The sequence below is a fragment of the Salvelinus alpinus genome, chromosome 2 (assembly GCF_045679555.1).
Source record: "Salvelinus alpinus chromosome 2, SLU_Salpinus.1, whole genome shotgun sequence".
Taxonomy (NCBI): domain Eukaryota; kingdom Metazoa; phylum Chordata; class Actinopteri; order Salmoniformes; family Salmonidae; genus Salvelinus; species Salvelinus alpinus.
In genome coordinates this window covers 45,259,416-45,833,921 of record NC_092087.1, presented here as the reverse complement: position 1 = coordinate 45,833,921, position 574,506 = coordinate 45,259,416, and the positions used below count along the sequence as shown (strand labels likewise).

Here is a 574,506-nt window from a genome sequence, read left to right as displayed (position 1 = left end):
GTTTGCTGATGTCGTTGTGAACAGAGTGCCCCATGGTAGCAGTGGGGTTATATGTGCAGGCATAAACTATAACAATGAACACAATTGCATTTTTTCAATGGCAATTTGAATGGACAAAAATACAGTGCCGAGATCCTGAGGCCCATATTTTAAGGTATCTGTGACCAACAGATGCATATCTGTATTCCCAGTCATGTGAAATCCATAGATTAGGGCCTAATGAATATATTTCAATTGACTGATTTCCTCATATGAACTGTAACTCAGTAAAATCTTTGACATTGTTGCGTTTATATTTTTGTTCAGTATACATTTGAATGACATGAGATTAACCATAGTGAAAGTGATGATTAAAAACTAGGCTACTATCAGCATGGACAATGTTTTAACGTAGACTTGTGAACCAGTTTGTGCTTTCTTGTAATTTATGTAAATAAAGTATAATTTTGTATTATTAAAACAAATTGTCAGTGTGTATTTTGATCACAAAACTCCAGAGACACAAGCAATGAACTGTAAAGAGCCACTACCTCATCTTAATAACCTCAGAAATATAATCTCCTTAAATGTTACAGGTGTATCAGCAGTGTTCAGTGCCTTATAGTGTCAGAAAACACCATCTGTCTACATTGCACTACCACTGTCAGCAGAGTTGACTTGAAGTGTCAGGTTTCACACCCTACATTCACATAGAGGTGACACGTCACATTTTACATTCATCCTTTTCTGGGCTCCCTCTGCACAATGGCGCTAGAGCCTGGGAGATATATTAAAAAGGGGACAGACTAGCAATTTCAGCAATTGTGGTTTCATCTCACTCTAGTATTCTCCGCCGGATGTAGAGCTCTCAACATGAAGAAAAATACTAAATCATTTTGTAGAATTGAAACAACCATTTTCTCTTGGTCACAGAGGGAGGAAAACATGTTGTGCGTAAGGCTGAAGTTGTAACAAGTCTGCAGACATTTAAATGTTGTCTCTGCGTCGCTCAGAGGATGCTTGGCAGAAAATGCTCGGTCGTCAGCCATATGAAAATGGGGCCAAATTTGGGCTGTCACTAAATATGATCATATTTATTTTACAGTTAGCTATACAGTGATATCTTATAGTAAGTAATTTCTAATTTGATTGTTACTATATCTATAAAGCTTTTCAGGTCATTTCAAGCCTTATTCCCCCACTTTTGAATAGAAATAAAATATTTTTTAAATATTTGTACTGTGTACTTAAGTGAGTACACCTCAGCAATGTTTTACTATTTTCACCAGGTGAGTTGCAGATCTTTCTAGAACTATGCAGCATTACTAGTTATTGTTTATGGCCATCTCCATCTTGGGTATGTCGATATAGGCAGAAACCTAAATTTTGCCATAAAGTCCAAAAGGTCTTATCCATCTCAACCTCAGTGTGAACACCTATTAGCACCTTCATCACCTACAAATCGAGCTAAATCTATGTTCACGTTGAGGTAAGCAACACTGAAGCATGCATGAGCGCACCAGCTGTTGCGGACAACTGATTGATCACGCTCTCCGTAGCCGATGTGAGCAAGAGACCATTTAACAGGTCAACGTTCACAAGGCCTTGGGTCCAGATGGATTAGCAGAATGTGTACTCCGAGCATGCGCTGACCAACTGGCAAGTGTCTTCACTGACATTTTCAACCTCTCACTGACAGAGTAATACCTACATGTTTCAAGCAGACCACCATAGTCCCCTGTGCCCAAGAAAGCGAAGGTAACCTGCCTAAATGACTACCGCCCCGTAGCGCTCACGTCTGTAGCCATGAAATGCTTTGAGAGGCTGGTCATGGCTCACAACACCGCCATCATCCCGGAAACCCCAGACCCACTCCAATTCGCATACCGCCCCCACAGATGATGCACTCTATTGCACTCCACAATGCCCTTTCTCACCTGGACAAAAAGAACACCTTGGTGAGAATGCTGTTCATGGACTACAGCTCAGCATTCTGCACCATAGGGCCCACAAAGACCATCACTAAACTAAGGACCCTGGGATTAAACACCTCCTTCTGCAACTGGATCCTGGACTTCCTGACAGGCCACCACCAGGTGGTAAGGGTAGGCAACAACACATCTGCCACGCTGATCTTCAACACTGGGGCCCCTCACGGGTGCTTGCTTAGTCCCCTCCTGTACTCCCTGTTCACCCACGACTGTGTGGCCAAGCACGACTCCAACACCATCATTAAGTTTGCTTCAACGACACAACAGTTGAAGGCCTGATCACCAACAACGATGAGACAGCCTATAGGGAGGAGATCAGATACCTGGCAGTGTGGTGACAGGACAACAAACTCTCCCTCAACGTGAGCAAGACTAAGGGGATTTTCCTGGACTACAGGAAAAGGAGGTCCGAACACACACCCCCCATTCACGTAGAAGGGGCTGTAGTGGAGTAGGTTGAGAGCTTCAAGTTCCTTGGTGTCCACATCACCAAACTATCATAATCCAAACACACCAAGACAGTAGTGAAGAGGGCACGACAACACCTTTTCCCCGTCAATAGACAAAAAGATCGGACATGGGTCCCCAGATCCTCAAAAAGTCCTACAGCCACACCATCAAGAACATCCTGACCGGTAGCCTCACCACCTGGTATGGCAACTGCTCGGCATCCGACCATAAGCCACTACAGAGGGTAGTGAGTACGGCCCAGTATATCACTGGGGCCAAGCTTCCTGCCATTCAGGACCTATATACTAGGCAGTGTCAGAGGAAGGCCCCAATTTTTTTTTGTCAAAGACACCAGTCACCCAAGTCATAGACTTCTCTCTGCTACAGGACAGCAAGCGGTATCGGAGCACCAAGACTTGCCTAGTTAAAGTTTTAAAAAAATTTACACAAATAAAAGTCCAGGTCCAAAAGGCTCCTTAACAGCTTCTACCCCCAACACTGCTGAACAATGAATCAAAATGGCCACCTGGACTATTTACATTGACACCCCCCCCCCCCCCCCCCCTTTTGTTTTTACACTGCTGCGCTATGCATAAGTCACTTTACCCCCCCCCCCCCCATCTACATGTACAAAATACCTCAACTAACCTTTCTCCCCGCACATCAACTCAGTACCCCGTGTATATAGCCTCTATTTTATTGTGTTACTTTTAGTAAATATTTTCATAACCATTTCTTGAACTGCATTGTTGGTTAGGGGCTTGTAAGTAAGATTCTACGGTAAGGGCTACACTTGTTGTATTCGTCACAAGCGACAAATATTTGTTTTTTAAGCCCTATGGTATGAGTGGGGGCTATCGGCTAGGCCACCAAAGCTATGGTGCGTGCACCACCTATATTCCAAAGAGTTCAACCTTCTCACTTAAGATTGGAAATATGCATTTTAAACCATTTCATATTTAAAGCCAAAGCGCCAAATCACAGGGGATTTTTTCGATCTACAGTCCACAAGCTGTGTAGCTGAGAGAATACAGGCACCAACAGCACAGACTGATATTAGATGCAGACGGAGCACAAGACTTCAGTGAGATTTAAATTAGAATGAAAGTTTTTTCTAACAGAAACCATTTACTGTAGTTAATTGATAGGCAGTAATACAAATAGTATTTCTGGAAAGAATTTTATTTACAAAATCAAATGTCATACATATTATATTCTAAGGCATACACAGATCAGCTAGTCCCCATTCTTTTCTCCATTCACCTCTTCCTGCTCTGGCTGTTGTCGTTTCAGAGGAATAATGTAGAGTCCGTTCTTCGCGTCTTTCAGTCTCCACCATCGACCAAGCCTGAAAACAACAACCGCTTTAACAAAAACAAAGATGGTTGACAAAACAGAGCTAATGCATGAATAAAGTTATGAGTAAAATTATGCGGTACATAAGAAGCCATTTAATCTTGTAATAAGGAAAGTAGGTAATGCCATCACTGCCACTGAAGCAGTCTAAGGATTTGAGCGTGAAATAACAGTGCCACCACGTGGACACATGTCATCATTGCAACTACTTCCATACAGAATACTGAAAACAGGCTTGTTTAAAGAAAGGGTAGACACTGATTATATGATCAATCAACAAGTCCGTCTATAATGCTAGTAAGTATGCTCTGGGCTATATCTCTGTATGACAGGCAAGTAGGTGGGTACCTACCTGTGCTCCTGTCCTACTCCTGCCACCAGGAACTTCCCAGAACTGGAGAACTTTAGACTGTTGACAAAACCATTCTACAAGAGGGGAAACCGAATATGCTATTGAGAAGACAGATTTTTTTAGTGCAGAACACTCTTACTAGGCAATTCCTCATACACATATAGGCGATATAAATAGGCCCAATGCGTAATGTTTGAATTATAGCCAACGGTGCTACCCACATATTGTTAAGCTACACAACGCACGGTGTATTAGGTATAGAGCAGTGTAGCTGGGACTTGCTTACCACAGGGATGCTGAAGAGAGGCTCCAGATGACGGAACCCCTGACCACATTTCCACAGCTGCACTTTAGAGTTGTGGGACCCTGCAGAGTGACGAGACAACCGTTGTTCAATTACAACATCATCAATTGGACAAGTAAATATTAGCGGTCAATTGCGAATTTAGGTCCAAGTCTGCTATGAATGTGTGCACTAATACAGAGCATGCTGATATTCCTACGCACACTGTGTAGATTTACAGTATGCATTATAGCAAGGAGGTGGAAGTTTCAGGCTGATTGTTAGATAACTCACACAGGGTGTGTGTATAGAAGAGACAGTGTATAGGACTCTCACAGCCGAGGCAACGTGTCAATAGTTCTTGCAGTGCTTGGTGTATACACTGAGTGTACAAACCATTAAGAACACCGGCTCCTTCCATGACAGACTGACCAGGTGAAAGCTATGATCCCTTACTGAAGTCACTTGTTAAATCCACTTCAAATCAGTGTAGATGAAGGGGCGGAGACAGATTAAAGGACTTACAGTTGAAGTCGGAAGTTTACATACACTTAGGTTGGAGTGATTAAAACTAGTTTTTCAACCATACCACAAATTTCTTGTTAAACTATAATTTTGGCAAGTCGGTTACGACATCTACTTTGTGCATGACACAAGTCATTTTTCCAACAATTGCTTACAGACAGATTATTTCACTTATCATTCACTGTATCACAATTCCAGTAGGTCAGAAGTTTACATCCACTAAGTTGACTGTGCCTTTAAACAGCTTGGAAAATTCCAGAAAATTATGTCATGGCTTTAGAAGCTTCTGATAGGCTAATTGACATCATTTGAGTCAATTGGAGGTGTACCTGTGGATGCATTTCAAGGCCTACCTTCAAACTCAGTGCCTCCTGGCTTGACATCATGGGAAAATCAAAAGAAATCAGCCAAGACCTCAGAAAAATAATTGTAGATCTCCACAAGTTTGGTTCATCCTTGGGAGCAATTTCCAAACGCCTGAAGGTACCACGTTCATCTGTACAAACAATAGTACGCAAGTAAAAACACCATGGGACCACGTAGCTGTCATAACGCTCAGGAAGGAGACGCATTCTGTCTCCTAGAGATGAATGTACATTGGTCGAAAAGTGCAAATCAATCTCAGAACAGCAAAGGACCTTGTGAAGATGCTGGAGGAAACAGATACAAAAGTATCTATATCCACAGTAAAACAAGTTCTATTTCGACATACCCGAAAGGCCACTCAGCAAGGAAGAAGCCACTGCTCCAAAACCGCCATAAAAAAGCCAGACTACGGTTTGCAACTGCACATGGGGACAAAGATCGGACTTTTTGGAGAAATGTCCTCTGGTCTGATGAAACAAAAATATAACTGTTTGGCCATAATGACCATCGTTATGTTTGGAGGAAAAAGAGGGAGGCTTGCAAGCCGAAGAACACCATCCCAACCGTGAAGCACAGGGGTGGCAGCATCATGTTGTGGGGGTGCTTTGCTGCAGGAGGGACTGGTGCACTTCACAAAATAGATGGCAGCATAAGGGAGGAAAAGTATGTGGATATATTGAAGCAACATCTCAAGACATCAGTCAGGAAGTTAAAGCTTGATCGCAATTGGGTCTTCCAAATGGACAATGACCCCAAGAAAACTTCCAAAGTTGTGGCAAAATGGCTTAAGAACAACAAAGTCAAGGTATTGGGAGTGGCCATCACAAAGCCCTGACCTCAATCCTATAGAAAATGTGTGGGCAGAACTGAAAAAGCATGTGCGAGCAAGGAGGCCTAAAAACCTGACTCAGTTACACCAGCTCTGTCAGGAGGAATGGGCCAAAATTTACCCAACTTATTGTAGGAAGCTTGTGGAAGGCGACCCGAAATGTTTGACCCAATTTAAAGGCAATGCTACCAAATACGAATTGAGCGCATGTAAACTTCTGACCCACTGGGAATGTGATGAAATAAATAAAAGCTGAAATAAATCCTTCTCTACTATTTTTCTGACATTTCACATTCTTAAAATAAAGTGGTGATCCTAACTGACCTAAAAAGGGAATTTGTACTATGAATAAATGTCAGGAATTGTGAAGAACTGAGTTTAATTGCATTTGGCTAAGGTCTATGTAAACTTCCGACTTCAACTGTATAAGCCTTGAGACAATTGAGACATGGATGGTGTATGTGTGCCATTCAGAGAGTGAATGGGCTACACAAAATATTTAAATGCCTTTGAATGGTGTATGGTAGTTGGTGCCAGGTGCACCGGTTTGTGTTAAGAACTGCAACGCTGCTGTTCATATTTTTTTACACTCAACAGCTTCCTGTGTGTATCAACTATGGTTCACCACCCAAAGGACATCCAGCCAACTTGGAACAACTGTGGGAAGTATTGGAGTCAACATGGGTCAGCATTCCTGTGGAACGCTTGACACCTTGTAGAGTCCATGCCCTGACAAATTGAGCCTGTTCTGAGAGAAAAGGGGTAACACCTATTAGGAAGGTGTTCCTAATGTTTGGTATACTCAGTGTATATTGATTGTTGAATATAAGTTATATCTATGTCAGACCGATCAAAAAATGACCTTAATTATAACAGTTTTAACTTTGACAACTCAATATTAAGAAAGATTTCATGTTTCGTAAACTCAGTGTAGATCCGTGTTATAAAGCTGGTGACTCTCACAGCCGTTGGTACCTGAGGCTACGGTGTCAGAGTTCTGCAGAGCTGCCACGGCCGCTACCCAGTAGGGCTGCTCCAGTCCCGAGTCGCTATGCCGACCGTGGGCTGCCTTCACCGTGCTAAGGGGCTTCTTTTTGTTCACACTCCACAGGGAGACAGAGCTGGAGGGAGGACGAGAGAAAGCTTTTTAGACTAATGAAAACATTTGTAAGGAACCATTCCCTCACTCACAAAGCGGTTGCAGAACTGCTACAGAGGTGGAGTACGACGACACCTAGTGGAGTATAAATCCACATTTACCCATCATCAGCGCCTGTTATCATGTGTTCCTCGTTAATGAGCTGGATACAGTCGATGGAGCCCCTGAGAGAGAAAGAGCGAAAATGAGTGGGAGGATCATTACCAGTATGTTAACACACAAGGATAATAGACACTCTCTGAGAACAACAAAGACAAGGCCTATGCAGTGTTGTGAGACTGACTAACACAGAGAAGGAGACCAGCGGGACTAACTCATGGCCATGGAACACTAGCTGGGACTCCTCAGCGATCTTCCACACCCTCACAGTGCGGTCCCTGCCCCCTGCAGTCACACAGCGCTCCCGACTCCCACTGTCCAGCCCTGTGATCACATCCTGGTGACCAAACCTAGGGAGACACATGGTCAATAAAACAAACACAAATCACATGCCAAAACATAGACATTACTATTCAGCTACTTACAGTGTTTCCACATAGGCGTTTTCGTCCACGTTCCACACCTTGATGGAGCGGTCATGAGAGGCACTGTACAAGTCATGGGTGCCCCTCCTGAAGGATAGGCCCTGTGGAGGAGAGATGGCACCGTTTGTGAAGGTAAATATGAAAGGATGAGAAAGCAAGAATAAAAGCAGATGGAAAAAATTAATATGGGAAGGTGTGAAAGGGAGTATATTTTACCGATACTGGGCCTCTATGTCCTGTGAACTTGTATAGGTGTTTACATGTTGCTGCCTCCCAGATCATGATCAACTTATTCATGTCTCCAGTAGCCAGGTATTTGCCGTCCGATGATATAGACATACATAGGACATGGGCCGTATGTCCCACATGGCGATCCTCTGTTCCTTTCCTCCCACCAGCTATCGTATGAAGTATCTTACCACTCTCAACATCCCCTGCAGTTAGAGAAGACAATGGGAGAATGCATGAGTAAGTTCACTTTGGCTGTGTTGCATTCTAGGTCACATGCAACTGATTTTGAACATTCTATTTCAGTACAACAAACATATTTTAGATTATTTTGGCAAAGAGAGTAAACAAATATTCTCCAGACTCACATTTGATGATGGAGCAGTCTTTGGAAGCAGAAAATACATGTTGGTCATCAGGAGAGATGACCAGACAGGTGACTGGCAGCTTGTGGCCCCTCAACAGACAAATCTCTGACACATCTGGTGGCAGGAGCTGGAGACCATGACAACATAGGGACACATGAAGAGGACTGACAACTTACGCTACGGGCCATAGAAAACTCATAGCACACCATGTTCCAATATCCATAGTAGTATACCACTTAGAATGCAAAATATACATAGTTTCATTCTAAGTAGTAAAAGAGTGAATGATGGGCATGCACAGGGTGCTTTTATGGGAGACACCAAAACAAAGATACTCACATCTTTTGCAACCATCCGTTGGAGCTGTCCTTTCTGCTCAAGCTGAGGGGGGAAAAAAGAAATGTTAACTATGAGATAAATAGCAGCAACCAAACTCATGTGACATTTACTAGGGCTATACAAGCAACACAATGATGTAGTTAGTTACTTACCACTTCTTCCTGAAGTCTTCCAGCAATCAGGTCCATCTCAAAGGACTCCTCCTCTGCCTTCTTTTCTTCTGTTGAGACATGACGAAGACAAACCAGTCAAGCATCAGATTAATGAAATGTCATTAAAACGTTGACGTGAAATTGATAATAGGTTTTTAGTAGCTCTTCCCTTACCCTCATCCCTCAATTGGTCGAGGTAAAGTTTAGCTAATCGTAGTTTTTTCTCTTGTGGGGTCTCATCAAACTCTTCTTCGCCATTGGCCCTCCGTTTTCTGTGCAGTGAAAAACTACATAAAGAGATTGATTCAACGCATGGCTTGTCCACGCATACGCCTAAAAGGAAATCAGTTTCTTAGTCAACTACACTTCGAGTAAGTTAGCATACCCTTCTGTTTCAGAGTCGCTGGAGATTTCTTCATTGTGCTTTGAATTTAGTTTTTTCTTGAGTTTGTTTCCTGTGTCTGTATCATTCTAATGCACCAACAAAAACAAACATCAATGATTAAAAGAAAGCTACGTGTTAGATAGCATTGTAATATGTAGATCGCAAACTAAGTGCTAGGCTAAGTGTAGCTAGTTAACGTTAGCTCCGTACCTTTCGTTTTGAACCTGCTGAATTCTCGTTCTTTTTGAAAACCTTTGGGGGTCCTTTTTTCTTTATAAAGAAAGACGACATGATAAAATTATATAGATTGAGTAACTATGAGGCACTGTTACAATCTTTACACTAGTTGGCACACATTTCGTCCACGGAAATCAACATTGAACCCACATGGGCTCTCGCTCTTCTAATTCAACCGAACTATGGACACCACAAAATGACGTTTAAAAATAGAGGATTTAATTGGATAATATTGAGGCATCGGTTTGTCCCGCCCACAAGTACATAGCTCTCATTGGACAGTTGAGCAAGTAGGAACTAATGTCCAGATTTGATTGGCTGAGAATGCATTTAAACATTCGCAGAAAACGTATGCAGGGTAGAGTTGGGCATTCCGGCTCTTTTCAGTGAGCCGGCTCGTTCGGCACAGCTCATAAAAAAGAGTCGGCTCTTTTGGCTCCCAAACGGCTCTTTAAAAAAATATGTTTGTATTTTTTCTAGTCAAACAGTTTGCGATAGTTTGGCTGTGATTGGTGTTAAAACAATTCTAATTCAATTATTAAATGAAATCATACTCTACCTTAACCACAATGTATTTAAAAATGCATTGGTTTGTTATGAAAAAGAATGCTATTAAACATTTGCATTTAAAGTATAACTTTTTAATGTATATAAACAAATTGCACATACATCTAACCATTCAAAACGAATACAATCTGAACAGCATAATAGAATATTGCACCATATCAAAGAAAAATAAATAACAATTTGCAAAACTGCAGCATCCCACAAATTGAAATATTTGTAAAAAAGAAGGATGCTATTACACATGTGCATTTAAAGTATAACTTTGTTAATGTATATAAACAAAGTGCATATAAATGTAACCATTCAAAACGAATACAATCTGAACAACATAATAATAGAATATTGCACCATATCAAAGAAAAATAACAATGTGCAAAACTGCAGCATCCCACTAAAACATTAAACTGGTCCCTCTTTTCTCTCTCTTCTTTATTGCCATGTTGTAACCAGCAGCACACAGCAATGCTGACCATATTTTCCTTTTATGAGAGATTTGCATTCAGAAATGCAAGCTGCCTCACTTTCGAGGGGCTGATGCGGTTTCTTCTCTCAGTAAATATGTGTCCCGTTTTCGAGAAGACCCTCTCAGAGGGAACGGATGTGGACACTATGCAGAGTCTCCCTGTCATGACTTTAGTAAGTCTTGGGTATCTTCAAATCTTCAATGAAGTGACATGTAACCGACATGTAAGAAGTGGTTACCCTTGATGTCTAGCAGTCAGTGGTAAGGCAAACTCCAGTAGCTTTTTGGACTCTTTCCCATACTGAAGCCTGTGTGCTCTCGTACAGTTGTGGAATAAGTGATTTTGAAAGGGTTTTCCTGCTTGGAATTGTGTACATTGGATTTAGACTATTGCAATAATGTATAAAACCTCTGTCCTCCACGATCGAAAATGGCTGGAAATCGGTGGCAATCATTTTAGCCAATGCAATATCAATTTGGCCTTGTTTTGCTACAGACAGACTTTGGCATAAACTGGTCCATAGAAGTCTGCGTTGCTGTGGGTCGCGGAGTAGGCCTACTTGACTGAGTGGATACGTCTCCACGTGTGGAGGTGCAGGCTCCACCACTATCACTAGCAGGCCCGCTAGTTTCTCGAAGCTCCGCTACAGCTAGCTTCACAGTTGGGTGCACAGTTCGCATATGCCGGTGTAGGTTGTGCGTAGAAATGGCTTTATATGCGATTTTGATGTTACACAAAAATTCAAAAGGCAGCTTGAAAACTTGATTGCTGACTAGCAAAACATGTTGGGTCTATGTCAACAATGGACAAAACATCGTTTTTGGGTGGAATTGTCCTTTAAGGATGCTTTCGTGAAAAAGTGTTTGATCACATCCAACTACGTTAATCATTTTAATTGGCTGATATGGAATTTGTTACCGGATATAATCAAGGTGCTCAGCTGGTCGTACTTAGCATAGGGCCTATTTGGTCAGGTTTGCCTATGCGAAAAGCTAGCCATTTAATACCAAAGGTCTGAACCTCGGGTCTAAGCAAAAGTTTGCGAGTATTACTCTCTTCTCTAATACTTTGACAGAGATGAACTACTTGATGACCCAAATGAGAAAAACAGCCCATGATCTGAGGACTGTTCTGACCACGCCCGGGGGCAGCAGGGGAACAATGTGAACAAAGTTGTCATCCCACAGAGCTGTGAGGGACAGAGCATCTCTTATGCCAACTTGCCAGTTAATGTGTCACAGATGGTGTCACAGGAGGTAGAGGTGAGGTCACAACATCAGGCCTTTACACATTGTAGTTGCTGCTACAGGCACACTAAACGTATCCTTTCAGGCAAAGTATGTATATAGTTTGCCTGGGTTTGGACAGACAACCTGAAATTTGGCCTAAGGGTTACTTTAGCCTGGTTAAACCAAACCGAATGCTGCACCCACAGCTAAAACAATGGTAAGCGCAGTCTGGTATAACCAGGATAGGGGTACGTATGATGAAAGGAGATACACAATATCCAATCGTTGCCGGTCATAAAATACAGCAATGCAAATAAAGTCTCTCTAAAATAAAACAAGGTCTGTCTCTGTCACAACAACTTTGCAATGTACTCTGAGAATGGACACTTTGTTTTGTCTTGAACTTTATCAGGATGCTAACTAGACCTTCCTCCTGGGGTCTTAGAGTGCAGAGGGACCTGTACAAGGGGATCTCAGAGATCATGGACTTCAAAAATTACATCTCAGCCATGCTAAGTGTGCTGTTTGATAGGGAGACTCTGGGCACACACAGTCTGTAGGGCAGTCTGTAGGGCAGGAGGTGTAACATTGCTAAAGTGTAGACCCAGAAACCTCAACTCCCCCCTGATATCATGAGAGCCATTTTAAGTACTGTACCTTGTATCTTTCATATTGCTGTCTATGTTATTCAACGATTATTTAAATCAGGTTGTCTCATTGAGGTCGGAGTCATAGCTCTATGGGGAGTTCATAAAGTTCTGGATGTAGAAAACCCTTACATTCCCTCTTGAACACTAACTCCCAGCCCTCTCTAACTCTTGAAACAAGTAGCCTACCTGCCCCCAACTCCATTGTTGACAGGCTACTCTGTTTGCACCTCTGGAGCTCTCCAGTTACATGCCACACCCAGTGACCTCTGATTCGGACATTTGACCACCCATCACTACCTTTGACCCTGCCCACCTGCAACAGGCCGTCCAACAGGCAGGTGGGACCGGGATCAGTATAAGAGCACGGTCCAGCCCAGTCTGGCCTTAGTCTTCAGCAAGTAGTGGCGGAATGAGGAGCTCTCTCATAAACCTCTGCTCTGCACACCAACAGCTGGGCCACAGCCCAGGTACCTTTTCCCCTGCACCCCTGGACTCTCCCAACACACACTAGGGTTAGTGCGCCACTGACCTATGTAAGTGAACTCTACTGGGACAGGGCACAGTCATTTATATATGTTGTACATGTATAGTTTGACTGTTAGTTATTAATATGTAACAACCTGTCTATGGTCCATTGTTGCATAACCTAAGATGACTGCCACCATGGTCATATCCTAAAGGCCTATTGTTTACATATTAGAATAGTGACCTAGCATACTAGCACTTTGCTAGCCGCTAATTGTATACTGCCTATATCACTGTGCTATGCTTCACTGTGTAGCCTAGCGTGCTAGCTGCTGTTGTATATATTACTGTGTGCTATGTTAGCCATACTAGCCAACATTGCTAGCCTTGCTGATGCTAGTTGCTTTGTATATACCGTGCACTGTATTTAGCCTACTAACTCATTGCCTAGCCCAGTGCGCTAGGCAATTTCCAATGCATAGCTACTGCCTTAGCTATTGTATATATTGTCTCCACTGTGTGCTATGTTTAGCTTGTTGGCATGTTAATGCCGCCCTTTAGCAATGTAGCTATGTATGTAAGCCATTGTTTTATAATACTTTTTAATATTTGTAGCTACTTTTTAAGTAAATACCTGCAGTCAACTTGTGCAATACGTTAGGAAATAAAGAACATTGCGTTCTTCATTTCACCTGTCACATTATTATGTAGCTTACAATAGTACCCAGTCACGTCACATGGTGTTTGTTTACAATTACACAACGATGAGAGACCGGAGCCTTGTGAGTCACACACTGTAGAGCAGCATGCGCCAGGTGATCTAATTACAGTACGGAATTCACAACTAAATGTTTGCCAGCTAGATATCTTATAACTATTACGTTAACTGTCTAAAATCTACTAAATGCTTTGCAGTTGTCCATTTGATTTGCTAATTTTGTAGCTAGTTAGCTATCTGGCTAAGTGTTTAGCTTCTTCCAAAATCAAGCATTCGCTTGGTAACAGCAGAGAATTCCCTCCTGTTTCAAGCCTTGTTGGCTAATATTTGTTTGTGTGTGCAGCAAACTGTTAGTAGCAGTTTTGAGTTACTTGTATACTTTTATAGTTTAGGTCAGAAACTGTACAAAATGTTTGCAATGCACTCGTTAGCATTTAGTTAGCATTCTCTATGAGGTTTCCATAGTACTTGTTACCATTTTGTTAGAGTTCTAGTAAGTGACGTTTTTTGGGCTTAGAATATTAATACTTTTTAAATAAATACCTGCAGTCAACTTGTGCACTAGGTAATAGATAAAGCAGATCGCGTTCATCATTTCACCCGTTTTTTCATTATGAAGCTTACCGGTACTAGTTTCCCAAAACAATGGTTTGTTTCACGCCTGCTCCCGATGCCCATCATTACGCACACCTGTCACCATCATTACTCGCAGCTGCGCAATATTGAACTCACCTGGACTCCAATACTTTGTTGATTACCCCCTCTTTATCTGTCTGCTCCTCACATTATTCCCTGTGTCAGAATTGATGTCGTTATTTTTCCCCTGTCGAGACACTGTTTCTGTCCTTTTTCATGTCCGTTGTTCATTAAATGTTCTCCCTGTACCTGCTTCTCATCTCCAGTGTCTATCCTCACGGAATGCTGACACCAAAATTGGAAGCATCTGGGAGGCCTTGTTAATTGTTGGTGATGTCGGGTCCGGGTGCCGTCGTCGATGGAACCGGGGGTGCCTCAGCTAGCTCGTCGTGCTTCCTCACCCTAGCTGGCTCGAGAGATTTTTCTTGCCCCGGTGGGCTTGGCAGGTGCCCATTCTACGTCATTCCTCAGCCGGCCATCAGGCTCCCACGCCTCAGCCGGTTCATCAGGTTCCCACGTCTCCACGGGGTCGTCAGGCTCCCACGTCTCTGCTGGTTCGTCAGACTTCTATGCCCCAGCCGGCTTGTAGAGTGCCCATGCCTCGGCTGGTCCGTCAGGCTCGCCCAGGTGGGATGCCGGGTGGTGCCCCTAGAGGGGGGATACTGTCACACCTGCCCCCGCTCCCCCTCTCTGGCGCTCGAGTGCGCCAGGCTGCTCTTCATTACAAACATCTGTCACCATCATTACGCACCGCTGCACAATATTGGACTCACCTGGACTCCATTACTTTGTTGATTTCCCCCTCTTTATCTGTCTGCTCCTCACGTTATTCCCTGTGTGAGCATTGATGTTGTTTTTTTGCCCCTGTCCAGATGCTGTTCCTGTCCTGTTTCATGTCCGTTGTTCATTAAATACTCTCCCTGTACCTGCTTCTCGTCTCCAACTTCGATTCTCACAGGTTTGAGCCAGTCACGTGTGTTTGTTTACAAAGAGGCACAAGGAGCAAAATGGTAGCTTCGTGAGGTGAGTAATTTCTGCAGCACAACTTAAGTGAGGCGATCAAGTTACACTTGTATGAAATTCACTGCTAATGCTTGCCAGCTACATATCTTATAACTATTAAGTTAACTATCTAAGATGTGCCAAATCAATTCTCTCCAGCTGGGTTTTGCTAACTTGCTAAGTAGCTAACGTTAGCTTGCAAGATCAAGCTTCCTGGTAACAGCAGCAGAGATCATCCCCTCCTAGATTAAGATAATATCTGTTTTGTGCATGCCACAAACTGCGTTTTGAGATACTTGCATAACTTTATGAGCATTTACCTAGCATTCGGTACGAGAAATTATTTAGTACTTGTTAGCATTTTGTTAGCATTCTGGTAAGTTATGTTTTTTGGGCTTTTCTTTTGTTTGAAAAAAAATTGGTGGCCCTTGTGTACACTATGTGTAATACTGAATATCCCGGAATGGCACAGGCACAATATGAAGGTTTCAAATCTGGATACCGCCCAACCCTAATATATGTACACTACTGTTATCATAGCACATTGCTTTCACCTTATTACCACTGTGTAAAATGCTCTTAATTATCTTCTTTCATATAATCCATTACCATTAGTTCCCTCCTCTGTAAATGTGTGTGTTGTGTGCCTGTCTTGGGTGTGAAATTAAGTGTGGATTTGATCCCTGTCTCCTGCTGGTCATTATCAGTCCTCTTACTGGGACTCTGGGGCAGTTGTACCTATACTAAACCGGCACCTCTTTCGGAGACCGCATATTAAAGCCTTTTTTCATTTCAAATTATAAAATATATTGATAATACATGTTTAAATTATTTTCCACAGCAAGTGAGGATAACATTTGGTGAGGATTACAGTGTGATCTGAGCTGCCGTCAGAACAAAGTTGAATAATGAAGACAAACTGTTGACTTGGGATCCGTTAAAACATAACCATATACCAGGTTAGAATCACACAATTGTTGACATTGCAAGTACTGTAAATGCAGTGTTTTGTTCCTCCAACTGATGTCAGTATGTAGCAGTTTAGGATGTCACTTTTGATCAGAAGGATTTTGACTATCAAATCAAATCAAATTTTATTTGTAACATGCACCGAATACAACAGGTGTATGCCACACTCTGATCTGTTTCACCTCTCTTTGTGCTTGTCTCCACCCCCCTCCAGGTGTCGCCCATCTTCCCAATTATCTTCAGTGTATATATACCTGTGTTCTCTGTTTGTCTGTTGCCAGTTCATTTAGTTTGTCAAGCCTACCAGCGTTTTTCTCCTTGCGCCTGTCTGTTTCAAGTTCCTGTTTTCTAGTTTTCCCGGTTTTGACCATTTCTGCCTGCCCTGACCCTGAGCCTGCCTGTCGTTCTGTACCTTGTCATATCACACTGGACTATTGACCTCTGCCTGCCCTGGCCCTGGGACTGCCTTCCGTTCTGTACCTTTTGGACTCTGATCTGGATTACCGACCTCTGCCTGCCCTTGAACTGTCATTTTGCCTGCCCCCTGTTCTAGTAATAAACTTGTGTTACTTCGACACTGTCTGCATCTGGGACTTCTCCTGAGCCTTGACAGTACGAACTGGCCATGACTGACCCAGCAGACTTGGATCAGCTCCACAATGCCATCTCCTCCCAAGGAGCCACCATTGGAGAGCACGAGGAGATGCATCGTGGTCTGATGGAAGGGTTCCAGACCTTAGCAGAACGCCATGACCGAGCGTTGAACACATTGCTGGAGCAATTCCGCGGGTTGTCTGTTAGGCAGCCTACCACGACGGTAACCTCCCAGCCCCTCAGTAACCTGGCTGTTAGCAGCGCCGCCTCCCCGGCCACCCGCTTACCTCCCCCGGAACGATTCGATGGAGAGTCGGGCACCTGTCGGGCGTTTCTCATTTAGTGTTTAGTTCTCATTCACCTTGACCATTCGGATCGATGGGCGACTACGGGAACGAAGGAAGGACAGGAGATTCGATTTCACTCGCCAGCCCAAGGTTCCACCTTGTCTTCCTGGGGGCTCGGAAGTTGCCAGGACCTCCGGGAAGTGTTCAGTAAGGCCCAGGCCACTTCGCTTCCACCGCACCGACCCTATGACTGTGGGATTGAACTTCTCCAAGGCACCACTCAGTCCTGGGGACGAAATAATATATATATATTTTTTTAAATAACAAATCATTAAGGAGCAAATTTGAATCAATCATTCAATCAATCAAATGTATTTATAAAGCCCTTCTTACATCAGCTGATGTCACAAAGTGCTGTACAGAAACCCAGCCTCAAACCCCAAACAGCAAGCAATGCAGGTGTAGAAGCATTGTTGCTAGGAAAAACTCCCTATAAAGGCCATAATCTAGGAAGAAACCTAGAGAGGAACCAGGCTATGAGGTGTGGCCAGTTCTCTTCTGGCTGTGCCGGGTGGAGATTATAACAGAACATGGCCAAGATGTTCAAATGTTCATAGATGACCAGCAGGGTCAAATAATAATAATCACAGTGGTTGTCGAGGGTGCAACAGGTCAGCACCTCAGGAGTAAATGTCATTTGGCTTTTCATAGCCGATCATTCAGAGTATCTCTACCGCTCCTGCTGTCTCTAGAGAGTTGAAAACAGCAGGTCTGGAACAGGTAGCACATCCAGTGAACAGGTCAGGGTTCCATAGCCGCAGGCAGAACAGTTGAAACTGAGCAGCAACACGGCCAGGTGGACTGGGGACAGCAAGGAGCCGTCAGGACAGGTAGTCCTGAGGCATGGTCCTAGGAATGATTTAAGAGTACTGTAGATTATATATATTATAGATTTTATTTGTGATATATTCACTCACATAGTAGCCTTAAAAACACATTGTACTATAAGGATTGTGCCTGTTAAATAAATGTCTTTCCAATTCCCACTCATCTCACAATTTTCAGTTTGGTTTTCACTGATGCTATTAAATGACTTCTTGCAACTGTTTATCCAAATAAAATAAAGCATGTTGAACCCTTAACTGTGTGTGTGTGTGTGTGTGCGTGTGTGTGTACTCTTAGGACCCAGGGAAGTCCTGGATGGACAGGAGGAGGACAGAGAAGTGTGTGTTTAGGCTGATGCATAGCATTCAATGTGTGACAGTCACAGCCATATACTGACTGAGAGATGAGAGAAAGAGAGTGTGGGCGGGACAATGAGGGTGGGCGTAGTTTCACAAAAGCATCCTCACCAATGATCCTCTGTTGATGATGTGATTCTAACGTTGACCGGTGCCTTGCCCTTCCCCCATCTAGCCAGCCAGCTGTGCTGTTTCTGAGTCCCCTAGTCTGCACATCACCTATCAGTCTATCGCTCCTCTCCTCTGACACCTTCACCAGTCCTACCCAGGAGTCCTTCCCGCAGGACATCCGTCCATCAGGGATACTTATCAATCAAGGACCTGGAAAAGGGGGGGCAGAAGGAGCAGAGTGCCCAACTTTAGTGAGCCGTCCCTGGTGTCAGATCTCGAGGTTGATGGGTACTGAAAGAGGTCTGGTGGGTTAGGGAGGGTACACCTGTTGTCTTAGCATCTGTTGGCCCCGACCCAGACTTCAGAGCCTTATGGCAGGCCTGGATACATAAGATACATAATGGAATTCCAGTCCACCTGGGAACAGAAAACCCCCTGGACCATCCACGTAGTTAACCCTACATAACTCAAGAGGAGTGGAAGTTGGACGGCGGGATTTTATGTTTTTATGATAAACATCCGCTCACAATTCATGTCAGGTGAGTTTAATAATAAAAACATTGATTTGAATCATTTAAAAAAAAATATCTTTCCTGTGTGTGTAAGCAAGTCCAGGTTAACCAACTAGATTTCGTGCCTGAAATAAATACTGTTGTCACTTTATAGTGGTGCCTATGTTGATAACACTTATTGTGTAATTAGATTTTAGATATACATGTTGAAATACGATAAGATAGCGTACATGTTGAAATAAGATAAGATAGCGTACATGTTGAAATAAGATAAGATAGCGTACATGTTGAAATAAGATAAGATATCGTACATGTTGAAATAAGATAAGATAGCGTACATGTTGAAATAAGATAAGATAGCGTACATGTTGAAATAAGATAAGATAGCGTACATGTTGAAATAAGCTTGGGTAGCCTATTATTTAGCTGGAGATCAGTGTTAGGTTCTAATTCCCAGAGTAAAAAACTCAACGGACATTATGAAAGCTTAACCAAGTTTAACCAGAGGGTCAATACAGCTGCAATAGACAAAACATGTTTCCACCACCACAAATATATATACTCCAATTTAGGCACTCCTCCTTCTCTCCAATCCTTACATATTTTATGGTTTGACAGGAAGACGAAGTGATAGGGTAATAAACCATTGTTTCTCCCTTAAGGGGATCTGACTTGACCTCAACCCCCTTGATGCCTAATCCAAAGATCTCCACCTGTATCCCCTATAGCAATCCTGTCTTCCTCCCGTCCACCCAACACATACCAAAGCCATCTGGCTCCTACAGATAACCATTAACTTCTGATGTAAAAACCAGTCTCTATCACTCCTCATATACTATACTTCTGAGTATAACAATGTTCCAAGTTTAACCCAGAATCTAACAGTTGTTAACCTTTAAGAGGTTGTTGTATGCTGATCATCAAGAGGATGTCTCACATAAAGAGGTGTAATTTATTTGTGGCATATGTTTTCATTTCAATCAAATTGTACTAGATCACTCATTCAAGTACATAATACCCTCTTGGTCTCCTGAAACTGACAGTCCTTTTTCAATTGTCCTGGGCTAGACATTTAAGAAAACCATACATTTTGCCGGACAAAATACTTATAATAGACTTTTATAAAAGTAATCTTGCTGAGAAAGAAGTGATATTGAACCAAATGCTATTGCATGGCTTAAAATGGCCAGTTCAGAAGCCCAACCTATGCCTTTAAAGGAGATGCCAAATGCTGTATGTAGGCTTGATACTAGGACAGGATGAAAACGGGGACATCCTTACATAACGCACACAAGAACGTACATGCACTGACTCGTCCTTTTTGTACTGTGGATAAATCTCATTACTAACATGGCTTGCCAATCCGCCGGACGGCCACCAGAGCCGATTACAGAGGGAGAGAGCGTCAGTAGAGCAGGACTAGTCTACCAGCAAGCACATGGAAATAGGACACAACAGAACAGCATGCATAGTCATAGGTTCTGGGAAACTGATGATGCTCCTTGCACAGCCGTGATTCAGGTGTGTGTGTGTGTGTGTGTGTGTGTGTGTGTGTGTGTGTGTGTGTGTGTGTGTGTGTGTGTGTGTGTGTGTGTGTGTGTGTGTGTGTGTGTGTGTGTGTGTGCGTGCGTGCGTGCGTGCGTGCGTGCGTGGGTGTGTGGGTGTGTGTGTGTGCGCGTGTGTGTGTGTGTGTGTGTGTGTGTGTGTGTGTGTGTGTGTGTGTGTGTGTGTGTGTGTGTGTGTGTGTGTGTGTGTGTGTGTGTGTGTGTGTGTGTGTGTGTGTGTGTGTGTGTGAAACAAACAGGAACAGCAATACATTGAAGGTTGGGTTTTTTGTGGTTGTGTCCCTCTTATCTTCATGGCACACACATGAAGGGGAGCAGAGCATAATATGTGAGCCATGTGTGTGGGGATAAAGTTGCTTTAAAGTCACCCACACACTTGATATCACTGTCCCTCTGACATATGACACACCTTTAAAAGGTTTAGATGCACAGCTACAGTACATAAGAAGGCACTCAATATGCACATACAGTTCTGATTAACAGGGGCAAGTGAAATGTTAATGTGATGAGGCCTATGTCGTGCATTGTTGTTACCGAAAGCTGAACACAGTGTTCATTGAACTATATTGTATTTGATAGAGATGGAGATCAAGTCTGTTCTGGTAAGAGGTTGTGTGTGTCTTTGATGGCCCTACGCAGTCAGGGTGACACTGGGCACATACTAATCAACAGTGCCAGTCCCCCGCAGCTGCATGGCTAAAACAAGCAAGCTCATTATCTTCCATTTCAAAAGGTTAGGGAACGATAGAAGGATGGAGGAGAAAAGAGAGAGGGAGAGAGTGTCCTCTCCACCATGAATTATTCCTATTGATCAGGTCCCTATCCTCCTATCCTCTTACAGAGAGAGAGAGAGAGAGGGGGGTGGGGGGGGGGGGCGAGAGAGAGCATCCTTTCTTTTATAAATAGTCCCACAATCCAAAGGGAAATGTTACAGATGTCCTTTTCTATAGATTTAGGGTAGATAGTAGTAGACACCTGTGTCAATCAACTGTGTTGAAACTAATGTGCAGTATCAACACAGAGGGGTTAAATCTATGGATATTTGTGAACACAAGGGATAGGCCTACAGTGAAGTGTCTACAAAATGAAAGCAAGTTATATTCCTAAACAATAGAAAAATGTCACTTCCGTTGTGGATTTGATGTTAAATAGTTGTTATTATCCCTTGACAGTATTAAGTGGGACATTGCAATAATGAAAACGGAACAGGGTTTAGCATGCAGAGATAATCTCATCATTCTCTTGCAATGGTGAATTATGATGTCAGTGTTTGTGTTGTTTTTGCCAATGTGTATTTCAAGGTGAAATGGCCTACAGAACTTGGCTTATGATGATTTACTGTCAATACAAAAGTATCCCCAAAAACACACCCAGTCCATTGATGAAGTCTTCCTTTTTCTTCCAACAGGTAAACATAGTTTAACCGTTTGATTCTTAAGCAGAAGGAATCCTCTGGCTCACCACACCAGTGAAAGATGGGGGATTCTAGGCCTAATGGAACACTCGTTATGTCTGTTCTGGAACTCTCATTGTGAACTATGGAACACTCTGGTTCACCTCTGACCCCTGACCTCAATGATGCGACAGCCAATGAGAGCCTGTGGTGGTGGGGGCTGGGGGCGCCCCTCCCTTCAGCCCCTAGCAAACAGCTGGGCACATTGCCCAACTCCCAGACACGCTTCAAGGACCTGTCAGGGATATTCTTCATGGTGACCCTGAACGTGGTGGCGCTGCTGGCTAACACAGCCGTGCTGGTGGTCGTGGTCAAAGCCCCGCACCTCAGGTACTTTGGTACTTTTTGATTTGATTTATTTGACCATTTAAAAACATAATTCAACCACAATTGATAATCATCAAGGATAACACACAAGTGAATGCAATGTGTAATCAACAAGAATAACACAAAACAGTTTAGCAACTTACTTCCATTGCGGCCATCTTGTTTTGGCCGGCAGGCTGGTAAAAAATACACCAGATTATAAATACCTGAAAACAGATACACTGTACATCATAAAATGAACTTGGGTCCCCTATGACTTTCTAATGCACTGATAATGTATGCACAATCTCCTTGTTTCTATTGCGTATACTATTAAATAATTGAGTTGTATCTTCTGGAATATATATCTATATCTATTGTACTTGTTTCACCAGACATCAGTGCTAAAGTTCAATTTGTTCTAATGAACACATACAGAAAAAAATACATTTCAATATATTTAACATCACGTAAAATGTATTTCAAATACATGTACATGCATTTGTATCTTTGCTGAAATGCTTGTAATGCCTGACAATATTCCAGAAATGCATGGCTATGACATGCGTGGCCAAAGTGGTTCCTAATTCGACTTCTTAAATGACTGTAGATCATTTTTGGGGCCACCGAGCCAAAACATCGGCAGTGCTATAATTTAAATTGTGATGGTGAGTAAATAAACAACTTTTGATTTCACCTCATTTTAACATTCTGTTATAAAAAGCACACGTTTTACCATCTCAAGAGGTAAAAAAATATGACTATAGTATAGTAAGTGCATCTCCTCAGCCTAATTAAATAGGCTAAGGGAGAGGTACAATGTACACAATAGTTACCCTGAGGAAAATGGGGGAGGGTCATGCTTTTTCAATTTCAGTCAGGGGGAGGGTTTAATATTTATTATTTTTTCTGTCCAAGGGAGGGTCATGTCATTTGTAATAGATTACATGTCATATTGCTCAGGGTTTGAGAGTTAGTTGCTTATTATAGTATTTCATGTGTGCCCAATGATGCCCCTCATCCCTGATTCTCTGCCTTATCTATAGCCTATACCAGCCTTTCTCAAACCTCAGCGCAGTTCTGTGGAGGAATGCCTGCAGGTCTGCAGCATATTTGTCTTGAATATTATGTTTTTTTTTGTGTTGTTGTGGTCTGCAGCATATTTGACTCAAATAAATACTTGCCCAATGCGCTGAACTATGCATGACACAGTAAGGAAATTGTGTTGACATGACTAAGTATAGCTACACCAAAAACACACACACACAAGCTAACCCTGCTGTGCAGCCTGCATGCTCTCTTTCTCTCTGGATTTTTTTCAAATGAGACCTGCCTGCCAAAACCAGTCTGTGTGATATATCAGACTTGCCTCAGTAACAATGCTATGAAGTTATAGAAACTCTGCAGCCATTTAGAAACAAAGTATCCACATCTCAAGCATTAACCAGATTTATTTTTTTTTTTTTACAAAAAAGAGAAGTCCAACCAAACAAAAATGCTGCACAATAATTTCACAGACAATGAGAGTTTACTGAAGGCGTCATACTTCCTCTCTCATAACATTTTCCAGGCTCCTTTGAAAAGATGGTCATGCCCTCAGTCGTGGATCCTTGCCAAAAGGTTTTAGACCCAACTGCTGCTACAAAGATCAGTGTAATCCCACTTTCCAATGACACTGTCACACGTAGAATCCAGGATATGGCAGATGATATTGAATCACATGCAGGTTTTAGACAGAGCCCACACTTTGCAATCCAATTAGATGAGACGACTGACATTTGAAATGAACGCTTCTTGTATATATTCGCTACATGTATGAATAATTTCATTGTTGCAAAGAGTTGCCTCAAAATAACCCTGCAGGTGAAATATTCAATTTTCTGAATGAGTACATAAAGGGACATGGATTACAATGGGACCATTGTATCAGGATCTGTAGGCCTACCGACGAGACAGCTGCTCAACCTATCCATGCAGGAACACGCAAGTGACATTTCCCAAGCAAATTAAAAAAATGATTTCAAAATGCGATTTCAAGAAAAACCTGGGCGCCTGGAGAGACCGAGTGTATAGAGGCATTTTTTATATGTTCCCCCTATTCTCAACTCTGGCTGACGTGGGTGATGTGGATACGGATCACATGTGTAAATTGATGGGGACACATCTAAGCAAAACTCGGCTCAAATTCGAGGACTACTTCCACTCACAATCTGATCCACACCCGGGAAAGCAGTGGATGCATAATCTGTTCACCAGTACTGAAGAGACATGCTGACCACACCGCCCGCGTTGCATGCACGAGCATTGCAAAACAAATGTAGATGCTTGACAAGCTGCAAGTCCCACCTTTCCCATCTCATCATTGGTTTTTAGGACCATATACCCACATGGGGGATTGAAGGATGAACTGAGGTCCACACTCCAGTCTAGTTGGTGGTGGTAATGCACCTTAAAGTTGGTTGCCAACCGCCATATAAAGTCCACGGAAGAAGAGGAAGAAGAAGAAGGAAAAATACTGATATCTGTAGATTAATTGGCGGAGTAGAGAACACATGATTTTGGGTCTAAATTCTACAAAGGTCCAGAAAAAGGACCTTGTGCATTTCAGGTAAAATAACAACCCAATGTTTATATGGGGCTCCCAATTGAACAAGCGCTCTAAGGCACTGCATCTCAGTGCTAGAGGCATCACTACAGACCCTGGTTCGATTCCAGGCTGTGTCGCAACCGGACGTGATTGGGAGTCCCATAGGGTGGTGCACAATTGGCCCAGCGTCATCCGGGTTATGGTTTGGCCAGGGTAGGCCATCATTGTAAATAAGAATTTGTTCTTAACTGACTTGCCTAGTTAAACAAAATGAAATACATTATATCGCAGGACAAACTAGCTAGCAATATCAAGTTATGGCGCATGCGCTTGCTCGGTCTAGTCAGCATGTCACAGCTTATCACCGGTTCTTAATGATAAACTATTGGATCTGTCCTGTGACCAAGGCCTGCACGCTCATTTTAATGAGATGTGTCTGTCCACATTCTGGCTGTTCAGCAGCGGAGAATACCCGCAACTCTACAAGATGGCAGTGAAGACATAAATCCCCCTTCATTCTACCTACTTATGTGAGACCAGTGTCTCCTCTCTTGCTGCAACAAAATCTAAATATCGCAACAGACTAGCTGTTGAAAACACCTTGACACCTCTATGGTGTCCCTGGCACAAAAAGTTTGAGAAAGGCTGGCCTATAAAATAGGCTTAGGCCAAGGCTATATGAAGAGTATGCTTGGAGAAGCACATGGCAAAGTTATATTTCCAAGATTTTGCCCTGCTGGGATGGTGTATATAAAACTAGACTACAGTACATCACACACAGCAATGGACAGGCGTTCCCAATCATGAGCCCCAGCCTGCCCTGCTCTTGCTGGTGTAAACCCTTTTGTGCTGCCTAACCAATGACTGTGCTCTGTACGGTGGCACTTTAGGACGCAAGTCAATTTGTCCAAAAATGCAATATCTGTGCGCACAGACTAGGCCTACTGATATCTTGTTAAGCTGTATAAATGAGAAGGAGGACCGGAGGTAAGGTTGCTATTGCTATAATTGATTTTAATAAAAACAATGTTTCATTGCCCATAATGAAGCAATTTATCAGAGTTATTATTGACCTCACAATAACCCATATTCGAGTAATCTGCATACATTACTATGAAGTGGCAGCCGTGGCGATGGACAGCACATGGGTGCTGAAAGTAGGCTAATTTGCGAACACCTAATTCATTTAAACATTCTTCATTTGAATGTTAATGTAGGCTACTAACAACAGGAGGGCTTTGTGTTGGAGCCGATTTCTTCCTATTCAATAAATAAGAGGTAGACCTTCCTGTTTGACAGACAACATTATAGTCTACTATCCATAGATTTGGTCAGCCAATTCCTTCAGTCATCATGCACTCCTTAAATATATCAGTGTCAGTGAAGAGCTTGGTGTGTTAAGTCAAAACCAGGGCTTGAGTTGAGGAGGTATGTGAGGGTACTATGGCTTTTGTTAAAGAAAGCATTGGCCTACCCCTTGTTAACTTAAGATTTTGAAAACAAATTTAATGGACCTGATTGTATTAAGCGATCTATAACAACACTTAAGTCCGCAATGCTTTACGCTAAAAACAAGCTGTAAGACGCAGGGGAAAGTCACAACTCTGATGCAAATGGGATATATTTGGTTTGTCTCTATGACATTCAGAGGCTGCGCTACAACCTTCTTTAGCTGAGGACGAGGAGCCAAAAAATGTACTTTGCTTTGGAAGTAATGAGTCTGTCACTAATTGACGTTTGACATTTAAACAGGCTATTAAAAACCTCTCAAGGATCGGATGTTTTTTTCAATTTTACCTTAAAATGGCATACCCAAATATAACTCCCTGTAGCTCAGGACCTGAATCAAAGAAATGCATATTCTTAATACCATTTGAAAGGAAACATTTTGAAGTTTGTGGAAATGTGAAATTAATGTAGGAGAACATAACACATTAGATCTGGTAAAAGATCTAATCTGCCCATCATCTTTGAAACACAAGAGAAAGGCCACAATGTATTATTGCACTTTAGGCGCAATTTAGATTTTGGCCATCAGATGGAAGCAGTGTATGTGCAAAGTTTTAGACCATGTACAGTTCAAAATGCTGTATCACTTCGGCCCAAATGTGCCCAATTGGTTTATTGATACATTTTCAAGTACATAACTGTGCACTCTCCTTATACAATAGCATGGTATTATTTCACTGTAATAGCTACTGTAAATTGGACAGTGCAGTTAGATTAACAAGAATTTAAGCTTTCTTCCCATATCAGATATGTCTATGTCCTAATCACATTAGCGCACGTAACTCAACCGTCCCGCAGGGGGACAATGATCCTGTAGAGGTTATTAATGTGAAAAGTTAGGGTTGGTATACAGAATATAGCCCTATTTGGTAAAATATCAAGTCCATATTATGGCATGAACAGCTCAAATAAGCAAAGAGAAATGACAGTCCATCATTACTTTAAGACTTGAAGGTCAGTCAATGCGTAAAATTTCAAGAACTTTGAGTGTCTTTGAGTGCAGTCGTAAAAATCATCAAGCGCTATGATGAAACTGACTCTCATGAGGACTGCCACAGGAATGAAAGACCCAGTGTTACCTCTGCTCAGAGGATAAATTCATTAGAGTTACCAGCCTCAGAAATTGCAGCCCAAATAAATGCTTCACGGAGTTCAAGTAATAGACACATCTCAACATCAACTGTTCAGAGAAGACTACATGAATCAGGCCTTCATGGTTGAATTGCTGCAAAGAAACCACTACTAAAGGGCACCAATAGGAAGAAGAGACTTGCTTTGGCGAAGAAACACGAGTAATGGACATTAGACCGGTGGAAATCTGTCCTTTGGTCTGATTCCAAATGTGAGATTTTTGGACCCAACCGCTGTGTCTTTGTGAGACGCAGAGTAGGTGAATGGATGATCTCGGCATGTGTGCTTCCCACCATGAAGCTTGGAGGAGGAGGTGTGATGGTGTGAGGGTGATTTGCTGGTGACACTGTCAGTGATTTATTTAGAATTCAAGGCACACTTAACCTGCATGGCTACCACAGCATACTGCAGCGAAACGCCATCCCATCTGTTTTGCGCTTAGTGGGACTCTCATTTAGGACAATGACCCAACACAACCTCAGGCTGTGTAAGGACTTTTTGACCAAGAAGGAGAGTGATGGAGTGCTGCATCTGATGACCTGGCCTCCACAATCTCCTGACCTCAACCAAATTGAGATGGTTTGAGATGAGTTGAACCGCAGAGCGAAGGAAAGCATTCAACAAATGCTCAGCATTTGTGGGAAGTCCTTAAAGATTGTTGGAAAAGCATTCCAGGTGAAGCTGGTTGAGAGAATGCTAAGAGTGTGCAAAGCTGTCATCAAGGTAAAGTGTGGCTACTTTGAAAAATCTCAAATATTAAATATATTTTGATTTGTTTAACACTTTTTTGGTTACTACATGATTCCATATGTGTTACTTCATAGTTCTGATGTCTTCACTAGAAAAAAGTAAAAGTAAAAATAAAGAAAAACCCTTGAATGAGTAGGTGTGTCCAAACTTTTGACTGGTACTGTATATATACAGTGGGAAGAAAAAGTATGTGAACCCTTTAGAATTTCCTGGATTTCTGCATAAATTAGTCATAAAATGTTATCTGATCTTCATCTAAGTCACAACAATAGACAAACACAGTCTGCTTAAATTAATAACACACAGACAATTGTAATTTTTCATGTCTTTATTGAACACACCAGGTAAACATTCACAGTGCAGGTTGGAAAAAGTATGTGAACCCTTGGATTTAATAACAGGTTGACCCTCCTTTGGCAGCAATAACTTCAACCAAACATTTTCTATAGTTGCGGAACAGACCTGCACAACGGTTAGGAGGAATTTTGGACAATTCCTTTTTACAAAACTGTTTCTGTTCGACAATATTCTTGGGATATCTGGTGTGAACCGCTCTCTTGAGGTCAGGCCACAGCATCTCAATCGGGTTGAGGTCAGGACTGACTGGGCCACTCCAGAAGGCATATTTTCTTCTGTTGAAGCCGTTCTGTTGATTTACTTCTGTTTTTTGGGTTGTTGTCCTGTTGCATCACCTAACTTCTGTTGAGCTTCAGTTGGCGGACAGATCGCCTTACATTCTTCTGCAAAATGTCTTGATAAACTTAAATAAATTCATTTTTCCGTCGATGATAGCAAGCTGTCCAGGCCCTGAGGCAGCAAAGCAGCCCCAAACAATGATGCTCCCTCCACCATACTTTACAGTTGGGATGAGGTTTGGATGTTGGTGTGCTGTGCCTTTTTTTCTCCACACATAATGTTGTGTGTTCCTTTCAAACAACACAACTGTAGTTTCATCTGTCCACAGAATATTTTGCCATTAGTGCTGTGGAACATCCAGGTGCTCTTTTGCGAACTTCAGACAATGCAATGGTTTTTTTTGGACAGCAGAGGCTTCTTCCATGGTGTTCTCCCATGAACACAATTCTTGCTTAGTGTTTTACATATTGTAGACTCATCAATAGAGAAGTTAGCATCTTCCAAATCTTTCTGTAAGTCTTTAGCTGACACTCCAGGATTCTTCGTAACCTCATTGAGCATTCTGCGCTCTTGCAGTCATCTTTGTAGGACGGCCACTCCTATGGAGAGTGGCAACAGTGCTGAGATTTCTCCATCTATAGACAATTTGTCTTACATTGCACTGACTTTTAGAGATACTTTTGTAACCCTTTCCAGTTTTATGCAAGGAAACAATTCTTAATCGTAGGTCTTCTGAGATCTCTTTTGTTCAAGGCATGGTTCACATCAGGCAATGCTTCTTGTGAATAGCAAACAAACATTTTGTTAATGTTTTTTATGGGGCAGTGCTGCTTTAGCCAAAATCTTCAATCTCGTCTCATTGATTGGACTCCAGGGTAGCTGACTCCTGACTCCAATTAGCTTTTGGAGAAGTCATTAGCCTTGTGTTTTTTTTCAAACTACTTTTTCCAAATTACACTGTGAATGTTTAAATGATGTATTCAATATAGACAAGAAAAATACAATAATTTGTGTGTTATTAGTTTAAACACACTGTGTTTGTCTATTGTTGTGACTTAGATGAAGATCCAATCAAATTTTATGTCAAATTAATGCAGAAATGCAGGTAATTCCAAAGGGTTCACATGCTTTTTCTTGCCACTGTATATAACAAGATACATCAAGAAGTATCTGTAACGGTTTTCTTCTGTGGAAGAAGGAGAGGACCAAAGCGCAGCGTGGTAAGTGTCCATAATGTTTAATAAAAGACAATAAACTGAACACTTCCAAATACAAAACAACAAACGTGAAAACCGAAACAGTTCTATCTGGTGCAGACACACAAAGACTGAAGACAACCACCCACAAATCAACAGAAAACAGGCTACCTAAATAACGACTAACACCTGCCTCTGATTGAGAACCATATCAGGCCAAACACAGAAACAGGAAACTAGACACACAACATAGAATGCCCACTCAGCTCACGTCCTGACCAACACTAAAACAAAGAAAATACAAAAGAACTATGGTCAGAACGTGACAGTATCTTACATTTGAACATCACAAACATCACAGCCATAATAAACAAGTTGCTAAATCAATCAAAACAATTGCCGACCTTGGTGAACAATTTTAACATCAGGGTTTTAAAACGCTCTAGTGGCACCAGGGAATCCAAATGTAATGCATTTTGTAAGTGATCCCCAAAATGTAGGGCATGAAATTAAAAAAGGATTTACCTAATTCCGTGGATACCCGAGGAATCTGAAGAGTTAACCAACACTGTGAATGGGTTTGGTATCTCATTCTGTTATACGCTAGCAATGAAGTTAGGTAAGTTGGAAGCTTGTGTAGAAGGAGTTTGTAAACAAAAAGGGAGCAACGAATTGATCGACAGGACTTTAATGAGGACCAGCCAAACTTTTGATGCAGGATACAGTGGTGAGTATTAAAACTGTCACGAGTTATAAAACAAATGGCAGGTCTAAAATAGCCTGTTCAACATTTGGGGCAATGACATACATAACACGTTTTAACAGACAGACCAACATTATTTACAGTTGAAGTTCAAAGGTTATATACACCTTAGCCAAATACATTTAAACTCAGTTTTTCACAATTCCTGACATTTAATCCCAGTAAAACTTCCCTGTCTTAGGTCAGTTAGGATCACCATTTTATATTAAGAATGTGAAATGTCAGAATAGATAGCCTTCCACAAGCTTCCCACAATAAGTTGGGTTAATTTTCGCCCATTCCTCCTGACAGAGCTGGTGTAAATCAGTCAGGTTTGTAGGCCTCCTTGCTCACACACATGTTTTCAGTTCTGCCACAAATTGTCTATGTAATTGAGGCAAGCCTCCCCCTTTTTCCTCCAAACATAACGTTGGTCATTATGGACAAACAGTTGTATTTTTGTTTCATTAGACCAGAGGACATTTCTCCAAAAAGTATGATCTTTGTCCCCATGTGCAGTTGCAAACCGTAGTCTGTCTTTTTTATGACAGTTTTGGAGCAGTGGCTTCTTCCTTGCTGAGCGGCCTTTCAGGTTATGCCGATATAGGACTCGTTTTACTGTGGATACAGATACTTTTGTACCTGTTTCCTCTAGCATCTTCACAAGGTCCTTTGCTGTTGTTCTGGGATTGATTTGCACTTTTCGCACCAAAGTATGTTCATCTCTAGGAGACAGAACGCGTCTCCTTCCTGAGCGGTGTGATGGCTGCGTGGTCCCATGGTGTTTATACTTGTGTACTATTGTTTGTACAGATGAATGTAGTACCTTCGGGCGTTTGGAAATTGCTCCCAAGGATGAACCAGACTTGTGGAGGTCTACATTTGTTTTCTGAGGTCTTGGCTGATTTATTTTAATTTTCCCATGATGTCAAGCAAAGAGGCACTGAGTTTGAAGGTAGGCCTTGAAATAAATCCACAGGTACACCTCCAACTCACTCAAATGATGTCAATAAGCCTATCAGAAGCTTCTAAAGCCATGACATAATTTTCTGGAATTTTCCAAAATTACTTGTGTCATGCACAAAGTAGATGTCCTAACCGACTTGCCAAAACTATAGTTTGTCAACAAGAAATTTGTGGAGTGGTTGAAAAACGAGTTTTAATTACAAACTAAGTGTACGTAAACGTCCGACTTCAACTGTAACTAGTAAAGAGAACCGATCCTAGTACCGACCCCTGCGGTACACCTTTTGTAATATTCAGAAAACTAGACTTAACACCACCAGAGATCAGAGTCCTGTCTGTCAGATTGTTTCCAAACGACTTGCAAGAAGCCTGATTCAGGCCTATTTCAGTCAACCTTTGAATAAGAATGTGATGGTCAGTGGTATCTAAGGCCTAGGAAAGGTCTATAAAAATGAGACAGCACAATAAATGTTTTGATACAAGCAATTTACCACATCATCTAAAACAAGTGTAGCAGCTGTAATTGTGCTCTGTCCAGGTCTAACACCGGATTGGTGCACGTTAAGAATAGAGTGAGAAGTTTAAAAAGTTATTAGCTAAAAGTTATTCAGGGATTCTAAAACTTTGGAAAGGCAAGATATTTTGGAAATTGTACAGTGGTTAGAAGGATCTCCTCCTTTATGTAGGGGGAGGACGTGCCGCTTTCCAGATCTTAGGGATAACACCAAAATCAATTGTCAAGTAAAAAATATAGGTCAGTGATTCTTCAATATGTGGGGCAGAAGAGCTGCAGTAAGAAGGGATTAAGTGAATCAGACCTAATGTTTTTTTTCAACATCAATCTTTAGCAAAGCACTTAGTACATCATAGACATCAAAGGGTAGAAATGAAAATAAAGTATGTGAGTCTGAGGTGACTAAAGGACTCCCTCTATGGGATGAGATTATCCTTTCAAACGCGTGGCCAGCTGAAGCACAATGGTTATTATTAAGAGCATCACAAATTGTAATTTTGTTTAGAATGGGACCAGAGGCTGTCAAAACCTGCTGGGGCAACGAGGAGGGGGTGTTTTGTTTCAAAGATTTGACCACTTTTCACAAATTACCTGGTTTACCACCACTCTCTCAAACACAATTCAAGAAATTTGTTGATTTAGCTTTTCTTTTCTTTTTTACCAGGGATAGAAACTTATTTCTGAAATGTCTGAAGGATGCCAATCAGATGTAGAATCAGTCCGTCTAGTCTTAGCCCAAGTTAAATTTCTTTCCTGTAATTCCTCAGACAATTCATGAGTAAACCAAAGATTACATCGGCCTTTTACCCTTAGTTTTATGTACGGCACACATTTATCTGCAACATTGTTAAACAGGGTAATACACAAATTAAGGACCTGATCCAAATCAGTAATAGTTAACACAACCCCCCAGTCACTCAACCCCAGCTCAGACAAAAAAATGTAGCTCATTAAAATTCCTAAAATGTATCTTTGTAATAATGCTTGAGCGAGATTTAAATTGTTTACTCATTGGCAAATATCCCATTTGCTGTCAATTAATGAGGGGCATTTGTTAGAATAATATCTAACTGAGTCCATTTTTCTAGGTATTTAAAGATGGTGTGAGTTGGTTTAAAAAATGTTATAACCTGTCAGATACACATCAGAGTCCGGCATGGACTTCTTTAGCCAAGATTCAGTTATAACCAGAATGTTTGAGAAGCCAAGATTCAGTTATAACCAGAATGTTTGAGAAGCCAAGATTCAGTTATAACCAGAATGTTTGAGAAGCCAAGAGTCAGTTATAACCAGAATGTTTGAGAAGCCAAGATTCAGTTATAACCAGAATGTTTGAGAAGCCAAGATTCAGTTATAACCAGAATGTTTGAGAAGCCAAGAGTCAGTTATAACCAGAATGTTTGAGAAGCCAAGATTCAGTTATAACCAGAATGTTTGAGAAGCCAAGATTCAGTTATAACCAGAATGTTTGAGAAGCCAGAGTTACAATCAAATACATTTTAGAAATCAAACGTCTGGCATTTACATGAAACAGTCCAGTGGATAGGGTGCGGCGGGATTTCTATTACAAACATGCCATGTTCAACAGCTTACCCCTTACTAGAAAATACCATGGCGTTGGCTTGAATTGTAATAGATACAGGATTGCCTGGAACGGAACCATTAGGCCTATGCCTCGAACTATGCTTAGTTGGTAACCCCTTATTTGAAAATACCATAGGGCTAACTTGAATTGGCATAGATACAAGATTGTCTAGAACTGTACCATGGGGCCGATGCTTTGATTGAGGGCATGGGTTAAAACAAGAATCAATGATGGTTACTTGTTACGGGCCTGCAGTATGATGATAATGCTGATAATTTACCTGAGCGGGACTTGGGGTGTATATTGCTTCTTCTCTGGGGATTAATAAAGTTAAAATCATTCAATTCAGGAAGTTTGCCTTTGTGTGCCACCTGTGTGCGGTGGACCTGCTGTGTGCCGTGCTGCTCATGCCATTGGGAATTGTGTCCAGCTCGCCGTACTTCGCCAGCGTGGTGTTCACAGTGCTGGAGTGCCAGGTGTACGTCTTCCTCAACGTGTTCCTCATCGCAGGTAAAGTACAAGGGACAGACACAATTTAGGGCTGCATCCTAAATGGCACACTATTCTGTATATAGTGCACTACTACTCACCAGGACTTTGGTCAAAAGTAGTGCACTATACAGTGGATGGGGTGCCATTTCTGATGACTTTAATCAATCAATTGTTTGATTTAGATTAGTGTTTTTTTATGTTCAAATATTAATCTCAAATTTTTTGTCTTCTGCTTCTTTTTATCACTTTCATTTAATTGTTGTACTGTGTGTAGCGATTTATAACCTTTGATTTGATCTGAATTACAGCCTCCATCTTCACCATCACGGCCATCAGCGTGGAGCGTTACTACTACATTGTCCACCCCATGCGCTACGAGGTAAAGATGACCCTGAAGCTGGCCACAGCCGTCATGGTCCTGGTCTGGGTAGCCTCAGCCCTCCTGGGGCTGGCCACTGTGTTCGGCTGGCCCAGCTACGGCAGCCTGAGCTCCATCAGCGCCGCCCACTGCTCTCTCCACTGGAGCCACAGCGGCCACCGCCGGGCCTTCTCTGTCCTCTTCACAGTGGCCTGTTTCTGCCTGCCCGCTGCAGTCATCTTTGCTGTATACTGTAACGTCTATAAAGTGGCCCGCTTGGCGGCTATACAGCATGGACCATTACCGTCCTTGACTGCCAGCCATCTTAAACACCGCTCAGATTCCATCAGCAGCCAGACCACTATCATCACCACCCGCAACACCCCCAGGAGGCTCCACCAAAAAAGGCCCTTTGGTGGGGGCAAGGCTGCCTTCACCCTGGTGGTCATTGTGGGCCAGTTCCTGCTCTGCTGGTTGCCTTACTTCGCCTTCCACCTGCACCTGACTATCAACAACCCGCCCAAGGTCCCACCTGACCTAGAGGAGGCCGTCACCTGGCTGGCGTACTCCTCCTTTACCGTCAACCCATTTTTTTATGGGCTGCTGAACCGCCAGATCAGGGAGGAGCTGTGTAAACTGCGGCGCTGTTACTCCACCCGGCCCGTCGAGCTGGCCCTGTCCAGCGGCCACGAGGGCTCAGCCCACGAGAACTTCCTGCAGTTCCTCCAGAGAACCAGCTGTACGGTGGAGACCAGAGCCAGCTTCGCCTGCACATCCAGTCCCAGGAACACCCTGGACCAGACAGCGCAGCAGACAGCTGACTTCAGGATACCCGGACAGATACCGGAGGAGTTCAATTAAAACGCCCCTGATATATTAACCTGGACCCCAGTGATATACTGTTACTGTATGGACACAAGCCCCTGACTGCTGAGTTAAAACTGTTAAAACACCTTTATATCTGGCCACTGGAACCTTATTGACTTCTGTAATGGCTGTAGCACAGGAATACTAGAAGCAGGAACAGCCTGGACAAGACTGGGCAGACAGCTGGGTTCAGGATACCAGGTCAGATACCTGAGGATTTCAGTTAATCAACAATATTCTTAGATTTGTATGCCACTGGCATTTACTGTAGTTGACTGCTGTAATGGCAGTGCAAACTTCCCCAGGACTACTGACCTAGAGCAGCAAAATTAGCCTCGGCGTAATTTCCCAGAGCCTTCGTAGCGTTAAGATCATCGCTAGAACCTTCTTGCGATGTATCATTAGTAGCGAAGGTTTTTCCCAGAGCCTTCATTAGTAAAACTTTGCACATCTACGAGGGATCCAGACCACTTTTAGAGGAGCCAAAGTGCATCGTTGGATGCTTTTTTGCCCTTGGTTAGGCTGTCTGTCTGACTGTGACTGACAATAACTTCAGAACGAAGTTGACTACAGATACAAAGTTACCAAAGTATTAGCACATTTTACAAACAAGTGAAGGATAACACGGTGCTTCAAATGAAAACCGAGATGACTGCATTAAAAGATACATAGCCTATAACGGCCCATATAGCCTATTTCAATCATATTGAAATCATTTAATGTTCAATCCCACTGGGCACAGATGGTTCAACATAATTTTATTTAAATTATGTGGAAACAACATTGATTCAATCAGTGTGTGCCCAGCGGGATCAATTTAGTTATATTTTGCCTCAATGTGTTTCATGGTGTGTGACAACATTTGTACAATCTGTGATTCAGTGCATTATTATTGGGTAAGCATAATAAGCTGCCTCAATAGCTTATTTACAGTCATGGGTGGTAATATCTCTCTAGTAGCTGATTTGTTGTCAGTATTGTGGAATAATTAGAATGTTAAGGTATGATTTAAATGGAGAAAGCTGATTCCGAGAGCATCGCTGCTTTTCTTTGGATCCTATCACTATCGGCACGTGGTCTAGCGGCGCACGTAGCGAACGTTCTCTTTACGTGATTGTTTAGGAAACGCAATTAAAACGTTGGTTTGTAAATAGCGATACATCTGATACGATCATCATAATGCTTGATCGTACATCGCAACTGGGAAACGAGGCCCCAGTCCCAGATCTGTTTGTGCTGTCTTGACACTCCTATTGTCTTGCCTGACAATGACCATAGGAGCAAACACTAACAGATTTTATTAGCCTACTGGGCAAAATATGGCTGAATCAACGTTGTTTCCACGTAATTTCAACCAAAATATTAAATGTGATGACGTTGAATCAACATGGAAAACTGATTGGTCCAATGAATGACAGGGTGGCATTTTTGGTTCATTTCACATTGAATTCACATTAGTTGACAACTTAACTAAATGTAAGTCAAAACTAGATGTTGTACTGACATCTGTGCCCTGTGGGAGACCACATCAATGTCAGTCCAGTGAGGCAACCGTACTGCCCCCTACACACTGCCCTTAAAACACACAGAGACAGGCCTCCTGTGTGGCGCAGTGGTCTAAGGCGCTGCGTCGCAGTGTTAGCTGTGCCACTAGAGAACCTGGTTCGAGTCTAGGCTCTGTCGCAGCTGGCCGTGACCAGGCGATGCAATGCACGCTGACACGGTTACCAGGTGTACCAGACACATTGGTGTGGCTGGCTTCTGCCTTAAGCAGGTGTTCTGTCATGAAGCAGTGTGGCTTGGCAGGGTTGTGTTTCGGAGGACGCACAGCTCTCGACCTTCCGTACATGATTTTCAGGGACTGGACTGTAACTACCAATTGGATAACATGAAAAAGGGGTAAAAGAAACACACAGAGACAGCACTTGAAGGGACTACAAGTAGAGTGTGTTTCTGTTCATGTTTCCATTTGATTAATTTGATTGAGTTTAGCATATACCTTAAGTGCATTATGTCCTGAAAAATACAGTTGTCTCAATTATTATTTGTTCTTTCTTGCTACAACTACCACTAATAGTGGGACTAATTCTACTACCAACCATTCCAATCACCTATATTACTGCTAGTATATTCTACTACCACTACTACTACAAGTACAATGTTTGAGTTGAGAGACAATACAAATTAATACTTGAATAATGTTATTTACACTGTATTACATTTACACTATATTTACACTGTCTGAACAACTTTAATTATTTATTATTTATTCCATGTTCAATACGGTGAACATTGAACACTCTCTAAGTGTAACAGTTGAATTATTTATATTACACAATATCAAATGTGATAATTTAACTATTTGGTTCTCAGTTGAGGTTTAATTGCAATATTCTTAACTATGGACAATTTGTTTCTTACAAAACAACGTGTTATTATACACTAAGTGTACAAAACATTAGAAACACCTTCCAAATATTGATTCGCACCCATTTTTGCCCCCTGAACAGCCTCAATTCGTTGGGGCATGGACTCAACAAGGTGTCAAAGACTCCAATGCATCCCACAGTTGGGTCAGGTTGGATGGATGTCCTTTGGGTGGTGGACCATAGTTGATACACACAGGGAACTGTTGAGTATGAAAAACCCAGCAGCGTTGCAGTTCTTGACACACTCAAATCGGTGCGCCTGGCACCTACTACAATACCCCATTCAAAGGCACTTCAATCTTTTGTCTTACCTATTCACCCTCTGAGTGGCACACATTCACACTCCATGTCCCAATTGTGTCAAGGCTTAAAAATACTTATTTAACCTGTCTCATCCCATTTATCTATACTGACTGAAGTGGATTGAATAAGTGAGATCAATGAGGGATCTTAGCTTTCACCTGGATTCACCTGGTCAGTCTATGTCATGGAAAGTGTTCCTCATGTTTTGTACACTCAGTGTATGTTATCATAAGTTGCATTGCATTCAATAGGCTACCTTTTACATGTGATGGCAGAGACCGCCCTATCAAAGGGGATTTCTTTCTATATGGACTAGTTGTTTTTGCTTTAACTCTGCAAATAAACTTCTGAAGGAGCTGTTTGCAAGAAATGATGATTATGTTGTTCTGAAAAGCAAGTCTTTTACTTCATATATAAGGAAAAAATCCATTGCTTAACAGCTCTCAAGTGGTCATCTCTAATAACTGTTTCACATGTGTAGAGCTCGCCAGCTGAGTTAGCCGTGGCTCGTTGGTCAAAGCCTATGGGGAAATGAATGTGGTTTAACACAGGCTTAGGAGATCTTATGTTTTGTTCTATGAGATAATATCAGCCAGTTACATGACTTTTATGAATTATGAAGCATTTATGTGCTTGTTTTGATTACATAAATGCTTCAACAACAACAAAAGGGACATTAGCTGATGAACAAAATGTATATAAGATATCCTAAGCCTGTGTTTACCACAGAACTTATTTTTGTTGTTTATCCAACCCCCCCCCCCCCCCCCCCCAAAAATGAAACCCACATTCATTTCACCATAGGCTTTGACCAATGAGTCATGGCAGAGTTAGCCTCCATTAGTGCCTACAAAAAAACGCCATTACTATTGCCCTCTATACAACCACAGATTAATAAAGACAAACAATTTATATTACTAGTTCCATTAAGTTTATTCATAGACGTTGTGTATAGATTATCGACTGGCATACAATGAAAGGACAGTACAGCCTTCCATTGTGTTTTATGCAACGCAAGCACAAAACTGTTTACAGTTCAAGTTAAGGTGTCAAATGAGGGGAAATGACGACTTTGCCCTATAACTCCCACAAAGCACAGAGAGAGATTCGATTTAAGGGATAATATTATGGGATAGAGACAGACATGGGTGATCAACACAAAAAGAACATTCTGAACTACATTTTTAAAAGCCTTTCGTGTCCCCATGGCCCAGATTCGAACGAAAAGGTGAATCTGCGAACAGATAGATAAACGAATAGATAAATAAACAGATTAGTGGAATAGCTAGATGCACTGTATATGATTGAGCTCCAGTTCCTGGTCCAGCTATGCCCACTCATGCCAGCTGGCTGGGTTGCCATGTGAATTCCCAGGAAAGACCGGAAGTTGGAGCATCTTGGGTTTTTGGAGGGAATTCAGGGCAAGACTTTCGCTTGTGACAGCAGAAATGCATCCTTAACAGATTCATACACACACACCTGCTGAACACACACACAAAAACAAGGTCAGAGTATTTTTTATTGAGGCTAAGCAAGTCAGTTAAGAATATATTCTTATTTACATTGATGGCCTAGGAACAGTGGGTTAACTTACACTTTCAGGGGCAGAGCAACAGATTTTTACTTTTTCATCTCAGGGATTTGATCTAGCAACCTTTTGGTTACTGGCCCAACACTCTAACCATTAGGCTACCTCATGTCTCTGGTGGCACCATCGGAAGCTAGCTTAGCTGGCAGCTGCCTGCAGAGTTGAGTTGAGACCACCAGACTGCTAACGGGTAAGTAATTCATACATTACTACTTATAGTTTAAAAAAATGATGTATTCAGCAAACTGTTCGTTTTTTGACGGTGTCGAATTACCTATCTAGCTAGCTGGCTTACGTTAGTTAACGAGCTAGCAAAGTTAGATAGCTAAATTAGGTATTGGGGGGACTTAGCTAGCTTGTTTATGCCTTAAGGTTACTCTGCAGCATAGTTAGTTATCGTAGCTTTCTAGAACAATTTTCAAACCACTTGATGAATTTAGGACTGCCAGAGCATCTAGCTAGCTGACGTTATGGGCTGGTATAGCGTTAGCTTACTAGCTACGATTAGTCACTGTAGCTATGTCAATTTGCAGGCAATGAAGAGAAAGTCCACGGATATCTCCTTGCTTTAAGAAGAAAAGTAGTACAGGGGAGACGCAGCAGAGGGTTAACGTTTGTGAGGATGCAGTCGAAGCCAATGAACAGGCAGAGGCATCGAGAGAGCATGACAGAACAGAGGCAGAACATGACAGCGATGAACAGGCCCAGGCAGCATCAATGACAGAGCACAGTGAAGAACAACAGACAGCAACATGGCACGAAAGTGCGGAACAGGCAGCAACAACAGTCACAGAGGTTGACAACCAAGCGAGGCAGGACTCAGCTAGAGCTATTCAACCCGTTCCTGGACCAACGGGTGAAGAAATGACAGTGTGACAGTGCCCCGGATAATGAAATGAATGGCTAGAGACTAACGTTATCTGGATAAATGTATGGTTATAGAGTGTCTACATTGAGTTATGAGTCATTACATAATCACATAAAGCCTTCTGATTCATGTTCATTGGTAGTTGAGTTTGAATAGTCTGAATTGAATTGTCTATAGGCAAATATTACACATGTAATCGGTAATTACTATGGAGAGTGGCTAGCTACTCATGCTATTATTATTATTATTATTGTTATTATTATTTCAAAATCCGAATAACTGATAACTGATTATGAATAACTCTTGTTTCATCCTAGATATATGCCAGTCAAGAGCAGAGGGGCCCAAACAGCCACATCTGAAGTTTTTCCCTCGGACCCTTCAGGGGAATAGAAGACGGAGCTTCATGAAAGAGTGGTACAGTACGCATAAATGGCTGGAGTACTCTCAGAGTAAAGACTTTGCCCACTCACTGCTATGCCTGCCGGCACTTCAGTCTCCCCTCCTCAGGTGATTCAGTGTTTACATCTAAATTACATTTGAAAAAAGCAACTTACAAAGATGGGGGATTTGTAGGCCATGCCAAATCAGAATCAGATACTAATGCTATGTTAGCATGGGCAGAATATGAAACGTCGAATGCAAGCAAATGCTCTCTCTCAGAATCCTTAAATGCAGAATATAATAAATTAGTGAGGGGAAATAGAGAGTACATTAAAGCTGCTGGAGAAACCCTGCTCCTCACAGCTACGCAAAACGTTGCACAGAGAGCACATAAAGAAACAGAAGGTCAGAATAAAGGAAATTTCCTCTCTATTATGGAACTGCTAGCCAAGCATGATCACACAGTCAAAAGAAAAATGACAAGTCAAAGAAATGCAGCAAATCAAATCAATTTTTATTTGTCACATACACAGGGTTACACATGGTTAGCAGATGTTATTGCGAGTGTAGCGAAATGCTACCTTGGCCATAGAACACAAAACCAAATAATTGACCGCTTGGCTGAAATGGTCCGCATAACTAGTGAAGTTGCACAAAGTGAGGCTTTCGGTATTACGGTCGACGATACCAAAGACATTAGCAAGAAGGAACAGATGTCCTTTGTGATTCGATACTATTACAATGGGTCAGTATGTGAACGTTTCCTCACCTTTGAAGCAGCAGAGCGCCTGGATGCTGCAGCAATTTCACTTTTTTTTTTTTACAAATACTGCAAAAGTATGGCCTTGACTACAGAAACCACCTAGTAGGGCAAGCATATGATGGTGCCTCTGTCGTGAGTGGAATGAACACAGGTGTGCAAGCACGCATTAAATCAGAGGCCCCATTAGCTTTTTATGTTCACTGAAATGCACATTGCTTAAATGTAGTATTAGTTGACAGTGTGAAATGCATCCCTGAAGCCTATTGTTTCTTTTCTCTTTTGCAGAAACTGTGTCTTTGTGTCAGGGTCATATGTGCACCAAAGTTGGCTAGGGGTACAGAGGGAGATGTTTCAGGTGGTCCCGAGAGAGTTACAAAGGCTGATAGAGACATGGTGGGCATGGAGGTACAATGCTTGCAAGACAGTGAGGGACAGACTGCCAGCCATCATACGTCTACTGAAAGAAATATCTGAAGAGAGAAATGGGGACAGAGCTGTAGAGGCAAGAGGTCTATTAGCCCAAATAGATCTAAAGTTTGTTGGCCTCGTAACATTCACCAATGTTTTTGGTGAGATAAAACATGTCCGATTTTTTACAGTCCCCACAACTCAATTTGGGCACGGCTGTTACCCTTGTTGATTCTCTTGTTGACACATTGAACAGTTATAGAGAGAGCTCTCTCTTTAATGAGATTTGGGGCAATACTGTGACCCTTGCCATTTTTGGACATATACTGTATAATATAATATTTCCGTTTACAAAAAGACACTACAACAGCCGAATGAAGCTGTATTGAAAATAGTTGGAGGCCTATGTGTGGTGTTTTTAAACTTGTTCCCAGCAAATGTTTTGTTCCTTACAATCAATGTACTCCTTCAAATTAAAGCTGTATATTTGTCTTTTTAAGCAAAAGGACAACTAGCCTATTTGAAGAACAATGAATTGCCTAACACATGTATATACAGATACATAACACATTAAAACAGGATTGTTGTGGAACTCAAAACATTAAATGTACCGGTATTAGTCTATGCACATCAGATAATTAGTCACATTCACTGTAAAATAAGAAACCAAAGTATATCAGTATGCGATTCCTTAACTTTCATATTGACATAGTTTTCAACTAGCCTATATACTACAACAGCATAATAGAATTCCTGAAATTCAGTTATGGCTTTTGGTTTTGGTGTGCCACCCCAAGATTTTCAGTGGCCCCATCTGGTACCCCTATGGAACATTTCTGGGGGTGCCAGTAGGAGGTACTGCTTAGCCTTAACCACAGAAACACATATATTAAAATATATAAACATAGTAATTGTCATGGTTTTGTATATGTTGACTTAATCCTAACCCTAAAAGAATGTGAAACCTATAAGGAAAGCATTTATTTTGTAGAGGTTACATTCTCAGAACATACACTTTTCTTATAATATCATAGAAGATGACTCATATAATTAATATATTTTGTCTCAAATATGTCATACCATATCTTTGTAGGTAACTCACCACAATAATGTATTCAATTGTGTACGTCATATGAGGCATATAAGTCAAGACATATACAAATACACCACTGACATACAGTGGGTGTACAAAACATTAGGAACACCTGCTCGTTCCATGACATAGACTGACCAGGTGAAAGCTATGATCCCTTATTGATGTCACTTGTTAAATCCACTTCAATCAGTGTAGATGAAGGGGAGGAGACAGGGTAGCCCTTTCCTGCAGTCAATGACTTTAAAGCTCCTTCTTTGGCCTCATGGGTGGAATGTTATTCATATTTTTCATAATTTCATCATTAATAAAAATGGACAAAAAATCCAGTGTTTCAATGTCAACAGATTTGTTATATTTCAGTCTTCTGTGATTTATATAAAGTGTAATACTAGGATGCAAACTCAAAAATGTAATACATTTCAACTCTACATCTGAAACCAAATCATATCAAATGTATTTATAAAGCCCTTCTTACATCAGCTGATATCTCAAAGTGCTGTACAGAAACACAGCCTAAAACCCCAAACAGCAAGCAATGCAGGTGTAGAAGCACGGAGATGTAATTTTTAAAGCCCCTAACCATGTGTGTGAGGTGTATACTTTAGTTTTAAAGTAGATTTGTTTAAGACTACCAAGAATCAATCTGTGTGGCCCTGATTTAGCCCACTGCAGATTTTTAAGCCTTGAGACAATTGAGACATGGATTATGTATGTGTGCCATTCAGAGGGTGAATGGGCAAGACAAAAGATTTAAGTATCTTTGAACAGGGCACCAATTTAAGTGCCAAGGGCACCAATTTAAGTGTGTCAAGAACTGCAACGCTGCTGGATTTTTCACTCTCAATAGTTTCCCATGTCTACCAAGAATGGTCCACCACCCAAAGGACATCCAGCCAACTTGAGACAACTGTGCGAAGCATTGGAGTCAATATGGCCAGCATCCCTGTGGAACGCTTTCGACACCTTGCAGAGTCCATGCCCTGACAAATTGAGGCTGTTCTGAGGGCAAAAGGGGGAGTGCAACTCAATTTTAAGAAGCTGTTGGTAATGTTTTGTACACTCAGCGTATAAGGCAAAACATACAAAATCTTACCAGATCCTTATTAGAGTAAATCGATTTTTGTACAAATAATCTTCTGCCCTACAAAATTCTTATTTGATTTTCATTATTATTTTCCATATGGGTCAAGTTGCGGTGAAGTAGGTGATCTAACGATGTGTCCTATTAGATCCTGTGCTGAGTTTTTACCACTCTGGCCTTGATGAACACACACACACCACTCTGGCCCTAATGAATATAGATTTGTTTTATTCACAGTGACACGCTAATTAAAGTGAACAGGCTCACAATCAGAAACCTTCCATCTCTACAGAACCACATTGCCTTTCAAAGCCAGGATACACAATCTCATCAATGACCTGTCCCTTTCTCAAGGGAAGATTCAAAGTCAATCAAAGAAGAGCACACACACTCTAAAGAAGAATCCTGTTTGGATATGAAAGTTCATAGAATGTTGTTAATTAAGGGAAGCTTTGCTTTTGAACATTTTTCCGGTTGTGCTAGTTAAAGCCAGTGTGAGGCTACTTAAGAGGCTTGGAAAACAAGAACAAACAAACAATATTTTTCCCCTTTGCTCTTTCCACTCTCCGTCTGTCTTTGACGTAATGAGAATATTGAGTTTTGTGGCTTTCGCAGAGCCTTTTGGAGAAATTATGAGTGAAACAGACCTGAAGAATAAACGCAGAGGGATGGAGCTTGTAGTTTGATTAACGAGCCTGTCCCAGGGAGTGTTCTTTATGATTTAATTACTGGCTCTGAACAGTGAGTGGGACACACACACACACACTATCTCTGCTACTTAAAGACATGCGCCGGTACTTAGGCGACTAGTAAGTCTTTTTTAAACCTCCCACTTTGGGCTGGATGTGTAGTCTGTACATGCATAATCTATGAGATTAATTCCTGTCTTACCTCAATTAGCCATGAAATTCCTATTTTGAAAGCGACTGTTTCCTTAAAGCTGTGCAGCGCCATTTACCCTACATATTACTCCATGTGGGCGAGCCCCACAACAATCTGAGTGTCAGCCAATGAGCTTCAGCCACTCACCATTTGAGTGACAGCTAGGAAGATGCACACACAGCAAAGAGAAAGAGCAATGAAGTGGTGCACATATCTGCACATTTGTGACATACAGTAGTACACCATTTTTGGAGACCACTTTTGGCTCATGGGTGCTACTTTCAGAAATCAAATCAAATCAAATGTATTTATATAGCCCTTCGTACATCAGCTGATATCTCAAAGTGCTGTACAGAAACCCAGCCTAAAACCCCAAACAGCAAGCAATGCAGGTGTAGAAGCACGGTGGCTAGAAAAAACTCCCTAGAAAGGCCAAAACCTAGGAAGAAACCTAGAGAGGAACCAGGCTATGAGGGCTGGCCAGTCCTCTTCTGGCTGTGCCGGGTGGACATTATAACAGAACATAGCCAAGATGTTCAAATGTTCATAAATTACCAGCATGGTCAAATAATAATAATCACAGTAGTTGTCGAGGGTGCAGCAAGTCAGCACCTCAGGAGTAAATGTCAGTTGGCTTTTCATAGCCGATCATTAAGAGTATCTCTACTGCTCCTGCGGTCTCTAGAGAGTTGAAAACAGCAGGTCTGGGACAGGTAGCACGTCAGGTGAACAGGTCAGGGTTCCATAGCCGCAGGCAGAACAGTTGAAACTGGATCAGCAGCACGGCCAGGTGGACTGGGGACAGCAAGGAGTCATCATGCCAGGTCGTCCTGAGGCATGGTCCTAGGGCTCAGGTCCTCTGAGAGAGAGAAAGAAAGAGAGAAATAGAGAATTAGAGAGAGCATACTTAAATTCACACAGGACACCGGATAAGACAGGAGAAGTACTCCAGATATAACAAACTGACCCTAGCCCCCCGACACAAACTACTGCAGCATAAATACTGGAGGCTGAGACAGGAGGGGTCAGGAGACACTGTGGCCCCATCTGATGATACCCCCGGACAGGGCCAAACAGGAAAGATATAACCCCACCCACTTTGCCAAAGCACAGCCCCCACACCACTAGAGGGATATCTTCAACCACCAACTTACCATCCTGAGACAAGGCCGAGTATAGCCGACAAAGATCTCAGCCACGGCACAACCCAAGGGGGGGCGCCAACCCAGACAGGAAGATGACGTCAGTGACTCAACCCACTCAAGTGTCGCACCCCTCCTAGGGACAGCATGAAAGAGCACCAGTAAGCCAGTGACTCAGCCCCTGTAATAGGGTTAGAGGCAGAGAATCGCAGTGGAGAGAGGGGAACCGGCCAGGCAGAGACAGCAAGGGCGGTTCGCTGCTCCAGAGCCTTTCCGTTCACCTTCACACTCCTGGGCCAGACTACACTCAATCATATGACCCACTGAAGAGATGAGTCTTCAGTAAAGACTTAAAGGTTGAGACCGAGTCTGCGTCTCTCACATGGGTAGGCAGACCATTCCATAAAAGAACTAGAACTACTGGCTAAAAGTATACAAAAGTACCCAGAGGAATATCTTTAAAAGTTATGAGATGTACATTTTGTACTGTTAAAGTCGACCCAATAAATACATTTATTCCCAAGTCTTTGCCAGTCATGTCAAAGATTGGCCATCCAGTGGGACATCATGACATTATGACATGGGATTAGAGAGTTGGAGTGGGGTGTCTGACCTGCTGTGATGAAACCATGGAAACAGCCCCCACCAATACATTCACAGTTCAATGAGAGTCCAATAATTTGTTTGATACAGGCACCTACTGTACAAACACACCTGTGACCCTTTTCAACAGCTCCTTTTGTTTGATATTATTGCGTTGATTATCACTGATGACTGTCCAGGACCAGGTCATGACTATTCACCACCCAGGGATGAGCCCACATTAGGAGGGAGTCAGGTGAGCCAGGGGCCGAGAAGAGATGGAGCAGCATTGGTTCTGTCAGATACCTCCTTTTGAAGTAGTGAACACACACACACACACACCATCCAGGTCAACAAACAAGCGGAGGCCATCTGCCAGGATGATCAGCCTGGGTGTTAACTCCATTACCATACCACCTGGTCAAGTATGTAGACACACAGGAAACTACCTCTCAGCCATCAAACTGATTAAACAGCATGATCAGTACACATGTGCACCTTGTAGTGGGGACAATAAAAGGCCACACAACACTATGCAACAGATGTCTCAAGTTTTGAGGGAGTGCGCAATTGGAATGCTGACTGCAGAAATGTCCACCAGAGCTGGTGCCAGAAAATTGAATGTTAATTTCTCTACCATAAGCCGCCTCCAACGTCATTTTAGAGAATTTGGCAGCACGTCCAACCAGCTGATGTCAACGTTGTGAACAGACCCATGTCGCAAAAATATGTACACAATTCCTGGAAGCTGAAAATGTCCCAGTTCTTCCATGGCCTGCATACTCACCAGACATGTAACCCATTGAGCATGTTTGGGATGCTCTGGGTCGACGTGTATGACAGCGTGTTCCAGTTCCTGCCAATATCCAGCATCTTCACACAGCCATTGAAGAGGAGTGGGACAACATTCCGCAGGCCACAATCAACAGCCTGATAAACTATATTTTAGATGGAGATGTGTCGCGTTGCATGAGGCAAATGGTGATCACACCAGGTACTGACTGGTTTTCTGATCCACGCCCTAACTTTTTTAAAAGATTCCTGTGACCAACAGATGCATATCTGTATTCCTGTGAAATCAATAGATCAGGGCCGAATTAATTAATTTCAATTGACTGATTTCCATATATTAACTATAACTCAGAAATATCTTTGAAATTCACGATTGCTGCGTTTATATTTTTGTTCATGTTGCACTTTGTAGTGCAGATAAAGTGTCATGAATATGACTGTGCTGGTCTTGGTCTTGATGATTGGGGGACAAAGACAAATCTTTACGGCTGCCTTGTCTTTGATAACAGCAACAGGTTGGCTAGGTAGTGTGAGGGACTCCTCTCGCCAGCCAGCCTAACTCCCTGATGAGGCTGCTCAGCTCCTGTCCTATTAATAGCCATGTGTGGATGATTTGATAATGGGTCCAACGGTTGGATTTGGAGAATAAAGGATTTTCTCTAAAAACATGTTGTGAAACCCACCTTACAGCAGGAGGAACAGAGAGCAGCCAGGTCGTTTAAGATTGATGTCGAAATTGGAAGTCTATCCATGTCCTGAGGATGTTGGAAAGCAAACATTGTTAGGCACAGACAACAGCACAAAGGGCAAAAGGTAGAGACAATAATACATCACGCGAAGCAGCCACAAGTGTCAGTAAGAGTTTCCATGATTGAGTCTTTGCATGTAGAGATGGAGATACAACTATCATTACGGCCGGAATTTTTTTGTGTTATGAAAGAATTTGCCGTGACCTAACGAATGTTCTGGGAACCTTCACAGAACCAATTTTGGTTTGCTGGGTTGTCTTCTTCTCCCAAGTATTCTGTACGTTCAAAGTTAAGGGTTCTGGTTGGAGTAATATCCGACATGGGACTTTACTCTACCTCATTAAGGCCCGTGGAAGCAAGGGGTTCCCAACCTTTTTTATCCACCACCCTTCTGAGGCCAATCTCTGGGCCTTGGACCACCCCACGCCAGACATGAGCCCTGCAATTAATAGGCTCTCCTTTTCATGTGTACGAAAGTGCACGGTAACACTTTATTGAAAGGTACACATATTAGCCACTAATTTGTAGTTTATAAGTATGTATATAAGTAGCTGATAAGATCTGTATAATGTCTTATTAGCCATATATTAGGCCTTAATTAAGTGATTTGTAATTCAAACACTATAAGTCATGTACAAATATAAGGATATTCCATGCTAAAACACTCAAATTAAACAGCAACGGTAGGCCTATTGACTAAATTGATGGGTTATGTTTAGGATAATGTTTTGTGATAATGTGCGCCCTATTGCCCTTCTTGGCTCCTGGACTCTGTCCACACATTTCAAGGCTGCGTTGAAACAATGTGTCACGACTTCTGCCGAAGTCGATGCCTCTCCTTGTTCGGGCGGTGCTCGGCGGTCGACGTCACCGGTCTTCTAGCCATCATTGATCCATTTTTCATTTTCCATTGGTTTTGTCTTGTCTTCCTACACACCTGGTTTCAATCCCATCCATTACCTGTTGTGTATTTAACCCTCTGTTTCCCCTCACAATCCAAGATGGCGTAGCAGTCGGACGTGTGTTTGTCTCTGTCCCATGTAAATAGCCGGTTTCGTCTTTTTTTTCGTATATATATTTTTAATCTCACTTTCCACCTATGATCTAAATATACTTTCCCGCAACCCGCCTCACCCAATGTGATACGGATCTGCTATTTTTATACGTTATAACTGGAAACTCCATCAGCAGCTAGCCAGCTAACTAGCTACTAGCTAGTAGTAACTGTTAGCCACGGCTAGCGGTCTTCACCTTCAGCTCGGACACCAGCCAGCTTAACAGCTGATCTCAACCAGTTTATTGCGCGATATCAACCCAGAGCATATCAGACTGATTTTCTCCACCACATCACCGGATTCCTGACGCAAGCTCTGGACAATTACACCGGATCATCGCAGCTAGCTAACTGCAACCGAGTAGCTACTGCTGGCTAACGCCTCTGTCCCGAAGCAAGCACCAGTTAGCCTTGAGCTAGCCTCGAGCTAGGCCCATCTGCCGGCTAGCCGAAGAGGTCTACCAGCGAATTCTTGGGCTACAATACCTCTTTTTGCCAATTGGACTGGACCTTTTTTTGCCGACACAGAGCCCTGCCAATCCATCACAACTGGTCTAAATCAGCTACAAGCTAATTTAGCCATTTTTTTTGCCGCTGCTAGTAGCTTTTACCTTCTGCACAGACACCAGCCCTGTTATTAGCCTGGATATTACTCACCAATTTACCAGCATCGGACTGTCTCTCGACAACAACGCCGGATTCCTGCCGTAATCCCTGAGCCACTACTTCTGATCCTCACAGCTAGCTTGCAGCTAGCGCAGCTAGCGCCACTGCCACGAAGCTAGCACCAGTTAGCAAACACAATTCTACAATTCACAACCTCTCTTTCGCCACCGCCATCCGGCTTGGATTCTCTGTCGACACGACCACGTCTGAGCAGACCCCCTCCGTCTGAGCAGACCTCCCCCCGGGCTACTAACTTTAAACGCCGCGTGCTAGCTTAGTGGAGGCCTCCCTGCTCCATCTACGGCTGCCCCCTGGACACTATGATCACTTGGCTACATAGCTGATGAATGCTTGACTGTCCATTAATTCACGGTACTCCATTCTGTTTATTTGTGTTTTATCTGTCGGCTCTGTGCTTTAACTCAGGATCTGTGTGTAGTTAATCCGACCCTCTCTGCCTAGTCGTCGCCATTTTTACCTGTTGTTGCTGTGTTAGACTAGCACCCTGTTATTGCTGCTGTTATCTTACCTGTTGTTTTAGCTAGCTCTCCCAATCAAGACCTGCAATCACTTTATGCCTTACTGTATGTCTCTCTCAAATATCAATATGCCTTGCATACTGTTGTTCAGGCTAGTTATCATTATCATTGTTTTGGTTTGCAATGGACCCCGTAGTTCCACTCTCCGTACCTCTGATACATCCTTTGTCCCACCCCCCACACATGCGGTGACCTCACCCATTGAGACCAGCATGTCCAGAGATACAACCTCTCTTATCATCACCCAGTGCCTGGGCTTGCCTCCGCTGTACCCGCGCCCCACCATACCCCTGTCTGCACATTATGCCCAGAATCTATTCTACCACGCCCATAAATCTGCTCCTTTTATTCTTTGTCCCCAACGCTCTAGGCGACCAGTTTTGATAGCCTTTAGCCGCACCCTCATCCTACTACTCCTCTGTTCCTCGGGTGATGTGGAGGTAAACCCAGGCCCTGCATGTCCCCAGTCACCCTCATTTGTTGACTTCTGTGATCGAAAAAGCCTTGGCCTCATGCATGTCAACATCAGAAGCCTCCTCCCTAAGTTTGCCTTACTCACCGCTTTAGCACACTCTGCCAACCCTGATGTCCTTGCCGTGTCCGAATCCTGGCTTAGGAAGGCCACCAAAAATTCTGGGATTTCTATACCCAACTATAACACTTTCCGTCAAGATAGAACTGCCAAAGGGGGAGGAGTTGCAATCTACTGCAGAGATAGCCTGCAAAGTTCTGTCATACTTTCCAGGTCTATGTCCAAACAGTTCGAACTTCTAATTTTAAAAATTAATCTCTCCAGAAATAAGTCTCTCACTGTTGCCGCCTGCTACCGACCCCCCTCAGCTCCCAGCTGTGCCCTGGACACCATCTGTGAATTGATCGCTCCCCATCTAGCTTCAGAGTTTGTTCTGTTAGGTGACCTAAACTGGGATATGCTTAACACCCCGGCAGTCCTACAATCCAAGCTTGATGCCCTCAATCTCACACAAATCATCAAGGAACCCACCAGGTACAACCCTAAATCCGTAAACATGGGCACCCTAATAGACATTATCCTGACCAACCTGCCCTCCAAATACACCTCTGCTGTCTTCAATCAAGATCTCAGCGATCACTGCCTCATTGCCTGTATCCGCCACGGGTCCGCGGTCAAACGACCACCCCTCATCACTGTCAAACGCTCCCTAAAACACTTCTGCGAGCAGGCCTTTCTAATCGACCTGGCCCGGGTACCCTGGAAGGATATTGACCTCATCCCGTCAGTTGAGGATGCCTGGTCATTCTTTAAAAGTTACTTCCTCACCATATTAGACAAGCATGCTCCGTTCAAAAAATGCAGAACCAAGAACAGATATAGCCCTTGGTTCACTCCAGACCTGACTGCCCTCGACCAGCACAAAAACATCCTGTGGCGAACTGCAATAGCATCGAAGAGCCCCCGCGATATGCAACTGTTCAGGGAAGTCAGGAACCAATACACGCAGTCAGTCAGGAAAGCAAAGGCCAGCTTTTTCAAGCAGAAATTTGCATCCTGTAGCTCTAACTCCAAAAAGTTCTGGGATACTGTAAAGTCCATGGAGAACAAGAGCACCTCCTCCCAGCTGCCCACTGCACTGAGGCTAGGTAACACGGTCACCACCGATAAATCCGTGATAATCGAAGACTTCAACAAGCATTTCTCAATGGCTGGCCATGCCTTCCTCCTGGCGACTCCAACCTTGGCCAACAGCCCCGCCCCCCCCGCTGCTACTCGCCCAAGCCTCCCCAGCTTCTCCTTTACCCAAATCCAGATAGCAGATGTTCTGAAAGAGCTGGAAAACCTGGACCCATACAAATCAGCTGGGCTTGACAATCTGGACCCCCTATTTCTGAAACTGTCCGCCGCCATTGTCGCACCCCCTATTACCAGCCTGTTCAACCTCTCCTTCGTATCATCTGAGATCCCCAAGGATTGGAAAGCTGCCGCGGTCATCCCCCTCTTCAAAGGGGGAGACACCCTGGACCCAAACTGTTACAGACCTATATCCATCCTGCCCTGCCTATCTAAGGTCTTCGAAAGCCAAGTCAACAAACAGATCACTGACCATCTCGAATCCCACCGTACCTTCTCCGCTGTGCAATCCGGTTTCCGAGCCGGTCACGGGTGCACCTCAGCCACGCTCAAGGTACTAAACGATATCATAACCGCCATCGATAAAAGACATTACTGTGCAGCAGTCTTCATCGACCTGGCCAAGGCTTTCGACTCTGTCAATCACCATATTCTTATCGGCAGACTCAGTAGCCTCGGTTTTTCTAATGACTGCCTTGCCTGGTTCACCAACTACTTTGCAGACAGAGTTCAGTGTGTCAAATCGGAGGGCATGTTGTCCGGTCCTCTGGCAGTCTCTATGGGGGTACCACAGGGTTCAATTCTCGGGCCGACTCTTTTCTCTGTATACATCAATGATGTTGCTCTTGCTGCGGGCGATTCCCTGATCCACCTCTACGCAGACGACACCATTCTATATACTTCCGGCCCTTCCTTGGACACTGTGCTATCTAACCTCCAAACGAGCTTCAATGCCATACAACACTCCTTCCGTGGCCTCCAACTGCTCTTAAACGCTAGTAAAACCAAATGCATGCTTTTCAACCGTTCGCTGCCTGCACCCGCACGCCCGACTAGCATCACCACCCTGGACGGTTCCGACCTAGAATATGTGGACATCTATAAGTACCTAGGTGTCTGGCTAGACTGCAAACTCTCCTTCCAGACTCATATCAAACATCTCCAATCCAAAATCAAATCAAGAATCGGCTTTCTATTCCGCAACAAAGCCTCCTTCACTCACGCCGCCAAACTTACCCTAGTAAAACTGACTATCCTACCGATCCTCGACTTCGGCGATGTCATCTACAAAATAGCTTCCAATACTCTACTCAGCAAACTGGATGCAGTTTATCACAGTGCCATTCGCTTTGTTACTAAAGCACCTTATACGACCCACCACTGCGACCTGTATGCCCTAGTCGGCTGGCCCTCGCTACATGTTCATCGTCAGACCCACTGGCTCCAGGTCATCTACAAGGCTATGCTAGGTAAAGTGCCGCCTTATCTCAGTTCACTGGTCACGATGGCTACACCCACCCGCAGCACGCGCTCCAGCAGGTGTATCTCACTGATCATCCCTAAAGCCAAAACCTCATTTGGACGCCTTTCCTTCCAGTTCTCTGCTGCCTGCGACTGGAACGAATTGCAAAAATCTCTGAAGTTGGAGACTTTTATCTCCCTCAACAACTTAAAATCTGCTATCCGAGCAGCTAACCGATCGCTGCAGCTGTACATAGTCCATCTGTAAACTACCCACCCAATTTACCTACCTCACCCCCCATACTGCTTTTATTTATTTACTTTTCTGCTCTTTTGCACTCCAGTATCTCTTCTTGCACATGATCATCTGATGATTTATCACTCCAGTGTTAATCTGCTAAATTGTTATTATTCGATTTATTGCCTACCTCATGCCTTTTGCACACATTGTATATAGATTCTCTTTTTTTTTCTTCTTTTCTACCATGTTATTGACTTGTTTATTGTTTACTCCATGTGTAACTCTGTGTTGTCTGTTCACACTGCTATGCTTTATCTTGGCCAGGTCGCAGTTGCAAATGAGAACTTGTTCTCAACTAGCCTACCTGGTTAAATAAAGGTGAAATAAAAAATAAATAAAAAATAAAATAAAATAAAAAAAGTCTTTGTCAGAGATTGTTTGTTGTTCAGTATTCGTGTTGTTTGTATTGGTGCGCGACGGGTCCTCATACCCACTTTGTTTTATTGTATTCATGGTTTTGGAGTTATGTTTGTTTTCAAGTTATTAAAAAACTCCATTCCACTAAGTTTGATTCTCCTGAGCCGGACTTCCCTGCCACCTATACACACGACTCTGACACAATGACTTATAAATGACCCAAGACCAGCTCAGTTAATCCCTACCATTGTGACAATGGGTTGTCATAATGCTGCATCAAATGTACATTATCCTAGGGGCGTTGGCAGACACAATGTAAGTAACCTAATTTATGTCCCCCTAATTCCCCTGCATACCTCTGTTAATCCTACAGCTATTGGATGGAGTAATCATGAGCGTATGAACCAGAGTTACACTGTTAGCACTGAGGCGGTGTGCCTTTGTAGGAAGACCACTTTGTGCAGCTCACGCTGCACTATCAAGTCTACTTCTGATAAGCTTCCCAGTAAAGCATTGAAAACAATCAAGCAACCCAGAAAAGTGCTAAAAATAGCCCATATTAACATATGCAGCCTGAGAAGCAAGGTCCATGAAGTCAATAACTTGCATGTAACAGATGACATTCACATTCTGACTATCTCTGAAACTCACTTAGATAATACCTTTGATTATACAGTGGTAGCAACACATGGTTATAACATTTACCGAAAATACAGAAATGCCAACGGGGGCGGTGTTGCTGTCTATATAAAGAACCACATTCCTGTAAAGCTTAGAGACAATCTAATGTTTAATACTGTTGAAGTAATATGGCTACAGGTTCATCTGCCTCACCTAAAGCCCATTCTGGTGGGAAGCTGCTATAGACCACCAAGTACTAACAGTCAGTATCTGGATAATATGTGTGAAATGCTTGATAATGTATGTGATATCAACAGAGAAGTATATTTTCTGGGTGATATAAATATTGACTGGCTCTCATCAAGCTGCCCACTCAAGAAAAAACGTCAAACTGTAACCAATGCCTGCAGCCTGGCTCAGGTTGTCAGTCAACCTACCAAGGTATTTACAAACAGCACAGGAATGAAATCATCAATATGTATTGATCACATCTTTACTAATGCTGCAGAAATTTGCCTTAAAGCAGTATCCAAATCCATAGGATGTAGTGATCACAGTATAATAGCCATATCTAAGAAAACCAAAGATCCAAAGGCTGGGCCTAATATAGCGTATAAAAGGTCATACAATACGTTTTGTAGTGATTCATATGTTGATGATGTAAAGAATATTTGCTGGTCTGTGGTGTGTAATGAGGAGCCACCAGATGCTGCACTTGACACATGTCATGTACTTCTAGACGTAGAGCAGGGTAGTAGATACGTGGATAGTTTATTCCCAAAGCAACAGTGTCGGTCAACACCACACACACGGGCGCAAAAAGACCCAGTCCAAAACAACAGGACGAAACGGTTCGGGAAAAAATAACATCCACAGAAATCACACACACCAAATAACAGAAAAACAATCCCGCACAAAACCCGGCGGGCCTACCGGATTTAAATAGCCCAAAACCAAAACCTAAACAAGAAACAGGTGCAACTAATCAGACAACACTAAATGAAACAGAAAAGGGGATCGGTGGCAGCTAGTAGGCCGGCGACGACGACCGCCGAGCGCCGCCCGAACAGGAAGAGGCACCATCTTCGGCAGGATTCGTGACAACACATTTATGAAATTGCTTAGTCCAGTTACTAATAAGCATGCAGCCATTAATAAAATGACTGTAACAACTGTTAAATCCCCTTGGATTGATGAGGAATTAAATAAATGTATTGTTGAGAGGTATGAGGCAAAGGGTATGGCAAATAAGTCTGGCAGCCCAACTGATTGGCAAACGTACAGCAAATTAAGAAATAATTTGACTAAGCTAAATAAAATGGAAAAAAAACTATACTATGAAACAAAGATAAATTATATAAAGAATGATAGTAAAAAGCTTTGGAGCACCACTGGGGAAAAAAGCTCCATCATTCATTGAATCAGATGGATCATTTATCACAAAACCCACTGATATTGCCAACTACTTTAATTACTTTTTCATTGGCAAGATAAACAAAATTAGGGATGAAATGCCAGCAACAAACGCTGACACTACACATCCAAGTATATCTGACCAAATTATGAAAGACAAGAATTGTACTTCTGAATTCCGTAAAGTCAGTGTGGAAGAGGTGACATTTTTTGTTGTTATCAATCATTATTAAAGACAAGCCACCGGGGTCTGACAATCTGGATGGAAAATTACTGAGGATAATAGTGGACGATATTGCCATTCCTATTTGCCACATCTTCAATTTAAGCCTACTAGAAAGTGTGTGCCCTCAGGCCTGGAGGGAATCTAAAGTAATTCCGCTACCCAAGAATTGTAAAGCCCCCTTTACTGGCTCAAATAGCTGACCAATCAGCCTGTTACTAACTCTTAGTAAACTTCTGGAAAAAATGGTGTTTGACCAGATACAATGCTATTTCATAGTAAACAAATTGACAACAGACTTTCAGAACGCATATAGAGAAGGACACTCAACAAGCACAGCACTTACACAAATTGCTGATGATTGGCTGAGAGAAATTGATGATAAAATTATTATGGGGGCTGTCTTGTTAGACTTCAGTGCAGCTTTTGACATTATCGATCATAGTCTGCTGCTGGAAAAACTGATGTGTTAGGGCTTTACACCCCCTGGTATAATGTGGATAAAGAGACTTGTTTAAGCCTCTCAAACATAATTTCACAGGATTTCCCCAGGGTAGCTCTTTAGGCCCCTTGGTTTTTTCAATCTTTACTAACAACATGCCACTGGCTTTGAGTAAGGCCAATGTGTCTATGTATGTGGATGACTCAGCACTATACACGTCAGCTACTACAGGGACTGAAATGACTGCAAAACTTAATAAAGAGCTGCAGTTAGTTTCGGAATGGTTTGCAAGGAATAACTTAGTCCTAAATATTTCCAAAACTTAAAACATTGTATTTGGGACAAATCATTCACTAAACCCTAAACCTCAACTACATCTCGTAATGAATAATGTGGAAATTGAGCAAGTTGAGCTGACTAAACTGCTTGGAGTTACCCTGGATTGTAAACTGCCATGGTCAAAACATATTGATACAACTGTAGCTAAGATGGGGAGAAGTATGTCCACAATAAAGCGCTGCTCTGCATTCTTAACAACACTATCAACAAGGCAGGTCCTTCCGGCCCTGGTTTTGTCGCACCTGGACTACTGTTTAGTAGTGTGGTCAGGTGCCACAAAGAGGGACGGGAAAATTGCAGTTGGCTCAGAACAGGGCAGCACGGCTAGCCCTTAAAAGTCCTCGGAGAGCTAACATTAATGACATGAATGTCAATCTCTCATGGCTCAAAGTGGAAGAGAGATTGACATCATCATTACTTGTTTTCGTAAGAGGTGTTGACAAGCTTAAGGTACCGAGCTGTCTGTTTAAAATACTAGCACACAGCTCGGACACCCATGCATACCCCACAAGACATGCCACCAGAGGTCTCTTCACAGTCCCCAAGTCCAGAACAGACTATGGGAGGCGCACAGTACTACATTTAGCCATGACTACATGGAACTCTATTCCACATCAGGTAACTGATGCAAGCAGTAGTATCAGATTTAAAAAGCAGGTAATAATATATCTTATGGAACAGCGGGGACTGTGAAGTAACACAAACATAGGCAAAGACACATGCACAGACACGGCGCCATACTAAGACGGCGCCGAAGAACATGGCTGACGGTATACATTCTCCCATCTATCGTGCTATTTTGTTATTTTCTTAGCGTTTTGTGTAATTCTTTTTTTACTTATTAGAAAAGCGATTACTCACCGCGGACTGGAAGAAACTTTTTCCTTTAACGAGTCCGACGAAAAGGACATCCTGCTTTCGCCGAAACAGGCCCTGATCCATGCCTTTTGTGTGAAGAAAAGACGCCGGAAAAGGGACTGCAGATCGGGCATCCTTCTGAGAATCTGGAGGCGAGCGAGTAAACTCCCACTGCCTTCCATTCTTCTTTCTAAAGTGCAATCATTCCCCCAAAAAATTATGACCTACGATTAAGATTATCCTACCAACGGGACATTAAAATCTGTAACATGTTATGTTTCAACGAGACGTAGCTGAACGAAGATACGGACAAAATATAGAGCTAGCGGGATTTTCCATGCACCGGCAGAACAGAGACTAAGACGAGCTCTCCCCCCACCCTCCATTTGGCAAATCTGACCATAATTCTATCTTCCTGATTCCTGCGTACAAGCAAAAACTAAAGCAGGAAGTACCAGTGACTTGCTCAATACGGAAATGGTCAGATGACACGTATGCTACACTACAGGACTGTTTTGCTAGCACAGACTGGAATATGTTCCGGGATTCATCCTATGGCATTGAGGAATATATCACCTCAGTCACCGGCTTCATCAATAAGTGCATCGATGACGTCGTCCCCATAGTGACTGTACGTACATATCCCATCCAGAAGCCATGGATCACAGGCAACATCCGCATCGAGCTAAAGGCTAGAGTTGCTGCTTTCAAGGAGCGAGAGACTAATCCGGACGCTTATAAGAAATCCTGCGAACCTTTAAACAAGCAAAGCGTCAATACAGGATTAAGATTGAATCCTACTACACCGACTCTGACGCTCGTCGGATGTGGCAGGGTTTGAAAACTATTACAGACTACAAAGTGAAACCCAGACGCGAGCTGCCCAGTGGTTCTACAGCTGCACCATCGAGAGCATCCTGACTGGTTGCATCACCGCCTGGTATGGCAACTGCTCGGCATCTGACCGTAAGGCGCTACAGAGTGTAGTGCAAGCGGCCCAGTACATCACTGGGGACAAGCTTCCTGCCATCCAAGACCTATATAATAGGTAGTGTCAGAGGAAAGCCCATAAAATTGTCAGAGACTCCAGTCACCCAAGTCATAGACTGTTTTCTTAGCTACTTCAAGCGGTACTGGAGCGCCAAATCTAGGACCAAAAGGCTCCTCAACAGCTTCTACCCCCAAGCCATAAGACTGCTGAACAATTTATCAAATTGCCACTGGACAATTTACATTGACCCCCCCCCCCCCCCCCCTCTTGTACACTGCTGCTATTTGCTGTTTGTTTGTTACCTATGCATAGTCACTTCGCCCCCACCTACATGTACAGATTACCTCAACTAGCCTGTACCCCTGCACACTGACTCGGTACCGGTGCCCCCTGTATATAGCCTCGTTATTGTTATTCTTATTGTGTTACTTTTTATTATTACTTTCTATTTGAGTCTACCTGGTTATTATTTTCTTCTTCTTGAACTGCACTGTTGGTTAAGGCCTTGTAAGTAAGCATTTCACGGTAAAGTCTACACTTGTTGTATTCGGCACATGTGACAAATAAAGTTTGATTTGATTTGATGCATACACACATGATAACATACGCACTATACACACACGTACACATGGATTGTGTGTTGTAGATATGTGGTAGTGGAGTATGGGCCTGATGGCACACACTTAGTGTGTTGTGAATTCTGTAATGGATGTATTGTAATGTTCTTAAAATTGTATTACTGCCTTACTTCTGCCGGACCCCAGGAAGAGTAGCTGTTGCTGGATCCATAATAAATACAATTACAAGCAATGAGGGTGGAAGCTGTTGACTCTCTGTTTGACCAGGAGAGGGCGACAATCAACTGTGACGATTTTCTGCAGCACAGTCTGTTGGGTATCCTCATGTCTCTCTCTTCATCTCTCTCTCTCTCTATATATATATATGTCTCTCTCTTCATCTCTCTCTCTCTTCATCTCTCTCTCTCCCTCTCTCTTTTCATCTCTCTCTCTCCCTCTCTGCAGTGGCTCATGTTGTGGTACAACTGCCCAACACGACAATGCTGCTGTCTACTGATGTCTTTCATGTATCCAGGACAAGTAAAGAAGTCTGTGAGGCTGGGCTGTGTGGAGGTTGGGAGACTGGGCTGGGTTGTGTGGAGGTTAGTAGACTGGGCTGGGTTGTGTGAAGGCTGGGCTTTGTGGAGGCTGGGCTGTGGAGGCTGGAAGGCTGGGATGGGTTGTGTTGAGGCTGGGAGGCTGGGCTGTGGGGAGGCTGGACTGTGTGGAGGCTGGGAGGCTGGACTGTGTGGAGGCTGGGCTGTTTGGAGTCTGGACTGTGTGGAGGCTGGACTGTGGAGATACTGGGCTGTGTGGAGGCTGGGCCGTGGAGAGCCTGGGCTGTGTGGAGGCTAGGATGGGTTGTGTTGAAGCTGGGAGGCTGGGCTGTAGGGAGGCTGAGCTGTAGAGAGGCTGCGCTATGTGGAGGCTAAGCTGTGGAGAGGCTGGGCTGTGTCGAAGCCTGGGCTGGGCTGGGGGGCTGAAGCTGTGTGGAGGCTGGGAGGCTGGGCTACAGCCACACACTGCATTATTAATGGATCATTTTTCTGGAATAATTTCCCTCCCTCCACCTCTACCCTCTCCATCTCTTCAGCCTGAAAACTGAAAGGGGGGGAGAAGAGGAGAAGCGGAGGTGGAAATCAGCCAGTTTCCACAAACCTCCATGACCCAAAAGAGATATGATGAGCAGAGATGATGATTCACACTAAGTTCTGAAATGCACAACATTGAGATGAGAGCGAAAGGAGTTAATGTTGTCTTTATAACTGTACATTAGACCAGCCAAGGCCCTGGACGGGATGGGATGCTATATTTAGAAAACAGCTGACAGCAGGCTTGAGGCTCAAGGTTAGAGGAGAGGAGAGGATCTTTGGTGCTTCCAGTTCCATTTCACATTAAAATGGAGCAGAATGCAGACTCTTGTAAAAAAAAATATCTTGAAGAGAGTAAAACCAACAGCCATCTGACATCTGAGTCAAACGAGTCTAACACACGAAGAATATGCAGGGGACATATATTTATGGTTTGATATTGACACACATGACTTATGTAAAAACGTCAGCCAATGACGTGTGTGTGTTTCTTTTCTGTTTTATGAGGGAGACTGCGTGAAAAGGACAGAAAGAATAAAGGACAGCACGGGGTAGCTAAGAGTAGTTCTGATTGGTCAGGGGCTAGCTGAGAGGAGTTCTGATTGGTCAGGGGCTAGCTGAGAGGAGTTCTGATCGGCTGCCTCAGGAATATGTGGTTAAAATAACCTATTATATGTATCCAGTAAGTCATGGAAAGTACGACAGAGCTGGAACTGTCATTATCAACCTAGACACCACCTAGTGATTGGTAGAAATGTTGAATGCATGTAGTAACGTGCATAATGGGCTGTGTGTGTATTTACTTTCAGAGAGAGAGCGAGAAAGAGAGAGAGAGAATTAGACAGAGAAAAAGAGAAACCGAGAGAGAGACAGAGATAGAGAGACAGAGCGAGACTAGGTTCACCCAGCCACATAATAATACACACAGTCACAAACGACCTGAGAGCACAGCAGGAAAGGGTGGCCACAGCACTCAAGGGAGTGATTGAAAAAGCTTCTTCTACTTTCTCCAATGCACAAGTGGTTATATCTACCCTGCTACCACGAAAAGACTTCCACCCTGCTACCATATGGTGGGTAAACGCAAGTATTTCCTGTGACTGTGCCTCAAAACCAAATGTTTACCTGGCCCACCACTCCACCCTGGACTTGAACAGCCTTTATGACCAGGTCCACCTATACAAGGCAGCAGTGCCCACCTTCGCCTGGACCCTAAAGGACATTGCTCTCAAACGCAGCCCCAACATTTCACACAGGAGCAACTTATCAATAGACACCCCGCCCAGACCAGCGAGACACTCTCCCGGACCTGCGGGACCCCCCCGGACCTACACATACCCACGCCGACAGGACCTACATCCAGACCACAACACAACCAGCCACATCCACACCCACACCCCAACCAATCAACACCCCCCCAAGTCAACCATGCCCACACCCCATTTAGGCCCCCTCAGATCAGACCTATGCCCCTCCTGCCCACCCCATGCACCCCACCCCCGCAAAGAGGGCCTCAACATGGAAGTCACACATACGCCCAGGCTTTGAGCAGGCAAACAGGCCCAACCCTCACTCTTACACTAGCCCAAGCCAATGGCATGTAGCAGATGCTCAGCAGGCTCTGCTCACACTTACTGGCCTGAGGCCAAACCACACGACCAACAACATTGGACACTTTATGGAACACGAAGCCTTCACTATCTCATCTTGGAATATCCAAGGCCAGAGGTCATCTGCCTTTGGCCTAAAGAGTAGGAACCTGGACTTCATCAAAGAAATCAGAAATACAGACATTGTCATCCTACAAGAAACATGCTATAGATGAGACGGACCCACGGGTTATCCTCTAGGTTACAAAGAGCCGGTAGTCCCATCCACCAAACTACCAGGTGTGAAACAGGAAAGGGACTCAGGGGGTATGCTAATTTGGTATAGAGCATACCTAACTCACTCCATTAAATTAATCAAAACAGGAACAATTTACATTTGACTAGAAATTCAAAAGGAAATGATCTTAACAGAGAAAAATGTCCTCCTGTGTGCTGCCTATATCCCCCCACTACAACCCCCATACTTTAATGAAGACAGCTTCTCCATCCTGGAGGGGGAAATCAATCATTTCCAGGCCCAGGGACATGTTCTAGTCTGTGGCGACCTAAATGCCAGAACCGGACAAGAACCTGACACCTTCAGCACACAGGGGGACAAACACCTGCCTGGAGGTGACAGCATTCCTTCCCACATATGCCCCCCTAGGCACAACTACGACAACATAACCAACAAAAACGGGTCACAACTCCTGCAGCTCTGTCGCACGCTGGTTATGTACGTAGTCAATGGTAGGCTTCGAGGGGACTCCTATGGTAGGTACACCTATAGCTCATCTCTTGGCAGTAGTACTGTAGACTACTTTATCACTGACCTCAACCCACTCAGAGCGTTCACAGTCAGCCCAATGACACCCTTATCAGATCACAGCAAAATCACAGAGCAATACCCAATCATGGGGCGTCAAAGCAAAAGGAACTGAGTAATATTAATAAATGCTATAGATGGAAGGAATGTAGTGTGGAAACCTAACATAAAACAATTAGGCAACAGCAAATTCAATCCCTTTTAGACAACTTTCTGGACAAAACATTCCACTGTAATAGTGAAGGTGTTAACTTGGCAGTAGAAAATCTTAACAGTATATTTGACCTCTCAGCTTCTCTATCAAATCTAAAAATGTCAAACAGAAAACTGAAGAAAATGAACAACAATAACACATGGTTTAATGAAGAATGCAAAACCTAAGAAAGAAATTGAGAAACCAAAAACATAGAGACCCAGAAAACCTGAGTCTATGGCTTCACTATGGTGAATCATTAAAACAAGAAATACACAACGGAAAAAGAAGGAACAGCACGTCAGAAATCAAATCAATGTAATTGAAGAATCCATAGACTCTAACCACTTCTGGTCAAATTGGAAAACACTAAAACAACAAACAAAGAATTATCTATCCAAAATGGAGATGTATGGGTAAACCACTTCTCCAATCTTTTTGGCTCTATAACAAAAAACAAACAGCAAAAACATATACATGATCAAATACAAATCTTAGAATAAACTATTAAAGACTACCAGAACCCACTGGATTCTCCAATTACCTTGAATGAACTACAGGACAAAATAAAAACCCTCCAACCCATTAAGGCATGTGGTGTTAATGGTATCCTCAATGAAATTATAAAATATACAGACAACAAATTCCAATTGGCTGTACTATAACTCTTTAACATCATCCTTAGCTCTGGCATCTTCCCCAATATTTGGAACCAAGGACTGATCACCACAATCCACAAAAGTGGAGACAAATTTGACCCCAATAAATACTGTGGGATATGCGTCAACAGCAACCATGGGAAAATCCTCTGCATTTTCATTAACAGCAGACTCGTACATTTCCTCAGTGAAAACAATGTACTGAGAAAATGTCAAATTGGCTTTTTACCAAATAAAACAGAGAGTACAGTGGCAGAATACCTAACCACCGTGACTGACCCAAACTTAAGGAAAGCTTTGACTATGTACAGACTCAGTGAGCATGGCCTTGCTATTGAGGAAGGCCGCCGTAGGCAGAACTGGCTCTCAAGAGAAGACAGGCTATGTGCACACTGCCCACAAAATGAGGTGGAAACTGAGCTGCACTTCCTAACCTCCTGCCAAATGTAAAACCATATTAGAGACACATATTTCCCTCAGATTACACAGATCCACAAAGAATTTGAAAACAAACCCGAATTTGATAAACTCCCATATCTACTGGGTGAAATACCCCAGTGTGCCATCACAGCAGCAATATGTGTGACCTGTTGCCACAAGAAAAGGGCAACCAGTGAAGAACAAACACCATTGTAAATACAACCCATATTTATGTTTATTTATTTTCCCTTTTGTACTTTAACCATTTGCACATCGTTACAACACTGTATATATACAGTGGGGAGAACAAGTATTTGATACACTGCCGATTTTGCAGGTTTTCCTACTTACAAAGCATGTAGAGGTCTGTCATTTTTATCATAGGTACACTTCAACTGTGAGAGACGGAATCTAAAACAAAAATCCAGAAAATCACATTGTATGATTTTTAAGTAATTCATTTGCATTTTATTGCATGACATAAGTATTTGATCACCTACCAACCAGTAAGAATTCCGGCTCTCACAGACCTGTTAGTTTTTCTTTAAGAAGCCCTCCTGTTCTCCACTCATTACCTGTATTAACTGCACCTGTTTGAACTCGTTACCTGTATAAAAGACACCTGTCCACACACTCAATCAAACAGACTCCAACCTCTCCACAATGGCCAAGACCAGAGAGCTGTGTAAGGACATCAGGGATAAATTGTAGACCTGTACAAGGCTGGGATGGGCTACAGGACAATAGCCAAGCAGCTTGGTGAGAAGGCAACAACTGTTGGCACAATTATTAGAAAATGGAAGAAGTTCAAGATGACGGTCAATCACCCTCGGTCTGGGGCTCCATGCAAGATCTCACCTCGTGGGGCATCAATGATCATGAGGAATGTGAGGGATCAGCCCAGAACTACACGGCAGGACCTGGTCAATGACCTGAAGAGAGCTGGGACCACAGTCTCAAAGAAAACCATTAGTAACACACTACGCCGTCATGGATTAAAATCCTGCAGCGCACGCAAGGTCCCCCTGCTCAAGCCAGCGCATGTCCAGGCCCGTCTGAAGTTTGCCAATGACCATCTGGATGATCCAGAGGAGGAATGGGAGAAGGTCATGTGGTCTGATGAGACAAAAATAGAGCTTTTTGCTCTAAACTCCACTCGCCGTGTTTGGAGGAATAGAAGGATGAGTACAACCCCAAGAACACCATCCCAACCGTGAAGCATGGAGGTGGAAACATCATTCTTTGGGGATGCTTTTCTGCAAAGGGGACAGGACGACTGCACCGTATTGAGGGGAGGATGGATGGGGCCATGTATCGCGAAATCTTGACCAACAACCTCCTTCCCTCAGTAAGAGCATTGAAGATGGGTCGTGGCTGGGTCTTCCAGCATGACAACGACCCGAAACACACAGCCAGGGCAACTAAGGAGTGGCTCCGTAAGAAGCATCTCAAGGTCCTGGAGTGGCCTAGCCAGTCTCCAGACCTGAACCCAATAGAAAATCTTTGGAGGGAGCCGAAAGTCCGTATTGCCCAGCGACAGCCCCGAAACCTGAAGGATCTGGAGAAGGTCTGTATGGAGGAGTGGGCCAAAATCCCTGCTGCAGTGTGTGCAAACCTGGTCAAGAACTACAGGAAACGTATGATCTCTGTAATTGCAAACTAAGGTTTCTGTACCAAATATTCAGTTCTGCTTTTCTGATGTATCAAATACTTATGTCATGCAATAAAATGCAAATTAATTACTTAAAAATCATACAATGTGATTTTCTGGATTTTTGTTTTAGATTCCGTCTCTCACAGTTGAAGTGTACCTATGATAAAAATTACAGACCTCTACATGCTTTGTAAGTAGGAAAACCTGCAAAATTGTCAGTGTATCAAATACTTGTTCTCCCCACTGTACATAATATGACATTGCAATGTCTTTATTCTGTTGGAACTTCTGTGAGTGTAATGTTTACTGTTCATTTTTATTGTTTATTTCACTTTTGTATATTATCTACTTCCCATGCCAATAAAGCCCCTTGAATTGAGAGAGAGAGAGAGAGAGAATGTGTGTTCTGTTCAGGCAGAACAGGGGAGGGAATTGGGATTTGATTTGAATAAACCAGTCTCTGTTCTTGTCCTTGGGTCAGGGGCTTGGGAAAACATACAGACATAAGAAACTAGCTTATGATGAGGGATTGTGGGTAGTAGGGTGATACAATCTCCAGGAAGAAAGATTTGTGTTAGCCCCTCTGAAATAAGGGTTACCGCTCTAAAGTCACCTCAGTCGTGACACTGTCAAATGTTAACAATCGTGTTAACCTCATACCTGCAAAATTGACACACTCAACACAAAACAGGAATCGTTTAATTAACTATTGTTGCTGTAGAACGAACCAGCATGTGAATAATATCGCAACCAAAGCTGGTAACCTGCATCGTCTGTTCGTAGAGCAAAGCAGCACTCTGTGAGATAGCTACTCTACTACACTGATCCTATTCCATCAATCTCACATAAAAAAAACTCCCAGCATTTAAATATTTCAAAAAGATCCTCAGCTACAGCTACTGTACCTGTGCGGACTTTCAAAGCCTCTCTCTGTGCACTGTTCTCCATTTAACCAACCAGGCTGCCCTCTGCTGGTAATTTACCTTAACGTGTAGCTGAACCCTCAGACTCCGCCCCTGAACCCTCAGACCACACCCCTGAACCCTCAGACCACACCCCTGAACCATATTGGTGTATAAACAAACAAAAATGCATTGATGAAACACAACAAACACTGGTTTCAGAAAAATAACCAAAGATAAATGTGAATAAATGTCATACGAATGAGGGCTTAAAGACAGCTTCAGCACAACGTTTCAAAAACACAGATGGTAAATTAAAGGTGACATACATAATTCATGAAGTGCAGGATCTTATTTATATACATTGCACACCCAGACGTCAATGTAAGGTAAGGTGAAATAACAATGATACATAGAGTATGTAGATTTAGCACATGCCCTAAAAACAATGCATTGGAAAAATCCCGAGCATGCTTAAAATGGTTCTCGTTGATGAATGTCTGGAGCAGAGAGATAGACTGTGTGTGTGTGTGTGTGTGTGTGTGTGTGTGTGTGTGTGTGTGTGTGTGTGTGTGTGTGTGTGTGTGTGTGTGTGTGTGTGTGTGTGTGTGTGTGTGTGTGTGTGTGTGTGTGTGTGTGTGTGTGTGTGTGTGTGTGTGTGTGTGTGTGTGTGTGTGTGTGTGTGTGTGTGTAAGAGGGAAAGAAAGAGGGAGAGAGAGAGACAGGGAGAAAGGACACAAAGCGAGAGAGAGAGGACACAGAGAGGGAGAGGGTGAGAGCGAGCCAGAGAGAGACAGAGAGCGAGAGCGAGAGAGAGAGAGAAAAAAAGAGTGAATGAAGCTAGCTGTAAATCGCTGAGCCACTGCCTGCACCATCTCAGCCTGTACCCGGGGCAGGCAGCTACAGCAGCAGATCAAAGCATGAATATGTAAATGCTTGTTCTGGTGATTGATTACCAGTATAGCGTCATGTGATTTTTTTCTACTCCGGGTTTTCAAAAAATCTCTGTTAACCACACAGAAATGAAAAGCAATTTAAAAAATTGCAGATTAAACATATTGAATGTCTCAATAATGACTGAGCCCCCTCCCTGTAATACTTACTATAAGAAAAGAAACAACCAGGAGAAGATTCAAACCTCTGTCAAGGATATGAAGGGGTATTTCATTAAAGATGTGTGAGAAACCTTCAGAAATTGACCTCCATCCAACATGGAGGGAAGATAAGTCTAGGATATCTGATTGTATTTTTGTTTAATATAAACATGGGTTCAAATACTTGTAAAATCCTTTGAGTGTTTGCTTGAATCTGCCTCGAGTGCCAGGTGGGCTGGGTTTGCAGTTTTGGGATTTTTTTTTTTAAAGAGAAAATAGTGCCGTCTGGTTTGCATAATATAAGACATTTGAAATTATTTATACTTTTACTTTTACTTTTGATACTTAAATACATTTTAGCGTTCAATTTACTTTTGATACTTAAGTATATTTCAATCCAAATACTTTTAGACTTTTACTCAAGTAGTATTTTACTGGGTGACTTTCACTTTTACTTGAGTCATTTTCTATTAGGTATCTTTACTTTTACTCAAGTATGACAATTGAGTACTTTTTCCACCATTGCAAACGGCCTTGTTTTCTCACAATAATATATGTGTCAATATCTCAAAATGAACTTGCTAACAACCTGTTATCGTATTCACGTGGCTGTTGTCATCAACCAGAAACCGGAAACAGGGTATGCAGTCATTTGACTTTTTAAAGTAAAAAAAACTACCTTTTTACGTACTTGCACTTTGAAAGTGATGATTTCGAGGTGAGTGAAATAAGTCAAAAGCAGATATACAATGGTGTTGTTGATGTTTGATGCTGTGAATCTTGGGGAATAACTCTCAGAATAGCAAATCATGTGATGATCACTTGGTTGGTATAACCGAGCACATCAGCGGTGGAGCAGGTGCTCGAATGATTGCTCGCTGTCTCATGGAAATAGTTACAGTGTTTAGCTGTATATAGTCAACTAACTAGTTGGTTGGATTTAGGTAAAAAGTTCCCTTACGTCGGTGACTTTTTTGCAAATCCAATCCGTTTTCCACATCGATTCAACATAACCACATATCATTTTGGGGTTGAAATGCCCGTCACTGGTCTGATGAGATCACGTGCTACAACAGGAGCTACAATGGGAACTAGCCTGCAACAGCCAAACGTGATGGACAATGTCGATTGGCATGTAGAATGATGTCCAATGAGGTGGTAAGGTTAAAGTGGGAGGCGGGATCAGGTCAACACAGTATTGTCCTATGAAGTTGCGGGATGAGACCCCACATGCACACCACAGAGTAATTGTTTAAAAAATACGGGGCTCCTTTTGGCTCATAAACTCTACATTCAAAACTACTCGCTGAAATTATACAAAACCTTTATAACACAGATTTAAGCCAGACAAGCTCAAACAGGCACAGATCAAGTATTTGGCATTCTTTTTCAAGTATTTGAAACCCAAGTCTGGTTTACAGGGGTTGTGGCTGAGTGGACACTATGATGAAGCTACATTTTTCCTCCTTGTTTAAATGGTGTCTGACTGGGGTTTGAAAGCCGTGTCTTCATTAATCACAAGACTGTTACAGCCCACTGATCTTTAGACTAGGCCATAGCTTGGGGAGCCAATGCAAGTGTTTGGATCTCAGGCAAGGCCACTCATCGGGGGCACTTTACTAGATACTTCTGTGTCAATCAATGGCACTTGGAGGCGTGGGTGTGGGGGGCAATAAAGTAACAGAGAGATGGAGAGAACAGGAAAAAGAAAGAAAGAAATAGTGAGCTAGAGGCAAGGTGAAGTTGGAGGCCTTGCATGAAAAATGCATCACAAAGAGAGAACAAAAACATACAGCTTGAAGTTTCAAAAGGAAATAGTCTATGTACTGAATATAATTTTGTTTTCTTAAGTATATTCTCTATAAAACATGCTGCACTGATGATTAATACAACGTCTTGTTTCCAAAAACACACTCAATTCCCATTTCACAATTATGAATGGATCACGTCAAATGTGTTTTCGTTGCTTTTTAGTCCTTTATTCATACAATTATAGCAGAACTCAGGAGATTCAATCACACATTCAAGGACACAGTGAGAGAGAGAGATAGAGGGTGCAGATTGGCTAACATTCACACCACCCCGACCAACAGTCAATATTGGCCTGTAAAAGAAGGGAATGTTTCAGAAAGATATTAAACTTCTCAACCGCGTGATTAGTACGCCTCTGTATTCAAACCGAGAAATGGGATATGTAGAGAGAGGGAGAGAGTGAGAGAGAGATGTAGAGAGAGTGAGCGGGGGAAATAAAGGGCTGATGGACTGAGGGAATTACAAAAGAGTCCTATAAAGGAAGTGATTATGGAAGTGTCGGTAGTGGGGTGTTCAAGGCAGAGTCACATCAGAGGGAGTAAAACGAGATAGAGAGTAGGGGAGGGGAAGAGGTTCAAGAACAAGGCCACCCTAAATCACAATATTAATAACTGATCTCTCAATTTTTGCTGTCGAGAGAATGGAAGAATAAATTCTGCAAAGTTATTATAACTTCCAAGTCTGTGCGGTGACTTGGAGTGTATAAATATGCATTTTTGCAACATGTTCCAGTGTTACTGCAGATATCCAATACCTGCTCTTGAGGTATAAGGTATAACCAAATAAAATATCACATGTTCTTTCAGACATGATGTCATGCGGTATGGATGTATGTTTTATGTACCTTGTGTGTTTATGATTCATCTCCACTATGTATGATTCATGTAGTATTTTTTACACATTACACACACGTTTAAAAACAACTTCATGTTCCCATGACTTACCAAATCAGAAAATAGCGTGTGTCCACTGAATGTATCTATAGGAAAACATACATACAGTACCAGTCAAAGGTTTTGACACACATACTCATTCAAGGGTTTTTCTTTATTTTTACTATTTTCTACATTGTAGAATAATAGTGAAGACATCAAAACTATTAAATAACACATATGGAATCATATAATAACCAAACAAGTGTTAAACAAATCAAAATATATTAGATATTTGAGATTCTTCCAAAAAGACACCCTTTGCCTTGATGACAGCTTTGCACACTCTTGTCATTCTCTCAACCAGCTTCATGAGGTAGTCACCTGGAATGCATTTCAATGAACAGGTGTGCCTTGTTAAAAGTTAATTTGTGGAATTTCTTTCCTTCTTAATTCGTTTGAGCCAATCAGTTGTGTTGTGACAAGGTAAGGGTGGTATATAGAAATATCCCTATTTGGTAAAAGACCAAGTCCATATTATGACAAGAACAGCTAAAATAAGCAAAGGAAAATGACAGTCCATCACTACTTTACATGGTCAGTCAATGCGGAAAATTTCAAGAACTTTTAAGTTTCTTAAAGTGCAGTCACAAAAAGCATCATGCTCTATGATGAAACTGTCTCTCATGAGGGCCGCCACAGGAAAGGAAGACCCAGAGTTACCTTTGCTGCAAAGGCCAGGTCGCAGTTGTAAATGAGAACTTGTTCTCAACTGGCCTACCTGGTTAAATAAAGGTGAAATAAAAAATAAAAATAAAAAAAAGGATAAGTTCTTCAGAGTTAACTGCGCCTCAGAAAATGCAGCCCAAATAAATGATTCACAGAGTTCAAGTAATAGACACATCTCAACATCAACTGTTCAGAGGAGACTGTGTGAATCAGGCCTTCGTGGTCGAATTGCTGCAAAGAAATCATCACTGAAGGACACCAATAAGAAGAAGAGACTTACATTGGCCAAGAAACATGTGCAATGGACATTAAACAGGTGGAAATATGTCCTTTGGTCTGATGAGTCCAAATTTGCGATATTTGGTTCCAACCGCCGTGTCTTTGTGAGACACAGCGAAGGTGAACGGATGATCTCTGCATGTGTGGTTCCCACCATGAAGTATGGAGGAGGTAGTGTGATGGTGCTTTGCTTCACACTGTCTGTGGGTTTCTTTTAAAATTCAAGGCACACTTAACCAGCATGGCTACCACAGCATTCTGCAGCGATACGCCATCCCATCTGGTTTGTGCTTAGAAGACTATTATTTGTTTTTTCAACAGGACAATGACCCAAAATACACCTCCAGGGTGTGTAAGGGCTATTTGACCAAGAAGGAGAGTGATGGTGTGCTGCATCAGATGACCTGGCCTCCACAATCACCCAACCTCAACCACATTGAGATGGTTTGGGATGAGTTGGACCGCAGAGTGAAGGAAAAGCAGCCAACAAGTGCTCAGCATATGTGGGAACTCCTTCAAGACTGTTGGAAAAACATTCCAGGTGAAGCTGGTTGAGAGAATGCCAAGAGTGTGCAAAGCTGTCATCAAGGCAAAGGGTGGCTACTTTGAATAATCTAAAACCTAAAATATAATTTTATTAGTTTTACACTTTTTTGGTTACTACATGATTCCAGACGTGTTATTTCATAGTTTTGATGTCTTCACTATTGTAGTGTAGAAAATATAAAAAATTAAGAAAAACCCTTGAATGAGTAGGTGTGTCCAAACTTTTGACTGGTACAGACCTATCCAGAACAACGTACAGAAGCAATTAGGGTTAAGTGCCTTGCTTACGCACACTGGCAGATTCTTCACTTAGTCGGCTCGGGAATTAGAACCAACATCATTTCAGTTAATGGCCCAATGCTCTTTACCACTAGGCTACCTGCCACTCCACACTGATAAAAAACAAAGTGCAATTAAATGTCAGTGTTAGCTCCTGCATTCCTCTGGCCGTACTTTGATGCACATGAAGATTAAATTGTACACACTCAGACCCAGGGAGAAAACTCCAATCTATTATTGATGTGGTTATGTGCACAGAGAGAGAAAGACAGAGAAAGAGAGAGACAGAAAGAGACAAATAGAGACAGAGAGAGAGTTTGTGCTGCAGCTGTACGCTAACGAGTGCTAGATCTCCCAGTAGAGTCCTGCATCGGGTGGGATACCCACGGTTTCCTGTGGGTAGTTGGTGGTTGAAAACATTCTTTCAACCCATGGGTCGGCTCCCGGTACAGAACAATTACATTGCGAGTAGGAAACGATTTAAATAAAAATTCTAAACATTATTTTTTACCCAGGAGCTTGTTGTGTTGCGAAATCCATTCTTTGAGGGGCGAGGCAGACATCGTAGGCTAGTTTATAGGCCTTGTCTACCAGCCACGCACAGAGTGGAGCAGGGAACTGTCCATTACTTTTGTAGTGCTGAAACATTCCTAATTTGTCCACGTGCAGAGCTCATGTTCCTCCCCCCACGCACAACTACATTGCCAAGTTTACTTTCCGTGGCTAGCCTAGCTAAAATGGCTAATGTAGCCTAACCGGAGAAAAAAAAGTATGGTTATTGTGGTGTAATACATCATTGTGGAAACAGGTGCTGCCAAGTGAATTCCCATGTTTGGAATGATTTTGGACTCACTGTGGACAAGGAAGACAACAACCCGGTAGATGGATACAAAGCAGGTATTTATTTAACATTAAGTCAGTTAATTATCAGTTAATTATGATGTTAATTCAGGCTTAGTGGTTAGTTTAGGCCATACGCAGGCCATTTAGGGGCGGTTTCGTGGATGAAGATTAAGCCTAAACCCAGACTAAATAGCACTTTTAAACTGGGTTAACTGAAATTGCATTTGTTGGAAAAGGTGCAACACAACTCAAGGATTTTCCAAAATTCCTCTTTGTATGCTCAGCTTGAAGGAGGACAACATAGTGGAAGTATACTTGGTGACAGTGGGTATGCACAGACCATCTTCTTGTTCACCCCCTACCTTCAGGGAATAGGACCTGAGCAACAATGGTACAACCCAGCTCATATCCGTACCAGAGGTGTAGTAGAGCGTATGTTTGGTGTATGGAAGAGTCGTTTCCAGTGTCTCAGAAACACATTGCACTTTCAACCAAAAAGATGCTGTATTGTCATAATTGCAACAGCAGTGCTTCCCAATTACCTCAAACAGCACGGCTGCACAGATCCATTGAAGATGAGGATGACCCAGATGTTCCCATTGTTGAGGCAAACAATAATAAAATTGGACAAGCCTGCAGATAGGCATTTGCTATGCACCACTTCTCACAACAAAGATAGCTCAAGTGATTGAAGCAAACTATAGCCCTGGATTGGTAGCAAAAAAATTCACAAATTGAAATATCAGGACCCAGAACTGGTGCTGGTTCGAGAAGAACATTGCTACTGCTGCTGCTTCATGTTCCCCTCCTCCTTCATAGAGATGACTGACAACGTTACATAAGTCCCTGCAGCCCAGGATTGGCACATATTGAAGGAATCTGTCCTACCAAATGAGTCCCCCATCTTAACTGTCCAAATGGTAATCCTCGGGGATACCTTCCAGGGGTTGCTGGCTATTAATGATCCCGGTCAACAAGTCCCTCAGCTCATCTGTCTCTGGTCTTACTGGGGGTCCGCCACCAGTCTTAAAATGCTCCCTACGGGCAACAGCATTTGTCTTCTTTAAGTAGATTTTTATGTTTTTCCACAGGACCCTAGAAAGACAAAACAATATAGCAATGATATTAGTAATTACAGTGCATTCGGAAAGTATTCAGACCCCTTGACTTTTTCTACATTTTGTTACGTTACAGCCTTATTCTGAAGGATTAAATTGTCCCCCTCCCATCAATCTACACATAATACCCAATAATGACAAAGCAAAAACAAGTGAAATATCACATTTACATAAGTATTCAGACCCTTTATTCAGGACTTTGTTGAAGCACCTTTGGCAGCAATTACAGCCTCGAGTCTTCTTGGGTATGATGCTACAAGCTTGGCACACCTGTATTTGGGGAGTTCCTCCCATTCTTGTCTGCAGATCCTCTCAAGCTCTGTCGGGTTGGATGGGGAGTGTCGCTGCACTGCTATTTTAAGGTCTCTCCAGAGATGTTTGATCAGGTTCAAGTCCGAGCTCTGGCTGGGCCTCTCAAGGACATTCAGAGACTTGTCCCGAAGCCACTCCTGCTTTGTCTTGGCTGTGTGCCTAGGGTCATTGTCCTGTTGGAAGGTGAACCTTCACCCCACTCTAAGGTCCTGAGCACTCTGAAGCAGATTTTTATCAAGGATCTATCTGTACTTTGCTCCATTCATCTTTCGCTCGATCCTGACTAGTCTCCCAGTCCCTGCAACTGAAAAACATCCCCACAGCATGATGCTGCCACCACCATGTTTCACCGCAGGGAAGGTATTAGCCAGGTAATGAGCGGTGCCTGGTTTCTTCCAGATGTGATTCTTGGAATTCAGGCCAAAGAGTTTAATCTTGGTTTCATCAGACCAGAAAATCTTGTTTCTCAAGGTCTGAGAACCTATTAGGTGCCTTTTGGTAAACTCCAAGCAAGCTGTCAAGTGCCTTTTACTGAGGAGTGGCTTCCGAGTGGCCACTCTAATATAAAGGCCTGATTGATGGAGTGCTGCCGAGATGGTTGTCCGTCTCTGGAGCTCTGTCAAAGTGACCATCAGGTTCTTGGTCACCTCCCTAACCAAGGCCCTTCTCCCCCATTGGCTCATTTTGGCCATGTGGCCTGCTCTAGGAAGAGTGTTGGTGGTTCCAAACTTCTTCCGTTTAAGAATGAGGGAGGCCACTGTGTTTTTGGGGACCTCCAATCTGCAGTTTTGGTCCCAGCCCCAGATCTGTGCTTTGAAACAATCTAGTCTTGGAGTTCAATGGACAATTCCTTCGACATCATGGCTTGGTTTTTGCTCTGACATGCACTGTCAACTGTGGGACCTTATATAGACAGGTGTGTGCCTTTCTAAATCATGTCCAATGTGCAAACATTTCAAAAAATCTGTTTTCGCTTTGTCATTATGGGGTATTGTGTGTAAATAGATTTTTCTTTACTTCATCAATTTTAAAATAAGGCTGTAACGTGACAAAATGTGACAAAAGGGAATGGGTCTGAACACCTTCCGAATGCATTGTATGTATTATATTTTCTGTGTTACATTTCTGTCACACAAATGCATTTCGGCTCCACTGTGTTGTGTTACACAAGAAAAAAAAACACATTAAAATGACTCTGATTTGTAAAAGTGGGCCAACAATAAATACAGTACTTTAACTGAAGTTGTTGTCACGTCCTTTTGTTTCCTTTTTCATTTGAGTTGAATTTTACATTTACATTTAAGTCATTTAGCTGACGCTCTTATCCAGAGCGACTTACAAATTGGAAAGTTCATACATATTCATCCTGGTCCCCCCATGGGGAATGAACCCACAACCCTGGCGTTGCAAGCGCCATGCTCTACCAACTGAGCCACACGGGACCATTCATTCAATTCATTACAAATGGTAGTCCAGCCATTATTTTTCTTGATATCTCGCGATGAATCATGTTGTTTGTTCTCGATAATTGGGTGGTTTGACACAATTCGCTCAAGAAGGTTTTTTCAGTCACTGATTTTTTTTGAACGTTTACTTTTACCTCCATCCATTGCTTGGTTTAGGTGACTTGATCAAATTCCACACTATGCTTATGTATTAGTGTCCCATCCCTGTTTTTTGAAGCATCCTCAGGTCAGCACCATGTGCACATTGTTAATCCAGTCAGGTTTCACTTAACTTACTTATTCCTTACTTAACTTAGTCACCTTAGTCTGGGACTCCCTAGTCTAGAACTAATTAATCTGAAGTTAAGCAACATCTCAGAAAGCCATTATTTTCTTTGGATGAATTTAAGTAGAATTATCCAAGTCCTGACTTAAATTGATTTCTGTACGCGAAACCTCATATAGTTTAAATCTGTGTGGCTGGTAAACGTTTGAGTAGGCTATTGCCTACTAAATAAATGTAGGCTATTTTTGCAGCCTATAGTCTATTCGAAGGCTCTTTTACAATGCGATTAGAATTTCCAATGTACTGCTTCTCATTGTGAAAATAAGAAGATATCGTTCTTAATTCATGACATGGTTTCCTTTTATCAGATGTTTAACAGATTTAGACAGATTAATTAATGTGGGGAAGGGGAATAGCCTAATAGCCTAGTAGGGCCTACTCTGGAGTCATTCACATGTGTCAGTTATTTGTCATGTCACGGATCGGCTCTCGGAACAATTCTATGTAGGTAGGTCGGGTATTGGGTGGGGCTTGGAATTGATGTGGTCGGCCCGGGGCGGGTGTGGCTCCATAAACTGACACGTGCAGGACTCTACCTCCCAGAGGAATAAAGAGATTGATGTACCCTTTCAAAAAAAATACTTGTCAAATATACAGTTTCACAGGTGGAATAGCTGTTATCAACACGTTGAGCTTAAATTCCACACATGAAACCACATTTTCACATTGCATTTATAGTTCGTATGTTAACACCAACCTTTTCACATGTGAGGAGAATAACATATTTGCAGTTTGCAGTTTCACGTGAAAAATGTCCAGTTTCGCAAGTGAAAATCAGATCAAATCAAATTTTATTGGTCACATACACGTGGTCAGCAGATGTTATTGAGGGTGTAGCGAAATTCTTGTGCTTCTAACTCCGGCAGTGCAGTAATATCTAACAAGTAATATCTAACAGCTTCACAACATATACCCAAATACACGTAAATCTAAGGAATGGATTAAGAATATATATACATATATGTCAGAGCGGCATTGGACTAAAATACAGTGGCATACTATAGAGTACAGTATCCTACATCCGTAAACATGGGCACCCTCATAGATATCATCCTGACCAACTTGCCCTCTAAATACACCTCTGCTGTTTTTAACGGGGATCTCAGCGATCACTAACTCATTACCTGCATCCGTTATGGGTTCGCGGTCAAACGACCACCCCTCATCACTGTCAAAAGCTCCCTAAAACACTTCTGCGAGTAGGCCTTTCCAATCGACCTGGCTAGGGTATCCTGGAAGGATATGGACCTCATCCCGTCAGTAGAGGATGCCTGGTTGTTCTTTCAAAGTGCTTTCCTCACCATCTTAAATAAGCATATCCCTTTCAAAAAATGTTGAACTAAAAACAGATATAGCCCTTGGTTCACTCCAGACTTGACTGCCCTTGACCAGCCCAAAAACATCCTGTGGTGTACTGCACTAGCATTGAATAGTCACCGCGATATGCAACTTTTCAGGGAAGTCAGGAACCAATACACTGTACACAGTCAGTTAGGAAAGCAAAGACTAATTTTTTCAAACAGAAATGTGCATCCTGCAGCACTAATTCCAAAAAGTTTTGGGACACTGTAAAGTCCAAGGAGAATAAGAGCACCTCCTCCCAGCTACCCACTGCACTGAGGCTAGGAAACAATGTCACCACCAATAAATCTACGATGATCGAGAATTTCAATAAGCATTTCTCTATGGCTGGCCATGCTTTCCACCTGGCTACCCCAACCCTGGCCAACAGCTCTGCATCCCCCGCAGCAACTGGCCCAAGCCCCCCCGCTCCTTCACCCAAATCCAGACAGCTGATGTTCTGAAAGAGCTGCAAAATATGGATCCCTACAAATCAGCTGGGCTAGACAATCTGGACCCTCTCTTCCTAAAATTATCCCCCGCCATTGTTGCAACCCCTATTACTAGCCTGTTCAACCTCTCTTTTGTATCGTCTGAGATTCCTAAAGATTGCAAAGCGGCCGCAGTTATACCCCTCTTCAAAGGGGGAGACACTCTAAACCCAAACTGTTACAGACCTACATCCTTCCTGCCCTGCCTTTCTAAAGTCTTCGAAAGCCAAGTTAACAAACAGATCACCGACCATTTCGAATCCCACCGTACCTTCTCTGCTATGCAATCCGGTTTCCGAGCTGGTCACAGGTGCACCTCAGCCACGCTCAAGGCCCTAAATGATATCATAACCACCATCAATAAAAGACAGTACTGTCTTCATCGACCTGGCCAAGGCTTTCGACTCTGTCAATTACCAAATTCTTATCGGCAGAATCAACAGCCTTGGTTTTTCTAATGACTGCAATGCCTGGTTCACTAGCTACTTCTCAGATAGAGTTCCGTGTGTCAAATCAGAGGCCCTGTTGTCCAGACCACTGGCAGTCTCTATGGGCGTGCCACAGGGTTCAATTCTCGGGCCGACTCTTTTCTCTCCATACATCAATGATGTCGCTCTTGCTGCTGGTGATTCTCTGATCCACCTTTACGCAGATGACACCATTCTGTATACATCTGGCGCTTCTTTGTAAACTGTGTAAATAAACCTCCAAGCGAGCTTCAATGCCATACAACACTCCTTCCGTGGCCTCCAACTGCTCTTAAATGCTCGTAAAACTAAATGCATGCTCTTCAACCGATCGCTGCCCGCTCCCGCCCGCCCGACTAGCATCACTACTCTGGACAGTTCTGACTTAGAACATGTGGACAACTACAAATACCTAGGTGTCTGGCTAGACTGTAAACTCTTCTTCCAGACTCATATTAAGCATCTCCAATCCAAAATTTAATCTAGAATCGGCTTCCTATTTCGCAACAAAGCCTCCTTCACTCATGCTGCCAAACATACCCTAGTAAAACTGACTACCCTATCGATCCTTGACTTCGGCGATGTCTTTTACAAAATAGCCTCCAACACTCTACTCAGCAAATTGGATGCAGTCTATCACAGTGCCATCCAACTACCTACCTCATCCCCATATTTATTTTTGTTTTTCTGCTCTTTTGCACACCAGTATTTCTACTTGCACATCCTCATCTGCACATCTATCACTCCAGTGGTAATTGCTAAATTGTAATTACTTCGCCACTATAGCCTATTTATTGCCTTACCTCCTTACTTCATTTTCACACACTGTATACAGATTTTTGTACTGTGTTATTGACTGTACTTTTTTTATCCCATGTGTAACTGTGTTGTTGTTTTTGTTGCACTGCTTTGCTTTATCTTGGCCAGGTCTCAGTTGTAAAGGAGAACTTCTTCTCAACTGGCCTACCTGGTTAAAAAAAGGTGAAATAAAATAAATAAAAATAAAAAATATACATATGAGATGGATGATGCAATATTTACACACAAGTAAAGTGACTAAGATACCATAGAATAGTATAGAGTACAATTTACACATATGAGATGAGTAATGCTAGATACGGAAACAATATTAAAGTGGCTAAATATCCATTTCTAAAAGTGGCCAGTGATTCCTAATCTATGTCTGTAGACAGCCGCCTCTGATGTGCTAGTGATGGCTGTTTAGCAGTCTGATGGCATTGAGATAGAAGCTGTTTTTCAGTCTCCCGGTCCCAGCTTTGATGCACCTGTACTGAACTTGCCTTCTGGAGGATAGCAGGGTGAACAGGCAGTGGCTCGGGTGGTTGATGTCCTTAATGATCTTTTTGGCCTTCTTATGGCATCGGGTGCTGTAGGTGTCCAGGAGGGCAGGAAGTTTGCCCCTGGTAATATATTGGGCAGACCGCACCACCCTCTGGAGGGCTTTGCGGTTGTGGGTGGTGCAGTTGCCGTACCAGGCGGTGATACAGCCCGACAGGATGCTCTCAATTGTGCATCTATAAAAGTTTGTGAGGGTTTTAGGTGTTAAGCCAAATTTCTTTAGCCTCCTGAGGTTCTTCACAACACTGTCTGTGTGGGTGGACCATAATTTGCTGTTTCATATTTAAAAAACTTCCACATGTGATGGTTTTTCACATGTGAACTTGTAATCCCCATGTGAAAGTGAGATTTTCACTTTTCTCATTTGAAATAGCAAATTATATTTGTTTTAGGTCACTGGCCTGTTAAAGGGGCAATCCTTAGTTGCTGCATCCATTTTACGGACTTATAAATTAATTATATGTACCCAGTAATTCGTGAAGAATATAAATATAAATGCTTCATGAGCTTAATTCAACTGTCGTACCGTAATGTCTTTTTATTGAAACTGTGGCGGGAACAACACTTTGTTAATTTTTTTATTAAAGATTGCCACGTTAAAGAATGACTGCCCCTAAAAACCAACTAATCCCTTTGAAACAGCCTATGTGGCATCGATATGAGTCCGAAACATTTATTCTATTGTCAAAATTGACCACAAAGTGTAAATAGAATAATTTTTGTCAAAGTCAGTCTTGTCAAAAACAGAGTCTGGAACCTGAGCGTGTCACAACCAGTAAATGGAGATTGTGTTTGGGTTACAATTATGTTAACAATTCATGCTCCTTTTTGCCAAGCTCCACGTACAAATAGTCCCTCCACCCACTTTGTTTCCCTTCATTGAATGGGGCTGTTGTTTCATCGCCCCCAACACGTTCATAGGATCACGGTCGTTTAAGACCTATACGGATTGACCATACCTCCGGTTCCGGTTCGACAATGCATGCTTCCAGCAGAATGCACAGTCAACTATGGTTTGCATGCTCTGCTGAAGGATCCTACCATGCAGAACAGGTGGTTGGAGTTTGTTGGTCCCCAATGGTGGAGAATATACCGGTAGCTAGAACATAGACTGCTGTTATGTATCTGGTTAGGTATATATTGATAATTATTATCACTATCATCGCTAGAATAGTTTTCATTAGCTAGCTAGCTAACGTAAACTCACTCACTTTTGTACATCGCCTTGGTCCATACAATTGACCATATTTTAGGGCCCCAAAAACGTAATACTTCCAGATCAACTGTAATGTCAATACCGTTGTAAAGCACACTTTCTCCCCTTTCCAACAAAATAAATGACATGACCTAAACGCTGCACGTTTCTGCATAATTCAAGAAGGCAATGAGCACCGTCGGCTCTTTTTAAAAATGGCAGGTGGGGAAGTGAAACTAATGCGTGATAGTGAGAAGGAGAGATTGGTTGTGTGGGAAAATTGCTTTTTTTCAATCGATCTGTCCAACATATCACCTTATCGCCTCTAAAATGTAAATAAAACACTATAAAGAGTTTACATAATGTGTGATTACATACCTATTTGAAGGTTTGTGTCAAATTTGAATCTGGTTTTTCGGACGGTGCTAAAGTGATCTTCATAAGTAAACAGTTTTTTTTGAGAGTCGTGATCGCTTGCAGTAACGACGCAAAATATGACTAGGTATCCCCCCTTACCCCTGTCACTGTCCATTTCTTGTTTTTAAACGATGAGAGAAGTGCTACACCTGGTGGAGAGAGGTTGTATGACAGAAATAGTAGCTTTATGCGTGCTGTACGTTACGGCATGACACGTCATGATGTAACGGAGGGTCCGTTTTTTCAACTTTTCTCCAATACTATAGAGCCATTACCATGTCGAGCAATGCTTGAATAGAAACGTAGTTCATACCCCAGATTTTGAAGTCAACACAGTTGCTACAGTCCCATTAGTTTTCTTTGCAGCCTCGTTTGAATGTCGCGGTTGCGCACATTTGTACGGAATGGGGTTTACGTTAGCTACCTAACTAGCTAAGTAGGTACCTAACTAGATTGCAAGATACTTAAGTAGGAAGCTAGGTAAGTACAACTTGGATTTGGCTTTGAAACACGATAACATTTAAAAAGAAGGCAAATATTTAGTAGGAAGACCTTTTGTCGTAAGATTGACTTTAGATGCCAAATAACTTTAGTCAGCTAACTGAGATTGAGGGGACCACCATACTTTAGCTAGCTAGCTAACATTAGCATTGCTAATGTCCGTGGTCAACAGCTTTCAGAGGCTCATCATTTGTACAAATACAGACGTTAACCCACTTCATTACTTTGATACATTTGATAACCCCATTGTGAAACATAATTTATGTGAACTGACATTATTTTTTGCTTATTTTCTACTTTTTAGATGCATATAATGTCCAGAGCATAACCTAGTGGAACCAGCTGATTGCTGTGTTCACCATTCTATGTCACTTGACATTTTATAATATCTGACGTGAAATAGAAAGGTGAACACTGCGATCAGGTTGGTTCCACCATCCTAATCATAACCACCATTGATAATGTCATCAGTGCTCTGTCTGTATGTGAGTGAGTGAGTGAGTGAGTGAGTGAGTGAGTGAGTGAGTGAGTGAGTGTGTGTGTGTGCACACGGTCTGGCAAAGACCTCACCTCCAGCCTCACTCCAGCCTTGTTCAAAGGTCATCATAGTATCTTTTTGTGTTTCAGATATCACCAATTCTAACAGACATTGGTAATAGAACAGTGACTATGTGTGTATGTGTTCACAGATACCTTTTTGGAGCCAGCACTTGGGACACTGGCAAGATGATGTGATGGAGTCCAGATTTACAGACATATTTGTATTGGCTGTGAATGACAATAGAATATGAAAAACAAGTGTAATATTTGCACATTGTTATATAAGCAGAACACTGCAGCTACAATATTATGTGAAGGGTGGTTTAACCTACATGAAACTGTTACACTTGAAACATTTTGTTTTGAATATCTACATAAGCTCAGCAATTGCATTCTTCTCATATTACTCTGTAGGCTACTCAGTACAAGAAGAGTGCCATCCTCCTGCATTTCACATCTGCCTGTAGTTATTGAACTCTGCCTGCCTGCAAACTCTGTCATATCCAGTATGGAGTGTCATGCACTCCACCCCTCCTGCCACCTAACTGCACATGTCCATAACCTGTAATACATTACATAAAAGGAAGGAAATTCATCACCAACTGGAGACTTGAAGACATACCCTCACCCAGAGAGATGTGCATGTCAGTGTGTTAGAAAGACAGAACCTCACCCAGAGAGATGTGCATGTCAGTGTTAGAAAGACAGAACCTCACCCAGAGAGATGTGCATGTCAGTGTGTTAGAAAGACAGAACCTCACCCAGAGAGCTGTGCATGTCAGTGTGTTAGAAAGACATACCCTCACCCAGAGAGCTGTGCATGTCAGTGTGTTAGAAAGACATACCCTCACCCAGAGAGCTGTGCATGTCAGTGTGTTAGAAAGACAGAACCCCACCCAGAGAGATGTGCATGTCAGTGTGTTAGAAAGACAGAACCTCACCCAGAGAGATGTGCATGTCAGTGTGTTAGAAAGACAGAACCTCACCCAGAGAGATGTGCATGTCAGTGTGTTAGAAAGACATACCCTCACCCAGAGAGATGTGCATGTCAGTGTGTTAGAAAGACAGAACCTCACCCAGAGAGCTGTGCATGTCAGTGTGTTAGAAAGACAGAACCTCACCTGTTACCCGTCCTTTGCTTTCGCTGCTTTTTTTCCAGTTGCAAGTTGTGGCACATTCAGTCCCGCAACTTAGCAAATCTAATCACATTGTATTTGTCAAATGCGCCGAATACAGCAGGTGTAGACCTTACAGTGAAATGCTTACTCACACGCCCTTAACCAACAATGCAGTGTTAAGAAAATACCCCCCAAAAAGTAAGAGATGAAAATAACAAATGATTAAAGAACAGCAGTAAATAACAATAGCGAGGCTATATACAGGGGGTACCGGTACAGAGTCAATGTGCGGTGGCACCGGTGTCGAGGGAATTGAGGTAATATGTACATGCATCCCAGTGCTGGTTTGCCTTTGAAGCTAAGCAGGGTTGGTCCTGGGAAATCCCTGGATGAGAGACCAGATGTGTTTGAAAACCATGTGTCTACCTCATGTGAAGATTAAAAACATTATTTTGTAAGGGTACTATCATCATGGCTATTATTACCTGTCCACTCCTTTTAGATCTACTTAAGATCTAAGTCCTTTCAGGCTAGAGGTGTAGACTCTGTCCAGTCCCCATGGATGATATAACTTCCAGGGCATAGAGCATCTCCAAGGGTAGAAAAGGGGATGTGGAATCCTTGAAAGCATGATTAGTTGCCTGCAGGGAGTTTCTGTAGCTGGAGAGCTGGAGAGAGAGAAGCGCTAACTGAGGAAACATCTGGAAGAGTCAGCCAGGCAGCTCACCGGACCGCCTGTCAGATTCAAGGTCATCTGTGCCAACAGCCAGCAGGATGAAAGCGTCATGCCTGCCCATCCAGCACACACTGAGCTGAGCCGAGCCTTCTTGCCTGCAGCACCATGGGTAGCACTAGTCCAGCACAGAGAGAGGAGGAGAGAGGGGAGGAAGGGGAGAGGATAGAAAAGGAGGAGGTGGTATCTTTAGTTAGAATGAGAAAGAAACCTTACTATTATATCTGTTCTCACTCATACCTAACTAATAGATTTAAAAGAGGAGAGGGGAGGAGGATGCGGAAGGGAGGGAGGAGGGGGGAGAGGGGAGGAAGAGAAGGAAGGGAGGGAGGAGGGGGGAGAGGGGAGGAAGAGAAGGAAGTAGAAAGAATGAAGTGGTCCAGAAGGAGGAGAAGGTGGCATCTTTAGCAAGAAAAAGAACAAAACTTTACTATTAGATCTCGTCTCACTCATGAGTCTACCTAACAAATTGACAAAGTCCACTCCCCTGCACTGTAGACGTAGCATGGTGAGGACGAGTTGTATGGTGTGAATTCAGCTTGTTTTCCCCACAAGCAGTAAATGTGTTTGTGTATCAGTGGAGCGTAAACAAAGTGTCACTTCTATGGTTTTATTAGTCCTTTAGCACCATTGATCGATCTGGAACAATCCCTCTGTTTAACAGACCGTTACACCAACCAAGCTCTGCTACAGTACCAGACTGACTGTGTGAAACAGTGTGAACGTACTTGCGGATGGACCTGCTACCTCCTTCTATCGCTGAGCATCTGGCACTCATATCAGGGCCAGTGGGAATTCTTATTTTTAGTCTAAGTGCAAAGAGAGAGAGAGAGAGAGAGAGCGAGAGAGAGAGAGAGAGAGAGAGGCTTGACTTCTCTGTGCCTGCATGAGGTGCACAGTTACTTCACTACAGGGGAGAAGGATCCACTGTGCTGGACTCTAGCCGCTAAAGGAACCAGTTAGAACTGTTGAACCCCATGGTGTAAATACAAGGAGGTTCCTTCTCTGATCCTTTTTTCCTCTTTAGGTAAAAATGGCTATCTTTGTTCTATTGATTTATTTATTGCCTTTAATTAACCAGGTAACCTATAGAGAATACATTATCTTACACAATAACAACCTGCTTAAGAGGGAGCAATGATACAATACAGTTTTCTTTGGTGGAGCATTGTGTGACTTGATTAGCTAGGTGATTAGCTTGGAGATTTCTAAAAGCAACATGTTCATAAGCTCCCAAATGAAAAAACTAACTCAGATTGTATAATGAATTGCATATAAGACTACCCAGCTAGCAAATAATGTTCTGAGAACCATATGTTTCTTAGAGTTCGGTGAGAGTGTGGTAGTTGCTTGGCTTTGGAACATTCTCACCACATTTAAGGAACTTGACAAAAAAAAGCTATTTTCTTGGTATGTCATTACTTTAACAGAATATTTTCTAAAAGTTCAAACATGGTTACATTTAATTTCAATTTTGGTAATGTTTGAAGAGCGTTCTCTCCTCTGGTTTGACAGTGGGGATGTTTTCAAATAGTTCAGAGAATGTTTTTGTGGAGAAGGGCGGGGGATTGGAGGGAATCTAAGGGGTGACTCAGGGGACGGATGGGTTGGAGGGGTCTAATAAGGAACCTCGGTTGCTGGGTGGGATGGGAAGGGATGGGAGGCATGCTTTCTTCGGGGTGGGAAGGGTGGGGGTTAAGGGGGTTTGGAAAGCATGGTTTCTGGGTGGGGACGGAGGATGCGGGAGAATGGATGGGGACTGAGAGGGGGGAATGGGCTGGGGTTATCTTTGCATGCCTTTATTTTAATGTTTTTGTACCTGTAACCCCCCTCTGATTTTTTTTCTGACAAAACGAAATAAAAAGTTAGTCACAGAAAAAGAAACAACGCTTTTCTGTGGGAATTTCATTACTTCAGCATAATGTTTCCTAAAGGTTTTGATATGATCATGTAAAGAAAACTTTCCGTACAAACCACAACAAATATTTAGGAACATTCACAGCACATTCTAAGAATGTTATTTAAAAACATATACATTCTGTTCTCAGCATCAATAAAACGCTCTCTATCCTCTATCTTGTTAAGTGTGCTCAGGTGTGTTGGCCGTGTCCACTAATTGGCCACACCTGATCTTAATGAGTGCTTGTTTCCTTTGAAATGGGCTTTGTGTGCGTAAAAAAACATGGCATGCTAGCTCCATCCTTGTGGCACAGTGGACGAAAAAAAGAAATGGTTGCATGATAAGTGTCTAAGGAAATAAATGTCCATGTGTCCTCTCTGTGCTTGGAGTTCTTAAAAGTTTGATTGAAACATTCAGTTAAAGTTTTAAGGAAGTTATTCAAAAACCTTCCAAGTAACCTATAATTTCTATGATCAGCGCTTTAATAAAACCTCAGAGGAAAACTTTCCAGGGACAAGAATAAAACATTCTCAAAACCTCCCTGCAACTTAAAAATAAACATTCCAAGAAGAGGCTAAATGTTCACTATAGTTCTCAGAACATTTACAAAACTATGGCTTCGTTACCACAACCAATGTGAAACCAAAAACACAACTTCCAAGGAACCAATGTGCTAGCTGGGTATTATGTAATACTTTAGTTAATAGTATGCAGAGTGCTGTTTCACATTGGAGACCCAAATATTGTCAGAGCTTGTGGATGGATTGTGCTACGTACTGCAAAGCATTAATTAATCAAAAGGAATATTGTCATTTTCCAAATGGCTAATCCATCAACCTCAACTGCGCAGGTTTTAAATCATTGATGAATGATCCATATCATTTCCTTATGGGGACCAGGAAACACTATATTGAGATGTTAAAATCTGACACATCCACACAATGCTAGACCTAGAAATATAATTACTAAAATGGACATTCCCATTCAAGTCAACTTTTCTGAGGCTTTTTTCTATATTGTAGATATTCTATTTCTATTGTGAAAGAAACCCCTGGAGTCATGAACACTCCCACGATGGCACACATACATGCAGTTCTCATGCTTGCACACAAATGGACACACATACAAGCATATACACACACAGACACACACACATGCACACCCAAACGCTCATGCACAAGCACACACACACGGCATACACATATCAAATATATACTGCGGCAGTCATGCAGAACATCCTTTACTAAAACATTTCACAGTCAGAATGAGAAACATACACTGAATGTACAAAACATTAGGAAAACCTTCCCAATATTGAGTTGCACCTAATTCTGCCCTCAGACCAACCTCAATTCCTTGGGAAACGGACTCTACAAGGTGTCGAAAGCGTTCCACAGGGATGCTGGCCCATGTTGACTCCAATGCTTCCCACAGTTTTATCAATTTGGCTGGATGTGTCACACCCTGATCTGTTTCACCTGTCTAGTGCTTTTCTCCACCCCCCACCAGGTGTCTCCTAAACACAGCAAAAAAAGAAACGTCCTCTCACTGTCAACTGCGTTTCTTTTCAGCAAACTTATCATGTGTAAATATTTGAATGAACATAAGATTCAACAACTGAGACATAAACTGAACAAGTTCCAAAAACATGTGACTAACATAAATGGAATAATGTGTCCCTGAACAAAGGGGGGGTCAAAATCAAAAAGAACAGTCAGCATTAAGTACTGCAATGCATCTCCTCCTCATGGATTGCACCAGATTTGCCAGTTCTTGCTGTGAGATGTTACCCCACTCATTCACCAAGGCACCTGCAAGTTCCCGGACATTTCTGGGGGGAATGGCCCTAGCCCTCACCCTCCGATCCAACAGGTCCCAGACGTGCTCAATGAGATTGAGATCCGGGCTCTTTGCTGGCCATGGCAGAACACTGACATTCCTGTCTTGCAGGAAATCACGCACAGAACGAGCGGTATGGCTGGTGGCATTGTCATGCTGGAGGGTCATGTCAGGATGAGCCTGTAGGAAGGGTACCACATGAGGGAGGAGGATGTCTTCCCTGTAAAGCACAGCATTGAGATTGCCTGCAATGACAACAAGCTCAGTCCGATGATGCTGTGACACACCGCCCCAGACCATGATGGACCCTCCACCTCCAAATCGATCCCACTCCAGAATATAGGCCTCGGTGTAACGCTCATTCCCTCGACGATAAACGCGAATCTGACCATCGCCACTGGTGAGACAAAACCGTGACTCGTCAGGGAAGAGTACATTGTGCCAGTCCTGTCTGGTCCAGCGACGGTGGGTTTGTGCTCAAAGGCGATGTTGTTGCCGGTGATGTCTGGTGAGGACCTGCCTTACAACAGGCCTACAAGCTCTCAGTCCAGCCTCCCTCAGCCTATTGCGGACAGTCTGAACACTGATGGAGGGATTGTGCGTTCCTGGTGTAACTCGGGCAGTTGTTGTTGCCATCCTGTACCTGTCCCGCAGGTGTGATGTTTGGATGTACCGATCCTGTGCAGGTGTTGTTACACATGGTCTGCCACTGCGAGGACGATCAGCTGTTCGTCCAGTCTCCCTGAGCGCTGTCTTAGGCGTCTCACAGTACAGACATTGCAATTTATTGCCCTGGCCACATCTGCAGTCCTCATGCCTCCTTGCATTATGCCTAAGGCACATTCACACAGATGAGCAGGAACCCTGGGCATCTTTCTTTGGGTGTTTTTCAGAGTCAGTAGAAAGGCCTCTTTAGTGTCCTAAGTTTTCATAACTGTGACCTTAATTGCCTACCGTCTGTAAGCTGTTATTGTCATAAGGTGTATGTTCATTAATTGTTTATGGATCATTGAACAAGCATGGGAAACGGTGTTCTAACCCTTTACAATGAAGATCTGTGAAGTTATAGGAATTATCTTTGAAAGACAGGGTCCTGAAAAAGAGACGTTTCTTTTGTTGCTGAGTTTACTTTCGCCATTATCCCCAAGGTTCCGTTCACGTGGTCCCCAGCTGTTGGCTGGGCGTTTTCAGATGTCAAGCATTGATTCACCACAGACCCCATCTTAATGCATCCGGACCCGTCCCGTTAGTTCGTGGTGGAGGTCGACGCCTCAGACGTTGGAGTGGGGGCCTTCCTGTCCCAGCGGTCTGCCCGGGACCAAAAGCTGCACCCCTGCACTTTCCTGTCCCATCATCTTAATCCTGCTGAGAGGAAATACCACGTGGGAAATCGGGAACTTCTTGCTGTGAAGATGGCACTGGAGGAGTGGAGACACTGGCTAGAAGGGGTGGAACATCCATTCTTAGTGTAGACCGACCATAAGAATCTGGAATATCTCCGCACCACCAAGCGCCTCAACTCAACCATCTCCTACCGCCCTGGGTCCATGAATGTGAAGCCTGATGCTCTCTCTTGTTTGCAGAGCTCCGTAGCTACACCGTCTGACCCAGACACCATCCTCCCTACCTCCTGTCTGGCAGCTACACCCGTCTGGGGTATCGAGAGCCTGTTCTGCAAGACGCAGCATTCCCAGACCCTGGGGGGCCCGGCTAACCGGTTGTTTGTCCCAGATTTTGCTCAGTCCCTGTTCCTAGAATGGGTTCATTTGTCTAACCTTACCTGCCACCCCGGCTCCTGCCCAACCCTGGCTTTCCACCGACAACGGTTTTGCTGGCCCACGGTTCCTGACGTCTCCACTTTCGTCGCCGCCTGCACTGTGTGTGCGCAATAAAATGCAAATGAATTACTTAAAAATCATACAATGTGATTTTCTGGATTTTTGTTTTAGATTCCGTCTCTCACAGTTGAAGTGTACCTATGATAAAAAACTACAGACCTCTACATGCTTTGTAAGTAGGAAAACCTGCAAAATCGGCAGTGTATCAAATACTTCTTCTCCCCACTGTATATACAGTTGAAGTCTGAAGTTTACATACACTTAGGTTGGAGTCATTAAAACTTGTTTTTCAACCACTCCACCAATTTCTTCTTAACAAACTATAGTTTTGGCAAGTCGTTTAGAACATCTACTTTGTGTATGACACAAGTCATTTTTCCAACAATTGTTTACAGACAGATTATTTCACTTATCATTCACTGTATCACAATTCCAGTGGGTCAGAAGTTTACATACATTAAGATGACTGTGCCTTTAAACAGCTTGGAAAATTCCAGAAAATGATGTCATGGCTTTAGAAGCTTCTGATAGGACAATTGACATCATTTGAGTCAATTGGAGGGGTACCTGTGGATGTATTTCAAGGCCTGCCTTCAAACTCAGTGCCTCTTTGCATGACATCATGTAAAAATCAAAATAAATCAGCCAAGACCTCAGAAAAAAATTGTAGACCTCCACAAGTCTGGTTCATCCTTGGGAGCAATTTCCAAACACCTGAAGGTACCAAGTTCATCTGTACAAACAATAGTACGCCAGTATAAACACCATGGGACCACACAGCCGTCATACTGCTCAGGAAGGAGATGCGTTCTGTCTTCTAGAGATGAATGTACTTCGGTTTGAAAAGTGCAAATCAATCCCAGAACAACAGGTACCTTGTGAAGATGATATAGGAAACAGGTACAAAAGTATCTATATCCACAGTAAAAATCCAGAAAATCACATTGTATGATTTTTAAGTAATTAATTTGCATTTTATTGCATGACATAAGTATTTGATACATCAGAAAAGCAGAACTTAATATTTGGTACAGAAACCTTTGTTTGCAATTACAGAGATCATACGTTTCCTGTAGTTCTTGACCAGGTTTGCACACACTGCAGCAGGGATTTTGGCCCACTCCTCCATACAGACCTTCTCCAGATCCTTCAGGTTTCGGGGCTGTCGCTGGGCAATATGGACTTTCAGCTCCCTCGAAAGATTTTTTATTGGGTTCAGGTCTGGAGACTGGCTAGGCCACTCCAGGACCTTGAGATGCTTCTTACGGAGCCACTCCTTACTTGCCCTGGCTGTGTGTTTCGGGTCGTTGTCATGCTGGAAGACCCAGCCACGACCCATCTTCAATGCTCTTACTGAGGGAAGGAGGTTGTTGGCCAAGATCTCGCGATACATGGCCCCATCCATCCTCCCCTCAATACGGTGCAGTCGTCCTGTCCCCTTTGCAGGAAAGCATCCTCAAAGAATGATGTTTCCACCTCCATGCTTCACGGTTGGGATGGTGTTCTTGGGGTTGTGCTCATCCTTCTTCTTCCTCCAAACACGGCGAGTGGAGTTTAGACCAAAAAGCTATATTTTTGTCTCATCAGACCACATGACCTTCTCCCATTCCTCCTCTGGATCATCCAGATGGTCATTGGCAAACTTCAGACGGGCCTAGACATGCGCTGGCTTGAGAAGGGGGACCTTGCGTGCGCTGCAGTATTTTAATCCATGACGGCGTAGTGTGTTACTAATGGTTTTCTTTGAGACTGTGGTCCCAGCTCTCTTCAGGTCATTGACCAGGTCCTGCCGTGTAGTTCTGGGCTGATCCCTCACCTTCCTCATGATCATTGATGCCCCACGAGGTGAGATCTTGCATGGAGCCCCAAACCGAGGGTGATTGACCGTCATCGTGAACTTCTTCCATTTTCTAATAATTGTGCCAACAGTTGTTGCCTTCTCACCAAGCTGCTTGCCTATTGTCCTGTAGCCCATCCCAGCCTTGTGCAGGTCTACAATTTTATCCCTGATGTCCTTACACAGCTCTCTGGTCTTGGCCATTGTGGAGAGGTTGGAGTCTGTTTGATTGAGTGTGTGGACAGGTGTCTTTTATACAGGTAACGAGTTCAAACAGGTGCAGTTAATACAGGTAATGAGTGGAGAACAGGAGGGCTTCTTAAAGAAAAACTAACAGGTCTGTGAGAGCCGGAATTCTTACTGGTTGGTAGGTGATCAAATACTTATGTCATGCAATAAAATGCAAATTAATTACTTAAAAATCATACAATGTGATTTTCTGGATTTTTGTTTTAGATTCCGTCTCTCACAGTTGAAGTGTACCTATGATAAAAATTACAGACCTCTACATGCTTTGTAAGTAGGAAAACCTGCAAAATCGGCAGTGTATCAAATACTTGTTCTCCCCACTGTATATATATTATATTCTCCTACATTCAATAAAAAAAATGTCCATTAGCAAAACCTTCTGCATTCCAAATAGCCCCCTATTCCTTACATAGTGCACTACTTTGACCATAGACAACTTACATTTAAAACTTCTTAAGGATCAGCGTTCTGTCAACAGGGCAGTGTTAAATCATGAGGCGCGTTATGTCAAGATCACAGATTTTAGAGTAACAACAAATGTCGGTACATAAAAGTGTCTTATATCGGCTGAAAGCTTGTTAATATAACTGCACTGTCCAGTTTACAGTAGCTATTACTGCGAAGAAATGCCATGCTATTGTTTGAGGAGAACTCCTAACAACAAAACACTTTTTTCAACACGATAGGTTTGATAAATTCACCTCTGAAGGTGAAATATGTACTTACATTCTGAAATCTTGCTCCGATTTATCATCCAAAGGGTCCCAGAGATAACATGAAGTGTCGTTTTGTTAGATAAAATCCTTTTTCATATCCTAAAAAGATCCACATAGCATGCACGATTGATTTTGTATTTCCACTCGTTCAATTTGCAAAGAAAGGAATCTGTGAAAATCTCACCCTAAACGTTGTTTCAACAAGTTAAATCATGTTTGTATGTGTTCCTCACAGATCATAGAAGGTAACAAGACTTCACAATTTCATTAGTGGTGTACTATATCCTATAGGACACCATATTTGGTCGGAGAGCGATGCCTTCATGGCACGCTGATGACGCGGGCGGCCATCACTTGAACAACTGTATCTTTGTCAAATAAGCACCAATCGGGGAAAAACAAAGCTAGCTAGATAGCCAGAGAGCTGGGCGTTACGGCAGTATCCGTAAACCATGTATATGTCATAAAATGTAGCTTCTAACCTTGTACGACAGCATGCCTTTTCATTTTGGACAAAAATTATAAGGATATTACCAGTTATATATAAGGATATTACCAGTTATGAAAACTGGTTGTTTTGCAAATGTTGAACTTATAATATGGCTACTAACACTTGGAAAGCTAAATCAAAGTCCAAGTATACAGATTTGACGATATTCTTGCAAAAAAATGGAATATGAATGCGAATGTCTCCTTCACGATTTGCCCAAATGTACCTGGGTACTTCACACTAAAAGTCTTGAGGATCAGTCATACTCCAAGTTATCCATCTGAAACTTTGCACATACACTGCTCCCATCTTGTGGACACTATCAGAATTACAACCAGAGTGATGCTATAATAGTGACCTTTCTCTTGCATTTCAAAGATGGTGGTAAAAAAACACTGGTTGTTTTTTTCTTTGTATTTTCTTCTACCAGATCTATTGTGTTATAATCTCCTACATTCAATTCACATTTCCACAAACTTCAAAGTGTTTATTTTCAAAATATGCATATCCTTGCTTCAGAGCCTGAGCTACAGGCAGTTAGATGTGTGTATGTCATAAGGGAGAAAATTGGGGGGGGAAAGGGGGCTATGTATGGACAGCAAACTCTGAATTTTAAACTCACCATGAAATGCAAAGAGTAAATGGGAGAAAGGGAAAACTAGTGTAAAACAACACCCTGTCAATGTGCATCCCAAATGGTACCCTATTCCCTTATTGTACACTAAGGGCCCTTGTCAAAAGCATTGCACTAAATAGGGAATAGGGCGCCATTTGGGACACAGCTTGAGTGTGAAAACCAAGCAACTTCTAGACAGCGATTTCATCACCTCCAATCACACAGAGCAGATGCAGGTCTAGGTCGAGCTAAAAGGGCAACATATCAAGAGAAACTTAATTGAATATGACAGCAATTGTATAGGTTTTGTTACTGTGTGTCTTGCTTGATGAGTCATAGAATTATAAATATGGTGTGTTTTTACCAAAACAGAGGTGGTGTGCCACTTTGGAATTATTTCAATTAAGGACAATTAACTTTAATGACCTTGATCCAAATATATTTTTGGTAACACTTTACAGGAGGGTCATACAGCAGGCTCATAACAATTCTTACAATGCATAATAACTGCATTATAATGCATTATAATTCATTATACCTATAACATTACATATCATGTAATGTTCATGTTAGCATATTTTTCATACAGCGCTACTAAGGATATCTACAGAATAATGGCACCAAAGCTACTAAGGTTTCCTTTGTTAAGTCAGTATTATGCAAGACTGAGTAAAGCCATAATGATGTGTTTATATGAATAGCCTAAATAAAATTAACAATACTAGCAGGCAGGGACAGGAACTGATGCGTTCTTAAAATGTGTTGTAAATAATAAATGACTTAAAAATGGCTTGTTAGTGTTGTTGGGCATGTCTTACCATGTGTCCCAAATGGGACCCTATTCTCTATATAGTGCACTTTTTTTGACCAGAGCCCAGTGGGACCTGATGAAAAGTAGTGTACCATATAAATAGGCTGCTGTTTGGTATGCATGTCTTAGGCCTACTCATATCTACAGAGATCAGCACTGATTGCTCATTTGAGAGGACTTTTAATCTGCAGGAGGAGTAGGTTATGTTAACCGTATGTCATTCCTAACGGTAATTATATTGCCTATCTGTGTTGAGTAATCGTAATATATCCACCACTGTCACTCACTGCATACACTTCCCTACATATTTATTTGGACAGTGAAGCAAAAATGTTGAATTTGGCTCTATACCCTAGCATTTTGGATTTGAGATCATACCCCCAATACAGTACATGCTAACCTTTCACCATTACCAATAACGTGTGGGGGGGGGGGGGGGGGGGGGGGTGATTTAGTTAGCTAGCTTGCTGTTGCTAGCTAATCTGTCCTGGGATATAAACATTGGGTTGTTAATTTTACCTGAAATGCACAAGGTCCTCTACTCCAACAATTAAACCACAGATAAAAGGGGTAAACCACATTAGTTTCTAGTAATCTCTCCTTCTTTGGACTTTATATGGAGGTTGTCAACCAACTTTAAGGTGCATTACCACCACCAACTGGACTGAAGTGGGGACATCAGTTCATCTTTCAGTCACATGCTAACATCATCTCTTCTCTGCTCAGCAGTCTGGTTAGTTCAGCTCTTAGCCCTGTCAGGGTCTTCGTGTGTGTGTGGTCACATGACAGTTCATGGCAGTTGTGAGTGACCAGTACCAGCTTCAGGAACATGGCTTGACATAGACACCTTTCCTTAGCTGCACAGCCTCCTGTATCATATACTTGTTCTGTACCATGCTGTAAAATTAAATAGGCCTGGACACCCATAGAACACGTCACAGGATTATTCCATCTCCAGCCCAAGGAGCCTTAGTGTTATGCGGGCGGAGCAGGTGAACCCAAGTGCAGACTCAGACGAGGAGACAGGGATAAGGTAACTAAGGTATTTATTGAAAAGCAGGGGAGAGATGAGGTGCAGGCCAGGGGAAGCTCGGCGGGTAGCAGGGAACCAGGAACTGAGGCTGAGGCTGGGGCAAGGGGAGTAGGGGCAGGGTAAGCAGGTCACACACACACACACACACACACACACACACACACACACACACACACACACACACACACACACACACACACACACACACACACACACACACACACACACACACACACACACACACACACACACACACAGAGAGAGAGGGGGAGAGCACTGGGGGAGTGGTGGCAGGTTAGGGAGACACAGGATGAGAAGTAGAGGGCGTGGCAGGAGCAGATGTAACACTTAGAGTGAATTAATAATTTAATTTAGCAAAACTGCAGGGCTGAAAATAAATGACACACACAGACACAAAGAGGAACTGACACAAAAATAGTGTATAATGTGTGTGTGTGTGTGTGTGTGTGTGTGTATGAGATTGTCTGAGATTGTTTAAGTGGAGACAGGTGTGTTGGAGGTAGAGCAGATCCCCACCAGCTGCAACCTGTTCCATAATCAAGGTCTGGAATTATTCGATCCCTTGATAAAGATTAGCCAACAATAAATTATACAAATACTGAGCTACAGTGGCAAGAAAAAGTATGTGAACCCCTTGGAAATAAATCAAATTTGATCTGATCTTCTAAGTCACAACAATAGACAAACATAGTGTGCCTAAACTAATAACACACAAATTATTGTATTTTCCTGTCTATATTGAATACAACATTTAAACATTCACAGAGTAGGTTGGAAAAAGTATGTGAACCCCAAGGCTAATGACTTCTCCAAAAGCTAATTGGAGTCAGGGGTCAGCTAATCTGGAGTCCAATCAATGAGACAAGATTGGAGATGTTGGTTAGAGCTGCCTTGCCCTATAAAAAACACTCACAAAATTGGAGTTTGCTATTCACAAGAACCATTGCCTGATGTGAACCATGCCTCGATGTCACGGCCGTTTAAAGGAGTGGACCAAGGCACAGCGTTTTGAGCGTACATACTTCTTTATTAAAAAAAGTACGAACACTAAACTACTAACAAAATAGCAAACGAAACGTGAAGCCAACGTAGTGCTCACAGGCAACTAAACATGGACAACTACCCACAAAACCAAAATGGAAAATGGCAACCTAAATAGGATCCCCAATCAGAGACAACGATAAACAGCTGTCTCTGATTGGGAACCAATTCAGGCCACCATAAACCTACATTCCCCTAGACAAGAGGGGAATGGGCATTTCCCTCCCTATATGGGAGGGTCTGGGTGGGCATTTCTCCGCGGTGGCGGCTCTGGTGCGGGACGTGGACCCCGCTCCACTTTAGGCTTGGCACACTTAGGTGGCGCCTCTGGAGCAGGGACCCTCGCCGCGGGCCCCGGACAGGAGGGTGACTCTGGCAGCTCCGGACAGGAGGGCGACTCTGGCAGCTCCGGACATTTTTAAATAAAATGTATATTATTTTATACTAATACAACAGCTTAGATTTAGTTTAACAAGTAATAAAAAAAGAGGTCAAAATGATTGGATCGTTTATTTTCAATACTCCAGCAACTTCACCTTGCAAGGATAATGACATGGAGCATTTAAAAATAAAATGTTTTCTGAGATTGGAGAACACATTGGGAGGGATCTTAGACCATCCCTCTATACAGAATCTTTCCAGATCCTTCATATCTTTCATCTGTGCTTAAGGACTGCCCTCTTCAATTCAAACCACAGGTTTTCAATGGGGTTGAAGTCCAAAGACTGAGATGGCCATTGCAACATTTTGATTTTGTGGTTAATTAACCATTTCTTTGTGGATTTTGTTGTGTGCTTGGGGTTATTGCCTTACTGGAAGATACACTTGCAGCCACGTTTTACCCTCCTGGCAGATGTAACTAGGTAATTGGCTAAAATGTTGTGGAACTAGTAATCTTTCCGTCAGGCTTCTTCTTCTTTGGACTTCATACGGCGGTTGGCAACCAACTTTAACCTCTACCGCTTCTCTCTCCCGGATCCGGGATCCTCCTCATCAAAAAAGCTGACTAGCATAGCCTAGCCTAACGGGACAGGGATATCATATAATATAATTTTCATGAAATCACAAGTCCAATACAGCAAATGAAAGATAAACATCTTGTGAATCCAGCCATCATTTCCAATTTTTAAAATGTTTTCTATTAGCTAACCACAATAGCCAAACACACAACCGCATATTTTCACCATGTTTCCACCGCATAGGTAGCTTTCACAAAACCGACAAAATGGAGATAAAATTAGTCACTAACCAAGAAACAACTTCATCAGATGACAGTCTTATAACATGTTATACAATACATTTATGTTTTGTTCGAAAATGTGCATATTTGAGGTATAAATCATAGTTTTACATTGCAGCCACCATCAAAAATAGCACCAAAGCAGCCAGAATAATTACAGAGAGCAACGTGAAATATATAAATACTCATCATAAAACATTTATGAAAAATACATGGTGTACAGCAAATAAAATATAAACATCTTGTGAATCCAGCCAATATTTCCGATTTTTTAAGTGTTTTACAGCAAAAACACAATATAGAATTATATTAGCTTACCACAATAGGCAAACACACAAACGCATTTATTCACCGCAAAGGTAGCTTTCGCAAAAACCAGCAAAAGATATGAAATTAATCACTAACCTTGAACAAATTCATCAGATGACAGTCTTATAACATCATGTTATACAATACAATTATGTTTTGTTCGAAAATGTGCATATTTATAGCTACAAATCCTGGTTATACATTGTGAATACGTAGCATCGATTCACCAGAATCTCCGGAGATATTTTGGACACTCACCTAATCTGACCAAAGAACTCATCATAAACTTTACATAAAAATACTTGTTGTATGGCAAATGAAAGATACACTGGTTCTTAATGCAACCGCTGTGTTAGATTTTTTAAAATAACTTTACCATAACATACAGCTTGCGTTATTGTGAGACAGCGCTCACCAAAACGGCGGAGAATAGGAGTCAACATTTTACACAGAAATACGAAATAACATCATAAATGTTTTCTTACTTTTGCTGAGCTTCCATCAGAATGTTGTACAAGGAGTCCTTGGTCCAGAATAAATCGTTGTTTGGTTTTAGAATGTCCATTTCTTCTGTCGAATTCGCGCCACAATGCTAGCCAAGGTTACTAACATTCCCATCCTCTCTTGACGCAAAGAACGGAAAACTCCAAAAGTCCCAATAAACGTTGAATAAACTGATAAAACTCAGTTGAAAAAAACTACTTTATGATGTTATTATCATATGTATCAAATAAAATCAGAGCCGGAGATATTCGCCGTGTAAACCGAACGCTTTTCAGAAGACAATGTCGAGCTCCGCCGCGCGCCTTCGAAGACAAAGAAAATTCCGGACCTGTCACTCCAAAAGCTCTTGTTCGGCCTCAGATCAAGCTAGACACCCCATTCCACCTTCCACTGCCTGTTGACATCTAGTGGAAGGCATATGAAGTGCATGCATATCGATAAATAAAAGCCAGTTGAATAGGCAGGCCCTGAAAGAGAGCCTCATTTTCAGATTTTTCACTTCCTGTATGGAAGTTTGCTGCAAAATGAGTTCTGTTTTACTCACAGATATAATTCAAACAGTTTTAGAAACTTCTGAGTGTTTTCTATCCAATAGTAATAATAATATGCATATTGTATGATGTAGAAAAGAGTACGAGGCCGCTTCATTTGGGCACGATTTTTTCCAAAGTGAAAACAGCGCCCCCCTATTGACAAGAAGTGTTAAGGTGCATTACCACCACCAGCTGGACTGAAGCTGGGACCTTTCAATGAACTGTGCTCCTAAAAACCAATGAGGAGATGGGCGAGGCGGGACTTGCAGCGTGTCCAGCGTCACAAGTGGAACCAAGTTCTATTTTAGCGTCTGGCTATGCAGATGCTCGTTGACACGTGCCAGCAGTGCGGATGCAATGATTGAATTACATGTATGTGTACATATATTTTGCAATTCTCGTGCATGTGAGGCGAGCGGTGTGGTCAGAATGTTAGCTTCACTGTCCAAACAAATACATATAGAGGAGTGTATTTACATGTACCTTATACCCCAACTGAATTGAATTGTGAATTCACATAAATTAATTTGAAATGGAGATGTGAAACAATTTAGGCCTCCTGTGAGTGGCACAGTGGACACAGTGGACACAGTACACTGTAACAAAACATCAACAAATACAGTGGTCAAAAATCGGCATTCGTTCAAAGTCAACGGGTGTAACCCTTGCTTTACCCAGGCTGTATCACAACCGGCCGTGATTGGGAGTCCCATAGGGCGGCGCACAATTGGCCCAGTGTCGTCTGGGTTTGGCTGGTGTAGGCCGTCATTGTAAATAAGAATTAGTTCTTAACTGACTTGCCTATTTAAATAAAATATTAAATAAAAAATAAATATATACAATTACTCTACCGAGCGAAGGCAGACGCCAGCGAACAGATTCAGCACCATGGCCAGTTCCTCTTCTCGCGCCTGCGCATGTTCTAGAGCTCTGCTGACAGGAAGAGGCCATCGCTCGCGCTTTTCATTGAAGGGGCTGCTTTCACTCATAGGCGCCCCCCCCCCCTCCCTCCATCTAGCATATCCGCTGCTTTCACTCATAAGCGCCACCCCCCCCCCCCCCCCCCCTCCTCGCACATCCGCTGCTTTCACTCATAGGCGCCCCCCTCCCTCCTTCTCGCACATCCGCGTCTGTGGTGCAGGCAGAGATTGATGTGCTGTGTCTGTGCGCGTGCAGCATCTCAGCTCTCTCTCCATGCATAAGTTGTATTTTCTGGCATCCTTCAGAAAAGGCTCAACAGATTCAGTTTTCTTTCGATTCGAGGATTATATTCAATTCTTAAGCAGATACAGGTTTACATTCAGTTTAGGTTACAATCCGAATTCTTATCAAATTCACAAATTTTGAGAATAGGAGTTCTGCGAGGCTACATCCTCTGTAAGGCAGCAAAATGTTGGATCCGTCATCCAGCGAGGAGGAATCGGATGGTGGGATGGTGGAGGAGGAACACCATCACAAGGAGGCATCGGCACCCCAGAGCGGAGCCCGCATCTCTCCAAGCCGGACCAGCGAGAGCTCCGGCGGGCTTGCGCCCAGCAGCAGCCGCAGTAGCGCTCGCCCGACCAGCCCGAGCCCGTCAGCTGCCAGCGAGCAGGAGAAGGTGGAGGAGGCGAATTTGCAGAAGGAAGAAGAGGAGCGCAAAAAGAAGTTGCAACTATATGTATTTGTGATGCGGTGCATTGCATACCCTTTCAATGCAAAACAGCCCACCGATATGGCGAGACGACAACAGAAGGTAAGCCACCCACGGTGGAATGGACGTAAATCATCACGTGTAAACGAATAGCCTACTTTTCACATCAATGATTAGCTAGATGCTCTCTTACAGGACCTAAAAATAGGCCGGATAAAGGCTACGTCAATAATAAGCCTATACTATCCCACAAACTCACACTAAATAGCCTACCATCATATCACAGCAATAGCTATACATAGCAAACACCGACCTTCTCCTTCATACACTGTTTACATGAATGTAGAATGTAGCTGAATTCAGCCATGCATAGGCTAATGACAGCTATGATGTGGGTTCGTATTGAACCATCATAGCACTGCAGAGCCATGCAGATGGCTGTTAGATAAAACATTCGTTTCTACATACACAGTCATCAACTGCAGGGCCTTGCACATCATCCAAACCATGCACCGTGTCATTTATACACTTCTATTGCGGAAGGGAATATTTTGAAAATAACCTAAATAAATAAGTGTCATTGCAGTTCTAGGCATCACCATAGCCATGTGAGTAGTTTTCATTCGAGGTCTTGAGCTGTGTGTGCTACTCCGGTTGTTGGATGAAAATGTAGCCTTTTTGCGCCATCACTTGCCCTGTTCATTCATTTTCCCAAGGTGACTTATAGTAGCCTAAGCCCTAAAGGTCCGGACAACATTGAAAACATTCGGAAGGCCTGCATATTTTCTGTTCAGCGGGGATAATACAGGCAGCCTATAGCATAGGGCTAATACATTTTTCTTCATAGAAATTTAATTATTTAATCCGTTTCTGTTAATATTTGATACGGTCACGTGTCCACAATACGTGACCTATCTACTGTTTAGTTAGGGCCATTTATGGTTTATTTCTTGCCGTTTGGTGAATACATTCAGCCTTAAATATATACCCCATATTTATTTAAAAAAAATTATAAACTGTTCCTATCTAAAAGGGTTACTGTGAATTTGACAGTAGTTTACAGGCAGCTCGGTGGCAAGTAGAATTCGGTATTTCATATTACAGTACACCTAATATACTATATATACGGCAAGTAATGACACAGTACAATAATGTAAAATTGACTGCATTATACTGTAAAAAAATGTCAATGCTACTGTAATCGAAATGAATGAATGAATCATTGCATGATTGAATGAAATTCATTGAGGGGAGGGGTTTGTATTTCATCAGCATTTTACTGTAATTATAAGGTTGGCTGCTAGGTGAAATGGTACATATTACAGTATATTAATACACATTTATTATTTTATATCACTTAATAAAGGCTTCTAAACTGGAAGCAACTACTGGGCAAAACAGACCAAAAGGTTATGGCAAAAATGTTTAAGGCTTGCTGCATCTCCAATCGGTACCCTGTACAAGTTGATGAGGACACTATCAACACATGAGTTAAATTGGTACAGCATTCTTACTCATGGGTGCAACAAATATAGCCTCTCATAAGACGCACCTCAAAATATGTTAATGAGACAGAAACCACAATACCATGCAACCACTAGTGGTCAAAGGTATTTTTTGTTGCATTTTATGGTGTGGAATTACAGTACCATTTGAAATGCAGCAATTATTTGCACCACCCACAACATTTTCCCACAATGCACCATAATTTATAGCATGCTGCTGTGAAACATTTCAGAGTATTTTACTGTTGATAATACCCCAAATTACTGTATAATTTATTGTTTTCTGTTACGGTGTAAGCTACTGTGTAGGCTAGATGTGGCAGATTTGTACCTGTATATTGTACCTGTGTCTGTCGGTGGACACTTATCAACGGTCATGGGATGCTGCCCAACCGACGCAACATGTCCACAAGAAAACAGGAAAAATATAGAATGGTTAACGGAATAACGGTTTCTTCAATATTACAGTGCATATTACAGCCACTCCTACGTTGTCTTGGTTGTGTGCTGAGAGTCATTGTCCTGTTGGAAGGTGAACCTTTGCACCAGTCTGAGATCCTGAGTGCTCTGGAGCATGTTTTCATCAAGGCTCTCACTGTACTTTGCTCTGTTCATCTTTCCCTCAAACTTGACTAGTTTCCCATTCCCTGCCGCTGAAAAACATCCCCACAGCATGATTCTGCCACCACTATGATTCACTGTAGGGATGGTGCCAGGTTTTTTATTTTTTTTATTTTATTTCACCTTTATTTAACCAGGTAGGCTAGTTGAGAACAAGTTCTCATTTGCAACTGCGACCTGGCCAAGATAAAGCATAGCAGTGTGAACAGACAACACAGAGTTACACATTGAGTAAACAATAAACAAGTCAATAACATGGTAGAAAAAAAGAGAATCTATATACAATGTGTGCAAAAGGCATGAGGTAGGCAATACATCGAATAATTACAATTTAGCAGATTAACACTGGAGTGATAAATCATCAGATGATCATGTGCAAGAAGAGATACTGGTGTGCAAAAGAGCAGAAAAGTAAATAAATAAAAGCAGTATGGGGGGTGAGGTAGGTAAATTGGGTGGGTAGTTTACAGATGGACTATGTACAGCTGCAGCGATCGGTTAGCTGCTCGGATAGCAGATTTTTAAAGTTGTTGAGGGAGATAAAAGTCTCCAACTTCAGAGATTTTTGCAATTCGTTCCAGTCGCAGGCAGCAGAGAACTGGAAGGAAAGGCGTCCAAATGAGGTTTTGGCTTTAGGGATGATCAGTGAGATACACCTGCTGGAGCGCGTGTTGCGGGTGGGTGTAGCCATCGTGACCAGTGAACTGAGATAAGGCGGCACTTTACCTAGCATAGCCTTGTAGATGACCTGGAGCCAGTGGGTCTGACGACGAACATGTAGCGAGGGCCAGCCGACTAGGGCATACAGGTCGCAGTGGTGGGTCGTATAAGGTGCTTTAGTAACAAAACGAATGGCACTGTGATAAACTGCATCCAGTTTGCTGAGTAGAGTATTGGAAGCTATTTTGTAGATGACATCGCCGAAGTCGAGGATCGGTAGGATAGTCAGTTTTACTAGGGTAAGTTTGGCGGCGTGAGTGAAGGAGGCTTTGTTGCGGAATAGAAAGCCGATTCTTGCTTTGATTTTGGATTGGAGATGTTTGATATGAGTCTGGAAGGAGAGTTTGCAGTCTAGCCAGACACCTAGGTACTTATAGATGTCCACATATTCTAGGTCGGAACCGTCCAGGGTGGTGATGCTAGTCGGGCGTGCGGGTGCAGGCAGCGAACGGTTGAAAAGCATGCATTTGGTTTTACTAGCGTTTAAGAGCAGTTGGAGGCCACGGAAGGAGTGTTGTATGGCATTGAAGCTCGTTTGGAGGTTAGATAGCACAGTGTCCAAGGAAGGGCCGGAAGTATATAGAATGGTGTTGTCTGCGTAGAGGTGGATCAGGGAATCGCCCGCAGCAAGAGCAACATCATTGATGTATACAGAGAAAAGAGTCGGCCCGAGAATTGAACCCTGTGGTACCCCCATAGAGACTGCCAGAGGACCGGACAACATGCCCTCCGATTTGACACACTGAACTCTGTCTGCAAAGTAGTTGGTGAACCAGGCAAGGCAGTCATTAGAAAAACCGAGGCTACTGAGTCTGCCGATAAGAATATGGTGATTGACAGAGTCGAAAGCCTTGGCCAGGTCGATGAAGACGGCTGCACAGTAATGTCTTTTATCGATGGCGGTTATGATATCGTTTAGTACCTTGAGCGTGGCTGAGGTGCACCCATGACCGGCTCGGAAACCGGATTGCACAGCGGAGAAGGTACGGTGGGATTCGAGATGGTCAGTGATCTGTTTGTTGACTTGGCTTTCGAAGACCTTAGATAGGCAGGGCAGGATGGATATAGGTCTGTAACAGTTTGGGTCCAGGGTGTCTCCCCCTTTGAAGAGGGGGATGACCGCGGCAGCTTTCCAATCCTTGGGGATCTCAGATGATACGAAGGAGAGGTTGAACAGGCTGGTGATAGGGGGTGCGACAATGGCGGCGGACAGTTTCAGAAATAGGGGGTCCAGATTGTCAAGACCAGCTGATTTGTATGGGTCCAGGTTTTCCAGCTCTTTCAGAACATCTGCTATCTGGATTTGGGTAAAGGAGAAGCTGGGGAGGCTTGGGAGAGTAGCAGCGGGGGGGGCGGGGCTGTTGGCCAAGGTTGGAGTCGCCAGGAGGAAGGCATGGCCAGCCATTGAGAAATGCTTGTTGAAGTCTTCGATTATCACGGATTTATCGGTGGTGACCGTGTTACCTAGCCTCAGTGCAGTGGGCAGCTGGGAGGAGGTGCTCTTGTTCTCCATGGACTTTACAGTATCCCAGAACTTTTTGGAGTTAGAGCTACAGGATGCAAATTTCTGCTTGAAAAAGCTGGCCTTTGCTTTCCTGACTGACTGCGTGTATTGGTTCCTGACTTCCCTGAACAGTTGCATATCGCGGGGGCTCTTCGATGCTATTGCAGTTCGCCACAGGATGTTTTTGTGCTGGTCGAGGGCAGTCAGGTCTGGAGTGAACCAAGGGCTATATCTGTTCTTGGTTCTGCATTTTTTGAACGGAGCGTGCTTGTCTAATATGGTGAGGAAGTAACATTTAAAGAATGACCAGGCATCCTCAACTGACGGGATGAGGTCAATATCCTTCCAGGGTACCCGGGCCAGGTCGATTAGAAAGGCCTGCTCGCAGAAGTGTTTTAGGGCGCGTTTGACAGTGATGAGGGGTGGTCGTTTGACCGCGGACCCGTGGCGGATACAGGCAATGAGGCAGTGATCGCTGAGATCTTGATTGAAGACAGCAGAGGTGTATTTGGAGGGCAGGTTGGTCAGGATAATGTCTATTAGGGTGCCCATGTTTACGGATTTAGGGTTGTACCTGGTGGGTTCCTTGATGATTTGTGTGAGATTGAGGGCATCAAGCTTGGATTGTAGGACTGCCGGGGTGTTAAGCATATCCCAGTTTAGGTCACCTAACAGAACAAACTCTGAAGCTAGATGGGGAGCGATCAATTCACAGATGGTGTCCAGGGCACAGCTGGGAGCTGAGGGGGGTCGGTAGCAGGCGGCAACAGTGAGAGACTTATTTCTGGAGAGATTAATTTTTAAAATTAGAAGTTCGAACTGTTTGGGCATAGACCTGGAAAGTATGACAGAACTTTGCAGGCTATCTCTGCAGTAGATTGCAACTCCTCCCCCTTTGGCAGTTCTATCTTGACGGAAAGTGTTATAGTTGGGTATGGAAATCTCAGAATTTTTGGTGGCCTTCCTAAGCCAGGATTCGGACACGGCAAGGACATCAGGGTTGGCAGAGTGTGCTAAAGCGGTGAGTAAGGCAAACTTAGGGAGGAGGCTTCTGATGTTGACATGCATGAGGCCAAGGCTTTTTCGATCACAGAAGTCAACAAATGAGGGTGACTGGGGACATGCAGGGCCTGGGTTTACCTCCACATCACCCGAGGAACAGAGGAGTAGTAGGATGAGGGTGCGGCTAAAGGCTATCAAAACTGGTCGCCTAGAGCGTTGGGGACAAAGAATAAAAGGAGCAGATTTATGGGCGTGGTAGAATAGATTCTGGGCATAATGTGCAGACAGGGGTATGGTGGGGCGTGGGTACAGCGGAGGCAAGCCCAGGCACTGGGTGATGATAAGAGAGGTTGTATCTCTGGACATGCTGGTCTCAATGGGTGAGGTCACCGCATGTGTGGGGGGTGGGACCAAGGAGGTATCAGAGGTACGGAGAGTGGAACTACAGGGTCCATTGCAAACCAAAACAATGATAGCTAGCCTGAACAACAGTATGCAAGGCATATTGATATTTGAGAGAGACATACAATAAGGCATAAAGTGATTGCAGGTCTTGATTGGGAGAGCTAGCTAAAACAACAGGTAAGATAACAGCAGCAATAACAGGGTGCTAGTCTAACACAGCAACAACAGGTAAAAATGGCGACGACTAGGCAGAGAGGGTCGGATTAACTACACACAGATCCTGAGTTAAAGCACAGAGCCGACAGATAAAACACAAATAAACAGAATGGAGTACCGTGAATTAATGGACAGTCAAGCATGCATCAGCTATGTAGCCAAGTGATCATAGTGTCCAGGGGGCAGCCGTAGATGGAGCAGGGAGGCCTCCACTAAGCTAGCACGCGGCGTTTAAAGTTAGTAGCCCGGGGGGTGGTCTGCTCAGACGGAGGGGGTCTGCTCAGACGTGGTCGTGTCGACAGAGAATCCAAGCCAGATGGCGATGGCGAAAGAGAGGTTGTGAATTGTAGAATTGTGTTTGCTAACTGGTGCTAGCTTCGTGGCAGTGGCGCTAGCTGCGCTAGCCGCAAGCTAGCTGTGAGGATCAGAAGCAGTGGCTCAGGGATTACGGCAGGAATCCGGCGTTGTTGTCGAGAGACAGTCCGATGCTGGTAAATTGGTGAGTAATAAGTTTGGCACCCTATTCCGGCACCCTATTCCGTACGCCACTACTTTTGACCAGAGCCCTATGGGTTCTGGTGACAAGTAGTGCACTATAAAGGGAATAGGATGCCATTTGGGACGAAGCCTCAGTTCATTCCTGTTCACTCAATGCCAGACAAAAGCTTCATATCTGTGATGACTCATGGGAGTAAGTCAGCACTGCATTGTACGCAATGATGGGATAAAGTGCATTTAGCATATTTACATATTATTATCTCCTATTAGAGGAGGCTGGTGAGCAGGTTGACGTTTATTGGGATGATTCTTGTCCTGGAGGCAGAGCAGAGCAATTTCCACTAGATGGGCCAGCTGCAAAGTCAAAATTGGCAGTATATTGTAAAAATTCATGAAAACAAAAATGAGCTTCTTGGTCTTAATTTAATGTTAGCGTTATAGGCAGATTGTTAGCAGTGTGGTTAAGGTTAGGGTTAAGGTTAGGGTTAGGTTTAAAATCTGATTTTATGAATTTGTGGCTGTGACAGCTAGTGACTACCCTTCAGAGCTGCTCCCAGTACATGAGTCAACCCACTAAATGCCAACCTGTGCCTGGTGAGGGGTGGACGGCTCATAATAATTGCTGGAATGGAGTCAATGGAATGGAATCACGTCAAACACATGGAAATGTGCTTGCTGTGTTTGATATAATTCCACCAATTCCAATCCATTACTATGAGCCCGTCCCCCAATTCAAAGAGCCACCAGCCACCACTGTCTTCTATCCCCATCCCTACTACCAACAGTGGTGTATATGAATGTATAAACTGTATCTATAGGTATGTCAATCCTACTGAATGTATGCATAGACTAAATGGAAGCTACAACAGTGCCTATGGAGTGTATTATACATAGATTGAATGGAAGCCACATACAGTTATCTGGTGTCCTTTACTAGAGATGCTGCCTTTGATAATGGAATGCAAGCAATTCTGAGGCCTGTTGACATGACTAGTTTCCAGCTCAATAGCATACTGTACATTCCCTGTATGCACGAAATGCATGCAGTTGTATATTTTCTAGGGGGTCATGAACTGTATAGACAAGCAGGGCTTGACTTGGACTGAAATAGGGGCTGGTACTCATTTTAGGTTCCAATACTGTTTACATTTAGGTGCAGGAGCTTCACAATACTTGTTTTCTTATATTCTATAAGAGGAAAAGGAGCTCAAGCAGTAGAACATTTGAGGTACCGGTACTCAGCTCCGGTGAGCTCCTGCCAAAGTCGAGAACTGTAAACAACCATGTCTCTATGATGATATAGAGTTACCAAATCCACTGGACACTGAGCAGAGGGGTTTAGATTGAAATACAGGTTGAAGTCAGATATTACCGTAAGTCATTAATGTAAGTCTCAACTTCTAGATAGGGAACTGATAAGCCAGACAGACACATTTACCAGCCATTACCATATTGCCTACCTACTCTTTGAGCCCCACAGGGGAACCACACAGTGGAACCATGGCTGCATTACACCGTACTCCCTATATAGTCCACTACTTTTGACCAGAGCCCTATGGACCCTAGTGCACTATATAGGGAATATACTTCCATTTGGGACACAGCCTCTGACTCAGTCTACTCAGCACCATGAGTCATAAATGTCACTACCAACTGAGACCATTAGGTAAAAGATGAAATCATTGCTCTGAACTTCTCTGATCTATTCTTGTGACTGAGTTTGGCGTCAGACTTAATAAAATATAGTCTTTTCTATGGCTCCAGATTGAAACCTCACTGAAAGCTCACTGATATAAAGGAATTTGAGACAAGAAATACAGTATATGAGTATTTGTGATTTTCTGCAACATGCATTTCTGTAGTAGTAAAGGAGTAATTCTCCAGTACCCCTTGTTTCATATATTTCCTTTTAAAGAAGGAAAAACATTGATCACTGAACAAAGACATATAAAGCCATAATGTTAATTTTTAAAATTGTTATTGCATTCATAATTGTAGTCGTTATCGATTTACACAGGATTATTTCAACAACAAAAAATTTTGGGTTGTGTTGTCATTACCCTTTCTCATGAATCCAGACTTACATTTATAATTGTCGTTACATATAATTTCCCTTTGGAAGCCCATTGATAATGAAACCAATGGCTCACCACTTTTCATATTTGCCCGATGGTGGATACATACAAAAATAATATACAGCCTATGGCTATTTCCTATAGTTCCACATTAGTCACAGGAGTAGGATGAAAGCATTTGGGTAATGAAAGGACTTGAAAGTCCCCCTATGTAGCTGCCTGGCGGACGAGAGGAGCAGCTAGGCTGCAGCATCATAATCCGTTATTAGGACTTGTGGCTGGCACAATAACAGAACTGTTCACTGGGGCTATCAGTGTGAAAGAGGCCTGGTTACAGACAGAAAGACAGAGGAGGCAGCAAAGGCAGATGCAAATGAGCCGAGCAGTGACCCTGTGAAAGACACAACATAATGGGGCAATTACTGACTGTCGTTTCCTTTTGAGGCCCGTGAAAAATAATTTATTCAGTCTGAAAGCTCTTATTCTCTCTCAGCTAAAGGGAAAGGTGGCATACTGTAAACAGTGCTGCTTTGCTGTCAATGGGTGTTTTGTTAAAAACCAAACATGTTTGAGTCAGTGTGTATGCATATACATATAGTATAGACGTATGTACATTATTCATACGTTACATTATTTCAATGCAGACGTGGGTAGTAACACGCTACAAGTAACACTTTACATGTACTCAAGTCATTGTTTTTTAGTAACTAGTCATTTTCTCGGAACTCTGTCGGCTGTACTTGTACAGAAGTAGAAGTAGGGGAAAACAATTATATATATATATATATATATACACAGTACCAGTCAAAAGTTTGGACACACCTACTCATTTCAGGGTTTTTCTTTATTTTTACTATTTTCTATATTGTAGAATAATAGTGAAGGCATTAAAACTATGAAATAACACATATGGAATCATGTAGTAACCAAAAAAGTGTTAAACAAATCAAAATATAATTTATATTGAGATTCTTCAAAGTAGCCACGATTAGCCTTGATGACAGCTTTGCACACTCTTGTCATTCTCTCAAACAGCTTCATGAGGTAGTCACCTGGAATGCATTTCAATTAACAGGTGTGCCTTGTTAATGTGTTTTAGCCAATCAGTTGTGTTGTGACAATGTAGGGTTGGTATACAGAAGTTAGCCCTATTTGGTAAAAGACCAAGTCCATATTATGGCAAAACAGCTCAAATAATTGTTATTTTATTTATTTTAGTATGTGTAGAGGGGAGGGGGGTGCAATGTTCAGTGCAGGGTCCCCCCCTTCATCCATCCATCTGAGAAACACCAAATTCCCTCTAGTTGAGACTTTACTCAAACCTCCATCAACCCATCTGCTTATGAGTCGCGGACTCTCCACAATAGACTGTCATGAGATGAGCTACCCCCTAATTCCTGGGTCCAGTGCCCCACCGCTGCTCCTCTGCTACTCCTCTGCTGCCTGGGAACGGGGAACAACAGCAGGGGAGCTATGCAGCGCAAGCCTGATGATTTCATTGTGAACCAGATTGGGATGCAAATCAGTGGCGCATTGAGAGATTGATTAAATTAGCATTCTTGGAATATAGTAAAGCCTCTATTCAATTTGCTCCTCCGATCCTCCGCATGCCGATTGGTCCTCACGGGTCTTTTAATGATGCTGGTTAAGATGAAGATGTGCCAAAATGGCTTTTTCTGGAAATAGTATGGAAATTAGCATGGCTAGTGTTTGTGTGTGTTTTCTTTTGACCTTTTGACCTATTGTGGGACAGAATGTGCATGTCTATATATACAACAGGGTCCAAAATTATTGACATCCTTGATAAAGATGAGCAAACATTACTGTATAAAATGAATAATTCAAATACTGAGCTACATGTAACTGCCAAAATAAAGGAAACACCAACATAACGTGTCTTAATAGGGCGTTGGGCCACCACGAACCAGAACAGCTTCAATGCACCTTGGCATTGATTCTACAAGTGTCTGGAGCTCTATTGGAGAGATGAGACACCATTCTTCCATTGAAAATCTCCATAATTTGGTGTTTTGTTGATGGTGGTGGAGAACGCTGTCTCAGGCACCGCTCCAGAATCTCTCATAAGTGTTCAATTGGGTTGAGATCTGGTGACTGAGACGGCAATAGGCATATGGTTTACAAAAACCTGGTTGCCTCTGCTAGGAGGCTGACACTTGGCCGCAAATGGATCTTCCAGCAAGACAATAACCACAAGCACACATCCAAATCCACAAAGAAATTACTAATTGGCCACAAAATCCCCAAAAATTCAATGGCCATCTCAGTCTTCGGACTTGAAACCCATTGAAAACCTGTGGTTTCAATTGAAGAGGGCAGTCCATAAGCGCAGATAAAGGACATCAAGGATCTGGAGAGATTCTGTATGGATGAATGGTCTAAGATCCCTCCCATTGTGTTCTTCAATATCATAAAACATTTTGTTAAATATTGTTAAATAAAATCTCTTTCTCTGAGGAATTGTGTTTGTATTATTTTATACCATCTCCCCCCCAAAAATGTGCATAAGATAAAGCTCAGTATTTGAATAATGTATTAATGTAGCCTAGTAGGTCAGAGCGTTGGGCCAGTAACCGGAAGGTTGCTAGATCGAATCCCTGAGCTGACAAGGTAAAAATCTGTTGTTCTGCCCCTGAACAAGGCAGTTAACCCACTGTTCCTAGGCCGTCAGTGTAAATAAGAATTTGTTCATCATTGACTTGCCTAGTTTAATAAAAATAAAAATGTTACTCATCTTTATCAAGGGTGTCAAGAATTTCGGACCCCACTGTATGTCTATGTGAGTGTTTGTCAAAGTGTTTGAAGTGAAGATGAGATGGAGAGAAGCTGAATAAAGACTGCTCTCTGATTCTCATTACTAACACTACCAGTGACGTGGTGCATGATATCGGACACAGATCAAGAGGGCTACAAAGATCATATGGATTGACGGAAAAAGTGAGCGTAAGGGTCAGACTCTGTTCAATGGAATGAGGGCCGGCTGCCGTTTGGTCGGACAGAGACGGAAGAGAGGCCACTAATTGGCAAGAAATCTGAAAGAACGAGAAGGGAAAGAGATGTAGCGAAGTAACTGTTTCAAGTGGGTCAAAACAGTGTAGGGAATAGGGTGCCATTTGGGACACAGGTGTTCAGTGAGGAAGGGACTCTGATGAAAGGTTAGGATTTGGAGCATTAATGCTGTATTAATATAACAAGTTAAGTGAAGTGGATCAGCCCAGCTCATTAGCCACATGAAAGCCAGGGTCAGATCTGGGCGATATCTACAGGTAGGGATAATGAAGGGAATAGATGGCGGTAGGTAGAGCAGTATGGTTTTAAATAGCCATGCAGGGCTGCATTTTATTCCAATAACATGTTCCCTCTCTCCATCTCCCCTCATTCACTCCCATAATGTGAGCTTGTACACTGTCCCTCATGGATTTAAAGTCATTTCCACTTATTCGTAAATGTAAATATTGTATTTTTTTTCACTTATGTTTTAACTTTTTTGTTTTACTGCTTATTTAATATCCATATATTTCAGTGTATATGACTGACATGTGGATACTATTAAACTGGGACTTGTTAGAGGAATATGGTGGAAAAGCTCTCCAACCATCCTTGCACCAATGTAATGCTTTTAAATGTATGAGGGTGAGTGAATGAGTGCACACTTCTGGAGAAAGGTAGATAATCAGAACACAGCCAGTGTCTGGAACAGTATAAGCCTCCACCTAAAGATGAATCTGTTACTAGTGCTGAGCGATTAGTGTTTTTTTTTTAAATAATCAAAGTTTTCCATTTAGGTTTCGATCATGTTTTAAAACATCATGTTTTAAAACATTCATAAATGCATTATGAAATAATCACATTAAAATGATTTTAGAGCCTCCCTCAGCCACCACCTGCCTTTTCCCTGATGCTGACAGTGGGTTGAATGTTTCAACAACACAGAATAAAGCAATTAATAAGAGCCCCATGATGGTAGAGAATGACTAATACTGTGTATCACTTATTAACCATCATGTATTAACATTACTTTACTGTAATAGAAAATTTCACTTGTGTATATTACTTCACTTTTATTTGATGACTTTATTCTTTTTTAGTCATTACCTATTCTTCTCAGGCAGTAGCAGCCAGCCAGACAACCATTTAATGAAGGGCTATTCAACCGGGGCTCCGTGGCCCCCTAGGAGGCCATGAAGTTACTGCATATATATATATATATATATATATATATATATATACTGAACAAAAATATAAATAAAACAATTTCTAAAATTGTACTGAGCTAGTCAATTGAAATAAATAAATTAGGCCCAAATCTATGGATTTCAGATGACTGGGACATTCAGGGATTTGTTCCAAAGCCACTCCTGTGTTGTCTTGGGTGTATGCTTAGGGTTGTTGTCCTGTTGGAAGTTAAACCTTTGCCCCAGTCTGTGGTCCTGAGTGCTCTGGAGCAGGTTTTCATCAAGGATCTCTCTGTACTCCTCTCATCTTTGCCTCGATTATGACTAGTCTCCAAGTCCCTGCCGCTGAAAAACATCCCTACAGCATAATGCGGCCACCACCATGCTTAACCGTAGGGATGGTGCCAGGTTTCCTCCAGACGTGACGCTTGGCATTCAGGCCAAATAGTTCAATCTTGGTTTCATCAGACCAGAGAATCTTGTTTCTCATGGTCTGTCTTTAGGTGCCTTTTGGTAAACTCCAAGCGGGCTGTCATGTGCCTTTTCCTGAGGAGTGGCTTCCGTCTGGCCACTCTACCATAAAGGCCTGATTGGTGGAGTGCTACAGAGATGGTTGTCCTTCTGGAAGGTTCTCCCATCTCCACAGAGGAACTCTAGAGCTCTGTCAGAATGACCATCGGGTTCTTGGTCAACTCCCTGACCAAGGCCCTTCTCCCCCGATTGCTCATTTTAGCCGGGCGGCCAGCTCTAGGAAGAGTCTTGGTGGTTCCAAACTTCTTCCATTTAAGAATGATGGAGGCCACTGTGTTCTTAGGGGCCTTCAATAATGCAGAAATGTTTTGGTATCCTTCCCCAGATCTGTGCCTCAACCCAATCCTGCCTCGGAGCTCTACGGAAAATGCCTTTGGTCTCATGGCTTGGTTTTTTGTCTCTGACATGCACTGTCAACTGTGGGACCTTATATAGGCAGGTGTGTGCCTTTCCAAATCATGTCCAATCAATTGACTTTACCGCAGGTGGATTCCAATCAAGTAGTAGAAACATCTCTAGGATGATCAATGAAAACAGGACGCACCTAAGCTCAATTCCGAGTCTCATAGCAAAGGGTGTGAATACTTATGTAAATGAGGTATCTCTTTTTTATATTTTATACATTTGCCAAAAAAATTGAAAAAACTGTTTTCCCTTTGTCATTATGGGGTATTGCTGACGATTTTTTAAAATTATTTAATACATTTTTGAAATTGGCTGTAAAGTAACAAAATGTGAAAAAAGGGAAGGGGTCTGAATACTTTCCGAAGGCACTGTATATAACATCCCTGGCATGCAGGATGAATTGAATAATAAGGGATAATCATTCCATGATTAGCAAACATATGAGCATGTCTATGTTTAGCCATGTTAAACCATGTTTTGACAGCTATCTAGCTGAAAACAAAAACAGGCAATGTGAAAAGACAAGAGCTAATGTACAGGAAGGGTAATGTTTTGAAAGATGAAGATATTGACACAGAAAGTGTGAGTGTGTATGTTTATGTTTGGGTTGTAGAGGTTGGTGTGTGTGTGTGTGTGTGTGTGTGTGTGTGTGTGTGTGTGTGTGTGTATGTGTGTGTGTGTGTGTGTGTGTGTTTTTTTTTTTTTGTGCGAACAAACATTCTGGCATGCACTTTAGGCCTCTTTTTGCAATTACTGTGTGTGTTCCTAGTGTGTGTGTGTTTGTGTGTGTCTATGTTTATATTAGCAGTGACATGCCCCGATTCCCCTGCTCCTGCTGCTCTGAGCTGTTTAGGCCGAAGTCAGGCAGGCATTATTCAAGGTGTACACTACTGTAACTCATTAATTACTAGTAAACCTATGTTCACTTTATGTGGCCCCAGGGAGCCCATTAAAGCCTGTACAGTACTTCGTCCTTCTCCCTAACGGACAGCTCAATTAGTACTGAGATTAATGTGATCCACCCACGCCTACGGTTTGTGTTCACCCCTAGAATAGAGGCCTTAGACAGTGGCTCTAGAGTGGCTCTGGAAAGCACATATAAAACACAACACAAGACCTACAGATGTAGGATTATATTTTGAACACCCTGTTGCAGGAAAACTTTCCTTCAATGCAGGACATTTAAAACATGTTGTGTATCTGAGGTTTAATAAGGCGTCTGAAGTTTGTAATTTCCACTTAGAAATTTCTGACTTGATTTTCTCTTATGAAAAAATGCATCAACTACTATAAAAATATCCATTAATTATAATCCACATAACAATTCACATTTCCTGCAGGATTATTTTCCGGCTGTAGCAAACTGTCTCAAATTAAAATCCGACATCTGTAGGCTGTCCTGTTGGAGAATATAGCTTTTACTGAGCTAGTGTGACAGACTCATGCCCTCCACAAAACTGTTTTAGTCCACTGAGCTAAAGCTTAGGCTGTGGTTTTAGTGAGCTAGGAGAGCCATTAAATGATAGCGGTTGATTTGAAGTCCCAATTGGAGTGTCCTCCCATGCATGGCTTGACAGATACAGTATCTCCAGTGCCATTCATCTGCTTGTTATTTTCTGAGACAAGGTCTAAGGCTCACTGGAGCAATGATGAAACTAGGAGAGGAGAAATGGATTAAAGGAGAAAAGAGGGATGAGAAAAAAAGAGATGAGAAGAGAAACGGATTGAAGTAGGAGAGGGATGAGACATAGAGTGGTAAGACAGAGAACAGAATCAGAGGAGTGATAGTGAATGGTCTTGTCCCAGTGGAGAGACAGAGGGACAGGGGCATGAGCTCATGAGCTATAGCTGGATCATTAACATCCTCAGCTGGACCCACCTACCCCTAGATCACATCCACTCCTCTCTTTCCCTCCTTCCTCTTCATCCTTCACTTCTAGCACACATACACTCCCGCCCCTCTTCCCCATCTCCCCTCCTCCCCTCCTCCCCTTCTACGACACGTACACTCCTGCCCTTCCCCTCACCTTCTCCCATTCTCAACAACAACACCAGTGTAGAGCAGCAGCCAAGGCCCTCCAGGGGCTGTGTGTGTGTGTTGTGTGTGAACGTGTGTGCGCGCATGCATGCGTGTGAGTGAGGTACAGGACCGGTCACTCCCTCAACACCCTCAAATATTCCCCCCTCCGCTTTCTTCCCTCATCCACAACCTGTTTTAAACAGAGCCTTTTCCCTGTTCACTCACTCAGGAAAGAGGAGGCCGCCTCCTCAAGGTCTCCTGCTTCGATCGCTGTCCTGATATCTGTGGCACCTACTGCAGAAGACGCCTCGTTAATTTTGCTGTGTATCTGTGGCGGGTTTAGCTTCTCTCTGTCCTCTGTTAACGTTCACTCAAACCCTGTAATATTTATCTTATTTGTATAGCTGATCCAAGCAGGTGCATATTACAGCGTGTCTTTGTTCTTAGCCTTTCCAGTGGAAACTTGATCTGCCTCCCGTTGTTGAGGACACATGCCGGCCTGCGTTTCGCTCAAACCTCGTTTGATATCAAACAGGACCCATAGTTCTACATCAAAATGGATTCATATTGGAGGCAGATGATACGCCCACCCACACACACACGCTCACACACAGCGAGAGAAAGACAGCGAGAGGGAGATGGAGACAAAGAAAAAAGAAACAGAGATATAGAGAGAGAGGGCGGCCCTGGGATCTGTTTCTTAAATCCTTGAGTCACAGTCAGGCATAGTCAGGAATGTGCACAATCAGAAGAGTGAGTTTGTGCCAAACATGCTCATGCACAGTCAGCTCCAGCTAGCTCAATGCTCTGTAGCTACGGTACGGCAGCAGCATGCCAATTTTAATCACTTTACATCAGCCCCCTACTTCTCCCTGCTTCTCCCCGAGCCTCACATATCATCCGCCCTGATGCCGCCCTCTTCCCATTCACTCTCTGAAGATCCAACTAACATGGCATGTTGCAACTAAAATCCATGACATGCAACTAGGTTAGAGCCAATATGGATGTTGTTTAGTTTACAATATCTTCTGTATCTATTCTGATGAATCTGTGAACAAGCACAGTGGTCAGAGAGAGAGAGAGAGAGAGAGAGAGAGAGAGAGAGAGAGAGAGAGAGAGAGAGAGAGAGAGAGAGAGAGAGAGAGAGAGAGAGAGAGAGAGAGAGAGAGAGAGAGAGAGAGAGAGAGAGAGAGAGAGAGAGAGAGAGAGAGAGAGAGAGAGAGAGAGAGAGAGAGAGAGAGAGAGAGAGAGAGAGAGAAGGAACCAGCCCTGATGAGCAGCAGCTTTGTGGGCGCTCTGAGCTGTGAATCTGGGCTGAGTAATGGGAACGGAGGGAGGGGAGGATAGAAGAGGGAGGAAAGGAGAGGGGAGGGGAGAGCTGTACGTGGTGCTTTTCTACATGGAGCAGTCTTAGAGAGCCTCACAGCTCACGAGATCCTGATATGGGCCAGACGGAGCGATATGGTTGTGTTGTGGGCCGGAGCCTGGGGAATAAGTTGTGGGCCGAAGTCTGCCTTGGGGATAGGTTATAGGTTGTGAAAGGTGCAGTATGCCCATTTCCCTCATGTGTTGTGTTGTTTGTTGAGCCTGTATCAGACACAGACACAGAGGGCGCTCCCAGTACCTGACTCAGACAAGGACTGGATCCGTGTGTGTGCATGCTTGTGAGTTTGTGTGTGTGCCAGTGTTAATTGTGGCAGATATTTTATATTTATATTTAGTCTTAGTTTTAGTCTTAAAAAAAGTTTCTTAGTCGCATTTTAGTCATTTTATCCTTCGTTAGTTTTAGCTATTATTAGTCTACTAAAACTGGACAATTTTAGTCTAGTTTTAGTCACAGTCATTTTAATCACATATAGTCAGTGCTTTTTTCCCTACTAATTTTTCCCTCTAACTTCCATCATGTGCATATTCAGATAATTTTGTCCAACTAGGCCTACCATCCCTTGTATACATTACCTTAGCTGGCAACATTCCTATTGTGGCAGGTTGTAACCAATGCCAGCCATAATTATACATTACCATACCCCTGCCTTGTCTACAATGATTTACAAAAGAATCTGAGCCCTAAACCAACAAGGCAGTTTTAAGAAAATATAGTTAATAAATATTTACTAAATAAGATAGAGAAATGCTAACAAAATGCAAATAGTCCAGGTGGCCATTTGATTTATTGTTCAGCAGTCTTATGGCTTGAGGGTAGAAGCTGTTGTAGGCCTTTTGGACCTAGACTTGCCGCTCCAGTATAAACTTGCCTTGCCGTAGTAGAGAGAATAGTCTATGACTTGGTTGACTGGAGTCTTTGACAATTTTTTGGGCCTTCCTCTGACACCACCTAGTATATAGGTCCTGGATGGCAGGAAGCTTGGCCCCAGTGATGTACTGGGCCGTGCGCACTATCCTCTATAGTGCCTTACGGTCAGATGCCGAGCAGTTGCCATACCAGGTGGTGATACAACCGGTCAGGATGCTTTCGATGGTGCAGCTGTAGAACTTTTTGAGTATCTGGGGACCCATGACAAATCTTTTCAGTCTCCTGAGGGGGAAAAGGTGTTGTCGTGCCCTCTTCACAACTGTCTTGGTGTGTTTGGACCATGATATTTTGTTGGTGATGTGGACACCAAGGAACTTGAAACTCTCGACCCACTCCACTACAGCCCCGTCTATGTGAATGGGGGTGTTTGGCCCGCCTTTTCCTGTAATCCACAAAACAGCTCCTTTGTCTTGCTTACGTTGAGGGAGAGGTTGTTGTCTTGGCATCACACTGCCAGGTCTATGATCTCCTCCCTATATGCTTTCTCATCATTGTTGGTGATCAGGCCTACCACTGTTGTGTCATCAGCAAATGTAATGTTGGTGTTGGAGTCATGCTTGGTCACGCAGTCATGGGTGAACAGGGAGTACAGGAGGGGACTTTGCACGCACCCCTGAGGGGCCCCCGTGAGAGGATCAGCGTGGCAGATGTTTAGTTCCAGAGGGAGGTGTTTAGTTCCAGGGTCCTTAGCTTAGTGATGAGCTTTGTGGGAACTATGGTGTTGAACGCTGAGCTGTAGTCAATGAACAGCATTCTCACATAAGTGTTCCTTTTGTACAGCTGGGAAAGGGCAGTGTGGAGTGTGATTGAGATTGCGTCATCTGTGGATCTGTTGGGGCCGTATGGGAATTGGAGTGGGTCTACGGTTTCCGGGATGATGGTGTTGATGTGAGCCATGACCAGCCTTTCAAAGCACTTCATGGCTACCGATGTGAGTGATACGGGTCGGTAGTCATTTAGGCAGGTTACCTTCACTTTCTTGGGCACAGGGACTATGGTAGTCTGTTTGAAACATGTAGGTATTTTTCATCATTAGTTTTTACAATTTGACCAGAGCAAAAATCGTCTACAGATGTAGGATCTTAATTTGATCACTCTTTTGTTGCTTAGAATGCAAAGGTGTAGTTTATCCAAGATTTAAAAAGACTTCTAAAGTTTGCAATTACCACTTTAAAATGTCAAACTTGATTTGCCCTAACAAAAAATGTATCAACACCTACAAAAAATGGCCATTAATTATAAACCACATAATCATTCACATTTCCTGTTGCTGCAGGATAATTTCTCTGCTGTAGCAACCTGGCTCAAATTAAGATCCTACGTCTGTATATGAAAGCAAAGATTAACAAAGACATTATTGTATCTAATTGAAGTAAGTTACAGGTAAAGTCCTGGCACATCAGTTCAAAAGAGAGACGAGTGATTGAAATGGCCTCCCAGGAGCTGTGCGGGAGAGCCGGCTGAGCTCAAGCCGCCCACGCAACAGAAATATGTTATCGGCCAATGAGAGGATTGCATTAAATATTCTGCATGCAAGGCATGCATACTTATGATTGGACAAAACAGATGAAAAGTAGCTTCATGTCCATTTTTTTCAGGGCCTCTCGTCTCGTTTAAGTCATTATTTTATCGTCATAAAAAAATAGGTTGTTGAGAAATATTTTTCGTCGTAGTTATTGTTGACAAAATGAACACTGGTGTGCGTGTCTTGTTGGTTGTTTACTCAGATGTGAGCTGGTGGAGTCATCTGTTATCCCTGGTCAATATTTGTTGAAATGGCCTTCACCATGCACAATAGCTGTTATGCTTCACAATGACCTTCAGCTTGCACAATAGCCATCTCAATTTACATTAGAAGCAATAATGACTCCCATTCAACAATACAGGGTTTTTATACCCCACTCCTTTCAACCAACCACCATCTAATGGCAGAAGGGGTTATCAGGTAGAGACAAACACTCTACCTTTTAACACTTAAAACGTTTACTCTCTTTGTACAATCGACACTATTGGTTAGTGAATACAGATTATGTGACAGGAAAGTAGGGACACAAGTGATGATTTCATTTGAATTGTGATAGCTAATTAGTGTGTGGAAATCATTGTGCAGACTTATTTGTCTCATGACATCATATCATGTCTTCATACTAGAATCAAATTGAATTTATTGTTGGACTTGGTTGTTTAAGTAATACTGGCATGCATGTCATAGAAATCAAGACCTAATATAAGATATATAAGTACATTATGACACTCAAATATTCAATGTGTTTGTGGTCATACAGTAGTTATTCACATATGTATAGCCTCTTGAGACCCAGCAATTCATTTTTGTCCCCTCTAATGCAAATTCGATTTGGGTCTGTATCTTTAAGGCCATACATGCCTCTGACCACATTTACATGCGCACAGTATTCCCAATAATAGCTCATATCCCGCTTAAGGTCTTATTCGGGATAACCTGTTTACATGCACCTTTGATATCCCGCTCATGAGTATCTTTGTACGCATGAATAAATAGAGTATTCCTCATTTAAGTATATTGGTTGTAATATAATAATTTTAACGCCTGCAGAATTATGCATTTCTTGCAGTTAAATTATACAACAAATGTTAATTTTGTCTCAGGAACAGGAGTGGTAAAATATGATTTTGTTCTTTCAGCATCTCTTGACAAAATGTGAATCTGCGTGTAATGTGTTATCTTTGACACTGTTACGCAAGCAGACAGTAGTTCAACCACATAAAATATGCAGCCAAGACCAAGTCTTATCAGAAACATGTTTTGTAATTTTCTCAGCTTCTCATGTCTTTAAAACCGGCCAAACATTTTGCAGAGGACAAATCTTTTCACTGTTTTGGAGTTTTTGTGCTTTCTTCCCGGTCCCTAAACGAAACACACAACTTTACCTATGTTAATCAGATGACTAATGCATTCTATCAATGTAAGACATTCTGGTGAGCATTACTTTATTTAGTCTTCTAGGCCAACAAGTTATGACAGAAAAGAAGCTGCATGTATCAAACTATAGTTGACAAACAAATGGCCTACCAAATGTCAGAAATGATAATATGGCCTACCAAATTATAAGCAGACCCTTGTCTAAATTAAGGGTGAAAGTAGCCAGTAGTAAATTATAGTAAATTAATTGTAGTATTATGGTGCATCAAACTGCGCAATTAGCCTACTTTTTGAAGTGATTTGTTTAACAATCAGATGAAAATATCATTGCACTACACCCAAGATATGCGAAACTGAGCCTGTGAAGACAGCAAAAACAACAGTAAGCGGGATAAGATGTCTACATTCCACAGTATCCCGTCTTAGATCAGCATATCCCATGCATTTTATCCGGGTTTCTCATAACAAGCTTTTTCGGGTTATTGTAAACGGGATATGATGTTTATATGCGTCAACCCGGCAGGTGGCAGGTTGGGGCGGCAGGTAGCCTAGTGGTTAGAACATTGGACAAGTGACCGAAAGGTTTCAGGATCGAATCCCGAGCTGACTGTTGTTCTGCCCCTGAACAAGGCAGTTCACCCACTGTTCTTAGGCTGTCATTGAAAATAAGAATGTGTTCTTAACTGACTTGCCTAGTTAAAAATAAAGCTACATTTAAAAAAACGGAATACTTGAGTATCACGAATAATAATGGAATATTGGTGTGCATGTAAACGTGATCATTGTGTAAGGTCCTGTAGTACTTCTGAGAAGACACTCTGGGCTTTTCAATGATATCACGTGTGGGGGTATCACCATAATATTATTTTATTTCTGGTTCTTCTAAATAGCTACCGTCACAATTAGCATCACAATTACCACATTTTATGGTAAGTGTGCATGTCATTTTGTAATTATACTTTTTGTGAGTTTGATATTCAAATTGTTTCTAATAGGTAAATATCTAAGGAATATATTGGTTCGTTTTCAGAGTAGTTTAATACTTCACATTAAATAAGAGCTTGTTAATAAATGTGACTGACCGGCTCAAATCGGTCTTATGTTGCAAAATTTGAAATGTTTTTTTTTTTTTTTTTTTTTACATTGGTACAAAGTAAAGACTCAGAGCTACAAAATGGTACATCATACACTGCATTTTTTTAGGAACAATGGGAAAGTAATTCTGCTTTGAAAGTTGATACACTTGTAAACTCACTTTTGAGAAAAGGGCCTTTGAATGTTTTGGACCCTACTGGAGAGCTTTCCTTTGTCTACACCCATTCAGCATTGTTCACACCCTCTTAAGCCAGCCCCACCCTTCTCTTTAAGAATTCACATGTGAGGTCATGTGCTAAACAGTGAGTAGTGTAGTAAAGCTTAAGACAAAAAGTGGTAGTAGCCTACAATAAGGAAAAATTCCAGCTAAACAGAAAGTGTCCAGATAAAAAATATTTTACAAATATTAGATGATGCTTACCCAGACACACTTGTCTAAATTGGTGGGTCATGTGAAAGAAATGCTATAACCCCCAGCCACATCCAGTGGTGGAAAAAGTACTAAATTTGTCAGGACCCGGTGCTAGAAACAGTCACTAAATCGGCAGAACCCAGAAGATGAGGCAGACACAGCAGTACTAGAGATGGTGGTTTAATAAAAAATAGATAACTTCCAAAATACAAAGAAAATCCACAAAGTGGTAAAAACAGCAAGGGAAAAAACAAACCTAAAAGACTAATCCAAAATACAAAAGAACAAAACCAGAGAACCTCTGGAAAATCCAACAAGAGAAAAATATATGTTCACAACAAGGCTTGGGCTGGGGCTGGGTGCTAACATACAAACACTCAGCAAGGAACTAAGGAACACACAGGGACCAAATACCAACAAGGGAACGACACACAGGTGCAAACAATAATAGAGCAAGGGAAAAACAAAAGGTACAAAAAAGGTGCAATGGGGACATCTAGTGACAAAAAACCAGAACAGTCCTGGCCAAAACCTGACAAAATTGTTATACTTGAGTAAATGTCAAGACACCTTAATAAAAAAAGTCACCCAGTAAAATACTACTTGAGTAAAATACTACTTGATTAAAAGTCTAAAAGTATTTGGTTTTAAAAATAATTAAGTATCAAAAGTAAATGGAATTGTTAAAATGTACTTAAGTATCAAAAGTAAAAGTATAAATCATTTATATATTATATTATATTAAACCAGACGGCCCAATTTTCTTTTCTTTTTTTATTGACGGACAGCCAGGGGCACACTCCAACACTCAGACATAATTTACAAACAAAGCATTTGTGTTTAGTGAGTCAGCCAGATCAAATGCAGTAGGGATGTTCTCTTGAAGTGTGTGAATTGGCCAATTTTCCTGTCAAAATGTAATTAGTATTTTTGGGTGTGAGGGAAAATATATAGAGTAAAAAGTACATTATTTTATTTCGGGAATGTAGAGAAGTTAAAGTAAAAGTTGTCCAAAATATAAATAGTAAATTAATGTACAGATACCCACCCAAAAATACTTAAGTAGTACTTTAAAGTATTTTTACTGAAGTACTTTACACCACTGCCCAAATGCCTTCACACCAGTACATTAGCATATGTTATATACCGTTACATACGCACTTATCACATAGTATTCCATACATAAGTTAAGGCCATGCAACCTGAGTTGAAACCTGAGTGTGGTGCAGATGTACAGTACATAAACAGATGCATGCGCCATATATTTATATGGTGGACACTTGATACGGTCTTGATACCACGCCTCGTTTCCTGAAACAGGTCACAAATGTCCTCTGTAGTGGACGTTAGGATGCGCTGTTTTGTACCTATTGTCTCCATTTACTGTCATGTAACATTTTCCAGATTTACTTTCAACCGAGACCTTATGGCCACTACAAAGCACATGCAATAATAATAATAATTTAAAAAAAGGATAGGATCATCATGTGAATAGAAATGTCCCACGAACATTCACTCTGAAAACGAACAGGTGACTCATTGAATCCCTATGGGTATATGATACTTTATTTGCCATCATTTCCCCACCATATGCATATGGTGAATGACGTTTTCAAGACATACATCTGCTATGTGAACCAGCAGTGAGCAAATATTGAAATAAGTGAGAATATGAGTTAACAGCTGGTGTGGCTGGTATGGCTTAGACAGTTTGAAGTGTGTGTGTGTTTGTGTTTATTTATTTGTTTATTTGGGATCCCCATTAGGTTTTGCAGAAGCAGCACCTACTCTTCCTGGGATCCACAAAAAAAAAAAAAAAAACATGACACATACACTGACAGACAAGGAAGGTTACACAAATCTACAGGTCAAACAAGGCAACAGAAAAAGTATACGTGTGTTAGAGTGTGTCTGTGTGCATGTGTTTGTGTGTGTTTCCCCTCACAGTCCCAGTTCCATCAGTTGTTTTTTATATCAGTTCTTTAAAGGTCATTTTGCTGTTTGCTTGATTACTTGGAGATGGAAGGGAGTTCCATTCAATCATGGCTCTGTATAAAACTGTGTGTTGCCGTGGATTTGATTTGGACATGGGGACTGTGAAGAGACACTTGATGGCATGTGTTGTTGGGAATGTATGGGTGTCTGAGCTGAATGTTATTTGATTATGCAGGCAATCTGGAATTATCGTCAGAGTAATATTTATCATAAAATCTAGAAGAGAAGCAGTTAATCTCTCGTCAACCCTCAACCAGGAAAGACGGGTATGCATGTTGATGATGTTAGTTCTGTACGTGCAGTTAAGGACAAGGCGCACTGCTCTGTATTGAGCCAGCTACAGCTTTGCTAGGTCTTTCTGTGTTGCACTTGACCATCTTACCGGACACTAATCAAGACCAGAGCCGGAACAACTAGTACAGCTTCCTCAACTTGCTCAAAGGTCACGACCTTTATGTGCATCTCCAGTTGAGGTTTAGCTCTTAGAGAATGTTTTGAACCAAATACAATGCTTTTGGTTTTAGATGTATTTAAGACCAGTTTATTATTAACCACACATTCTGATACTGACTGTAACTCCTTATTTAGAATTTCAGTGAGCTCACTGGCTTTGGGTGCTGACATGTAGTGTGGAATCAACCACATAAATAGTCATTCTAGCTTGGTGTAAGACCAGCGGCAAATCATTTGTAAAAATAGAGACGAGTAACGGCCCAAGGCAACGGCCATGAGGGACAACGAACTGTACCTGATGTTAAAGAAGCTTCCATTGGACAACACTCTCTGGGTTCTATTGGATAAATAACTCTCCAACCATGTCATGCCATTTTTATGATCAACAACATCAAAGGCTGCATTGAAATCTAACAATACCGCTCTAACGATCATCTTATTATCCATTTATTTGAACCAATCACCAGTCATCTGAGTCAGTGCAGTACACGTTGTGTGCCCTCCTATATATGCATGCTGAAAGTCAGCAGTTCATTTGTTCCCTGAAAAAAAAAGCATTATATTTGGTCAAACAATCCTCTCCATCAGTTTACTCAGAACTGGCAGCAAACTGATTGGGCGGCTGTTAGAGCCAGCAAAGGGGGCTTTACTGGTTTTAGGCAGTGGAATTACTTTAGCTCGGTCTCCATATTAAGTCTATCTCCAATAAGTGTGTTTGTGTGTGTGTGTGTTATGTTGGGTTGAAGCTACTGACCCTGAGGATTGGCTCTCTCATTCTTCCCAGTCTTTTTGGAAGGAAGGTGGGAAATGAGCCTGTTGTAGCAGATGTAAGCAATGTTCCCACTCTCTCTTGCAGCTTTAATAGCTGGGATAGGTTTTTTCCACCTCTGGCGCACAGCTTCAGAGAAGTCCTCGTTGAGGAAGATGTTGGTTCCTCTCAAGTTCTTGAACAGCCATCTTCTCCTTAAACCTTGACCAATATCGGCCTGGATCTGTCACCTAGGCTGGTTACATGTTTCCCAGACCTGTGGGCGTGCTCCACCTCAATCTTCGTATGATCCAACTGCAGCTTTTCAGTGATCATTTTTCGTACTTTCTCCTCAGACCTGGGCCAGTTCTCATGTGAAGACTCTGGTATGCCAACCACAACAATTTTATTCCCCCTGGACTGTCCCTCTAAATCGTCTGTTTTCACAGTCATTGTTAATAAGGATTCACAGACAGTGCTGATGTCATCTCGAGATGACTTAAAGTTTGTTGTCACCTTGCTGCAAGTGTCTTTCAGGACATCCACTTCTCCCTGGGTATTTTGGGATTTTATTAGGATCCCCATTAGCTGTTGCGAGAGGAGCGGCTACTCTTCCTGGTGTCCACACAAAACGTGAAACATGACATAATACAGAACATTAATAGACAAGAACTGCTCAAGGATAGAACTACTGTACTGTACATCAAACTGTTCTAAAGGTCCTGGATCGTCCATTCTTTTGTTAGTTGAGTCCGTCAGTATTTGGACAACGCTCTTGAAGCCATTTTCCTGTTGTTGTAACTGCTGCTTGTAGAATTTTTTTTGTTCATTTTTAAAAGATCCTTCACTGAGGTCCCGTATACGCCTTTGAATACACACTGACAGATTCGTTATAGCCATTATAGGCATACGAGTGACCTGTGTGTGTGTGTGTGTGTGTGTGTGTGTGTGTGTGTGTGTGTGTGTGTGTGTGTGTGTGTGTGTGTGTGTGTGTGTGTGTGTGTGTGTGTGTGTGTGTGTGTGTGTGTGTGTGTGTTGTGTGAGTGTGTGTTAGGCACACGTGCATGTGGGTGCTGCTAGCATGTGTATATGTCTATGTGTGTGTACTCTGTGTGTGCATGTATGGGTGTGTTTATATGCTGTTTAATATGACATGTAGCATATTTGAAATGATGTTCACGTCTTACATTCACCTTTTCATGTTTATTCAAATACTTTTCATTCAAACCCATATGGTTTGGTTTCAATACTTGAAAACCAATTGGTACGTCCAGGTAGTCACGACAATAGATTGGTGTTGGTTAAATTGTGATTCTAATGAATGGAGCGAATTTGGAGCAGCAGTTTTTTTCTTCCTGTGAGCGCAGAGCGGTTTTTGCAGAGCAGGAGCGCTAGGAAAGCACATGGAACGCCATAGGTAGGTTATAGGTTATTCACGCAACCCAACTGGCTGGTTCAAAATAACCCAGCATGTGTTCTGTCCAATATTTGCTGGGTTACCAAATAACCCAAACAGGGTTATTCCCTCAGGGGTGTGTGCTTAGTCCACTCCTGTACTCCCTGTTCACCCACGACTGCGTGGCCAAACACGACTCCAACACCATCATTAAGTTTGCTGACGACACAACAGTGGAGGGCTGATCACCGACAACGATGAGACAGCCTATAGGGAGGAGGTCAGAGACCTGGCAGTGTGGTGCTAGGACAACAACCTCTCCCTGAATGTGAGCAAGCCTAAGGAGCTGATCGTGGACTACAGGAAAAGGCGGGCCGAGCACGCCCCCATTAACATCGACGGGGCTGTAGTGGAGCGGGTCGAGAGTTTCAAGTTCCTTGATGTTCACGTCACCAACGAACTATCATGGTCCAAACACACCAAGACAGTCGTGAAGAGGGCACGACAACACCTTTTCTCCCTCAGGAGACTTAAAAGATTTGGCATTGGTCCTCAGATACTCAAAAAGGTCTACAGCTGCACCATCGAGAACAATCTGACCGGTTGCATCACTGCCTGGTATGGCAGCTGCTCGGCCTCTGACCGTAAGGAGCTACAGAGGGTAGTGCGTACGGCCCAGTACATCACTGGGGCCAAGCTTCCTGCCATCCAGGACTTATATAATAGGCGGTGTCAGAGGAAAGCCCAAAAAATGGTCAAAGACTCCAGTCACCCAAGTCATAGACTGTTTTCTCTGCTACCGCACGGCAAGCTGTACCGGAGCGCCAAGTCTAGGACCAAAAGGCTCCTTAACAGCTTCTACCCCCAAGCCGTAAGACTGCTGAACAATTAATCAAATGGCCACCCGGACTATTTACCATGACACCCTCCCCCTCCATTTGTTTTTTACACTGCTGCTACTCGCTGTTTATTATCTATGCATAGTCACTTCACCCTTACCTACATGTACAAATTATCTCGACTAACCTGTACCCCCGCAAAATGACTTGGTACCAGTACCCCCTATATATAGCCTCGTTTTTGTTATTTTATTGTGTTACTTTTATTTTTTATTTTTTATTTTTTTTACTTTAGTTTGTTTGGTAAATATTTTCTTAACTCTTTCTTGAACTGCACTGTTGGTTAAGGGCTTGTAAGTAAGCATTTCACGGTAAGGTCTACACCTGTTATATTCGGTGCATGTGACAGAGTTTGATTTGATTTGATTTAACCCAGCATTTTTGTTGTTGTTGTAGAAAACCTTTTAAGATAATGCATTTAGTCTTCTTAAAAGCTATGGCCCACCTGTTTCTGAGAGAGAGGGCAGCACACACACACACACACACAATTAGTTCTTTTTTAAATTATTTTTTTACCAGCACAGAAATACGCCCACCTATTTCCCCATATGGTGCAATTGAATAGACATGTTCTATGCCATGCAGTAAGTCTTTGAAGGTGTGGGTGTGTTACTGCCTTTAGATATATATCCCAAATAGCACCCTATTCACTATATAGTGCACTACCTTTGACTAGAGCCATTTGGGCCCTTGTCAAAAGTAGTGCACTAAATATTGAATAGGGTGCCATTTGGTACATAACTTAGGTCTATATTATGCATATGCCTAATTCCTACTGCTGGGTGGTTAAAGCTTTATAAAGCCACTCAGCCTCTGTACTGTAGCCTAGCTGGGTCTAATTTTGGAATACACGTCCATTTTGCTTCCCTCCCTCTCTGGAATTATATAACGACTGGAAGAGGCTTGAGTGAGTGTGAGTCTGGTGAAAAGTTTACTGCTTGGGACTAGAGCTCTCTGTGATGCCTAAATTAGAAAAACACTCACTGATTACACTGCTAAAAGAGCTATATAAATACATTTGGACTACTGTATAGGATAGGATCAGTAGAAATGTCACTGGAAAATGGTGTGAAATGGTTTTCTTTTCAGAGGTGTTTAGAGTTAAAATAAGCACAGTGCATGAGAATTTGCCTTCTGAGTTGTGTAAATGTTGATTTTGGCTATGCTTTTAACACCTAACTGCAAGCATAATACAGACATTCACACATCAAATAATAATGTGCACGTATCCACACATGCGCACACACACACGCACTGAGAAAAAAACAATCACTGGAGATTCTGCTCCCTCTACTCTTTCCTCATCCTTCTCTCTTTCCCTCTCTGTCTCTCTTTTCTCTCCATCCCTTCTCTCTCTCTCCTCTTCCTCTCTCCTCATGCTTCTCCCATCCTCTCATTCACCGTTTCTCCCCACATCTCCCTCTTTCTCTCTTTCTCACTCTCTCACCCTCTTTTGTTTTTCTTTCTCACTCGCTCTCACCCTCTCGTGTCTGTCTCTCACCCTCTTGCCTCTCACCCTCTCTACAGAAATAGATATGCTCCTTTTTATTTTCATAGAATGTAAATTACCCTGCATTGACATAATCTGACCATGAGGGGGAAAAAGAGGATAATTGGTGGTATGGTAATTAAAAAGGTACTGCTATTCTAACAAACATACGCTCTTGCAGTATGTTAAACACCTATTAATCATACCCAATGACTGACTGCAAATTAACTGTATTGTATGCATCTACGTGTTTCAGTTGTGCCTGGTTTAGGTCACTGCATGGGTCTGATGTCATGCTCCATTCAATCTGTGTCTGTGTACTAGTATCATCCAGCACGCACACACACAGACACACACACAGACACACAGTTTGCAGCAGTGTCACTTAAAGTCCTACAACAGCACAACACAGAACTGACTGCCTAAGCAGAAAGCATTGTTAGCATTGACCTTTCAGAGTCAAGTCCTGGTAAAGAAAAACAACAAGGTGTCTGGATGAATGGATTGCCACGACCTCATCTTTCACACGTTTTAATATTCTCATGTGACTCTTCAAGGAGAATTGAGGCATTTGTTAAAAAACTCAAATACAGTTGTAGTCTACCAGTGAATTGCCTAATGTTAGGACAAGGGGGGACAATTCTCTTTGGTGTACATTATGGAGTGTCAGGGGAGCTGTGGCTAGGCTTGGGCGGTATGCTTATTGTCATACCTTCATACTGACTTTGTGTCATACCGGGATATTCGGAATCAACGGCACTGTACACAAGGGGCGTTATTTTCAAACCCCCAACCGAGCCTTTGAAATCCAAAGATTAGCAATGCTAACAAGTACATGTAAAATTCTACAGAGAATACTAACTAAATGCTAATGAGCACATTGCCAACATTTTATACAGTCCCTGACAAAAACTATTTTCAGGACAGACATCCCAGCTCATACAGTTATACAAGTAAGTCAAAAATGCTACTCACAATTTACTGCACGAACCAAACAAACATTAGACACTAAGGCTCTTGATCCAAGAGGTGATTCTCTGCTGTTACCGGCAAGCGAGGCTTGATTTTGGAAGAAGCTAACCACTTAACTAGATAGCTAAGTAGCTACTAAATTAGCCAAGCAAATGCACAACTGCAGAGCATTAAGCACATTTTAAACAGTTTACTTAATAGTTATACGATATCTAGCTGACAAAACATTTAGTTGTGAATTCCATACTGTTACTAGATCACCTGGCACGTGCTGAACAACAATGACTCACAAGGCTCCTGTCTCTCGTCATTGTGTGCTTGTAAACAAACACCACGAGACTGGGTACTACCGGTAAGCTTCATCATGAAAAATTATGTGACGGGTGAAATGAAGAACGCAAATCTTCTTTGTCTCCTAACATAATGCACAAGCAGACTACAAGTATTTACTTAAAAAGTAGCTACAAATATTCACATTTATAAAAAACAAAAAACAAACGTCAAAGCAAAAGTTTCAACGGTATTGATGGTTTGAAATTCCATCCTGTGGCTATTTCCAAATACCCCGGTATACGGTATATACGGTATACCGTCCAAGCCTAGCTGGGGGAGACTAATACCAAGACCAATATCTGGTGAGGGCAGAGCCTAGGTGTATGTGTGTGTTTGTGTGTGTGTTTGTGTGTGTGTGTGTGTCTGCGCGCGCATCGTGTGTGTGCGCGCGCGCGCGCGCGTGTGTGTGTGTGTGTGTGTGTGTGTGTGTGTGTGTGTGTGTGTGTGTGTGTGTGTGTGTGTGTGTGTGTGTGTGTGTGTGTGTGTGTGTGTGTGCGCGCAGAGGTGGGGAGAGTCAGAGGAAGTAAAGCTGGTCGTTTGCTGAGCAACAACAACAATGGGTGAACATCTGACAGCTGTATTGATTTTGGTGAAACAAAACACAATTACCCTCTTCAAGTCTCCTCTAATTCATTTTTATTTTGTAGCTCCCTTCACTCCCTGTTGAGTAAAGTGCCACTTGGACTGCCCACCTTAATCCAATTGAATTTATCTAAGATTATGTCTGTATTCTCTCCCTCTCATCCTCCAGGTACTGTACACACACACACACACACACACACACACACACACACACACACACACACACACACACACACACACACACACACACACACACACACACACACACACACACACACACACACACACACACACACACGTATGCCTATAATGGCTATAATGAATCTGACTGTGTGTATCTGTATTCAAAGGGATGCGCCGGACCTCAGCTCTGCTGGACTAGTGGGAGCTTTGCCAGCGTTGCCTCTGGAGCATTCCGTTAGCTTCCTTAAGTCTTTTACACTCTCTCTCCTCCCTAGGTAGAAGCACAGATGACTGACACTTAAAACAATCATAGTAAAACACGGTACAGGCGTCATCTATAAACACATTACATCATCTATACACATGTATGCATAAACAGCTTTGGAGCATTCACAAGGATACATTTTTCAGTTTTTGACCTCCCTTCTTTATCTGAATGGACCGCAGTAGTTCGGCTGGGTCTCAGTGGTGCACTGTATAACCTGCAGTAAAGCAAGGCATGTTTCAATGGAACCATCGTTACAACTGTACGCTATACATGAGACCTTTATGAGACATGTGACCTCTGTGGTGAATCTTGGTTTGTATCACACAAAACATAGGAAATTCTGAATGATAAGTTTGCTGTCTCCTTTGCTCCCAGATTGTCTGCCCCTTGAGCAACTACATGTAATAGGCAACCAGCTTGCCACAGGAGTAGCCTAGCTATAGACATTCTAATTAGTTGTTGTTGGTACACTGATTACATTATGTAACCATTGGACAATGAAGTTCATCATGTAAGAGCCAATGAGAACAGAGAGCTGAGCCCAGCTGTCAAGAAGGAGTGTGTCCTGTGTTCCCTGTCTCAGTCTGTGAAGTGAAGACACACCCCCTCTTCCCAGAGAGGACAGCCAAGGGCGTGGGGGTGGGGGTGTGTGTATATGTATTAGAACACAGCAAGGACGAGTCAGAGCATTTCTACTCTCCTCTGTTCTAGCAGCTGTTGGGGTAGAGAGATAAAACCACAGAGGCTGAATCTCAGGTATTGATCTCACTGATGTTTTTCATCCTCTGGTGTTTCTGCTTTGCCTCTCTCTCTCTCTCTCTCTCTCTCTCTCTCTCTCTCTCTCTCTCTCTCTCTCTCTCTCTCTCTCTCTCTCTCTCTCTCTCTCTCTCTCTCTCTCTCTCTCTTCTCTCTGTCTTTTTCTCTCAGAAAAGGTGGTCTCAGAAAAGGAGAGTTTTTTTGGTTTGAACATTAGACAGAATGTCATCCAAAGACAGAGGTTCTCTACAGAGCCAGATACTTTCTCTCTCCTGTTTGTTTTGGGAGTGGGAGTGAGATGGGACCGGGGTGTAAAGAGGACACAGGAGGGGTGGTCAAGGGGGGGATGGCGGCTTCATTTTAGTGTTTGTTCGTGCAGGTGAGTGGAGAGAAGTGGGGGTAATGGTAATTTGGACACACACCGCAGTCTGGCACTTCAAACCCAACTCTGAACAACAAAAAGGGGGCCTAAACCTGCAGTTGCACCTTGTGTGCGTATGGAATGGCACCCTATTCCCTAAATAGTGAACTTCCTTTGACCACATACTCCAGTCAAAATAAGTGCAATATATACAGAATAGGATGCCATTTCAGATGCAGTGCTTGTCTTGTATTTTGTTAACACACCTAGCCATCACACCTAGAGTACTGTATGAACTGAACAATAAAACTGCAGTTACTCCTCAACTTGCATTGATCACACGTACTGTACGAGTTGAACAGTAAAACTGCAGTTACACCAGTCTCAACGTTAACAGTGAAGAGGTGACTCCAGGATGCTGGCCTCCTAGGCAGAGTTGCAAAGAAAAAGCCATATCTCAGACTGGCCAATAAAAATAAAAGATTAAGATAGGCAAAAGAACACAGACACTGGACAGAGGAACTCTCCCTAGAGAGTCGCCTCTTGACAGTTGGCGTTGAGACTGGTGTTTTGCGGGTGCTATTTAATGAAGCTGCCAGTTGAGGACTTGTGAGGCGTCTGTTTCTCAAACTAGACACTAATGTACTTGTCCTCTTGCTCAGTTGTGCACCGGGGCCTCCCACTCCTCGTTCTATTCTGGTTAGAGCCAGTTTGCGCTGTTCTGTGAAGGGAGTAGTACACAGCATTGTACGAGATCTTCACTTTCTTGGCAATTTCTCGCATGGAATAGCCTTCATTTCTCAGAACAAGAATAGACTGACGAGTTTCAGAAGAAAGTTCTTTGCTTCTGGCCATTTTGAGCCTGTAATTGAACCCACAAATGCTGATGCTCCAGATACTCAGCTAGTCTAAAGAAGGCCAATTTTATAGCTTCTTTAATCAGCACGACAGTTTTCAGCTTTGCTAACATAATTGCAAAAGGGTTTTATAATGATCAATTAGCCTTTTAAAATGATCAACTTGGATTAGCTAACACAACATGCCATTGGAACACAAGAGTGATGGTTGCTGATAATGGGCCTCTGTACGCCTATGTAGATATTCCATTAAAAATCAGCCGTTACTAGCTACAATAGTAATTTACAACATTAACAATGTCTACACTGTATTTCTGATCAATTTGATGTTATTTTAATGGACAAAAACATTTGCTTTTCTTTCAAAAACAAGGACATTTTTAAGTGACCTCAAACTTTTGAACGGTAGTGTACATTTCTTTTTGTTTAACACTTTTTTGGTTACTACATGTTTCCATATGTGTTATATCATAGTTTGATGTCTTCACTATTATTCTACAATGTAGAAAATAGTACAAATACAGAAAAACCCTTGAATGAGTAGGTGGGTCCAAACTTTTGACTGGTACTGTATAAGCCACTGGAGCTGCTAATCTACTGTACCCATAATGAATATAGATCTGAGTAGTAGTCAGTTCTTCCATCTGGACCTGTGTGCATACAGACATAAACTCAGAGAGAACATGAAAGACCATTACACACACTGACACTGAGACGGGTTTTGAATTAAAGTTTTAATCCAAAGTAGAGCACACATTACAAATTTAAAGTGCACCGACTTTGATTTAATGTTTTAATGAAATATAGCTACATGTGTTGAGGGGCTCATAAAGTATTGAGAGAAAATACCTATTCAAATACCTTCTTGTCATCAACAGGAAATGAAAAAGGAAAAAGAAAGATGTTGTAATAATTATTACAATTAGGTTTAACAGAACATGACAGGGTTGTCTAGTACAGTTATATCTTAAAGGGAACTGCACACGCTGATCTGGCTTCGTTATTTGGCTTGCTCCTCAAGACATGCTGGTAGCCATGATAGAAGCAAAATGTGAGTTGGGTTGGGGGTGTGGTTTGAAGTGGGTGTTTTCTGGGTGTGTCCTTGCCACCACCAAGACACACCCATCTGTCAGAACCTTGCCCACAGCTGTTTGCCCCCACTCAATCACAACAAACAAACCTCCTGCAGGTTGAGTTCAATAACTACAGGCAGATGTATGGTGAGATGCCGGAGGAAGCTTTGAATAGGTCAGTAGTTTACAGAGTAACATAAGAAGAATGACATTTCTGAATTTATGTACAGTAGTTATTCTGAGGACTAGATTGACATTTACACAACGGTTACCTGGAGGAAAATGGGGGACGGTCATGCTTTTTCAATTTCAGTCAAAGGGGAGGGTTTAGTATTTCTTTTAAATCTAGTTCAGGGGAGGGTCATGTCATTTTTAATTGATTACATTTCTATATTTCTCAGTGTTTTAGAAGGAGTTGCTTATTAGGCTATATATCGATGTGTGCCCGATACCGCCCCTCATCTCTGATTCTCCGCTGGGCACGCAATGTCAAGTGCGCCTATAGGCTATTTAGTATGGTCTCAATCAAATGCTCCATAGACTATAGGCTACGAAGTGCATGCTCGGAGAAGCACAAAGTTAAGTTATATTTCTAAGCTGCTGGGATGGTGTAAATAAAACTAGGCTGCATTACACACTGCAATGGATATTCCAACCCTGAGCCCCGGCCTGCTCTGCTCTTGCTGATCAAAACCTTTTTTGTGTGATGCCTAACCAATGGCTGTGCTGTGTTGGCCTACAGTGGCAGTTCAGGAGGAGAGTCAAAGGCTTCTTCCTAAAATAGTTTTTGATTAGGCCTAGTCTATTATCCTATTATACTAGTCTATTATCCTATGTTCTGTTCAGTTTGAGAAGGAGAGCACGAAGATGGGAAGGAAGACCGGAGGTAAACTTTGACAGCTTGCTACTACTATAATTGATTTGATTAAATGCAGTAGGTTTCTTGACGAAGATGTATTTATCAGCGTTATTGACCTCACAATAAGCCAAATTTGAGTAACTTACATTGTGGTGCTTAAACTTCAATCAGCACAATCAATCAGAAATGAACAGCTTATGGTGCTGAAAGCAGGCAAATTTGAGTATTCATTTTCATTAGACTTAGACCTATTTAAGAAATACGAGGTAGGCCTACCTGTTTAACATATGAAATTAGGCTATAGGCTGCTATATCCATAGATTTGTCAATTGCTCCACCCACGATGCACTATTTAAATAGCCTTGTTCGTGAAGAGCGGCAGGTAGCCTAGTGGTTAGAGTGTTGGACTAGTAACCGAAAGGTTGCAAGATCGAATCCCCAAGCTGACAAGGGAAAAATATGTCGTTCTACCCCTGAACAACGCAGTTAACCCGCTGTCAAGGCATCTAACTGCGCTTTGGTCCGCGATGCTTTAAGCTAGAAACAACCTCTAGAGGAGACAAAAAATGTACTTTGCTTGGGAAGTAATCTAATTCTGTCACTATCAATTGATTAAGCTATTCACTTCCTGTACAATGGAAGATGTTTAAATCCAGACAGCTTTTAGGAAAACACTTCTCATTGGGTTGAGTAATGGAAGAAGAGTAGGCAGCAGTTAAAGTTAACATTTTTCTGCGTCGGTACGCCTACTCTGTCTGGGGTGGAAAGGTAGGCCTACTCTGTCTGGGGTGGAAAGGTAGGCCTACTCTGTCTGGGGTGGAAAGGAAGGCCTAACTTTTGAAAGTACCATGCTCAGATTCCTAATAAAGTCTCAGATTTAATTATTTGCAAACAGGGATCGTTTCGTTGCAAACAAGACACACTGATTTGGCATTAGAGAAATATTTTAAAATGAACACATAGGCCTATCTCTTTGTCCATTCTTAGCCTGTTATTTCAGTAAATGGTGTAGTATGAAAAAATATTCAGGTAATATGTAAAGTTACGTAGATTTGCATGACATTTTTATAAAAGGCCATTTTTTCTCGGACCTGCAAAGCACAATGATTTATTCATGCAATTATTTTACTATAAAGGTGATCTTTGCACCCCTACTTTTGTCAACTGTGGTTTGCTGGCCCGCAGCCCTGTGCTCTATCAAAATTCCTGCGTTGCCATGCAATGCTTACGGGAAGAAGAACAATTTCTAAAACTGCATATTTAAGGCTCTGGTCTGTACAAGAAGTGAGGTTAAATGGTATGTATGTTCTCTGCTATCCACTTTGTTTTAATTAATATATTGGTATAGGGGAGGGTCACTCCCAAAAAAATTCTCCAAGTATTCAGGGAGTGTTTAGGTCAAATATATTTTGCTGAAGGGAGGGCCGTCCATTTTCATTTCAGAGGGGTACAAATTTCTCCATGTATCCCTTATTATAAATAACGTTCCCTCCCTAAACTAAGTGCTTTGGTAACATTTCAAATGTAGTAACTAGTCCATGTACAGTGTGTTTTTAAATGGTAACTGTGTTAAGGGTTTTGGGCCATCGAGGAATGAAGATGATGAGCAATCGGCAAAGGTAATCTGTAATCTGCTGGCATCCCGGCACGACATCAACGATGCTCTAATTACAGTAAGAAGACAGTGGAAGAAACTTGCGTGGACTTATGGAAAGGCTCGGTAGGAAATGTTTTACATATAAACTCAGCAAAAAAAAGAAATGTCCCTTTTTCAGGACCCTGTCTTTCAAAGATAATTCAACGATAATAACTTCACAGATCTTCATTGTAAAGGGTTTAAACACTGTTTCCCGTGCTTCTTCAATGAACCATAAACAATTAATGAACATGCACATGTGGAACGGTCGTTATTAAGACACTAACAGCTTACAGATGGTAGGCAATTAAGGTCACAGTTACTAAAACTTGGGACACTAAAGAGGCCTTTCTACTGACTCTGAAAAACACCAAAAGAAAGATGCCCAGGGTCCCTGCTCATCTGTGTGAATGTGCCTTAGGCGAGGAGGCATGAGGACTGCAGATGTGGCCAGGGCAATAAATTGCAATGTTCGTACTGTGAGACGCCTAAGACAGCGCTACAGGGAGACTGGACGGACAGCTGATCGTCCTCGCAGTGGCAGACCATCTACATGCTCTCCTCTTCTAACCTTTCCCTTTGCTTGTGGACTTCAGTGCACAACACATCAGCTGTCTGTGACCAGGCGAAAAAACCTTTCCAAGCCAAACCTTCAAATCATGACCGCTACACACATTGTTCTCACGTCATAGTCAAGAACTCCTAGAACTAACGTATTAGTTAACCCGCTACAATCGCGCAGTACAGTTTACAGTCAGAAAGCAGTTTAGCAGTTACACCGGCGAGCCCCTTTGGTAATAAATAATATTAAGCCAAAAGCTTACCTTGGAAGAGTTCCAGTGCTGGATAGCCAAAGCCAGCTAGCTAACATATCATCCTTCTTTGTTTGAGCCAGGAGTTTGGGTAGGCTAAACTAGCTAGCTGCATTCACTAACTAAGTGAAAGTGAAAGTTTTGAAGAAATACAACCAAATATAGCCAAAACCAAATAAAGATACAACTGTTATGCATGGAATTTTCGATCTACTTCTCCTTAATGCAACCGCTGTGTCAGACTTCAAAAAAACATTACGGAAAAAGCACACCATGCAATAATCTGAGTACAGCGCTCAGAGACCAAAACAACCCAAACAGATATCCGCCATGTTGTGTAGTCAACAGAAGTCAGAAATAGCATTATAAATATTCACTTACCTTTGATGATCTTCATCAGAATGCACTCCCACACAATAAACGTTTGTTTTGTTCGATAATGTCCATCATTTATATCCAAATACCTCCTTTTTGTTCACACGTTTAGCCCAGTAATCAAAATTCATGAGGCGCGATCACTAGGTGCAGACGAAAAGTCAAAAAGTTCCGTTACAGTCCGTAGAAACATGTCAAATGATGTATAGAATCAATCTGTAGGATGTTTTTAACATAAATAATAAATAATGTTCCAACCGGAGAATTCCTTTGTCTGTAGAATTGCAATGGAATGCAAGCTAACTATCACGTGAACGTGCGTGGTCAGCTCATGCCTCTCTGGCAGACCTCTGACTCAATCCGCTCTCATTCGCCCCCACTTCACAGTAGAAGCCTCAAACAAGGTTCTAAAGACTGTTGACATCTAGTGGAAGCCTTAGGAAGTCCAATATGACCCCATAGACACTGTGTATTCAATAAGTCATGAGTTTAAGAACTACAAATCTCAGATTTCCCACTTCCTGGTTGGATTTTTTTCTCAGGTTTTTGCCTGCCATATGAGTTCTGTTACACTCACAGACATCATTCAAACAGTTTTAGAAACTTCAGAGTGTTCTCTATCCAAATCCACTAATTAGATGCATATTCTAGCTTTTATGGCTGAGTAGCAGGCAGTTTAATTTGGGCACGCTTTTCATCCAAAATTCCCAATGCTGCCCCCTACCCTAGTGAAGTTAATGTTTCACTATTTAGATTTTTATGAAATTTACTGAGGAGGATGGTCCCCCCCCTTCCTCTTCTGAGGAACCTCCACTACCTTTACACCAATGAAGCTGCTAATATAACAATGTGCACCTTTCATTGTCATTCCCAGCCAATGCAGATGCTGTGCCTATTGACATTTTGTCTGGTGGTAATGGGGCTACCTTAGCAAACATGTCATAGTAGTCATACCTTCCCGTGTGTTGTCCCGTATACAACAGGAGTTCCCTGATCCTGGTGCAGAATACACAGGGTTTCTCCTTCCCCACATTGACTCCAAGCACCTATTCCGCATACCAGCTAGGGTCTTTCAGGCCTGGTTGCGTCTCTGTTCAGCGACTACATTCCACTCCTTGCCACACCTGTCATTTGCTAAAAGAAACTGGCCTCGAGTGCCAAGGATTGGAATGTTAGCTATAAAGACTGGTACCCAGACTAGAGTCCTTTGGCAGGGCATGCAAACTATAGAACTTTAGCTGTGGAGGCATTGTCAATCCGTATAAGGCTTTTCAGTCTGCTGTCCTTGAAACGCATTGGGGTCAATCAAACAATGGAGCCCTATTCATTGAAGGGAAGTGAAGGGAGAGGAGGGGCGATTTGCACGTGAGCTTGATAAAAGGGGGCATGACTTGTTGACATAATTGTAATCCAAACCTAGCCTTCATTTACTCGTTGTGACTCACTGAGGTTCCAAACTCCATTTTAGACATGGCTGTCACGTCTACTCCCGCTCCCCCTCTCTGGTGCTCATTGTCATCAGTTTACTTATTATTACGCACACCTGCCACCATCGTTACGCGCACCTGCGCCTCATGAGACGCACTTGGACTCCATCACTTCTATGATTACCTGCCCTATATCTGTCACTCCCTTTGGTTCTTTCCGCAGGCAGTATTAGTTATGTTTCTCATGTCCAGACGCTACTCTTGTTTTGTATTGTTCCATGTTTTTTGTATTATTAAATTCACCCTCTGTACTTGCTTCCTGACTCCCAGCGTCTGCGTTACAATGACTTTGACACAAATTATCCTATTTACACGTTGTAGTACATTTTGACACTAGAATACATGTTTCTGACTAATATCATTACCACAGACGTCGTTTTCAAAGGGATTAGTTGCTTTTATGGGCAATCGCTCTTTAAATGAGAGGTGCTCCTGGTACAGCCTGTCTCTCTGGCATGTGGTGTTTACTACAGGTTGTACTTCATTGAGTGACATTATTACACAAATCCTAGCAAAGACAGAAAGGGCAACATAACAGATTTCATATATAATTGTTAGAAATGTACAGTTTATACACATATTGTTTCCTCATGCTAAGCAAGCACCCCTCCCTCGTCAGAAGCAATCAAATCAAGAGCTATCAAATAACCCAAAAATGTATCTTCTCAAAACACTGAACTATCTGGATTAACGTACGTCAACTGTCTTCCATAGCCATAACCCATACATATGTAACAGGTCGATTTATCCCTACCCATGGCTGTGTTTTAGGACTTATTGAGGTGTCCTCTGTGTGATATGTCTGTGTTATTGAAGTATCCTCTGTATGCCCTCTGCCTCCCCAGATCACAGAGCAGCAGCTCCGGCAGACCAACGACCGCTTCAAAGCTTTCCTCAACGGAGACACCCAGATAGTGGCTGATGAAGCGTTCATCAACGCAGTCCAGAGCTACTATGAGGTACAGATTTTCTCTCTCTCTCTCTCTCTCTCTCTCTCTCTCTCTCTCTCTCTCTCTCTCTCTCTCTCTCTCTCTCTCTCTCTCTCTCTCTCTCTCTCTCTCTCTCTCTCTCACTCTCTCTCACTCTCTCTCTCTCTCTCTCTCTCTCTCTAACCTACAAATGTGTCATCCCATCCGCCGACTGTCTCTCAGCACACCACTGTTACAATACGCTTGTTAAATGAACCATCCTTTTGTCTTTCTTTACAGAGACCGCTATCATGTGTTTTAATCCCGTGTTTCCTATGTGTTGTGGTGCTGAGATAGTGTTAGCATTCAATGCAATAGACCAGGCTGATTAGCTGTCATTTACTGCTGTAACTCAATTAGCATAGACATGAGAGTCGTAAAAAGACCCCCCCAGCTCCATCTGCCTCCCGGAACTGTTATCAGAGCTTTTCCTAATTACTCAAAACCCGAGCTGTTGAGATACAGTCTGTCAGTGCTGCCGAAAACAGAATGGCAGAGATACTGCACCTCTTCCTCAGTGCTGCTCGGTGAATTAGTTTCTCTCTCTCTAACTGTAGGGCTAGGGATCACTCGTAGATGGAAGCGGCTGCTCAGTTTCTCAGCGCTCTGTTGCTTTGGCCTGAATTCCAGGGAACTGCTGTGCTCTGTGGGGGGAAAATGGTGGATGGGATGATGCATCGTGTCGTGTGCACATCACATCTATTCACTGACTATATGGATTAGCTAACACGCTATCCTTGTGCTAAAGAGGCTGCCATCGTACTCCCACCTACATTACAGTCACAATTCAACCAGTTCAACAATAGGAGAATTATTGTGCAGATAAAAATACCCTTATATGGGATTTCATTTTCTATCGTCCGCTTTGGATATAATTCCACATGACAGCCGCAATAAAACTATAACAAGATTTACGTACCTTGGTGAAGATTGAAGGGATCTCCAGTGTTAGCCATCCACGTGTCCGGGTCTGGTAACTTATATGTCTGAAGGTTAACAATGAGGTAAGGTATGGCAGAAGTTTATGCAAGAGGGCTTTATAGACAAAAATTGTCACCCTAAGTAAATATGAACAAATTAGGCTGTGAAAAGCATTTCATTGTTGTTTATCAGCTTGATATTACACTCAATATATCATATGAATCTAACCTTTAATTGAGTTCAAATTGTTCAAAGAAGAAAAAAAAATGTCATCAAGAAATCATTGGCACCCATGAATTTAGTACTTTGTGCACCCTCCCTTTGTCAAGATGAGTGGTCTCCTATAATGTCTGATTGGGTGGGAGAACACATAGGAAGGGATTTGAGACCATTCCTCCATACAGAAACACTCCATGTTGATAGATGACAAAGGGAGTTTAGTCTGTGAGTCACCTCATATTTATACCCCAGTGAAACAGGAAGTTGTGGATTACCCCTTAAGAGTTCCCAAAGACTCAGATGAACTTTAGAAAGTACAATATTAACCGAAATATACATCAATTACATTTTGCTCATAAGAATTTCTAGGGGTGCCAATAATGTATGTTTTTGAATAAAATTATTATTTATTGATGACAATTGTTTTATTTATTTTTACAATTTTAACACAGTTAAAGGTTAGATTCATATGATATTTTGAGTGTAAGTTCAAACTGATAAACAACAAGGTAATTTTTTCACATACTTTTTTGTTCATATTTACTTAGGATGCCAGTAATTCAGGAGGGCAGTGTACTAGGTTTTTACCTGCATTATGTACCAATTTCAGTTCAAAAAATTATTTCTGCAGGGCAATAAAGGCAGAGTGTTCTGACAGAGCCTGGTCAGCTGTGTAAATATTGAAAAGTAGCAGACCAAGAATTGGTCCCTGTGGGACACCCATTGTTATGTCCAGAAATACCATCATTAAATTAACACTGTGTTCTGTCTTTTATAAGAGGCCACGTATATCCACTTATATCAATACAATTGTAACAACAGAAACATTATAAAACTTAACCTCACTTAGCAAATTAGCAATTATATTTTATGTTGACAAAATTTAACACGCTCTCATTGACCTCCATACAAAAAAAATAAACACTTGGTCTGCTTCACGCTGTATTCTCGCACGTACAGAGTCATCCATCTCACTTTGCCTCTTCCTCTCTGCTGAGACATGCCCAAATACAGGTGTCTATCTGTTTCCTGGGCCTAGAAGAACTCAATGCGCCAATGTCAAACAGAACAAATAGATTTACTGTTACAGGCTTGTGCAAGAAAGGTATCTCCCTCTCTCTCTTGTTCTGTCTCTCTCTCAACCCCCACTCTCGCTATCTCTCTACCCACACACATCAACTTGATTATTTAATTCAGTGCTGTAAATGCATAACATAACAGGGTTAAAACTACTGTCCTCTTATTGTAGTGTGTCACTAGTGTTTAATCACAGTGGACAATGTGGCCACAATTTAACTGTCACAGTGTAATGGATGCAGGGGCCTGATAGACAGTTTCTCTGATGTGTGTGTGTGTGTCCGGTGCTATGGCAATGGCCTTGTCTTGCTCACTCCCCATCACTCTGTTGTTAAGGTGATGGAGGATGACCCTGAGAACTGTCTGTCCCGTCCCTGGCTGCTGCCGCCACACACATGCACGCACACACACATGCACGCACACACACACGCACGCACACACGCAGTCTGCCCTGGCTGCATGGAGGAGTACCGGCTCCTTCTATTGATCACACTGTCATGTCTTTGGCATCATTAAACTGAAGACTGTTAGTTTATCAAATCAATTTTCTGTAATTATTGTTACGTGATTAACTAATCAGGTAAATGTAATTAACTAGGAAGTCGGGGCACCAAGGAAAATATTCAGATTACAAAGTAATAATTTTCCAAATATAACTTTCAGATATTTTAATATCTGATCAATTAGTCTTCTAATGAATGAGTTATTCTTTACCTCACGTTAGTCTCATTCCAAACGTCATACATAAATTGTCTCAATCATTTATTTATTAACTAACTAAATAATCACAGAAATGCACATACAAACAAACAAAGTAGATATGGTTACAAGGAAATGATAGGGGATGTGCCCTAGTGGGCTAAACCGGTATCGCGGCTTAGTAGACAAAGGGACTGGGAAGGGCTCGAAAGATAAAAGACACTACACAGTTGATAATTATATTCATTGAAATGCTAATCCTTTGCACATGAACGCTCACTAATTCGGGAAAAATTACAATCAATATATATATTTACGCTCAGTGTGTCGTCGTGATTTCTGTTGGAATCGTCCGTCTTTCTGTTGGAGAGTTTGTCCGCTCTCTCTCTCTCTTCCGGGGTTAGAATGGGTAGTTCAGAGTCCCATTCAGAAATGTTGTTATAGAATAGATGTTTTGGCGGTTGTCGGGCTTCGCATTCAATGGTTTAGAATTCCTAGCTGCAGACTAGTAATTAGTATCAAAGATTTGCTCTTATTCTGTCGGTATCGATAGCCTCAGAGTTTCAACAACCATTACACCCTTAGCTTATACTCAGGTTTATGGTCTCTCCTCAAACCTTAGCCCTCTCGTGGTAATCGAGGTAAGCTGGTCTGGTCTCAAAACTTAGCCGTCTCGAGGTAAGCTGGTCTGATTGGAATTCCTCCCGGTGGGGGTTATATTCGTAACAGTAGAAAGGGGCTGTCCCATGACGCCAGATCAATGTCTGTGCTCATGGGGCGGGCCAATGATTTAGTTAAACTCCAAAGGGAATTGGAGTTTCCTTCATTAAACTGTTTATAATCACATTACATAATTTCACAAATAGTTTCATCTTTACTCATTCATTTTATACAACAATTAGATGCAAGCCTCACACCTGAGACTCTTGTATAAACAGAGTTGTGGTAATGTGGCTGTATTGTCTCTCATGAGTTTCATAAACATTAAACGAAATGGACCGGTCGTAGCTGGATTCTTCCCCGACCGTGTACACATTCTCCAAAAATTGTTCAGTTCTCAAGTTTTGTGATGTGGAAGAGGTTCCTTTGTTCTCCTGTGAACCTCACTCACTCTATACTCTGGCCATGAGGAGAGAACTCCTCTAGGAATTATGACCTGCCTAACAGAGTCTGGGTGTAAGGGGAAGAGAGAGAGGTGGTGAGAGAGAGGGGGATGGTGCAGAGAGAGGGGGATGGTGCTCGCTGTACCCAAAGAGGGCCAGGTCATGACAACACTCTGTCTCAGAACTGAACGTAGGAACACACACACATTTCACATGGATAATATACAGTTGGCTGGGTTTTCCATGCATCGGCAAGACAGAACATCTGCCTCTGTGGTAAGACAAGGGTGGTGGTCTGTGTCAATTAGTCAATAACAGCTGGTGCACGAAATGTAATATTAAGGAAGTCTGTAGGTTTTGCTCACCTGAGGTAGAGTATCTCATGATAAGCTGTAGACCACACTATTTAACAATAGAGTTTTCATCTATATTCATCGTAGCTGTCCACCACAAACTGATGCTGGCACTAAGACCGCACTCAACAAGCTGAATAAGGCCATAAGCAAACAAGAAAATGCACATCCAGAGGCAGCGCTCCTGGTGGCGGGGGAAATCAGGTCAAACTAAAATCTGTCATACCTTCAACCAGAGGAAAAAAATAACTCTAGACCACCTTTACTCCACACACAGAGATGCATACAAAGCTCTCCCACACCCTCCATTTGGCAAATCTGACCACAATTCTATCCCCCTGATTCCTGCTTACAAGCAAAAACTAAAGCAGGAAGTAGCAGTGACTGTTTTCTTTAGCAAAGACTGGAATATGTTCTGGCATTCATCCAATGGCATTCAGGAGTATACCACCTCAGTCACCGGCTTCATCAATAAGTGCATCGATGACGTCGTCCCCACAGTGACTGTACGTACATATCCCAATCAGAAGCCATGAATTACAGGCAACATCTGCACCGAGCTAAAGGCTAGCTCTACTCTTTAGCTCAGTGCGAATGTTGCCTGTAATCCATGGCATCTGGTTGGGGTATGTACGTACAGTCACTGTGGGGACGACGTCCTCGATGCACTTATTGATAAAGCCAGTGACTGATGTGGTGTACTCCTCAATGCCATCGGAAGAATCCCGGAACATGTTCCAGTCTGTGATAGCAAAACAGTCCTGTAGTTTAGCATCTGCTTCATCTGACCACTTTTTTATAGACCGATTTATAGACCGATAATTTAATTTTTGCTTGTAAGCAGGAAATCAGAAGGATAGAGTTGTGGTCGGATTTACCAAATGGAGGGCGAGGGAGAGCTTTGTACGCTCTGTGTGTGGAGTACAGGTGATCTAGATTTTTTTTCCTCTGGTTGCACATTTAACATGTTGATGGAAATTTGGTAGAACTGATTTAAGTTTCCCTGCATTAAAGTCCACGGCCACTGGGAGTGCCGCCTCTGGGTGAGTGGTTTCCTGTTTGCTTATTTCCTTTTACAGCTGACTCAGTGCGGTCTTAGTGCCAGCATCTGTCTGTGGTGGTAAATAAACAGCCACGAAAAGTTTAGCTCAAAACTCTCTAGGCAGGTAGTCTGGCCTATAATTTATCACAATGTACTCTACTTCAGGTGAGCAAAATCTAGAGACTTCCTTAGATTTCGTGCACCAGCTGTTGTTTACAAATATGCACAGACTGCCCCCCCTCGTCTTACCGGAGTGTGCTGTTCTATCTTACCGGTGCAGCGTATATCCCACTAGCTGAATATCCATGTCGTTATTCAGCCACGATTCCGTGAAACATAGGATATTACAATTTTTGATGTCCCGTTGGTAGGATATTCGTGATCGTACCTCGTCTATGTTTATTTTCCAATGATTGCACGTTGGCGAGTAGTATTGACGGTAACGTCAGCTTTCCCACTCGCCTTTTCCGGGTCCTGACCAGGCATCCGGCTCTTTGTCCTCTGTACCTGCGTCGCTTCCTCTTGCAAATAATGGGGATGTTGGCCCTGTCGGGTGTTTGGAGAATGTCCTGTGCGTCTTGCTTGTCGAAGATAAAATCTTTGTCTAATCCGAAGTAAGTGATCGCTGTGCTGATATTCAGAAGCTCTTTTTTGCCGTAAGATACGGTTGCAGAAACATTATGTACAAAATAAGTTACAAATAACGCAAGAAAACCCCACATAAATAGTACAATTGGTTGGGCGCCCGGAAAAATGCTGCCATTTCTTCCGGCTCCATTTCACAGTAAGGTCTACTGTTGTATTCGGCGCAAGTTACAAATAACATTGTATTTCATTTTGATCTCTGTCGTGCCCAGAATACAGCCAGTGTTCTATAGGCTTCACTATAGTTAGAGAGGTAATCATTGAATCTGAAAGTCATACAAGAGACAGTCAAAGCTACACACAGAGAACAACCACCACTACCAATATCAAAGAATGATGATGGATGATGGATGGGGTATTAGGTGTCTCTCTATGTGAATGCTGGTCATAATGGCCATGCATTCATTCAATTGCAATTGTAAGGGCTGTACGTTTTTTATCTAACCTTTATTTAACTAGGCAAGTCAGTGAAGAACAAATTCTTATTGACAATGACGGCCTACCCCGGCCAAACACTAGCCCGGACGACTATGGGCCAATTGTGCGCCGCCCTATGGGACTCCCAATCACGGCCGGTTGTGATACAGCCTGGAATCGAACCAGGGACTGTAGTGACTCCTCTAGCGCTGAGATGCAGTGCCTTACACCGCTGCATCACTCGGGAGCACAAAGGGACATAAAGGATCATAAAAACAGTGGAGTCGTATCAGAAACAAACTCAGAAATCAATCCACCATTTCTGTCTATGTTTTCTAATGATGTACAAAGCCTGCCTGTCCATCTTCCATCCCTGCCAGATAATGACCACAGAATACCATAGCTATGGAATTGGGATGATTTGCTTCCCCAGCAGTGGTTTCTGTCAGCGATGCTCCACAGGTAGAGTAGCTCTCTGTGAAATGTCTGCAGTCTGCCTGGATAGGAACCAGATATTAATACAGAGCCCCATCACTCTCCCTGTACTTTTAAAGAGAGAGCAGGCAAAGTATATCTGCCAGACATCAGACCGACTGTAGGACCAACATCAATCAGTATATTAGTAGATCAGCTGCTCTATAAAGTAAGATTGGTTTGGACCAGGAGAGAAAGTCAGTCTGGCAGGTAGTTCTCAGAAACGCAACTCTAAAACACAAACACGCACACACACAGTTTGGGAATAATGAGAAAGAATAGCATTCTCCCTGTTCAGTCTGAATAATTCAGGAGTAGGGGGTAGGGAGGCCTGGAAGGAGAGTCTTGATAATAGCAAGTGCGTTTCCATCCAATGGCCATCAACATTACTCCCCACTATTTTAAATGTTATATACTGTATGCTGCTCTCTCTGCTATTATGTCTGTAGTTATATTACTCCAGTATATCACTGTAGAGCACAGAGAAGAAATCTAACACTGCATCGTTCAGTATTCCACCATTATTGTGGTGTGGTACTGCAGTCAGTCACTTGTTTTCTCTTTTTTTGTCATCCTGCATGGATGGCTACCTTCCATTGGTTCATATTCCATTGCAGCCTGAGTCAGAGTGGTTGCAATCATGTCTTCAATCCGCCCAGCTAGCTAGCATCCAGACGGACACACAGACACACACGGGATGACCCTAACTTTTGTACTTCTGTACATTGGATCCACAGTGATGAAAAAACGGATGTGTGTGATGTATGGTATTATTTGGTTTGGTGTGTGGTCTTAAATGATATGGTGAACAGACATCTCACATCACCCCCAACAGTCATAACAACTCACGTGTGTCTATTGTACAAGACATCCGGTGATAATGAGTATAAAATATTCATGTATTAGATATATAGTATAGACTAAGACTAAAAGGGTGACTCATCATCGTCTGAGTAATTATATATAGTCAATTCCTCTTCAACCTATATGGTCATAATAGAGTCTCGATACAATGAACATGTTAAATAAAACACACAAAAAGCTATTAGTTGTTTATCGTCGGTAATACTGTAAGATCCATTTTAGCGTTTAGCCTCTTACAGTTGCAGCGTAAATGTTTCAGTTATTTTATTATATATTATCGTTCATATGTTTCAACAACTACATGCTCTGCTGTTTGCACTCTTGCTCCAGGTGAAGACATGCCACCGTTAGCGCTTTGAGATTCTTTGTAATGAATGTAATGAATGAATGTAATTAAATGTACTATTATCTGTAGCTGCAGCAGCAGCCTGACCCTATCAATCTGTACTTGTTACGTGCCAGTCATTGACGTCACATTGCTCTCCCTCATTCTCTGTTGTAGTAGATTTTCAGATTTTCTATTTGCATTTATTGTACCTAGGTTTGATTATGTCATGTAATCTACATTTATATGAGCCAAATGTGTGTGCTCGCCCTTTTATGACACTGATGATGGTTAAGTCAACCAAAATAGTTGCCTTATTTATGCACGTTATTGCACTGAGCACGTCCTAATAAATATCATCTATTTTTGCATCTGAGCCTCCTTTTGAAGTGGTATTCATGTTTCCAACAGTGTGCGGTTATCTATCCTTTCCAACATCTCTCTCTGTGACCACAGGTGTTCCTGAAAAGTGACCGCGTTGCCAAGATGGTCCAGAGCGGGGGCTTCTCAGCCAATGACTGCAGGGAGGTGTTCAAGAGGCACATCGAGAAGCGTGTCCGCAGCCTGCCCGAGATCGATGGCCTGAGTAAGGAGACGGTGCTCAGCTCCTGGATGGCCAAGTTCGACACCATCTACCGCGGGGACGAGGACCCACGCAAGGCTCAGCAACGCATGACGGCTAGTGCAGCCTCTGAGCTCATCCTCAGCAAGGACCAGCTCTACGAGATGTTCCAGAACATTCTGGGTATCAAGAAGTTTGAGCACCAGCTGCTCTACAACGCCTGCCAGGTAAGAGCAGGCGTTAGTAGAGGGAGGGTGTGTTTGTACGCGTCACTGTGAAGTATGGTTGCGTCCGAAATGGCACCCTATTCCCTGCACTGCTTTTGGACAGGGCCCATCGGCTGCTATTTCTGACACATCTATGTGTGTGTACATCACTGTTGAAAAATTACTGCTAGATCTTTCCCAGTGGGCAAAACTGACTGGTTGCAATGACGTCATCATGATGTTGCAGACAGTTTTGCCTGCTGGGTGAAGTATTGTCCTCATGAGCAAAGCCTCACCTAGTAAAAAGAACAAACAAAAAACAACGCAAGGCCCAGAACAGTGCAGCACTTGCTACTGTTGTTTAGGCTATACCTGCAGCTGTACAGATTTTGCTACTGTAGCTGTCTGGTTTTTTACCTTGACTAGAGGGCCTGTTTTCCATTCATAAACAGGCTCTTCCTATTCTTTTATTTTGGCTGAAACAGCCTTTAAAAAAAAAAAATATTATTGTTATTTCACCTTTATTTAACCAGGTAGGCCAGTTGAGAACAAGTTCTCATTTACAACTGCGACCTGGCCAAGATAAAGCAAAGCAGTTCATCAGGTGAATGAATATAAAATAACATGTTCAAGAGGGAGATAGCACAAAGCCAAAGCAGGGGTATATTCATTACGTCTTGCAATGGTAAAGGTTTACATTTTAAGAACCAAACGGAAGCAAACGGAACTGTGAGGGGACCTACCTGAATTTGTCCAATAGAAACTCATGTTTTCGTAGCAAAACATTTTCCATTTTGAGTAAACAGTTTCTGTTGCAAAACAGTTTGCAACAGACTAAACGTTTTGCAACAGAATCGGCGTAATGAATACACCCCTGGTAAATCACAGGCCTATCTGTCTTATAGCCTTCCCCTAGAGAGCTAGCGCTTCAATCTCCACCCTATTAAGAGTGACATGTTGAGATTGCTAGAGGATAATGGTGGACACCAGGGTGCCCGTGTCAGAAAATAACTCTCCCTCCCCGCAGCACTGCTTCACTTTTACAACAGACTATGGGAATGCTGAGACTAAGAGAGCAGATAGCAGCGCTAATATATTCTTCTTCCAGGAGCTTAATTAAAGTCTGATCACAGGAAGCATTCAGTGCCAGAGTTAAGATACATTTACATTTGCTCATAATTTAATACATTAGCAACCACACAAGTGAAGAATCTCTTTCTCTCCCATTTCAATTTAATGCACGTTGCCCTCGGAAACCAATGAATTGTTGAAACAACTTAATTTCTGTCTGAGCGAAAGAAGCTCTTAGTCTTTTCTTTGTCATTAATGTTGTATACAATTTGAAAGGTTGCAAACCCAATGGCGTATCCTCAGGTGCAATTAAACAAATGGTGCCTACTTTTAATATTTAAACACAAACTGACGTTCTTTTCCTTCAACTGAAGTTTTATGGCAGATTGTGAATGCAGACTGGGTTACAATGTGAAGTTAAAGATTGATCGTAAATCCCGATCCATGCTCCATCTCTCTCTGTCTCTGTCTCGCTCTCTCTCTCTCCCGAACCTTAATTTGTTGGAGGTTTGTCTCACGCTGAGATAAAGCACATCCCCTCTGAATCTTCCCATAGCCTCCCCACAAATTCACTGTGCTTTAGATTCTTCCCTGCTCATCCTTTGAAGATGGCTAACCTAGTTTTCCTGTGCTGCCTGGCGGCAAAGCGGAGCAGAGTAGAGCCGCTGGTGGAGGGTCATGTCATGAATGAGGACACTGTGCGGTGGTGGTGTGGTGTGCAATCCCTCTAAACATGCTCTAAACCCTGCAGAGCTGCAGACAAAGAAAACACCGCTATATTTTCAATATCATCGCTTTCTGTATGTTCTTTTGGCCCTTTAGATCTTTTGGGGGCCATGGAAATGGTAGGCTGTGCTGCAGTGTTAGTAGGTAAACACAACTTGTTATTTTATTTAGGTCAGGGCCGCTTGCTTGTAGCAAAGAGCTAACCTGTTCAGATTGATTTACGATTTGTCTGGAACACACATGCCTGAAATGTGCTTGCACATATTCACACACACACACACACACACACACACACACACACACACACACACACACACACACACACACACACACACACACACACACACACACACACACACACACACACACACACACACACACGGACACACACAGATTGATACACATACACACACACATGCACAGATGACTATTGCACACATTAACACACTAGCGCAGAGCAATCAGAGTCGGGACATTAAAGCGTACTAAATCTCTATTCCATTGACCATCTTGTCACAGCAGTCAATACATCACTGCTCACAAGCAGCAGAATGGCTCTTCTGCTGACAACTGATGCCTTTTTACCACAGTGTTCAATATGACAGGAGCAAAAATTCAACATCTCATGCCTGATTTTCTGTAGCTGCATAGTGAACAACAAGGTCTCACCAGATTTAATGGCCTGCGGATCGGTTGTTTGTCTAATGTCTGTTGAGCAGTAAATAAATGTATTTGAAGGATCTTTGATGATTTTCATTCTTTATGATGGATGCTTTTCTGTTAAAGGGGAAATCCAGGATTTAAATAAAACAACAAAGGCTGTGTAATGACTTTCGTCGGTGGAAAGAGAGGAGGACCAAAGCGCAGCGTGGTACGTTTCCATATTTATTGGAATACTTTTTCAATACGAACAAAAACAATAAACAGATGAAAACCAACGAAGCTACAGTCCTGAACTAGTGAACATAGAACACATGAACGCACGAACAGGAACAATCACCCACAAACCAACAGTGAAAACAGGCAACCTATATATGGTTCCCAATCAGAGACAACGTAAAACACCTGCCTCTGATTGAGAACCATATCAGGCCAATCAGACAAACCTAACCTAGAAACATAGAACATAGACTATACCCACCCAGCTCACGTCCTGACCAACTAAATAAAGACAAAACAAAGGAAATAAGGTCAGGAACGTGACAGTACCCCTCCCCCCCAAGGTGCGGACTCCGGCCGCAAAACCTGAACCTATAGGGGAGGGTCTGGGTGGGCATCTGTCCATGGTGGCGGCTCTGGCACTGGACGTGGCCCAGACTCCACCATAGTCAATCCCCGCTTCCGTGGCCTCCTCTTAACAGCGACCCTCCAAATTAACCCCACTGGACTGATGGGCGCCTCTGGACTGAGGGGCAGCTCCGGACTGAGGGGCGGCTCCGGACTGAGGGGCAGCTCCGGACTGGCGGGCGGCTCCGGACTGAGGGGCGGCTCCGGACTGGCGGGCGGCTCCGGACTGGCGGGCGGCTCTGGCAGCTCCGGACTGGCGGGCGGCTCTGGCAGCTCCTGACTGGCGGGCGGCTCTGGCGGCTCCTGACTGACGGACGGCTCTAGCGGCTCCTGACTGACGGACGGCTTTGATTGCTCAGGACAGACGGGCGGCTCTGACGGCTCAGGACAGACGGGCGGCTCTGACGGCTCCGGACAGACGGGCGGCTCAGACGGCGCTGGGCAGAAGGGCAGCGCAGGCGGCGCTGGGCAGACGAGCAGCGCAGGCGGCGCTGGGCAGACGGCAGACTCTGGCCTGCTGAGGCGCACAGTAGGCCTGGTGCGTGGTGCCGGAACTGGTGGTACCAGGCTAAGGACACGCACCTCAAGGGTAGTGCGGGGAGCAGCAACAGGACGTACAGGGCTCTGGAGACGCACAGGAGGCTTGGTGCGTGGTGCCGGAACTGGTGGTACCGGGCTGGAGACACGCACCACAGGGAGAGTGCGTGGAGGAGGAACAGGGCTCTGGAGACGCACTGGAAGCCTGGTGCGTGATGTTGGCACTGGTGGTACTGGGCTGGGGCGAGGAGGTGGCACCGGATAGACCGGACCGTGAAGGCGTACTGGAGCTCTTGAGCACCGAGCCTGCCCAACATTACCTGGTTGAATGCTCCCCGTAGCCAGGCCAGTGCGGGGAGGTGGAATAACCCGCACTGGGCTGTGCTGGCGAACCGGGGACACCATGCGTAAGGCTGGTGCCATGTACACCGGCCCGAGGAGACGCACTGGAGACCAGATGCGTTGAGCCGGCTTCATGGCACCTGGCTCGATGCCCACTCTAGCCCGGCCGATACGAGGAGCTGGGATGTACCGCACCGGGCTATGCACACGTACAGGAGACACCGTGCGCTCTTCCGCATAACACGGTGTCTGCCCGTACTCTCGCTCTCCACGGTAAGCCCGGGAAGTTGGCACAGGTCTCCTACCTGACTTCGCCACACTCCCCTTTAGCCCCCCCAAGACATTATTTGGGCTGTCTCTCGGGCTTCCTACCGCTTCGCCATGCTGCCTCCATTCGCCGGTATCCCTCCGCACATTGCTCCATAGAATCCCAGGCGGGCTCCGGCACTCTCCCTGGGTCGACCGCCCACCTGTCTATCTCTTCCCAAGTGGTATAATCAAGATTCTGCTGCCGAGCTAGCTCCTCAAAACGCCACCTCTCTGCTTTCGCTGCCTCCAGCTCAGCTTTGGGGCGGCGATATTCCCCTGGCTCTGCCCAGGGTCCTTTACCGTCCAACTCGTCTTCCCATGTCCATTCCTGACATCGCTGCTGCTGCCGCTGTCGCTGTCCGTTACCACGCTGCTTGGTCCGAGTTTGGTGGGTGATTCTGTAATGACTTTCGTCGGTGGAAAGAGAGGAGGACCAAAGCGCAGCGTGGTACGTTTCCATATTTATTGGAATACTTTTTAAATACGAACAAAAACAATAAACAGACAAAAACCAACGAAGATACAGTCCTGAACTAGTGAACATAGAACACATGAACGCACGAACAGGAACAATCACCCACAAACAAACAGTGAAAACAGGAAACCTAAATATGGTTCCCAATCAGAGACAACGTAAAACACCTGCCTCTGATTGAGAACCATATCAGGCCAATCAGACAAACCTAACCTAGAAACATAGAACATAGACTATACCCACCCAGCTCACGTCCTGACCAACTAAATAAAGACAAAACAAAGGAAATAAGGTCAGGAACGTGACAGGCTGTATGTCATTAATTTAATAGTCCAAAAATGGATGTGCCAATCACAGATTGCCCCATTTAAAGACCTCATTTTATTGGCTGCTCTTCTCCCTTGAATATTTTCTTTCAACCATTTTGATGATGCTGATGGAAAGTATTCTGACTGACTGTGCCTTGTATGGAAAATGATATTATGACAGTGACAGTAAGCCAGCCTTTCCTCATCTGCATCCCAAATGGCACCCTATTCCCTATACAGTATTAGTGCACTAATTTTGATCAGGGCACATATGGCTCTCTCGGGTCAAAAGTTTCAAGTTTCAAAGTGTTTTGGTCACATGCACAGGATACAGCAGGTGTAAAACAGTACAGTGTAATGTTACTTACAAGCTCGTTCCCAACAATGCAGTATTCAGTATCAATGTGGGAGTAGGGTTGGGCGGTATCCCGTGGTATTTTGAAATACCCTCGGTATGATTTTCCAATATCGTCAATACTGTAAACATTTTTGTGAATGTGGATATTTGTATTTTTTAAATAAATACTTGCAGTCAACTTATGCACGAGGTAATAGACAAAGCAGATCGCGTTCATCATTTTGCCTGTTAGATCATTTTTCATTATGAAACTTACCGGTACTAGTTTCCCAAAACAGCAAACGATTTCTGACATGGAAAACATTTTGGGACTATATCAACAGTGAACTAATGAAAAAAATGGAAAAATATAGTTTTTGTGTGGACTTTTCCTTTAAGTGAGGTGATCAAGTTACACTTGTGTGAAATTCACTACTAATGTTTGCCAGCTATATATCTTATAACTATTTAGTTAACTATCCAAGATGTGCCAAATAAATTATCTTTAGCTGGGTTTTGCTAACGTGCTAAGTGTCTAATGTTCATCTGGAGGCGAAAGAAACACACACCTGTTTAGGCGAGGTGCAGGCTAGCGGAGTAGAACCCTTGAAAAAGAACAGGAGAGCCACACACTCTAGGAGCTCAAATGCAATAATTTAATAACATAATATCCAACATTTTGACAGACAAGCTGTCTTCATCAGGGTGTGCGGCTCTCCTTTTCTTTTTAAAGTGGCTAATGTTAATTTGCAAGATCAAGGTTCTTGGTAACAGCAGCAGAGAAAATCCCCTTCTAGATTAAGATCCCGGCTGACTAATATTTGTTTTGAAATACTTGCATAACTTTGAGCTGCGTTGTCTGTCTTAATAGTTAAAAGGGAAGTTATCTTTTTTTTTACAACCAAATCTCTATTTTTGATGTAAATGGAATGTTATAGAAGGGTCAAGACACCTTTTTCTTTTCACATGTTTTTGAGAAACTTAAACCAAATACCAAAATCACTTCCTCATTCTCATTGTGTGGTATGGGTGCATGAATAAAGGCTCCAAAAACACCCAAATACGTCCTTCTAGAAACGGAAAAGTTCTCAGTATAGTGATGCAGGTCTTAAGTTGCTTTGCACACGGAATTGCGTCATTCTGAATATTATACGCAACGTTATATTCGATTTTGTTGCGACTTAAGCGATACCCCCTCCGTCCAATCTACAGGTACCTGAACACTTGAACTGGACTGACCACCTGCTTTGATTCTCCGCACCTTAGCACACATGCACTCACATATGCACACACCCATACACACACTCACATATACATTCATGCTACACACACATCACAACTGCTGCTACCAGACTCTTATTCTACAGTGTATTCAGAAAGTATTCAGACCCTTTCCCTTTTTCCACATTTTGTTAAGTTAAAACCTCATTCTAAAATGGATTAAATGGACATTTTTCCTCAGTCTACACACAATACCGCATAATGACAAAGCAAAAACAGGTTTTTAGAAATGTATTAAAAATAACAAACTGAAAAAACGTATTTACATAAGTATTCAGACCCTTTGCTATGAGACTCGAAATTGAGCTGAGGTGTATCCTGTTTCCATTGATCATCCTTTCTACAACTTGATTGGAGTCCACCTGTGGTAGATTCAATTGATTGGACATAATTTGGAAAGGCACACACCTGTCTATATAAGGTCCCACAGTTGACAGTGCACGTCAGAGCAAAAACCAAGCCATGAGGTTGAAGGAATTGTCCGTAGAGCTCCAAGACAGGATTGTGTCAAGGCACAGATCTGGGGAAGGGTACCAAAACATTTCTGCAGCAGTGGAGGTCCCCAAGAACACAGTGGCCTCCATCATTCTTAAATAGAAGAAGTTTGGAACTACCAAGACTCTTCCTCGAGCTGGCCCCCCAGCCAAACTGAGCAATTGGGGGAGGTGACCAAGAACCCGATGGCCACTCTGAAAACAAATAATAATAATCAATTTTATAATAAGGCTGTAATGTAACAAAATGTGGAAAAATTCAAGGGACTGTGCACTTTCCAAATGCACTGTATGTCTTATTGGCTGGTGATGACGCTATGGACGTAGTACTTGGTGGGCTCTCCATGCAGCGGCAGGAATGGACGGCGGCTTTAGGGAAAACGAAAGGAGGCAGTGTGTCTTTTATCCCAAATAACAACTGGTGTGCTGCTTCAAGTGTGAAGTAAATTTCAAGCTTTTGCTCACCTGATATAGACTAATTAATGGTAAGCTGCAGACCCTTTGGTGGGGCCATAAAGAAACAAGAAACCGCTCACCCAGAGGCAGCATTTCTGGTGGGTGAAGACTTTAACACGAGGAGACTTAAAACCGTTCAACCTCACTTCTACCAACACGTCTCCTGTGCCACTAGGGGCTCTACAACTCTAGACTACTTTTATTCTACCCGCAGAAATGCATACAAGACCCTCCCTCGTCCTCCCTTCAGCAAATCCGACCATGAATCCATTCTCCTGCTGCCTGTTTACAAACAAAAGCTCAAACAGGAAGTACCAGTGATGCGCTCAATACGGAAGTGTACGGACGAAGCAGACGCGAGACTACCTGAATCCCCCAAAATATCCTAGTACAGACTAGGATATGTTTCAGGGTTCATCCGATAACATTGAGGAGTTTACCACAACAGTGACAGGCTTTATCAATTAGTGCATAGACGACCTCCCCAAAGTGACTATAAGAACGTATCCCAAACAAAAACCAAGGATTACAGGCAACATCAGCGCTGGGCTAAAGGCTAGAGCTACCGCGACGCAGAACTCCCAAATGAGCTAAATGCCTTTTTCTGCTCGCTTCAAGGAATATAACACTGTGCCTTGTGTGAAAGCCCCTGCTTTTCCAGATGACCGTGTGATCTCACTCTCCGTGGCCGATGTGAACAAAATGTTTAAAACAGGTTAACAATCCCAACACCACCGGGCCAGACGGAACACCAGGGCACGTTTTCAAAGCATGTGCAGACCCGCTGGCAGGTGTCTTCGCAGACATTTTCAATCTCTCCTTGTCCCAGTCTTTAATCCCAACATGTTACAAGCTGACCACCATTATCCCTGTTTTCAATAGCTCCAAGGTAACTTTGGAAGGACAATTGCACCGCCCTTGACCTCAAAGCGCTACAAAGGGTGGTGCAGACAGCCCAGTACATCACTGGGGTCGAGATCCCTGCCATCCATCAGAGGAAGGCCCGAAAAATTGCCAAAGACTCCAGCCACCTAAGCCACAGACCTTTCACTCTGCTACCATCCAGCAAACGTTACTGGAGCATCAGCTTTCGGACCAACAGGCTTCCAGACAGCTTCTACCCCCAAGCTGGTTGATCAGCTGCATCAGGTTAGTTACAAGTAGGGTTGGAGCGAAAAACTACAGGAGGGTAGCTGTCCAGGAACAGGGTTGGACAACAACTTGACCTGACTAAATGGCTCTCTCAGAGGCATGTGACAGTCCTTAGTGTGTGTGTGCGTTCGTTTAGCCACTACAAGCAACGATCAAGCTAATCAAACGCATCCATCCAGATCAAACACAAATCATTTAGCCTTTCTGATGGTGATGGAGTGAATGGCATATTTTCTCCCTAGAAAGGTGGCCTCGCGGGGGCGTGAGGCACTGAAGAGGCGTTCTGAATGAGTTTGTGCCAGTAGATGACTCAAACACCACCTGGAGTTTATTTAATGAAAGCACAATCAGACGTAATTGGCAGAAATTGTCGGGCTTCAGCAAACGCAGTCAGAGACAGAGAATGTAAATGTGCTTTTGCCTGTATTGTGCTCACGCATAGCAATGAGATGAGTTGGCCTTGCAGATCTCTTTCACATGTTAACTAACATTTACCATTTTAGGTACTTGGATGATCGTTTGCCTTGCTGAAGAGGTTGCCACAGGAGGTGATAATCACACGTCATCACAAATGTGATGATAATCACACCTCAGAGTTCAGTCTCTCAGCTCCTCTCAAAAGGCTGCTTGGGTGCTGCTGAATGGTTACGGACACTATGGATGAATGTGGCAAACATTAATATTATTCACATAATCACATCTCATATGGATCATATGTGTCCCAAATGGCACCCTATTCCCTATATAGTGCACTACTTTTGAACAGTATGGTTTTTGTAACAAATAATAGTATACACTCAGTAACTAATGTGTGGTTATGTGGTTGTTCCACTGGATATCATAAGGTGAATGCACCAATTTGTAAGTCGCTCTGGATAAGAGCGTCTGCTAAATGACTTAAATGTAAATGTAAATGTATTTGTACTTACAAAGTACATAAAGATAGCCTAACTCAAATACATTTGACAGAAATGTATTTTTTGAAGATTCTGGGTCTCAAATTGAGAGTGGGAGGAATAGCATTAGTATAATTTTTTTTATTTTAGACTCTACTGTTACATAAGAGAATTTGCCATTTAATCGGTTTTGTTTTGTTCTCCCGTCAATGCGTAGGGTTCATGTCGACAATAGCCTGGGTTTCCAATTGAGATTTGAGTGGGGAAAATCATATTCATAAGGCATTATTTATTTATTAGCCCCAACAGTACAGTTGTATAACAGAATTTTAGATGTTATCTATAGCATGATCATAATGCTGAAATGTTGCTCTCCCATCCATTTACAGTACAGTGCCCACTCCCTAGTTCCTACCTGCTGTAATCAGGAGGAGGGACCTTAACAGCCATTGGGGTTCACATTGACAATCGTTTACATTATGTGCAGCTCTCATCAGCCATTGTTGCTGTGTGAATCACAGGAAGGATAGTCTGGCCGTCTTTACAGTCTCTGTTCACTCGGAGGCGTAGGAGGTACCTTCAACAGCGCTAGAGTTTGTGTGGGTGAGAGAGACGGCAGGTAGCCTAGTCGTTAAGAGCGTTGGGTTCAAATCCCAAATCCCTGATATTCCCTTGAGAAAAGCACTTAACCCTAATTGCTCCTGTAAGTCGCTCTGAGTATGAGTGTCTACTAAAATAATTATAATGTAGAATGCCTGGGCTAGCTACAGGAAGGGAATATCATTTCAACAGGAGCAAGGCTATTGTAAGATTTCACATTTCTTGTGAAAGGAGTTCGGTTCAATATGGACAGTTTTATTCATACACAGATACGCAGATAAGGAAACACATATGCATGTGTACATATACAAGTAAAGATGTCCTGAATAGTTGAGAGTAGAGGACGTTTATGCTGCACTTAATGCCTCTAATATAAATAGGTAAGCACTTGAAACTTCGAACCTCAGTACTGCATCTAGAGGCATTCGATGAAAGCAGATTTGGTCTCAGGTTAGTGCTATGACACCAATTAACTGGGTAAAAAAAAGGTTGTTAGTCGAGTGTGAAGCTCATACAGTGATACAATGATGCAGTACAACAACGTCGCTGACTGGTTGAAAAACCTTCCTTTTTCTCACGCTCTCTACGCTCAGCTATTCTGCTGTGTGATCATGAATATTTACCCGCACGGATGAACTCTCTCTCCGGCTAAAATTATTCTCCCAATCTCAAGTGGCAGCTTATTCGATTACCTGGATCGCGCACACGGCGCGATGTCAAAGCGGAGGTAAGAGAAAGCAGACAGCATCAAACTGTACCTCTAACTCTAAAGCGGCTAATCACAAACCCACAGCCAACAGACAGAACATATACACACACGGGCACATGAATGCACACACACACACACCAAATTAGCCAGTGTTACCTAGTGTTAATTTTCCAGTGTAACATTTCTAGTGTAACATTTCTAGTGTTGATTCAGGAGTTAAAGTAACTCAGTGGCATAAAAGCACCCCAGTGTGGGTGTTAATAACCAGTGTTGAACCAAAACCATCACCATCATTATATTATTCCCAAGCGTATTCTATTGCAGGTAAATTTTTTTAATGTTTGTTTTAATATCTGTTTTTGCATGTACATTGCAATTGCGGCCCGCCCATTATGGCGTTAGGGATGGCACCCCACTTGTGATTGGTAAAAAATATACAGTACCAGTCAAAAGTTTGGACACACCAACTCATTCAAGAGTTGACATCAAAACTATGAAATAACACATATGGAATCATGTAGTAACCAAATAAGTGTTATTTTTATATTTTCGATTCTTCGATGTAGCCACCCTTTGCCTTGATGACAGCTTGTAGAAAGTAGTAAAAATAAAGAAAAACCCTGGAATGAGTAGGTGTCCAAACTTTTGACTGGTACTGTATATATTTTTTTTATGTTTTAAATGCTCATTAAAATGTGGTAAATGTGTAACTTTTCCTGTTTCAAAAATATATTGTTGAAAACAAGCTATTCGGTTATTTAAAACTCTGCCCCTCAGTGACTGCCAGGAGCTTTGTGGGCGTGGGCACATAGGCCATGTGAAAGATGCTTGGATTGTTTTGCCAGCTATTTGCAATGAAGGGGGACTGCCCCGATGAAATCAGGGGATTTCATAGCATAAATTATAACAGCACAAAGTAAATGGATCATCTTGGGGCGCTCAAATGTGCATTCAGTCAGAACTTCTGGGTCTCCATCTCTCGTGCCAGACGGCTTACTTCAGCATGTGAGACTAAATCTGCTCTATCAGGTACAGATGGAGCTAAAGCAAAAAGCTAATTGTAATTAACTTGTAAATAAATAAACATAATAGACATGGGAGCCTAGGACCTGATAAACCGGACATCTACAGTGGGGAGAACAAGTATTTGATACACTGCCGATTTTGCAGGTTTTCCTACTTACAAAGCATGTAGAGGTCTGTAATTTGTATCATAGGTACACTTCAACTGTGAGAGACGGAATCTAAAACAAAAATCCAGAAAATCACATTGTATGATTTTTAAGTAATTCATTTGCATTTTATACGTACGGTCACTGTGGGGACGACGTCATCGATGCACTTATTGATGAAGCTAATGACAGATGTGGTGTACTCCTCAATGCCATTGGAGGAATCACGGAACATTCTCCAGTCTGTAGTAGCAAAACAGTCCTGTAGCTTAGCATCTGCTTCATCTGACCACTTTTTTTATTGATCTAGTCACTAGTGCTTCCTGCTTTAACTTTTGCTTGTAAGCAGGAAATCAGGAGGATAGAATTATGGTCAGATTTGCCAAATGGAGGTTGAGGGAGAGCTTTGTATGCGTCTCTGTGTGTGGAGTATAGGTGGTCCAGAATTATTTTCTCTCTGGTTGCACATTTAACATGTTGATATAAATTAGGTGAAACAGATTTAAGTTTCCCTGCATTAAAGTCCCCGGCCACTAGGAGCGCTCTGGGCTGAGCGTTTTCTTGTTTGCTCATTGAATAGAGCTTGTTGAATGCTATCTTAGTGCCAGCCTCTGACTGTGGAGGTATGTTAACAACTACAAAAGATTATAGATGAAAACTCTCTCGGTAGGTAATGTGGTCTGCATCTTGTCATGAGAAACTCTACCTCAGGCGAACAATAGCTCGAGACTTCCTTAGATATCGTGCACCAGCTGTTGTTTACAAAAATACATAGACTGCCGCTCCTTGTCTTACCAGACGCCGCTGTTCTATCTTGCCGGTACATCGTATAACCAGCCGGCTGTACAGTGAGGGAAAACAGTATTTGATCCCCTGCTGATTTTTTACGTTTGCCCACTGACAAAGAAATGATCAGTCTATAATTTTAATGGTAGGTTTATTTGAACAGTGAGAGACAGAATAACAACAAAGAAATCCAGAAAAACACATGTCAAAGTGTTATAAATTGATTTGCATTTTAATGAGGGAAATTAGTATTTGACCCCTCTGCAAAACATGACTTAGTACTTGGTGCCAAAACCCTTGTTGGCAATCACAGAGGCCAGACGTTATTTGTAGTTGGCCACCAGGTTTGCACACATCTCAGGAGGGATTTTGTCCCACTCCTCTTTGCAGATCTTCTCCAAGTCATTAAGATTTCGAGGCTGACGTTTGGCAACTCGAACCTCCAGCTCCCTCCACAGATTTTCTATGGGATTAAGGTCTGGAGACTGGCTAGGCCACTCCAGGACCATAATGTGCTTCTTCTTGAGCCACTCCTTTGTAGCCTTGGCCGTGTGTTTTTGGGTCATTGTCATGCTGGAATACCCATCCACGACCCATTTTCAATGCCCTGGCTGAGGGAAAGAGGTTCTCACCCAAGATTTGACGGTACATGGCCCCGTCCATCGTCCCTTTGATGCAGTGAAGTTGTCCTGTCCCCTTAGCATAAAAACACCCCCAAAGCATACTGTTTCCACCTCCATGTTTGACGGTGAGGATGGTGTTCTTGGGGTCATAGGCAGCATTCCTCCTCCTCCAAACACGGCGAGTTGAGTTGATGCCAAAGAGCTCCATTTTGGTCTCCTCTGACCACAACACTATCACCCAGTTGTCCTCTGACCTCCGACCTTGCGGGCGCTGCAGGATTTCAGTCCTTCACAGCGTAGTGTGTTACCAATTGTTTTCTTTGTGACTATGGTTCCAGCTGCCTTGAGATCTTTGACAAGATCCTCCCGTGTAGTTCTGGGCTGATTGCTCACCGTTCTCATGATCATTGCAACTCCACGAGGTGAGATCTTGCATGGAGCCCCAGGCCGAGGGAGATTGACATGTTTCTTCCATTTGCGAATAATCGCACAAACTGTTGTCACCTTCTCAGCAAGCTGCTTGAGGATGGTCTTGTAGCCCATTCCAGCCTTGTGTAGGTCAACAATCTTGTCCCTGACATCCTTGGAGAGCTCTTTGGTCTTTGGAATTTGATTGATTGATTGCTTCTGTGGACAGGTGTCTTTTATGCTGGTAACAAACTGAGATTAGGAGCACTCCCTTTAAGAGTGTGCTCCTAATCTCAGCTTGTTACCTGTATGAAAGACACCTGGAAGCCAGAAATCTTTCGGATTGAGAGGGGGTGAAATACTTATTTCCCTCATTAAAATGCAAATCAATTTCTAACATTTTTGACATGCGTTTTTCAGGATTTTTTTATGTTATTCTGTCTCTCACTGTTCAAATAAACCTACCATTAAAATTATAGACTGATCATTTCTTTGTCAGTGGGCAAATGTACAAAATCAGCAGGGGATCAAATACTTTTTTCCCCCACTGTATGTTGATATTGTCGTCGTTCAGCCACGACTCCGTGAAGCATAAGATGTTACAGTTTTTAATGTCCCGTTGGGAGTTTAATCTTCCCAATAACTCGTCCATTTCATTGTCCAAAGATTGTATGTTTGCGAGCAGAATTGAGGGGAGTGGGGATTTATTCGATCGCTTCCTACTCCTCAGAAAGCAGCCCGTCCTCCGGCCTCTCTTTCTCCGCCTCTTCTTCACGCAGATCACTGGGGTCGGGGCCTGTTCCCGAGGGAGCCATATATCCTCCGCTCGGCCTCGTCAGAGTCGTGAAAGAAGAAAAAGTATTCTGCTAGTCCGTGGTGAGTAATCGCAGTCCTGATGTCTAGAAGTTCTTTTTGGTCATAAGAGACGGCAGCGGCAACATTATGTACAAAAATAGTAAAAAAATAAGTTACAAACGCAGATAAACTTAACCATAAAAAACACAATCGATTGGGGGCACGTGAAACGTCTGCCTTCTGCTCCGGCGCCATTTTTTGATTGAGCCTATGTCACGACTTCCGCCGAAGTCGGTCCCTCTCCTTGTTCGGGCGGTGTTCGACAGTCAACGTCACCGACCTTCTTGCCATCGCTGATCCATTTTAAATTTTCCATTGGTTTTGTCTTGTCTTCCTTCACACCTGGTTCCAATCCTATCAATTACATGTTGTGTATTTAACCCTCTGTTTCCCCTCATGTCCTTGTCGGAGATTGTTTTATTGCACAATTTTATGCTTCCATCTGCAGCCTATGGCTGCCTGAATAAAGAATTTACTTACTTATTACTCATAAAATGGTAAAATAGGAAATAGGAAATCATAATGTTATTCATTAATTAATGATAGCACACTATATTTGGATGATCATTGTGGTGGCATTTTTCTGCTTTACCAAATGAGGAGAGTTACAAATTACACACCAGTCAGAGTGTCACGTTCCTGACCTGTTTTCTGTTGTTTTGTATGTGTGTGATGGTCAGGGCGTGAGTTTTGGGTGGGCAGTCTATGTTTGCTGTTTCTATGTTGGTTTTGGGTTGCCTGGTATAGCTCTTAATTAGAGGCAGGTGTTTTGCGTTTTCCTCTAATTGAGAGTCATATTAAGGTAGGTTGTTCTCACTGGTTGTTTGTGGGTGATTGTCGCTGTGTCTGTGTTTGTTGCACCACACGGTACTGTCTCGTCTCGGTCGTTCCTGTTCATGTGTTCTTCGTTTCATGTAAGTGCGTAGTTTAGGTCTGTCTACGTCGTGTTTGTTATTTTGTAATTTCCAAGTGTTTTCGTATTTCGTCTTCGTGTTTCAATAAATATAATTTATGTCTAATTACCTCGCTGCATATTGGTCCACCGATCCTTCTCTCCTCTCCTCTTCCGAGGAAGAGGAGGACGACACCCGTACAGAACCACCCACCAAACCAGGACCAAGCAGCGTAGCAACGGGGAGCAGCAGCGGCCCAGTACACAGGACTACTGGACACAGGAGGAATGGTCTTGGGAGATCATGGACGGAAAAGGACCCTGGGGAAGGGTTGGAGAGAATCGCCGCTCTCGGGAGGTGAAGAACCGGAGTTATGAGGGGACGCGTCTTGCACGGAAGCCTGAAAAGCCCGTGAGTAACGCCCAAAAATTTCTTGGGGGGGGGGGGGTTTAAAGGGGAGTGTGGCGAAGCCGGGTTGGATACCTGAGCCAACTCCCCGGGCTTGCCGTGGAGTGAGAGAGCGTCGTACTGGTCAGACACCGTGTTATGCGGTAAAGCGCACGGTGTCCCCAGTACGCGTGCTTAGCCCAGTGCGGGCTATTCCACCTTGCCGCACTGGGAGGGCTAGGTTGGGCATCGAGCCGAGTGCCATGAAGCCGGCCCAACGTATCTGGTCTCCAGTACGTCTCCTCGGGCCGGCGTACATGGCACCAGCCTTACAGGTGGTGTCCCCGGTTCGCCTGCATAGCCCAGTGCGGGCTATTCCACCTCGCCGCACTGGCAGGGCTACGGGGACCATTCAACCTGGTAAGGTTGGGGAGGCTCAGTGCTCAAGAGCACGTGTCCTCCTTCACGGTCCGGTATATCCGGCGCCACCTTCCCACCCCAGCTCAGTACCACCAGTGCCTACACCACGCACCAGGCTTCCAGTGCATCTCCAGAGCCCTGTTCCTCCTCCACGCACTCTCCCTATGGTGCGTGTCTCCAGCCCAGTGCCTCCAGTTCCGGCACCACGCACCAAGCCTCCTGTGCGTCTCCAGAGCCCTGTACGCACTGTTCCTTCTCCCCGCACTCGCCCTGAGGTGCGTGCCCTCAGCCCGGTACCTCCAGTTCCGGTACCACGCACCAGGCCTAGAGTGCGCCACGAGAGTCCAGTGTGCCCTGTTGTTGTTCCCCGCACTAGCCTGAAGGTGCGTGTCCTTAGCCCGGTACCTCCAGTTCCGGTACCACGCACCAGGCCTACAGTGCGTCTCAGCCGGCCAGAGTCTGCCGTCTGCCCAGCGGCGCCTGAACTGCCCGTCTGCCCAGCGGCGCCTGAACTGCCCGTCTGCCCAGCGGCGCCTGAACTGCCCGTCTGCTCAGCGGCGCCTGAACTGCCCGTCTGCCCAGCGGCGTCTGAACTGCCCGTCTGCCCTACGTCGTCTAAACTGTCCGTCTGCCATGAGCCTGCAAAGCCGCCCGTCTGCCATGAGCCTGCAAAGCCGCCCGTCTGCCAAGAGCCTACAGAGCCTTCCGCCAGACCGGATCAGCCAGAGCCTTCCGCCAGACCGGATCAGCCAGAGCCTTCCGCCAGACCGGATCAGCCAGAGCCTTCCGCCAGACCGGATCAGCCAGAGCCTTCCGCCAGACCGGATCAGCCAGTGCCGTCCAGCCAGGACCTGCCAGAGTCCCTCAGCCAGGACCTGCCAGAGTCCCTCAGCCAGGACCTGCCAGAGTCCCTCAGCCAGGACCTGCCAGAGTCCCTCAGCCAGGACCTGCCAGAGTCCCTCAGCCCGGAGCTGCCGTCCCTCAGCCCGGTGCTGCCCCTTATCCCGGTGCTGGCCCTTATCCCGGTGCTGCCCCTTCATTTAGGTGGTTTTAGTTGGAGGGTGGTCATTGGGAGGGGGATACAGAAGCGGGGAGTGACTATGGTGGTGTGGGGACAGCGTCCGGAGCCTGAGCCACCACCGTGGTCAGATGCCCACCCAGACCCTCCCCTGGACTTTGTGCTGGTGCGCCCGGCGTTCGCACCTTGAGGGGGGGGTTCTGTCACGTTCCTGACCTGTTTTCTGTTGTTTTGTATGTGTGTGATGGTCAGGGCGTGAGTTTTGGGTGGGCAGTCTATGTTTGCTGTTTCTATGTTGGTTTTGGGTTGCCTGGTATGGCTCTTAATTAGAGGCAGGTGTTTTGCGTTTTCCTCTAATTGAGAGTCATATTAAGGTAGGTTGTTCTCACTGGTTGTTTGTGGGTGATTGTCGCTGTGTCTGTGTTTGTTGCACCACACGGTACTGTCTCGTCTCGGTCGTTCCTGTTCATGTGTTCTTCGTTTCATGTAAGTGCGTAGTTTAGGTCTGTCTACGTCGTGTTTGTTATTTTGTAATTTCCAAGTGTTTTCGTATTTCGTCTTCGTGTTTCAATAAATATAATTTATGTCTAATTACCTCGCTGCATATTGGTCCACCGATCCTTCTCTCCTCTCCTCTTCCGAGGAAGAGGAGGACGACACCCGTAACAGATCTGTCACGTTCCTGACCTGTTTTCTGTTGTTTTGTATGTGTGTGATGGTCAGGGCGTGAGTTTTGGGTGGGCAGTCTATGTTACCTGTCTCTGTGTTTGTGTTCTGCACCAGATAGGTCTGTATCGGTTTTGCACGTTTGTTATTTTGTAAGTTGTTTGTAGTGTTCACTTGTTCTTATAATTAAACATGTTGAGCACTGGCTACGCTGCATTTTGGTCCTCTCCTTCACCCCAGGAAGAAAACCTTTACAGAGTTATACTTAAATTACATATTTTTTAATAAGAGCTTTGCAATAGCCCTTTTTGACTTTCAATGATGCGCTATCTCTAATGAACAATTGAAAAGGTACCAACAGAAAAGAACAAAGATATTTTATAGCCAAGATACACCCCTCTCAACTTACATGACAAATCACAGATCTTAGGAACAGTTCACAAAGGTTAAGATTTGTATGAAAGATATCTATAAAACATAGCAGACAGTTACTGCTCTGTCAACAGTTCTCATTGTAAAGACCAGTGTCTGGCCCCCTCACTCCAAAAGGGGAACGTCTCTCCCTGATACGGCATAGAAAAGAACCATTAGCTCATGTTATCTGGAATGCTCTTTAGGCTTTATTACCCGAAGACATCGTAAATCTCCTCTGTCAGTGCTATCTCATAGAGGCCCATCCTCAGTGGAACACACACACAATACTCTATTCTGTCGAATGTAACAACTATTATAATGTAATAAAAACATTATAACAATATCTTACAATTTTCCACAACATCATGTTAAAAAATGAATGTTTGTTTATATGTAAAGTACAGGTGAAAATTTTGGACACATCTACTCATTCAAGGGTATTTCTTAATTTTTTTCTATTTGCCACATTGTAGAACAATACTGATGGCATCAAAACTATGAAATATCACATATGGAATGATTAAGTAAACAAAACAAAGTGTTCAGATTCTTCAAAGTAGCCACCCTTTGCCTTTATGACAGCTTTGCACACTCTTGGCATTCTCTCAACCAGCTTCATGAGGAATGCTTTTCCAACAGTCTTGAAGGAGTTCCCACATATGCTGAGCACTTGTTGGCTGCTTTTCCTTCACTCTGCAGTCCAACTCATCCCAAACCATCTCAATTGGGTTGAGGTAGGGTGATTATGGAGGCCAGGTCATGTGATGCAGCACTCCATCACTCTCCTTGGTTAAATAACCCTTACACAGCACAGAGGTGTGTTTTGGGTCATTGTTCCACTAAGCGCAAACCAGATGGGATGGCGTATCGCTGCAGAATGCTGTGGTAACCAGCATGGCTAAGTGTGCCTTGAATTCTAAATAAATCAGACAGTGTCACCAGCAAAGCACCCCCACACCATCACACCTCCTCCATGCTTCACGTTGGGAACCACACACCACACGCACACCACACGCGGAAATCATCCGTTCACCTACTCTGCGTCTCACAAAGACAGGGCGTTTGGAACCAAAAATCTCAAATTTGGACTCATCAGACCAAAGGACAGATTTCCACCGGTCTAATGTCCATTGCTCACGTTTCTTGGCCCAAACAAGTCTCTTCTTTTTATTGGTGTCCTTTAGTAGTGATTTCTTTGCAGCATTTCGACCATGAAGGTCTGATTCACGCAGTGTCCTCTGAGACAGTTGATGTTGAGATGTGTCTGTTACTTGAACTCTGTGAAGCATTTATTTGGGCTGCAATTCCTGAGGCTTGTAACTCTAATGAACGTATCCTCTGCAGCAGTAACTCTGGGTCCTCATGAGATTCAGTGTCATCATAGCGCTTGATGGGTTTTGTGACTGCACTTGAAGAAACGTTCAAAGTTCTTGAAATTTTCCGGATTGACTGACCTTCAGTCATTTCTCTTTGCTTATTTGAGCTGTTCTTGCCATAATATGGACTTTTACCAAATAGGCTGTCTTCTGTATACCACCCCTACCTTGTCACAACACAACTGGCTCAAACACGTTAAGAAGGAAAGAAATTCCACAAATTAACTTTTAACAAGGCACACCTGTTAATTGAAATGGATTCCAGGTGACTACCCCATGAAGCTGGTTGAGAGAACGCCAAGAGTGTGCAAAGCAGTCATCAAGGCAAAGGGTGGCTACTTTGAAGATTCTCAAATATTTAAACAATTCTGATTTGTTTAACACTTCTTTGGTTACATGCTTCCATATGTGTTATTTTATAGTTGATGTCTTCACTATTATTCTACAATGTAGAACATATTAAAAAGAAAGAAAAAAAACCTTGAATGATTAGGTGTGTCCAAACTTTTGACTGGTACTGTAGGTGTAGTAATCATATGTATTATCATATGTAGCCTATAACAGCATTGGAAAATATTTGTTTCATTTGTTTTTTTGTATTCAGTTAGCACAGTATGTATTAATTAATTGAAAAAATAGTGCAATTAGATATTTTGTCCATATCATGCAGCTCTAGTGTGTGTGCGCATGTGCATTTGTGTGTATGTGTTTGTGTGTGTCTTTTTGCGGGCCTGCGTGTGACTTTGCATGCGTTTGTGTGGGTGCATGTGGTAAGGCACATGGGCTAAGCTTGACTGCACCAGCCTGGTATGGGATTGGCACAATGCAGATTGGAAGAAGAGAAGGTACACACTGCATACCAGTTAGCCACGAGGCAAGCACGGGCTAGATAGAGATGAGCACATTCTGTAGCCGCAGGCAGGCAGAGTGCTCCCTCATTAGCATGCTCTGCATATAACAGAGGCTCTGGCTTTCTCTCTCTCTCTCTCTCTCTCTCTCTCTCTCTCTCTCTCTCTCTCTCTCTCTCTCTCTCTCTCTCTCTCTCTCTCTCTCTCTCTCTCTCTCACACACACACACAGACGCACGAGGCATCACAGGCTCAGCTATAAATAGACCAGCAGTCACCTCTCTTTCTCCCCCTCCTCCTCCAGTCACCACTGGTCTGTGTGTGCTGTCTGAGGATGTCACTTCTCCATCTCTGTCCTCCCACCTGGGAGTCATCTGTCATCAGCTGTGCTGTTAACTACACCCATCCTGTCACCTATTTCCTCACCCTTTCCCTTCACCATCACCCCTCCCCTCCCCTCCTCACCCCTTCTAATCACACCTCACTGTCACCCCTGACCTGCTGTCAACTCCACTAACGTTCAGGCAACTTCACATCTGTGTTCGCTGCAGCGGGGCTGTCACTTCCACTATCATTGAAGGAGCGTTACATTTTAGCTTGGGGGAGCCTGTGTTCGTGTGTGTGTCTGTCCACCTGTGTTGTGCTGGTAACCGCAGTGACCTACTTCAGTTCTACCACTGAAATACATGCACCCTACAAAACTAAAACATCAGAGCCTGAAATGTATCCAGCAAATGAATTCACCCTTGGACTTTTTCATTGTCCTCGTATTCAGGGAATCTAAATGGGATGTCTTAGTTTCTGTAATATACAGTGGGGAGAACAAGTATTTGATACACTGACAATTTTGCAGGTTTTCCTACTTACAAAGCATGTAGAGGTCTGTAATTTTTATCATAGGTACACTTCAACTGTGAGAGACGGAATCTAAAACAAAAATCCCGAAAATCACATTGTATGATTTTTAAGTAATTAATTAGCATTTTATTGCATGACATAAGTATTTGATACATCAGAAAAGCAGAACTTAATATTTGGTACAGAATCCTTTGTTTGCAATTACAGAGATCATACGTTTCCTGTAGTTCTTGACCAGGTTTGCACACACTGCAGCAGGGATTTTGGCCCACTCCTCCATACAGACCTTCTCCAGATCCTTCAGGTTTCGGGGCTGTCGCTGGGCAATACGGACTTTCAGCTCCCTCCAAAGATTTTCTATTGGGTTCAGGTCTGGAGACTGGCTAGGCCACTCCAGGACCTTGAGATACTTCTTACGGAGCCACTCCTTAGTTGCCCTGGCTGTGTGTTTCGGGTCGTTGTCATGCTGGAAGACCCAGCCACGACCCATCATCAATGCTCTTACTGAGGGAAGGAGGTTGTTGGCTAAGATCTCGCAATACATGGCCCCATCCATCCTCCCCTCAATACGGTGCAGTCGTCCTGTCCCCTTTGCAGAAAAGCATCCCCAAAGAATGATGTTTCCACCTCCATGCTTCACGGTTGGGATGGTGTTCTTGGGGTTGTACTCATCCTTCTTCTTCCTCCAAACACGGCGAGTGGAGTTTAGACCAAAAAGCTCTATTTTTGAATCATCAGACCACATGACCTTCTCCCATTCCTCCTCTGGATCATCCAGATGGTCATTGGCAAACTTCAGACGGGCCTGGACATGCGCCTGCTTGAGCAGGGGGACCTTGCGTGCGCTGCAGGATTTTAATCCATGACGGCGTAGTGTGTTACTAATGGTTTTCTTTGAGACTGTGGTCCCAGCTCTCTTCAGGTCATTGACCAGGTCCTGCCGTGTAGTTCTGGGCTGATCCCTCACCTTCCTCATGATCATTGATGCCCCACGAGGTGAGATCTTGCATGGAGCCCCAGACCGAGTGTGATTGACCATCATCTTGAACTTCTTCTATTTTCTTCTATTTTCTAATAATTGCGCCAACAGTTGTTGCCTTCTCACCAAGCTGCTTGCCTATTGTCCTGTAGCCCATCCCAGCCTTGTACAGGTCTACAATTTATCCCTGATGTCCTTACACAGCTCTCTGGTCTTGGCCATTGTGGAGAGGTTGGAGTCTGTTTGATTGAGTGTGTGGACAGGTGTCTTTTATACAGGTAACGAGTTCAAACAGGTGCAGTTAATACAGGTAATGAGTGGAGAACAGGAGGGCTTCTTAAAGAAAAACTAACAGGTCTGTGAGAGCCGGAATTCTTACTGGTTGGTAGGTGATCAAATACTTATGTCATGCAATAAAATGCAAATTAATTACTTAAAAATCATACAATGTGATTTTCTGGATTTTTGTTTTAGATTCCGTCTCTCACAGTTGAAGTGCACCTATGATAAAAATGACAGACCTCTACATGCTTTGTAAGTAGGAAAACCTGCAAAATCGGCAGTGTATCAAATACTTGTTCTCCCCACTGTATATCTAGACTAGAGTGTAGTCCCTGTGTTGTCAGAATGTAGTTAGAGGAGCACAGCTAACACAAGCTGCTCAGCTGCTGTTTCCAGGCAGGCGTGGCCCTCTTTCCCTCCCTCTCTTGTGAGTGTGACAGTTTTGCTTGGATTGCACCATGCCGTCCAGTTAGAGGTCACTAGCTAGCCTCACACACATACACACACGTGCACGCAGGCACCCGCAGACACACACACACACACACACCAGTCCCTCAGTGCTTCACAGTTCAGCACGGCACGATCGGATGGACGGGCATCAGAGGATTGGCAGCAGCAGCCAGCATCAGGGGAAACACTTTATCCAACCACACACACACACTCCCTTAGTGTTAGCCTCGCCCTGCCTGGGTAAATCCTAGGTACATTTCTACCTGCGAAATGTATTTAAGCCTAATAGTCAGATAAACGTGGTGTCAAATGAAGCCCCTGTCTGCTGAGGTGTCATTGTCTGACAGCGCTGTGCGTGTGTGTGCGACATCACTGTGTGTGAGTGCGTGCGCGTGCCTGTTTGTGTGTGTGCGCTTCTGAGCTGTGTCTGTGTGGCTCTGAAAGGCTAAAGCCCTGCCCATGTAGAGGCAGAGCAGACATTCTCTTCTGCTGCAGCTGGTGGCAAAGTTCTGATTATGTGCTCTATTAACCAGGAACCCTGTTATATGCATCCCAAATGGCACCCTATTCCCTATATAGTGGGCTACTTCCCGATAGACCCTGGTCAAAAGTAGTGCACTAAAAAGGGAATAGGGTGCCATTTGGGACGTGACCTGTGAAACACAGCAGGCAGGGTGGGTGGCTGTGCCAGCCAGGTCACTCAAGATTCACTTTGAAATTGGACGTCCTTCCATGTCCCAAGGACATCAGGATATTCCTTCAAAACCCGCCACTAGGGACAACGTTGAGCACTATTCCCATCAAGTATGCTTGGGTTTTGCTAAGGTGTTGTGGACGGGGATGGCGAATCGGTGTAAGCCACGAGCTCCGGCTCCGAGGGTTGAAGGGTTCTATCATAGTGGTAGAGACTAGTTTTTTTGTTTGTTTTAACCCTATCCCAAACAGTAACCCTTAACCATTCAGAATGAATGCCTAAACCCTAACCGTGGAGTTGTTTTTATTTGAACACTATGCCAAACCTTAACCCATAACCTTTCGGATGAATGGCGGAGGAACTGCAGCAAAAGGAGGAACCCAGGCTGTCAAAAACACATCAAAATTGGACGTTTGGAGCAACTTCAAAAATGTACGTTTGGATAAACATGGGTAAATATCAGAATCTGAAATCAAATTGGTTAAACCGTGAGATATTTTGGGCTGCACAGTGGCCCATGCACTTGCACTAAACATATACAGTGCATTCGGAAAGTATTCAGACCCCTTCCCTTTTTCCACATTTTGTTACGTTACAGCCTTATTCTAAAATGTATTAAATTATGATTTTTTCAATCAATCTACCCACAATACACCATAATGACCAATAGAAAACAGGTTTGTAGAAATGTTTGCAAATAAAACAGAAATATCTTATTTACATAAGTATTCAGACCCTTTGCTAAGAGACTCGAAATTGAGCTCAGGTGCGTCCTGTTTCCATTAATCATCCTTTAGCTGTTTCTACAACTTGATTTGAGTCCACCTGTGGTAAATTCAATTGATTGGCCATGATTTGTATAAGGTCCCACAGTTGACAGTGCATGTCAGCGAAGAAAAACCAAGCAATGATGTCGAAGGAATTATCCGTAGTTCTCCGAGACTGGATTGTGTAGCGGCACAGATCTTGGGAAGGGTACTGTACAAAGAAAATGTCTGTAGCATTGAAGGTTCCCAAAAACACAGTGGCCTCTTAAATGGAAGAAGTTTGGAACCACCAAAACTCTTCCTAGAGCTGACCACCCAGTCAAACTGAGCATTCGGGGGAGAGGGGCCTAGGTCAGGGTGATCAAGAAGCCGATGGTGCTCCAGAGCAAAGTACAGAGAGATCCTTGATGAAAACCTGCTCCAGAGCGCTCAGGACCTCAGACTGGGGCAAAGGTTCACCTTCCAACAGGACAATGACTCTAAGCATACAGCCAAGACAACGCAGGAGTGGCGTCTGAACAAATCTCTGAATGTCCTTGAGTGGCTCAGCCAGAGCCCGGACTTGAACCCGATCGAACATCTCTGGAGAGACCTGAAAATAGCTGTGCAGTGACGCTTCCCATCCAACCTGACAGAGAAGAATGTGAGAAACGCCACAAATACAGGTGTTCCAAGCTTGTAGCGTCATACCCAAGAAGACTTGGGGCTGTAATTACTGCCGAAGGTCCTTCAACAAAGTACTGAGTAAAGGGTCTGAATATTTATATAAATGTGATATTTCAGTTTTTTATTTTTAATGCATTTGAAAAAATATTCAAAATAACTGTTTTTCCTTTGTCATTATGGGGTTTTGTGTGTAGATTGATGAGGGGAAAAAACAATTTAATCTATTTTAGAGTAAGACTGTAAAGTATTAAAATGTGGAAAAGGTCAAGGGGTCTGAATATGTTTCCGAATCCACTGTACGCTACTGTACACGCTGCCGTTTAAGCATCTCATTCCAAAATCGTATATTTACGTGAATAAGGAGTACAGGGACTGTACAATACTGGTAATAGGATGAAGAGGATGCATGAAAAAAACACTTAATTATATTAAACATTCACAGTAAAGTTAATATATGAATTAAATGCAGAATCACATTTATTGTAGTTATTGCTTTTTTTTACGGATGTTAGGATTGTTGGTATTTTATAACAGATCTCATCCAGAGAGTGGCTGCATATTCCAAGTCCATTTTAATCTGAGGAGAGGACTGCTCCGTGCTCATTCCTCAATTATTTAAGTGAAACCCTTCAATGTGCTTAAAGCTGTCATCCCATTTCTCTTTCCCTCCCTGTCTCTCTTTACCCCTTCTCACTCTCTTACTCTCCCTTTGTATCCCCCCCCCCCTCCCCCTCTCTCTCTCTTTGTTCTTTCCCCCGCTCTCCCCCTCCCTTCTCTCTCGGTCATTCTCTATTTCTCCATTCTCTCTCTCTGGCATTCTCTCTCTCTGGCAATCTTCTCCTCCGTCTCTCCATCTCAGTTTAGTCTGAAAACAGTCCAGCAGCTTTCACTTAAAACCCCCCTCCCTTCCTATTGTAGCAGCCACACATTAGTAGCAGCTCATTCTCTCTTTAAGGGGATTGCTGGAAGGAGCAGTGAATCAATACAGTAAAGCCTCAGAGACACACTGGGCCTGTTAATGTAATAGGAGTGGGTGAAATACAGGAGGGAGAGGAGGGCGATGGAAGGTTGAGGAGAGAAGCGGAGAGGAGAGGAGAGAAGAGGTGAGGAGAGATGAGAGAAGAGAAGGGAGAGGAGGAGAGAAAGCAAAGAAGGGGTGGAGTGGAGAGAGGAAGTGTGAGGAGAGATGAGGGAAGGGAGAAGAGGAGAGAAGGGAAAGGAGGGGTGGAGAGTAGAAGAAAGGTGGAGGGGAGGAGAGGGCCTGACAGGAGAGTAGAGTAGGGGAGAGAGAAGGAAGGGAGGGGAGGAGCGCAGAAGAGAGGAGAGGTCAACACTAGCCATGTTTTTATTTTATTTCACCTTTATTTAACCAGGTAGGCCAGTTGAGAACAAGTTCTCATTTACAACTGTGACCTGGCCAAGATAAAGCAAAGCAGTGCGACACAAACAACAACAGAGGTACACATGGAATAAACAAATGTACAGTCAATAACACAATAGAAAAAGTCTATATGCAGTGTGTACAAATGGTGTAAGGAGGTAAGGCAATAAATAGGCCATAGTATCGAAGTAATTACAATTTAGCAATTAACACTGGCTTGATAGATGTGCAGAAAATGTGCAAGTAGAAATACTTGTGTGCAAAAGAGCAAAAAATTAAATAAAACCAATTTGGGGATGAGGTAGGTAGTTGGATGGGCTATTTACAGATGGGCTGTGTACAGGTGCAGCGATCGGTAAGATAATTAGATAGCTGATGCTTAAGCAATCAGATAGCTGATGCTTAAGCAATTCCTTCCAGCAGAGAACTGGAAGGAAAGGCGGCCAAAGCAGGTGTTGGCTTTGGGGATGACCAGTGAGATATACCTGCTGGAGCGCGTGCTACGTGTGGGTGTTGTTATCATGACCAGTGAACTGAGATAAGGCGGAGCTTTACCAAGCAAAGACTTATAGATGACCTGGAGCCAGTGGGTTTGGTGACGAATATGTAGTGAGGGCCAGCCGACGAGAGCATACAGTGGTAGGTGTTATATGGGGCTTTGGTGACCAAACAGATGGCACTGTGATAGACTGCATCCAGTTTGCTGAGTAGAGTGTTGTAGGCTAATTTGTAAATGACATCGCCGAAGTCGAGGATCGGTAGGATAGTCAGTTTTACGAGGGTATGTTTGGCAGCGTGAGTGAAGGAGGCTTTGTTGCGAAATAGGAAGCCGATTCTAGATTCATTTTGGATTGGCTATGTTTAATATGAGTCTGGATGGAGAGTTTACAGTCTAGCCAGACACCTAGGTATTTGTAGTTGTTCATATATTCTAAGTCAGAACCGTCCAGAGTAGTGATACTAGTCGGGCGGGTGGGTAGCGATCGGTTGAAGAGCATGCCTTTAGTTTTACTAGCATTTAAGAGCAGTTGGAGACCACGGAAGGAGTGTTGTATGGCATTGAAGCTCGTTTGGAGGTTTGTTAACACAGTGTCCAAAGAAGGGCCAGATGTATACAGATTGGTGTCGTTTGCGTAGAGGTGTATCAAGGAATCACCCGCAGCAAGAGCAACATCGTTGATATATACAGAGAAAAGAGTCGGTCTGAGAATTTAACCCTGTGGTAGCCATAGAGACTGCCAGAGGTCCGGACAACAGGCCCTCCGATTTGACACACTGAACTCTGAGAAGTAGTTGGTGAACCAGGCGAGGCAGTCATTTGAGAGACCAAGGCTGTTGAGTCTGCCGATAAGAATACGGTGATTGACAGAGTCGAAAGCCTTGGCAAGGTCGATGAAGACGGCTGTACAGTACTGTGTTTTATCGATGGCGGTTATGATATCGTTTAATACCTTGAGCGTGGCTGAAGTGTACCCGTGACCAGCTCGGAAACCGGATTGCACAGCGGAGGAGGTACGGTGGGATTCGAAATGGTCAGTGATCTGTTTGTTAACTTGGCTTTCAAAGACTTTAGAAAGGCAGGGCAGGATGGATATAGGTCTGTAACAGTTTGGATCTAGAGTGTAACCCCCTTTGAAGAGGGTGATGACCGCGGCAGCTTTCAATCTTTAGGAATCTCTGAAGATTTTGAAAAAGAGGTTGAACAGACTAGCGGTTGCAACAATGGCGGCGGATAATTTTAGAAAGAGAGGGTCCAGATTATCTAGCCCAGCTGATTTGTACGGGTCCAGGTTTTGCAGCTCTTTCAATACATTGACTATCTTGATTTGGGTGAAGGAGAAGCTGGGGAGGCTTGGGCAAGTAGCTGCGGGGGGTGCGGAGCTGTTGGCCGGGGTTGGGGTAGCCAGGAGGAAAGCATGGCCAGCCTTAGAGAAATGCTTATTGAAATTCTCGATTATCATGGATTTATCGGTGGTGACAGTGTTTCCTAGCCTCAGTGCAGTGGGCAGCTGGGAGTAGGTGATCCATGGACTTTACAGTGTCCCAAAACTTATTGGAGTTATTGCTTTCCTAACTGACTGCGTGTATCGGATCCTGACTTCCCTGAAAAGTTGCATATCGCGGGGACTATTCGATGCTAGTGCAGTCCGCCACAGGATGTTTTTGTGCTGGTTGAGGGCAGTCAGGTCTGGAGTTCTTAGGTCTTAATTTTTTTATGGGGCATGCTTATTTAAGATGGTGAGGAAATTACTTTTAAAGAACGACCAGGCATCCTCTACTGACGGGATGAGATCAATATCCTTCCAGGATACCCAGGCCAGGTTGATTAGAAAGGCCTGCTCGCAGAATTGTTTTAGGGAGCGTTTGACAGTGATGAGGGGTGGTCGTTTGACCACGGACCCATAGCAGATGCAGGCAATGAGGCAGTGATCCCTGAGATCCTGATTGAAAACAGCAGAGGTGTATTTGGAGGGCAAGTTGGTCAGGATAATATCTATGAGGGTGCCCATGTTTACAGATTCATGGTTGTACCTGGTGGGTTCCTTGATAATTTGTGTGAGATTGAGGGCATCTTGCTTTGATTGTAGGACTGCCGGGGTGTTAAGCATATCCCAGTTTAGGTCACCTAACGGAACGAAATCTGAAGATGGATGGGGGGCAATAAATTCACCAATGGTCTCAGCAGCAGGAGACGGAGGCTGAGATCTTCTATACCCCCCTGCCAGACATCACATCAGCAGAGTAGGCCCACTCAGCAGGAGAGGCCATGCTGGAGCTTGTCTTGTCTGGATGGAGGAATTCCTCTCAGATGGGAGTCAAAGACCCATCGAACAACCGTTATGATCTCTAACATGTCTGTAATTCTACAGTAGAAATAACAAATGAAAAAGTCCACACTAGCCCTAGTGCAAGCCCAAGTCAGTCCCAGTTATCCTAAAACGTTTTAGGTCTTTTTTTGCCTCCGTCTGTCTTTCTTAAGGCCCCTGTCTGTAGGGTGTATTCTCAGGGCTCTGCTGTGTCCTCAGTGGCGGACGGACTGACAGTCAGGGTCATCAGAGGGGGTGGCAGTGAGTCAAAGCATTATTGTTGCTGAAGGGTGAACAATGTTGCTTAGAGAGAGCGAGAGCGAGACCAAGCCCTCGGCCCTATCCTCTCCTCTCTTTGCATGTGTCAGCTAATATAAATCTCTCCATTCATTATTGATATGAGGGAGCTTGTGAATTCCTCTGCTTTACATTACTCTGGGGTAGAAAACGTCTGAAGTAGCGCAGGGTGAGTTATCTAACCAGAACCAAACCACACCAGCTCCCACGCATGAACCCAATCGTGACGTTTAACATGCCTCTAACTCACAAGGTAATCTCTAGGTGCCTAATAAACACAGTGTAGAACTGTTCTTGAAGTCTCACAGACTGTCGATTTTTTTATGAATCACTGTGCCTGTCATCGATTGAGGTTTGTGTACAGACATCTCCATCATCTCTCCAGATACCTCTAGTCTTAGTCACCTCGGAAATGAAAACAGACTCGCAAAAGGCGAGTGAGCCCTCTAATTAAATATCAAGTGAAGATTTTCTCAAGTGATTGATTTAAAAAAAAAAACTATTTTGAATGTGTTCATTCAGGTATGCAGTCAGTCAGTTCAAACTAGTCTAACAGCTGCATGCACTCGCAGAAACAGAATTACACACCCGTTGACTCGAGCAGGAATTTTCATTCTAGCAAGTATATTTCTATGAGTTTGAAAAACTGTTCAAGTCCTAGCGTCCGTTAGGAGCTTTGGATGCCTGGGTCATGTGATCAGGTTGTTGTGCGCCTACCTGCCGTCGTGCTTGAGTGATTCAGTTAGCCCCCGGCCTCTAATCTAAATCCAGTTACGACACCATTCCCCTCTCCGGTGGTTGCACACAAACACTAGCTATAACACCATTCCGCTCTTATGGTTGCATGCAGATATCTTCCTCCGTTCACTCTATAGCGGTTCCATTACAGAGCTACGGTTTGCCACAACACAACCACTCAGCAGCATAACACACCATGACAACCCACCATGGTAATAGTAACATGGCACTGCCATAAAGCAACCTGTTTTGTCAACAGGGCAACAGGGCTCTATTTGTCGTCACAAAAAGAGAGCGCGGGGGGGGGGGGGGGGGGGTGTACTACATGTGTGACAGGAATGGAAGTGACTGTTGTGCAGGGCAAACCTGGCTAAGCCATCATGTTACTGCAGGATCTGGGAGAGTGTGTGGGCAGAGTGGAGGGTAGACATGTCACAATGCTACAACACACACACACGCACACACAGCTATGATGAGAGGAGAGAGAGAGTTTGAGTTTTAAATAACCTTTATTGGGTCTAGGAACCCACAACACCATAAACACTCATACAAAACCATGGTTACACATCAATTATAAACACAACACCACATCTTCCTCCACTGTAACTGATCACAACAGCCTCTGAATACCCCATGTTCTCATTAACAGATCAATATTGTTAACCATTTTTTAATAGGCAAACTCAACCCTCAGTCTCACTGCCAACATCCCCTCCAGCATTCCCACCACATCCACAGACCCCTGTCCCCGAGCACTGTTCTGTTCGTGGTTTCCATATTGCTAATTTAGCTGCCCCTGACACAACATGAAGCAAGATAACTACACCCCTTCTACTAAACCTGTACTTTAGCCCAAATATAAACTGTTGGGAAGAGAACCTCTCCCAGAGCTGAGAACCAACTAGTGATCAGGTCAATTTTATATATTTTTATTTTTTTATTTCACCTTTATTTAATTAGGTAAGCTAGTTGAGTACAAGTTCTCATTTACAACTGCGACCTGGCCACGATAAAGCAAAACAGTGCGACACAAACAACACAGAGTTACACATGGAATAAACAAGCAAACAGTCAATAACACAATAGAAAAAAAGAAAGTCTATATACAGTGTGTGCAAATGGCCATAGTAGCAAGTAATTACAATTTAGCAGATTAACACTGGAGTGATAAATGAGCAGATGATGATGTGCAAGTAGAGATACTGGTGTGCAAAAGAGCAGAAAACTAAATAAAAACAATATGGGAATATGGGAGGTAGGTAGTTTGGATGGGCTATTTACAGATGGACTATGTACAGCTGCAGCGAACGGTTAGCTGCTCTGATAGCTGATGTTTAAAGTTAGTGAGGGAAATATAAGTCTCCAGCTTCAGCGATTTTGGCAATTCGATCCAGTCACTGGCAGCAGAGAACTGGAAGGAAAGGCGGCCAAAGGAGGTGTTGGCTTTGGGGATGACCAGTGAGATATACCTGCTGGAGCGCGTGCTACGGGTGGGTGTTGTTATCGTGACCAGTGAGCTGAGATAAGGCGGAGCTTTACCCAGCAAAGACTTATAGATGACCTGGAGCCAGTGGGTCTGGCGACGAATATGTAGCGAGGGCCAGCCAAATAGAGCATACAGGTCGCAGTGGTGGGTGGTATAAGGGGCGTTGGTAACAAAACGGATGGCACTGTGATAGACTGCATCCAGTTTGCTGAGTAGAGTATTGGAAGCTATTTTAGAGATGACATTGCCGAAGTCAAGGATCGGTAGGATAGTCAGTTTTACTAGGGTAAGTTTGGCGGTGTGAGTGAAGGAGGCTTTGTTGCGAAATAGGAAGCCGATTCTAGATTTGATTTTGGATTGGAGATGTTTAATATGAGTCTGGATGGAGAGTTTACAGTCTAGCCAGACACCTAGATATTTGTAGTTGTCCACATATTCTAGGTCAGCACCGTCCAGAGTAGTGATGCTAGTCGGGCGGGCGGGTGGGTGCGGGCAGCGAACGGTTGAAGAGCATGCATTTTGTTTTACTAGCGTTTAAGAGCAGTTGGAGGCCATGGAAGGAGTGTTGTATGGCATTGAAGCTTGTTTCGAGGGTTAGTTAACACAGTGTCCAAAGAAGGGCCAGATGTATACAGAATGGTGTCGTCTGTGTAGAGGTGGATCAGGGAACACCGGCAGCAAGAGCAACATCATTGATATATACAGAGAAAAGAGTCGGCCCGAGAATTGAACCTTGTGGTACCCCCATAGAGACTGCCAGAGGTCCGGACAACAGGCCCTCCGATTTGACACACTGAACTCTGTCTGCAAAGTAGTTGGTGAACCAAGGCTATTGAGTCTGCCGATAAGAATACGGTGACAGAGTCGAAAGCGGCCAGGTAGATGACGACGGCTGCACAGTACTGTTTTTTATCGATGGTGGTTATGATATCGTTTAGTACCTTGAGTGTGGCTGAGGTGCACCCGTGACCAGCTCGGAAACCGGATTGCACAGTGGAGGAGGTACGGTTTGATTGTAAATGGTCAGTGATCTGTTTATTAACTTAGCTTTCGAAGACTTTAGAGAGGCAGGGCAGGATGGATATAGGTCTATAACAGTTGGTCATCCCGACCAACCTGGGACAGTGTAAGAACAGATGTGCCAGAGTTTCAGACTCAGCACAGAATGGACACCCTTCCCCAACAGTAGGATCTAGGTGTACCAGATGCATATTGGTGGCTATGGCTCCATGTATTATTCTCCATTGGAGGTCAGATGTCCTCTTTTCAATAGGCAGTTTGTATAAAGACCGCTAACAGCCTTTTGGGGAGGCGACCTCGTCGATTTTACCCCTTCTGGGGTTAAAGCATGGGACACTTTTACACAGATTTTGTACATAGCCCTCTTTCCCACCGCCTTGAACTCCCCCAGCTCTGGGGTATGGAAGGAAAGCAGCATCCCCACGTCCTCCCTGAATTCCCCTGCCACAGCACTAACATTCAGTGCAGGGAACACAATCCAGACCCTCCGTCCACCGATCAGAATTGGAAGTGTCAGTCACATACTGCCGATGAAGTACTGGCAACCAATTACAGACCTCAGCTCCGACCTTCCTCAGTAGGCGAGATGATCAGATCCCCGCTCTTTCTCCGAGCTCCTCCAACGATCTGCTCCTACTCCGCATCAGATGACCCCGCTTGGTAACTCCCCACACCTAATAGGCATGAACGTAGGCTGGCTGAACCCAGAGCACGGGTTCTTCAAAAAGCCACATCCCTGGTGGCATGCCGGCCTTACGGGACTTGACAAATACTCTCCAAAGCTGCATAACGCACTCATAAAATGGAGTCAAGCCAGACAAAATCACCCCCCTCCAGCTTTAAGGGGAAAATATGTTTGTCTAAGCCTAAACAGCCCGCTCTCCTCATCAATGTATAGGCTGTGTCGACCCAGCTAGAACTGTCACAGTACAACAGGCTCTGGGTTGCTTGAAGCCATGATCCTGGAAGAAATGTCCACCAGACCCTGCCCACCCTCATGCAGTGGCAGGTAAAGGGCCGCAGCTTTAATCCACTGTTGTCCAGACCAAAATAAATTGACAAGGGTCCTCTGAAGCCCTTGTATGACCCCCCCCCCGCCGTGGCTGTAAAATCATTGGTCTGTGCCACTGCGTAGAGGCAGCTAGATTATTGGCAACTAGCACCCTTCCTCTATAAGACCATTTGGCACCAGGTGGCACCATTTCCACCTTGACAATCAGGCACACACTTTCTCCATTACACCCTCCCAGTTCTTTTTCGGAAAGACATCAGAGCCTAGAAAAAACTCCAGTCTTCATCCCATTTCTGCCCCACTGAAGCCCCCATGGTAACCGTGGAGCGGAACCTGTCTGACCTGCCCACAGCAATTCGCTCTTTTCCCAATTGACTCTAGCTGAGGAGGGCCCCTCATACACCTTTAGAGCGTTTGAGAGAACCTTAACATCCTCACCCCCTGTAATAAAAACTGTCACGTCATCTGCAAACGCAGACAGTGCTATCGTGGGACCCTTCATTACCCCTGGCACAGAGAAACCAGTAAGCCTCGCTCTTAAAAAACAAAGCATTGGTTCAATTGCCAGACAATATAACTGCCCTGAAATTGGGCTTCCCTGCCTGATAGCCCTTTGGACGGGGATGGGGCAACTTAAACCACCCCCCCACCTTCACCATACATGAGGCCCCAGCATACAGTAAACTCATCCAAGACAACAACGAAAAACATTCCCAAACCCAAAGACTTTCATTGTTTGGTGGTCCACACGGTCAAAGGCCTTCTCCTGATCCAAAGAAAGTAAACCCACATGCACATCAAATAGTGTACAAATGTCTAAAACATCTCTTATTGGAAACAAGTTAACGATAGAGCGGTCAGGTACACAGTAAGACTGGTCCTTGTGGACCAAGAGCCCCAGATACTCTTTCAACCTGTTTGAGAGACATTTAGATACAATGTTATATTCCGCACACAGAAATGCAACAGGTCGCCATTTTTAGAAGAGCCAAATCCCCCTTTTTTGGCAACAATGAAAGCACAGCATGTTGACAGGAAACAGGAAGAGAACCCTCATGAAAAGATTCACACCACTTCATAAAAATCCCCCCAAAACTGCTTATAGAACTCAAATGGTAAACCATCGATGTCAGGGGCTCAGCCTGATGAGAGCTGCATAACTGCTGTGGACAGCTCCTGCAGAGTAATGTCAGAATCCAAAGCAACTCTCTGCTCAGGGCCCAATCGAGGAAGTCCATGTAACAACTGTTCAGTACACAGAGAATCACAATCCTCCGCCTTAGAGAGCAGAGTAGAAATCCCTGGCATGTTGGCGCATTTCACTGTCATCCATGGTCACCTTCCCACCAGAGAGACGAAGGCAGACCATCTGTTTGCGTTGCAATGTCGACTGCCCTAGGTTAAAAAATACATAAAATAACCATAACATCCGCCTTGACCAATAAAACCCGACCCTTGACAATCTCTGTTGTAGATACCACAGTCATCCTAATTGCCACCCCAGCACTGAAATTAGTACCATGACTGAGTGTATGCTGCCCCTCCCACCACATATCCCAGTCAACCTCATTAGCCTCATCACTTTGGGTCCCCTGCAGAAAAACTACGGTAAGCCTTTTCTGTTTTATTACTTTCAATACCCAAGCCCTCTTATTCCTGTCCCTTCCCCCATTAATTTTGAGAACCTACCCTTGGTAACTCCATATAGAAAAGAGGAAGGAAAAGCAAAAGAAAGCCGAGAAACCAGACCGTGTTTTTTTTCTCTCTCTCTCTCTCTCTCTCTCTATGAGGCATGATCATCATCGTTTTAATTTTCTCTTAACCTTACCACGTTTACCACTACATTTTGCTGCCATGACAGCATTAATACATTTCCTCAAGTGAAAACGCTTCTCACGCAACTGGTCTAACCCCACCGTCTTCTGTTACATCACAGCTGACCTCAAAATGTAACATTAAAAATTGAATCTGCCAATCTGACAGATTTCCCAAAAGTCTGATCCAGGAACCCATTTACCTCATCTAGATTGTAAACTGAGTCTTCACCAGCTGCTATCATATCAAGAGAGATATCCATATCCTTCTCCTGATCCTCCTCAACTGAGGCCTCAGACCCCTGACCCCTCTGCCACATGCCTCTCAACAGTCCATCACTTGTACCGGGTATCTCCTCCACTACCTGGGAGACTAGCCCCACCTGAACCCCCTCCTGTACCCCATTACTTGTAGTGGGAATCTCCCCCCCAGTCTGAGGAAATGGCTCTCCAGATCCATCCTTACCTCCTACAACAATATTTTTCTGCTGCATACCATTCCCCTCTGGTACAAGTTGCAACTCCGTGCCATCAACATGGACAACTTGTTCCTCAGCAACAGGTGCTTGTGTCTGCGCTACCACTGTCAGCCCGCCTCTCCCTACGTCAGTGAGCCCAGGTGTTATGAGGACCACCTGCGCCCCTCCCTCCACCTTCTCCCTTTTCGGGCAAGCATGTTGCTTATGGCCAACATCCCCACACTCAAAACACTGTTGACTACCCGTACCAGCATAAGCCATATACAGTCTGTTGTCACTTTAAACGATAACTCCAAAGTCTATTCCGGTGAGTCCAAAAACATGAACACCTGTCGCCGAAACCTGTTTCAAAGCCGGGTGTTTGCAACCCAACGGGACAATCTTAATTGAACTCTCAAACCGCAATAACTCGCACTCCAATTGCTCATTGGGAGTAAACGGCGGTACATTCAAAATCGTTACTCTTGTTGATTGAGAAAAAAAAGCGGCGTAACTTAAATAAACATACCTTTAAGAAATACGCCATGCTCAACAAGACACTCTTCTTTAAGAAAAACCACCACGGTTTTATTAATCAGTGACGCATAAGCAACATTCTCATAGCCTACCTTCTCTCCAATGGCGAACAGAAACTCCTCCAGTGACAGTAGCTTCAATAACACACCTCAAGCCGCACTGAAGTGACAGGGACGGCGTCCCCATGTGGGTCGCCACCCCTGCCAAAGCCATGCAAATTTAGACAAGAAAAACAATATACTTAATTCTACCACAACAAATAATCACCTTAATCATGCATAGAAAAAGGAAAACCACCAAGAAAAGTAAAACAAGAAGGAAAAAACAGGCGATCTAACTCCAGACAATACTCGCTCATACAATTCCCAGCATGCACTAAACACTCCCAGCATGCAGAGAGAGATGCACGTCTTGGGAATGGGGAGTCATTGCTTACTTGCTTATGGCGGCAAATTAATCTACAGGGAACCTTGAAGCCAATACAGCTGGGTCTCAAGAGTGATGCTCCTATAGGGATGCATTACTCCTTACGTTCTATGGAAGCATTGCTTACTTCTATGCAAGCAAGCATTTCCAGGCTATAACTTCATACCATAATTCCTTAGAGCTTCTAGCTGTACTTCAGAGAGGTATACACTGACTGCACAAAACATTAAGAACAATATTGATTTGCACCCATTTCGCCCACAGAACAGCCTCAATTTGTTGGGGCATCGACTCGAAAAGGTGTTGAAAGCATTCCACAGGGATGCTAACCAATGCTGACTCCAATGCTTCCCACAGTTGTCTCAAGGTGGCTTGATGTAATTTGTGTGGTGGACCGTTCTTGAAACACACTAGATACACACGGTGTGCCTGGCACTTACTGCCATGCACCAGTCATACACTTACAGTGCCTTTGAATCACCTTTCACAGTGATTACAACCTCAAGTTCTATTGGGTATGACGCTACAAGCTTGGTACACCTATATTTGGTCAGGTTGGATGGGGAGTTGGATGGGGAGTTGTACTGTCAGGTTGGATGGGGAGCGTCGTTGCGAAGCTATTTTCAGGTCTCTCCAGAGATGTTCGATTGGGTTCAAGTCCGGGCTCTGGCTAGGCCACTCAAGGACATTCAAAGACTTGTTCCGAAGCCACTTCTGCATTGTCTTGGCTGGTTGCTTAGGGTCATTGTCATGTTGGAAGATGAATCTTCAACCCAGTCTGAGGTCCTGAACACTCTGGAGCAGGTTTTCATTAAGGATCTCTTTGTACTTTGCTCCGTTCATCTTTCCTTCGATCCTGACTAGTCTCCCAGTCCCTGCCGGTGAAAAACATCCCCACAGCATGATGCGGCCACCTCCACCATGCTTCACCGTAGGGATAGTGCCAGGTTTCCTCCAGACGTGATGCTTGGCAGTCAAGCCAAAGAGTTCAATCTTGGTTTCATTAGACCAGAGAATCTTGTTTCTCATGATCTGAGAGTCCTTTAGGGGCCTTTTGGCAAACTCCAAGCGGGCTGTCATGTGCCTTTTACTGACAGGTGTGTGCCTTTCCAAATAATGTCCGATCAATGGAATTTACCACTGGTGGACTCTAATCAAGTTGTAGACACATCAAGGATGATCAATGGAAACAGGATGCACCTGCTTCAATTTCAAGTCTCATTAAAAAAAAGGTCTGAATACCTATGTAAATAAGGTTCTGTTTTTCTAAAAACCTGTTTTTGCTTTGTTATTATTGGGTATTGTGTGTAGATTGATGAGGAACATTTTTGTTTAATCCATTTTAGAATAAGGCTGTAACAAAATTTGGAAAAAGGGAAGGGGTCTGAATACTTTCCAGTATTCAGTGTTCAGTATTCAGTGCCTCACAGACCAGGTCCTCAATACCCCAATCCACAGTGGCAGCAAGGCATGAGGTAGGGAGAATAGTTTCAGAGGTCGAGGGTGTGGCAGAAGAACTGTATAGGCGGGAGAGGGCGTCAGGCTTCTTTCTTTGACCCTGGGCGGTAGGAGATGGTGAAGTTAAATCTGGTGAACAGGAGGGCCCACCGGTTATGCCTGGAGTTGAGGCGCTTGGCTGTACGGAGATATTCCAGGTTTTTATGGTCGGTCCAGACCAGAAATGGCTGTTGTGCTCCTTCCAACCAGTGCCTCCACTCTTCCAACGCCATCTTCACCGCCAGAAGTTCTCGGTTGCCGACATCGTAGTTCCTCTCAGCAGGATTGAGACAATGGGACAGGAAGGCACAGGGATGAAGCATTTGGTCCTGGGCAGATCGCTGGGACAGAATTGCCCCCACTCCAACATCTGAAGCATCCACTTCTACCACAAATTGACGCGAGGGGTCCGGATGGATGAGGATGGGTGCTGTTGTGAACCGATGCTTCAGGTCCACAAAGGCTTTGTCGACAGCTGGAGACCATTTGATCGGTACCTTGGGAGAGGTGAGTGCTGAGAGGGGGGCCGCCAGGGTGCTGTAGTACCGAATGAAATGGTGGTAGAAGTTTGCAAAACCAAGAAACCATTGCAACTGCACTCTGGACGGTGGTTGAGGCCAATCCACCACTGCTTTCACCTTTCCAGGATCCATCTGAACATTGCCCTCAGCAATAACATATCCCAGAAAGGTGATTGTAGAGCGGTGGAACTCGCACTTCTCGGGGAAAACAAGCGACACCTGGAGGGGGTGGAGACAATAATGAGGACAGCTGAAACCGATCAGGGTGTGACAGGAGCAGTGATTTGAGTTTCTACAATATTAAAATCTCTAGAAAAGTTGTGCGATGCTCACAGGTTCCTATGTGTTGCTGTCCTGTTGTCCTGAAGAAGGCCCAGTTGGGGTCTAAACATTGCTTGATTAAACTCAGACTTGCGAGTGCCATTATGCTCTCTAATCCAACACCTGGACAAGTTTATTTTAAAATATGTGTGCAAAACACTTCTTCCTGTGTTTGACCCTCTAGTTGGACAACCTGGACGAGCAGGCTGCCCAGATCAGACGGGAGCTGGATGGACGCCTGCAGATGGCCGATCAGATTGCCAGGGTGAGTCTGATAGCATATACACACTGCAGCAGAACAACATCAACACACTGGTTAGATTGTGCAGAGCCACACATAAACCTGAATAAACAGTTTGTAAGCATCAAAACGGCTTCACGATGCGAGTTCTCCGAGAGCTTCACTATTGTAGAAACAGCTTTACGTCACAATTAATATACTGTAGGCTATATCTGGTAATCTATTGAATGACATGTATTCACATTAGTGTTGACAATACATTAACACATTATTTGGATTTGATTTTGATTTTAATTTATTTTATTATTATAGTGTCTTGCTTCATCGGGATGACCAGCCCACATGGACACAAAAGCTGACTTGTTATGGTAAAAACGTTGTTACCTTCTGTAACACATACTTATTGATGTGATTTTTTTCTTCTTCAAAGGGAGGCAAATTCCCCAAGTTTGTGTCGAAGGAGATGGAGCAGATGTACATAGAGGAGCTGAAGGCGTCGGTGAACCAGCTGATGGCCAACCTAGAGAGCATGCCGGTGTCCAAGGGAGGAGAGTTCAAACTGCAGAAGCTGAAGAAAGGACACAACACCTCCATCATGGACATGGGTCAGGAGGACGAGAACACACTGTCCAAGTCTGATGTGGTGCTCTCCTTTACTCTGGAGGTAGGAACCCTAACCACTGCCCGAAATCTAGCCTGAACCCTACCTCCAACCCTAACACTAAGCCTGGCCAAGTCTGAAGTCATGCGCTCCTGCAGTCTGGAGGTCCTAACCCTAGCCCTGACCCTAAACCTGACCTTAACCTTAACCCTGTCCAAGTATGATGTGGTGCTCCTCTTAACTATGGAGGTGCTAACCCTAGCCTAAACCCTTCACCTGGGTACTAGCCCTAACCCTGTCTAGGAAGGATAAGACCTCAGCGTTTTGGCATTATGAGAGAATATCCTAAATACAGTGTTACCCTTTCTGTAATGTGATTTTCTCAGTCACAAAGAAGTCACACTGTAAGCACAAGTCCATTTGAATAGAGATTAATGCCATACAAATGTTCAATAGGAACAGTGCCTCTGAGAGAGCTCCACCCTATTGTCCTGAGCTTCTCGCTCTCAGACAGACCTTTTCACCTGCCTCTGTCTTTATAAAGAGAATGAGTCACCATACCCATTATCAACATATGTATTAACAATGGCTCTAGGTTCTGCAGGGCAAGGAAAACAAAGCTTGACATGCTTTAGCACGTTCTATTGATGTCTGTAGTCGTGGTGATGATATAGCAATATATATATCTCAGCTGGCCCTTTGGAAAACTAGACCTGATCTGCACTTTCATTGGTCTATTGATTATTTTAGCACATGAATACATTCCAGGCCAAAGTCCCAAGGTGAGTTTGCTTATAGTTATCTTCTCTCTCTAGATTTATATCATTCTAGACCAGGGCCCCTATTCACAATATGTCTAAGAGTTGGAGTGCTGAATGATGTAGAATCAGGTCCAGCCGCTTAATTGTTATGCTTTAAAAGGTTAAAATAATCCTAGGTCAGCAATCCTACTCTGAGACGCTTTTTGAATATTAACCCAGTTTAGATTGCAAACAGATGGCCCTCTAGCCATAAAGAAAGAGAAGAAAAATAAATGGAAGCTTTCAGGAAGAACATTTTGTCAAAATGACTCCTCCACAGTACTCCCCCGATCACTAGGGTAGACTTCCGTTGTTTAGTTACAAATCACAGATCACAAGGTAGACCTGGATTATGTAGTGAACCAAAATAAAAACCTCCTTTTATGATTCCGTAGCAACTTTGTTACTCATCCTTCATCACAACAAGAGTTATTGTGATCTCAGAGAATTCAATATATGCAGAAGGGCTATTTCTGTTCCCCTAGCTACTTTAGGAGAAGGAAGTATAATTCTAGCATGGGCAGATTAATACTGCTCCTTCCCAGTCCCAGCAGTTGATTGTAGTGGGGAGCAGAGCAGATGTAGTGATTATGGTGCGAGGACTGAAACTACTGCTTTATAGATCAGAGAGGATGGCCTGATTTGTAGCTTCTGTCATGGAATTTAGTAATGGGGTTTTTGGACTCCAATGGCATGTTGTTTTTATGAAGATTTTAGAATATTCACATACAAAATCAGTCACCAATTGGATGGAAACCTAGCTATAGACACCGTAAAGACTCTGGCAAGTGCACTAGTCCAGTGTCACTTTGATTAATCCTGCACATCATGGTTCACCAGCAGCTCCAAACATCTAAAGAATAAGCTACCAGCCAATCAAGCTTGTAAGAATTGTACTTAACATCTTAAAAATCCTTCTTTAGCCTTTTACTGCAGTGGGCTAAATCAGGGTCACACAGAGTTCTTCTTGATAGTCTTAAACAAATCTATTTTGAAGCAAAAGTATACACCTCACTCACATGTTTATGCACCTAAAAAATTGAAGTCAATTGTATCATGTCAGATATTGAAATATATTCAATTTCGAAGTTGCATCCCAATATTACACTTTATATACATCACAGAAGACTGAAATATAACAACGCCGTTTGATATAGAAACATTAGAATTTCTGCGTAATAAATAAAATGAGGTTGATTAATTATGTAATTATGAAGAAAAGAAAACTGATCCCAGATCATCACTCCTACTCTGAGACGCTTTTGAAAATAAACCCAGTATAGATTGCAAACAGATGGCCCTCTAGCCATAAAGAAAGAGAATAAAAATAGATGGAAGCTTACAGGAAGAACATTCTGCCTAAATGACTCCTCTACTGTACTCCCCGATCACTGGGCTAGACTTCCATCGTTAAATTATAAATCACAGATCACAAGGTAGACCAGGATAATGTAGTGAAACAAATCCTCCTTTTTTAATTTCATAGCAACTTCATTAGTCATTATAATAACTCTTGTTATGATGAATGATCTAAGAGAATTCAGTATACGCAGAAGAGCTTGTTCTGTTCCCCTAGCTACTTTAGGAGAAGGAAGTATAATTCTAGCATGGGCAGATTAATACTGCTCCTTCCCAGTCCCAGCAGTTGATTGTAGTGGGGAGCAGAGCAGATGTAGTGATTATGGTGCGAGGACTGAAACTACTGCTTTATAGATCAGAGAGGCTGGCCTGATTTGTAGCTTCTGTCATGGAATTTCGTGATGGGATTTTTGGCCTCCATTGTCTTTTCCTTTTTCATGGTCATGAGTTCTAGTTCGCTTGAGTAGGCCTAAATGTTAGTATCTTTCTCTCAGTCGGGGTGTAGTGTCGTTGAAGACGGTGGTTCTCAACTGGTTTTGGGTCAGGACCCAAATTGAACCAGGTTATCTTAGTATTATTCACATCTCGATTTTCTTTTTGCCAAAATACTGTATTTTTTTATGCTATACTGGTAGTGAATGTAGCAATTATATGACAAGGGAACAACATTTGTCATTGTCGGTAATTCCATATTGATCATATTCTTGATGGAGAATGGTAATAAGCTCACTGGTTTGAGACCTCAAAATCAACCAAATCCACTAAATAGCGCTGCTAATATATCTATATTGAAAATAGTGGGATTGAAGAAAAATTATTCAGAGATGAAATTTACTCACTTTCTACCAGGTTTTACTTGTTTAGTCATTCAGAATGGAGTATTTTTTCAATCGACATTTTCATAATTTTTTTATTCAGACACCCGCGACCCATTCAAAACCTCCTATGACCCGAATTTGGGCCACGACCCACCAGTTGAAAATGACTGGTTTAAAACATACCGTAAATGTTGTTGACCAATATAGCTTAGGAGGTTAAGGCATTTTACAGTAATGTGTTCGTTAATGTTGTTTTTTTATATGAGGTTGTATGCATTTACTGTACCTTTGTTGGTTTATGCCAAGGAGATTGTTGTAGTCATGTATAGGGCACCATAGACAGTTAGGGGCTGTGCTTGGGCCTTTTCAGGAGGGTGCAATGTAACAGAATGTAACAGAATATTGTCTAGACCAGAGTAATGTCAGCTCTATAGTTGGTACATTTCTGCTACATTGTGAACCTTACCGCGTACACCCATGGTTTCACGACCTGCTGTTTGTGCCCTCCAGGTGGTGATCATGGAGGTGGTGGGCCTGAAGTCTCTGGCTCCTAACAGGATCGTTTACTGCACCATGGAGGTGGAGGGAGGGGAGAAACTGCAGACAGACCAGGCTGAGGCCTCCAAGCCAACGTAAGACCCTTCTGTCTCTTTCTCTGTCTATCTAGCTGTCTCTGTCTCTGTCTCTGTCTCTGTCTCTGTCTCTGTCTGTCTCTGTCTGCCTCTGTCTGTCTGTCTCTGTCTGCCTCTGTCTGTCTGTCTCTGTCTGTCTGTCTCTGTCTGTCTCTGTCTCTCTTTCTCTGTGCCTCTCTCACCTCAACTCTTAACCTGCCTGAGCATAACATCCACTGACTCATGTAGTGTTCTCATGTGATCTGAATGCAGTCACCTTCTCTTCACGCTGTGATTCCTGAGTCAGCTGATCAAAGTGTGAAAGGACGCTCCCAGTGTAATCCTCCATTTAGAACAGTCTGTCTCCATGGGAATTAAAGGGAGGTCAGATGATGAGTGAAAAGATAACACCGGCAAAGCCTCCCATCTCAGGATGATAGCTTTCCAAAAAGGTTCTCCTTGGAACACCTCAAGTTTACCGAGATGTGTAACCATATACGGTAGATACATACCAAAACTATCTATTCAGGTTCAACACATTAAGTTGGTTCAGGTTCATTGTGGTCACAGCCTTTCATCAACCCTTCCTGAATGTTAAAAGTGGTGATGATGTTAATGAGGAAGGAATTCATGTGAATGTGAATGGGTGTTCGCAGACTGGATCCCGAGTCTGTCTGCTGTTATAAAGGAAGCAGTCTGTAATGTTACAGTGTGTCTGTGATGCCAGCCTCTCTCCAGTGATGTGATGTTCAGCTCGTGATTATGAACTATTTTAGAGACTCGTCCTCTTGCTCTCCCACAGATTCAAGTGTCATTTTATAATGAGAGGGAGATGAGAGAAGTGGGAGAGCGAGAGGGAGAGCAATAGATGAAGGATAGGCATGAAAAGAGAAAATGGCAGGACGACAAACAAAGTGGTGGAGAAAAGTGGGAGAAAGAGGAGGAGATGGAGGTAGAGAGATGGGGAGAGCAGCCTCTGTGTGTGCCCCTACTCCAGTGCTGCCAGGCAGGGAGAGTGATCAGGACATGGCATCTTAATGGAGCAGGAGAGAGTCCCCCTCTAGCACTCCTGGAAATGACAAGCATCTCGTGCTGCTAGCTAGCTGTCAGCTTATCCACCGCATACACCATCACACAGGCGCTGTTTTAACAACCTCCTTGTACAGGAGGAGACGTGTCCTGTCTGATCTAGGATCTTTAATTTTTTTAAACCTTTATTTAACTATGTAAGTCAGTTAAGGACACATTCTTATTTACAATGACAGCATACCCTAGCCGAACCCAGACGACGCTGGGCCGTGGGCTGTGCGTCGCCCTATGGGATCCCCAATCACAGCCAGTTGTGATACAGCCTGTAATCGAAACAGGGTCTGTAGTGACGCCTCTAGCACTGAGATGCAGTGCCTTAGACCGCTGCGACACTCGGGAGCCCAAATCTTGTGTCATTTAGTTTAACAAATGATCCCTGAATGCAATACAGTACTGCTCTCATTCTTATTGTATATAATCACACTCAATAAATGCATGATCAATGTAGGTATTAGAACTAAGGGGCCAATGTGAAAGAGTAACATTCTAATCACATTCCCAGTGTGAGATGAGACACCACCTGGTGGTGATGAGTGTTAATGTCAGTAAGGCAGAGGAGAAAGACATTGTCACTCACAGATGCAGCTCACAGCAGAAGGAGAAACGGCAAACACACACACACACACACACACACACACACACACACACACACACACACACACACACACACACACACACACACACACACACACACACACACACACACACACACACACACAGCTTCAGACTGCTGGCTCTGTCTTGTGCTGCCTGTCTCCTTGATGATGATGATATCACATGCCATCCAATCATGACACAATAACCCCTATGAACATGTTCATATATATCTCATTGTGAATGTGTGTGTGTGTGTGTGTGTGTGCATGCATGAGTGTTTGTGTGTGTCTCTGTGTGAGTGGTAGGGCTCCCTCAGGCTGTGCTTGCCTGTGTGGAGCGGCCGGTGCGCCCGTCTCCCACTCAGTCTCACTCCATCTCCTCTCTGTAATAAATTGAAATGTTGCTTCTGCACAGCATTTAATATACCTTCTACTCCTCTCTACTTCTACCCTTTGCACGTTCAGCCACGACAAATAAAGTGTCAGCTGCTATTCTCAGTCTGTCTCATAACTGAGCAGTACGTAGCTTACCCAGCCCCAGTTTATTGTTTTCACTTTATCACTTTGGTTATAAAGTTTTATTTTTTAACAACCACGTCTCACTCTTTCTGAGAGCGCAGATATCGACTTTTGGGAAAGAGGATGAGAGAAAAAGAGCCGCAGACAGACAGAGAGAGAGAGAACGTGCGAGATAGAGGGAAAACAGGGAAGGCGATTCTAGTGGATCTTGTGCAATTCCTCTGGGCCAGGTAGATGTTCATTTACGCTCGGATTCAATCCAACACAGAATAACAAACAACCTGAGCACAGGGATAGACTTTTAAAGGCATTTCCAGAATGTTGGCTGATCTAACCTTCGCTGTAAAGACTGCAAATGTCGTCTCAAACATAAATCAAATTCCAAATGAAATGACTGTGCACACGTTGTTTGTCTGCGTTTGTTTGCATCCTGGCCTAAAGCTACAGCCCTGTAGATGTTGGAGATGTGTCCATGTCTTGAGAGCTGTGTCAAAAATCAAATCAAACTTTATTTGTCACCTGCGCCGAATACAACAGGAGTAGACCTTAACGTAAAATGTTTACTTTACAAGCCCTTAAATAACAATGCAGTTCAAGAAATTGAGTTAAGAAAAAGTAACACAATAAAATAACAATAATGAAACTATATACAGGGGGTACCGGTACCGAGTCAATGTGCGGGGGTACAGGTTAGTTGAGGTAAGTAGTCAATGTAAATAGTCCGGGTGGCCAATTGATTAATTGTTCAGCAGTCTTATAGCTTGGGGGTCGAAGCTGTTAAGGAGCCTTTTGGACCTAGACTTGGTGCTCTGGTACTGCTTGCCGTGCGGTAGCAGAGAGAACAGTCTATGACTTGGGTGACTGGAGTATTTGACAATTTTTTGGGGGCCTTCCTCTGACACCACTTAGTATATACAGTGGGGAGAACAAGTATTTGATACACTGCCGATTTTGCAGGTTTTCCTACTTACAAAGCATGTAGAGGTCTGTAATTTTTATCATAGGTACACTTCAACTGTGAGAGACGGAATCTAAAACAAAAATCCAGAAAATCACATTGTATGATTTTTAAATAATTAATTTGCATTTTATTGCATGACATAAGTATTTGATCACCTACCAACCAGTAAGAATTCCGGCTCTCACAGACCTGTTAGTTTTTCTTTAAGAAGCCCTCCTGTTCTCCACTCATTACCTGTATTAACTGCACCTGTTTGAACTCGTTACCTGTATAAAAGACACCTGTCCACACACAATCAAACAGATTCCAACCTCTCCACAATGGCCAAGACCAGAGAGCTGTGTAAGGACATCAGGGATAAAATTGTAGAACTGCACAAGGCTGGGATGGGCTACAGGACAATAGGCAAGCAGCTTGGTGAGAAGGAAACAACTGTTGGTGCAATTATTAGAAAATGGAAGAAGTTCAAGATGACGGTCAATCACCCTCGGTCTGGGGCTCCATGCAAGATTTCACCTCGTGGGGCATCAATGATCATGAGGAAGGTGAGGGATCAGCCCAGAACTACACGGCAGGACCTGGTCAATGACCTGAAGAGAGCTGGGACCACAGTCTCAAAGAAAACCATTAGTAACACACTACGCCGTCATGGATTAAAATCCTGCAGCGCACGCAAGGTCCCCCTGCTTAAGCCAGTGCATGTCCAGGCCTGTCTGAAGTTTGCCAATGACCATCTGGATGATCCAGAGGAGGAATGGGAGAAGGTCATGTGGTCTGATGAGACAAAAATAGAGCTTTTTGGTCTAACTCCACTCGCCGTGTTTGGAGGAAGAAGAAGTATGAGTACAACCCCAAGAACACCATCCCAACCGTGAAGCATGGAGGTGGAAACATCATTCTTTGGGGATGCTTTTCTGCAAAGGGGACAGGACGACTGCACCGTATTGAGGGGAGGATGGATGGGGCCATGTATCGCGAGATCTTGGCCAACAACCTCCTTCCCTCAGTAAGAGCATTGAAGATGGGTCGTGGCTGGGTCTTCCAGCATGACAACGACACGAAGCACACAGCCATGGCAACTAAGGAGTGGCTCCGTAAGAAGCATCTCAAGGTCCTGGAGTGGCCTAGCCAGTCTCCAGACCTGAACCCAATAGAAAATCTTTGGAGGGAGCTGAAAGTCCGTATTGCCCAGCGACAGCCCCGAAACCTGAAGGATCTGGAGAAGATCTGTAGGGAGGAGTGGGCCAAAATCCCTGCTGCAGTGTGTGCAAACCTAGTCAAGAACTACAGGAAACGTATGATCTCTGTAATTGCAAACAAAGGTTTCTGTACCAAATATTAAGTTCTGCTTTTCTGATGTATCAAATACTTATGTCATGCAATAAAATGCAAATTAATTACTTAAAAATCATACAATGTGATTTTCTGGATTTTTGTTTTAGATTCCGTCTCTCATAGTTGAAGTGTACCTATGATAAAAATTACAGACCTCTACATGCTTTGTAAGTAGGAAAACCTGCAAAATCGGCAGTGTATCAAATACTTGTTCTCCCCACTGTAGGTCCTGGATGGCAGGAAGCTTGGGGCCCCAGTGATGTACTGGGCCGTACCCACTACCCTCTGTAGCGCCTTACGGTCAGATGCCGAGCAGTTGTCATACCAGAAGGTCACATGCTTCTGACGTGTGTGTGTGTTGTGTTTCAGCTGGGGGACCCAGGGAGACTTCACCACCACACACCCCCTCCCTGCCGTCAAGGTGAAACTGTTTACAGAAAGCACTGGAGTGCTGGCCCTGGAGGATAAAGAGCTGGGCAGGGTAACACAACCTTTGATCTCTCTCTCTCTCTCTCTCTCTCTCTCTCTCTCTCTCTCTCTCTCTCTCTCTCTCTCTCTCTCTCTCTCTCTCTCTCTCTCTCTCCTCTCTCTCGACAGATTTCCAACGGTCTAATGTCCACTGCTTGTGTTTCTTGGCTCCAACAAGTCTCTTCTTATTGGTGTCCTTTAGTAGTTGTTTCTTTGCAGTAATTCTGCCATGAAGGCCTGATTCACGCAGTCTCCTCTGAACTGTTGATGTATATATGTGTCTGTTACTTGAACTCTGTGAAGCATTTATTTGGGATGCAATACTGAGACTGGTAACTCTAATGAACTTATCCTCTGCAGCAGAGGTAACTCTGGGTCTTCCTTTCCTGTGCCGGTCCTCATGAGAGCTAGTTTTGTCATAGCACTTTATGTTTTGCACTTGAAGAAACTTTAAAAGTTCTTGACATTTTCCGGATTGACTGATCTTCATGTCTTATAGTAATGATGGACTGTCGTTTCTCTTTGCTTATTTGAGCTGTTCTTACCATAATATATTTTACCAAATCATATCAAATCTAATTGTATTGTTCACATACACATATTTAGCCGATGTTATTGCAGGTGTAGCGAAATGCTTGTGTTCCTAGCTCCAACAGTGCAGTAATATCTAACAATTCACAACAATACACACAAATCTCAAGTAAAAGAAAGGAGTTAAGAAATATATGACTATTAGGACGAGCAATGTCGGAATGGCGTTGACTAAAATACAGTAGAATAGAATACAGTATATACATATGAAATCAGTACAGCAGTATGTAAACATTATTAAAGTGACCAGTCAGTCTATGTCTATGTATATATGGCAGCAGCCTCTAAGGTGCAGGGTTGAGTAATCGGGTGGCTATTTAACAGTCTGATGGCTTTGAGATAGAAGCTGTGTTTCAGTCTCTCAGTCCCAGCTTGGATGCACCTGTACTGACCTCGCCGAGGGCTATCTTCTGTATACCACCCCTACCTTGTCACAACACAACTGATTGACTCCAACGCATTAAGAAGGAAAGAAATTCCACAAATTAACTTTTAAGGCACACCTGTTACATTTACATTTACATTTAAGTCATTTAGCAGACGCTCTTATCCAGAGCGACTTACAAATTGGAAAGTTCATACATATTCATCCTAGTCCCCCCGTGGGGAATGAACCCACAACCCTGGCGTTGCAAGCGCCATGCTCTACCAACTGAGCCACACGGGACCTGTTAATTGAAATGCATTCCAGGTGACTACCTCAAGAAGCTGGTTGAGAGAATGCCAAGAGTGTGCAAAGCTGTCAAGGCAAAGGGTGGTAACTTTGAAGAATCTCAGAAATAAAATATATTTTGATTTGTTTAACACTTTTTTGGTTACTACATGATTCCATATGTGTTATTTCATAGTTTCATTGTCTCCACTATTATTCTACAATGTAAAGAAAAACCCTTGAATGAGTAGGTGTGTCCAAACCTTATTGTTTTAAACCTTTGCATTTTAGGCCAATACATTTCTCCTAGTTGTTGAACTGGAAGCAAAGGTGACCCCAGCCATCCATATACTGAGCTGTTATGTCACTGAGTAGACAGTTATGCTGGATTCCACATCGACCCCTAGCCCCTACTCCATAGGCACTCATGTAGGTCTGAGAGGATTGGATTGATAATAGCATTATGGTATTATGGTTAGGAAGTAGGGACTAGGGTTGATTTGGAAACCAGTATAGTATGCCACTTCCAGGTAAAGTCACAATCCCTAAACCATACACTCTGTAATGTGAGCACACACCATTCAGAGCACACATCATTATGGGACAGAGAAAGCTGGTGTAATCAGTCCTGGGTTGGTTAGCATGATGTGATGTGTAGACAGTAAGCTACAGCCACTGCTGGGCCCTAGGTATGCACAGCTCTTGTTTGAAATCCCTGGTGATGAGGATTATGCAAAACTAGTTTTTAAAATTCCCATCTGATTGACGGGGCCTCTCTGTCCTGGATTAGGCAGGTGGGGAAATTAAGGTGTGCTATAGTCTCATTCAAACCCTCCCTGTGGAGAAACAGGACCAAAACAGTGTCATCTTCACTGCCGGATGCTTATTCAATACAGTACTGTAGGTGGACTGAGTCAGGGATGATTTTAACCCCTCACAGCCAGAACATTTTAAGCTGTGACCACATTATAGTTCCTCAATGATGTATCCAGGCCACATCATGTCCACACCTGTCCTTGTATAAACGGTCCTTTCTCTTCACGTTAGACGTTTGACTGAATTGCATATGGTTAGAATCCCCAAGCCGACTAAGTGAAAAGTCGGCTGATCTGCCCTTGAGCAAGGCACTTAACTTTAATTGCTCCTGTTTGTCGCTCTGGGTAAGGGTGTCTGCTAAATGACGTAACTGTAAGTCATGCAGAGATGTCTTCATCATCTGCTTTGCTCCGCTCTCCTGTCCTCTAATGCAGAGAGAGAGAGCCCTCCAACGTCCTGTGATAGTGTGCCGGGCAGCCCTGGATAGGCTGTTCAACATCTAGTCTTCATTGACATTTGGTTGAGTTGTCAACCAATGTGGAATTTAAAAAAATTATCTTTGGATTTAGGGTAAAAGTTGGCTGAAAACAAGACTAAATTCCCTTAGGTTGATGACTTTTTGCAAATTCTATCAGTTTTCCACATTGATTTAAGGTCATCACATTGATTTAAGGTCATCCCATTGATTTTTGTTGTTGAAATGACGTGGAAACAACATTGATTCAACCAGTTTTAGCCCAGTGGGAGTGACCTTGGCTGTGATAGGGGCTCTTTGATCTCCTGCTGCAGCGGCAGACAGGCAGTCAGGCAGGCAGTCAGTCAGCCAGCAAGGCTTCATCAAAGCTCTTTAACTCAGCAAAGATAGATTACGCCCCGTCTTCAGGGAAGCAGGGAGGAGCAGAGTAGAGCGGGGACTGCTGGGCTTCTCTTTCCTTTGATATGGCAACACAGCTACACAGATACGCTGAGCCACTGGCTCAAACGTGACACACAGCACAGGCACACTGGGGCCTGGGCTGCCAGAGCACGATTAAGATATAATGAAAACTCTTGAAAATGTATTGAGTGTTCAGAATCCTTGAGAATGCTGACTCGTGGTGCTGAATACTGACTGTATGGATGGATACAGACCAGGGATCTCTCCAATAAACCTTGTGGATATGTACAGTATACTGCTTACACATGTACAGTATATCCATATCTCTCAGAGGTGGTTACATTGTTACTGTACATTTCAACTGTAGTATCCAACACAGTTTTGCTTCCAACAAGATTCTCTGGTCTGATGAAACCAAGATTGAACTCTTTGGCCTAAATGCAAGCATCACGTCGAGGAAACCTGGAACGATCCTTGCGGTGAAGCATGGTGGTGGCAGCATCATGCTGTGGGGATGATTTTCAGTGGCAGGGACTGAGAGACTAGTCACTATCGAGAGAAAGATGAACGGAGCAAAGTACAGAGAGATCCTTGATGAAAACCTACTCCAGGGTGCTCAGGACAGACTGGGGGCAAAGGTTCACCTTCCAACAGGACAACAACCCTAAGCACACAGCCAAGACAATTTAGGAGAGGCTACGGGACAAGTCTCTGAATGTCCTTGAGTGGCCCAGCCAGAGCCTGGACTTGAACCCGATCGAACATCTCTGGAAAGACCTGAAAATAGCTGTGCAGCAACGCTCCCCATCCAACCTGACAGATCTTGAGAGGATCTGCAGAGAAGAATGGGAAAAACTCCACAAATACAGGTGTGCCAAGCTTGTAGCGTCATAACCAAGAAGACTTGAGGCTGTAATCGCTGCCAAAGGTGCTTCAACAAAGTACTGAGTAGCCTCCCGAGTGGCACAGCGGTCTAAGGCACTGCATCGCAGTGCTAGAAGCATCACTACAGATCCGGGTTTGTTCCCAGGCTGTGTCGCAACCGTCCGTCACGTGGAAACCCATAAGATGGCACACAATTGGGTTAGGGGAGGGTTTGGCCGGCTGGGATGTCCTTGTCCCATTGCTCTCTAGCGATTCCTTGTGGCGGCCGGGCGCATGCATGCTGACTACGGTCGCCAGCTGTACGGCATTTCCTCCGACACATTGGTGCGACTGGCTTCCGGGTTAAGTGAGCAGTGTGTCAAGAAGCAGTGCGGCTTGGCCGGGTCGTGTTTCGGAGGATGCATGGCTCTCGACCTTCGAGTTGCAGCGACGGGACAAGATTGTTACTACCAATTGTATATCACGAAATTGGAGAGAAAACGGGATACAAAAATATAAAAATAATACTGATTAAAGGGTCTGAATACTTATGTAAATGTGATATTTCTGTTTTTCTATTTTTAATACATTGGCAAAAACTTTGAAAAACCTGTTTATGCTTCGTCATTATGGAGTTTTGTGTGTAGATTGATGAATAAGGCTGTAACAAAATGTGGAAAAAGTCAAGGAGTCTGAATGCTTTTCGAATGCACTGTATATACAAAAGTATGTGGAAATTCAAATTAATGGATTCGGCTATTTCAGCCACACCCGTTGATGACAAGTGTGTAAAGTAAAGCACACAGCCATGCAATCTCCATAGACAAACATTGTCAGTAGAAAGGCCTTACTGAATAGCTCAGTGACTTTCAACGTGGCACCGTCATAGGAAGCCACATTTCCAACAAGTCAGTTCATCAAATTTCTGCCCTGTTAGCCCTGTAAGTCAACTGTAAGTGCTGTTATTGTGAAGTGGAAACGTCTCGGAGCAACAACGGCTCAGCCGCGAAGTGGTAGGCCACACAAGCTCACCGAATGGGACTGTCGAGTGCTGAAGTGTGTAGTCTGTCGTCGGTTGCAACATTCACTACCAAGTTCCAAACTGCCTCTTGAAGCAACGTCAACACAATAACTATTCGTCGGGAGCTTCATAAAATTAGTTTCCATCGCCGAGCAGCTGCACACTAGCCTAAGATCACCATGCACAATGCCCAGCGTTGGCTGGAGTGGTGTAAAGCTCACAGCCATTGGACTCTGGAGCCTTGGAAACACGTTTTCTGGTGTGATGAATCACGCTTCACCGTCTGGCAGTCCGATGGACGAATCTGGGTTTGGGGGATGCCAGGAGAACATTTGGTGGATGAGGAACAATGGTCTGGGGCTGTTTTTCATGGTTCGGGTTAGGCCAATTAGTTCCAGCGATGGAAAATCTTTACATTACAACATACAATGACATTCTCGACAATTCTGTGCTTCCAACAGTTTGGGGAAGGACCTTTCCTGTTTCAGTATGACAATGCACCCGTGCACAAAGCGAGGTCCATACAGAAATGGTTTGTCGAGATCAGTGTGAAAGAACTGGACTGGCCTGCACAGAGCCCTGACCTCAACCCCATTGAACCCCTTTGGGACGATGTCTGCGAGCCAGGCCTAAACGCCCAACATCAGTGCCCGACCTCACTAATGCTCTTGGGGCTGAATGGAAGCAAGTTCCTGCAGCAATGTTCCAACATCTACTGGAAAGCCTTCCCAGAAGAGTGGAGGCTGTTATAGCAGCAAAGGGGGACCAACTCCTTATATATCCCACCTGAACAGGCTGAAATGCCAGTTATTATTATTATTATTACTTTTATTTTTGCTCTTTTTCAAATTTAGTTTATCAAACAATAGTCTGCACTCTTAATTTTTTTTGTTTCATTTTGGCAACACTCATTTTAAATACCACTGTCATTGTGTGTAAATATCATACAAAAAAATGTGAAAATCAAGTTTTTGAATGCACTGCCCTTTAAAAAGTCAAGGTTAAAAATACAATTGTGTAGTCATCATCAGATATCTTAATCTCTTCATTTCTCTCTTAATCTTAATTTGTCTGATACTTTTCTCCTCCAGGTGGTCCTCCACCCGACCCCTAACAGCCCCAAGGCATCAGAGCTCCATAAGATGGCCCTCACCAAGGCCTGCCCCGACCAGAACCTTCAGATCAAACTGGCCATTCGCATGGACAAACCGCAGAACATGAAGCATTCTGGGTAAGTATGGACAAGCTCCAAAACATGAAGAATTCCTGGTAAGCATGGACAAGCCGCAGAAGATGGAAGAATTCTAGGCAAGCAAGGGAAACCTGGTCCTATTGATCTCAATCTCATTTGTTTTAAAGTCTGCTACTTTACTGCTTAACATACTCATGAGGACAGAGTAGGATCTCCAGATAGGGTTTTGTTTGGGGTTTTATTTTTATCTTTTCATCCATTTCTCTGAAACTCCTCCGGCCTCTTCCTTGGTTCCTTCTTGGCCTAATTTCTAGATAAATGGATTGTATTGTATTGTTCTATCCCCTCTGGTGGTTACTACTGGATTTGTTTTACATTTAGAGAGCAACAAAGACACTAGCTTCCAGGCCAACGTGACTCATTCTCACTGCGCCAACCCAGGGTCATCCACTCTGCATAAAACATCAAAACATGTACGACATTATCATATTATGAACAGTGATTAGGTCAGCCTCTCTTTTGTTTGTAGTAGGGGATACACTCCTTGCTATGAATGTAGTGTGGGCTAAACCTGCTGATTCTGTTGCTGTTGTTACAACACAGGAAACAACAATAGCCAATTGTCATACCATTGCCATGTACTCATTACGTTGCCATGTAGTAATTGTTAAACATTGTTTTCTGGCAGGTATTTGTGGGCTTTTGGGAAGAACGTCTGGAAGCGTTGGAAGAAGCGTTTCTTCGTCCTCGTGCAGGTTGGTACATCATCATCCTCTGAAATATAATGTCTTTGGTCTGGTCAAATGAAAGGTCATTCAAATGACAACATCACCAAAACAACCAATAACTTACAGTTTATTCAAATATATTGGCACCATTGAACTTTACAATAGAGTGCAAATGGATCAGAATGTCTTATTTTCTCTCTTCAAAACTGGTTGAATGGCTATTTTTTACCCTGTAGGCAACTGCAACTTGCCACAGGTGAGATGAATTACCCAGTAAACGAGAATCACCTGCCTCCAACCAAATTAATTTGAATTCTGAATAATTTAGTCCAGGACATTTTTTTTATTGGTCCTGTGCAGTTGTATATCAAACAAATACAACACGTGTGAACACCAAAGGTTTTTTCAATTTCAACTTGTTTTAGCAGAAATAGGGAATTGTGATTGCAACTGTATGTGGCTAAAGGGGTAGTTTTCACACACAAATATAATCACATTTTAATCGCCTTCTTACCTCGAAAGAAGCTTGAACAATCACAGCAATTCACCATTGATCCTCTGATGTTCCTGAGCAGATGGAAGTGTATGACGTGTACTGGCCTCTCTGTTGTAGGTGAGCCAGTACACCTTTGCCATGTGCAGCTACAGAGAGAAGAAGTCTGAGCCACAGGAGCTGCTACAGCTGGATGGTTACACTGTGGACTACACCGACCCCCAGCCAGGTACATATATACACACATGCACGCACACATGCACATTCACACAGACACACACGTACATTATGTACGCACGTGCATGCATGCACGCAAGCACAGATGGACGCACACACACACAAATGCATGCACGCACACACACACCCACACAACCTGTCCCTAAACCCTCCTCTCTGTCTCTAGGTTTGGATGGCGGCAGGGCGTTCTTCAACGCGGTGAAGGAGGGCGACACTGTGATCTTTGCCAGTGATGACGAGCAGGACCGCATCCTGTGGGTTCAGGCAATGTACCGGGCCACCGGTCAGTCCCACAAGCCCGTTCCCCCCACCCAGGTCCAGAAACTAAACTCCAAGGGGGGTGCCGCCGCTCAGATGGACGCGCCCATCTCCCAGTTCTGTAAGTAAACCAATACACAACCTCAGCATCAGATCAGCCAATCAGCAGGCAGTTTCAGGTTTCATCCCCCCCCAATCCAGTGACAGCTCTCACCCATAACGTTTCACTACGCCACGTGTCTCTCCCCACGTCACACTGCAGCCACATACTGTAACTGTTAAACACGTTGCGCTGTAGAACTAAAGTCAACACACGCAGGCACGTCCTCCTCATTGCTGTATCACACAGAGTACCCAGCATCTTTTGGCCTCCCCTCATCGTCACCAATCAGTCACACATTACCTGTTTAAAGGTGCAGCATGCTATGACTCTTCCCCCATCAATCTGCTCTGTCTCTCTCTAAACATTAACCAAGCTGACAAACTTAAGAGAAACACGGAACGGCGGCCAATGACGTAGATATAGATTAAACCACTAAAATGAAACATCAAGCTTGGCACCTTTTAGCCTTTTGAATCCTTTTGAAACCTTTAAAATCTTTTGAGAATGTTTTGCGTTAACAGTGGTACTTAAGTGTTATGTTTGTGACAATGCTAAGGTGTCAGGGAGTATTGCCTGAACACCCCCAGACCCCAGCATGTTGTATGGTAGAAAACAACAGCTGTAACAGACAGACTTTCTGAGTCCCCGCTCAGCCCAGCCCTGTCTCGGTCCAGCCACTGCTCAGTCAACGTTCTCTGTAGTGTTAACCGATCCTTTACTTGTACCTTTAAGCAGCCACTGGTCAGATACTGTACAGTAGCAAAGTAAAGGTAAGACTGCCTCTAGTAACGTGGCTTCTGCAACACGTACCTATCTACTTCCTGTTGTAACCGTCTCTTCTGTGTCCTCTGCCTCTTATTTAAAACACACTTTGAATCACAGTTTAACAGTGAAATAGGACCAAAGATTTTTAGGCTAACATGATACTCGTGTATCCTAATACACTTTTCTTTTTACAAAATATATCTAAGTTACACGTTGTAAACACTCTGAAACCTGAACAGGTTGAACCTAACTTGGTAAATTAGTACCCTTTAGTAGCCAACTCAATTCTGTTCTTTGACAGCACTAAAGAACTAGCCTGGTAAAACCAGACTGAATGCTGTGCTCACCATTTGTTTCAATAAGGTGAGTGCATCGTTCAGTCCGGTTAACAAGACTACTAAAGAACACTCCACAATAGTAGATCCTGCTATTCAAAACCAAACGTGATAACTTATTTTGGTGTGCATCCTTCCTTCAACTCCTTTAGTTATTTTAACGATTATTCTAATGTCCAGGCCGTTTGGTTAGAGTTAATGGGTTGTAGAAAAAGCTTTTTTCCCCTTTTATTATATTGGTATTTTTATAACCTGAAAACAATTCAGCAATAAAAACATCTACGTTTTTATGCAGGAATTGCGCTATTTAGTTAACATTTTTTGGGGGGAGGGGTAGAAAATATATGTTTTAATTAATTACACTGTAGTTTTCATCCGTTTCTATAAACAGAATCTATAGATCAGAATTCCCTGTGGTCTCTCGGTCTCTCCATTGGTGTCTTTGTCGAGTATGTGATCGTTCTTCTGGTTATTTGGTTACCTCCTCTATATAAGACCAGCCATTCTGATGCCATTCAATGACCCCTCACAGTGGCACAGACCTCCTCCTTCTACCCCCCTCCTCTCTGAAACACTGTGCCACACCAAACGTACATGTTTCACCCCACCCTGGTTATCTTGAATGGCACAGGGGCCATAACATACACCACACCACCCTGTTACTCTCTCTCTCTCTCTCTCTCTCTCTCTCTCTCTCTCTCTCTCTCTCTCTCTCTCTCTCTCTCTCTCTCTCTCTCTCTCTCTCTCTCTCTCTCTCTCTCTCTCTCTCTCTCTCTCTCTCTCTCTCTCTCTCTCTCTCTCTCTCTCTCTCTCTCTCTCTCTCTCTCTCTCTCTCTCTCTCTCTCTCTCTCTCTCTCTCTCTCTCTCTCTCTCTCTCTCTCTCTCTCTCTCTCTCTCTCTCTCTCTCTCCCATCAGAGCTCTGCTGCCGATAATTTGTCTAGATGCTATGAAGGTTCTGGAGCACTGATTTGGAAGGATAGGAGAGTAGTCTTTCTAAAGGAGAACTTACAGGTTACTACTTCTAAATGATGATTTTAGATGAGGAAGGAATGGGACTCTGGCGAAGCTAATAGTGTTTTCTCATGTGCCAGCCTGCCTCCAGACTGAATCCAGTACTGTACTTACCAGAGAAGTTATGCGTGTCACTACTCATTACCAGGCGCAATCACTTTGCTTTAAGTGGACTCCCATATTCATAACCATATAATAATAAAATATTCGGATAAAATGATAACATTAGGTGGATATGTCAGGTTTATTCCAATTGAGTTAGCCATTTAGATTGTTATTACTCTTCATTTATTTTTCCTCTAAACATTATCTCGTAAGCTGTCCAGTGCCTTCATAGATTCAGCGGAGGATACTGGCATCATCTACATAATAATAATAATAATAGTAGAACTAGAAGTTGTTGTTGGAGTGCTGGAGGTAACTGTAGAGTATTGGCCAGTGCTCCTCTATTATAAGCTGGAGAAAGCAAAGTGAAGCGATCATATTATGATGGTAATGTATAAAGTATGTTAGAATAAGATACAGATGTAGGATCTTAATTTGATCCCCCTGTTGCAGGATAACTTTCCTAAAATGCAGGACATTTACCACTTGTAGTGTATTTGAGGTTTAAAAAGGCTTGTCATTTCCACTTGGAAATTTCAGACTTGATTTTCCGTTATGAAAAATGTAAAAACGCCTACAGAAAATAATTATAATCCACATAATAATTCACCTTTTCTGTTGCTGCAGGATTATTTTCCAGAATCCAGACTAAATCAACCACAGCAGAGTGATGATAACCCTTTACCCTTATCCTTTAATCTCTCTTTTTTCTGTCATGCTCTCACTGGCCCTCTATTTCCCTCTCTGACTCTTGATTTTCTATCGATTTTCTCTCTTTCTCTCTCTCTACCTTTCTTTTCACTCTACATCTCTCTCTCTTTCTCTCTCTCCAGTTCACATACCCACACATGCTCAGCACACCACCACTGCCCACACACCACTCACTCACTCACTCTCTCTGAAACACTGTGCCACACCAAACGTACATGTTTCACCCCACCCTGGTTATCTTGAATGGCACAGGGGCCATAACATACACCACACCACCCTGTTACTCTTCTTTCTTTCTTTCTTTCTTTCTTTCTTTCTTTCTTTCTTTCTTTCTTTCTTTCTTTCTTTCTTTCTTTCTTTCTTTCTTTCTTTCTTTCTTTCTCTCTCTCTCTCTCTCTCTCTCTCTCTCTCTCTCTCTCTCTCTCTCTCTCTCTCTCTCTCTCTCTCTCTCTCTCTCTCTCTCTCTCTCTCTCTCTCTCATTTTGGTACAGGTTATTGTTTTTTTTAGTTGTGTTTTTCTTCCTCATGCTTTGCTTGTTACCCTTCTTTAGTATTGCAACTGCTAGGTGAGGGACACTCGTGTTTGCTCTCCTCTAGCCTTGTTGCTAGTCTTTATGTTATTCTGGTTTGTCCCTTCTTACCCCGCTGTCTTCTAGCTGGACTTAAGGGTAAGTGCTTCCCTATAGCCGGCACAGCTCAGATAATCCCCAACGATTATCTGACAAATGCAACGTGCTTTCTCTCCTCTTTCCCTATCCACTTCCTCCTCTTAAGTCTCCTCGCTTCATGTCTTTAGACAGTAGAAAACGTATTTTTTATGTTTGATTTCTCCTCAATCTGAAATTTGAAGTAGCTATAAGCTTCCATTCTTGACGGTTTAGGATGCATGTATTTGATTCTTAGACTTATCATTTGGCTCAGTAATTATTGTAGTTTATATTCTGGTTATTATTATGTTTTTTTGTTGCATAATTGCCTTCTCTCCTTAATCTTATTGGTGTCCAAGGACCCCTCAGAGTAAAGCAGAGAGATGGCCCAATGTGACATGATGCCATCAGAAAATAAAATACAGTAAATGACTGCTGTAGGAAATGTAGTTGTGAATCCATCAACAGTTATGGAAATTCTATTTTAGAGAGCAGTAAAAAAGCTTCCCCCTAAGGGCACTTCAGAGCTTGTAATCAAGCTTTTTTCTTTTTTTTAAAGTCCCACAATTCTTTACATCGCTTACAAATGATTGAATATTTCCATATTGTTTAATACATTTTTCAAAGAGTAGAGCAGTTGGAAAGCTGTGACATGTTGAACATTTTGGTTGTGATTAGTTTGGACCCTTTTAGCAGGGTAACATGGGTCATGCTTTACTTCCGAGGACTCAATTCATAGCTGTGGGAAGTAGGGGTGCTGAGGGTACTACAGCACCCCCTGGTAAATCACCCCAAAAATTTGTGGAGAAAAATACTCCTCGGTGGCCATAGCTCAATTGCTTTTGGTTCTTTTCTTTTGTCCTCTGTTCACGAGAGTTGGCAAATATGTACGTGGAGTATTTTGAATGCAGATGACAAGGAGTAGCCATTGGCACCGCTCCTTACCATACAATACTCTGGAAGAACCCTCTTACTAGATGGGCCTGTAGACAGCAGCTAGCCCCCCATAGTAGCACCTCTAGGAGGGAACAGATCTCATTTTGGTTTCTTTTGATTGCCCTTTGATTGCCTGAACAGGTGAACACTTTTGTCATGTGTCCATTATTGCATTGATGGAATTACAGGAATTTTTATTTCCCCCTTGCCATCTCCCAGAGAATGATCTACATGTAGTTTTGCCTCTGTCGGCTTCATGCTATAAACCGATGTACTTGCACCAAATTGTATTGCTACCCTGTTAGAGATACTCCAGTAGTTGGTATGCCTGTTAGTTGTGCTCTGTAGATGTCATGAATAAATACACTGCAACACACTCAAGTATTGTCAACTTGCAAATGCTAAGAGAAAGAGGAATGCCCAAAATGTTTTATCCAAACATTGAAAATGGAACCTTCAGATGCATGACACAACATTTTGAAACATTTTTGAAAGCACAATGGAAAGTCACTGTTCTACAGCATGTGATAGTATTATGTTTGTCATTGAGCATTTATTAATTACTGTATTCCCCAATATTCATAATGGGAAAACAATCCAATCTTTTTAACCAATCATCTTGCCTTTAGATGATGACGTCACCATCGACAAGAACTCACTAAATATGATCATGTGCCCCCATAGTCCATTCAGTCTGTTATTCCAAAATCAAACTCCATTTCCTCATTTAAAACAACCAGAAGAGATATTCCCCACCCCATTTCCTCCAGCCTACATTCAAGCACTTTCTATCACACATCGTGCACCTCCACTCTGCCCCTATCGCACACTTTCTCTCACCCCCACCCTTCCCCACGGCCCCCGTAACTATCCCACCCCGTCCGCTATCGCTTTCTTCCCCACTTTCCTGGCACTGTCTGTATCTCCCTCATCTATTTATCTCTCTATGTCTGAGTCGTTTTCTCAGCCCCCCTCCCCCTTTCTCTCTCTCTTTCTCTGTGTTCACCCTTTGTTTCCTCTTACCCTTTTCATCCCATTCTCACACCCTCACTTTTGAACTCTATCTCCCCCGACAACTTTCATTTTTCCATCATATCTATAATTTCTTCCCTGTCTCACCCCTCTCTCACCTCTCTTAACCTATGCTTACCCCTCTGTCTTAGCCTTAGTTCACCCCTCTCTCCCTTTTAACTTGTGGTAGGGCCTTTTTTGTCAGTGCCTAGCAAAACCAGGGATACATAGTCTGTTGGTCTAGTCCACTCGTTTGGACGATTAAGAAACAAAACACCTCCCAATTTTACACTCTAGAACCCTTTAACAAGTACCATTGAACGTACAGCTGTCCTATCCTCATCCATGGCCCTCCATCTCCCCTTTATCTATCCCTGTCTCTGAACATGGGGCGGACAGATGTCAGTTGAGTTCAAAGTTAGTGTTGCTATAGAACCCCCACCCCCAGCCAAGCCCAGCCTACCCCCTTATCCACCTGCCCCACCACCGTCACATTATCCTCACTTTTTTCAGTGTCACACGATTGGACATGACACCTGTCACTCACCGACGCTGAAGAGGACATGAACATCAACACCTCTTTCATCTCTCTATATGCTATGCAAGTGACGCTGCAAGTTGCATTGTCGTTTTTGAACATTTGTAGGCTTTTTGAATGGTGTTGAATGGGCAAAAACGTAGTGCATTGGTTTTTAGTGCAAAAACATAACGAAAGGCATCTGGCAGAAGTAAATTCCTTCACAAATACAAATATAACTTTATATAGTACCAGTCAAAAGTTTGGACACAACTACTCATTCAATGGTATTTCTATATTTTTACTATTTTCTACATTGTAGAATAATAGTGAAGACATCAACACTATGAAATAACACAGATAGAATCAAAAAAGTTTAAAACCAATCAAAATATATTTTAGTTTTTATATTCTTCAAAGTAGCCACCCTTTGCCTTCATGACAGCTTTGCACACTCTTGGCATTCTCTCAACCAGCTTCACCTGGAATGCTTTTCCGACAGTCTTGAACGAGTTCCCAATTATGCTGAGCACTTGTTGGCTGCTTTCCTTCGCTCTGTGGTCCAACTTATCCCAAACCATCTCAATTGGGTTGAGGTCGGGTGATTGTGGATGCCAGGTCATCTGATGCAGCACTCCATCACTCTCCTTCTTGGTCAAATAGCCCTTACACAGCCTGGAGGTGTGTTGGGTCATTGTCCTGGTCAAATAGCCCTTACACAGCCTGGAGGTGTGTTGGGTCATTGTCCTGTTGAAAAACAAATGATAGTCCCACTACTCACAAACCAGAGGGGATGGCGTATCGCTGCAGAATGCTGTGGTAGCCATGCTGGTTAAGTGTGCCTTGAATTATAAATAAATAACAGACAGTCACCAGCAACGTCCCCCCACACCATTACACCTCCTCCTCCATGCTTCACTGTGGGAACTACACATGTGGAGATCATCCGTTCACCTATTCTGCGTCTCACAAAGACACGGAGGTTGGAACCAAACATCTCAAATTTGGACTCATCAGACCAAAGGACAGATTTCCACCAGTCTAATGTCCATTGCTTGTGTTTCTTGGCCCAAGCAAGTCTCTTCTTATTATTGGTGTCCTTTAGTAGTTGTTTCTTTGCAGCAATTCGACAATGAAGGCCTGATTCACACAGTCTCCTCTGAAAAGTTGATGTTGAGATGTGTCTGTTACTTGAACTCTGTGAAGCATTTATTTGGGCTGCCGTTTCTGAGGTTGGTAACTCTAATGAACTTATCCACTGCAGCAGAGGTAACTCTGGGTCTTCTTTTTCTGTGGTGGTCCTCATGAGAGCCAGTTTCATCATAGCACTTGATGGTTTTTGCGACTGCACTTGAAGAAACTTTCAAAGTTCTTGAAATGTTCCACATTGACTGACCTTTATGTCTTAAAGTAATGATAGACTGTCGTTTCTCTTTGCTTATTTGAGCTGTTCTTGACATGTTATGGACTTGGTCTTTTACCAAACAAGGCTATCTTCTGTATACCAAACCTACCTTGTCACAACACAACTGATCGGCTCAAATGCATTAAGAAGGAATGAAATTCCACAAATTAACTTTTAACAAGGCACACCTGTTAATTGAAATAGATTCCAGGTGACTACCTCATGAAGCTGGTTGAGAGAATGCCAAGAGTGTGCAAACTGTCAATGAGGCAAAGGAGGGCTACTTTGAAGAATCTCAAGTATAAAATATATTTTGATTTGTTTAACACTTTTTTGGTTGCTACATGATTCCATGTGTGTTATTTCATAGTTGTGATGTCTTCACTATTATTCTACAATGTAGAAAATATTAAAAAATAAAGCAAAGCCCAGGAATAAGTAGGTGTGTCCAAACTTTTGACTTGTACTGTATATGACCGCATTTTCACGAATTTGATGATATAATCGTCAAGCATATTCGGTACAGGACTAGGGACAAGAACACGGATGTATGACATAGGAACGCGTCACTTGCACATGATGTCGAGTCCCCCTTTTCATGCACATGTCATCTCATCACTGATCGTTTGAGATCTGACTATATACAGTATGTAGTGCAGACATGGGAAGAAAATGTGGGAATGCCAATGTTTTTTTTATCAGGTACTGGTTGTATTGTGCTTTTAGGCTTCTCATCAATGTTTTTGTTAGATGAGAGTATTCTGGTTATTCAAATTATGCCACCACTACTGTCAAGACAGACAGAATACATCTTTTTGTTTCAGAAGATGGTCGTACATGAAACATGTCTCCTGTGTTTTCCTATTGTTCTCTGTCCTCAACATATACACTGCCGTTTTAGATCTATTGAACAACCATACAACACTAATCAAATACCGTCAAAATCTATTTAAGAAACGTGGGCACTCATTACTTGACCTGCTCCCAGAATGCATTTGGATGCAGATAAGCAGCTCCCTAGAGGCTTGTGTCCGCTACCCAACCTTTATAAAAATAGATGTATTCTATAGAATAGAAAACACTTAACTCTTACAGTTTTGAATCGACTAGACTTTCTCCATAAAACAGAGCTATTTACTCAGCTTAATGTTTTTTTTCAAAATCACACTGTACTCTGTTTTGTTTTTCAGCACACGGCCCGTCATTTTGTCAGGAACTTAGTGACATCGACCAATCAATCGCTAATGGCAGAATCTATTGAATACATATTACGAATGAGAATAGCATCCTATTCAATTTAACCCACCACTTTCTTAATACATGTTTTGAATCTAATATGCCTAAAATGGTAGCCATTGAACAACAAAAAAAGCTGCCAGCATCCACATACTACAGTACGCAAAAGCACTGGTCCCATTGAGTTTAGCTACAGATTCACATCAGTAGCTCCTTATTCCACAATCCCGATCAGCTCTATTGACTCTGTCTGATATGATGCAAGTTGACAATGTAAAGCTGTAAGTGTTTATAATTTGCCCTAACAGTAGTCTTAGCCAGACAGGCCCAGCGTTGTGTTGAGGTAGAGAGATATGCTGTACTATTTCTCTGTGCCTTACTGACACCCTCTTCCTCTGAATCCTGTCCTTTTCCCTGTGCTGGTTGGACACAGACGCAGACAGAGCTCAGAAACATGGCATGGATGAGTTTATCTCGGCTAACCCCTGTAGCTTTGACCACGCCTCCCTGTTCGAGATCGTCCAGAGGCTCACGTTGAACCACAGGCTCAATGACACCTTCTGCTGCCTGGTGAGTGGCATTCTCCAAACCCACAGTACGGTGGAATGAGAATAAAGTCCTGGGCACTAAAAAATATACTTTTTATCAAAATGCTGACATTTCTTGGAGCAAGGTACATTGTTAATGTGACTCAGGTCATGGTTCAGTCAGGGAAAGGGGTTTGTTTGTGATTGAGATCATGATGCTAAGCTCTTAAAAAAAGCTCTGATGTAATGTGTAGGGATGGTTCAACCGGGCCAGGTGTTCTAGTCTAAACTGTTAAACACCATCTCTGATGTAATGTGTAGGGATGGTTCAACCGGGCCAGATGTTATAATATAAACTGTTAAACCCCCTCTCTGGGCCTCCCGAGTGGCACAGCGGTCTTAGGCACTGCAGTGCTTGAGGTGTCACTACAGATCTGGGTTCAATCCCAGTCTGTGTCGCAGCCGGCCGTGACCGGGAAACCCATGAGGTGACGCACAATTAGCCCAGTGTCGTCCAGGTTAGGGGAGGGTTTGGCCGGCCGGGATGTCCTTGGGCCATCGCGCTCTAGCGACTCCTGTGGCAGGCCGGGCGCATGCACGCTGACACGGTCACCAGTTGTATGGCATTTCCTCCGATTGGTGCCGCTGGCTTCCGGGTTAAGCGAGCAGTATGTCAAGAAGCAGTGTGGCTTGGTAGTTTTGTGTTTCGGAGGATGCATGGCTCTCGACCTTCGTCTCTCCCAAGTCCATACGGGAGTTGTAGCGATGGGACAAGACTATAACTGCCAATTGGATATCACGAAATTGGGGAGAAAAAGGGCTTAAAATAATGATAAATAATAACATAAAATCAACTCTCTGATGTAATGTGTAGGGATGGTTCAGCCCGGGCCAGGTGTTTGTCCTGGATGAGTACTGTGCCAGGAACGGCGTGCGGGGGTGTCACAGACACCTGGGTTACCTAGGGGACCTGCTGGAGAGGGCGGACAGAGGAGCCATGATCGACCCCACCCTGCTTCACTACAGCTTCGCTTTCTGCGCCTCCCATGTCCACGGTAACAGGTAAAATCTACACCCGATTGAACCCGGTCCTCCTGCTTGCCAATCCATAGTCTTAATCATTAAACCAAGAGGACATCCTCAAGGCTGGAGGGCGACATTTTGGACAAGTCAGTGCTCATCACAAAGTAGCACTGGCAATGCTAAATCACCACCAAATCGCAAGAGAGATGGGTAAACTTTGTATCTCAAATACACACACAAAGGTCTTCAGATAAAATAAGAAGAGAAAGAAGGAAAGAAAAGCTGGCCATAGTAACAGGACAAAAGGGTCAGAGTCATCGAACGCAGCAGAGCACCATTGCTTTATGATTTCCCAGTGTTACGTCTTTGTTTGTCATGAATGTTTTGCATATTATTTATTATGATTTGAATCATGTATTTTATGATATCATGTCATCATTTTGTTCACTTTTTTTTATTAATCAGTTATATTTACCTTGGTTTCCACCGTATTCCTTTTTTCTTTTCCCTCCTTGTCTTTTGTTGCTTTGTTCAGTCTCATTATGTCGATGTTGCTCATCCTCCCATGCATCCCTATAAAGTCAGAGAGGGCAGCAGTTACTGTGGGCCACTGATGAGTTGTGAGGGCCCCTGGGCCCCTGGCGGCGCCCAGAGCCCAGAACCAGGGGCTGGCTCGAAACGGGGAAGCAAAAAGATGAAGTTTAGAAAGAAAAGGGATTCCACATTTCAGCTCGTCCAAGAGCCCATCAGGTAAGATGATGTACTATAAAATGTACCTATATGTACATAGCTACTTCAATTACCTTGTACCCATGCACATTGACTCGGTACTGGTACTCCCTGTATATAGCTATGCAATTTGTACCTGTCATTGTTATTCGTTATTCACTGTGTATTTATTTGTCGTGTGACTTTCTATTTTTATGACATTTTTTTACTTTAATTCTACACTGTTGAAAAGAGACCCGGAAGTAAGCATTTCACTGTTAGTCTACATCTATTGTTTACGAAGAATGTGACAAATACAATTTGATTTGATGTTTGTCTGTGTAAGAAAGAACATTTACATTTGGTAAACATGCTGAAGAATGATTCTCTTTCACTCACTCACACAAGCAGCAGTAAAATCATGGAGAACTAAAAGATGACACTGTTTATGTGCAAATTGTTGTATTGTTCCTTTTTTGATGGACTCCAACTGGCGGCTCCACTACCGCATGATTCGCTGGGCTGATGTTGTCTTTGTATGCTATGATGTCATCCTAAGGCCTGACGGACTGGGAACAGTGAAGGTGGATGAAAAGGAGCGCTTTGAAGAAATCAAAGAGCGATTGCGTGTGATCCTGGAACACCAGATCACTAACTTCAGGTGAGTGCTGCTGCCTACTGGTCTATCTATCTATCGATCCGATCGATCGAATAATGGATAGATGGAATAATGGAATAGTATATGATGAGGCTAGCGAGCGATCGATCGATCGCTCGCTGGCCTCATCATATACTATTCCACGGTTCTGTTGTCCATAGTGATTTTTCATTGTGATTCAACTCGCTTCTCTCGTGTAGATATTGCTTCCCGTTCGGACGTCCAGAGGGAGCCTTGAAGGCCACGCTGTCTTTGCTGGAAAGGGTTAGTACATTTTGATGACTGCAATCTTTTCGTTCTCATTTTACAGAAAATGTTCAGTTCATGAATGATTCAGGTTTCATAGCTCATATAATCTCATATATATGCTAGAAAAAAGGAAATTGAAAATGAAAACAAAACTGCAATAAACTGAAATTCAGTGGAAAGACCCTAAGGAAGAATTGTCCTGTCCTGTTCCTCATCCTCAGGTGCTGATGAAGGACATTGTGACTCCAGTCCCACAAGAGGAAGTGAAGGGAGTCATCCGTAAATGTCTGGAGCAGGCTGCACAGCTCAACTACGCTAAAATCACAGAATACGCCAAAATCGAAGGTAACTAGCCACGATTTACATACACAGACACACCTTCAATATGCAATAGCAGTTACTAACTCTGTTGGTAAATTCTTGGTTGCTGTTGCTTTAAAACCTGTAACTGGTTGTTTTTCTTTTAGATGATGGTAACTGTTTTAGTACTTAGTACTCGGTAATTCTGGGGTTTTCTATGTGGAACAGGAGTGTCAAGCATTCTACTCTCATTTGGAAGTGACTTGTCATGACCACTTTGATTCCTTTTTTAGCATCCTACAGTGGGATTCTTTTCAAGATAACCTGGACCAGATGAACCTGGAGAAAAGAAGCACTAAAGACACATACTGAGAGCTCGTATTTATTTTTAGCACATGAATTCAAGAGAAACAGCCTATACAGTATTTTTCCATTTGACAGATTGGTCGTCACTTGTTTGTCACTCAGACAATTAACACTCCCCTTCGTTTCAGGCAGGCTGCTTTAGCTGTACTCTACTCTACTGTAGGTCAAGTTGGCTTTTTGTAGAGGTGTTGTGAGTAAAAATGCATTCAAATCCAAAGTTTTGGATTAAAGACCTGTTTACTTGCCGGTCTGGCCCAAATGTTACTGTACCTTGAGTTTAGCTGTATCCTGGCCCCTGGCATGTGGTGATTTAACAGTATATATCTGGAATATACAGTATATTATATCTACAGTATGCAGTAAACATACACTATATATACAAAAGTGTGTGGACACACCTTCAAATGAGTGAATTCAGCTATTTCAGCCACACCCGTTGCTGACAGGTGTATAAAATTGAGCACACCGCCATGCAATCTCCATAGACAAACATTGGCAGTAGAATGATCTTACTGAAAAGCTCAGTGACTTTCAACGCGCCACCGTCATAGGATGCCACCTTTACAACAAGTCAGAACGTCACATTTCTGTCCTGCTAGAGCTGCCCCGGTCAACTATAAGTGCTATTATTGTGAAGTGAAAACATCTACTGTAGGAGCAACAACGGCTCAGCCACAAAGTGGTAGGCCACACAAGCTCACAGAATGGGACCGCCAAGTGCTGAAGCATGTAGCGGGTAAAAATCCTCTGTCCTCGGTTGCAACACTCCCTACCGAGTTGCCTCTGGAAGCAATATCAGCACCATAACTGTTCGTCGGGAGCTTCATTAAATGGGTATCCATGGCCGAGCAGCCGCACACAAGCCTAAGATCACCATGCCAATGCGCAGCCTCGGCTGTAGTGGTGTTAAGCTCACCGCAATTGGACTCTGGAGTAGTGGAAACGCGTTCTCTGGAGTGATGAATCACGCTTCACTATCTGAGAGTCCGACGGACCAATCTGGGTTTGGTGGATGCCAGGAGAACGCTACCTGCCCCAATGCATAGTTCCAACTGTAAAATTTGATAGAGGAATAATGGTCTGGGGCTGTTTTTAAAGGGTCGGGCTAGGCCCCTTAGTTCTAGTGAAGGGAAATCTTAACGCTACAGCATACAATGACATTCTTGACGATCCTGAGATTCCACCTTTGTGGCAAAAGTTTTGGGGAAGGCCCTTTCCTGTTTCAGCATGACAATACCCCCGTGCACAAAGCGAGCCTCATACAGAAATGGTTTGTCGAAATCGGTGTGGAAGAACATGACTGGCCTGCACAGAGCCCTGACCTCACCGAACACCTTTGGGATGAATTGGAACGCCGACTGCGAGCCAAGCCTAATCGGCCAAAATCAGCGCCCAACCTCACTAATGCTCTTGTGGCAGAATGGAAGCAAGTCCCCGCAGCAATGTTCCAACATCTAATGGAAAGGCTTCCCAGAAGAGTGGAGGCTGTTAGAGCAGCAATGTGACCAACTCCATATTAATGCCCATGATTTTGGAATGAGATGTGTGACGAGCAGTGTCCACATACTTTTGGTCATGTAGTGTACATAGTAGCTAGAAGCAGATTTCCCCTGAACAGAACTCCCCTTCCTGACCCACTACTCCTTTCTGACTGTATCTCCACCCCTAGACTCCAGGGTCTATAATCTAAGATTTATCAAATAAATCTTACTTTGGCCCATCCCCTTCCTGGGGACCCTTGTCCTACTCTCCCTCTCCTTTTCCCTCTCTTTCTCTGTCTCTTACCTTATCTTTCCTCTTGTTCTTCCTGCGGACCATTACACTCCTCTCCCTGTTCCTCTGTCTGCTGTCCTCTTCCTCTCTCTCATCTCATTGGCTTCGCCACATTTATCACCTCACATTTCTGTGATAAGTGGTTTTGAAGCCAATGAAAAAGAATGCTCGGATTGGACACAGACAACCCAGCATCTGTTACCTGCATGTACTACAATACATTATGGAAAGGTTTGTCTTTATAGGTATTAACTAGCCACGACATGTCACCATTTCACCTTCAATTAGATATACAGTACTCTATTATTACTTGCAAAACACCATTTTGGTTTCCCTACAAAGTCACATGCAGTGTTTGCTTTGACATGCATGTCAACAGATTGATCCAAAACGTGTAGTCAATAACTAAAAAGACATACCCAGGGTTTCAAAGATACTAAGGTGTTTATCCCTTACTATCTGGAAAATATACCAAGTAGACCTATTTTCCCTATCCTTGTGATGCTGTTGGTCCAATATTAAGAAAATAGTGGTAAAACACTAGTTATTGAACCCAGTCATCCGCAGCCCCAACCCAAGTCAATACTCACCATGATTGTGTTCGTTAGGCCACAAAATTAAAGGAAACAGTGGAGAACTACCTGGACTGTTTTCTGTTACAAAACATTTTGCTACAGTGTGCCCTAATGAACTCAACCCAGGACAGTTCTATGCCTTGCCATCTCCTCTGACCTACAACCTCTCACCCTAACCTCTGACCCCAGCCTCTTGCATGCCCCAATCCTCCTCTTTTGTAGGGAGAAAGAGGGAAATGTTTGAGCACCCTGTCTTCTGCTTGGCGTCACAAGTGATGGATTTAACCATCCGTGAGTACCTACCTCATCTTCCCCCTGTCTCTCCTCCCTCCCTCTTTCAACTTTCTTTCACCACATCACCCCCTCCCACCTTCCTCTCAGCTCTGTCCACCCCTTCCTCCTCTGTGCTTTTTTTATCCGTCGCTCATGTCTGCCGAGAGCGAGTGGGGAGAGAGAGAGAGCCAGTCTGGTCTGTGGAGGTCTGTCTGGGGAGACACTGCAACAGCACTGTAGTGGTCCTACTATCAGGGACCTACAGTCTCCCATCTGTCTGTGACCAACATGAATGATCTGTCGGTCTGGTCTGTAAGCTTCTTTCTTTTGGTTGGACATATGCCCATGCCCACCCATGTGACTTGAATGCATTTTTTACTTTGCTCTGTGTTATCTCCTTCAGTCGTCTGGTCATGTGTCAGTGAGTGTGGGCTCACCACGTCACGCTGTGCGCTGGGACAGACAGGTATGATGCTATGTCACTGCCAGAGACAGAGAAACCCAGAGAGGGAGGCAGTAGAGCAGAGCAGCAGCTGCAGGCAGAGCTACGATACCAGGAGGACAGAAAGGATTGGGTGTACGCACACAGAGTTCCTATAATATGTATTTTAACTCAGCTCAACTCAACCCACCACCGGTCAATGTGTCCTGTCTTTGGTTGGTGCAGCTGCTGTTTGTCTTGCGTCTAAATTCACGACGGTCTAAAGCTGTGTCTGTCTGCTACTGTTAACTACATCCTGTTGTTGTTGCTTCTTTACTTTTGACTTCTCCTCAGGCTAATGTCTCAACGTTTCAGCGTGTCTGTACCTACGTGTATGTCTGTGGAGTTTTGTCAATGAAACGTCTGTCAACTACCTAACACACTCCTGCAGAGTTCCCGGTGTTCTCTCGAAAGGTCAAGGGTCAGACGGAGCAGAGTAAAGTGTAAAATCTTGTCACTCTCTTCTGGAACATAAAATATTAACCGTAGTGTGTTATAATCCTAAATATCTCCTCTTTTCTCTTTCTTTTCTCTCCTTCTCTCTCTCTGTTTCAAGTTGAGAAAGATAAAAAGCCGGATCCAAATGATCCAGGTGAAGCCCTGTTTGACTTTTAGCTTAGCCCCAATATACACCTACCCTAAACACACACACACACACACACACACACACACACACACACACACACACACACACACACACACACACACACACACACACACACACACACACACACACACACACACAAACACACACACACACACACACACACACACACACACACACACACACACACACACACACACACAGAGTTGAAGTCAGAAGTTTACATACACTTAGGTTGGAGTCATTAAAACTTGTTTTTCAACCACTCCACAAATTTCTTGTTAACTATAGTTTTGGCAAGTCGGTTAGGACATCTACATTGTGCATCACACAAGTCATTTTTCCAACAATTGTTTACAGACAGATTGTTTCACTGTATCACAATTCCAGTGGGTCAGAAGTTTAAAACACTAAGTTGACTGTGCCTTTAAACAGCTTGGAAAATTCCAGAAAATGATGTCATGGCTTTAGAAGCTTCTGATAGGCTAATTGACATCATTTGAGTCAATTGGAGGTGTACCTGTGGATGTATTTCAAGGCCTACTTCCAAACTCAGTGCCTCTTTGCTTGACATCATGGGAAAGTCAAAAGATATCAGCCGAGACCTCAGAACCAAGTCTGGTTCATCCCTGGGAGCAATTTCCAAATGCCTGAAGGTACCACGTTCATATGTACAAACAATAGTACGCAAGCATAAACACCATGGGACCACGCCGCCATCATACCGCTCAGGAAGGAGACGCGTTCTGTCGCCTAGAGATGAACGTACTTTGTTGCAAAAAGTGCAAATCAATCCCAGAACAACAGGAAAGGACCTTGTGAAGATGCTGGAGGAAACAGGTACAAAAGTATCTATATCCACAGTAAAACGAGTCCTATATTGACATAACCTGAAATGCTGCTCAGCAAGGACGAAGCCACTGCTCCAAAACAGCCATAAAAAAGCCAGACTACAGTTTGCAACTGCACATGGGGACAAAGATTGTAATTTTTGGAGAAATGTCCTCTGGTCTGATGAAACAAAAATAGAACTGTTTGGCCATAATGACCATCGTTATGTTTGGAGGAAAAGGGGGGAGGCTTGCAAGCCGAAGAACACCCTCCCAACCGTGAAGTGCGGGGGTGGCAGCATGATGTTGTGGGGGTGCTTTGCTGCAGGAGGGACTGGTGCACGTCACAAAATAGATGGCATCATGAGGGAGGAAAATTATGTGGATATATTAAAGCAACATCAAGACATCCGTCAGGAAGTTGAAGCTTGGTCACAAATGGGTCTTTCAACTGGACAATTACCCCAAGCATACTTCCAAAGTTGTGGGAAAATGGCTTAAGGACAACAAAGTCAAGGTACTGGAGTGGCCATCACAAAGCCCTGACCTCAATCTTATCGAAAATGTGTGGGAGGAACTGAAAACCATGTGCGAGCAAGGAGGCCTACAAACCTGACTCAGTTACACCAGCTCTGTCAGGAATAATGGGCCAAAATTCACCCAACTTATTGTGGGACGCTTGTGGAAGGCGACCCGAAACATTTGACCCAAGTTAAACAATTTTAAAGGCAATGCTACCAAATACTAATTGAGTGTATGTAAACTTCGGACCCACTGGGAATGTGATGAAAGTAATAAAAGCTGAAATAAATCATTCTCTCTACTATTATTCTGACATTTCATATTCTTAAAATAAAGTGGTGATCCTAACTGACCTAAGACAGCGAATTTTTACATATAAATGTCTGGAATTGTGAACAACTGAGTTTAAATGTATTTGGCTAAGGTGTATGTAAACTTCCGACTTCAACTGTAAATAAATAAATATATATATATATATTCCCCTCGGAAGGTATTCAGACCACCTGACTTCACATTTTGTTATGTTACAGCCTTTTTTGTGTTTTCCTGTCATCAATCAACACACAATACCCCATAATGACATAGTAAAACAGGTTTGCTGAAATTTTTGAAATTTTTTGAAAAATCTTTGTTGAAGCACCTTTGACAGCGACTACAGCTTCGAGTCTTCTTGGGTATGATGCTACATGCTTGGCACACCTGTACTTGGGAAGTTTCTCCCATTCTTCTCTGCAGATCCTCTCAAGCTCTGTCAGGTTGGATGGGGAGCGTTGCTGATCGGGTTCAAGTCCGGGCTCTGGCTGGGCCACTCAAGGACATTCAGAGACTTGTCCTGAAGCCACTCCTGCATTGTCTTGGCTGTGTGCTTAGGGTTGTGGTCTTCTTGGAAGGTGAACCTTCGCCCCAGTCTGAGGTCCTGAGCACTCTTGAGCAGGTTTTCATCAAGGATCTCTCTGTACTTTACTCCGTTCATCTTTCCCTCGATCCTGACCCCTGAAAAACATCCCCGCAGCATGATGCTGCCATCACCATGCTTCACTGTAGGGATGGTGCCAGGTTTCCTCCAGACATGACGCTTGGCAATTAGGTCGAAGAGTTCAATCCTGGTTTCATCAGACCAGAGAATCTTGTTTCTCATGGTCTGAGAGTCTTTAGGTGCCTTTTGGCAAACTTAAAGTAGGCTGTCATGTGCCTTTTACTGAGGAGTGGCTTACGTCTGGCCACTCTACCATAAAGGCTTGATTGGTGGAGTGCTGCAGAGATGGTTGTCCTTCAGGAAGGTTCTCCCATCTCAACAGAGGATCTCTAGAGTTCTTTCAGAGTGACCATAGGCCCTTCTCCCTGATTGCTCCGTTTGGACGGGCGGCCAGCTCTAGGAAGAGTCTTGGTGGATCCAAACTTCTTCCATTTAAGAATGATGGAGGGCACTGTGTTCTTGGGGACCTTCAATGCTACAGAAATGTTTTGGTACCCTTCCCCAGATCTGTGCCTCGACACAATCCTGTCTCTGAGCTCTACGTACAATTCCTTTGACCTCATGGCTTGGTTTTTTGCTGTAACATGCACTGTCAACTGTGGGACCTTTTATAGATTGCTATGTACCTTTCCAAATGATGTCCAATCAATTTAATTTACCACAGCTGGACTCCAATCAAGTTGTAGAAAAACCTCAAGGGTGATCAATGGAAACTGGATGCACCTGAGCTCAGTTTTGAGTCTCATAGCAAAGGGTCTGAATATGTATGTAAATAAGGTATTTCTGTTTTTCATTTTTAATACATTTGCAATAATTTCTCAAAACCTGTTTTCACTTTGTCATTATGGGGTATTGTGGGTAGACTGCTGAGGATTTTTTTTGTATTTAATCCATTTTAGAATGAGGCTGTAACATTAACAACATTTGGAAAAAGTCAAGGGGTCTGAATGTTTTCCGAAGGCACTGTATATATATATATATACACTGCTCAAAAAAATAAAGGGAACACTTAAACACCACAATGTAACTCCAAGTCAATCACACTTCTGTGAAATTAAACTGTCCACTTAGGAACCAACACTGATTGACAATAAATTTCACATGCTGTTGTGCAAATGGAATAGACAAAAGGTGGAAATTATAGGCAATTAGCAAGACACCCCCAATAAAGGAGTGATTCTGCAGGTGGTGACCACAGACCACTTCTCAGTTCCTATGCTTCCTGGCTGATGTTTTGACACATGCACATTTGTGGCCTGCTGGAGGTCATTTTGCAGGGCTCTGGCAGTGCTCCTCTTTGCACAAAGGTGGAGGTAGCGGTCCTGCTGCTGGGTTGTTGCCCTCCTACGGCCTCCTCCACGTCTCCTGATGTACTGGCCTGTCTCCTGGTAGCGCCTCCATGCTCTGGACACTACGCTGACAGACACAGCAAACCTTCTTGCCACAGCTCGCATTGATGTGCCATCCTGGATGAGCTGCACTACCTGAGCCACTTGTGTGGGTTGTAGACTCCATCTCATGCTACCACTAGAGTGAGAGCACTGCCAGCATTCAAAAGTGACCAAAACATCAGCGAGGAAGCATAGGAACTGAGAAGTGGTCTGTGGTCACCACCTGCAGAATCACTCCTTTATTGGGGGTGTCTTGCTAATTGCCTATAATTTCCACCTTTTGTCTATTCCATTTGCACAACAGCATGTGAAATTTATTGTCAATCAGTGTTGCTTCCTAAGTGGACAGTTTAATTTCACAGAAGTGTGATTGACTTGGAGTTACATTTTGTTGTTTAAGTGTTCCCTTTATTTTTTTGAGCAGTGTATATATATATTTATGTAACCACATACACATTTTAACACACACATAAAACCTTTCAAATTCCCCCTCTTTTCTTGGCATGCCAACATTTAGCAAACTATTCTTTGTGCAGAGATTGTGTTACTTTATAACAGTCATTTTCAGGGAAATGTATTTCAATTCCATTCATGAATTGAATACAGAGGTGCGTGTTTCAATTCATGAAATTATTTTCCATCGTTTTTCCTGATATGATACATTGAATAAAGGTAAATAAATCTGAAACTGATCAAGAAAAACAATCTCTCACAAATACACATAAAAAGGTAGCATCTCCAATGTGTTGAGAGAAATAATGCAATATGAGTTTACCTCAACATATCTGGCTATCAGTATTCAAATACACACTGAGGAAAATGTTGCATTATTATTTCATTGTCACAGACCATAGAATCTGGAAGATTGTATGCAAATAGATGAGTCCATTCTCTGATAACATGACATATTTCAAAACAATTGAACACATTGGATATGGATGAAGTATGATGCATTTGACAATGACAATCACTACATTATCATTCTGCTCATTATACTTCTAAGGACCAACATAAAGGCTCTGCAAGGAGTCTTCTGCCATTCCCTGGCACTGCATGACCCCCTTTTAACTGTGCCGTGGGGTTCAGGGTCCTTTTAGAATGCATGGCTAGTTGGCTACATAGTAGAACAGTTAGTACATAATCACACAACAAACCATAGTGTATAACATGACAAAAAAATTATGAGAATAAATAGGCACAATCGAACTTAACTTTTCAAAATGTAGACATATAAACTCAGCAAAAAAAGAAACGTCCCTTTTTCAGGACCCTGTCTTTTAAAGATCATTCGTAAAAATCCAAATAACTTCACAGATCTTCATTGTGAAGGGTTTAAACACTGTTTCCCATGCTTGTTTAATGAACCATTAACAGTTAATGAACATGCACCTGTGGAAGACACTAACAGCTTACAGATGGTAGGCAATTAAGGTCACAGTTATGAAAACTTAGGACACTAAAGAGGCCATTCTACTGATTCTGAAAAACACCAAAAGAAAGATGCCCAGGGTCCCTGCTCATCTGTCTGAACGTGCCTTAGGCATGCTGCATGGAGGCATGAGGACTGCAGATGTGGCCAAGGCAATAAATTGCAACGTCTGTACTGTGAGAAGCCGAAGACAGCACTCAGGGAGACAGGACGGACAGCTGATCGTCCTCGCAGTGGCAGACCACGTGTAACAACACCTGCACAGGATCTGTACATCCGAACATTACACCTGCGGGACAGTTACAGGATGGCATCAACAACTGCCTGAGTTACACCAGGAATGCACAATCCCTCCATCAGTGCTCAGACTGTCCGCAATAGGTTGAGAGAGGCTGGACTGAGGGCTTGTAAGCCTGTTGTAAGGCAGATCCTCACCAGACATTACCAGCAACAACGTCGCCTATGGGCACAAACCCACCGTCGCTGGACCAGACAGGACTGGCAAAAAGTGCTCTTCACTGACGAGTTGCGGTTTTGTCTCACCAGGGGTGATGGTCGTATTAGCGTTTATCGTCGAAAGAATGAACGTTATACCGAGGCCTGTACTCTGGAGCGGGATCGATTTGGAGGGTCCGTCATGGTTTGGGGCGGTGTGTCACAGCATCATCGGACTGAGCTTGTTGTCATTGCAGGCAATCTCAACGGTGTGCGTTACAGGGAAGACATCCTCCTCCCTCATGTGGTACCCTTCCTGCAGGCTCATCCTGACATGACCCTCCAGCATGACAATGCCACCAGCCATACTGCTCGTTCTATACGTGATGTCCTGCAAGACAGGAATGTCAGTGTTCTGCCATGGCCAGCAAAGAGCCCGGATCTCAATCCAATTGAGCACGTCTGGGACGTGTTGGATTGGAGGGTGAGGGCTAGGGCCATTCCCCCCAGAAATATCCGGGAATTTGCAGGGTGCCTTGGTGGAAGAGTGGGGTAACATCTCACAGCAAGAACTGGCAAATCTGGTGCAGTCCATGAGGAGGAGATGCACTGCAGTACTTAATGCAGCTGGTGGCCACACCAGATACTGACTGTTACTTTTGATTTTGATCCCCCTTTGTTCAGGGACACATTATTCCATTTATGTTAGTCACATGTCTGTGGAACTTGTTCAGTTTATGTCTCAGTTGTTGAATCTTGTTATGTTCATGAAAATATTTACACATGTTAAGTTTGCTGACAATCAACGCAGTTGACAGTGAGAGGACGTTTCTTTTTTTGCTGAGTTTATGATACATGTGGTATGATGAATTTACCAATATTATCTCTGTACAGTTCTATGTACAGTTCTATGTCCTCATTATTTCAAATTAATTTGAGCCGTCCAATTGAATGTTCTGATGTTTTGCTCATTTTGACACATTATCGTTAATGTTCTGGCGACCTCATTTCACCACATTAAACTGTCCTAACCAATTTTATGTCAGCAGATGATATATTAAAAAACAGTGTCCAGGTACACCGTAGATCTTACAAACCATATTTGTTACAAACTCAACATCAATAATCCCAGGCAGCAAAAGCATTAAGAGCACAAGAGCATTTTGCATGTTGAGTATAACAAAGATTTTGGTTTCTCCATGGGATAGATTTAGTCAGTCGATTCTTCCTGACTGTTTTGGCCGACATCTCCTCACATTGACTGTCTACCGACAATGCCCCAGTGCCAGTTTATATTGCATGCGTGCTTTAGAAACCATACGACACAGCATAAGCACATACGTCTTTCGTTTCAACGATTTCTGGGGTTAACCATACAGATGGGCACTGTTAGCTACCCCTCTCTCTGCCTAACTAACCCCCTTCCTTACCCCTAATCCTTCTGCTCCAGAGAACGTAGGCCGTTTAGTCACGCCCGCCAAAAAACTGGAGGACACTATTCGCCTGGCCGAGCTAGTCATAGAGGTCCTCCAGCAGAACCAGGAACATCATGCGGAGGTGAGTGGGTAACTCCTCCTCTTCTCCTCCTCTCATCCCTCTCTTTATCTATCTCACTTCTTTACCTCCTCCGACACCTGGGCATGGAGGAGGGAGCTAGTCTATTCCTTCCTGACACCTGTTAATATATAGCGCTGTCTTTGTGCATGGGTAACTTAAAAAAAAAGAATAATGTCATCAAAGATTTATTACACAGGTAGAAATCCTTAATGGGAGATGAATAATGGATGTTAACGTTGTACCAGTGCACTATTTTTACCAAAGGAGGCATTTTAAAGTGGGAGAGTGGTGAAGTGTGCCGTTCCCTTCTCCACTGACTCAAAATTCATAACCCCAGTGGTGCAATGCTACATAAAACATTGGTTACCTTGAAAGATGGTAATGCCTGATTTGATTTCAGCTTATTGTGTACAGTAGAGTACAGAACATTACAGGTAGCTCTAATGTAGGCTAGCTGCTCCTAGTCATACTGTACAGTAGGTGAAGCATGCTCATTCAGTGTTACTTTAGCTGAGAAGCTGGAACATGAAATAGAAACATCACTAAATAGGTTTCCCTTTTCCTCTGTATTTGCCTAAAAGTATAACAAATGAATGTAAAAGCATGATGAGCATGTATAGAAGATCTACAGGTGATCCTATGGGATCAATAAGATGAATGCAGATAAGCAGATGTATTCTATCTCTCTGACATATGCTTGACAGGCTGCAGTCACAAGTTCTGGAGATCAATCGGTACAGTATACTTATTTCTCTTTCTCCTCAGACCCATCACAAACCTCCTCTCCCTATTTATCGCATGTTGGCCTGCACAGAGGCTGCCCTTAGTGTTATAAGGCTGAGGGAAATCCACTAGAGAGGGATGGGTGGCTGTTGTGTGTTGGTTCAGAAACATCAGCTAACATGCTGACTGTAACGCACCGCCATACTATAGGCTGCACAGCATCACTTTGATCATAGAGCATGTCCATGGGGCCATAGCGACTAGTCTTCTTCTCTCTAGCAGCATGTTGAAGTGAGATATGCCACCGTATACTCTTTGTGGTTCTTTTAGGGTTGGATTGAATCCCAAACTCCACCATGAACATAAATGTGTCTATCCTCTCCTTCCTCCATCCAGCTTTAAGTTCGGGTTTCAAATCGCGGTTCCCTCTCTTTGAACATTTAGAACATTCCTCCTCCTTCCGGCTTCTCCTCTTCCATCTCTCTCCTTTCCTTTTTTCCGTCTAAGAATTGTTCCTCCACTCAGTAATCCTGTAAAGAAATGCTTGATGCTGTAGATACATTAATGTGACTATCCTCCCTGTGTTTTCACTGTCTGTATGATCGGTGATGTTCGCTCCCTGCAGGGCAAAGAGGTATGTGGTGAAGTCGAATGAGAACACCCCTCCCCCCTCTAACCCTCTAATGGTTTGTGCATGTCCGGTAGATGCCCTGCCCCCATTTCTCTGACGTGTTGGTACAGTCCAGGACTGCTCTTTTGGGCTTGTTGTATTGGGACTGTTGTGAATGATGGTGGCTGCTGCAGCACTGGAGCCTGTAACTTCTCTGGCTGAGACGGAGCACCGAGCTTGGGCATGCTGTAGAGGCCTGGGCCTTGCCTGTGTTCCCTTCCCCCAACATAGGATGGAGCATCCAGTTTACCTGTCCACCCACCCACCCATCCCCACCCACTCCTCTCCCTGAGTCCACACTCTCCCCTGCCCTGTGTATGATGATGATGATAGTGATGATGATGATGGAGCACAGCTTGGTCTTCTGCCTGTACTGTAGCACCAATAATTTATAGCATTGTAAATAGTCGGGCAGGGGGTGGGCATGTAAGTGGTCAGACAGGTAAGTGAGGACATGACTGCAGTGCCGTCCCCCTGCGCTGTGCTAGCTATAGTCCCTCTATGGCAGATGTTTTTACAGGGGCATCGATTCGATATGGAATAAAAGCATGCAGCATAACAGGAATGATTATTCGTCCTGTCAAGTTTTTCCAACGATGAGCAGATAACCCAAGCCCAGACTGCAAGCACAGCAGCAAAATCGATAGACGCAGAAAGGTCAATGGAAATAGACATGGAAAAATACCTCTTTCTGGCCTACTAAGTACCATTGTTTACTCTAACTAGTAGTCCCAAAATATCTGGGAAAACCATATCAAGAACACTGGTTTGTCCAGAAATTGTCCCTCTGTAAACCCTGTAGCAAGTAGAGAAGCTATGTGCTGCAGTCTGCGGTTCGTGTGCCTACTTCCTATTATATGGCTGAGAGCAGTGCATGGACATGACCTGTGTCACATTCACATCTAATGAGGAGTGTTCTGTTGGTATGGCAATGATGTGAATGGTGGAAACCCGAGGTCCTTCCTGGTCCTGGTGAGCATGTAGGGAGTTTTCCACCTCAGTCTGCAGGAGAAAAGGCACCCCCCCCCCCCCCCCGGCTGTGACCCTCCTTCAATCTAGAGATATCTGATCAATGATCAATGAATAGAACAGAATGGATCAGCTTTATGATATTATTGTGCTATTACCGGCTTTGTGTATAAATGTATTGTAAACTTGTTCTCACATTGGTGGGAGGCTATCTAAGGTTTCAATTAGCCCCAACCCCTTTAGTCTTCACCAGAAAGAGCTGTGGGTTGGTTTTACTCATTCTTGGAGAACACATGGGTTTGCAAGGCTACAGACATCCATTACTATATTTAACTGCATATAATCACTACATTTAATGGTCCACCTACCTACACATGATATATCAGTCCACAGTGCTATGCTGGCGTGGGTTTGTTAGAGCTCTGATTAGCTCCATCCAGTATGTGTTATCCTCCCAAGTCTGCTCTGCTCCCTCTTTGTCCTGCCTGCTCTACCCCACATCCTCACACCCTGACTGGGGCTTGTGTTCACCGTTCACCCCCTCCTTGGTTCTGTCCCTGTCCTGTCCGTGGTATCTGTGTGTGTCTAGGCCTTTGCCTGGTGGTCTGACCTGATGACGGAGCACGCTGAGACCTTCCTGGCCATGTACGCCGTGGACATGGACGCTGCTCTGGAGATCCAGTCTCCTGAGAGCTGGGACAGCTTCCCTCTCTTCCAGCTGCTCAACGACTTCCTCCGCACTGACTGTATGTTTCATGTTTCTCTTCTATATACACCAATAGCCTTCTCCATCCAATAAACATTAAGGAACAAGTTGGACTTGGAATGTGAAACGTTTTTACCCACCGTAGATAGCTAAAAGTGGTTCTAGCTTTTTTCCCCCCCAGGAAACATAGATAGACCTAGGATAGGGAAAGGGGGATACCTAATCAGTTGTACAACTGAATGCATTCAACTGAAATGTGTCTTCTGCATTTAAACCAACCCCTCTGAATCAGAGAGGTGCGAGGGACTGCCTTAATCAACATCCATGTCTTCAGGAGCTCAGGGAACAGTGGATTAACTGCCTTGCTCATGGGCAGAATGACAGATTTTTACCTTGTCAGCTCGGGGATTCGATCCAGCAACCTTTCGGTTACTGGCGCAACGCGCTAACCACTGCCGCCCATGTGTTGGCCACTCTTCCATTCAGACCAGATTCAATCAATCAAATGTATTTATAAAGCCCTTCTTCCTTCAGCTGATGTCACAAAGTGCTGTACAGAAACCCAGCCTAAAATCCCAAGCAGCAAGCAATGCAGGCGTAGAAGCACGGTGGCTAGGAAAAGCTCCCTAGAAAGGCCAGAACCTAGAAAGGAACCAGGCTATGAGGGGTGGCCAGTGCCAGGTGGAGATTATAACAGAACAGGCCAAGATGTTCAAATGTTCATAGATGACCAGCAGGGTCAAATAATAATAATCACAGTGGTTGTAGAGGGTGCACCAGGTCAGCACCTCAGGAGTAAATGTCAGTTGGCTTTTCATAGCCGATCATTCAGAGTATCTCTACCGCTCCAGCTGTCTCTAGAGAGTTGAAAACAGCAGGTCTGGGACAGGTAGCACGTCAGGTGAACAGGTCAGGGTTCCATAGCCACAGGCAGAACAGTTGAAACTGCAGCAGCAGAACAACAAGGTGGGCTGGGAACAGCAAGGAGTCATCAGGCCAGGTAGTCCTGAGGCATGGTCCTAGGTCCCAGGGCTCAGGTCCTCAGAGAAAGAAAGAAAGAAAGAAAGAAAGAAAGAAAGAAAGAAAGAAAGAAAGAAAGAAAGAAAGAAAGAAAGAAAGAGAGAGAGAGAGTGAATTAGAGAGATCATACTTAAATTCACACAGAACACCGGATAAGACAGGAGAAATACTCCAGATATAACAGACTGACCCTAGCCCCCCGACACATAAACTATTGCAGCATAAATACTGGAGACTGAGATGAGAGGTCGGGAGACACATACCCCCGGACAGGGCCAAACAGGTAGGATATAACCCCACCCACTTTGCCAAAGCCCCCACACCACTAGAGGGATATCTTCAACCACAAACTTACCATCCTGAGACAAGGCCGAGTATAGTAAAACAATAAAACACACACTGTACTGTGGCACACACACACGGCTTGGTCCTGCGCCTCTGAGAAGTTTACGCTATAATATCAATACGGTATTCTCGCTCTCTCTCTTCTGCCTTGATCACTGCCCCTCTGTCGTGTTTATAGCTATAATAACAATCTAACTATATAACAATATATATGTAGTTATAATCTCTCTATTCTCTCTCTTCTTCTGCTTCTAGATCACCTGTGCAATGGGAAATTCCACAAACACCTGCAGGACCTCTATGCTCCCCTGGTGGTTAGATATGTGGACCTGATGGAGTCCTCCATCGCTCAGTCTATCACCAGGGGCTTTGAGGGAGAGTCCTGGGTGCCTGTAAAGTAAGGGGCCGTCCTTCCTCACACTAACTGTCTGGTCTAGGAGAGGCCAGGGGAGAGACACTCCTACAAGACTACTGTATTTAGGAGAGCAGTCATGTTGTTCACTCCTTATTGACCGCCTCAGCACACTCCTCAGCCAGAGCAGTTTGAGGAGAGTAATAGATAAGGAGTTTATTTTCTGATAAGGAAAACCTATCCCAAAAGGCATTCATAAAACGTTTAGTAGGGGACATAGATTTCGGAAATTAGTTTTTCGAACTCCAGAAACAAATTAAACCTGAATATGATGGTAGCAATGACTCATACGGTATTATTAAAAATATATATTTGTTTTGTGATTAGAAGCTTCAGGCTTTAGCGGATATTGTGCGGTAAACTTGCAAATGTGCAACAGGCAATACTGTGCCACATTCGGGACCCTCATCCCAGACTAGGTCGCATGTAGTTTAGTTGAAGTCAATCTCCAATATTTCCATCCTTTTGTTTTGTGGACTAACCCTCATAGTGTGTGCTTTGAAATGTCACTAGGGACAGAAGCTCTCCAGTGTATTTTGTGTTGCTAATTTGCTCTTTTTCACTTTATAACCAATACTTATTGATTTGTCATGCCATTTACATTTGCGTTGCTTTCTTTTAAATGAAGCTCTTTACAAAGCTCTAAACCTCAAAGGAAAATACATATATATAGACAATAGGTCTTTTGGATAACTTTGCTGTTTTGCCTTACTGCTCCTTTGATATATATATATGCACACAATCCACCGCTTATTCTGAATGTAGTAGGTCCTCTTTTTGTATGTGCTTCAGAAAACAACTGCTTCTCTAACTGTTGCTCTTGTCTATGTGCTACTTTTACATATTATGTCTGAAGATGATCCGTTTCTTTGTGTGACTTTTCCTCTTGCGTTCTGGATTTGATTACTTTTACTTGCACAGTTTCACATGGCTTTGAAGTGCAGCAGCATCTACATTACCACTGTTCTGGATTTATTTTGTTCTTTTTGTCTGTCTCTTCTGCAGGAGTTTGACAAGTAATCTGCCCAATGTGAATCTCCAAATACCAAATGTCAACCTCCAAATTCCCAAAGTACCAAATCTGCCGCCAGTAGCAGGACTATCAGTTAACCTTCCGACAATGCCTAGTTTTTCCACCCCGTCATGGATGGCTGCTATCTATGACCCTGAGTGTGTATTCAACTAGTTCACCTTAGATTGATGTGCATCAGCAACGTGTTGCCTTGGTATGAAGATGTCCCTTTGAGGTCCCCTTGTCGCAGGTCATTGACAATAGAAGGCCAAATGAAAATATCGATTTCGGTTTCGAAATGTCTTTGCCAATGACCTGCTTAGGCATTATGTGAGGGAAGAATAGCTTGTTTGTCCCTCAACTACATAGGCGAGTGCACACCACACACATTACAGACACATTACGGATACCATTCCGTTCCTCAAATACAATCTGGTGTAAACAGTCCTATCATGTTCATGCCAAGAGCACTGCAAAGGGGTTACGAACAGTAGTTTGGGCTTGTTTAAAGTTTAGACTTGTTTGTTCTTGAAATGAGTGGCTATTTGACAAGCTCTCATTTCCTCTCAACATGCATGCAGTTGAGCTGCGAGGTCTAGAGATACAGATCCAAACCATGTTTCACTGGACGTTTTTGGGCTTGTTGCACTGAAATTTATTGTAACAGTGGACATTATGATCATCTGGAATTTTCTGTCCAATGTGTATCTCTCCGCCTCTCTCCTACAGTTTTCACTAGCTGTAAAGAATGCAGTGGTTAGTCCGTAGTGCTCATGAAAGTTGACTGTACCAGTGATTGCTTATGGAAGGTACAGTTGAACATCGCATCAGCACCCTGTATGAATACTGCTGGTCCTGGCTCACATGACTGTCTGTGGCCAGTGGGATAGGGTGGGCGGGGTCAGGTGGTCAAAGGGTGGGATCATAGAAATTGAATCACAAGAATGGACATCCCCATTCTAGTCAATGGGTATTTCTGTTCTAATGGTTTTATTTCTATGGTTGGGGTGGGTAAGTGGGTAGAGATTCTTCCCGGTGGTAACTGGGTGGGTGGATTGTTCGCTCAATGCTCTGAAGCAACCACCACTTCAGTGCAGCTGGCATCCTACGCAGTAGAGATCTGCCCCCTCTCCTGTCCTCCTTTCCTCTTCTCCTCCTTCTTTTCCTGCATCCCCCTATCCCAGTCAGCTCTACCCAGGATGGCAGAACCTTCAGACAGGACTGCATGGTGTGTTTAATAGCTACTGTACTGTAGGATACCCACCCAGTACCACCAGCCTAGAGGACGTGGGGGGTGAGAGAGTGGGCTGCTCTTTTGGAGTTTTATTTTCTGTGATTGATCACGTATACTCCAAACAAATCCAAGTTCAATAGAGATAAATTAAACCTACTTTTGAACACACAATGATAGCCATGTTTCAGGACACGCCCTCCCTCACCTCTCCACTCCCCTTTGTTGTATTACAGACACAAGTCAGTGTGTGCGATATCTGCAGTGACTATCCTGCATGAACCCACTCCACACCTAAAAGGTTATTAATAACCTAGTGCTACAGCATGGTTATGGAAATGTTATTTTCAACCCTGTCCTCTTATTTTCCCCATACACTGGCTCTGTCTAAAGTGATGATATGTTATATATAAGTGAAGTTAATATGAGGGAAATTACTCTGAAACAGTCGGCCGGTGTGTGGTCAGAATAAAGGACCTTTGACTCCAGTGTTGAGATGTGGATGACCAGCATCCTCCTCTACACCCCCCTGACCCCTCTATCTTCTGTGACCTTTGGTTTCTGACCTGTGTGTGTTTGGGTGTACCGTGGGTGTGCAGCAATGGCTCTGGGACGTCGGAGGACCTGTTTTGGAAGCTGGAGGCCCTGCAGACCTTCATCAGGGACCTACACTGGCCCGAGGAGGAGTTCGCCAAACACCTGGAGAACCGCATGAAGCTCATGTCCAGCGACATGATTGAGAATTGCGTCAAACGGTGTGTGTGTGTTGTGTGTGTGTATGTGTACTGTATGTCTGGGTGTGTTATTATCTGTGTGTTGTGTCGGTATTGGTGTGTGTGGTGGTCAGTGTCTGTGTTCATTTCGTCAACAATAACTATGACGAGAAATACTTGTCAACGACCTATTCTTCCAGACTAAAACTATGACGATAACAAGACTTGATGCCCTGGGGGAAAAAAACTATAACTATTGCAAATTACTTTTCATTTTAGTCAACGAAAATGTGACGAGACGAGACTTCCAAGTGAGACTAATGGAAATGTTTATTTGACACGAGGCTTCTTTTCATCTGTTTTGTCCAATCATAAGCATGCATGCAGAATATTTAATGCAATCCTCTCATTGAAACAATTCACATCTTTCAGTTGCGTGGTCTGATTGAGCTGATCTGCCCTGCTCTCATCCACACAGCTCCCAGGCAGTCACATCAGTCACTTATCAATCTTTTTAACTGATGCGAAGCCAGGACACTTGACTTGTAACTAACCTCAACTCCCGAGTGGCGCAGTGGTCTGAGGCATTGCAGTGCTTGAGGTGTCACTACAGACCCGGATTCGATACGAGGCTATATCACAACTGGCTGTGACCCGGGAGGCCCATAGGGTGGCACACAATTGGCCCAGCGCTGTCTGTGTTAGGGGAGGGTTTGGCTGGGGGGCTTTACTTGGCTTATCACGCTTTAGTGACTCCTTGTGGTGGTCCGGGCTCCTGCAGGCTGACTTCGGTCGTCAGTTGAATGGTGTTTCCTCTGATACATGCTTCCGGGTTAAGCGGATGGGGTGTTAAGAAGCGTGTCATGTTTCGGAGGACGCATGGCTCGACCTTCACCTCTCCCGAGCCCGTTGGGGAGTTGCAGCGATGAGACAAGATAAAAAAAAGGGGGGTAACAATGTTTACTCTCTCTTACTTTCATGTAGGCTATTGTTGCTTTGAATAAATAACATACGCGCTGTTATGTATTCATCTGTGTTGCCAAATCTTGCGCCACGGTCAGCAAATGCGAGTTGTGGTTGCTTTTTTCCTATGGGGAAAATGAATGCTATTTGTTGACTATTAGGAGTACAGTAATACTTCTGGCATTTTAGGAAAGCTCAAATGATCCCCTTTTCAAGAAAACCACTGTTATTTACCACCTTTGACGGTTATGATGGGGAGGAAATCAAAGCTGTAAATTGTTTAACCTGTAGCTGTCATGGGTTACAATCTGCCACAATATCAAGGTAGCCAGCTAAGGTATTCAAGCCTAGTCGGAAAAGGTTATCTAAACGTGAACATGATGAAGTCAGACGTAGCCTAAATATTAATTATTTAATTGAAAAAAACTGCATTGACTATTACAAGACTAAAATAGCTGTGACTAAAACAAGACTAAAATTGTCATGAGTTTTAGTCGACTGATAATAACTAAAACTAACGAAGGATGAAATTACAAAAATGTGACTAAGACTAAAATGTATTTTAAGACTAAAACTAAAATAGCTGCCAAAATGAACACTGGTGTGTGGTGTTGTGTACTGCCAGTGTTGGTGTGTGTGTCTCTCTATCATGTGGCTGGACATGAGCCTCTGCCTCAAACTAAATGCCATACATTACATAGAAATGTTCCCTGACGTGTATTGCAGCACTAGGATGGCATTTGAGTCCAAGCTGGCAAAGAGCAGCAGGGGTACAGACTTCCGCATCTCTGCAGCAATATGCACCATGTTCAATGTGATGGTGGATGCGAAGGACCAGTCTTCCAAGCTGTGTGCCATGGAGATGGGCCAGGAGGTAAGAATGTGGCCACTACCAATGCAAAGGTTGTGAGTTCAATTCCCAGAAGGGGTCACCTACTAAAAGTGTACCACCCAAATAGATGAAATGTGTGTTATATTCCTCTTTCAGAAACAGTACCACACCCAGATAGATGAGCTGATTGAGGAGAGTGTAAAGGACATGATCCAACTCATGGTGGCAAAGGTGCACTTCATTTTTCTTCTGGTCCTCCCTAATGATACCTAACTCGTATTGTGGTTGGCCTCATAGTGCTTTGTGGCACTAGAAAAGTAGACCAAGGTGATTTGTAGTCTGGGATAAATGTTGTTATTATTCGTTTGTTTGTTTATTGTTGTTTGTGTGTCCCACTTCTCAGTTTGTGGTTATTCTGGAGGGTCTGTTGGCCAAGATCTCCCGATACGATGAAGGCACTCTATTCTCATCTTTCATGTCATTCACGGTAAGACAAGGCTTCTCTACTGTATCGCCTCCAATATCATACCAGATAGTACAATGTTTGCGTGAATTATTCTAGGTATATTGGTGATGGCAAATTATGGAATTCTCATGTTTTCTTGTCACAATCTGCCTGCAATTTCAGGTGAAAGCTGCCTCAAAGTACGTGGACGTCCCTGTAAGTGTGCCCCGGTCCCAGTCGATCTCTGTAAAATGTCAAACCAGTTAAAAAGCTATGTGGTCAGAAAGGAAGTACTTAATTCAAATCAAAATACATTCTCATGTGTTTGGGGTGATTTAACTGTACTGTGCATAGCTGATACATTCTTCCCACATAACCCCTTACCACTGCCCCTCCCACCCTGCCTCTATGTCTTTGTATAAAGTACATTACATCCTTATTTAATTGAATCGAGTTTCTATATTTGTATTTATATTTGTCATATATTTTCAATAAATGTTTACAATCTGCATCCCTGTGCATGTGACTAATAAACTCAATCTAATCTAAATCTGATATAAATTACAGATGTACAATGTCTATGTTTCTGGTGTGTTTGCAGAAGCCTGGGATGGACGTTGCCGACGGTTATGTCACCTGTGTCCGCCATTCTCAGGACATTCTACGAGATAAGGTCAATGAGGAGGTGTATATAGAAAGGTTATTTGATGTAAGTAAGATGCCGTCTCCTGACCAATAGGGAGGGAGCTTTCCAGAATGTGGCAAAACAATTGTGACAGGAAAGGGATATTATATGTCACATTTTAAGACCAGGCGCTGTGTGTATGCCTACCACAGCCTGGAACAGAAGAGGCTTGGTTTTATTATCTTCCTCTATCGGCTTTTCTCCTCGTCTCTCTATCTCTTCTTCTCTGTTCTCTGAACCTCTGCTCCTGCCCACTGTATTCTGGTGTGCATTGCCACAGTGCTTTTGGACCTTTGTGGATTGGTTGGATCCCTTTTGTTTACAAGCAAAGAGTCCAAGCAAGCACCATCGGGCAGGATTATCGAAAGCAGTGCTCTCTGGGTAAAGAAAGATAAAGAAATGATGTACAGGTCATCTAATAAACTCCAACACTAGGATACGTAATAACCAACTTTCCCTTTTTATCTAAGTAATACTAAATAATATATCGTATTTTAAAATGCACGTTGAAAAAAAAAGCCATTGATAGGAGAGCACTGTCTTACAAGCACATAATCCTTATGTGGTACATTAGAAATAATGTGTCCACCATTTTCGTGAGGTGTACTACAGTGACGTGTGTTTGCTTCATACCCCTGAAATGTATAAACTGTACACTATTGTGGTGCACAGGTGTGTGTGTGTGTGTGTGTTGGCTTTGTATGTTTGAAAGGCGTGTGGCAATGTGCTGGAGTGGTTTAGTATGTGTGTTGGCTGTGTATTAGTGTATTTGAGAGGTAATACTTTGTGCAGTAGCCTACTGTTCCTGCGCTGTCACTGTGTGTGTGTTGGCTTTGAGTGTTTGTGATGTTTGCTGTTATGTGCTAGAGTGGTGTGTATTTTGTGTTTGCAAGGTGTGTTGTACTACTGTGAAGTGTGTTTAATTCCATCTTTAAGGTCAACACTGACTGTCCCTGTCTCTCTCCTTGTGTTTCCACACTGTTAAAGAGTACAGCCCCTCCTCCCCACTGTTTCTCATGCGTGATTGTATAGCTGGCTCTAACCTGGCCTTACCCAGCACTACCACGTTTGACTGTTCCATGTCTTTTGAGCTGTGGATGTTTTGGTTTTAAATGTTGTATTTCCGTTAGTTTTGGAGTGTCTGATGATTCAGTTTTGTTTTATTTAACATTATTTTCCCTCCTAATGCTATTATATTCAATCCATCTCTTTGCATGTAGTATCTCTGCTGCGTCTCTCTCTCTCTCTCTCTCGCTCTCTCTCTCTCTTTCTTTCTATTCACTCTCTCAATTACTTTCTTTCTTTATTAAACCCATAACTCCTGCCGCCTCCTCTTTTCTTCAAAAAGTGGCACTTATCTCTAATGTCGCGTTGTTTTAGCACATTATGTTGAATGGCATGATTTCAAGTCAAATAATCTTCCTGTGTACATCTTCTAGCATGACCTTCCACCTCTAAGAGTTATGCCTCAGTCATACTACTATACAACACACACAGCCCACCAACCGCACGCACGCACTCACGCACTCACCCAGCCACTCACGAAGCCACCAAACCCACCTTCCTTCCAGGTCTGCATGCACTGCACGCACATACTATAGGCTCAACGCGACAGTGTGAAGTGGACAGGCATCCATCCGCTAAAATCTGACCTCAAGCGTCAAGCCAAAACCTCCTGACCAACCAGTTATCTCTACAGGACAAAAACAAACCTGGGTACAATCAAATTAGAGCTAGGGCAATTAGACCAATCAAACCAACAAAAGAAACAACCAAACCAAGCCAAGTCCAATCCTAGCCCTTCAGGCCTTTCATTCCTGGCCCTGCCTACTCACTCCACATGACTCAAAGTTGATTATTTTTTTCTGGACGTTCGAAGGAGGACAGTTTCCTATCTTCCTTGGTTTATCACTCTTCTTCTCTCGTGTGCTGTTCTCTTATAACTTGATCTCTACTATGAATCATCTGGGTCAATCTTATCCTACACTCTGAATGAATGAAACATTCTTCAAATAAGGTATAAGAAAATAGCACAACTGTCTGCTCCTTGCCTGCCTAACCATTTACTCACTTTGTCATTATGATTTCATTTCGGGCAATTGATCGAGTTGAAACGAGACTGTGAAGTTACAGTATGTAGAATGAATGTTCTACGATGTTGTCGTGTTGCTTATATGTATTGAAGAACCTTCACAAGGCTTTAGCGCTGGTCTAGATCATTTGAAGTAAAGCATTTATGACAAATTCAGATCCCCTTACAATATACTGTACAAATGGTATATGGGTATGCCATATTATGTTCAGTTTAGACATTTACCTACTAAGAACAACTTGGCTCTAGTAGATATTTCTGTCCTTGATTGTACTGGAGACAGAAAGTTTGTGCCAGAAAACATGAACATTTTACAGTTGTAATGTCTAGCTAGCACTACTAATATACCCTGGCAATCTATTAATCATTTCTGATTTCTGATTTACTTAGTGCCATGCAGTGCTTGGAAAAATTGGGAATTCTGAAATATTTAGTTGGCTTTTTTTCGGAAATAAGTATTTTATGCATGTTTCAGTGTGTGTTTTTTTCTCCACTGCAGAGTGTGTATGTGTGTCTTTTTTTTCTGAAATGTCTGTCTTGTCTTTCCTGGAAAATACTGTGAATGTCTGTGTGTGTTAGGTGTCGGAAAGTACTTCGCTATGTGTTAGTGTGTTTTGCTTGTAAGACGTGTGTATGTGTTCACTAGAGAACATATCAAGTGGCATCTTGATATGCAGAGAGCTCTAGTTTGTGTGTGTTTGTGTTTGCGTCTACGTGTGTGTGTGTTTTGCTGGAGAACGCTGTGTTTGTGTGTGTTGCAGCAATGGTACACAGCCACCATGAACCTGCTGGGGACCTGGCTCACTGAGCGCATGGACCAGCAGCTCCATCTCTACCAGCTCAAGATCCTCATCAGGATCGTCAAGGTAACTCACTGCCAGGGTAGGGGTTGATCATCTGCACTGTAACTCAGCTACTGTAACTATTTTGACACTAGTGTCGCTTTATTTGATGGCAAAATGGGATCATGATTGAAAATGTATGCTGAAAACATGTCAAGGTAACAAAAGCCTTGTGCTCACACTGCAGGCCTTAATGCTCAAATCAGTTTTGGAATACTGACTGTCCAAACAGCAAGTTACAAGTGACAATTGGATTTGTGTGTGTTCAGACTAGTCATTTGCTGTCATGGCTACGCTAGTTGTCATGGTAATGGCAGGTGTGTGTGTGCAATGGTGTAGGCTGATTGGTCGTGGTGGTGCTCATGCTTTCTGTCACTCAGAGGTTGTTGTGTAGCAAGCTAATGTGACAACAATGCCTGCCATGGAAGTCTCCCAGGTGCTTTGAATATTTGAAGGCATAGTGTAAGAACACATTTAAAGCCTTAAAGGATAAGAGGATCCAACTTTCAGAACAAAAACTAGCATGCTAGCTAGCTGTTTAGCTTTCTAGCACATTCACTCATTTATTTGTAAACAATTAACAAGCTAGTTAGTAGGGTTGAGTGGTATTCAGATTTTCATGGCGGCCATATTGTTTCTGTAACATGCCGGGGTATACGCTATTACCGAATGTGCACACAAGGGGCGCAATTTTTTTACCGCACAAAAAGGGTTCTTGATCCAGGAGGGGATTGAATGTCTCTGCTGTAGCCAAGAAGCTGGATCTTGACAGCTAACCACTTAGCTAGCAAGTCAGCAAACAAAATGCACAGCTGGAGCCCTCAGCTGGATATCATTTATTTGACACATCTTAGATTTCTTATAGTTATACTTAACTTATAAACAGTGGCGTAGGACACACCCCCGCAACGGTATTGAAAATAATACCGTCAGTATATCGAAATATACCCAGTACGGTATAAACGGTATATCGCCTAAGCCTATTAGTTAGCTACCACATGTTCTTGTCAAACTGTCAGCAGAGTAGCTAGCAAGCAACAAGATATGCAAAATAACAGTCTAAAAAGCAAATTCATCAGATTTGACTGTTCAGACACAAGTTGCATGACCAGGAATCAGATTTGTATGAAATGTGGCTTGATATATCTCATTCCATGTGCTTTTTGGTTGTTCAGACTGCAGGGAAAAGATCCGATTCGAATCTGATATGACAAAAAATGGGATAGAGTCACTTCAAACTGCCAGCTAAAATGGTATGGTAGGGGTTAATAGTGCATTGTAGAGACCCTCATATCTTTATATTCACTGTCATCGATTATCATGGCATGTAATCTACCTGTAACTCAGTGGCACAAGTTCTTTGTCGAGCCTTTAGCTACTTCATCCCTCTATACTTGCTAATCACCCTTTTAATCATCCATCTCCTTGTAGAAAAAGTACCGTGACTTCCGTCTGCAGGGGGTGCTAGACTCCACCCTGAACAGTAAGATGTATGACACGGTGAGGAACAGGCTGACCCTGGAGGAGGCCAACGCGTCCATGAAGGAGGGAGGCATGGGGGGCATCTCCATGAAGGACAGCGACGAAGAGGACGAAGACGATGACTAGAGCGCAGCGCCGTCCGACCTCAGAACTGGCACCGACACCTCCCTTTACCCCCCCGTATGACCCCCCCGTCTCCACTCCCGACCCCCGATCCTCTACTCTCACAACTTTTGGTCTTAGCCTGGTAACCAATGCATGTACCAACTCTGTTACTCAGACAGCCACGTTAGGTCCTCTTTGTCATCTCAAAATGCCCATGAAGGACCTATAATAAACAATAAAAATAGTAATTACTATACTGAGGAAAAATAATACAAATAAAGATGTTGAAAAAATAAACCATGAATGACAGTTTAGCTGTGTCATGATGAAGATAGCACTGATGATATCTTTGACTCAGTGATTTCTAAATTCATTTCTATGTGTTCCTAAGCAATATGGAGTACCATTTGTTTGACAATGTTGAGTGAGATTATTAGGTGTGTCCCTGTCCAATGCAAACCTATATCGCGCTTCTTTGTTGTATTCTACATTCATTATAATGGTACATTGTTGTGACGATGAGTGTATAGACCCTTTTCTTTGTATTGTCTATCTTTAAGTGGATGCCAACTGCTTCAAACTGAAAATTACCCATCAAACTGAAAATGAAGTTCAATGCTGTTTAGGATAAACATCTCGTCTACTCACTCTACTGTACTCTCAGCACCATAGTATGTTCTAGACTGTCTGTTCCTCATCTGTGTCAATGCTCTGTGACCTCATAATCTTTCACCCTATCACTAACGAGACATCGTCCAGCAGCCATCTTGAACTAAAATGAGTGGGTATTCTAGAAATGCAATATTCTCAAAGCTCCATTTTGATATCTTGTTGGAGATTATATTTTTCTTTCTACATTGTTGAAACGACCTTGAAACAGGTTCTAATCTATTTTAAATTTAGTTGCACGTTTACAGAGAAAAGAGAGCTGAAAATAAAATGTTTTTCTTTTATTTACCAAAATGAAAGTTGGTCTGTCTTTTTAGTTTTATTACGTATTTGATTAGAATGAGATGTGTGGCATTTCTTTGGGTCTCACTGTTGTTTTGTATATACACCGCTGTACATTGCATTCTGAGCCATCGCTGCATGCCCGTGGGTCCCCACCCTCTCCGAATGCTTTCCGTTTTGTGGATTAATTATTGCTTTTGCCTTATGAAAGCCAACAGTTGTAATATGCAAGAGCTGTGGCCTCTAAATAAAATTACTGTACAAATACACAATTGTTCTCTTTGTGTCATTTATACAAGATGTAAATGACCTATTTGACCCAGGGAAAGGGGACATGAAATGTTTTCAACCTGCACATTGAGAAACACCAAAGTGTATAATGGCGAGGTTAGGGATAACTGTCAACAAACTACTGACAACCAGCAGAGGGCAACATTGTGACCATAGAAAATAGAACTGCCCTTGAGTGGTTAACAACTATAGAAACAGGCTCATAAAAGCAGAACAATGAAAACCCTACCTCATACTACGGTAAATCTCACACAAATAGACAACACCAGGATGAACTACATCAAAACCCATACTTTATTTAATGTATAGCAATACAATTTACATATTAAATAACACTATTACACTATAATAATATTATATCGTATGACAGTACCATAGTAATACAACACCGTGGCACTATCATACAATGACAATATAATAAATGGACCAAACCATTTCATTTCTTCACGTTTACAAAATCGAACAACTGCTGAACTTGCTTATATGGGTTGAGGAGGCAAACTTTACTCAGTGACTCCTGGGATCTTGTTCATCCATAGCACACACTGGTCTGATGTAGTCTATAGCAAAAGTCTGATATTCAAAATGGGGAGGAATAACATATTCTTGACCCCGAGAGAAAAACAAATTATTTACGGTGAACATCCCAAATGGTATCCTATTCCCTACTGTATATAGGGCACCTCTTTTGATCAAATGTAGGGCACTATATAGATAATAGGATGCCATTTTAGAAGCAGTCATGGACTTGAGTTGCAAGGTGATGGCAGTCTACTTGTATCCATGGAGACATGATTCCTACATACTCACCACGAATACAATGACTGAGAGGAGGATAATGTTACAAAGAAAAAGGCTTCATATGAAAATAAAGGTCTATAATGATCACACAGCAAAGATTATAACGTCCAAGAAGACTGATCCTTGAAGTAAAATATGTACATACCTTCGAAATAGGAAATTACACTCATGTTATAAATGAAATATGTATAAAGAGTAACGTTAATAATAATGATTGAGATACATTTAAAAGTTACACATGCAAAACAAATGGTTGTTTGCTGCCAATAACGGTTTCCCATTGTGACAAATAAGCATGTAATAAGTCAGGACTTTTCTCCAAATGTCGGAGAGTTGTGACCTCATTTAAGAAGCTTCTCGTCGAGAGAGAAAAAAAAAGAAGTAAACTACAGCATCTATGTATAAGTACAGGGTATAGCTACAGGGTACAGTATGAATGAGTAAAGTAGATGCTATTGTTGTTTGGTGTAGGGGTTAGTTAAAATCCAGTTCAAACATAATTTCACATGGTGAAGTATGGACTTACACCATGGACTTTCATTAGGATGAACGCTTCATGTGACTGATCGTTGTCCGAGACACATTCTGAGAACTTTGTGGTAACATTGCAACAACCATGTAACAATACAATGTTTTAGTCCAACAATGGTCAAACAACTTTCTTGTTGCAATTTTCAACCACGTCTTTGGTTATAACGAAAGAAAAACACTCCCCCCTCGAGATGATGTTAAGACTACAAGAACTCCATTCATTTGGTAAGATGAAAGCTGTATTTTATGAAGTAAACTTTATATTAAGTAAAACAGTTGATGCAAGATAAGCCACATGTAGAGCTAGCTGGGTTGGACAAAATGGGCACTATGGGTCTTGATCCACACAAGGCGAGAGGGGGAATGATATACAGTACACAAAACCAGCTGCTTACTTTGATCAAGGATACAGTCATATATATTACAAAACAATATAAATCTTAATATAAAGCAATAAATGTTCACAGTAGTTGTAATACTACTTAAAAGAAAATCTAAGTAATGGGTAAAATTAACAAATAGGAATGGGGATATTTGGGTAATATAGTTATAATATGTATAAGTAACATAGTATCTCTACAGATGAACATTTTCCTTGGATAAGGTGGGGGTTCCAAAATAAGTGTTGGCCAGATGATAGTGATGCAATGCATGTTGGGTGAGCTGTACTGTAATAAAATGTACTGAACTGGGATGGTCTGTATTAAGAAATCTATTGGCCTGGAAGATCATGTTGACCTGTAGGGTCGTCCTTGGTCTTCACTGTTCATTCATTCATTGGGGTAAAAGTTGTTTTCTTTGCCACAATCCAAAAAGGGTTCCAATGCAGGTAGTGGAGCGTGGAGCCAGGGTCTAGCTAACTGTACTGTATTATCTAACAGGGTTTCAGGCAGTAACACTGAAAGTATAGTGCAAACTGGACAGAGCTTCTTTCCTTTCCCACACGTGAAACAACTTAAACAGGTGCAAACCCTCAGCAGGATAACAATTAAGACAAAAATAATGAAGAAACAAATAAATATCAAAAAACATTATATCATCAGTGTAAAAAAAGGTAATCAGGTTACCGGTATTCATTTAACCAATAGTTCTGGCAAAAAAAGGCCTCGGGAAAGTCCGCCAAAGTTCTCTCCGTTTCTCAGAGTTGTACAAATTAAGTGCCTTCGGGTGGTGGTGTGAGCTACGGTGTGGTCATTCAGACTAATGACTCCAGTCAGACCAGTAACCAGTCAAACCAGTAACCAGTACAACCGGTCAGACCAGTAACCAGTCAGACCAGTACAACCAGTAACTAGTCAGACCAGTAACCAGTCAGACCAGTGCAACCAGTCAGACCAGTAACCAGTCAGACCAGTAACCAGTCAGACCAGTAACCAGTCAGACCAGTACAACCAGTAACCAGTCAGACCAGTACAACCAGTCAGACCAGTACAACCAGTCAGACCAGTAACCAGTCAGACCAGTAACCAGTCAGACCAGTAACCAGTCAGACCAGTAACCAGTCAGACCAGTAACCAGTACAACCAGTCAGACCAGTAACCAGTCAGACCAGTAACCAGTCAGACCAGTAACCAGTCAGACCAGTACAACCAGTCAGACCAGTACAACCAGTCAGACCAGAAACCAGTCAGACCAGAAACCAGTCAGACCAGAAACCAGTCAGACCAGTAACCAGTCAGACCAGTCAAACCAGTAACCAGTCAGTCAGACCAGCGACTCCATGCTCTCTGCAGGGTCTGATTCGTCCATTATGACAACCACTCCATTAGTGTCCATGTAGAGGGGGCACATCCCACTATCTCTGCTGCTCACCAGGCTCAGCATGGCCTTGTACAGGTACTGATAGTGCTCCTGGAGAGACAGAGAGACACAACGAGAGGGGAGGACAGAGAGACAGGTTAACACAACTGTTAATATTGACAAATGTTGCTACTTCAAATGTTACTTCTAGGTCTAAGATTGGTGACATGTTGAGAAGTCATGTCAGAACGAGCAATGACAATCACCATGTTACACAGACTGGAAGTGATTTTTGTTCCTATGACTGAATGGAGATGTTGCAAGAAGTTAGTTATTGACAATTGCTGATTATTAACAGCACCAATCCTCCTGGCTGGGTCACGGCTGAACTCACAATGTCTGTGAAGACTCCTGGCCTCATGAGGTTGATCATCTTAGCCACCTGATAGACATCCACAGCCCCTTCACTCTCCAGCTGCTGAGACAGGGTGGTGAGGGCACACAGAGTCCCCGCAGACACTGCCCCAAACCTACCAGGGACAGAGAGGGACATCTTGATACCAATTGAGCAATGTGTCCATGCCCCGGATAATTCAGGCTGTTCTGGAGGCAAGGGGGAGGTTGACCCGGTTCTAGATGGGTGTACCTAATAAACTGGACACTGAATGCACAGTACCTACGCACGCACTCAAGCGCACACACACCAGGCCCACTTACTCATCGTGTATGATGGTGGGTCCGTCTCGTGTCATGGCCTCCTCTTTGATGACGTTGATGAGCTCGAAGGTGCTGCTGAGAGGAGCATCTGGGTTCGGCCATTTAGGGCACTGGAAATGTCTTACCTCCAGGACATAGTCATCCTGTTAGAGAGAGGGAGACATATTACAGTCAGACACAACTAGGACAATGACAATACAGTACCACTACTGCAGGCCAGTACTGTAGTTTAACTTAAGCCCAATGTGATTACACTTAATAGAAACAAATTGGAATAACAACCTTCCCCTAAATGTCTTCAATTACAGTACCGATTACAGTACCGTAGTTTACACTGGTCCTACCTCTAAGGACCACCCCGAGACAACCATGGACCTTCTATCTGCGTACCGGCATAACGGTCTAAGAGGTTACCTGTGAGGGGTGAAAGGTCAACGATGAAGGGTTACTGTACCTGCGTGGCCTCCAGTATAAAGTCGTGGATGATGATCTGTTCTTCGTTGGAGAGACACAATCTGTCCTTGCTGATCAGGGTGACGGTGAAGGCTAGGCAGTTCATCGCCTCCTCTCTGCTTGGCCAGTACACAAACTCATCCTCAGCCTAGATACACATACGACAACACAGGCACACAGGTTAGATGAGTATATATATATGTGTGTAAGCAGGTCCATACTGTACTGTGCTGGCTTGGATATTTTATTTTCATATATTCCTTTTCAGCACTGATGCATAACCAGGCAAGGACAGTACAGTTTTACTTGACTAAGTAGGGTGAAAAGCATAAGAGACTTATGTTATAACCTGCTGGCCAGCTACTCTACTCACCAAACCGTGGTTGTCAGCAAGCATGACGATGATTTGGGCGTTGTGGTCCCAGATCATTCTCCAGAAGTCTGTGGTGGTGTGGGGCAAAGGATGCTGGGTAATGATGAACTCATTACTCCTGTAGTAACCCTGCATGGCCAAAGGTTGAAGGTCAACATGTTAGCAGTCACACATAGTCAACAGCTCTCACAAAATCTTCTATAACATTATTAACCAATTACATTCACAGTGTCTGAACACCAGAAGGAATGTACGGTATTGTGTCTGTTAGGACTTCAATTTCATATCAATGAGTTTCAAAGGTTACTGGCTTGATCGTGATGTACTGTGTACAGGCCCTTGCCTCAGTTTCTCAGTATGAATTATTCTTTATGATAAATGGTGGACTGTTATTCATTAAGTGATTCCAAGATGGCGTAGCAGTCGGACGTGTGTTTTGTCTTGTCCCGTGTAAATAATCGTTTTCCTCGTTTTTTCGTTTTTTCCGTTTATATTTTAATCTCACTTTCCATCTACGGACTGAATATACTCTCCTGCAACCCCCAACACCCAATGTGGTACGGATCTGCTATTTTTATACTTTAGAACCGGAACCCCCATCAGAAGCTAGCCAGCTAACTAACTACTAGCTAGTTATCAGTTAGTCACTGCTAGTGGTCTTTACCGTTAACTCGGACACCAGCCAGCCTCAGCTTGGTCAATACATGCCAGTCTGCACAGCGCGATATCAACCCAGAGAATATCGGAATGCTTTTTCTCTACCAAATCTCCAGATTACTACCGCAAGCTCTGGACCTTTACACCGGATCAGATAGCTAGCTGCAATCTGAGTGGCTACTCCTGGCTAACGTCTCTGTCCCGAAGCAAGCAACAGTTAGCCTTGAGCTAGCCTCGAGCTAGGCCAATCTCCCGGCTAGCCGAAGAGGTCCTCCGGCTAATTCTTGTGCTACAATACATATTTTGCCAATTGGCCTGGACCTTTTTTTGCCGACACAGAGCCCTGCCAATCCATCACAACTGGTCTAAATAAGCTACAAGCTAATTTAGCCATTTTTTTGCCGCTGCTAGCAGCTTTTACCTTCTGCACAGACACCAGCCCTGTTATTAGCCTGGATATTACTCACCAATTTACCAGCATCGGACTGTCTCTCGACAACAACGCCGGATTCCTGCCGTAATCCCTGAGCCACTACTTCTGATCCTCACAGCTAGCTTGCAGCTAGCGCAGCTAGCGCCACTGCCACGAAGCTAGCACCAGTTAGCAAACACAATTCTACAATTCACAACCTCTCTTTCGCCATCGCCATCCGGCTTGGATTCTCTGTCGACACGACCACGTCTGGTCTGCAGACGAATACCCCACCCGCTGTGCCCTCAACCGGCCTCCGTCTGAGCAGACCCCCTCCGTCTGAGCAGACCACCCCCCGGGCTACTAACTTTAAACGCCGCGTGCTAGCTTAGTGGAGGCCTCCCTGCTCCATCTACGGCTGCCCCCTGGACACTATGATCACTTGGCTACATAGCTGATGCCTGCTTGACTGTCCATTAATTCACGGTACTCCATTCTGTTTATTTGTGTTTTATCTGTCGGCTCTGTGCTTTAACTCAGGATCTGTGTGTAGTTAATCCGACCCTCTCTGCCTAGTCGTCGCCATTTTTACCTGTTGTTGCTGTGTTAGACTAGCACCCTGTTATTGCTGCTGTTATCTTACCTGTTGTTTTAGCTAGCTCTCCCAATCAAGACCTGCAATCACTTTATGCCTTATTGTATGTCTCTCTCAAATATCAATATGCCTTGCATACTGTTGTTCAGGCTAGTTATCATTATCATTGTTTTGGTTTGCAATGGACCCCGTAGTTCCACTCTCCGTACCTCTGATACCTCCTTTGTCCCACCCCCCACACATGCGGTGACCTCACCCATTGAGACCAGCATGTCCAGAGATACAACCTCTCTTATCATCACCCAGTGCCTTTTTTATTTTTTTTATTTTACCGTTATTTTACCAGGTAAGTTGACTGAGAACACGTTCTCATTTGCAGCAACGACCTGGGGACAGTTACAGGGGAGAGGAGGGGGATGAATGAGCCAATTGTAAACTGGGGATTATTAGGTGACCGTGATGGTTGAGGGCCAGATTGGGAATTTAGCCAGGACACCGGGGTTAACACCCCTACTCTTACGACAAGTGCCATGGGATCTTTAATGACCTCAGAGAGTCAGGACACCCGTTTAACATCCCATCCGAAAGACGGCACCCTACACAGAGCAGTGTCCCCAATCACTGCCCTGGGGCATTGGGATCTTTGTTCAGACCAGAGGAAAGAGTGCCTCCTACTGGCCCTCCAACACCACTTCCAGCAGCATCTGGTCTCCCATCCAGGGACTGACCAGGACCAACCCTGCTTAGCTTCAGAAGCAAGCCAGCAGTGGTATGCAGGGTGGTATGCTGCTCCTGGGTATGCTCCTGGGCTTGCCTCCGCTGTACCCGTGCCCCACCATACCCCTGTCTGCACATTATGCCCAGAATCTATTCTACCACGCCCATAAATCTGCTCCTTTTATTCTTTGTCCCCAACGCTCTAGGCGACCAGTTTTGATAGCCTTTAGCCGCACCCTCATCCTACTACTCCTCTGTTCCTCGGGTGATGTGGAGGTAAACCCAGGCCCTGCATGTCCCCAGTCACCCTCATTTGTTGACTTCTGTGATCGAAAAAGCCTTGGCCTCATGCATGTCAACATCAGAAGCCTCCTCCCTAAGTTTGCCTTACTCACCGCTTTAGCACACTCTGCCAACCCTGATGTCCTTGCCGTGTCCGAATCCTGGCTTAGGAAGGCCACCAAAAATTCTGGGATTTCCATACCCAACTATAACACTTTCCGTCAAGATAGAACTGCCAAAGGGGGAGGAGTTGCAATCTACTGCAGAGATAGCCTGCAAAGTTCTGTCATACTTTCCAGGTCTATGCCCAAACAGTTCGAACTTCTAATTTTAAAAATTAATCTCTCCAGAAATAAGTCTCTCACTGTTGCCGCCTGCTACCGACCCCCCTCAGCTCCCAGCTGTGCCCTGGACACCATCTGTGAATTGATCGCTCCCCATCTAGCTTCAGAGTTTGTTCTGTTAGGTGACCTAAACTGGGATATGCTTAACACCCCGGCAGTCCTACAATCCAAGCTTGATGCCCTCAATCTCACACAAATCATCAAGGAACCCACCAGGTACAACCCTAAATCCGTAAACATGGGCACCCTAATAGACATTATCCTGACCAACCTGCCCTCCAAATACACCTCTGCTGTCTTCAATCAAGATCTCAGCGATCACTGCCTCATTGCCTGTATCCGCCACGGGTCCGCGGTCAAACGACCACCCCTCATCACTGTCAAACGCTCCCTAAAACACTTCTGCGAGCAGGCCTTTCTAATCGACCTGGCCCGGGTACCCTGGAAGGATATTGACCTCATCCCGTCAGTTGAGGATGCCTGGTCATTCTTTAAATGTTACTTCCTCACCATATTAGACAAGCACGCTCCGTTCAAAAAATGCAGAACCAAGAACAGATATAGCCCTTGGTTCACTCCAGACCTGACTGCCCTCGACCAGCACAAAAACATCCTGTGGCGAACTGCAATAGCATCGAAGAGCCCCCGCGATATGCAACTGTTCAGGGAAGTCAGGAACCAATACACGCAGTCAGTCAGGAAAGCAAAGGCCAGCTTTTTCAAGCAGAAATTTGCATCCTGTAGCTCTAACTCCAAAAAGTTCTGGGATACTGTAAAGTCCATGGAGAACAAGAGCACCTCCTCCCAGCTGCCCACTGCACTGAGGCTAGGTAACACGGTCACCACCGATAAATCCGTGATAATCGAAGACTTCAACAAGCATTTCTCAATGGCTGGCCATGCCTTCCTCCTGGCGACTCCAACCTTGGCCAACAGCCCCGCCCCCCCCGCTGCTACTCGCCCAAGCCTCCCCAGCTTCTCCTTTACCCAAATCCAGATAGCAGATGTTCTGAAAGAGCTGGAAAACCTGGACCCATACAAATCAGCTGGGCTTGACAATCTGGACCCCCTATTTCTGAAACTGTCCGCCGCCATTGTCGCACCCCCTATTACCAGCCTGTTCAACCTCTCCTTCGTATCATCTGAGATCCCCAAGGATTGGAAAGCTGCCGCGGTCATCCCCCTCTTCAAAGGGGGAGACACCCTGGACCCAAACTGTTACAGACCTATATCCATCCTGCCCTGCCTATCTAAGGTCTTCGAAAGCCAAGTCAACAAACAGATCACTGACCATCTCGAATCCCACCGTACCTTCTCCGCTGTGCAATCCGGTTTCCGAGCCGGTCACGGGTGCACCTCAGCCACGCTCAAGGTACTAAACGATATCATAACCGCCATCGATAAAAGACATTACCGTGCAGCCGTCTTCATCGACCTGGCCAAGGCTTTCGACTCTGTCAATCACCATATTCTTATCGGCAGACTCAGTAGCCTCGGTTTTTCTAATGACTGCCTTGCCTGGTTCACCAACTACTTTGCAGACAGAGTTCAGTGTGTCAAATCGGAGGGCATGTTGTCCGGTCCTCTGGCAGTCTCTATGGGGGTACCACAGGGTTCAATTCTCGGGCCGACTCTTTTCTCTGTATACATCAATGATGTTGCTCTTGCTGCGGGCGATTCCCTGATCCACCTCTACGCAGACGACACCATTCTATATACTTCCGGCCCTTCCTTGGACACTGTGCTATCTAACCTCCAAACGAGCTTCAATGCCATACAACACTCCTTCCGTGGCCTCCAACTGCTCTTAAACGCTAGTAAAACCAAATGCATGCTTTTCAACCGTTCGCTGCCTGCACCCGCACGCCCGACTAGCATCACCACCCTGGACGGTTCCGACCTAGAATATGTGGACATCTATAAGTACCTAGGTGTCTGGCTAGACTGCAAACTCTCCTTCCAGACTCATATCAAACATCTCCAATCCAAAATCAAATCAAGAATCGGCTTTCTATTCCGCAACAAAGCCTCCTTCACTCACGCCGCCAAACTTACCCTAGTAAAACTGACTATCCTACCGATCCTCGACTTCGGCGATGTCATCTACAAAATAGCTTCCAATACTCTACTCAGCAAACTGGATGCAGTTTATCACAGTGCCATTCGTTTTGTTACTAAAGCACCTTATACGACCCACCACTGCGACCTGTATGCCCTAGTCGGCTGGCCCTCGCTACATGTTCGTCGTCAGACCCACTGGCTCCAGGTCATCTACAAGGCTATGCTAGGTAAAGTGCCGCCTTATCTCAGTTCACTGGTCACGATGGCTACACCCACCCGCAGCACGCGCTCCAGCAGGTGTATCTCACTGATCATCCCTAAAGCCAAAACCTCATTTGGACGCCTTTCCTTCCAGTTCTCTGCTGCCTGCGACTGGAACGAATTGCAAAAATCTCTGAAGTTGGAGACTTTTATCTCCCTCAACAACTTTAAAAATCTGCTATCCGAGCAGCTAACCGATCGCTGCAGCTGTACATAGTCCATCTGTAAACTACCCACCCAATTTACCTACCTCACCCCCCATACTGCTTTTATTTATTTACTTTTCTGCTCTTTTGCACACCAGTATCTCTTCTTGCACATGATCATCTGATGATTTATCACTCCAGTGTTAATCTGCTAAATTGTAATTATTCGATTTATTGCCTACCTCATGCCTTTTGCACACATTGTATATAGATTCTCTTTTTTTTTCTACCATGTTATTGACTTGTTTATTGTTTACTCCATGTGTAACTCTGTGTTGTCTGTTCACACTGCTATGCTTTATCTTGGCCAGGTCGCAGTTGCAAATGAGAACTTGTTCTCAACTAGCCTACCTGGTTAAATAAAGGTGAAAAAAATAAAAAAATAAAAAGTGGCTTCACACAATAACAGTAAAACATGCAGGGTAATTATAATCATCAAGGGAACAGAACATGTCATTATGTTCAGACACAACTATCAGACAGACAGGGTGGACAGGAGATGTGTGTGTGTGGTATAGCAGTATCATACCATTATGTAGGAGGCATTGATGTAGTCTGTGCCTTTCATTCCAAGGAGAGGGGCCAGTCCTACTCGAGCTCGTTCCGCTAGAGAGGGAGACAAAACACATGCATTCAATCACACAACTAGCCTTGTGGCGCCATTGTACTGTACAGTACTAACTAATAATGCACATATCACGTCTGGACTACTGCAACTCTCTGTTGGTTGGACTCCCTGCTTGTGCCATCAAACCCCCGCAACTTATCTAGAATGCCACAGCGCGCCTGGTGTTCAACCTTCCCAAGTCCTCCCATGTCACCCCGCTCCTCTGCCCCCTCCACTGGCTGCCAGTCGAAGCTTGCATCCACTACAAGAGCACAGTGCTTGCCTACAGAGGAACTGCCCCTCCCTACCGCCAGGCTATGATCAAAACCTACACAGCCATCTCAAGCCCACAGTTCTTGTACCACTGGTCTCTTGGTCGTTCTACCCGTACCTCTTCAAAGAGTATCTTAAATTAATCCCATTACCCCTCCCCCTTACAAAAAAAAATAACAATAAAAAATAACATGTATTTTCCATCTAGCACTGACCTTGCTGATAGCCACTTTGAGGGAAAATGTACATACTATGACTGTGATATGTGGTTGTCCCACCTAGCTATCTTAAGAGGAGTGCACTAACTAAGTCGCTCTGGAAAAATGATTAAAATGTCAATATCAACTATAAGTGTCACGTTCCTGACCTGTTTTCTATTGTTTTGTATGTGTTTAGTTGGTCAGGGCGTGAGTTGGGATGGGCAGTCTGTGTTGTTTGTTCTATGTGGGAGTGTGTTGGTTAATTAGCCTTATATGGTTCTCAATCAGGGACAGGTGTTATTCATTTCCTCTGATTGAGAATCATATATAGGTTGGCTGTTCTCACTGTTTGTTTGTGGGTGATTGTCTTCCGTGTCTGTGTCTGTGCACCACACGGGACTGTTTTCGGTTTGTTCGTTTTATGTAGTCTGTTCCTGTTCGTGAGTTCTTTCGTGTCTTTATGTAAGTTCCATGTTCAGGTTTCGTCTACGTCGTTTTCTTATTTTGTAAGTTATTCAAGTGTTCTTCGTGTTTCGTCTAATTTAATAAATTAATTATGTCATCATACCTCGCTGCGTATTGGTCCTCCGATCCTTCTCTCCTCTCCTCATCCTCGTCCTCATTGTAACGGAGCTAGAGCACCGTTACAATAAGCTACACACTGTTTCAACTACTGTGCTTTTGCTATGGCAGGATTCCCCAAATCATGGCCTGGCCCAAGGGTAGTTTTATTTGTCCTCCCAAGATTTCTGAGCAATTTTTTTTGGAAAAGTTTTCATTGTTGGACATAAAAGACTGTAAAAACACCAGGAAATCAGTTGGAAATCTGTTCTAAGTATTCCCACGGATAATAGAGAGAAACGTGATTATACAGTTGAGGTCGGAAGTTTACATAAACCTTAGCCAAATACATTTAAACTCAGTGTTTCACAATTCCTGACATTTAATCCTAGTAAGAATTCCCTGTTTTAGGTCAGTTAGGATCACCACTTTATTTTAAGAATGTGAAATGTCAGAATAATAGTAGAAAGAATGATTTATTTCAGCTTTTAATTCTTTCATCACATTCCCAGTGGGTCAGATTAGTATTTGGTAGCATTGCCTTTAAAATGTTTAACTTGGGTCAAACATTTTAGGTAGCCTTCCACAAGCTTCCCACAATAAGTTGGGTGAATTTTGGCCCATTCCTCCTGACAGAGCTGGTGTAAATCAGTCAGGTTTGTAGGCCTCCTTGCTCGCACACGCTTTTTCAGTTCTGCCCACACATTTTCCATATGATTGAGGTCAGGGCTTTCGGATGGCCACTCCAATACCTTGACTTTGTTGTCCTTAAGCCATTTTGCCACAACTTTGGAAGTATACTTGGGGTCATTGTCCATTTGGAAGACCCATTTGCGACCAAGCTTCAACTTCCTGACTGATGTCTTGAGATGTTGCTTCAATATATCCAGATAATTTTCCTGCCTCATGTTGCCATCTATTTTGTGAAGTGCATCAGTCCCTCATGCAGCAAAGCACCCCCACAACATCATGCTGCCACCCCCGTGCTTCATGGTTGGGGTGGTGTTCTTCGACTTGCAAGCCTCCCCCTTTTTCCTCCAAACATAACGATGGTCGTTATGGCCGAACAGTTCTATTTTTGTTTCATCAGACCAGAGGACATTTCTCCAAAAAGTACAATCTTTGTCCCCATGTGCAGTTGCAAAGCATAGTCGGGCTTTATTATGGCGGTTTTGGAGCAGTGGCTTCTTCCTTGCTGAGCGGCCTTTCAGGTTATGTCGGTATAGGACTCGTTTTACTGTGGATATACATCATTTTGTACCTGTTTCCTCCAGTATCTTCACAAGGTCCTTTGCTGTTGTTCTGGGATTAATTTGCACTTTTAGCACCAAAGAATTCGCACCACCAGAAAGCGTCTCCTTCCTGAGCGGTATGACGGCTGTGTGGTCCCATGGTGTTTATACTTGCGTACTATTGTTTGTACAGATGAACGTGGTACCTTCGGGTGTTTGGAAAATGCTCCCAAGAATGAACCAGACTTGTCTACAATTTTTTTTCTGAGGTCTTGGCTGATTTCTTTTGATTTCCCCATGATGTCAAGCAAAGAGGCACCGAGTTTGAAGGTAGGCCTTGAAATACATCCACAGGTACACCTCCAATTGACTCAAATTATGTCAATTAGCCTATCAGAAGCTTCGAAAGCCATGACATAATCTTCTGGAATTTTCCAAGCTGTTTAAAGGCACAGTCTTGTGATACAGTCACAGAATTGTGATACAGTGAATTATAAGTGAAATAATCTGTCTGTAAACAATTGTTGGAAAAATTACTTGTGTCATGCACAAGGTAGATGTCCTAACCGACTTGCCAAAACTACAGTTTGTTAACCTTTCTGGCGTAGGGGTCCCGCTAGCGACCCACCTCGACAACATCCGGTGAAATTGCAGAGCGCCAAATTCAAAATACAGAAAACGTAATATTAAACCTTCATGATAATACAAGTGTCATACATGATTCTTTAGCTTAGAATCTTGGCAATCTAACAGCATCGTCGGATTTCAAGAAGGCTTTACGGCAAAAGCACAGCTTTCGATTATCTGATGTCAGTGCCCCACAACAGCATATTATCCAAACAAGCACAGGCGTCACAAAATCCAAAATAGCAATAAAATAAGTGACTTACCTTTGAAGATCTTCCTCTGATCGCAATCACAAGAGTCCCAGGAACACAATGAATGGTCGTTTTGTTCGATAAATTCCTTCTTTATATCCCAAATAGTCCGTTTAGTAGGCGTCATTGAATTCAGTAATCCACACGTTCAGAATGCAGACATAGGAGTTCCAAAAGTTACCAGTAAAGTTTATCCAAACAAATCAAAGGACATTTATAATTCATTATTAGGTACTCTAATATCTAAATAAACAATAATATTTCATACGGAGCAAACTATTTTCAATAGGAAAGGAAAAGAACGCAGCGCGCTCCCTCGGTCATACGCTCAATGAGACTAGTTTTGCCATGGGACTTCCTGAGGATAAACAACTATTCCTTGTTGGTTTTTCAAAATAAATGCCTGAAACCATGTATAAAGACTGTTGACATCTAGTGGAAGCCATAGGAACTGCAATTTGGGAGGCGGAAGTCTTTGGTTTCAATAGCTTAAGCTTGGAATTGGCTGGCAGGTCAACAGAAAAAAGAATGGTCCTCGGGTTTTCACCTGCCAAATCAGTTGTTATACTCAAAGACATCATTTTAATAGTTTTAGAAACTTTAGAGTGTTTTCTATCCAATACTATCATGCATATGCATATCCTAGCCTCTGGGCCTGAGTAACAGGCAGTTAACTTTGGACACCTCAGTCATCCAAAATTCCAAATACTGCCCCCTATCCCTAACATGAAATTTGTGGAGTGGTTGAAAAACGAGTTTCAAAGACTCCAACCTAAGTTTATGTAAACTTCCGACTTCAACTGTATACAAAGGTAAGCAAGGTTTGAAATGATTATGGTTGAGTCAAATATATTCATTTTTTATATTCTTACGGTCAATTTGCAGTCAACAAATTATTTGTACTCATGTTCCGGGCCCCCGACCATCTGCTCAAGAAAAAAATCAGCCCGCGGCTGAATCTACCCTATGGCGTAGTCACATGGTGGGTTGAAAAATCTCATACACTCCATTTCTATAGCCTAATGTCTCAGGCGAACTGGCAAAGCATGAAACATTTTCTCACTCACTGCATATGCTTCAGTAGTTGGTGGTTCATTGACTAGAGAAATGGATAATATAGCCTAGACTACTATCTAGAAATACTGTACTCACATGGAACCACTGAGGAGTTGCGGTTCTTCTCCTTGTTGCATTCTTTCTGGGCGCTGAAGCACTCTATGAAGTGGGTGTTACACTGGGTCAGCAGCTGGAGAGACAGCGGGGGAAGAAGAGTTGGATCAGATCACTAGAACAACATCTAGTGAATGGATATGAATGGGCATCAATGTATACTTGGTGGTATTATAATGGCTGGGTGACAATGTCTACCTACTATCTTTAGTACAGCCCTTCAACTCTCTAAGGATGCTATTCATTACATAAGTAGTATGTAAATGACTATGCTGATATATAGGCTCACTCTGAACTGCTTGTCGAGGCGCGTGCGGCCCCCCAGGCCAGGGGTGAGGATGCTGTTGACGTAACCATGGAGCTGACAAGCGGGTACCTCTGTCTCACTGCCCAGGATGGCCTCCATCAGGGCATCATGGATGAACACGTACTGCTCCTATGATCCAGGGGGAAGGGCAGAGGGAGGAGGAAGATACACTACATGACCAAAAGTATGTGGACACCTGCTTGTTGAACATCTCATTCCAAAAGCATGGACATTAATATTGGGTTGGTCCCCCCCTTTGCTGCTGTAACAGCATCCAGTCTTCTGGGAAGACTTTCCACTAAATGTTGGAACATTGCTGCAGGGACTTGCTTCCATTCTGCCACAAGAGCATTAGTGAGGTTGGGCACTGATGTTTGGCGATTAGGCCTGGCTCACAGTTGGCGTTCCATTTCATCCCTAAGGTGTTCGATGGGGTTGAGGTCAGGGCTCTGTGCAGGCTAGTCAAGTACTTCCACACCGATCTCGACAAACCATTTCTGATTGGACTTTGCTTTGTGCACGGGGCATGTCATGCTGAAACAGGAAAGGGCCTTCCCCAAACTGTTGCCACAAAGTTGGAAGAACAGAATCGTCAGAATGTCATTGTATGCTGTAGAATTAAGATTTCTCATCACTGGAACTAAGGGGCCTAGCCCAAACCATGAAACACAGCCCCAGACCATTATTCCTCCTCCACCGAACTTTACAGTTGGTTCGAGGCATTGGGGCAGGTAGCCTGTGTGCGGCAGCTCGGCCATAGAAACCCATTTCATGAAGCTCCCGAAGAACAGATCTTGTGCTGGCGTTGCTTCCAGAGGCAGTTTGGAACTCGGTAGTGAGTGTTGCAACCGAGGACAGACGATATTAACACGCTAGGCACTTCAGCACTTGGCGGCCCGGTTCTGTGAGCTTGTGTGGCCTACCACTTTGCAGCTGAGCCGTTGTTGCTCCTAGACATTTCCATTTCACAATAACAGCATTTACAGTTGACCAGGGCAGCTCTGGCAGGACAGAAATTTGACAGTGCCACGTTGAAAGTCACTGAGCTCTTCAGTAAGACCATTCTACTGCCAATGTTTGTCTATGGAGGTTGCATGGCTGTGTGCTTCTGTCATCAATGTGTGTGACTGAAATAGCCAAATCCACTCATTTGAAGGGATGTCCACATACTTATGTATATATAGTAATCTCTTGCTTGCATAACATTATACCTAAAAGAGGTGAATCTCTTTGACAGTTACTGTAGCTGTATGCACACTGTAGGTGTATGTGAGGTGTCATTTGTCTCACACACACACACACACACACACACACACACACACACACACACACACACACACACACACACACACACACACACACACACACACACACACACACACACACACACGTTACCTCTGTCTGAACCAGGTAGTTGCGTTGCGTGCGGATGTGTTTGAGAAAGCCCCAGACGTTGACTATGCTCTTGTCTTTGATCTGCTGCAGCATGCTGTCGATGACGATGTATGTCCCTGTCCGCCCGACTCCAGCACTACACAACCAAAACATAGTATGTTACCTACTAACTACCACAGGAGACCCATAGAGGGAGTTGTATTACTGTTCTAACCCAAAGCCATGACTTCAATGAGCAAACTAGTACTCATTGTGTTTCTTATAATTTCTTATGAGGAAGATGATTTTGTGTGGTTTTCTGCAGTAAGCTTGGTCGGAATCGATAGCTGTGCTCGAATACTCATACTAACCACACTAACCATACTATTTTGTGACGTAAATTGAGTATGTAGTATGCTTATTGGTCATTGTATGTATTTAGTTAGTATGCCAAAAGTTCCCGGATGTTGTACTACATTTGCCAAAAATCGAGGTATACAAGCAGTGAACACTATTTCAGTGCTTTTAGGGCCCATAATGCAATTCTTTAGAAATTGGCCGTGGCTTCACAACATTTTCAGATTTGAAGAAAATGCCGGAAAATATGCAGCCGAAGTCCGACGAGAGCGGAAAACAAATGTAAGTACAAAAAGTAAATATTAATTGCATTAACTAATTATGACAAATATTAAGAAAATGTTGAGCAATGTAATAAAAAAGTTATGACTTTTCAAATAAGTTATGTTACACGCTATGTTGGCTGACAATTTGTTAGCTACACTTGCCTTACGAACCGCATAGCATATCATTACAGAAGTTGCTTGTATGTACCGGTATGTTAGCTAGCTACCTAACGTTAGTTGGCTACTAATACATTGAACTTGCCAGTATATTAACTATATGCTATCTAATTAACTACCCACGTTTATTCACTTGATTATTCACTTAATTTTTACCTTAGCTAAGTGGTATAGTCATTGTGCGGTCTCAATGGACATTGTTAATGAGATAAGATGTCTAGCTAGTAATTTGTTATGCTAAGAAGCTAGCAAGAGGTTGCATAGCAACAGCATCAACCTCCGGTAGACAGGTGAAGCGCTAGTACACTTAACTGAAAGGATACTGTTTGTATACAGTATGCTAAAATGAACTAATAATATATAGTATATACTCATTAAGTATGTAGTATACAGTATGCTAGTATGGGTATTCGAACACAGCTCATGTTTAGAGAACTATAAGAACACTTCATTTTTTATTTGTTTTGAGAGCTATTGTACCTGCAGTGGACTAGGACGGGGCCCATGTCCGGTGTACGTGCTGCAGAGGAGCGCCCTATGAAAGTGAGGACAGGTAGGGTGTACTCCGGCACGCCCATGTCAGGCCACTGGGTGTAGTGATACTGGATCACCATCCGCTCGTTCTGACGCCCCTTTGGGTTGCCCTTCTGACCCTTTTTGACTTTGGTGTTCCGTATAAGGAATCGTCTCAGTGTGTAGCAGGCATGAACGTTAGTACTCTTCAGAGTGACCACGATGTTGCCATACTCCTCAGTGCTCTCTGTGGGCCAGTACTGGTCACATTTCCTCTGTGAAAAAGAACAGCAGTCATCAAATTCCATCTGTGAAAGGCAACAGTATTCATTTTCACATTTTTATCTAGAGCGACTTACAGGAGCAATTAGGGTTAAGTGACTTGCTCAAGGGCACATCAACATTTTTTCACCTAGTCTGCTCAAGGATTCTACTGTGAAAAGACAACAGTAACACCTACAGTCAAAATACTGTGAATACCAGAGGGAGGCCACCTACCCTTCCTTTCTCTACCAGGTTAGTGATCATGACGATGATACCAGTGTTCTGTTCCCACACCATCCTCCAGAAGTCCTCGAAAGTGGACTTGAGAGGGCCCTGGGCCGCGATGTAGGCCTTGGGACTGTTGTAACCCTGTTGAGAGGTAATGGGGGGGGGGGGGGGGGGTCAGTAACAGTGGTACATTCACACAGAGTGCAAGTACACATAGGGTGAGTACTAGACAATAAACAATTGAAGTCGGAAGTTTACATACACCTTGGCCAAATGCATTCAAACTCAGTTTCACAATTCCTGACATTTAATCCTAGTAATAATTCCCTGTTTTCGGTCAGTTAGGATCACCACTTTATTTTAAGAATGTGAAATGTCAGAATAATAGTAGAGAATGATTTATTTCAGCTTTTATTTCTTTCATCACATTCCCAGTGGATCAGAAGTTTACATACACTCAATTTGGATTTGGTAGCATTGCCTTTCAATTGTTTAACTTGGGTCAAACGTGTCGGGTAGCCTTCCACAAGCTTCCCACAATAAGTTGGGTGAATTTTGGCCCATTCCTCCTGACAGAGTTGGTGTAACTGAGTCAGGTTTGTAAGCCTCCTTGCTCACACACATTTTTTCAGTTCTGCCCACATATTTTCTATAGGATTGAGGTCAGGGCTTTCTGATGGCCACTCCAATACCTTGACTTTGTTGTCCTTAAGCCATTTTGCCACAACTTTGGAAGTGTGCTTAGGGTCATTGTCCAGTTGGAAGACCCATTTGCAACCAAGCTTCAACTTCCTGACTGATGTCTTGAGATTTTGCTTCAATATATCCACATAATTTTCCTGCCTCATGATGCCATCTATTTTGTGAAGTGCACCAGTCCCTCCTGCAGCAAAGCACCCCCACAAAATGATGCTGCCACCTCTGTGCTTCACGGTTGGGATGGTGTTCTTCGGCTTGCAAGCCTCCCCCTTTTTCCTCCAAAAATAATGATGGTCGTTATGGCTAAACAGTTCTATTTTTGTTTCATCAGACCAGAGGACATTTCTCCAAAAAGTATGATCTTTGTCCCCATGTGCAGATGCAAACCGTAGTCTGGCTTTTTTATGGCGGTTTTGGAGCAGTGGCTTCTTCCTTGCTGAGCGGCCTTTCAGGTTATGTCGATATAAGACTCGTTTTACTGTGGATACAGATACTTTTGTACCTGTTTCCTCCAGTATCTTCACAAGGTCCTTTGCTGTTGTTCTGGGATTGATTTGCACTTTTTGCACCAAAGTATGTTCATCTCTAGGAGACAGAACGCGTCTCCTTCCTGAGCGGTATGACGGCTGTGTGGTCCCATGGTGTTTATACTTGCGCACTATAGTGTGTACAGATGAACGTGGTACCTTCAGGAGTTTGGAAATTGCTCCCAAGGATGAACCAGACTTGTGGAGGACTACAAATTTTGATTTCTTTTGATTTTCCCCTGATGTCAAGCAGAGGCACTGAGTTCAAGGTAGGCCTTGAAATACATCCAAAGTTACACCTCCAATTGACTCAAATTATGTCAATTAGCCTATCAGAAGCTTCTAAAGTCAACTTAGTGTATGTAAACTTCTGACCCACTGGAATTGTGATACAGTGAAGTATAAGTGAAATAATCTGTGTAAAAAATAGTAGAAAAAATTACTTGTGTCATGCACACGTTGATATCATTACCGACTTGCCAAAACTATAGTTTGTTAACAAGAAATTTGTGGAGTGGTTGAAAAACAAGTTTTAATGACTCCAACCTAAGTATATGTAAACTTCCAATTTCAACTGTATAATGACAGAGAGAACATTGAGCATACATAAAGATGATAAAAGGTAAAAGGTACTCAATAAATCAATTTGTTGACTTACATCTACATAGTTAGCGTTGATGAAGTCACTGTGTTTGGCATCTTTTCCAGTCAAGGGTCGTAACTTCACCCTACTGTGATCATCTGTCAACATAGAAAAGGAATGTTAGCCTCATTCTGCATTGCCTTGTTAAGGTCACATGTTAATATGAGCATGAGGTTTGATATCAACAGGCTCAGGGATAATTTCTACAAGCAATCAGACTGTTGAACACTTAAACTGGACTGACCTCCTCAGATTCTCAGCACCTTAGCACGCACAGACACACACATCACAACTGCTGATACCAAACTCCTATTATGATTGCTAAATACAGCACCATTTAAACAATTGCACCCCCCCCCCCCCCCCCCCCCCAAAAAAAAACATGTAAATATTGGACACAAATTGTGCCTTCCTGTATTATACTCACTCTATGTCACACCCTGATCTGTTTCACCTGTTGTTGTGATTGTCTCCACCCCCCTGCAGGTGTCGCCCATCTTCTCCATTATCCCCTGTGTATTTATACCTGTGTTCTCTGTTTGTCTGTTGCCAGTTTGTCTTGTTTGTCAAATCAACCAGCGTTTTTCGTCTCAGCTCATGCTTCTCCCCAGTTTCTCTTTTTCTCGCCCTCCTGGTTTTGACCCTTGCCTGTCCCGTCTCTGAGCCCGCCCGCCTGACCACTCTGCCTGCTCTTGACCCTGAGCCTGCCTGCAGTCCTGTACCTTTCCCCCACCTCTGGATTACCAACCACTACTCTGGTTATCGACCCCTGCCTGCCTTGACCTGTTGTTTGCCTGCCCTGTTGCCGTAATAAACATTGTTACTCCGACACAGTCTGCATCTGGGTCTTACCTTCAAACCTGATACACTAATTATGTTTATTCTATTCTACTGTGTCATTTACTTCATGTTCCTTTTGTTATCTTTTATTGTTGTTGTTGCATTGTCGAGAAGGAACCTGCAAGTAAGCATTCCATTGGACGATCTATACCATGTGTATCCCGTACATACAACTAATACATCTTGAAACTAACAGGCTGTCAGTGTTGTTTTGAGTGTACAACATAGTGGACTTACAGGCCACGATGTTGATGTATCTGTTTTTGTGCTTGTTGTCAGGGTGATTGGAATGTTCTGCTGTGATCTTCAGGTCCACCGTACAGCGTTGGACCTCCTAGAGAAAGAGAGAGAGAGCAAAGTGGGAGGGAGTTGGGTGAGAAAGGGACAGAGGGGGGTGAGGGTTATAGTGGGGTCAGTTATGTGAAGAGATTAAACAACTACTATATATAAATAAACCCTCTATCTAAAATGATTTGTTTTGTTAGGTTCTTATTTATCGGAGTAAGTAACTAGAGAAGCTTTAACCAAGTTGAATTCTTCCCAATGGTTCTGTACAGCTGTAATACAAACCACCCAACACTTCTCCCATCACAGGTATATGTATTCCCCTTCAGACACTCCTCCTTCTCTCCAATCCTTACATCTTATGGTTCCACAGGAAAAGGGTAGTAAACCTTTATTACTCCCTTCAGGGGATCTGACCTCAACCCCTCCTTCGCCTAGTCCACAGATGTCCATCTGTCTCCCCTATAGCAATCCTTTGATCTCCTCCTGTCCACCTAGCACATTCCACAGCAACTCTGTCTTTCTACAGATCTCACTCCTTAATATACTATGTGTCTGATCCATCATGTCTTTAATATCTCAATGTTCAACATTTCGAATCCAACAGTTTCTAAACAATATTTTTCAGTTCAATGGTTTGCTTGAATTGCAATACATACAATACCAGTCAAAAGTTGGACACACCTACTCATCCAATGGTTTTTCTTTATTTTTACTCTTTTCTACATTGTCGAATAATAGTTAAGACATCAAAACGATGAAATAACACATATGGAATTATGTAGTAACCAAAAAAGTGTTAAACAAATCAATATACATTTTATTTTGAGAATCTTCAAAGTAGCCACCCTTTGCCTTGATGACAGCTTTGCACACTCTTGGCATTCTCTCAACCAGCTTCATGAGGAATACTTTTCCAACAGTCTTGAAGGAGTTCCTACATATGCTGAGCACTTGTTGGCTGCTTTTCCTGCACTCTGCGGTCCAACTCATCCTAAACCATCTCAATTGGGTGGAGGTCGGGTGATTGTGGAGGCCAGGTCATCTGATGCAGCACTCCATCACTCTCCTTCTTGGTCAAATAGCCCTTACACAGCCTGGAGGTGTGTTTTGGGTCATTGTTCTGTTGAAAAACAAATGATAGTCCCACTAAGCGCAAACCAGATGGGATGGCGTATCGCTGCAGAATGCTGTGGTAGCAATGCTGGTTAAGAGTGTCTTGAATTCAAAATAAATTGCTGACAGTGTCACCAGCAAAGCACCCCCAAATCATCCCACCTCCTCTTCCATGCTTCATGGTGGGAACCACACATGCGGAGATCATCCATTCACCTACTCTGCGTCACGGCGGTTGGAACCAAAAATCTCCAATTTGAACTCATCAGACCAAAGGACAGAATTCCACCGGTCTAATGTCCATTGGCCCAAGTAAGTCTCTTCTTATTATTGGTGTCGTTCAGTAGTGGTTTCTTTACAGCAATTTTACCATGAAGGCCTGATTCACGCAGTCTCCTCTGAACAGTTGTTGTTGAGATGTGTCTGTTACTTGAACTCTGTGAAGCATTTATTTGGGCTGCAATCTGAGGCTGGTAACTCTAATGAACTTATCCTCTGCAGCAGAGGTAACTATGGGTCCTCCTTTCATGTGGCGGTCCTCATGTTAGCCAGTTTCATCATAGTGCTTGATGGTTTTTGTGACTGCACTTGAAGAAACTTTCAAAGTGCTTGAAATGTTCCACATTGACTGACTTTTATGTCTTAAAGTATTGAGGACTACCATTTCTCTTTGCTTATTTGAGCTGTTATTGCCATAATATGGACTTGGTCTTTTACCAAATAGGGCTATCTTCTGTATACCAGCCCTACCTTGTCACAACACAACTGATTGGCTCAAACGCATTAAGATCGAAAGAAATTCCACAAATTAACTTCTAAGAAGGCACACCTGTTAATTGAAATGCATTCCAGGTGACTACTTCATGAAGCTAGTTGAGATAATGCTAAGAGTGTGCAAAGCTGTCATCAAGGCAAAGGGTGGCTACTTTGAAGAATCTCAAATATATTTTGATTTGTTTAACACTGTTGGTTACTACATGACTCCATATGTGTTACTTCATAGTGTTTATGTCTTCACTATTATTATTATACAATGTAGAAAATAGTAAAATAAAGAAAAACCCTGGAATGAGTAGGTGTGTCCAAACTTTTGACTGGTACTGTGCATGATAAGTACGTACTGGGTTTTTATTAGAGGAGGGATTTCTACACATATCTGTCACAGCTAGTCCAGCACCATGTGGCTGCATGTGTGATCTCTGTTTGAATGACCTAGTATGAATAATGTATGTTCACCTTCACCCCACTGGATAACCCCAATTTGACAAGGGCCTCTTGGGGGAAGTGTGTTAGCCTTGTGTCTCAACCCGGTCACAGAGACAGTGTGTTCCTGTCCAGTCAACCAGCAACTAGACCCTTTGTTAATTAACCTTCCTCACACTCAGCCATCTGCTCCACAACACACACACACACACACACACACACACACACACACACACACACACACACACACACACACACACACACACACACACACACACACACACACACACACACACACACACACACACACACACACACACACCTTTCTGCATGAATACATAATGCACATGCCCTGTACACACTTCGTAATGTTCACACAGACGTAGACAGTAATGTACACCCTTACAGACAACATACACCAGACATATGAGAATAATCAGACACACATCTAGACACACACACTCCTCTTCATCCGAGAGGCAGCCTACTTATCACGCCTCAACAATATTAGAAAGGCGGAGAGAGAAAGTCTGTTGTGTTTCCTACCTCAAACTCCTCAGAGAAGCCGTGCAGGTTGTTGGAGTAGAGCTCCATGATGTGTTTGATTAACTGCCTGACGGGGATGGCGTCCATGTCATCTGTAGGGAAGACATATCACACTTAGAGAGATGTATGTGGGTGACGTATGTGGGTGACGGTGTGCCTGTGTGTGCCTGTATGTGTGTGTGATTGGGAGAAGAGAAAGAAAGAGAGAAGAGAGAGAGCAGAGAGAGAATAGAGAGAAGAGAGAGCAGAGAGAGAAAAGAGAGAGAAAAGAGAGAAAGATAGAGAAAGAGAGGAGAGAGGAGAGAGAGAAAAGAGAGAGTGAATGTGTGTTTTAGCATGACTGTGTGATGAGTTTGCAGAATATACAGTGCCTTCGGAAAAGTATTCAGACCCCGTTGACTTTTTCCACATTTTGTCAATTCTATAATTGATTAAATTCTATAATTGATTAAATCGTTTTTCTCCCTAATCAATCTACACACAATATCCCATAATGCCAAAGCAAAATCTATTTTTTAATACATTTTTGCTAATTACTTAGTACTTTGTTGATGCACCTTTGGCAGCGATTACAGCCTCAAGTCTGCTTGGGTATGAAGCTACAAGCTTGGCACACCTGTATTTGGGGAGTTTCTCCCATTCTTCTCTTCATGTGCCTTTTACTGAGGAGTGGCTTCCGTCTGGCCACTCTACCATAAAGGCCTGATTGTGGAGTGCTGCAGAGATGGTTGTCCTTCTGGAAGGTTCTCCCATCTCCACAGAGGAACTCTAGAGCTCTGTCAGAGTGACCATCAGGTTCTTGGTCACCCCTCTGACCAAGGCCCTTCTCCCCGATAAGCTCAGTTTGGATGGGCGGCCAGCTCTAGGAGAGTCTTGGTGGTTCCAAACTTCTTCCATTTAAGAATGATGGAGGGGACTGTATTCTTGGGGACCTTCAATGCTGCAGATATTTTTTGGTACCCTTCCCCAGATCTGTACCTCGACACAATCCTGTCTTGAAGCTCTACGGACAATTCCTTCGACCTCATGGCTTGTTTATCTCTGACATGCACTGCCAACTGTGGGGCCTTATATAGACAGGTGTGTGCCTTTCCAGATCATATCCAATCAATTGAATTTACCACAGGTGGACTCCAATCAAGTTGTAGGAAAATCTCAAGGATGATCAATGGAAAAAGGATGCACCTGAGCTCAAATTCAAGTCTCATAGCAAAAGGTCTGAATACTTATGTAAATAAGATCTGTTTGTTATATATATTACATTTGCAACAATGTCTAAAATTCTGTTTTGCTTTGTCATTACGGGGTATTGTATGTAGATTGCTGTGGATTTAAAAAAATTCTATCCATTTTAGAATAAGGCTGTAACGTAACAAAATTCTGAAAAAGTCAAAGGGTCTGAATACTTTCTGAATGCACTGTAAATAACGTTATGTTTACAACATCTTCCATATTTCAGACTGACTAATGAAAGGCCAAGTATATTGATGTCCCCTCAGCCTGTATCTATCTCTCAGAGGTACAGTACAACGTGTCACTGCTCTCCACTAGTGTGGCACCGCGTGATAAATTAACCAGCGATTTGTGTTCACTGCCTCTCCCACAGACACTTTCAGGGAACAACATACTGTATATGGGGACAAAGTAGGAGTGCTGATCTAGGATCAGGTCATCCCTGTCCATGAAACTGGTCTTAAATCAGAAAATTCCACACAGCGTCCCACTGAGACTAGTAACAACCCCAGTAGTAATGAATTGATTAGCACGCGCGTCACACATCAGACAATGAAATGCCCCACTGACATCCTCACAGATAAAAAAAATTATCATTCTGTGGACGCAGCTAGTTTTGTTGTAGTTTATGTTGAGAAGAACACATATTAGCCATGTCACACAGAGCGGTGTGAATGACACCACAGCGAGACAAGCGGACAAAGCCATAATTGTCTAATGTGGGTGTTTAGAGGTGGTGGCATCTGTGTCAGATGAGCCACATCAGTCCCAAATTACCCATTAGTGAGGGGATATGATGGGGATGAGGTGGCCACTGTCACACAGAAAGAGCCATCAGGACAAAGTGTGTGTGTGTGTGTGTGTGTTCAGGAAAGAGCAACCAGCTGCTGGGTTTGTCTGCTGGTGCGTGTGTGTGTTGTTACATCCATATTACAGCCAATACACAGATGGGACCACTGGCAGGCAGGCATTCCCTGACTCACTTCATTTGTCAACTGTCTTACATTTGTAAACTAATCAATGGAGTTGATTAAAATACTATGGGCCAATTTGGATTTACTTTGCAGATGTGCAGATGTGCACACATTTTGCATCTCTTTATTCAGGAGAGAATCTAACAAGAAGGGATATGATGAAAGGGGGAATGAAGATGTATGCACGTGCATGCACACAAACACACCAGATCAGCAGCCCCCTCTCCTTCTGCCTGTTCTCTTCCTAATTAAACCGCTGTCACATAACCTTCCAGTGGGGGGATGGATTTAGCATTTCAGAAGCTGTAAAACAATCACTGTTCTATAAAGCCCACTCGTAAACCTCAACACCCACTTAACACTGTTCTCTGAGCTGGTATTCAGACTTGACGGTACAGAAAGAAGCAATTCGTCTCCAGAGAGAGCACATGTGAGAGAGAAAGAGAGAGCGAGAGAGAGGGAAAGAGAGAGAGAGAGGAGAGACAATAAAAGCAGAATGGATGGAGTCAATACAGACATCAGCTGTATTCTTTAAGTGAACCATCAGAGCTTGGAAATGGGCTGTCGTGCCTTAGTCCCGAAGAGTCTCTCTGCTCTCTTAAAGGAACGGTATGCACTACGCACGCCACAGCCTTCTTACCATCTTATTGACTAGCTGCCAGTACACTGGGCTCTGAAGTCTCCCAGGGAAGAACCCTCTCATATCACCCCTAATAGAGCAGTCACAAGCGCCTGTACATGCACTGAGTAGTTGAGTGGCTGAGTGAAGACTTAATCAAGCTAAAACAGAGGTAGATTGGCCCAATCAAAAGTATTGGACTAACACTATGTATCCTATCTTCAAGAACATGAGCAGATACTGACTGACAAAGATCAAGATTTGAGTTGTTTTGCACCTTACTTGTGGAATAATCTTCGAAACTCTCTAAAAGTGGATGGTTTGGTGCCTCTAGGGATATTCAGACTGACTGATGACATTTTTACTGAAGTTTGTTTTCTTTGATTGTGTTTTGTATATCTGTTTTGCTTTTGTAATATGTGTATATTTTTGCAATTACAGGGCTCATCTGAAAAATAGTCTTTGGTCTCAGAATGACTCCCTGTCAAAAAAAAAAAAACATTGCCACTAGTTTTCACTGAATTAGTGAGTCTAAATGATCAAATCCACCATGATGAGACCACATGGGAGCGTATCAGAGCTAGTTTTCAAGTCAGATGACTTTGTTCTTCCTCTCCGTTGACTTCCTTACATATGGTTATTGATCATTCAGATGAAATGCTCAGTCTAGTCTACACTTGTCCAGAGATGTTAAATCTGAGCAGAGAACAGATATTGAAAAACTTGTCTCAACAAGACTTAACCACATGGAACGGCTCAGCTTCAAAGATACAACAATGTACACGCGATCACTAGAGAGAACAGTGAATCATTTTCAGGAATAATATAGAGAGGGATGGAGAACCAGGATGAACATACAGCATTTAGACTAAATAGTTAGGTGGGACTTGCGAAGCAAAATAAATGCCTTTTAAACTTTAAAACGTGTAGACTGGTCAGGACCAGTGTGCTTACATACAACGTTCTGATATGTTTAATACTTTTTAAGTTATACATTTTTGTGTACTTTCGTCCTCCATCCACTTTCATGGGATTTCCTCAACATTCTAAAGGTCCCATTGTGACATCATCACTTCCAACTTTCCATTCACTGTAAATGCAACCATGCAACTTCTGACACAAACCAGCTACTTTGACCACTTTGCCTTTCTCCCCCCAAAATTAGCACTTTCCCAACAAGTTAGACAAAACGTTCTATGGTATGACATCTTCGTCTCCTTCTCTGCTATTAAAATCTGCAGTTTTTTCCAACTTTTATCAAATAACTGCTGTTTTGACCACTCCCCCAAAAAGTCAGACAAAAACTTAAGAGTGTATGAAATCTCTACTTCTCTATTTTTCAAATCTGAAAACACATTAGGAATAGCTTCAACCAATCAATAGATAGAGATGTGTTAGTAACCCATCGACTGTTTTCATTATAGAATCATTAAGTCATGTCAGAAGCTAGCAAATTCATTTCTTACCAACAACAGCTGCAAATTCAAATAAAACTACATCACATTTTGAAGTTCACTTTCCTTGCTTTGTCCATCAACACTATAATGAATCTAGCAAATACGTGGTGGGGGTCAGAGTGGAGTATTTATTTAGTTTCATAGCATAAACATTTGTTAGCATGTTTCTCACACTGGCTTTAGCCACGGCGGGAGCAGGCCTGCCAAGGCAAGTTTTACCTAGCAACACGTGCCTCGAAGGAAGAGAACTCTTCATAGCGCAACAAATTCCCAGAAGATTTCTAATGCTCACTAGCTTCATCCTCCTCCTCAAGATCATGACCCGTGCTCTAAATAACTCAACTGGCTAGTTTGAATGTCTGCTAATAAAAGGGCGGACTGTACATTGATCCTGCTGCCCTGATTGGATAGAGCGAAGCGGTCTCCGCTCACTTGCTTCATATTTTGCTCGATAACTTCTCATCGCATTTCGTTCAGTTTTCACACGCAACAACTGTAGTTTAGACTCTGACCACAACCACATAACTATTGACCACACAACTACTGAACCACCCAACTATTGGCCACAACCACACAACTACTTACCACAACTACACAACTACTGACCTCACAACTCCTGACCACAACACAACTACAGACCATAACTACTGAACCACACAATTACTGACCACAACCACACAACTACTGACCACAGCTAATGACCACAACCACAACACTACTGACCACAACAGAACACAACTACTGACTACAACTATTGAACCACCCAACTATTGGCCACAACCACACAACTACTTACCACAACTACACAACTACTGAACCCACAACTACTGACCACAAAACAACTACAGACCATAACTACAGACCACAACTACTGAACCACACAATTACTGACCACAACCACAAAACTACTGACCACAGCTAATGACCACAACCACAAAACTACTGACCACAACAGAACACAACTACTGACTACACTACAACTATTGAACCACACAACTACTGAACCAAAAATACTGACCACACATACTCACCACAACCAGGCTATACTAACTTCCACAACAGAACACAACAACTGCCCACAACTATTGACTACAAATACTGACCACAACCACACAACTAGTAAACACAACCACACAACTACTGACCACAACAGAACACAACTACTGACCATAACTATTGACCACAAATACTGAACCACACAACTACTTACTAAAACTACTGACCACACCTACTGACCACAACCAGGCTATCCTAACGTTTCATCTACCTAGTTGTTCAACTATAACCAGACACCACCATTACTAATGCTACTATAAGGTATTTCAAAATCATACATTCTTTAAAACAAGCTAGCAAACAGACCAATGTACTTTTCAGTGACCACTCTTATCCCTAAAGAGTTGATTTATTAGATAGAACTACAGCTAGCTAGCAATAGGTCTACATGCAAACCTATTCTACATAGTTCTTCAACTACCACAAAACAATTTTTCAAGATCTGTCCTTACTAGATGCATAATCATATTTCTCTCCCCAAATACAAGCATAAAACGTTCTAAATTATTCGATCATCATTCAACTAAAATCAAACTTCGTTTATACTGAAGTTTGTCCTATGTGTTTCTTCTTTTAGTTTTTACATGCAAGAATTGTCGTTTAGACATTTTTCTGATCCAACTGCCCCACAATCCAAACTAATAAGATTGATATAGTAGTCTATCAAAGTAAATCAGACCAATTATTTTACTACATTTCATTTTGACTATATGTAACTGCTTTGCTTTAAATAGTAAAGTAAAACTTTTTAAAACTTCTACCACAAAAATACTTTTAAAGAGTTAAAGCAAGTCCCACCAATTGTACTTCATGTACAATCTACACTGAACAAAAATATAAACGCTACATTTAAAGTGTTGGTCCAATGTTTCATGATCTGAAATAAAAAATCCCCAAAATTTTCCATACTCACAAAAGGTTTATTTCTCTCAAATGTTGTGCACAAATGTGTTTACATCCCTGTTAGTGAGCATTTCTATTTTGCCAAGATAATCCATCCATCTGACAGGTATGGCATATGAAGAAGCTGATTCAACAGCATGATCATTACACAGGTGCCCATTGTGCTGGGGACAATAAAAGGCCACTCTAAAATCTGCAGTTTTGTCACACAACGCCACAGATGTCTCAAGTTTTGAGGGAGTGTTCAATTGGCATGCTGACTGCAGGAATGTCCACCAGAGCTGTTACCAGAGAATGTAATGTTAATTTCTCTACCATAAGCCGCCTCCAACATTGTTTTAGGGAATTTGACAGTACGTCCAACCGGCCTCACAACTGCAGACCATGTGTATGGTGTCGTGTGGGCGACCAGTTTGCTGATGTCAGCGTTGTGAACAGAGTGTCCCATGGTGGCGATGGGGTTACGGTATGGGCAGGCATACGCTACGGACAACGAATACACAATAGAATTTTATCGATGCCAAATTGAATGCACAGAAATACCATGACGAGATCCTAAGGCCCATTTTTATTTAAGGTATCTGTGACCAACAGATGCATATCTGTATTCTCCGTCATGTGAAATCCATAGATTAGGGCTTAAAGAATGTATTTCAATTGGCTGATTTCCTCATATGAACTGCAACTCAGTAAAATCTTTGAAACTGTTGCATGTTGCGTTTTATATTTTTGTTCAGTATAGTCACCAAATGGTTGTAGGTTCAACAAATAAAATCCCCAAATGGTTGTAGGTTCTACAAAAACCATTTTCTACCAGGTAGACACTTCTAGAATAAGGTGTGTGTGGAGTGGGTGGGCAATAGTTTGTAAACAACAACACTGCATAAAGGTTTGATTTAATTTGGCCCTCAGGCCCTTGGCCCTAAAGAAAGGGGGAGCATGTTCAGAACTGTGTGCTACGTTAAATGAAACAGAAACTGTAATTTACTGAACGGCCAATTGAAAAATGTTGTGACTATGGTGGCCCCAAGGGCGAATATCGTATGGTGTGGTATTTCAAATGGTCATACCCATATTGATCAGGCCACCTTGCCAAACCCACCAAAATGGAGCAAACATACCTCAAAGGCTATTGAAAAAACGGTGGGCACTGTTTTGGGGAAACGTGTTGTTTAGTACAAAATGTCACGCAACGTAGCAAACGTTGACGCGAACTAAACTCAACCCAGGGTGTATTCCAGTTGAGGGTGGGTTAGGTTGTGTTATGTCTCACCTGGGATGGGGATGACGGGGATGTTCTCATTGGCCACCACCCTGGGAGAACTACTGTCCTCCACATAGAAGTGAGCTGTCTGGAAAAACCTCCTGTAGACAGACACAGAGGAAATAGTTAAACCAACATAAAGTACACCACAGAAGAGAGGAACATGATGCAGAGTACCATCAGTACCACAACGAAAGAGGCCACATGTATCAGCACAGCTAAATATCCCCATCCTTCGCACTTTAACATTCATTTTCACCAAACAGTTCGTGTCCAAACAAAAAATGACTACGTGATTTTGATTTCCAACTTCACAAACATAACTTTATTAAATTGTTGCATATACTAATAGTAATTGCAGCACTCTTTTTGGTGCCTTGTCTGCAGCATGGTGGCCAGGTGTACTTGTTAGAGGGCGTGCCGCTAAATGCCATGTCCTATTATCTTTAAATGGGGCGGGGGGGTTGGGTGATACCACCTCTGTCCAGCAGAGGGGAAATGGATCATTGTAACCCGTTTCGACCACTGTGAGCTAGCTAACACAAAACAGCATCGAGAAGGTGACACCCCATCCGTGACAGGTTAAAACAGCAGAGTGGTGAAGTGCAATTCCATGGTAACAGAGTGACACTGACTTATATTTTTTTACTTTAAAATGTATGTTAAACAAAAACCAATCATTGTGGGCGTCCCGAGTGGCACAGCGGACTAAGGTACTGCATCGCAGTGCTTGAGCCGTTACTACAGACCCGGGTTTGATCCCAGGCTTGTCACAGCCGACCGTGACTGCGGCGGCGCACAATTGGCCCAGCGTCGTCCGGGTTAGGGTAGTGTTTGACCGGCCGGGATTTCCTTGTTCATTTCCGCTCTAGCGACTCCTTGTAGCGGGCCAGGTGCCTGCAAGCTGACTTTGGTTGGCAGCTGGACAGTGTTTCCTCTGACAGATTGGTGAGGCTGGCTTCCGGGTTAAGCAAACAGTGTGTCAAGAAGCAGTGCGGCTTGGCAGGGTTGTGTTTCGGAGAACGCATTGCTCTCGACCTTCGCATCTCTCGCCGCAATGCTTCTTGACACAATGCCTGTTTAACCCAGAAGCCAGCCGCACACCTGGCGACCGTGCGCCCGGCCCGCCACAGGAGTCACTAGAGTGCGATGGGACAAGTACATCCCGGCCGACCAAACCCTCCCCTAACCCGGACTTTGGACTTCTCCCACATGTGGACCTCTGACATTATTTATAAAAAGCAATCTATTAATATGGTTTTTGAACATTATAGTTTGTTTACAAACATAATAGCCGTATTTTTGTTGTTGTTTATGTTTGACCCCGCTTGTTGGCCATTAGCCAATCTACGTTTCTCAGCAAGTTCAAAGCATGTGAATGCTGCTATTTACGACTTCACAACTGGTAATTACCATCTTCCCACTTGGTTATGAATGCAGCATACCTTTATGGCTTCAGTTAAACCTTTATTTGAGTTGCTTACTCTGTTCTGCTTTGTAGATCTGTTTTTACATTCAAGTTTTTATTTATTTATAGACCGTATAGTTCTCTTTTTGTGCAATATGGTTTTAGATTTCTCATACTTTGTAAACCACATCAAGTTTAGGAAAATAAACCGCCTAATAATTGCATTGCACCCTACTCAGATGTCTCTCGTTGACTGCTTGGTCCGTCCCTTACACAGTCCTCATTGTAATTACATAATTACAACCCATTTTTACCATTGTGAGTTAGCTAACACATTTCAGCACAGAGAGAGTTAACACTCCATCAATGACAGGTTAAAACATCTTCATTCTGCTTCCGAGTGGCGCAGCGGTCTAACGCACTGCATTGCAGTGCTTGAGGCGTCACTACAGCCCCGGGTTCGATCCCAGGCTGTGTAACAGCCAGATGTGACCGGGAGACCCATGAGGCGGTGCACAATTGGCCCAGCGTCGTCCGGGTTAGGAGAGGGTTTGATCTGGCCGGGATTTCCTTGTCCCATTGTGCTCTAGCGACTCCTTGTGGTGGGCTGGGCGCTTGCAAGCTGACTTCGGTTGTCAAACAAAAACCAATCATTGCAAAGTTAAATCAAACCATACAAAGTTAATCAAACTATGGACAGTGACCACTTTTAACAATTTCCACTTAACATTTTACAAAAACACATTTACTTGAAGAAGAGGCAAAGTTTGGTAACAGAATGACGGTTTGTGCTGTTTGTGCCATCAGTCTGTTACCAAACTTTGCATCTGCACTGTTCTTCGAGAAAATCAGTTTTTCTTAAATTGTCCATGGAAATTGTTAAAAAGTAGTCCTTGGTGTGTTTAACTTTTCAGTCATTCGTTTTTGCTTGACATGAAAAATCGGAGTCTCAGCGTTACTCTGTTCTTATGGAACTGCCCTGAATATAATTACACAGGCAGAGCTGGCAGTTAAACTACACCTGAAATACCCAGAGTGGTTAGAACCAGCCCTATTTACAACCCTGCTGATGTCACACAGTTATGACTCAGTAGATGACAACCACCAGACACAACAACACCCTGCTATTACAAGGGGAAAAGTACACACGCACGCAAACTACCTCCTGTAAAGACACACAGTGAGCTGACCATTAGGAACAGGTAAGCCACATCACTGACCCCGTGACAAACACCATGCTACATTTAGCCCTGGCCCCTCAGTCACACTGCCGGACGACAGGCAACGCACAGCAGAGACTAAATACAGCAGGACTATATACAGCCCTGGCAGCCTCTCTGCCTCCAACATGTAAACACAAGCACGATCCCTCAATGACTAGCTAATCGCTAGCCTTGAGAAGTTGTTCTAAAGTATTTCTCTGAAGCTTGCATTTTGTCAGAGGCTTTTTGAAATGTCACCCAACATATTGGGTGTCTAGCAGCTTGAGAGAGAGAGAGGGGAAGACAGACAGCAAGGAGAAAATGAGCGCTGCAGTAGTAGTAGGAGTCCCGCTCTAACCTCACAGAGCCTTCACCTGCACTCACACAGAAACAAGTCCATTCCGTATACACCAGCTTTTCCCATCTGGGTTCCTCCTACCGGTATGTCTACTGACGTTCCCCTACCAGTATGTCTACTGACGTTCCCCTACCAGTATGTCTACTGACGTTCCCCTACCAGTATGTCTACTGACGTTCCCCTACCAGTATGTCTACTGACGTTCCCCTAACAGTATGTCTACTGACGTTCCCCTACCAGTATGTCTACTGACGTTCCCCTAACAGTATGTCTACTGACGTTCCCCTACCAGTTTGTCTACTGACGTTCCCCTACCAGTATGTCTACTGACGTTCCCCTACCAGTATGTCTACTGACGTTCCCCTACCAGTATGTCTACTGACGTTCCCCTACCAGTTTGTCTACTGACGTTCCCCTACCAGTATGTCTACTGACGTTCCCCTACCAGTATGTCTACTGACGTTCCCCTACCAGTTTGTCTACTGACGTTCCCCTACCAGTTTGTCTACTGACGTTCCCCTACCTACCGGTACTTGATGCAGAGGAGAGAGCAGATGCTGGTCATTCTGGTCGAGAGAGGAGGAAAAGAAAACAGGAGTGTGGCCTAATGGCATTTGCAGAAGGAGAGAAGAAGGGAGCGCGGAAGAGAGAGAGGGAGAGAAAGCGAGAGTGAGTGGGAGAGAAAGACAAAGAGAGAGAGTTGAATTGAGAGGGAAAGAAAGAGAAAGAGAGAGATTGAATAAATGAGGGGAGGGTCTCCCCTAGCTTGCGTCATACCCTTGTCCCCCTCAATCCCTGCCCCCCTGGCTAATTACTCCCTAAGGGAGAATGTGTGGTGTGGCGAGCTAACTAACCAGCCTCTCAATACCACCTCGCCTTACACCGGGGGAGGGGGAACCCCACCAGAGAGATAGAAAGGGGGATGGATGGAACGAGAGAGGGAGGGAGGGATAGAACTAGAAGACTGTCTCACTGGACTCTCAACGCTTCCCATACTTGGGGAAGAGGGCCCCCGTTCAAAAATAGACAGAGTGAGATGGAAGGAAGTCGTGGTAGAGTCCTTTTCATTGGACTAAATTATCCGCCAGTCCAAACAGCCTGGTCCACCTCTTTCCCTAGCAACCCCTGACTCTGAGTGGTTACTGAGAATCACTCTCTCCTACCGGAGTTAAATATAGATGTATTGTTTACCCCGTTAAACCTCTATGAAACATCTGTGAGATCCAACTATGACCATATCCTCAAGCCAAACAGATGGAGCCCTCCCCTTTAATAGCAAATACTGTCTTTTGACACACAACTCAGATCACAAAGACGAATACAAACATCAAATCGAGTGTCGCGGTGAAATAAATGTAATCTCATCAGTGATCACATCATATTCGCTGGAGTAAAAAGAGACAAAAAGTGACACTGAGCTAATGACGACCATGTACGCATTTCGTCAATTATGAATAGCTATAGTGTTCTGAAAAGTCTATTTTAATCTCCTCCATTGGATGGCCTCCTTCCCTTCTGAACGAGCAGGGATGGGGGAGTGAAAGGGATGAGAGGAGAGGAGAGGAAGGAGAGAGTGAACGGGTCGAGCTGGTCTTTCATCAGATCCTGTTCCCTCAGGGGAGAAAGCCATTGTCTGGGAGGTGTCAGCTCTCGTCACCAGCACAGCCCAGACAGGGAGACAGACAGACTTTCGCTGTCACGTCCCACACACTCCCCCTGCTACTCTCCCTCTACTCTCCCATCACATACCACCACGGCACTCATTCACTAGATATATCACTCACTCACAGATGTATTAATTACTTCAATTAGCATTCCATGGAGCTGATCATCCTCTATTTTCCTCGTTCCAACATTCACATCATTGCCTCGCTCTCTCACGCACTCTCACAATGGCATCACCAGTACCAGTGAGTGGGAGCCATAGTTACACACTGAACTCAGAAAGCACATCAACCTTACATTTCCATCGTAAAAAAAATCATAAAATCCGGCCAAGCTTTTGCTCCTATGAAACAGCTCAAGGCAGAGCGGCTGTATAAATAAATCAAGCATAATACACGGAGCTCAAGTAATGATCCATTGTGTTGTATAGTGCATTAGGCTGCAGTAGGCAGCACGTGTAGCCAGTCATTAGCCTGTCCTGTGTAATTACTGGGGTTGAGAAAGAGAGTGGTGTGTGTGTGTTTGTGTGTGCGTGTGGTTGGCATCACACTGCAGATGAACACACAGCTGGGCCCCCTCCCGGCACCATGGCCCCTGTGGGCTGGCCCCCCTGCAGAGATGAGCGTGATAGGGAAGGGGGAGGAGAGAGGAATGAGGAATGGAGGGAGGAGAAAGGGAGGATGAGAGGGAGGGCTGCCAAAAAAAGCAGTCGTACTCCACCAAGTAGGTTCCCGGTGGCGGATGCGCACGCGCCCAGGAAAGTAGATGTCCCCGGTGTGCAAGAGGACAGGTCACCCCACTCCGAACAGGAGTGCGTGTCTGTGAGGACCACTAGGCCCAAGGGCCAGTGTGATTAGGTAAAGGAGAGAGAGGAGGGCTATCTGTTTCTGTGACAGAGTTATAGAGGGTTAATTGACAGCTGTGACTGAGCAGAGCAGTGGGGGTGAGGAGATAAAAGGGACCCCTGATCACTTGGAGTGGAGGAGAGGAGTGCAGGACAACATGGTGCAGCTCAATCTTCTGCCCTGAGAAGGCTTTCATTGTGTTATAGTGGCAAAACAGACAAATGTTAAAGACACAATTTTTCTGAGCTCATTAAGCAAGGTTGGTTAAGAGAGACACTACCACCCACCCACCCACACACACACACAGTAATAGTATAATATCTTACCTCCAGTAGACCAGGACAGCCAGTAGCATGATGAGGCAGAGCAGAGTGAGCGCAGAGACCACCACCAGGGGGACAATCCACTCCATCCTGCCCACCCCGGGGTGAGGGCTGCGGGTCATGTTGGACACACTGGTCCTGTCTGGAGGGGTGGGGGTGGAGGGATGGAGGTGGAGACTTACAAACAAACCACTTCAACATATTTACATACAAAACACTTTAAAGCTTGAATCCTTAATCGAAACATAAACTAAGTGGACACCCCGCCTCTGTTTTGGTAAAAAGCTGAGGGATTGGCCTGGAGAATATAACATATAGACATAGCTATGGGTGCAAGGACTGACCATCCATGATATCAACATTAGTTTTTACCATGTTTTGAGGCTATAGAGTGTTTGTTTACACTTACCGTGGTCACAAACATTGGAGTAAATCAAGCATATATTGTGGGTTCTGTTGGGGTATGACAGAACTAAACTCATGAGGTATTTGAAGGACCACAGTCAGTCAATAGGAAGAATCCTTGTGCTCTTCGGTAAAATGTTTATTTTGGAGGACATTTCAGCAGAAATGTTGCAAGTGGGGAGATTCAAGTCCCTAGTGAGACACCAAGGGAGAATGGAGGGATGTATTGCGAGAGGAAATGTCAGAATGATGATTTATTGGGAAAGATGGGTTGATCTGTGGCTGTCTGAAGGGGAATTGATGAGTGTTGGAATAATTATATATACACAAATGTACACTAAAATGTTTGAGGTCCTCCATTCAGGGATGAGGGTGGGATGTTTTGCGTTTCGTTATTTATGTTTTGTGGTTTGGTTTCCTGCGGTGTGTGTGCTGGTCCTGGTAGTTATGGGTGCCATGGGCCTCCCGAGTGCCACAGCAGTCTAAGTTGTCCGGGCCAGGGGAGGGTTTGGCCGGCCGGGATTTCTTTGTCCCATCTCACTCTAGCGACTCCTTGTGGCGGGCCGGGCACCTGCAAGCTGACCTCGATCGCCAGCTGTACGGTGTTTCCTCCGACACATTGGTGCGGCTGGCTTCCGGGTTAAGCAAGGAAGAAGCAGTGCGGCTTGGCAGGGTCGTGTTTTGGAGGACGCATGGCTCTCGATCTTGGTAAGTAACTCCTGTGTATATTTGGCCTTGTGTTTAAGGTTATTGTTCTGATGAAAGGTGAATTTGTCTCCCAGTACCTGTTGGGAAGCAGACTGAACTAGATTTTCCTCTAGGATTTTGCCTGTGTTTAGCTCTATTCCGGGGTTTTTTATCCCTAAAAAAACCTTCCCTAGTCCTTACCAATGAGAAGAATACACATAACATAATGCAGCCACCACCAAGCTTCAAAATATGAAGAGCGGTACTCAGTGATGTGTTGTGTTGGATTTGCCCCAAACATAACACTTTGTATTCAGGGCATAAAGTGCATTTTTTTGCCACATTTTTTGCAATTTTACTTTAGTGCCTTTTTGCAAACAGGATCCGAGTTTTGGAATATTTGTATTCTTTACAGGCTTCCTTCTTTTCACTCTGTCATTTAGGCTAGTATTGTGGAGTAACTATAATGTTGTTGATCCATCCTCAGTTTTCTCCCATTACAGCCATTCAACTTTGTGACTGTTTAAAAGTAAAACATTTTTTTCTAATAATAATAACTCATGACGTATTTATAACTTATATTCTTCAAGAATCAATGGGTATATATATATATATATCATTAAATCACAAAATCATAATTAAGTCCAAAAATGGTTGTAGCAATTAAGGATTTTAGCTTTAACACACATAACAATTCAACACATAAATAACACTATAACACACAAAACACAACAAACACTTTCACACAAAACACAAATCCACCTGAGATTATTCCGACTATTTGGGCCACTCCGGGATACCTCAGCCATCAAACAACCAGTTCCACTTCAGAACAAAAAATGAGTTCAGCTCTACTTAAAAAAAAATATATAATCTATATTTATACATTTACAGACAATTTGAGTGAGTCGGACTCATCAGGAGGGCAAGTGACTAGGTTTACCTTCAGGCCGGGGGCACGACTCAACTAAATGGATCCGTTAATTCAGAAGGAATAAGGAAATGTATGATGGAGCATCCACAAACACATTGTTATTCATAAAACAAATACACTGGTTACTACGTTCTGTTTTCTCCCTGGCGGGAAGTCAGGCAAGCAGGCAGTTTGTTCCTGAAATATGCCTCAGAGAATGCCCCAAACTAATGGCCCCCAGGCTAGGTAATGGCCCCTCAGGCTGTAGAATAGTTCCATTACTTTCTCTAGGGCTCTCTGGGTGGTATTATGGTAGCACTCAGAAATGGAGCTATTTGTCTCTGGCTATAATATAGCATTGCCACATACTGAAGCAGGAGCTGATTCCAAGGCAAATGTTTCAAATGTGCCCGTGCCTGTCTCATATTTACTGTTGATATGAACATCTATAAAAACACAGACAGTTTAATATGACAAGCTGCAGAAGGGAGAAGTGGGATCCAGAAAACTAAAATGACATTATACAGGTCTAAATATGGTGAAGCATATCTCAAGTGCTAAAAAGAGGATTATAAACTTGGTGGTTCGAGCTCTGAATGCTGATTGGCTGACAGCCATGGTATATCAGACCGTATAGCACGGGTATGACAAAACATGTATTTTTACTGCTCTAATTACGTTGGTAACCAGTTTATAATAGCAATAAGGCACCTCGGGGGTTTGTGGAATATTTCCAAAATACCACGGCTAAGAGCTGTATTCCAGGCACTCTGCTTTGCGTCGTGCAAAAAATAACTGCCCTTAGCCGTGGTATATTGGCCATATACCACACCCCCTTGGGTCTTATTGCTAAAATCTGCCCCTTGTTCCAAAGATTGGGCTATACAGAGAGTTCTACTCACCAGTGTGGACAGAGAAAGGCCAAAGGCTCTTCTCTTCCCCGCTAGTCTTTGGGGAGCTTGTTGGGCTCTGGGGAATCTGTATCTCTCTCTCTGCTGTGTCGTTCTTTGGCTCCACAGTGGGCCCTGTGTTACTGTCAACTCTGACCAGTTGGTCCTCCCCTCCACTTATTGGCACTGTGGTGCTGTTAGCAACAGGCTCTCCCTGCCCCTGTCCTTTCTCTTTGGCTGTGGCTGTGGGGGTGAGGGCGGAAATGGGCTCTTTGACCACACTGTCATTTAGATGCATCTCCACCTCATCAGGCGTTGTCTTGTTATTCTTCTTCCTCCTCCTGTCGTCTTCCCCTTCATCCTCCTCTCCCTCTCCCTCCTCCGCCTCATTCTCCCTGTCCACCCCCGCCGCCTCCTCCTCTGTGGGGGTGTCCGTGTCAGAACCACCCTGAGGGGCTGTGGGGGGCTCGGTGGAGGCCTGGGGCTGGGCAGGCTGGCGGCTGGGACCCGGGCCGGGGTTAGACCCAGGGCTGGCTGCAGGGGCCTGGGTGGGCCAGAGAGAGCCAGGCAGGGAGGAGATGACCCCTCCGCTGAAGCCCAGGCCGGCCAGAAGGGTGCTGGTTACCACCGATGCTACCGTGGCCTGACTGCCGCTGGACGAGGGGCCCATGCCCCCTGTAGCCATAGAGACGAAGGAGAAGGGGAGGCCAGAGGAGGTCCAGGTAGAGGATCCAGAGCTTATGGGAGCCATGTCTGCCGAGGAGGCTGGGGAGACAGTGGGCTGGGGGAGGGAGGGAGAGACACAGAGACAGAGAGCGCGAGAGACAGAGACACACACACAGAGAGAGAGAGAGAGAGACAGAGAGAGACAGAGAGAGACAGAGAGAGACAGTCAGATAGTCAGTATCACATCATATCAAATCATGCTGGCACATCACAAAATGAATGACTATGTCGCCATCGTCTGGACAACACAAATGATGTCCACTTCACTCACCATTCCAGTTTTCACTATCCGTGTTCCCTCAAATATCCTGGTGGTGTTAGCTGGAATAGCAAACAGAGGAAAACGTTAGACATGCATTTGAAACAAAGACAAGTGTCTGCTGTTAGTATTAAAGTAACTGTAATCATTTTGAAGCTCAAGATTATTTGGAGGTTAGGATTATGTGATTCCATTCATAGGGCTGTACTCTATATGCTGTGTTATGGTGTGTGGTGTGATTACCTCTGAAGAGCAGTGTCTGGCTGAAGTCACTGCGTAGGTCTCTCTGGCACACCGCCTGGACTCTGAACAGATACAGGATGTCTGAAGACACGTGGGTTATCACCGCCTTCTGTAAATTGATCACAGCGAGAGAGAGAGAGAGAGAGAACGAGAGTCAAGAAGACAGACTGCCACTGAGACCTATAGATATGGGCTAGCCACACTACAGTACATCAAAGGCCTAAGGAAACAATTCACATATGATTTACAATCCGTGAGTGTCAATACCGGAAGCTCACAGCCATGTTAGGGATCTATAACATCTGCTTTATCTTCACCTAAGCCCTACCCCTCTTTGTGTTCTCACGTACCCCTCACTGTGTCCTTAAGACCGCAAGACCCTCCAGCGGGTGGTGAAGACGGCCCAGTACATCACTGGGACCGTGCTCCCAACCATCAAGGACATCTACTCGAAACAGCATCATCAAGGAACCCACACCCCAGCCACAAGCTGTCCACAACCTTATAGTCGGGCAGATGGTATCAGACCTCATGCTCCGATACCAACAGGCTCAGAGACAGTTTCTATCCACAAGCCATCAGACTGCTGAACACTTGAACTGGACTGACCACCTGCTCTGATTCTCCGCACCTTAGCACACATGCAGTCACGCACACGCGCACACACACATATACATTCATGCTACACACACATCACAACTGCTGCTACCAGACTCGTATTATACTGCTCAGTTTATACACATGCCCCCCCCCCCCCTTCCCCAATACACGTGTAAAAATTGGACAATAAATTGTGCCTTCCTGTATTATACTTATGCTAAAATGTTTATTCTATTCTACTGAGCCATTTACTTTATGTACGTATTCTTACCTTCTATGATTTCTTCATGTTGTTGCGCTGCGGAGAAGTAAGCACTTCGTTGGACGAAGTATACCACGCGTTCCCCGCACCACATATGACTAATAAAGCCTGAAACTGAAACGTACCTATCCCTCACTGTCTGATGCAGCAGAAGCCACTCTGGTTAAAGTTAATTCTATTAGAGATGGTCTCCAGAATGGAAGGTTATTGCATCGGCCGAAGGGGAGATGAGAGAAGGGGGAAGTGAAACTAAGGGCTTGAGTGGTTTTCAATTGATTCAATTGTGATTGCAGGAAGCCTGCGGGTCCCTGATGTGACCCTGATAAAGGGGGTCCGGGTACAGAGATTGAAAATAAAAATGAAAATTAAGTGGGCAGAGAATAGAAAGAGGGGGCTGACGAGAGGGAGGAGAAGGAGGGACTTGGCAAAGGAAGAGAGAGAGAGAGAGAGAGAGAGATGGTGGTGATTGAGTGTAGCCAAAGAGAGATGGATGTCAAGGAAATGTCTCTGCATCGTCTCTCTTCAGACAGCGTCTCTCTTCAGACAGCGTCTCTCTTCAGACATCGTCTCTCTTCAGACAGCGTCTCTCCTGCTGTGTATGTTTTTTTTTTAAATGAAATGATCGTTCAAAGCCTCCTCTGTCTGGCCTCATCTCAAAACATATTTTTAGAGGATGAAAGACATCAGAGTTGGGCGCTTTAGTCTCCATTTGGCATGTCTAAATAATCAACACATCCAAGTAACTAATGTAAGGGCAGGAAATATATCAACAAGCAGACTGCCATGATGTCTTTAAAAAATAAAAAACATGACTTCACCCAGTTCACAGATTATAGTCACCGTATCAGACAGAGGAAGTGTCCATCTCACCTCTCGCTGACACTGGAGGGAATTGAGCCCACCAACAGACACGTCACAGTGGGAGTCATCAGTGCAGTGTGTGTGAGACAGGCTTGGAGTGTCTATTTCCAGCCAGGTGACTGTGACCGACTGACAGACACACTCGTTTTTTTCTGGTCGACCTGACCTGACCAGGACCTAACTCTGGGCTATAACTAGGACACAGAGTTGTTCCTGGTCAGACCACAAGGTTAGTGAAAACTCCTGGTCCTGAGTACGGCAGCGGAATAGTTTCTTACCAGGGAAAACGCTTGTTTTCTTATAAACTGCACAGTGTTGTCTATCTGTGTCTCACCATGTTCTGGTCCCCAGTCTTGGTGAAGGTCTTCTCGTAGGCCACATCACTCTTCACCCAGCTGTAGGAGACCATGAAGCTGGTGATAGGCGGGTGGTAAACTACTAGCGGGCGCTGCCAGCTCACCACCAGGGCAGTGCCATTCAGCGGCTGGATCTTCATGTTGACCGGGGCACTGCTACAGACTGGTGAGGAAGGGAGAGGGACGGAGGGGGGGGGGGGAATGAGGAGAGGGATGGATTGAGAAAGGAGAAAAAAGGTGACTCAACAAATGACTCATAAGTCACATAAAAACCACCCTGAGTGGAAGAGGATAGAAGAGAGAGAGAGAGAGATATAAGAAGAGCGGGGAGAGAGAGAGAGAGAGAAGAGAGAGAGCCTTGAGGGGCTTGTTTTTCTTACAAATGAAGCAATGGTGACACCGACAAACAAACAGGTAAAAATAGAAGGCCTTGCTCGGAGCGGCGGACTGCTGGCTGTTTTTACATCATAGCAGTCCGTTCTGATGATGGCAAGCGGTGTGTGTGTGTGTGTGTGTGTGGTTCTTCTATCTTTATCGGGACCTAAAATCCCCAAAAGGCCCCACAAGGATAGTAAAACAATGACAGTGGTGGAAAAAGTACCCAATTGCCATACTTGAGTAAATGTAAAGATACCTTTATAGAAAAGGACTCAAGTAAAAGTGAAAGTCACCCAGTAAAATACTACTTGAGTAAAAGTCTAAAAGTATTTGGTTGTAAATATACTTAAGTATCAAAAGTAAATGTAATTGCTAAAATATACAAAAGTAAAAGTATAAATCATTTCAAATTCATTATATTAAGCAAACCAAACGTCACAATTTTCTTGTTTTTAAATTTATGGATAGCCAGGGGCACACTCCAACACTGCGTTCGTAAATTCGCTCTGTCTATATATTCCGATTTCAGAGCCCTCTCGTCTGAGTGTGCCAGAGGGCAGAATAACAGATTAATTTATCAACACTCAACACTCCTTGAATACGGCCGGTGTCAGTAAACGTCTGCAAAAAGGTGTAATTAAATGGTTGCCAGCAGCACAGTTACAGTCACCAACGCTCTGGATAACATGAAATTGAAAATAACCAGCTCAGAGTAAAACGGTCAGAGTGAGGTGTTCTCTCATTTGTGTCTGGAAGTAGCTAGCAAGCTAGCCAATGATAGCTTCGGTGCTTGACTGCCGTTGTGAGGTCAGAACGCTTGAAACAACGCTACTCCTTGGCCAGAGCATCCAGTGTGCGCTCTGAACGCTCCGAGAGCGATACGAACGAATAATCTGACAACGCTCTGAATTCACGGATGCTCAGAGCGCCAGATTGAATTGACGAACACACCCGTAATTTACAAACAAATCATTTGTGTTTAGTGATTCCGCCAGATCAGATGCTGTAGGGATGACCAGTACTGATGCGTGAATTGAAAAATGTTCCTGTCCTGCTAATCCTTCAAAATGTAACGAGTACTTTTGGGTGTCAGAGAAAATGTATGGAGTAGAAAGTACATTATTTTCTTTAGGAATGTAGTGAAATAAAAATATAAAGATGTCAAAAATAGAAATAGTAAAGTAAAGTACAGATACACAAAAAAAACGACTAATGTAGTACTTTAAAGTATTGTAGCGACCCGCACAGACAGCTGTGTGTTATGTGTTAGGCTAGGAGGTGGTTGTGTTGTACTGACCAGTGCCCAGTGTTCGCGGGGTCCGACATGTCAATCAACCTGCTATCTGCCAATCACGGGAATGCCTGGAATGTTCTGATGCCGGGCATCCTGGCGGTTGGCGGAGTGGCGTGGAGGGGGTTGGGCAGGGGGATGGAGCATTGGAGGTTAAGACCCGGTTTGGCCTTTGTTCTCTCTCTTTTTACGTCTGGGCTTCACAAGAGAAGGTCACGATTGGCTTGTGGGTTATCTGTCATTTATTTGGCGTGGGCTACGGCCAAACAGTAGCCTGTGTAAAGTTGGTTTAATAAACCGTCGATTCGCAAACTCAATCCTATGTCTGGACAATTGTTCATTTATGATCTAGTCAGGTCATTACATTGGTGTCAGAAGTAAAAACGTTGATAAAAGTTAGCCAGCTAGCTGACTTATGTGGCTAGCTACCGTAGGTGAGAACGGTGGTTGAAAATGCTTCGAGGGAATCCGAAAGTGAAGGTGGAGGTAGGGGACGATTATAGCCAAAGAGGTGCGTGTGCATGGACGTCGGAGGTTCTGGCTGAGGAGATCGCCAGGGCGTCGGAGCCCAGAGGCCGCTTGAGGGAGGACGTTAGAGTGATGGCGGCTGAGGCGGGCATGGGTGCTTCGTCGACTGTGTTTCGCGCGGATTCTGGTGGGCGGACCGAAGGGGTGACGTCGACGCGGCGGGACGAGGAATCTGGGGCTCAGGATGTAAACAAACATGGCGGCGCCCAGTTCCCGGCTGCGTCCGTATCTGTTAAGACCCCGAAGTATTCCGGTAAGGCGGATTGGGAAGCTTTTCATGCTCAGTTTGAACTGTTAGCTCATTTTAGGGGGTGGTCGGATGAAGAAAGGGCACTGCAGTTGGCTTTATGCCTCACGGATGAAGCTCTGGCCTGTTTGATATTGATTAGCCCCGAGGACAGACATGATTATGGTGCTTTAGTGGGAGCACTGAGGAGGCGCTATGGACAGTGTGTACAGCCCGGGCTACTGCGCTCCGAACTGAGTAATAGACGCAGGCAGCCTGGAGAGCCTCTACGTGTGCTAGCTAATGACATTGAGAGCCTCTCTCGGCGGGCATATGCTCACATGCCCCCCTCCGTGCAGAGCGAGCTAGCACGGGACCAGTTCATACAGGCGCTCTCTCCTACGGAGCTGCGCATACAGACCCAGCTGGCTCATCCTGAGTCATTGCAGACAGCCTTGGAGATGGCTTTGGAGAGGGAGCTGGTGTGGGCTGGGGCTTCAGCTGGGGCTTTGGTGGGGGTGCAGGGAGACACACCCTCTGTGCGAGCTGGGGGGCAGAGCAGCCCGGAGCCGGAAAAGCCTGCATGGGTGGCCGAAATGACAGAACTCATTCGTGCTGTGTCGCTACAGGCGGCACGAACCACACGCCCTGGTCCCAGGGTCTGCTGGGGTTGTGGCCAGCCAGGCCATCTGCGCCGAGATTGCCCCATGTCCCCCAGAGCTCAGGGAAACGGCTCGGGGTCCGCATAGACCGGGTAGTGCGGACCCCTGGCTTTCTATCCCAACCACCATCTTCTTCAGGAGGAGCCCACCGGCACAGACGGGGAAGCAAGGCTCCACTTCCCCCAGAAGCAGACGAGGGCAAGCGGATGGAGCCTGTTGTGGTGGGCCGGACCTGTGTTGGGGACTTTTGTCATGTCCCTGTCACTGTGGAGGGTGTGCCCTGCTCCGCCCTGGTGGACACTGGGTCCACAGTAACCCTGGTGAGGCCAGATATTGTGCCAGGTTGGACTCAGTGTGAGCCTACAACTGTGCAGCTCCGCACAGTCACAGGTGAGCTGGCACCCATGAAAGGGAAGGGAATAATGACTCTGACAGTAGGGGGCAGGACTGTGCGTCATCCTGTGTGGGTGGCGGCTGTGCAGGACCCTTGTATCCTGGGGTTGGACTTTCTTAGGAGCACAGGCTGCCAGTTAGACCTAAATAGGGGCACACTGAGCTTCCAGGGAGGGCCGGAAGTCACCATGGCCCCCCCTAATGTCACATTCACTCAACCCAACAAACCCTTTACTCCAACAGTTAAAGCAGCAGAGACTCATGGCTGCCCCCCCTCCCCCACAGCTGTGTGTGACTTTTCCCCAGTCCCCCTGTCACCTACGGCGGTGTGTTACATTCCCCCAGCTACCTCCATGACACAGCCCTCTGTGAGCCCGGGCCGCGCCCCCCCAGCCCAGCTACCCCAGATGGGAGAGGAGAGGACACTGTCTGCAGTGAGGGAGATATGGGGGAGGAACTGTGTTGGTCTTGACCCCGAGCAGCAGGAACGGTTGTGGCAGTTGCTGTTTGAATTCAGAGACAGCTTTGCGCTGAGTGAGGAAGAGGTGGGTCAGACTCATCTGGTGCAGCATGAGATCGACACAGGTGATGCTCGACCCATCAAGATGCGTCCCCGCCGTATCCCGCTGGCACGCCAGGAGGCGGCAGACAAGGCTGTGTTGGAGATGCAGCGGGCGGACTTCATTGAGCCCTCAGACAGCCCCTGGGCGGCGCCAGTCGTCATGGTTCCGAAGAAGGGGGGCAAGCTGAGGTTCTGTGCGGACTACAGGCGGCTGAATGAGGTAACTAGGAAGGACTCATACCCCATACCACGTATCGATGAGTCGCTGGACCTGGTTAGGGGGTCCTCCTGGTTCTCCTCACTAGACCTCCGCAGTGGCTACTGGCAGGTGCCCCTCTCCCCAGAGGCCAGAGCCAAAACTGCGTTCTCCACTAACAGAGGACACTGGCAGTTCAAGGTCCTGTGCTTTGGCCTGTGCAACGCTCCAGCTACTTTTGAGCGTTTGATGGACAGGGTGCTGGATGGCATCCCCCGACAGCAGTGTCTGGTATACCTCGATGATATCCTGGCCCATGGCAGCTCCTTGCAGTCAGCCCTGGGGGCGCTACGGCGTGTGCTGGAGAGGGTGGCTGCCGCAGGTCTGAAGCTCCACCCCGAGAAGTGCCACTTCATGAGGAGAGAGGTGTCCTTCTTGGGCCACCGAGTGGGGAAGGAGGGGATCAGCACCATGGAGGACAAGGTAGGGGCTGTCAGAGACTGGCCCACCCCCACCGACCAGCGTCAGCTGAAGAGCTTCCTGGGCCTGGCCTCGTACTACAGGAGGTTTGTACGGGGCTTCTCAAGCGTTGCTGCTCCACTGAACCGCCTGCTGCCGAAGGACAAGGCTTTCACTTGGACAGTGGAGTGTGAGGAGGCGTTCAACACCCTCAAACGTGCACTGATCGAGGCCCCCGTGCTCGCCCCCCCTGACCTCACCTTGCCCTTTATCCTGGACACAGACGCGAGCAATGTGGGCATGGGTGGGGTGCTGGCCCAGGTGGGGCCAGAGGGGGAGAGAGTGGTGGCGTACTTCAGCAAAACATTTGACAAACATGAGCGCCGCTACTGTGTCACCCGGCGGGAGCTCTTGGCTGTTGTGGCTTCCGTCAAACACTTCAAGTACTACCTGGGTGGTCTGCCCTTTACTGTAAGGACTGACCACTCTGCTCTCCAGTGGCTCATGTCTTTCAGAGTGCCAGAGGGGCAGGTGGCACGCTGGTTGGAGGAGCTTCAGCCGTATGACTTCACGGTGGTGCACAGGGCAGGGGCACGCCACTCCAACGCCGACGCCATGTCCCGTCGGCCCTGTACTGCAGACGGCTGCCGCCACTGTGAACGGAGAGAGGGACGGGAGAGAGAGCTGTGTGCAGAGGAGGGTGTCTGTGCCACAGTGTGTCGGGCGAGCGGGCCTGTCTGCTGTGAGCTGCAGACTGTCGACGTGGCTGAATGGCGGCAGCAGCAGGGACGGGACACAGACCTACAGCCAGTGCTACAGTGGGTAGAGGCGCAGGTGAGGCCACCATGGGAAGAGGTGACAGCGCTCTCACTCGCGACCAAAGGGTTGTGGTCGAAGTTTGAGAGACTGCGGCTGGCTGATGGCGTGCTACAGCGGGCATGGAAGGAGTCAGCTACGGGAGAGGAGAGGTGGCAGGTGGTGGTCCCAAAAGCATTGCGGGAGGCTGTGCTCCAGAGTACTCATGGGGGGGTGGGGACTGGACACTTTGGGGTCACAAAAACACTGCGCCGTCTCCGTCAGGGCTTCTACTGGGGGCAGCACAAGAGGGATGTGGAGGACTTTTGTCGCCGCTGTGACAACTGCACAGCGAGAAAGGGCCCCCCAGGCCGCTCTCATGCTCAGCTCCAACAGTTCCCAGTGGGGGCTCCCATGGAGAGGGTGGGAGTGGATGTAGTTGGGCCGTTCCCCACCACAGACAGTGGAAACCGCTGGGTGCTCACGGCCATGGACTATTTCACAAAATGGCCCGAGGCCTATGCTCTGCCTGACCAGGAGGCAGAGACCATCGTCGACGCCCTGACAGCGGGGATGTTCAGCAGGTTTGGAGCTGCAGAGTCCATCCACAGCGACCAAGGCAGAAACTTTGAGTCCCGTGTGTTCGCCACCATGTGTGAGAGGCTGGGTATGCACAAGACCCGTACTACTCCTCTCCATCCTCAAAGTGATGGCCTTGTGGAGCGCTTCAACAAAACGCTTGGACAGCAGCTGGCCATCGTCTCTTCCAAACACCAGCGTGACTGGGACAAGCACCTGCCTATGGTCCTCATGGCATGCCGCTCCGCTGTCCAAGACTCCACCTCCTGCACTCCTGCCCTCCTCATGCTGGGGAGAGAGATCCGCACCCCTGCGGAGATGGCGTTTGGTCGGCCCCTGGATAGCCCTCATGTTCCTCCGGGGCCGGAGTATGCCCGGAGACTCCAGGACCGCCTGGAGACAGCCCACACCTTCGCCAGAGAGCAGCTGGTGAATGCAGGTGTGAGGCAGAAGAGGAACTATGACGTGCACACCCGGGGAAGGCACTTTGTGGCTGGGGAGCTGGTCTGGGTCTACAGCCCGCTAAGGAAAAATGGCAGATGCCCCAAGTTGCCCAGTCACTGGGTGGGACCCTGCAGCTTCCTCCCAGGGGGAGAAAGGTGGCACTGCACCGAGACAGGTTAGCCCCATACAGAGGGGCCTCTTCTCCCCAAACCCCAGGAACCCCCACAATTCCCCTCTCTGGCAATGACATTCTCCAGGCACCCACCCCCAGGTGCCGCAGCCAAGGCTCCAGACAGCCCACTCCCCCTGTCTCCCCCCCTGTGTCACCGCGTGGTTCCCCAGAGCCACGGATTGTATTACCCGTTCCCGCTTCCTTGTCCCCCATATCCCTGCCTTCATCCCCTGGTTCCCAGAGGGGCACTCTGCGACCATCACGGCCACGCAGGCAAAGGAGACCTCCGGGTCGCTTCAGAGACTTTGTTTGTTCCCTCGGGGACGAGGGACTTTGTGGTGGGGGGGCTGTGTAGCGACCCGCACAGACAGCTGTGTGTTATGTGTTAGGCTAGGAGGTGGTTGTGTTGTACTGACCAGTGCCCAGTGTTCGCGGGGTCCGACATGTCAATCAACCTGCTATCTGCCAATCACGGGAATGCCTGGAATGTTCTGATGCCGGGCATCCTGGCGGTTGGCGGAGTGGCGTGGAGGGGGTTGGGCAGGGGGATGGAGCATTGGAGGTTAAGACCCGGTTTGGCCTTTGTTCTCTCTCTTTTTACGTCTGGGCTTCACAAGAGAAGGTCACGATTGGCTTGTGGGTTATCTGTCATTTATTTGGCGTGGGCTACGGCCAAACAGTAGCCTGTGTAAAGTTGGTTTAATAAACCGTCGATTCGCAAACTCAATCCTATGTCTGGACAATTGTTCATTTATGATCTAGTCAGGTCATTACAGTATTTTTACTTAAGTACTTTACACCACTGCTATTTTAACCTTAGGGGGTAGGTTTAGGGTTACAATTAGAGTCAGGGTTATAATTAGGGTTAAGGAAATGCGTTAGTGGTTAGGTTCATGGTTAGGTTTGTGTGTGTGTTTGTGTGCGTGCGTGCGTTTGTATGCATGCGTGTGTGTGTTACGTGCGTGGGATGCAGGCAGGCAGCCTGAGGAGCAGCTCAATATTTTATTACTGTCTGACTGCTGACTCATCCAGCTGTTGGTTTCCTGAGGAGTAGCTTCAAACAGACTGAAAGAACACATACGCTCATAAAGACACTAGGCCCCAGGCCTTAACACACAGGGCTCTGGCATAGTCCAACCAACCAGTCTCTGGGGTACTGGATGGAGGGATGGAGTAAGGAGGGATAGAGAGATGGAGGGGTGGAGAGATGAAGAGATTGATAGATAGATAGATGGGTTGGAGCCGTGGAGAGATGGATGGGTGGAGGAATAAAGAGATGGATGGAGAGACCAGTGGCTGTAGACTGGAGGAGGACAACACACAGCTTTAGACAACCTCATGAAAAGGAAAACATGAATGAGGAGGCTTCCCAAGCCACAAGAGCCGCAACTACTTATCTGGCTGCAATAAAACCATACCACTTTGTTACCATGAGAAATTGAACATCATGACACATATTCTGAGCGGTACAAGTTGGATAACACAAGGCTTGGTTTTCAATGGCAGCAACAGTGATACCATAGAGACAGAAATACAGGTTCAAAGGAAGTAGTAGACACATTCAGAATCACTCAAGGGGAGCCACTATTACATTGATGGTAAGGCAAGCTGTCTATTCTGTAACCATTGCCATTTCCTGTGTATGAAGGAATCCTTGAGCAGTACTATACATAACCTCAAGGTGGTGCTGTAGGCCACAGTATGGGCACTGGACAGGGACCAAATATCATTATGTGTTTTATTGAGGGTGTGTCTGTCTGTCTGAGATTTCTCCCTTTTTCCACTACAGAGAAAATGATATAAAAGTAGTGTGAATAGTCGGGTTTATTCAACAAATGCATTTTTTTGAAAAAAACGACAACATTGCGGCATGTGTAATGGAAACGGCAGCTATATGAGAAATGTTCTAAAGATCGACAACATTTTTATCTGTTTAACAGGGGTGGATTTTTTTGCATACTTTTTTTTATTGCGACAAATGATGATGGAAACTGATAATGATTGCAGAATAAAAGGTACATGGGGCACATGATCATCCCGTAACTATAAATCTCCACTCCACATTTCATTCTAAAAACCTTCTGGTCGCTAAATCCATAAAAAAAAAAAAACTAGGCTATAAAAAATAACGTTTCTTTGCAAGACAAGGATTGACTTGACTTTCAAGAATCCCTGAAACGCTTTGCTTGCTTTGCTTTTCTGGTTGGCTGGCTGGGTAAAAGTTTCACCATCCAATTATTTCAGGTCTACACGAGTGCAAGTTTCACCATGGCACGGTCCGTGGCGATATTATTAGAATATGGAAAATATTAGTCAGTTCTTGTATTCTATCCGTGCTGGCTTTTGCAGGCTTCCTGAGATATGAAACAGATAGGTGGGAGCAGCCATACAGGATGCTGTCAATTTGCCTAAGTTTAAAAAAAAAAATTTTTTTTAGTTGTGACATCATTACGTCCAGCTGTTTTTATCAGACCAATGGAAATGCAGTTTAATGGAAACGCACCATAGCAGGTAAATGTCGCAACTATTTTGTAAGCAAACTTTCTAAATCACTGGAAACATATGATGTATAAAATATGAAATGGAGATGGGGTGTGAGGGGGGAGAGAGAGAGAGAGAGAGAGAGAGGCATGCAGGGAAAGAGAAGGGAAAGGAGAAGGCATAGCGAGTAGAGATGGGGAGGATGGAAAAGAGATGGTTAGGTTGAGAAACACACTGTGACTGATGCCTAATGGAAGTTCTCTGTTACTGCTTCGAGAGCTCGACACTACACATGACATTCACCAGTTGAGGGCATTATGACCCTCATCAACCACCATAATCATCATTCACCGTATCATCCGCAAGCCAGAAAAGAGGGCGCAGACACACACCTCTCCACATTCAGAGCAGAGGAGAGGAGAGAAGAGAGGAAGAAAGGAGAGGAGGAGAGGAGTTAAACGCAGAGGAGAGCGGCTCCCTCATACTAAACCCTGTGTTCAGAGTCGTCTTATGAGAGCGAGGAGAGAGAAAATGGGACAAATGGAGGAGGAAATGGCGATAGAAAGATGAGAGGAAGAGAAGGGAGAGAGAACAAGATAGAAATGAGGGAGAGTGGGAGGGATGAGAGAGAGAGAAATGAGAGATACATTAATAATATAAAAAGAGAGAGAGAGAGAGAGAGAGAGAGACGTTTGCTGGTCCAGGACTTGTTCCACCCATCCCCTCAACTGACATAATTGCCACAAAAGCAATTTCACAACTTAATTTGTATGGCTTTATTTTTAATGTGCATATTAATGATGAATACTGATGCAGCCCATTACAACGCTAGCTCCCACTTCATCACAAGCGCACCTGATCAATTCTCTCTACTAGCCACACTCAAAACAAAGAGAGAGCCCACGTTTAAAGAGGCAGGAGCCTTTCTGGATGGATGGACTCGAGCGGTTTTAGCGGAGCCTCAACTAACAATGTTTGTGATGGAAAATAAAGCAAGAAAAAATGATTTTATCCAAAGAGAGAGAAAGGCAATAAATAACTGAAAGTCTGTATGAGTGAGTGAGTATGAGTTAATACATGGTATGGAAAAATGACAGGGACTGAGTGACAGAGTGAGAGTCAGCATAAGGTCAGATCAGGTGTAGTGGTCCCTCTGGATGCGTCTGTGGTGCCGTGGGGGTCTGTCCCCAGGCTGTCAAGCAGGCGTCTCTGACTGACTGACTGACTAACTAGAAGAGACTGTGTATTGTGGTACCTCTGGATGCGTCTGTGGTGCCATCTGTACCCAGTCCCAGGTTGTCGGTCAGGTCCCTCTGCCAGGCATCTTTAACAGCAGACTTCAACACCTCCCGGTTGTCCAGGTCCTGGAGGGGTCTGTAGTTGTTTCTCAGGTACTCTACCGACTTCACATGGTCCTGCTGCTCCGTGGTGAAGATGGAGTAGAACGCCTCCAGCTAAACACAGAGAGAGAGGGAGCGAGAGAGAGAGAGAGATGGTCTTCAGTAAGGCATGAACAGGGGTGGTTGCGCGTGTGTGTGTGTTTATGTGCGTTTGCGTGTGTGCTGGGTGGAAGGGGTGTCCCTGAAGTAAAGGACATGAACGGGCTGCTGTTCCGCTCAACTGGCCCGAGGAGTGTGTAACATTTCAATGGGGCCAATCTGCTGACATGGATGGCTTTGACTGATTTCCTACAGAGCGCTGTAATGACTACACATTATGATCGGCTGGAATCATGGACGCACGGAGAAATGAATTACAGATTCATAAGAGACCATCTGTGAACGCCATAAAACATCGCAGAACACAGTCAATACGTTCCATCCCGCTAACCAATACAGAACAAAGGATGTGTCCTCTGCTGCAAGTTTATGGACATATCTCGTCCGGAGCTCTTCAAATATGTACTGTACACTCAAGGAAATAATATGTGGATATGTCAATAGATGTGTGTATAACCAAGTGTTGGACATACAGTACAAAGACATTAAACAGCCCTGGTTTGGTGCGTAATAGTCAACCGGGTGTCAGAGGGGATTGAAAAGCCTGCACCACGCTGGGTGCACGTTTTGGTTCTTGCCCTAGCACTACACAGCTGATTCAAATAACCAACCCATCATCAAGATTAGATGATTTGAATCAGATGTTTAGGGCAAGAAACTAAACGTGCACCCAGAGGGGGCCCGAGGACAGAGTTTGGGATACCCTGCTATAGATAGGCTTGTACTATGGGAAAGAGTAGTTTTGGCTGCGACGGAGGTTACTGTATAGAGTAGGTTTTCAAGGTGTTTGTGGGGGCTGTGCTTTGTGGTAATTTGGCCAGGTTCCGGTGGAGTTTTCTATGCGGGCTAAACTGAAACGCAACGCTTCGGTCGTAGATCCGACCATGGATGTGGTGGCATTTCGGGGAAACTCAAGAGCCATGCTTTCTTTGGAGGGGTGGATTGTGGATTTTGCTCAATGGAGAAGTATATATATATTTTTTTTAATCTTAAAATCAATGTTGTCACAGTTGCTTCTTGTTGAAGAGGCAGCTGCTAACGTTAGCTTGCTATAGCTAGCCATCGTCTTCCTCCGTCTCTGAATGAATTTGTGTCTATTTCTTTCTATCTGGCAAAATAAGAGAGCTAGATTTTGTTTGTGTAATGCCATATGTCGATAACATAGCTAAGTTTGTCACTGGTATGGGCTAGTAAATATCCTAAACCTAGCCAGCTAGACGGTGATAGCCACAAGCTAAAACCGGGGGGAGAGGGAGGAGATAATTCACTTCCTGTTTAATCTAATCTGCTGTTGGCTTGCTAATGTTCACTCAAATATGTATTTCCACATGTAAATGATCAAATTAGATTTGTATTCTATAAAGACTGCAATTGTGTCAATATGTTGTGAATATTGTAAAAAAATCATCACAGCCATTTTCCATACTAAAAAGTGAAGTTCCACCTACAGCTTACCATGTACAGTAGACTACAGGCAATATGTTCCTCCACCATGTACAGTAGACTACAGGCAATATGTTCCTCCACATTGTACAGTAGACTACAGGCAATATGTTCCTCCACATTGTACAGTAGACTACAGGCAATATGTTCCTCCACATTGTACAGTAGACTACAGGCAATATGTTCCTCCACATTGTACAGTAGGCAACAGGCAATATGTTCCTCCACATTGTACAGTAGGCAACAGGCAATATGTTCCTCCACATTGTACAGTAGGCAACAGGCAATATGTTCCTCCACCATGTACAGTCGTGGCCAAAAGTTTTGAGAATGACACAAATATTAATTTTCACAAAGTCTGCTGCTTCAGTGTCTTTAGATATTTTTGTCAGATGTTACTATGGAATACTGAAGTATAATTACAAGCATGTCATAAGTGTCAAAGGCTTTTATTGACAATTACATGAAGTTGATGCAAAGAGTCAATATTTGCAGTGTTGACCCTTCTTTTACCAAGACCTCTGCAATCCGCCCTGGCATGCTGTCAATTAACTTCTGGGCCACATCCTGACTGATGGCAGCCCATTCTTGCATAATCAATGCGTGGAGTTTGTCAGAACTTGTGGGGTTTTGTTTGTCCACCCTCCTCTTAAGGATTGACCATGACCACAAGTTCTCAATGGGATTAAGGTCTGGGGAGTTTCCTGGCCATGGACCCAAAATATCGATGTTTTGTTCCCCGAGCCACTTAGTTATCACTTTTGCCTTATGGCAAGGTGCTCCATCATGCTGGAAAAGGCATTGTTTGTCACCAAACTGTTCCTGGATGGTTGGGAGAAGTTCTCTCGGAGGAAGTGTTTGTACCATTCTTTATTCATGGCTGTGTTCTTAGGCTAAATTGTGAGTGAGCCCACTCCCTTGGCTGAGAAGCAAACCCACACATGAATGGTCTCAGGATGCTTTACTGTTGGCATGACACATGAGTGATGGTAGCGCTCACCTTGTCTTCTCCGGACAAGCTTTTTTCCGGATGCCCCAAACAATCGGAAAGGGGATTCATCAGAGAAAATGACTTTACCTCAGTCCTCAGCAGTCCAATCCCTGTACCTTTTGCAGAATATCAGTCTGTCCCTGAATATCAGTCTGTCCCCCAAAAGTCTTCGCCTCACTGTGCATGCAGATGCACTCACACCTGCCTGCTGCCATTCTTGAGCAAGCTCTGTACTGGTGGTGCCCTGATCCCGCAGCTGAATCAACTTTAGGAGACGGTCCTGGCGCTTGCTGGACTTTCGTGGGCGCCCTGAAGCCTTCTTCACAACAATTGAACCGCTCTCCTTGAAGTTCTTGATGAGCCGATAAATGGTTGATTTAGGTGCAATCTTACTGGCAGCAATATCCTTGCCTGTGAAGCCCTTTTTGTGCAAAGCAATGATGACAGCACATGTTTTCTTGCAGGTAACCATGATTGACAGAGGAAGAACAATGATTCTAAGCACCACCCTCCTTTTGAAGCTTCCAGTCTGTTATTCAAACTCAATCAGCATGACAGAGTGATCTCCAGCCTTGTCCTCGTCAACACTCACACCTGTGTTAATGAGAGAATCACTGACATGATGTCAGCTGGTCCTTTTGTGGCAGGGCTGAAATGCAGTGGAAATGTTTTTTTTGTGATTCAGTTCATTTGCATGGCAAATAGGGACTTCGCAATTAATTGCAATTCATCTGATCACTCTTCATAACATTCTGGAGTATATGCAAATTGCCATCATACAAACTGAGGCAGCAGACTTTGTGAAAATTAATATTTGTGTCATTCTCAAAACTTTTGGCCACGACTGTACTGTAGGCTACAGGCAATATGTTCCTCCACCATGTACAGTAAGCTACAGGCAATATGTTCCTCCACCATGTACAGTAGGCTACAGGCAATATGTCCCTCCACCGTGTGAGTCATAAAAATTACAATATTGCATTCGGGGCTTTCCAGCAGTTTTTATACGTGGGGAGCATAAATTGTACAATTGTAAACTGACAAAGAATTTTGAAAGTTACATAAATATCTGTTAGAGTCCATTACCTGCTACCTGGACTATAATGTTTGATACACAGAGAAGGAGGAGGAAGGAGAGAAGGAGGAGGAGGAAGGAGAGAAGGAGGAGGAGGAAGGAGAGAAGGAGGGGAGTAGGGGAATAGGGGAGAAGTAGGTGGGTGTATAGAAACAGTGGGATGATAGTGTGTATGTGTCTGTGCATGTGTAACTGACCTGTGAGTGGGAGAGGAAAAGGGGCCTGGATAAGATGATCCACTCGACCACCTTGCTGCAGGGCGGGATGGTGAGAGAGCCTGTGTATCGGTAGTAACTCCCCAACGATGATGGTAGCAGATCCCTCAGGACGAATGAACTCAGGAATGTCTCCTTCTCTGGAGGGTGGAGAGAGAACACATAAGCACATATTAACACAAAGAAACACACACTAACACTGCATCCTTCTCTTGAGGGGAGAGAGGACACAGGAACTCACACATCAACACAGAGAAACACATTCAAACACAGCCATACCCACAGCCCACACACAGTACACACTGAGCGACCCACACAATGTACACAAAGCGCAGGCATAATTATCCCCACATAATTAAATTGAAAATGCATACATTATATTGTATCTTTACGCCTTTTTCAATCACCACATGTTTAGAATATAGTGGATTTATTTACCTCACATGTCAAGTATTTCATTTTAAACGAGGTAGAACGTTCTGTGTTTATTAACAACTGACATACAGTACCAGTCAAAAGTTTGGACACATCTACTTATTCAAGGGTTTCCTGTATTTTTTATTATTTTCTACATTGTAGAATAATAGTGAAGACATCAAAACTATGAAATAACACATTCAGTTTTCACCAAGGTCCGGAGGTCAAAATGTGTAAAACAATATATATAAAAAATAGTTATCCATCCATCGCTTTTTCCATCGGAATTTTCATGGTTCCCTGACTGTCTAGTTTTTTTTAATGACTGTTAGCAAGCTGGGTAGAGTGAAGAGACTATAATTGTAGTAGGTCCATTATCAATTCTACACAGCTTGGTGTATTTCGCACATCACTACTTCACAGGTAAGACATTTGACAGTAAACCTTTTTTTGTTGTTGACCAAAATGATTTGGCAAAAATGTTTTCTGGAACATAAAAAGGTGTATGCCATCTGTAAATACAAATACAATTGTTAGACTAGTTGGTTGTGCCATGGAAAAAGCCAAGAACCTTCCCGCTAGCCATGGTTGGCTGATATAATAGTTGGGCTGGACATGCCGAGAGATGAGGTCAGATTGGTCTGCCATGTAGCATGCTTCTGTCTATAACATGAGCTGCTCAGTATGTGTGGATAATTCTTCCTACCAAGGCTTTTTTGAAATATATCATAGAGAACTGAACTGCAAAAGTGTTGCTACTGCTCTCAACATTGCTGCCCTGAATTGAACAGCAACTATCGACAAAGATCAGACGGAAAAATGTGTGATGGACTACTTTCTGGAGGACGATCTTGCCGTGCTGACTCTCTCTGACTCAGAAGATTAAGAAATCCCTCATTTAGGTAAAAACATTTTCATTGAACAAGACAATGTAGAGTCTTCTGATGACAGTTACGGGGAATAAATGACTATCAACAGTGTTGTTGTCACGGAAGAAGTTGATCAAGTTTTGAAATCAGTGGAAGGCCCAGTGGAAGCAGAGTATGATTGCAAATGAGGAGGGAGTCGAAAAGAGAACACAGAAGGCTGTTGTATAAAACATCTGTCTACGGATTACATCTTCAAACTAAGGGCAACCATGGTATCCATGACAGAGAGGGAGAAGCGTTCATCTATGTATACTGGTAAGAGTCTAGATACATTTTCAGATATTATTCCTTTGTAATTTTGTCAGAAAGTCATTTTCAACGTACTGTTAGCTAGCTAGCTAACGTTAGCTGGCTGTCTCGCTAGCTAACGTTACGTGTATGATCTGTGTAGTAATTTTATTAGTATCTCAGAAAGCTATTTGCATTGCTAGTTATAGCCTAATGTTAGCTAAATAGCAAACATTGAACCTACAGTGGGGAGAACAAGTATTTGATACACTGCCGATTTTGCAGGTTTTCCTACTTACAAAGCATGTAGAGGTCTGTAATTATTATCATAGGTACACTTCAACTATGAGAGACGGAATCCAGAAAAATCCAGAAAATCACATTGTATGATTTTTAAGTAATTAATTTGCATTTTATTGCATGACATAAGTATTTGATCACCTACCAACCAGTAAGAATTCCGGCTCTCACAGACCTGTTAGTTTTTCTTTAAGAAGCCCTCCTGTTCTCCACTCATTACCTGTATTAACTGCACCTGTTTGAACTCGTTTTTTTTCTGGGGAAAAACTATTTGTGCCAGATTGAATTGGCTTGTTTGACACATTTGATGTATGGGTAGTAAGGTAGCTAAGATCTGGAGACAATCTGGCATTGTAAAGTGGAGGCTGAAGACATTCTAGGGTAGTAAAGTGGAGGCTGATGACAATCTGGGGTAGTAAAGTGGAGGCTGAAGACAATCTGTGGTAGTAACGTGGGAGCTGGAGACAATCCGGGGTAGTCAAGTGGAGGCTGACGACAATCCAGGGCAGTCAAGTGGAGGCTGAAGACAATCCGGGGTAGTAAAGTGGGCGCTTGAGACAATCGGGGTAGTCAAGTGGGAGCTAGAGACAATCTGGGGTAGTAAAGTGGGCGCTGGAGAAATTCTGGAGTAGTCAAGTGGGAGCTGGAGACAATCTGGGGTAGTAAAGTGGGAACTGGAGACAATCTGGGGTAGTAAAGTGGGAACTGGAGACAATCTGGGGTAGTCAAGTGGGAACTGGAGACAATCTGGGGTAGTCAAGTGGGAACTGGAGACAATCTGGGGTAGTCAAGTGGGAACTGGAGACAATCTGGGATAGTAAAGTGAGAACTGGAGACAATCTGGGATAGTAAAGTGAGAACTGGAGACAATCTGGGGTAGTCAAGTGGGAACTGGAGACAATCGGGGTAGTAAAGTGGGAACTGGAGACAATCTGGGATAGTAAAGTGAGAACTGGAGACAATCGGGGTAGTAAAGTGGGAACTGGAGACAATCTGGGATAGTAAAGTGAGAACTGGAGACAATCTGGGGTAGTCAAGTGGGAACTGGAGACAATCGGGGGTAGTAAAGTGAGAACTGGAGACAATCTGGGGTAGTAAAGTGAGAACTGGAGACAATCTGGGGTAGTCAAGTGGGAACTGGAGACAATCGGGGTAGTAAAGTGGGAACTGGAGACAATCTGGGATAGTAAAGTGAGAACTGGAGACAATCTGGGGTAGTCAAGTGGGAACTGGAGACAATCGGGGTAGTAAAGTGGGAACTGGAGACAATCTGGGGTAGTAAAGTGGGAACTGGAGACAATCGGGGGTAGTAAAGTGAGAACTGGAGACAATCTGGGATAGTAAAGTGAGAACTGGAGACAATCTGGGGTAGTCAAGTGGGAACTGGAGACAATCGGGGTAGTAAAGTGGGAACTGGAGACAATCTGGGATAGTAAAGTGGGCGCTGGAGAAATTCTGGGGTAGTAGAGTGGGAACTGCAGACAATCTGGAGTGGCAACAGGACACTAAACTTGGGGTTGAGATATAAACCATGTCATCTGGTACGTGGAAGAACCTTCTAACTGTCATGTAGGTTTCTATCGAAGGATGAGGAGGGCGCCTCACTGTGAACTATGGAGCGTGGGCGGGACATGGGACGGAAAGTGGACGTGACTGTACAACATACTTATCTGAACGGAAGCACCTTTCCGTTCCCGACATCGTGAGCTGCGTCAGTATTCACCGCATCTCTACTACCCGCCTGCCCTCAGACAGCACAGCTGTATCATGGCGCTGCCTCAGACCTGCTGATGGATGGATGGCTGAGGCTAACAAGCTAGCGGAAACCCTGCCACCGCCACCCCGCTAGAAGAGAAGACATTAAATGTGCATCCCAAATGGCACCCTATCACCTATGTATTGCACTACCTTTGACCAGAGCCCTATGGGCCGTGGTCAATAGGGCTGTGGTCAAAAGTAGTGCACTACGTAGTGAATAGCGTGCCATTTGGGACGCAGCCTAATTACCCAGCTAGAGGGCCAGGAGCCTCCCTTTGACCATCAAAACAACACCACAACCCAGGCTGACCGGACCCAGCCCTTCCTCCAACAAGGAGGGCCTCTAGATTCAACACAAGTCTGAATGCTCAACACCGAGGGCGGTTTACCGGAGGCCTATTCCTGATCTAAAAACACTTTAATTGGAGATTCTCTACGGAGCATGCTTTTAAATCCTAGGAGTAGGCTTGATCTGTGTTCGGGAGACCATGTGTAGTGACTTGATTGGCCTACCTCACAGAGTAACCACTTTAGACATCTAAATCAAGCGATACCGCCTGCATGCTAGCCCCATTTTTGCCCTGTTCCAGCCATGGCAGATCATCCAGTATAGGGAGTCAGTGTAATGAATGGGAGAGAGACCCAGAGAAGCACGAAGGATACAGTTGTGTGAGATTAATCAGCATGAGTAAAGAGGTCTGCATTTTACGGCTATATGCTCTCAGTTTATTCCGTTCCTCCATTAACACGTCTTCTCTCCGTCTCTGAGTTGACCCACATAAAGAGAACCACGTCAGTAGCACATTGTTAAACCAGCCGTATGTGTTGGTACACACAAAGCGTGCGGGCGCACACACACACACACACACACACACACACACACACACACACACACACACACACACACACACACACACACACACACACACACACACACACACACACACACACACACACACACACAGACAGCTGCATGGCTCAATAGAGCTGTGTGTGTGTGTGTGTGTGTGTGTGTGTGTGTGTGTGTGTGTGTGTGTGTGTGTGTGTGTGTGTGTGTGTGTGTGTGTGTGTGTGTGTGTGTGTGTGTGTGTGTGTGTGTGTGTGTGTGTGTGTGTGTGTGTGTGTGTGTGTGTGTGTATATGGACCAAAGTATTATGGACACATGCTAAAGCACATTTAAATGGACAGGTAGAGACACGACATAACGCATGTTTGTAGAGACACCAGCTTCCAACCACACTCCGCTCGCAGCTCACACCAACTCTGATTTCATACAACACGCACTGCAGTTAGGCACATCTGTCTCCCCCTAGCATTAAAGATTAATGGTGCAAGCAAGCGTGCATCTGATGTTGCCGCTGTGAAAGTTCTCTCTGTCTGTGTGTGTGTATGTGAGCAAGCGATGGAGCGTTGACTAATTGAGGCTTAGATGCAATTAACTGTTCCGTCTCTTCTTTGCGGCGCTACACAGAGAAGCAGGGAGCGGTGGTAGCTCACTGTGCTGCCTTCGTCTTGATGCAGGACCGGGCTCAGAGCTTGTGGTCATACTAATTTGGGAAAAAAAATGACCACCAAGGTTAAGTATCTTCAAAAGCCTGAACAAACCGATGGATGACCAGACGAGAGGCACGGAATCTCTAAGTCTGGGAGACGTGTGAGGTCTGAAGCAATCACTTCGCATTAACCTCACAAACAACTATGTCCTTGGGAAATCATTTCTCTGTCTCTTTTTTTAGTTGTGTATGTTTCCTGTCGACATTCATTCAATGCTCTTGTACGTGACTGAAAGCCCTCTTTGGTGAAAGCGATGACGCCTAGGTCCTCTAGCAATCCGTTAGTGTGTCTGTATATCAATGTTTCCGTGTGACGACTGAGAACCTGGTGCTCTACTGATGCTCTGTAGTTTAAAGGCTAAGTGAGAAGTGCTATAGAACTACGGCTGCCGAACAACATCACAGTGAGAACGCAGCAAACTGCTGAGAGCAAGAGCGAGATCGAGTGTGTGCGTGCGCGCGTGAGTGTGTGTGTGTGTGACAGTAGTAGTGTGAGTGCCAGGGGTTTACTCACCGTGGTGTACGACCCGTTTCAGTCCCTGGATGATGGGCTCTACGGCTGGATTGACTCGCCGCCCCACCTGACGACACCGAACAAGAGACAGGCTCTTTTACAGGACAGCCCAGAACAGCAGTTACAGTACCCACACTCAGTTCAGCGTACTCATAATTTATTACCAATATTCCCAGTGTCCTATTTACGCTTAGCGGGGGGGATAAAACGGTGTTGGGACTCCTCCCTAACTCAGGTCAGTCCAATAAGAGCAAAAGTATCTGAGTGTAAATGAGAGTAAATGTAGCTAAGCATTGAATGTGGAAAATAATATGAACCCCCTTATCGACCATTCACACAGCCTTAGGGAACCAAAAGCAGCTCCTCCTCATCGATTAAAGATGGTAAACTGGTGTGTGTGTGTGTGTGTGTGTGTGTGTGTCCTGCTCTGTAAAATGCAATTCAGCAGGATAAATGTGTGCGCGTGCTGATGCTAATTGCTGTAAGCGATAGGCTGTCAGAAACACAGTGGTAGCATTTAGGTCTTCATACACCCAAGGTCCATCACTGTCTATCCACAGACCTACATAGGAACACCTGTGTCCCCATTTCAACCTGCCTGCTTCTCTGATCTGAGAGAGAAAGGACCCTGGCCTAGCCACTCTGTGTGGCTCTGAGTGCTTCAGTAGAGTGCTTCCTAAGTAATAGACCGCATCGTCATAGTAGAACAGGAAATAGAACATCTGACAGACAGAGCGGAGTGAACCTTGATCTAGACAGTGATTACCGTGGGTGTACGCTGGAGAGTGATAAGCTGGAGTGTTGGTGCTGGGTTAAGCGCACACGTGCAAACAAACAGGGAAAGAAAGTGGAGCTCTCCTCCTTGAGGGTGCTCGGTTGAAGCGTCATCATTTGAGGGTTCATTTAATTGCGGAAATAAAATGTTGTTGGTCCCATGTTTCATGAGCTGAAATAAAAGATCCCAGAAATGCTCATCCCTGTTAGTGAGCATTTCTCCTTTGCCAAGATAATCCATCTACCTGACATGTGTGGCATATCAAGAAGTTGATTACACAGCATGATAATTACACAGGTGCACTTTGTGCAAGGGACAATAAAAGGCCATTCTAAAATGTGCAGTTTTGTCACATAACACAATGCCACAGATGTCTCAAGTTGAGGGAGTATGCAATGTTGGCATTCTGAGTGCAGGAATGTCCACCAGAGCTGTTGCCCGAGAATTGACTGTTAATTTCTCTACCATAAGCCACCTCTCCAACATCGTTTTAGAGAATTTGTAACCATGCAGACCATGTGTAACCACGCCAGCCCAGGACCTCCACATCCGGCTTCTTCACCTGCGGGATCATCTGAGAGCAGCCACCCGGACAGCTGATGAAACTGTGGTTTGCACAACTGAAGAATTTCTGTACAAACTGTCTGCTCGTCGTCCTCACCAGGGTCTTGACCTGACTCCAGTTCGGCGTCATAACCGACTTCAGTGGGCAAATTGCTCACCTTTGAGGGACACTGGCACACTGGAGAAGTGTGCTCTTCACGGATGAATTCTGATATGGCGTTGGGTGGGCGAGCGGTTTGCTGACGTTGTGAACAGAGTCCCCAATGGTGGTGGTGGGGTTATGGTATGGACAGGCATAAGCTACGGACAACAAACACAATTGCATTGTGTCGATGGCAATTTGAATGCAGATACCGTGACGAGATCCTGAGGGCCATTGTCGTGCCAACAGATGCATATCTGTAGTATTCCCAGTCATGTGAAATACATAGATTAGGGACTAATACATTTATTTAAACAGACACATTTGTTTTATATGAACTGTAACTCAGTCAAATCTTTGAAATTGTTGCATGTTGCAGTTATATTTTTCTTCAGTATAGAATACCACTAATTGCCCAATAGTTTTTTTTTTTTACAAACCAGGTACTAAGATACTTTTCCTTTAGGGAACGAGAAATATTCCTTGATGTTTACAACTGAAAATTAACTGTAGGCCATTTACTATCCTTCAGAAATATTCCCGGAGTGTGAGGCTGGCTGTGCTAGTCTTTAGGGAAGCCTGCGGTACGGTAAGTTAGAACAAAGTGGTGGTTTAAGGGGATAGCGGAAGAGGAACCCCTTGCTCTCTGACACGGTCTGTGCTTGTCTTTCACCGTAATGTCTCCCTGGAGACATCGGTCGGTCTGTCGGGCTGCCTGCCTGTCTGGGGCACCGACAGAGAGTCACAGCTCTCAGGAGACGGACAATGTGTGTGCGCGAATGAGTGAGACACAAAGAAACAGAGAGAGAGACAGAGAAACAGAGAGAGACCGAGAGAGACCGTTATGTATAATAGGGAAGTTGGAAGGAAAGAGACGACAAATAATAAAGATATTATGTGCCTCAAGAGAGCCAGCAGCTTTCCAATCAGTGTACTGTTGTTCATATCTCCTAATAAGCACTGTATTCCTGGCCTCTGCCTGTTTCATTGTGTTTGGGAACAACTGAGACCAAGAGAACTCTTCAAACAACAACACAGCCCAAAGCCAGTATTACAGTACCTCAAAAAACACAGCCATCGCAGCAATGATGCGCTTCTCCTTGATGGCCGCACTGAGACTGTCAAAGTCATCTGAGTTGTACAGGTATATCTGCATCTGTGAGCAGAGGGGGAGAGAAAGAGGGGAGAGAGAGTGCAGACAGAACGTTAGAGGTGCACATACAGCCAGAGTCTTAACTGTCTCTTGAGTGACTCCAGCATGTCAGAAGAAATCACAAAACATATGTCCTTTCAGCAGGATGTTTTGCAAATAAAGAGTAGGGATTTCGATGGTCATAGAAGTATTTGTTGAAAAGGACTATTTCTTCTCATTTCCCTCCTCCTCTCTGTCATTCGTTCTCTCACACAAACCAACTGTAAATCACACATCCCAGCCTTAAACTGTAATGCTGTATGCCACTGCACTTACAGTAACAGAATCTCCCATCCCAGTGATGTACTGTATCCTACTGTTCTTACAGTAGCATGGTGAGCAGGGATCCACAGTAGGATTATACTCTTCTCATGCACTAAGATCTAACCGTGGGTCGTGCTCTAATGCTTTTAATCACAGCTCCCATATGTGTCGTCTCTGAGGAAAAACATGTAGGCCTATGTGTGTGTGTGTGTGTGTGTGTGTGTGTGTGTGTGTGTGTGTGTGTGTGTGTGTGTGTGTGTGTGTGTACCACAACGCTAGGAGAGAACAGCACCATTAAAAAAGTTCTAGGCAAGATATAATCAAAACTCAACCAAAGTTTTGAAAACAAACAAACTCCTCACTCAAACTGAATATAAAAGATACCCCCTCATCAAACGGCTGTGGCCGCCGTGTCCCGATCTCACCCTGTTTGTTTGTATCATGACTCCCAACTCGTCTGTTGCTCCCTCCCTCCCTCCCTAGGCTCTCTCTCGAGTCTTTAATCATATGAGTAGGCACTGAGCAATGTTCAGGGTTCTAGATGAACTTGTGGCACTGGTGCTCCCAACTTTTTCAGTTGATGTTACCAGCACATGATTTGGTTGCACCAATTTTTTGCCAGTGCGCACCTATAATGACCTAACCAATCTACCTACGTAGCGGTAATCATTTATTTGAATTCGTAAATCTCTATTGATAAACTGGGTAAATCAAGATGTAGCCTACGCCTATTCACAATACAGGTGAATGTATATGCAATAGGAGTGTGTGCATGCATTGAGTTTTGGCTGATTTCATGGGGCTACAGATGAAAAACAATCCGTTTCCCTTCGATCTGAGACTTATTTTATTGTACTGATCCATACCATTTGCATAGGAGAAGCAATCTCTTCTTTTATAAAAGTGCGCTCTGTCTCCAATGACGTCATTCACAGACACACAGAGAGAGAGACAGGGGAGAATGAATAACGTTTTGGGCAATGACTATGGTTTTTTGGTGAAAATCAGCTTTGAAATCAGCATATGGTATTTAGCCTTATGGTTTGCACAAACAAAATACTAGGGTAGTGAATTGATGTTAGCTTCAGCTGTAAGCAAGGAAAGTTAGCCTACAAAGCTGGAAGCTACCGGTATCTTCTTAAATTGTAAATTGTTCTAGCCTGTAATGGACATTGTTTTATGAACAGTTATTAAGTTGCAACATTTCTACATGCCTTGTTGCATTGTTCAAGTGCATTAACTTCTGTGCAGCATGAGTGGGGAGCTAACATGATGAAACCCATACTTCCAATGATTGCAGTGGTTCCTCAGGACAGGCTAAAGTCGGCAATGAGTAAGTGGCGCAGGCAAGGAGCAGACGGTCGCGCTACACAGGGACATCGGCTGCGCTGATAGACAGACTTGATCCTCTCTCAATCAGTAGACGACGTGAGACACATTCCTTCAAGGAACGAAGGAACAAAGTTTTGGTATACCAAAATCAAATCAAATCAAATTGTATTGGTCACATACACATGGTTAGCAGATGTTACTGCGAGTGTAGCGAAATGCTTGTGCTTCTAGTTACAACAGCGTAGTAATATCTAACAAGTAATCTAACAAATTCACAACGACTACCTTATACACACAAATGTAAAGGGATGAATAAGAGCATGTACATATAAATATATGGATGAGCGATGGCCGTGCGGCATAAGCAAGATGCAGTAGATGGTATAGAATACAGTATACAGTTGAAGTCGGAGGTTTACATACACTTAGGTTGGAGTCATTAAACTCGTTTTTTAACCACTCCACAAATTTCTTGTTCACAAACTATAGTTTTGGCAAGTCGGTTAGGACATCTACCTTGTGCATGAAAAAAACAAATTTTTCCAACTGTTGTTTACAGACAAATTATTTAACTTACAATTCACTGTATCACAATTCCAGTGGGTCAGAAGTTTACATACACTAAGTTGACTGTGCCTTTAAACAGCATGGAAAATTCCAGAAAATTATGGCATGGCTTTAGAAGCTTCTGATAGGTTAGTGTATTTCAAGGCCTACCATCAAACTCAGTGCCTCTTCGCTTGACATTATGCGAAAATCAAAAGAAATCAGCCAAGACCTCAGAAAAAAAATGTAGACCTCCACAAGTCTGGTTCATCCTTGGGAGCAATTTCCAAACGCCTGAAGGTACCACGTTCATATGTACAAACAATAGTACGCAACTATAAACACCATGGGACCATGCAGCTGTCATACCACTCAGGAAGGAGATGTGTTCTGTCTCCTAGAGATGAACGTACTTTGGTGCAAATAGTGCAAATCAATCCAAGAACAACAGCAAATTACCTTGTGAAGATGCTGGAGGAAACAGGTACAAAATTATCTATATCCACAGTAAAACCTATATCGACATAACCTGAAAGGCCGCTCAGCAAGGAAGAAGCCACTGCTCCAAAACCGCCATAAAAAAGCCAGACTATGGTTTGCAACTGCACATGGGGACAAAGAGCATACTTTTTGGAGAAATGTCCTCTGGTCTGATGAAACAAAAATAGAACTGTTTGGCCATAATGACCATTGTTATGTTTGGAGGAAAAAGGGGGAAGCTTGCAAGCCAAAGAACACCATCCCAACCTTGAAGCACTGGGGTGGCAGCATCATGTTGTGGGGGTGCTTTGCTGCAGGAGGGACTGGTGCACTTCACAAAATAGATGGCATCATGAGGCAGGGAAATTATGTGGATATATTGAAGCAAAATCTCAAGACATCAGTCAGGAAGTTAAAGCTGGTCAAAAAAGGGTCTTCCAAATGGACAATGACCCCAAGCATACTTACAAAGTTGTGGCAAAATGGCTTAAGGACAACAAAGTCAAGGTATTGGAGTGGCCATCACAAAGCCCTGACCTAAATCCTATAGAAATTGTGTGGGCAGAACTGAAAAAGCGTGTGCATTCAAGGAGGCCTACAAACCTGACTCAGTTACACCAGCTCTGCCAGAACGTTTGGCTAGCCTTCCACAATTTAAAGGCAATTTAAAGGCAATGCTACCAAATACTAATTGAGTGTATGTAAACTTCTGACCCACTGGGATTGTGATGAAAGAAATAAAAGCTGAAATAAATCATTCTCTCTACTATTATTCTGACATTTCACATTCTTAAAATAAAGTGGTGATCCTAACTGACCTAAAACAGGGAATTTTTACTGGGATTAAGTGTCAGCAATTGTGAAAAACTGAGTTGAAATGTATTTGGCTAAGGTGTATGTAAACTTCTGACTTCAATTGTATATGATATGGGTAATGTTGGATATGTAGACATTATTAAAGTGGCATTAATTAAAGTGACTACTGATACCTTTAAATGTATTAAAGTGGCCAGAGATTTGAGTCTGTATGTTGGCAGCAGCCACTCTATGTTAGTGATGGCTGTTTAACAGTCTGTTGGCCTTGAGATAGAAGCTGTTTTTCAGTCTCTCTGTCCCAGCTTTGATGCACCTGTACTGACCTCGCCTTCTGGATGATAGCGGGGTGAACAGGCAGTGGCTCGGGTGGTTTTTCCTTGATTATCTTTTTGGCCTTCCTGTGACATCGGGTGCTGTAGGTGTCCTGGAGGGCAGGTAGTTTGCCCCCGGTGATGCGTTGTGCAGACCGCACAACCCTCTGGAGAGCCTTGCGGTTGTGGGCGAAGCAGTTGACGTATCAGGCGGTGATACAGCCCGACAGGATGCTCTTGATTGTGCATCTGTAAAAGTTTGTGAGTGTTGTAGGTGACAAGCCGAATTTCTTCAGCCTCCTGAGGTTGAAGAGACGCTGTTGTGCCTTCTTCACCACACTGTCTGTATGAGTGGACAATTTCAGTTTGTCTGTGATGTGTACGCTGAGGAACTTAAAAACTTCCCACCTTCTCCACTACTGTACTATCAATGTGGATGGGGGGATGCTCCCTCTGCTGTTTCCTGAAGTCCACGATCATCTCATTTGTTTTGTTGATGTTGAGTGAAAGGTTAATTTCCTGACACCTCACTCCGAGGGCCCTCGCCTCCTCCCTGTAGGCCGTCTCGTCGTTGTTGGTAATCAAGTCTACCACTCTAGTGTCGTCTGAAAACTTGATGATTGAGTTGGAGGCGTGCATGGCCACGCAGTCATGGGTGAACAGGGAGTACAGGAGAGGGCTGAGAATGCACCCTTGTGGGGCCCCAGTGTTGAGGATCAGCATGGTGGAGATGTTGTTTCCTACCCTCACCACCTGGGGGCGCCCCGTCAGAAAGTCCAGGACCCAGTTGCACAGGACGAGGTTGAGACCCAGGGTCTTGAGCTTAATGACGAGTTTGGAGGGTACTATGGTGTGAACAGCATTCTTACATAGGTATTCCTCTTGTCCAGATGGGATAGGGCAATGTGCAGTGTGATGGCGATTGTGTCGTCTGTGGACCTATTGGGGTGGTAAGCAAATTGGAGTGGGTCTAGGGTGTCAGGTAGGGTGGAGGTGATATAATCCTTGACTAGTCTCTCAAAGCACTTCATGATGACAGAAGTGAGTGCTGCGGGGCGATAGTAATTTAGTTCAGTTACCTTAGTTTTCTTGGTGAACAGGAATGGTGGCCATCTTGAAGCATGTAGACACAGCAGACTGGGATAGCGATTGATTATGTCCGTAAACACACCAGCCAGCTGGTCTGTGCTTGTTCTGAGGATGCGGCTAGGGATGCCATCTGGGCCTGCAGCCTTGCGAGGGTTAACACGTTTAAATGTTTTACTCACGTTGGCCATGGTAAAGGAGAGCCCACAGGCTTTGGTAGCGGGCCGTGTCAGTGGCACTGTATTGTCCTCAAAGCAAAGTTGTTTAATTTGTCTGGGAGCAAGACGTCGATGTCTGTGCCGGGGCTGGTTTTCTTTTTTAATCAGTGATTGACTGTAGACCCTGCCACATACGTCTCCTGTTTGAGTTGTTGAATTGCCGTTGGGGCGGCAGGGTAGCTTAGTGGTTAGAGCGTTGGACTAGTAACCGAAATGTTTTAAGTTCGAATCCCCGAGCTGACAAGGTACAATCTGTTGTTCTGCCCTTGAACAGGCAGTTAACCCACTGTTCCTAGGCCGTCATTGAAAATAAGAATGTGTTCTTATTGACTGACTTGCCTAGTTAAATAAAGGTCAAATAAATTGATTAAAAAAAAGAAATAATTGCAACTCTACTTTGTCTCTATACTGATGCTTTACTTGTTTGATTGCCTTGCGGAGGGAATAGCTACACTGTTTGTATTCGGTCATATTTCCAGTCGCCTTGCCATGTTTAAAAGTGGTGGTTCGAGCTTTCAGTTTGCGAGAATGCTGCCATCAATCCACGGTTTCTGGTTAGGGAAGGCGAGGTTAATAGTCACAGTGGGTACAACACCGATGCACTTGCTAATAAACTCGCTCACCGAGTCAGCGTATACATCAATGTCATTGTCTGAGGCTATCCGGAACATATCCAAGTCCACGTGATCGATAGCAATCTTGAAGCGTGGAATCCGATTGGTCAGACCAGCATTGGATAGACCTGAGCACGGGCATTTCCTGTTTCAGTTTCTGTCTGTGGGCTGGGAGCAACAAAATGGAGTCATGGTCAGATTTGCTAAAGGGAGGGCAGGGGAGGGCTTTGTTTGCATCGCGGAAGTTTGAGCAGCAATGATCCAGAATGCTACCAGCTCGTGTCGCGCATTCAATATGCTGATAGAATTTAGGAAGCCTTGTTCTCAGATTAGCTTTGTTAAAATCCCCAGCTACAATAAATGCAGCCTCCGGATATATGGTTTCCAGTTTACATAGAGTCCAGTGAAGTTCTTCCAGGGTCGTCGAGGTATCTGCTTGGGGGGGAAGGGGGTTACATGGCTGTGACTATAATCGAAGACAATTCTCTTGGTAGGTAATGCGGTCGGCATTTGATTGTAAGGAATTCTAGGTCAGGTGAACAAAAGGACTGGAGTTCCTGTCTGTTGTTGTGATTACACCATGAGTCATTAATCATAAGGCATACACCCCCGCCCTTCTTCTTACCAGAGAGATGTTTGTTTCTGTCGGCGTGATGCGTGAAGATACCGGGTGACTGTACCGACTCTGACAACATATCCTGTGTGAGCCATGTTTCCGTGAAAGAGAGAATGTTCCAATCTCTGATGTCTCTCTGGAAGGCAACTCGTGCCCTAATTTCGTCCACCTTGTGGTCTAGAGATTGGACATTGGTGAGTAATATGCTCGGAAGCAGTGAATGGTGTGCTCGCCTTCTAAGCCTGACCAGTAGGCCGCTCCGTCTGCCTCTCCTGCGACAACCCCGTTGTTTTGGGTCGGCCTCTGGGATAAGATCCCATGTCCAGGGTGGAGGTCTGAACAAAGAATTCGCTTAGGGAAAGACGTATTCCTGGTCGTAATGGTGGTACGTTGACATCGCTTTTATATCCAATAGTTCTTCCCGGCTGTATGTAATAACATTTGAGATTTTCTGGGGTAACAATGTAAGAAATAATACATGAAAAAAACAAATTACTGCATAGCTTCAGAAGGACCTGAAGCGAGGCGACCATCTCTGTCGGCGCCATGTCTAACCATTCAACACTTAAAGGAAAAATCCATCCAAAAACGATATCTTGGTATTTGTTTCATTAGTCCATTGTTGATATAGTCCCAAATGTTTTGCATGTCAGCAATCAAGCTTTCGAGATATATAACATTCACAATATGGGAATACAGTAGTATGATGCATTTTGCATCATATGATGCTGCGTTTTGCATCATATAATGCTAAATCCATCATACCAGCTGTATTTCTGTATTTTTTAAGTTATATATCTGGAAAACTTGATTGCTGACATGCAAAACATTTTGGGAATATATCAATACATTTTTTTCACTGGCACCCTGCGACCAATTAAAATTTGGTGTCGCACTGCCAAGTCAAAGGGTTGCAAAAGCGAGTGTTTTGGTTGCAGTTTGAAACCTGCTTGTTGCTCCTCTCTTCCAGGAATAATTGGATGAATCAGCCATCAGACAGCCATGAACATTATCTACTGGGACAGTAGATAATGCTCAGGAATGGTCCTCTGTCTGGAGCATTAATACACACACAAGGCTTTGTGATTTATACATAAGCTATTGCACGTCATTAAAATAAGTTTGTTTGCCACAGCCGCAAACAAATGTGTCCTCATGGTTTGGATCAAGTTCATAGGATCTGGTTGAGGCAAGACTTCCTTCGCAAGACGTACAGCTACACTCGTCAGTCGCGTGAGACTAGATATAGGGCTTCTTCCAATGAGGTTGAACCTGGTTAACACCTCACCGTGTCCGCTGCGGATCAAACCTACAGTGGCAAGAAAAAGTATGTGAACCCTTTGGAATTACCTGGATTTCTGCATAAATTGGTTATAACATTTTATCTGATCTTTGTTTAAGTCACAACAATAGACAAACACAGTGTGCTTAAACTAATAACACACACATTATTGTATTTTTCTTGTCTATATAATTGAATATATAATTTAAACTTTCACAGTGTAGGTTGGAAAAAGTATGTGAACCACTAAGCTAATGACTTCTCCTAAAGCTTATTGGAGTCAGGAGTCAGCTACCCTGGAGTCCAATCAATGAGACGAGATTGGAGATGTTGGTAAGAGCTGCCCTGCCCTATAAAAAACACTCACAAAATGTGAGTTTGCTATTCACAAGAAGCATTGCCTGATGTGAACCATGCCTTGAACAAAAGAGATCTCAGAAGATCTAATATTAAGAATTGTTGACTTGCATAAAGCTGGAACGGGGTTACAAAAGTATCTCTAAAAGCCATGATGTTCATCAGTCCACGGTAAGACAAATTGTCTACAAATGGAGATAGTTCAGCACTGTTGCTACTCTCCCAAGGAGTGGCCGTACTGCAAAGATGATTGCAAGAGCACAGCGCAGAATGCTCAATGAGGGTAAGAAGTGTCAGCTAAAGACTTACAGAAATCTCTGGAACATTCTAACATCTCCGTTGACGAGTCTACGATTCGTAAAACACTAAACAAGAATGGTGTTCATGGGAGGACACCACGGAAGAAGCCACTGTTGTCCAAAAAAAACATTGCTGCACGCAAAAGAGCACCTGGATTTTCCACAGCGCTACTGGCAAAATAATCTGTGGACAGATTAAACTAAAGTTGTGTTGTTTGGAAGGAACACACAACACTATGTGTGGAGGAAAAAAAGGCACAGCACACCAACGGCAAAACCTCAACCTCACTGTAAAGTATGGTGGAGGGAGCATCATGGTTTGGGACTGCTTTGCTGCCTCAGGGCCTGGACAGCTTGCTATCATTGAAGGAAAAATAAAGACCTTTTGCAGGAGAATAAGGCTATCCGTCCGCCAATCGAAGCTCAACAGAAGTTGGGTGATGTAACAGAACAACGACCCAAAACACAGAAGTAAATCAACAACAGAATGGCAACAACAGAAGAAAATACACCTTCTGGAATGGACCAGTCAGAGTCCTGACCTCAACCCGATTGAGATGCTGTGGCATGACCTCAAGAGAGCGGTTCACACCAGACATCCCAATAATATTGCTGAACTGAAACAGTTTTGTAAAGAGGAATGGTCCAAAATTCCTCCTGACTGTTGTGCAGGTCTGACCCGCAACTACAGAAAACGTTTGGTTGAGGTTATTGCTGCAAAGAGGAGGGTCAACCAATCATTAAATCAAAGGGTTCACAAACTTTTGCCACCCTGCACTGTGAATGTTTACAAGGTGTGTTCAATAAAGACATGAAAGCTTATAATTGTTTGTGTGTTATTAGTGTAAGCAGACTGTGCTTATCTATTGTTGTGACTTAGATGAAGATCAGATCAAATTATATGACAAATTTATTCAGAAATCCAGGTAATTCCAAAGGGTTCACATACTTGTTCTTGCCACTGTATATTATAGATATTACATTATATTGTACTCGGCTTGTCTTCACACTATACCTAGCTTAACAACTCAATACAAGCTAAGCTCAACCATCAATATCCTAGTGAAGCACCAGCCAGACTACATGCAACAGGACACTCAAACAATTCCCTAGACAACCAAGGTTGCTGTTGATGACAGATTGCATTGCGCAGAAAATAAAAAACAGTACATCCTTTAACACATATAACAGGTACTAAGGCAAGTGGTCCAACCCAGCCAATTAAATGTAATCCCTTTCCTCAAGAGTTCCTTTAACTGCAGTCCTTAATGGCGCCTATTTGTTGTCTGTCTGAAAAGCTAGCAGGCCAATGGCTATCTATCACACACTAATGTTATACATATACGCAGACACACCGTGCACGCACACGCAGGTGGACACACAAACACACACACACTCAAACCGAGCAAAGCAATGGCCATCCATCAGCATTCAAATGTTATTAGCTACATTAGCTTAGTTGCTTTAGTCCCCCAGGCTTCATTCCTTCACCCACTGACACACACACACACACACGCACACACACGCACGCACACACACGCACACACTCCTGTCAAGGGCGCACTTAGAGCAAACCTGATGCTCAATTATCAAATACTTTCATAGCGATAAAAATGGCATCAACCTTAACAGATGTAGCTATATAAAATGGCACCGTCCCGAATGGACGCCGTTTTGCAAACTCTGACCCAGCTTTGCTATTTTTTTTATTTTTTTATTCTCAAAATGCATCAACTATCATTTCTTACAACCGACATCAGTTTTGAACATCAGTTCGGCAGTTCCTTACCTCAATTCGGGCGTCAACTTAGACTCATCTGCCCTGGGCACTGTAATTACTGTAATTCCGACCCAATTTTCAGGCTACCCAAGAGGAATTGCTGACATTACAGAGGCAAGGCAAGGGGGGGACCTGGCGAGATTAAGGCGAAGGGAGAACCGGCCACCTCTTCCCTCCATTCTATTGGCCTACGTTCAGACACATGATAATAAGATGGATGACCTCGTGGATTTGCTACCAACGGCACTGTTGAAAATGCTATATTCTCTGCTCTTCTGAAACATGGCTCTCGGGCAAGATACCCCACCATGACTATCCAACTCAATGGATTCTCCATTCACTGTGCCGGAGAGTGGAGTCGGGGGAAATCGAGGGGGGGGGGGCATTGCCTCTTCATCAACAACAACTGGTGTGCTGACTCGAGCGTGGTGGAAGTGTTGACCCATTGCTCACCCGTCTTGGAATACCTGATGGTCAAATGCTCACCCTTTCACCTCCCGAGGGAGTTTTCAGCTGTTATTGTGATGGTTGTATACATAACAAGCTGGCACTTAACAAACTATACGAGAGTATAACCAAGGAGGAAAACGTACAGTATATCCAGAGGCTGCTTTTCTGGTTGCTAGCGGTTTTAATTCTGCGTCATTAAGACATGCGATGCCCAACTTCCATCAACACATCTCCCTCACCACTAGGGGCGATAAAGTCCTAAACCACTGTTTATTCTACCCACAAACAAGCATAAAAGGCCTTCCCTCGTCTGCCATTCAGGCAGATCAGATCATGACTTCGCACTCCTGCTTCTTTTTTACCAGCAGAAGCTCAAACAGGAATGGCCCGTGACTCGCTCCTTTGAGAATTGGTCTCCAGAATCAGAGATGATGCTACAGGACTGCTTCACTAGCGCTGATTGGAATATGTTTCGACACTCCGCCGATAACATCGACGAGCTAACCACGTCCGTCACCAGCTTCATTAGGAGCATTTCCTAGGAAATGCATCTGCGATGTTTTCCCCACAGTTAAGGTTCGCTGCTTCCCCAATCGAAAGCCCCGGATTAGCACTGAGGTTGGTGCTAAACTAAAGGACAGGGCTACCGCACACAGGGCTATCGCAGACAATCATGAGGCTATGACTGAGGACAGGAACAAGTACAAGAAGTCCCGCTATGACCTCCACAGAGTCATGAAACGAGCAAAAGGACAATATAGGAATAAGGTGGAATCATATTACACAGGCTCCGACGCCTGCCAAGTGTGGCAAGGGCTACAGTCTATTACGGATTACAAAGGAAGACCCAGCCGTGATCTTCCCAACGATGCTTCTCCACCAGATGAACTCGATGCATTTCAGACACACTTTGACAAGAACAACATCGTGCCGGGTGTGTGGGCCACCACCGCCCCCAGAAGATTGGGTGACCTCGCTCGCCGAGGTCGACGTGGGTAAAGACCCGCAAGGCCCGATGGTATTCCAAGGCGCGTTCTCAGAGCAGGCGCAGAACAACTGGCAAGTATATTAATGGTAATGTTCAAGCTCTCCTTGTCCCAGTCTGTAATCACCACATGTTTTAAGATGAACACCATCATTCCTGTTCCCAAAAACTCCAAGGCTTCATGCCACAATGACTACAGCCCTGAGAGAGGCTGGTTATGGCCCACATCAACTCCACCATCCCAGACACCCTAGATCCACTCTAATTTGCATACCACCCGAACAGATCCACAGAAGACACAATCTCAATTGCACTCCACATTGCCCTCACCCATCTAGATAAGGAGAATACCTATGTGAGAATGCTGTTCATTGACTACAGCTCAGTGTTCAACACCATTGTCCCCTCCAAGCTCGTACCCAAGCTTAGGACCATGGGATGGAACACCGCCCTCTGCAACTGGATCTTTCACTTCCTGACAGGCTGACCCCAAGTGGTGAGGGTAGGCAACATCACCTCCGCCACGCTGACCCTCAACACGGGGGCCCCACAGTGGTGTGTGCTTAGTGTTCACCCACAACTGCGTGGCTATGCACGACTCCAACACCATCATCAAGCACGCCCCCATCCACATCGACAGGGCTGCAGTGGAGCGGGTCGAGAGCTTCAAGTTCCTCTGTGTTCAAATCACTAAGAACTTAAAATGTTCCACACACACGCACATAGTCATGAAGAAGGCGCGAATGTGCCTCTTCCTCCTCGGGAGGTTGAAAAGGTTTGGCATGGGCCCTCAAATCTATCATTCCAGGTTCCCTGCACACGTTAAATATGGTACTGTAATTGACCTTGTATATAGTATGCTTACTTACCTTATTTATATACAGTGGGGAGAACAAGTATTTGATACACTGCCGATTTTGCAGGTTTTCCTACTTACAAAGCATGTAGAGGTCTGTAATTTTTATCATAGGTACACTTCAACTATGAGAGACGGAATCTAAAACAAAAATCCAGAAAATCACATTGTATGATTTTTAAGTAATTCATTTGCATTTTATTGCATGACATAAGTATTTGATACATCAGAAAAGCAGAACTTAATATTTGGTACAGAAACCTTTGTTTGCAATTACAGAGATCATACGTTTCCTGTAGTTCTTGACTAGGTTTGCACACACTGCAGCAGGGATTTTGGCCCACTCCTCCCTACAGATCTTCTCCAGATCCTTCAGGTTTCGGGGCTGTCGCTGGGCAATACGGACTTTCAGCTCCCTCCAAAGATTTTCTATTGGGTTCAGGTCTGGAGACTGGCTAGGCCACTCCAGGACCTTGAGATGCTTCTTACGGAGCCACTCCTTAGTTGCCATGGCTGTGTGCTTCGTGTCGTTGTCATGCTGGAAGACCCAGCCACGACCCATCTTCAATGCTCTTACTGAGGGAAGGAGGTTGTTGGCCAAGATCTCGCGATACATGGCCCCATCCATCCTCCCCTCAATACGGTGCAGTCGTCCTGTCCCCTTTGCAGAAAAGCATCCCCAAAGAATGATGTTTCCACCTCCATGCTTCACGGTTGGGATGGTGTTCTTGGGGTTGTACTCATACTTCTTCTTCCTCCAAACACGGCGAGTGGAGTTAGACCAAAAAGCTCTATTTTTGTCTCATCAGACCACATGACCTTCTCCCATTCCTCCTCTGGATCATCCAGATGGTCATTGGCAAACTTCAGACAGGCCTGGACATGCACTGGCTTAAGCAGGGGGACCTTGCGTGCGCTGCAGGATTTTAATCCATGACGGCGTAGTGTGTTACTAATGGTTTTCTTTGAGACTGTGGTCCCAGCTCTCTTCAGGTCATTGACCAGGTCCTGCCGTGTAGTTCTGGGCTGATCCCTCACCTTCCTCATGATCATTGATGCCCCACGAGGTGAAATCTTGCATGGAGCCCCAGACCGAGGGTGATTGACCGTCATCTTGAACTTCTTCCATTTTCTAATAATTGCGCCAACAGTTGTTTCCTTCTCACCAAGCTGCTTGCCTATTGTCCTGTAGCCCATCCCAGCCTTGTGCAGGTCTACAATTTTATCCCTGATGTCCTTACACAGCTCTCTGGTCTTGGCCATTGTGGAGAGGTTGGAATCTGTTTGATTGAGTGTGTGGACAGGTGTCTTTTATACAGGTAACGAGTTCAAACAGGTGCAGTTAATACAGGTAATGAGTGGAGAACAGGAGGGCTTCTTAAAGAAAAACTAACAGGTCTGTGAGAGCCGGAATTCTTACTGGTTGGTAGGTGATCAAATACTTATGTCATGCAATAAAATGCAAATTAATTATTTAAAAATCATACAATGTGATTTTCTGGATTTTTGTTTTAGATTCCGTCTCTCACAGTTGAAGTGTACCTATGATAAAAATTACAGACCTCTACATGCTTTGTAAGTAGGAAAACCTGCAAAATCGGCAGTGTATCAAATACTTGTTCTCCCCACTGTATATATATATATCAAGTGTGCTTTTGTTCTAACTTGTTATTTTTAGCATTACATTGTTATTGATTACTGCATTGTTGGGGTCAGAGCTAGCAAGAAAGACATTTCACTGTACTTGTGCATGTGACAATACAAAAGAACATAGGGAACATAAAACTCCCACTGAATCAGTTAGTTCCAGTCAGGGATGTAAGAGTGCCGATGTCATACTTTCATAGTGACAAAAAGGGGCAACTACTACAACAAATGTTACTATAATGGACAGAGCACATACAAGTCACATTGATTCAGGTTAAGTTGAAGTCATGACATAGGCTAAGCAGCTTAATGTCACAGCTAGCTTTAAGTCAAGTCATTGGGTGATGGCACCTTTAACATACAAAGACATTGCCATGAAGGGCATAATAGGACACACTGACTCAGGTCCAAGTAGAAGTCTGGTGAAGTTAGTGGTGGGATAATGTCAAGAGTAAGCGGCGCTACAATGCTACAGCTAAAAGTCAAGACAAGGGTCATTGTGTAGGTGAAACGTAAACAGACTGGTGTGATTCACCTTATATGGCCGGTGTGACTATGACCCATCAGATAGTCATCGGTCACATTCCATGTTATGTTCCCATGTTGTCCATGTATTATTACTGTCTGTGGGGCCAATGGGAGGAAACCAACAGCCATAAAACAACATCATGTTTCTATAATTTAACAGGAAATGCCCAAGCAGTCATTAGTGCTACCTCATTTGAAAGAAATACATGCAATGTTAATGAGACCTTGTTATTCACATTTCAAAGCAAGCATAGGCTCTTCAGAAAAGGGTGTCTGTAATTAGAAGATTAGATGTAGCTGAGCACTGAAAGTGAATAAGACCAATTTAGACTTAAAGAGGAACTGAGTGTTTTAACACCATTAAATATTGTTAAAATCTGATCATATATAAGAATATTAAATTTTAAAATTTTAATTATCTAACAAGAGAGCTCAGATATGGTAACTTCTCACATTTTTCACAATATTTGGGAATGACATAGTCTGAAAATTCAATAGCAGAGTGGAAAAGAGACCGTGCTTTTGGGCAATTAATAGACACTGCAGTAAATAAAAACGAATAAAAATGTTTCAGTCTTGTCCAGGCCCAGACTCTACACAGACCGGTGCACCATAACCAATCAGAGCTGCAGTAGGCCTATATGAAAATAGGCCATTACCACATATGGGCCTGTGCCATTCACTTTGAACTGAACTGTGTGTTTACAGGCAACAGCCGAATATAGATTATTATCAAAGCAGTCGCAAAAGCCATAAAATAACGTTACATCTGAATGGTTTTCCACAAACATGTAAATACCACTGGAATCATCTTACATTTGGGAACTTAACAGTCCTAATTGATCAAACAACCAACAGGAAGGCTCTCAATCAACGATTGTTTTTTTTATTTATTTGTTTTTATTATTATTAACCCATCCACCACCTCTCTTTTTTTGTTTTTTGTTTTTAGTTGTTTTTTTTACAGCTTTTCTGCTACATATACATTTTAAAAAACACATTTTGCATATATGGTACTTTTATATACAGCAATCACATAACAATAATACATACTGTTTAATTCCACCCCTCAGCCACTCTCAGCCCATCCCACCTACTGTATCACCATAGACCACCCTCGTTTGGTTTCCATGTGCCATATATATTTCAATTGCACTGTCATGTATTTACATACATTTTGAACCTTTCTAATCGTATAGTATTCACAGATTGTGAGCTAAAGATGAAAACCTTACCTACAAGTATTATATTATTTATTGACTGACTATGGCTTTCCAAAATTGCCCAACACTGCTATTTGTAAGGTTAATTTTACGTGAATGTTGTGACTTTTTTAAACCATTCCTGAACCTGTGACCAGAAACAAGCTACATAGAGGCAATAGCAAAATAAATGATCTAGTGATTCTGTCTCTTCACAGCAAAATCTAAAGAGCTGCGATTGTTGTTTGCCCCATATATATACACAACATTCTGTAGATGGCAAGAATTTAATATAATAATTTTAATTGGAAAACTCGAAGTGTTGAATCAAGTGTTGTTTTTTGTATCAGTTCATAAACCATGTGCCATGGAATCAGTATGTCGAAAATCTCTTCCCATTTATTTTGCACCCTTTATGGCGCAGCTGTCAACATGTTTGTCCTCAAATGAAACTGGTATATTTTTATATTTATTTACAATTCTTTTCAGACAATTTGTATCTTTAAAATATGGCAGACAAACAAGTTCCCTACCTTGTCCCTCTTCCACAACAAAAATAATATTGGAACTCTGCTTTCTTCCCATTGTTTCCTATGGGGGAAATATAGACATGTCTGTCTATTTCGCCAAATATATCGCAATGTGAGTCGGACGCAAAGTCGGACGCCATTTTAATCATGAGAATCTCCTCTTTCTAATTATGTAAGCCTGGGCAGGTAGCTCGGTCGTCATCAAATGCTAGCCACAAAAAAGTTTTTGCCCTTGGAACGCTGAGCTCCCCCCATTGTTTTCCTATGGAGAGGCATGCCGGTCTATTTCACCAAATATCTCACTGTGTATATATATTTTTTTTTCAAGTCGGGTGTAACCATTGTGAAATGGCTAGCTAGTTAGCGGGGTGCGCGCTAATAGCTTTTCAATCGGTGGCGTCACTCGCTCTGAGAACTTTAAGTATTTGTTCCCCTTGCTTAGCAAGGGCCACAGCTTTTGTGTAGCGATTGGTAACGATGCTATGAGGGTGGCTGTTGTTGATGTGTGCAGAGGGTCCCTGGTTCAAGCCCAGGTAGGGGCGAGGATAGGGACAGAAGCAACACTAGCTAGCTGGCTAATGTTAGCTAGTCTGCTAAATAGCGATTTTCGTAAATTAACTTCATGACAAAGAAATATGCACAAACATTTGTCTCTACATTAACTAACATATTCCTCTCAATTGTACATTTTGTCAGCCATCTTCACCCAGGGACGGGTGGCTCGTGTCAAAGTTCGTCATTGGAACCACTCTATATGACTGGTCATATAAAAACCTTGGGACCCAAATGCATAATGAGTGCTCTAACTCCCCCTTGTGGTGGTCTGGAGCAATGCATCCGTGACACCGGGTACCTCTAAGTCCCGCGGTGCAAGCTCTCAACCTTTAAAGGAGGAACCACCGTACCTGAAGTACCAGTCCAAAAGGTCATCTGATGCAGCACTACATCACTCTTCTTGGTCAAATAGCCCTAACACAGCCTGGAGGTGTGCTTTGGGTCATTGTGCTGTTGGAAAACAAATAATAGTCCCACTAAGCGCAAACCAGATGAGATGGTGTATCGCTGCAGAATGCTGTGGTAGCCATATTTTCCACCATAATTTGCAAATAAATTCATTAAAAATTTTGTCTGTCATTGTTGAAGTGTACCTATGATGAAAATTACAGGCCTCTCTCATCTTTTTAAGTGGGAGAACTTGCACAATTGGTGGCTGACTAAATACTTTTTTGCCCCACTGTATATACTTTAAGAATCCTGTTTCTTATTTTCCATAATTAGCTATTAATATTTGTAGTAATGTAGGCAATTTATGAAAAGGATTTTACCGCTCACCAGTCTCGCCATTACCAAAATGACATTATTTAAAGCAATTATTATATTAGCAAACAATTGTTGTGAATCCTCCTCTATTGTCCCTAACATCGTTTATTCCTTCGCAACAGTTGTGGGATATGCACATACACCCACACACTCATACACACTCAACCCCCCCCCCCCCCCCCCACACACACGACCATAGGCTCACATTCTCAACAGTTGCACCATCCCAGAGCCCAACTCAAGAAAGGTCTTGATTTACGAATGCATATACTGTTGCAGCTGTATGAGAAGGCCTGCAAGACCATGCAAAAAAATGGGCAGAAATGGAGAGATTTTATTAACCATTGTCAAGTCCTAGATGGAGGTCAAATGTACACCTTTCCCTGAAACACCCACAACACGGTCCCCTGTATTGACCATATTCCTAAGCATCTCCATGCAGTCAGACTTTTGATTTTGTGCCACCAGGGCCACAATAATATGCCCCCTCTCTGAATGTACGAGTGTGACCCCCTCCCCATGGGTTACTGCAGCTAGTGTTGCCAGCACTGCCACTGCCTGGGTGAGGGCACCCCACCGGAATCCCCACCGGCTAGGTACAAGGTCGTCAAGGTTCTCATTAGCAGCTTTGAGAATTTCCTTGTATAGTATGCTCTCCCTATAGGGGGCTTTGGCTTTGCAGGACCAACCCTGCCAAGCAGGCTCAGAATCTTGAGGGGGCAGTGCTGCTCTAGGTCTCTGACTGCATTTTGGCTGCATACAGACCGCTTACAGCAGGCTCATAAAACAGTTAGGGACTTCTCCTTAGTATCTGGGTCTTTCAGGTGGTTGTCTAGGGTATAGGGTTGTGGAACGTTCCATCAATATAGGATCATAAATAAATAAATTAGATATATAATTTATTTAAAAAATGTTGTTCCCCATGATAGGATAGGACAATAAATAAATTAAATATATAATTTATTTTAAAACACTGTCCACCATGATAAATAAATAAATAAAATAAATAAGACGTATAATTCATTATAAAAAGTATATCCATCATCTGAACAACATTGAAAGCTCTCTCACACCCCCGCTCACAGCAATACATTGGTTCTGGGATATTCAACCATTTCATTTCTCACTCAATGCCACACTTTCCCAAACATAACAAAATAAACACACACCACACAATCCACACATACTGTGCCTTCTGTTTACTGAGTTGTTATCTTCACCATGTTGAATTAGTGCGTGTGTGTTCGAATTAGTTATGTTTGAAGAAATATAGAAAAGCTATATTTTTCATTGTATTGTTAAAATCCATAACTGGGCTAGAATTGTGTTTCATTATTTTCCTCGTCTATTTTTTAAATTTTATTTCACCTTTATTTAACCAGGTAGGCTAGTTGAGAACAAGTTCTCATTTGCAACTGCGACCTGGCCAAGATAAAGCATAGCAATTCAACACATACAACAACACAGACTTACACATGGAATAAACAAAACATAGTCAATAATACAGTAGAACAAAAGAAAACAAAAAGTCTATATACAGTGAGGTAGGATAAGGGAGTTAAGGCAATAAATAGGCCATGGTGGCGAAGTAATTACAAGATAGCAATTAAACACTGGAATGGTAGATGTGCAGAAGATGAATGTGCAAGTAGAGATACTGGGGTGCAAAGGAGCAAGATAAATAAATAAATACAGTATGGGGATGAGGTAGGTAGATAGATGGGCTGTTTACAGATGGGCTATGTACAGGTGCAGTGATCTGTGAGCTGCTCTGACAGCTGGTGCTTAAAGCTAGTGAGGGAGATATGAGTCCCCAGCTTCAGAGATTTTTGCAGTTCGTTCCAGTCATTGGCAGCAGAGAACAGGAAGGAAAGACGATCAAAGAAGGAATTGGCTTTGGGGGTGACCAGTGAGATATACCTGCTGGAGCACGTGCTACGAGTGGGTGCTGCTATGGTGACCAGTGAGCTGAGATAAGGCGGGGCTTTAGCTAGCAGAGACTTGTAGATAACCTCTAGCCAGTGGGTTTGGCGACGAGTATGAAGCGAGGGCCAACCAACGAGAGCGTACAGGTCGCAATGGTGGGTAGTGTATGGGGCTTTGGTGACAAAACGGATGGCACTGTGATAGACTGCATCCAGTTTGTTGAGTAGAGTGTTGGAGGCTATTTTATAGGTGACATCACCGAAGTCGAGGATCGGTAGGATGGTTCGTTTTACGAGGGTATGTTTGGCAGCATGAGTGAAGGATGCTTTGTTGCGATATAGGAAGCCGATTCTAGATTTAATTTTGGATTGGAGATGCTTAATGTGAGTCTGGAAGGAGAGTTTACAATCTAACCAGACACCTAGGTATTTGTAGTTATCCACGTATTCTAAGTCGGAGCCGTCCAGAGTAGTGATGCTGGACGGACGAGCAGGTTTCGGGCAGTGATCGGTTGAATAGCATGCATTTAGTTTTACTTGCGTTTAAGAGTAGTTGGAGGCCACGGAAGGAGAGTTGTATGGCATTGAAGCTCATCTGGAGGTTAGTTAACACAGTGTCCAAAGAAGGGCCAGAAGTATACAGAATGGTGTCGTCTGCGTAGAGGTTTATCAGAGAATCACCAGCAGCAAGAGCAACATCATTGATGTATACAGAGAAGAGAGTTGGCCCAAGGATTGAACCCTGTGGCACCCCCATAGAGACTGCCAGAGGGCCGGACAACAGGCCCTCCGATTTGACACACTGAACTCTATCAGAGAAGTAGGTGGTAAACCAGGTGAGGCAATCATTTGAGAGACTAAGGCTGTCGAGTCTGCCAATAAGAATGTGGTGATTGACTGAGTCGAAAGCCTTTGCCAGGTCGATGAATACGGCTGCACAGTAATGTCTCTTATCGATGGCGGTTATGATGTCGTTTAGGACCTTGAGCGTGGCTGAGGTGCACCCATGACCAGCTCTGAAACCAGATTGCATAGCGAAGAAGTTACGGTGGGATTCGAAATGGTCAGTAATCTGTTTGTTAACTTGGCTTTCGAAGACCATAGAAAGACAGGGTAGGATAGGTATAGGTCTGTAGCAGTTTGTGTCTAGAGTGTCACCCCCTTTGAAGAGGGGGATGACCGCGGCAGCTTTCCAATCTTTTGGAATCTTAGACGATACGAAAGAGGTTGAACAGTCTAGTAATAGGGGTTGCAACAATTTCGGCAGATCATTTTAGAAAGAGAGGGTCCAGATTGTCTAGCCCGGCTGATTTGTAGGGATCCAGATTTTGCAGCTCTTTCAGAACATCAGCTATCTTGATTTGGGTGAAGGAGAAATGGTGGGGGTTTTGGCGGGTTGCTGTGGAGTGTGCCGGGCAGTTGACCGGGGTAGGGGTAGCCAGGTGGAAAGCATGGCCAGCCGTAGAGAAATGCTTATTGAAATTCTCAATTATAGTTGATTTATCGGTGGTGACAGTGTTTCCTACCCTCAGAGCAGTTGGCAGCTGGGAGGAGGTGCTCTTATTCTCCATAGACTTTACAGTTTCCCAGAACTTTTTTGAGTTAGAAATTTGCATCCTGTAGTACTATTTGAAAAAGCTAGCCTTAGCTTTCCTAACTGCCTGTGTATATTTGTTCCTAACTTCCCTGAAAAGTTGCATATCACGGGGGCTATTCGATGCTAATGCAGAATGCCACAGGATGTTTTTGTGCTGGTCAAGGGCAGACAGGTCTGGAGTGAACCATGGACTATATCTATTTCTAGTTCTATATTTTTTGAATGGGGCATGCTTATTTAAGATGCTGAGGAAGGCACTTTTAAAGAATAGCCAGGCATCATCTACTGATGGGATGAGGTCAATGTTTGACAGTGATTAGGGGTGGTCGTTTGGTTGCAGACCCATTACGGATGCAGGCAATGAGGCAGTGATCGCTGAGATCTTGATTGAAAACAGCAGAGGTGTATTTGGAGGGCGTGTTAGTTAGGATAACATCTATGAGGGTGCCCGTGTTTACTGATTTGGAGTTGTACCTTGTCGGTTCTCTGATAACTTGTGTGAGATTGAGGGCATCAAGCTTAGATTGTAGGATGGACGGGGTGTTAAGCATGTCCCAGTTTAGGTCACCTAGTAGCAAGAGCTCAGAAGATAGATGGGGGGCAATCAATTCACATATGGTATCGAGGGCACAGCTGGGGGCAGAGGGAGATCTATAGCAAGCGGCAACAGTGAGAGACTTGTTTCTGGAAAGGTGCATTTTTAGAAGTAGAAGCTCGAATTGTTTGGGTACAGACTTGGATAGTAATACAGAACTCTGCAGGCTATCTCTGCAGTAGATTGCAACACCGCCCCCTTTGGCAGTTCTATCTTGGCGGAAAATGTTATAGTTAGCGATGGAGATTTCAGGGTTTTTGGTGGTTTTCCTAAGCCAGGATTCAGACACGGCTAAGACATCCGGGTTGGCAGAGTGTGCTAAAGCAGTGAGTAAAACAAATTTAGGGAGTAGGCTTCTAATGTTAACATGCATGAAACCAAGGATTTTACGGTTCCAGAAGTCAACAAATGAGAGCACCTGGGGAGTGGGAGTGGACCTAGGCTCTGCAGGACCTGGATTAACCTCTACATCACCAGAGGAACAGAGGAGAAGTAGGATAAGGGTATGGCTAAATGCTATACGAACTGGTCGTCTAGCACGTTCGGAACAGAGAGTAAAAGGAGCAGGTTTCTGGGCACGATAGCATAGATTCAAGGCATAGTGTACAGACAAAGGTACGGTAGGATGTGAGTACATTGGAGGTAAACCTAGGCATTGAGTAATGATGAGAGAGATATAGTCTCTAGAGACGTTTAATCCAGGTGATGTCATCGCATATGTGGGAGGTGGAACAACATGGCTGGTTAAGGCATATGGAGCAGGGCTAGAGGCTCTACAGTGAAATAAGACAGTAATCACTAACCAGGACAGTAATGGACAAGGCATATTGATATTAGAGAGAGGCATGCGTAGCCAAGTGAACATATGGGTCCAGTGAGTGGTTGGGCTGACTGGGGACACTGCGATTCAGACAGTTAGCAGGCCGATGCTAACAAGTTAACAGTTAGTTGGCCGGTCGATAAGAACTTTGTAATTTTAAAATAACCATGGAATAGTATTTGTGTCTTTGAACAACCGGTTATCAAGATATAGTTTATTGACAACGAGAACTACTCGTTTCCCTTTTAATCTATTTTCCTTTAAAGTTGGATACAGAACTTTACGCTGTTCTGCAATTTCCTTCTGGAACTGGTCATTCATGCCAATTTTGGTCCCAGCAAGTCTTTTACCCAGGCTTTTAACCATTATTTTATCTTTAAAGGAGGCAAATTTGGCAACGATTGGGAAGTCATACCTTTGCCCTCTCTGTCCGAAGCGGTGTACACGTTCGAGTTGGATTTTATCGATAGCTTCGCCTGGAATCTGAAGCGCTGTAAGGAGGAACTCTCTAACTACAGATTCAGGAACTTCTCCTTCTTTCTCTTGGATACCTGTAAGTACCAGATGCCCTCTCATGGATATAGTCTGTATGTCAAGTAAGGCTTCTCTCACAACGATGTTCTCCTTTTTAAGTTCATTCACTTCGGTTTCAATCTTATTGACTGTCCCTTTTAGCTTGTGTGTTTCCTTCTCCAATGTCGCAGCTTTTTCATCACTCATCTCGAGGCTTGCCTTCAACTCTTTTATATCCTTACTGACTAATTCAAGTATACCCAGTTTGTCATTTATTGATTTTAACAGATCGGTTTCGTCCTTTACCATTCCCGGTGGTGAAAATATTAAATTGTCTGTGTCTGTAGAAGAGTCACGTTTTTGTTTTGAAATCGGTTCCCCTGTCTTACTCTCCGTCATGTTTGGGTGTTGCTTGTTTTCGTAATATTTGTCAATAAATGTCTCTAGTTTTAAGATTTGTTTTGTGTTATTATCCAGATTGAAGGTTATCACCCACCAGATTGTGTAGTGCTAATATTTAGACTAACTTGCCGATATTGAATATTACTTTTTTATCTTGGGGTGCTCTACATAACTACGTTCAGTCCGCCATTACCTGTCTCAGTCCCGCCTTGCTGCCATAAAGTTACATTAGAAGTACCCATCCAAGAAGGCTCAAGGTCATTGGCCACAGAAAAAAATGACATCAAATCACATTATATGTACAGAAGCTTTGATTGGACTGATAAAGTCAACATCATACTTTCAAAATCTTAGCTAGCAGTCATCATCATGAATGAAGTCGATAATCTACTGGCTAATTATTTTTAATCCTTGTCATATGAAGATAAATAATGAAGAAAAATTATAGATAAACCCTATTGATCATCGGCCATTGGACATGCTCATCGGCCATTGGATATAAACATTACACAACAAGTTGAAATCGCAAATTCAACAATGAGTGGTTTGGAAGGAATCAGTGACAGTTGCTAACTGCAAGCATTGCAAAGCAATCACTAACCTGCTACTCAGTGGAGTGGCTGTGTGGCCCCAAATCTGGAATTAAGGGGCTCTTTTCTAAGTTTAAAATGATAAACATTCAACATCGGCCATGTTGTCAATGAAGAATGATTTGTGCCGCGCTCAAAACAAATTAACTCGGAACTGCGAAAACTTGACTTCAGTGAGTTCAAGACAACTGGGAAATTGGGAATAAACGAGCTCCGACTGGGAAGATACGTTTTGAACAGTCATCCAACTCGGAATTGTAAATCTGACCTCTTTCTAGAGCTACAACCTGAAGATCAATGACGTCATCATGATTTGACCTTGTTTTTTCCCGAGATCCCAGTTGCTTTGAATCCAGAGAATCCAAATCCAGAGAATGTCAGACTTTGATGACAAAATGTTCCTAGGAAGGACTGCCGTGCCAACTTCCTGTTCAAGTGAGCACAGCAGAACAAGGTAAGTCCAAAAATGTATTGTATGCTGCTGCATAAATTATGTAAAATGCCAGGGAGATGTGTATACTGTAGCTAAGAAAGTAATACTATGTGAATGTTGTGTAGTAAGATGATAGTAGCCCATGTGCCTCACCCTAATAATTTGTTCTATTTTTACCTCTAAATTTCACCTAACGTTACTGTTCTGACTCGGTAGTGCTGCACATGTAATCTATAACATATTTTTGAAAATGTCATCATCTAATATAGTAAGAGGTTTCATTGTCTGCTTTTATGCCTCCTTTATTTATCCTACGGTTCTGACTTGGTATACAGGGAGAACACAGTAAGAATGGCCCATGTTCTGAATTCTGTCACTGTATAATAAAGAAGTGCTAAAAAAAATGGTTATATTGACTACATCCGTCCTAGCTCGCTCATTAACCTTTCTAGGACACACGTTCCGCTAGCGGAACCCCTCGACAACATTCCGCTGAAAAGGCATATATATTTTTTTAAATATGTAACTTTCACACATTAACAAGTCCAATACAGCCAATGAAAGATAAACATCTTGTTAATCTACCCATCGTGTCCGATTTAAAAAATGCTTTACAGCGAAAACACAACATATGATTATGTTTGATCACCGCCAAGTCCAAAAAACACACAGCCATTTTCCCAGCCAAAGATAGGAGTCACAAAAAGCAGAAATAGAGATAAAATTAATCACTAACCTTTGATGATCTTCATCAGATGACACTCATAGGACATCATGTTACACAATACATGTATGTTTTGTTCGATAATGTGCATATTTATATCCACAAATCTCAGTTTACATTGGCGCCATGTTCAGAAATGCCTCCAAAATATCCTGAGAAATTGCAGAGAGCCACATCAAATAACAGAAATACTCATCATAAACTTTGATGAAAGATTCATGTTTTACATAGAATTAAAGATACACTTGTTCTTAATGCAACCGCTGTGTCAGATTTCAATTTTTTTTAACGGAAAAAGCAAACTATGCAATAATCTGAGACGGCGCTCAGATAGAAACAACATTTCTCCGCCATGTTGGAGTCAACAGAAATATGAAATTACATTATAAATATTCCCTTGCCTTTGATGATCTTCATCAGAATGCACTCCCAGGAATCCTAGTTCCACAATAAATTATTGTTTTGTTCGATAATGTCCATTATTTATGTCCAAGTAGCTACTTTTGTTAGCACGTTTAGTACACATATCCAAACGCTCGTGCAGGTCCAGGCGAACGTCGGATGAAAACTTCAAAAAGTTATATTACAGGTCGAATAAACTTGTATAGAATCAATTTTTAGGATTTTGTTATCATAAATATTCAATAACGTTCCAACCGGAGAATTCCTTTGTGTCTTTAGAAGTAATGGAATGCAAGTCGATATCATGTGGAATGCGCTTGACCAGGACCTGGCTCTCAGCCAGACTACTGACTCAAACAGCTCCCATCCGGCTCAACATCACAGCAGAGGCTTCATTCAAGGTTCTACAGACTGTTGACATCTAGTGGAAGCCGTAGGAAGTGCAAACAGATCCATATCCCACTGGGATTTCAATAGGCGATGAGTTGAAAATCGACCTGCCTCAGAATTCCCACTTCCTGTTTGAATTTTTTCTCAGGTTCTTGCCTGCCATATGAGTTCTGTTATACTCACAGACATTATTCAAACAGTTTTAGAAACTTCAGAGTGTTTTCTATCCAATAGTAATAATAATATGCATATATTAGCATCTGGGACAGAGTAGGAGGCAGTTCACTCTGGGCACGCTATTCATCCAAAGTGAAAATGCTGCCCCCTATCCCTAAAAAGTTAAAATGTCTTAATCGAAATTACGTATTGTCATCTGCTTGTCACCCCCTTATGCCATAGTTTGTACATCTCAATTGTCAGTAGAAACCACATTTGTTTAAGCATGTCAGCCATATCAGCCATGGTTTTTTAAAAGGCAGTAAATGAGAATGAATTAACTGTTTAGCTGTCAGACAAGGCTCCACTGATAGCCAGGTGTAGCAGTGGTAAAATGTTGTGACTGCTGTTGGGACAGCTTTATGTAGGCCGTTTGTGGGCACCATTTGTCACTGTTATAGTGCAATTAATTTATTGTTTAGTGTTACATTGTGTAGAGGCTTTGCTGGCATGCATACCACTTTTTTTTTTTGCCCCACCAAAATGTACATGCTAAAATCGCCACTGCAAATACCTTAGGAAAAAAGGTTCGGGCGTGGATCAGAAAACCAGTCAGTATCTGGTGAGACCACGCTTTGCCTCATGTAGTGCGGCACATCTCCTTAGCATAGAGTTGATCAGGCTGTTGATTGCTGACTGTGGAATGTTGTCCCACTCCTCTTTAATGGCTGTGCGAAGTTGCTGGATATTGGCAGGAACTGGAATACGCTGTCTTACACGTGGGTGACAATGTCCTTTTTGCTCCAGTGGATTGATGTTAACCTTTTCTGCCCAAGTTCCCAAAAGCGTTTGGCAATTGGTGTGTATTTGGCACGAGTACAGTTAGGCCCTAAAGCTTAGGCTTATGAAATAACGGTAGATAAAATATAATGAAAGAAAAATCTCAATGTAGCCTATAGATATGAATTTCACAAGAATTATACATTATGCGTCAACCTACGCTCACTACCACCGTCACCATTGTCACACTACTACAACACATCTATGTACTAGCGTGGGACAACTACCTAGAGACCGCCAAAGAAAAATCCTGATTTTCTTAAGTATTACCCTTCTCTTTCCAAAAAATATAAAAAAGATGATTTAGACAATTTCATAAAAACAAAACACATTTCTTACAAATCTATAAGGCTTTCACGGTTCCCCACTGTTCCCCACTGATTCAACCACTCTATCCATTCTCAAACATGAAAAATGTGCAGTTAATAAACATTTTCCATTGAATGACAAATATGCACTAAACACTAAATGACCCAAAGCTTTTAGACTGGATAATAAAAAAAAAATTAAATGTACATTCAGTGCTCCATAGAGAGTAACAGAAGTCTTGGGGCTTTGTAACAGTTCTAGGAAAAAGTCATGCTTTCCTACTGAATTCACTTCAGTGAATTGTGTGTGTGTGTGCAAGCATGCACGAGTGCGTGCAAGCGTGTGTGTGTGTTGGCACGAGTTTGAGTAGGTGCGTGTACATAGTCATGCTTCCGCAGGTAGTGACACTTCCGCAGGTAGTTCCCTCCTCTTTATTACACTGCTATTGCACTTCCTCACTGCCTCTCGGTGTGCCAAGCTCTGAGGTCAGGGGTCATTTCCCTATGGTGTCACTTACTGTATCTCAATCCCTGCTGCCTGAACCCCAGCCAACACTATCTGGGCTGAGTGCTGCATGCTAAACAGGACCTCAAATCCCTGCTGCCAAAACCCCAGCCAGCCCCATCTGGGCTAAGTGCTCCATGCGAAACAGTACAACTTCTGGAGGAAGACAAGTCACACACACACACACACACACACACACACAGAGGATGAGAGGTCATCCACCCTTCCCTTTCCGATCCGTTTATCATTTATCATTCCAATAAGACACTGATTGAACTCAGTCTGAAAATACACTCACTTCAAAGTTATCCGCCTGCTCTGCCCAGATAGAGCATAGCTACAGTACATTGGGTACAGACTTTGAAGTGAGTGAGTCTGAAGTTAAATCCTCATACACAACTGTATCATCTGGGCTTTTGCATTGTGAAGTACAAGATACAGAGGCAGAAGCTGTGTAGCACATTCGCAATCACCCAGACCCAAGAGACCCCTTCCGAGCTCTAACATTGAAACATACTGTTTGTTCAGGCTTAATTTTAGCTGGGTTCTTTGTTTATTTGTTCCGTGTCCAATGGGGCACAACAGTGGAATGAATCGCACACTCACTCCATTTCCTCCAAAGCCATTCTATTAATTTGGGTTTTCCTTAGACATTGTGTTGAGGAGACTCCACCAGTCTATAGCTCAGAGGGAAGCCGGTGAGTGAACACACTTGATAAGATGGAGGACATGCAAACAGCAGCCCCTTTTCTGAGAAAAACAACAATAAACAAGATAACTGTCTGAAGTTCTGTTCTCAAGTGATAGACAGGAGTAAGACATACTACGAGGCTATATCTAGGGGTTTTGGTAAACCGTGGGGTTTGGGGTTGAGCGTGCATTGATGGACAAAGAGACTTTTCTTCACCCTCTCTGCGTCTGCTTCTCGGCCCGGGCCCCTTTCAGCAGGTCCTGGGTGTTCTGGTGGATTTCCACCGCGGTCAGCAATTCCTCCAGGCTCTGGTTGTTCTGCATGCTCGCCGCCTTCTTCATCTCGGAGGGGAGGGCCCGAAGGTACCGATCCAGGACGACCTTAATGATTATAGAGAGGGACAGTACGTCGGTCAGTAGCCAGCCGTTGGTAAGGCGCATCAGGTCGCTCATCTGAGAGTGGTGGGAGATGGTGGAGTCAAAGGCCCAGTCTTGGACCAGTAGTCCATGGCGTGTGAGGCTGAATCCTTACCGGCTCAGGATCTCACGTTTGAGTCCCTCATAATTCGCTGCCTGGTCGGTGTTCAAGTCGAAGTAGGTATTCTGGGCCTGCCCGGAGAGGTATGGTGCCAAAAGGCTGGCCCACTTAGGCTTGGGCCATCCTTCCCTCTGCGCCGTCCTCTCAAAGGTACACAAATACATCTCCATGTCATATTTCTCCATTAGCTTGACCAGAAACTGATTTGGGCTAGACTCCTGAGCCATGTCACCCTTCAGCTGGGCTACCTCCGCTACCAGTCTGAGGTGTTGTTAGCGCTGCTCCTCCAGCGCTAGCTCCTGGAGAGCCTGTTGCTTCTGCTGGCTGAGGAAAAATTGAGCAACCAGTTCCTCCATGGTAATCTCTGTACGCTCGACCCCATGGCACCCAAAGCTACTGAGTTGCCCACATTCTCCACCATATGTGATAAACCGTGGGGTGTTGGGTTGGGCATGCAGAGATGTACAGAGGTAGGGAGGTTCTAGTCAGAAAAAACAACTTTACTAGGCAACAAAATAAACATAACAACAAATAACTTTGGGTTGGCTCGGTCCTTCTTATATTTGGCTCCGTGCCTCCGGGAGCTTCGTTCCTCTCTGTAGGCTCTCTTGCCTCTCTCTTTATCTTACTCACGGTGTGCCACAATGCTCCCTTCATGTGGCCTGCACGGCTGGTTGGCACTCTCCCCTAATTACCTCTACTTGGGGCCAACAGCGTCCGGGTGCCCACCCCGTGTACTTCCAACAGAGGGAGCCAGAGGGGCTCATACCTCCCATCTATCACCAACCCTCGGGGAAGACCTCCCGGGATACCACAGGGTATTTGTGATATCCGGTGACTAAGGTGATGAGAAAATAGAAGGACTCAAAGATCTACACCACACGTTTCAAACTTTTTCCACAGAGGGACGAGTGTTTGCGAGATATCACAGTTTAGAGTTTCTTTTTGTTTTGAACGTGGCAGAAGTCATGCTGGATTGACAGCATGGCCAATGTATTCAACTTTTTCTGGCCCATGGTGTTGCATGTGAATGTTTATCCTTTTAAGTTTGTAAAAGAGACCCTTAAACCCAGACTTGGACAACACACCCTCTCCACTGAATAGCAGGCTAGTGATTGCTTTGCAATGATTGCAGTTAGCCACTGATTCCTTCCAAACCATTCATGGTTGAATTTCCGATTTCCAACTTGTTGTGGAATGTTTATGTCCAATGGCCGATGAGCACTGTTGCATCTATAATTTATCTTCATACGACAAGGTTTGAAAAGGATTTGCCAGTAGATTGTCGACTTGATTCATGATGACTGCTTGTCTAACTTGCTAGCTAAGATTTTGAAAGTATGATGTTGACATGATCAGTCCAATAAAATCTACGATAGATATAATGTGATTTTATGTAATTTTATCTGTGGGTAATGACCTTGAGCCTTCTTGGATGGGCACTTATAATCTAAATCTATGGCAGAACCCAAGGGGCTAGAATTTTCAAGCACTCCCCGTAGATTTTGCGGTGACGGAGTGTCCCCGTGAGTGACAGAACACTGAGCCAATCATGGCGCAACTAGAGAACATTACCAAAGGTAGCTCCATATTTTCTGCTGGCTGCCCCACCACCACAGAAAGCAGTGAGCTAGGCTGAAACACCTGCATTTGGGAGCTACCTTACTCAAGAAAGCAAAAAAGAGACATGCAAATGTATTAAATATATATATTTTTTTTATATTTGCAAACTGATATGTGACAGGTATTAATGCCAAAATAACATGCAAAACAGTCAACACCTTTATATATATTATATATATATCCTTCACTGTTCAAAAGTGAAGGAAAGAAGAGCACATTTTTGTCCATAAAATAACATCAAATTGATCAGAAATATGGTATAGACATTGTTAATGTTGTAAATTACTATTGTAGCTGGAAACAGCTGATTGTTAATGGAATATCTACATAGGTGTACAGAGGCCCATTACAAGCAACCATCACTCCTGTGTTCCAATGGCACGTTGTGTTAGCTAATCCAAGTTTATCATTTCAAAAGGCTAATTGATCATTAGAAAACCCATTTGCAATTATGTTAGCACAGCTAACAACTGGTGTTCTGCTTGAAATAAATCACAGACACTGTCACCAGCAAAGCACCCCCACACCAGAACACCTCCTCCTCCATGCTTTACGGTGGGAAATACACATGTGGAGATCATCCGTTCACCCACACCGCGTCTCAAAAAGACAGCGGTTGGAACCAAAAATCTCCAATTTGGAATCCAGACCAAAGGACAGATTTCCACCGGTCTAATCGCCATTGCTCATGTTTCTTGGCCCAAGCAAGTCTCTTATTCTTATTGGTGTCCTTTAGTAGTGGTTTCTTTGCAGCAATTCAGCAATTCAACCATGAAGGCCTGATTCACACATTCTCCTCTGAACAGATGTTGAGATGTGTCTGTTACTTGAACTCTGTTGGACTGCAATTTCTGAGGCTGGTAACTCTAATGAACTTATCCTCTGCAGCAGAGGTAACTCTGGGTCTTCCATTCCTGTGGCGGTCCTCATGAGAGCCGGTTTCATCATAGCGTTTGACGGTTTTTGCGACTGCACTTTAAGAAACTTTCAAAGTTATTGAAATGTTCCGTATTGACTGACCTTCATGTCTTAAAGTTATGATGGACTGTCGTTTCTCTTTGCTTATTTGAGCTGTTCTTGGCATAATATGGACTTGGTCTTGAACCAAATAGGGCTATCTTCTGTATACCCCCTACCTTGTCACAACACAACTGATAGGCTTAAATGCATTAAGGAAAGAAATTCCACAAATTTGAAGAATCTCAAATACCAAGAGTGTGCAAAGCTGTCATCAAGGCAAAGGGTGGCTATTTGAAGAATCTCAAATATAAAATACATTTTGATTAACATATTTTTGGTTACTACATGATGATCCTATGTGTTATTTAATAGTTTTGATGTCTTCACTATTATTCTACAATGTAGAAAACAGTAAAAATAAAGAAAAACCCTTGAATGAGTAGGTGTTCTAAAAATCTTGACCGGTAGTGTACATTCAAGGGTTTTTCTTTATTTTTTACTATTTTCTACAGTGTAGAAAAAAATGGTGTACATATTGATGCATGTGGGGACAGAAGACTGAGATAGGGAGAGATTGAATATGTCCGTAAACACTCCAGCCAGCTGGTCTGCGCATACTCTGAGGATGCGGCTAGAGATGCCGTCTGGGCAAGCAGCCGTGCGGGGATTAACACGCTTAAATGTCTTACTCATGTCGGCCATGGAGAAGCAGGGCCCACAGTCCTTGGTAGCGGGCCGCGTCGGTGGCACTGTGTTATTCTCAAAGTGGGCGAAGAAGGTGTTTAGCTTGTCCGGAAGCAAGATGTCGGACACCCCCTGTCCTCTCGTGCCTGAGCCGTTGAATTGCGACTTCACATTGTCTCTATACTGACGTTTTGCCTGTTTGATTGCCTTACGGAGGTAATACCTACACTGTTTGTATTCGACAATATTCCCAGTGCCCTTGCCATGGTTCGTGCTTTCAGTTTTGCGCAAATGCTGCCATCTATCCACGGTTTCTGATTAGGGTAGGTTTTAATAGTCACAGTGGGTACAAAATCTCCTATACACTTTCTAAACTCAGTCACTGTATCAGTTTATTCGTAAATTGTATTCTCAGAGGGTACCCGGAACATATCCCAGTCCGCGTAATCAAAACAATCTTGAAGCGTGGATTCCGATTTGTCAGGCCAGCGTTGAATAGTTCTTAGCATGGGTACTTCCTGTTTGAGTTTCTGCCTATAGGAAGGGAGTAGCAAAATGGAGTTGTGATCAGATTTGCCGAAGGGAGGGCAGTGGAGGGCCTTGTAGGCATCCTGGAAGTTGGAGTAGCAAGGTTGAGTGTTTTAGCAACAAGAGTACTATGGTCAATGTGTTGAACTTCGGTAGTATTTTCCTCAAGTTTGCTTTTTTGAAATCTCCAGGTACAATAAATGCGGACTCAGGATATGTGGTTTCCAGTTCTCATAAAGTCCAGTGAAGTTCTTTGAGGGCCGTTGTGGTATCGGCTTGAGGGGGAATATACATGGCTGTGACTATAACAGAAGACAATTCTCTTGGGAGATAATACGGTCGGCATTTGATTGTGAGGTATTCTAGGAAAGGACTTGAGTTTCTGTATGTTATTACAATCACACCATGAGTAGTTAATCATGAAACATACACCCACGCCCTTCTTCCCGGAGTTATTTATTCCTGTCTGGGGGATCAACTGCGAACCCAACTGGCTGTACAGACTCAGACAGTATATCCCGAGGGAGCTATGTTTCCGTGAAACCAAGTATGTTACAATCCCTGATGTCTCTCTGGAAGGAGATCCTAGCCCTGAGCTTGTCAACTTTATTATCCAGAGACTGAAAATTAGCGAGTAATATACGCAGAAGTATTGGGTGGTGTGCGTGCCTCCGGAGTCAGACTAGAAGTCCACTACGAATACCTCTTCTCCACCGGCGGTGTTTTGGATCAGCCTCTGGAATCAGTTCAATTGCCCTGGGGGATACAAAGAAAGGATCCGATTCGGGAAAGTCGTAATGCTGGTAATGCTGGTGAGTTACCACCGCTCTAATATCCAAAAGTTCTTCCCAGCTGTATGTAATAACACACAAATTATGGGCTAATAATGTAAGAAATAACACATAAAAAACAAATTAGGAGCTAGAAACACGGCTGCCCTATCTGTCGGCGTCATTTTCTTGAATGTGTCTGTTACTTGAATTCTGTGAAGCATTTATTTTGGCTGCAATCTGAGGTGCAGTTAACTCTAATGAACTTAACCTCTACAGCAGAGGTAACCTTTCCGTTGGCGGTCCTCATGAGAGCCAGTCTCACCATAGCACGTGATGGTTTTTGTGAACACACTTGAAGAAACTTTTAAAGTTCTTGAAATTTTCCGGATTGACTGACCTTCATGTCTTAAAGTAATGATGGACTGTCATTTCTCTTTGATTATTTGACCTGTTCTTGCCATAATATGAACTTGGTATTTTACCAAATAGGGCTATCTTCTGTATACCACCCCTACCTTGTCACAACACAACTGATTGACTCAAACATATTAAGGAAAGAAATTCCACAAATGTACTTTTAACAAGGCACACCTGTTAATTGAAATGCATTCCAGGTGACTACCTCATGAAGCTGGTTTAGAGAATGCCAAGTGTGTGCAAAGATGTCATCAAGGCAAAGGATGGCTACTTTGAGGAATATCAAATATAAAATATATTTTCATTTGTTTAACACGTTTTTGGTTACTACATAATTCCATGTGTTATTTCATAGTTTTGATGTCTTCTCTATTATTCTACAATGTAGAAAATAGTAAAAATAAAGAAAAACCCTGGAATATATATATATATATATACAAAAATATATATATATTTGCTAAACAGGTGGGGCTCAAAACGCATGGCTTTTTTGTTGTTGCCCTGAATGACAGGTCGCCACTGAGCATTTTGTTGAACAATGTATAATATGCGTATCCCATACACAAGACAAATAAAAATGGAAACTACTGGATAAATGTAAAGTTTATGAGGGTAAAGTCAAACTATACAAGTATATTGCGACAGGGCCATAGAGAGGCATGAGTGGGGATGAACCAAAAGGATGTCACGTTTTATGAAGCTTGGTACTGGACCAGCAAAAAGTCTCACTCTGGTTTTTTATATTGTCATACTTTCTCTCTACATATTTTCCCAATGCAGGCAGGCATGCACACACACACCATGTATATTTCAAAAGAGAACAAATAACATATAACAACACTCAAGACACTCGAGTTTAAAGGTCCAATACTGCCACTTTTATCTCAATATCAAATAATTTCTGGGTAACAATTAAGTAGATTACTGTGATTGTTTTTAAAATCACATTTCTGACTGCACGGGGCCTTATTTTTTCCTTGTCACACGTGAGCCATAAAGTAAATGTATGCTATACATTTTAACAGAAAGGAACAGCATACGTATCTGAAAGGAAAGGAACAGCATCTCTTCTCCTGCTGCCTTTCCTTCCTCCCCCTTAACCACCCACTACGCAGACGGATATCAAAGTGAGTTATACAGCCGTAATCAGCACCACGACAGGTAAAAGCAGGCACTATCCAACACAGCCATATGCACAACCGCTAATATCACAGCTTTCAATTAGAATGGCTGTATATCATCCATCTAGTGGCCTTTAATGGTCCGTTGGTCACAGAAAGATGTGAGGAGAAATAAAATACTGATTGTAATTATACAGGCTTTCAGAATCAAAAGTCATACCATGCCTGTATGGAAGAAAGGGGGGCAGGGAAGCTGTATAAGAGGGCTAGGCAACAGAGACAGACAGGGAAGGAAGGGCGGTTTTATATGATAAGCTTTATAAATACGGCCCTGACTGCCAGAGGGAAGGCTTTATAAGAACATGGCTAGGCTAGAGAGACAAACGTAGCTGGAAACAATTCCCAGGTCCATGAGACAGGGGATATAAAAGAAGCACAAAGTGCACTCCCCTTCCATTCCACTACTATGTATTGTACCTTGATTCAAAACCAGGTCGCTGCTTCAACATTGTAGACTGAATGGTACCACAAAGCTAAGTGCTTAAGGTACTGGAACGTTCACTGAGTTGACATGCTGGAAGTGTCTCTCCACTTCTGGCTCCTCCTGACTCAGTCTGAATGATTAATCACATTCCCACACCTGCCATCAGGGTGAGCATTTATCTGCATCGCAAAGGACAGCCACTGTATCCCTCTCTCTCGCTCTCTCACCGTATCGGTGGCTGTCTTTCCGTCACTTTCTTCCTGCCTCCCTCTCAAATAAGAACCTTACATTCATCCACTGATCCACTCAGCATGAGGCCTACATGGTTATACTCATCCCGCTGTAGTAGCTCCTTACAGTAATCTCCTGTGCTCTAGGTTCAGAGCCTGTACTGATGCATCCTTCTCTTTTGGGATCAGTGTATTAGCCTCAAACCTCAACACCCTCTGTGTCCATGATCTAACCCCTACACCCCCTGTCCTCTGCGTCCATGATCTAACCCCTACACCCCCTGTCCTCTGCGTCCATGATCTAACCCCTACACCCCCTGTCCTCTGTGTCCATGATCTAACCCCTACACCCCCTGTCCTCTGCGTCCATGATCTAACCCCTACACCCCCTGTCCTCTGTGTCCATGATCTAACCCCTACACCCCCTGTCCTCTGTGTCCATGATTTAACCCCTACACCCCCTGTCCTCTGTTTCCATGATCTAACCCCTACACCCCCTGTCCTCTGCGTCCATGATCTAACCCCTACACCCCCTGTCCTCTGCGTCCATGATCTAACCCCTACACCCCCTGTCCTCTGCGTCCATGATCTAACCCCTACACCCCCTGTCCTCTGTGTCCATGATCTAACCCCTACACCCCCTGTCCTCTACTACCATGATCTAACCCCTACACCCCCTTTCCCCTGTGTCCATGATCTAACCCCTACACCCCCAGTCCTGTGTCCATGATCTAACCCCTACAACCCCAGTACTGTGTCTATGATCTAACCCCTACACCCCTAGTCCTCTGTGTCCACGATCTAACCCCTACACCCCCAGTCCTGTGTCCATGATCTAACCCCTACAACCCCAGTACTGTGTCCATGATCTAACCCCTACACCCCTAGTCCTCTGTGTCCACGATCTAACCTCTACACCCCCAGTCCTGTGTCCATGATCTAACCCCTACACCCCCAGTCCTGTGTCCATGATCTAACCCCTACAACCCCTGTCCCCATCTGATCTTACCTCCACGGGGAACCTCCTGCTGTTGATGCTGTGTTCCGACCCTGCTGATCCGTTACTCTGACCCCAGTGGAACTCTATCTTCTCCGCCTTGAAGCGTCCAGGTAGTCCTGCCCCCCGTACAAAATAGTCATCCTTCAGCAGAACAGCCACTGAGAGAGGGGTGAAAGAGTAAATACAAGTGAGTATTGGGGGTATTGGTAGAGAAATAGGTGCGACTCTCGCTCACAATTAAAAGCTGATGTCTTGTTTTTCCTCAATCAAAAATTCAAAGAACTTGGCTGTCAATAGCCGTCATCAGCTAGAGAGATAGATAGATAGAGATCCACTCCCTTAGATAGAGGGCATGGGGAGGAGAGGTTAAAAGGCAGATACACGTAGAGGGCTAGGAGAGGAAGGAAAGCAGAGAAGAGATACAGTCAGTAAGAGGGATAAGTTGAGGAAAATGTCTTATGTCAATCTGTGATTTGCCTTTTCTCTTTGAACGTGCCTCTGTCCATTCTGATTATTGTCCAGATCTGTTATGACCGAGACCAATGTAAAATGCACTTTATATTCGACTTGACTTGTGTGCATACCAGTACATCCTGTTCAATTTCCTCCTAAATGAAAGTATTTTTCGGCTGAAGCCTATTTGAAGCTAGGGGACTCAGGGAGTTGGACACATAAGAGCCTTCTGCGCTGTCATCATTGGCCTTAAAGGTCTCTGATGACATGCTAATTCCCAGTTAAATAGGCTCCATTGCTTCATAAGGCTTTGTTACTGTAGTCGAATTCTTCAACTAGAAACCCTCAGCTGAATGTGAACGCTTTGAACACTTACAGTGACAAATTGAGCTTTGCCCAGAGACTTAAGCCATCAATTAACCCCTGCAACCTCCAATAAACACACGCTTTGTCAAGTCAAGGAGATATCTGTGTTCCATCAAAGGGCTCGGGCTAGCTTGCTGGCTACAGCCTTCTCTGGGCATTCTACATTTAAATACATTATCAACCACAGTTGAATTACCCCAGCACCAATGGTTCACGACTTCATGCAAGAAGACTTGCACATTTCAGAGACAAAACATGTCTTTGCAGTTTGCTTTGAAAGTTAGTTAAAGCTGGTCTTGTTGAAGAATTCCCCCTTCAGGAGTTGGAGTTGGGAAACGTAATCATAAGTAAAGGCTTTGGCTGTGTGTGGTGTAAACACTGAAGCTTCATTTTTTGGTGTTTTCCCGGATGTCTACCCTCCTCCTATTCACATCTGAGGTCCTGCTGAGTTTGCCTGAGTAACGCAACATCTGGGCCTGTATTCACAAATAGTGAAGTGCTGATCTAGGATCAGTTATGCCTTTTAGATCATAATGAAAAATATTGTGTACACGGGAGTCGTGATCCTAAAACAACACTCCTACGCAGAGAAGCTGTATGAATAGAGGTACTGAAACTCCATTGTGTGAAGAACTCTGACATTTCCCCTGTCTGTCTGTGGTGTGGTAGCTAAGTGAGTGTGCTCTGTGCATATTTAGATGAATCCATAACCCTTGAACATCTCTCCAGCTGACATCATTAGCCAGATTAGGCCCCTGATCCCCCTGTCTGTTAGGATTTAAGGGAGGATTTAACCTAGCCAGGCCCTCCAGATGAAATGCAGCTACAGCCAGGCTTCTTTTAATCACAAATCCAACAGAGGAGGAGAGGAGAGAGGGGTGAGGGGATGAGCATGAGGACAAACAAACCCACATTGATTATAAACACCACAGAGCAGGGGGAACCAGCAGTGTCACGGGGGGAGGGAGGGAGAGCGAGAGAAGAGAGAGAGGTAGACGGACAGTATGAATGAGGGGTACAGAGAGAGTGAGACAGATTGCATTCAACCTTTATTTAACTAGGCAAGTCAGTTAAGAACAAATTCTTATTTACAATGACGTCCTACCCCGGACGACGCTGGGCCAATTGTGCGCCGCCCAATGGGACTCAAGAAAAAGTGTGAGAACGTAGAGAGAAAGGGTGATGACACACGCAAAGTGTCAAGCGATAGACAGTAATACAATGTGTAGATGGGGACTTGCTGTGTGTAGCGGGCAGAGCTTCCGTGGAGAACTGAGAGGGGATCTGGGTGTACAAACGCAGGCTCGGGTCTGTTAAGCTAAAGAGGTTCAGCACACAAGCTCCACCAAGCACACTGTAAACATACAGGCGCACAGCGGAAAACTGATCCCGCTTCTCTGGCTAGTGTCATGGACAACAGTCATACACACATGCATACACATGCAAAAACACACAGAGGAGAGGAGAGGCTGGCTTTTGGGACTTTGATTAGCCATGCTGCCCTCTCTGTGTTTTGGCACTTCAGCAGTCGAGCTGAGCAGGGCAGGAATAAGATGCTAAGCCAAAAAGACCTTGAATCACAGGCTGTGAAAGACGGGAAGTAAATCCTTGATCAATGCAAATGTCTCCAGTGCCAGCATTTCCTCCTGAATTTGCTTAAGGCTTGCTTGACATTTGCCTGGGAAAGAAATGTTTAGCTGAAGACTTCTGGATGCTGGCCAATCAGCTGCAACTCAAAGCCAAAGTAGGTCAAGGCACCATGCAGGGAAATCGATTAGGATCAACTTTGAAGATCTAGTCCCTTTGTGGTTAATTACAATGTTGGCAGGATCATGCAAGGTGAAGTGTAGCGCTTTCCACTCACAGCCCTGTCAGCCTGTATACGGGTTGAAAGGAGTCAATGTGCTCTGAAAGCAGAGACATTGAGGACAATAATAAATACCATTTTGATGTCATACAGGCAAACCGCGCAACCGTGAGTCACGCACTTCACATTTCCATACTTAAAAACAAATGTCATTTACAGCATCAATGCTTACAATCGAGAACATTTGCTGCGGAACACACACTTGCATGACTGCATTCTATGTGCACCGAAGTTACAATATGTTTGTCTGAAGTGGCCTTTTGAAAGCCTAACACTGTAAGATCGTATTTTATTACTTAGCTAGCCATGTTGGAAATACAATAAGCTTTCAGATAATGCCCACCTGATCCACATTGAAATTACTTAGGAACTGTACACAGTTTGGAGAGGTGTCCCCCCCCCACTTCGAGACACCAGTTAGACATCTTACTCAAACTCTTGCAATTATTTGTTTCTTATCCTGCACCTACTAACTTCTGTATGAATATTCTGATGTTACTGAATGTATCCAGAGTATTTTTAGATTTTGTTATTGACAAATGCTGAGAAAAGTACAGTAAGTGTAAAATTCACATAAAATCAACAATGTAATGTTTGGATACAGCCTTATGTCAGGTGAACTGTTGTGTCCTCACCTTTGATCTGATAATTACTCCCTAATCTCCAAAGTGTTGTCCTTCAATTGCTACCATGGTCATGAATATGCTTTTTATAGTTCTTCTGTTAGAAACATTTCAATTTGGCCCTATCAACATAGGCCAATTTCCATGTGTGTAAGGGTTTAACACTTTGTAAAGCCATAACCGAACGCTGACCCATCATATCAAATTGTATTGGTCACATACACGTGTTTAGCAGATGTTATTGCGATTGTAGCGAAATGCTTGTGATCGAACGGTGTATTTATGTCTCCTCTCTGACTGATCTTTTTCTTCCATACCCCCCCCACGTCTTGATCCTTACACATAGTGTGAAGGAGCATTTGAGGATAGCGCCTCAGCCCACCATGCTGAAGAATTAAAAACCCAAGCCCGTTCTACTCCAATAGTTTTCGATGACTGAAGGAATGCTGACCTGTCTTCTTACCGGAGCATTGAGGAAAACACCCATATCTTTGTCTCACCCTGCTACGGTAGGTAAAAAAACTGCTCTGTCTGAATGAATGAAGGCCCGCTGACCTGTCTTTCCTGTGTTCTTCATGGAGGTCTTGTTGGATGACTCGGCATTGAACCCGTTGAGGGTCAGCTCCTGGCACTCCTGAGACACCTTGGCATCCTTGTCTGATATGTCCACTGGTGATTGGTTCCTCTCCGCACACTCCGGGTATGAGGAGGCCCAGACCCCAGGACTGTGGGTCCCTAGAAGAAGAGAGGAGGGAGAGTCAGTTCTCAGCACTAAGATCTGGGCCTGTATTCAAAATGTACTCAGAGTAGGAGTGCTGATCTAGGTTCAGGTCCCCAACCCATCAGTGTCCATACAGTATAATTTCTAATACAGTCTAATACAGTCATTTTGATGTAAAAGGCTATTCTGATCCCAGATCAGCATTCCTACTCTGAGACCCTGGCTATGAAGATGTCACAGTCCCGATACCCATAATGTGCACGATGCCCATCGAAAATCCAGCTGGTTTTACTACTACACTGCCCAAATGGAGAGATGAGAGAGTAAAAACGTTTCCCCCCCACCTCTCACTTTGCATTGAGAGAGACGGTAGAACCAGTAGTGACATCAACTTCCACCCTGCAGCACCTTCCCTGATCCACTGACTGCTCTTCTAATCCTCTCTCTCCCCCACAGCAGAGATCCTACTACAGAATAATCCACTATCGCAGACAGGGATGCTCTTGATCTGTTCACCACTACAATGGGACCAATAGAACTACAGAAGACTGCAAGGACCACAGACAAAGGATCACAGGCAAAGGCAGACTCAAACACTTCTCTCGATTAACAAATCATTTATGAGCCCATTCCCTAAAGGTTAGAGTCAACTTTTCAAGTGGTTCATTAAATAGAAATGTGACTTCCTTTTTACTACCACCCCCGGGGCCCTCTGGAACAGGGCTGGCTTTATGGCATGCTGTGGGATATATATATATATAAATATATATATATATTTAAATCGGACACAATTGTCTGTTCCTCAATAGACGTTCTCCTGGATGACATGAATATTACAGATTTAAAATATCCTACTGCTTCGGCCAGGTCTTAGTCGGACTCCCCACAAACACATGCAGGCAGGTATGCATGCACAAACACACATATACACGCCAGACCTGGGTTCAAATACTATTTAAAATATCTCAATTACTTTCACATACATTCAAAGTAAGTATTCAGATATATTTTATTTGAAAAGACAAGTAGTTACATTTTTTTATGTTTTTGGAAATACACTTGGAAATTATTTGAAAATACTCAAATACACTGAGTCAAATACACATCCATGCATTTAACCCAGAAATGTTCAAATAGTATTTGAATTAACTATTTGAAAATACTCTGAAATACAATTTGTTAGACTATTTTTTATTTATTTTTGGGCTGTGTATTTTAAACACCAGATAGTTAAATACACATGTACAGTATTTGAACCCAGGTCTGACGCATGCGCGCGCACACACACACACACACACACACACACACACACACACACACACACACACACACACACACACACACACACACACACACACACACACACACACACACACACACACACACACACACACACACACACACACACACACACACACACACTAACTGAGGAGCAATTCACAGCAGTAATGCATTTTTTCTGATTAATTAGTTACCAGTTTCCAGGGCCTTAAATGTACTTTTTGGTCCACAAGCCACTGTAGCATTAATTTAGCTATATATATGATCATACTTGACTATTTTTATTCACAAATGCAAGTGAAAGGCTCACAATTTGGAGCCCCGAACACCCGCCAACGTGGCTGGTGAAATAGACATCGTACCTGCCAAAATCTACCCGCCAAATTGTAGGCCCGGCCAGTTTGATGCTGAAGCAGTAAAATAGACCTAAGTGCTACAGATTTGTCCATTGAGTTAAATTTGGATGAATCGTCTTATCCCCATTCCACACACCACCTGGAAGTGTGTATTTATTGGCCAGGTCTGGATTCCATGGAAGGGCTGGCGCTAAGTATCTGGGCTGTGCTTCTCACTAATGGCTGCATCAGCAAGCTGGAGTGAAGTCATCAGTCATCGCCTTGTGTCTGTCTGTACCAGTGCCACTCTAATATCTCACACCGTTAAAGAACAGTGTGCACGTGGGGATGTGTGAAATTTACTCCTCAACCTGAAGTGTCCCTACTTGCGCCAGCGAATAGCTAACTATACGTGTGGCATGACTGGTAAGACACTTCAGGAGGGCGGTCACGTTCATATCCCAATACAGACACAGCAAGTATTTACAATAAGTATTTGAGTAGTTAACATCTCCTCGCACTTCAGCCATAGTAATAACAGAAGATGGCCGCTTGCCACTCAACAGGATACTGTTCATATACAGTAGAGAGAGAAAGCAAGCTCAGAGGAAATGTAATGTATTTTCTACTTCTGTAAATAAAACCCTGGCTGTCTCGGTTTGACATATTCCTCTCTCTGCCCTGATCCAGTTAAATATACGAGGTGGAACCACAAATCTAATCCTCTATGAACATATTCTGTTTTCTTCGAAATAACAAACAACCTAATTCCATGCAAACCCATGTTTTCAGGAAGGCAAATAATATAACCACCCCAGATATAAACAAATGAACGACAAAAAGCAATAAAACAATAAGCTCTGAGAGAAAATGCGCCAAAGAAACACAATTACACACATTCAAAATGTAAACGTTTTCTGCTTTCCGGAGCTGTTGCCTTCAGTTCACCTTTCTGGAAAGTAATCCCTTATGAAAAGCTAGCTCAGAGCTTTCCACGTCTATTATTTGTTGGCAACTTATTTTGTAAATAACCTTCTGTAGCTTTATGAAAACAGTTCTGCCCGTAGCCTCAAATCCTGATGCCCCTCCTCATAGACAACAACAACATACATAGTCATCATCGGTGGTGTAAAGTACTTTAGTCAAAATACTTTAGTCCCTTTCAGTATATGTGCTTTTGTATTTATATTGCTGACAACTTTTACTTTAACTTCACTACATTCCTAAAGAAAATAATGTACTTTTTACTTCATAAATGTTCCCTGACACCCAAAATCACTAGTTACATTTTGAATGCATAGCAGGACAGGAAAATGGCCAAATTTACACACTTATCAAGAGAACATCCCTGGTCATCCCTACTGTCTCTGGTTTGCTTAATATAGGGAATTTGCAATGATTTACACTTTTACTTTTGATACTTAAGAATATTTTATTAATTACATAAACTTTTTATACTGAAGTATATTTAAAACCAAATAGTTTTACACAATTAGTATTTTACTGGGTTACTTGAGTTATTTTCTATTAAGGTATCTTTACTTTTACTCAAGTATAACAATTGAGTACTTTTTCCACCACTGGTTATCATGAAATGTTGCAGTATGTTTATGTATCCAACCTCGATCCTACCTAATAATTACATGTATTTTTCCCACCTCATCTTTACAGAAAGGTAAGACTAATGTTGAGAGCTTTTTTTGTATAAAATTGTATTTTGCATGCATCAGTTCAATGTATTTATTTTCCCCCACTGAATGCAATTTCTTCCCCAGCATGGCAATTAAAAAACAACATGATTAAACAATGGGTAAATATATGTTTTCATTACAAGCTACAAAGCTTTTTATTTACCCATATACACAACAGAAATCTAGGCTTTTTGTTTAATTAATAAACGTTGAATATTAATGTACAGTTCCAGTCAAAAGTTTGGACACACCTACTCATTCCAGGTGTTTTCTTTAATTGGACTATTTTCTACATTGTAAAATAATAGTGAAGACATCAAAACTATGAAATAACACATATGGAATCATGTAGTAACCAAAAAAGTGACAACTTTGCACACTCGTGATATTCTCTCAACCAGCTTCACAAGGTAGTCACATGGAATGCATTTCAATTAACAGGTGTGCCTTGTTAAATGTGCCTTGTTAAATTTGTGGAATTTATTTCCTTCTTAATGCGTTTGAGCCGAACAGTTGTGATGTGACAAGGTAAGACCTGATGCTGTGGGGGTGCTTTTCTGGTAACACTGTCAGTGATTTATGTAGAATTCAAGGCACACTTAACCAGCATGGCTACCACAGCATTCTGCAGCGATACGCCATCCCATCTGCTTTGCGCTTAGTGGGACTATCATTTGTTTTTCAACAGGACAATGACCCAACAGACCTCCAGGCTGTGTAAGGGCTTTTTTTGGTTACTACATGATTCCATGTGTTATTTCATAGTTTTGATGTCTTCACTATTATTATTATACAATGTAGAAAATAGCAGAAATAAATAAAAACCCTTGAATGAGTAGGTGTGTCCAAACTTTTAACTGGTACTGTATTTATTTGCTTCTTATTTGCTTATCTATTTTTGCTGATAACTGCATATAATACTATACGTTCTTCCAGTCCCTCTGTTTTCTTATGAGGCTGTCTGGCCTTTCCAATCCGCATGAGTTTGACTCAACTTCATCTGTCAGCAGGAAGCCCCTGCCAGCCCCTGCCACTATCCCCATGTCATCCCAGATCAGCTGGGCCCAGGTCAGTGACATAGAGCCAAACACTGTGAGCTCAGTTTAGCCACAAACACATACCCAGGATGAGAAGCCGATCGGCATCGGATGACTGAACACTGTGTGTGTCAGCCAGACATGCACACACATGCACACACACACACCATGCACACAGTGCACACAGATGGATCCATGTCAGCAACACTGGGGATTGGTGGGAGGGATAGGTTGGAACGTCACACCAGAGAAAATATACTGGCCTAGTGAACAATGTGGACAAAGACGGATGATGTGTCCCGTTGGCCTGAGTGACAGACATGTTATGGAACGTTAACGACATAGTAGACATTGTAGCTGGTCTTGCATAGCCAGACACCATCATCCCATGGTCGAGGAAAAGCCTGGAAATCCGAGCTAGGATTTTAGTCTAGCATGCATGATTTACTTCACTCACATGAAACAGCCAAACAATGGGTGATAGAGTACATGCCCTGGTAGAAGGATAAAGGAATAGGCCATGTCTTTTCAGGAGTGGCTTTTCCACACCTCACTAACCAGAGCCATTGTCCTACTCTGCACATTTCCCTTGTCCTACTTAACACTGTAGACAGATAATGGAACTCCTTGAGCTAAAAAGGAAAAGTCTAATTCTGGTGAAACATCAAAGAATTTCTCCATTACGTTGGTTAAAGGGGGAGGGACATGTTAAATGAACTCGAAGAGGGGGGAAAAGAGGCAACGAGGCGCATCTGAATGTGAAGATCCTGTTAAACAGTACAATGCCGTTGGCTGAATCGACATGTATTCTTCTCTCACAAGAAAGACGGTAGCTAGCAAACCACTGTTTGTTGAGAGTTGTTGTATTATTCTCTGGTTTATGCCTCAAAGGGAAAAACAGCTTCAAGGCTGTGTGTGTGTGTGTGTGTGTTACAGTTGAGGGTGACTCACTCTCTTCCCTGCATGTCTGTTTGCCAAACACTCGTCTTTGGTAGAACTGGCCGGAAGGAAGTACAATGCCTAAAATATTACTCACTGTACCTGACATTTATTTTTGCTCACTGTTTCTCAAATGGCTAAAATATATTTTGACGCATTTTTTCTTAAAAATACAAAAACGTATCAGTTGAAGTACGTTCTTTCACCATGTCCTAGAAAGAGCTAAACACAAACCCAGATTGACAAACCTCCAATAGTCCCAGTCGGTATTAGATAGAACGTCTCAGGCCTGCCTGCCTATGGGGAAAACAACCTGTGCTTACCTACAGTAGGTTACACCATTGGCTCACAGCAAAAACGTGACATTTAAAAAAAAGGCACGTCTAAAGGGAAAAGGACTCGTGTATCGAGGCCGTCTCAATCCTCCGCTTAACTAGCGAGCTGATAAAAACGAAAAAGTTATTTTGGGGAGAACAGGGACACGAGAAAGAAAGACGTAACGTGGGTTGATCGGAGCTCCGGTTATCAATCGTCGATAAACAAACCGTACTCTGTGTGGCGGCGGATCGGCACGGCTGTGCTGTGATTGGGTCAGAGACGGTAGGAGATAGTGATGGAGAAGAAAGTGATGCAAGTATGGAGCATAGCGGTACAAATAAAGGGGGAGTAGGAAAAAGAAAACGAAAGCGGGAGAGAAAGGGAGTAGGGGTTTGAAGGGGAGTAGGGGTTTGAAGGGGAGTGAGGTCTACGGAGGCGGAAATTAAGAAGAAAAGGAAGTTTGAGGAAAGCAACATAGTTTCCAATGCCAGCGGCAGTTCGGAGGTAGAGAGTGCAGACGAAGGGCAAGATAAGTCTCGAGGGGAGCATAGAAGTGAGCATAAAGTGATTCTGAAGTTTAGGGAGGAAGGGGGAGTTGGGGCGATGAGTCCGATAAGGTTGACAGCTGTGATAAAAGAGTTGATTGGGGAAGTTGTCAACGCTAAAGTATTAAGAGATCGGAGCTTGTTGGTGTTCTGTAAGGACATGGAGCAGAGGGGAAAAGCTCTCAAAGTGAAGCAAATAGGGAAGTGTAAGGTGGTGTCGAGCAGCTGGAATGATCAAGCAGGGAAGCAGTGCATGAAAGGGGTGACAACAGGAGTGCCTGTGAGTGTTAGCATTAAAGAGGTAAGCGACAAATTGAGAGGAGGCGTTCTAGTGAATGTTCAAAGATTGCAAGCAACAACGGGTGGAGTTAGGGTAGATAGCCCACCTATTCTGTTACCCTTCAAGGACAGGGTACTGCCAAATAAAGTAACCATAGGATATATGAGTTAATTTGTTGAGGGGTTATGTACCGAAGCCTTTAAGATGTTATAACTGCCAGAGGTTTGGGCATGTGGAAAAAGCCTGTAAAGAGAAAAAGAGGTACGCCAGGTGTGGAGGGGAGCATGAGTATGGGAGATGTGGGGATGGTGTACAACCAAAGTGTTGCAGCTCTGGGAGTGCTCATAGTGTGGCATGTGGTGCCACACTATGGGTGTGAGGCAATGAAGCAGGCAGTGGAGGTGCAACAAGTGAGTGTGGAGAGAAGGGTGTCAAGTGAGGGTGGTCCAGGTCCAGGGAGATACAGGTTCCAGGGAGAGATGGGTAGGAGCATCTAGACTGGGGATTAGGGGGCAGGTGGGCGGCGATATGGTATACATAGATAAGAGAAAGCTGGTGACGTTCATAGCAGGAGCTATCAATAGCACTGCTAAAGTTGAGTCTAAAACAGAAAGGATTCAGCTAATCGTGAAAGCGGCTGGGAGACATCTGAGTATGACACTATTGACATGGGAAAAGGTTTGAGTTTATCTCTATCAGCCGAGGCTGAAGTCATGTATTACTGGATTGTAGTTATGGTGGTAGTACTACAATGGAATGATCAAAGCCTGTTGGCTAATGGGCAGGAGTTCAAGCAGTCCATTGTGCATATGCCATGTAAGCCTGTTGCGATTTGTGCAGGAAACATGGCTCAAACCGACTGTGGAGTTGTAGGGGGGGGGGGGGGGGGGGGGGGGCACCTTCATTAAGCAAGGACTTCCTTACAGGATACTAGGCAAAGGTTTTGAATAGGAATATGTGGTGGTGGAGGTGTTGTTGAGAGGAGGGCTGCTAGAGGTAGTGAACTACTATAATCCTTGTCAGATATTGGACCTGGAAGTGCTGGAGAGGGTGGAGGGCCAGGATAGAAGTAAGGTATTGTGGTGTGGTGATTTTAATAACGGATGGATGGAAATGGCCAAGTGATGGAAAATCTGATAGAAATTATCTGGTGTGCCTGAATGATGGCCGAGGGACCAGGGTTGATGTAGCCACAAGGAAAGAGTCTGCCTTGGACCTCAATCTAGTATCTAGTGCGATGGCAGAAATCTGTGAGTGGGAGGTATGGGAGGAGTTGACGGTAGGGAGTGATCATTACCCCAAAATCTGCACAATAGGTCAGAGGGTTGAGGAGGCATCAGTGGATTGAGTAGGTAGGTGGGTGTTTGGAAGGGCAAAATGGGATCAGTTTCAGGAGCTGAGTGAGCAGGTGATGGCTCGGGTGGATATGAGAAGGGATGTGGATAGTATGAATAACTGGGTGAGAACAGCTTTAGTGGGGGCAGCTACTGAGGCTATACCTAAGAGTTCACATAGGAGGAGGAAAGCAGTCCCATGGTGGAAAGAGGAGTGTGGGACAATGGTGAGGAGTAGGAAAATGGCATTTAGAGTACTGAAAAGGAACATGGCATTTAGAGAACTGAAAAGGAACAGGGCATTTAGAGTACTGAAAAGGAACATGGCATTTAAAGTACTGAAAAGGAACAGGGCATTTAGAGTACTGAAAAGGAACATGGCATTTAGAGTACTGAAAAGGAACAGGGCATTTAGAGTACTGAAAAGGAACAGGGCATTTCGTGTACTGAAAAGGAACAGGGCATTTCGAGTACTGAAAAGGAACAGGGCATTTCAAGTACTGAAAAGGAACATGGCATTTAGAGTACTGAAAAGGAACATGGCATTTAGAGTACTGAAAAGGAACATGGCATTTAGAGTACTGAAAATGAACAGGGCATTTAGAGTACTGAAAAGGAACATGGCATTTAGAGTACTGAAAAGGAACATGGCATTTAGAGTACTGAAAAGGAACAGGGCATTTTGAGTACTGAAAAGGAACAGGGCATTTCGAGTACTGAAAAGGAACAGGGCATTTAGAGTACTGAAAAGGAACATGGCATTTAGAGTACTGAAAAGGAACAGGGCATTTTGAGTACTGAAAAGGAACAGGGCATTTCGAGTACTGAAAAGGAACAGGGCATTTAGAGTACTGAAAAGGAACAGGGCATTTAGAGTACTGAAAACTTCCAACATCTGATTCAGTATTAGCAGGCGCAGGCCCTGGTGAGGAGAACTATCCATCAGGCAAATAAGTCATGTTGGCGTTGGTTCTGTGACACCATTGGAAGGGCGACACCTGTGGGAGAAGTGTGGGGGATGATTAAGAGGATGAGTGGGGTCAAAAGGGAGTGGGATTATCCAGTGTTGACGAGTGGGTAGGATGTGGCAGTAACAGATGAGGAGAAGGCAGAGATGATGGCCAAAGTGTTTGTCTAAGTGCATAGCTTGGTACATTTGTCAGCGGAGGGGCAGAAGGGGAGAGAGAGAATGAGAGAGGAGCACCCTAGAGTGCTGGATAGAAGGGATGTAAATTATGTGTTGAATGCACCATTTACCATGGCAAAGATGAAAAGGGCAATAGGTAAGGCTGGGTTAACTCCACCTGGAAAAGATGAGGTGTGCTACGTTATGTTGGCCCATCTTAGTGATGGGGCACTGGATAAGGTATTGAACAACAGAGTGTGGGAGGAGGAGAAATTACCATGAAGCTGGAAGGAGGCAGTAGTGGTAGCAATCAGGAAGCCAGGGAAGGACCCAACGACGCCAACAAGCTCTCGGCCAATAGCTTTAACATCACATGTATGTAAGATTATAGAACGTAGAATTGCGGAGAGGCTAACTTACTTCCTGGAAAGCAGGGGGCGAGTATCGCCACATCAGAGTGGGTTCAGGAAAGGGAGTGGAATTATGGACCCAGGGCTCTGCTTAGAAGCAGAGGTCAGGAAGGCTCAGGTGAACAAGGAGACAGTTGTAGCTTTCTTTTTTGAGGTGGATAAGGCATATGATATGATGTGGAAGGAGGGGTTGTTAATCAAGCTTGATATTATGGGGGGAGGAGGAAGAATATACAACTGGAAAAATAATTTCTGTTTGGAAGGTCTATCCAGGTGAGGGTGGGGAAGTCTCTATCAGGCAGATACATGGTGGATAACGGTACACCGCAGGGGAGCGTGATTAGTCCTCTGTTGTTCTCAATCATGATCAATGATGTTTACTCTCAGGTACAGCCGGATATTGGGAAGTCATTATTTGCAGATGATGGGGTCTTATGGAAGAGGGGAAGAAATGTGCCATACATTGTCAGGAAAGTACAGGAAGCAATTGATGAGATGGGCATTAATGTGGGGATTCAGGTTCTCTGTAGAGAAAACACAGACAGTGTTCTTTACCAGGAGGAAGTTGGGAGATGAGGTACGCTTCAGGTTACAGTGCCTTCGGAAATAATTCAGACCCCTTGACATTTCCACATTTTCTTACGTTACAGCCTTATTCTAAAAATGATCAAATGAAACAATTTCCTCAGCAATCTACACACAATACCCCATAATGACAAAGTTAAAAAAAGTTTAAACATTTTAGAAAATGTATTAAAAACCAAAACTGAAATACCTTATTTACATAGGTATTCAGACTGTTTGCTATGAGACTTAAAATTGAGCTCAGGTGCATCCTGCTTCAATTGAGCATCCTTGAGACGTTTCTACAACTTGATTGGAGTCTACCTGTGGTAAATTCAATTGATTGGACATGATTTGGAAAGGCACACACCTGTTTATATAAGGTCCCACAGTTGACAGTGCACGTCAGAGCAAACACCAAGCAACGAGGTCGAAGGAATTGTCCGTAGAGCTCCGAGACAGGATTGTGTCGAGGCACAGATCTGGGGAAGGGTACCAAAAAAATTCTGCAGCATTGTAGGTCCCCAAGAACACAGTGTCCTCCATCATTCTTCACTGGAAGAAGTTTGGAACCAGCAAGACTCTTCCTAGAGCTGGCCGCCCGGCCAAATTGAGCAATCGGGGGAGAAGGGCCTTGGTCAGGGAGGTGACCAAGAAACCTATGGTCACACTAACAGAGTTCTAGAGTTCCTCTGCGGAGATGGGACAACCTTCCAGAAGGACAACCATCTCTATAGCACTCCACCAATCAGACCTTTATGGTAGAGTGGCCAGACGGAAGCCACTCCTCAGTAAAACGCAAATGACAGCCCGCTATGAGTTTGCCAAAAGGCACCTAAAGACTCTCAGACCATGAGAAATAAGATTCTCTGGTCTGGTGAAACCAAGATTAAACTCTTTGGCCTTAATGCCAACCGTCACATTCTGGTGGCAGCATCATGCTGTGGGGATGTTTTTCAGCAGCATGGACTAGGAGACTAGTCAGGATCGAGGCAATGAAAACCTGCTCTAGAGTGCTCAGGACCTCAGACTGGGGGCGAAGGTTCACCTTCTAACAAGACAACGACCCTAAGCACACAGCTAAGACAATGCAGGATGGGCTTCGGGACTAGTCACTGAATAGCCTTGAGTGGCCCAGCCAGAGCCCGGACTTGATTCCGACCGAACATCTCTGGAGAGACCTGAAAATAGCTGTGCAGCAACGGTCCCCATCCAACCCGACAGAGCTTGAGAGGATTTGCAGAGAAGAATGGGGGAAACTCCCCAAATACAGGTGTGCCAAGCTTGTAGCATCATACCCAAGAAGACTCGAGGCTGTAATCTCTGCCAAAGGTGCCTCAACAAAGTACTGAGTAAAGGGTCTGAATACCTATGTAAATGTGATATCAGTTTTATTATTTTAAATAAATTAGCAAAATAATGTAAAAAATAATTTTGCTTTGTCATTATGGGGTAGTGTGTGTAGATTGAGGAGGAAAAAATACAATTTAATCAATGTTAAAATAAGTCTGTAACCTAACAAAATGTGAAAAAGTAAAAGGGTCTGAATACTTTCCAACAGCACTGTATATGGGAGAAACTTGGATAGGGTGGGGTCCTTCAGGTTCCTTGGGGTATACTTTGACACTAGACTGACCTGGGCAGAACACATTGAGAGAGTGGTGGGAAAGTGCAAGAAGGTGCTAAATGTGATGTGTTGTCTGATTGGGAAGGAGTGGGAGGCTAGGTGTTCCTCATAGAGGATAATGTACGTTGCATTAATCCGATCTGCAATAGACTATGGAAGTATAGCGCATAGTTCGGCAGCCTGGACCTCATTGGAACGGCTAGATGTCATACAGGTGCAAGGTCTCAGAATATATAGTGGGGCGTTTTCCCGACATTCCCAGTAGCTGCACTACAGGTGGAGATGGGGGATATGCCATTGCAGATTAGGAGAAGCAGCAGGCAATGAATTATTGGGTGAATTTACAGGGACATGGGGTGTCTCATCCTGCGAAAAGGATTTTATGCTGGAGAAATTTGCCAGGACGGAACATGTGCTTTGGGTGGGTGGGTAATACCCAGGTGAAGGAGATGGGACTGTATAGTCGGTAGCTATTCCTGTGAATCCACCTTGGCTACCCCCGCCTCCAGTAGTTGATTTAGAAGTGCTGGAGAGACTACAGAAAGACAGGGAGGATGTTGATCCATCTGGTTTGTTTAAGAGACGTCTGGATACTGTGTATTAGGATTTTGTGGCCGTTTACAAAGATGGTTCAAAAGATCCAAGGACAGGACGTACTTGGTCAGCATTTGTAGTGCAGGAATGTGGGGTGGAAGTGAGGAAACGTATTACAGATCATTTGGCTGCATATGCGGCGGAACTGATGGCCACACTCTTGACTTGCAGTGGGTGGAGGAAGTCAAGACTAGTTATTTGCTCTGATTCATGTGCAGTGTTGATGCGTCTGCAGTCCTTTTCCTAACGTAGCAGACAAGACCTGCTTTATGATGTACTAGACAGATTGGTATACAGATAAGATTTACTTTGGTCTCAGCCCATGTGGGGGTGGAGGGGAATGAGGCAGTTTATGTACTGGCTAAACAAGCACTTAGTAGTGGGGATGTTGATGTTGTAGTTTAAATGAGCAAGGCAGAGGAAAAAAGCCTGATATGAACAGTGATGATGCAGAGACGGCAGGAGCAGTGGAATAGAGATACTAAGGGCAGGCATTTATTTCAAGTACAGAGGAAAGTCGGCAAGGGGGGGATGGCAGGAAGGGACAGAAGAGAGGAGGCCATTTTTACAAGATTAAGGATGGAACACAACCGGTTTTATAAGATTTTAAATGTGATAGGAAAGCATCCAACCGGAAAGTGTGATTATTGCCAGGAAACAGAGACTGCGGAGCATGTATTGCTAGAGTGTGGGCAGTATCAGAGGGAAAGAGAGAGGCTGACATCCACAGTGCATTAGGAATGTATTCAAACCCCTTGACTTTTTAAACATTTTGTTATTCTAAAATGTATTATATCGTTTTTTTCCTCATCAATCTACACACAATACCGCATAATGGCAAACCAAAAACAGGTTTTTAAAACATTTTTGCAAATGTATTAAAAATAAAAAAACGGAAATATTAAATATACATTGGTATTCATACCCTTTATAAGCTTGGCACATCTGTATTTTGTGAGTTTCTCCCATTCTTCTCTGCAGATCCTCTCAAGCTCTGTCAGGTCGGATGGGAAGCGTTGCTGCACAGCTATTTTTAGGTCTCTCCAGAGATGTTAGATCGGGTTCATGTCCGGGCTCTGGCTGGGCCACTCAAGGCTATTCAGAGACGTGTCCCGAAGCCACTCCTGTGTTGCCCTGGCTGTGTGCTTAGAGTCGTTGTCCTGTTGGAAGGTGAACCTTCGCAGGACGCACAGGATGTACTTCAGACACCCGACAAGGCCAATATCCCTGTCAATGGCAGGAGAAAGAGACGCAGGTAGAGGACACAAGGCGGGGTGCCTTGTAAGGATCCGCCAACAGCGAGTGGGAAATCTGCCTTTACCATCAAAATGACTTGTCAACGTACAATTATTGGACAATAAAATAGACAAGGTACGATCCCAAATATCCTACCAACAGGACATCAAAAACTGTAATATCTTGTGTTTCACCGAATCGTGGCTGAATGACGACATGGATAACATTAAGCTGGTGGGATATATGCTGCACCGGCTAGATAGAACAGCAAATTCCGGTCAGACGAGGGGGGGCGGTATGTGTATATTTGTGAAGAACAGGTGGTGCGCGAAATCTAAGGAAGTCTCTAGATTTGGCTTGCCTGAAGTAGAGTATCTCATGATAAGCTGTAGACCACACTATTATCCAAGACCACACTATTCGCCAAGAGAGTTTTCATCTATATTTTTCATGGCTGTTTATTTACCTGGCCGCCCCCAGGTGGTAAGGGTAGGTAACAACACATCTACCACACTGATCCTCAACACTGGAGCCCCACGACTGCATGGCCAGGCACGACTCCAACACTATCATTAAGTTTGCAGACGACACAACAGTGGTAGGTCTGATCACTGACAACGACGAGACAGCCCATAGGGAGGAGATCAGAGACCTGGCTGGGTGGTGCCAGAATAACAACCTATCCCTCAACGTAATCAAGACAAAGGAGATGGTTGTGGACTACAGGAAAAGGAGGACTGAGCACGCCCCCAATCTTATCGACGGGGCTGGGGTGGAGCAGGTTGAGAGCTTCAAGTTCCTTGGTGTCCACATCACCAACAAACTAGAATGTTCTAAACACACCAAGACAGTCGTGAAGAGGGCACGACAAAGCCTATTCCCCCTCAGGAAACTAAAAAGACTTGGCATGAGTCCTCAGATCCTCCAAATGTTCTACAGCTGCAACATCAAGAGCATCCTGACTGGCTGCATCACTGCCTGGTACAGAAACTGCTCAGCCTCCGACCGCAAGACAATACAGAGGGTAGTGCGTACGGCCCAGTACATCACTGGGGCTAAGCTGCCTGCCATCCAGGACCTCTATACCAGGCGGTGTCAGAGGAAGGCACTAAAAATTGTCTAAGACTCCTGCCACCACAGTCATAGACTGTTCTCTCTGCTACCGCACGGCAAGTGGTACCGGAGCGCCAAGTCTAGGACCAAAAGGCTTCTCAACAGCTTTTACCCCCAAGCCTTAAGACTCCTGAACAGATAATCAAATGGCAATGCATTGTGTCCGGGTGGTTTGAGCCCTGAATACTGATTGGCTGAAAGTCATGGTATATCAGACCGTATGATAAAAAAATATATTTTTACTGTTATAGTTACATTGGTAACCAGTTTATAACAGCAATAAGGCACCTCAGCGTTTGTGGTATATGGACAATATACCACAGCTAAGGGCTGTGTCCAGGCACTCCGCGTTGCGTTGTGGTTAAGAACAGCCCTTATCCGTGGAATATTGGCCATATACCACACTTTCTCGGGCCTTATTGCTTAAGTATAGCTCTATCTCTATTCAAGTTCTAGGTTAGATCTGTGGCTCTATTCCAGTTCCATGTTAGAACTCCATCTCTATTCCAGTTCTAACTCTGTCTCCATAGCTGCGGGAAGTAAGGGTGCTGAGGGTGATGTATCATCCCCTTATAAATAAAACATTCCAACAAAATTTGTGAACTAGACCTTTATTACTCCTGAATGAGGAGAGAAAAATACTCCCCCAACCCAAAACATCTTCCTGCGGCGATGTCTGTCTCTATTCCAGTTCAAAGTACTGTAGGAACTGTCTCTATTCCAGTTCTATGTTAGAACTCTGTCTCTATAGCTCGTTATTAATAAAATGTCACGATAGCGTTCGATTTGCCAGCTGTGGGGCAATGAGACCCCAATCTCCGCTAAAACCATTGACAACCATGTGCCGTTTTCAAGGGATTCTTAAATAAATGTTAAAACTACTTGGTTTTAATATCATCACCTCTGGAAGAGCAGAGTCAGAACTACACATTTCTGATAATTCCACATTTAGATCTGTCATCAGAGTTATACAGCAATCAGTAAACGTCAATTGATCATGTATTTTCAGATAGGTGAGGGTAGCCTGACCCAGGCATTTGGCATGCAGCTAGCTAGCTAAAGTAAACAATGTGTCATTTGGCTTGCTTCATCAGAGATTAGGCTTTTGGAAAGAGCTTGACATTGTCCTGGTAAAGTTCTCAGTCGTACTACTGTCATCACGCCTATAGATGGCAAGCAAATCAAACAATGTTTTGATGTAGCCATCTAGTTTACACCCTAAATGTTAGCTTGTTAACTGGCCTTATTGACATGATCTGTTATTAGCTAGCTAGCCAATTTGACGCGGTCCATCAATCAATGCAGCCTATCATATCTTTCAGCAGCAATCATGATTAAACACTATTTAAAAACAATGTTGAAGAGGGGATCATGTTTAGCCAACTGTACAAAGTTTATACCGGTAGGTTGCAAAGTAAACATTTATCAGCCAACAGTAACGTTACATCTGCAAATGCGCCCCCTTCTGCTGCTTGACAGGCAGACCCCACAAAGGATAATACATTAACCTAAACCACTCATACTTGTCAGGTATAATTCACTTTTAAATCACTCAAATATCCAATTAATGGTGGCCAATATTGAGAGACAGCGTGAGGCTACCCTCACGTATCTGAAATTACATGATCAGTTGACGTTTACTGATCATGAAAAGCTGTAGGCCCATAACTCTGATGATAGAGCTAAATGTGCACAATTGTTTTGCGTGGAATAATCGGGAATGTGTAGTTCTGAACATTTATTTAGCAATCCCTTGAAAACAGCACACAGTTGTCAAGGGATTTAGCACAGTTGGGGGTCTTCTTGCCCCCCAGCAGGCAAGCCGAACGCTCTGCACCTTATTGTGACGTTTTATTGATAACTGACAACGACCTATTCCAGTTCCATGTAGGAACTTTTTCTATTCCCTTCTGATACTGTACCGTGTTTACCCAACATCCCGTTCATCCAGCAGGAGATAAACATTAACTGCTGGTTAGTGCCAATACAAAAAACATATATATATGTGTAATAAACCCAACGCTGTAACCACTCAAATACAAATTTCACGCGTGCCCATTTTGTCCAAGCACAACTAGCAACAGGGTCTAATCTTGTGTTAATTTCCCATTCAGAAATAGATTACATTCCATTTACCAGCGCTGATATAATGTGGGTCTTTCAAAGGAACAGCGAAAGGGAGGAACGGAGCTGGGATCAGATAACTGAGGGTTCCGGAGAAGTCGATTAATCCTTCTCAATGTCATCCATCAGGCTGACTATAATCCTGGTGTCTGGCCCTGCCTCTGCCTGCCAGTGATTGGAGGGAAGGACAATTTACCCTTTGGGAAGAAAGACTATAGTAAAGAGGGCTTGGGTGTGTAACATCTAACCAAGCAGCAATAAACCCAGTCAAGCCAACTGAACCATCCGTCTCAAAAGATCATATAGTGAAAGATGGACTGTAGACTAGTTCAGGGTAGTACTTCCACTATGGGGCTTCTATCAGAATGCAATGAGGAAGCCAAATGCGAAGATTATGTCTCATAGTGGCAGTGCTACCCTAAACTAGCCTACAGTCCATCATTCACTGTATAAGGGGTTCCCCTTCCAGCATTGGGGAACATCCTGATGCCCCTCCCCCCGCATGAGCACACGTGCCACGTCTATTTCTATGGGCACATGTACTGTTCATGACACAAAATGTTCACACCCCTCTTGATGGTGGAGAGAATTTTGCAGGTTAAAGCTTATTACCTGCAATTCTACACATTTTGTCATGGGGTGCAACGAAAATGTTGCAGTTATATAGCAAATTGTATTGCAATTCTACACATTTTGCCATGTCTAATGTGTATTCATGTGATATTTGAGAGATGTACAACAATGTCTATGGGCTAAAAAACCTTCATATAAAAACGGTAGTGAACATGGGCTAGTTGATCTGGACATTTCTGACATGTTGGTATGCAATGACAAGAGGAACTGATGACGCACTGCCCAATTTCGAAATTGCACCTTCTGCATTCTACTATTACAACTTTCAGTAAGTTTAAAACCGGACTGAGTTCCTTTAAAAAAACAAAAAACGAATTATACTGCACTATATGGCCCTTTGAGCTGACCGGTTGACTTGGCTTGAATTAGTTTATTGCAGGTTGGTTTGATGTCTCACAGGATATGGATGACAGAAGGTGTGAGGGAGAAGGGAGGGGGCATTAGCAGTGACATGACCCTTCTCCACAAAGACAGTCCAGTGACATCAGCACCACAGGAGTCCACCAGCATACTGCACTTCATGGAATTCTACAAGTGCTGATGCTAAGTTCACACCAAAGTATCATATGGGTCTAGTTTTTGTCATTAAATCTCTTTCACTCTATAGTTGAACTTGTGTCATTAATCACAGTGCTTGGTCTTCTCGCCTTCAAATCAGGTTATTCTGTCTTTCCCATGGCAACTAGTCAATTAGCAGGAGCCACAGAGATAGAGAGAGTATTTTACATATTGCAATTTCATCTCCATTTTGGAGCAGTTTCAACCTCTGCATCTCCTGATAGACAGCGAAACAGGAAATAGACGTTTTAACAAAAGAGCTGTTTCATATTAATTAACATCATTTTGAGGCGCCAAGGACTTCGATCTGACTCTGGCCTTGGATTAAGATTTACGTCAACACTGAAGAACTGTGAGGTGGTTCTGGAATGGCAGAGAAGTGTCAAGTCAAAAGTCAATGAGAGAGAAAATGAGGAACTAGGGATTGGCTTTTGTGTGAAACTTTGTAAATTGTTCAAGGGAAAGAGAAAAGGTTGAAAGGGTGACAGAGTTTTGGGAGATGGCTTTCAGAGACAGTCAGACAGAAAATTAAATGACGAAAACATTTTCTCAAGTTTTTGCCCAGATAGCAGACCTGCCTCTTCTTATTGGTCATGTCACAGTTCCTCAACAGTGTGAACTGTTTGATACATGTAAAGTTTAAACAGCCAGGCACTCCTTGATTCTAATCTTTCAACACGAATAGAGAGTGTGTTGCTTGTTTCCTACATTGTCAAACATTGGGGTTGTGGCATAATTTCCCCACAGGGGATGCTTACATCAGCAATAGCATTTCTACTGAAACTGTGATTAGAGTTTTGTGCTGTCTCTTGAGTCCGATTGCATGATTGGCCTACTTGAGCCTCAGCCTGTCTTCATCGGAGGGCTAGAGATAATAATGAATAGAATATATTCAGAGATTTATGATGACAGTTTGAGTTCTTCCATAGAGGATTCCTCAACAGTCCTGTGAGATTGATTGGGTAACTCAGTGTGACAGGATCACATGACTTGGCAGATCCAACCATTTGGAGGGCAATGGAGAACCGAAGGAAACCAAAGAATGTTCACTCTCCCTTTACTCTCTCTGTATTCAGAGGTATTGATATACAAATGCAGCTAGACTACTCCCAAAAACTAAACCAAATTCTCTGCGCTCTCGTGATGCCAATAATTTATTTACAATGTGTCAGAGTCCTGTTAGAGTCTTTAATATGATAATATTAGTGATCTTATTTCACACAGATACTTGATTTCATTAACAATAAAGACCTTCAGTTAACTGCCAAATGGTTAAATATTAGGGCTGGAAATTGTCAGTGACCTCACAATACCATATTATCACGATACTTAGGTTGTAATTTGATACTGTGATTTAATTGTGACTCGAAGTTCCAAACATATTGCTCACCTACAGTTGAAGTCGGAAGTTTACGTACACCTTAGCCAAATACATTTCAACTGAGTTTTCACAATTCCTAACTAGTAAAAATTCCCTGTGTTAGGTCAGTTAGGATCACCACTTTATTTTAAGAATGTGAAATGTCAGAATAATGATTTATGATTATTTATGAATGATTTATTTCAGCTTTTATTTTGTTCATTACATTCCCAGTGGGTCAGAAGTTTACATACACTCAATTAGTATTTGGTAGCATTGCCTATAAATTGTTGGGTCAAATGTTTCGGGTAGCCTTCCACAAGCTTACTGACAGAGCTGGTGTAACTGAGTCAGGTTTGTAGGCCTCCTTGCTCGCACACGCTTTTTCAGTTCTGCCCACACAATTTCTATTGGATTGAGGTCAGGGCTTTCTGATGGCCACTCCAATACCTTGAACTTGTTGTCTTTAAGCCATTTTGCCACAACTTTGGAAATATGCTTGGGGTCATTGTCCATTTGGAAGACCCATATGCGACCAAGCTTTAACTTCCTGACTGATGTCTTGAGATGTTGCTTCAATATATCCAATTTTTTTTCCTGCCTCATGATGCCATTTATTTTGTGAAGTGCACCAGTCCCACCTGCAGCAAAGCACCCCCACAACATGATGCTGCCACCCCCGTGCTTCACAGTTGGGATGGTGTTCTTCGGCTTGCAAGTCTCAACCTTTTTCCTCCAAACATAACGATGGTCATTATTGCCAAACAGTTCTATTTTTGTTTCATCAGACCAGAGGACATTTCTCCAAAAAGTATGATCTTAGTCCCCATGTGCAGTTCCAAATGGTAGTCTGGCTTTTTTATGGCGGTTTTGGAGCAGTGGCTTCTTCCTTGCTGAGCGGCCTTTCAGGTTATGTCGATATAGGACTCGTTTTACTGTGAATATAGATACTTTTGTACCTGTTTCCTCCAGCATCTTCACAAGGTCCTTTGCTTTGGTTCTGGGATTGATTGCACTTTTCGCACCAAAGTACATTCATCTCTAGGAGACAGAACACATCTCCTTCCTGAGCGGTATGACGGCTGCGTGGTCCCATGGTGTTTATAGTTGCGTACTATTGTTTGTACAGATGAACGTGGTACCTTCAGGCACTGGCTGATTTCTTTTGATTTTCCCATGATGTCAAGCAAAGAGGCACCGAGTTTGAAGGTAGACCTTGAAATACATCCACAGGTACACCTCCAATTGACTCAAATGATGTCAATTAGCCTATCAGAAGCTTCTAAAGCCACGACATAATTTTCTGGAATTTTCCAAGCTGTTTAAAGGCACAGTCAACTTAGTGTATGTAAACTTCTGACCCACTGGAATTGTGATACAGTGAATGATAAGTGAAATCATCTGTCTGTAAATAATTGTTTGAAAAATGACTTGTGTCATGCACAAAGTAGATGTCCTAACCGACTGGCCAAAACTATAGTTTTTTAACAAGAAATTTGTGGAGTGGTTGAAAAACAAGTTTTAATGACTCAAACCTAAGTGTATGTAAACTTCTGACTTCAACTGTATGTCTGCTGCAGAGGGACAAGAGAGTCTTGATAAAACGAGTCTTGATCAGTAGTGGAAATAGAAGTGCTGAAAACAAATTGGCTCCCTATTTTTTGGTGCAGGTACAACCAACTAGCGAAAAAATTATATTGCAATATTGACAAAACTATATGAATCAATATCTCCTCAAAATAATAGTGCAATATGTAACTATCAATTTTTCCCCTCCATCACTGTTAAATAGCACGGATTTGTCAATGATTCAGTCTCTACAGTCTACATAACAATAGGTCTTTTCACCAGCCTACCATGTCTAGAAGTAGGTGTGATAGACAGAAAATGCTCATCGGCCTTTCTTCTCATCTTTATGCTAGAGGAGGATGAATGGTACTGTGTACTCCTCATGGGGTCTCAGACCACATATCATACAGATCGTCAATTTTATTTATTTTATTTTTTTAAATAGGCTTTTTCACTAGATTCCAACTTCTCGCACATTCAGCAAAAGCCAGAGGCCTTACTTCTCTTCTGTATGCTAGAGGACGAGTACTAGAAAGTGAATGCCTCAGTTACGTCACTTTACAGTAGCTTGGCCAGCTTAGATAAGCACTTTTCTCTGCAAAGGTACAGCCAACAGCAATACATTTTGAGTATGTAAGACACTGACTGTCAGTGTCTTACATACTCAAAATGTATTGCTGTACCTTGCCACAAGCCTGTAATCCTTGGCCAATTGACGGATAGGAAGACTTAACTTAATGATTGACTCATGTTATATTACTCAATTATGTTGGGTTTTTATTGGTCCTTCCATCACCAAGCAACACGACAAAAAGAATTCCTTGGCCGCCACCACCCCTTGCCACAGTTGTCATTGACACCGTGTGGGTGGTTGTCCTCAGAAAAACAGAAATGTGTAAATTATTTAAACTGTCTTGACAGCCCATGCTAATTAACTTGACTGATACAGTAATTGGTAGGGATCTGCATCTTTCCCTTTCAAGACGATCCAATAAGCATCTAGATACATGGGTTTCCGATACGATACAGGCATAACACATTTTAGTTTAAAAGGATTTGATGCAATTCGGTTTGATAAGAGCAACGAATCGACGCGGTTCAATGCGATCCGATGCACTATAATTGGTTGCATGAAACACAATCATTTTCCATTCTAAAATAAAATCTGCTACTGATGGTGCTCATGAGCTGGGCCTGTGAGCTGACGTCCGTCCGTCCGTCCGTCCGTCTGCAGTAGCGGATTTTGGTATAGACGACATGGGCAGCTGCCCAGGGCAGCATCTTGCCGGGAGCCCGCACAAAAAAGATTCGGGAATGGTGACATTTGCGCAATCAGCTTTCTATCGCTCATTTGCACTTCACGTCAATGATATTATATAACCGTGTGGGACTGTGGGTCAATTAACCTTGTCGGAGTGGGCGCCCTGATTCTAGTTTGTGAGCTAGGCAGGCTACTGCCTGGGAAGGTCTCCCACTCAGAAGTACAAGATGGGGAGCGGGGGAATCTATCAAATAGCGCACCTCTAACTTTGTATAGTACTAATGCAATTAGTAAAATCAGTCACACTACAAAATGCTACCAAATAAACCACAATTCATTCATAATATTGTGATTATATAGTTTCACAGACATATTGTTGCATTTTTTTCTGGTTTGTGCGAAATCGTTAAGTATAATATAAAACCAGTCAAAATGTATCCACATTTGTGGACTGCTCTCAGAATTTGTCTTACTCTTCCAATGACAGTAACTGAGAGGAGCTTTTTAAAGCTGAAGCACATCAAATCCTACCTGAGGTCCACCATGTCACAGGAATGCCTTACACGGAACCCAAACCGGCTGCGCGTGTGCGCTATCGTGCATAAATGTATTTTGTCCCCCTACACCAAACGCGATCACGACACGCAGGTTAAAATATCAAAACAAACTCTGAACCAATGACATTAATTTGGGGACAGGTCGAAAAGCATTAAACATGTATGGCAATTTAGCTAGTTAGCTTGCACTTGCTAGCTAATTTGTCCTGGGATATAAACATTGAGTTGTTATTCTACCTGAAATGCACATGGTCCTCTACTCCGACAATTAATCCACACATAAAACTGCCAACCGAATCGTTTCTAGTCATCTCTCCTCCTTCCAGGCTTTTTCATCTTTGAATTTATATGGTGATCAGCATCTACACTTTCATAGTATTACCACGACTACCGGCAAAACAGTTCGTCTTTCAATCAACCACATGGGTATAACCAATGAGGAGATGGCACGTGGGTACCTGCTTCTATAAACCAATGAGGAGATGGGAGAGGCAGGACTTGCAGCGCGATCTGCGTCAGAAATAGAAAGGAGTTCTATTTTAGCGCTTGGCAACGCAGACGCTCGTTGGCGCGTCCGGTCTGGTTAGCATGTTAGTGGCCTTGCTGTCATCAGTATTAAGCATGCAATTGTTGGGCAGATTTCTTATGATGATGTAATTGATGACTTTGCATCAAGGAAGGCAAGAAAGGTCAGGGTTTAGATGGCAGTTTAGTTTGTGTGTTTCTTGTTTGAAGTGCAATAGTGTAATAATCAGGTTCTCTTCTTTATAAGTGTGTTATTCTATTTGTGTATGTGTGTGACATAGGATTTGTGCAACTTAGTTTTATTTGTGTGTTTTTTGTTAGCAATAGGGTAATAATGTAATAATTCGATTCTCTTTTTTATTTGTATTTATATACTACAATTAGTTCTGTTTGACTTGACCTCTTTTTGATATTTATGAGTCTTATTTTTCTATATATTTTTTATATGTATATAGTTTTAAATGTTATGATTATTTATTTGTGTTGTTCCAAATTGTGAATGGTGCTTTTTAGGGGAGGGGGGGGGGGGTCGCACATGGAGCCATACAAGCTAGAACCGCCACATACCGTTATTTTTTTCTCCTCACACTTCTGATCTGAAATCCACATCACTCACTTGTCATTTTTCCAGATTAAAAGTGTTTGAGCTTGTAATGTTTCAATTTATCTTGAAAATTAGAAATGACATAGTCAACGTTGGATTCCACTCCTGTCTCAAAATCGAACGATTTTGACCGTTTGGAAGTTTTTATGGAGTGAGCAACACTTCTCTAAAATCTAATGTCAGCCCCGATCAGCAGGTAGGCCAGATCGCCAGATGAGAGTTGTGTCTCCGGTAGCTTACTTTTATTGCGGTGAACACCATTTTCAACAGCGCATTTGATAACAATAACCTATCAAATTACATTGGTTGTCTCAACTAATAAAGCATAATATTGCGCTAGCCATTTTACAAACATTTGAATGCTGAAGATGTTGCACAGATAGTGGCCACCTACTTACTGGACCTCTCGTTGGTCAGCGTGAGAAGAAGCGCACAGTGCGCAGTTTGACTTGCTACTGATGTTGCCTGAGCTGCAAAATGACTTGTAGATCAATGACTGTCAACACAGTTACATGCTTAGATTCGACACTGAAGGAGAGGACGCATCAGTTGTCACAAAATATGAGGTATTTTAGGAAGGTAGAAAGTAATATGAGCTAAAAGTAATGTGAAAAGACGATATGTAACGTCTGAATCCGTTTTCTAACCGATGCATGCTACATTTGGATCGGTTTGGGGTCCCGCGGACCAATGCGCTCTTATCTTAAAGTAACATCCCTTGTAATTGAAATCATTCCTGGAAAGACAGACGTAAATAAATGTGCACGGATGAAAGCATGAGTCTACTTCACTTAACCTAGGCCTACAATTATTAAGAGAAGCCATTTAATATTTGTCGGTTTAATAAAACCAAGGTAACACACACACACACCTAATACATACACCTAATACACACACACACACACACCTAACACACAACACTTTAAGAGAATATCTAGAGAATTTCTAGATGGAATAAGGGACCATGTACTCTCACATTTCATGTAGAATGGAGATAGTGCAGCAACCCCATAGACCATGATGACACAACACCCTGCTACTACCCCCAACCCTTGCTGTCACTGCCCCCCACCTCTGCATCACCACCCTGGGCAACTGATACCTCTCCTCTGTCCCTGCCTGACACAGTGGCAATGCACCACACTAAACACTAAATGGTAGACAGGGACAGTCACACAGCATATTTCATGTAGAATGCACTGTACCATGCAGTGAGCCTGTCTGATAACTGTAGCCAACGATGGGCCCTATTGCAGCTGGTCCCATCACCTACCTGTTTGACACAATTGGCATCCCAAATGGCACCCTATCCCCTATTTAGTGACCTATATAGGGAGTAGGGTGCCACTTGGGGGGCGCAAACACGGTAGCGGTGAACCAGACTATGAGGTAAATGGTGTGGATAATTCAGCTGGCGATTGGACGAGGGGAGCCGCTGGGCTGTGGTACAGGTCCTCACTGGGTGTCATGATATCTAACGTCAAAGCATGGCCAATTACACACGGATGCATGGGTGTACACACACATGCACACACAGGCATGCACACTTACACACATTCAGTACCAGTCAAAAGTTTAAACAAACCTTTTTATTCAAGGGTTTTTCTTTATTTTTGCAATTTTTTACATTATAGAATAATAGTGAATACATAAAAACTATTAAATAACTTATATGGAATCATGTAGTAATCAAAAAAGTGTTAAACGAATCAAAATATGTGATATATTTGAGATTCTTTGAAGAAGCCACCCTTTGCCTTGATGACAGCTTTGCACACTCTTGACATTCTCTCAACCAGCTTCATGAGGTAGTCACCTGGAATGTATTTCAATTAACAGGTGTGCCTTGTTAAAAGTTAATTTGTGGAATTTATTTCCTTCTTAATGCATTTGAGCCAATTCGTTGTGTTGTGACAAGTTAGGGGGGGTATACAGAAGACAGCCCTATTTGGTAAAAGACCAAGTCCATTTTATGGCAAGAACAGCTCAAATAAGCAAAGAGAAACGACAGTCCATCATTACTTTAAGACATGAAGGTCAGTCAATACGGAAAATTTCAACAACTCGAAGTGCAGTCGCAAAAACCATCAAGCGCTATGATGAAACTGGCTCTCATGAGGACGCCCACAAGAAAGGAAGCCCCAAAGTTACTAAGTTCATTAGAGTTAACTGCACCTCATATTGCAGCCCAAATAAATGCTTCACAGAGTTCAAGTAACAGACACATCTCAACTAGGGATGCACCAATTTGACATTTTTGGCCCATAACGATACCGATACCAATAACCAATATTTAAAATTTTAGCGGCCTTTCAAGCATTCTAGTACAGTTAAATAGTTAATACACACAGACACATGGACCCAGCGGTCTAAGGCACTGCATGTCAGTGCAACAGGCGTCACTACAGTCCCTGGTTCGAATCCAGGCTGTATCACATCCGGCCGTGATTGGGAGTCCCATAGGGCAGCGCACAATTGGACCAGCGTCGTCTGGGTTTGGCCGGGGTATGCCGTCATTGTAATTAAGAATTTGTTCTTAACTGACTTGCCTAGTTAAATAAAAGGTTATATACACACACACACCACACCACACTGACCAAAAAGCTATTTTGTTGGCATTTACGTATGTCCCCATTACCAGTCCCCAAAACATAATCAAAACCTATTTCTTTCAATTACTTTCTGTGCTGTTTCGTTGTTCATTTGTTCCGTTGTTTCATTCGCAACCAGGACTTCATCATGCATGTCAAGCAGTGAAGTTTCAGCTCTGTCTGTTTGTGGCCTCTCTTCCTCAGGTGCGCACTATCACTGTGTCCGTTTCCATCTTGTCCAGCTGTCTATGTAACATTTCACGTAAACCCTGTTTCTTGTCTGCATCGAAGTAGCGGCCCTTGTACCTAACATCGAGCATGGTGGCGACACAGTAAAGAGGCTCAGAGAGAATGCCACCGAATCGCTTGTTCACACCCTCAAGTACTTTTGTAAGTTTTAACCCCACGGTCTGTCAGCAGTTTTGTTGAGCAGGCGTTTCAATGCCATGACAGAGGGTATCATGTCTGCTTCAGACGCAGTTGAGCTTATTTCTCGAGTCAGTAGTTTGAATGGAGCTAGGAGTGTTCATGTTTCAATGATGTTCTCAAATGCCATTGAAATGGCAGCAGAGAATGAGAACCAGCACATTCTTGAGCATGCAATACGGCTTTCCTCAGTACGAAATCCTCATCGACCCACTGAGCTGTCAGACTCATAATGCTCATGGGTCTGACGTTGCTGATCCAAATGTCAGTAGTGAAGCTCATGGATGTGAGTTTCAACAATACTGTGTAACTCCGGTAGGGCAACATCTGAAAAATAGTGTGTACCAGGGCTCGACCAGTCGGCGAAAGCCAACATCATCCACGACAGAGCACGGTTGATTGTCAAGAGCAATGAATTCCATTATCTTTGCGTTATTGGATGTTGCTTTTGAGTTGTCTTGCTGAAATGTTCTTACTCTTCAAATGACTGCTCGACTTGTTTAGTTGTTGGAAGTGTGCGCTATTTTTCTGCTTTTGTTCTGTGCAGCGCTGTATTTTTTGTGGCATCATTACGTCATCTACTTTTATTTATTTTTTTACCCTTTTTCTCTCCAATTTAGTGGCATCCGAATGGTAGTTACAGTCTTGCCTCATCGCCGCAACTGTGTCAAGAAGCAACTTGTCTCATCGCCGAGTAGTGAGTCCTCTGAAACACAGCCCAACCAAGCCGCACTGTTTCTTGACACAATACCCACTTAACCCGGAAGCCAGCCACACCAATGTGTCGGAGGAAACGCCGTACACCTGGCAACCGTGTCAGCGTACACTGCGCCCAGCCCGCCACAGGAGTCGCTAGTGCGCGATGGGACAAGGACATCCCTGCCGGCCAAACCCTCACCTAACCCGGACGACGCTGGACCAATTGTTCGCCGCCCCATGGGTCTCCCAGTCGCAGCAGGTTGCGACAGAGCCTAGAGTCTCTAGTGGCACAGCTAGCACTGCGATGCAGTGCCTTAGACAACTGCGCCATTCGGGAGGCCTAGTCATCTACTTACGTTATATAAACTCAGCAAAAAAATAAATGTCCTCTCACTGTCAACTGCGTTAATTTTCAGCAAACTTAACATGTGTAAATATTTGTATGACCATAACAAGACTCAATAACTGAGACAAACTGAACAAGTTCCACAGACATGTGACTAACAGAAATGGAATAATGTGTCCCTGAACAAAGTCAGTATCTGGTACCAGCTGCATTAAGTACTGCAGTGCATCTCCTCCTCATGGACTACACCAGATTTGCTAGTTCTTGCTGTGAGATGTTACCCCACTCTTCCGCCAAGGCACTTGCAAGTTCCCGGACATTTCTGGGGGGAATGGTTCTAGCCCCCAACCTCCGATCCAACAGGTCCCAGACGTGCTCAATGAGATTGAGATCCGGGCTCTTCGCTGGCCATAGCAGAACACAGAACGAGCAGTATGGCTGGTGGCATTGTCATGCTGGAGGGTCATGTCAGGATGAGCCTGCAGGAAGGGTAACACATGAGGGAGGAGGATGTCTTCCCTGTAACGCACTGCGTTGAGATTGCCTGCAATAACAAGCTCAGTCCGATGAGGCTGTGACACACCGCCCCAGACCATGACGGACACTCTACCTCCAAATCAATCTCGCTCCAGAGTACAGGCCTCGGTGTAACGCTCATTCCTTCGACGATAAACGTGAATCCGACCATCACCCCTGGTGAGAAAAAAACGTGACTCGTCAGTGTAGAGCACTTTTTGCCAGTCCTGTCTGGTCCAGCGACGGTGGGTTTGTGCCCATAGGCGACGTTGTTGCAGGTGATGTCTGGTGAGGACCTGCCTTACAACAGGCTACAAGCCCTCGGTCCAGCCTCTCTCAGCTTATTACGGACAGTCTGAGCACTAATGGAGGGATTGTGCGTTCCTGGTGTAACTCGGGCAATTGTTGTTGCCATCCTGATGTTCGGATGTACAGATCCTGTGCAGGTGTTGTTACACGTGGTCTGCCCCTGCGAGGACGATCAGCTGTCTGTCCTGTCTCCCTGTAGCGCTGTCTTAGGCATCTCACAGTACGGACATTGCAATTTATTGCCCTGGCCACATCTGCAGTCCTCATGCCTCCTTGCAGCATGCCTAAGGCACGTTCACGCAGATGAGCAGGGACCCTGCGCATATTTCTTTTGATGTTTTTCAGTCAGTAGAAAGGCCTCTTTAGTGTCCTAAGTTTTCATAACTGTGACCTTAATGGCCGTCTGTAAGCTGTTAGTGTCTTAACGACCGTTCCACAGGTGCATGCTCATTAATTGTTTATGGTTCATTGAACAAGCATGGGAAACAGTGTTTAAACCCTTTACAATGAAGATCTGTGAAGTTATTTGGATTTTTACAAATTATCTTTGAAAGACAGGGTCCTGAAAAAGGGACGTTTCTTTTTTTGCTGAGATTAGGTGCGCACGTCTGCTTTGACATTGGTTTTGCACGTCGGAGTTAAACTAGACATTGGGCCGATGCCGATGTTGGCATTTTTAGCTAATATCAGCCTATTCTGATATGCTCACCGATATATCGTGCATCCCTAATCAGCATCAACTGTTCAGAATAGATTGCGTGAATCAGGCCTTCATGGTCGAATTGCTGCAGAGAAACTACTACTAAAGGACATCAATAAGAAGATTCTTGGTTCAACCGCCATGTCTTTGTGAGATGCAGAGTAGGTGAACAGATGATCTCAGCATGTGTGGTTCTTAACGTGAAGCATGGAGGAGGAGGTGTAATGGTGTGGGGGTGCTCAAATCAAATCAAATTGTATTTGTCACATACACATGGTTAGCAGATGTTAATGCGAGTGTAGCGAAATGCTTGTGCTTCTAGTTCCGACCACGCAGTAATATCTAACAAGTACTCTAACTTAACAATTTCACAACAATTACCTTATACACACAAGTGTAAAGGAATGAATAAGAATATGTACATAAAAATATATAAATGAGTGATGGCCGAACGGCATAGGCAAGATGCAGTAGATGGTATATAGTACAGTATATACATATGCGATGAGTAATGTAGGGTATGTAAACATTATATAAAGTGGCATTGTTTAAAGTGGCTAGTGATACATTTATTACATACATTTTTTCATTATTAAAGTGGCTAGAGTTGAGTCAGTGTGTTGGCAGCAGCCACTCAATGTTAGTGATGGCTGTTTAACAGTCTGATGGCCTTGAGATAGAAGCTGTTTTTCAGTCTCTCGGTCCCCGCTTTGATGCACCTGTACTGACCTCGCCTTCTGGATGATAGCGGGGTGAACAGGCAGTGGCTCGGGTAGTTGTTGTCCTTGATGATCTTTTTGGCCTTCACGTGACATCGGGTGCTGTAGGTGTCCTGGAGGGCAGGTAGTTTGCCCCCGGTGATGCGTTGTGCAGACCTCACTACCCTTTGGAGAGCCTTACGGTTATGGACGGAGCAGTTGCCGCACCAGGCGGCGATACAGCCCGACAGGATACTCTCGATTTTGCATCTGTAAAAGTTTGTGAGTGTTTTTGGTGACAAGCCAAATTTCTTCAGCCTCCTGCCGCACCTTCTTCACCACTCTGTCTGTGTGGGTGGACCATTTCAGTTTGTTCGTTATGTGTACGCCGAGGAACTTAAAACTTTCCACCTTCTCCACTACTGTCCCGTTGATGTGGATAGGAAGCTGCTCCCTCTGCTGTTTCCTGAAGTCCACGATCATCTCCTTTGTTTTGTTGACATTGAGTGTGAGGTTATTTTCCTGAAACCACACTTCGAGGGCCCTCACCTCCTCCCTGTAGGCCGTCTCGTCGTTGTTGGTAATCAAGCCTACCACTGTAGGGTCGTCTGCAAACTTGATGATTGAGTTGGAGGCGTGCATGGCCACGCAGTCGTGGGTGAACAGGGAGTACAGGAGAGGGCTGAGAACGCACCCTTGTGGGGCCCCAGTGTTGAGGATCAGCGGGGTGGAGGCTTTGTTACCTACCCTCACCACCTGGGGGCGGCCCGTCAGGAAGTCCAGGACCCAGTTGCACAGGGCGGGGTCGAGACCCAGGGTCTCAAGCTTAATGACGAGTTTGGAGGGTACTATGGTGTTAAATGCTGAGCTGTAGTCGATGAACAGCATTCTTACATAGGTATTCCTCTTTTCCAGATGGGTTAGGGCAGTGTGCAGTGTGATTGCGATTGCGTCGTCTGTGGAGCTATTGGGGCGGTAAGCAAATTGGAGTGGGTCTAGGGTGTCAGGTAGGGTGGAGGTGATATTTCCCTTGACTAGTCTCTCAAAGCACTTCATGATGACGGAAGTGAGTGCTACGGGGCGGTAGTCATTTAGCTCACTTACCTTAGCTTTCTTGGGAACAGGAACAATGGCGGCCCTCTTGAAGCATGTGGGAACAGCAAACTGGGCAACTGAGTCTTATTAAAGTCTTATTCCTGGTTGTAATGTTGGTGAGTTGACGTTGCTCTTATATCCAATAGTTCCTCCCGACTGTATGTAATAAAACCTAAGATTTCCTGGGGTAACAATGTAAAAACAAAATACTGCATAGTTTCCTAGGAACGCAAAGCGAGGCAGCCATCTCTGTCGGCGCCGGAAGTAAAAGAAAAAAGAAAAAAAAGAAAAGTGCTTTACAGGTGACACTGTCTGTGATTTATTTAGAATTTAAGGCACACTTAACCAGCATGGCTACCACAGCATTCTAAAGCAATACACCATCCCATCTGGTTTGTGCTTAGTGGGACTATCATTTGTTTTTTAACAGGACAATGACCCAACACAGGCTGTGTAAGGGCTATTTGACCCAAGAAGGAGAGTGATGGAGTGCTTCATCAGATGACCTGGCCTCCGCAATCACCCGACCTCAACCCAATTGAGATGGTTTGGGATGAGTTGGACTGCAGAGTGAAGGAAAAGCAGTCAGCAAGTGCTCAGCATATGTGGGAACTCCTTCAAGACTATTGGAAAAGCATTCCAAGTGAAGCTGGTTGAGATAATGTCAAGAGTGTGCAAAGCTGTCATCAAGGCAAAGGGTGGCTACTTTGAAGAATCTCAAATATAAAACATATATTTTCATTTGTTTAACACTTTTTGGATTACTACATGATTTCATGTGTTATTTCATAGTTTTGATGTCTTCACTGTTATTCTACAATGCAGGAAAATTGTAAAAATAAAGAAAAACCTTTGAATGAGTAGGTGTATCCAAACTTTTGACTGGTACTGTATATACTGTGTAAATAGGCACGCACGCATGCAACACACACGCACAGACACGGACAGACACACACGCACACAGAGAAAAATGAAAGGCACAGTGTAATGATCATATTTTACTCAGAAAAGACTGCTGTGCTACATCTTTGGCTTTGCCTTTGTGAAAGAAAGACCTCATTATTATTAAGCTGTGGTTTAAGCATAAAGCAGCAGGCTATATGAGCATGATCACACAGCTATAGTTAGAGCACTATAAAATCTGGCCACTGGATATTTGCAAATAATCATGATATCATTCTGCCTGGTATACTCTACTTTGTAGTTAGAATTTAATTGAGAAAGTTTTTGGGAAAGGCTTTCCATCTACCAGAAGACAGTTGTCATTACATTAGAGGCATCGCTGATGCTTATGCCTACACAAAGTGGTAGACAAACGGGCACAAACGGCCTCTTCAGGAAGTTGAAGGAAAACACGAATCACTGATTAATTTTGTTCATGTCTTATGATAATCTTGGGCAAATGTATGTATTTTTGAATAAGTTCAATACATTTAGTTGATTTCCATACATTTGTGAATATTGTTGAATTCCGTTTTAATGTCTGGATTCCATCCGCTGATTTTATAGGGCCCTATATAGTAGGGCTCTGCTCTGCAGCAGGACATTGTATTGCACATTTCTCCATGACCTCCATAATTACTATACAGCATCAGTAGCACTGAGCCATATCCATGTAAATAGTGCATTACCCAGTCAGTGTTCTCACAGAGAGGAGAGACCGGAATCGAATAATTACCTGGCTGGCTTCTACAGCACAAACACAGACATTTACTAGGCTAGCTGGAATTACAGCTAAAATAGGTTGCAGGCCTATGGGGCTCCCGAGTGGCGCAGCGGTCTAAGGCACAGCATCTCAGTGCTAGAGGCGTCACTACAGACCCTGGTTCGAATCCAGGCTGTATCACAACTGGCCGTGATTGGGATTCCCATAGGGAGGCACACAATTGGCCCAGCGTTGTCCGGGCTAGGGGAGGGTTTGGCCGATGTAGGCCGTCATTGTAAATAAGAATTTGTAAGACTTTCCTAGTTAAATATGGCATCCTGGTTTGTAGTAATTTACTCCAACTGTGAATATAGTCGTGTCCTCCTCATACATGCAGGAGAATGTTATAGCAAAAACAAGGGATTTATCTGAAAATGTGCCTTCAAAGTCTACCACAATTATTTAGTTCAGTATTGAGGAGAAATCATCAGACCCGAGAAAGACTTCAAAATGGTATTTAGACATACGTCTTGAGTCTTGATGTGCAAGAGAATGTTTGTTGATCAAAGCAACTACTTTCCTTGTCGGATCAAAGTCTCTATCTTTGTTGCTTAAGTAAAACAGGCACATGTTTGTCTCGATTCGCCACCTTTGCTACCAGACGCTATCCCATTAACCTTGGTGATAAATAACCTTGCCAGCCTCTGCTGCCACAGCCACGCTGACAGAATGGCGATTGCCTTGTCATTTCCGTTTTGTCCCTCGGGGGGCGAAAAGCAGACATGTCGACTCACAGCTTCCCTCGCAGCTCGCACACACACAGCCTGGTTGCCTGGTAGGGTCTCCAACGCGGCGGGCGTTTGGCACAGCAGTTCTCACACATCTCACACATCCAGTCCAATAAGGCCATATTCATGACGACCAGCAACAACAAACAAACAAGCCGTGTTGATTTGAGTCAGACTGACAGCGTAACTGGTCCGAGTGTGCACAGACACACTATGGTCTAGGTTCAAAGTGACAATGCAAGTGACATTCATCACATTCAATTTGTTCATAGATTCCCCAAAAGTCCTGTCCTATCATTGAGCTGTAAGTCTATCATGTACCCGTTTATTGGATCGTATGACAAGGGTCAGACAGGACAAGAGCTGGACAATATAGTGACCTGTCGTTTCCCAAAACACAGCATACCGTTCCCTCCATCAGATCGTGTTACCAATCAGAGGTAAAATAACCTGTCTGTCCCTTCCTCCATCTATAGTCCAACAGTCCCAGAGGGAGACACAAATTCTATAACCGGAGTATGTGACAGACTGACAGAAACTGGAGACAATCTGACCATCCATTTTCACAATGACAGAAACGGAAATGGTGTTACACTGGCACCAGACCATCATTCCCCACAGTATTCAATTCTGACAGATAGAAGCCTGAGGTGTGCAAATCATGCTTGCTAGGTGATGACAATTCATCTAAACTTGCTACAATGTCAACAGTGACAGTAGCGGAATAGAAAACCCACCAGGAAGTGTTTGAGGCTGTATGACACGCCATGGGGCTGGACAACCACTCTTTGCTCGCTCTCAGGAGTGCACTAGCACATGATTTGGTAGCATACATGTTTCGCCACTGCGCACTGATAATGACCTGAGCTGTGTTCCATAATATGACCGCATTCCATACAAAACCAGGCTAATAATGACGAGTCATCTTTTAAATTAGAATGCCCTTGCAGGGCTCGACATTCAGTTACATTTGTTTGACATTCAGGTACACACCGGACCAATGCCAACTGAAAGCTACTGGCCTGAATGAAAATAACACTGGCCTGGGAAAGCGAATGATGCTCTGAACAAGTAGCCTATATCCAGCCTATAATGACCTACCCTCCATGCAAAAATAATCACATTTTAACTTGACAATATCGTATTTACATTGATTGTTTAGAGGGAAAAAATAAAATTCAATCTCAAAAAGGATGCTACTGTTAGCAATTTTGAACAGTCACTCTACAGTTGTAGTCCTATAAAATCAGTTGAATCTTTTGGTAAGTTTCATTTTCCCTTTGTGATTTTTCCAGGTTTCCTAGTTTTCACTCCGAAAATCACACTTTATATATACAGTGCATTCGGAAAGTATTCAGACCCCTTGACTTTTCCACATATTGTTAAGTTACAGCTGACACATGCACATTTGTGGCCTGCTGGAGGTCATTTTGCAGGGCTCTGGCAGTGCTCCTCCTTGCACAAAGGCAGAGGTAGCGGTCCTGCTGCTGGGTTGTTGCCCTCCTACGGCCTCCTCCACGTCTCCTGATGTACTGGCCTGTCTCCTGGTAGCGCTCCATGCTCTGGACACTACGTTGACAGAGACAGCAAACCTTCTTGCCACAGCTCGCATTGATGTGCCATCCTGGATGAGCTGCACTACCTGAGCCACTTGTGTGGGTTGTAGACTCCGTCTCATGCTACCACTAGAGTGAAAGCACCGCCAGCATTCAAAAGTGACCAAAACATCAGCCAGGAAGCATAGGAACTGAGAAGTGGTCTGTGGTCACCACCTGCAGAACCACTCCTTTATTGGGGGTGTCTTGCTAATTGCCTATAATTTCCACCTTTTGTCTATTCCATTTGCACAACAGCATGTGAAATTTATTGTCAATCAGTGTTGCTTCCTAAGTGGACAGTTTGATTTCACAGAAGTGTGATTGACTTGGAGTTACATTGTGTTGTTTAAGTGTTCCCTTTATTTTTTTGAGCAGTGTATAACTCTATTGGAGGGTGTAGTTGCCGATTTTATATCTTTTTTTTAAGTTTGTTCCCAGACCTCAAAAGTATATATACAGTGGGGAGAACAAGTATTTGATACACTGCCGATATTGCAGGTTTTCCTACTTACAAAGCATGTAGAGGTCTGTAATTTTTATCATAGGTACACTTCAACTGTGAGAGACGGAATCTAAAACAAAAATCCAGAAAATCACATTGTATGATTTTTAAGTAATTAATTTGCATTTTATTGCATGACATAAGTATTTGATCACCTACCAACCAGTAAGAATTCCGGCTCTCACAGACCTGTTAGTTTTTCTTTAAGAAGCCCTCCTGTTCTCCACTCATTACCTGTATTAACTGCACCTGTTTGAACTCGTTACCTGTATAAAAGACACCTGTCCACAACCTCAATCAAACAGACTCCAACCTCTCCACAATGGCCAAGACCAGAGAGCTGTGTAAGGATATCAGGGTTAAATTGTAGACCTGCACAAGGCTGGGATGGGCTACAGGACAATAGGCAAGCAGCTTGGTGAGAAGGCAACAACTGTTGGCGCAATTATTAGAAAATGGAAGAAGTTCAAGATGATGGTCAATCACCCTCGGTCTGGGGCTCCATGCAAGATCTCACCTCGTGGGGCATCAATGATCATGAGGAAGGTGAGGGATCAGCCCAGAACTACACGGCAGGACCTGGTCAATGACCTGAAGAGAGCTGGGACCACAGTCTCAAAGAAAACCATTAGTAACACACTAAGCCGTCATGGATTAAAATCCTGCAGCGCACGCAAGGTCCCCCTGCTCAAGCCAGCGCATGTCCAGGCCCGTCTGAAGTTTGCCAATGACCATCTGGATGATCCAGAGGAGGAATGGGAGAAGGTCATGTGGTCTGTTGAGACAAAAATAGAGCTTTTTGGTCTAAACTCCACTCGCCGTGTTTGGAGGAAGAAGAAGGATGAGTACAACCCCAAGATCACCATCCCAACCGTGAAGCATGGAGGTGGAAACATCATTCTTTGGGGATGCTTTTCTGTAAAGGGGACAGGACGACTGCACCGTATTGAGGGGAGGATGGATGGGGCCATGTATCGCGAGATCTTGGCCAACAACCTCCTTCCCTCAGTAAGAGCATTGAAGATGGGTCGTGGCTGGGTCTTCCAGCATGACAACGACCCGAAACACACAGCCAGGGCAACTAAGGAGTGGCTCCATAAGAAGCATCTCAAGGTCCTGGAGTGGCCTAGCCAGTCTCCAGACCTGAACCCAATAGAAAAACTTTGGAGGGAGCTGAAAGTCCGTATTGCCCAGCGACAGCCCCGAAACCTGAAGGATCTGGAGAAGGTCTGTATGGAGGAGTGGGCCAAAATCCCTGCTGCAGTGTGTGCAAACCTGGTCAAGAACTACAGGAAACGTATGATCTCTGTAATTGCAAACAAAGGTTTCTGTACCAAATATTAAGTTCTGCTTTTCTGATGTATCAAATACTTATGTCATGCAATAAAATGCAAATTAATTACTTAAAAATCATACAATGTGATTTTCTGGATTTTTGTTTTAGATTCCGTCTCTCACAGTTGAAGTGTACCTATGATAAAAATTACAGACCTCTACATGCTTTGTAAGTAGGAAAACCTGCAAAATCGGCAGTGTATCAAATACTTGTTCTCCCCACTGTATATATATATAACTCTATTGGAGGGTGTAGTTGCCGATTAATTAAATTGTGCCTAGCAAGAGACCATTGGCCAGCTGTGTTTTTGTGCTATACAGGCTACATTTGATGGCAGTTTGCAAAACAAATACCCTGCAATTTATCAAAATCATCATGGTATTATTCTGCCAGGTAGGCAGACCTACTTTGCAGTCAATGTTTAATTGGGAAAGTTTTTGGGGGAAAGCCTTCAGAAATGTTCATTCAAACAGCATATTATGACTGACTTGAGCATCGCAAAGATTCAACCAAGACTTCAGACTAGCCTAACATTTTTGAATACCTGGTCTGCATACACGTTGCATACCCATTGTTGTTTGAATACATCTTGATAATAAATTTAAAAATTACAGCAAAAAAAAAATTCACTAGAGCCCTAGCGACCAATTAAAAATTGTTGTCACACTGCCTAGTCAAAGGTAGCAGTTTTAAGCCCTGCTCTGTCCCCCTCCGGCCGTCTCTTTCTCTCTCCCCCCCCCTCTCTCCCCCTTCATCTCTCTCTCTCTCCCCTTTGTCTCTCTCTCTCTTTCTCACACACCTCCCACCAGTACCTCTGATGTGTGTATATCTTTACATGCTTCCTGACAGACAGCTCTGTGGTGTGACAGTGTAGAACGTGACACAGGAAGAGAAGAGGCTCAATATAGGCTCACTGAGTCAACTAAAGAGAAAAACACACTCTGGCAGCAGAGAGTCTTGCCTGTGCCTCACTGAAAACAGTATTGACTGTTATGGAGCGTTCACAGAACGCAAATGGCTCTCATTTTACCTGTCTGGATCATACATAGAGAAAGGACACTATGAAATATAGGCCTAGATAATCTCACAGACTACGTAAACATACAAATGACGCAGGATTTTAGTTCTGGGTTAACCAAAATGAAGGCCTAGATAATAATATCACAGAGACATAGTGTTATCACAGGCATTCAGTAGGTGTTGTCATATTAGACAAATAAGAGCTTCATAACATGTCGGTGTCTTAACTGAAATATGCTGTATTACTGTGCATTAAATCAGTAGTAAAATCCCCAAAAAATATTATTGGGAATGGGTGTAATAGTAAACATGACTTTTACTAGGTGAAAAATGTGACCCTTTAAATGGAGTTAAATGATGGGTCACGTAAATGAGGCCTGGTCAGAGAAGCCATCAGAATCTTGTACAGCGTGTCTCCGCATACAGTCCTCCTTTAGAATAATAGGCTCAGTGTTACTTTAGATAATGGGCTCAGGCAAACATCAGTGCTCCCTTCAGCTCGTCAACAACCAAGCAGCTAATTAGTGTACAAAGAACTAATTACTATAACCTGGCTCTCCCTCTCCCTGGGAGCACACGTACTGCATCCTGCCATGTACCTCACTCAGAGCCAAGTCTAGAGCTCTTTCAGGACTGTACTAATTTGGCATCCTCCGAAAGAAAACAGACTGAAACAGGAAGGGACTACATTAACTTGTCCAATAAGAAACACTCCTCTTAATTTTCTGTAGAAAAATATTTTGCTATCAAATCAAAGTGCTTCACAGAAGAGAAAAAAACGGAATAAAAACAGTGAAAATAAAAACGTAAATATTTACTACACTACAAACATAAGAGGATAAAATACAAAATAATAACAATAAAAACTGAGCGACTAAAAAGTACCCTTAGGGAAAAGCAAAGCTAAAAAGGCGTATTTTAAGATCTCTTTTAAATATGTCCACAGTTTCGGCCCCCCTCAGGTTTTCTGGCAAGCTATTCCAGATGCTGGGGGGATAATAACTAAAGGTTGCCTCCCCAAGCCTCTTGGTCCTAAGGTTTGGGATAGTTAAAAGGCCAGTGCCAGAGGACCTGAGGGACCTACTGTGTACATAACTTAAAAGCATGTCTGACATGTATTGGAGTGCCGAATCAAGGATTGATTTAAAAACCAATAGAATAATCTTAAAATGATTTCTATCTCACAGGCAGCCAGTGCAGAGACCATCAAACCAGTGTAATGTGTGCTCTCCGTCTGGTCTTGGTCAGTACCCGTGCTGCAGCATTCTGTATGTTTCGCGGTTGACCAATGGCTTTCTTCGGTAGACCAGACAGGAGAGCATTACAGTAGTCAAGCCTGCTTGTCATAAAACCATGAATGAGTCACTCTGTATCAGCCTGAGAGAGAAAAGGCCACACCTTGGCAATTTTCCTCAGGTGGTAAAAAGCAATTTCGAAATTGAGTTCAGATTCTAAAATAACACCTAAGTGTTTTATCTTTATTGACCGTGAATTAAAATGTGCGGCCAGATTCTCTCTCTCTGTGCTTTGGCTCCAACAATAAGTACCTCGGTCTTGTCTTTATTTTAGCTATAGGAAGTTGTGAGCCATCCAAGTTTATATATCACTAATACAGTCTAATAATTTATCAGTGGAGCTAAAGTCCTTTGGTGACACAGAAATGAAAGCCGTGTATCGTCTGCGTAGCAGTGAAAATCAAATCAAATTGTATTTGTCACATGCGCCGAATACAACAGGTGTAGACCTTACAGTGAAATGCTTACTTACAAGCCCTTAACCAACAATGCTTTAAGAAGTTAAGAAAAAAAAAGATAAAAATGCTGTGTTTCTGATAATACTGCCAAGGGGTAACATAAATAAACTGAACAGTACAGGACCCAAAATCGAACTTTGTGGAATGCCACATATGTATTTTCTCTGAGTTATGTTCACCAAGGGTGACAAGAACTCTCGACCGGTTAAAAACTGGATTGGAGAGGTCAACCCACCTCTCCAGAAGGACAACATAGTCAAGTGTCTCGAATGCAGCACTTAAATCCAAGAGTACAAGCACAGAGAGCTGTTTGGCATCTGTGTTAGCTCTAAGATAATTTACCATTTTAACTAAGGCTGTCTATGTGCTGTGGTGGGCACAACAACCAGATTGGAATTTTTCAAAAATACATTTGGCACTTAAATTATTTCGCTGTTCAAAAACCAATTTCTCCAGAATTTTGCTTAAGTATGGAAGGTTGGAGATTGTCCGAAAATTGCTAAGAGCTGCAGAATCTATATTACTTTTCTTCAGAAGGGGTTTCACCATAGCAGTTTTTAGTGCAGTGATGAAAGTGCCTGTACAGGGAGTGATTAACTTCAGATATGCAATTAAAAACATTTTTGAAGAAGGTGGTGGGGATAGGATCTAGAAGGCAGGTAGAAGGCTTAAATCGTGGTATCACTTTCCTGAGCATGTCTGTGTCAACCAGGGAAAATAAATCCACAGTGCCTTTGCGTGGTAGGCTAAAGCACATATCAAAATTCTCATCAGGTCTTGCTTGACTGATACCCAGCCTAATGTTTGTTATCTTATCTCTGAAATATGCAGCAAACTCATCACATTTAAAGGTGAAGGAAAGTTCACATAGGATTTATCAGGACATCAATGGTCAAGAAGAGCAGTCTAATTATTCTGATTATTAGTGATGAAGTTAGAAAAATTCCTCGTTATATTGCCAAGTTGCTCTCTACGAAGATGACAATGAACCCTCAACTTTGACTTCATCCACTTCTGCTCTGTCTTTCTGCAATTTCTCTATTAATTGATTCGTTTCCTCACTCAGCCAAGGGGCTCTCCTTGTTTGGATGCGGGCTTTTTTCAACTTTACTGGAGCTACGGCATCAATGGTTGCCCTTAACTTGCTATTAAAGTCATCAACTAAATCATCACAAGAAGAAGGCAGAATAGATGATGGAATATTGTTCAAACACTCAATAAAATATGTAGCAACTTCAGAGTTAAGATAGTGTCTCTTAATAATGGTTTCAGAATTACCCGGTGCTGTGGGCAACATGGTAGTAAGAAATACACAGTGGTGATCAGATAAAGCAACATCAACAATAGAGGACATGTCAATAGAAAGCCCCTTGGTCATAACCAGGCCCAGGTTACGACCGCGGTTATGGGTGGGCCCAGCAACACGTTGGATAAAATCCATAGAGTTCAAAAGATTCAGAAATTCATTGGCCTTTGGCAACATGAATATGATTTGACCATAGTTCTCAAAAACAATAGTTCAGATAAATCAGTAAAGAAAAAGGGGCAGTGTTTTGGTGGCCTATACAGCGTTATAGCCAGCACTGGTGGCTGACATTTAAACAGTACAGCATGATGCTAAAAAGACCCAAAGTCGCCAAATGAAATGTCCTTACAGCTGAGAGTATTAGTAAAACTAGAGGCTGTCCTCCCATCCTTTTTCCATTTTCTGATCAAGTATGAAAAGCTGTCGTCCAGCGGGGGGGGGGGGGTCAGGTGGGGGGGGCACTCTGCCCTCTGCCCCTTGGGCAACTTCCTCGAAATCACCAATGGAATAACAACCTAATCATTAATGTTACGACCACGTTTTCTGACAAACGCCACTCTATCAGAATGGTAGGAGATTGGAGATTACAGTTTGTATGAACTCACTAGAAGCCAGAGATAAAGGAACATAAATTAGGTTACTCACAATAACCATAGTGCCATTTCTATAGGAGTTGATATGGTTTCCATTTCCTCTGTTACTTATTCTGACAGGGAAACTGTAGCACAGCCAGACCCTGTCTGTCAGTCTCTAAAACAGTTTTTGATGTTGCTGGAAACAATCCTGAAACCCCTGCGGTTGGGGTGAATCCTGTCTCTTTTAAAAAGCGCTGGTTGCTCCCACAGCAAATCAAAGTTGTCACAAAAAGAGACATTCCTGTCGTTGCAAAGTTTCTTCGGGTGCTCGTTTAGGGGAAAGAGTCGTCTGAAACGTTCCGAACCCCTTCGGTAGCACGGGAGGGGGCACGAGATCATTATTATCTTCCCTGTGCTAGAGGTGTTCAAATGTTTGTAGTCCTCCTGCAGTTCCTCAGATCGCCTACAACGAAGGTTGTTAAATCCTACGTGAGTGACGATGGTGTCAATATTGGAGTAGCTGGCCAGAACCAAGGGCAGGAGGGAGTTGATGTCATGGTTACGGGCGCATTGGTGACAGTGGACCTTGGTTGGTCTACAGACTATAGGCAGGCCAAAATCTCTCACAATTATGGTGGTTGTGACGGAATCCAATGGGGAAGCGAGATGCTGAAATGTGGTGGCCGTGCGGGAGGGTACCACTTGGCGGCCGCCGGCTCTTGCTATACACCCAGGATCTGTGCTGACTCCCGGGGCTAGAAGGTCCGTCTCAAGCAGGGCAAAGCTGTTTAATAGTTGGATCGGATCTTCTCGGATAGATGAAGGGTGACCAGACTTCCTTCCTGATCTCCTACGCCTTGCAAGTGCCCAGTGTACAGCAGCTAACAGCTACCTAACAGCTAGGATTAAACACGATTTAATGAAAACTATTTCATAAAAACAACTGAGTGTGGACAGTACACTGTTCTGTTGCGCTCTCTGATGTATTGATTAGGGCACTACAAAGTGCCTTACTGAATACAACCCTGTTCAACTAGCGCTCAACAAGGTAAGCAGTCTGGGAAATGTAGCTGGGGGAAGTCCAGCCAAAGTCAACCCAGGACATCTCTCCTTTTCATCAGAAAAGTTATAGCGTAAACCCAGATGACTTACCTCTGACAAACAGGGGAAAAGAATGTATGAGACTTAGAAGGTGAAGTAAAATATTAGAAGAAAGAAAATCTGTTTATGAAAGGCAATCTCTTCACTACTTGTGACAGTTTAATTAACCTTCTCTGTGCGAGTCTGTGATCTACTATTCTGAAAGCCCTGCACCTTCAAAGGGATGCGGCGCAAGAGTCTTTTATTGGCCTGCCGCTTCGGATGAGAAGTCAATCATCATTGGACCATAGACATACAGCAAGCACAACTAACAGAACCTCAGTTCAGTGAGCATCAAAGGCTAGCAAGCAAATGAATAAGGGATATCTGATGGATAACAGTGATAGGCAAATATATTATCCTTTTATAATATTATTATTATTTTGAATAATAATAATGGAATTTAAAGCGCCTTTCAAAAAAAAGCAAGGACACTGTACAGCAAAGCGTATTCATGGTTAAACGTTTCGTCACAATATTGTTTTGAGCATTCATTTTAGGACTGATTCCCATTCTACTCGATGCATTGTCAATGAGCGCTGATGAAGATTGAATCAAAAGTGCATTAAAGTGGCTTGGAAATACAATGACATCTCAAAGGGGGCCAAATAATGAATGGATTTCCAGGCCACTATAATGCAATTTAGGCGAAAGAGTCATTAGCCTATGTTCAAAACGACTTGACTTATCACGACTTTTGGGCACCATCATGGCGGAGGGCGACTTCAGAACGTTCATAACAATGCCATGACGCGACGGAGGTGCCACCTATCGATAAAAAAACAAGAATAAGACTGAAATTAATTAAAGCTACAGTACATAGCTCAAGGTTAATGCTTAGCATACATTCCTTAACCGATAACCTTATTGTAAGAAATTCTGGACAAGAACCTCTGTCTGAAATTACTCAAATGTCAACTTCCTTTTCTTTCATTTCTCTGAGAAAACAGGATAGACAGAGCAGTCAAAATGAAAATGTGTAGAGATTTTACAGATAACTCTCTGGGATGACTCTTAGCAGAGAAGTCTTAGACAGAAACATGGGTGCATGCCAGCCTAACATCCCCCTGTCATCACAAACAACAAACTCATGCAGAGTGAGGTCTGAAGCTACAGTGTACACTTTCGCAATAGGAAGGGTATTTGACCTTGTCAGTTCAGCAATGAAATGTTTTTTTTTTTTTTTTTACAAAACAACCTTGGTATAACCTCTTCCGCTAGTTTTTATGTTTGAATTCATACAATAGATGCCCATGAACATAATTAAATATTGAGGGACGGAGAAATAAGGCTGTGCAATAGCAACTTAACCTATACACAACCTCAATGTTTACTCACCTGAAGCTGAGGGCAACCACAATGCAATCTATAGAATTCATGAGCACATGTATTTTTAATGAAGAAACATGTATACGCTTGTCAATAATACATATCTTGCCCTACTTTTCCACCAGGATATAACCGACTAACAGGAGGAAGTGTCTTTAATGTATTCTTTGTGTCTGATGTTGTGTGGACTTTGCGTGCAAGTCTGTGGTACCTCTCCCTCACACCTCCTGTTCTCGATGAATCACCTGAGTCCGATTGAGCTAGCTGAGCGAGAGAGAGAGTGAGAAGGGAGAACACCATTTGGAGAAGATGGAAGTGAATGTATTATTCATTAGAAACCGATTCAGCCTCAATCGTGAGGATGATTTAGTGTAGTGTAGAATAATGTGGTGTAGTGGGACTATAGTTGTCTGCCGTGACACTTAACTCCCTCTCTATAAAAAGGAGTACTTTTTTTGCCCAACCTCCACCCCCTCTTTGGAGGACGACTACAATGGCCCTTAGCACTCTACTAAAACACAGCAGGTTTTGACATGATGGGGGTGGACGGTGTGAAAACTAAGGGCAAGGTAATATGAAAATGCAAGGTAATATCTGATTAGAGTTATAGTACCATACAGTTACTTTCCAGTTCCTTTTGAAAATCCAACTAGGGAGAAAATGGGTTTTGGTTTCCGAAGCTGCAATTGAATCGCTTCCCGAGCAAAGGAGGAAAATATGGCTCCAGTCATTGTTGCTGTTGAGTTCAGCTTGTTTCTACGCGTGTTATTTACACATTCAATAAGGCACCAGATAACAAAACTGGGCTGGCAAATTGGGTCTCATTCATAGAAAGTGAAAATGTATCTCTTAATAAAGTGTGTTTACCTCAACATGTCATATTTCACACAACAGGAAGATATACTGTACACCCCAGCTCATATCGGACAGCACACGGCAGATTGAGTAGAAACATCATATCATCCATTTTCACCATTTTTTGGTTGTGAGGGACTGAATAAGATTATGGGCAGGGGGACCTGATCCTAGATCAGTTAGACTCCTAAGCAGCCACCTTTTGCACCAACATTCCTAGAAGTGCTATTCGTTGCTCTATACATCATGAACTACGTGAACCGATGGTTGAATCCATCACACACACACGACGAATTATGAATATGTGTTAGCAAAGTGTTGATTAGGATTGAGATCTTCTAAAAATGTGTTATTTTGGTTTTATGCCCTCCTCGTCCTCTCAGAGAGTCACCCAATGACCCGACGGCTTTGTTGGGTAAGCAGCTCAATTAAAGGCTTGCATAACCGGAGGCTTGTTATTTTAGATTTCCGCATTGACCGATGCGATAAGACAAGAGGTTGCTTAATTGATTCTCCCCTTTCAGCTCAAATTAAAGCCATAGCATTGTGTGTGTGTGTGTGTGTATGATGGATTCAACCATCGTAGTTCATGACGTGTAGAACAACGAATAGCACTTCTTGGAATGTTGGTGCAAAAGGTGGCTGCTTAGGAGTCTAACTGCTCAGAAGCAGGGCTAATATACTTCCAAGTGCAACACCCGCTTGAACATAACCAATACATTATGTCTTTGCCGTATATAATCAACAATTAGATCTCAAGGAGTCAATAACAGCTAAATAAGTGCTCTGTCTTGAACAAGGTTGACCTGACAGAACAGGGTCAGCTTCATAGAAGAAATAGGATGCATCCAAAATGACACCCTTGTTCCTAAATAGTGCACTACCTTTGACCAGAGCCATATGGGCCCTGGTCAAAAATAAGGCACTATAAAGGGAATAGGGTGCCATTTCGGAAGAAGCCTTGAGACAGCAGTATGAAGAGATTTTTACTTCTAGCTGAGACTTAATTATACACTCTCTGGCATGTCACTGCAATCTAATGACCAATTAGTCAGAGTCTAGTTCAGTACATCAGGAAGGGGTAAGGAGAGGAAGGAGGGGGGGAACAACCCAAACCACTTTATATCTCCTGTCTCATCTCCAAAGCATCCCAATGCGATGATGACAAACCCATACTATGTGGGTGAAGGGGGCAGTCTATACATGGGCTTGACATGGGCATTATGTTGGCAGTCTTTTAAAGCTGGAATCCAAGGGCCTCCTGAGTGGCACAGTGGTCGAAAGCAATGCATCACAGTGCTAGAGGCGTCACTACAGACCCGGGTTTGATCCCGGGCTGCATCACAATCGGCCGTGATCAGTAGTCCCATAGGGCGGCGCACAATTGGCCCAGCGTCGCCCGGGTTAGGGGAGGGTTTGGCCGGCGGTGCTTTACTTGGTTCATCGCTCTCTAGCGACTTCTTGTGGTGGGCCGGGCGCCTGCAGGTTGACCTCGGTCGTCAGGTGAACAGTGTTTCCTCCGACACATTGGTGGGGCTGGCTTCCGTGTTAGGAGGAAAACCTGCACATTCGGCAGTGTATCAAATACTTGTACATTTGTAAGTAGGAAAACCTGCAAAATCGGCAGTGTATCAAATACTTGTTCTCCCCACTGTACAAGGCCTGACTGAACTGAAAAAGTGGAGCTTAGAGAGGCTAGTCTGAATCAGAGAATATCTTTGTTTGTATACAGTTAATACGAGCTTTCAATTAGTAGTTTCAGAAACTTTGCATCCAAAGGAAAAGCTTTTCTAAATGTCTACCCACCAACGCTATTAGAATCAAAACGTTCACATAATTTAAAAACTCCTTGCGTCCCAAACCAAAGCTTTGCCTTTCCCCTCTCTTTCTCTCGCTACCCTGCTATGCAGAGTCTACTGTACATACCTCCCATTAGAGTCAATGTCAGGCTACAGTAGATTTTAAGTTACATAACAGATCACAAACAGTCTATCAGCTTCACCCAGGTGTTCCCCCATTATGCAATGAATATATCGACCCACTGCCCCCCTATCTCTCTTTCTCTGTCCCTCTCACTCAGCATGCTTTCTCATGCTACCATTCAGCCACGGCCCAGGCTGCACTCCCAGAGCAGCGCTGTGTCTAGAGGAGGAGGGTGTGGGGGGGGGGGGGGGGACAGGACAAGCAAACAATTTCTCCTTTATACACAATGTCCACCAGTAAATATCTCAATGGACAAAGGATACTGGGCAGTGAATACATTTGAACTATGGGGAGGCAGTACAGCGTGCTGTTGCCTTGTATGCACTGTTCTCTGCTTTGCTTATCACAGACACCTGACTGGCTTAGTGCTGTGGCAGTGTTGTTGACACACTGTCAACACAACAGTATTACTACGTGAGATTCTCTAGAGTAGAGGTTTCGAGAAAATGCCCTCGGCTAGACCTTTTACCATAATGTAAACTTGGGAACTTGTCACATCTCTTACGCCATCTCCGGAGGTCGCGAACGAGCCTTGCTCTAGTCACCCCCCTCCGAGCCAACGGACGCAAATAGAATTGTCTCATGTAGCGAAATGCTCTTCCAGGAAAAAATCTTAATAGCAGAGCAATGTTTTTGAAACAGCTGAAATGTAAAGACATGTTCCTTATATTTGAGACTTGAGTTTTTAACCTGAAATTGTAGTAACGATCAAAATTAAGCATGGGTTGTTCTAAGGTAACTTTTTTTTTTAAAGTTGTAAGGCAGGCCTACTTTACTTTGATATTTGTATGAGGGGTAATCATTCATTTTTTATAGGCTAGCGTTACATGATGAAGCATACCTAGCTAGCTAACAGTAGCTGTGCTACTGTCTCGAAGCTAAAAATGTAATAGACAAGAAAATGAAACGCTGTCTGCACATGCTTGTGAATTGTTGTATTAATCAAGAGTGCAAAGCGGTTAGGAGTTGCTTGCATAGTTGAATAGCTAGTTTATTAAAAACATGCTTACTGGCTACCCTGCAAACAATAATGAGTCGTTAGGACGAAATGATCACCTGAAGTCATCAGGACGTTGTGCCACGGTCCCCAGGCGGTTTCATCTAGTTTCCCGGTTGGTGCCAGTGATGTTCCCCGAGGACATTTTTAGGCTTTTCTTGTGATGTTCGGTCATTCTTGGGATGTTGTGTCATGGTACCCTGTAGGTTTTTGTCTAGTTCCCGGTTTGTCACCTGATGGCCACAAAGAAACGATCCCCCTCCCCCGAAATGTTTTGAACAAGGGCACGCGCACCCTAGTTTCACTACACATCACCCCTTGTTACTGCGGCAAAGCCCATCAAAAGGCCTTGACTGGTGAACCACTAATCCAGTCGGAGCTCTTTGTCTTTTCCTAATGCTAGGGACACGGCACCCACACACACAGTGCTTTTAACGTAGTGTTTTCAACTGAAATATTTGACACACTTTGATGTACATGATTACAATGTGTGTTTATTCATACAGTAATTTTTATTTGACATGTCCTCACCTGAGATTTGAATTCACAAGCTCTTGGTTCGCTGCATTCTTATCTTCCTGCTACACCAACATGTCGGTATAAATTACTGATTTCACCTGTAGGCCTATTCCTACACTTTGCACTTCAAAGTAAATCTCAGCTCTGTAAAAAAAAAAAATACACGACAGAATAAAAATATATTTATCGTAGTGATTCAGGAGTAACATTAAAACAGAATTATATCCCCCACCAACATTAGACAACTATATAGACAACCCTCAAATTGTTGAAATAAGTAAATGAAATCAATGAGATAGTAGTCAGATAACTAAAATAGTAGTGCAGATGGCACACTTTTGTGAAGTGCAGAGATGTTTTATAGGTAATGAACGTGTAAGGGACTTCTACAGAGGTTGTGGCGCAGCAGAAAGATCAGCATACCTCAAATCCAGAGGTTCTGAATTCAAATCAAATCTAAAATGGTCACATACACATGGTTAGCGGATGTTACTGCGAGTGTAGCGAAATGCTTGTGCTTCTAGTTCCGGCAGTGCATCAATATCAACAAGTAATCTAACAATTCCACAACAACTACCTAATACACACAAATCTAAGTAAAGGGATGGAATAAGAATTTGTACATTAAAATATATGGATGAGCAATGACCGAGCAGCATAGGCAAGATGCAATATATCGTATAAAATACAGTGTATACATACGGGATGAGTAATGCAAGATATGTAAACATCATTATTAAAGTTGCATTAATAAAGTGACTAGTGATCCATTTGCTAATGATTTCAAGTCTGTATGTTGGCAGCAGCCTCTCTGTGTTAGTGATGGCTGTTTAACAAACTGATGGCCTTGAGATACAAGCTGTTTTTCAGTCTCTCGGTCCCAGCTTTGATGCACCTGTACTGACCTCGCCTTCTGGATGGTGGCGGGGTGAACAGGCAGTGGTTCAGGTGGTTGTTGTCCTTGATTATCTTGTTGGCCTTCCTGTGACATCGGGTGCCGTAGGTGTCCTGGAGGGCAGGTTGTTTGCCCCCGGTGATGCGTTGTGCAGACCCTCTGGAAAGCCTTGCGGTTGTGGGTGGTGCAGTTGACGTACCAGGCGGTGATACAGCCCGACAGGATGCTCTCAATTGTGCATCTGTAAAAGTTTGGCAGGGATTTAGGGGTCAAGACAAATTTCTTAAGCCTCCTGAGGTTGAAGAGGCGCTGTTGCGCCTTCTTTACCACACTGTCTGTGTGGGTGGACCATTTCAGTTTGTCTGTGATGTGTACACCGAGGAACTTTAAACTTTCCACCTTCTCCACTGCTGTCCCGTCAATGTGGATAGGGGGGGGTGCTCCCTCTGCTGTTTCCTGAAGTCCACGATCATCTCCTTTGTTTTGTTGATGTTGAGTGAGGTTGTTTTCCTGACACCACACTCTGAGTGCCCTCGCCTCCTCCCTATAGATTGTCTTGTCATTGTTGGTGATCAAGCCTACTACTGTTGTGTCGTCTGCAAACTTGATGATCGAGTTGGTGGCGTGCATGGCCACGCAGTCATGGGTGAACAGGGAGGACAGGAGGGGGCTGAGCACGCACCCTTGTGGGGCCCCAGTGTTGAGGATCAGCGAAGTGGAGATGTTGGTTCCTACCTTCACCACCTGAAGGTGGGGTCATATTGAAAAGTCGGTAGTGATCATGTGAAATGTAATCATATTGTCATTGATTAAAGATTTGTCCACTATTTTAGCTGAACAGCGTACCACTTACCTTTAAAATCCCCATACCATTTCATTGATTTACTTATAATGGTTTGGGACACCAGGGACCATCACGTGACAAAAACCTCCAGGGGACCATGACACAACTTCACAAGAATGTTCACGGGACCTTCAGGGGACCATGACACAACGTCCAAAGAAAGTCCTAAAAAACGTCATCGGGTATGTATCCGGGACCAAACAGGAACTAGACAAAAACTCCAGGGGAGCATGGACATGGTGAAATTCCCTTGATTTCCTATATAAAGTGCAGCCAGGGATCGAAACCCAGCATGCTCTTGCTGCCATCTCTTGTTCCACTTTGAACAACTAACTTCACCTGCAATATGCCTAAGTTTCAACTTTCGCACCAGCTCCTTCTCCTTGAATCTGTGACATCAAGTGCCATATCGTGATGTTTCTACGTCGTGGGGTCTCCCCCACGAGGACGAACATGCGCAGTTGTTATCCATCTCCACTGCTGTGGCAGTCGGCTAAATAAAATAATTATCTAAAATGTTTTGAGGGAGTGTGCAATTGGCATGCTGACTGCAGGAATGTCCAACAGAGCTGTTGCCAGAGATTTTAAATGTTCATTTTTTTATTATAAGTCGCCTCCAACATCATTTTTGAGTATTTGGCAGTATGTTCAACTGGACTAAACCGCAGACAACGTGGACTTCCGGCTTCATCACCTGCGGGATCGTCTGATATTTTTGTTCAGAGTAGTTTCAATGTATGGAATCACTTGGGAGTTTCTGGATTTTGGGTGAACTTCTCCTCTAAAGGTGAAAAAGCTAGGTCCGTTTGCGATATTACAACAACAACAAAAGCTACTGCAAACAACACTGTTTTTCCCACACGGACATCATTGCACGCGCGATAGAAGAGCACAATATGTACTGCTTTTTATTGATTTATTTTACCATGATGCGCAACACTCCTCAGCTCGGCAACAAAAACAATAACGGTGGTGGGGTAGCTAGTAGCGCTGTTTCCCCGCTACTGCGGATTTCATCTTTAATATGCAGGTAACTGCTAAAATAAAGGAAACACCAACATAAAGTGTCTTAATAGGGTGTTGGGCCACCACGAGCCACCAGAACTGCTTCAATGCAACTTGGCATAGATTCTACACGTGTCTGGAATTCTATTGGAGGGATGCAACATCATTCTTCCATGAGAAATTCCATAATTTGGTGTTTTGATGGTGGTGGTGGAAATCACTTATCTCAGGCACCGCTCCAGAATCTCTCATACGTGTACAATTGGGTTGAGATCTGGTGACTGAAACAGCCATGGCATATGGTTTACATCATTTTCATTTTCATGCTCATCAAACCATTCAGTGACCACTTGTACCCTGTGGATGAAGGCATTTTCATCCTATGTGGACATAGCCATGGTGGCCAAAATAATGGCCGGTCCTAAGCATGATAGGATGTTAATTGCTTAATTAACTCAGGAACCACACCTGTGTGGAAGCACCTGTTTCAATATACTTTGTATCCCTCATTTACTCAAGTGTTTCCATTATTTTGTCAGTTACCTGTACATATTATGTACATTTACATTTTGTTGCGATGCATCTGCTACAACTCTCTTCAATCTGAATAAACTCCTAGTCTCCTCAGTCAGTAGTCTATTTTCTCCCAGAGAGAGAGGCAGCTAAGATCTGTCTTTTAAGAGAACACATTTGCCTAGCTGCCACCTGAAACTGATTCTCATTTCTTCCAAGTACACCTTGAAATTAATATACTTGAGCATTTACTTCTGAAACTGTAAACCCTGAGGCTGTCAAATAAAATCTAATAAAACACCCAATGAAAGCATGCTGAAATGAGAGTAACACTTTATCATATAGGGTTTTGATATATTGCCTTTATAATCCTATCACACTCGAACGTGAGAATTTGTCAAAAGCGTGGGTTTGGTTTCTCACATAGGAATTGACTAGTCATGCCATTTCCTCTTTGACACAGACAATGGTTTACAACTACCAGTGTATACTGTAAAGTTGTCATCATAAAGGCAAAGTAGTATTACTGGCATAACGTAAACCCCTTCAAATACAGAATTACCCATAGAAAGAGTATTACATTAGTAATTACATTCCTATGGTATTACCAGTGTACACACTAATTAGGGGGGTTGGTTGTTGACAATTAGTAGCGCTGAAGTACTAAGAGTCCAAGGCTGTACTAAGACCAGTACTGTAGTACTGGGATTCCTAGGCGGAACTATGAGTACCACTATAGTACTAGGAGTCCCAGTCTATCATCAGATAAGAGTAGAGTGGTGCCTTGGCAGTTCCGAGCTCAGAGTTTTTAAAATCAGAGCTCATTCTGTTTTAGAACACTGGCCTCAAACAAACACACAGACATATATATATATATATATATATATATATATATATATATATAAATATAAGAGAGAGAGAGAGAGAGAGAGAGAGAGAGAGAGAGAGAGAGAGAGAGAGAGAGAGAGAGAGAGAGAGAGAGAGAGAGAGAGAGAGAGAGAGAGAGAGAGAGAGAGAGAGAGAGAGAGAGAGAGAGAGAGAGAGAGAGAGAGAGAGAGAGAGAGAGAGAGAGAGAGAGAGCTATAAATCAAACAGCCGTTGGAGCCTAATTGGCCAGAGCGACTAGCACCAGCCAAAATATTGTTTTCCCTCTGCGCTATCTGCTTCCATCTAAAAGACTTTCATAGAAACTGTGGTTTCCTGTTCCAGGGTGTTGGGCACAGAACATGTTCAAACTTCAATGTTCAACATCCCCTGGTCTGCAAAAATAAATCTCAGCGCACTGAGCCTCTTCTGTAGGAGAAAGGAAGAGAAAGGGGCCAGAAATATATTCTGTCCTGTGAGGAAAGAAAATGAAACACAGTTTCCTTCCCTCCTCCAGCCTGGGGCCAGGCCAACAGTGAGGAAGGCCTCAAAGGCAGAGAGAGGTTTCTCCACACCTGACTGAAGTACTGAGCTCTAACTCATTAATGCTTTCCGTGATTCCTATCATATTTCCACCTCCTTCTCAACCATATTAGAGGGAAAGGTCCAATGTCCCTCCCATCGAACAATTTTGTGGAGGCGAGAAGAGTGGATGTAAGGAATTGAGGAAAGATGAATTCTGAAATTGTCATGGTCTCTGCAACCTCTTCAAAAACAGGTCACAGGCATCCAAAAGGATTCTGAACACTATTGCGCCATTCAGCTCCAGCCTCCTCCATATCAACAGCTAAACCAGGTCAGACCAATCAGGGCGACGTGACATGGGAGTCAGGACCTTCAGACTCACCTCTGAGATCTCCCTGTACAATGACAAAACCTCAGAGGCTCTCTGACAAAAGAAAACCAGGTCATATCTATCAGAGGAGACTAATCTTCACCCATCATCACCGGCCCTGTGTTTCCGTGTCCTCTGGAGCAGAGCAATGGAAAAGGAATGAGGGGAGGAGATTGATAAGATTTTTTATAATTATCAACCATTTTGTTTAGTTTTCTCCTCTGCTGAGGCAATTGTGAGCCTGGCAACGGTTTAAAGTTGGTAGAGAATGGTGCTTGCAATGCCAGGATTGTGGGTTTGATTCCTGCTGGGTTCACCCATACGAAAATGTATGCAGCATGACTAACTTGCTTTGAATAAAAGCATCTCCTAAATGGAATATATTATTAATATTATTTTTGTATTATGTGAATGTAGGCACCACTACTGAATAGGGTATATTCACTAGTCTATGAATATTCACTAGTCTATATCCCTGGTATATCCCACGTCTCCTGAGTCCCCTAATCGGCATCGGCTGCCCTCATAAACGTGTTGCTACTCACAGAATGTTTCAGAGATATCAAGTTATGATGCTGTTTGCATTTCATCAAATGCTCTCAGTCAAACAACCAACAACATTGCACAACTGGTTATTTTCCTGTGTTTGGCCCAGACTGCGTTCTCACCTGCAGCGAACCGCACCACTGTATAAATTGAATCGGCCCAAGATCACCCTTTTTGAGCCAACCACGGTGCGTTGTTTAGTGTACTCCTGAGTGAAGATAATGTGTTCACACCAGTACAAATGAACCAAACTAAGGGGGTAAACACACCAGAGTTAGGAAAAACTGCTCCAAACCAATTTGGTGTGAAAGTCCCTTTAGAAGCCCAGGCAGAATTGATAGGATTGAGGATCGTCTGCCAATGCGGAGATCACTGCAATGATGTGGAGTTGACTTTGATGTTGTGTAGATCACTTTGATTATGTGTAGAATATCACTTCTAATGTGTTTAGTGGGGTTAGACTATAGGCCATATTCATTCTGTCTCTCATGACAGACTTAACATCAATGTGAATAACTAACTGTTTGGGTTACTTAATACTTCTGCCCCTAGAATCAAATCCAGCAGCTAGCTACTGTAGCACACAATATCATTTCCCACCGCTCTTCAGATGGCTTTAGGTTTTATTAGCATGCTGTCTGAGACAAAACTGTCAGAGCTTTACATTTTATGACAGTGCCTCAAACTGTGAATAAAACAAGTTGTGTCTACAAGGGCTCAATAAAACAGGTCAGTTGCCTATATTACATGCCCTATAAAATGTATGCAATAAGTAACATTGCTAAGCAATGGTAGAGAAAGTCACTTCCTGCAAATTGTTGTTGGGAAACGTTAGCACTAGCACTGTTGCAACATAAATATCCTCTCAGCAGGATTGTATGTTTGGAGCAGATCTAGAAAAAAATGATATTGACATGGAGGAAGATGATGGTTCAGGTTAAGCTGGTAGAGCTGAAACAGACATTTAGCCATAGATGTGGTGAAAGGAATGGCCCGAGAGGGACATTAACTTACTACAGGAGGTCCATACAGAACAGCTTCGTTCGAACTACTAGAACTACTTCTATATATAAAGTCTACCGTTCCCTCAGTCACCTGAAGGCTATGCTCTGGCTTAGCTGAGCTGAAGTAAATAAAAAAATAAAGATGTTTTATTGTCATATACAGGTAGATAGGTGCAGTGAAATGTGTTGTTTTACAGCAGGGGTCGGGAACCTTTTTGACTAAGAGAGCCATGAAAGCAAAAAATTTGGAAATTTATTTCAGTGAGAGCCATATAATATATTTTAAAAGTGAATTCAACTAAATGTCAGTATAATAAGCCTCTGAATTTATTCTTAAATAATGTTGTTATAATATTCGCTTGCACCCTGCTCAGTAGCTCTTGGCACGCTTTCTTTCTGCTGTCTCCCGCAGGGTATTTTGATGCAAAGGTAGCATGGCGCGTGTCGAAGTGCCGCTTTACATTCGACCGTTTCATCGATGTAAATTTGTCATTGCAAATTAGACACACCGCAGAACCTGCTCTCTCCACAAAGGCGAATTCTTCGGTCCATTCGTCCTGAAATGTACGATACTCGTCATCTTTTTTTCTTTTTGCCATCTTCTTCGTCGAAGGGTTAGCTTTGAGCTAATGACCGAGCAGACTGATTCAAAAGGAGGCGTTTACCTGTTTTACCTAGCAACGGCCAACGTAGGCCAGTATCATTTAATTAAAATAATGGACAATTGCTCCTGCAGCCCTGAACAGGACATGAGCAGTGAAAAATCGATGGATGGATTAAAACAAGGAGTTGTAGCGATGAGACAAGATAGTAATTACTAGCGATTGGATACCACGAAAATTGGGGAGAAAAGGGGATAAAATTTATTTAAAAAAAATAATAATAATTTAAAAAAAAGTGAGAATATTTTGTTTTATCTGCGAGCCAGATGCAATCATCAAAAGAGCCACACCTGGCTCGGGAGCCATAGGTTCCCGACCCCTGTTTTACAGGGTCAGCCATGGTAATATGGCGCCCCTGGAGCAAATTAAGGTTAAAAACCTGGCTCAGGGCACGTCGACAGAATTTTCACCTTGTCAACTTGGGTATTCAAACCAGCAACCAGATACACTCATATGTCTGTCTATGGTAAATGTCTCCTTTTACTGTGACTGAGCCACTATCTCCTCAAGGCTATATGTTCTGACTTAGTTTGGTCTGAGATACAAATCAAATCAAAGATTATTTGTCACGTGCGCTGAATGTGCGCTACTCCCTATAGACTGTCTCGTCGTTGTTGTGTCGTCTGCAAATGTAATGATGGTGTTGTAGTCGTGCCTGGCCATGCAGTTGTGGGTGAACAGGGAGTACAAGAGGGGACTGAGCACCCACCCCAGGGGAGCTCCAGTGTTGAGGATCAGCGTGGCAGATGTGTTGCTACCTACCCTCACCACCTGGGGGCGGCCCGTCAGGAAGTCCAGGATCCAGTTGCAGAGGGAGGTGTTTAGTCCCAGGGTCCTTAGCTTAGTGATGAGCTTTGAGGGCACTATGGTGTTGAACGCTGAGCTGTTGTCAATGAATAGCATTCTCATATAGGTGTTCCTTTTGTCCAGGTGGGAAAGGGCAGTGTAGAGTGCAATAGAGATTGCGTGATCTGTGGATTTGATTGGGCGGTATGCAAATTGGAGTGGGTCTAGGGTTTCTGGGATATAATGGTGTTGATGTGAGCCATTACCAGCCTTTCAAAGCACTTCATGGCTACGGACGTGAGTGCTACGGGTCTGTAGTCATTTAGACAGGTTGCCTTTGTGTTCTTGGGCACAGGGACTATGGTGGTCTGCTTGAAGCATGTTGGTATTACAGACTCAATCAGGGACATGTTGAAAATGTCAGTGAAGACACCTGCCAGTTGGTCAGCACATGCCCGGAGCACACGTCCTGGTAATCCGTCTGGCCCCACAGCCTTGTTTATGTTGACCTGTTTAAAGCTCTTACTCACGTCGGCTATGGAGAGCGTGATCACACAGTCGTCCGGAACAGCTGATGCTCTCATGCATGCCTCAGTGTTGCTTGCCTCGAAGCGAGCATAGAAGTGATTTAGCTCGTCTGGTAGGCTCGTGTCACTGGGCAGCTCGCGGCTGTGCTTCCCTTTGTAGTCTGTAATAGTTTGCAAGCCCTGCCACATCCGACGAGCGTCGGAGCCGGTGTAGTATGATTCAATCTTAGCCCTGTATTGATGCTTTGCCTGTTTGGTGGTTCGTCGCAGGGCATATCGGGATTTCTTGTAAGCTTCCGGGTTAGAGTCCCGCACCTTGAAAGCAGAAGCTCTACCCTTTAGCGCAGTGCAAATGTTGCCTGTAATCCATGGCTTCTGGTTGGGGTATGTACGTACAGTCACTGTGGGGACGACGTCCTCAATGAACTTATTGATAAAGCCAGTGACTGATGTGGTGTATTTCTCAATGTCATCGGAAGAATCCCGGAACATGTTCCAGTCTGTGATAGCAAAACAGTCCTGTAGTTTAGCATCTGCTTCTTCTGACCATTTCTTTATAGACCGAGTCACTGGTGCTTCCTGCTTTCATTTTTGCTTGTAACCAGGAATCAGGAGGATAGAGTTGTGGTCGGATTTACCAAATGGAGGGCGAGGGAGAGCTTTGTACGCGTCTCTGTGTGTGGAGTACAGGTTATTTAAAAAAAAAATCCCTCTGGTTGCACATTTAACATGTTGATAGAGATTTGGTAGAACTGATTTAAGTTTCCCTGCATTAAAGTCTCCGGCCACTAGGAGCGCCGTCTCTGGGTGAGTGGTTTCCTGTTTGCTTATACAGCTGACTGAGTGCGGTCTTAGTGCCAGCATCTGTTTGTGGTGGTAAATAAACAGCCACGAAAAGTATAGCTGAGAACTCTCTAGGCAAGTAGTGTGGCCTGTAATTTATCACAATATACTCTACTTCAGGTGAGCAAAATCTAGAGACTTCCTTAGACTTTGTGCACCAGCTGTTGTTTACAAATATGCACAGACCGCCACCCCTCATCTTACCGGAGTGTGCTGATACAAGACTAGACCCATGTTTATGTATGTCTACTTCCCCCTCTCATTGAAACTACGGAAGTTCAAGTCCGACCGCAGTACTGCAGGCATCGTTTGCAGAAAACAGGATACCCCCTCATAGTGAATGGAAAAATGGCAATCTTCGTGTAAATAAAGAAATGTTTAGAAGACAATCATGGTATCAATATATTCCTGCTAACAGAGATATTAGAGAAAGGACGAGATAGGAATCCCATTGGGCAACAAATGGAGAAATGTATAAACAGTGGCTCTCTGACAATACAAAACCAGGTCATATCTATCAGAGGAGACTAATCTTCACCCATCATCACCGGCCCTGTGTATCTGTGTCCTCTGGAGCAGAGAAATGGAAACGGAATGAGGGGAGGAGAGTGATACGATTTTTTATGATTATCAACCATTTTGTTTTGAAGGGCACAGACATATTTTTCACCTAGTCGGCTCGGTAATTCAAACCAGTGACCTTTCAGATACTGGCCCAACACTAGGCTACCTGCCACCCATAACATACATTTCGGTAAAGGATGGTATTAGCGAAACATCTATGTCTGTTTCCATTCACGCAGCGACGCAAACAGTTGCGGAGATCAAAGCATGTCCGGGTCGTATTGACACCTTTAACCAAAATAATATTGGTTATTTTATCAATAAGTTCATCCCCCGTGCATCCCGCAAAGGCGGAGGTGTTGCTAACATTTACGATAGCAAATTTCAATTTACAAAAAAAAAAATGGCGTTTTCGTCTTTTGAGCTTCTAGTCATGAAATCTATGCAGCCTACTCAATCACTTTATATAGCTACTGTTTACAGGCCTCCTGGGCCATATACAGCGTTCCTCTCTGAGTTTCCTGAATTCCTATCAGACCTTGTAGTCATAGCAGATCATATTCTAATTTTTGGTGATTTTAATATTCACATGGAGAAGTCCACAGACCCACTCCAAAAGTCTTTCGGAGCCATCATCGACTCAGTGGGTTTTGTCCAACATGTCTCTGGACCTACTCACTGCCACAGTCATACTCTGGACCTAGTTTTGTCCCATGGAATAAATGTTGTAGATCTTAATGTTTTTCCACATAATCCTGGACTATCGGACCACCATTTTATTACGTTTGCAATCGCAACAAATAATCTGCTCAGACCCCAACCAAGGAGCATCAAAAGTCGTGCTATAAATTCTCAGACAACACAAAAATTCCTTGATGCCCTTCCAGACTCCTTCTGCCTACCCAAGGACGTCAGAGGACAAAAATCAGTTAACCACCTAACTGAGGAACTCAATTTAACCTTGCGCAATACCCTAGATGCAGTTGCACCCCTAAAAACGAAAAAGATTTGTCATAAGAAACTAGCTCCCTGGTATACAGAAAATACCCGAGCTTTGAAGCAAGCTTCCAGGAAATTGGAACGGAAATGGCGCCACACCAAACTGGAAGTCTTCCGACTAGCTTGGAAAGACAGTACCGTGCAGTACCGAAGAGCCCTCACTGCTGCTCGATCATCCTACTTTTCCAACTTAATCGAGGAAAATAAGAACAATCCAAAATTTATTTTTGATACTGTTGCGAAACTAACTAAAAAGCAGCATTCCCCAAGAGAGGATGGCTTTCACTTCAGCAGTAATAAATTCATGAACTTCTTTGAGGAAAAGATCATGACCATTAGAAAGCAAATTACGGACTCCTCTTTGAATCTGCGTATTCCTCCAGGGCTTAGCTGTCCTGGATCTGCACAGCTCTGCGAGGGCCTGGGATCGGGAGAGACACTTAAGTGTTTTAGTACTATATCTCTTGACACAATGATGAAAATAATCATGGCCTCTAAACCTTCAAGCTGCATACTGGATCCTATTCCTACTAAACTGCTGAAGGAGCTGCTTCCTGTGCTTGGCCCTCCTATGTTGAACATAATAAACAGCTCTCTATCCACCGGATGTGTACCAAACTCACTAAAAGTGGCAGTGATAAAGCCTCTCTTGAAAAAGCCAAACCTTGACCCGGAAAATATAAAAAAACTATCGGCCTATATCGAATCTTCCATTCCTCTCAAAAAAATTTGAAAAAGCTGTTGCGCAGCAACTCACTGCCTTTCTGAAGACAAACAATGTATACGAAATGCTTCAGTCTGGTTTTAGACCCCATCATAGCACTGAGACTGCACTTGTGAAGGTGGTAAATGACCTTTTAATGGCGTCAGACCGAGGCTCTGCATCTGTCCTCGTGCTACTAGACCTTAGTGCTGCCTTTGACACCATCGATCACCACATTCTTTTGGAGAGACTGGAAACCCAAATTGGTCTACACGGACAAGTTCTGGCCTGGTTTAGATCTTACCTGTCGGAAAGATATCAGTTTGTCTCTGTGAATGGTCTGTCCTCTGACAAATCAACTGTACATTTCGGTGTTCCTCAAGGTTCCGTTTTAGGACCACTATTGTTTTCACTATATATTTTACCTCTTGGGGATGTTATTCGAAAACATAATGTTAACTTTCACTGCTATGCGGATGACACACAGCTGTACATTTCAATGAAACATGGTGAAGCCCCAAAATTGCCCTCGCTAGAAGCCTGTGTTTCAGACATAAGGAAGTGGATGGCTGCAAACGTTCTACTTTTAAACTCGGACAAAACAGAGATGCTTGTTCTAGGTCCCAAGAAACAAAGAGATCTTCTGTTAAATCTGACAATTCATCTTGATGGTTGTAAAGTCGTCTCAAATAAAACTGTGAAGGACCTCGGCGTTACTCTTGACCCTGATCTCTCTTTTGACGAACATATCAAGACTGTTTCAAGGACAGCTTTTTTCCATCTACGTAACATTGCAAAAATCAGAAATTTTCTGTCCAAAAATGATGCAGAAAAATTAATCCATGCATTTGTTACTTCTAGGTTAGACTACTGCAATGCTCTACTTTCCGGCTACCCGGATAAAGCACTAAATAAACTTCAGTTAGTGCTAAATACGGCTGCTAGAATCCTGACTAGAACCAAGAAATTTGATCATATTACTCCAGTGCTAGCTTCCCTACACTGGCTTCCTGTTAAGGCAAGGGCTGATTTCAAGGTTTTACTGTTAACCTATAAAGCGTTACATGGGCTTGCTCCTTCCTATCTTTCCGAGTTGGTCCTGCCGTACATACCAATACGTACGCTACGGTCACAAGACGCAGGCCTCCTAATTGTCCCTAGAATTTCTAAGCAAACAGCGGGAGGCAGGGCTTTCTCCTATAGATCTCCATTTTTATGGAATAGTCTGCCTACCCATGTGAGAGACGCAGACTCTGTCTCAACCTTTAAGTCTTTACTGAAGACTTATCTCTTCAGTAGGTCATATGATTGAGTGTAGTCTGGCCCAGGAGTGTGAAGGTGAACGGAAAGGCTCTGGAGCAACGAACCGCCCTTGCTGTCTCTGCCAGGCCGGTTCCCCTCTCTCCACTGGGATTCTCTGCCTCTAACCCTGTTACAGGGGCTGAGTCACTGGCTTGCTGGTGCTCTTTCATGCCGTCCCTAGGAGGGGTGCGTCACTTGAGTGGGTTGAATTACTGACGTGATCTTCCTGTCTGGGTTGGCGACCCCCCCCCTTGGTTTGTGCTGTGGTGGAGACCTTTGTGGGCTATACTCGGCCTTGTCTCAGGATTGTAAGTTGGTGGTTGAGGATTTCCCTCTAGTGGTGCGGGGGCTGTGCTTTGGCAAAGTGGGTGGGGTTATATCCTTCCTGTTTGGCCCTGTCCGGGGGTTTCTTCGGATGGGGCCACAGTGTCTCCTGACCGCTCCTGTCTCAGCCTCCAGTATTTATGCTGCAGTAGTTTATGTGTCGGGGGGCTAGGGTCAGTTGGTTACCTGGAGTACTTCTCCTGTCTTATCCAGTGTCCTGTGTGAATTTAAGTATGCTCTCTCTAATTCTCTCGTTCTCTCTTTCTCTCTGAGAACCTGAGCCCTAGGACCATACGTCAGGACTACCGGGCATGATGACACCTTGCTGTCCCCAGTCCGCCTGGCCTTGCTGCTATTCCAGTTTCAACTGTTCTGCCTGCGGTTACGGAACCCCTACCTGTCCCAGACCTGCTGTTTTCAACTCTTAATGATCGGCTATGAAAAGCCAACTGAGATTTATTCCTGATTATTATTTGACCATGCTTGTCATTTATGAACATTTTGAAAATCTTGGCTCTCTCTAATTTTCTCCTTCTCTCTTTCTTTCTCTCGGAGGACCTGAGCCCTAGGACCATACGTCGGGACTACCGGCCGTGGTGACTCCTTGCTGTCCCCAGTCCGCCTGGCCTTGCTGCTATTCCAGTTTCAACTGTTCTGCCTGCGGTTATGGAACCCCTACCTGTCCCAGACCTGCTGTTTTCAACTCTTAATGATCGGCTATGAAAAGCCAACTGAGATTTATTCCTGATTATTATTTGACCATGCTTGTCATTTATGAACATTTTGAAAATCTTGGCTCTCTCTAATTTTCTCCTTCTCTCTTTCTGTCTCTCGGAGGACCTGGGCCCTAGGACCATGCGTCGGGACTGCCGCCCGTGGTGACTCCTTGCTGTCCCCAGTCCGCCTGGCCTTGCTGCTATTCCAGTTTCAGCTGTTCTGCCTGCGGTTATGGAACCGCCACCTGTCCCAGACCTGTTGTTTTTCAACTCTTGATGATCGGCTATGAAAAGCCAACTGAAAATTATTCATGATTATTATTTGACCATGCTTGTCACTTATGAACATTTTTGAACATCTTGGCATAGTTCTGTTATAATCTCCACCCGGCACAGCCAGAAGAGGACTGGCCACCCCTCATAGCCTGGTTCCTCTCTAGGTTTCTTCCTAGGTTTTGGCCTTTCTAGGGAGTTTTTCCTAGCCACCGTGCTTCTACACCTGCATTACTAGCTGTTTGGGGTTTTAGGCTGGGTGTCTGTACAGCACTTCGAGATATTAGCTGATGTACGAAGGGCTATATAAAATAAAATTGATTGATTGATTGATTGGTTATGTGCTCCAGATTTTTTGGAAAATGTATTTTGCAAACAGTTTGTTTAACTTCACAATTTTTCCAACTCTTTTCTCTCACTCATCAGTGGTATCAATAGATGAAGTGGAGATCTGCCTTGCAGTTCGAGGGATGAAAATAGTACTACGAATATGGGGTCAGGCAGGAGAGGAAAGTTAGATATTTTTTCTCCTCACCTGATTGGCTCAGCTCCATTTTCAGATGGTTAATTCAAAAACCAGAATGTGCCAACTAGAAGCCACTTTTTGCGTATTTTAAGGTTGTTTTTGCGTGCACAGTACACTAAATGCGTCCAGGTTGGCAGGTCTGTGTTTGGCTTCAATGTGCTATTGAGTCTTCACATAAGAATGAATGTCATGTGATCGATGGCTTTGTACATTCATATATACAGTCATTGATATCTACATTAAATGTCTTCTGTTTCCTATCCTCTGTCTGCTTCAGGCTATATGTTATGGCTTTTTTAACATTTTTATTTCACCTTTATTTAACCAGGAAGGCCAGCTGAGAACAAGTTCTCATTTACAACTGTGACCTGGCCAAGATAAAGCAAAGCAGTGCAACACAAACAACAACACAGTTCCACATGGAATAAACAAACATATAGTCAATAACACAATAGAAAAAAGTATATATTCAGTGTGTGCAAATAAGGTAAGATAAGGGAGGTAAGGCAATTAATAGGCCATAGTGGCGAAATAATTACAATTTAGCAATTAAACACTGGAGTGATAGATGTGCAGAAGATGAATGTGCAAGTACAGATACTGGGGTGCAAAGGGAAAAAAAAAAAAAACAACTCTATGGGGATGAGGTAGTTGGATGGGCTATTTACAAGATGGGCTATGTACAGGTGCAGTAATCTGTGAGCTGCTCTGACAGCTGGTGCTTAAAGTTAGTGAAGGAGATATGAGTCTCCAGCTTCAGTGATTTTTGCAATTCGTTCCAGTCACTAGCAGCAGAGAACTGGAAGGAAAGGCAGCCAAAGGAGGAATTGGCCAGTGAAATATACCTGATGGAGCGCGTGCTACGGGTGGGTGCTGCTATGGTGACCAGTGAGCTGAGATAAGGCGGGGCTTTACCTAGCAAAGACTTATAGATGACCTGGAGCCAGTGGGTTTGGCAACGAATATGAAGCGAGGGCCAGCCAACGAGAGCATACAGGTCACAGTGGTGGGTAGCATATGGGGCTTTGGTGACAAAACGGATGGCACTGTGATAGACTGCATCGAATTTGTGGAGTAGATTGTTAGAAGCTATTTTGTAAATGACATCGCCGAAGTCAAGGATCGATAGGATAGTCAGTTTTACGAGGGTATGTTAGGCAGCATGAGTGAAGGATGCTTTGTTTTGCGAAATAGGAAGCTGATTCTAGATTGAATTTTGGATTGGAGATGCTTAATGTGAGTCTGAAAGGAGAGTTTACAGTCTAACCAGACACCTAGCTTTTTGTAGTTCTCCACATATTCTAAGTCAGAATCGTTCAGAGTAGTGATGCTGGACAGGCGGGCAGGTGCTGGAAGCGATCGGTTGAAGAGCATGCATTTAGTTTTACTTACATTTAAGAGCAGTTGGAGGCCACAGAAGGAGAGTTGTATGGCATTGAAGCTCGTCTGGAGGTTAGTTAACACAGTGTCCAAAGAAGGGCCAGTAGTTTACAGAATGGTGTCGTCTGCATAGAGGTGGATCAGAGAATCACCAGCAGCAAGAGCGACATCTTCGATGTACACAGAGAAAAGAGTCGGCCCGAGAATTGAAACCTGTGGCACCCCCATAGAGACTGCCAGAGGTCCGGACAACAGGCCCTCCGATTTAACACACTGAACTCTGTCTGAGAAGCAGTTGGTGAAACAGGCGAGGCAGTCATTTGAGAAACCAAGGCTGTGGAGTCTGCCGATAAGAATGTGGTGATTGACAGAGTTGAAAGCCTTGACCAGGTCTATGAATACAGCTGCACAGTATTGTCTCTTATCGATGGAGGTTATGATATTGTTTAGGACCTTGAGCGTGGCTAAGGGGCACCCATGACCAGCTCGGAACCCAGATTGCATAGAGAAGGAACGGTGGGAATCGAAATGGTCGGTGATCTGTTTGTTAACTTGGCTTTCGAAGACCTTAGAAAGGCAGGGTAGGATAGATATAGGTCTGTAGCAGTTTGGGTCTAGAGTGTCTCCCCCTTTGAAGAGGGGGATGACCGCAGCAGCTTTCCAATCTTTGGGGATCTCAGACGATACGAAAGAGGTTGAACAGGCTAGTAATAGGGGTTGCAAATATTTCGGCTGATAATTTTAGGAAGAGAGGGTCCAGATTGTCTAGCCTTGCTGATTTGTAGGGGTCCAGATTTTGCAGCTCTTTCAGAACATCAGCTATCTGGATTCGGGTGAAGGAGAAATGGGGGAGTTTGGGCAAGTTGCTGTGGGGGGTGCAGGGCTGTTGACCAGGGTAGTGGTGGCCAGGTGGAAAGCATGGCCAGGCATAGAAAAATGCTTATTGAAATGCTCAATTATAGTGGATTTATCGGTGGTGACAGTGTTTCCTAGCCTCAGTGCAGTGGGCAGCTGGGAGGAGGAGCTCTTATTCTTATGGACTTTACAGTGTCCCAGCACCTTTTGGAGTTTGTGCTAAAGGATGCAAATTTCTGTTTGAAAAAGCTAGCCTTTGCTTCCTAACTTCCCTGAAAAGTTGTATATCGCAGGGGATATTTGATGCTAATGCAGTAAGCCACAGGATGTTTTTGTGCTGGTCAAGGTCAGTCAGGTCTGAAGTGAACCACGGGCTATATCTGTTCCTGGTTCTACATTTTTTGAATGGGGCGTGCTTATTTAAGATTGTGAGGAAAGCACTTTTAAGGAAGAACCAGGCATCTTCTACTGACGGAATGAGGTGAATATCCTCCCAGGATACCCGGGCAGGTCAATTAGAAAGGCCTGTTCGCTGAAGTGTTTTAGGGAGCGTTTGACAGTGATGAGGGGTGGTCGTTTGACCACATACCCATCACGGACGCAAGCAATGAGGCAGTGATCGCTGAAATCTTGGTTGAAGACAGCAGAGGTGTATTTGGAGGGCAGGTTGGTTACGATGGTATCTATGAGGGTGCCTGTGTTTACGGATTTGGTGTTGTACCTGGTAGGTTCATTGATCATTTGTGTGAGATTGAAGGCATCAAGCTGAGATTGTAGGATGGTCGGGGTGTTAAGCATGTCCCAGTTTAGGTCACCTAACAGCACAAGCTCTGAAGATAGATGGGGGGCAATCAATTCACATATGGTGTCCAGGGCACAGCTGGGGGCAGAAGGTGGTCTATAGGAAGTGGCAACGGTGAGAGACTTGTTTCTGGAAAGGTGGATTTTTAAAAGTAGAACCTCAAATTGTTTGGGCACAGACCTGGATAGTAAGACAGAACTCTGCAGGCTAACTCCGCCCCCTTTGGCAGTTCTATCTTGTCAGAAAATGTTATAGTTTGGGATGGAAATTTCAGTTTTTTTTGTGGCCTTCCTAAGCCAGGATTCAGACACGGCTCGGACATCCGGGTTGGCAGAGTGTGCTAAAGCAGTGAATAAAACAAACTTAGGGAGGAGGCTTCTAATGTTAACATGCATGAAACCAAGGCTTTTACGGTTACAGAAGTCAACAAATGAGAGCGCCTGGGGAATGGGAGTGGAGCTAGGCAGCTAGGGAGCTAGGGAGCTAGGGCCTGGATTAACCTCTACATCACCAGAGGAGGAGTAGGATAAGGGTACGGCTAAAGGCTATAAGAACTGGTCGTCTAGTACGTTTGGAACAGAGAGTAAAAGGAGCAGGTTTCAGGGCGCGGTAGAATAGATTCAATGCATAATGTACAGACAAAGGTATGGTAGGATGTGAATACAGTGGAAGTAAACCTAGGCATTGAATGACGATGAGAGAGGTATTGTCTCTAGAGACATCAATTAAACCAGGAGAGGTTACCGCATGTGTGGGAGATTGGACAAGAGGGTTAGCTGAGGCATATTGAGCAGGGCTGGAGGCTCTACAGTGAAAAAAGACAATAATCACTAACCAAAACAGCAATGGACAAGGCATATTGACATTAGGGAGAGGCATGCGTAGCCAAGTGATCATAGGGTGCAGTGAGTAGCTGGGCGGGCTGGAGACACGGCAATTCAGACACCTAGTGGGCCAGGGCTAGCAGGCTAACAGATGGGCATTCAGGGGACGTCGCGACGGAAGAAGTCTGTTGTAGCCCCTTCGTGCGGTTACGTCGGCAGACCAGTCGTGATGGATCAGCAGGGGTCCGAGTAGTAAAAGGGTCCAGGCCAATTGGCAAAATAGGTATAGTAGCCTAAGAAATTGGCTGATGGACCTCTTTAGCTAACAGTCCGTTATGCTCTAAACAGCTAGCGGGCCGCGGCTAGCAGGCTAGCAGATGGGCATTCAGGGGACGTCACTACGGAGGAGTTGAAAAAAAACCTTGGGCGGATTACGTCAGTAGTCCAGTCGTGATGGATCGGCGGGGCTCCGTATCGGCAATAAAAGGGGCCCAGGCCAATTGGCAAAATAGGCATTGTAGCCCAAGGAGTGGCTGATGGACCTCTTCAGCTAGCCAGGAGATGGGCCTAGCTAGCTTCAAACATACAGTGGCTTGCGAAAGTATTCACCCCCTTGGCACTTTTCCTATTCTGTTGCCTTACAACCTGGAATTAAAATTGATTTGGGGGGGGTTTGTATCATATGATTTACACAACATGCCTACCACTTTGAAGATGCAAAATATTTGTTGTTCTGAAACAAACAAGAAATAACAGAACACTTGAGCGTGCATAACTATTCACCCCCCCCCCCCCTCCCAAAGTCAATACTTTGTAGAGCCACCTTTTGCAGCAAATACAGCTGCAAGTCTCTTGGGGTAAGTCTCTTTAAGCTTGCCACATCTAGCCACTGGGATGTTTGCCCAATCTTCAAGGCAAAACTGCTCCAGCTCCTTCAAGTTGGATGGGTTCCACTGGTGTACAGCAATCTATAAGTCATACCACATATTCTCAATTGGATTGATGTCTGGGCTTTGACTAGGCTCTTCAAAGACATTTAAATGTTTCCCCTTAAACCACCCAAGTGTTGCTTTAGCAGTGTGCTTAGGGTCATTGTCTTGCTGGAAGGTGAATCTCTGTCCCAGTCTCAAATCTCTGGAAGACTGAAACAGGTTTCCCTCAAGAATGTCCCTGTATTTAGCACCATCCATCATTCCTTCAATTCTGACCAGTTTCCCAGTCCCTGCCGATGAAAAACATCCCCACAGCATGATGCTGCCAACACCATGCTTCACTGTGGGGATGGTGTTCTCGGGGTGTTGGGTTTGCGCCAGACATAGCGATTCCCCTGATGGCCAAAAAGCTACATTTTAGTCTCATCTGACCAGAGTACCTTCTTCTGTATGTTTGGAGAGTCTCCTACATGCCTTTTGGCGAACACCAAATGTGTTTGCTTATTTTTTTCTTTAAGCAATGGCTTTTTTTCTGGCCACTCTTCCGTAAAAGCCCAGCTCTGTGGAGTACGGCTTAAAGTGGTCCTATGGACAGATACTCCAATCTCCGCTGTGGAGCTTTGCAGATCCTTCAGGGTTAATGCCCTCCTTGCCTGGTCCGTGAGTTTTGGTGGGCGGCCTTCTCTTGGCAGGTTTGTTGTGGTGCCATATTCTTTAACATTTTTTATAATGGATTTTACAGTGCTCCGTGGGGTGTTCAAAGTTTCAGATATTTTTTTATAACCCAACCCTGATCCATACTTCTCCACAACTTTCCTGACCTGTTTGGTGAGCTCCTTGGTCTTCATGATGTTGCTTGCTTGGTGGTGCCCCTTGCTTAGTGGTGTTGCAGACTCTGGGGCCTTTCGGAACAGGTGTATATATACTGAGATCATGTGACATTTAGATTCCACACAGGTGGTATTTATTTAACTTATTATGTGATTTCTGAAGGTAATTGGTTGCACCAGATCTTATTTAGGGGCTTCATAGCAAAGGGGGTGAATACATATGCACGCACCACTTTTCCATTATTCTTAAAAAAAAAAAAATTAAACAAGCAATTTTTTTCATTTCACTTCACCAATTTTGACTATTTTGTGCATGTCCATTACATGAAATCCAAATAAAAATCTATTTAAATTTCAAGTTGTAATGCAACAAAATAGGAAAAACACCAAGGGGGATGAATACTTTTGCAAGGCACTGTAGCTTGGTCTGAGAGGTACAAGACCAGACCCGTGTGTAGTTTGTCTCTTGTTACCGCTAAATCTCCTCCAGGCAATGTTCTGGCTTCATGAATAATCCATCCATGAACAGTAAAGCAGCCTTTTGTTGCTCTGACATGGGGATTGATACCCTGTCTATCCACACAAACTGCCTGGTCAGGTTCAGTCCGTCAGTAGACCCTCCATTCTCCTCTCCTTTACTCTGCCCATCCAGGACCTGTCAGGCTAATGGCTAACGGCTCAGACCCCCCAGGAGATAAACAATGTGTCTGATACAGGTGACAGACACTGCTGTCTGATAATGACACTGCAGTCTGCTTCAACTTGTGATTTCATAAAGCAAGTACACATTCACAGGTATAAGGTAATAACCCTCTGCTTGTATGCATGACTAGGCAGTACTAAGTATAGTACACAGATGTGCAGTTTCAATTGCATTGCTTATGTTTTTTATTGAAACTTTATTTAAAGTCAGTTAAGAACAAATTATTATTTACAATGAAGGCCTACACCAGCCAAACCTGGACGACGCTGGGCCAATTGTGCGCCGCCCTATGGAACTCCCAATCACGGCCGTTTGTGATACAGCCTGGATTCTAACCAGGGTGTCTGTAGTGATGCCTCTAGCACTGAGATGCAGTGCCTTAGACTGCAGCGTCACTCGGGAGCCCTGTCAAGGTGTGTAGGCTACAGCAGACACAAACTGTATCCTATTTCAATAGAAACACTGGGCACATGGCAATCAGGACCCCTTCTACTGATTGATACCCATTGTGTTATCAGACATCAGCCAGGAGCCACATATTGTGTTAGTGTAACAGTGTAGGGCTTAGACTAGGCTATTAGATAGGCACATATTGCATATCAGTGAAGCTATTACTAATTGTAAACAGTAGAGTGGTGAGGTGGGATCTGGTGCTGTGAAGCAGACCAAAGACATCCTGCCTTCTCTGTGTGTGGGGGGGGAGGGGTATGGAGCCGCAGAGTGAGACGCTGATTAGCAACGCTACATTACCTCTCTGTGTCCAAGGGCAACTGTTTCACATCAACACACTCTTTGGAACAGAGCAGCTAGCTAACCTTACCTCAGAGTTCGCAAAGCAAATATCCTGAAGTTCCTTGTGTGATGGAAATGTTGAATTTAGAATATAAAAGTTGCTTGTTGCAATATTACCATAAACATCTGAGTGAGAAAAATGATTGACAAGTGTTTTATTAACGGGTTGTATTTTCCTCCATTTACAGAGGGAAGATTAATGTTGAGACAAAGATCTGTAGTTATGTTCCGTTCCTCTGTCTGTGCAGTTCACACATTACCACATACAGTGCTATAATTAGAGAGAGATTTGCATTTGAATGTGTTTTTGGGACTTTGGTCGCTGGAATGGGGTGGGAGGGTTGAGGGCATAGAGAATAAATCCAACCAGCCTGAATAACGCAGCAATCCATTCCCATGCTACTGTGTGTAGAGAACAACTAATATGGATTACATAGGGCTGATGCCAATACCAATTTTTTGGGCTAAAATATTTTATTCCGATATTCAACAATAATTTAATTTAATTTGAAAATGTTGATGCCAACTTTGCCCAGAGAAAGCAATGTATGCATTAATGAATCAATACATATATTCAATTTCTATTTTTTGGTACCAATCTAACTACAGAAAAACATAATGGTAATCATTCACATTACATGCAAGCAGTTTGTCAACAAAGAGAGTTATATAAAAAAAATTGAAGACAATCAGCTGTGGAATCAGCATGCTTTGCATATTATCACAAATAAAGTTATAGGGTAGTGAAATGACGTTAGCTTCAGCTGTAAGCTAGCTAGCTAGCAAAGTTAGCTTTCTGCGACTGAATGTAACCTATTATGGTAGCTACCTGGCTTGCTAGCTAGCAAGCTACCGAAATCTTGTTTTGTAAAGAGCTGTAGCCTGTTATGGACATTGTTTTGCCGAACAGTAAATGAATGAACACTTTAAATTAGGCTTGGGCGGTATACCATATACCAGGTTATTTGGAAACAGCCACGGGATGGTTTTTCAAAACTGTCAATACCGTTGAAACTTGTAATTTTGTAGCTACTTTTTAAGTAAATAGCTGCAGTCAACTTGTGCAATACGTTAGGAGATAAAGCAGATTGTGTTCTTCATTTCACATGAAGCTTACCGTAGTTCCCCAGAACAGAGCCGGTCACATGTTTATTTGTAAATAGCACAACGGGAGAAATGGGAGCAGGTGATTCCAATTGTGTATTGACAGGGGTCACGTTTTATATTGAAAGCCAACAGTGTGTTTTGCTTCAATAGAGTAATCAGGGATGTGCAACTATTGTTTTCCTTCACAGAAAATACATTACTGCAACACATTCGGCAGGAAATAAGTAGTGCAACACTATTTGGCTGGCAGCCACACAAATAAATGAGCTTACAATGAAAAAGCATGGTCTTTTTATGGCAAAATCGATGCATGGCAATAATATTTCTAATGTTTGTAATAGAAAGAATGTAGCCAGCTACATTTCCTAATGTTGTTCTTAAAGTTAACCTTGCATATTACCGTAGAAAAGTATGTTGGCTACACCCAAGAAAATTAGCGGAGAAAAGTAGGCTGTCTGCCGATAGAATATACGTTGGTGAATTCTCATCCGAGTGGAGAAGTGCAACTGAAGCACAACATTTGTCTAACGTCGACCAGAAATGACAATAAGAAGAGTGAATGAGTAGCACCGGCTTGTGCGCTCGCACTTCCTTGAGTACCTCAACTGTGCCGATACTCAAAAATATCAGCCCAACCGATTATCGGTCGTTCTCGAACTGTGTGTGTGTGTGTGTGCGCATATGAGCGAGAGAAGCAGGATAGTGCAAAGGTGTGACTAGCTCTCCACTCTCTCCATATCCACCTCTCTTCCTTTCCCTAAAACCCTCTTCCTTCCCTCATCTCTTATTTTTTTAGCTCTCCAAACTCTTTTTCAGCCATTATCTCTCTGTGCATCCCGCACCTTCTCCCACCCTCTCCCCACACTACATTTGTCTCTCCCTTTGTAACTATGATCTATCTACTTCCTCTTCTCTCTGCTACATCCACAATTCTCTCTAACCCTTCTCCCTCCCTCCCCTTCTCTTCTTCTTTTTCTCTCTGTCTGTCTGCCACTGAGCTGTGCTTTCTGCAGTGCCAGTGTGAATATCAACATGGAGCACCTGCCACTCAGAGAGGGTTGGTGTGAGCGGTGGTGCATGCCTGCAGCAGGGGACCCTACCCTGGGGACACAGCTGTAACACTGGAGAGAGGGCCACCGGTCACAGGAGACACACATCTCAAACCACACACACAACCACACACAGTGACACCTTGGGAGGGAGTGACACATCAGGCTAGGCATATGAACCACATTGTCCTGTCCCAGGGGATCAGCAGGGTTAGAGATACAGAGTCTGGGTTAGAGTAGGTCTCACACCTACCTGCTTGTCATGGTTCTTCTCACTGGACAGGACCTGACTGTCATAGCAGGGTCCCTTCTCACTGACCAACCCATCAAGCAAACACACACACAGGCAGACAGATGGACAAAGACAGATGTATGGCTACAGTACGTCCACACAAACACACATCACAGAAAAAAAGGGAGCACTATTTTGACAGTCAGACAAACCACAAATCAGATCATATCACTTCAAATACTCTGTAGAGCACTCATCTAAAAATGTATTCTCTTATGATAATATAACCACTTTTTCTGTCTGGCAAAATGAGACCCTTAATCAAAGAGGGTAAATTGAAAACTCAAACAATAATCTCTGAGCTAGAATGTCAGTTGTGGAAAAATCACCCTGATTAACTTTTTTGTCATATATCTCAGTTTACCTATTTGTTTATGGCCTTGCTTACACCAAGCAATTTTTAAAATTCGTATTATGTATGAGCAAAATCTCTTCCATTTTATTTGGAAAGGCAAACCAGACAAAATTAAATTGTCCGATTTATATAATGAATATGAATTCGGATGGCATAAATTATTAAATATTAAAGCATTAGACCTCTCACTAAAGGATTCAGTCATACAAAAGTCATACTTAAATCTGAACTGGTTCTCTAGCAGATTAGTAAGAATGTCTCACTCCATGTTCAAAATGGCCTTTTTCCTTTATTCAGATTACAACCTCTCACTTTTGGTTATTCCAAAATATCGCTATTTTTAAAACAAGCCATAGAAAGTTGGTTGCAATTTCAGTTTAATCCACCAGAATGAACAGAAAAAATAATACAAATATTATGGTTAAACTCAAATATAAAAATGTATAAATAAAATAAAATAAAAACTGTATTAAAAAAAGTATAATCTTCGTAAATGCTATAAATAGGACTGGGAGTTGTGCCACACATGCAGCTAACACATTTATATGGACATTTCTGACCTACCTACAATTACAACCAACTAATTGCAGCACTACCGCAAAATGGAAGAGGAAAGTGGACGGGGGTAAAAGTAAGGAAATAGTCTGTCAGCCCTGCATTAAAGACCATAATTGGTTAAAGAAAATTGTGATAAATAAAAATGTATACCAGTTTCATATAAGGACCAAAAAAATGGCAGCTGTGCCATAAAGATTGCAAAATAGTTGGGAAGAGGTTTTCGATGTACCAATTCCATGGCACATGGTTTATCAATTGATACACAAAACGACCCCGGATTCAATTTAAATAACTATTGCAACCAATACAGTCGTGGCCAAAAGTTTTGAGAATGACACAAATATACATTTTCACAAAGTATGCTGCCTCAGTTTGTATGATGGCAATTTGCATATACTCCAGAATGTTATGAAGAGTGATCAGATGAATTGCAATTAATTGCAAAGTCCCTCTGCAATTCAAATGAACTGAATCCCCCCAAAACATTTTTACTGCATTTCAGCCCTGCCACAAAAGGACCAGCTGACATCATGTCAGTGATTCTCTCGTTAACACAGGTGTGAGTGTTGACGATGGCAAGGCTGGAGATCACTCTGTCATGCTGATTGAGTTCGAATAACAGACTGGAAGCTTCAAAAGGAGGGTGGTGCTTGGAATCATTGTTCTTCCTCTGGCAATCATGGTTACCTGCAAGGAAACTAGTGCCGTCATCATTGCTTTGCACAAAAAGGGCTTCACAGGCAAGGATATTGCTGCCAGTAAGATTGCACCTAAATCAACCATTTATCGGATCATCAAGAACTTCAAGGAGAGCGGTTCAATTGTTGTGAAGAAGGCTTCAGGGCGCCAAAGAAAGTCCAGCAAGCGCCAGGACCGTCTCCTAAAGTTGATTCAGCTGCGGGATCGGGGCACCACCAGTACAGAGCTTGCTCAGAAATGGCAGCAGGCAGGTGTGAGTGCATCTGCATGCACAGTGAGGCAAATACTTTTGGTGGATGGCCTGGTGTCAAGAAGGGCAACAAAGAAGCCACTTCTCTCCAGGAAAAACATCAGGGACAGACTGATATTCTGCAAAAGGTACAGGGATTGGACTGCTGAGGACTGTGGTAAAGTCGTTTTCTCTGATGAATCCCCTTTCCATTGTTTGGGGCATCCGGAAAAAAGCTTGTCCGGAGAAGACAAGGTGATCGCTACCATCAGTCCTGTGTCATGCCAACAGTAAAGCATCCTGAGACCATTCTTGTGTGGGGTTGCTTCTCAGCCAAGGGAGTGGGCTCTCTCACAATTTTGCCTAAGAACACAGCCATGAATAAAGAATGGTACCAACACATCCTCCGAGAGCAACTTCTCTCAATCATCCAGAAACAGGTTGGTGACGAACAATGCCTTTTCCAGCATGATGGAGCACCTTGCCATAAGGCAAAAGTGATAACTAAGTGGCTCGGGGAACAAAACATCGACATTTTGGGTCCATGGCCAGGAAACTCCCCAGACCTTAATCCCATTGAGAACTTGTGGTCAATCCTCAAGAAGCGGGTGGACAAACAAAAACCCACATATTCTGACAAACTCCAAGCATTGATTATGCAAGAATGGGTTGCCATCTGTCAGCATGTGGCCCAGAAGTTAATTGACAGCATGCCAGGGCGGATTGCAGAGGTCTTGGAAAAGAAGGGTCAACACTGCAAATATTGACTCTTTGCATCAACTTCATGTAACTGTCAATAAAAGCCTTTGACACTTATGAAATGCTTGTAATTGTTGTAGCATTCCATAGTAACATCTGACAAATTAATGTTTGTGTCATTCTCAAAACTTTGGGCCACAACTGTAGAATGTTCTATATATATATACAGTGGGGAGAACAAGTATTTGATACACTGCCGATTTTGCAGGTTTTCCTACTTACAAAGCATGTAGAGGTCTGTAATTTTTATCATAGGTACACTTCAACTGTGAGAGACGGAATCTAAAACAAAAATCCAGAAAATCACATTGTATGATTTTTAAATAATTAATTTGCATTTTATTGCATGACATAAGTATTTGATCACCTACCAACCAGTAAGAATTCCGGCTCTCACAGACCTGTTAGTTTTTCTTTAAGAAGCCCTCCTGTTCTCCACTCATTACCTGTATTAACTGCACCTGTTTGAACTCGTTACCTGTATAAAAGACACCTGTCCACACACAATCAAACAGATTCCAACCTCTCCACAATGGCCAACACCAGAGAGCTGTGTAAGGACATCAGGGATAAAATTGTAGACCTGCACAAGGCTGGGATGGGCTACAGGACAATAGGCAAGCAGCTTGGTGAGAAGGAAACAACTGTTGGCGCAATTATTAGAAAATGGAAGAAGTTCAAGATGACGGTCAATCACCCTCGGTCTGGGGCTCCATGCAAGATTTCACCTCGTGGGGCATCAATGATCATGAGGAAGGTGAGGGATCAGCCCAGAACTACACGGCAGGACCTGGTCAATGACCTGAAGAGAGCTGGGACCACAGTCTCAAAGAAAACCATTAGTAACACACTACGCCGTCATGGATTAAAATCCTGCAGCGCACGCAAGGCCCCCCTGCTTAAGCCAGTGCATGTCCAGGCCTGTCTGAAGTTTGCCAATGACCATCTGGATGATCCAGAGGAGGAATGGGAGAAGGTCATGTGGTCTGATGAGACAAAAATAGAGCTTTTTGGTCTAACTCCACTCGCCGTGTTTGGAGGAAGAAGAAGTATGAGTACAACCCCAAGAACACCATCCCAACCGTGAAGCATGGAGGTGGAAACATCATTCTTTGGGGATGCTTTTCTGCAAAGGGGACAGGACGACTGCACCGTATTGAGGGGAGGATGGATGGGGCCATGTATCGCGAGATCTTGGCCAACAACCTCCTTCCCTCAGTAAGAGCATTGAAGATGGGTCGTGGCTGGGTCTTCCAGCATGACAACGACACGAAGCACACAGCCATGGCAACTAAGGAGTGGCTCCGTAAGAAGCATCTCAAGGTCCTGGAGTGGCCTAGCCAGTCTCCAGACCTGAACCCAATAGAAAATCTTTGGAGGGAGCTGAAAGTCCGTATTGCCCAGCGACAGCCCCGAAACCTGAAGGATCTGGAGAAGATCTGTAGGGAGGAGTGGGCCAAAATCCCTGCTGCAGTGTGTGCAAACCTAGTCAAGAACTACAGGAAACGTATGATCTCTGTAATTGCAAACAAAGGTTTCTGTACCAAATATTAAGTTCTGCTTTTCTGATGTATCAAATACTTATGTCATGCAATAAAATGCTAATTAATTACTTAAAAATCATACAATGTGATTTTCTGGATTTTCGTTTTAGATTCCGTCTCTCATAGTTGAAGTGTACCTATGATAAAAATTACAGACCTCTACATGCTTTGTAAGTAGGAAAACCTGCAAAATCGGCAGTGTATCAAATACTTGTTCTCCCCACTGTATATATATACACAATACCGGTCAAAAGTTTTAGAACACCTACTCATTCAACGGTTTTTCTTTATTTTTACTATTTTCTACATTGTAGAATAATAGTGAAGACATCAAAACTATGAAAGAACACATATGGAATCATGTAGTAACCAAAAAAGTGTTAAACAAATCAAAATATATTTAATATTTCAGATTCTTCAAATAGCCACCCTTTGCCTTGATGACAGCTCCCCCAGATCATCACCGATCCTCCATCAAATGTCACAGTGGGTGCGAAACACTGTGGCTTGTAGGCCTCTCCAGGTCTTGCACCCACTGTGAAATTTGGTGGGGGATCCGATCCGGGGGTGCTTCAGCAAGGTTGGAATTGGGCAGATGTGTCTTTGTGAAGGATGCATGAATCAAGCCACGTACAAGGTCGTCTGTCCTGGAAGAAAATGTGCTTCCTTCTGCTCTGATAATGTTCCCCAACTCTGAGGATTGTTTTTTTTCCCGAGCAGGACAATGCTCCATGCCACACAGCCAGGTCAATCAAGATGTGGATGGAGGACCACCAGATCAAGACCCTGTCATGGCTAGCCCAATCTCCAGACCTGAAAACCTCTGGAATGTGATCAAGAGGAAGATGGATGGTCACAAGCCATCAAACAAAGCCGAGCTGCTTGAATTTTCATGCCAGGAGTGGCATAAAGTCACCCAACATGTGAAAGACTGGTGGAGAGCATGCCAAAACGAATGAAGGCTTTCATTGAAAATCAGGGTTATTCCACCAAATATTGATTTCTGAACTCTTCCTAAGTGGAAACATTAGTATTATGTTGTTTAAAAATAAATATTAACTTATTTCTTTGCAATATTCGAGGTCTGACAACACTGCATTTTTTTTGTTCTTTTGACCAGTTGTCATTTTCTGCAAATAAATGCTCTAAATTACAATATATTTATTTGGAATTTGGGAGAAATGTTGTCAGGAGTTTACAGAATAAAACGAAAAGGTTAATTTTACCCAAACACATACCTATAAATAGTAAAACCAGAGAAACTGATCATTTTGCAGTGGTCTCTTAATTTTTTCCAGAGCTGTATATAGGGATACAAATATCCCAGATCTGCAGATTTTGCTGCAAAGAGACATAATCATTAGATAATTTGTAGCTTGTTTTTGGTCGCAAGTTCAGAAATGGCTAAAGAACTGCAACTTTTACCTGTAGCTTTATCTGCAAATAGTCAATCGATCAATAACATAATTATACTTTTGGCAAAAATGTTATCTTCGATTTACAAATCTGTAGAAACTATGAGAATAGAAACGTTCAGAACTTTTCTCAAACATCACAACACAGCTGAAAAATATGGCAAATAGAAATCAAAACTGGATGGTGTTCAGAGATATATGGGAGGGGTTGAGGGTAGCTGAAGGGTGGGAATAAAACCAAACAAAATATAACTATTGTAAAATACCCTATGTCCGTAACATTTACAGTTGAAGTCGGAAGTTTAGGTACACTTAGGTTGGAATCTTTAAAAATCGTTATTCAAACACTCCACACATTTCTTGTTAACAAACTGTAGTTTTGGCAAGTTGGTTAGGACATCCACTTTGTGCATGACACAAGTAATTTTTCCAACAATTGTTTACAGACAGATTATTTCAAAACGCCTGAAGGTACCACGTTCGTATGTACAAACAATAGTGCGCAAGTATAAACACCATGGGACCACGCAGCCGTCATACCGTTCAGGAAGGAGACGCGTTCTGTCTCCTAGAGATTAACGTACTTTAGTGCGAAAAGTGCGAATCAATCCCAGAACAACAGCAAAGGACCTTGTGAAGATGCTGGAGGAAACAGGTACAAAAGTATCTATATCCACAGTAAACGAGTCCTATATCGACATAACTTGAAAGGCCGCTCAGCAAGGAAGATGCCACTGCTCCAAAACCACCATAAAAAGCCAGACTACAGTTTGCAACAGCACATGGGGAAAAATATCTTACTTTTTGGAGAAATGTCCTCTGGTCTGATGAAACAAAAACTGTTTGGCCATAATGACCATCGTTATGTTTGGAGGAAAAAGGGGGGGGCTTGCAAGCCAAAGAACACCATCTCAACCGTGAAGCACGGGGGTGGCAGCATCATGTTGTGGGGGTGCTTTGCTGCAGGAGGGTCTGGTGGGTCTGGTGAAAATGATGTGGATATATTGAAGCAACATCTCAAGACATGAGTCTGGAAGTTAAAGCTTGGTCACAAATGGGTCTTCCAAATGGACAATGACCCCAAGCATACTTACAAAGTTGTGGCAAAATGGCTTAAGGACAACAAAGTCAAGGTATTGGAGTGGCCATCACAAAGCCCTGACCTCAATCCTATAGAAAATGTGTGGGCAGAACTGAAAAAGCGTGTGTGAGCAAGGAAGGAGGCTTACAAACCTGACTCAGTTACACCAGCTCTGTCAGGAGGAATGGGCCAAAATTCATCCAACTTATTGTGGGAAGCTTGTGGAAGTCTACCCGAAATGTTTGACCCAAGTTAGACAATTGAATGGCAATGCTACCAAATACTAATTGAGTGTATGTCAAATTCTGACCCACTGGGTGTCACGCCCTGACCTTAGACAGCCTTTTTTATTCTCTATTTGGTTAGGTCAGGGTGTGACTTGGGTGGGCAAATCTATGTTTCTATTTCTTTGTTGGCCTAGTGTGGTTCCCAATCAGAGGCAGCTGTTTATCGTTGTCTCTGATTGGGGATCATACTTAGGCAGCCCTTTTTCCCACCTTAAATTGTGGGCTCTTGTTTGTGTGTAGTTGCTTTCTGCACTGCATGTAGCTTTACGTTCGTTTTGTATTTGTGTTTTTTGGTATCATTTAAAATAAAAGTCAAATGTACTTCTACCACGCTGCACCTTGGTCCAATCCATCTTTTAACGAGCGTGACACTGGGAATGTGATGAAAGAAAGAAAAGCTGAAATAAATAATTCTTTCTACTATTATTCTGCCATTTCACATTCTTAAAATAAAGTGGTGATCCTAACTGACCTAAGACAGGGAATTTTTATTCAGATTAAATGTCAGGAATTGTGAAAAACTGAGTTTAAACGTATTTGGCTAAGGTGTATGTAAACTTCCGACTTCAACTGTATATAGTATGTACAGTGCATTCGGTAAGTATTCAGACCACTTGACTTTTTCCACATTTTGTTACATGCAACCTTATTCTAAAATTGATTAAATTGTTTTTTTTGTCCAAATTAATCTACACACAATACCCCAAAAGACAATTTTGCAAATTTATAATAATACAATTATTTTTTAAATATCACATTTACCCAGTACTTTGCTGAAGCACCTTTTGGTATGACGCTACAAGCTTATTACACCTGTATTTGGGGAGTTTCTCACATTCTTCTCTGCAGATCCTCTCGAGCTCTGCCAGGTTGGATGGGGACCGTCACTGCACAGCTATTTTCAGGTCTCTCTAGAAATGTTAGATCGGGTTCAAGTCCGGGCTCTGGCTGGGCCACTCAAGAACATTCAGAGACTTGTTCCGAAGCCAACCTTCGCCCCACACTCTAAGGTCCTGAGCGCTCTGGAACAGGTTTTCATCAAGGATCAAGCTGCCACCACCATGCTTCACCTTCTGGATGGTGCCAGGTTTCCTCCAGACGTGAGGCTTGGTATTCAGGCCAAAGAGTTCAATCTTGGTTCCATCAGACCAGAGAATCTTCTTTCTCATGGTCTGAAATAATTTTATGTGCCTCTTGGCAAACTCTATGCGGGCTGTCATGTGCCTTTTACTGAGGAGTGGCTTCCGTCTGGCCAATCTACCACAAAGGTGTGATTGGTAGACTGCTACAGAGATGGTTGTCCTTCTGGAAGGTTCTCCAATCTCCACAGAGGAACACTAGAGCTCTGTCAGAGTCACCATCGGGTTCTTGGTCAACTCCCTGACCAAGGCCCTTCTCCCCCGATTGCTCAGATTGGCCGGGCGACAAGCTCCAGGAAGTCTTCGTGGTTCCAAACTTCTTCCATTTAAGAAATGGTGGAGGCCACTGTATTCTTGGGGACCTTCAATGCTGCAGACATTTCCCAGATCTGTGCCTCGACACAATCCTGTCTCAGAGCTCTACAGACAAGTCCTTCGACCTAATGGCTTGGTTTTTACTCTGACATACACTGTCAACTGTGGGACCTTATATAGACAGGTGTGTGTCTTTCCAAATCATGTCCAATGAATTGAATTTACCATAGGTAGACTCCAATCAAGTTGTAGAAACATCTCAAGGATGATCAATGGAAACAGGATATACCTGAGCTCAATTTCGAGTCTCATAACAAAGGGCCTGAATACTTATGTAAATAAGCTATCTGTTTTTATTTTTAATAATTCTGCAAAAATGTCTAAAAACCTGTTTTCGCTTTGTCATTATGGGGCATTGTGTGTAGATTGACAAAGTTATGTAATACATGTTAGAATAATTCTGTAACATAATAAAATGTGGGAAATGTCAAAGGGTCTGACAACTTCCGAATGCACTGTTTCAGCTAGAAGCAGAAGCCTAACTGTTGTTGTCCATTAGATTACTCCAATTAGGGAAGGGGTGGCAGGGTTAGGGGAAATAATAAAGGAAAATATATTTACAAAAAAAATATATATGGGGGATTGGAAATGATGCAGACAATTACAATGATGGAAGCTAAAATATATAAGCAACATTAAAGCTGATCTAACCCTTAACAAAAATATAATAAAATAAAATATCAGTTGTCTCCACAGCTTGCTCAGAGTTGCCCCGCTAGGTGAGTGAACCCTCTGATTGGATAAGAGAGTTGGCCAGGTATGAGTTAACTCTGATTGGATAGGAGAGTCAATCTGGCCGATGCTGTAACTGATTTGAGCCATGTGTCTCATCACAAAGCAGAGCTGGGCTCAGTGAGGCCCGACCAGGCCGGCCAGGAAATGAACAGGTAGGCAAAGAGGGTTCTGGGATTGTTGGAACTCCATTGAGCACACTGACAATCTGGTTACCTCACACAGGCTTAGGAGCCTTTACAGTCCAGACACACATGTGCGGATGCTCACGCACACACACACACAGTCACATGCACACGCAAATGCACGCATGCAAAAACACACACACACACACACTGCATGTGGTCATGGTATTTTGGGACAAGTGACAGAGGGAGGAGGTTAAGAGACAGGAAGAAGGGGAAAATCCAACATGGAGGAGAACTGTTTTAACACACACAAGCAAACAAACATACAGTACTGACGCAAATTACAGCCAAATCCAAACAACAACATCCAGTCCAGTGTGGCTTTAATACAAACCTTGATTGTGGTTTCCACTTCCTGGGATGCACCTGTGTGCCCTCTGGCCAATCAGCAGTGTTTATTTACTCCAGCAGCCAGTTATTTGGCAGCTGGCCAGGCCAGGAGAGGAGAAGCCTCCCTCTGAGCCAAACACAATTTACAACTGCTTCATAATTCACACACTCTGGATCACTTAGCATCTGTGTGTGTGTGTGTGTGTGTGTGTGTGTGTGTGTGTGTGTGTGTGTGTGTGTGTGTGTGTGTGTGTGTGTGTGTGTGTGTGTGTGTGTGTGTGTGTGTGTGTGTGTGTGTGTGTGTGTGTGTGTGTGTGTGTGTGTGTGTGTATCGGATGGTGGGGGTGGGGGAATAAAAGGAAACAGGGAGGAAAAGAGGAGGAGCGAGCAGGCAGCAGAAGCAGAAAGGAAACAGTGCAGGTTTTTTGCCTGGGGTGACCCAAAACAGCTAATTAGGCCACAAATCACAGACTAGCGGAACCCACAAACCACATCCCTGGATGATTACTACAGTTACTGAGTCCAGTCTAAAATCCTGCTTCCCCTGTCCAGCCCTGTCCACTCCCCACCCCTCCCCCATTATGTTGGTCTACACATAAACCAATGATGTGCACACACACACACCCTGCTCTGAATCCAGATAAGGGCTGCATTAAAGGGATAGTTCATCTAAATTACATGTGGGTTTACTTACCTTGTAAGCTGTCTATGTAAAAGGTGTGATAACTAAACCAAAGCATGGCATGCTTTCTTAGCACTGTATCCAAAAGCTAATGCCCTCCCCCCAAAAAATGTTTTGGTCATATATGAAATGACAAGTGCAGTGAAATGTGTTGTTTGTGCCTTGCTCAAGAGCACATCGACAGAGTTTTCATTTTGTCAGCTTGGGAATTCAAACAAGCAACCTTTCAGCTACTGGCCTAGTACTCTAACCGCTAGGCTACCTGCCTTCGTGTGGATCAACAAGCTCGGAGACAGCTTCTACCCCAAAACCATAAGACTTTTAAATATTTAATTCTGTGGTTACCCGGACTATCTGCATTGACCATATCTTGCACTGACACTATGCACACTCACAAGACTATACAGTGCAATCGGAAAGAATTCGGGCCCATTGACATTTTTCACATTTGTGACCCGACATATGTCGAAAGTCAGGACTTCACAGGAGAGCCATTTGAACGTATTATTATTTTTAAAATGAAAATGGGACCTCCCTCTGCAACTGGATCCTGGACTTCCTGACGGGCCGCCCCCAGGTGGTGAGGGTAGGTAGCAACACATCTGCCACGCTGATCCTCAACACTGGAGCTCCCCAGGGGTGCGTGCTCAGTCCACTCCTGTACTCCCTTTCCACCCACGACTGCATGGCCAGGCACGACTCCAACACCATCATTAAGTTTGCAGACGACACAACAGTGGTAGGCCTGATCACTGACAACGACGAGACAGCCTATAGGGAGGACGTCAGAGACCTGGCGGGGTGGTGCCAGAATAACACCCTATCCCTCAACGTAACCAAGACTAAGGATATTATTGTGGACTATAGGAAAAGGAGGACCGAGCACGCCCCCATTCTCATCGACGGGGCTGTAGTGGAGCAGGTTGAGAGCTTCAAGTTCCTTGGTGTCCACATCAACAACAAACTAGAATGGTCCAAACACACCAAGACAGTCGTGAAGAGGGCACGACAGCCTATTCCCCCTCAGGAAACTGAAAAGATTTGGCATGGGTCCTCAGATCCTCAAAAGGTTCTACAGCTGCAACATCGAGAGCATCCTGACTGGCTGCATCACTGCCTGGTACGGCAACTGCTCAGCCTCTGACCGCAAGGCACTACAGAGGGTAGTGGGTACGGCCCAGTACATCACTGGGGAAAAGCTGCCTGCCATCCAGGACCTCTACACCAGACGGTGTCAGAGGAAGGCCCTAAAAATTGTCAAAGACTCCAGCCAGCCCAGTCATAGACGGTTCTCTCTACTACCGCATGGCAAGCGGTACCGGAGTGCCAATTCTAGCACAAAAAGGCTTCTCAACAGTTTTTACCCCCAAGCCATAAGACTCCTGAACAGGTAATCAAATGGCTACCCGGACTATTTGCATTGTGTGCAACCCCCAACCCCTCTTTTTACGCTGCTGCTACACTCTGTTTATCATATATGCATAGTCACTTTAACTATACATTCATGTACATACTACCTCAATTGGGCCGACCAACCAGTGCTCCCGCACAGTGGCTAACTGGGCTATCTGCATTGTGTCCCACCCACCACCCGCCAACCCCTCTTTTACGCTACTGCTACTCTCTGTTCATCATATATGCATAGTAACCATATCTACATGTACATACTACCTCAATCAGCCTGACTAACCGGTGTCTGTATGTAGCCTCGCTACTGTATATAGCCTGTATTTTTACTGTTGTTTTATTTCTTTACCTACCTATTGATCACCTAATACCTTTTTTGCACTATTGGTTAGAGCCTGTAAGTAAGCATTTCACTGTAAAGCATTTCACTGCATTTCACCTGTTGTATTCAGCACACGTGACAAATAAACTTTAATTTGATGATTTGAAATGCGTTTTTTGGCAGAAATGCCTTCTCAAACATGTGAACTTTCATGTGCCTTAATAACAAACTAGTATGCCATCTGTAAATACAAATACAATTGTTAAATTACGAGCCTTGTTGGTTAAGCCACAGAAAAAGTCAGCAACCTTCACACTAGCCATGACTGGCTGAGATAATGAGTGGACTGGACATGCCGAGAGAGGAGTTTGGATTGGTCTACCATATCTGGCTTCTGTCAATTTGAGCTTGTCAGTCTGTGTTGGTAATCCTGTTGAACGTGGCTTTTTTATAAATGTATTGTGTAGTGGAGCTGCATAAGTGTTGCTCTCCACATTCTGGAGGATCAGGTTTTAAAATCAGTGGAATTAGAGTATGATAAAATGGTTCCTCCTTTAAAAGTTGCGAGCTTACACCGCGGGACATAGAGGTACCCAGCGTCATGGCTTCATTGCTCCAGACCACCACAAGGGAAGTTAGAGCACTCATTATGCATTTGGGTCCCAAGGTTTTTAAATTACCAATCATATCGAGTGGTTCCAATGATGAATTTGACACGGGCCACCCGTCCCTGGTGACTTCAGCAAAGATGCCTGACAAAACATTACGGGGAAGGAAATGCATGTAGTTATAACGTCACAACGAGTCAAGCAAAAAAATGTACAATTGAGAGGAATATGTTAGTTAATGTAGAGACAAACTATTGTGCATATTTTTTTGTCATAAAGTAAATTTATGAAAATCGCTATTTAGCAAGTATTCTTTCAGCCATATCCAATACCAGGTGTATCAAACTCATTCATTATAGCAAGCAGGGTGCAGGTTTCGAACCCTCAATATTCTAGCCCGAAGTCCAGCACGCTATCGACTGTGCCCAAATGTATTAATAGGGGTTGTGGCCCGATTGTGGCTAAAAACACTTTATTAATTGGAATCTTTAACGTGGAAAGCGGAAAAAGTATAATTTTTTTCATAAGCATAGCCGGATGGGCTATTAGCTGAACAATAGAATATTCAACCTTTACTAATTGCCGAGCTAGCTGTGGAAACAAGAGATGAACTGCTACAAAAAAGACTGCTAAAGCTTAAGAACTCTGTAATGTTTACAACTACATATACTATGAACTCGCGAAAAGTGGGAGATGTGGTCAAGAAACACTGGCATGTTTTATTTACGCAATAAATTGGTCCATCCAACGGCTAGCCACAAAAGAAAATCAGCCAGGCTCTTTTACGCCCTCTTCCAAATGTTAGCTATAATTGCAGAGGTTGCGCACAGTGCAACAATATGTATGTGTGTGAATATTTCTGCCACCCACATACAGGAAAACGGTTCCAAATAGATTACATTACGTGCTCCACCATCCATGTTATCTAAAGTTCAATAGGAGAAACGACAGGTGATAATCCAGTCACAGTACCTTTTAATGACCTAAAACATGACATTTCTACCTTTAGATTTTGTGGCATAGAGAAAGTTAAGATATCAGACAGGGGAGGTGATATAAATAATATTTTCACCCTCCTGACATTATTTCCTAAAGGTCTTAATGATGAAATGCCTGTGTATGTTATGTTGTAAATTTGAACATGCGTGAGGCCGATACGTAAAGCTTATTAAAGATCAGTGATACGATCAAGGGCAGTGTGCGGGTTCCTCCTTCTTCTTCTTCATATTATCCGGCTGTTGCCATGCAAATGCAAAAAAAAATGCTCAGATGTGCGAGTGCCTTTTGAATTTTGAATTTGACTTTACAAACAACAAGAGGGCTTAATTGGAGTCTACTTCTTTGGAGCCTAGACCTATATAAAATAACTTAACTGGCTGAGGTAGACAATGAGGCTTAACAGCCTAATAGAAGTAGGATTTTTTTCATAAGGCCTACTTACAATTGCAACTGGTCAAAAATGTAGCATGCTACATAAAACAATCATTTAAGGAAAAAAGTCTGCACGTTCAAACTAAAACAATGTAACTAATAATGAAAGCGCACATTTGTAATTCCCAAACTCTAAAAGTAATTGGAAAGGTAGATACAAATTATGTGTGACATTGTGGTTACAATAAAAAATGTAGTCCATCATGCAAATGATTCCTACTGGCAGGACAATAGACTTTTTATAGCCTGGCTAATGTTGTGAAAATCCCTCAACTTGCAATGTATTCGATGCTTAAGTACTCTAAAGTGTTACATTTCTAACTCAAAACAGTATTTCTTCATCAACATCTTTATGCTTTCGTTTATATTCTTGATCTTCTTCCTTTTTTTCTGTGGCAATTTTGAGCAAATTGCTCAAGGGCCACGGTTGATTCGTATGTGAAAATAACGTTATTGAATGTCTCGCCAGCTTTGATCCATGCCTGCAGGACGCAAAGTTCTTTGTTTGTCAGACGAATCATTGGGTCGAAACTACAGAACAGTACAAAAGAAGTGAACACACGGTTAATGTTTTGAGAATATATATTTTTTTATATATACATATATTCATGCCAGGCACACCTGTGAACTCTGGAACTCCACCTCCGACAGGCAGAGTCAACATACGTGGCGGGTTCGTCAGGTTTTCGGTTCACCCTGACATTTCCATTCCTCTTCTGACAACAGAACTTGACCAACTGCTCACCAGGCACAGCAAGGGCCGCCCGGACCGTTATGCTGTTCTGCAACTCAAGGATGTGTAACCGAAGAGAGATACCACGAGTGGGCACAGAATACATAGCCTTCCTGCTGTGGCCGTCTATTTCAGCACAGTTTCGCACTGCTTTGAGACAAGCATGGAGAAACTAAATTGTTCAAATATTCCATGATATTCTTAAGATATGTGTTGACTGAGTATAAGCAAGTGATGTCTCCTAAATAATCAAGTTAGGTTACTCCAGAAATAAATCATTCTAAATAACTGGCTTTATTTACAAATTAGTGAGAATGTCTCACCCCATGTTCAAGAATTGCCATTTTCTTGCTCACTCTAGGTTAAATGAAAACAAAATCTCCAAAGTATCGTTACTTTTTAAAATAAAGCGATTAATATTATTAATTAATTTAGAATTATATAAAAGCCCCTTAGATATTCTGAGATATTCTGACAAATCCTAATGGAAAATGCCACTTAGATATTAATATAGAGTCCTCCAGTCCTCCAATTATTGGAGGAGAGTCACATCATTGAATTTTTTTTTTTTAGATATACTGTTAAAAATGGTGTAGGTCTTCTTTATTTAAAGAGCATTTTGAAGTTAGAAGCAAAAGCCTACAACTATTTTAGCACCGTTTCACGCTGCTCTGAAACAAGCACAACACAGGGATTCTTTAGCTAAATAGCCCAGTACTGTCCTGCCGGACATCACGTTGTACAGCGCCATATTTTTTGTTCCATCCTAATAGAAACCCAGAAGGTTTTTCATTTTTCATGGAATAGAAACACCATAATATTAATCAAATTAATTAAGCAGGTACCAGTCAAAAGTTTGGACACATCTACTCATTCAAGGATTTTTCTATATTTTTACTATTTTCTACATTGTAGAATAATAGTGAATACATCATAACTGTAGCAGGTGTAGCCCATCATGCAAATGTTTCCTATTAGCAGGACAAAATACTTTTGATAACCCGGCTACTGTTGTGAAAATCCCTCAACTTGCAAAGTATTCGATGCTTATGTACTCTAAAGTGTCAGAGTCATTTGCTCTTCTAGTTAGAGCCTAATGTTAGCTAGCTAACATTGAGCCTGGTTGGTTAGCTCCCAGCACTGTGGCATTGTTGGCACTTTGTTCATTGTTGCTTAACTAGCTGGCTGGCTTGTTAGCTAATGTTATGTGACGTGTGTGATTTTAAACATTGTTTCCCTAGCTAGGTTCATTGTTTACCTAGCTACTGTTGACTAACCCCATTCCATACAAATCTTCACAACGGCGGCATTCAAACGAGGCTGCAATGAAAACTAATGGGACTGTAGCGACTGTGTTGGCATCAAAATCTGGGGTGTGAAATACCTTTCTATTCAAGCGTTGATTGACATTGCAATGGCCCGATAGCATTGGAGAAAAGTTGAAAAAACGGACCCCTCTGACGCTGTATGTTAAATTGTGACGTGTCATGATGTAACGTACAGATCGCATAACACAACTCATTCTGTGTCGTACAGCCTCTCTCCACCAGGTGTAGCGCTTCTCTCGCATATTATAAACAAGAAAGGGACAGGGTAAGGGGGGATACCTAGTCAATTGTACAACTGAATGCATTCAGTTTTAGCTAGCTAACAGTGAAACTAGTTGGTTAGCTCCAGGCACTGTGAAATTGTTGGCACTGTTCATTGTTGTTTAACTAGCTAACGTTAGCTGGCTGGCTCGTTAGCTAACATTACTTGACATGTGTACAACACCCGTTGAATATGGCCGGTGTCAGTAAATGTCTGCAAAAAAGTGTAATGTAATTGTTGCCAGTAGAGCTGATTAGGCTGTTTTCAAGTTATCCAGAGGTAAACAAATCATTACATTTACTTTTCTTCATGCTCCTCTATAGAACAACTTGTCAGATGGTCCATTGACGACTGATGTATTCCTGTCCTGACTTTTCATAATACCACTGTAGGTATGGTTCCATTGTCTAAGAATTACTATTATACAGTCTTTGTATTGAAGATTGTTTATTATTTTCTTCTATAAATTATGGCTTCATGTATGAATGTTATTGTGTTAGTCGGTGGAAACACAGAGAATGAGAACAACTTGTCAGATGGTTCATTGAAGACTGATGTATTCCTGTCCTGACTTTTCATAATACCATTGCAGATCTACATAAAATACCAAAAAAGACAGCCGTGCTGTCGCTCTTAATTTCTTGGTTCTTCTGTGATACATATAAAGATCTCTACAAATTAGTGCCGTGACCCGGATCAACAGATCAGCTACAGTGGATCACCGGGGGACCCCTAGACGGGAACTGGATCGACATCACACATTTAGAACGTTTGAGGGCAAGGTGAACTTTGTACAATATGTTGTGTACACCTCAGTTGTATGAGATTCCAGAACAGGAGAGAAAATACGTATTAAGATGTTGGTGATAATAATGTACATGGTACTCGGGTTGGTGTTACTGTGAGAGGTGCACAAGGTATTACCATTGAGCTGGGGTGGGGGGGATCAGTTGGCCAGTATGTTTGAACATAGTGCTAGAGCCAGTCCTGTTAGATACTCAGCAGTTGATACTAGAGGGCCAAGTGTTAGCAGTAGTCAACTAAAGCTTCATAACAGTAGCCAACCAGGCAATGATAACAGTAAAGAGTCTCAGAAGCCCATAGGGGGTGAAAATGAAAACCAAACCCAGTTGCAAGCCCAACAGAGTTAGTCAAACAACTGGGCAGTCTAATAGGAAATCAAGTTGCTGCTAGTCCGGCAGGGACTGCAGTATACCAGAACAGGGGCAAGAGATACAGGACAGACTAATGAGGTGGGCTAAAGTCAGTCAGAATTGGGCTCCATGTTAAAATAAGCAGAGACCCTGAAGCCATATACATAACCCTGTGGGTGTGCCACAGGGTTCAATTCTCGGGCCGACTCTTTCTCTGTATACATCAATGATGTCGCTCTTGCTGCTGGTGATTCTCTGATCCACCTCTACACAGACGACACCATTCAGTATTCTTCCGGCCCTTCTTTGGACACTATGATAACAAACCTCCAGACGAGCTTCAATGCCATACAACACTCCTTCCGTGGCCTCCAACTGCTCTTAAATGCAAGCAAAACTAAATGCATGCTCTTCAACCGATCGGTGCCCACACCCGCCCGCCCGTCTAGCATCAATACTCTGGACGGATCTGACTTAGAATATGTGGACAACTACAAATACCTAGGTGTCTGGTTAGACTGTAAACTCTCCTTCCAGACTCACATTAAATATCTCCAATCCGAAATTAAATCTAGAATTGGCTTCCTATTTTGCAAAAAAAGCATCCTTCACTCATTCTGCCAAACATACCCCCGTAAAACTGACTATCCTACTGATCCTAGACTTCGGCGATGTCATTTTTCAAAATAGCCTCCAACACTCTACTCAGCAAATTGTATGTAGTCTATCACAGTGCCATCCGTTTTGACACCAAAGCCCCATATACTACCCACCACTGCGACCTGTATGCTCTTGTTGGCTGGCCCTAGCTTCATATTCGTCCCCAAACCCACTGGCTCCAGGTCATCTATAAGTCTTTGCTAGGTAAAGCCCCGCCTTATTTCAGCTCACTTGTTACCATAGCAGCACCCACCCGTAGCACGCACTACAGCAGGTATATTTCACTGGTCACCCCCAAAGCCAACTCCTCCTTTGGCCGCCTTTCCTTACAGTTTTCTGCTGCCAATGACTGGAACGAATTGCAAAAATCACTGAAGCTGGAGACTTATATCCCCCTTACTAACTTTAAGCATCAGCTATCAGAGCAGCTTACCAATCTTTGCACCTGTACATAGCCCATCTGTAAATAGCCCACCCAACTACCTCATCCCCATATTGTTATTTAGTATTTTTTTTGCTCCATTGCACCCCAGTATCTCTAATTGCACATTCATCTTCTGCACATCTATCACTCCAGAGTTTAATTACTAAATTGTAATAATTTCGCCACTACGGTCTATTTATTGCTTTAACTCCCTAATCTTACTACATTTGCACAAACTGTATATAGATTTTTCCATTGTGTTATTGACTGTACGTTTGTTTATCCCATGTGTAACTCTGTGTTGTTTGTGTCGCACTGCTTTGCTCTATCTTGGCCAGGTCGCAATTGTAAATGAGAACTTGTTCTCAACTGGCCTACCTGGTTAAATAAAGGTGAAATCATTTTTTTATTAAAAAAATATACAATACACTATACTGAGGCAGCACTTTGGAGAGGCAAACGCACCCACAATTCCATTAGGATACTTCTATGAAACCTTACCAAGACAGTCAAAGAGCTGCTTGGATTTCTGGGTCAGACTGAACAAAGCAATTGAACTTGCCAATGAGTGCTTGCAAAGACAGGGGGGGGGGAAAGTGGATGATCCAGGTCATAAAGGTGACAGTTATGTTTGTTAAGCACTGCCCTGACCCAAAACTACATGCCACCCTTAGGTGCAAGCCTATTGATAATTGGACAGTTGCCGATTTACAGGAAATTATTGAAACACATCACAGAGAATAAAAAGTCAACCAGACAAAGGGCGCAGAGTACTGCTAAGGAAGAAGATGCGATGACTCCCAACACTTGGTGTGTGACTCAACAACAAGCTGTCAGTGATGATAATTCAGCCACACCCACTAACAGTGATCAGGCTTCATTGAACAAAGTGGTTTCCCTTTAGGAAAAGCTTCTCCTCTCAACCTAGGAACAGAATCAAAGGAGAACTTCGGCCAGAACACCCCAAACTAATAGATCCGCTGGCACCTGTATAATTTGTAAGGCCTCAGACCATTCAACTCAGTCATACACACTGCCTTAACGAGGGTCTATGCTTCAAGTGTCACATGACAGGCCAGAGACTTTGAATGTCCAGCAAGTAAACAAGTTGGAGAAACAACTGCCGAGGCCCCCCCCCCCTCCCCTGGGCCCGCTTTAAACTACCATGCTCATGCCAAGTTGGGGGGGGGGGGGGGGGGGGTTAGTGTGTGCGAACATGTTACACCCCCACAGAACACCATGGATACAAAGACTGAAAACACCATGAAAACCGATGCAATTTATCAGAAAATAGACATTAATGACAGCATGTTCTATGTTCCAAACATAGTGCAAGAAACTGTTGAACTTCGAGCTCTGATAGAGCCACTGTCTATGACCTGCATGTTAAGCGAGTCAACTGAAGACACAATTCTGAGATCTAACGTGATAAAACCAGAGTCAAAAATGCCAACTCAAGTAGTTGTAGGTTGTGGGGTCAACAGGCACAGCCCAAGTACGAACATGACTTGAACATTGATCTTTTAGATTGCAAGATGGCAGTGCCTGTTTTAGTTCTTAGGATCCCGTTCAATCGCTTTTTTAGAACAGATCAGAGATCTCCTCCAGTCCCCCTGTTGCCCAGGGACTATATTTGGGCTTATATATCAAATGTCTCTAGGTCTTGATCTAGAATCAGGTCCTTCTTATCCATAACAATCCTCATTCATTATGATATATAAGGCAAAACCGCTCTCTGATCAGCACTCCTACTCTGAGTCGCTCAAAATATATGGACCCGGGTCTTGCTTCTGCAAGCTAAGCGGATATAACAATGGCCGCCTTAGGTTTACGCAGTGTCCTGCTAATTTAGAACCTAGACTGAAGTCAATAGTTAGTGGTGTAATTCACTTAGCCAGAGATAACAAGTGGAGGAAAGCCATTCACTTGACAGGTGTGGCATATCAAGAAGCTGATTAAACAGCATGATCATTACACAGTGCTGGGGTCAATAAAAGGCCCCTCTAAAATGTGCACTTTTGTCACACAACACAATGCCAAAAAATTCTCAAGTTTTGAATGAGCGTGAAATTGGCATGCTGACTGCAGGAATGTCCACCAGAGCTGTTGCCAGAGAATTTAATGTTAATTACTCTAACAAAAGCCGCCTCCAACGTCATTTGAGAGAATGTCAGTACGTCCAACTGGCTTTACAACTGCAGACCACGTGTAACCACGCCAGCCCAGGACCTCCACATCGGGCTGATGGAGACGATAGAGAATGCGCTTTGAAGGAAAAAAATAATTTTGCAATATTGTCAAAACGATACAATATTTTTCCCCCCATCACTACTTTCTATCCTTTAAATGGACAATCCTGATTTCTGCTGTATTTCCTGTGACTCTTGTGATAAATGAACTCAGCAAAAAAAGAAAAACCCTCTCACAGTCAACTGGGTTTATTTTCAGCAAACTTAACATGTGTAAATATTTGCAAGAACATAACAAGATTCAACAACTGAGACATAAACTGAACACGTTCCACAGACATGTGACTAACAGAAATGGAATAATGTGTCCCTGAACAAAGGGGGGTCAAAATCAGAAGTAACAGTCAGTATCTTGTGTGCACACCAGCTGCATTAAGTACTGCAGTGCATCTCCTCTTAATAGACTGCACCAGATTTGCCAGTTCTTGCTGTGAGATGTTACCCCACTCATCCACCAAGGCACCTGGAAGTTCCCGGACATTTCTGGGGGGAATGGCCCTAGCCCTCACCCTCCGATCCAACAGGTCCCAGACATGCTCAATGGGATTGAGATCTGGGCTCTTCGCTGGCAATGGCAGAACACTGACATTCCTGTCTTGCAGGAAATCACGCACAGAACGAGCAGTATGGCTAGTGGCATTGTCATGCTGGAGGGTTATGTCAGGATGAGCCTGCAGGAAGGGTACCACATGAGGGAGGAGGATGTCTTCCCTGTAACGCACAGCGTTGAGATTGCCTGCAATGACAACAACCTCAGTCCGATGATGAAGTGACACACCGCCCCAGACCATGACAGATCCTCCACCTCCAAATCAATCCTGCTCCAGAGTACAGGTCTCGGTGTAACACTCATTCCTTCGACGATAAACACGAATCTGACCATCACCCCTGGTGAGACAAAACCGCAACTCGTCAGTGAAGAGCACTTTTTGCCAGTCCTGTCTGGTCCAGCGACGGTGGGTTTGTGCCCATAGGCGACGTTGTTGCCGGTGATGTCTGGTGAGGACCTGCCTTACAACAGGCCTACAAGCCCTCAGTCCAGCCTCTCTAAGCCTATTGTGGACAGTCTGAGCACTGATGGAGGGATTGTGCGTTCCTGGTGTAACTCGGGCAGTTGTTATTGCCATCCTGTACCTGTCCCGCAGGTGTGATGTTCGGATGTACCGATCCTGTGCAGGTGTTGTTACACGTGGTCTGCCACTGCGAGGATGATCAGCTGTCCATCCGGTCTCCCTGTTTTGCTGTCTCACAGTACGGACATTGCAATTTATTGCCCTGGCCACATCTGCAGTCCTCATGCCACCTTTCAGCATGACTAAGGCACGTTCACACAGATGAGCAGGGACCCTGGGCATCTTTCTTTTGGTGTTTTTCAGAGTCAGTGGAAAGGCCTTTTAGTGTCCTAAGTTTTCATAACTGTGACCTTAATTGCCTACCGTCTATAAGCTGTTACTGTCTTAACGACCGTTCCACAGGTGCATGTTCATGAATTGTTTATGGTTCATTGAACAAGCATGGGAAACAGTGTTTAAACCCTTAACAATGAAGATCTGTGAAGTTATTTGGATTTTTACAAATGATCTTTGAAAGACAGGGTCCTGAATATGAATCCCGACTGTACATAAGCAGGTGTGGATGCAATATAGGTTAGGGTATGAAGGTGACTCATACAATGATCAACTGGGATTCAAAAAGTTGGAAGTTTTGCAGGTGTTGTAAGCCATAGGTTAGTTTTTGTTAAATAAACTGTACGATCAATAAAGAGAGTTTGCCAAATCTCACTGAATGCCAGGATTATGCAGCCTTTATGCCATGCCACCTTAAACCAAATTATCATCCACAGTTCTTATGATGAAGACATCTCTGTATCATTATGTTCCTCCTTAGGCCTCTAACCACAATAATAACAAATGTTATTTCATCTGCCACCCTGCAGTTCAAACCCCTGCAGTCACCTCTGGGACGGAGGCTATGTACTCATTACATAGTAAGTCATCATCATTAGGAGTTTATAAATGTGCTGAGTCTCTCTCTCTCATAACGACATTACAGCAGAGCAGACAGAACCTGTGGGCTCTGGGCTGGCAATCTGAGCCGCATTCTCCTTATTACCCATCCCATCGGGCCAGACATGTCCTCACCTATTAGAATGGAGTAATGGCACCAACAGCTAGTCAGCCACTGACACCTCAATGCCCCAGAGCCACTATACTAATATAGTGGCTGACGCTTCAATGCTCTATATAGCCACTAAAGTAAAAAGCAATAGACTCACTATCCACATATAACAAGCTTATTACTCAAGTGAAGTTTTAGTTTTTCTGACAGATTATTTTAGTCTAAACTGGTGTTTTCAGCGAGAAAGTGTGTCTGGGTCGATGTGTGCTACTAACCTATGAGCTGGTCTGGACATTACTGGATGCTAGGTTGGGCAGCCTGGCCCAGAATATCCATCCCAATATGCCCTTGCTGCAACACTGCAATCAATCAGCCACCACAAAAACTCCTTAACACAACATTAGCTCAGTGTCCTCACACACAAATCCCTAATTTATTTACATTCCTAATGTATTTACTCCATCCAAAGAAAGAAGAGACTGTCAGAGGCAGGGAGGCCGAGACGGAAGATGATTTGGAGACTCGATTGTGCACACAAATTGGTTCCTGCCAGGGTGATACATCATGGAGAATTAAGAGGTCTCCGTCTTCACCTCAGACACACACCAAAATCTGTTCACTTCTAGTGAGTGCCCCAAAATTTATTCTACAGGAAATGAGTGAAGATAGATAGAAGGTACATACAGTCGTGGCCAAAAGTTTTGAGAATGACTCAAATATTAATTTTCACAAAGTTTGCTGCCTCAGTTTGTATGACGGCAATTTGCATATACTCCAGAATGTTATGAAGAGTGATCAGATGAATTGCAATTAATTGCAAAGTCCCTCTTTACCATGCAAATGAACTGAATGCCCCCAAAATATTTCCACTGCATTTCAGCCCTGCCACAAACGTACCAGCTGACATCATGTCAGTGATTCTCTCGTTAACACAGGTGTGAGTGTTGATGAGGACAAGGCTGGAGATCACTCTGTCATGCTGATTGAGTTCAAATAACAGACCGGAAGCTTCAAAAGGAGGGTGGTGCTTGGAATCATTGTTCTTCCTCTGCCAACCATGGTTACCTGCAAGGAAACACGTGCCGTCATCATTGCTTTGCACAAAAAAGGCTTCAGAGGCAAGGATATTGCTGCCAGTAAGATTGCACCTAAATCAACCATTTATCGGATCACCAAGAACTTCAAGGAGAGCGGTTCAATTGTTGTGAAGAAGGCTTCAGGGCGCCAAAGAAAGTCCAGCAAGCACCAGGACCGTCTCCTAAAGTTCATTCAGCTGCGGGACCGGGGCACCACCAGTACAGAGCTTGCTCAGGAATGGCAGCAGGCAGGTGTGAGTGCATCTGCACGCACAGTGATGCAAAGACTTTTGGAGGATGGCCTGGTGTCAAGAAGGGCAGCAAAGAAGCCATTTCTCCAGGAAAAACATCAGGGACAGACTGATATTCTGCAAAAGGTACAGGGGTTGGACTGCTGAGGACTGGGGCAAAGTCATTTTCTCTGATGAATCCCCTTTCCATTGTTTGGGGCATCCGGAAAAAAGCTTGTCCGGAGAAGACAAGGTGGGCGCTACCATCAGTCCTGTGTCATGCCAACAGTAAAGCATCCTGACACAATTCATGTGTGGGGTTGCTTCTCAGCCAAGTGCATGGGCTCACTCAGAATTTTGCCTAAGAACACAGCCATGAATAAAGAATGGTACCAACACATCCTCCGAGAGCTTCTCCCAACCATCCAGGAACAGTTTGGTGACGACAATGCCTTTTCCAGCATGATGGAGCACCTTGCCATAAGGCAAAAGTGATAACTAAGTGGCTTGGGGAACAAAACATCGATATTTTGGGTCCATGGCCAGGAAACTCCCCAGACCTTAATCCCATTGAGAACTTGTGGTCGATCCTCAAGAGGCGGGTGGACAAACAAAAACCCACAAATTCTGACAAACTCCAAGCATTGATTATGCAAGAATGGGCTGCCATCAGTCAGGATGTGGCAGAAGTTAATTGACAGCATGCCAAGGCGGATATTGACTCTTTGCATCAACTTCATGTAATTGTCAATAAAAGCCTTTGACACTTATGAAATGCTTGTAATTATACTTCAGTATTCCATAGTAACATCTGACAAAAATATCTAGACACTGAAGCAGCAAACTTTGTGGAAATTAATATTTGTGTCATTCTCAAAACTTTTGGCCACGACTGTACTTGTTAGCATTGCTAACCTTCAGATTATAAGTGGAGTTTGAAAACAGCTCCCCTTGTGGTCAGTGCCTATATTACCGAATATCCCAGTATGGCACAAGGTCGGTATGAAAATGTGGATACCGCCCAAGCCTAACACACACACACACACACACACACACACACACACACACACACACACACACACACACACACACACACACACACACACACACACACACACACACACACACAAACACACAAACACACAAACAGGAGGGTTATAAGCAATGGGTGTTACACTGCCGTCATCGCAGGAAGACGTGTGTATATGTGCATCTGTGTGTCTGAGCCACAGAGTGTGACCGTAAATGCACATTGGAGCACGTCTGCCACAGCAGCCTCAGCCATGTGAATATGTCTCTCCACTCCAGTCTGAATTTCTTCAGTCCCCTACCCTGACAGAGTACCCTTTCTGACTGGGCTGTCAGGCCTAATCCATGGCAACACAGTTCAGATCCCGAGGCTACCTACTGTACCAAACCACCAATGTTCTCATAGACCAGAGATGGGAGAGAAGAGGTGATGCAATATCGATTTAAAACACTTTCTGCACATAAACTACTATCTGAGGAATACCGACTGGTCTGCGCATCCTGACATCAACACTGGACTATTATGTAGCCATAGCGACAATAAAGACATAGTATGTAACAGTAGCATAGCCACAAATTCATTGGTCGGTGGGCCTGCAGAAATGCGGGTGGGCCAGCTAACTTCCTGGGGCAAAGAGAAAAATGAGTTTTATAGCTAATTCCCTGCAATTCTACACATTTTGCCATGAGGCTGAGAGAACATTTGTAAAGCTAATTAAGCTAAAATATGTGCAAAAAATGTACAAAACATTCGTAACACCTGCTCTTTCCTTGACAGACTGAGCAGGTAAATCCAGTTGAAAGATACAGTGGGGAGAACAAGTATTTGATACACTGCCGATTTTGAAGGTTTTCCTACTTACAAAGCATGTAGAGGTCTGTAATTTTTATCATAGGTACACTTCAACTGTGAGAGACGGAATCTAAAACAAAAATGCAGAAAATCACATTGTATGATTTTTAAGTAATTAAATTGCATTTTATTGCGTGACATAAGTATTTGATACATCAGAAAAGCAGAACTTAATATTTGGTACCGAAACCTTTGTTTGCAATTACAAAGATCATACGTTTCCTGTAGTTATTGACCAGGTTTGCACACACTGCAGCAGGGATTTTGGCCCACTCCTCCATACATACCTTCTCCAGATCCTTCAGGTTTCGGGGCTGTCGGTGGGCAATACGGACGTTCAGCTCCCTCCAAAGATTTTCTATTGGGTTCAGGTCTGGAGACTGGCTAGGCCACTCCAGGACCTTGAGATGCTTCTTACGGAGCCACTCCTTAGTTGCCCTGGCTGTGTGTTTCGGGTCGTTGTCATGCTGGAAGATCCAGCCACGACCCATCTTCAATGCTCTTACTGAGGGAAGGAGGTTTTTGGCCAAGATCTCGCGATACATGGCCCCATCCATCCTCCCCTCAATACGGTGCAGTCGTCCTGTCCCCTTTGCAGAAAAGCATCCCCAAAGAATTATGTTTCCACCTCCATGCTTCACGGTTGGGAGGGTGTTCTTGGGGTTGTACTCAACCTTCTTCTTCCTCCAAACATGGCGAGTGGAGTTTAGACCAAAAAGCTCTATTTTTGTCTCATCAGACCACATGACCTTCTCCCATTCCTCCTCTGGATCATCCAGATGGTCATTGGCAAACTTCAGACGGGCCTGGACATGCGCTGGCTTGAGCAGGGGGACCTTGCGTGCGCTGCAGGATTTCAATCCATGACAGCGTAGTGTGTTACTAATGGTTTTCTTTGAGACTGTGGTCCCAGCTCTCTTCAGGTCATTGACCAGGTCCTGCCGTGTAGTTCTGGGCTGATCCCTCACCTTCCTTATGATCATTGATGCCCCACGAGGTGAGATCTTGCATGGAGCCCCAGACCGAGGGTGATTGACCGTCATCTTGAACATCTTCCATTTTCTAATAATTGCGCCAACAGTTGTTGCCTTCTCACCAAGCTGCTTGCCTATTGTCCTGTAGCCCATCCCAGCCTTGTGCAGGTCTACAATTTTATCCCTGATGTCCTTACACAGCTCTCTGGTCTTGGCCATTGTGGAGAGGTTGGAATCTGTTTGATTGAGTGTGTGGACAGGTGTCTTTTATACAGGTAACGAGTTCAAACAGGTGCAGTTAATACAGGTAATGAGTGGAGAACAGGAGGGCTTCTTAAAGAAAAACTAACAGGTCTGTGAGAGCCGGAATTCTTACTGGTTGGTAGGTGATCAAATACTTATGTCACGCAATAAAATGCAATTTAATTACTTAAAAATCATACAATGTGATTTTCTGGATTTTTGTTTTAGATTCCGTCTCTCACAGTTGAAGTGTACCTATGATAAAAATGACAGACCTCTACATGCTTTGTAAGTAGGAAAACCTTCAAAATCGGCAGTGTATCAAATACTTGTTCTCCCCACTGTATGGTCCCTTACTGATGTCACCTGTTAAATCTACTTAAATCAGTGTCGATGAAGGAGAGGTTAAAGAAGGATTTGTAAGCCTTGAGACAATTGAGACATGGACTGTGTATGTGTGCCAGTCAGAGGGTGAATGGACAAGACAAAAGATTTAAGTGCCTTTGAACGGGGTATGGTAGTAGGTGCCAGGCGCACCGTTTTGAGTGTGTCAAGAACTGGGTTTTTCACGCTCAACAGTTTCCCGTGTGCATCAAGAATGGTCCACCATCCAAAGGACACCCAACAAAATTAACACAACTGTGAGGAGCATTGGAGTCAACATGGGCCAGCATTCGACACCTTGCAGAGTCCATGCCCTGACGAATTTAGGCTGTTCTGTGGGAAAGAGGGTGTGCAACTCAATATTAGGAAGGTGTTCCTAATGTTTTGTACAGTCAGTGTAGGTGTGATTATGATAAAGCCACTGGATTATTAGCTGTCTTGTTTGCTATATTAACAAATGATGTAGGCGGTGGCATGGTGCATTTAGCCATGCACACAGTGATATATATGTATGCCTCAATGCGGTCATATTCACTGCTTGCTATGAATTCTATATGATAGTGACAAGAGACAAAAAATGTACCATTTGGAACACTGACAAGTAGAGAGCATAAAACAAAATCTGACTGGGTGGGCCTGGCTCCCCTGAGCGTGGGCCTGGCTCCCCAGTGGGATGACCCACCTGTGCCTACGTGGCTGGTATGTAAAGTGGATGGGAAAATACAATACTGGCCTCCTCTTCTCCCGTGGCTTAACCGATCAATAAGTCAAGTTGTCGCCATCTTACGAGTTCCAACCCAACTTTGCTATATGGTGACTTTTAATCGTGTTTATCTTCACGTTTCTTTTTTGTACAGAAAGTTCATCCTATTATTACATGTGACCACCAAGGACTTCTGGACATCAGATCGACAGTTACTAACCTTGATTTCGAACTTCAAATAAGACTTCAACCCCGAATCAGCTGTTCCACTTCTCATACCGGACTCTATTCCTTTGTTCCATGGGCTACCAAAACGCTGCAGGCGTAGGCACGGGAGACGAGGAGGAGTCATGGTGGAATTGATGCGAAGAGAAACCGAACGGCGCACCCCTCTGTTCTATTGGCAAATGTCCGGTCACCCGAGAATAAGCTGGATGAGCTTTGTTTGAGAGTCTCCTATCAGAGAGACTTGAAAAGCTGCAACATTATATGTCTTAATAAAATGTGGATGATAATAAAACGTGGATGGATAATAAAACGTGGATGTATAATGGCACTATGCACGTAGCAATTGGTGGATTCTCCATGCAGCTGCAAGGTCGTACAGCAGCTTTGGAGTTGAAAGGAGATGGAGTGGATTTTTTCTTAAAGAACAAATGGTAAGCTGCTCTCCATGGCCGACGTAGAGCAAAACATTTAAACAGGTTAACAATCACAAGTCCGCCGGACCAGACAGAATACCAGGGCTCGTTCTCAAAGCATGCGCAGACCAGCTGGCAAGAGTCTTCACAGACATTTTCAATCTATCCTTGTCCCAGTCTGTAATTCCAACATGTTTCCAGCTGACCACAATTGTCCCTGTTCCCAAGAGCTCCAACATAACCTGCCTAAACGACTGTCGCCCTGTAAAACTCACATCTGTAATTATGAAGTGCTTCGAAAGGCTCGTCATGACACACATCAACACAATCCTCCCAGACCCACTTCAATTTGCATACCGCACCAACAGCTCCACAGATGACGCAATCTCATTTGCACTTCACACTACCGTCTCCCACCTGGACAAGAGGGGAAATAACTATGTGAGAATGCTGTTCATAGATTACAGCTCGGCTTTCAACACCATAGTCCCCTCCAAGATCATCACCGCTTGGTATGGCAAATGCACAGCCCTTGACCGCAAAGCGGTCGGAACAACAGGCTCCGAGACAGCTTCTACCCCCAAGCCATACGACTGCTAAATAGCCAGACTGCTGAATAGTAAATGAATGGTACCTGAACTATCTGCACTCTATCTTGCACTGACCCTACGCACATTCACTAGACTACATATACACACACTCACTCAACCACACTACATCGACACTCCCACACAAAACCTTCCCCCACACACATACCGGCACAACACAAACACACGTACACATTAAAACACACGCACACACACGTTTTACACCCATCATTTGCTGCTGCTACTCTGTTCTTTATTTTACTCTTAGTAAAGTGTTATCTATCCTGATGCCTAGTCACTACTCCCTGTACATAGCTCCATTCTTGAGTTTTTTGGTTTTTTAATTCTCTGTGTTATTTTATTTTTAAACTCTGCGTTGTTTGGAAAGGCTCGTAAGCATAAGCAACGCAATTTGATTTGGTCTGGTGACACCTTCCATAGAGCACAATGACATTAGAGTCGAGTGTAGTATTTTCAATGGAACATCCCTTTAACTAGCCTGGTGAGTCCTTCTATAAAGCACAATGCCTCGTTTTAGAGTCAATCAGGGGGAACAGTGTTTAAACAGAGCAGGTAGTCTGCCTCCTCTCTACCCTCTGTTCTGTTCAGCCACATCTTCATTTGCCTTGGCTCAGTGACCACCGCAGAACCACCAGAACGGAAGAGAGAGCGGGGAGGAGGAGAGATAAAGGGGAAGGAAGAGCGGAGAGAGGGGGGGATAAAGGAAAGAGTGAGTGAGTGAGTGAGTGAGTGAGTGAGTGAGTGAGTGAGTGAGTGAGTGAGTGAGTGAATGAGTGAGTGAGTGAGTGAGTGAGTGAGTGAGTGAGTGAGTGAGTGAGTGAGTGAGTGAGTGAGTGAAGGAGTGAGTGAGTAAGCCAACACACACACAGCAACAGCATGTAATGTCTGTTTTAATCATGGCTAGCATACACATCGGTAAACAAGAGGTTAACACAGAGAAAGACAGTACTCCCTCACTCTGCCTCAGGATTGGAGTGGTAGGGAGGTAGTTGGACACTAGCCATGAGAATAGACAGCTCTATTAGTACTTCATTACCCTTGTGAAAGGTGAGGTAAGGGGTTGCTAACTGTGAGGCACCATCCTTCTCTGGGTCTCCTAGGAGTATAAGATCAGAACTCTACTCTAAGATAAAGGCAGCGGAGGAGCTTGGTGCTCCACTGTACATCTCTCTCCAGAGGCGTGTTGAGGCCCAGTCCCAGAGAGAGCAGAGCAAAGCGACTCCTCTCCCCTCCCCTCTCCTCTTTTCAACTTTCCTCCAGTCATTCACTGCTGGTAGCATATTTCCTTACACGGGGTGGGCATGTCAACATCACCCTGTCCTCCCTTTCCCCTGCTCTCTCCCTCCCTCCCCCTCCACCCCACGCCTCTCCCTCGGCAGTGGGGCACGGAGCTGTTAGCGACACACCCCACTCCCTCCTCTCACCACCTTCCCCTTGACTTGGAGTCACCCAATTAGAGGCAGCGGTAGCCAGCAGGGAGCCCCATGCCGAGCCAGGCTACACCCAGCCCTGTGGAGGGAGGAGAGGAGGCCCTTAGAGGCCTGCCTAGCTGATCCACAGCCTGGGAGAGTATCCTTCAGCCCCACCCTTAGGCCCAGCACACCAAGCTAATCAACCATCTCTCCATCACCATGACGATGCAGTGCCAACACTGACTGGAGACAGCACATCTGAGTGGATCCATCATGCTCCACTGACCGTGACAGACTGACTGAGTGCACTGCATGTGTGTTCAAGTGGAACTCTACGTATCTCATGGACTCAAAAGCGTTGTACAGTCGAATTCAGCACAAACTTGAATGAGTGTTAGGCGAATGAGTCATTCGGTTCACATACGAGCTAGCTTTTAAAATCAGAATACAATGCCTGGATGCAGACACGGAATATGTGCCCAACAATGTCAATCTTTGGAACAGATATAATGTCTACTTGAATATGATTTTAATATCGAATCCAACTGGTTTCGTTCAACTGCAGGGCAATATAAAAGCTCAAAATAAAACAGTAATAACTAGACCCTCACCGCCAGAGAAAAACGTGAAGAACCAAAGAGAGATAGAAGAGGAGGTTAATGAAAAAGCTGCAGAAAGAGAGATGAAGAAAATAGACAAACAACGCAGAACTATGTTCCGGAGGAGGTCTCATTGGTGTTAGATATCATAACTCTTATGAAAAATGCCTACGTGCGCATACGCACACACGCCTTGAATAACCTTTCATTATATTCCAGGGTGTGGATTTCTGTGTACCTTATTTAGTGGTTCATATGTAAAGTATACACACCGCAGGAAAGTGAGACGGTACCCACCGAGTGTTTCCCACCACTTTTGTACTGCTAATGTGGAAGGTTTAGGCTAGATTAAGAAATAGGTTAGGTTAACCTTCTCTTAAAGACACGCTCCAGAACTTTGGCGCCTACTAAGTCTTTTATTAAACCTCCCGCTTTGGACTGGATGTGTCAACGTGTAGTTCATGAATGCATAATATATGAGCAGAATTACTGCCTTACCTCAATATGCCTCGGAATCCCTAATTCTCCGGGACTGGGCCTCAATTTCAGTGACAGCCAGCAAGATGCACACACAGCAGAGCGAGAGAAACGGCGTGACGCACATATGTGACGTAGTACACACGAGCGCTACTTTCAGAGCTACTGACTAAAAAGTATACAAAAGTACTGGAGAATCTCTTTAATGTGGTAAAGTGTAGATTTAGAATATTCAAATCTGTACTGCATTATCTATCCTGTCATTTGCACCTGCAACGTTGTGACTTCCTACATCGGCATTAGGCAGTCTCCCAGGCAGAGAAAAAGTCCATAAAAAAATGGGAAATACAGACTTCTGATTGATGCAGTGAAATACTTACACAACACTAGAGAGGCTTATTGAAAGTTTAAAAGCTAAAAAGCAATACAACCTGAGATCCAGACTGGTAAATAATACAAAAGCCTGTCTCCTGGGAACTGAGTGGAATATAGAGGAGGCTCAGACGCACACTGTTGAGTCTAGTGGCAGGCGAAATAAATCACAACATATGCCGGAGAGTACACCATCCGACCCTGCCGCTCAACCTCCGCCATGCTTCCTCTCTTTCTATTTCTACTATTTTCTTTCATCCTCTCTTTCCCAACATACCTGTATGCCATCCAGTATGCCATCTAACCATCCAACCCTACCGCTCAACCTCAAATTCTCCAGCTTTCTCCTCCTTTCTTGCTTTCACAACACATCCAGTATACCATCCAGTCTCTCAAGGTCTCGTAGCACATTCCATCTTCCCTGGAATATATACATGAACCATTTTCCATCCTAACAATGTGGAATAAGCAAAGGCTATGATTTGTGGTCAAACAGACAGAAAAGGGGCCCTAGAAACAGTATTGGTATAGAAATACATCAAAACACAATAATGTTGAAGTAAATACCTTTGCCAACTAATATCAACACTTATATTTCGTTTTGGAGAAATGATTTGCCTTCTGTAAGTTTAAGAAACATTGCATTGTGCTTTGTAATTGTGTTACCAAACACCCACATACTGCATATTTAAGATATTTTCTAATTTCTCTTCCTCATGAGGTAACAAGTAAAGGTAGACCTACCAATTAGTTTAGTGTTTTTAATGATACCTAGTTTGTTTATGAATTATTCAGTAACAAAATTACGGCAATTTAATTGGCTATAATGGGATCTCATAGTAGTCACAAACCACAGTTGGGTCACCTGCTACTGTCCTCCCTTCTGCTGGCATACTGTTATGTTCAGCTCATAACTGTTTACTTTCTCTTTCTGTCATCTGGTGGTCAAAGCAAGCCTGTGAAAACAGTCTGGACAACCCTTCCCTGTCTCTCTCTGTCTTTCTTTCTTTTTCTCCCTCTCTGTCTGTCTTTCTTTCTTTTTCTCCCTCTCTTTGTCTCTTTCTCTCACTCTTTCTTTGTCTCTCTCTCTCTCGCTCTGTCTCTCTCTCTCACCTTCTTTCTTTGTCTCTCTTGCTCTCTCTCTCACTCTTTCATTGTCTCCCTCTCTTTCTCTTTCATTGTCTCCCTCTCTATTTCTCCCTCTCTTTCTATTTCTCCATCTCTTTCTCCTATCTTTATTTTTCTTTGTCTCCCTCTTTCTTTGTCTCCCTCTCTCTCGCTTTCTTTGTCTCTCACTGTCTCTCCTTCTTTCTTTGTCTCTCTCTCTTTATCTCTCTCTCACTCTTTCTTTGTCTCCCACTCTCTCTCCTTCTTTCTTTGTCTCTCTCTCTCTTTCTGTCTCTCTCTCTTTATCTCTCTCTCACTCTTTCTTTGTCTCTCTCACTCTCTCCCCCTCTCGTTGTCTCCCTCTCTTTCTTTGTCTCCCATTCTCTCTTTGTTTCCCTCTCTTTCTCTTTCATTGGCTCCCTCTCTATTTCTCCCTCTCTTTCTATTTCTCCCTCTCTTTCTCTGTCTCCCTATCTTTCTCTTTCTTTGTCTCCCTCTCTCTCTCTTTGTCTCTCTCTCTCTCTCGCTCTGTCTGTCTCTCTCTCTCGCTCTGTCTGTCTCTCTCTCACTCAATTCAATTCAATTCGCTTTATTGGCATGACGTAACAATGTACATATTGCCAAAGCTTATTTTGGATATTTACAATATAAAAATAAATACAAATTAGAATCAAAATTGTCAACGGGACAACAGTAACAACAATAACCAAGGGTCACAATAACCATGCATTCAACAATAACAATACGCATACAGTAGAGTACATGTGCAGGTTGATTGGTCTGTCAGACACTGTCCCTCAACGTATGGCAGGCAGCAATGTAGTGCGCTGCCAACCCACAGCTCTCTACGTCCTCCCCCAACAGGACGGGTAGCCTACTCTCATCAGAGAGGTCTTTGAAACCTTGAATAAGGGTTTCAAATTTGGGAAAATGACACTCTCTAATTGTTTTATATTTTTGACATTTTGTCAGGAAATGCAGCTCCGTCTCAGGTTCTGCTGTGGTGCAGTGGTTGCACAGCCTTTCCTCTACAGGGAGCCAGGTTTTCCTGTGTCTACCCTTCTCGATGGCAAGGCTGTGCTCACTGAGCCTGTACTTTGTCAAGGTTTTGATCAGTAACCATGGTCAAATATTTAGCCACAGTGTACTGTCGATTTAGGCCCAGATAGCACTGCATTTTGCTTTGTGTTTGTGCTTGTGTTTCCCAATAAACAAAATAGTTTTGTTTTGACTGTGTTGTAAGTTGGTTTATTCTGATTGATTGGATGTTCTGGTCCTGAGGCTTCAGTGTGTTAGTAGAACAAGTTTGTGAACTCAGCCCCAGGACCAGCTGAATGAGGGGACTATTTTCTTTGCTTAGCTATTGGCATTGCAGGGCTTGGTAATAATATGAGAGGGGGTCACTGTATTTTAGATGTTTCCAAAACTGAATTACTCTTTTTATAGTTTTTATTATTAGTGGATATTGGCTTAATTCTGCCCTGCATGCATTGTTTGTAGTTTTCCTCTGGACATGTAGGAGAATCTTACAGAACTCTGCATGCAGGGTCTCAATGGGGTGTTTGTCCCATTTGATGAAATCTTGTTTTACAAGTGGACCCCACACATTTTGTCTCTCTCCTGCTCTCTCTTTGTCTCTCTCTCTCTTTGTCTCTCTCTCTCCTGCTCTCTCTTTGTCTCTCTCTTTCTTTGTCTCTCTCGCTCTCTATTTGATTCTCTCTCTCTCTTTGTCTCTCGCTATGTCTCTCTCTTTCTTCCTTTGTCTCTCCCTCTTTCTTTGTCTCTCTCACTCGCTCTCTCTTTATTTGTCTCTCTCTCTCTCACTTTCTCTCCCTCATTCTTTGTCTCTCCCTCATTCTTTGTCTCTCCCTCATTCTTTGTCTCTCCCTCATTCTTTGTCTCTCCCTCATTCTTTGTCTCTCCCTCTGTCTTTGTCTCTCCCTCTGTCTTTGTCTCTCCCTCTGTCTTTGTCTCTCCCTCTGTCTTTGTCTCTCCCTCTGTCTTTGTCTCTCCCTCTGTCTCTCCCTCTGTCTTTGTCTCTCCCTCTGTCTTTGTCTCTCCCTCTGTCTTTGTCTCTCCCGCTCACTCTCTTTCTTTGTCTCTCTCTTTCTTTGTCTCTCCATCTTTCTTTGTCTCTCCATCTTTCTTTGTCTCTCCATCTTTCTTTGTCTCTCCCTCTTTCTTTGTCTCTCCCTCTTTCTTTGTCTCTCCCTCTTTCTTTGTCTCTCCCTCTTTCTTTGTCTCTCCCTCTCACTCTCTTTCTTTGTCTCTCTCTCTCACTCTCTTTGTCTCTCTCTCTCTCACTGACACCCAACAACTACCCTCTTACCATTTATTGTAACAAACAACCTCACCCGCTGAGCACCGACACCAGACGTTCATGGACATTGAACAGTAGCTGAAATTTGGTAGGTCAATACTTGCCGGACCAAATCTGAACCAATATTCTTTCTGCAGACGTCATTGACACTAAATTCAAAGCAGATAATTAGCAGACTTTTGGAAAACATGGTCACATGGTGCACACAGTGCTTCTGACTACATATTCACCTAACAATACCAAGCACACAGAGGCTAAGGAGCTTTAGCTGTCTGAATTGCTATAGATCAGTGTCAACACAGGTTCAGTGTCAAAGCACGAAGACAGGTTGAGTAGATAACATGATACATGAAATGGCTGTAGAGGTTAGGGTATGTGCAAAGTGCTATGAATACAAAAGCAATTACAGTAAAACTACCTTGACCACATTCTGAAGTACAACATATCCAATAGCTTTATTTGAGTGTTTAGGCATATTGCACAAATGAATGTCAGAACGTTGTGTACTAGTGTTGTCACGATACCACTATCACGATACCAGGAAGTAAGGAAGCAATGTATAGAAAACGTGTAACGGATAACATCTCTTAAGGAAAACAGTCCTAATGTTGGAAAAAGCTGCCTTGTGTGGTCACCAAGAGTCACATTTGCAAGCTATAGCACACACTATTTTACAAAAGAAGGTTTTAAAAGGACCATGGGAGTTTAGTCTGCTTTGTGTTTTCTTTCTTGCCAAGGAAAAGCTGGTTTCGTACTGCAGTAACAGAGTTGACATCACAGCAGTAAATGTTCTGAGTAGTTGGTATTATAGGTGCAACCAGTTTCCTTCTCCTCTCCAAGGAGATACAGCATCAACGAGAAAGAAAAGTGTACAAAGACTAATTTCATCCTACTTTACGCTCCAGGCGAAACCACATTGGGAATATAACCGTTAAAATCAGTTCATTCAGATCTCTTTCCATTAAGGTAAAATGGAATGTGAAAGAGGTTTTAACAGTTTTCAAATGATCCTTTCCTTTTAAAATCATTTTAAATATGAGTGGTTTTTACAAGACTGCAGGCAGTGCTAAAATTAGTAGGAGGGAGATAGTGAGAGTGAATTGTCAAGGATAATATACAATTCAGGGGCAGAATATCATTAATTTCCATCTCATTTCAGCCTTGTCCTACTCAGACGGCCTGAGAGCACTCTCTTCATGTCATTATCTAATGGAAAATTTGCTCAGTTAGTAGATATGAATAGGACCAGGAACACTACTAGCTTTCAAATTAAAATTCAAGCCGCTGATTTTGAGGATCTCAGTGGAGTAGCTGGCTAGCAGCACAATGATTTAAATAAATAAATACATGTATCCTGAAAACACACAAAAAATACAAAAGTATGTGGACACTCCTTCAAATTAGTAGATTCTGACATTTCAGCCACACCCGTTGCTCACAGGTGTATAAAAATCGAGCACACGGCCATGCAATCTCCATAGACAAACATTGACAGTAGAATGACCTTACTGAAGAGCTCAGTGACTGTCAAAGTGGCACTGTCATAGGACGCCACCTGTCCAACAAGTCAGTTAGTCAATTTCTGCCCAGCTAGAGCTGCCCCCGGTCAACGGTAATTGCTGTTATTGTGAAGTGGAAACGTCTAGGGCTCAGCTGCGAAGTGGTAGGCCACACAAACTCACAGGAACCGCAGAGTGCTGAAGTGCGTAGCATGTCTAAATCATCTGTCCTCGGTTGCAACCCTCACTACCGAGTTCCAAACTGAGTTCAAAGCAACGTCAGCACAATAAATGTTCGTCGGGAGCTTCATGAAATGGGTTTTCATAGGCTTGTGTGCGGCTGCTCGGCTAAGATCACCATGCGCAATTCCAAGCATCGGCTGGAGTGGTGTAAAGCTCGCCGCCATTGGACTCCGGAGCAGTGGAAATGAGTTCGCCGGAGTGATGAATGATGCTTCACCATCTGGCAGTCCAACGGACAAATCTGGGTTTGGCAGACGCCAGGAGAACGCTACCTAACCCAATGCATGGTGACAACTGTAAAGTTTGGTGGAGGAGGAATAATGGTCTAGGGCTGTTTTTCATGGTTCGGGCTAGAACCCTAAGTTCCAGTGAAGGGAAATCTTAACGCTACAGCATACAATGACATTCTAGATTATTCTATGCTTCCAACTGTGTGGCAACAGTGTGGGAAAGGCCCATTTCTGTTTCAGCATGACAATGCCACTGTGCAAAAAGCGACGTCCATAATGAAATCGTTTGCCCGAGATCGGTGTGGGAGAACTTGACAGGCCTGAACAGAGCCCTGAACTGAAACCCAATGAACACCTTTGGGATGAATTGGAATGCCGACTGTGTGCCAGGCCTAATCGGCCAACATCAATCCCCGATCCCACTAATATACTGTATATATACAGTGCTAGTTAAAAGTTTGGACACACCTACTGATTCAAGGACTTTTCTTTATTTTTACTAAGTTCTACATTGTAGAATAATACTGAAGGCATCAAAACTATGAAATAACTCATATGAAACCATGTAGTAACCAAAAAACTTAAACAAATCAAAATAGATTTTATATTTGAGATTCTTCAAAGTAGCCACCCTTTGACTTGATTGACAGCTCTGCACGCTCTTGGCATTCTCTCAACCAGCTTCATGTGGTAGACACCTGGAATGCATTTTAATTAACAGGTGTGCATTGATAGAAGTTCATTTGTTGAATTTCTTTCCTTCTTAATGCGTTTGAGCCAATCAGCTGTGTTGTGACAAGGTAGGGGTGGCATACAGAAGATAGCCCTATCTGATAAAAGACCAAGTCCATATTATGGCAAGAACAGCTCAAATAAGCAAAGAGAAACGACAGTCCGTCATTAATTTAAGACATGAAGGTCAGTCAATGCGGAAAATTTCAAAAACGTTGAAAGTTTCTTAAAGTGCAGTCGCAAAAACCATCAAGCGCCATGATGAAACCGGCTCTCATGAGGACCGCCACAGGAATGGAAGACCCAGAGTTACCTCTAATGAACTTATCCTCTGCAGCAGAGTTAACTGCACCTCAGATTGCAGCCCTAATAAATGTTTCACAGAGCTCAACAGACACATCTCAACATCAACTGTTCAGAGGAGATATCAATCTTTCTATTCTGGTTAGGGCCAGTTTGTGCTGTTCTGTGAAGGGAGTAGTAAAGAGCGTAGTAGGAGATCTTCAGTTTCTTGGCAATTTCTCGCATGGAATAGCCTTCATTTCTCAGAACAAGAATAGACTGACGAGTTTCAGAAGAAAGGTCTTTGTTTATGGCCATTTTGAGCCTGTAATCGAACCCACAAATGCTGATGCTCCAGATACTCAAGTAGTCTAAAGAAGGACAGTTTTATTGCTTCTTTAAATCAGAACAGTTTTCATCTGTGCTAACATAATTGCAAAAGGTTTTTTTAATGATCAATCAGCCTAACATAAACTTGGATTAGCTAACACAACGTGCCATTGGAACACAGGAGTGATGGTTGCTGATAATTGGCCTCTGTACACCTATGTAGATATTCCATTTAAAAAATCTGCCGTTTCCAGCTACAACAGTCATTTACAACAATGTCTATACTGTATTTCGGATCAATTTGATGTCATTTAAAAAAAACAAGGGAATTTATAAGTGACTCCAAACTTTTGAACGGTAGTGGACATACAATGCATTTGTAAAGTACTCAGAACCCTTGACTTTTTCCACATTTTGTTACATTACAGCCTTATTCTAAAATTGATTAAATCGGATTTTGTCCTCATTAATCTACACACAATACCCCATAAAGACAACGCAAAAACAGGTGTATATACAAAACAGAAATATTATATTTATGTAAGTATTCAGACCCTTTACTCAGTACTTTTTCGAAGCACCTTAGGCAGTGATTACAGCCTTGAGTCTTCTTGGGTATGACGCTACAAGCATGGCACACCTGTATTTGGGGAGTTTCACCTATTCTTCTCTGCAGATCCTCTCGAGCTCTGTCAGGTTGGATGGGGACCGTCACTGCAAAGCTATTTTCAGGTCTCTCCAGAGAGAGAGAGAGTGTAATCGGGTTCAAGTCTGGGCTCTCAATGGGCCACTCATTGACATTCAGAGACTAGTTTCGAAGCCACTCCTGCATTGTCTTGGCTGTGTGCTTAGGGTTGTTGTCCTGTTGAAAGGTGAACCTTCGCCCCACAGTCTGAGGTCCTGAGCGCTCTGAAGCAGGTTTTCATCAAGGATCTCTCTGTACTTTACTTTGTTCATTTTTCCCTCGATCCTCACTAGTCTCCCAGTACCTGCCGCTGAAACACATCCCCAAAGCATGATGCTGCCACAACCATGCTTCACCGTAGGGATGGTGCCAGTTTTACTCCAGATGTGACGTTAGGTATACAGGCCAATAAGTTCAATCTGAGTTTCATCAGACCAGAGAATCTTGTTTCTCATGGTCTGAGAGTCTTTAGGTGCCTTTTGGCAAACTCCAAGTGTGCTGTCATGTGCATTTTACTGAGGAGTGGCTTCCCTCTGGTCACTCTACCATAAAGGCCTGATTGCTGGAGTCCTACAGAGATGGTTGTCCTTCTGGAAGAATCTCCCATCTCCACAGAGGAACTCTGGAGCTCTTTCAGAGTAACCATCGGGTTCTTGGTCACCTCCCTGACCAAGGCCCTTCTTCCCCGATTGCTCAGTTTTGCCGGGCGGCCAGCTCTAGGAAGAGTCTTGGTGGTTCCAAACTTTTTCCATTTAAGAATGATGGAGGCCACTGTTTTTCTGGGGACCTTCAATGCTGCAGAAATGTTTTAGTACCGTTCCCCAGATCTGTGCCTCGACACAATCCTGTCTCGGGGCTCTACGGACAATTCCTTCAACCTCATGGTTTGGTTTTTGCTCTGACATGCATTGTCAACTGTGGGACCTTATATAGACAGGTGTACACCTTTCCAAATCATGTCCAATCAATTGAATTTACCACAGGTGGACTCCAATCAAGTTGTAGAAACATCTCAAAGATGATCAATGGAAACAGAATGCACCTCAGCTCAATTTCGAGTCTCCTAGCAAAGGGTCTGAATACTTATGTAAATAAGGTATTTCAGTTTATTTACTTTTTATAAACGTGCAAACATTTATAAAAACCTGTTTTCACTTCGTCATTATGGGTTATTGTGTGTAGATTGAGGATGAAAATGTTTTATTTAATACATTTTAGAATAAGGCTGTAACGTAACATTGTATAACATAAACATGTCATAAATAAAAGGCAAAGTAAATGTACGCATGGAGAATCATCGAGTACATCTGAAACCTTGTTGAAGGCTGCCCAGCCACATACAGTACAACTCATCATCAGACCTTGTGAGAGAGTGACAGTTTTCTGGGCTCAACTGTAATGCAAAATGTGCCAATTTCGCTCTAGCACACTTTAATATGACCTGATATCTTACAATCAGTAGAGGTGAACAGTGCCCTATAGATAATTGTACCGTAATATAAAAATGTCTGGGATGTTTCTCGTATAACATGGTATTAAGGATCCACAGCCATTTAGGACATAGATTTTTCCTGGGATACAGTTTCTTCCAGCCAGTGCATCCCTCCAGGACTATCAGTTTAAGTAGCGATTATAAGGTGCACACATGCATAACAGAAACATAAATATATCTGTTTAAAGATCCTTCTCTGCCACAGGCCCAGTGCTGGAGGAACAGAGTGATAAATGTGGATCTCTGTAGCTGAATGGTGCTCACAGGGACAACACAAGTTCCTACTCTAGCACAGAATCCTCCATAACACACATCCAAAACTACTCCCAGTAGCTACCAGTGAGAGGGAGTGAGGGAAAGAGGGAGAGAGTCAAATAGAAAGGGAAGGAGTTGGATTAAAAGCAAAATTTGGAGGGCAGCAGAAATAGGGAAGGAGTTCGAGAGAAGGGAGAAGAGTTGGGACAGAGAGAGATTGAGAATCAATCAAAGAGATGGAAGAGGAAGAGAGAGTTACTGTTAAGTAATACATCTCTACTGCCACAGTCCAGTTAGGTTTGACCTCTCTAATGATATTGATCAGTGTAGAGCATAGAGTTCGAACCTTAGAGAGGATGTAGGGTTAGAATTTGTGGCACAAGCGGTCAGCCATCTTGCCTGGGGACATAGTTGTATCTCTATGAAGTAGAAGAGGACTCACCGGAATAAGCCCAGTAGGAGTTTCCTCCTGTGGCCCTCCTCTCCCTCACCCCGCCCCCCATGCTCCCATGATGCTCCTCTCCTACTGACCCCGACTGGCCACCCTGTAGAGCTAAAAAACACAGAAACACAGGTTAGATAGAATGTTTAGCATAAATATTTAAAACACTACATGTATATATAGACTTTACAAAAATATAAATGCAACCTGTAAAGTGTTGGTGAAAATGTTTCATGAGCAGACATAAAAGATCCCAGAATTGTTCCATGTACACAATAAATGTATTTCTCTCAGATTTTGTGCACACATTTGTTTACATCCCTGTGAGTGAGCATTCCTACTTTGCCAAGATAATCCATCCCCTTGACAGGTGTGTCATATCAAGAAGCTGATTAAACAGCATGATCATTACACAGGTGCATATAGTGGTGGGGACAAAAGGGCATTCTAAAATGTGCAGTTTTGTCACACAACGTCACTGATGTGCAATTCGCATGCTGACTACAGGATTGTCCATCAGAGCTGTTCACAGAGAATCAAATGTTCATTTCTCTACCATAAGCCGCCTCCAACGTCATTTTAGAGAATTTGGCAGTACGTCCAAGCGACCATACAAACGAAGAACCATCTCAGGGTGCTTGTTGTCCTCACCAGGGTCTTGACATGACTACAGTTCGGAGTCGTAACGGATTTGAGAGGGCAAACGCTTACCTTCGATGGCCCCTGGCATGCTGGAGAAGTGTGCTTTCACGGATGAATCCCGGTTTCAACTGTACCGGGCAGATGGCAGACAGCATGTATGGTGTCGTGTGGGCGAGTGATTTGCTGATGTCAACGTTGTGAACAGAAGTGCCCCATGGTGGCGGTGGGGTTATGGTATGGGCGGCATAAGCTTCGGACAACAAACACAATTGCATTTTATCGGTAGCAATTTGAATGCTCAGAGATACCGTGATGAGATCCTGAGGCCCATTGTCGTGCTATCATCCGCTGCCATCACCTCATGTTTCAGCATGATAATGCACAGCCCCATGTCGCAAGGATATGTAAACAATTCTGAAAATGTCCCAGTTCTTCCATGGCCTGTATACTCACAAGACATGTCACCCATTGAGCATGTTTGGGATGCAAATATCCAGCAACTTCGCACAGCCATTGAAGGAGGAGTGGGACAATATTGCACAGGCCACAATCAACAGCCTGATCAATTCCACACAAAGAAGATGTGTCGAGATGCATGAGGCAAATGGTGGTCACACCAGACACTGACTTGATCGACGCACCTACCTTTTTTTCAAAAACATATCTGTGACCAACAGATGCATATTTGTAATCCCAGTCATGTGAAATCCATAAATTAGGGTCTAATGAATTTATTTCAACAAACTGATTTCCTTATATGAGTTGTAACCCAGCAAAATCTTTAAAAATGTTGTATGTTGCATTTGTATTTTTGTTCAGTGTAATTTTTAAAAACTTTTTTTATTTCACCTTTATTTAAATATATATATATATATATATAAATATATATATATATATATAAATATATATATATAAATATATATATATAAATATATTAAATATACACTGAGTGCATAAAACATTATGAACACATGCTCCTTCCATGACATAGACTGACCAGGTGAATCCAGGTGAAAGCTATGATCCCTATTGATGTAACTTGTTAAATCCACTTCAAATCAGTGTAGATTAAGGGGAGGAGACAGGTTAAAGAAGGATTTTTAAGCCTTGAGACAATTGAGACATAGATTGTGCATGTGTGCCATTCAGAGGGTGAATGGGCAAGACAAAAAAATTTGTCTTGCCCCCAAAAAAAATTCAAAGTGCCTTTGAACGGGGAAATGGTAGTACATGCCAGGCGCACCGGTTTGTGTCAAGAACTGCAACGCTTCTGGGTTTTTCATGCTCAACAGTTTCTTGTGTGTATCAAGAATGGTCCACCACCCAAAGGACATCCAGCCAACTTGACACAAATGTGAGAAGCATTGGAGTCAACAAGGGCCAGCATCCCGTGGAACACTTTCGACACCTTGTTGAGTCCAAGCCCCAATAAATTGAGGCTGTTCTGAGGGCAAAAAGGTGGGCAACTAAATTTTAGTGTTCTTAATGTTTTTTTTACACTCAAGTGATGGACAATGACATTGAATTCCCCAAATATGGCATTTTATCGTCTAATATTTGCTTGAAGAAAGTCATATGGTAGTTTTGCGGAATACATTATATCAACCAGTCTTTCAGAAAAACTAGTTTTCATTCAAAAAATTATAATCATTCTAACAGCAAAGCAAAGTAATGAAATACTAAAGTGTTCCGGGACTTTGTATGTTTAACTCTAGGGACAGATGTTGCTGTCTCAGACCGCTGAGTAGGACCTAGAACAGTCTGGGAACACATCGAAGCGAAAGGAACGATTATGTGAACCTCTAACAGCACAACTTTGAAGAGTGGAAATGTAGATGGGTGTGGGTGGGATAACTCCTGAGAGATCAAAGTATTTTTTTTGGAGGGGGGGGGGGTTGTGGTGCAACAGAACATGGGTAGGATAGTGTACTTCTTGTATATCATCCACTGACACAAAGATTAATCAAACAAACTGGAAACAATAGAACACTATGAAAAGAATTGGGGAAACCAGGCCTAGTAGTCATAGCTGACTTTGAAAAGGCTTTTGATAAAGTACGACTGGAATTTATATATAAATGCCTGGAATATTACAATTTTGGAGAATCTCTTAAAGTGGGTTAAAGTTATGTATAGTATCCCAAGGTGTACTACTTCTCAGAAAGTATTAAACTGTCAAGAGGAGTAAAACAAGGTTGTCCACTATCGACATATCTATTTATTATGACAATCGAAATGTTAGCTATTAAAATCAGATCCAACGATAATATCAGATCACAAAAAAAATACAACATTTACATTTCCGTGTAGGTTACCAATAAAATGTTCTGACGGTAAAGTGGACATACTCGGTATTTATGTCCCGAAAGGAAGAAATTATCTCACTAAAATACATTTTATAGAAAGTCAACAAAAATAGATAAGATCTTGCTACCATGGAAAGGAAAATACCCTGATTAACTCTTTGGTCATATCCCAGTTCACCTATTTGCTTATGGCCCTGCCTACACCTAACGACCTGTTTTTTAAATTATATGAGCAAAAAATATTCAATTTTATTTGGAATGGCAAGCCAGACAAAATTAAAACGGGCCTATTGAATTCGGAGGGCAGAAATTATAATTTTTTTTATAATTATACTTTTCACTAAAGCCTTCAGTCATACAAAAGCTATACTTAAATCCAAACTGGTTCTCTAGCAGATTAGTAAGAATGTCTCACCCCGTATTCAAGAATGGTCTTTTTCCCTTTATTCAGATTACAACCTCTCACTTTTGGTCATTTGAAAAATCTCCAAAAATATCATTACTTTTCGTTGAGAGAATGTCAAGAGTGTGCAAAGCTGTCATCAAGGCAAAGGGTGGCTATTTGAAGAATCTCAAATATAAAATATATTTTGATTTGTTTAACACTTTTTTGGTCACTACATGATTCCGTATGTCTTATTTCATAGTTGTCATGTCTTCACTATTATTCTACATTGTATAAAATAGTAAAATAAATAAAAACCCTTGAATGATAGGTGTGTCCAAACTTTTGACGGATACTGTACAGTTATTTAAAAAAATATATATGGGGAACTGGAAATTATGCAGACAATTACATTGATAGAAGCCAGATTGTATTTGCAATATTAAAGATGATCCACCCCCTAAATAATTTAAAAAAAACATATTAATCAAACAATATCTACTGTATGCACTTCTTCTGTCACTCCTAGAGGTATGACGATAAATCCATACCCATAATTTACGTTTTTTGTCCACATCGCCCAGCTCAAATCAATTCCCTTTCATCAAGCAACACTGTTTTGCCCTCCATCTTGTAGTGATGGAGGGAAAGTAAGATGGAGAGAGAGTTCAGTCTGGGGGTATACGGCCAGAGACCTGGAGTTTGATTGGCTCACAGACCATACCAGCAGCAGCAGGAGAAGACCAACCCCCACGAGACCACCATACCCTGTACCCACACCCCAGGTGTCATCATTGCTGCAAACAATGTAATAATTTTTACTCCTCATCGCCTCCTGTGTGGACCATCTAACCTACAGTATGTGTCTCGGTCTTCCATCTGTGTGGACCTTAATCAGAAGTAATGAACACCACCATCCGGGTTGATCCAGGGGGGAAGTGAAACAACAGGAATGGTTTCACTGAAATCCCTCAGATACGCTAAGCCACACACACTCACCATCCATCAACTCCATTCAGACGCTGCCTGGCATCCCTGAACAAACTATATTCTGGAAATTGATGAAGAGGCTGCACTGTACACAGACATATGAACTACAATTTGGTCATATCCAAATGGTAAAAAACGAGTCCTGCTATAGGATGGAGTGAAAAAGAGTTTTAGAGTACTGTTCATTCATTACGCCCACTTAGGGGCTGAGTGAGTCACACACAAATAGGTACATTTAGTTGCCGCTGTGTTAGCTGGAGTCTGCAGGAGAGAGACGCTGTACCCCAACATGCAGAGCCCACAGATGCTGAGTTCTGCTGGCGTAGGCTGTGAATTTGCACCTCAGGAGGTGGTAGCTACCGAGCCTGCAAAATGGTAACAGATTGACGCTGGGACTAAGATCTTTCCCTTTAAACGTACGCCAAACAAAAACCATTGATTGCAAAGTTAACCAAACAACTCTATGCGCAAGGACTACTTTTAACAATTTCCACAGGAAATTTGACAAAAACACATTTCCTAGAGAAGACCAGTGGTGATCTAAAGTTTGGTAACAGAATAATGGTAAAATCTCCCTCCGTTCTTTATGTGACCACGTTTTCCAAAAACTCTTAAATATCAACTCCGATTTAAGATTCAAAGATGTCTGCAGAAAGAATTGGGTGTCAGCTATGACATGGCACCTTGAGTTTGAAAAATAAATTTTGGAACCACAGTAAGTGAAGTGGATTAACACCAGGTAACAGAACGATGGTAACAGAATGGCATCATGGGTCCCAGATCTGTACTATACAGAAATTCATAATTATGAACATCATTCTCTTCATTCTCCATTTGTATCCTGAATAGGTACACAAAGGAAGAAAAATGTAATATCCTCATTTGCATGTTTATTCTAAACACGGGCTATTATTCTAATGCGCTCCGGCCCCCAAATAAGACCACATTTGGTTGGGCCGGACCCAGACCAAATCTGTACCAATCATAGATGTCTAAGTTTCAGAAGTTTGAACAGTACAGCACAGCACAGTAAAGTACAGTACAGCAGAGTAGGATAGAATTCAATAAAGTAGAGTATAGTTCAGTACAGTTCAGTACATTAAGTAAATTATACCGTACTCTACTCTAGCGTGCTCTACTATACTGTATTGTACAACACTCTACTGTACAGTAGGGATTCATATTATCTACCAAGTTTCAATACCGGGAATAATTCACATTTATCTCAAGAGTCCAGGGAAATAACGCAAAAATAGGAAGTTCCCATTTAAAGTGTTTAAAACCAAGATATGGTCACTATGCCACCTGTGTCACAATGTAAAGAGATCAGAGCAAAGTAAACAGATTTTTAGTAATGTAGTATATAGTGAATTGTGCGTAGGCCTATCATATTTGTGACTGTCTGAAGAGTCAGGCACATCTTTTAAAGGCTATACTGTAGAGGTTTCCTGTAGTGGTTTTTAACTGTATTCGGGTCGTGTTTGCAGTCCGGCAGTGTCAATTACGTGTGTGCTTTGAATTTATGGTGACCTTGTGTGAAGTAAATACACTAGGCTAAAGGCTTCCATGCGACAACCTGTTTGGATAATGTGCTATTACATGTTGTGTATTTTGTGGAACTTCATTAGTGCCGACATTTTGTACTTTTTTTGTAATTTAATATATATTTTGGGGAGATATAGGGACAGTCCCGGGAACCCGGTAACCCATGTTAATCCCTACTGTACAGTACTAGAGGTATAACGATTTACCGATACGCATTGGTCCCTGAGTCAAATGTCTAACCCTTTACACTTGTGGGATTTTGCCATTATGGATAAGGCTAAATTGAATTGTTTCTTACAGAAGAAATATGAAATGCATAAGCATGGTAGCAATTGAAAGGGAACAGTTTGGAGATTATGGGAATATTATTAGAGGACACAACAGTTCACCTGACACAAGACTAAATCTAAACATTACACTTGATTTTATGTGTATTATACATTTACTGTACTTTTCTCCGCATTTGTTGATAACAAAATCAGAGAATATTTTGGACTGCTCAATTTGGCCGGGAGGCCAGCTCTAGGAAGAGCTCTCGGATGATGGAGGCCACTGTGTTCTTGGGGATCTTCAATGCTGCAGAAATGTTTTGGTACTCTTCCCCAGATCTGTGCCTCGACACAGTCCTGTCTACATCAAGGATGATCAATGGAAACAGGATGCACCTGAGCTCAATTTCGAGTCTCATAGCAAAGGATCTGAATACTTATGTAAATAAGGTATTTCCTTTTTTTTTGCAAACATTTCTAAAACCTCTTTTCGCTTAGTCATTATGAAGCATTGTCTGTAGATTGAAGAGGGGGGAAAATGATGTTATCCATTTTAGAATGAGATTGTAACGTAACAAAATGTGGAAACAGTCAAGTGGTCTGAATACATTCCGAATGCACTGTATAAATTCCAGTTGTACTTTATCTAAAGCCTTTCAAAGTCAGCTATGAATACCAGGCCTGGTGTGACAGATTTTTTATAGTGTTCTATTGTTTGTAGTACTTGTCTTATATTATCTCCAATGTATCGTCCATGTAAAAAAAACTATCTGGTTAGGATGAATAATATCCGATAATAGCTTTTTAATGATATGCGCTATGCATTTTGCTAGAATATTTGCATCACAACACTGATGTGTAAAGGGCCACCAATTTTTTTAAATGGACTGGATCTTTAGATTTACCACCTGGGTCCTGTTTCAGTAATAGTGAATCAGACCTTGTTGAGTATGTGATCATCTACCATTTTTATAAGAGTGATTAAAAAATTCTAATAACGGTCCTCTGAGTACATCAAAAAGGGTTTGGTATGCCATCCAGCCCTGGAGTCTCCCCAGACTTAAATTGCATCAGCCTTTAATTGCATCAGGAAGTTCCTCCTCTGTAATTTGGCCTTCTTCACATGAGTCTTTCTGTACTTTCTTGACAGGTAAATATTTATAGTTATGTAATATTTAGCTAACGAGTGTCTTAATATCTAGCGAATATTTAGCTTCTTTGGCTACACAACTCTAGCCTCTCTCTTCCAGCTATTCCGGAGCGCAATTGGCTATACGGACGCAAGACTGGAAATCACTTGAGCTGGGAGACAAGCAATGACATGATGTAAAAGATGTGCAGGCTAAACAGCGTTTGCTGTTGAATATCTAGATGTCATTTAAATAGGAGTTTCTATATTATATAGTTTTACATTAGGCTACATGTAGCCTATATTGAAGTATTATTTGCTGTTGTCACTATGACAATGAACACACTCTGAAGCACTGAATGGTCTGTGTTACCACCTTATTAATAGGCCTACAGCGTGCAGTACAATGCTTTGATCAGTTGATTGACAGGTGCAGGCTACTGTAGAACGATAAACTTTCCTCTAGTGCGGATGCTCGCCAACGTTTTATAGTTATGTATAATTTATCGTTATAGTTATTGTCCTTGGCCCTTAACGCTTAAATTGGTAAATATTCCCTGCTATTTGGTTTTATTTATCATTTTGGAGGGGGAAGGTTACTTGTTTTTCCCCTTTCAAACGCTCGAAGAGGGCAGGTAAAAATATAGGGAGGACCATCCATTTTAATTTCAAAGACGTGCGATTACCTCCAGGTATCCCTCAATATAAATAACATTCACTCCCTAAGCTCCCAGGGACAATTCTCATCTGGCTATACTTGCAAATAGGGGCTACATTAGATTTTACCATCAGCAATAGTTTTAGTACTTTTGCTTTAAACAATAAGTGTATATGGTAATTTTTTGGATATACAGGGTAAAATTGACAATTTCATAACGAAAACAGCAATCACTTGTGTGAGCCCCACTGCGTGGTCGAAGAGGGAGGAGAATAGAAGCTCACTCAGTAAAAACTTCCAAACGGTCAAAACCATTTGAATTTCAGACAGGAGTGAAATCTAAAGTTGGGCTGTTTATTCAGTGACTATGTCATAGCAAAATTGTTGTTAACTAGTAAGTGATGGTGATTTCAGATCAAAAGTGGGGGGACAAAAAGCCTACATTTGCATAGCCTTATATGGCTCAGCTCAGGTGCTTACATACACCATAAACATATTTACACAGAAACACAGACACACACAGAGAGAGAAATTAGTTCAGAGAGGACCAGCTCATGAGCTCCATCAGCAACAGATTTGAATTTAGAATGGAAAAATAATGTGTTTAAGCAACAAAGGTCAGTGCATCTAATCTTATCAAATTGAACCGAAACGCATCGATTCGTTCCTCTAATCAAACCATATCACACCGAATCGTTTTAAACTAAAAGGTATCGTTCCTGTATCAGATCGGAGCCCATGTATCTAGATACGTATCAAATCGTCTTGAAAGGGAAAGATGCACATCCCTAATACAGCACTGTACTGTACTGACCTATACTCTACTGTATTGGACTGTACTGTATTGGACTGTATTGGACTGTCCAAACTTGTGAAACAGACGTCTATAATTGGTTCAGTTTTGGACTGACCAAATTTCAAACTACCTTTCAACGTCCATGGATGTCTGGTGTCGGCGGTGCTCAGTGGGTGAGAGGGCTGGTTAGAGTAATGGAAAGAGAGGGGGCTCATGGGTAGCTGTCAGTAAGAGCCGGGAGAGGTGACATTAACTAGAGAGAGAGATGAGATGGAGAGACAGAGAGAGAAAGAGAGAGGGGGGAGGGGTTGTCCAGGCCATTTTCACACTATTGCTTTGACCACCAAGTGACAGAAAGATATAGAAAACCGTTATGAGCGGAACATAACAGTATGCCAGCATGAGGGAGGACCGTAGCAAGTGAGTACTATGAACTCCCATTGTAGCCAATACAGTTGCAGTCCTTCTGTTACAGATTTGTTTTTGTCATTGTGGTAACAGAATAACACGTTTTAATCAGTTAATGTATCATAAACCAAATTATTATCAGTAAAAACATTAATTGGTAGGTCTACCTTTACAACTGTGAACGTTCATTCCCCTCCCTCATGAAGGAGAGAAACGTGGTCTCAATGCTATGAAATTATTTAGTAATTTTTCATGTTGAGAGCTCTAAATCCGGCTGAGAATATCACAGCGAGATGCAACCACAAGTGTTGGATTCGCTAGACTGTCACCTTTCACATGCCGTCTCCCAGACTCCGCCGCTCAAAGTGAGAGCAAATCAATTCTTTGTCTGGATAAGACAGAAAATGTGGCACGTCACTCCCTATGCAAATGTGGGGTCTGAAACCTGACACTTCAAGACAACTCTGCTGAGTGAGTGGTAGTGGAGAGCAGACAGATGGGGCTTTCTGGCACTATAAGGCACAGGACCCTACGATGTTCACAGAGCACTTTGTACACCAATACGTCAGTCAGAACCGGTCCAGAACCACGCAAAGAGACGAGCCACCGGGGAAGCTGTCAGTCCCTGCCTTTCAAAGACTAGCCTCACAGGTACTGTACAGCCAGCCGTAAGCTTACTACTCCATCTAGTCTCCATCTCGCCTCAATCGCCTCATATTGACAGTTCCCTCAGTGAGAGCATGGCCTCTGTAAGATAATTATTTTCTATCAGCAGTGAAATATTTACTATTTTCTCTGAAAGACTTCCCTGGGTGTGTGTTTCTGTGTTTTACAAAGTTCTCGGACTACTCTCTCCCTCAGCTCAGTTTAGTACTACAGTGGTGGTGTAGGTGGGCAATATCAGCATTCCTCCATGTTACAGTGAATCACTCATCAACATTTAATACACTCCTCCATCCTCGCCTGCAACCTGAAATGCGCCAACCTCACTCCAATCAACAGGCAACAAAGATCAGCGAAGCCAACACATCAGGGTGCAACTTGGCGGTAAACATTTCCGTCTGCCAAGAACATTTAACGGTAAAAACAATAACAGCACCACCCGTTCCACTACTACACTTGGCAGTCTATGTAGGCTCCCCAGGACAGGGTTGTGTACGTCAAATCAAATCAAATTGTATCGGTCACATACACATGGTTAGCAGATGTCAATGCGAGTGTGGCGAAATGCTTGTGCTTCTAGTTCCGACCAATGCATTAATATCTAACAAGTAATTTAACAATTTCACAAGTAATCTAACAATTTCACAGAGCGCTTTGTGTAACCATGCCTACTGTTTGAGAACACCCGCACCTCTCCAGTATTGCGTCATTGGGGAGGAGAGGTAACTTTTGCCTGAGTAGTCAGAGGGGGATTCCTTATTATTATTCTTCAGCTACCTCGAGAGTGACTCATAGCTTTAGCATGGCTAAAGGGAAAGGATGGTACATGCACGCACGTCGGCACACACACACACACACACACACTCATACGCACACACACACACACACACACTCATGCGCACACACACACACACACCACAGCTGCCTCTTCTCTGCCCAGCTCAGCTCTTACTGATAGTTGCATCATTAGAAGTGGGATTAATTAAGGCACCTCACCAAGTTGATTCATTCTCTCCTCAGATAGTCTCTGCTCCCCTGCTCATTAGCTTCAGGTGGTGCACTGTTCTGTTATCATCAAAAAGGAGGAACTAGCACCACACCGCCACAGTCATTTAGTTCAAATTCAATGAATGATCTCGGGAAAGTCAATGATGATATATGAATAACATTTCTAGCAGCGGGGGAAAAGGATGCTGTACAAGGACTGAGAAGCTCAGTTCTGGTAACTTTAAAACAAGACATTACTCTAAAATGGGGGGGAAATTATGCTGAAACGATTGAAAATATAAAAATCCGTACACATATTCCACCTCCAGAAATGAGCCCAATTTTAACATATTGGACAATGCATACGCATGGTCCATATTATCAGGTTTGCTATTAGCAATATGCATTATCACCTGTAGCCCAACTGATGCAGCATAGTGGCTATAAATAAATATGCTTAAGCTTGGGGTAGCCTATCTGCATTTACCCTATTTGGCTAATCATTAGCTAGATCCCAAATCCTATTGATGAACTAGTTAACTAGTTAGCATTCAATTTATGTCCTCAAAAATCATTCCGCTACCAAAAAAATCTGGGTTTAAAATGGTGCAGTTTACACAAATATAGGAGATGAGAAATAAATAAAGTAGGAATGGAAAGCCGGAAACCCCCTCTTTTTAACAAAGTCTATTAAACCTGCTGTTTGTCCCACGATTGCAAAAATTGCTGTGCATTGACTGCTCATCAGATTGCATATTTCCGTGTTTTCCAAAAGTGCATGGAGTAACCAGCCAAATAGACAAAGTAGCCAGCCAGGTGGTTGGGACTTTGAGGGAAGGCGGTAGATTAGTAATCTAGTCAGAAAAACTAGTCTAGTCTACTCTTTCAGTTTAGTTTATTGTGGCAAAAACTAAATCTAATCTGCTCTTTCAGTTTAGTTTATTGTTGCAAAACCTAAGAAAAAAGGTTGTGTTCTGTCAAGTAAACATGGATTCCCTGTTAAGAAACAATATAGAATTGCAGGAAAATGGTTTTAAAAATGCTAAATGTTCAGGGGGAAAACCCCCAGATGCCCCACCAAATTGTGCACCCCCACTTTTATACAAAGTCAGGGGCTCATGAATAGACCTACAGGTATGATTGAAGAATGAAACAGGTGTTAAACATGGCCTTTGCTACACAGAAAGCAGCAGCTGACTACTCCGTTGTCAACACTTTAAAGAGCAACTGCCTTTAAAAAGCAACGAATCACTTTGATAACAGCCTATGTGAAATCGATACGACTCAGATACAGTTATTCTTGTCTCAGAATTGACTACAAAGTGTAAATAGGATAATTTTGTTCAAAGTCAGTCTCGTCTAAAACGGTATTTGGAACATCCGCGTGTCACAACTGATAAATGAAGGTTGGGTTTTGATTTGAAGATGTCCATTTGCCCACTAACATGGGGCGAACAGCTGTGGTGATTGCTTTCTATCCAATAGCACAGACAGTGAGACAGACCTGCCCAGCAACTCTGACTTTGTTTGCATACGACAATACGTTGCACATTTTTTGACTTAAGAAATGCTGCACCTTAGTCAGATTTGCGCAACCAAAACATCCTCGGCAAAAACTTCAAAATTAATTACAGATTTCTTGAGTTATCTTTGATTCATTCTGGGGATTTTGAGGAGGTGAATCACGCTTTTGCGTCAACAGTTTTTTATTTAATTTATTTCACCTTTATTTAACCAGGGAGGCCAGTTGAGAACAAGTTCTCACTTACATCTGCGACCTGGACAAGATAAAGCAAAGCAGTGCGACCAAAAACAACAACACAGAGTTACACATAAACAAACGTACAGTCAATAACACAATAGAAATATCTATGTACAGTGTGTGCGAATGTAGAAGAATAGGGAGGTAAGGCAGTAAATAGGCCGTAGTGGCGAACTATGCTATTTACAGATTGGCTGTGTACAGGTGCAGTGATCGGTAAGCTGCTATGACAGCTGATGCTTAAAGTTAGAGAGGGAGATATAAGACTCCAGCTTCAGTGATTTTGCAATTCGTTCCAGTCATTCGCAGCAGAGAACTGGAAGGAAAAGCGGCCAAAGGAAGTGTTGGCTTTGGGGGTGACCAGTGAAATATACCTGCTGGAGCGCCTGCTACAGGTGGGTGTTGCTATGGTGACCAGTGAGCTGAGATAAGGCGGGGCTTTACCTAGCATAGACTTATAAATGACCTGGAGCCAGTGGGTTTGGCGACGGATATGTAGTGAGGGCCAACCAACAAGAGCATACAGGTCGCAGTGGTGGGTAGTATATGGGGCTTTGGTGATAAAAACGGATGGCACTGTGATAGACCACATCCAATTTGTTGAGTAGAGTGTGGGAGGTTATTTTGTAAATTACATCGCCGAAGTCGAGGATCGGTAGGATAGTCAGTTTTACGAGGGTATGTTTGGCAGCATGAGTGAAGGATGCTTTGTTGCGAAATAGAAAACCGATTCTAGATTTAATTTTGGATTGGAGATGCTTAATGTGAGTCTGGAAAGAGAGTTTACAGTCTAACCAGACACCTAGGTATTTGTCCACATATTCTAAGTCAGAACCGTCCAAAGTAGTGATGCTAGTTGGGCGTGAGGGTGCGGGGCAGCAATCGGTTGAAGAGCATGCACTTTGACAGTGTCTCATGGGGGACAAACATTAACCAAGCGCAGAACCGGTCAGTAAACACACATTCAAGACTGAAATCTAGATTATCTAATGAGCAACAGAAAATAACACACGTACCAATCTGAGTGTTCAGTGGCTCTTTAATCAAATCAGTAGGCCTATATCAATATGTTTAATAATACCAAATACCAAGTATCATGACATTAGCTTTTATAACCTTCAATCTGTTATCAGTTCAAAAAGAGCTGTTTGTTGGTGAACAAACCCATCAATAGGATACACTGACAAGTCATTTTAGCGGTCACCGAATCCTAGGAAAAATACAAACAAGATTTTTGGTTCGACAGCTTTTTGAAACTAGTCAACATTGTTGTTTGGTTGCCAATCAAAGCACAGTAAATAGCATGTGTGCCTGGCTGGCTATAGAAGGCCAATGAAACGCGAAAGAAAATAAATGAAAGTGCAATAAAAAAAACAAGTGGATTTCAACTCATCGTCACTCCTTCCATTACATGGCAGTAGGAAGCTCTCTCAGCCATTTATATGCAGATGATACAGTATTATACTCAGCTGGCCCCTCCCCGGATTTTATGTTAAACGCTCTACAACAAAGCTTTCTTAGTGTCCAACAAGCTTTCTCTTCCCCTTAACCTTGTTCTGAACACCTCCAAAACAAAGGTCAGCAGTTGTGGCTGCTTTGCGTGATGTATTGTTGTCTCTACCTTCCTGCCCTTTGTGCTGTTGTCTGTACCCAATCATGTTTGTAACATGTTTTGTGCTGCTACCATGTTGTGTTGTTGTCATGTTGTGTTGCTACCATGCTGTGTTGTTGTCATGTTGTGTTGCTACCATGCTGTGTTGTCATGTGTCGCTGCCTTTCTATGTTATTGTCTTAGATCTCTCTTTATGTCGTGTTGTGTTGTCTTGTCTCTCTTGTCGTGATGTGTGTTTTGTCCTATATTTATATGTTTTTATTTATTTATTTAATTAATTTTTAATCCCAGCCCAGTCGTTTGCCTTGCGGTAGGCCGTCATTGTTAATAAGAATTTGTTCTTAACTGACTTGCCTAGTTAAATAAAGGTTAAATAAAAATAAAATAAATAAACATGGGATGTGTAAATTCACTCACAGGAGATAAAGAACCAATATGCTCTCCCTCCTCCGTGACACGAAATTTAACTGCAGCCAATCAGAGAGCACAAAAATAATACAGGTACAGAGAGGCAGGACAGACAGCAGACTGTGTCCCTGTCATCGCTCGCTTTGTGACTGACAGGCGCCTGTCCTATCAACAGATCACTAGAAGATGCATATTGTTTATCTAGCGGGAGAAGGCTATATAGACTTTTCTGACTAGCGAATTGAAACTTTTAAATGAAAGGAAGCCTTGTTAATTAATTAAGTGGAAAAAGTAGAAGGCTGACAATGAGTCTGTTATTGGCTATTTAGCTGACGGCCGGCGCTTATGGAAAACACTGCTATGGCACTCCTGACTTGAACGCGCCTCAAGAGGAATATTTATCTCTCATTGAACACACAACAACAAGCCAAATAGGAAAATAGATAAACTATTCTACTGTGATTTTTCTATTCATTACTCATTTTCTTTGCAATGGAAAAGTAAATATGGACTGTTCTAGCATCTTTAAAGTCTCTTCCAGCGTCTTAAAAAATCAAACAAAATCCATATATTTTTGGGCGTGGCGGCAATGATTTTGACGTGGCACTGCGCCACATAAATTACTGCAGCGGAAACACAAAATAATACATGACTAATGTTTCGTTAACATCAGTGAGCAAATGAGGTATATTTTCTTTACTCTGCAGTCCAACTCATCCCAAACTATCTCAATTGCGTTGAGGTCTGGTGATTGTGGAAGCAAGGTCATCTGATGTAGCACACTATCGCTCTCCTTCTTGGTCAAATAGCCATTACACAGGCTGGAGGTGTGTGGGTCATTGTACTGTTGAAATACAAATGATAGTCCTACTAAACGCAAACCTGATGGGATGGCGTATCGCTGCAGAATGCTGTGGTAGCCATGCTGGTTAAGTGTGCCTTGAATTCTAAATAAATCACTGACAGTGTCACCAGCAAAGCACCCTCGCACCATCACACCTCCTCCTCCATGCTTCACGGTGGGAACCACACATGAAGAGATCCTCCGTTCACCTACTCTGTGTCTCACAAAGACACAGTGGTTGGAACCAAAAATCTCAAATTTGGACTCATCAGACCAAATGACAGATTTCCACCTGTCTAATGTCCATTACTCGTGTTTCTTGGCCCGAGCCAGTCTCTTCTTCAACATCTTACAGTTGATGCTGAGTCGTGTCTATACTTGAACTATGCGACGCATTTATTTGGGCTGCAATATGAGAGAGATTGCAAGAGCGCACGAGACCGAGAGACATCGCCGAGATAATGGTAAAGAGAGTGAGGGATCGTCTGTGTGGAAGGATGACGCGCAGGCCAAGCAGCAGCAGTGTAACTACTCGATGGCAACAGGCAGGCAGACAGTGGAACAGAACAGGAGGGTTCCTCCCAGTCAGTCAGTCAGCCATTGATCAGAGAGCAGAGCAGAAGAGACAGCACCATGTCAACAGTTTACTCTCATCCTTGTCAGCCTCAGTCGGAGCCGGAAGGGAGTCCCCTGTGGCTCTAGGATTAGAGCAGCCAGCTGAAGTCATAGATCAGAGCAGTGCAGACAACAACACAGGGCTCAGGTCTTAGGCCTAGGGAAGCCTGGGTAGGGTTCTCATAGGCCGTAAACCTTTATAAACCTACTTCAATACCCCTTACTTACACAGGGCTCAGGTTTATAGGCCTGGAAAAGCATGGTAGAGCATACCTAGGGCCTACACTTTTATACACCAGAAACAGTATCTACCTATTTTTGGTTTGCACATCTGTCACATCATGCCACTGTTATGAACTTTCTACAGACATCTCACACCCCAACTAGACCGGCCACATTGTGTGCGCGAGCGATGCAAAACAATTTAACGTGAACATGTTATTCAATCATTTCAACTACACTACTTGATGAGAAGCAGCCTTCTGCAAGTCCCGTCTCCATCTTCTCATTGGTTTTGACTACCATACAAACCAACGTGGGTACTTGGTAGATCAACAAGGAAAGATTAATCAAAGATAGTATTAGATAAGTTAACTAGGTTTACTCTTGTATGTGTGGCTTAATCACTGGTGTAGAGAATCACGTGATTTTGTTTAGCTCTGGGTCAAAATTCTACAAAGATCCAGAAAGAAAAATGGTAAAATAACAACCCAATGTTAATCTACCAGGCGAACTAGCTAGCAACAGCTTGCTGTCCATGAATGTTTCATGTGTGTTACGATCTGCCCCAGATTAATATAATTGATTTACAGTTGGTTTTGGTATTTTAATAAAATGCGTATCATGATCTAGTCTGATCAGGGTGTCAGCCATAGTGGCTCCCAAAAGTCGAGTGGTGCCCTGTCATTCTAAACTAATTATTGATTTGTCTAAATTACTCTATAGTGGCTAAGAAATACCATGGCATAGCTAAAGTAGGCAAATAATTATTAGGCAACAACTGTCATAATTTTGATGTCTTCAAATGTACTTTAAAGATATGGCAATGTTGCCATTAGCTAGCAAAGTTTGTTAAAAATAGCTAGCAATGCTAATGTTAGCAAACTAGAATCCGGTGCTCTACCCTCAATCTTAGCTGCATCTGAAGTCAATCTGACAACATCACAATGATGACAAATGGTTCCCCTACTAATTATTTGGCTCCTTTTGAAAGGATTATAATGGACTTTAGAAAAAATCTTCATCAGCACACACTGGGAATGCTTAGAGTTGAACCAAATACAGTACAGAAACTGCGCCTCCAATAGAAATCCCTTGTAGGCGATGTTACCTAGCATAGCTCATGCGCTGAAACACGTAAATCGGGTCTAACGGTCGTATCATGCCAAACAGAGCATGCGCAGGCCATTAAATAAAACAAAAATAAAAGCGGGTCAGTTTGTCACTTCCACAAGGTTTTAGTACTGACAGGTTCAGTAACTTAAGACGTCGGCTCGAATCTAGATTTTGCCTTTAGAATTCGAGAAAAGACTAAAAAGACACATTTTCACTTCTCCCATTGACTTGCCAAAACTCAAACCTCGGCTGGTCTGTCGAATCTGCTTTGCTGCGCGTTCCGAGAAGTGTTGCGATGTAGCAACTCAGTTTGAAAACTCTGTGGTAGAAAGTTCAGTTGGGCACCAGTTCAAAAGAGAATCTTCATAACAATATTGTGGCAAGGTGCAACCCATTAAAACACAACTGCTTCTGAAAAAAACTTAACTTCTAAACACTTGTGAAGACCAAAGAGCATCTCTCACATGCACTCATTCTTTTTTTTCCTATTCCCCGAAACATATCTCCAACTAGCCCTTTCTACTTCCACCTCCACACTGTTCTCCCCGTTGACCTCAGTGTTAAAAAACAAGCAGTGTCACGCCGGAGAGAAGCACAAACACCTCTGTAAAGCCACCACAGGACCACTACGCCTTCGTTATCTGTAATAGGCCATATTTTCCTTACTGAGCATCTTAACCATGAATATGGTTAGGTACAGCCTAGAGAGCATGGACTTGAGGGGTATAATGGCTATGCTCATGCCTGGTCCACTTCTCACCCCGGATCAAACTCAATTAGTTTGAAACCAACAAAGACATTCACACAGTGATAGTGTTACAAAGAAAGCTCTGCTCTCCCCTACAAGTGAAGGGCACTCACAACACTCAGGACCAGGAAGAGAAAAGGTCAGGACAGGAATACAGTACAGAACATTCAGCATGGTGCCTGCTATGAGTAAGCACTTTCTATTGAATACCATGGCAGGGATTATCTCAATAAAGACATACTCAGTCCCAAATAAGTCCCAAATAAAATATCACACACACACTGTACATATGGGACCCGATTCAGGAAACTAAGTGTACGTCGCAAGTCACGACTTCACAGGCGAGCCAATTGAACGTAAAAAATATATTTTTAACAAAATTATTTTTGGGGCAGAAATGCCTTCTCAAACCTGAACGTTCATGTGCCTTAATAACAAACGTCTATGCCATCTGTAAATACAATTGTTAAATTACGATTCTTGTTGGTTAAACCACAGAAAAAGTCAGCAACCTTCCCACTAGCCATGATTGGCTGAGATAATGAGTGGGCTGGACATGCCGAAAGAGGAGTTCGGATTAGTCTGCCATATTGAAGGAGTCTGTCTATTTGAGCTCGTCAGTCTGTGTTGGTAATCCTGTCGAACGCCACTTTAACATTTTTTTATTGTGTACTGGAGCTGCATAAGTGTTGCTCTCCACTTTCTGGAGGATCAAGTTTTGAAATCAGTGGAATTAGAGTATGATAGCTAAAGAAACGGAGAAAACACCTGTCTCTGGATTACATCTTCAAACTAAGGGCAACTGTGGTATGGCATTCCTGACAGGGAGACGCGTCCATGATGCATGTTGATGCATGCAGGTAAGATAGCTAGCTACATGTTCATATATTACACATTTCTAATTTTGACAGAAAGTGGTTTGTGCTGTTAGCTGTTAGCTAACTAACGTTAGCTGGCTGGCTCCCTAGCGGACGGTATTATTAGTTTCCCAGAGCGGTTTGCTTTTGTTGGAACTTCATTCATTGTTGTTTAACTAGCTAACGTTAGCTGGCTAGCTCGTTAACCATTAACCAACGTTACGTGACGTGTGTAAAACACCCACTGAATATGGCCGGTGTCAGTAAACGTCTGCAAAAAAGCATAATGAAATTGATGCCAGCAGAGCTGGTTAGGCTGTTTTTATGTTATCCAGAGGTAAACAAATCACCGGCCATAGCATCAACTGTGCGATCCGAGAGCTAAACGAGATGGGTGGGAATAAACTTAAGAGGGTTTGAACTATGCTGAATGGGTGTAGACAAAGAGATACCAAAACATGCAAAGGCGATTTTCTCAAAAGTGAGTTTACAAGTTGATCAACTTTCAAAGCAGAACTACTTTCCCATTGTTCCTCAACTGCAGTGTATGATATACCATTTTCCAGCTCTGAGTCTCTACTTTTATCCTATGTAAAAAACACCATTTCACATGTTGCTACATAAGACCGAATCCAGGTGGTGAGTCACACACAACACACACACACACACACACACACACGTATATACAGTACCAGTCAAAAGTTTGGGCACACCTACTCATTTGAGGGTTTTCTTTATTTTTACTATTTTCTACATTGTATAATACCACATATGGTATCATGTAGTAACCAAAAAGTGTTAAACAAATCAAAATATGCACCTGGAATGCATTTCAATTAACAGGTGGGCCATGTTTAAAGTTCATTTGTGGAATTTCTTTCCCTAATGCATTTGAGCCAATCAGTTGTGTTGTGACAAGGTAGGGGTGGTATACAGAAGATAGACCTATTTGGTAAAAGACCAAGTCCATATTATGGCAAGACCAGCTCAAAAATGCAAAGATAAACAACAGTCCATCATTACTTTGAGACATGAAGGTCAGTCAATTCAGGAAATTTCTAGAATTGCTTGAAAAGAAACCACTACTAAAAGACACCAATAATAAGAAGAGACTTGCTTGGGCCAAGAAACAAGAACAATGGACATTAGACCGGTGGAAATCTGTCCTTTGGTTTGATGAGATACTTGGTTCCAACCGCCGTGTCTTTGTCAGACTCAGAGAAAGTGAAAGGATGCTCTCTGCATGTGTGGTTCCCACCGTGAAGCATGGAGGTGGTGTGATGGTAGTGTGCTGGTGACACCGTCTGTGATTTAGTTATAATTCAAGGTAAACTTAACCAGCATGACTATGACAGCATTCTGCAGCGATACCCCATCCCATCTGGTTTGCGCTTAGTGGGACTATCATTTGTTTTTCAACAGGACAATGACCCAACACACCTCCAGGCAGTGTAAGGGTTATTTGACCAAGGAGGAGAGTGATGAAGTGATGCATCAGATGACCTGGCCTCCACAAATCCCTCAACCCGATTGAGATGGTTTGGGATGAGTTGTACCGCAGTGAAGGAAAAGCAGCCAACAAGTGCTCAGCATATGTGAGAACTCCGTCAAGACTGTTGGAAAAGCATTCCAGGTGAAGCTGGTTGAGAGAATGCCAAAAGGCAAAGGGTGGCTACTTTGAAGAATCTCAAATATAAAATATATTTTGATTTGTTTAACACTTTTTTGGTTACTACATGTCTCCATGTGTATTATTTCATAGTGTTGATGTCTTCACTATGATGTCTTCACTATTATGTAGAAAATAGTTAAAGTAAAGAAAAACCATTGAATGAGTAGTTGTGTCCAAACTTTTGCCTGGTACTGTACAGTGAGGGAAAAAAGTATTTGATCCCCTGCTGATTTTGTACGTTTGCCCACTGACAAAGAAATGATCAGTCTATAATTTTAATGGTAGGTTTATTTGAACAGTGAGAGACAGAATAACAACAAAAATATCCAGAAAAACGCATGTCAAAAATGTTATAAATTGATTTGCATTTTAATGAGGGAAATAAGTATTTGACCCCCTCTCAATCAGACAGATTTCTGGCTCCCAGGTGTCTTTCATACAGGTAACGAGCTGAGATTAGGAGCACACTCTTAAAGGGAGTGCTCCTAATCTCAGTTTCTTACCTGTATAAAAGACACCTGTCCACAGAAGCAATCAATCAATCAGATTCCAAACTCTCCACCATGGCCAAGACCAAAGAGCTCTCCAAGGATGTCAGGGACAAGATTGTAGATCTACACAAGGCTGGAATGGGCTACAAGACCATTGCCAAGCAGCTTGGTGAGAAGGTGACAACAGTTGGTGCGATTATTCGCAACTGGAAGAAACACAAAACAACTGTCAAACTCCCTTGGCCTAGGGCTCCATGCAAGATCTCACCTCGTGGAGTTGCAATGATCATGAGAATGGTGAGCAATCTGCCCAGAACTAAACAGGAGGATCTTGTCAATGATCTCAAGGCAGCTGGGACCATAGTCACCAAGAAAACAATTGGTAACACACTACGCCGTGAAGGACTGAAATCCTGCAGCGCCCGCAAGGTCCCCCTGCTCAAGAAAGCTCATATACATACCCGTCTGAAGTTTGCCAATGAACATCTGAATGATTCAGAGGACAACTGGGTGAACGTGTTGTGGTCAGACGAGACCAAAGTGGAGTTCTTTGGCATCAACTCAACTTGCCGTGTTTGGAGGAGGAGGAATGCTGCCTATGACCCCAAGAAACCATCCCCGCCGTCAAACATGGAGGTGGAAACATTATGCTTTGGGGGTGTTTTTCTGCTAAGGGGACAGGACAACTTCACCGCATCAAAGGGACGATGGACGGGGCCATGTACCGTCAAATCTTGGGTGAAAACCTCCTTCCCTCAGCCAGGGCATTGAAAATGGGTCGTGGATGGGTATTCCAGCATGACAATGACCCAAAACACACGGCCAAGGCAACAAAGGAGTGGCTCAAGAAAAAGCACATTAAGGTCCTGGAGTGGCCTAGCCAGTCTCCAGACCTTAATCCCATAGAAAATCTGTGGAGGGAGCTGAAGGTTCGAGTTGCCAAACGTCAGCCTCGAAATCTTAATGACTTGAAGAAGATCTGCAAAGAGGAGTGGGACAAAATCCCTCCTGAGATGTGTGCAAACCTGGTGGCCAACTACAAGAAACATCTGACCTCTGTGATTGCCAACAAGGGTTTTGCCACCAAGTACTAAGTCATGTTTTGCAGAGGGGTCAAATACTTATTTCCCTCATTAAAATGCAAATCAATTTATAACATTTTTGACATGCGTTTTTCTGGATTTTTTTGTTGATATTCTGTCTCTCACTGTTCAAATAAACATACCATTAAAATTACAGACTGATCCTTTCATTGTCAGTGGGCAAACGAACAAAATCAGCAGGGGATCAAATACTTTTTTCCCTCACTGTATGTGTACAAAACATTAGGAACACATGCTTTTTCCATGACAGACTGACCAGGTGAATCCAGGTGTAAGCTATGATACCTTATTAATGTCACTTCAATCAGTGTAGATGAAGGGGAGGAGATAGGATAAATACGGATTTTTAAGCCTTGAGACATGGATTGTATGTACCATAAAGATGGTGAATGGGCAAGACAAAATATGGGTGCCTTTGAAGGTGGTATGGTAGTAGGTGCCAGGCGCACTGATTTGAGTGCGTCAAGAACTGCAACACTGCTGGGTTTTTCACGCTCAACAGTTTCCAGTTTGTATCAAGAATGGTCCATCACAGGGTTCTGAAAGAGATACACGGCGAACCAAGGCATTTCCACGTAAATACATTCATGGATCCTTACTCCAAGTGGCAGCGTTTTGTGTACAAAGTATAAGTGAGAGTAGTTTCAAAATGTACCAACATTAGTGTCTCTGTCCCGCTCTCTCTCTCTCGCCCTCTCCATGTCTTTTGTAACAAGCCACCATATTGTTGTCAGTCCAATAGGGACCTGTTTCTAATGCATTGTGTGTTTATCCTGTGTTACCACTTAGTTAGCTAGTAAATAAATAATTACAAATATTTGTGTAGTACTGAATCATAAGTAAGGCTCTGGTTTTGGCAGATGCAAGGAGGATACATTCAGAATGTTGATATGATACAAGGTTAAGATTAATAAACGGACTGTTTATGGATGTAATAGGTAAAGACCTTTAGAGTTTAACTTGGGAGATGGTAGCTCTTTAACTTTAAAGAACGCTCTCGTGATGCCCCAAACCTAATGAGTTAATTGTTACATAATTAATTTCAATTGGGTAGCAATTAATCATAGTTGATTAGATAAATAACAGTCATCAGATTAATGAAAGTAAAGTCACGAAATTGCTACTTGGCAGACCAATCTGAAATCATCTCTCATGTTCCCGCTAGCCATGAATGGGATTAGGAATATGTTCCACTTGCTATTGTTGGACCATGTTTTACACTCACTCACGACTAGTGCCAGCCTGCTGCTGTGGAGACTGTAAACAATGATATTCACAAAAGCCAGCCATCCGTCTACTGTTTAAGTGAAGCTAAAGTTAGCAAGCTATTTACACTAAACAAAAATGTAAACATGCAACAATTTCAAAGACTTTACTGAGTTACAGGTCAAATAAGGAATTCAGTCAATTTCAATAAAACCAGTCAGTATCTGGTGACCACCATTTGCCTCATGCAGCGCGATATCTTCACATGGAGTTGATCCGGCTGTTGATTCTGGCATATGGGATGTTGTCCCACTCCTCTTCAGTTGCTGGATATTGGCTGGAACTGGAACAGGTTGTCTAACACGTCGATCCAGAGGATCCCAAAAATGCTCAATGGGTGACATGTCTGGTGAGTATGCAGGCCACGGAGGAACTGGGACATCTTCAGCTCCTAGAAATTGTGTACAGATCCTCGCGACATGGGGCCGTGCATTATCATGCTGAAACATGCGGTGATGGCGGCGGATGAAAGGCACAACAATGGGCCTCAGGAGCTCGTCACGGTATCACTGTGTATTCAAATTGCCATCGATAAAATGCAATTGTGTTCATTGGCAGTAGGTTATGCTTGCCCATACCATACCCCCACCACCATGGGGCACTCTGTTCACAATGTTGACATCGGCAAACCGCTCGCTCACGACGCCATATACGTTTGTCTGCCATCTGCCTTGTACAGTTGAAACCGGGATTCATCAATGAAGATCACACTTCGCCAGCATGCCATTGGCCATCAAAGGTGAGCATTTGCCCACTGATGGCTACGACGTTGAACTGCAGTCAGGTCAAGACCCTGATGAGGACGATGAGCATGCAGATAAGCTTCCCTGAGACGGTTTCTGACAGTTTGTGTAAAAATGACTTGCTTGTGCAAACCCACAGTAAAGAAGCCGGATGTGGAGGTCCTGAGCTGGCGTGGTTACACGTGGTCTGCGTTTGTGAGGCTGCCTGGACGTACTGCCAAATTCCGTAAAACTACATTGGAGGCGGCTTATGGTAGAGAAATTAACATTCAAATCTCTGGCAACAGCTCTGGTTGACATTCCTACAGTCAGCATGCCAATTGCACGCTCCCTCAAAACTTGAGACATCTCTGGCATTGTGTTGTGTGACAAAACTGCACATTTTAGAGGCCTTTTATTGTCCCCAGCACAAGGCACACCTGTGTAATGATCATGCTGTTTAATCAGCTTCTTGATATACCACACCTGTCAGGAGGATGGATTATCTTGGCAAAGGAGAAATGCTCACTAACAGGGATGTAAAAAATGTGCACTAAATTTGAGAGAAAGAAGTATTTTGAGCATCTGGAAAATCTGGGATCTTTATTTCAGCTCATGAAACATTGGACCAACACTTTACATGTTGCATTTATATTTTTGTTCAGTATAGCTATAGTTAAGTTAGCTGGCTAGCAAACTGCTGATACAGCCACACAGGCATTGCTAGCTAAATGTGCATATCGGTAGTGTACAATAGAGACAAATAAATGTGTGTGCAGTTTCTTGCAAACTTTGCTGGAGTTGTTAGCTGGCTAATTTTTTTCTTCTTGAAAGTTGAGTGTCTAAGTAAATTAGAATGACATTTTACTGCTGTAAAAAAAATATATAATACAGTAGCCTACATGCTTGTTGTAACTAATGCTGTCTAATACTGGTCAAAGGGTGGCTGGCCCAGCGGCCGCTTGAGAACTCTCCTATAGAGCACATGACATCTTCCCTGGGTTTGTTTACAAAAAATTTAACAAACCCAGTGTTTTATCTGGGCGACAGTTTGATATTTCATATACACAAATTACGTAAATAAGACTTACTGAGTCTGGCTTTAAGTATCAGCCAGGGAGGGGGATCTTGAAGCCATTTCTACAAGGCTGTGTCCCAAATAGCACTATTTGTTATAGCAGTACTTTACTAGTGTACTATAAAGGGTATAGGGTGCCATTTGGGATTCACACTGTAAAAGCTGGGGAAAGCATGAGAGCCTACAGTAAATAATACAACAGAGAGTTCTGATTTCTGTTCTCTCTGAATCAGCACGGCAAAGAATGGCACAATAATCTGCTTTAGTTACAGTACACAGGTTTACAACAGTAGTGGCTTAGCGGATTGCAGAGTGAATTATGGGGACATGTCAAAAATCTGTTGGTTTATATTTAGTTGATATCCTGTCGGGTTCAACTCCATTGTTATACTGTTTATTTGATGTTCTAAACATATTGCTCACATGATGTCTGCTTCAGAAAGACAAGCGAGAGCATGAGAAAACAAAGAAAACAAGTTATCAGTCAGGGAAATAAAAAGTGCTGAAAACATGTTGGCGCACTATTTAAAAAGAAGATGGTGAACAAGCTATTGGAATGAAAAATACCAGTTTTGGCACATGTACAGCCGACCCGCGCTAGCTAACGCTACCTTGAGTAGAGACATATTATTTTGTTTTGAGTCAAATATTGATATATCGTCCAAAAATAATATTGTGACATGCAACTGTATCGATTCCCTCCCATCACTACCCAGTAGTGTTTTAGACAGACATATGCATGGGTGGTAAGTACACCCACAGGCAGTTTTCCTTCATTCAAAGCTTTTAAGCTTCTAAGAGGTTCAGTGGTTGTCTGTAGTTATGTTGGATTCTTCTAGTATCTACCATGATTGACATAGCTCCAGTTGAGAACAGCATCTCATTCTCCAGCTATGATGTCATTACATCACTGACGTTTGAGCCAAACAAAAAGGAAGCGAGGCCATCTCCTCAAATGCAAAACCTTTAAAAAAAAACATTACACAATAGCATTCCTAAATAGTTGTTCCGTTCATAAACATTAGCTTGTGTGTTCAAATAAAGTGCGACCCTGGAAATAAGTTGAATGGACTTTCCTGACTTAAGAAATTACTTAAATTCAAACCTACCAACCAAAGACATGTAGCTTACTCCCTACAGAGGATGCACTGAGGGAACATTGCTAGTGAAATTTAGTGAAAGCGTCATCAGACCGTGAGAGACTGCTCTTGCGGAATTCCTGGGTGCCATGTGGGGAACAGATGTGGAGTGGACACAGGCTGGCTGGCAGCTGTTGTCTGTATGGCTAGCCACAGTAGGCAGTCCCCAATGATGAATGCCAACTGTGCTGTAAACAACTCACCCACCAACTGCTACATCACATAACATCCAGCTAGCACATGTTTTCATGACCAAGTTCCCAGTCTATATTTCTTCATGGTTAGAGGCTGTCTGCTTGTGTTCGCTGTACTTTGGTAAGTGTTTATAAGAGGAAAGGACACGATGTTAAATCTCCACAGACAAAACCTCAATGAAACCTAAATACAAAAACCTAAATGAGCTGAAAAGTGAGAACATGGTATGAAGAACAGTGAAGAGTGAGGACAGAGGGAGAGGAGAACGAGATGCCAAAAGAAGTGTGTGTGTGTGTGTGTTTTTCTCATTCCTCAGGCTCTTCCTCTCCATCTCCAGCTAGAGGGTGTGTGTGTTGAGGTAGAGGGGGTGTATGTGGTAAGGGAACCCTAGAACTATACCAGCCATAGGCCTTCCAGGAAAAACAAGATTGCTGAGATCAGCCAAAGATTTGGCGATGGGAACACAGCCCCAAGGCTTATATACATAAACCACACAGAATGATGATTCAAACAAACACTAAATAGATCTCACAACCAACCTCAATGGAAACAGGTACAATGCTGTAAAGAAACAAGCTGTTTCAGCAAGTAGGAATGGCTATGCAAATCCCATCCCAGTATAACAAACAAATATATTTTCTTTGTTGTTGGTTTTCAAGCACTCGTCATATAACTTGATCCTGTTTTCCCATCTTGAGGTCTATCATCTGTTTTTGTTTGTGCAAGATAAAGCTTCAGGAAACAAGAAGCTTAGTAAACCAGTCAACCACTCTCACCTTAGTGTTACATCTTCCTCTAAATGACACACAGACCTGAGCTGAGTTGTCTGACCAATACATCTGATACCTGACCAATACCTACTAGGGATGCCCTCCAAAAGGTATTAATATTAACTCCAGGTAAGAAGTCACTGACCTGTGCCCTGTTTCCCGATAGCAATGGGTTTTAACGATGCATCCTTCCTACAACGGTCGAAGATATAACATACGTTTCCCAAAACACCACGCAGAAAAAACGTTTGCTAAGTGCGTTGTTGGAGCATGTGTCAATACTGATAGGATCGAAAAAGAAAAGGCAGCTCTGTGGCCTGCCGAGTGGCAGTGCTGAGGCGACACTACAGCCTGGGGTTTGATCCCATGCTGTGTCACAGCCGTCCGTGACAGGTAGTCCCATAGAGCGGCGCACAATTGGCCCTGCATCGTCCGTGTTAGGGGAGGGGTTTTCCAGGGGGCTTTCCTTGGCCCATCACGCTCTAGCGACTCCTTGTGGTGAGCCGAGCACCTGCAAGCTGACTTCAATTGAAAGGTGTTTCGTCCGACACATTGGTGCGGCTGGCTTCCGGGTTAAGAGAGGAGGTGTTAAGAAGCAGCATGACTCAACGGATGACGCACGACTTCACCTCCGCATCTCCAGAGCCCGTTGGGGAGATGCAGCGATGAGACATGATCGTAACCACCAATTGGATATCACGAAAAGGGTCAAATTACAAAATAAAAAAAGAAAGGCAGGCCTCCTCTCGGATCCGCTTTCTCCATTCACATCTTACATTAACATTATAATTATTCCACAATACTGACAACGGATCAGATCCTATAGATATATTATAACGTATATAGCGCCAAATATTGAGGTGGTAGCCAACAATTAGCAAAATAGAACTCAATTGAATGAACATGAAATAGTGCATTCGGTGCATTCGGAAAGTATTCAGACCCCTTGACTTTTCCCACATGTTATGTTATAGCCGTACTCTAAAATTGAATCGTTTTTTCCCCCTCATCAATCTGCACACAATACCCCATAACGACAAAACAAAAACAGGTTATTAGAAATGTTCGCAAATCTATTAAAAATTTAAAACTGAAATATCACATTTACATAAGTATTCAGACCCTTTACTCAGTACTTTGTTGAAGTACCTTTGAGCCTCAAATCGTCTTGGGTATGACGCTACAAGCGTGGCATACCTGTATTTGGGAAGTTTCTCCCATTCTTCTCTGTAGATCCTCTCAAGCTGTCAAATTGGATGGGGTGCATTGCTGCACAGCTATGTTTAGGTCTCTCCAGAGATGTTTGATCAGGTTCAAGTCCGGGCTCTGGCTGGGCCACTCAAGGACATTCAGAGACTTGTCCCGAAGCCACTTCTGCATTGTCTTGGTTGTGAGCTTAGGGTCGTTGTCCTGTTGAAAGGTGAACCTTTGCCCCAGTCTGATGTCCTCAGTTCTCTGGAGCAGGTTTTCATCAAGGATCTCTTTGTACTTTGCTGCGTTCATCTTTCCCTCGATCCTGACGAATCTCCCAGTCCCAGCCGCTGAAAAACCTCCCCACAGTATGATGCTGCCACCCCCTAGCTTCACCGTAGGGATGGTGCCAGGTTTCCTCCAGACGTGACGCTTGGCATTCAATCCAAAGAGTTGGTTTCTTGGTTTCATCAGACCAGAGAATCTTGTTTCTCATGGTCTGAGAGTCCTTTAGGTGCCTTTTGGCAAACTCCAAGCAGGAGGTCATGAGCATTTTACTGAGGAGTGGCTTCCGTCTGGCCCCTCTACCATAAAGGCCTGATTGTTGGAGTGCTGCAGAGATGGTTGTCCCATCTCCACAGAATAACTCTAGAACTCTGTCAAATTGACCATCGGGTTCTTGGTCACCTCCCTGACCCTTCTCCCCTTGATTGCTCACTTTGGCCGGGCGGCCAGCTCTAGGAAGAGTCTTGGTGGTTCCACATTTCTTCCATTTAAGAATGATAGAAGCCACTGTGTTCTTGGGGACCTTCAATACTGCAGAAATGTTTTGGTACCCTTCCACCAGATCTATGCCTTGACACAATCCTGTCTCGGAGCTCTGCGGACAAATCCTTCGACCTCGTGGCTTGGTTTTTGCTCTAATATGCACTGTCAACTGTGTGCCTTTCCAAATCATGTCCAATCAATTGAATTTACCACAGGTGGATTTTAATCAAGTTGTAGAAAAATCTCAAGGATGATCAATGGAAACAGGATACACCTCAGCTCAATTTCGAGTTTCATAGCAAAGGGTCTGAATACTTATGTAAATAAGGTATTTTTTTTTAAATGTATTTAATAAACTTGCAAAAAAATAGAAAAACCTGTTTTTGCTTTGTCGTTATGGGGTATTGTGTGTAGATTGATGAGGATTTTTTTAATGAATCCATTTTAGAATAAGGCTGTAACGCAACAAAATATGGAAAAAGGGAAGGATTCTGAATACTTTCCGAATGCACAATATAGGACTATGTAGCCTATTACACTTATCTTTAATGCATCTCAGTTTTCATTTGAAGCATCATTTTATCCTTTGCTTATTTGTAACAATTGCAAAGACATTGGCAACTTTATATTTGTAGTCAACTTCGTTCTAAAGTTATCGGCAGTCACAGAGTGACAGATAAAAGCCTTGATTATATGTTTAGTGGAAATGTTCAGTTTATAAAGTGACGTGGGCAAAAACAATTCTAACAACGCACTTATATGTTCTTTGAGTGGTCTGACGTAGTCGTTAAATATTGAGCGTTTTCAAGTGCAACTTTAGCAACAATGGTTTTGGGACACAAAATTATGCTCCTCCTTATGAGGAACTTAGCCTTAAGATGCTTTTGGGAAACCGGGCATAGGTCACATATCATTGGGGCAAAGCAGCATATTTTTTGGTCTTCAGAAAATCTTTGATTACATCCTCTGGTATTATGCCTGTTTACACAAGACATTTACTCAGAAGATCTCTTTTTGTAAACAATAACCAGATTCACTACGCTGAAACTACAGTAAATCACTCTGACATGGATCTGATTCACAGCAGGAGCATCAAAAGTCCAGCTATCAGACCCAGTAGACCTGCAACAAAATGTTCTACTGGCATTTATGAGTCTTTTCACATTGACTAGTGTTAAAAGAGAACACCACTCAAAAACTTTATTTTGACACTGTAATTTTGTATCATGATGATGTGGCCGGTGACACTTCGCTTCTTGGAAGTCCAATATCTTGAAAACTTGACTGCTGAAATGCAAAAAAATGTAGGATTACACTACATTACCATAAGTATGTGGACACCTGCTCGTCAAATATCTCATTCCAAAATCATGGCATTAATATGGAGTTCGGCCCCCCCTTTGCTGCTATAACAGCCTCCATCCACTCTTCTGGGAAGGCTTTCCACTAGATGTTGGAACCTTGCTGCGTGGACCTGCTTCCATTCAGCCACAAAAGCATTAGTGAGGTCGGGCACTGATGTTGGGTGATTAGGCCTGGCTCGCAGTCAGCGTTCCAATTCATCCCAAAGGTGTTCGATGGGGTTGAGGTCAGGGCTCTGTGCAGGCCAGTCAAGTTCTCCCACACCGATCTCGACAAACCATTTCTGTATCGACCTCGCTTTATGCACGGGGGCATTGTCATGCTGAAACAGGAAAGGGCCTTCCCCAAACATTCGTAGTGTAAACAGAATTGTCTAGTTCAGCCCAACACTCCTACAGTAAAAATTGTAATAGCAGAGCAATGTTTTTGAAACAGCTGAAATGTATAGCCATTTTCCTTATATTATAGGCTTGTTTTATTGAGTTTTAAATCTGAAATTGCATTAACCTTTTCACGCGTGAGTTCCAAATATCTCTAACGGTTGTGTTATTTTATGCACATGATGTCAGAATGCACTCACTGTTCCAAAATGGGATTGCTACGCAACAGGACAGGTAACCTGCGCTGCCCTCAAACCAAGACACGCTGCCTGCTAATTATCTATAGGCTATGTTTCAACTTGTCAATTTCAAATGATTTTCTAACAAGTTTACATTTCTATCGACAGTTTGAATGTGTTCTGCCTCCTCATTAATTCACATAGAAGTAGTCCATTTCACTATTGCAGAGAATTTATGTTTGAGGCTTTACTGAGCCGGACAAACTTCTCTCTTCGAGGAAAGCACTTCCACAGTGTTCCCGCAGATCAGGTATGCAGACATTTGCTCAGTCTTGAACAAGCTTTTTCCCCCTAGCACATTTTCTGGCTGGCACTCGCATTGCCTTCATTGTTGTTTCACTTACAAATATTAACTTTGGACATATGTGGCGACATATGTGGCGTTTTCCGGCAGAAATGTCATCTCAAACTTTGTGAACTTTCTTGTGACTTAATAACAAACTTGTATGACATCTGTAAATACGAATAAAGTTGCTAAATTACAAGCCTAGTTGGTTTAGCCAAAGAAAAAGGAAGGGACCTTCCCGCTAGCCATGACTGGCTGAGATAATGAGTGGGCTGGACATGCCGAGAGATGAGTTTCAGATTGGTCTGCGGTGTTGCATCTTGTGTCTATAACATGAGCTGCTCGTTATGCATAGATAATGCTTTCTTCTGCAGTTTTTTGTAAATATATAACATTAGCCATGGAGAACTGCAAATATGTTGCTACTGCTCTCAATAACATTGCTGTCCTGAATTTATCAGGCGCTATCGACAAAGGTCAGTGGGAAGAAGTTGTGATGGACTACTTCCTGGAGGACGATCGTGCCATGATGACTCTCTCTGACTCTGAAAAGGAATCAGACGATGAGCAAATCCATGATTTAGGTTTAAAAAATTAATTGAAGAAGACATTGTAGAGTCTTCTGATAACAGTGATGGGGAAGAAACGGCGATCAACAGTGTTGTCACGGAAGAAGTTGACCAAGTTTTGAAATCAGTGGAACACAACGGGCCAAACAAACTGTGCAAACTAAACGGAAACGACACAGGACGTCTTATTTAATAAAAGGGGTTGCAGTCTGCCGTGAAGCTTTCATCCATGTATACGGGTAAGAATCTAGCTACAGTTTCAGATATTATACGTTTGTAATTTTGGCAGAAAATTGTTTCCAATGCAAGTTAAAGCTTGCTGTTAGCTAGCCAGCTGGAGTTTGATGGCTGGCTTGCTAACATTGAACGTATTTGGTTAACTTTAGCTAGCTATGACAATCCGTTTGTATTGCTAGTAACGTTACTCTATGGATTGGGATTATAGTTATTGTTTTAGCTAGCTAACGTTAACGTGACATATCTAAACAAAAGACCCCCAGTTAAAGCTTGCCATTTCGCATTGCCAGTTATAGCCTAATGTTAGCTAGCTAACATTGAACCTATTTGCTTAACATTAGCTAGCTATGACAATCAGTTTGTATTGCTAATTAAAGCGTGTTGTTAGCTAGCCAGCTGAAGTCCGATGGCTGGCTAGCTAACAATACATGTATGAACTGTGTGTAGTGATGTTCTCAGAATGCCATTTCACATCTATTGTATAATAATGCTAAAATATTTGTATCTGGAATTTGTCTTTTAGCATCAGAAGAACACGCCTGAATTGTGATAACTGCAGTGGCCAAAACAAGAACAAGTTTGTGCTCTGGTATTGTGCCTGGCGGACCATGCACAAGATCCACCACAGTCTGGACCTTCAATTCCTGATCACAGGCCACACCAAGTTTGCCCTCGACTGGTGCTTCTTCCTCATCAAGCAGCGCTTCAGAAAGACCATAGTGAACACTTTGTCTGAGATTGCTGGTGTTGTGAAGGACAGCACTGTAACGGGTCAATATCCCACAGCTGGTTGGACTGGAGGATGGTACGGTGCTGGTGGAAAGCTATGGCTGGCAACAACATCTGACTCCGTACTTCAGGCCACTGCCACAGATCAAGCAGTACCAGCACTTCAGGTGAAAATAAATTTCATTGCATTGAATGAGGTTATTCTTCTTCTCTAAACTTCGGAGGTGAATTGATGTTGTGCAGGGTTGTAATGTCTTCTGATTTCTTCGTTGTTGTTATTCCCTGTTTAACAGCTTCGATGCTCTGGAGCCTGGTGTTGTTGTTGCCAAGGAGTGTTCGGACTGTCGAGACCAGGTTTCAGCTGCTGCACAAACCTGACATCCTTCCTCCCATAGACGGTCTGCCTGTACAAGCACCACCTTGACTGGACACAGCTAGACAAATGTATATTTCTGAGAAGATCAGGGAGTTTTGCAACAAAGAGGTTATGGACATCACATGCACTGCACCAAAGTCAAGGGCACGACAGAAACAGGCTCTCTCCTAACACACGCCACACGTTGCTGCAACAATTTTTTTTGATCCTGCTGCTCAGCCACTTTACCCTTGATTGTATGCATATAACTACCTCGTCGATCGTTGATATCATTATTGATCATGTCCTTGTACATACAGTATATTATTTTATTTATATTAACATCTATTTCTGATATTGCTACTATGCAAGTAACCATTTGCCTGTACTGTTTACACCTTCTGTAGAGACCCATCTACTTAGCAAGACTTAGCAAAATATTGATACATAAAATGAATGTTGATATGTGTGGTAGTAACATGATTTTGTGACATACCACAACAATATCATGTGACCGTATCAAGTGTCCACCACATAAATATATGGCGCATGCATCTGTTTATGTTTTGAGAATGACACAAATATGAATTTCCACAAAGTTTGCTGCTTCAGTGTCTTTAGATATTTTTGTCAGATGTTACTGTGGAATACTGAAGTATAATTACAAGCATTTCATAAGTGTCAAAGGCTTTTATTGACAATTACATGAAGTTGATGCAAAGAGTCAATATTTGCAGTGTTGACCCTTCTTTTTCCAAGACCTCTGCAATCCTCCCTGGCATGCTGTCAATTAACTTCTGGGCCATCCTGACTGATGGCAGCCCATTCTTGCATAATCAATGCTTGGAGTTTATCAGAATTTGTGGGGATTTGTTTGTCCACCCTCCTCTTGAGGATTGACCACAAGTTCTCAATGGGATTAAGGTCTGGGAAGTTTCCTGGCCATGGACCCAAAATATTGATGTTTTGTTCCCCGAGCCACTTAGTTATCACTTTTGCCTTATGGCAAGGTGCTCCATCATGCTGGAAAAGGCATTGTTCCTCACCAAACTGTTCCTGGATGGTTGGGAGAAGTTGCTCTCTGAGGATGTGTTGGTACCATTCTTTATTCATGGCTGTGTTCTTAGGCAAAATTGTGAGTGAGCCCACTCCCTTGACTGAGAAGCAAACCCACACATGAATGGTCTCAGGATGCTTTACTGTTGGCATGACACATGAGTGATGGTAGCGCTCACCTTGTCTTCTCTGGACAAGCTTTTTTCCGGATGCCCCAAACAATCGGAAAGGGGATTCATCAGAGAAAATGACTTTACCTCAGTCCTCAGCAGTCCAATCCCTGTACCTTTTGCAGAATATCAGTCTGTCCTTGATGTTTTTCCTGGAGAGAAGTGGCTTCTTTGCTGCCCTTCTTGACACCAGTCCATCCTCCAAAAGTATTTGCCTCACTGTGCGTGCAGGTGCACTCACACCTGCCTGCTGCCATTCCTGAACAAGCTCTGTACTGGTGGTGCCCCGATCCCGCAGCTAAATCAACTTTAGGAGACGGTCCTGGTGCTTGCTGGACTTTCTTGGGCGCCCTGAAGCCTTCTTCACAGCAATTGAACCGCTCTCCTTGAAGTTCTTGATGATCCGATAAATGGTTGACTTAGGTGCAATCTTACTGGCAGCAATATCCTTGCCTGTGAAGCCCTTTTTGTGCAAAGTTGTCCAATTCATACACTTAACAAGAGAACATCCCTGGTCATCTCTGCATCTGATCTGGCAGACTCACTAAACACAAATGCTTCGTTTGTAAATTATGTCTATAAGTGTTGGAGTGTGCCCCTGGCTATCAGTCAATTATTATTTTTTTAAATACAAAAATAATTGTGCTGTCTGGTTTAATAAGGAATTTGAAATTATTTATACTTTTACTCAAGTATGACAATTCAGTACTTTTTTCACCACTGGATGTGGCTGGGGGTTCTAGCATTTCTTTCACATGACCCATCAATTTAGACAAGTGTGTAAGCGACATCTAATATTTATAAATTATCCTTATCTGGACACTTCGTTAACCTGGAATTTTTCCTTATTGTAGGCTACTACCACTTTTTGTCTTAATCTTTACTACACTACTCACTGTTTAGCACATGACCTCACATGTGAATCCTTGAAGAGATTGGGTCGGCCCTTAAGAGGGTGTGACCAATGCTGAATGGGTGTAGAAAAAGGAGAGCTGTCCAGTAGGTACCAAAACATTCAAAGGCCCTTTTCACAAAAGCGAGTTTACAAATTTCAAAGCAGAATTACTTTCCCATTGTTCCTCAAAAATGTAGTGCATGATATACCATTTTGTATCTCTGAGTCTCTACTTTTACCCAATTTTGCTATATAAGGCCGATTTGAGCCGGTCACTCATGTGAGTTCCTATCAAAGTAAGTGCCTTTTCTGTATATCGGGTTGTCGTTTCTACTGTAAAATACAGTATGTATTATTAGTATTTTTTTATTTATTATTTAACCTTTATTTAACCTTTATTTAACTAGGCAAGTCAGTAAAAAAAGTTTTTTTATTTACAATGACGGCCTACCCCAGCCAAATCCAGACAATGATGGGCCAATTGTGCACCTATGTGACTCCCAATCTTGCACTGAGATGCAGTGCCTTAGACCGCTGCGCCACTCGGGAGCCATGTAGGTATGTATGGAGCATAATGTATTTACAGTTTTATTCACATTTCAAGTCCTGGTGATAAATCATGCATTCCAATTATTGCATAGATTGTAATGGATACTTATGATGTGTGTAAAATACCTTTTTGAAGGTTGTACTGCTTATGATCAGCTACTGCTAAGCTATTTGCCATCTATGCGTGTAATTTGCCACCAACGCACACAAACTACCCATCGTTGGATTACTTTAGATTTTTTAAAAGTGTTTTACTGAATTATTTCGATCAATGGTGAGCTCACCCGTGATGTGATGAATTGTAAATAGTAGCTAATTGATATTGTGGTTTCTGTCAGCTGAGAGTTAGCTAAATATAACAGCTTGTGTTACATCAATCTTTCCTCAGTTAGCGCAAGGACTAATGTAGCCTACATTTTCCAGTTTGGATGATTGTGTTATGCTGTTGCTACTTCTGTGAATGTCTGAACACTGCATCCAAAAATAAACTGGTCACATTCAGGAAATAACTTTGTAAGGACTGTGTTTGTGCAAAATGTTTCTGTGTAGCCAACTCAAATACTGACTGTTGCATCAATCGAAACTGGATGTTGTAAATAATGTTTTGTTGGTATGTGTCAAAGGGTTAAAAGCCGTTTACTCTGAAATTGACCCAGTAGATTTAAGGGAATATCAAACCTCCGTCATTTGTGGCCTGCTTCAAGAAGTTAGGCATATGTTACACGTCACAACTTCACAGGAGAGGCATTAGAATTTAAAAAATAATAATAATCAAAATGTATTTTTTAGCAGAAATGGCTACTGGAACATTAATAACAAACTTGTATGCCATCTGTAAATACGAAACACAACCCTGCCAAGACACACTGCTCTCTTAACCCGGAAGCCAGCCGCACCAATGTGTCAGAGGAAACACTGTCCAGCTGGCGACCGAAGTCAGCTTGCTGGCGACCAAGGTCAGCTTGGAGGCGCCCAGCCCACCACAAGGAGTCGCTAGAGCGCGATGGGACAAGGAAATCCCGGCCGGCCAAACCCGCATCATGGGTCTCCCGGTCACGGCCGGCTGTGACACAACCTTGGATCAAACCCGGGTCTGTAGTGATGCCTCACCTAATCTAGGCGGTCGGTCACAAGTATGTCAATGCAAAAGCAAAATCAGGAACACAAGCATCAACTGCAAAGTGAATTAAGAACTTTTTGTCGCAATTTGCTTTTTTTCATGGAACGATTTGCATAATATTAATGAAATGAAGCAAGGTAGGACAAAAAGCAATATAGCTATTATTTTGCTTATGTTGGCTGACGTTAGCATTCAGGTAATTAGCTAGCCAACTTAGCATGTGAGGAGGATGTAGACATTAAGTTTAGCTAGCCCTGTATAATATAAATAACACTGTATGGTAACGTTACTGTACTTTCATATTCGTATGAGAGGGCTAAACTTTCATTTTTTCTATGCTGAAATTACTTGATGAAGCAAATGTTAGCTAACATCAGCTAGCAGCTGTGCCACTTTGGTTGTTTGTCTTGCAGCTACATTTATATGTATGGACGAGAGAATAAACCATTTAAATGCCCGTACATGCCTGTGAATCATTGCATTATTCAAGAGTGGAATGGCAGATGCATGAAAAGTTGCTTACTTAACATTAGCTAGTTGAATAGTTTGCATGTTACCAGTATCTTTGTGCTTAGCATACCGGCTAGTGGCTACTGTGACATTTATGGTACATTTCAGCTGCGAAGCAAGAGCGTCACCGAACCCTCTCTCGGCTCCTGACATTCCCGTTGCTAATGTGAATTGAAAACTTTATGTACATATTATGTCAATTGAAATTTTGTCCCAATACCTCTACATTAACTCTCTTCAATGGGAATAAGCTCTAAGTCATGTAATGTAGTCTCCAGCATGCCCCCTCTTCCCTCACCACACAGTGTGGTGCAAAAAAAATAAAAAATAAAAATAAAATAAAATCTGTCTTTTCCTCTGTATTAATCATGGTACTGTTGATCACCCATTGTTCCATTGTGTGGCTGAGGAAAAAACGGTAAGACTTCCTGAGGAGAAGTCAATGTTGAATTAAACAAATTCATATCTAAACTACACACTTAAATGTGTGCTCTAAAAACAGAACAGACTTTAAATATGCACTGCGTATCTCTCTGTATTGTACAGTAAGTGGTCTAATAAGGACCCCACATCTCCAGGTCTTAACTTGCAGTCATAACTTACTAACGATAGACATCAGCCCACCCAGTGGATTCATTCAGCCACAGCTAAACGGCCTGCCCATTAAACAGCTTCACAAATCCCATACTGTAGCTTTAATGGTGTGGTCTGCTCAGTTAGGTGATTAAGTGTATCAGGGGCTTTGGTGAAAACCATTAACCAGATTAGACACACAGCAGGGTAATGACAGGTCAAAAACATGACAGGTCACAAACGTCTCCCTGCTTTCATTCACAACAACCACTTCTACCTGCCCACCCAGAACTATATGTACTGACGACTCTACTAGACTGTACTAGAGTTTACTGAAGTCTACTCCACTTTAATGTACTGAACTTAATAGTATTGGATATCCCAGACATTGGAGCATTGTAAGCAGCAACAGAACAAGGTCTGGAGAGAATGGCTTCTCTCTGGCATTTCGAAAGGGGATCAAATTGGTCCGGGGAGCCTCCTCTCCCAACAAGACACGAGTTTGCGTAGTTGAGCTTAACCTTAGCTAGGGCAGCAAGTGGATACGGCAGTGACGTTACTGGTGATGCGCTTCACATTTTCAACTCGTCCTAACTGACGCTGCAATTTGTACAGACGTGTTAAGCTGGAGCATTGATACATTGCTGGAAGCAACCAGTCTGTCTAGAGCAGGGACGGGCAACTGAGGGGCCGCAGTTGCTCGTGGGTCTGCAAACCCACATCCATACCTCTCCACCTTACGAGCCAAACATTTCAGCAGCCCCCCTCATGGCAGCGTAGAGAAGAAAAAAAAAAGTTAGTCAGCAGTTTTACAGCTAGCTAGCAATTCTACACATTTTACTGTAGGGTGGAGGCAAATGTTTGCAGTTTTGAATATGATAACTGATTACCCCGGTTGGTAATTCGACCATGGTTACTATAAAAAGAAAAAGAAAATGCTGACATGGGCTAATTGAGTGACTGCTGAATTTTTGTGAATTGTACCTTGTGTATTTGATTATTCTAAATCTCGACAGTAAACTGAGACCCCGACTGAATTACCTTCCTAATTTGTCTTTAAAAAAAAGATATGTTTTTTTTTTTATTGGTCCGCGGTTGCCTAGCGAGACTATAATGAACTCTCCAGGGCTTAACTGTACTGCACTAGACTGTACTGTACACTCCCTGCCCGGTTCTGTGTTCCCCATAATCATCACACCAATAGAGGGATACAGTCCATGCTCTTGGGCATACATACGTACACAGTATCACATACTGCCACAGTGAATTCATTGGGAGTAAAGTGATGTTTTTAACATGTGGAAATTATAGAGCTTAAGTGCTGGGTGCTTCCCAGGTCATTTCTCAGGCCATTATCAGGAGTTATGGGCCCCTGTGCGAATTGTCCAGATATCGATTGAGAAATAAATTCTGCTGTAACGACTAGCCTATAGTGAATAATATCACACATCCACGGCACGTCATTGAGGTGTTCTTCACCCCTGCAGTCTGTGAGTAACCTGGACAATGAAGGTTGGACGACTGACATTAAAGATTAAACTGTAAATACTGTAGGCCTTTGTCCATAAATAAGGAAAATCAATAACACCCAAAAGAGGCCCTTGTGTTGGCCAATAACACTTTCATCCTTCATTATCAGAACAACTTTTTTATTAGTCAACTACACCTTAATGTGAATTTGGTCAACTACATGTTATTTCCTTGTTAAATTCATTTAGCAACTTGTAGGTCAGTCCACTCTTTTCCCCAAGTACTCTCTACTGCTGCTGGTGATGAGGTACTTAGCCTGGCTGCCAACAGGCCAAATTATTAAATAAAAATTCTGTCCAGCAATACTATAACGCAATACCGTGATAGTAGAAGAACTCTGCATGCACTCCAACCCCAAACAGTGGGTATGTATGAGACGGCACCATTTATTCCCCTTCATAGTTCACTCATTTTAACCAGACCTCTATGGGAATAGGATGCGATTTGGTATGCAGCCAGCCTCTCTCTCTCTCCACTAAGCCTGCCTGCCCTTGCAGTGCCAAAACCAGCCTGCACCTCCCTTCCTATTTAACTGGCCTTTGATGTTAGTAGAGAACCAATACCGTACTGCCCGTTTCGCTGAAATGCTAAGGGATTGGGTTGAAAAATTGACAGAGTTAGGGAAGCAAGGACTGCCCATCCATGATATCACATTTTTAACCATGTTGAGGCTATTTAGTGTTTGTTTACATTTCCGTTTAAAACATTTTGGGAATAAAACAAGCTTATATTTTGGGTTCTGATGAGGTACGACAGTGGACCTAAACTCATGAGGCATTTGTAAGAATCAAAAAATGGGTATGTATCATTCATTTATAAGTAAAAAAAAAAATTGATGTAGCACCTAAGGCATCTAGCTTTAAGATAATAATATTCACTCTTAAAATAACAGCCAGGATCACAGGCAGGCAGCGCTAGGTAGCTAACTAAGGGATGTGCAGGAGAGATGACTCTTAATTAACCAGATTATAACAGGACTATGTATCACTTGGGGTGGCAGGTAGCCTAGCAGTTAAAAGTGTTGGGCTCGAATCCCCGAGCCGGGCAGTGTGGATAAATCTGTCGTTCTGCCCTTGAGCAAGGCATTTAACTCCCAACAACAACTGCTCCCTGGGTGCCGATTAAAGCAGCCTGGTTTAATATATCTCTAAATGTATAGATGAAAGATTCATTAACCATTTGGGTTACTTCAAAATGATCAAAATGAAGGTTTTACGAATTATAAGTACAGAAGCTTGGTGCACAAATTGCAGGTCAGATTTCTCCAGGTAATTATGATGCATATGCCTATTGATAATTTCTGTTCCTCTGATCTATCCAGCAACACGTCAAAAATACATAGGCCTGTATCTAGCTATATCCCTCTCATTACAAACGAGCCTCATTATACAGCTGGGAGTATTTCTGAGTAAGTCTCTAAGAGCTTTGCACACCTGGATTGTACAATATTTGCATTATTCTTTTTAAAATTCTACAAGCTCTGTCAAGTTGGTTGTTGATCATTGCTTGACAGCCATTTCTAGTAGATTTATGTCAAAACTGTAACTAGGCCACTCAGGAACATTTAATGTCATCTTGGTAAGCAACTCCAGTGTATATTTGGCCTTGAGTTTTGTGTCTTTCAGCAGGTTAAAGTACTGCTGAAAGGTGAATTTGTCCCCCAGTGTCCCCCGGAAAGCAGATTGAACCAAGCTTCTCTCGGATTTTGCATTTGGTTAGCTCTATTCCATTTCTTATCGTAAAAACATTCCTAGTCCTTGCCGATGACAAGCATACCATAACATGATGCAGCCACCACCATGCTTGAAAATATGAAGAGTGGTACTCAGTGATGTGTTGGAGTTGCCCCAAACATAACACTTTGTTTTCAGGACATGAAGTACATTTCTTTGCTAAATGTATTTTTATTTTGCAGTTTTACTTTAGTGCCTTATTGCAAACAGGATACATGTTTTGTAATATTTGTATTCTGTACAGGCTTCCTTCTTTTCACTCTGTCATTTAGGTTAGTGTTGTGGAGTAACTACAATGTTGTTGATTCATCCTCAGTTCTCCTATCACAGCCATTAAACTCTGTAATTATTTTAAAGTCACCATTGGCCTCATGGTAAAATCCCTGAGCGGTTTCATTCCTCTCCGGCAACTGAGTTAGGAAGGATGCCTGTATCTCTGTAGTGACTGGGTGTATTGATACACCATCCAAAGTGTTATTAATAACTTCACAATCCACAAAGGTATATTCAATATCTGCTTTTTTATATTTATTATTATATATTTTTTTTTTATGTACTCATCTACCAATAGGTACCCTTCTTTGCAAGGCACTGGAAAACCTCCTTGGTCATTGTGGTTGAATCTGTGTTGGAAATTCACTGCTCGACTGAGGGACCTTACAGATAATTGTACGTGTGTAGTACAGAGATGAGGTAGTTCTTCAAAAATCATGTTAAACACTATTACTGCACACAGTGTGAGTCCATGCAACTTGTTAAGCAAACGTTTACTCCTGAACTTATTTAGACTTGCCATAACAAAGGGGTTATATACTAATTGACTCAAGACATTTCAGCGTAATTTTTTTAAATTAATTTGTAAAAATATCAAAAAACATAATTCCACTTTGACATTATGGGGTGTTGTGTGTAGGCCAGTGACACAATGCCAAAAGAATCCACTTTTAATCAGGCTGTAACACAACAAAATGTGGAGAAGGTCAAGGGGTGTGAATGCTTTCTGAAGGCACTGTAAATGACAGTTGAGTGATACAGAATAAAAGTGCAATTTAGCTGCCAAATGCATGTCGTATCGGTTAATAATATTGGCTCCTGGCTGTCAGTCCGTCTGTGTGTCTGTGTGTCTGTGTGTCTGTGTGTCTGTCTGTCTGTCTGTCTGTCTGTCTGTCTGTCTGTCTGTCTGTCTGTCTGTGCGACAGCTGATGATGCACAGGAGCGCAGATTTGAAAACACTGGCGGGTCTGTTGTTACAAAGTTGCTTTGATGTTGCTAGTTGATCTTCTGAACGAAAACTGAAATCGTGGGCGATTTTCATTCAGCAAGGGATTGAGAATATTTCCCTGGTGCAACACTGCGAGTTGGACCATATTTTTGACTCCTCAGCACGACCAGTGCATGCTGGACACTGGATAATAATCATTAGGTGGCCTATATTGCCAATTGTAATACAGTAGTGTAGCCAACGTGCTTGTTGTAGGCTACAAGCAAATGAGAACACCAGCTGTCTGATATTGACTGGTTGAAGGGTGGCTGGGGCTTTCAGAACTCCCTGAGAACTCCCAGGTAGATTTTTTCCCCGAACCGATTCGTCAAAAGCGGGCCAGAAAACGGGCCGTTTTTTGAAGACGTAGAGGTCCATTCTAATTTCTACATAATTTCTTTAAATTCTGGAGTGTTAAAAAAAAAAAGTATAACCAAAAGAATCCTTTCCCCTGGGCTGGATTGAATGGGTCCGCGGTATGTTGCCCACCCCTGCACTAGGCAGTGGGCACTGTCATCGAAGACGTTCAATAACTTCCATTCCACATTCTCTCAGGGGTTTATTGGACAGTTGAATGGTTCGCGTGTCTGAAGGAAGGACGCCCAAGTTCTCATCCATATCCATTCATTGCTGCACAGATTGTACAGACTCAAAAGGGTTATCGATGAAGGATGTCTACATCAAAAACACATCAATACAGACAAGGTCAGGCTGCATGTTGGACATGAATGCAATACCAAAATTACTCCATCCATCTGTCAAAACACACACACACACACACACACACACACACACACACACACACACACACACACACACACACACACACACACACACACACACACACACACACACAGAATAAAAACTTGGGGAAATAAAGAAGGGTCTTAGTGAGAGAAGTGCAGCTCTTTGCCTTAGCTGGTAATGCCCTGCCACAATCCCCTGGCCGTCCAGAAAAAAGCTGCAGCGGCTTATATTACTGTTTGACTGTGCGGCAGCACTACTTGGAGTGGAAATGTAATGATATTTTGTTACCAGCCATCTGCTTCCATCAGTTGGGCCACATAATCTCCCTTTTGTGTAATGAAAACATAGGCCTGACCGCACCCCTACGCAGACAGGCAAACAGACAGACACAGAGGTGGAGGCGGACACAAGCAAACAAAATGTGTTATCACTCATCTGTAGAGTCCGACCAATGTTTTTTTGGGGGGGTCCAATACCAATTCCGATTTTTGGGGGGAGGGAGAAAAAAAATGTACCGATACCAATGCATCTGCCAATATACTGTTTTACATAGGGGAGTTCTCATAAATTGCCATCGAAAAGAGCAATTGTCCAATAACTATGCTATAAAATGTTGATTACATGCATTGTGACAATAATGACACGTCATCAGAATGGCCGCAAGTGCTCATGTCTGATGCGCCATGGCACCAGAGAGGTGAATAATAGCTCAGATCATAACAGAGCAGAGACAAAAGCTCTGGATCCTCCTGGACCAACTGTGTTCCAGATTAAAAGGTCTGACCTTGCCGTGGGCTGCCCTGAAAACCACAGCCAAAGTAACAGAGATCTCAGTGCTCATGGTTGATGATTATACCTCGACACAAGAGAGGTGTAGGCCTTCATTTCTCTAATAGTAATAATCTCCCCTCCAAGGACAGTGGCAGTGTGAAAGGTAACAACCAACAGCGCCAATGACATAGAAAGAAACCCATTTAATACAGCTCATTCAATACACCTCAATGAATCGCTTCTCAACCACATATCATGGACATTTGCTGATATCTTTCATTTTTTATGAAATAAGTTTGCGAATAATGGGTGATTGTTAATGAATGGGACAATCGTAAGCTACAACTACAAGTAGTTTTAATGGTAATATAAAAACCAATGTGGTCCACAATGTTATAAAACTAATCGTTTAATTTATCATTAGTGATAATTCAGTCAATTTATCGTGATACGGTTTTCGTCCATATCGCCCAGCTCTGGTCTAGAATCCACTAGCTAAGTGATTACCAGGCTGGGGAGGGGATAGGTCGTCTCTGCTTTGAGGAACACACGTCACAAGACTGGGGACTAATCCTGTCAACAACAGACATCCACTAGCTCCTTTACCAGTGTGATGGGAAGGCAGGGAGCGATGCACAGAGATGTGGCCAAACAACTAGCTTGCCTGTCACCCCATAACCTGGTGTCAGGCTAATTCTGAACTGGATCTGAAGTTAGGAAGACAAAAACAGTCTAAGCATTCCACTATTTCACTTACAAAAAATGGGATCCTGATTCTGGAACGCAACAGCCACTTAGACAATAAATGAGAGCAGTCTTTCACTGAGAAAAGCCTGGAACAATGTCATTGAAATATGAAAATGTCAGAAGAAAAGGCCATGATATTCAAATGTCTCATTAATTAAGGCTTTGCTACCAGAGGGGGGTGAGATGTTTGTGTTGGGGGAAGTGAAACATTTGCATTGTCCCCACAGGGGGTATGTCAACAGCATCGATAGAGCACCAACTCTACTGCACCAAAACACTGCTCTTTTTGCCTCCAAAACAAACTACCTCAGCATTTCTTCCCCCACAATTTGGACACAACAGAGCCTATTGTAATTTATGGAAATATAATAGCATACTGTAACTTCATCCGTCATGGAAAGTTACACAAAAAGTTTTTAAAAGAGAACTCTAAATCAAGTAAGCGAACGGCGTTGGGTCCAAATCTTCCAGGAAAATGTGTGGTCCATCTAACTGTAGTTACTTCCTGTGATATGATGCCAACATGCTAATGTCATGACATCATGCAAATGCTTCACTGCTTTTGTCTCCAGACTCCACCACTGGGATGACTGCCATCTGAAATGTGCCTCTGTAATAGGGATGTGACAAATGATAAGAAAAATGCATAAAATTCCACGTCAATTCACAATACAGAATATTTAGTACAGTATGTATGACAGCTAGTGCCGGGCAATGAAGTTATATCAATCACATTCATATACAGTGCATTCGGAAAGTATTTAGACCCCTTGACTTGTTCCACTTTATTACGTCAGACATATTCTAAAAATGAATTAAATTGTTTTATTTCCCCTCACCAATATATATATATATATATATATATATATATATATATATATATATATATATACAGTGGGGAGAACAAGTATTTGACACACTGCAGATTTTGCAGGTTTTCCTACTTACAAAGCATGTAGAGGTCTGTAATTTTTATCATAGGTACACTTCAACTGTGAGAGACGGAATCTAAAACAAAAATCCAGAAAATCACATTGTATGATTTTTAAGTAATTCATTTGCATTTTATTGCATGACATAAGTATTTGATACATCAAAAAAGCAGAACTTAATATTTGGTACAGAAACCTTTGTTTGCAATTACAGAGATCATACGTTTCCTGTAGTTCTTGACCAGGTTTGCACACACTACAGCAGGGATTTTGGCCCACTCCTCCATACAGACCTTCTCCAGATCCTTCAGGTTTCGGGGCTGTCGCTGGGCAATACGGACTTTCGGCTCCCTCCAAAGATTTTCTATTGGGTTCAGGTCTGGAGACTGGCTAGGCCACTCCAGGACCTTGAGATGCTTCTTACGGAGCCACTCCTTAGTTGCCCTGGCTGTGTGTTTCGGGTCGTTGTCATGCTGGAAGACCCAGCCACGACCCATCTTCAATGCTCTTACTGAGGGAAGGAGGTTGTTGGCCAAAATCTCGCGATACATGGCCCCACCCATCCTCCCCTCAATACGGTGCAGTCGTCCTGTCCCCTTTGCAGAAAAGCATCCCCAAAGAATGATGTTTCCACCTCCATGCTTCCCAGTTGGGAGGGTGTTCTTGGGGTTGTACTCATCCTTCTTCTTCCTCCAAACACGGCGAGTGGAGTTTAGACCAAAAAGCTATATTTTTGTCTCATCAGACCACATGACCTTCTCCCATTCCTCCTCTGGATCATCCAGATGGTCATTGGCAAACTTCAGACGGGCCTGGACATGCGCTGGCTTGAGCAGGGGGACCTTGCGTGCGCTGCAGGATTTTAATCCATGACGGCGTAGTGTGTTACTAATGGTTTTCTTTGAGACTGTGGTCGCAGCTCTCTTCAGGTCATTGACCAGGTCCTGCCGTGTAGTTCTGGGCTGATCCCTCACCTTCCTCATGATCAATGATGCCCCACGAGGTGAGATCTTGCATGGAGCCCCAGACCGAGGGTGATTGACCATCATCTTGAACTTCTTCCATTTTCTAATAATTGCGCCAACAGTTGTTGCCTTCTCACCAAGCTGCTGCCCTATTGTCCTGTAGCCCATCCCAGCCTTGTGCAGGTCTACACTTTAACCCTGATGTCCTTACACAGCTCTCTGGTCTTGGCCATTGTGGAGAGGTTGGAGTCTGTTTGAGTGTGTGGACAGGTGTCTTTTATACAGGTAACGAGTTCAAACAGGTGCAGTTAATACAGGTAATGAGTGGAGAACAGGAGGGCTTCTTAAAGAAAAACTAACAGGTCTGTGAGAGCCGGAATTCTTACTGGTTGGTAGGTGATCAAATACTTATGTCATGCAATAAAATGCTAATTAATTACTTAAAAATCATACAATGTGAATTTCTGGGTTTTTGTTTTAGATTCCGTCTCTCACAGTTGAAGTGTACCTATGATAAAAATTACAGACCTCTACATGCTTTGTAAGTAGGAAAACCTGCAAAATCGGCAGTGTATCAAATACTTGTTCTCCCCACTGTATATATACACACACACACCACACACACACACAACCCCATAATGACAGAGCAAAAACAGGTATTTAGACATTTTTGCTAATTGATTAAAAAAAAAACTGAAATAAGACATTTTACATAAGTATTCAGACCGTTTACTTCGTACTTTGTTGACGCCCCTTTGGCAGCGATTACAGTCTTGAGTCTTCTTGGGCATGACGCTACAAGCTTGGCACATCTGTATTTGGAGAGTTTCTCCCATTCTTCTCTGCAGATCCTCTCGAGCTCTGTCAGTTTGGATGGGGAGCATCGCTGCACAGCTATTTTCAGGTCTCTCCAGAGATGTTCGATCGGGTTCAAGTCCGGGCTCTGGCTGAGCCACTCAAGAACATTCAGAGACTTGTTCCGAAGCCACTCCTGCGTTGTCTCAGAGTCATTGTCTTGGTGGAAGGTGAACCTTCACCCCAGTCTAAGGTCCTGAGTGCTCTGGAGCAGGTTTCCATCAAGGATCTATCTATACTTTGCTCCGTTCATCTTTGCCTCTATCCTGGCTAGTCTCCCAGTCCCTGCATCTGAAAAACATCACCACAGCATGATGCTGCCACCACCATGCTTCACCATAGGGATGGTGCCAGGTTTCCTCCAGACGTGATGCTTGGTATTCAGGCCAAAGATATCAATATTGGTTTAATCAGACCAGAGAATCTTGTTTCTCATGGTCAGTCTTTAGGTGCCCTTTGGCAAACTCAAAGCGGGCTGTTATGTGCCTTTTACTGAGGAGTGGCATCCGTCTAGCCAATCTACCATAAAGGCATTTTGAAATGTTTTATTTTATTTCACCTTTATTTAACCAGGTAGGCTTGTTGAGAACAAGTTCTCATTTACAACTGCGACTTGGCCAAGATAAAGCAAAGCAGTGCAACAAACAACAACACAGAGTTACACATGGAACAAACAAACATACAGTCAATAATACAATAGAAAACATCTATATACAGTGTGTGAAAATGAGGAAGTATAAAGGAGGTAAGGCAATTAATAGGCCATAGTGGCGAAATAATTACAATATAGCAATTAAACACTGGAGTGATAGATGTGCAGAAGATGAGTGTGCAAGCAGAGATACCGGGGTGCAAAGCAGCAAAATAAATAAAATAAATACAGTATGGGGATGAGGTAGTTGGGTGGGCTATTTACAGATGGGATATGCACAGGTGCAGTGATCTATGAGCTGCTCTGACAGCTGGTGCTTAAAGCTAGTGAGGGAGATATGAGTCTCCAGCTTCAGTGATTTTTGCAGTTCGTTCCAGTCATTGGCCGCAGAGAACTGGAAGGAAAGACGGCCGAAGGAGGAATTGGCGTTGGGGGTGACCAGTGAAATATACCTGCTGGAGCCCGTGCTATGGGTGGGTGCTGCTATGGTGACCAGTGAGCTGAGATAAGGCGGGGCTTTACCTATCAAAGACTTATAGATGACCTGGAGCCAGTTGGTTTGGCGACGAATATGAAGCGAGGGCCAGCCAACGATAGCATACAGGTCGCAGTGGTGGGTAGTATAAGGGGCTTTGGTGACAAAATGGGTGGCACTGTGATAGACTGCATCCAATTTGCGGAGTAGCGTGTTGGAGGCTATTTTGTAAAATGACATCGCCGAAGTCAAGGATCGGTAGGATAGTCAGTTTTACGAGGGTATGTTTGGCAGCATGAGTGAAGGATGCTTTGTTTCAAAATAGGAAGCCGATTCTAGATTTAATATTGGATTGGAGATGCTTAATGTGAGTCTGGAAGGAGGGTTTACAGTCTAACCAGACACCTAGATATTTGTAGTTGTCCACATATTCTAAGCCGAGAGTAGTGATGCTGGACGGGCGGGCAGGTGTGGGCAGCGATCGGTTGAAGAGCATGCATTTAGTTTTACTTGCACTTAAGAACATTTGGAAGCCACAAAAGGAGAGTTGTATGGCATTGAAGCTCGTCTGGAGGTTAGTTAACACAGTGTCCAAATAAGGCCCTAAAGTATACAGAATGGTGTTGTCTGCATAGAGGTGGATCAGAGAATCACCAGCAGCAAGAACAAACCTCATTGATGTATACAGAGAAAAGAGTCGGCCCGAGAATTTAAACCTGTGGCACCCCCATAGAGACTGCCAGAGGTCCGGACAACAGGCCCTCCGATTTGACACACTGAACTCTATCAGAGAAGTAGTTGGTGAATCAGGCGAGGCAGTCATTTGAGAAACCAAGGCTGTTGAGTCTGCCGATAAGAATGTGGTGATTGACAGAGTCGAAAGCCTTGGCCAGGTCGATGAATACGGCTGCACAGTAATGTCTCTTATCGATGGCGGTAATGATGTCGTTTAGGACCTTGAGCGTGTCTGAGGTGCACCCATGACCAGCTCGGAAACCAGATTGCATAGCAGAAAAGGTACGGTGGGATTCGAAATGGTCGGTGATCTGTTTCTTAACTTGGCTTTCGAAGACCTTAGAAAGGCAGGGTAGGATAGATATAGGTCTGTAGCAGTTTGGGTCAAGAGTGTCCCCCCCTTTGAAGAGGGGGATGACTGCAGCTGCTTTGCAATCTTTGGGAATCTCAGACAATACAAAATAGAGGGTGAACAGGCTAGTAATAGGGGTTGCAACAATTTCAGCAGATCATTTTAGAAAGAGAGGGTGCAGACTGTCTAGCCCAGCTGATTTTAGGGGTCCAGATTTTGCAGCTCTTTCAGAACATCAGCTATCTGGATTTGGGTGAAGGAAAAATGGGGGAGACTTGGGCAAGTTGCTGTGGGGGGGTGCAGGGCTGTTGACCGGGGTAGGGGTAGCCAGGTGGAAAGCATGGCCAGCTGTCGAAAAATGCTTATTTAAATTCTCAATTATCACGGATTCATCGGTGGTGACAGTGTTTCCTAGCCTCAGTGCAGTGGGCAGCTGGGAGGAGGTGCTCTTATTCTCCATGGACGTTACAGTGTCCCAGAACTTTTTGGAGTTTGTGCTAAAGGATGAGCATTTATGTTTGAAAAAGCTAGCCTTTGCTTCCTAACTGCCTGTGTATATTGGTTCCTAACTTCCCTGAAAAGTTGCATATCGCGGGGGCTGTTCGATGCTAAAGCAGTATGCCACAGGATGTTTTTGTGCTGGTCAAGTGCAGTCAGGTCTGGAGTGAACCATGGGCTATATCTGTTCCTCGTTCTATTATTTTTGAATGGTGCATGCTTATTTAAGATGGTGAGGAAAGCAATTTTTAAAGAATAACTAGGCATCCTCTACTGACGGGATGAGGTCAATATCCTTCCAGGATACCCGGGCCAGGTCAATTAGAAAGGCCTGCTCGCTGAAGTGTTTTAGGCAGCATTTGACAGTGATGAGGGGTGGTCGTTTGACTGCTGACCCATTACGGACGCAGGCAATGAGGCAGTGATCGCTGAGATCCTGGTTGAAGACAGCAGAGGTCTATTTGGAGGGCAGGTTGGTTACGATGGTATCTATGAGGGTGACCGTGTTTACGGTTGTACCTGGTAAATTCATTGATAATTTGTGTGAGATTGAGAGCATCAAGCTTAGATTGTAGGATGGCCGGGGTGTTAAGCATGTCCCAGTTTAGGTCACCTAACAGCACGAGCTCTGAAGATAGATGGGGGGCAATCAATTCACATATGGTGTCCAGGGCACTGCTGGGGGCAGAAGGTAGTCTAAAGCCAACGGCAATAGTGAGAGGCTTGTTTCTGGAAAGGTGGATTTTTAAAAGTAGAAGCTTGAACTGTTTGGGCACAGACCTGGCTAGCATGACCTGGATAGTAAGACAGAACTCTGCAGGCTATCTCTGCAGTAGATTGCAACTCCACCCCCTTTGGCAGTTCTATCTTGTCGGAAAATGTTAAAGTTAGGGATGGAAATTTCAGGGTTTTTGGTGGCCTTCCTAAGCCAGGATTCAGACACGGCTAGGACATCCGGGTTGGCAGAGTGTGCTAAAGCAGTGAATAAAACAAACTTAGGGAGGAGGCTTCAAATGTTAACATGCATGAAACCAAGGCTTTTACGGTTAAGGAAGTCAACAAATGAGAGCGCCTGGGGAATGGGAGTGGAGCTAGGCACTGCATGGCCTGGATTAACCTCTACATCACCAGAGGAACAGAGGAGGAGTAGGATAAGGGTACGGCTAAAGGCTATAAGAACTGGTTGTCTAGTACGTTCGGAACAGAGAGTAAAAGGAGCAAGTTGCACGGTAGAATAGATTCAAGGCATAATGTACAGACAAAGGTATGGTAGGATGTGAATACAGTGGAGGTAAACCTATGCATTGAGTGACGATGAGAGATATTGTCTCTAGAAACATCATTTAAACCAGGTGAGGTCACCACATGTGTGGGACGTGGAACTAAAGGGTTAACTAAGGCGTATTGAGCTTGGCTAGAGGCTCTACAGTGAAATAAGGCAATAATTACTAACCAAAACAGCAATGGACAAGGCATATTGACATTAGGGACAGCCCTGCGTAGCCAAGTGATCATAGGGGTCCAGTGAGTAGCTCGGCGGCCCGGAGACACGGCGATTCAGTCAGCTAACAGGCCGGGGATAGCAAGCTAGCAGAAGTGCCTTAGAGGGACGTCGCAACGGAAGAAGTCTGTTGTAGCCCCCTCGTGCTGTTACATCGGCAGACCAGTTGTCATGGATCAGCAGGGCTCCATGTGGTCAAAGGGTCCAGGCCAATTGACAAAATAGGTATAGTGGCCAAAGAATTTGTCCGATGGGCCTCTTCAGCTAACAGTCCGATATGCTCTAGACAGCTAGCGGGCCGCGGTTAGCAGGCTAGCAGATGGGCATTCAGGGGACGTCGCGACGGAGGAGCCAGTTGAAAACCCCCCCGGGCAAATTACGTCAGTAGTCCAGTCGTGATGGGTTGGCGGCGCTCCGTGTCAGCAGTAAAAGGGGTCCAGGCCAATTGGCAAAATAGGTATTGTAGCCCAAGGAGTGGCTGATGGACCTCTTCGGCTAGCCAGGAGATGGGCCTAGCAATGGCTAGCTCCAGGCTAATTGGTTCTTGCTTCGGGACAGAGACGTTAGCCAGGAGTGGAAAATTAGATAGCAGCTAGCTAGCTGCGATGATCCAGGTGAAAAGGTTCAGAGCTTGCGGTAGTTATCCGGAGAAATTGAGAAAAATAAGTCCAATTTGCTCTGGTTTGAGTCGCGCTGTGCAGACTGGTGAGAGTTGTCCGGGCTAAAAGGTAGCTGATGACCGCTAACAGTGGATAGCTGACTACTAGCTAGTTAGTTGGCTATCTTCTGTTGGGGGTTCCGGTTCAAAAGTAAAGAAAATAGTAGATCCATACCACATTGGGTGAGGCGGATTGCAGGAGAGTTGTTGAAGTTGAGGTTAAGAAAAATATATGTGAAGAAAAAATATATAAAAAGATATATACACGGGACACGACAAGACGAGGACAAAAGACGTCTGACTGCTACGCCATCTTGGAGAGGATGATTGGTGTAGTGCTGCAGAGATGGTTGTCCTTCTGGGAGGTTCTCCCATCTCTATCTCTATCAGAGGGACCATCGGGTTCTTGGTCACCTCCCTGACCAAGGCCCTTCTCCCCCGATTGCTCAGTATGGACAGGAGGCCAGCTCTAGGAAGAGTTTTGGTGGTTCCAAACTTCTTCCATTTAAGAATGAGGGAGGCCACTGTGTTTTTGGGGACCTTCAATGGTGCAGAAATATTTTGGTACCCTTCCCCAGATCTGTGCCTCAACACAATCCTGTCGTCTCGGAGCTCTACAGACAATTCCTTCGACATCATGGCTTGGTTTTTGCTCTGACATACACTGTCAACTGTGGGACCTTTATAGACAGGTGTATCTGTATTGCGCAATGGGATGCTATATTTTGCAATTTCTTGGCTTGCAATGTCTCGCAAACTTCAGTAAACAGGGCCTATCAAGGAATAACACCCAACAGACCGAAAACTGAACACACTCTCGCTTCATTAACAAAGAGAAAGAGCAGGTGACCCAGCTGCACTGTGATTTAAATTTTGTGGGGGTGGGGGGAGAGAAACAACGTGTTTTTCCATTAGGGATTTGTCTTAACGTTAAGATCCCAATTTTGTTTAAATGTTTTAACCTTCACACCCCTACTGTGTAAATGTTCACATAAACTGTGTCCACTCAGAGAACGTTTGAGCTGATCACAGTGACTGGTGCAAAGTACGCACAAAAACACAGACATGCACACAGACAGTAACTATACACACACACAAACACACACACACACACACACATAATCCCCAAGGCAGAGTCTCTCGGCCTCGGCAGTACAGCAGGCCCTCAGGGACGGATATGTCTCAAAGCGTTAAAGTGGAAAAAACAAACATCATCACTTCTAGGATTTAATGAGGAGACTGTTCACTCAGACTAAGAGCGGCTGAACTGTCGGAGTGAGACGCTTGGGCTGGCTGCACTATGCGCCTAGTAATAGGAAAACAAGGATATCAAATCAACAGAAATCAGCTCAGTGTTTTGGCTTGTGTTGTTAAGTGTGTGTGTTCTGTTCCACCCTTCCTTCCAACCTGGACTCAGGGCTAGACGCAACATAGTGAATGCAAATCCAGGACACACCAATTAGTATGATATGTAACGTTTTGTATGGTATGTCTTAATTTGTGGATGTCCATCACCCATTTCGTATTATGTTACAAATTACAATATGTTACGATTTGAAATTCGTACAATATGTTACGAATTCCAATTTGTTGTGGCTAACGTTAGCTAGGTGGCTAACGGTAGCTAGGCTTAAGGTTGGGGTTAGGGGTTAAGATTAGGGTTAAGCAAGGTAGTATGGTCCAGTATGGCATCCCGGCAAAATAAATTGTGGGGGTACGCCATACTGGTAAACCATGAGCCTATCACAATAATTAAAACAAAATGTCAAGAAAACTGTAGGCTGAAGCCTCCCTAGTGGTGCAGCGGTCTAAGGCACAGCATCGCAGTGCTAGAGGCATCACTACAGATCCTGTTTCGATCCCTGGCTGTCACTGCTGCCGGCCGCGACTCGGAGACCCATGAGGCAGTGCACAATTGCCCCAGGGTCGTCTAGGTTAGGGGAGGGTTTGGCCGGGCGGGATGTCCTTGTCCCATCGCGCTCTAGTGACTCCTTGTGGCGGGCCGGGCGCATGCACGCTGACTTCGGTCCCCAGTTGTACAGTGTTTCCTCCAACACATTGGTGCGGCTGGCTTTCGGGTTAAGCGAGCAGTGTGTCAAGAAGTAGTGCGGCTTGGCAGGATCGTGTTACGGAGGACGCATGGCTCTCGACTTTTGCCTCTCCCGAGTCCATACGGGAGTTGCAGCGATGGGACTTGACTGTAACTACCAATTGGATATCATGAAATTGGGGGAAATTAGTTTTGTAAAAAGTACAAAAAAAGGCTATTACAACATTATTTATCATTAGCGCATGTAAGAGGCATGAAAAATGAGTGAATGGACTTGAATACGGGTGGTATAGCCTATGCTCCAATATGTGATGTGGTTCGACGAGAACACTGACCTTTTTTCAAGTCAGTCAGAGACGAGTGGCCGACACCGAGATGCGCTCAGACAGCAGTGGACGCATAAATTCTCGCTTAAGGACAATTGTCAAATGTCATTACACTTTGTATTTTGTGTAAAAGATGTCTCTTTCCAATCACCACTGTTTGGAGGTTGGAGATATGTTGTGAGTGGATGAACGTGCAGTTAGCCTGGCAAAGGAGCCCTTTGAAGTGATTTTTTGACAATCAGATGAAAACATCATGACTGGTTGTGTTTATGCCACAATAAAATGGTAATACATTTGAACAATTTAATGATAAATCTTTCCAACTACGCCCACAGAGATCCTGTTGAATTAAAAAGGGAATCTATATGAAATGAACAAAAATATAAATGCAAAATGCATGAGCTGAAATAAAAGATCCCATACAAACAAAAAGCTTATTTCTCTCAAATGTTGTGCACAAATTTGCTTACATCCCTGTTATTAAGCATTTCTCCTTTGCCACGATAATCCATCCACCTGACAGGTGTGGCATATCAAGAAGCTGATTAAACAACATGAAGATTAAACAGGTGCACTTTGTGCTGGTGACAATAAAGGGCTACTCTAAAATATGCAGTTTTGTTACACAACACAATGCCACAGATGTCGCAAGTTGAGGGAATGTGCCATTGGCGTGCTGAGTGCAGGAATGTCCACCAGAGCTGTTGCCAGAAAATGTTAATTTCTCTACCATAAACCTCCTCTAACGTCATTTAAGAGTATTTGGCCTCACAACCGCAGTACACGTGTAACCATGCCAGCCCAGGACTTCGCACAGCCATTGAGGAGGAGTGGGACAACTTTCCACGGGCCACAATCAACAGCCTGATCAACTCTATGCAAAGGATATGTGTCGTGCTGCATGAGGCAAATGGTGGTAACACCAGATACAGACTGGTTTTCTGATCCACCCCCTACCTTTTTTAAAGGTATTTGTGACCAACAGATGCATATCTGTATTTCCAGTTATGTGAAGTCCATAGATTAGGGCCTAATGAATTTATTTAAATTGACTGATTTCCTTATGAACCATAACTAAGTCAAATCTTTTAATATTGTTGCATGTTACGTTTATATTTTTGTTCAGAGTAGTTCTGTGATTAGGCCCATAACATTTTTTGAAAGCCTTAACTCAAGAGCATGTACACATAGTCATATGAGGTCCTGTACCAGGAAGAAATTATATCTACTTTCAACCCTGGGATTAACGTTAAGGTTAGGAGATGCAAAGTATATACAGTTGAAGTCGGAAGTTTACATACACCTTAGCCAAATACATTTAAACTCAGTTTTTCACAATTCCTGACATTTATTCCTAGTAAAAATTCCCTGTCTTAGGTCAATTAGGATCACCACTTTATTTTAAGAATGTGAAATGTCAGAGCTTTTATTTCTTTCATCACATTCCCAGTGGGTCAGAAATGTACATACACTCAATAAGTATTTTGTAGCACTGCCTTTAAATTGTTTAACAACTTGGGTCAAACGTTTTGGGTAGCCTTCCACAAGCTTCACACAATAAGTTGGGTGAATTTTGGCCCATTCCTCCTGACAGAGCTGGTGTAACTGAGTCAGGTTTGTAGGCCTCCTTGCTTGCACATGATTTTTCAGTTCTGACCACACATTTTCTATAGGTTTGAGGTCAGGGATTTGTAATGGCTACTCCAATACCTTGACTTTGTTGTCCTTAAGCCATTTTGCCACAACTTTGGAAGTATGCCTGGGGTCATTGTCCATTTGGAAGACCCATTTGCGACCAAGCTTTAACTTCCAGACTCATGTCTTGAGATGTTGCTTCAATATATCCACATAGTTTTCCTGCCTCACGATGCCATCTATTTTGTGAAATGCACCAGTCCCTCATGCAGCAAAGCTCCCCCAAAACATGATGCTGCCACCCCCGTGCTTCACGTTTGGGATGGTGTTCTTCGGCTTGCAAGTCTCCGCCTTTTTCCTCCAAACATAACAATGGTCATTATGGCCAAACAGTTCTATTTTTGTTTCAAAGTACGATCTTTGTCCCCATGTGCAGTTGCAAACCGTAGTCTGGCTTTTTTATGGCGGGTTTTGGAGCAGTGGCTTCTTCCTTGCTGAGCGGCCTTTCAGGTTATGTTGATATAGGACTCGTTTTACTGTGGATATAGATACTTTTGTACCTGTTTCCTCCAGCATCTTCACAAGGTCCTTTACTGTTGTTCTGGGATTGATTTTCACTTTTCGCACTAAAGTACGTTAATCTCCAGGAGACAGAACACGTCTCCTTACTGAGCAGTATGATGGCTGCGTGGTCCCATGGTGTTTATACTTGCGTACTATTGTTTGTACAGATGAACGTGGTACCTTCAGGCATTTGGAAATTGCTCCCAGGAATGAACCAGACTTGTCTTGGCTTGGCTGATGTCCATGATGTCAAGCAAAGAGGCACTGAGTTTGAAGGTAGGCCTTGAAATACATCCACAGGTACACCTCCAACTGAATCAAATTATGTCAATTAGCCTATCAGAAACTTTTAAAGCCATGACATAATTTTCTGGATTTTTCCAAGCTGTTTAAAGGCACAGTCAACTTAGTGTATGTAAACTTCTGACCCACTGGAATTGTGATACAGTGAATTATAAGTGAAATAATATGTTTGTAAACAATTGTTGGAAAAATGACTTGTGTCATGCACACAGAAGATGTCCTAACCGACTTGCCAAAACTATAGTTTGTTAACAAGAAATTTGTGGACTGGTTGAAAGACAAGTTTTAATGACTCCAACCTAAGTGTATGTAAACTTCCGACTTCAACTGTAAGTAATGGTAAGTAGTTGCTAGTTGTCCGTGTTGAGATTCGAACACACGACCATTGGGTTGCTAGTAGTTCGTGTTATATGACGTACCACCTTACCTCATTTGCCTTAAGTAACCTTCAGTCTTATATAACCATACCAAAAGCAACATAGCATACTATTTACTATGTTACGTATAGTCTATTCCTTTACGTGCCCTTACTAGTGTGTTTTTACAGTCAGAGACAAGCACATCTCGGGTTCTCAGGATAAGATGTTTACACTCATGACTTGTGTTGATGACGATGGCACTTGTGCTCGATGTGTACTCGATGTTCTTAGCTTCCAATGAGATAATTCCACAGATCTCCACTTCATTCCAACTTGCATCAGTGAAAAGTATATCCCCTCAGGTGACTGTGTGTAATGAGTACCATAACTAATAACCTCATGTTGATCATAATATATGACTTGTGTTGGGGAGGAATGCACTTAGCTACTGAACTGTGTACTCGATGCTCGTAGCTTCCAGCAAGATCTTTTTACACTCCATTCCAACTCCCTTCTTGCATCATTGTGTGAAAGATACTGTATATCCCCTCAGGTAACTGTGTGGGGTGACTGTCATAACGAATAACCTCATGTTGATCAGAATCTTTAATTCATCCATGTGTTCAGGGGTTAGGCCTAATACATGTCCGCTGCTGTAGTCAAATTTAACAAATTAATGAGCAGCCTACAGACACTTTGAGGAATTTTAAGTCTGCTGTTGCTTTGGCAATATTTATTTTAATTCAAATCAAACAATCATAGTAGGCAGAGTTTTTTACTTGTCCAGTTCAGGGGTTCTCATCTGGCTTCAAATACAAGTTGGGTTGACCAAGGCAAGCCAAGCCAAACTATTTGGGGGTGTTCCTACGAGGACTGTGAAAATCCTGAAAAAATATGCTTTCCACAAGGTGAGCCCAGGTGTCACTAAACTTCATAGCTAGTCTAGAGGGAGTTTTTCCCAGCCACTGTGCTTCTACATCTGCATTGCTTGCTCTTTGGGGTTTTAGGCTGGGTCTCTGTATAAGCAATTGTGACATCTGCTGATGTAAAAAGGGCTTTATAAATCAATTTAATAGAAATTTGATTGTGGTGATTTATGCTAACTAGTCAATCTAGTTCCAAAGACAGAGCTTGTGTGCATCTCATCTCTCGCTTGCCACTGATAAAGTATGGTCAATTACTTTCAGCATCTCTACCCATTAGGCGTTTTACGATAGGCCGTAATGTCAAGCACGCTATTCAAAGTACAGTATCCAACATGTCCCCAATAAAATGTAACATGAGAAAATAACCAACCGATCGCCAATAGAAAAATTTGTATTTTGATCAATGTGTCCAATTACTTTTGATACCTCAGTCTTATTGATCCCCTTGGCTTTCAATTAAATGATTAACTACCTCTCAATATGCAGGTCAGGGATAGGAGAGAGAGAGACAGAGATGGGATGGGAGGAAGAACGATCCCTTTCTGATTTTGGCAGCCACTCAATCACTATGGAGCTCAGGCGTCATTAGGCATGAGGGAAGCAGCCACTCAAAAGAATGAAATACACATTCATGCATTACACAAACAATGTCTGCAGGCTGTATACAAGAGCTTCTTAATTTTAATAAAGGACCCTTTTTTTTTTAAATGTTCACCTAAATCTAACTGCCTTTAGCTCAGGACCCGAAGCAAGAATATGCATATTCTTGATACCATTTGAAAGGAAACTGAAGTTTGTGGAAATGTGAAATTAATGTAGGAGAATATAACACATTAGATCTGGTAAAAGATAATGCAAACAAAAAAACATGTGTTTCAAAAGGGTTCAAACTGTAGAACCCAGTTCCTACATTTGAATATAAAAATAGATTTTATCACACAAAACTATGTAACATTTTTTCTCTGGGACCCTCAGGATGACAAATCAGAACAAGATTACTGAATGTAAGTACATTATTTACCTTCAGAGGTGTATCAAACCAGTTACCGGGATAAGTTTGTTGTTGTGCATTCTCCTCAAACAATAGCATGGTATTTTCTCACTGTAATAGCTACTGTAAATTGGATAGTGCATGTAGATTAACAATAATGTACCTTTCTGCCCATATAAGACATGTCTATGTCCTGGAACATTTGCTGTTACTTACAACGTCATTCTAGTCACGTTAGCGCACGTTAGCAACAACCGTCCCGGTATAGGGACACCGATCCCGTAGATCCTTACTGTGTGTGTGTGTGTGTGTGTGTGTGTGTGTGTGTGTGTGTGTGTGTGTGTGTGTGTGTGTGTGTGTGTGTGTGTGTGTGTGTGTGCGTGTGCACATTAGAGGTTTTTTGCAGTCTAATCTAAGTCTGTCAGACTGACACTTCACATCAAAACACTTTGTATATACAGGTTCAACCGTTTCCCTGTCAGCAACTAATAGGATGGAGAACACAACCATTTAAGGAGAAACACAGAAACACACACACACACACACACACACACACACTGATGGGACGGAGAGCACGCGCAGACACGCAGCCGTGCACATACACGCAAACACTTCACCATGTCTTACACACAGCCAAGACACGGACACGCAATACCAGGTTATTTGATGTATACTATACATTATAAAGAACACTTATTGAATTTCCAAATCTCCTCAAATATCACTTTCTCATGCGATTAAAATAAGAAACTCTAATGTAAAAATATAGCAATGGAACACAAACAGAATTCCAATACAAAGGACAATCATGTCATCGGAAAACGGTAAGCGCTATCCGGTATCCTTGGGACGTCCCTACCATAAACCCTAACCCCAACCATATTCAATTTAACCTTCGATGGGGTAGGGACATCAAGGATCCCGGATAACACGGACCATTGGAAAACCCAACAAGACTCCATTTTGTTCTAGTCTCCTTTAAAACAATGAGTGGGAAACGGATTCAGTGTTGAGGGTTACATTATCAGAAAGGCACTTCACTATGCTAAACTCTCTCAGCAGGGCTGGGCGATATCAAAATAATTTGGAAGCTTCTAAACACAGCCAACATCAAGGGACTTTTGCATCCCAGGACAAAATGGGGTAGATCAAATGAACAGGAGCAAAACAGTGGTAACCTACCTGACAAAAGCCAAATATAACATGTGCCTTTTTCAATTCAGACATGCATTTAATAAGACAGTGCTTGTGTGCACTGTACATGACTGGCCCCTTGATTTGTATGTGTTTCAGTATTTTGAAAACCTTACTTTTTGTTTTCTCATCCGTACAGAGAGGAGTTTGGATTACCGTGAATACTAAATCCTCCAAATCCTTCAATCACTCCATTGTTTGACGTGAGGGAAAGCAAAACAACTAGTGAAGGCCCATAGACATGAGCACTGCCTTGTTTAAACATGGGACGAAACACTGTAGTTTGGCTTCAGCATTGCTATAATAATAATAATAAATAGTAATAATAATAAATAGTAATAATAATAATAATAAATAGTAATAATAATATAGTGAGAAAGATCATACCTTTCAAACCCAAATCAATAGAAGGGTTACTGAGTTAGAATATTGTTGATAGAGCAAGAGAAAACGGATTTTGCAGAGGAAGGCAATACAGTAGCAGAAGAAGGGAAAACATCATCACTGACAAGAATGTGCCTCTTTCGGAGTCGGTTTGAAGTGCTGTGTGAGATCTCCCCATAGCATTCCATCACAACAACACATCCTGTAAAATACAGCTGACACACATTGGAAATTAACACATGAACATTACACATTTTGGTATACACCCACAATAACAGGACACAAATGATATGGGCACTGTGTATTTCAAAATTCCAAGAGACATCTAGAGTGATTCAATGACGGCAACAAAAGCACATGTAAAAAGAAAATTCAAGGATCAGTCAATAGATAACACGAGGAGACCGAGAAAGGGAAGGACGTATATTAGGTAAACCCCTGCCAGAGAATGAACTCTCCATACTCCCCTCTCCCCAGCCCAGACCAGCTACTGACTCCTCAGCCATAAGTACAGCTGACTTGACAGCTCATGTCAGGGAGAGATTGTTTAAGAGAAGGATGGCGGGATGGAGGAGGGGATGGAGGGATGGAGGACAGTTATTGATATGGTTGAGTCCTTGAGTGCAGCGGTATTCGTCCTTTAGTGACAGTGCCTTATTGCCTGGGCATTCATCACAGTTCTAATAAAGCTACAGGAAAAGAGTGGATGGAACACAGAGTATGTTTTCCTGGCTACAGTATGCCTCTACTCTCTCCCTGTCACTGGAGGTCTGAGGGGTATACTACAAAGCAGGATCAATGAGTTAGCCAGCTAACTTGCCTAAATATTCTTAAATAACTTCATATTCTTTTTGAAAGATAAGCTTGGAATGGGTATGGTCTTATATACTCAACAAATAAAAAAACATATCTAAGTTAAGCTTTCTTAATGACCCAGAAAATGAATAGTTATTTCTGGTTAGTCATTGATCCTCCTTTGTAGTATACCCCTCTGGACCTCTATAAACTGTACTAGAGTACGAGTGCTGGATGATCTAGGATCAGTTTAGCCTTTTAGATCATCATGAAGAAGATTATATGGACTTGTGTCTCAGAATAGGAGTCCTGATCCCCTTTATGAATACTGTATTTGATGTGAATGTATCCCAGACAGTACCAGAATAATCCTGTTTTTCTTCCTTATCTCTGTAGCTTGGGTGCTGATTGGACAGGTGATGGGATGCGGTGCAAACCAGATGTGACCAGGGGGATAAGGTGATCATCTTGACCAGGGTTGGGGAGTAATTGATTACATAAAAAATATTAAAATAAATACCAAATCAGTCACATTACCAGCAAAAATATTGTAATCAGATTACAGATACTTATGAAAAACTAGATGATTACTTCTTGGATGGATTTCAGAAAGGATGTTTGCGCAAAATATTTGTTTTCTTCTCAATGACATTCAATTCAGCATTGAAAAAAGTTCAAATTTGGTCCACCTGAGTGAATCTGACCACAAGTCAGAGGCCACTATGATGATACGTGTAATGGATCAGTTTTGTCTTCTAATCCCTCTTAATGGGAAAGTAATACAACAACAACAAAATAATGAAAGTAAATCAGATTACGTTAACTCAAGTTTGGGTAATCAAAATATTATGTTTTTTTCCCCACAAAAAGGCTTTATTACAGACAGAAATACTCCTCAGTTTCATCAGCTGTCCGGGTGGCTGGTCTCAGACCATCCCGTAGGTGAAGAAGCCGGATGTGGAGGTTCTGGGCTGGCATGGTTACACGTGGTCTGCGGTTGTGAGGCCGGTTGGACTTACTGACAAATGATCTAGAATGACACTGGAGGCGGCTTATGGTAGAGAAATTAACATTCAATTCTCTGGCAACAGCTCTGTTGGACATTCCTGCATTCAGCATGCCAATTGCACGCTCCCTCAAAACTTGAGACATCTGTGGCATTGTATTGTGTGACAAAACTGCACATTTGAGTGGCCATTAATTGTGTCCTCAACTTGGTGCACCTGTGTAATGATCATGCTATTTAATCAGCTTCTCGATATGCCACACCTGTCAGGTGGATGGATTATTTTGGCAAATGAGACATGCTCACTAACAGGGTGTAAACAAATTAGTGCACAAAATTTGAGAGAAATAAGCTTTTTGTGCACATGGAGCATTTCTGGGATCTTTTATTTCAGCTCATGAAACATGGGACCAACACTTTATAGATGCGGTGAAGAGATCAATGGTACGCAGACTGTGGGAGCTGGAAGAAGCATGCCAGATTAGCCCACATTCAACAAATCTGATCTAACAAAGTGGATATTCGTCAAATCCGTCATGATTTATTTATTGTAACTGGACCAATTTTGAAAATATTTGGCTGTTTTTGCTGCATAACATTTAGAAGTTGTCCCTTTTCTGGTTTAGAAGTGACTGCTAAACGCTAACTGCCATTGGTACAAGCTGGCAGCATAGCTAGCATACAGAAATAGGTGGTGGTATTCAAAGTCGTTTTTTAACTGTAATGCAGTTGATTGGTGACGATGTCATGAACATGTAATGGGGTTGACCTCCAAACAATAACTATACTCCAATTTAATTTAACTCAACATAGTATGAAATACACACATAAACAATAGCCTAAAAATGTAGGAACATTTGTCTGGGGGGCAATGAGGAGATCCTGGATCTTTCCCCCATGCGTTTCCATTGTTAGATTTCTCTCTTTACCGTATGTATCTCTAATCTCTCGGTCTGAGGAATAGCTCCTCTAGGACCCACGCTACAATCACAACGGAAAACTATTACAGGATTGACTATTGAATCTCAATGTGACTGCTACGGAGGACAGCAAAGAGGAGCTGAGTTGAACTCAGAGTTCAGCTGTGCAGAGAACAGGTCAATAATGCATTAATAACATTATTGCAATATTATAACAATGTAGCTAATAAGCCGACTTGCATGTTTCATTTACAGTTCACAATGGGAGTATGTAACTTTCCATCAAGGTCATCAGAATGATACACTGTCTAATCTAGAAACCACAAGTTGCAACAATGTAATGTCATGTGTGCATCCCCTTGAATTGCTCCATGAAGCGGTTGTGTACAGGAGAATGTTGCTTTTTGACAACATTTTTTTTTTAAGTATGTCATTGGTGTGTTAATTGTTTTTGAGAAACTTAACACAACCAGCGAATCATTTCCTCATCCTCGTTGTGCAGTACAGGGGGTCTGAAAAAACATGAAGAAATGCTTTAAAAAAAAAACACCCAAATACGTCCTTTTATAAACGGAAAAACTCAGGATAGTGACGCAGGTCTTTAGATGTTGTACACATGAAATTGTGTCATTCCGAACTTTATCCACAACGATATATTCAATTTTGTTGCTACTTGAGCGATACCTTTCCGTCCATTTTAGAAGCATGAACACAGTGATGGGGGGGAAACAGCTCGAGGACGTATTTGGGTGTTTTAGAGCATTTGTTCATGTCTTTTCAGAGCCCACGTACTGCACAAAAAGGATGAGGAAGTGATTCGCTGGTTGGGGTTAAGTTTCTCAAAAACAAGTGAAATTGCTATAAATAAAAAAAATGTACCCTTCTATAACATGTCATTTACATCCAAAAAAGAGATTTGGTTGTAAAAAAAAAAGCTAACTTCTCCTTTGAGATTTTTCATACGTTTTGTATCATTTCAGACAATAGTTTTGAAAGTAGCATTCACAAGCAAAAACAGGTCCCTCATAATTGTGCACAAAGCCATCACGTCATTGTGCTTGAGGCTCTGTGGCGTGTGCACAAAAAGAGTAAAAAAGAACTCTGGTGTTTATATGGTGTGGACCTTATTGGACAATACTGGGCAGACCTAATCCTGCCTCCCACTTTAACTTTGCAACCTCAATGGACAGTATTCCGCCTGCCAATCAACATTGTCCATCACAATTGGTTGTTGCAGGTCAGTTCCCGACTTCCCGTAGTTGCATGCATGGTCTCAGACTACTATGGCAAACGAGCAAGCTAATGTGATAATATAATTTTATACAATGGAAAAGTTAGTTATACGTTTGCATCAAATGTCCTACTACCTTGAAAGTTGTGTATTGATTATATATAGCATTTGCCTATGCAATGAATGATGATCTCTGGCAATCAACTGCAGTGTTGGATTATTACCCCATATCATAGAATACCTGTGTGAACATTTATATGGACAAAAGGTGGACACATGGAATTACTTGATTTTGATGGTCAACACAACAGAAAAGTAGGCCGATATTTTGCTTCAGTATGCATTTCTCGAACACATCAATATGTGTGAGAGAGAGGACTGAGAGAGGACTGTGTAGATCGTTTATTATGCATGTATGAGCCATACATTGACACGTCGAGTCCAAAACGTGATGTTTAAAAAACAATGAGGTAGGCTAGTTCTTTAAAGGCTATATGCACTCAAACATGCCATTATTTTGTGTTTTGCACTCAGAATTATAGCCTAGCCTATCAAAGCGCTAGGCTCTGATGATCCATTCAAATCTTGGCTCTGGACGGCTACGCGCAGTGACCGCGGGAATTTAGGAGACGTGATCCCTCCTCCTCTCTGTGGATCCAGTCCTGCTGTTACATCACTGCAAGTCTGTGCATCAGACCTGCCAAAGCACCGGACAGACACCGCCACCCTGTCACACCTTCTGTAGGCTACATGCGCCAAGCATCAGTTCCTTTACTGAAACCGTTTCATAACCTAATATTTCCCATGGGTGGCTACGACCACATGAATCACTCATTCTTCTACATTGAAACTAATGTCAATCTTTTCATTTCATCCCATGTTGAATTTTCGGCCAATTTTAGCAAAGTCACATTATGAGTGATTCATCAAAAAATTGACTATGATTTCGGGTGTTTTCACGAAATGTAATCCATAGAATAGTCCTTTGCAGGAAGGATGGTTGATGATATATATCTGACATTTGAATCTAAAAGCATAATTAAGAAATAATTAATCAAAGTTGGCATATTTATGTCATTTTGGCATTACCCAGGCCTCCTTAAGACTGCATAATGTTTCATCTGTAGATGCTACAAATAAAATGTATTGTCATATGAAGCTTTACAACTTGCTCTGCAATGAGTAGTTTTTTTTTATTACAGTTTTATTTATGAATATTGAAAAATATTAAACATTAATATTGAAAATATACCATTGTTGATTTGGCAAACTTTTCAATATATTGTTGAACATAATATACTCTATGGACATATGAAAGTTCCAGAATGGGATCTCCGCTAGTTTTAAATTTAGGGCCCATTTTATAGTAATTTGCATTGTAGGCAATGTAACCAATCACAGCCCTCCATTTACTTGTCTCATTGAACATTCTACCAATCACCAGCAGCTGGAAGACCATTTAAAATCCATTTTCACATTCGCTATGATGGTAATGCTTACAAATTGGATCATAACTCTGAAAGTAGCAGAGATCTTACTCTGGGACTTTGATATGCCCGTACAGCAGGGATCATCAACTAGATTCAGCTGTGGGCTGATTATTTCTTGAGCGGATGGTCGGGGGGCCGGAACATATAATTTGTAGACTGCAAATTGACCGCAAGAAACCCAAACAGATATAATGTTTGACTAAAACGTAATCATTTTAAACCTTGCTTACATTTGTATACGATCACGTGTCTCTCTATTAGGCATAGGAATACTTGGCAACAGATTCTTAAATTAAAATCACAAAGAGCTGATTTCCTGGTGCTTTTACAGTCTTACATCCAACAATGAAATTTAAAAAAGCTAAATCTTGGGGTGCCAAATCAAACCACTTGCGGGCAGAATGCCACCAGTTGGGGAACCCTGGCGTAGAATATATTATGTTTAACAATAATTTAAAAAAAATTATTGCCAAATCTAAGATAGATTTCCATGAAAGTATTTTTTTTTTTAAATTGAAATCAAAATACTACTCATATTACAGAGCAAGAGGTAAAGCTTCATATGACACCAATGTTTGCTTTGTAGCACCTACAGATGTAGTCACAATTCATTGGTATATACAGCCTGAAAGTAATCCCTGCAAAATCGTGTAAATGTTCCTTTCAAGACAAAATGTTGAATAAATTACATTTAAACTTACTCTACTGGTTGGTTGTCTGTGTGGTTCATCTGTTCGTAATTTGAGACAAAATATCCACAGGAAAGTATTTTTTACCCAACTATTTAGACTCCATAATGTTTAATCTGTAGTAGTCTGATTAATCAGGCTGTAATACATAATTAATACACAATTCATTTATGACATAATTATCCAAAGTGTAAAAAATATGGCAATTTTGATAAATTATTTCTCAATTATGCAATTAGATACAAATGTCAAATACATGACAGCACTCCTTGCTGCAAATGACTATACTATGGATTACATTTCATGAAAACCCCCCAAAATCATGGTATTTTTTTGTCTGTGTTTCGTGAGGAAATACTTATGTATGTAGGATGAATATCTCATCTTCCATGCGGCAGTAGCTAGCAGCAGCAAGTCTTCTCGTCCTGTTATCTTTTCGTGATCAGGGCAAAATTAGAAATTTGATTTCCCTGGTCTTGATTTTAATACAAATATAGATGAACATTGTTGCCTATATACGCACGACACACACTGCAGTGAACAAATAGTTTACAATATTGCAAACAATGCAACGACTTACCAGGATGACAGTCGGTAAACACGGCCAAGGCTGAAAAAATTATGGGTAAGGTCCACCAGTGACTCGGTTCCAGTATTCTCCGCATGTCAAAATACTCATCGAGAGCAACAAGAAGGCAACGGGTGACAAAGTTTGAGGTCTACAAAATTACATAAACTTGATTGTAGAAAACAGACGTTAGCACATAGGACGCAAACCCAACTGCAGTGTCAGATGGAGTGTAGTTTGATGGCAATTCACTTGAAGCCAATTAAGCATCTGTTTCAAGAAATATCTATGTCTGTGAACCGCAGAAAAATAGTTTTGTCACATTCGGCTACATGCATCCAAGCTTCCTTTCTACATTCCCAAAGTGAATCCTATAGGTGAAAGTCAATGAGCCCGACTCAATTTCGCCAACTTGAGGAAAAAATGGTCGAAGAATAGGCTACTGATTATGTTCGTCCATTCAGCGGTGACCCGCGGCGCCACTTATGAATGTAGAGAGAATGTTGCAAAGGCAGTGCTGGAAGCGTTCCATCACAGACTTTCTAAACGTACTGAGAACTGTCTTTGGTTCCATTCTTCCATCCAGGAAGTAGCGGCATGCATGTGAGTGTTCTGGCGGACGGTTTAGAATAGAGCGAGCTGCATGGGGCGGGAGGTAAAATCTGAGCTCAGGACGCTGGATCCTAGCGCCGAACGAAAGCTGTAGCGCTCTAAAAAGCCTACAGCAGCACCAACACATTGTGTCAAGTTTTTATATTTCACTACAACATAAAACAGGCTCTGTCAGTTGAGTGGGTAATTACATAAATCTACTTTAACAATCATATGCCTGTTTTGGATAATTTCGATTCTGTCCATAAATTGCTTGTTGTCTATGCTACATATCCATAACGGACATGGGGTTGTCAATAATTTGAAGAAGATTTTTTTTTTAAACGTTGTATATGGACATCTTTGGCTTTAGGCTAGAATCTGAACACAGTACGTTATTTATTCCACCTACTAATGTATGCTACTTGTAGACTGCGTTTACCCAGGCAGCCCAATTCTCAGTGGGGTATAGTACTTAAGTTAAAATACTTTAAAGTACTAAGATAGTTTTTTGGGGGTATCTGTACTTTACATTTATATTTTTGACTACTTTTACTTTTACTTCACTACATTCCTTTAAGAAAATATTGTACTTTTTTCTCCATACATTTTCCTTGATACCCAAAAGAACTCGTTACATTCTGAATGCTTAGCAGGACAGGAAAATGGTCCAATTCACGCACTTATCAACAGAACATCCCTGGTCATCCCTACTGCTTCTGATCTGGTGAACTCACTAAGCACACATGCTTCGTTTGTAAATTATGTCTGAATACTGGAGTGTGTCCCTAGCTATCCGTACATTTTAAAAACATGAAAATGGTGCCGTCTTATTTGCATAATATAAGGAACTTTAAATGGTTTATACTTTTACTTTTGATACTTAAGTATATTTTAGCAATTACATTTACTTTTGATACTTAAGTATATTGTAAACCAAATACTTTTAGACTTTTACTCAAGTAGAAGTTTCCTGGGTGACTTTCACTTTTACTTGAGTCATTTTCTATTAAGGTATCTTTACTTTTACTCAATTATTATGACAATTGGGTACATTTTCCACCACTGCCATGTCTGATATTTTTTCACTTCTTGTTTTTTTGACCAATCGGATCAGCTCTGAAAAAGATCTGATGAGAAAAGATCTGATGTGATTGCTCAAAAGACCAATTAGTGTAAAAAAAAAGAATTGGGCTGTAAACACAGCCAACTAAATACACCAAAATATAGGTCTACTGAATAATGTGCAAACTTTGCCCACTAGAGGGACAATTTATAACAGCTTAACCAGAAGCCATTGGAATGGATGATACACATACTACTGTAGAAGAGAACCATTACATCTCTTGTCAACCCTTAACCAGGAAAGACTGGCATGCAGGTGATGTAAAGCCATAGCAAGAGAGTTTTTTCAATAACAATTTATGATCAATAACATCAAAGGCTGCACTGAAATCTAACAATACAGCTCCAGCTATCTTCTTATTATCCATTTATTTGAACCAATTATCAGTCATCTTAGTCATTGCAGTACAAGTTGAGTGCCCTTCTCTCTATACATGCTGAAAGTCAGTGGTTAACTTGTTCTCTGACAAATAGCATTGTATTTGGTCAGACACAATTCCCTCCATCAGTTTACTAAGTGCAGGCAGCAAACTGATTGGGTGGCTGTTAGAGCCAGCAAAGGATGCTTTACTATTTTTAGGCTGTGGAATTACTTTAGATCCTTCCATGCCTGTGGACACACACACTCCTTTAGGCTTTGTTTAATGATATCGCAAATAGGGGTGGCAATACAGTCTGCTACTATTGTCAATAGTTTCCCATCAAGGTTGTCTATACCTGGTGGCTTATCATTATTGATGGATAACAATAGTTTTTTTCACCGCTCCCACACTAACTTGACCAAATTCAAAACAGCAATGCTTCTCTTTCATTATTATATATATTTTTCAAAAATATGATGGTTCATGATGGTTTCAATGTTGACATTTCACTTCTGAGTTATTCCACTTTACTAGTGAAATAGTCATTGAAATGATCATTATCTGTAACGGCTTTCATATTCGTCCTCATCCTCGGACGAGGAGAGGCGAGACGGATCGGACCAATACGCGGAGTGGTTAGTGTTCATAATGATTTAATATAACAAAACTGAACACTGAATTACAAAAACAAATAAACGAAGTGCAGAAACCTATACAGTACCGTGTGGTGTAAAACACAAACACGGAAACAAACACCCACAAAACACACGTGAAACCCAGGCTGCCTAAGTATGATTCTCAATCAGGGACAACGATTGACAGCTGCCTCTGATTGAGAATCATACCAGGCCGAACACAAAAATCCCAACATAGAAAATCAACCATAGACAAACCCACCCAACTCACGCCCTGACCAACTAAAATAAATACAAGACAAAGGAAAACAGGTCAGGAACGTGACATTATCAAATGTTTTTTTTTAAATAAATGACTCATCAACTTCAATGAACAATGGAGATTAATTGGGTTTTCTGCCCATTATATAATTTAGGGTACTCCAAAGTTTTTTTCCATTGTATTTTGGGTTTTTATCTTGGTTTGGTATTATAATGTATTCTTCTTTGTTATGTTTAGTCATAACATTTCTCAATTTACAGATTGTCGACCAATCAGCTGAGCAGCCTAACTTGTTTGCCACCTCTTTTGCATAATTTCTTTGAACCACACAATTTTTCAGTTCATCTCAATCCAGAGGGCTCTAACAGTTCTCACAGTTATTTTCTTAACAGGTGCATACTTGTCAATTATTGGCATGAATCCTTTTACAAATACTTCCAGTGCTGCATCTGGATTCACAAAAGAGTCCTGAGCATTTTTTGGTATGATCTCTTATAAATTACCTTTGGCGGTTTGACTTTCGTTGTTATTGAAGTTTGCTGACGACACAACAGTGGTAGGCCTGATCACCGACAATGATGAGACAGCCTATAGGAAGGAGGTCAGAGAACTGGCAGTGTGGTGCCAGGACAACAACCATAGCTTTCACCTCGATTCACCCGGTCAGTCTATGTCATTGGAAAAGCAGGTGTTCTTATCGTTTTGTATACTCAGTGTATATGTGATGTTGGGCTGCAGCTACTGACCAGGAACCTTGGCTCTCTCACTCCTCCCAGGCTTTTGGGAGGGAAGGTGGACAATGAACTTGTTGTACCGGATGTATGCAATGTCCGCACGCTTTCTGGCAGCTTTCATAGGTGGGCAAGGTTTTTTCAGACTCTTGCACACAGCTTCAGAGAAGTCCTTGTTGAGGCAGATGTTGGTTCCTCTCAAGTTCTTGGTTCTCTCCAGAACAGCCATCTTTTTCTTGAACCTTAGAAACTTGACCACTATCGACGTAGGTCTGTTACCTGGGCTCGTTACAGGTGTTCCAGACCTGTAGGCGCGCTCAACCTCAAACCTCCTGTGATCCATCTGCAGCCTTTCGTGATAATTTTTCTCAACTTTCTCAGGAGACCCAGTCCAGGTCTCATGTGGAGACTCTGGTATGCCATCCACAACGATGTTGTTGTTCCTGGATTGTCCCCCCCCCCACCCCCCCCCCCCCCTCAGTCATCTGTAATAATGTTTCACAGACAGTGCTGATGTTATCTCATGTAGACTTACAGTTTGTTTTCATCATGCTGCAAGTCTTTTTCATCCACCTCACCCTGGGAGAACTGCAAACTGTTCTTAAGTTCTTGGACCTCTCTGGTCAGATCGTCCATTCTTTTGATAGATGAGTCCACCAGTATTTGGACACGTTATTGAAGCTATTTTCTTGTTGCTATAACAGTTGCTTGTAGACATCTTATTGTTGATTTAAAAGATGACACACCTGTGACAGCGAGACACTGTCCTCTCCATTACTCCAACCTTCTTTGAGCGGAATGATGGTAGCTGGTGAACTCTGGTACTTCACACAATTCCAGCCAGCACAGCTCTCGAGAATGATGGAAACACCAACAAATAGCAGGGATTTAAACAGCTTACAAGCCTGGCTAGCTTGATAGCTAGCAGTTAGACTAGCTGCTTCGCCAAGCATCAGCTCTTCAGAATTCAGGGTTAGGCACATAGTAGCGGTCGCAGCAACTGAGTCTAACCTCGTCGCGGGATCCAAAACAGTACTATCCATTTTTTTTTCAATAATAGTTTTTAAGCAACTTTTAGAAACAACAAACCAAGTTCACTCTTGTTCCCGCGTTCAGCATGCGTCACGCACTATGTAAATGTGTAAAAATTGTGTGTTTGTAATTTAGCTGATTGTCAAAATAGTGAGCTTATGGCTACAGCGGTAACAATAAGGCCAGGATAATTCATATTGTTGGTTGAACAGATGCACACTCATTTTCCAAATGTGTATATTTAGAACAAAGTGATCACATGCATAATATGTTTGGCTTCCATCATTCCATCTAGTATTATTCTGCCGTCTGTGTCATCTAGTTTGCATAGTAATGCCGTTTGAAATCTTGAAATTCATTCCAAAATCAGTTAAATCATTGATATCATAATTCATTTACACACTGCAATGCACTTGACCCTGCTGTCTTGCCTGACATGGTCCACACTGTCCTCAATACCAAATTCCTATGGGGATTGATGAATACTGGGTAATTCAAACAGACCTCATGCGTTGTATTACTATACACATAATCATCATTCCTACTGTACAGTTTACATCTTGCAGAGAGAGCGTATTGTTTCATGGTGGTGCTTTTGTGCATTTTCCCACCCACCCAGAACCCATTATGAATATGACCCTCAGGAGACCCCATAGTGTGATGGTCCCTTCCTTTCCCAAACTCCCACTGTCAGAGCTGTGAATGGAATACTTTAGCAGCAATTATCACCCTGACTATAATCAGGTATGAGTGGGTATTGATCAGAGAGGTTTGTGAGGCACAGTGTGACACACCCCAACTCCACAGCACCACAGACAGAGGCTGTGTCCCAATTGGCACCATATTTCCTACATAGTGCACAACTTTCAACCAGTGCCCATAAGGAATAGGGTGCAATTTGGGACGCATCCACAGAGACAGAAAAGGTGGAAATCAGCAGGGGTCTGGGAGTACGTATCCAGCTGGACATTTAATTTGAGGAATCCGATTAAATTCCTCATTTAATTACCCTGTTCTCAGCGGGGCTGTTGAGGACTGTCACAAGGGCCCTCTGCTTTTAATGTGGGCCATCTGCCTCCTCCTTTATTAAAAGCATGCCTCCGTGCCTCGGCTCTGACACGGTACGGCTTCCTCACTCTGCCTCCCAGGCCCTCTTCTCCAAAGCCTGCATCTCACACACACGGTTTCCTCAGTCTGTTTCTCAGGCTCTCTCTTCTCCTTACACTCCTCTGCCTTTGTCTGCCTCTCGTGCCTTCCTCTCCTCTCACACAGCCTCCTCAGGTCCTCCTCTCTTCTCACACTCATCCAAAGGTGGAACACCACACCAACACAAACACCATGTGTAGGAAATGACCCATTGCCCTTAGACTGCCTCCTAGGCCCTCCTCTAAAAGCCTGCCTCACACACGTCTTCCTCAGCACTCATCTCCTCATATTCCTCCAGGTTTGTTGGACCACCGCACAACATAACACCACTTGTAGCCACTGACCCAGAGCCCTGTAATCCTGTGGGGGATCGTGCTGAGGGATCTAGTGTAATCCTATAAGGACCCATAACAATCACGCTCTGGGGTACAGTAGGCTACTACAGTAAGCTACCCAGCCAGTCAGCCAGCCCGCAACCCTGTCTGGGAAAATGTTCTGAACCACTTAGCTAACACCTTGAAGATCAAAGGGGCAATTTCAGGATGCAACTCTGAACTGGTATGAGGTCCAGTTCATGATCCTGTGATATGGTTTGTGATGCTTCTGTAATAATATGCCACATACATTGTGTATACAGTCTTGATTCAAACTCTGCCACTTATACTGTACATCCCCCTGTGATCTTTGAATCCCAGCCTTGTTTTATCTGTGGACTTCTCTTCTCCTTCTCCTCTCTCCTATGCCTGCTTCCAGGGGCGCCGTATGGGGGGAAAAGTTAAGACGATTCTATGGGTCTGTGACTGACAGGGGCCCTAAAAAATATTAGAACATTCGGTCAATTTTTTTCTATATTAAATTATTAACCTATCATCATTAATATAATATTTTATTTACAATGTACTAATAAAACTAACGGTTTCTTTTCCTTTTCTTGTTCTTAGCGAAAAGTAAACATCAAGAGAGCCTCTGTATTGCCCCCCTACTTTTGCTCCACTAATATTAGTTACTTAATATCTTCACAGAAAATTCAGAGTGTTAACATTTCGCTCCTTTTTTAGCCGACATTTAATCAATGCAGGCAAACTTTTAGCAAGCTATTCATACTAAATCAGTTGTCCCTGCCCCTGCCCGATGCCAGGCCCTCCAGATACAGCTTCAGGCTCAGCAGCCCTGCCTCCCCATCCCGATACCCCTGAACCCCTGAACCCTACTTCCAACTGAAGAAGGAGGTGAGCAGCATTGTGTTGAATGACATGTCATGTCATTGTCAGCATAATTGCAGGTACTGCAATGCATTGAGGAAAGGAATGTGATTCTCCAGTCAGGAAAAATCTCACTTGACACAGTTGCAGCCAACATCAGTGTCACGCCCTGACCATAGAGAGCTGTTTATTCTCTTTGTTGGTTATGTCGGGGTGTGATTAAGGGTGGGTTATCTAGGGGAATTATATTTCTATGTTGGCCTGGTATGGTTCCCAATCAGAGGCAGCTGTTTATCGTTGTCTCTGATTGGGGATCATATTTAGGTAGCCATTTCCCCATTGTGCTTTGTGGGATCTTGTCTAGGTATAGTTGCCTGCGAGCACAATTTTGAGCTTCGAGTTTCGTTTGTTCGCTTTATTTGTTTTTAGTTTTCTCTTCCTAATAAAAGGGATGGAAACATACCACGCTGCATCTTGGTCCAATCATTATGACGAACGTGACAATCAGAGCCTTAAAGGAAGAGATGTAGGCTCTTAAAGCTGGATGGGAGTCTCTGCTGTCTGAGGCAACACTGATTGCTACGCAAATGGATGTTGCACCTCAATTTAGCAAGGAACACAGCCGCTAGAGGAAAAGGAAGAGATTCCATGATGAGACCTCTCAAGAGGAGACAGCTCAGGACAGTGCAGCAATGGTGTTTCGGAACACAGTGTTTTTTTACTGCTATGGACAACACAAGTGACTTGGACACTAGGTTCCACACCACTGCAAAAATTGTAGAATCATTTTCTGCTGTTCTGAAAGTTGGGCAGATTAGTGAGGATAAAGTTCCTTCTGTGTAGCAACCAGTGATCATAAAGTATTCCAGAGATCTTATACCTGAGTTTCAAAATGAAGTAAGACACCTGAACACTGTATGTGCTGCCACTTTCCCACCTAACTTGTCCCCTCTTGGTCTCCTGAAAGCAATTTGTAAAATGCAGCTGCAAAACATTTTTGGAGAAGTGTGCATTGCTTTACGTATATTTTGCACACTGTCTGTGACTGTTGCTAGTGGCGAGAGAGCTTTCAGTAAGCTAAAACTAATAAACTATTTGAGGTCCACTATGTCCCAGTCTTGCCATGCTGTCCATTGAAAGTCAGTTAGCTAGAAAGCTGGACTTCAAAGACTTGATCAGTGACTTTGCTAGCAAGAAGGCTCAGCGCTGGGCTCTTGGTGAGTAAGTCTGAGTAAGGGCCAGTGAAAACTGTTAAATGGCATCGCTATGGATATTGGATCACTACACAAATGATGCCCAAAGGCTGAGAACAAGACTGAGAACAGACTGAGAACAAGATATATCTGAAAGTAATGGCTGGATTGCCATAATATTTGTTGTGCACAATCAAGACACCAAGTGGAAGATACCTATTGATTTGTTGAACACTTGACCTTTCCTCTAGCGCCACCATCAGGCCTTTTCATTTCCATTTTGTTTTCCATTTTTCATTTCCACTTTTACAGCTGCTTATTTTCTAGTTGGTATTTGTACTTAGTTCAAAAATCTGCTGCTGATTTTATTATTTTGTTTGTTATATCATTCTATAGATGATAATGTTAATTTATTTTAATTGAAGAGGCTAATGTATATTTAAGTTATATTTATTTAAGTTATTCATTCATGTTAAGAGAATTTCCATTCAAGAATTTTAACATTAAAATTACATTTGGACTGTAAAAGATGGACTTTAGCACATTTCTTATAGAGGGTATCAAATAGTGAATTCCACTGTATGCAGAATGTTGCATGCATGTCTGCACAGTGTTATATTTTCACAGCTCACTGTCAGTAAATATCATACAGTAACTATTGGACTACAAGAGAGTTGCAAGCCTGCAAAGGTAGAGTTATTTAAAGCTTTGAATGGGTCGATTGGGTTCTGGAGGTGTGTGGTTACAGCAATTGCGCAGGGTTGGTGTGGCCTGTGGTGGTGGGGGCCAATGTGATATCTTTTCATGGGGCCCAAAATCCCTGGCGGCGCCCCTGCATGTTTCCGCCTCTCTAAGACTGGGTGCCAATGATCAAGTTTTTACATCAGTGCTAGGGGAGTTTATTTTTATCTACGAAATCTCTCTCTCTTTCTCTTTTCCTCGCTCTCTCTCTTCCACCCTCCCTCCCTCATTCATTCACCTCTCTCTCATCTACCTTGTAGCCATATACAGTACCAGTCAAAAGTTTGGACACACCTACTCATTCAAGGGTTTTTCTTTTTTTAAACGATTTTCTAAATTGAACAATAATAGTGAAGACATCAAAACTATGATAAACAAATATGGAATCATGTAGTAACCAAAAAAGTGTTAAACAAATCTAAATAGATTCTTCAAAGTAGCCACCCTTTGCCTTGATGACAGCTTTGCACACTCTTGGCATTCTCTCAACCAGCTTCATGAGGTAGTCACCTGGAATACAATTCCATTAACAGGTGTGCCTTGTTAAAAGTTATTTTGTGGAATTTATTTCCTTCTTGATGCTTTTGAACCAATCAGTTATGTTGTGACAAGGTAGGGGAGGTATACAGAAGATAGCCCGATTTGGTAAAGATCAAGTCCATATTATGGCAAGAACAGCACAAATAAGCAAAGAGAAACGACAGTCCATCATTACTTTAAGACATGAAGGTCAGTCAATCTGGAAAATCAAGCGCTATGATGACACTGGCTCTCACGAGGACTGCCACAGGAAACGAAGACCCAGAGTTACCTCTGCTGCAGAGGATAAGTTCATTAGAGTTAACTGCAGATTGCAGCCCAAATAAATGCTTCACAGAGTTCAAGTAACAGACACACCTCAACATCAACTGTTCGGAGGAGACTGCATGAAGGCCTCCATGGTTGAAATTCTGCAAAGAACCACTACTAAGGACATCAATAATAAGAAGAGACTTGCTTGGGCCAAGAAACACGAGCAATGGACATTTGACCTGTGGAAATCTGTCCTTTGGTCTGAGGAGTCCAAATTTGAGATCTTTGGTTCCAACCGGTGTGTCTTTGTGAGACGCAGAGTAGGTGAATGGATGATCTCCACCGTGGAGCATGGAGGAGGAGGTGTTATGGTGTGGGGGGTGCTTTGCTGGTGACACTGTCTGTGATTTATTTAGAATTCAAGGCACACTTAACACAGCATTCTGCAGCGATACGCCATCCCATCTGGTTTGCGCTTAGTGAGACTATCATTTGTTTTTCAACAGGACAATGACCCAAAACACACCTAAATCTAATTTATTTATATAGCCCTTCTTACATCAGCTGATATATCAAAGTGCTGTACAGAAACCCAGCCTAAAACCCCAAACAACCCCAAACAAACCCCAAACAGCTCTTACACAGACCTACAGTTTGTGTAAGGGCTATTTGACCAAGGAGAGTGATAGAGTGCTGCATCAGATGACCTGGCCTCCACAATCCCCGACCTCAACCCAATTGAGATGGTTTGGGATGAGTTGTACCGCAGAGTGAAGGAAAAGCAGCCAACAAGTGCTCAGCGTATGTGGGAACTCCTTCAAGATTGTTGGAAAAGCATTCCTCATGAAGCTGATTGAGAGAATTCCAAGAGTGTGCAAAGCTGTCATCAGGGCAAAGGGTGGCTACTTTGAAGAATCTCAAATATAAAATATATTTGGATTTGTTTAACACTCTTTTGGATTCCATATATGTTATTTCATAGTTTTGATGTCTTCACTATTATTCTACAATGTAGAAAATAGTAAAAATAAAGAAAAACCTTTGAATGAGTAGGTGTGTTAAAACTTTTGACTGGTACTGTGTAGTACGTCTTTATTATTTTTTAAAACAATTTCATGTTGACGGTTTTTACATAATGTACGACTGCGTGCATCAATTATGTACCATTTATTCAGGCTATGGGTAAATGTTGCTTTGAAAATGTTTTCACATTTGTATCCTATTTCTTCCAAACTTTCAGCACATATGTCTTCCAACATATGTCAGGTAGACATACACTGAGAGTACAATCATTAGGAACACCTGCTCTTTCCATGACATAGGTAAAAGCTATGATCCCTTATTGATGTCACTTTTTAAATCCACTTAAATCAGTGTAGATAAAGGGGAGGAGACAGATTAAAGAAGGATTTTTATTCCTTGAGACAATTGAGAGATGGATTCAGAGGGTGAATGGGCAAGACAAAATATTTAAGTGCCTTTGAACAAGATGTGATAGTAGGTGCCAGGCGCACCGGTTTGAGTGTGTGAAGAACTGCAACGCTGCTGGGTTTTTCAATCTCAACAGTTTCCCGTGTGTATCAAGAATGGTCCACCACCCAAAGGACATCCAGCCAACTTGACACAACTGTGGGAGGCATTGGCCAGCATCCCTGGAGAACGCTTTTGACACCTTGTAGAGTCCGTGCCCTGACGAATTGAGGCTTTTCTGAGGGCAAAGGGGAGTGCAACTCAATATTAGTAAGGTGTTCCTAATGTTTTGCAAACTCATTGTATGTACTACTCACACACTTGATTTGTATTGCTTATTAGAAATATTTACCTGAATTCCTTACCACCCCACAAAATTTGTCACTACCGAAACATAGTGAAAAATCTGCAATAAAGTTAGAACCATGCACAGTAGTGATCCATTTGATTAACATTCTATTACAATATCATTTTTGAAATATTATTGCCGATACCATTAATTCAGGCTATGACTATATATAATTTATTTGATTCACTCAACAAAAAAATAAAAATCCTGTTTCTATATTTTGTGTGTGTGTGTGTATGCGTGTGTGCATGCCTGTGTGTCTGAGTTCCGTGCTCCAGGTCTATGAGTGACCATCATGTCTGATAGCCTACATGGGACATCATGTTTCATGTTATGCTGGACTCTAGATGCTGGATTCTGTCCATCACAACCTTACTGTGTCCAGAGAGTGATTTCTTCTTTCACATTCATACAGTGTGTAGCACTCGTTATTGTCCAGGGTTTCTTCATTCGGAGTTCCTTCATAAAATTCTCAGTGTGCGGAGATTCTTCTGATTTGTCATTTGTCGTTTGTGATATGTTTTATTGTACCACAGTTAGGGTTAAATAGCTACTGGTAATTTACCAAAGCTATGGAATCTTCTTCACGTGACTGGGCAGGGGCGCATCCACGGGTGGGCCTGGGAGGGCATAGGCCCACCCACTTGGGAGCCAGTCCCACCCACTGAGAGTCAGGCCCAGCCAATCAGAATAAGTTTTTCCCACAAAAGGGCTTTTTTACAGACAGAAATACTCCTTAGTTTTATCAGTTGTCCCGGTGGCTGGTCTCCGACGATCCCGCAGGTGAAAAAGCTGGATGTGGGAGTCCTGGGCTGGCATGGTTACACATGGTCTGCGGTTGTGAGGCCAGTTGGACGTACTACCAAATTCTCTAAAACAACGTTGGAGGCTGCTTATGGTATAAAAATGTACATTAAATTATCTGGCAACAGCTCTGGTGGACATTCCTCCAGTCAGCATGCCAATTGCATGCTCCCTCAAAACTTGAGACATCTGTAGCATTGTGTTGTGTGACCAAACTGCACATTTTAGAGTGGCCTTTTATTGTCCCCAGCACAAGGTGTACCTGTGTAATGATCATGCCGTTTAATCAGCTTCTTGATATGCCACACCTTTCAGGTGGATGGATTATCTTGGCAAAGGAGAAATGCTCACTAACAGGGATGTAAACAAATTTGTGCACAACATTTGAGAGAAATTATTTTTGTGCTTATGGAACATTTCTGGGATCTTTTATTTCAGCTCATGAAACATGTTGCATTTATATTTTTGTTCAGTAAAATAAAAAAATCAACAATGGCCTTATTTTCAATTAACTCTGCAACTATTCCAACTATTAACTTATTTCACAACTGCCACTAGTTTGAGGCCAAAACATTGACAGCAAATACATATTGACATTGTAGAATAAATAAAATTGTGTAACATAAATATATAAAGGATTTTTAATGCTGAAACCCTCACATTAAACACCAAAGGTATTCACTAAGCTGATGGTTTATATTTAGGATAATGTTTTACAGCTTTGTCATTCTATTTTATATTTTACAATGAAGTACCCAAAAAGTCATTAGATGTCATCTTATACAATTCTAAATAAACCATGAAAGTTACCGAAATGCTGGTAGTTTACTGGTAAACTTCAGATAGACTCCAGTAATGTACTCTCCCTTTGCAACCCCAACTATAGTACAATACAGTACAGCAACAAAGACAATATAGAGACAACAATTAGGACACTAAGTTCAAGGAAATATTTCTCAGAACACCACAACGCTCAGTACATCATCACAAATTTAGATTTTGATTTACAGCGAAATGGCTGACTAGTCAAAACAGCAACGTTGGTCTAGTCCATCAATATGGAAATGTATGTACATAAATCACACTCACAGCTTACAGGGAAACAGTCCTGCTAATGTTGTATTGATTACATGCAAAACAGTCCATTGTCTGGTAAACAATCTGTCTTTTCCTCCAAGCTAATCCTTTATAGTGTTCACTGTATTCTGTTGACTTACAGTATTACTGGAAGCTGTATCAGCGCTACATGTAAATAAAACACCTGTAACATAAGACATTTGCAATATTTTAGACATACAGTTTGCGTGTAATATGCACACATGACTTGAAATATAATTAGAGAGTTCAGCTTGTTCCAGTAAAGCCACAGTATATAAGGTTGTTCATATAAAGTTGAACCAACCTGTTTCTTCCTGAAATGAAGAGGAAGAAGAGGGTCTCTTTTTAAACCAGACTTATGTCAAGGCCTTGTTTAAGACCCCTGAAGTTTATTGAAGTTTATTGTAGCCGAAACAGTATGTTGTATTAGTGTATAGTAGTCATTGATTCATTGCTTTATGGCATCTTCACTCTGTTCTCTAGAAAAGTGATTCACTACGCAATAGTTTGCTCCAGTATGTAGCCTATTGTAAAAACGCTATTGAAGAAAACATTACTGTTTTGAGATTTGCCTAAACGATAACAGAATGAATTCAGAATGGAACGTCCTTGGGGACATTTAATGGTCCATTGTATGTTTCTTGCTGCATTCATCTGCTATACTGTGCTTTATTCACTTTTTTTATCGCAATACCTTTTTCTATTTTCTCCTTAATGGAAAAACTGTTAGCGATGATAAAGGAGACGACTGCCTGAAACCAGTGAAATGGTTGGAAAATCCTTGACACTTTTATGACAGGTAATTTAAACTCAGTCAAAAATTATTAAACACGGAATGCCAGACGACAGAAAACACTGCTTTTTACCTTTTAGCTATTGGTGCAAATTGTAGGACCCAGACTTGAGTGCTGCAGGTTATCATGTAAAATGGCTGGGAAAATTAGGTTTTTAGAAAGAGAGGAGTCATTAGCATTAGCGTTGTATCTTTTAAACTCTCATGTCTGTCCCGATGAGTTTGTGGTCATATAGGTGCAGTTCCTGCAGCACTGTTATTATCTTTCACCTTGCCTGCCAAAAGGACGCAGCTACAGATTGAAAATGTCTAACTAAAACCACCTTAGAGAGTTCTCTACCCTCTGTGGTTTATCTGCCTCTTTATCCTCAGTAACATTATATCAGGGACTTTATGACTCAGGTACTATACATCTACAGTATATCATTCCAACATCCAATGCCAATACATTTTAGATCTTTGCCCTGCTCTCTATGAATTGGAAATATTTGTACAGTAGTATAGTACTGTATTTGTACATTTTGGATAATGCAGTAACTTCTGCAATTCGTCAAGTCTCTCACCGTTGCCGCTTGTTATAGACCCCCTTCAGCCCCCAGCTGTGCCCTGGACACCATATGTGAATTGATCGCCCCCCCATCTATCTTCAGAGTTCGTACTGTTAGGTGACCTAAACTGGGACATGCTTAACACCCCGGCCATCCTACAATCTAAGCTAGGTTCCCTCAGTCTCACACAAATTATCAAGGAACCTACCAGGTACAACCCTAAACCCATAACCATGGGCACCCTCTTAGATATCATCCTTCCCAACTTGCCCTCTAAATACACTTCTGCCATCTTCATCCAGGATCTCAGTGATCACTGCCTCATTGCCTGCGTCCATAATGGGTCTGCGGTCAAACAACCACCCCTCATCACTGTCAAACGCTCCCTAAAACACTTCAGCCTTTCTAATTGACCTGGCCCGGGTATCCTGGAAGGATATTTAACTGATCCCATCAGTAGAGGATGCCTGGTTGCTCTTCAAAAGTACTTTCCTCTCCATCTTAAATAAGCATGCCCCATTCAAAAAATGTTGAACTAAGAACAGATATAGCCCTTGGCTCACCCCAGACTTGACTGCCCTTGACCAGCACAAAAACATCCTGTGGAGTTCTGCATTAGCATCGAACAGCCCCCGCGATATGCAACTTTTCAGGAACCAATATACTCAGTCAGTTAAGAAAGCTAAGCCTAGCTTTTTCAAACAGAAATTTGCTTCCTGTAGCACTAATTCCAAAAAGTTTTGGAACACTGTAAAGTCCATGGAGAATAAGAGCACCTCCTCCCAGCTGCCCACTGCACTGAGGCTAGGAAACACTGTCACCACCGATAAATCTATGATAATTGATCATTTCAATAGGCATTTTTATACGACTGGCCATGCTTTCCACCTGGCTACCCCTACCCCGACCAACATCTCAGCACCCCTTGCAGCAACTTGCCCCCCCCCCCCCCCGCTTCTCCTTCACCCAAATCCAGACAGCTGATGTTCTGAAAGAGCTGCACAATCTGGATCCCTACAAATCAGCTGGGCTAGACAAATTTGACCCTCTCTTTCTAAAATTATCAGCCGAAATTGTTGCAACCCCTATTACTAGCCTATTCAACCTCTCTTTCGTATTGTCTGAGATCCCTCAAGATTGGAAAGCTGCCACGGTCATCCCCCTCTTCAAAGGGGGAGACACTCTAGACCCAAACTGTTATAGACATATATTCATCCTGCCCTGCTTTTCTAAAATCTTCAAAAGCCAAGTTAATAAACAGATGACCGACTATTTCGAATCCCACCGTACCTTCTCCACTATGCATTCTGGTATCCTAGCTGGTCCTAAACAATATCATAACCGCCATTGATAAAAGACAGTACTGTGCAGCCGTCTTCATTGACATGGCCAAGGCTTTCGACTCTGTCAATCACCTCATTCTTATCGGCAGACTCAATAGCCTTGGCTTCTCAAATGACTGCCTCGCCTGATTCACCAACTACTTCTCAGACAGAGTTCAGTGTGTCAAATTGGAGGGCCTGTTGTCCGGCCCTCTGTCAGTCTCTATGGGGGTGCCACAGGGTTCAATTCTCGGGCCGACTCTTTTCTCTGTATATATCAATGATGTCGCTCTTGCTGCTGGTGATTCTCTGATCCACCTCTATGCAGACGACACCATTCTGTATACTTCTGGCCCTTCTTTGGATACTGTGCTAACAAACCTCCAAACGAGCTTCATCGCCATACAACACTCCTTACGTGGCCTCCAACTGCTTTTAAATGCTAGTAAAACTAAGTGCATGCTCTTCAACCGATGTCTGCCCGCACCCGCCCGCCCGACTATCATCACTACTCTGGACGGTTCTGACTTCTACAAATACCTAGGTGTCTGATTAGACTCTAAACTCTCCTTCCAGACTCACATTAAGCATCTCCAAATGAAATCTAGAATCGGCTTCCTATTTCGCAACAAATCCTCCTTCACTCATGCCGCCAAATATTCCCTCGTAAAACTGACTATCCTACCGATCCTTGACTTTGGCGATGTAATTTACAAAATAGCCCCCAACACTCTACTCAGCAAACTGGATGTAGCCTATCACAGTGCCATCTGTTTGGTCATCAAAGCCCCATATACTACCCACCACTGCGACCAGTATGCTCTTGTTGGTTGGCCCTCACTACATATCCGTCGCCAAACCCACTGGCTCCAGGTCATTTATAAGTCTATGCTAGGTAAAGCCCCGCCTTATCTCAGCTCACTGGTCACCATAGCAACTCCCACCCGTAGCAAGCGCTCCAGCAGGTATATTGCACTGGTCATCCCCAAAGCCAACACTTTCTTTGGCCGCCTTTCCTTCCAGTTCTCTGCCGCCAATGACTGGAACAAATTTCAAAAATCTCTGAAGCTGGAGTCTTATATCTCCCTCTCTAACTTTCAGCATCAGCTGTCAGAGCAGCTTACCGATTACTGTACCTGTACACAGCTATAGCTTCTAATGTCCAGAGGAGACTGTTTCCTCTAGTGTTGAGGAAGGTAACGCCAAAAAAAAAAAAAGGCATAGGTTAAGTCCTGAGATTACAGACTAGTACTAAAACACTTGAAGTAGGCATTCTAGAGTTAAGTCAACAAGTTACTATATCATTGTGTTTACTTGATAGCTACCTACACAAATAGCTAGCTAGACGTCAGTTCATTGTCTAGTATTGATTTGATTGAGTTGTCAACTAACGGGAATTCAACGTGAAATCAACAAGAAATGTCACCATGTCATTGGATTTAGGTTCAAATGTGGGTCAAATTCCGTTAAGTTGATGACTTTTTTCAAATCCAATCAGCTTTCCACATTGATTCAGTGTAATCATATAGAATTTTTTGGTTGAAATGACGTGGAAACAACATTGATTCAACCAGTGTTTGCCCAGTGGGTAGTGTGAAGCTACAGTAATCTTGTTGCCAACCACCGGCACCTACGCTACATCTGCCACTGCCACAAAAATCACTTGTGATATGACACACACATACAGAATAAAGACATCTCCCCAAATTACATAGGGTCTCACAAAACGATCATTTTTCAAAGTAACCAGCCAGGAAGGCTAATGCCTTAGCTGAGATCTGCTGAGCTGCCGAAGTAGAGCTTAGTTTGACATCTTGTGTCAGTGCCTGCCATAAGGCAATCTGAGTTAGGCATTTGAAAGAGCTGATTCATTTGCTGTAATAAAGATAAGGCAAAATCAAGGTTTAGAGGTGAGATGGTTTCCCTTTAAAATGTTCATGTGGTACAGCAGACTGGTAAGATCTATTTTTAAGTGAGTCTAATATGATGGTGGACAAAATGGCACCCTATGGGGCTGTCACACCAGAATTCGCTTTGGCTCCCACTTCTGTCCAGCTCAGGAGTTCGGCGTCACCGGCCTTCGAGCTGCTGCCGGACCTGCTGCTGGCTAACACCCTTCACTCATCAACCCTTGTCTCGTCATCATTACACACACCTGGTTCCAATCCCCACTCTTCACTGTATATACAGTTGAAGTCGGAAGTTTACATACACTTACAGTGGGGCAAAAAAGTATTTAGTCAGCCACCAATTGTGCAAGTTCTCCCACTTAAAAAGATGAGAGAGGCCTGTAATTTTCATCATAGGTACACTTCAACTATGACAGACAAAATGAGAAAAATAAATCCAGAAAATCACATTGTAGGATTTTTAATGAATTTATTTGCAAATTATGGTGGAAAATAAGTATTTGGTCAATAACAAAAGTTTATCTCAATACTTTGTTATATACCCTTTGTTGGCAATGACAGAGGTCAAACGTTTTCTGTAAGTCTTCACAAGATTTTCACACACTGTTGCTGGTATTTTGGCCTATTCCTCCATGCAGATCTCCTCTAGAGCAGTGATGTTTTGGGGCTGTTGCTGGGCAACACGGACTGCAAATTAATGACTTAAAAATCATACAATGTGATTTTCTGGATTTTTGTTTTAGATTCCGTCTCTCTCACAGTTGAAGTGTACCTATGATAAAACATTACAGACCTCTACATGCTTTGTAAGTAGGAAAACCTGCAAAATCGGCAGTGTATCAAATACTTGTTCTCCCCACTGTATATATATATATATATATAGTGCTTTAATAAATTCAGTAGTTCTAAACCTGTGACTGCCTCCTGCCTACTCCTCTCTACACTTGTGACAGGGCTCTGGTCAAAAGTGGTGCACTTTATAGGGAATAGGGTGCCATTTGGAATACACTCTAAATAACTTTGATGAATAATGGAGAACAAAGCATTGCTCCATAAATGTTAATTCCTCTGAAGAGAACTGACAGTTTTCTCTCTAAATTCATTAGTTACTCAACTGTTAATGTTGACCCATTCTGAATTATTAATATCAAACAAATGAATGGAGAGGACTCTGGACATCGATCCAAGAGTTTCCACTGACAGCAGCATTCACTCTAAGGCCAGTTTAATTAAGCATTTGGACTAGTGCAAAATTTGACTGAAGCTTGGCTCAGCCTCTCAATTTGGCCTTCTACAGTATGTGTGTCTGTGTGGGCTGACTATAGCTATGATGATGGTAGTTTTGTCATTGACAGGTGGTCTGTAGTCCACTGGTGATACCATTTAAGACCAATAGAGGGGGATCTGTAGACAGCAAGCCTGTATCAGTCAGTGCAGCATTAGAAGCTCTCTGTCACACACGCACGCAAGCGTGCACATACACGCAAGACCAAATAACTTTAACCAAACTTTGTCTTATCCAAACTTCTCCATTTAATTGATACCCCTGCTTAGTTCCTGCATCACCTGGGATATTTTCGGCAAAGCTAAGGGACCAATTTCAATCTCTCACTAACAGCGTGTGTTGCTATGCAGTCACTGAGGAATAAAAATGTATCAACACTTCAGCACGAGACAAACACTTAAAACTGCTAACGGAAGCATAAACAGAGTGGAATTCATGGATGCTGCATAGTCCACATGAAATGTAAATATTCCAAAACATTACGAACATATTGTACTCAAAAACTGATACTTGAACAAAGAATCATAATCTCTTGGTATTGTTTTACATTTTATACCGATCTTGTATCTCGTCACCACAAGTTCTGGTAGTAAGCAGGGCTGTTTACTAGGGTGGAGATCGGCTTCTTAACAACATGAAATTAAGTCATAATGTAGTTTCCAAAAGTTATATCAGAAATGCTGTCTGAATGCTCGTTTAACTTCATCCAGTAAGCATAACATAATGCACTTTGTTTCCTAATCTACGGGCATGGTGGGAATGAATACCAACATATCAACATGGCGTCTTGTTTCGTCTCCTCTTTTCTATTAGCCATGTGCTATTAGCCAGCAGCCCCGCTTGGGGCTACCTGCCATCACATCATCTGACTCTGAGGATCTTCCCTCGGAGACAAGGCCAGTCCCTAAACTATTTCAGAAAATGTCAAATTGCATATCGTCTTTGTTGTTCATTCAATTAAGCCTGTACTCGATTGAATTCAGTCTCCCATCCTCCTCTGTATTATTAATTGGTTGTCCAATTTAGTAATTCAGTAGCCAGCCATGCTTTCACACTCTATGGTTTTGTTTTATCATCATTAATAATGGTTAGTGACTAAGACTACTCGTTACTACTAAATAGATATGTGTTATAAGGATACTACAAGGTTGCCAACATGTTTATCATAGTGAATCTTTTGTATATGAATCATTAAAACCCACCACAGCTATCATAACTCCAGTCTGGGATGAAAATACGTTTCTAATTCAATTTTGTATATACTGTAGTTATTTCCAGCTCGCTGTGTGTTTTCGTCTTCCAATGAGATAAAGAATTCGATCAGAACCAAAGCTCCCCAACATACCACATTAATTAAAAGTAGAAGAACTCAATAACATTGTGAAGAGAAATAACTATGTCTTGTTTTATTCTCTGAGGAGCTACCTACCCTGAGGGTGTATTCTGGAGTGCATTTATTCCACCCAACCAAACTCACGGGAGAAGAAGACGAAAAAAGCACAGCCACAGCTCCAAAGTTATCCTAGCACCGAACAGAACCAACCCACCAGACGTTTGTGAGTGATATAACATTTATGAGATCTGCAAAGGGATGCAAATGTATGCAACCCTGGGGGGAGAAACATACAGCAATGCAATTATTAAAATGAAGTTATGCACATTAACAAGTTGGATGGTTATTGAAAAATGTGTCGTTGTCCTCTCTCCTTGCCGTGCACACTAAAAGGGAAACAAAGAAATCTGTTCAAACTCCAGAGTTATATGTGTTTGTGTTTATAATGCAGTCTGTGTTTCTAGCCTCACGGTGCAGTATGCCGCGGGCTTAACTCTGAAACTGGTTCTTTTGATGGTATGTGACTTGTTTGATGTTCCATTTGTGTCTATGATCACTGTGCCTTGATGACCAGAAATGGAGAGACTAGAAACATTGACAGAAAATATTAAACGTTATCTAGAATGGTTGGACTCCAGACCATGGTATGGACAGACCATTTTCTATTATAATATTTAAGGTTGTTTCAATATTGTCCTTCAAAACCCAACATATGTCTAATAGGCAAATACAGTCAGGTAGCCTTTTGGGGGCCCAAAGCGAGATGTGGTTAGTTTTTTAATTTCCATAATAATACTCCACAATGGCATTTCAAGTAGCATCATGTGAGGTATAGTAGACAGTGCTTGCTTCGTCTTAGTGTCTACAGGCAGCACCAAGGTCATTGTGCACTGATGCATTAGTCTCAATTAGATTATCCTATCTCTGCTATTCCTCAGTGCCCAGTCGTGCCCCGTGGTCCTGATATCAAATATTAGAACACTGGATTGCATTAACAACATCTTCCATCTTTACCTTTTCTCCAGGTACCTCCGTAGCGCTTTATTGTGCATGCTCCTCTATCTTCAATTTCAACATCAATAGGCTATACTGCAGGGCATTTAGAATATTGAAGTGGAGGACTAATCTAAGACACTTTAATTTGTGTTCTATGGATGTATCCTTGTCTGCCCTCTAATAGCTGAATACCTTGAATCCAAATAGTAAGAAAAGGCCTTGAGATGCCCTTAGGGATCTCCTCAGAAATGTTAATAGGTGTAAAATATTAATGGCATGTATTCAGGTTTGTTATTTTTTTGGGCTTGAGGAATTCACTCTATTCGTGTGATAACATTTTCAGGGATGTAATGGGTATTTGTGTGGACCTGTAAAGCAATGTTCCTTATACTGTGTTCTCTATGGAGCAGTCAGTGGAATGCTGTTATACTGGAACAGATATTGTCCCTGACACTGGTCAACATTGGTCAACATTATTGGACCACAATACAACTCACTGGATAATGTGACTTCAGTTCATTGGTTCTATTCCAATATCTATATTTGAAGCTTCATTATAGTATACAGAGTATACGTTTTGTGTCTGCTATTGTTACTCAATATAGCCCAGGTTTTTAGATTTTTTGTAAATATACACTACCGTTCAAAAGTTTGGGGTCACTTAGACATGTCCTTGTTTTTGAAAGAAAAGCACATTTTTGTCCATTAAATTAACATCAAATTGATCAAACATACAGTGGAGCATTGTTAATGTTGTAAATGACTATTGTAGCTGGAAACGGCAGATTTTTAAAATAGAATATTTACATAGGCGTACAGATGCCCAGGATGCTGGCCTTCTAGGCAGAGTTGCAAAGAAAAAGCCATATCTCAGACTAGCCAATAAGAAGAAAAGATTAAGATGGGCAAAATAACACAGATACTGGACAGTAGAACTCTGCCTAGAAGGCCAGCATCCCGGAGTTGCCTCTTGACAGTTGGCATTGAGACTGGTGTTTTGTAGGTACTATTTAATGAAACTGCCAGTTGAGGACTTATGAGGCGTCTGTTTCTCAAACTAGACACTCGAATGTACTTGTCCTCTTGCTCAGTTGTGCACTGGGGCCTCCCACTCCTCTTTCTATTCCGGTTAGAGCCAGTTTGTGCTGTTCTGTGAAGGGAGTAGTACACAGCGTTGTACGAGAACTTCAGTTTCTTGGCAATTTCTTGAATGGAATAGCATTAATTTCTCAGAACAAGAATAGACTGATGAGTTTCAGAATAAAGTTCTTTGTTTGTAGCCATTTTGAGCCTGTAATCAAACCCACAAATGCTGATGCTCCAGATACTCAAGTAGTCTAAAGAAGGCCCGTTTTATTGCTTCTTTAATCAGTACAACAGTTTTCCGCTGTGCTAACATAATTGCAAAAGGGTTTTCTAATGATCAATTAGCTTTTTAAAATGATAAACTTGGATTAGCTAACACAATGTGCCATTGAAACACAGGAGTGATGGTTGCTGATAACAGGTCCACACAAATTGTCCTGTTGTAAGGTGAACCTTCGCCCCAGTCTGAGGTCCTGAGTGCTCTGGTGCAGGTTTCCATCATGCTGTGGGGATGTTTTTCAGCGGCAGGGACTGGGAGACTAGTCAGGATCGAGGCAAAGATGAACGGAGAAAAGTACAGAGAGATCCTTGATGAAAACCTGCACCAGAGCACTCAGGACCTCAGACTGGGGCGAAGGTTCACCTTACAACAGGACAACGACCCTAAGCATACAGCCAAGACAATGCAGAAGTGGCTTCGGGACAAGACTCTGAATGTCCTTGAGTGGCCCAGCCAGAGCCCGGACTTGAACCCGATCGAACATCTCTGGAGAGACCTGAAAAAAAATAGTTGTGCAGTGAAGCTCCCCATCGAACCTGACAGAGCTTGAGAGGATCTGCAGAGAAGAATGGGAGAAACTCTCCAAATACAGGTGTGCTGAGCTAACATCATGCCCAAGAAGACTCAAGGCAGTAATCGCTTCCAACGATGCTTCAAGAAAGTACTGAGTAAAGGGTCTGAATACTTATGTAAATGTGATATTTCAGTTTTTTATACACTTACAAAAATGTCTAAAAGCTTGTTTTTGCTCTGTCGTTATGGGTATTGTGTGTAGATTGATGAGAAAAAAACTATGTAAAAGGCTGTAACGTAACAAAATGAGGCTGTAACATAACAAAAAGCAGTCTGAATACTTTCCGAATGCACTGTATATGAAATTGTTTTAAGAAGTTCATACCAAGGATCATTTAGCTGTTTGATCTTGAATTGTAAGACCTCTTGAAGTATCAAGTAAAAAACAAAACAAATGTTTGATGAAAAAACATTCACTTAGCCCATACAAACGCATTGAAGAACAGTTTCACAACATGGAACAACAGATATTCCCCCCAAATTATGAAAATGAAGTTTCTCTCCTATATCTGATAGATATAAGAACAGGAAAACTTATTTTTTTTATATTTTTTTTTAACCCTTTATTTTTGGCATTAAACATTATCCATATATACTTCCAATCATTTTTGCAACTGGTACTGGGGGACCTTCAGACATGTCTTGTGAGGCTTTTGGGAGGTCTAGAGCTAAACAACCAACATGTACATGTTCGTGAGAGTCTCACCTTTGCACAGAGTGTGTAGACCCAACAGTTCAGACGCTACAGACAGAAGTTGGCAGATTGGCTGTACCGACTTCAGACAAGTCTCCTGACACTTGTGGATGTCGTAGAGCGAAGTGGAGAACACAACCGTTTGGACGCTACTGACCATTTTGTGAGAATGACGATTTTCGGGATGTCTCATGGTCTGACAAACACAGCTCTAGCTCTGTCCCCTTTCTCTGCAGATGCGGAAGTGTGACACAGGCAGATGCGGTGAATTGAGATGCATCCAATGCAAAAAAAAATGATATCTCTAGCTTATACTGACAGGTTTTTATGTGGATTTTTGTATTATGCTAATTAGATTTCCACGCGTGCACGACATCGACCTTAGGGGGTTAACAAGTAGTTTATTTCATACAACTGAGAGGAGTTTTTCTGGCTATGCACAGCTGTCTATAAAGAGTTGAGGTTTGGGTATTCAGAGATCAAGCGCTGTGTGCTTTGTGAAGACTTGGCAGACTTCCTCCAGCTGAGCGATCTCTGGTTTAATTCTAGCGGGAGATTATTCTCTGGGCTTGTTTGTTTGTGTGTGTGTGTGTTGTGGCATCTGTCCAGCCTGTGTCTCCTAGCTTATTGTTTTAGGGCCCGGCGAAAAGATCGACCCAAAACAAATGTAGGACAGAGAAATAGAGAAATGGTCGACTTGAATGTCACTGCCAGCATCCTGGTTTGAATCCCGCTAAGCTACTGAATCGTCTGTATAGAACAGATTAGGAAAATCTATCTTTCTGTTTGAAAGAAAAGAAAAGAGATGCATATCCCATGCAGAGATCCGTGGACCCAAAACACATCAGATGGAAACCAAACTAAAAAGACAAACCGAGTTTAGATTGTTTGGAAACTTTAGATGAAACATGTTGCTGTACTGATCAAATCAAATGTGAAGGCTGGAATCCCTGTGGGGATATGGTGCTGTTTGCCAAAATGTCTGTGTTTTGCTAACTTTTGCAGCACATCTTTTTATATCATCATGCAAGAATATAAATAGTTTGCTTATGTGTGGTCTGTCTGATCAGTGGAAAAACTGGACAAGCAGATAATGTAGGCTATCCCTCCGCTGGCCTATCCAATTTGTTCTCTCTGATTCTGTTCTCATCATCGCAGGCTATCTTTCCCTTGCATCTCTCTCAGGCATAGACACGTCTATTGTATGCAAGCTAGGCTCTGTGGACACTTTCAGTACTGACTACAGGATCTTTTATGTTTGCAGTCCCACACTAAATTACAATACTCCCGATGGTATTCGCTTCCTCACCCCACCACATCACATACATCCCAGCCATACCCACACCCCTTTACCCCCCTATCCCCACCGCTGAACTCCTATAGGTAGGTGGTCCATACCTCTAGTACCCCCCTCCACTCCCCTACCCCTCGACCCCCCCCCACTGCTGATATCCATAGAGGTGGTCCTGTTCATACGTACAGTATCAGTATGATAAAAATGCTTGGAGCAGATGCAATCTCCCTGGCCTCAGCAGAACCAAGCATCACTCAGGGGACAGGCAGACCTTTATGAGAGCTAATGACCCATGGCTTTTAGTGTCTCGCAAGCGTCAGCATAATTAGCTTCAACCAAGGGGCTCTGTGTGTGTGTTTGTGTGTGCATGTGTGTTCTGTTCCACCCTTCGTACATGTGCCCTTGAAAGCAAAGAAGCCTATTGATATTGACAAATGGAGTGGGGAGGCAGATGGAGTTGAGGGGAGGCTGGGAGTGTATGTACTCCTGGTCGGATGATGTAGCTTGTAGCCACCTACCATACTTAGAAGGCAAGTGTGCGTGTGTCCCTTGATTGGGTCCACCAGAAACATACTGTAGGTTTTAGTTGAACCATAACTCTCAGTCTCCACTTTGTTTTAAAGGTATGTCATTCATGCCAAACTGTAGACAGTAAAGATTTAGGACAGGAGTGTAATACATGATAATTATGTACAGTACATTATGTTTCAGTGATGCTGTCATCTCTTCTAATGGGTGAAGGGTTGATGACTTCAGAGATGTAGCCAGAGACGTATAACACAATAACAGTAGATACACAACCAAGTAAGTACAGACTGGGTTCAACACTACTGTACCAAAGATGATAAATATTGCTCTGATGTAGGGGGGCTCAACAGGATTTACAAGAGACTTCCCACACAGAACTCATGAAGAGTGTATAATGCTTTATAACTTTATAAGAATGTTTTTAAATAACTTTTGAGAATGAATGAGCTTCAATAATGTCTTAATAATGTAGGAGCTCAACAGCATTTACAGAGACCTCACATATGTAACTAGAGGTGGACTGGCCATCTGGTATTTCGGCCAATGCCAGATGGGCTGGTTGATTTTTACTGCGAAATTATATTTATCTGGCTAATAATGGGGGCCTCAAGGGACAAAATGGTCCAGTGTATTAGAAATGCCAGGGCCAATTTCTAGTCCAAGTCCGCTCCAGTATGTAACTCATGGTAACACTTTACTTATAGCCTGCATGTATAATGCTTTATAACTTGTTCTAAGTATGCATGAGCCTTTATAATGTCTTATAATAACTATTTATAAGGCTTATAATATGTTATGTCTCTCTATGTATCAAAAGGCATATTATGTAGTGTTTATTTTCATTTTTTTTCTTTTTTTGTAATTATTGTCACATACACCAGGTCTGCAGATGTCTCAGAATGGGAATACATAGTGTTGCAATGCACTTTGAGGTCATAGCAAGTACAATCACAGTTCTGTTGTATGTCATGAAAATCTTTTATGTTATTGTGCAGGAGACTATGAAAACTAAATTGCACTGAACATTACGTTATTCATGCAGCGAGCAAAGTTATAGACAGAACAGAGTTAACACACGCCTGTTTGGTGGAGGAATTATTTTTATTCTAATACATTATAATGTCTCTCTCCCAAAATGCACACTATTCCCGATTTAGTGTGCCACTTTTGACTAGGACCCTGGACCATGATCAAAGGTAGTGCAATATGCAGGGAGTAGGATGCCATTTGAGACTGACACCAAGGCTGCATACTGCTCAGGCACAATTTTGCCCAGATCGAAAAGAAATAATGAATAATGGATTGTGCTCCTTTGCGTTTGTTGCAAAAGATAACAACAATTAACACTTCATATTAAACTGGAGAGTTAAAAAGCATTAAGAGATTCTAACAATTGACAATAAATTATTTCCCCATTTGCTTGACAAAATGACATTAAAAGATTTACCAATTTACTCCCCACCTTTTCTATCTCAGGGAAGACATCACTCATTACCAAGACAAAAGGTGGGACGCAGGTATTCACTGAATAGGCATATTCTGTTGTGTATACAGATGTAGGATATTAATTTGAGCCAGTTTAATACAGCAGGAAAATAATCCTGCAGCAACAGGAAATATGAATTATTATGTGGATTATAATTAATGGATAGTTTTGTGAGAGTTGATACATTTTTCGTAAGTGAAAATCAAGTTTGAAATTTAAATTACAAACTTCCAGAAGCTTATTTTCCCCGGGCGCCGAAGACATGGATGTCGATTATTTACATTTAAGTCATTTAGCAGACGCTCTTATCCAGAGCGACTTACAAATTGGAAAGTTCATACATATTCATCCTGGTCCCCCCGTGGGGAATGAACCCACAACCCTGGCGTTGCAAACGCCATGCTCTACCAACTGAGCCACACGGGACCCGATTATGGCAGCCCCCTGCACCTCTCTGATTCAGAGGGGTTGGGTTAAATGCGGAACACACATTTCAGTTGAATTCATTCAGTTGTACAACTGACTAGGTATCCCCCTTTCCCTTTCCCGTTTTTTAAACCCCAAATATACTACACGGTTTACATTTCCTGCAATGTAAATCAATCAACAGTGTGATCAAATTAAGATCCTACACATGTATATGGGCTGGTGGAAGTACCCCATATAACATATTACAATAACATCATGTTTATTCATCATCTAGCTACATTGTTTGCAAACTTGGGTCATGGAGAATTATTGTTGTTACTGAAGGACACACATAAACAAACCTTGAGAAACCTTAACAAAAACAGAACTTTAAATGTTTTACGGTGTTGTGACTAGCGTCCTGTTCTACAGTGCGATCTGCTGGGGGTGAGGGGTAACATCACAGGGGATGATTCCAACAGGCTGAACAAAATCAGAAAGAAGGCTGGATCTGCCATATGTATCCAAGTGAGCCCTATATTACATACCTGGTTTGAGGACTTAGCGAGGTAACTTTGATCAACTCTTGAGTTCAACTTGGGATAACCAGTACCACTAAAGTGGCTCATCTTTTAGCCAGGTACATTTCTATGGCAATGGATCCTTCAGAACTACCCTGCTCTGGGGAAGGCTAACTCAGGGCTAACTCAGGGCTAACTCAGGGCTAACTCAATTTATCGTGAATTAAGAGTCGAGGACCAATGAAATCTATGCGGCATGGCGTGCTGTCTAACTCCCGCCAATCCTTTCTTTGGATCGGTAGATACATCTCCTTATTTGAATACTTTTTGGATATTCAATGAGGGTTGATGACGTTAACTGCCTGTATTCAATGGAGAGACGCTATACTACTAGCCTCATGCATAAATATGCCTACCTATTTCGAAACAACTCCGATATAACGTGCTTTTTCTCAAAGTTGAGGGGATGTCATGTCTAAGCATTACGAAACTTGTATTCAATCAAATAAACCTCACGTAGCAAATAAGCCATGAATCTTTTTCTTGACCAAATTCGACTCTCATTGACCTCCATACAAAAAGTAAACGCTTGGTGGGCGAAAAAACGAAAAAACGGCACCTGCTACAGGGAGATTTTCAGCCGAGTTGGGCGTCACTCTGTACGTCTTCCTCTCTGATGAAATCAGATTCCCTTCCTCGCGCAAAGATTGCATTATCATCCCATTCATTTGAGGAAGACGACTGATTAAATATATTATTAATCAAATTGTTTTCTTGTGTGTAAAAAAAAAAATGTCATGTAAAAATACGTATCACATTACACATTTAGTAATGACAGAATGCATTTGAAACTTCACACACTGTAAAACTTTTGTATGACTTCATAAAATGATTTTATCAATAGTGGGGACAAATGTGCATGTACGTTGATATGAAAATGTGGCACTAACTCGCCCATGTATTGATGTTTCAGCATTGTCTCAATGAAGAGTGAAGCATTCGACTAGCCATGTGCGACATGCACATACAATTACAAGCCTCCTAGAGTTAGCGGCAGGTGGATGAGGAATATCCACTGTCATAATACGGACGAAGCCTGAGCTGGAATGTGAAGCTAACTGAAGCTGGCTGGCTTTATAAAAGCCTGAGTAGATCTAGCTTGGTATACCCCTCAGGACAAGCTAGAGCCCATTCTTAATAAGCTGATCAACCACATACAGACTAACACTAGCCACCCCCACCACAGTATCTGCTTGGAGCATCGCAGTGCAATGGCACACACACTTATTTTACCTAGGTGCAAAACATAACTTTTGCACAGATCCTTTTTACCCTATGCGGGTTTTTAACACAAACACTTATTCTTATAGATGAATTGATGATGTTCTGCTTTTAGTGTCCGTTGTTGGGCTTTTATTGTTTATTTATTGGTGTTATTTGTATTGGCGGATGCAATCAAATTTCCCCATTAATAAAGTACTATCTTATGTTATGTTATCTTATCATATAGCATGTTTGTGGTTCTTTTGTGTGCATTTTGCTTGCACATGTCATGCATGTCACCATACAATTCCAGAACATTGAGCCACTGTAGGTCAATCAATGTTGTCACGCATGCACATTTTGGTTGAATAAAGTATGATTTCATGCTGTTACTGTAACGGGTGTCGTCGTCGGATGAGGAATAATCGGACCAAAGCGCAGCGTGGTAAGTGTTCATGCTTTATTTTAAAGTGAACACTATAACAAAATAACAAAGAGAATGAACGAAACAGAAACAGTCCTGTCAGGTGCAGAAACACAAAACAGAAAATAACTACCCACAAAGCATCGGTGGGGAAAAGCTACCTAAGTATGGTTCCCAATCAGAGACAACGATAGTCAGCTGTCCCTGATTGAGAACCATACCCGGCCAAAACAAAGAAATACAAAACATAGAAAAAAGAACATAGAATGCCCACCCAAATCACACCCTGACCAAACCAAAATAGAGACATACAAAGCTCTCTAATGTCAGGGTGTGACAGTTACCTTTTCGTTGTGCACTAGGCACTAGCATGTCTACGTCTTTTCTAATCTTCCCATTTTAATAAGACCTTTTTATGGGGGTTTTGTAAATGCTGCAAATCATTTATGAACCAACTAACCACTTCCAAACTTCTCATTGTTGTCATTGATAATACCTTTAATAATGGGCCTAAATGATTGTTTTCACCACTGTGTCTTTGTGTTTTTTTATTTCACAACCTTCAGCCAGCACTGTCAAATAATACATTTCCTGCTATGGTGGGTGGCAGCATGGCACTCAGTTGTTATCAGTTCAAAGCTGGATTCAATTGGAGAAGCTGACAGTCTGTCATTGTAATGCAGCTACTAATGAGTCCTATACCACTATGGGTATTCTAAAAGCCACACACACACACACACGCACGCTCTCACGCACAAACACACACACATGCAAACTTGGGAACATTGCCTTTAAAGCTGCATTGTCTACATGAGAAATCTTATGGAATCCCGGTTTAACCCCATTCCCCTTCATTTGAAAACTTTACTGACAATTAGAGTGAAGAAGTTTCTCAATAGGAAAGGTAGGTTGCATCCCAAATGGCACTCTGTTCCCTACATAGTGCACTACTTTTGACAGGGACCCTGGTCAAAATTAGTGCACTATATTGTGATCTGGGTGCCATTTGGGACCCAGATATAGCCATTCAATTTCACTTTTCCAACAGATTCCCTCCATATAGGATCATCAGCAGGCAGCAGACAGCAGGCTACCAACCCAGAAAAATTGATTTATTTTGACAATCGATCCCACTCCCTCACTCATACTTTTTCTTTTTGATTGAACCTTTTTATTTTTCAATATTTTCCAGTATTACAAAGTGAAAACTGTCTGTGCTTGTTTGTGATGTACGTAGAGGTCCTACTAACCTTTTACAGCACTGGGATAAATCAGGGTCACACAGAGTGTTTCTTGGTAGCCTTAAACAAATCTACTTTGAAACAGAAGTATACAGCTAACAGACATGGTTGTGAGCAACAACAAAAAAAGAAGACACATGTACCGTGTCAGATATAGAGTTGAAATCTATAACATTTTGAGTTTGCATCCCAATATTACACTTTATATACATCACAAAATCCCCCCAAAATTTGTTTTGGTGTGTTTATTAATTATGAAATTATGAAAAATATGAATAACATTCCACCCATGAGGCCACTAGGTCATTTGACGCAGGAAAGGGCTACATTTTTTATTATATGGCAATGTCCTTGTCCATAGTTGCATGTTTCTCAAAAAACGTGAATTAACACAAACAAAGCCACGTCTGACTGCTGAAGAATGGTTTGGAACATAGAATTAGAATGACATAGATTTAGGATTCTAGTTCTATATTTTGGAATTTGTAGGCCTATCCCCCAGTGAGACATGGACACAGTGAGACAGAGAGGGAGCGAGAGAGAGAGAGAGAGAGAGAGAGAGAGAGAGAGAGAGAGAGAGAGAGAGAGAGAGAGAGAGAGAGAGAGAGAGAGAGAGAGAGAGAGAGAGAGAGAGAGAGAGAGAGAGAGAGAGAGAGAGAGAGAGAGAGAGACAGAGAGACAGAGAGACAGAGAGACAGAGAGACAGAGAGACTGCCTGCAGCTGCAGCACTACCATATCAGATTGATGCCCCACCCTAGCATCCATGTTTCCATGTTGTGTTTGTTATTATCTTGAAGATGGGATGCATGAAACAATTAATCCAAACCATTACTTCTGTGATGTATTTCTTCCCAGTGGTGTCCTCCCACCACTGCTAACGTTCCTGCACCATGTTTGTGTCCGAAATGGCACGCTATTCCCTATATAGTGCACTACTTTTGACTAGGGCCCTATGGCCCAAATTAGTGCACTATAAAGGGAATAGGGTGCCATTTGAGATGCATGCCATATTTCATATGCACAGCCACATGATTAACTACCCTTGACATTGAAATATAAAATCGTCCTTCATGCAAATATACAGTACAGCCATAACCATGGTTTGTAATTGAATGCAAGGGAGGGCAAGGAATTAGACTTGCAAAACATCATCCCAGATACAAGGGAATTACATTGAGAAAAATGCTTCGCTGTCAGTACAGAACAAGGATCTGAATACACAACTGCAAATCTCTTGATAGCTCGTCAATGGTTTGAAGAGAGTGACAAGGTTCATGGACAGCACCCACATCCTAGGCATCTGATTCAGTTCCACAGACTATTCAGCACCATGGACAAAACCCAAAACATCCACCATTCAGTTCAGAACCATGCTCAGCACACAGCCAGCACCACAGGCAGAGCTGAGAATCCATAGCCGATAGGTGAAGGTCTCTGAATACTTTAAATAAAAGACACATTTTCTCTGTTGATCTGCTGGCATCCAGAACTCAATCAGTTAATTCAGTACAATGGACAATTCAACACCATGGACAGAGCTGAGAAGTCAGCTCTACATATTACAGTATCTGCTACCGTTGAACCTTTAGTTACTGAAAATGAAGACTCCATAAGAGATAGGTGGAGATGTTTTGAATATTATCCTTTTGAATATTTTTTTCCTCTCTGTTTAATTTGCTTTTTTGAATCCGATCTTCCATTAGATATTTGGGGTGCACTCTCTCTCTTACTTCAGACACCAGTTAACTCTAATCAGATTTTCTGACACTAATGCCTCTGCGTGCGCTGTGCGCTGACACTATGTGTGGCAGTCGTGATTTATGGGTACACTGTAATTGGATCTCAGGTTTAGCCTTATCTTATGAAAGGTCTTTGTAGGGAATGACTAATTGTTATTGTCAAGGTGCTGCATGCTGGCAGAGTTAATGAAGTTAATGACTTAAGTGTTGGGCTTATGAGAGGAAAGTTACTGGCTATACCTCTGTCTGTAGAAATCAGATCTGATTTTAGACCTGTTTGAGAGAGAGAGAGTGGTGGAGAGAAAGATACAGCGTAGGAGGGAGACGGAGGCTTTGACTATGCAGACAGTCAACATGTTATTGTGGAGTTAGCTAGTTAGCCTCCACATGAGCTTTTAATGTGTCTCCAAGGTGAGGTAGGAAATGTTAAAATTTTTGTTGACTTTTAATTAATCCTCACACTTGAGACTCTCATTGGGAGCCAGCATTAATCAGGAAAGCTTTCCCATTGAATGGGTCATCATGTGTAGCTCTTTAATACATACTCAGTGTACTCTGTGGAAAATGTGTTAATTTCCTTGTGAATAAGGATGACTTAGAATGTGTTTGTTGCATGTGTGTGTAATTAGTGGTTGCTATGGGACCCCATTCAGATGGGGTCAGGGTTATGAGTCCTGCTCTACACTGTGGGCTGATGTTTCTGTATGGCTGATGGACTGTGAATATAATAGCTTGATATACATGTATTTTGCAAAGTCCTGCAGGAATATTACAGACAGCCTGAGCCCGCCCTCCGTCTCAGCCAAACCATAAGTGGTTTTTATAAACTTAAATTTGACAGGGAGAGAGAGAGAGAGAGAGTGAGAGAGCGAGAGAAAAAGACAGAGAGTGAAAGAGAAGGAGAGAGAGAGAAGACTGCATTCATCTGTGTTACAACCGTTTCCTTGCCAAACTGAAATGATGTGCCAGCCGAGACTCCAGCGTGCATATCTTCAGAGTTGATGACATCACCAGGTAAATCCTTGATAATCTTCCAAATTCTGTCACATTTTCTTTTCCCTGTACCTGAATGTGGGGGATTTGCTGGTTGTGTTTATTTGTTATATGCTAATGTGGTTTTGTATTGTCTCTGAAGTCCATTATGCAAACAGGACAGGGAACATTCCAAGGCTCATTAGCTCTTGCAGATTAATTTTCGGAATTCGCAATAGTATTTTTGAACAAATGTTATGTCCCCCCCACACGCACCCGCACCCGCACCCGCACCCGCACCCGCACCCGCACCCACACCCACACCCACACACACACACACACACACACACACACACACACACACACACACACACACACACACACACACACATCAAAGCCCAGGGATTGGCATACTGGTGGCACATTAAAAAGGGTCTGCGAAAAGAAATGTACTTATGCCATTTTGTGTAAAGTTCGTATCTCTCAGCGGAAAGAAAAAATGATACCCACGCACAAAGAATATGCAAAATAGATTGTCACGTTGCTTTCCAATAGGAGAGATACTGAGGGAGGGACGGAGGATATTACAAGGATTGTACATTTCCCACACACTAGATATTGATTGATGGATCTGTACATACACTGTGGTGTAGTTGTATGACATAATATGCTGCTCATTGTTGTCATATCCGTGTAATTCATAAATCATAAAAGAACGTACATGTTTCTGTCTGCAAAAGTTGCAACATCAAAAGTAAAACAAATTTTAAAAAATCTTACAGCACACAGAAGGTGCAATGCTTTGGCAACTATTTGAACATACTGTAGGGTACACATAACCCATTGTTTAGTGGTTTCTTAGAGATCAAACAAAGATGCTGATGCAATCCAATGATCCCCCTGATAGAGACA

At 43.1% G+C, this 574,506-nt stretch overlaps 4 protein-coding genes across 19 annotated transcripts; 2 read left to right on the top strand and 2 right to left on the bottom strand.

Moving 5' to 3' along the window:
• Positions 1-3,583: 3,583 nt before the first annotated feature.
• On the bottom strand, positions 3,584-9,728 carry LOC139563091 (U3 small nucleolar RNA-interacting protein 2-like). 2 transcript variants are annotated; one of them, XM_071381381.1, is made up of 14 exons: positions 9,497-9,728; positions 9,287-9,372; positions 9,076-9,188; positions 8,902-8,969; positions 8,750-8,791; positions 8,411-8,537; positions 8,031-8,248; positions 7,815-7,915; positions 7,605-7,739; positions 7,392-7,454; positions 7,107-7,252; positions 4,415-4,494; positions 4,129-4,202; positions 3,584-3,768 (listed from the first exon to the last, which is right to left on the bottom strand). In XM_071381381.1, exons 1-14 carry the CDS (start codon positions 9,575-9,577, stop codon positions 3,657-3,659), a joined length of 1,446 nt encoding a protein of 481 aa, XP_071237482.1. In that variant the 5' UTR covers positions 9,578-9,728; the 3' UTR covers positions 3,584-3,656. The 2 variants fall into 2 exon arrangements, with proteins under 2 accessions (XP_071237482.1, XP_071237474.1); XM_071381373.1 differs by having other exon boundaries at positions 7,578-7,739; positions 9,497-9,716.
• Positions 9,729-18,513: 8,785 nt separating this feature from the next.
• Positions 18,514-38,727, top strand: LOC139563083 (probable G-protein coupled receptor). The gene is made up of 4 exons (XM_071381365.1): positions 18,514-18,995; positions 21,942-22,316; positions 34,258-34,418; positions 34,709-38,727. The coding sequence occupies exons 2-4, from the start codon at positions 22,072-22,074 to the stop codon at positions 35,617-35,619; spliced, it is 1,317 nt and encodes a 438-aa protein (XP_071237466.1). The 5' UTR covers positions 18,514-18,995; positions 21,942-22,071; the 3' UTR covers positions 35,620-38,727.
• A 62,655-nt stretch (positions 38,728-101,382) lies between these two features.
• Positions 101,383-248,644, top strand: LOC139563015 (calcium-dependent secretion activator 1-like). Of its 14 annotated transcripts, XM_071381252.1 has the most exons (32): positions 101,383-102,006; positions 142,702-142,815; positions 151,420-151,752; positions 191,772-191,852; positions 192,259-192,492; positions 195,917-196,038; positions 200,887-200,998; positions 206,898-207,037; positions 207,687-207,753; positions 208,340-208,448; positions 208,623-208,835; positions 212,402-212,413; positions 217,931-218,067; positions 218,899-219,086; positions 220,315-220,416; positions 220,614-220,677; positions 220,884-221,007; positions 223,899-223,967; positions 224,987-225,022; positions 232,068-232,174; positions 232,879-232,908; positions 235,126-235,282; positions 236,863-237,004; positions 238,025-238,189; positions 239,862-240,017; positions 241,665-241,812; positions 241,927-242,001; positions 242,174-242,257; positions 242,399-242,431; positions 242,817-242,924; positions 245,754-245,858; positions 247,266-248,644. In XM_071381252.1, the coding sequence occupies exons 1-32, from the start codon at positions 101,662-101,664 to the stop codon at positions 247,440-247,442; spliced, it is 4,089 nt and encodes a 1,362-aa protein (XP_071237353.1). In that variant the 5' UTR covers positions 101,383-101,661; the 3' UTR covers positions 247,443-248,644. The 14 variants fall into 14 exon arrangements, with proteins under 14 accessions (XP_071237353.1, XP_071237363.1, XP_071237396.1 ...); XM_071381262.1 differs by lacking the exon at positions 212,402-212,413; XM_071381295.1 differs by lacking the exon at positions 223,899-223,967.
• Positions 248,645-248,934: 290 nt separating this feature from the next.
• On the bottom strand, positions 248,935-539,997 carry ca16b (carbonic anhydrase XVI b). 2 transcript variants are annotated; one of them, XM_071381241.1, is made up of 29 exons: positions 539,377-539,997; positions 471,138-471,248; positions 355,981-356,160; positions 352,126-352,274; positions 315,218-315,313; positions 312,677-312,743; positions 306,960-307,117; positions 303,010-303,208; positions 292,567-292,751; positions 290,510-290,618; positions 290,279-290,328; positions 289,294-290,062; positions 286,390-286,528; positions 284,081-284,119; positions 280,595-280,686; positions 273,080-273,171; positions 270,167-270,263; positions 269,105-269,187; positions 267,227-267,361; positions 266,696-267,003; positions 265,437-265,572; positions 264,024-264,170; positions 263,717-263,810; positions 259,343-259,419; positions 253,279-253,407; positions 252,907-253,053; positions 252,453-252,595; positions 252,130-252,265; positions 248,935-251,846 (listed from the first exon to the last, which is right to left on the bottom strand). In XM_071381241.1, the coding sequence occupies exons 1-29, from the start codon at positions 539,459-539,461 to the stop codon at positions 251,700-251,702; spliced, it is 4,299 nt and encodes a 1,432-aa protein (XP_071237342.1). In that variant the 5' UTR covers positions 539,462-539,997; the 3' UTR covers positions 248,935-251,699. The 2 variants fall into 2 exon arrangements, with proteins under 2 accessions (XP_071237342.1, XP_071237334.1); XM_071381233.1 differs by lacking the exon at positions 284,081-284,119.
• Between the last annotated feature and the right edge of the window lie 34,509 nt (positions 539,998-574,506).

Excerpts from the sequence above, each read along its gene's own strand:
- LOC139563091 (XM_071381373.1), bottom strand. The coding sequence starts at position 9,577 with ATGTCGTCTTTCTTTATAAAGAAAAAAGGACCCCCAAAGGTTTTCAAA. Across the intron at positions 7,740-7,814 it reads AACGCCTATGTGGAAACACT|GTTTGGTCACCAGGATGTGA; the intron begins GTAAGTAGCTGA and ends GTGTCTCCCTAG. Across the intron at positions 4,203-4,414 it reads CTCTCTTCAGCATCCCTGTG|AATGGTTTTGTCAACAGTCT; the intron begins GTAAGCAAGTCC and ends CCCCTCTTGTAG.
- ca16b (XM_071381241.1), bottom strand. The coding sequence starts at position 539,461 with ATGCGGAGAATACTGGAACCGAGTCACTGGTGGACCTTACCCATAATT. Across the intron at positions 292,752-303,009 it reads CACCACAGACGCATCCAGAG|TCTGTAGCAGTGCCCCGGTC; the intron begins GTACCACAATAC and ends CTTCCTCACCAG. Across the intron at positions 253,408-259,342 it reads TCAATGCCTCCTACATAATG|GGTTACTACAGGAGTAATGA; the intron begins GTATGATACTGC and ends TTGGCCATGCAG.
- LOC139563083 (XM_071381365.1), top strand. The coding sequence starts at position 22,072 with ATGGAACACTCTGGTTCACCTCTGACCCCTGACCTCAATGATGCGACA. Across the intron at positions 22,317-34,257 it reads GTCAAAGCCCCGCACCTCAG|GAAGTTTGCCTTTGTGTGCC; the intron begins GTACTTTGGTAC and ends CATTCAATTCAG. Across the intron at positions 34,419-34,708 it reads CAACGTGTTCCTCATCGCAG|CCTCCATCTTCACCATCACG; the intron begins GTAAAGTACAAG and ends TCTGAATTACAG.
- LOC139563015 (XM_071381252.1), top strand. The coding sequence starts at position 101,662 with ATGTTGGATCCGTCATCCAGCGAGGAGGAATCGGATGGTGGGATGGTG. Across the intron at positions 151,753-191,771 it reads TGCTCTACAACGCCTGCCAG|TTGGACAACCTGGACGAGCA; the intron begins GTAAGAGCAGGC and ends TTGACCCTCTAG. Across the intron at positions 242,002-242,173 it reads TCCAACTCATGGTGGCAAAG|TTTGTGGTTATTCTGGAGGG; the intron begins GTGCACTTCATT and ends CCCACTTCTCAG.